General features: G+C 47.0%; 1 protein-coding gene across 1 annotated transcript; it reads left to right on the forward strand.

Moving 5' to 3' along the window:
- Window positions 1-169,223: 169,223 nt before the first annotated feature.
- LOC119970709 (proteolipid protein DM beta) lies at window positions 169,224-437,413 on the forward strand. Its single transcript, XM_038805768.1, has 7 exons — window positions 169,224-169,705; window positions 365,477-365,669; window positions 373,762-373,918; window positions 393,762-393,915; window positions 395,035-395,111; window positions 401,423-401,488; window positions 436,620-437,413. The coding sequence occupies exons 1-7, from the start codon at window positions 169,669-169,671 to the stop codon at window positions 436,770-436,772; spliced, it is 837 nt and encodes a 278-aa protein (XP_038661696.1). The 5' UTR covers window positions 169,224-169,668; the 3' UTR covers window positions 436,773-437,413.
- Window positions 437,414-576,716: the final 139,303 nt, after the last annotated feature.

The raw sequence follows: 576,716 nt of genomic DNA on the forward strand, positions 1-576,716 counted from the left end.
TGGAGAACGGGTAGAGCAGTGGAGTTGAGGCCAGGGTGGGATCAGCCATGAGCACATTGATGGTGTTTTAGTCTCGGGAGGCTAACTTGCCTATTCCTGCTCCTAGATCATTTGTTCTAAGGAGGAGATGCTCTGGCTGATTTTGTAATCCAGCTCTTGGCCTGTAACAGTGTAGGTAGCAGATGAGGAACACCATATCAGCCATGATCGAACGGCGGAGCAGATTTAATGGGCCAAATGGCTGAATTCTGGTCCTATTTCTTATGAACATATTTGTTTTCTCTCTCGATGTTCGCCCCATGCCTGTTAGTTTCGTTGGGCTTCTGTGGTGCTTATGGGCCATTTTGTTCTGCAATTATTGCCGCTGCAGGAAATGTTTGAAACAAGTGGTTTGGGCCCTGAATGAAATTTTAAATCTGAGAAAGGTTTCTGAAAAATGACTTTTTAAACTCTGCCTGCAGCTTTAGAAATCTTTTTTTCCCCTTTCAGCCCAGCTTGGTCATCACGTGTTATGGTGGTGGGTGCAGACCCCTTGCAGCTGTGGTCTGGTCCTGCTGACCCTAATGGCTGTCTATTTTAAATGGTAAGTTCAGCTTTTTTGTTGTGTTTTGCCCACCCTTCTTGCGATTTGGCCAGGTCTCTTGACGGTGTTCTCTTAGTTCCTTGTTCTTTTTCTGCAATTTTACCTATTTTTTAAAAAGTTCGCTCAGCCTTTTGGCAATCTGACTAATTTCCTTGCCTCTGCTTTCCATCAGGTCTGGCAATGGACCTACATGTGCCCTGGCGTAGTCTTCCAGGCTCCAAGTTTATCATGGCGCATTTTCTTTCGATAATCTCCAACTCTGCCTTCGATTTATGTGCACTTCCCTTTAAAGGGCAGCACGGTAGCATTGTGGATAGCATAATTGCTTCACAGCTCCAGGGTCCCAGGTTCGATTCCGGCTTGGGTCACTGTGCGGAGTCTGCACATCCTCCCCGTGTGTGCATGGGTTTCCTCCGGGTGCTCCGGTTTCCTCCCACAGTCCAAAGATGTGCAGGTTAGGTGGATTGGCCATGATAAATTGCCCTTAGTGTCCAAAATTGCCCTTAGTGTTGGGTGGGGTTACTGGGTTATGGGGATAGGGTGGAGGAGTTGACCTTGGGTAGGGTGCTCTTTCCAAGAGCCGGTGCAGACTCAATGGGCCGAATGGCCTCCTTCTGCACTGTATATTCTATGATCTATGAGGTCAGGCTTCAGATTCTTCAGTTCCTCATGCTTTGAGATCCAATGTTCCTTCTCCAGCTCTTCTGGGATTTCGGGCTCCATCCTCCACAGCTACCATGTTGTAAGGTTATTTGGTGTTCCACGGAGAGGTCTGGAGGCTTGTATGGTTGAACATAAACCATTTATTGTTAACTTATAACTATGTACATATCCAAGATACTGGGTGCTGTCTCCATGCTGGCTCCTTTGAGAATCGACTGGACAGTCTATTCTCATGTACTCGATAGTGGGGGCTGCTTTAGCTCTGTTGGATGGACAGTTGGTTCATGATGCAGAGGAAGCCGACAGGTCAATTTCCAAACCAGCTGAGGTTATTCATGGAGACCCCACCTTCTCAACCTTGCCCCTCATCTCAGGTGTGGTGATCCTCAGGTAAAATCTCCAGCAGTCAGCTCTCCCCCCTCAAAGGGGAAAGCAGCCTATGGTCATCTGGGGTTATGGCGACTTTCCTTTGTTATTCCCCACATCATAATAATAATAATCTTTATTGTCACAAGTCGGCTTACATTAACACTGCTATGTAGTTGCTGCGAAAAGTCCCCAGTCACCACATTACGGCGCCTGTTTGGGTGCACGGAGGGAGAATTCAGAATGTCCAAATTACCTAACAGCACATCTTTCGGGACTTGTGGGAGGAAATCAGAGCACCCGGAGGAAACCAACGCAAACTCGAGGAGAGCGTGCAGACTCCGCACATACAGTGACCCAAGCCAGGAATCGAACCTGGGACCCTGGCGCTGTGAAGCCATAGTGCTAACCACTATGCAGCCGAGTAAACTGTGGGCAGGACTGGTTTCATTCTCCATTAGCCCTTGCTCTGTTGAACACCTTTTTACTGCAATGGCAAGCTACTATTCCGTAACGGCACGTTACACTAATCCCCCACTGTAATCAATATCGTAAACAGCTCTATCCCCTCAGGTTATTGCTTAAACTCAGCAGTATTGACAAGCTCAATTTTCTAATAGCTTCATTTCAATGTGAGAGTTGTGTTATTCCCATTGTACAGGTTATCTTGACATGAGCTTTTGAACTGTCCTGCAGATCGATCTCTGATGAAAGCTCCATGCTGACCATAGGGATACTGCTGGACAGATTCTGCTCTTTCTCTCCAGATGAAGGAGCAAATAATTATCAGCTCACCTTTTCTTGATTTTGGCATATAGCATTGAGACTGAAGCATATGACTCGGCAGCGGATGGAGGCAGCGTCATGTAAAGACAACAGTCTGGGAGCATTGACAACGGCACCTCTGCCGTTCTCGCCGGTCAATTACTCCACAAATCCGGTGGTAGTGGCGGCTCTGAGGATCTGGGGGCAATGGCGGAGATATAAGAGAGTGGAAGGAACATTGATTTGGGCCCCGATTTATAATAACCACAGGTTTGTACCGGGTAGGCTAGATGGTGGGTTCCGGAGTTGGCAGAGGGCAGGAATTGGAAGGATGGGGGATCTATTTGTAGATGGGAGTTTCCCAGCTTGAAAGCTTTGGAGGATAATTTTGAATTGCCAGCAGGGAATGGTTTTAGGTATTTGCAGGTGCGAGACTTCCTGAGAAAACAGGTGCCGGCCTTTCCACTGCTGCCGCCACGGGGGATACAGGATAGAGTAGTTTCCAGTACCTGGGTGGGAGAGGGGAAGGTATCGGATATTTACCAGGAACTTTCGGAGGTGGAGGAAACTCCAGTGGAGGAGTTTAAGGGCAAGTGGGAGAACGAGGTAGAAGAGAGATAGAGGCGGGGCTACGGGCGGATGCCCTAAGCAGGGTTAATACCTCCTCATCATGTGTCAGGCTTAGCCTGATACAATTTAAGGTAGTGCACTGGGCATACATGACAGTGGCTAGGATGAGTAAGTTCTTCGGGGTTGAGGATAGGTGTACGAGGTGCGCGGGAAGCCCAGCAAATCATGTCCACATGTTTTGGGCATGCCCGAAGTTTAGAGGGTTTTGGCAGGATTTTGCTCAGGCAATGTCCATGGTACAAGAAACACAGGTGGTGCCGAGTCCGGAGGTAGCAATCTTTGGAGTGTCGGAAGATCCGGGAGTTCAGGGGGCGAAAGAGGCCGACGTCTTGGCCTTTGCCTCCCTGATAGCCCGGAGACGGATCTTGTTAATGTGGAAGGGCTCGAAGCCCCCCGAGTGCAGAGACCTGGGTTAGTGACATGGCTGGGTTTCTCAGTCTCGAGAATATAAATTTTGCCTTAAGAGGATCAATGTTCGGGTTCTCCCGGATGTGCCAGCTGTTTGTCGACTTTCTCGGGTAAAATTAAAATGCCAGCAGATGCAGTATTCCAAAGTGGAGGGGGGGGGGGGGTTGTTGTTGTATGGTTGAGGTGTGTGAAGATTGGGCTGGCGGAGGGGGGAATGTTTATTTTACCGTGTTGATGTCATTGTTTATGTTACTGTTATAAAAATTTTCAAATACCTTAATAAAATATTATTTTTAAAGAAAGGATATGACTCGGCCAGTATTGTTCGCTATTTGAGGCCAACATGACGAATATTAAATGTCACAGAAGGTGCAGCCATAACATCAAGGAGTGTACAATAAAAGGGTCAGGAGGAGATTCCAAACCGACTCCTCAATGGTTCCTTTGAAGTTTGTTAACAAGAAGTCTACGAGCCCCTGCAGCTCTCTTCACATCAAAAGCAAACAAAGATATTCAGCGAAATTCCCCATTAGAGAGACCAAGTGGTGACGCCGGGACTGAATCGCGAGTGTTCTAACATGACAAAAACAATACTGGTCACGGAGTGATTCAGGATCTGTTAATAGATAAACATCGGCGTCACATGGAACTAGTGCAATTCCAATGCATGACGGCGCCTGATTCGCCAGGGTCGGGTCGGGCACTTGAGAGATTGACAAGCTGCAGCTGCAGATAAGCACTCCACTCCCCACACTCACTCATTCCAGCCAACAAGGCGGCACCTTGAAGAGTGGTGCCCTGATTCACTGATGCAAAGCTTGAGAGCCTGCGGGATGCTGAGGAGGATAGGAGGGGCACCTTGTTTCCCAGGTGGGAAGGCGGCTGCCACTGGTAGACGTCAACATGGCCTGGGTGCAGGTGGCAGAGGCTGTGAGCGCTGTGGGCTCCACCTCCAGAACCGGCTAGCAGTGTCGCAAGAAGCTGCACGACCTCCTCAGGGCGGCCATGGTGAGTAACCAGCCCTGTGTCCCCGACACCAACCCCTGTCCCACATGTGTATACCTCCCCTGCAGCCCCACCCAGAGGATGACCGAACCCACCCCCACCAAGCGGATAGTCCGCTCGCACCCCGCCCTGCACCACAAGCCGACATCCATACCGCTACCATGGCTAGGTTCCCTGCACATGCAGGCCATTTTCTGCCCACCACCTGTGTCCGACTGCCTTTTACTGTGAGAAGGCAGCGCACAACTGAAGAGGGAGCAGCCTGGAGGGGGCCCGTCGGACCTGCGGCCCCTCACCGCCGCGGCACAGCGGGCATTGGACCTGGTTTGTGGGCCCAGAGAGAGAGTAGTCACCGAGGACACAGTGGGAAAATCAGGTTGGTAGTGGATCCCAAGAAAAGGAACTTGTGGAATGTCTATGAGATTGCTTTTTGGAGCAGCTTGTGACTGAGCCAACTAGGGAATAGGCAATTCTGGTTTTTGTGATGTGTAATGAGGCAGACTTGATTGGGGAACTTAAGGTGAAGGAACCCTTAGGGAGCAGTGACCACAATATGATATAATTTACCCTGCAGTTTGAGAGGGAGAAGCTGCAATCAGAAAAGGAGCCTAGCAGGGAAGACAGTGGAACATCAATGGCAGGAGTTTTTGGGGGATGTTAGGGAGGCAAAACAGAAATTCATCCCAAGGAGGAGGAAACATGCTAAGGAAAGGACAAGGCATCCATTGCTGACGAAGGAAGTCAAGGGTAGCAGAGAAGCGAAAGAAAAAGCATACAAAGTGACGAGGATTAATGGGAAGCCAGAGGATTGGGAAGCCTTTAAAAGCGAGCAGAGGACAACTAAAAAAGCAATAAGAGGGGAGAAGATGAAGTATGAGTGCAAGCTAACGAGTAATATAAAGGAAAATAGGTAGAGTTTTTTTCAATATATAAAAGGTAAGACAGAGGCAAAAATAGACATTGGACCACTGGAAAATATGGCTGGAGAAGTAATGATAGGAAAAAGGAAATGGCAGATGAACTGAATAGTTACTTTGCATCAGCCTTCATGGTGGAAGACACCAGTGGTCTGCCAGAGCACCAGGAGAACCAGGGGGCAGAGGTGAGTGCAGTGACCATTACTAAGGAGAAGGTTCTGAGGAAACTGAAAGGTCTGAAGGTGGATAAATGACCTGGACCAGATGGACTAGAGCCCAGGATTTTAAAAGTGATAGCTCAGGAGATTGTGGAGGCATTGGTGGTGGTCTTTCAGGAATCACTGGAGGCAGGAAGGGGTCAGAGGACTGTAAAGTGGCTAATGTAACACCACTGTTTAAGAAGGGAGGGAGACAGAAGACGGGAAATTATAGACCGGTAAGTCTGACTTCGGTCATTCGTAAGATTTTAGAGTCCATTATTAAAGATGATATCGCGGAGTACTTGGAAGTGCATGATAAAATAGGACTGAGTCAGCACGGCTTCATCAAGGGGAGGTCCTGTCTGACAAATCTGTTCGAGTTCTTTGAGGAACATAGAACATACAGTACAGGAGGCCATTCGGCCCATCGAGTCTGCACCGACCCACATAAGCCCTCAGGTTCACCCTATCCCTGTAACCCAATAACCCCTCCTAACCTTTTGGTCACTAAGGGCAATTTATCATGGCCAATCCACCTAACCTGTACGTCTTTGGACTGTGGGAGGAAACCGGAGCACCCGGAGGAAACCCACGCAGACACGGGGAGAACTTACAGACTCCGCACAGACAGTGACCCAGCGGGGAATCGAACCTGGGACCCTGGCACTATGAAGCCACAGTGCTATCTACTTGTGCTACTGTGCTGCCCCAGGAAGTAACAAGGAAGTTAGACAAAGGAGAACCACTGGACGTGATTTATTTAGATTTCCAGGAGGCCATTGACAAGATCCCACATTGGAGACTGTTAAATAAGTTAAGAGTCCATGGTGTTGAGCGTAAAGTCCTGGCATGGATAGAGGAATGGCTGACTGACAGTAGGCAGAGAGTGGGGATAAAGGGGTCTTTTTCAGGATGGCAGCCGGTGACGAGTGGTGTACCTCAGGGGTTGATGCTGGGACCACAACTTTTCACAATATCCATTAATGATCTGGAAGAAGGTACTGAAGGCACTGTTGCTAAGTTTGCAGATGATACAAAGATCTGTAGCGGGGCAGGTAGTATTGAGGAAGCAAGGGGGCTGCAGAAGGACTTGGACAGGCTAGGAGAGTGGGGAAAGAAGTGGCAGACGGAATACAATGTGGAAAAGTGTGAGGTTATGCACTTTGGAAGGAGAAATGGAGGCAGAGACTATTTTGTAAATGGGAAGGTGCTGAGGAAATCAGAAGCACAAAGGGACTTGGGAGTCCTTGGTCATGATTCTCTTAAAGTTAACGTGCAGGTTCAGTTGGCAGTTAGGAAGGCAAATGCAATGTTAGCATTCATGTCGAGAGGGCTGGAATACAAGAGCAGGGATCTACTTATGAGGCTGTATAAGGCTCTGGTCAGACCTCATTTGGAGAATTGCGAGCAGTTTTGGGCCCCATATCAAAGGAAGGATGTGCTGGCCTTGGAAAGGTTCACAAGAATGATCCCTGGAATGAAGACCTTGTCGTATGAGGAACAGTTGAGGACTCTGGGTCTGTACTCGTTGGTGTTTAGAAGGATGATGGGGGATCTTATTGAAACTTACAGGATAATGCATGGCCTGGATAGAGTGGATGTGGAGAGGATGTTTCCACTTGTCGGAAAAACTGGAAGCAGAGGACTCAATCTCAGACTAAAGGGACGATCCTTTAAAACAGAGATGAGGAGGAATTTCTTCAGCCAGATGGTGGTGAATCTATGGAACACTTTGCCGCAGAAGACTGTGGATGTCAAATCACTGACTGTCTTTAAAACAGAGATAGATAGATTTTTGATCAATAAAGGGATCAGGGGTTATGGGGAGAAGGCAGGAGAAGGGGATTCGAAAAATATCAGCCATGATTGAATGGCGGAGCAGACTTGATGGGCCGAGTGGCCTAATTCTGCTCCCATGTCTTGTGGTCTTTTGGTCTTATCAGGAAACCCGCTGAGTTGTGCTGACCTTATAGCACACATAGAACCATTCCCACACACCCCCCCACCCCAGCACCCGACCACCTCTACAGCTTCCCGCAACCCCCACCCCAGCACCCGACCACCTCCACACTGCCCCTCCAACCGCCCCCTCCAGCACCCCCACCCCAGCCCCCGACCACCTCCACAGCTCCCCGCCCTCCCCACTCCAGCACCCGACCACCTCCACACCGTCCCTCCAGCACTCCACCACCTCCACACCGTCCCTCCAACCTCCCCCTCCAACCCCCCCCCCCCCCCCCAGCACCCGACCACCTCCACAGCTCCCCGGCCCCCGACCACCTCCACACCGTCCCTCCAACCCCACCACCCCAGCACCCGACCATGTCCACAGCTTCCCGCACCCCCCCACCCCAGCACCCGACCACCTCCACACTGCCCTCCAACCGCCCCCTCCAGCACCCCCACCCCAGCACCCGACCACCTCCACAGCTCCCCACCCTCCCCACCCCAGCACCCGACCACCTCCACACCGTCCCTCCAACACCCCCACCCCAGCACCCGACCACCTCCACAGCTTCCCGCACCCCCCCACCCCAGCACCCGACCACCTCCACACTGCCCTCCAACCGCCCCCTCCAGCACCCCCACCCCAGCACCCGACCACCTCCACAGCTCCCCACCCTCCCCACCCCAGCACCCGACCACCTCCACACCGTCCCTCCAGCACTCCACCACCTCCACACCGTCCCTCCAACCTCCCCCTCCAACCCCCCCCACCCCAGCACCCGACCACCTCCACAGCTCCCCGGCCCCCCCCCACCCCAGCACCCGACCACCTCCACACCGTCCCTCCAACCCTCCCCCAGTCCAGCACCTGACCACCTCCACAGCTCCCCTCCAACCCCCCTCCCGCCGGCACTCCACCACCTCCACACCACCCCTCCAACCCCCCCCCCCCCCCACCCCAGCACCCGACCACCTCCACACCGTCCCTCCAACCCCCCCCAGTCCAGCACCTGACCACCTCCACAGCTCCCCTCCAACCCCCCTCCCGCCGGCACTCCACCACCTCCACACCGCCCCTCCCAACCCCCCCCCCCCACCACCACCTCCAGCACTCCACCACCTCCACTCCGCCCCTCCAACACCCCCCCCCCCCCGCCCTCTCCCCCCCCCCGGCTGCACTACACCACCTCTACACTACCCCTCCAAATCCCCCCCCCCTGCCGGCACTACACCACCTCCACACAGGAGGAGGCCAGTCGGCTCTCTGAGCCTGCTCCGCCATTCATTATGCTCATGGCTGATCATCCAACTCAAAAGCCTAATCTGACTTCCTCCACCCCTCTATATCCTTTGATCCCGCTTCGCCCTCAGTGCTATAGCAACTGCTTCTTAAAAACATACAATGGTTTGGCCTCAACTACTAACAAATTCCACTCTCTGGGTGAAGAAATTTATTCACATCTCTATCCTAAATGGTCTGCCCTGTATCCTCAGACTGTGCACCACTCTCAGGGCAAACAAGCTTTTCTTAAATTCTTTATTGGATTTATCAATGACTTATCTTATATTTAAAGCCCCCTCATTTTGGAAAACCCTGCCCATGTAGAGAAACATCACCTTCTCTACACCTACCCTCTCAAACAATTCATAATTTTGGAAATGAAATGAAATGAAAATCGCTTATTGTCACGAGTAGGCTTCAATGAAGTTACTGTGAAAAGCCCCTAGTCGCCACATTCCGGCGCCTGTCCGGGGAGGCTGGTACGGGAATTTTAAAGACCTCCAGGCCACCCCAAGCCTTTCCTTTTCAAATCTCAGCTTGCGTCGCCCTTCCTGATGGTTGGAATCTCTCAGTTCTGCTCTCATTCTTGTGAAAATAAATTGAACTGGCTTTAACAGCGAATGAACTTCCAAAGCGCAGCCACTGTTTTAATGTCAAAAACGTGACAGCTAATGTGCACAAAATTCCACGAACAGCAATGTGATAATGAGAAACCAGTTTGGTTTTTGCAATGCTGATCGAGGGATATGCATTGGCCAGGGCATATGGGCTATCTCCCATGCTCCTCTTGGAAATAGCTCTATGGGATCTTTAACGTTCACCCCAGCAGGTAGTTAAGAGTCTCACTTTAACATTTCATCCGAAAGACAGAGCATCTCTTACTGATTTGCATTCCAGTGGAGCGTCGGTCATGATTATTATGCTAAAGCACTGGAGTGGGATTTAAACCCAAAACCTTGCAATTCAGAGTCAGTTCAACAATAGTTGACACACAACACGAGCGACTCCAGTGAAAGCGCAAAGCTCTTCAATTCAGCCACATTTTCTGGCTGCTTTCAGTTAACAGTGTGGGGTAAACTCATTTCATTCTCAAGAAAGACAGAAAATTGTGAGCATTTTCTCAGATTCATTGACAGTGGAAGGAATGGTTCTTCTGAAGGACATATGAGATGCCCTCAATTACAACTCGAGAGAGATGATTGGTAATTCAAAGGCTTTAATTAACAGAGAACCAGACAGCTACCGAGAAGTGTGCTCACTGCACACTGCCCACTGAACATTACCTTATACATGGCTCCCTGGGGGGGTGGAGCCGGAGGCGGAGTCCCCCAGGGTTCCAAACCCGGTCTTAAAGGGATCATTACCTTAAAGGTGCAGTAATCATTCATCACAACATACATGAGTATCTCAGCTTACCCCAAACAAAAAAAAATTACTGGAATAGCAACATTTTCCATCACAGGAATTTGATGCCGCTGCAGGCAAATAATTGTCTTATTCAATGTCCATCACCAAGAGTGGCTCGGTAGCATGGCCACTGACTGAGATTGCCAAGTCTTAAAGGACAAAGCTGCGAGACTAGGTCTGCGACAGGGGGTGAGGGAACAAACAAGAGGGAAAAACATACTGGACCTCGTCCCCACCAACCTGTCTGTCCCAGATGCATCTGTTCATGATCAGGTATTTAGGAGTAACCACCGCACAGTGCTTGTAGAGAAAAAAATCCCATTTTCACATTGAGGCTACCCTTCATCGTGTTGTGTGACACGATTACTGTGCTAAATGGGATCGACTTGGAACAAATCTGGCAACTCAAGACTGAATATCCAGGAGGCACTGTGGGCCATCAGCAGCAGCAGAATTATTCTCAACCATAATATGTGAGATAATAGCTCAGCACAACCCCAATCTATCATTGCCAACAACCTTGGTTCAATGAAGAGTGAAGGAACGCTTGGCGGGAGCAACACCCGGCATCCCTAAAAGTGAGGTGTCAACCAGGTGAAGTTACAACACAGGACTATTTTCATGCCAAACAACATAAACAGCAAATGATAGACAGAGCTAAGCGACCCCACAACCAACAAAACAGATTGAAGCTCTGCAGCTCTGCCACATCCAGTTGTGAAGTTGATGGGCAATTAACCAATTCACTGGAAGATGAGGCGCCATAAACATTGCCATCCACAATGATGGAGGAGTCCAACACATCAGTGAAAAAGACAAGGGACGGGATGTGGAAAATTGCCCAGGTTTGTCCTGCACATACAAAGTAGAACATATCTAACTGGGCCAATTAGCGCCCTATCAGTCTACTCTCAATTATCAGAAAAGCAGCGGAAGGGGTCATCAACAGTGCTATCAAGTGGCACTTGCAATAATAATTCATTGATCCACAATTTGGATTCCGCAAGGGTCATTCAACTCCTGACCTTATTACAGCCTTGGCTCAAACATGGACAAAAGATCTGAATACCACAGGTGAGGTGAGAGTGACTGCCCTTGACATCAAGGTAGCATTAGGCCATGTAAGGCACAAAGGAGCCCTAGTTAAACTGGAGGCAATGGGAATCAAGGAGAAAACTCTCCGCTGGTTGGAGTCATACCTGGGACAAAGGAAGATGGTTGTGGCATGTGGAAGTCAATCATCTCAGCTCCAGGACAGCACTACAGGAGTTCCTCAGGGTAGTGTCCTAGGCTCAACCATCTTTAGCTGTTTCATCAATGACTTTCCTGCCAACATAAAAGTCAGAAGTGGGGATGTTCGCTGATGATTACACAATGTTCAGTAACATTCGCAACTCCTCAGATCGTAAAGCAGTCTATGTCCAAATGCAGCAAAATATTCCATTCTTGAGCTGACAAGTGGCAATTAACTTTCATGCCACACAAGTGCCAGGCAACGACCATCTCAAATAAGACAGAATCTAACCATTGCCCTTGACATTCAATTGCATTACCATCGCTGAATCCCCCATTATCAACATCCTGGGGGTTACCATTGATCAGAAATAGGATTAGACAAGCCATATTAATACTATGACTACCAGAACAGGTCAAAGATTCAGAATCCTGCAAAGGGAACTGGAAGGGCTCAAAAAGGCAGCTCACCACCAACTTCTCAGGGGCAATTAGAGATGGGCAATAAATGCTGGCCTCGCCAGTGAAACCCACATCTGGTAAATTAATTTTAAAAAACTGAATTAGGGCACGTCACCATCTTAAAGTTTCACCCTCTTGGTTGAACCGACAGTCTGAAGCAATCGTAATGCTTGAGCACGAATGTCTCAAATCCATAGGGCTGATCAATGGATATTTGACTAATAGCCTTCTTCCATTTCAATTTGAAATATAGCGCCCAAAACTCAAAGTGAGACAGTTGCGCGTTTAAACTTTTACAAGGGTGGCCCAGTAGTTAGTTAGCACTGCGCCGGGGACCCGGGTTCGATTCCAGCCATAGTTGACTGTCTGTGTGGAGTTTTCACATTCTCCCCGTGCCGGCGTGGGTTTCTTCCTGGTGCTCTGATTTCCTCCCACAGTACAAAGATCTGCATGTTAACTGGATTGGCCATGCTAAATTGTCCCTCAGTGGCCCAAGCTGTGCAGGTTAGGTGGGGGTCAAGGCCTCGGTAAGATGATCTTCCAGAGGGTTGGTGCAGACGCGATTGGCCGAATGGTCTCCTTCTGCACGGTAGCGATTCTATGGTTCTATGTCGTGACCATTTTTTCTGCTGACACTTCAGAGCAGGACAGAGAGAATAGTAAATTATAGATTTTGCCTGAAGTGGTGGAAACATTATTAATTCAAAGGGCAGAATAACTGATCCTTTGTTTCAGTTAGCACTCACTAACAGTTAGCTCACTGTGTGCTATTTGATTGCCATATTTGCTCATGCACCAGCAGTGACTTCACTTCAGAAATAACATAATGAGGAGAAGCACTTTGGAATCTAAAGATATTATAAAAATGCAAGTTTGTCTCAAACTTTTTCCTCCCACCTCTTCGAGAAAGAAAAACAATAAAAACAATTTCCAACTTATATCCTACTTCCTGTCCCCAAATACTTACTTTCATATCTTTTCTCAAAGGATCACATCAGTGATCTAATAAGCCAAGTTATCCTAAACCAAATATCCACTGTTCTGGTTTTGTGATGTCTGGTTGTAATCAAATTATAAATTTTGCTGCAATGGGCATCAGAAACAAGAGATAAAATAAGGGACCCAAAGGACAGAGTTATGGTGGTCACATGAGAATACATTGTGCACAAAGAGCACACAATCTCTTTCCACCTCCACTGCTCATAACCTTTCACCATTTAAGACAATATTCCAATCTATCGGTTTTAGTCCAAAACTGATAACATCAAACATCACACTTTCCTGAGCTGAAATCCATCTTTTATTGTTTTCTCCATTCACTTCATCAATCTCTATCAATCAGTCAATGGATTCATCCAGATTCGAAATCTAAGCTCCGTTCTCTCTCCACAGATGCTGCCAGACCTGCTGTGATTGTCCAGCATTTTGGATGTGCAAATATGTTGGGTTCCTGAAACGGTGACAACACGGACTTATAACGGACGGTAATTTATTCACTAGCTGAGCAGCTATATTATGCTACTCTGCTGGCACTCCCGGGGAGAACTCCCGCATTCCCGACACTTGACTCTTTTTGTAGCCGTGTCATTACGTCGTCAAGTGACCACTCAGATTACATATTCCCCATTTATTCGGTATAACTGGTGGCATTAACAGTGCATTAACAGTGTATGCAATCAAAAACTGTGTAACATCCAGATCAAACAGGCTAACAATGCACAACTATTTACATATATCGCGAGGCATGGATTAAGCTGTTGCAGCTGGTAGCTCATCGAGCTGTTCATTGACTTCAGGAAGCAAAGTACTGTACACACCACTGTCAGCATCAACGGGTGGAGGTGGAGATAGTTTGCAGCTTCAAATTCCTAGGGGTAAAGATCTCCAAAACTCTGTCCTGGTCCACCCACGTCGATGCTACCACCGAGAAAGCACAACAGCGCCTATACTTCCTCAGGAAACTGAGGAAATTCGGCATTTCCACACTGACTCTTACCAACATTTACCGATGCACCATACAAAGCATCCTATCTGGCTGCATCACAGCCTGGTATGCAACTGCTCGGCCCAAGACCACAAGAAACTTCAGAGAGTGGTGAACACAACCCAGACCATCACACAAGCCTGCCTCCCATCGATTGATTCCATTTGCACCTCCTGCTGCTTGGGGAAAGCGGGCAGCATAATTAAAAACCCTTCCCACCCGGCTTACTCACTCTTCCAACTTCTTCCACCTGGCAGGAGATAGGAAAGTCTGAGAACACGCACAAACAGACTCAAAAACAGCTTCTTCCCCACTGTTATCAGACTCCTAAACGACCCTCTTATGGACTGAGCTGATTAACACTACACCCCTGTGTGCTTCACCCGATGCCAGTGTTTATGTAGTTACATTGTGTACCTTGTGTACCTTGTACTAAGACTTAGAACAGTACAGCACAGAACAGGCCCTTCGGCCCTCGATGTTGTGCCGAGCAATGATCACCCTACTCAAGTCAACGTATCCACCCTATACCAGTAACCCAACAACCCCCCCCATTAACCTTATTTTTTTTAGGACACTAAGGGCAATTTAGCATAGCCAATCCACCTAACCCGCACATCTTTGGACTGTGGGAGGAAACCGGAGCACCCGGAGGAAACCCACGCACACACGGGGAGGACGTGCAGACTCCGCACAGACAGTGACCCAGCCGGGAATCGAACCTGGGACCCTGGAGCTGTGAAGCATTTATGCTAACCACCATGCTACTGTGCTGCCCTTGTCTTACCTTATTATGTATTTTCTTTGTGTTGAGTGGCTCTCCAAAAAATGCTTTTCACTGTACCTTGGTACACGTGACAACAAACAAAATCGAATCCAATCCCGCCCGCAATATGCAGGATGACCAAATATGTAGTCATGAAATTTCTGACAGGCGAAGGCTTTCCAATTTGTGCATAACAAGTCTCAATGACAATGAGGGCACTTGAAGCAAAGGCTATTGGTCTACCATTTTGGATGCAGATTTCACCAGGTGCATGCTGGGAGGTGTCTGCTTAGATAAGTACGAGTGCTCGAACATCAAAGTATTTTTGCACCATAGGGGCTGTGAGTGCCTGTTTGAATCTGTTGAAGACTGCTGTGTGGTGCTCTTGCCAGAACCATTTAACAGTCTGGTGGAGAAGTTGACAAAGAGGAACAAAGACCTCACTGTAACACGGTACGAACTTAGAAAGATAATTTGCCATACCAAGAGCAGGTTGCAGAGCATTGTAAGGGTCCTTCCTGTTTATCACCTTATTTTGCCTTTTGCTTATTTCCCCGTTACATTTTTGATGCATGGATGAGAAATGGACTTGTGACTTTAAAGTAAGCAGCCTGTGACGAGCCCTTTAATTCAAACAGAAGAATCCAGAAGGCTTTGCTGATTTAAACTGGTGATTGTGGACTGGCTGGTATTAGTGAGGACTCGGTTTGATTGACTGGCTGGTGACCAATTCATTGACCCAAAAGACTGTGCTCTGCCCGGTTGATTAGATCTGATCCCACTGATATATTTTTCAGAGCTCCAGGGATAGTGTTTTGTTTCAGTATTGACTCTGGAAGACCAGTGAAGAGATACAACTAACTCCTCTCCAAACAGATCCAGCTAATTCACCCCAGAAGGCTACCATGAGGGCTGACTCTCTCTCCAACAAGTCTTGATGCAGTTCTCTTGAGACTGCAGAGGCCTGAATTCAAACTTTGAGCTGAAAGCATGGTTTGATGTAAAATAAAACGTCTCTCCAGAAAGATAGTGGTCTGAGTGCAAACCTTGAGTTAAAGGCACAGTTTGATGACAATTAAGGTGTCTCTCCAGAAAGCCTGCTGCCTATGAGTGCTGCATTTTCTAAACTGCAGAGATCCTGAATGAATGAGTCTACAGAGAAGACCATTACCAACTGTAAACCAGAGACTTTTATCAGCAAGCGTGCTGCAAATAAATTGCTAAAAATCAACCATCTGAATCAAAGACTTACATCCTTATTTTTTACCCTTTTCCACCTTTATGTGTTTGTCTGTCTTGTGTGCCTGCACAGTGTAATGATATATAACAGGGCAGCAGGGTAGCATGGTGGTTAGCATAAATGCTTCACAGCTCCAGGGTCCCAGGTTCGATTCCCGGCTGGGTCACTGTCTGTGCGGAGTCTGCACGTCCTCCCCCTGTGTGCGTGGGTTTCCTCCGGGTGCTCCGGTTTCCTCCCACAGTCCAAAGATGTGCGGGTTAGGTGGATTGGCCATGATAAATTGCCCGTAGTGTCCTAATAAAAGTAAGGTTAAGGGGGGGGTTGTTGGGTTACGGGTATAGGGCGGATACGTGGGTTTGAGTAGGGTGATCATGGCTCGGCACAACATTGGGGGCCGAAGGGCCTGTTCTGTGCTGTACTGTTCTATGCTCTTCTATCTATGCTCTAATAACATACAGTGCAGAAGGAGGCCATTTGGCCCATCAAGTCTGCACCGACCCACTTAAGCCCTCACTTCCACCCTATCCCCATAACCCCTCCTAATGTTTCTGGTCACTAAGGGCAATTTTTCATGGCCAATCCACCTAACCTGCATGTCATAGACAATAGCCATAGCTATTAGTACCCTGTTTCCCTGGGTTTCTGTGGCTAATCACTCCACAGTATAAATATTTCCCACTGTCTTTGTCTTCTAGCTTTGACAAAGGGTAATTTAGACTTGAAACGTTAGCTCTTTTCCCTCCCTACAGATGCTGTCAGACCTGCTGAGATTTTCCAGCATTTTCTGTTTGGTAATAAATTTATAGTTTTGTTCATTAACAAAGCTTTGTGTTCTTTATTCAACACTGCATATCCAAGCCACCCAGGTAAAGCAAAACAGAGAACACAACAGGGAGAGGGTGGGAGAGCTGTAATGGGTAGTAGGTATTAGCATGTCGTTAACCAGTTGTAACGATATGAAACTTGAAACGACCTTGTGTGCAGTGGCCACACTATGCACCATAAACCATGATATCTGCCTGGGTGCTGGGGTCTGTTAACTTGTGAGAATTCCAGCACACAATCAGGTTAATTTTAGTCTAACTCACCTATTCAGGAAACTGATGGGTTCACATTGGATGTCCCATTTAACTTTCCACTGACATCAGCAGCAGTTCATCCAATGCTGCTTTAGCATATCTGTTAGAAGCACTGCCATTTGCCACAATGACTTCTGCAGCAGGATCTTCTCCCACTATACCTCTTTTCCATTTCTAGATGTAAGTGAAATGAGGCTGTTTGAGGGCTCACATGCCTCGTTTCATTGATTAGTTCCAGTACCATCATTTAATCCCCACTTAAATCAGTTGTTAAGGCCTGGCAGATGACAAGGGTCAGGCTGTCTAGATCCCAAAGGGAAACTTGAAACTGCTGTCAGAAAAGTTCTGCAATTTGTGTATTATGAGGAGATTTCCTGAAGTCAAGATAAGTACTCTCAGGTCAATTGTGACGATTTTATATTAAAGATAAACATTCATTAAAACAAAGAAGAAATAGCACTTAAAACATACAAACACTTTTACACAGATAACAGTACTTGCAAAACATCTTCCAAAATATTTTGGCTAAAATAATCTCAGAGCTGAAACCCTTTTGATGGCAACAATACTTATATGCTTGCTAATGTATAAAATTCCAATAGCTTTACCATACAATGTCCTGTTGCTCTAGGGTGTTCTCGGAGGGTGACAGAAAATTGGTATTCACAGGTCTGGTTTCATCCACACTCTGTCTTGTTTGGGATCTCACCAGCCACCACATCAACATAGTCTTCAATGTTTCCTTACATCTGTTTTATCCCTTTGATTTACCCTCTATTATATTCTGCAATCCTTTAGAAGTTCCTTGTCTCAGAATTGTTCAACCTCCTTTTTGTTACTTTATAGCCACTGTAGTTTAAAAGTAACTTGCACAATTTTGCCTCATCTACTTACAATCGTCCTCTTTTGTTCCCTTGTGAAACACAACGGTCAACTGCAAATCACTTGTTTTCTTTGCCATAGTTACATTTCTATTCCAGCTCTCCTGGCTCTCTCTTCACCACCATATCACCACCACCATTGTGGGCAGCACGGTAGCATAGTGGTTAGCACAGTTGCTTCACAGCTCCAGGGTCTCCCGTTCGATTCCCAGCTTGGATCACTGTCCGTGTGGAGTCTGCACGTTCTCCCCGTGTATGCGTGTATTTCCTCCGGGTGCTCCGGTTTCCTCCCACAGTCCAAAGATGTGCAGGTTAGGTGGACTGGCCATGCTAAATTGCCCTTAGTGTCCAAAAAGGTTAATTGGGGTTACTGGGTTGAGGAGATGTGGTGGCGTAGGTATATGCTTGAGTGGGGTGCTCTGTCCAAGGGCAGGTGCAGACTCGATGGGCCGAATGGCCTCCTTCTGCTCTGTAAATTCTATATCAAACCACTCGCCTTCATACTCTTTATTGATGTTTGACCTTTGCAGCCTATCTATCTCTGATTCAATTGGACCAGCGATACCCTCACAGGCTTGTTTCCAAGTATATGACAATATGACCAAGACATATTTTTTCAAAGGTTCTGATGTGCTCTGCGACAAGGCTTGTTTCTACGATCTGCCTTCAAGAAGTGGGAGCCATACCTTCAGCATCAGAAAAGAAAATGCGTATGAACGATACTAAACCATCAGCATATTTTCTCCCACATGCTACAACCCTTCAAAAGGTATAGAATAACCTTCAATGCCCTTCACTGGGAATCACTGACCATTATGTATTTTACTTTATATTTTGTGCATTCATTTTGATGAAGAAGATCATCAGGCAATGCGTGTAATGGGAGATCGATCTAATACCAGCAGTGTTTTGTCCCTGCAAAGATTGCAAGTTTCCTCTCGACACTGCTGTAAGGCGGGTTTTAAGCAGTGCCAGCAAGCTTTAACCATCATAGGCCTTCCAATCCTGGACACCACAAGAAAGAATGTGAAGGCTTTGGAGAAGGCAGGGGCAAGATTTACAAACGGGGCCTTTGAGGATGTAATATTAAGCTTCTGCACTAAATGAATAATGAATATAGATCTCCCTCAGTCAGTTACCTGCATTCCGTTGCTAGGAGAGTAATTCTTCAAAGTCATAACAGCTTGAATTGGTAGATTAGAAGTTAGGAAGAGATGTCAGCATCAAGGTTTGAAGATTAAAATCAAAAGAAAAAAAATCATTATTACTGAAATAAAGGATGTGGCTTGGGGAGACATAGCTGAACACTTCATTGTTAAAGTCCTTCCTTTTGATTTCCCTTTGTTCCCATTAAAAAAAAGTTTTAAAATTATTTTATGACCCCCTCTGGGCTAGTGTGCAGTCAATTCCAACCCATGTGACCCAGAGTCACAACAGAAGTGAAATTTAAAATGATTTTAAAATACCTTGGCTGAACCCAATAAACTGCAGGCTCCAGGTATGTAAATTTAACACAACTAACATTTTATTGTTTAACAGTAATATAATTGTACTGACAATATTGTAACTGATGCCCCTATCCAAATCTCCCCAGTCTGTAAAACACACATACACACACAAAACATGGAAGGAAAGGGCGACTGAGAGGGAAGAAAATAATGATGAAAATTAAAAGGATAAAGGATCTCTAATGCACTCGGATGCCTTCCAGTTAAATATGGCGATGGGGCAGCACGGTGGCGCAGTGGCTTAGCCCTGCTGCCTCACGGCGCTGAGGTCCCAGGTTCTATCCCGGCTCTGGGTCACTGTCTGTGTGTAGTTTGCACATTCTCCCCGTGTTTGCGTGGGTTTCGCCCCCACAGCCCACAGATGTACAGGCTAGGTGGATTGGCCACACTAAATTGCCCCTTAAATTGGAAAAAATTAATTGGGTACTCTAAATTTAAAAAACATTTTTAAAAAATATGGCGATGGGGCATGGACAGATATCTGCTCTCTCTCTCAAGACCATGAGTGCTGTATTTCTGAAACCAAGAGAAACCACGTTCAGATAAGGACTACTGAGTCCTGCGGTCCAAATTATTAGGGTCTAGGTGAAACTGAGTGGGATAAATACAAGCCCTGAGCGGTAGCATAATTGGAACAAACCTGAGAAGAAATGTTCCCAAGATAAAAATACAAGTCCTGTGTGGTAATTATTTTCTGTATTTGGTTCAGCGTTGAAACCTATGGGATGTTGTTTTGGGAAGGTGTATTCTCAGAGTTTAGGAAAGTAGATAGATTAGATTGGGGTGGGGTTTATTTCAAGCATACTGTCTGGATAACCATTGTAAATATTGTTCTTTATTGTTGCCTTTCTTGTTGTGCTTTAAAGTTTAATAAATATTTTGTTATTTGAATATTCACAAGACCGACTCATTTCCTCCCTGGGTTTCATTTCTTTACTCACACTTTTTCCAAATTGTAAAAATGAACTAGTAAGAACCAGGGTTCCAAGTTTCTCTTCTGGGATTTGGGATTTGACCAGGAGCAGGATTCATAACTGCTGTCTGTTTCTCAGGGCAAACAGCTAATTCTGCTGAGGTGAGGAAATTCTCGTCAGAAGCATATTAATACCAACTGCTGCAGGTAACATTCCTTATTCAATGCTGCAAGTACAAAAGAGAATAACTGCAACCAGCAAACTCCAGAAGGATAATTTTATTGCAATCCCCGATTGCTATTAATCAATGATGTGATGTTCACTAGTGAGAGGTCCACCTTCAATAAAGTAGCTATGCGCTATTGTCGATAGACATGGCAGTGTAGTGGTAGTGTCTGGTTTAGCTCATTGGGCTAGACAGCTGGTTTGTAATGCAGAACAAGGCCAGTAGCGTGGGTTCAATCCCCGTATTGGCCTCCCCGAACAAGCGCCGGAATGTGGGGACTGGGGGCTTTTCAAAGTAACTTCATACTTGTGACAATAAAAGGATTATTATCATTAGCGTCACAGGGAACATGGGTTCAAATCCCACTATGGCAGCTGGTGGAATTAAAGAATTCAAATAATAAAATCCAGATTTTAAAGCATGTTGCAGTACTGATGACTTGTCATAAAAAGCAATCTACTCCACTAATGGCTTTTAGTGAAGGAAATCTTCAGGCATTACCTAGCCTGGCCCACGTGTAACTCGAGATCTGCAGTGAAGTGGTTGACTCTTAAATCTCTCTTCAATGGCCTAGCAAACCTTGAAATCAAGGACAGTGCGGGATGAGCAACAAATGATGGCCTTGCCCATGATGCCCATGAAATAATATTTTTTTAAACAGGAAATATTCACCGAGATTTGTCTTTTTATGACTCCAGGCTCCACCAGCTGACACATGAGACTGACTCAGAGCATAGAACATAGAACAGGCCCTTCGGCCCTCGATGTTGTGCCGAGCCATGATCACCCTACTCAAACCCACGTATCCACCCTATACCCGTAACCCAACAACCCCCCCCTCCCCCCTTAACCTTACTTTTTTTAGGACACTACGGGCAATTTAGCATGGCCAATCCACCTAACCCGCACATCTTTGGACTGTGGGAGGAAACCGGAGCACCCGGAGGAAACCCACACACACACGGGGAGGACGTGCAGACTCCGCACAGACAGTGACCCAAGCCGGGAATCGAACCTGGGACCCTGGAGCTGTGAAGCATTTATGCTAACCACCATGCTACCGTGCTGCCCCTAAAACTCCCCATTATTCCTCTTACTCAACAAAATCTTGCCTTTATAAAAATGCTTCTAGTATAAAACGATGTTGGGGAAAACAGTTTGAGGGAAGAGTCAGGTTAGGTGATCAAAGCATGGGTAAAGAGGTATGTTTTAAGGATAGCTGTGAAACTGAGCGCATGACAGAGGGGTTGAGGGGAGGTTTTCAGAGTGTGTGCAGCCAAGATTGCTGTACATTCTATAATCAAAGCCAGAGTAGCCTTCTCCGCAGGTTGAACCTCACCACCCTGTCCGACATCCTCCCCCATGTCTCCCTCACCCAGCTGCTTGCCCCACTGCAGTGCCAGATTGTGCAGCAGACCTCTATGATGTGGGTCACCCTCTGGGGGCTGTTTTGGAGATCTCCCCCTGATTAGTCTGGGCGCTTTGAAGCTGGAGGGAATGGGTTGTCTGGAAGTGCAAGGCCATTGGTTATGGCGTCCAGGCTGTCAGGGTTTAGTGTATGGGTTCCTGGCTGTTCAAGTTAGAAGGCATGTTTAATTCACACCCCATGAGAACTGGGGGTATGAGCGTGCCATCTGACAATGAAGTTGATATGCTAATTGCATTCTTCACATGCATCAGGTGTGCCTCGTCTGCCTCAAGGGGGAGCCGGTTGCCTAATTAGTTCCCTGGCCCTTCTTTGCTGAGTCAATTGTGCCAATTTAGTCAGCATTGCAATGCATGAGTGTTCCATTGATGGCACCTTCTAGTTCACATTTTAAAACTTAGCCCCCAAGCATTGATCTCAAGGCTAATTCTCACATCTTGTGACCAGAGAGGTGACATAGATATTTCCCGCAATGCAAGGCGTTATTGTGAATGTGCTCATCAGTCACCCCATTCAGGACATGACAGGTGGTGGCATCTCGGTCCACCATGAATCAAAATGCAGATCTATTAAATGCTCTCGAAGTGCTTCATTCAGGTGGAGGTTAGAGTGGCAGAAGAGGCTATTATGTGGGGGAGAGGCTATTGTGTGACAGGGGAGAGACTGAGGCTCATTAAAAGGCGCTCACATAGGGGGAGGCGAATGGTGGATGTCCCAGATCCTGAGAGGGCTGTGGGTCAGGGCATCGTCAGGACCCGACATCGCTCATTTTGATGTTCTCTCCCCTTTCACTTATTGATTCGAGAGAATCATGGAGCCAGTCAAGCTGGCAGTTCTTCTGATTGCAATCGAGAAGCAGCAGTGGCATCAATGTGTCGCTGCACGTGTCCAGCGCCATCCCCCTGTAGTGGAGGGAGAAGCAGGGCCCTTTGCTCTTCTGGGAGCCACAGATGGCAGAGCCTCAGAGGAAATACCAGTGTCCACATGGCTACCTCTGTAGAACCTCCTCCCTCCAAATGTTCGGGATCTAGTGCCAATGTAGACCACATCTGTTCTGAGGGATTGTGAACTAACAGTGCCAGGTGATGCAAGAGTTGGTTCTACATGGACTGGGAGGTCACCTATTCCCTGTGACCCTGAAACTCACTGCCACGCTGGACTTTTATGCCAGTGTCTTGGTTCAGGGCTGCACAGGACACAGTCAGCCGCACACAAGTACATACTGGAGCTCACAGATCCGTCCACATGTACGTCAACTTTGACCGGGCCCAGACAAGCCAGGATTACAGGTCCACGAGCTTCACCCACATAGCAGGCATGCCCTGGTGGAGGGTGTCACCGATCGTACCCACATGGCTCTGCATTCCCCAAAGCAGCATGGGGCACCGTTGATGGACCACAAAGAATACCGTCTCTTGACGTCCAGCTTGTCTGCAATCACGTGATGCACATTATGCAGGTGTATGCCCGTTTCCCGGGGACCATGCATGACAGTTAAATTTTGAGGTGCTCGCAGATCACAAGACATTTTTGAGGGGGAGCGGCAGCTGGAGGGATTCCTCCTTGGGGACAAAAGGTACCACTCAGGGGATGGCTGATTTGACCAATGTGAAGCCCACACACCTGCTGAGACTCGTTACAACAAGGCTCATGTGTAAACAGGTGCACTGGTAGTGCAGGCAACTGGACCGCTGCTCTACCGTTCCCATACCTGGACTGGTCGGAAGGAGCCTTCAACAGGCACAGGGGGTATCCCCCATCACCGTGGTCTGCTTCGCTCTGCACAACCTGGCACTGCGGTGGCGAGAGAAGCTGGATAAGGAAGACAAAGAGGATGGTGTCGAGGAGGGTAGCGAAGCCAAACCCACGGAGAAGGCGGAGGAAGGATAAGGGCCAGGCCCTGTATTTGGCACAGGGCTAGGGATGCCCTCATAGTTTTTCAGTTTGCAGATGAGCAGGACTAGCGAATGAAGGCCTTTCCCACCATGGGGTCTGACATCCTCTTACTACAATGGTACATCCGGGAGGTCATCGTGATAGTGGCAACATTCATGGACATGGCACTGAGGTGATTGGCCGGAGGCTGTAAGAGAATGATGATGACCTACAGCGAGGACAGAGCAATGATCCTCTGCGAAATGTCTGACTCCTGTCTGACAGAGAGCTGAACGCAACTTGGTGCTGATTGGGGCAACGTAGGGGTCCAGAGAGGCTGAATGAGCTCAGCTGCTTCCGCCCTGTCTGAGGTCAGTGTGGTGAATGTGATTCACACCAGATTATAATCTGTATATACATGTGTCTGTATTGTAAGTGCAGTTGCACTACCTGTCCTCCAGGAGGAGTAGCTCTGGGAATGCTCGAGTTGTACGGGGCTTCTCCCTTGGCTCTGCCCAGGACTTCTCCCCCAGAAGCTGCTGTATAAAGCTCAGTGCCACATGGTCAGCCAGCCAGTTCACCGAAAGTTCAATGGCTAATAGGCTGGCTCTGTTGTGAGTATATTAAAACCGCTATTCTAATCCTACAAGCACGTGTCCGTAGAATTGTTGGTTCCAACAATTTAATATACTCAGGAAACAGTCGAAGAAATCATGGAAGCAGCCCTCAAGCCCGGACGCCTAGAACTCGACCCAGAGGATGCAGAGGCTAAGGAAATTTTTTCCCACTGGCTAAGATGTTTTAAAGCCAACCTGGCAGAAGCCAGAACCGCCGGAATAACGGAGGAACAAAAACTCAGCCTACTGCACGCGAGGGTAAGCCACAGAATCTCCACACAGCTAAATCCGGCCGGTTCTTACACCGCAGCGCTGGCAATATTGGACAGAATGTACGTTAGGCCCATTAACGAGGTTTATGCACGCCACGTGTTTACGACTCGCCGTCAGCGGCCTACAGAAACGCTAACCGAGTTTGTAAGGGAATTGAACAATCTTTCCAATGGCTGTAATTATCAAGCCGTTACCGCGGCTGATCATAGGGAGCTTGCTGTGCGGGACGTTTTCGTGGCGGGCCTTAGGTCTAACTATGTGCGCCAAAGACTGCTAGAAAAGGGGGCCCAGGACTTAGACACTACTGTGGAGGCTGCTACCACTATGGAAGTTTCCTTCCGCAGCCTCAACTCGTTTCCCGCGGACCCCGCGACCTCATCGTGGACCCCCGACCAACAGTCCCCTCAAGCCTGTGGCGCAGGGCCCCCCAGCTACCGCGCTGCCAAAGCCAGTTAGTTTGCTGCCCCAGCCAATTACTCTGCTGCCCCAGCCAGCTACTCGGCTGCTCCATCCTGCCATTTCTGTGGCCAAAGCCAGCACCCGCGGCAGCACTGCCCGACCTGCAGCAGCTGCGGGCGAAAAGGACACTATGCCAGAGTGTGTCTGGCGAAGAAAGCCCCAGCCTCTAACCCTCCCACGGCTCAAAGCACTCGTTCCCTGAATTCACAGGCCTGCAGGCCCCGAAATGCTGCAGCCTGTATGCCAACTCCGCCCCCATCCGACATGTGCGACTCATGGGGGCAGCCATCTTGGGATCCATCCCCTTCAAACTCTGAAACTCACCTCGACGACTACGAACTCAGAGGGCAGTCATCACGGGGCTACTCCAGCACAGCTGATCGAGCCGCCGACTACCCGCAACTCAGCGCAGTCACCCTGGATCAATCCCGCCCCAAGCACCTACGAAGTTCGATGGCGGAGGTCCAGATCAACGGGTACAGCACGCCATGCCTCTTTGACTCCGGGAGCACCAAGAGCTTCATACATCCAGAGCTGGTAAGACACTGTTCGCTTTCTATTTTTCCGGTGAGCCAAACTATCGCCCTCGCTTCGGGCTCCCACTCAGTCCAAATCCAAGGACGCACCGTTGCTACGCTCACAATTCGAGGCGCTAGTTATTCTAAATTTAAACTTTATGTCCTGCCCGACCTCTGCGTGCCACTCTTATTAGGCCTGGAATTCCAGTGCAACCTCAAGAGCCTCACCCCCAGCTTCGGCGGGCCCCTGCCCCCACTCACTATCTGCAGCCTAACCACGCTGCGCATCTCTCCCCCCTCTGCTCTTTGCCAATCTCACTCCAGATTGCAAGCCAGTAGCTACTCGCAGCAGGCGATACAGCCTACAGGATAGGGTTTTTATCCGATCGGAGGTCCGACGGCTGCTCAGTGAGGGGATCATAGAGGCGGTGCTATGTCTTTTCGTCCGACGTCATTTCGTCCACGTCTTTTGGTCCAACGTCTTTTTGTCCGCACGTCCTTTGGTCCAACGTCATTTTGTCCGATGATTTTTTTCGTCAAAGACTTTTTGTGACTTGTTACGTTTTTTTGTCGGATGATTTTTTTTGTCAAAGACTTTTTGTAACTTGACTTATATTGCCAGAGTTGATCTCTGTGTGGAATATTGAAATAGGGATTATATAAACAGAACATTTACTCAGTCTAAATTTGATCCGGCTCTGTAAATTCCTTGTGATACACCTTTCCTATGTGTTTTCTAAAAATTGATTTCTACGGATTGATTCAGATTTTGCCGTGTTAGTGATATACGGGAACCAAGTTCCTTCCGACAATGAGTTTAATATCTGCGAAACGCAAAGCTGTCATTTCACATTTTGCAAAGGGCTTTGCATTAAAATATGCCAGGCGCCAGTGCCCCAAATGATGGATATATTTTAAATCAAGTCAATCACCGGAAAATCAAGTACACCCTGCATATGCCTCCATTAATGAACTATCAAACGTTCATTTAACAGAAGTTCACAGGCATGAGGTGACAACGCTCTGCATGTCCCTCGCAGATTTTTAAAAATAAATTAAATCGGCTACATTTTATCAGATGCGACCTTATGATAGTGTGGCAGAGGAATGACACCTGAATATGCTGGAACACTGCGATTCGCTGCCTACCAAAATGCCATTTAAGACTTATTAAATGAAGTGATTCCTCAAGTATTATCAAGTTAGACTTGGATAGTCCATATTTCGCGCGAGAATGTTACCGTTCTTTCCTTTCTGAGGTATATTACACATTTAAAGTAAAACAGCCAGGATGATAATTGGACAAAAAGACGTTGGACCAAAAGACGTGGACGAAGTGACGTCGGACGAAAAGACGCGACACGCATAGAGGCCAGTAATAGTCCCTGGAGAGCTCAGGTGGTGGTCGTCAAGACTGGGGAAAAATTTTGCATGGTCGTCGACTATAGCCAGACCATAAATCGCTTTACGCTCCTAGACGCGTATCCCCTCCCCAGAATTGCAGACATGGTTAATCAGATCGCCCAATATCGGCTATTTTCCACGGTGGATCTGAAGTCTGCATACCACCAGCTCCCAATCCGCCCGGAGGACCGCCACTACACGGCATTCGAGGCCGATGGCCGCCTCTTCCATTTCCTCCGGGTCCCTTTCGGCGTCACTAACGAGGTTTCGGTGTTCCAACGAGCAATGGACCGAATGGTAGACCAGTACGGGCTGCAGGCCACGTTTCCGTATCTGGACAATGTTACCATCTGCGGCTATGACCAGCAGGACCACGACGCTAACCTCCACCGTTTTCTCCAAATGGCACAGAAATTAAATCTCACTTATAACAAGGAGAAATGCGTTTTCCACACAAACAGACTGGCCATCCTCGGCTACGTCATGGAGAACGGAGTCCTGGGCCCAGACCCGGACCGCATGCTCTTAGAACTCCCCCTCCCTCATTGCCCCAAGGCCCTCAAACGGTGCTTGGGGTTCTTCTCATACTACGCCCAGTGGGTCCCTCAATATGCGGACAAAGCCCGCCCACTCTTTAAGGCCACACGATTTCCCCTGTCAACTGAGGTGCGCCAGGCCTTCAGCTGCATCAAGGAGGACATCGCCAAAGCAGCCATGCTGGCGGTGGATTAATCCACTCCCTTTCAGGTTGAGAGCGACGCCTCAGAGGTAGCTCTAGCAGCCACTTTAAATCAGGCAGGGAGGCCCGTTGCATTTTTCTCCCGTACCCTATCCGCTTCAGAACTCCGACACTCCTCAGTCGAGAAGGAAGCACAAGCCATCGTGGAGGCTGTTCGTCACTGGAGGCACTACCTCGCAGGTAGGAGGTTCACCCTCATCACCGACCAACAATCGGTTTCCTTTATGTTTGACAACTCGCAAAGGGGCAAAATAAAAAAATGATAAAATCCTTCGGTGGAGGATCGAACTCTCCACCTGTAGTTACGATATTAAATATCGACCGTGGAAGCTCAACGAGCCCTCGGATGCCCTATCCCGCGGGACATGCGCCAGCGCGCAGATCAGCCGTCTGAAAGCCATCCACGTTGACCTTTGCCATCCAGGGGTCACCTGGCTCGCCCACTACATCAGAGCCCGATACCTGCCTTTCTCCAACGAGGAGGTAAAAGCGGTCACCAGGGACTGCCCGATCTGTGCAGAGTGCAAACCGCACTTCTATAGACCAGACAGGGCTCACCTGGTCAAGGCTTCTAGGCCCTTTGAACGCCTTGCGATCGATTTCAAAGGGCCACTCCCCTCTACTAACAAGAACATTTATTTCCTCAACATCATCGACGAGTTCTCCCGATTCCCTTTTGCCATTCCATGCCCTGATATGACCTCCCACACAGTCATGAGGGCTCTGCACAGTGTCTTCACCCTGTTCGGTTTCCCCAGCTACGTGCACAGCGACCGGGGTTCGTCCTTTATGAGCGACGAGCTGCGTCAGTACCTGCTCAACAAGGGCATTGCCTCGAGCAGGGCTACCAGCTACAACCCCAGGGGGAACGGGCAGGTGGAGAGGGAGAACGCGACGGTCAGGAAGACCATCCTACTGACCCTCCGGTCTAGAAAACTCCAAGTCTCCCAATGGCAAGAAGTCCTCCCAGACGCGCTCCACGCAATCAGATCCCTGCTCTATATAGCTACAAATCAAACCCCTCATGGGCGACTCTTCATTTTTTCTAGGGGCACTACCACGGGAGTCTCACCAGGCCCGGTCCTCCTGAGGAAGCACGTCTGGGGGCACAAAACCGACCCCCTTGTTGAAAAGGTACGCCTCCTCCATTCCAACCCCCAGTACGCATTTGTAGAGTTCCCGGACGGTCGCCAGGACACAGTATCCCTTCAGGACCTGGCACCCGCTGGATCCAGCCCCCCCCCCAGCCCCGCTGAGGAACCCCTTACCCCGTTCCCTATGCTGCCGCCCCCTCACGCCCCCGATTCCGCAAGCTCACCCCACCGGTTCCACGTGCCAGAACCAGCCTGCCCCCAGCGCCCCCAGTCTCCGGTCGAGCCAGAGGTGTATAATGTTCGGACGGGTCCCGCCCCGGAGTCTGCCATCGTACCCCAGCTCTCAACACCCACACAGCCACCGCAAGAGGCTGCAACCCCGGTGCTCCGAAAAGAACAATTCATCCACCGGACAGACTAACTCTGTGAGCCACCACCCCGCTGGACTCGATTTTTTTCACAGGGGGTGAATGTGGTGAATGTGATTCACACTGTATTATAATCTGTATATACATGTGCCTGTATTGTAAGTGCAGTTGCACTACCTGTCCTCCAGGGGGAGTAGCTCTGGGAATGCTCGAGTAGTACGGGGCTTCTCCCTTGGCTCTGCCCAGGACTCCTCCCCCGGAAGCTGCTGTATAAAGATCAGTGCCACATGGTCAGCCGGCCAGTTCACCGAAAGTTCAATGGCTAATAGGCTGGCTCTGTTGTGAGTATATTAAAACCGCTATTCTAATCCTACAAGCACGTGTCCATAGAATTGTTGGTTCCAACAGTCAGGGGTCCCAGTCTGTTTCTCCACCAAGTGATGAGGTGGACAGATTCACGTTTGTTCAGCCGATGGCATCCTCACTACTAGAGAAGCTGCCTTCTGGGGCAACTGGACCTGGATGGGTCCATCCACTGCTCGGGTGTCCCGGGTGGTGTCACCCGGTTCTGCCCGCTGCCCACCAGAGGCAAGAGGTGGGGCGGGGGGATGAAATTGGCACCTCCACTGTGGGGGTCATCAATATGAACCCCATCACCTCCTCCTCCCTCGGGGTGCCCGATGGCCCCGGGCTACTCCATGAGATGGGGGTGAGAGCGGAGCTATCCCCTGAGGTTCCCTCACCACCTGCCGCTCCCAGTCTCGACCAGGGTCTGCATGCTCATGGCCATGGAGCACAGTAGACCATCTGCATCCGGGACTGTGCCATGTCACGTTGGGACTGTGCTACCACCTTCTGGTCTGTGCCACATCAGCAACTGGAGAGAGGGATAATCACAGATTATCCCTCTCTCCAGTTGCTCTGTCTGGACCTGTAAATACTTAATTACCTGAAAAGAATCGCATTCAAAGTATCATCTTGCATCATTGAATTTGTGTATATAGATGTTTCTGGAACCCACCTCTTCATTCACATGAGGAAGGAGCTGTGATCTGATAGCTAGTGTTTGAAACAAACATGTTGGACTTTAACCTGATGTTGTAAGACTTCTTACTGTGCCCACCCCAGTAATTGTTCTTCCACTTATTGGGTGGTTTCTTGGAGACTTTAATAAGTGATTGCTTTGAGACCCCACACTATCTTTACATCTTTCTTTCATGCTCTTTTAAACAAAACCTTAACTCAGTAAAAAGGTTAACAGGCCCTGTTGGGGCACTGTAACAGAACTAAAACTTAACAAGGAAACTTATCCGATTTAATTAAAATGGTGCTCCGGGACTGACGTTGCACTCCAGCCTTTCACATGGTGCCCAGGAGTCATGGAAGCCATCACTTTTATCAGTGGATACCACGTGCTTCCTCTCCAGGGACTCCTGGCAGCAACATAGCCACGGGAGATGGGCAGACACACAGGCTGGGCAACCCTCTCAACAGCCGTTTCCTGGACCTGTTAATGGCCGCCTTGACCAGAAGTCTAATTTTTTGCACTACTTGTGGTGTGACCAAATAAACAAAGTCAACAAATTAAAAGGTAAGTCTTTCTTTTATGTGTGAACAAGCTACTCAATCAATCAATACCTTTCGACTGTGTATCATTAACCTTGATAGTGCAATAAACATAGACATTAATAAGACTGTCAATATAGCAATAGCCAATTCAACCATAATTTAGTGGTAGCTGCATCACCTCCAGGTTAGGATGTTGCGAGTTTATTTCTGACAAAGGTCACCGATTGGAAATGTTAACTCGGCGTTAACAGTGGATGCTGTATTTCCAGCGATTTGGAAGGAGGAATGAGCAGAGACAATAGGCGCGGTCTAACGGGAGAAGCACTGAGTGCGGTCGCGAGTGCGACTTGCTGAGTGCTTCCCGACGGCCGACGCGACGAGACAGCGACCATATCTAACATCAATTAGGGTCGGAAATGATCACCCTCGGGCTTCACGGCAGTAATGACTGTTCTGCCAGCTGAGCTGATTCGCCTGGACCATGCCCAGCAGCTCCCCTCTAACAAGGGGAAGCAGCACATAAACTGCTCCCTCTGAACACATTCCAGACAGGACACAGCCTTGGCACCACAGAGAACTGTTCAGACATGCTGATCTGGTCAGCCTGCAGGACGCCATGGAGTCAAATCGGGGATACTCTGTTCCCCCTGAGGGTGTCAGAGGGTCAGCCACAGCACCACCAGTGCCGCCTGGGAGGCAGTGACAGCGGCTGTCAGTTCTGACAGCGTCACAACAAGGTCCGCAGTCCAGTGCAGGAAGAAGCTGAACGACCTCCATCGGACTGCACGGGTAAGTTGACATTGGTCCTCTGGCATCGGTCCCACCTGCCGACCCCTGACCCTCAACTCCCCGCAGCATAATTACCCGCCTGCGCTCTGGCCCATGCTGGTACCCACCAGCACAACCCACCCAAACCCAGTAACGGTACCCACGCCTGTCACCTGCCATAGACCCCCCTCGTCCCCATGATGCATCACGTGTGTGGCACACAATGCCCTCTCATTGTCACCGCAGGAGAAGTTGGCACCAGACAGGCGGCGGGGTGCTGGCAACAGTCCTCACCGCCGATAAGGAACGGACCCTGGAGATTGTGGGGATAACTGAGGATAGACTGGTGACCGACAGCGAGTTTGACCTGTGCCGCAGACGTGTACACCCTCCACCCAAACGACCTGTCTTAAGTGAGTTGTGCATGCCAGACGAAATTATTCATCCCTTTCATCGACCACATGTCAATTCTCTTGCAGGCTCTCCATTGGATGGTGCCGGCCCATCCGGGGTGGCCCCACCCCCCCACCTTCCAAGAGAATGTCTCGGAGGAGAGCTCCGAGGATGCCACCATTGATGCATCACAGCTGTCATCCCCGCCATCCACCGGCGCAGAGACACACACCTCGGTGGGCGGCATTAGTGGACAGGCTTCAGGGGCACAGTCTGGTGAGCACTGAACAGTTACTGATGCTCATCAGGTGGAAGCAGGAACATCCAAGAGAGACAGCAGTCGGAGGTCTGCTGCATCCCAGGACCGAACTGGGTTCCGGTCTTGCCATGTTTATTCCGGGGTTGATGCAGAAGCTAGGGTGCGGCTGTGAGATTAGGAGGGGATATCAGCGACACTCCAGCAAATGTATAGCCAATTGGAGGAGTCCCAAAGGCTATGGGTGCAGGAAATGGCACCGGCAATGTGTGGCACCTAGGCCAACATTGCTAGGGTGGTGACCGCAGTGGAAAGCCTGGAACATATTGCCTGCACCATGAGTGGTAGTGTCTAAGGCGTGGCTCAGTCATTGATGGCCATGGCTGAGGGCCTTGACAGCATGTCACAGGTGCCCGGGAATGTGTCTCAGACAGAGGTGGACATCACCGAGGAACTGCAGAGCATGTCCCACTCGGGACGTCCCCAGATGGAGAGGGAAATTGCCGAGGCTCTTAAGAGCGTGAGCCAGTCACAAAGGAACGTTATTGAGGCGTCAAAACCATGGTGTTGAAAATGGGGAGGGGCCAGGCCTGGCAGGGTCAAATGGCACAGGGGCCTCTGGAGCTCACTCCAGCTGCTCCTCCCACCCATTGGGACTCTCAGGGCCCCACGGGCACCGTCCGGGATGAGGGAGTGCCCGAGGCCAAACCGGAGCCTTCCAACAGGAAGATGACGACAGTCTCCAGCTCTTCCCCGAGTCTTCCGTCGTGACTGATGTGTTATCTGTGTTGGTCTGACATCGACTGCAACTGGATGCAGTAAAACGAAAAACAGGCTTCCAACACAGGAGATGGTCCAACACTGTTTTATTGAACCTGCTGTTGCTGTACATAATCTGCTGTGGGTTGACACTCTATTAACCTAACTGATAACCTCCTACTGGCTTGACCAGACTAGCTCTCTATCACATGGTGATGATGTTCATTGTCCTGTGCACTGCGACTATCACCCCAGCAGTGTCCTATGAGAGAGGGAGAGCCATAATGCCCTGTGGGCTTTATCGTGGTGGTGTCCTATCTGGTGATTGGTTGTTCTGTGTCATGTGTGTTCATTAGTTATCCTGTGTGTCAATCACTGCCTGTCTGCATCTCATCATATACATTAGTGGATATTATGCCATCTACCCCTTTTAAAATAAATTTTGTAACGTGGCTGTATATACACATGCATGACTACATACAAGTGGGGAATGAATGAACATATGTACATGGGAAGGTGTCTCTCATGCAGATACAGAGCAAACTGAACAAAATTTACAAGATTTAAGTCTATAGATTCAGTCTTTGTGGTGGGCGACGAATTCTCGTCAATTGCCGCAGAGGTGGAGGGGGGGACGCCGGCACCTGGACAGGCGGGATGGCTGCCATCTCGGTGGCCTTCTGGACAGGTGGGATCGCTGCCAGTTTGGTGGCCTCGTGGTGCAAGACGTCCGGAGGAGACATGATGACATGCGGAGAAATGCGGTCGGCTGATGGGCAGGGAACTTTACGCAGCGTCCTCCTGTTGCGCCATAAAATGGAGCCATCAGCCATTTGGACAACGAAAGACCTGGGAGCAGCCTGTCTGATGACAACAGCTGGGGCTGACCAACTTCCCTCAGGCAGCTGAATGCAAACAACATCGTCTGGAGCCAGCGCAGGCAGATCCGTGGCATGAGCATCATACGTGATCTTTTGCTGGTCCCTGGATTGCTGCACCTTCTGCAGCACCATGAGGTGGTCAAGGTCTGGAATATGGATGGCTAGAACAATCGTCCTCAGGTTGCGGTTCATGAGCAACTGCGCCGGAGACAAACCAGTCGACAGAGGGGTTGCCCTGTATGCCAATAGCGCCAGGTTGAAATCCGAGGCTGAGTCTGCAGCCTTGTACAGCAACCGCTTGACAATATGGAACCCTTTCTCGGCCTTCCCGTTTGATTGCGGCTAATGGGGACTGGATGTGATGTGACTAAAGTGGTAGGATCGTGCAAAGTCAGACCACTCTTGGCTGTAGAAACATGGACTGTTGTCACTCATTACCGTGAGTGGTATCCCTTTCCTGGCAAAGTCTCTTTGCATGCTTTGATGGCGGACTTGGACGTGAGGTCCGACAGTTTCACCACTTCCGGGTTGCTGGAGAAGTAGTTGACCAGGAGCACGTAATCATGCCCACTGGCGCGAAAGAGGTCTATCCCCACCCTGGAACACGGAGAGGTCACGATCTCGTGCTGTTTCAGCGTTTTCTTGGGCTGAGCTGGTTGAAACTTCTGGCATGTTGTACAGTTGAGCAGGGTCGGCCCAAGGTACCGGCAACTCGGGCAGTCGCCCGGGGCGCCAAGTGCTAGGGGGCGCCAGAGACTCGGGTCCCGCGCATGCGCAGTTGGGCCGGTGCCAACCAGCGCATGCGCGGTGGCCGCCCTCCGCCAGGGCGGCCCCCACCGTCCCCCCCTCCATCCTCCGTCCCCCCTCCATCCTCCGTCCCCCCTCCATCCTCCGTCCCCCCTCCATCCTCCGTTGGGTCAAAGAATGCCAGTACTGGGGCTGTGGTGAGCTTCGCTTCAGCTCAAGCCACTCCGCTTGATGTGCGGGAAGCCACTGGAACACTGTCGACTTTTTTACGAGATGCCGGAGGGCTGTGGTGTGGGATGCTAAGTTGGGAATTAATTTCCTGAGAAAATTCACCATCCCGAGGAAACGGAGGACAGCCTTTTTGGCCTCTGGGGTCTTCATGGCATTGATTGCCAGCAGCTTGTCAGCGTCAGGTTGCACACCCAGCTGTGAAATGTGGTCACCCAGAAACCTGATAGAGGACCTACCAAATGAGCATTTGGCCCTGTTGAGCTGGAGGCCGTTTTCATGTATCCTCTGGAAAACTTGTTTGAGGCGAGCGATGTGATCCTCGGGCGTCGTGGACCAGATGATCACGTCATCCACATAGACTTGCACCCCCTTGATGCCCTCCATCATTTGCACCATTATGAGATGAAATACTTCAGAAGCTGATATGATACCAAAAGGCATGCGGTTGTAGCAATACCTGCTGAACGGAGTGTTAAATGTGCACAGCTTCCGACTGGACTCGTCCAGCTGTATCTGCCAGAACCCACGGGAGGCATCCAGCTTGGTAAAGAATTTGGTATGAACCATCTCACAGGTTAACTCTTCACGCTTTGGGATCGGGTAGTGCTCGCGCATGATGTTGCGATTCAGGTCTTTGGGATCAATGCAAATGCGGAGTTCACCAGAGGGCTTCTTGACGCAGACCATGGAGCTGACCCAGTCTGTTGGTTCCGTGACCTTTGAGATGATACGCTTGTCTTGGAGCTCTCGTAGCTGCGATTTCAGACGATCCTTGAGAGGAGCCGGCACCCGGCTTGGTGCATGGATGACTGGGATGGCATTCGGTTTGAGAAATATCTTGTAACGATATGGGAGCGTGCCCATTCCATTAAAACACGTTGTGGTATTGCGTGAGAATGTTGTCTATCTCAGCCTGGAGATTTACATTGGGCGAGGCAGTCGCCAGTGTCGAGGACATGGCATGGACGTGCTGGACCAGATTTAGGAGTTTGCACGCGTGAGCACCGAGCAAGGATGCCTTGTCAGGCCGGACGATCTCGAATCAAAGCGTCACTTTGATTGCCTTGTGAGATACACCTAGCTGACACGATCCACTGGCAGCTATGGCATTGCCATTGTAGTCAAGGAGTGGTAGGCTGGTGGAAGAATACTCGGTTGGTGTCGGATGCAGTCGAGGTCTAACTGTGATATGAGGTTTGCAGATGCACCAGTGTCCAATTTAAATCGGATGCGAGACTGCTTAACCGTAACGACAGCCCACCACTAATCGTCAGGATCCACAGTGAGGATTGAAAGGCGTGGTGGAGGCCAGCTCGCGCGTGGTGATTATGCCCACCCGGTATGGAGACTCGAGGCAGTCAGCATCGGGGTCTGTTGGGCTGTCGGGATCCGAATCCTGCATGCCTTGTTGTACGCAGTGGACACGTCTGCGCTGCAGCTGGGATCGCTGGCTGTTGGTCGGTGAGGCGGACCTGGATAAAGCCGCGTAATGCCCAGGCTTTCCACACTGTAGACATCGCCTTCCTTTGGCTGGACATTGCCGCTTTAAATGGGTGGAGCCACAATTTGAACACGTCATGACGCTGACGTCAGCGCATTCTGTGCGCCATCGTGCATGCGTAGTGAGGTTGGCCGACGTTCGCACATGCGCATTGGGGACTCCGGCCTTGTCGTCCACCCGGTCGTGGCACGCATGGGAAAAGCGCGCAAAACGGCCACTCTCCTCGATGCTCAGGCGTTGCATTTTTGCTATGGCCTACACCTTTTCTGCCTCGTGGGACACTTTTTGCATTTTCTGCTGCCCTAATGCGGGAGTAATGATTCCTGGCATGTTCATGGACAACGCACTTTTTGATGGCGACGGAGAGGGTCAACTGTTTGATTTTGAGGAGCTGGACTGGATTGAGTCGGACTGGGTCTGTACTCGTTGGAATTTAGAAGGATGCGGGGGGGGTGGGGGGGTGGGGAGAGAGATGGGGATCTTACAGAAACATAAAACGATGAAGGAAATAGATAGGGTAGATGCGGGCAGGTTGTTTCCACTGGCGGGTGGAAGCAGAACTCAGGGGCATAGCCTCAAAATAAGGGGAAGTAGATTTAGGACTGAGATAAGCAGGAACTTCTTCACCCAAAGGGTTGTGAATCTATGGAATTCCCTGCCCAGTGACGCAGTTGAGGCTCCTTCATTAAATGTTTTCAAGGTAAAGATAGATAGTTTTTTGAAGAATAAAGGAATAAAGGATTGTGGTGTTCGGGCGGGAAAGTGGAGCTGAGTCCACAAAAGATCATCATGATCTCAATGAATGGTAGAGCAGGCTCGAGGGGCCAGATGGCCTACTCCTGCTCCTAGTTCTTATATTATGATAGGGACTCATGGCAATGACACTCACCTGCGACATGGCATGGATACCCACGAGATTCCACTCAAGAATGTTTTTTAAACGGTCAACAATACCTTCATACAAAAAGATAAAAACAAACTCATTAACAGCCCATCTACCACAATAACCATTAGAAAACAAGGAAAGGCACAGTGCTATATACACAGGCAACTTTCACCACAGAATATCGTTACAAACACAACAGTGTATTTATACAAAGGAAAACAAATCCATGTTAAATATGAAATGGTCAACAGGACAATGAAGTCAGCAGCATCCTAATCAACTCGCCGCTCACTCTCCCTCCCACGGCTCCAACAGTAGACTCGCATCGGCAGAATGTCGTTTGAGGACAGCCTAACAAAACACCGGAAAGTCATACTGCAGGGCAGGAGAGTGAAAGAGCACCTCTTCCCCAGCACTGGCAGTAGGTCATCTTAGTGCCACCCTTCCCCTTGTCTCAAGCCACAGAAGCAATAAAGTCAGCTTCAGATAAGCACAAGGTGTCCAGATGTTAAACAATCAGCAGTACAATAGCAAACACATGGCTCCTGGACATCAAACATTGAACAGCCAGCCATACAATAAAGTCATCAGCAATCTCCACGGCTTTCAGACATAAAACAGTCAACAGTCAAAAATGCAATAAAGTCGCCAGCAGTCTGCAAAAGGATTCCTTCAAGACCATCAGCAAGTTGCTTCGTCGAATCGCACTGCCACTCCTTCTCCAGAACTGGAAGTGGATCATCTTACTTCCTCCCTTTCCATACGCTCCAGGCCTCTGAAGCAAAAAGGCAGCAGGCGACACAGCTTCCAGATATCAAACATTAAACACGCAACAGTACAATAAAGTCATCAGCAACCTCCAATACCTTCAGCAGGTTGCTCAGCAGAATCGGGCTGCCACCTTTCCCCTCATTCAGAACCGGCAGCAGGTCACCTGACTTCTTCCCTTTCCCTTGTTCCAGTCCACAGAAGTAAAAAAGATGGCAGCAAGCAAAGGCGCAGCACCCAGACAGGACAGTCAACATTACAATAAAGTCACCACCAATCTGCAACAGCAGTTCTTCAATACCTTCAGCAGGATGCTCAGCTGAATCAGGCCATTCCCGCTCCTCTAACACCTGTAGCATATCATCTGACTCCCTCCCTTTCCATGCTCCAGGCCACAGAAGCAAAAGAGGCGGTAGTGAGCAAACACACAGCTTCAAGACATTAAATATTGAACAGTCAACAGTACAATAAAGGCTGCAAAACAGTTAATCAATACCTGCAGCACGTTACTCATTCAAATAGGGGCTGGTTTAGCTCACTGGACTAAATCACTGGCTTTTAAAGCAGACCACGCAGGCCAGCAGCACGGTTCAATTCCCGTACCAGCCTCCCCGGACAGGCGCCGAAATGTGGTGACTAGGGGCTTTTCACAGTAACTTAATTGAAGCCTACTCGTGACAATAAGCGATTTTCATTTTCATTTCAAATAGGTCCCCTACGCCTTCTCCTTCTACAGCACCGGCAGTAGGACATCTTACTGCCTCCCTTTCCTTGCTGCAGGCCACAGGAGCAAAAGAGGCAACAGCAAACAGACAAAAAAACTCCAGGCAGCTGCAGTAACATACGGGTCACTCTGCATCTCTCTCCCCTCTCCTGCAGCACCCAGCAGCAGACTCTCAAAGGCAGGAATAATCATACCACAAAGTCACACTGACACATTTTAAGTGAAAGAGTACCCCTTCCCCTTGTTCAGACTGGCAGTAGGCGAGTCACAGCAGAAGAGTGAAAGAGCACCCGTTCCCCTTGTTCAGACTGGCAGTAGGCCAGCTTACATCCTCCTTTTGCCTTATTCCTGGCCACAGAAGCAGAAGAGGCAGCATCAAACAAATACTAATCCTTCGGGCACTGCAACCACAAGCAGGAGCTATCGGAATACACAATCTGGCATCGCTCCAGAGCTGTGAAGTGCTCATTTAACTAACAATGCCAATACCCTATTAGCAATAGCCTTCAGCTGTGCAGGTAGAGGCTGTTCACAGTTAGAGGGAGTTAAAGTGACCTGCACCATCATATTACCACGGACAAGGTTCTTTCCTGAATGTTCAATGGGACAGACAGGCAGTAGCTGAAGTTGCCCCTTTTATGGGCATACTCAATTTGGTGGCCTGTAGGACGCATAGGCATTGAACCCCTCACCCCCTGCCCCGCAGTCCAGGGGCAACCCCCCACTGATGACACCCAGGCCCGTCCCTCTCTGGGAGCTCCCCCACGACCTCCCCCATGCGAGCCCTGGGGCAGCAGCTGCAGCGCCCCTGGGCTGCACACCAGATTTTGAAGGTGGCTACTTACCTCCTCCGGTCCTCTCAGTAGCCATTGCACTAGTCTCCCATATTTAAATAGGTGTGCTAAAGGGCGCCCACGTGACCTCCTGTTGGGGAGCCGGTTAGATCTCAGGCGGTCGTTAGATTGTGGGCGAGATTCTCCGGACTCACGACGGGTCAGAGAATAGCGGGCGTCGGAAATTTTTACGGCGACGCTGTTCCGACGCCCTCCCGCTATTCTCCGAACCCCGCAAATTGTCGGAGTCGCGTTTCCCGACAAACGCCTCCTTCCCGCCCCTGACACGACCAGAATCGCCACTGAGAGCCCCCCCGCTATTCACCGGCCCGGATGGGCCGAAGTCCCGACGTCATGGCGCCCTGTTTGGACGTCGTGAAACACACCTGCTTTTTAAATTCGTCAACCAGTCGGCCTGGCTGACGACTGCTTGGAGGAGGTCAGGGCACCACTCTGCGCACCGCTCAGCGCACCGCTCAGCGCACCGCTTGAGTCTGGCCACAACGGGGAAGGCATCCCTGGGAACGGGAGGGGGTCCAGAACGGGGGCGGTGGGGGGGACGGAGGGGGCAGTGGGGGAGACGGAGGGGGCAGTGGGGGAGACGGAGGGGGCAGTGGGGGAGACGGAGGGGGCAGTGGGGGAGACGGAGGGGGCAGTGGGGGAGACGGAGGGGGCAGTGGGGGAGACGGAGGGAGCAGTGGGGGGCGACGGAGGGGGGGGGTTAGGTAGAGAGTGAGCCGTCCAACCCCGTAACAAAATGTCTGCCACCATGCCATGGTGTGCAGGTGACGAGGACACGGCCGCTGGTTCCCCTGTGGCTTCCGGCCACAGGCCACTGACGCACCCGTGAGGAGGACATAGTTTACTGGCCGTTGGATGCAGGAAGTGACCAGGGGTTAGGCTGACCGCGTGTCAGCAGCGCGACCAGGGCACCGGGACACACTGGTATCCCATGGCTGGCGGCTGCCGAGGTGTCGACTAACGTCCGTCTAACATGTCCCGTTTCTCTGCCCCCCACCACCCTTCTGTAGGTTAGCACGATGCATGGGAACAGAACGGCTATGTTCTGCGCAGTGGTTGGGGCAGCTCTACTGGATTTGGAGATGCAGCAGCATCCACACCCACAACCCGCAGTGGCTGCAGGGCCAGCTGCAGCAGCAGAGGGAAGGGCCGAGGAGTTGCCAGTCGTCGAGCAGCATGGGGGGGGGAGGAGGAGGAGGAGGAGGAAGAGGAAGAGGAGAGAGTGAGGGTGCAGCCACGGCGTCAGAGGCGACGACCAAAGCCGAGGGTGTACCGTGTCCGGGTCTCTTTCCTAACAATGCCGGACATCACCTGCAGGAGAAGACTCCGGCTGAGTAGGCAGACGGTGATACATATCTGCGAACTCCTGTCGCACCTCGCCCCACGTGGAACGGGGGGAGGACACGCGATCCCGGTAGCCATCAAGGTGACGGTCGCTCTGAACTTCTATGCTACCGGCTCCTTCCAGTCTCCGAGCGGGGACGTCTCTGGGATCTCCCAGTCATCGGTGCACAGGTGCATCCGGGATGTGACCGACGCCCTCTATGCCATCGCCGATCGCTACATCACCTTTCCCGAGGACCGAGCAAGTCAAGACTCACGAGCCCGTGGATTTGCCAGTGTGGCCGGGATACCGAGGGTTCAGGGGTCAATCGACTGTGTTCACGTCCCCATGCGCCCGCCTGCTGTGGACAGGGACGTGTTCACAAACAGGAGGGGGACATACTCCATTAATGTCCAGGTGGTATGCGACCCCCACATGAGGTTCATGAACGTCTGTGCAAGGTTCCCAGGGAGTGTGCATGACTCCTACATACTAGCGCAGTCGTTCATCCCTGCGATGTTTGAGGGACGTCCCCCCCGGCTGAGGGGCTGGTTGCTAGGTGACAGGGGTTATCCGCTGAGGTCTTGGCTGATGACGCCGATACGGAGGCCTCAGACCAATGCGGAAACACGATACAACGAGGCCCATGCAGCAACCAGGGGTATGGTGGAGCGCTGCCTTGGCCTCCTGAAGATGAGATTCAGGTGCCTGGACCGCTCCGGAGGGGCCCTGCAGTACCAGGCCGACAGGGTCGCTCGCATTGTAGTGGTCTGCTGTGCGCTGCAGAACATCGCGATGCAGAGGGGAGATGACCTGTTGCAGGAGGCGGAGGGAGAAGCTAGTGGCAGTGGTGCCAGCACAGAGGAGGAGGAGGAGGAGGAGGAGGAGGAGGAGGACGCTGGCGGAGTGGCGGGCGCAGCACGCAGACACGACCCAGGTGCTGGTGATGTCCAGGAGGCGGCACGACGGACCCGGCAAGGACGGCGGGCACGCGACGCCATGGTGGCAGCACGGTTCACGCATCGCATGTGACGTCCCCGATGAACACCAAACCACCACCTGCATCGCTAGTCATGCAGAGGGTCACCACACAACTGCCACCACCAAACCCCCCCCCCCCCCCCCCCTCAGTGTACACTGCTCCACTTCGACATGACGCTTATCACTGGGTCCAGACGGAATGGCACAACATTGATGGCTGTGTCAGCGGGTGTGATCAGTGCCATGTGGAATGATGACAGCCCGCTCTGCGAAGAGCTGTGAGCTCAGAATCGTTAGAGAGAGTCTGACCCATGGCAATAGCTGAACCATCCACCTTGGTGGCCGCTGAGTTCGTCACTGACACTCCATCACGTGCCCGCGTGGGCTAGCTGTGGGAGGGGGGTAGGGGCAGGGACTGCACACCCGGCACCGAGTTTTCACCACCCGTCACCCCCAGCGACACTCGGTCACCATCACGATTCCTGTGGCTGTGGAACAGTCACACGGTATTACAAGTAAGGTGGAACAGTGTGTTTAATATTAACAATTATTTACAGGTGCCCTAGCCCCTACAACTAAACTGTGCCCTTCACCCGTGCCAACTTACTCAGTGTCTATCTTAGTTGCCTTACGGGCCCTACCACTACGTCTAAGTGAATCCCCAGATGATACAGCAGGAGTGGAGGAGGATTGCTGCGAATCGCCCCCCTCGACTCGTTTCTCCTTGGCCAAGCGTTTCCTGGGGCGACCCGGCCTTGATGGGCCAGGCTGCTCTGCGGGCGTCTCGGGTGACATTGTGCCACCCTGCTCTGCCTGCTGCCCACCCGATGCACCAGGGATGGGACGGGGGGAGGCCGAGAATTCCGGGACGTCCCGTGATGGAGTTAATGGGACGGGCCCCGAAACCTCCTCCTCCCTCGGGGAGCCCGGTGGCCCCCGGGCCTCACTTTGGGACAGAGGTGCGAGCGGGGAGGTTCCCCGTCGCACCACCGACACCTGGCGCTGCCAGTCCTGGAGGCCTGCAACGTTATCCACCAGGATCCGAAGGTTTGCAGAGACGGAGTCCAGGGAGTTAGACATTCCCGCCAGGGACTGTGCGATCTCAACCTGATTGTGCACGACGCCATCCAGCACATGTGTCAGGCGGTTGATGCTCTCGGCGACTGACTGCTGCGACTGGCCAATGACCTGCTGAGACTCGGCCATGGCCCGCAGGGCGCCGGCAATGTCGGTTTGGCTCTGGCACATTGCTGCCTGTGAGAGGGCAACCCTGTCCAGGGCCGAGGATGACGCGTGCACATTAATCCCAACGTCTTGCATAACCTGACCCATTGCCTCCACCGCGGATGCCACCCGTGCGGTGTCGGACTGGGTCTCTGCCATGAGCGGCACCACTCCCTGCTCTTGGACGCGGATCGACTCCTCTAACAGCGTCTGCAGAGTCTGGAAGGAAGCCCTCATCCCGTCATTGTTTCCCTGGGTTTCCTGAGGCATCGGCTGTGCGGGTGGGTTGAGAAACTCCAGGAACTCCGAAAACGTCTGGGAGCCAGCTGCATCCTGGGCCTGGTCTGGCCTCCGCGAGTCCGGGCCCTCTGTTGCTCCGACCTCCACCTGCTGTACCTGCTCATCTGTGATGTGCCAACCAGACTGTGCCCCAGGAGACTCATCACTAAATAGGCCCGCCGGGGTGTGTATCTCTGGGATGATGGAAGTGGTGGGAGAAAGCAGTGCCGCAAGCCCGACGCTCTCAATGGTTAGGTCCTCGTCCAGGGTGTGGGGCCGCTCAGCGACAGGAGGGTTGTCCCTGGCCATTTCTGGTGGTGGTGGTGGACCTCGAACCCTCTGTGCGTCCTGGTCCGCAGATTGGGTTGGGGCAGATAGGGCTGCCCGCTGATCGGGCACCCTCTGTTGTGAGGCCCCGGGTGAGGTGGCGGCAGATTCCTGTCTCCGTCTGCAGCCAGACGGCCCTGGTCGTTCGGCATCACGTCCTAGGGAAGAGAATGAGACGGGTTATTTCGATTTGCTCGGCAGGCCGCTGGACGGTCCCAGTGGGCAGGGTGTGTGAAGGGACAGAGGATGGGGAGGTGTCCCAGTGGGCAGGGTGTGTGAAGGGACAGAGGATGGGGGGGGGGAGGGTGTTTGTCAGGGAGGGTTGTCTCACTTGCTGCAGTTCCGCCAACCTCGCATTGCGCGATATCGCGGGTGGCAGACCCCCCAACAAGGTCCAGTGCCCTCTGTTCAAAGGTGCTGAGGGGGTGCATGTTGGGCGAACCCCCTCCAGTCTTGTGCCGCTCACAGTGGTTATGACCGGCCTTGGCCTGTTGGGGGAGGAAACATAGGTAGATCATTACAAAACGGTAGGTATCAGAAGTCCGTTCTGATACTGGCACAGTTTGGGGGGGGGGGCAAGTTGTCATCAGATGATTGCATCTCTCCTCGGGGCCAGAGCGCTGGGTCTGTGACAACTTTGTGAACCACCCTCAAATAACTCTGCCCCAATCCCTCTCCCCCCCCCCCCCCCCCGGGCAGTAAAGGGGGAGGGATGGTTGTGACTAGGGGGCACCCTCATGGCACTTACCCTGGCAGACCTGGTGAGGTCATGTAGCTTCTTTCGGCACTGCTCTGCTGAGCGAGGGGTCTGCCCCACAGCACTGACGGCAGCAGCCACGTCACGCCAGGCCTGGCGTACCGTGCTGGCAGGTTGGCGATGCCCTCTCCGCGGGCGGATGATGCCCCTCCTCTGCTCCACGGCATCGAGCAGCGCCTCGACGTCTGCATCAATAAAGCGAGGTGCAGCTCGCCTAGGCTCCGACATCCTGCCCGACAGATTCTGTGGTCGCCCGCGCCTTTTTACGGCGTCGGGCGGCGTCACATGGGCGGGTTCGTGTCGTCGTCGCGTTCCGTCGTCATCACGCACGTAATTGACGCGGCCGCGCTGCTAGCCCATTTCCAGGAAGTGAATCGGTCGGGAAATGAAGCCTTCGCGACCGTCGTAAAACGGTCCCGATTTTTACGACCGTTTGCCGACTTTCCGCGGGTGCGGAGAATTTCGCCCAGGGAGTCCCTGCCATTAATGAGATGGACATTGCCTAAATTGGTGTTAATTGGAGCCTAGCCTTGTCTAGGTGGGAATCAGAACCCGCCAACAGGAGTGTGCTGGTTAGATCAGAAACCGCTCAGCTCCCAGTACGGACCCGATCTTTGCCTCTCCCGCGATCTAACTGGCTCTCACGGATTTGAGTCGGGCACAACATGGCCATTTGATTGTGCCCAACATAAAATTTGGGGTACAATTCTGAGTGGGGGGCAGGATCTGGGGGCATATGTACACAAATTGAAGGTGGCAGGACAGAGTTGAGAGCATGTTTAATGAGGCATATGAAATCCATTATAAATAAAAGGTGTAGAGTACTCCAAGGGCTGAAGTACAAATTCCAGCCTGCACTCCGTTGCAATCGCTTGGTTGAAAATCAAAAACCTTACACCGAATTTTTTCCGTAAAGTTAATACTCAGAATCCACTCTGACACATCCCGTAACTTCCTGCTCATGGAAGCGAGCCGACTTTAAAAGTGAAATCTGCACCACTTACCTGCGCTCCGATGTTGCGAGGAACCTCCCTGTCCCTTGGGCAGCCTGAGGCCTCCTGATCTGCGCAGGCTCCAACGTGGCCCAGGAGGAGTGCAGACCAGCTTGGGAATGCCCATCGAGGGCAGGCGTTTAAACAATAGATTTAGACAGAAAACATAGGTTACTTTTGAAACAAATATTTTAAAGGTATGCAGATATTTTTAAAAAAGTTTTTTTGCTCTTTTAAACATGCATTCCTGTAGTTGATTCATTTCAAGTAATTTTTTATTTTATTTTTTTATGATTAAAGGTGATTTTTTATAAGTGAACACAGTTTGGTTATTTGTTTTAAATCTTTGAAACTATTTAAATCTGTTCAATATGATTATATAATTTTGTGGAGCATGCTTAAAAGTGTTTTAATTTTGATTATGGTCAGAGGATTTTACAAGTGCCTCAGGGCTTTTTGCTGTTACTATCCTTGTAATGTTTTATTTTTTTTTAATAATGTTTATAGAATCGTTGCCGTGCAGAAGAAATCCATTCAGCCCATCAAGTCTGCACTGACACTCCGAAAAAGCACCCTGCCCAGGCCCATGCCGCCGCCCTATCCCCATAACCCCACCTAACCTTTGGACGTAAAGGACAATTTAGCAAGGCTAATCCACCTAATCTGCACATCTCTGAACTGTGGGAGGAAACCAAAGCACTCGGACGAAATGGCAGTCACGCTGTGGCACAGAACCTCACAGAGCCACTATGACACATTAATACCCAGGGCACACTCTGATATTTTAACACCCAGGGTCCACTGTAGCACATTAGAACCAGGATCCATTCTGCCATATTAATATCTAGGATCCATTAAAAAAAAATTAATTTACGGGATGTGGGCGTTGCTGGTTGGGCCAGCATTTATTGCCTATGCCTAGTTGACCTTCAGATGGTAGTGTTGAGTTGCGTTCTTGAACCGCTGCATGCCTTGAGGTGTAGGTACATTCACTTTGCTGTGAGGGCAGTAGTGCCAGGATTTTCCCCAGCGACAGTGAAGGAACGGCGATATATTTCCATGTCATGCTGCTGAGTGACTTGGAGGGGAACCACCAGGCGATGGGATTCCCAAGTATTTGCTGCTCTTGTCCTTCTAGATGGTAGTGGTTGTAGGTTTGGAAAGTGCTTTCTAAGGGCAGCAACATTGCATAATGCTTAGCACAGTTGCTTCACAGCTCCAGGGTCCCAGGTTCGATTCCCGGCCTGGGTCATTGTCTGTGGGGAGTCTGCACCTTCTCCCCGTGTGTGTGTGGGTTTCTTCCGGGTGCTCCGGTTTCCTCCCACAGTCCAAAGATGTGCAGGTGAGGTGGATTGGACTTGCTAAATTATCCTCAGTGTCCAAAAAGGTTGGGTGGGGTTATTGGGTAAAGGGGATCGGGTGGATATGTCGGCTTGTGTAGGGTGCCCTTTCCAAGGGCTGGTGCAGACTTGATGGGCCAAACGGCCTCCTTCTGCATTGTAAATTCTATGATTCTATGAATCTTGATGAGTTACTGCTGCGCATCTTGTAGATGGTGGACGGTTTGAATGTTTATGGAAGGTGGAGCAATCAAGCGGGCTGATTTGTGTTGAGTTTCTTGACTGTTGGAGCTGCACTCATCCAGGCAAGAGGAGGGTATTCCATCACCACTCCTGACATGTGCCTTGTAGATGGTGGACAGACTTTGGGGAGTCAGGAGGTGAGTTACTCACCACAGGATTCCTAGCCTTTGCTTCTGACACATTAGCAGCCAAGATCCACTTGGACACAGTAACTAAAGCCTTGTTTTGACTTATTTGGCAGGGTGATTCCCAACGGCCGCATCGGCCCATATTCAATGGCACGAAGTACCAAAAATGAGCCCCCACGAGATTCTCAACATTACTGGTTCCCTCGCTGTCTGATTCATCCAACTCATGCCTCAGCAGTTATCCACTAACAAGGGGGAGCTGCATTTAAACGCTCCCTCACCACTTACTCCAAGTCAATACATTAGCGTTACCATCAGCCATAACATCAGCGGTTATTCCTTGTCCCCCAAGAGCCAACCCATCATCCTGGGGTGGTCCTCAAAAACATCGGGGATTTAAAGAAAAATTTGTTCATGGGATTTGGGCGTCGCTGGCTGGACCAGCATTTATTGTCCATCCCTGAAAGCATTTAAGAGATAACCACATTTGCTGTGGATCTGGAGTCACACGTCGAACAGAGCAGGCAAGGATAGCAGATTTATTTTCCTAAAGAACAACCAGATGGGTTTTTATGGTAATCGTCAATGGTTTCATGGTCACTTTTTTTTGACTTTCAATTCCAGATTTTTATTGAATTCAAATTTTGTCATCTGCCATGACAGGATTTGAACCAAGGTCCCCAGAACATGACTCTGGGTCTCTGGATTATTAATCCAGTGACAATACCACAACACCACTGCCTCCCCGCTCGGAGTGCCCCAAGATGTAACTGCCGTGCATGCTCCCCGGATAGCGGGCTTACACGTGGATGATACAGAGGCGGTGGTCGCACAGGATCTGAACATTCAGGGAGTGGAACCCCTACCTGTTAATGTAAGGCACTCCCTGATGCCCTGGTGCTCTCAGGGCAACTTGCATGTCTTCAACGGCCCCCCGTAGCTGCGGTATCCCTGCCATAGCGGCAAATCCTGTAGCCCGGGCATCTTGGTGGACCTGGCCCTGGGCGCAGGTGACATAGTCTGATGCCTGGGCATAAGAGCATTCATCACCTCACAGATGCACCTGTGGATGGAAGATTAGGATATGCCACACAGATTCCCCCTCGAACCATGGAATGGTCCAGTAGCGTACAAGGTAAGAACTGGGGTGACCTTCACGGCCACTGGGAGCAGGTGTCCTTTTCCTTAATGGGATGCCACGTCTGCGAGGATGCGGCACAGGTGCCGTACTGTCTCCTTGCTGGATGCAGTCTTTTGCTACACATGACGCCTATCGACTTATTGAATAACCAACGACACCTGTACACCTTGGGACATCACTGGCCTCCCCTTCTAGTTCCCCCCTCAGCCTGATGGGTGTCTGGGCCTTCAGGGTGCACGGCAGCCCTCTAAATATGAGGTGCCATCCCCGGCCTGAATTGTCGCTGCTGCCTTCTACAGCACATGCCCGCCTTGGCTGGCACAAGCAATATGAGGGCAGCCTCCACGGGTTCGACAACAGCAAACATAGTTATATCTGGAAGGAATTGGAGATGGAGAGAGAGATTGACAATCAATTAGGGTTTCCATCCCAGGACACTCAATACCACAAGCCTCCCCCACCCTTACCATAATTATCCCGTCTTCTCTGAGAGTGAGCCAAGTGTGCTGACCACATCAAGAGTCAGACCACGAGCCACAGCCGGCCACACCAGGAGTCCCTAGACCCCGGACCTCTGCCGGGAACATTAGGGAGGACGTAGTCAACTGTCTTCCACTCATCCACAAGCTTACCCTTTTAGTTGTGGGAGGTTCCTCAGTGGTGAAGCCATGCTATTTAGTGTCTGATTGTTGACAGCTGCCTCTATAGGGTTGACACTCCTAAAGTACAGGCACACTGTTCAGGCACCAAGGTTTGCTGGACATGCAGTTCGCTCATCATCCTCTGAGGCATAGCATGTGTGCACTCGAGAAGACACTTGAAAGTAGAGGAGCATGAAGTGCTCTCACAACTAACAAAGCAAATTCCTCATTTGAAATAACCATCAGCTGTGATGCTGGAGGCTACTCACAGTCAAAGTGAGTGAAATTGTATTTCAGGATAGAAACCGCGGCAGGGAACTTTCCTGGAAGACTTTGGTAGGACAGACAGGCAGATGGGCGGCACGGTTGCACATTGGTTAGCACTGTTGCTTTACAGCGCCAGTGTCCTGCTGTGTTATGTAATTTGGAACAACACAAGCTTCATGGAGTCAATCATATCACCGAAGTTGCAGGATTGCGCTATCAGTCTAAGGTTAGTTAAATATGAGCTTGAATATGTAGCGCTCAAAGATTTCGTTGGTGTCCACCTCAGTGGCTGTCAAACTTGTCCAGGATGGTCTGAAACTTTGTCTTGTCCTGGTGTTCGGCGAAGTGAAAGGAGTTGAATATTTCCAAGGCGTGATCACCCGCTGTGATGAGGAAAAAAGCTATCTTCCATGCATCAGACGCATTGAGGTCTGATGCATCGACATAAAGCTGAAATTTCTGCTTGAATGTCTGCCAGTTGGCACTGAGATTACCGGAGGTCCTGAGCTGGTGAGGAGCCGGAATCTTTTCCATTGTGCCAGTATACATTTGCTGGTCGTCATGGATCTTGCTGATTTGAACTAACTAGATTGAACAGGCTCCTGGTATCAATTTGGAATAACACAAGCTGCTACTTGATGCAGTTTTGAGTAAAAGATGCTCCAGACTTTGAAGTGAGTTTTATTGATAATAAAACAATGTGTTTTATTGAACTATTAGCACAGTTCTCAAGAGTTTTACTCTCTGTTAATCTAAATGTAGTAACTCAGTCTAACTGAACCAGCCTTGCTCTAAGCCACGTGCTGGGGTATGATGCTGAGGATACACCCTGTCTCACTCTGTAGATGTTGGTCTGTGGAAAGAGGCGGGGTGCGAGTGCCTCATCCCTTTTATAGTGAGATACCACCCCTGAGTGTCCTGACTGCTCATTGGTCGTGTCCTATTCTATGTGTTCATTAGCTGCATGTTTGCATCTCATGACAGGTCCCAGATTTGATTCCTGCTTGGATCACAATCTGCGCGGAGTCTCCCCGTGTCTGTGTGGTTTTCCTCCGGGTGCTCCAGTTTCCTCCCACAAGTCTCGAAAGATGGGCTTGTTAGGTGAATTGGACATTCTGAATTCTCCCTCAGTGTACCCGAACAGGCGCTGGAATGTGGCGACAAGGGGATTTTCACAGTAACTTCATTGCAGTGTTAATGTAAGCCTACTTATGACAATAATAAAGATTATAATAAAGGTTATTATGCTGTCGTTGCCCCTGTTATGGGTCTCCACAATATTTAAAGATGGTTTGAAGGACTCACAAACGCAAAGCCCCTCACCCCCCCCCCCCCCCTCAATCTCCCCAGACCAGGGGTGATCCCTGACCTGGAACATTTCGCCCCATGACCAAGCACAGTCCCCTGAAGGGTTCCCCACCCCTCCCCGAGCAGTGGAGCAGCAGCTTCAGTGCCCTCGAGCTGGGAAATGGAATTGGCTCCTCACCTCCTCGCTTCCCCTCAGAAGCCATTGCGCCAAGTTCCCCTTTTGGCAAAGGAGAAGTAAACGATGCCCGCATGATTTCCCGCTGGGGAGTCAGATCATTTCCGACGCTCCGCTAGATTCAACTTCAATCTCGTTAATGATATTCTCACCGTTTTGGGTGTGATCTGGAACTCGCCAACCGGAACTGGTCAGGAACTGGTTCACACCCGGCAGGTCTCGATTTTGTGCTCTCCCGCTATTCACCCGGGTGCCCTGATCCGTGGTCAGGCGCAACGCTGTTGCTGAATCGCGCCCATTATTTTCTGGATGATAAATTAAAATAACCTTCACCCCTGATCCTCAATCAATTTTTTTTGTTCATTTTCTTTCAAAACCATCATATTTTACAGGACAGCGAGAGGTCATGCACCTGTATTGGCTTTTTTTGACAAAGCTGTCCAATGTACATCTTATTCTGCATCACCCTGGAAATTAGCCCGTTTTAAAACTATGCTCAATCGGTCTTTTGCGAGCTCAGATGGAATATGCTCTCACTACTCATTTAGACACTGTATTAAACATCATAACTTAATTTGAAGCACAATTTATAGATCAAACACTCTAAGCTCCTGCTGAGCTGAACTCCTACTCCTACTCCCACTCCTGCAACATGGGAAATGCTCCATTTGCCTTGATCTCCTATTATTTTAACAATGAGGTACCGTCATTATCCCGCTGCAGCAGCAATCAACGGTAATGATTTGGAAGTGAAACAGGAGGGTGAAATAGCTTGAGAGCAAAGTCTGGATTGCTGTGCATCTACGTTACCTGAAGTGCGTAGGTTGATATCTGGAAATGGCACCAGAATAGGGTCTTGAATAGCTTGCTTAGTGGAACAGCAGAAGTATGGGGCAGTCGATGAAGACCACATAGGACTAAGTAGTGGAATCAGCTGATTATCTATTGCCTGCAGCCTCTTATACTTTTTTGTATGTCAATAAATTGGCACGGGGGGGGGGGGGGGGGGGGGGGGGGGGGATGCAGTGGGAGTTATAAGAAATTATGCACCTCGGAATTTTCTCAAAAGGGTCTAAATAGATCCTGAAACTCTTCACAATGCATTACTCATCCTGCTCTTGTTTCCTATGTTTCTATTCACTGGAACATTACATTGCTGCGTCACACTTAAATGCAAGTCTTTATTCTATCCCAGTTCATATCTTATTTATTTAATGGTGGCACAGTGGTTAGCATTGTTGGCTCACAGCGCCAGGACCCTGCTAAGTTGCTACGACTCTTCGGGGGGGGGGGGTTAAACTAATTTGTCAGGGGGCTGGGAAAACGAGCTGTAATCCAGAAGCCAGTGTTGAGAGTAGTGAGGTACTGAGGAGGGTATCAAGATTTCAGGAGTGTACCGGCAGACAGAAAGGTGGGTTGAAGTGTGTCTACTTCAATGGAAGGAGCATCCGGAATAAGGCAGGTGAACTTGGAGCATGGATTGGTACTTGGGACTACGATGTTGTGGCCATTAAGGAGACATTGTTAGAACAGGGACAGGAATGGTTGTTGGAAGTTTCGGGGTATAGATGTTTCAGTCAGAGTAGGGAAGGTGGTAAAAGAGGTGGAGGAGTAGCATTGTTAATCAAGGATACTTTAACGGCAGCAGAAAGGCAGTTCGAAGGGGATCTGCCTACTTAGGTAATATGGGCTGAACAGTTCGGATGGGGCAGTTTTTGTACAGTGTGTGCAGGAGGGTTTTCTGACACAATATGTGGATAGGCCAACAAGAGAGGGGGGGGGGGGTCACATTGGATTTGGTACTGGGTAATGAACCGGGCCAAGTGTTAGATTTATTTGTGGGAGAGCACTTTGGAGATAGTGACCACAATTCGGTGTCTTTCACTATTGCAATGGAGAGGGATAGAGCCATACAGCAGGGCAACATTTATAATTGGGGGAGGGGTAGTTATGATGCGATTAGGCAAGAATTAGGGAGCATAAGGTGGGAACAGAAACTGTCAGGGAAAGGCACAAATGAAAAGTGGAGCTTGTTCAAGGAACAAATACTGCGTGTCCTTGATAGGTATGTCCCTGTCAGGCAGGGAGGAAATGGCCGTGTGAGGGAACCATGGCTCACAAAAGAGGTTGAATATCTTGTCAAGAGGAAAAAGGAAGAGTATGTAAGTATGAGAAAACAGGGTTTAGTTGGGTCACTTGAGGGTTACAAGGTAGCAAGGATTGAGCTAATAAAAAGGGCTTAGGAGAGCTAGGAGGGGGCATGAGAAGTCCTTGGCGGGTCCGATCAAGGAAAACCCCAAGGCTTTTTACTCTTATGTGAGAAATAAAAGAATGACCAGGGTGAGGGTAGGGCCGGTCAAGGACAGTGGTGGGAAATTGTGCATGGACTCAGAAGAAATAGGAGAGGCGTTGAATGAATACTTTTCTTCAGTGTTCACCAAGGAGAGGGGCCATGTTTTTGAGGATGAGATTGTGATACAGGCGGGTAGGCTGGAGGAGGTAGATGTTCTGAGGAAGGATGTATTAGCAATTTTGAAAAACCTGAGGGTCGACAAGTCCCCTGGGCCAGATGGGATACATCCAAGGATTCTTTGGGAGGCAAGGGATGAGATTGCAGAGCCTTTGGCTTTGATCTTTGGGTCCTCACTGTCCACGGGGATAGTGCCAGAGGACTGGAGAGTGGCGAATGTTGTTCCTCTGTTCAAGAAAGGGAATAGGAATGACCCTGGTAATTATAGGCCAGTTAGTCTTACTTCGGTGGTCGGTAAGTTAATGGAAAAGGTCCTGAAGGATAGGATTTATGACCATTTGGAAAGATGCAGCTTAATCCGGGATAATCAACACGAATTTGTGAAGGGTAAGTCTTGCCTTACAAATTTGATTGAATTCTTTGAAGAGGTAACTAAGTGTGGAGATGACGGTAGAGCAGTTGATGTCGTATACATGGATTTTAGTAAGGCATTTGATAAGGTTCCCCATGGTCGGCTCGTGAAGAAAGTAAGGAGGTGTGGGATAGAGGGAAATTTGGCCAATTGGATAAGTAACTGACTATCACATAGAAGACAGAGGGTGGTGGTGGATGGAAAATTGTCAGACTGGAGACCACAGTGATCAGTGCTGGGTTCTCTTCTATTTGTGATCTTTATCAATGACTTGAAGGAGGGGGCTGAAGGGTGGGTCAGTAAATTTGGAAGTAGTGGTGGAGTAATTTGGTGGAATACTGGATGCGGTGGAGGGCTGTTGTAGGCTGCAAAGAGACATTGATAGGATGCAGAGCTGGGCCGAAAAATGGCAGATGGAGTTTAACCCTGATAAGTGCGAGGTGATTCATTTTGGTAGAAAAAATTTGAATGCGGATTACAGGGTCAACGGCAGGGTTCTGAGGAATGTGGAGGAATAGGGGATCTTGGGGTTCATGTCCACAGATCTCTGAAGGTTGCCATTCAAGTGGATAGAGGCGTGAAGAAGGCTTATCGTGTGTTAGCGTTTATTAACAGGGGGCTTGAGTTTAAGGGGTTATGCTGCAACTATACATGACCCTGGTGAGACCACTTTTGGAGTATAGTGTGCAGTTCTGGTCACCTCATTATAGGAAGGATTGGAAAGGGTGCAAAGGAGATTTACCAGGATGCTGCCTGGTTTGCAGGATAGGTCTTATGAGGAACGGTTGAGGGAGCTAGGGCTTTTCTCTTTGGAGTGGAGGAGGATGAGAGGCGACTTAATAGAGATTTATAAGATGATGAGAGGGATAGATAGACTGGATGTTCAGAGACTATTTCCTCGGGTGGATGTAGCTGTTACAAGGGGGCATAGCTATACGATTCAGGGTGGGAGATATAGGAGGGATATCTGAGGTAGGTTCGTTACTCAGAGAGTGGTTAGTGTGTGGAATGGACTGCCTGCTGTGATAGTGGAGTCGGACACTTTAGGAACTTTGAAGCGGTTATTGGATAGGCACATGGAGCACACCAGAATGACAGGGAGTGGGATAGCTTGATCTTGGTTTCAGACAATGCTCGGCACAACATCGAGGGCGAAGGGCCTATTCTGTGCTGTACTGTTCTATGTTCTATGAGAGTCAGAGCTTACAATTAAGCAATGTTTTCTCTGGGGCTCAGGTGTTTCAACAGACTGATGGATATTTATGATCTCAGCCAAGCCTCATAATATGTTCTTGGCTGACAATCCAGAGAGCCATTAGGCTGGTGAAACACCGGATCCCGAGGAGAAACATTGTTTGATTGACAGCTATGGTTCTCTGATCTCTGCTGTCAATTCTGAAATTTTAATTCACACTGATATGAGAGATTGTTGGGGCGGGATTTACTGAGCACCCCGCCGCGTGTTTTTTGGTGGCGGAGGCAGCCGGCCTGTGGGATCTACCGGTCAGACCCTTGTTATTGGGAATTCTCATTGACAGCACATGAAATGAAAAGCGCTTATTGTCACCAGTAGGCTTCAATGAAGTTACTGTGAAAAGCCCCTAGTCGCCACATTCCGGCGCCTGTCCAGGGAGGCTGGTACGGGAATCGAACCGTGCTGCTGGCCTGCATGGTCTGCTTTAAAAGCCAGCGATTTAGCCTGGTGAGCTAAACCAGCCCCTCGTCCCTGGCAAACCTGTCCGCCTGCATGGGACTGGAATTTCCCACCGGCGTAAGCAGCCGGTAAATCCCACCCCTGAAGTCTCAGCTATTGAAACTTTCATGAGTCTGGATGATTGTCCAGCAGTGGAAGTTCTAAATTAATTACTGTTTTTTAAAAAAATTAATTCTATTCTCAGTATAGGGTCCCTTGGTTTTATATGGATGTTGCAATACCACCACATGGCATAGTGGAAAATGGTGGGATTATGGAGGATCATAGCTTGGTATGGGTGCTGAGTAACTTTGGGGAGGGGGCAAAATGAGGTGGAATGGATGGTGCATGCGGTGTGTGTGGAGGGTGAGAGGATCTTTTTAAAAATAAATTTAGAGTGCCCAACTAATTTTTCTTTCTAATTAAGGGGCAATTTAGCATGGCCAATCCGCCTACCCTCCACATTTTTGGGTTGTGGGAGCGAAACCCACGGAAACATGGGGAGAATGTGCAAACTCCACACGGACAATGACCCAGAGCCGGGATCGAACCTGGGACCTCGGCGCCGTGAGGCAGCAACGCTAACCAGTGCGCCACCGTGCTGCCTCGGGTGAGAGGATTTGAGAGGTGAGGGCTGGAGGCCTTTCTGCTTTCATATTAACTGGAGTGCTGGCCCACAGCACTTAGGTGGTCCTTTGAAACAGCGCGCCTCACCTCCTGACAGCACTCATTGCTGACCCCATACCTGTTCATGTGTTGGTTGGCCCAACTGCAGCTTGCATCCCCACCGTCCCCAGAATGAAATCACATCCTTCTGGGCACTTTCTCCCAAGATGGGCGGGCCCAACTACCTGCCTTGAGGTAAAAATCCAGGCCTCTTGTGTCTCCATGAGGAGTTTTTCAATCTGATTGATTGAAGAGACAATGGGTCTTGCCCAGCCACAGATTCCTTGTAAGAGGAATGATCTCGGGTGATCGTTCTGTAATTGCCATCTTGAAGCTCGTAGAAACTCTGAGGAATTTCTGACCAACAGCGAGAACCATTTCTTTGCTGTGAGGCACAGAATCTGGTCCCATGCATAAACCTTCACAGCACCTTGCAAGCCGCTTCATTGCGTTTATTTATTTGGGCTTTATAAATCTCTTCCTACAAGATGACTATCGATTAACCAGTGCCCTTCTAATTAATCATTGAGGTATAAAGGCCACCACATCAATAATCGGAAGCTTCCAATGCTGCTCCTTGAGGCTGAAAGCTGGGAGAAAAGATTGCTAAACATGACTTTAGAATGGTGTCAATTCGTCTGGCAAACTGAAGTCGACCGGCTTTTTGTGAAGCACATTTATAGCGTTGAAGAATCAACACACTTCACCTGTGTTGGCACTCATGATTTAATTAGTTTTGTTTTTAAAAGTGTAGCATAATTTTGAGTGGCTCTGGAGCAGGTCTTCGACCTTCAATGCTCAGTCCTTGCCTGAATCGATAATTGCAGAGAATTTTTTTTCTGACCTTTTATAAAAATTCCCTGGGGTTAACACCTGCAAAGAGCTTCCAATCTGCAGAAAAAAAAATGTTGCAAAGAATTTGATGACTAAAGGTCACCGTTGTCTTGTGCTTTGTGGAGTTAGGGTCGCTCTAGTGCTGGAGAACTCATTTTGGATTATTTTCCCGATATCTTGGAACCATTCACTATTGTCCATCGGCTAAAGCCAGAATCGGGAAACGCAATTGGGCGGAGAATCAATTCTGATGCCAAATCGTAATTCTCCGTTGCCTCGACAACGCACATACAGTAAACACCATAGGCATATCATTAGCGGGCCCAACCCGGAATTCTCTGGGGCCTCCGTGATGCTCCGACCCCACTAGGGCGCATTCCTGATGGCGAGGTTCACTTGTGCTTTGAAACATTATGTAACTGGTGCCGTGGCTGATGAGGGAAAGGAAAGTGTCCAACATCGCCATAGTTTGCTGACCGTCGTCCGGCTGGCACAGAGGTTTCTACCAGGGCTGGGGGGAGTTGTGGGGGGTGGCCAGGAGTTGGGTTGTGGGGTCGGGGTGGATGGGCATGAAACACGGTTGCCGCAGGCTGCAAGGCAGCAATGCAGCTGTGCATGCCGCTGACTGCCCACTGTGAACCTAGGGCCACAGCTCATATGGGTTTCTACCCAGGGCACCCCCTTAGGTGCCCGCTGGCCCCACCCGACCCATAGAGCGGGATGAACCATCTTGGTGGCTGGGATGAACGTCTGTGGGGATTGTAATGTGTATATGCAGCTGCAGTTTGTCGGCCTCCAGAGTGTCAATCATGGACCCGGCAAATCATACACCATTTTTCATTGGAATCAATTGTGTTCCATGTGGCACTGGTGCTAGCCCCTCCATAGTGACTGAATCAGTCCTGGCGTGGCGCCAGTTTGGCTGTCGTGAAAGTCCACAAATCCTGCCCCGGCGTCAACGCTTAGTCTCAGGAATGGAGAATCCAGCTCCTTGTCTCCTTTTGGATGCACGCTTACTCCAGATTTTGGACAACATAGGCCTGACTTTCAATAAGTTTGCATAGAAATATCCAGGAAAATGTTGGCAAGGCCAGTTAGACTAGCTCAAAAGATTGACGAACGTCACCCGCAAATTACATCCCGTGCAATTTAAGTCTCTGTGATCATTTACACTGGTTGAAAGATCACACATTGGAAGCCAGCCCCGCCCACAAAGCTGGCCACACCCCAAAATCAAATTAATATGATCATATGAATTAGGAGTCCCTCGAACCTGCTCCGCCATTCAATTAGGCCCTGGCTGATCTCATTGTAACCTCAACTCCACATTGTTGCCCATCCCCGATTACCATTCAACCCTTTGTCAATCAAGAATCTGTGGAGCTCTGCCTTAAAAATATTCAAAGACTTTCCTTCCACTGCGTTTGGAAGAAAATTCCAAAGACTCACAACCTTCTGGGAGAAAGAAAATCTCCTCATCCCAGTCCTATCATTTTTAAACTGTGATCCCTGACACCAGATTCTCCCACAAGGGGACTCTACATTGACCCTGTCAAAACCTCTCTGGGCTTTACATATCTCAATTAAGTCACCTCTTATTTCCCTGAACTGCAGCAGATACAAGACGATAGCCTGTCCAACCTACTTGTAACCCCTACCAGGATTACACGATCGATCTCTCCATGTGGATAGTGGAATGTGAGCTCACTCGTTGGGCGGAGACCCAAAAGCGGGGCTCTTTAATCCCCCGTGATAAAAGCCAGCCCAAGAGGGGTCTGGCATCTCAGGATGGTCCCGGCCGAGACTCGGTGTGCTCTTCACTACTGTGCGTCCTTACAGTGAGTAAAAAATAAACTGCGTGAATTTATCTTTCCGGGACTCCTCATTGAGTCCACAATTGCCGCGGAGTGCAGTGGAGGCCGGGACGCTAAATGGCTTCAAGGCAGAGATAGATAAATTCTTGATGTCGCGAGGAATTAAGGGCCACGGGGAGAATGCTGGTAGGTGGAGTTGAAATGCCCATCAGCCATGATTGAATGGCGGAGTGGACTCGATGGGCCGAATGGCCTTACTTCCACTCCTATGTCTTATGGTCTTATGGTCTTATGACCATACTATTGTTAATCACTGTGGCAGGTTTCCACAATTTAGGCCCATTTAGAGGCTCGAAAAGTTAATCTTTTTTTGAACTGGAATAGCACTAATGAGAGCCTTTTCAAAGCAAATTCATATCAAAAATTATTTAATTGGGCTTTACAACTGGAGGCTTTGAGCACAGATGTTAAGATGAACATTTATAAAACTCTGGTTCAGCCTCAACTGGCATAATAAGTCCAATTCTGGACATCACACTATAAGGAGGATGTGAAGGTAGTGGGTAGATTGGAGAAGCAAGGATTGTTCTCCTTAGTGAAGGATTGTCCTTCTTGAGCAGAGAGGAAATATAATGAATGCGTTCAAATTCACAAGAGGACTGGCCACGAGGATTGAGAGAAGCTGCTCCCTATGGTGGAAGAGGTCCCACATTTCAGATGATGAGCAAAGGAACCAGAGGAGACATCAGGGAAATGTTTTTTTTACACAGCTACAATCTGGAATGCATTACCCGTGAGTGCGATGGAGGTAGACTCACTTGTGGCTTTCAAAGGGGAGTTGGATAAAAACCTGAAGGTAAAACAATGTGCAGGAACTATAGGGAAAGGGTAGGGAATTAGAACATGCTGAGTTCCTCTTGTAGGGAAGAGATATGGCCATGACAGGGTGAATGGCCTGCTTCAGTGCTGCAATAAATAAATAATTTTTATTGTCACAAGTAGGCTGACATTAACACTACAATGAAGTTACTGTGAAAAGCCCTTAGTCGCCACATTCTGGCTCCTGTTTGGGTACACAGAGGGAGAATTCAGAATTCTTAGCTGGTACGGGAATTGAACCCGCACTGCTGGCCTTGTTCTACATCATAAACCAGCTGTCTCGCCCACTGAGCTAAACCAGCCCTCATGGGAATCATGAATCCCATGATTCAATGATTTGCTGAGAAACAGACTAGTTTACATGAATGAAACTAGTAAATAGTTCTGTAGAGTCTCTTCAAAGCCTTTTCAGTTACTTTAAAATCAGATTACTCACAGATGGTGGACTAGACACTGATTAAACATGCTTATATATTTTGATAATCTCAATTTTAGTTGTATTAATTAAACTGCACCGGGTTCCCAGCCAAGTATATCAATTAATGCAAAAATATTTTGTTTGAATATAGTGCCACTGGTTCATGGCCATGATCTGCTCAGCAATTAAGTCATTGAACAGCGGAGAAGGCTGGAGGGGCCAAATGACCTACTCCTGCTCTTATTTCTTACGATGTCATGTCGCACTTTAAGCAAGTTACAACATAAAAACGGTAAAACTCCATTTTACCAAAATCCTGAAAAATCCAATCCGCTCTTCTTGTCAACTAGGAATCCATCGGCAGTTTCCAGGTGAAAATTATATAATGCAAAAGCTGGGACAAGGTAAAATCTGCAGCCAGAAATCACCTCGAGTCCTTCTTTTTTGCTACATTACACCCACCAGCCGTCACTATGCTGAAAGGGAAAATGAATACTCATCGTCATGCAACGCGTGCCTTTCACTGATAATACTAAAATCAGGAGACTCTGAATGGGCGTTTGATAATTTAAATTATGCTTGATGTCTGTCCAGGATTCTCTTTAAAAAAATGTTGCTGCAACAATATACTGATCTCTTTTAAAGTTGTTAGTTAATAAACTGAAATTGCCAAAATGTGATAAAGCAATATAACAGAAGGTTCAATAAAATGTGTTATGGAGGGTTGAGCAGAAATGAATAATTCATTACATAATAAAACCAAGATGAGGAGTAGTATAACTGGAGCATCATTTACTCAATACAAAGGGCAATTATAAGCCAGCCTGCCCTATGGCCTAATAAAAAAAATACATATTTGAATAGGCGACTAATCTAATAGGGTCAACTACATGCCATCAGTATTATATCAATAACAAGTAATGTTGATTGAGACACTCAAAGGGATTAGCTTAAAGAGACATTAATAGCAATAGCTGAAGAGGAAATATTGGAAGTGAAATGCTGTCATGTGAAAGCTCCTTCACTTAGTTGCAGGTAGTGATATGAGATAGTATTGACGTATTTATGCTGATTCTCTGGGGTTTCGAATGGATATATGCTGTAGTCAGGAGAACCCTCACTGAGCTCTTTTGAACGGTCAGAAATTATTTGTCAGAGATGGCTGATGAGGGAATTCTAATAAAAAATCACCAGAATCTGGGGCGGAATTCTCCGACCCCCCGCAGGGTCGGGGAATCGCCTGGGGCCGGCGTAAATCCCGCCCCCACCGTGGCCGGAGTTCTCCACCACCCGGGAATCGGCAGGGGCGGGAATTGCGCCCCGCCGATCGGCGTGCCCCCCGTGGCGATTCTCCGGCCCGCGATGGGCCGAAGTCCCGCTGCTGTCAGGCCTCTCACACCGACGTGGTTTGAACCACCTCTGTGCAGGCGGGAGCAGGCGGCACGAGCGGGCCCCAGGGTCTTGGGGGGGCGCGGGACGATCGGACCCCACGGGGTGCCCCCACAGTGGCCTGGCCTGCGATCGAGGCCCACCGATCGGCGGGCGGGCCTGTGACGTGTGGGCACTCTTTTTCTTCCGCCGCCGCCACGGCTCCACAATGGCGGAGGCAGAAGAGACCCCCTCCACCGCACATGCGCCGGTGGTGACGTCAGCAGCCGCTGACGTTCCGGCGCATGCGCGGACTGACGCCGACCAGCGAAGGCCTTTCGGCCAGTCCCGACTCCGATTGGCGTGGCGCCAAAGGCCGTTCACGCCGGCCGGCTGAGCGGGAGCCACTCCGGCACGGGCCTAGCCCCTAAAGGTGCGGAGAATTCCGGGACCCCTCGCCCCTCTGGGTAGTGGGGAATTTCACCCCTAGTGTGGAAAATGGCAATGCAGAAGTGGGTGACCAAAATATGAAAGTCAAGTCTGTTTTTGAGATGCATGCATCAAATTGTGGAGCGCCATGGAATGTAGGCCAATGCTTGGTTCCTTGTTGATTTTAACGAACAAATCACTTTGTAAAAGAAATCACACGTATAAACTGCAAATTGTGTTGGAAAAATTAAGGTACTAGAAGAGTCAATACCTTGGGGTTCCAGACATTTCATACATGTTTACAGGAAAAAAGAAATTAAGCAGGTTTAGCTCAGTGGGCTAGACTGCTGGTTTGTGATGCAGAACAAGGCTAGCAACGCGGGTTCAATTCCCGTACCAGCTGAGAATTCTGAATTCTCTCTCTGTGTACCCGAACAGGGCTGGAGTGTGGCGACTAGGAACTCCGAAACAGCACTCCACCTGGGACCACTCCCCCCCCCCCACCTTATTCCTGTAACCCCACCTAGCCTTTTGTACACAATCGGAAAATTTAGCATGGCCCATCCGCCTAACCTGCACACCTTTGCACTGTGTGAGGAAGCCGGCGCACCGGGAGGAAACCCGTGGACGCGGGGAGAATGTGCAAACACCGCACAGACATTCACCCACGCTTGGATTTGAACCAGGGTCCCTGGTACTGTGAGGCAGCTCTGCTAACCACTGTGCCGCCCCAATGGTCGATCGGATGTTGCACCAACCTTATGACTCTTAATTGGAAACACTGGGAAATATTACAGGTGAGTCACTATTCTCCCCTCAGGGTGGGCTTCCCACCCCCTTTTGCGCCTGAAGACTGTCCTGAAGCCAGCAGGAGAAATCCTGTCATTTTCTTTTCAACGGATTCATTTGGGTAAAGATAAATTGGATGAAAAAAAAATAGAGTCAAAACAGAACGATGCAGGGCAGCAGGGTGGCACAGGGGATTAGCCCTGTTGCCTCACGGCGCCTAGGTCCCAGGTTCGATCCTGGCTCTGGGTCACTGTTCGTGTGGAGTTTGCACATTCTCCCTGTGTTTGCGTGGGTTTCGCCTCCACAACCCAAAAGATGTGCAGAGTAGGTGAATTGGCCACGCTAAAATTGCCCCTCAATTGAAAAAAGAAAATGAATTGGGTACTCTAAATTTAAAAAAAAACCAGAACGATGCTGCCGGACTAATTCTTTTGACTGCAGAAGTATGAATGAATTAACAGTGAAGCACAGTGAGTGATAGAGATAGTGAAAGGCATGAAACCTATCCATGATGTTCCTTTGTCTGCTACTTTAAAGTTGGCATCGCTCCCTTTTTCTTGACAACTTTGGCACTCCTGTTAAGTGACTGTCAGAGGAATGTGTGATGTTTCGGGTCAGTTTCTAGATTACGTTGGAGTAGCTTTTATTGAATTTTTGGCTACAGTGCTATGGTAATTATGGTGCTGGACTAGCAGCCCGGAGATCAAGAGTTCAAATCAACCGGCGGGAGTCATGAAAACAAACTCCTAAAATTCTGGCCATTTTCAGCTCGCCCCTGTTGTGTTTGATCCTTTGTTCTTCACGAAGGAACTTACCAAACACTTTGACTTGTCCAAGCCAGAATCTTTTATTGAGTCTCGTGTGGTAAGATAGCAATCTGATATAGAGCACTTTATCATGGAGTCTGCTAACTACGCTTCTTAAACCTGCACTTCACACTGACCATTCACATGTTAGTATTATTACCCTCTCAATCATCTCCTGAAGATGGCCGGCTGTGTCTCCCTTTATACCCGAGTCACAGATCACATGACTTTGGTCTGGAGACCACATGATGTGTATGTACCGCCACCTGCTGGTTGGAGGTTGCACAATATCCAACTACAATACAGCCCTTTGGCACATCACCACAACCCCAAAAATACAAACAACGATCATAAAGGTTGGTCAGTTGTCAAATCCACCTGGTTCATGAATATTCTTGTGATTTTGGTGCTGCTTTCTGAAATACATGAGGAATGACTGAATTGGGCAAATACTTCAAGGCAATCAAGGACGTGCAGCTTCACCAATTTTGTCCACGTGATGAGATCCAAGTGATTACTTCCGGCACCCCAGTTTTGTGTGACATTAATTTTGAGGACTCGAGGGCAGAACTTACCAGGACCAATAAAAAGTTTCTGTCCTATTGTTTTGATGAACGATGTTCATTTCTTGAATTGAACAACTTGTTTCCTGGCTGAAGAATTTTCTGAGCAGATTGTTTCTGTATTGATGGTCCCCGAACAGATCTGAGATTCAGTGCAGTGTGAACTGTGCACTACTGGTGTCAGAAGCATTGTGGGAAGGCCTGAGAATAGTCTTCTCTCTTCCACTCCCATACCCCCATCTCCCTTTTGACAGATGGAATGGGGACAGGTTGACCATTAAATACTTCAGCCTCTGCTCCTCCCACTATACCTTCAAGGTCAATACCTTCATTTTGGGGGATTAGGCTATTGAGTTCGATGATCAGCCATGATCGTAATGAAAGAAGGGACAGGCTCAAAGGGCGGAATGGCCTCCTCCTGCTCCTATTTTTCTAAGTTTCAATGTTTCTATTAGTATCATGGCCGGAATTCTCCAGCTGTCCACTGGCGGTGTGATTCGCTGGTCCCACTAGCAACGTGTCCCCGCCAGAGAATCCCGCCACTAGCGAAAGGCGCGTAGCCTCCTACTGCCGAGAAACACGCGACTGAGAGACCAGAGAATCCCACCCGATATGTTTAGATGCACAGGGGGTAGGTGGAGACTTGTGTCGGACACATTTCCTGGTACTCGGCTATTGTTAAAATGGAATCTTCTTCACTGGCTTGTCTGTTTGCTTTTCAATAGAACATTATATTCCAAAGCCATATAAATGGTGCTTGTTGAAACTGCCACATGCACAGTGCTCTGACATGTTGTGAACTATTTTTATGCATGACAAGATTCCTCTAAAATAAAGAAATGAGACCACAACACTACATTTTGTTGTGTGTTATACTGATATAAGCACCAATTGTTCTGAAAGGATTGTGTAAACTTGTTGTGGGTTCATGTATTTAGAATAGACACATGTGAACACTTTTCCATAGGTAGAGAGTGTGTGTTTGTGTATGTGCTTGTTTGTGTTCTGCTCAAAACCCAAGTGAAACTAACACTGGAGTACATGAAACACTTTCCTTCTAATGGGGCTTTTCACTGTAACTTCATTGCAGTGTTAATATAAGCTTGCTTGGACAGGGTTTGTTTATTGTCACGTGTACTGAAGTACAGTGAAAAGTATTTTTCTGCGAGCAGCTCAACAGTACTAAGTACATGGGAAGGAAAGGGAATAAAAGAAAATACATAATGGGGCAACACAAAGTATACAATGTAACTACATAAGCACCGGCATCTGATGAAGCATACAGGGGTGTATTGTTAATCAGGTCAGTCCATAAGAGGGTGATTTAGGAGTCTGGTAACAGCGGGGAAGAAGCTGTTTTTGAGTCAGTTCGTGTGTGTTCTGAGACTTCTGTATCTCCTGCCTGATGGAAGAAGTTGGAAGAGTGAGTAAGCCAGGTGGGAGGGGTCTTTGATTATACTGCCCGCTTTCCCCAGGCAGCGGGAGGTGTAGATGGAGTCAATGGATGGGAGGCAGGTTTGTGTGATGGACTGGTCTGTGTTCACGGCTCTCTGAAGTTTCTTGTGGTCCTGGGCCGAGCAGTTGCCATACCAGGCTGTGATGCAGCCAGATAGGATGCTTTCTATGGTGCATCTGTAAAAGTTATGAAGAGTTAATGTGGACATGCCGAATTTCTTTAGTTTCCAGAGGAAGTATAGGCGCTGTTGTGCTTTCTTGGTGGTAGCGTCGACGTGGGTGGACCAGGACAGATTTTTGGAGATGTGCACCCCTTGGAATTTGAAACTGCGAACCATCTCCACCTCGCCCCGTTGATGCTGACAGGGGTGTGTTCACTACTTTGCTTCCTGAAGTCTTTAGTTTTGCTAGCATTGAGCGAGAGATTGTTGTCACTGCCCAACTCCACTAGGTTCTCTGTCTCCCTCCTGTATTCTGACTCGTTGTTATTCGAGATCCGGCCCACTATGGTTGTATCGTCGGCAAACATGTAGATGGAGTTGGAATCAAGTTTTGCCACGCAGTCGTGTGTGTACAGGGAGTAGAGTAGGGGGCTAAGTACGCAGTCTTGTGGGGCACCGGTATTGAGGACTATTGTGGAGGAGCAGTTGTTGTTCATTCTTACTGATTGTGGTCTGTTGGTCAGAAAATCGAGGATCCAGTTGCAGAGTGGAGAGCCAAGTCCTAGGTTTTGGAGCTTTGATGTGAGCTTGGCTGGGATTATGGTGTTGAAGGTTGTAGTCAATAAATAGGAGTCTGATGTAGGAGTCCTTGTTGTCGAGATGCTCTTGGGATGAGTGCAGGGCCAGGGAAATGGCGTCTGCTGTGGAACGGATGCGATGGAATGCGAATTGCAGTGGATCAAGGCGTTTTGGGAGTATGGAGGTGATGCGCTTCATGGACAACCTCTCGAAGCACTTCATTACTGCTGAAGTCAGGGCCACCGGACGGTAGTCATTGAGGCACGTTGCCTGGTTCTTTGGCACCGGTATGCTGGTGGTTTTCTTGAAGCAGGTGGGGAACTTGGAGTGGAGTAGGGAAAGTTAAAGATGTCCGCGAATACCTCTGCCAGCTGGTCCGCGCAGGCTCTGAGTGCACGACGAGGGATCCCGTCCGGGCTCGTCGCCTTCCGAGGGTTCACTTTCAGGAAGGCCGATCTGACTTTTGAAGCTGTGATGGTGGGTATGGGTGAGTTATGAGCTGCTGGGCACTCGACAGTGGATTGTTGGTTACCTGCTTGAACCGAGCATAGAATGCATTGAGTTCATCGGGGAGGGGTGGGCTGCTGCCGCAGATACAGCTCGGCTTCGCTTTATAGCCCATTATCTTGCTTAGTCCTTGCCACAACCGCCAAGAGTCTGTCTGTGACTCTAGCTTGGTCTGAAATTCTCTCTTGGCATCTCGGATGGCTTTGCGGAGGTCGTATCTAGATTTCTTGTATAGGTCAGGGTCGTCTAACTTGAACGCCTCAGACCTGTCCTTCAGTAGGGAGTCAATCTCGCGGTTGAGCCATGGTTTCCGGTTGGGGAACGTACGTACTGCTTTCTTTGGCACGCAGTCGTCCACACATTTGCTGATGAAGTCTGTACGGTGGCGGCATACTCATTTTAGTTGGACGCGGAGTTCTCAAATATGGACCAGTCCACAGTCTCTAAGCAGTCGCGTAAGAGCTCTTTTGTCTCTTCGGACCAGCACTACACAACCTTTTTAACTGGACTCTCCCGCTTGAGTTTCTGCTTGTAAGCTGGGAGGAGCACCGTCTTATGGTCTGATTTCCCAAAGTGCGGCCAGGGGATGGAACGGTAGGCGTTCTTGATTTTTGAGCAGCAGTGGTCAAGAGTGTTGTTGCCCCCGGTGGGACAGGACATGTGCTGGTGGAATTTTGGCAGTTCACTCTTGTGGTTGGCCTCCGGTCTCCGGCCACAATGAACAGGGCCTCCGGGTGTTCTGTTTCATAGTTGTTTATAACTCTGTACAGTTCGCCCAGCGCCTTCCTCACTTCTGCCTGGGGTGGGATGTAGACCGCTGTGATAATGGCTGAAGTGAACTCACGTGAAAGATAGTATGGGCGGCACTTCACAGTCAGGTCTTCCAGGTCCGGGCAGCAGTAGGTCGCCAGGGTCGCCACATCCAAGCATCAGGAGGAGTTGATGAGGAGGCAAACCCCTCCACCCTTTGCTTTGCCAGATGACGCGGTGCTGTCCGCCCGGTGAATTGAGAAGTTATCAGGTTGTATGGCACAGTCCGGTAAGGCGGGGGTGAGCCATATCTCTGTGAAACAGAGCACACAGTAAACTTGTGACACTAAATATTATTATTTACTAATATAGATTATTATTTAATGATGTTTTGCTGCTATTTATTGCAACACATTTGAACAAAATAAAAGTAGACCAAAAATGTGCAGCCGGATTTTCCATTCCTGAGACTAAGGGCGGGATTCTCCAATTGCCGATGGCAAAATCGCATTCGGTGATTGGGCGGAGGATCCCTTTTGACGCCAATAGCGGGGATGGAGCCTGTTTTTGGATGATAAGCTCCCTCCAAAATGGTGACTGCGCCGCACACCATTGGGTCGGCCTCAGGACGTCACCTGAAGGCCCTCCCCCAATGCTCCGCCCCCACTGGGCCGACTTCCCGACGGCATGGATCACTTGTGCTCTGAGGTTCTGTCAACCTCGCGTGGCGGAGGCTGCGGACTGTGTCCTGCGCCGCCACAGTCGGGGAGTGGGGGGAGGGGGGTTTCATTGCACTGGCCGGGGGGCTGATGGGGGTGGTGGTGAGGGGGTCTATACAGGAGGGGCACTATCTGGCAGGCCAGGTCCGCGCGCGGCAGGCACCATGTTGTATGGCGCAACCTCTGCAGGTCGACGGTGTGCGTGGCCACGGACACGGCAATTCTCCGGCTGTTTCTGTCGGGAATGGCCGGGGTTTCACGTGCCGGGCGGAGCATCGGCGCGGGGGCGCCGGCAGCTTTTTCAGCGTAAGACTTGACACATGCTCCAGACATAGCCTCAAAATCAGAGAATCAGGCCCGAAGTGTTGACGCTAGGACAGGATTCGTGAAGATCTATGACAGCAAACCTGGAGCTGCAGCTTCGCCGATTCAAACACCGCTAAGGGCTAACACCGGCGCCATGTGGAACACAATTGGTGCCGGATTTGCCGGATCCAGGATTGGCACTCAGAAGGGTGACAAGCTGCAGCTGCATATCCACACTTCACTCCGCACACATACCATCACTGCCAACAAGATAGCAGCAAGACGGGCAGCACCGAGATTCACCAACATGGAACTGGAGACCCTGCTGGACAACATGGAGGAGAAGAAGGCAACCCTGTACCCCGGGGGCGAAGGAGGCTGCCAGCCAATCCTTGGCATAGGTGGCAGAGGTGGTCAGCGCCGTGGGCTACACCAGCTGGACAGGCCTGCAGTACAGGAAAAAAACTGACGTAATCAGGGCAGCCAGGGTGAGTCAGCAGCACTGTGCCCCGGCAATAACCCCCGTCCCTCACATCTGTAACCCTACACCTCCTCCCACCCAGAGGGTGGCCCAGCCCTCACGCTGCACCACATGCCAATACTGGCCGCCATCTGGGAATCCACCTAGACATAGTGTTAGGGCCCGTAGGCAAGAAAACTGGACACCAGTTAAGTTGTCACAGGTGCAGGACACAGTTTAGCGTTAGGGACTATAGTAGTTCACATTAAACACCTGTGCACAAGGTCACAAGCCTTGGTGCTCTATCAGAAAAGTGTGATGGGTGGGCTGGATGCAGAGAGGGCCTGAGGGGAGGAATGGATGGACGTTGAGGGTGGGCTTGGCTCAGGGAACGCAGTTCAGCCGTGCTCACCGCTCCGGTGTCCCACCCCCACCGTCCCGAACTCCACCCCAGGCTCCCATGCACATTGGCCCTGGCGAACACGTTGTTCGACCTCCCGTGCCTGCCCTGTCCCATATCCTGCCCATCCGCGTCCTCCCCCGGAGACAAGGACTGACATTAATCCTCTTCCTCCAGCACGTCGCCCCTCTGCTGCGGAATCTTGTGGAGGACACAGCAGGCCACCACGATGGGGGCGACCCTCCCAGCGCGATACAGATGGGCCCCTCCAGAGTGGTCCAGGCACCACAACTGCATCTCCAGAATGCCGAAGCACCGCTCAATCACACCCCTGGTCACTGCATGGGCGTCTTTGTAGTGGGTCTCAGTATCGGCCTGTGGCCCCCAACCCCCCCCCCCCCAACCCCGTCCCCTAGCAGGGCCGCCCCACCCCAGCCTGCCCGGCCAGTGTCAGGACCGGCAGCCCACGGTTGCGCCTCTGCGTGTCCTACTTCCTCTCTCTCCCCCTCATCTGCCATGGTGGCTGTTTCCTGATTTTTAAAAGCACAAGTGAACGTCACCGTTGGGAATTCCCCCGGTGGAGTCGGAGAATCGCGGAGACCCCGGAGAATACCAAGTTGGGCCTGCTGATGACATGAAAACGGCATTTACTGTACATGCGTTGTGGAATGCATTGACGCCGCTGTCGAGGCTCTGGAGCGTTTTGGCATAAACCCAAAGCTTGCCACAATTTTGGCATCAAAACTGATTCACTGTTCAATCGCCTTTCCTGATTTTGGCGTCGGGCGATGGAGAATCCCGCTCGTGATCTCTTTCCTCCTCCAGTTTCCCAGTTAACAAACTTGATGTCCTCACAGGTTCTGTACTCAGGTGCCTGATCAGAATCAATAAATTCGGTCATCTAACAATGCTCTGTCTGTGGTCTAAAGCTCCACAAATTGATGTTGCCGTTTCAGATTTGTAAATTTGACATGTAATTCAGTATTGTTATAACAGAAACCTCTCCTTGTCTTTTGTACATGACATGTTGCTGGTAGCTGTGGTGCACTGGAGTTCAATTAGCATCAATATATGTGCCATCTTATATGCTCCATTAACTGAACACTATGTGCAATCAACAATTTTCACCTCTACATAAGGAGCTAACCCACATTCAATATAAATGGGAAAGCACTGCTCATATCAGTAATGGATTCTAGCTGAAGAATATGACGCGCTCTCTCTTTGTAAGTGTCTGTGTTAGAATAGCTAGGGAATAATTGGCAGATAGTAAGAAGTTTTACAACACCAGGTTAAAGTCCAACAGGTTTGTTTTGAATCACTAGCTTTCGGAGCACTGCTGTGCCTTATTGTGCTGACATTAACTGTACCATAAGCACAGCTGATATAGAAAGTCCCATGCTTTGATTTATCAAGCCTAATTCTTTCAACACAGCAGGAAACATTTGGAAAGGTTACAGTGCCAGTATAGGACATTACTTAATCGAAACAAGTATTGCAGAACTAGTTTTAAGACCCTGGGATAGGATGCAACAGTGGACACAAATTGAGCCCAAAATTGTTCTCGTTTTGGGAAGATTTCCTTTCTCTCAAGTTTTCACTCAGACTTGTTTGCATGTCACCGAATGCACTCAGCCGTGAGTAAACAGAAGGTACTTTTAAAAAAAATGTTGCTGTTAAAAGTATACCTTGATATATTCAAGAGTTTTTCTGATAAAAGACACATGCTGTTGAAGCTTTTCGTCTTAAACTCATCATGACAATTCACAAGAATACCAAATTGTAAAGGAGACAACAATTTGTTCTACATCAGGAGAGAGTGCTGATGCGTTGGAAAGTGGACTCTGCATCGTGGAGGCATTTCCATGGAGAATGAACCAGTTAACTGATAACCGACAGTTAACTGTCAAACTTTGTATGAACTCTGTTCTCATGCAGTAGAAATTATAGTTCTGTACCTCTCTCCTCAAGCTCTGTACAACTGTTTGAATATTTAAGAGTAGTGAGTTACTGCAGGTTGATTAGTACAGCAGAAAATTAGTTTATCACAAAAAAATAAGCATGTTTGGTCACCACCTTTAATAAGAACATGAGAACTTGGAGCAGGAGTCGACCATTCGGCCCCTCGAGCCTGCTTTGCCATTCAATAAGATCATGGCAGATCTTTGTGGACTCATCTCCACTTATCTGCCCCTTTCTATAATCTTTAATTCTTTTACTTATCAAACTTAATTTCAAATAACTGAACATATCTGTTAAATATATAGAGGATAGCAACCCAATGTTTTCTAAATTACAAAAAATTGTTCAAACCTTTTAAAACCAGGTCCCTTAGTGCCCTTGTGCCCAAAAGAACCAATTTTAATTTTTACAACCCCTGTATAACTGAGAAACAAATGCCGTTATAGATTAATGATTTCAATCTAACACAAAAGATGGTGGGCTCGCGATCTGTGCTGGACACAATTCTTTTATATCATCTGCACAAATATAACCATGGGGTAATTCGTATTCAGGCTGTGGTAGTCTTGGGTCCTGTATTCTCACCCTGCCCATGAGAATGGAAGGCAATGAAAGTCGCTTATTGTCACGAGTAGGCTTCAATGAAGTTACTGTGAAAAGCCCCTAGTCGCCACATTCCGGCGCCTGTCCGGGGAAGCTGGTACGGGAATTGAACCGTGCTGCTGGCCTGCTTGGTCTGCTTTAAAAGCCAACGATTTAGCCCAGTGAGCTAAACCAGCCCCTGTGTCAATGGTAAACTACCGTTGACAAAAACGAAACAAAACAAAGCTGCTCAGGAGGAAGGATCAACAAACAAGGAGGCAAGGGAAGAGCATGAATGAACTGTACGCAACCCACTGGTACTCATGATTTTCAGTTCTCAATTGTCTGCATATCAGATATAAGTATATGCACTCGGGCTCACAGTGTATCAGGATGTATCAAGACCTCTGCACTGACCCTCTCAGAGGTTGTACAGTTAAGAGGAAATAGCCCTTATTTATCTGTGAATAGTCAGAGCCCACGTCATTGATGTTTGTCTCCTGAACCTCGCTGATGAAAGACATGGTGCACTGTCCCAACACGAAGCCCCGAAGCTCTGTGCTGGGTTGGAGTTTGATAAATCCTGGTTTGCTGCTCTTGCACTGAACTACTGAGAAGAAACTTCGAACTGTTCCCAGTGTCCGCTTTTTAAGGATCCCATCTATAAATATGTTTTTCAAGGGTTTAGGCATGTTCCTGCTATTGGCCTGGGATTATAAGAGCTGTTGGCTTCGGCAACCTCTGCACCCACCAAGCCCTGTTCTCCCCTATTCCACTGGAATTGTAAAGCAGAGGAGAGGGTTGACACTAAAGCTGAGCGCTGACGCATGTCCAAGCCTGGGATCTGGGGTGGCATTTTCCTGTAAAATGGCAAATTGTCAGCTTCAGTTAGAAAACAGCATGTTTCTCTCAGAGAAACAGGCAGATTTCCAGATGAGACCTTCCCACATTTTGCTAGTTTTTGAATGGAGGTGTTTGCTTTGCAGGGTCATTGTGATGGGCAGAGCCTAACTACACTGACAAGCCAAGCTCAAAGTGAAATTAAAGAACCCTCCTCACCCCATGGGCATCCCGACGGCGCCCTCATCGATGGCATGTGCCCCTCCCCCCACCCTGAACATAGACCTCTGGCATCGGGACCCTCCTGATTGGTCACGCTGTATGTGCTCCTTCTTCAGGCCCAGCCTTCTTCAGACCCTGACCTCTAGAAGTGTCAACCTTCCACTTACCTGGCATGTCTCTGACCACCCAGAGGCTCCAATGGCCTCCCAAGTCTCCCCGACGTGGTCAGCACATCTGGTCTCATTTGTGGAGACCATTCGTGATTACTGCCGGTGCCACATTACGCTGGAGGGTGGGAACATTCCCGGATAATTCAGCGTTAAACCGATTTTGAATATTAGATCATAAGACCATAAAACATTGGTCGCAATCCAATGGCCACGCCTGAAAAGCAGCTTGTCACAACACAACGAGGCCGTCAAAAGCCAGGAGACCCCACTCCCAAGATCTACCCGCCTCGCAATGCCTCACGAGATCCAACGTGATCTCGCAAGGGGAATCCTACCCATTGTGGGCGGGCTCACGTTTTGGCAAATCTGCATATTAGGGTGAGACAGTTAGTCTCACTTTAATGCGCAGATTCCCGAGGTACATAAAGCTTTGTGAGTGCTGAACGGCACTTGTGGGGGTCTCCCAGGGGATCAGAGGCCCACAGTTGCATGCCCTTTGGGCAGGGAGATGCCCTGGCACTGATGATGTTACCTGGGCACCCTGGCAGTGCCACCTGAGTGCCAGCCTGGCACTGCCAAAGTGCCCAGGTGGTACTGGCAGCTGTCAGGGGCACTGCCAGGGTGCTAGGTTGGCACTGCCAAGGTGCCAAGCTGGTATTTTCTGCACACAGGTGAGCGGGCAATGTATCCATTGTTCCCGGGGATCGCTTCATTAATATGCAAACTGCTGATTTCGGTGCTGTCTGCTTTCTTTGCAGCCAGAATACACATGAACTTCTGCAAACTGCTTGTCTCTTTATAATTGTCCAGTTTTCCCTGCAACCTTTGCGTTCTTCCATTTTGTGTGGGGAAGTGGCCAACCCAGGTGGCTACACTGGCAGCCGCTGAGGATGGAGGGCTTGCTTCCCAACATGGAAAGGAGGAGGAGGTGCAAAAGCCGCACCGCATGAGGCCTTGTGTGTACTGGCACCGACTGTCATTCGAGGACCAGCCAGACTGGGCATGCCATCGAAGACTCCAGCTGAGCAGGGGGACAGAGCGACATATCTGCCAGATCATCGCACACCCGGCATCGTGGGGTAATGGGGGAGAACACCCGCTCCCGGTGGTCATCAAGATGACGGTTGCCCTATATTTTTACCCCATGGGCTCCTTCCACGAGCCAAGTGGCACCCTGTCCGGGATCTCAAAAAGCTCGGTGCGCAGGTGTTACCGCACCATCACCGAGGCTGTATAGGCCCATTCGGCACAATACATCTATTTCAATATAGACCGAGCCAACCAGGATGCCAAGACAGCGGGATTTTCTGCCATCACGATGTCCCGGGTCCAGGGGGTGATAGACAGAATGTATGTCACCCTTTGAGCACCTACAGATGACAGGCCGCTCTACAAATACCGATAGGGGTTCCAATTCATGAACATGAAGCTGGTGTGTAACCATCAGATGCACATCATGCATGTCTGTGCCCGATACCCGGGCAGTGTTAACCACTGTTCCACCATCCCGCTGCCATCAAGAGAGGTTTTACTGTTTGATTTGTATCTTACCGGCTGACCAGGGATTGGATTAACATTGCCATGTCAATAATTTCATTTAATCACCTTTATTCAAAATGCGGGGTTGAAGCCACAATGAGATCAGTCAGGGTATAACCAGATGGCAGGGCAAGCTCGAGGGGTCAAAGTTTCCCATCCTGCTCCTGAAGAAGAAGAAGAAGATCGCTTATTTTGCGAGTAGGCTTCAATGAAGTTACTGTGAAAAGCCCCTAGTCGCCACATTCCGCCACCTGTTCGGGAAGGCTGGTACGGGAATTGAACCGTGCTGCTGGCCTGCCTTGGTCTGCTTGAAAAGCCAGCAATTTAGCCCAGTGTGCTAAACCAGCCCCACTGTTAGCTCCACTATAATCCATAATCAGCCCCACTATAATCCATAAATTCATATTTCCTTTTGATAATCTCATTGAATATCAAGGTGTACTTTCAGAATGCTTCAGGCATTCCATGCACAGGCAACTTGACAGTTTGGATATCACAGTAAAACTCTGGTACAAAGCATCATCAGAATTATAATTCACTGGCATTCAACTATGACTTTCTTATCCTATTAATCTAATATCTTTCCCGCTTGTCAGGTCTCACTTCTGTTTCTCAGAAGTATATGTGAGCGATGCAGCAATGACACGTAGAAGATGTCACTGCAAATCCTATTGAGATCAAACAGCCATTTGATTCTCTGTTTACAAATGTGAATTGCAAAAATCTGTCCTGTTGTCTTGACACCAATTAATTAAGTTGCTACATTGAACATTTCTTCCAGATAAGCTAGCTGCAATGATACCCAAATGCTCTTGACCATATTGTCAGACTCTCAGTGCAGTAAAATTATGTTGAGCAATGATCTTTTTCTCAATTCCGATCCCTACCGCATCTACAATTCTTCAACTGTTGCAGACGAATCCTTGTTTTTAAAAAAAAATTAGTCTGCTTTTCGCCTTCATTTTTCAGTCAACCCTGCCCCACATATTCATTAACCTTCTCCCGCAAGACAATGAAGCACATTGGCGTTCCTGGAATTGTCTGCAGGCAGACTTTGCCAGCTGAATTAAATTGTACCATTGTTCCATTCAGCTGTAGCTGTTGCAATTTTACAGCCAATTGTTCCTCGGAATTTGATTTTTCCAGTAGGTTGAACTTTGGAACAAATTCAGGTCGGAGATTAGAAATGACCTATGATCGAGCCCTTCAATATTTCTCATCGGAATTTGAAAACCAGTCAATGTGCCCGCTTGATTGACCAGTCAATATGCCCGCCTTCCACCTTGGATAGTCATGCCATGCCATGGGCGGCATGGTAGCACAGTTGTTGCTTCACAGCTCTAGGGCCCCAGGTTCGATTCCTGGCTTGGGTCACTGCCTGTGCGGAGTCAGCACGTTCTCCCCGTGTCTGAGTGGGTTTCCTCCTGGTGTTACGATTTCCTCTCACAGTCCAAAGATGTGCAGGTTAGGTGGATTGGCCATGCTAAGTTGACCTGAGTGTCCAAAAAAAGTTAGGTGAGGTTACTGGGTTACGGGGATAAGGTGCGGGTGTGGGCTTAAGTAGGTTGCTCTTTCCAAGGGCCGGTGCAAACTCGATGGGGTAAATGGCCTCCTTCTGCACTGTAAATTCTATGATTCTATGATTCATCCACGAGTAACGTACTGCAGCAACTCACCAAGGCTCCTTCGACAGGAGCTTCCAAACCTGTGACCTCCAGAATATCGAAGGTCGAGGGCAGCGAGGGCCTTAATTTATTTTTTTAAAATTTCGAGTACCCAATTCATTTTTACCAATTAAGGGGCACTTTAGTGTGGCCAATCCACCTACCTTCCACATCTTTTGGGTTGTGGGGGCGAAACCCACGCAAACACGGGGAGAATGTGCAAACTCCACACGAACAGTGACCCAGAGCCGGGATCGAACCTGGGACCTCGGTGCCGTGAGGCTTCAGGGCTAACCCACTGTGCCACTGTGCTGCCCAGCGAGGGCCTTTATCCAGAAAACTGTTGTACCATTCGTCTTGAGGCCCACTGTTGCTTCCCAGTAAAAACTGAGAGAAAATCCAATTCTTATATCATTTCTGAGTGAGTTTATTCGGCTCATCCATTAATAGCCTTATACCTATCTTAAGCATATTACTACCCATGGATTTATTGAATAATTTACTGTTTCTTCCATAATTGATATTTTCATTTCAGATTTTTTCTCTACCCTACTAATTGCCTTTTACCCTGCTTCCTAAGCTCATCGTATTCCCCTGCGTCAACTTCTCCTTTATTGTTCATGTACTTTGAAAATGTATTTTTCTTCAGATTTACTTTTATCCTCAGCCTTTTAGTAATTTGTGACATTTTGCCGAGATTTCATTTTTTTTGTTTCAGCGGAATATATTTCTCCTGAACATGACTAATATCTCATGTTGTTCTGACACAAATGGTAGGATTTTCAGGCCTTGCTGGGGACGGGGATGAAGCCATCATCGGCTTGTTTCCCGACCCCATTCCCAAAAGATTGCCAGCGTCCCGCTGGGGGCGGGTTCATAACCTGGAAACGGTCCCAGCTCCTGTTTACGTCTTCAAAGCAAAGGTTCAGTCCTTTGCCTGTCACCATACTTGTCTCCAGGTTATGTTCTTTATCTTCCATCTCATTCTCTCATGCTTGTCTTTTTAGGTGCTGTTTAGCACACTGGGCTAAATCGCTGGCTTTGAAAGCAGGCCAGCAGCACGGTTCAATTCCCGTAACAGCCTCCCCGAGCGACTAGGGGCTTTTCACAGTAACTTGATGTGAAGCCTACGCGTGACAATAAGTGATTTTCATTTTCATTTTACCCTTTTGATCTTTGCACGGGCTCTCTATCTCTCTCTCCCCATTATTGCATTCCGATCAATACTCCCTAGATTTGTCTCCCGTGGTTACTTTCCAAACCTTCTCTAATTCATTTACTCTTGAGGTCAAGCAGTGCTTCCTCCCGTGTTGGATCTCATCACGGTGGGCGGAATTTTCAATTTTCTGTTTGTCAGTGTTGTCTCAGGCGTGAAAAAGCCTATCAGCTGCATTGCTGGGGTTTCCCGTCATATTTTCAAGCACTTTGAGAAAATAAATGCTGGAGGCGGGAAATGGAGGAGCAAATATGTGAACAATTTGCGGGGCAGTGTGAAAATAATAACAATGGAGTAATTATATTCGGTGATTTCAACTTTCCCAACATTAATTGGGACAGTCATAGTGTTAAGAGCTTAGATGGAGTGGATTTCTCAAAACGTTTACAAGAGAACAGTGTAACTCAATATGTGGAGGGTCCAACAAGGGGCGGTGCAGTGCTGGACCTAATTATGGGGAATAAAGACGGACGGGTGGTTAATGTGTTGGTGGGGGAACATTTTAGTGATAGCGACCACAGCATTTTACAGTTTAATGTTATGGACAAAGAAATAGACAAGTTGCAGAAAAAAGGTTTTGGATTGGAGAGAGCAGATTTTAGTAAAATAAGGCAGTATCTGGCCAAGGTAGACTGAGACGAGCTACCTGGGGGAAATCTACAGAAGAGAAGTGGAGGGGTGCGGGGTTGTTTATAAAGGAAATGGGGAGGGTGTAGGCCCAACATGTTCCCTTCGGGGTGATAGGGAGGTGTAATAAGCCCAGAGAACCATGGAATACCAGAGATATTCAGGATACGATGAAAAGGAAAAGCGATACAAGGGGAGCAAATCAGCGGAGGTATTAATGGAGGACAGAAAGTGCAGGATGGAGCTTAAGAAAGCAATTAGGAGAGCAAAGAGTGAATGTGAGAAAGCTCTGGCTGGTAAAAATAGGGAAAATCCCAACAGGGACAGAAGCAAAAGGAAGTAACTTCACCCAAAGGGTTGTGAATCTATGGAATTCCTTGCCCAGTGAAGCAGTTGAGGCTCCTTCATTAAATGTTTTTGAGGTACAGATAGATAGTTTTTTGAAGAATAAAGGGATTAAGGATTATGGTGATCGGGCCGGAAAGTGGAGCTGAGTCCACAAAAGATCAGCCATAATCTCATTGAATGGTGGAGCAGGCTCGAGAGGCCAGATGGCCTACTCCTGCTCCTAGTTCTTATGTTCTTATATTCTCTATCAATGGGAAGAGGATAAACAGAGAAAGAGTAGGACCCTTTTGGGACCAATGAAGCAATCTGTGCATGAAGCTAGAGGACACTGGTCGGGTGTTGAACGAATACTTCACAGCTTCCTTCACCCAACAAAAACAGGTGGTAGGTATGGAGCTCAGGTTGAGAGATGACGTGGTTTTTGAGAAAATTGACATAGGGAGTGACAAAGTATTGGAGGTGTGGCAGTCTTGAAAGCATACTAATCTCCAGGTCCAGATGAATCATGTCGTAGGCTGCTGTGGGAGGCGAGGGAGGAGATTGTAGGGGCTCTGACAACATTTTTAATTCCTCTCTGGCCACGGGGGAGGTGCCAGAGAACTAGACAACAGCTAATGTAGTTCTACTATTTAAGAAGGGTTGAAGAGATAAACCAGGGAACTACTGACCAATTAGTCTCACGTCAGTGGTAGGGAAACTTTTGGAGAAAACTATGAAGGAAAGAATCCATCTCCACTTGGAGAGACAAGCTTTGATCAGGGATAGTCAGCATTGCTTTGTCAGGGGGAGGTCATGCCAAACAAATTAGTTTGAATATTTTTAGAAGGTGACTAGATGTGTAGATGAGGGTAATTCATGAAGGCCCCACCTTCTCAACCTTGCCTCTTGCCTGAGGTGTGGTGATCCTCAGGTTAAATCAACATCAGCCAGCTCTTCCCCCTCAAAGGGGAAAGCAGCCTATGGTCATCTGGAACTATGGTGACTTTACCTTACCTTTAGATGAGGGTAGTGCAGTTGATGTAGCTTATATGGATTTCAGCAAAGCCTTTGACAAGGTCCCACATGGACTTGCAAAGAAGGCACATGAGATACAGGGTAATTTGATAAGCTAGATTCAAAATTGGCACCATTGCAGGAGGAAGAGGGTGATGACAGAAGGTGACTTTAGTGACAGGAAGGTATTGTCCAGTGGTGTACCACAGGAATCTGTGCTGTGTCCCCTATTATTCGTAATTTATATAAACAACATAGATGACTATGCAGGAGGTAGGGTCAGTAAGTTTGCGGATAACAAAGATTGGCCGGTTGGTTCACAGTGAGGTTGAGAATCCTGGGTTACCGGAAGATTTAGATGGGATGGTCAAATGGGCAGATAAGTGACAGAGGGACTTTAACCCCGAAAAGTGTGTGAGGAGTAATTAAAGGAGTAATTTGACAAGATAATTTTCAACGAACTGCATGACACGAGGAAGTTCCGAGGACTAAAGGCATCTTGATGTGTTTGTCCATAGAAGTCTGAAGGAGGAGGGCAGGTTAATAGAGTGGTGAAAAAGGCAAATGGGACACTTGTCTTTATCAATTGAGGCATAGATTACAGAAGCAGGGAGGTCACAGCTGGAGCACTGTGTGTAGTTCTGGTGGCCACTGTATAGGAAGAATATGATTGCACTGGAGGTGATTCACCAGAATGTTGCCCGGAATGGAACATTTAAGTTATGAAGAGAGGTTCGATAGGCCTGGGATGGAACAGAGAAGACTGAGTGGCAACCTGATCGAGATGGTCAAGATTATGGTGGGGGGGGGGGCGGGGGGGGGGGGGGGGGGTGGTATGGGCAGGGTGGATAGGGAGCAGCTATTCCCCTTAGTTGAAAGGTCAGTCACAAGGGAACACAAGTTCAAGGTGAGGGGTAGCAGGTTTCGGGGTGAGGAAAACCTATTTACCCAGAGGGTGGTGACGGTCTGGAACGCACTACCTGGGAGGGTGGTAGGGGCGGGTTGCCTCATATCCTTTAAAAAGTACCTGGATGAGCATTTGGCACGTCATAACATTCAAGGCTAGGGATCTAGTGCTGGCAAATTGGATTCGGTATGTAGGACAGGTGTATTTTCACATATCGGTGCAGATTTGATGGGCGTAAGGGCCTCTCCTGCACTGTGAGATTCACTGATTCTGTGAGGCGGGACCCATGCTGTCAACATTGTCCTTCCAGAGATTGGGTGGTCTTTTTAAAGAAACAGAGATCTCCCTGTGGACTTGGAGGATCCCCACCATGCAAATGGGGAACTCTCCCTCCCATGCACATGGACAACCTTCCCTCCCATGGACGTCCCCCATGGAAGCTCCCCCTTGGCATTACCTCTTGGCAAAGCCCCATGGCAAAGCCCCAGTGAGAGGGTGCATTTCTGGGGCAATATCATGTGGCAGTTCCAAAGGGCAGGGTTAAGGAACAGTTCCTGGAATGTGTCGCTCACCTGCCGCCAATGGCCATAGCTTGAGGGGCGCTACTCCACATCGTGTGGCCAACTGTGAGGCAGTCCTGCTCTTACTACCTGCCGTAGTCCTATGGAGTGATTTATATGCTGATAATCAACCTGTTTGGCCACATTATGAGAATACATTCTATAGAACTTCTACAGTGCAGAAAGAGGCCATTCAGCCATCGGAACTGTAGTGACCCTCTGAAAAAACATCCCACCGAGGCCCACTCCCCATCACCATAACCCCACCCAATCTGCACGTCTTATGACACTAAGGTTGCAATTTAGCATGGGCAATTCATCCAACGTGCACTTCTTTGATCTGAGGGAGGAAACCAGAGCACCCAGAGGAAAGCCATGCAAACACGGCGAGAATATGCAAACTCCACACCGACAGTCACCCAAGGCCGGAATTTCACCCAAGTCCCTGATGCTGCAAGGCAGCAATGCTACCTCCTGTGCCAACGTGCGCCCTTGCCGCTATTCCTTGGCCACCAAGTCCTGGAATGGGTCCTGCACCCGGAGCTTCTGTCTCAAAGACAAAGATGTTACCCACTGCGTGGAATCCATAATAAACTTTCTCTTAGTGAAGGACATGTGTCTGCAGAGATAGAATGATGGATGCAGCCGAAACAAAAATGTGCTTTCTGTAAACTGCAGTAACCACCAAAGGGCAGGTGGGGAGATAAGGTATGAAAAAGCAGGACTGAAAATATTAGTTTTCTATCGTTCTACTTTCCTAGTTTTCTATTGGCTATAAATGCTGTCCTTAAATTGGTTTAAAATGAAAGTTTAATCGTGATATTATTGGTGTGTTGACATGCAAACAAAGGATTAGACTGCCTCTGTAAACCTATTGGTTGAAAATGTTGTAAGTATCATTGTTTCGTTGGATTCAGACAGAATATTGCAGTGGATCCCACTGTGTTGTTCTCCTGGTCCACAAGCCCCAAATATTTGATCAAAGAATACTCACCATACCTACTTGTTAATTTCAAATCCGGGTCTCGAACCCGGAGCTTTTGTCTCAAAGACTGAGATGTTACATTCTGCATCGCAAAACATGCTCAAAATAGTTTGTAGCTTGCAATATTTAATGCAAATCCTATCTCCTGGACACCTACACCTTACTTTGATGTGAGGGCGGCACTGTCGCACAGTGGTTAACACTGTGGCTTCACAGCGCCAGGGTCCCAGGTTCAATTCCCAGCTGGGTCACTGTCTGTGCAGAGTCTGCACATTCTCCACGTGTGTGCGTCAGTTTCCTCCGTGTGCTCCGGTTTCCTCCCACTAGTCCCAAAAGACGTGCTGTTAGGTAATTTGGACATTCTGAATTCTCCCTCAGTGTACCCGAACAGGCGCCGGAATGTGGCGACGAGGGGCTTTTCACAGTAACTTCATTGCAGTGTAAGCCTACTTGTGAGAATAAAGATTATTAAAAATATTAAAGAATTATTACCTCTGGTTCTCTCAGTTTGGTGCTGATGCTCTGTACATTATTATACAGAATATGTAAGGTGCTCTTCTGTTACATTTCTCTGATTAACAAGTATTTTATTATCACTTCCTTATAACCTTTACTGTTCATTGAGTATATATGGTATTTGAAATGAAATGAAAATTGCTTATTGTCACAAGTAGGCTTCAATGAAGTTACTGTGAAAAGCCCCTAGTCGCCACATTCCGGCGCCTGTTCGGGGAGGCTGTTACAGGAATCTTATTGTCAGGTTGCTATTATGTCCAAGCAAAATACTCCATCCCACACACTTTAGCAGTAAAAAGACCTTTCTGCTGCCATACTTTATGGTGGGACATTGACCGCAACCTGGTGTAGGTGTGGCCCATTCTGGGTTGTTTATCCCACTATAGTCCTGGTACCAGTGTCCCGTCTAGGATTAGCATTGGTTGAGGCAGTTAGTATTTTATTTACAAAAAGGTAAGACATTATTTGGCACTTCTCATGCCCACCGGATGTCTCAAAGGTCTTTGCAGTCAATTAAGTTTTTAGGTATAGTCACTGCTGTAACATAAGAAACACGTCAACTAATTTACTCTCAGCAAACTCCGACAAGCAGCCATGTGGCAGGGGTCGTATAATATGTTTTTTTTTGTGATGTTGATTGAGGAATAAATATTGGGGTGACCCCTCCTCTTCTGTAAAATAGTGTCATGGGATCTCTTCAATAACATCCACTTGAGCAGGCAAATGGGGCCTCAGTTTAGCTTTACACCCAAACCTCACAGTGTACTGTGTTCCCTCAGTACTGCACTGGAGTATCAACCTTTATTTCTGTGCATAAGCCGTTTCAAAGACCAGTGTTCTAGCAATTGAGCCACAACTGACATCTTTGTAAAATCGGTTGTGGTGTGTCAGAACATTGAACAGACATGGAATATCCTTCACAGAGAGGCCTACTTCCTTGGTTTGTTTGCTGATGACCTAAAATGTACAGTTTGTCTTTTATAATGTGGTTAAGTTTCCATTTAAGTAAAACTGAGCCATTACCAACAGAGAGAGAAAGAGAGAGAGAGAACAAGACAGCGGCATATAGGCTGCAATCCGCCGGAGCCGCAATCCCGAGACGGAATCCTCAATGTCCCTTTGAATCGGGCGTGAGGGCCAAAGAAGGATTCTCTCCCGGCCTACTGCGCCTGCTCCGATCAGGCTCTCAACCAGAGTGGAAGAGAACCGGATTATAATTGATCAACATGAATTAAAAGATTACTGGGTTTGAGGTCAGATGCTCCTGCTTCCCGGTATGCGGTAGCACAGTGGGTAGCACTGTTGCTTCACAGCTCCAGGGTCCCAGGTTCGATTCCCGGCTTCAGTCACTGCCTGTGCCTGTGCTGAGTCTGCATGTTCTCCCCGTGTCTGCGTTGGTTTCCTCCGGGTTCTCCAGTTTCCTCCCGCGAGTCCTGAAAGACGTGCTGTTAGGTAATTTGGACATTCTGAATTCGCACTTTATGCACCGGTGTCAGAATGTGGTGACTAGGGGCTTTCACAGTAATTTCATTGCAGTATTAAGGTAAGCCTCCTTGTGACAATCAAAGATTATTATTATATGCAACAACCCCCCCCCCCCCCCCCCCCCCCATCCCTTCCCAGCTGGAAGTCCCATGTACGCAAATCTCTTCTGATCGTGACAAGCAGGGACCAGGAGGCACGGAATCAGTGGGGAGGGGGGGAAGTAGGGGGCAAGGTGGAGAGTACCCTTTTTACACATACCGCCAGGGTGCCGAGGGCGGTCCATCAGGGGAGGCAAGACACCAAGGGCTTGGGCCAGACTGCAGGGGCTCAGGTCAGGGGTATTTCCTGGAATGGGGGGGTCATGTAGCAGGTCTTACATCTGTAACTTTGAAAATCATGAAACTGCCTTTCAGCATGTCAAGTTGTAGTTAGAAGACTCCCCCTTGATGTGTTGGAGCTCTGATGGCCCCCCAGCGTTTCAAGTTCAAAGATCTGTCAGATGAATGTGAAAGTCTTCCATTTGATTGGGGGGAGTGTGGAGAGGCTGAAGGGGGTACTGTAGGGGGAACCGAATGGTTGGACATTTGGCGAGCCCATAACAGGGTGTTACTCACTCGGGAGAGGAAGACCTTGCCTGTGATGGCAGGAGCTCTTGCCAGCAATTGTAGCGGAAGTGGGGGGGGGGGGGGGGGGGGGGGGGGGGGGGGCGCCTTGTCAGCGATTGATGAGGGAGCTTGCAAATGATTCTGGGGGGTGGGGGGGGAGGGGCTTGCCAGTAATTCAGGGCGACTGCAGTCTTATTCTGAGATTGGGATGCCCTTTAAAAAGGAACAGTGAGGAGCGGGACCTGTCAGTGAGCTTAGGCCCCGCCCCTCTCAAAGCCAGGGTTAAACCCGACCCTCTCCAAAAAAGTGCCATTGAATCCCACCTCAGCAGCACTGTTAGCGCCTGGGGGAAAACATCGATTTTCCCACAGGTGGCAGCGTTTAGACTTGTTTCGGGAGATTCGCGGCCATTGTGTTGCCTTTCAGGCCTGAGAAGATATAGCCTGAAATTAATTTTAAAAGACTTGAAATGTTACACTGCCCCAACCGTCTGTGTGCTGTAATAGCTCGTAACATATGTTCAGTTTTAAGTGTCGTGTTCTTGACATATCAAGAACAACTAAACAAACACGAGGAGTGAGGGAGCCCTGAGCAAAGTGCAGGTGACAATATAAGAATCCCAGAGAGTTTCTGGCAGATCAGCCATGATTCATCAAATGGTGGAGCAGGCTTGATGGGCCGAATGGTCTACTCCTTGTCCGTCTGTTTGTAAGTGTACATTTCCCACCGCATTCCCTCACTGATGGAATATTGCAACACGAATATTGTAATTAAAAAGGACAAGATTATTCCAAGAAAAAAATGGAGGGTTGAAACAATTTGATAGGATTGGGTAAATATGGGGAAGAGTTGTGGGGTGTATACTATGCGACGTTAAATTGCAACAAATAAAGAAATCTCACGATACTAGGTTAAATTAAATTTAAATTGATGGAATTATACTGCACAAAAGGAGGCCATTCAGTCCATCATGCCAGCGTTGGCTCTTTGGCAGGAAATTAAATGAAATGGAAGTCATCATGATCCCAGAGGACCATAGACTGCTCTTCCCTTTGAGAGATAGCTGACTGGTGGTGATTTAACCTGAGGGCCACCACACTTCCAGGAGGACCATCCAATTAGTCCCATTTCCCTGCTCCGTCCTGGTACCTCTGCAAATCTTTCCCCTTCAAGTATTTATCCAATTGTGTAAGTTATTACTGAATCTGCTTCCACCATCAGGCAGTGCATTCCGGACAGTAAAAATGAAACCTTCTCTTCAACTCGCCTCTGGTTCTTTTGCAATTATCCTGAAGCGGTGTGCTCTCATTTCTGCGAGCGGAGCCAATCTCTCCTTAATTACTCTATTAAATCCTTCTTGACTGCGAACACCTTTATTAAAAGTCTCCCAAACCTCCTCTGCTCAAATATACGCTTCAGAAAATAATCTTGGTTAGACTCTGTATTATTGAACCACACATGCTCGCAAGAAATTCAACATGTGGGGGCCTTGTACATACAGTTTACACAGTGCAGTCCTGGTCTCTCATCACCTCCGGTTTGGAGGAGTTGATTTCCACTATGGTTATTTATATGCCCAGAGGATGGAGAACGATAGCGATTACACAGCTGAAAAAACCAGCTCCAGATGCTGTCAATGATGTTCTAATTATTAATCAGCCACTAAATTGGTTACTTAATTTACCGTTTAGGTGGCTCAGAATGAATATTCATGGGCAATGAAAAGACACAGCCCATGTGAGTGTTGAGTGGCAGGAATCCCTGACAGTTTTATGTTCTGAGGGCAGCACGGTAGCACAAGTGACTAGCACCGTGGCTTCACAGCGCCAGGATCCCAGGTTCGATTCCCCACTGAGCCACTGTCTGTGCGGAGTCTGCACTTTCTCCCCGTGTCTGCGTGGGTTTCCTCCGGGTGCTCTGGTTTCCTCCCACAGTCCAAAGACGTGCAGGTAAGGTGGATTGGCCATGCTAAACTGCCCTTAGTGTCCAAAAAGGGTAGGAGGGGGGTCTTGGATTACGGGGTAGGGTGGAAGTGAGGGCTTAAGTCGGTCGGTGCAGACTCGATGGGCCAAATGGCCTCCTTCTGCACTGTATGTTTTATCTATCTATAACCCGGTCTATTATTTGTTCTTAGGACATGGCCTGTGCTGGTAATGTTGCATTTATTGATGGGTCTGGTTGTTCTTAGGACATTGAGACATACATGCTATGGGAATGGAGTTGCAGAAATAAAAAGACTGTAACCCAAAATTTGTCACAAGCATCGGCCCCCCCCCCCCACCCCCCCCCCCCCCCCCCCACCCCCCCACCATGCCCCCCCAATACCCCCATACTTCAGAGCACCCCCCCAACAAGCATTGGGGCACACACAATCCATCACAGATAAGGGGACCCTCCAATGGGGCTCACCAGAGGGCCTTCACCTGGCAGTACCAGGCAGCTGGAGGAAGTGTGAGGGCACTGCCCAAGCATGTCTCTCACTGCCCAGAGGCTATACCTACCTCTGCGCCCTGGCGTGGTCATCATAACTGGCTTTGAAAACGAGCAGTGATTCGTGCCAACATGACGTCAGGCCAGCTGGGTGGGAAATTGCATTGAGGCTGGATGTAGCAGCATCAAGCCCGCTAATTAGACTATAATGCATGCAAATATACGCTAATCAGGCTAACTCCCTTCCTGGGCATGAACCGGATCACATCATTGGAGGGTGGCAGGGAAGATCCCAAACTGCAATCTCGCAGGTGCAAATCCAGGTTTCGGCCTCTCATAAGATTTTGCAGTGATTATGGGATTTGCGCCCATGGCTTGTGCTACATCGCGGCAATACTTAATTCACTGTGCAGTGAAATCGAAGGAGGGACAGTGGGCGGGTCTCTCCGTTGCCCGCGCCTATATCATAATTGGCGATGGGGCGGAGAATCCCTGTTTACGACCGAATCGGGGACGTCGCCTATTTTTGGATGCTCCGCCCCTCCAAAACGGCGTCATCGAGGAGTGCGCCACGCACCATTGGGGCGGCCTCAGGGCATTACCTGAAGGCCCTCCCCTCATGCTCCGTCCCTGATGGGCCGAGTTCCCGACGGCACGGGACACGTATGCTCTCAGTTTTCGTGAACCCAGCGTGGCGGCTGCGGATTGTGTCCATTCGTGGGGGGGGGGGCAGCAATTCTGCCGGGAAGGGGGGTAGGGGTCTGGGGGGACTGGTGGGGGGGTGGAACAAAAGACAAAATGCTGGAAAATCTCAGCAGGTCTGGCAGCATCTGTAGGGAGGGAAAAGAGCTAACGTTTCAGTTTCTGTCGTGTTACTCTGGGGTAACACGGACTGCAACACGATGCAGTTAAATGATAAAGCATACACCAAACGTAGGCATTAGTTCAATAAGATTTATTGAACATCAGTAATGGAGCACTGAGCTGCCTGTGGGTTGACTCTCTACTACTCTAAGTAAACGATCACTAACTATCCAGACCAGGCTAGCTCTGATCCACGTGTACAAGGTGTTGTATGATTTGTACACCCTGACTGTCACTACAGTTGTCACCAGTGGAAAGAGGCAGAGTGCTGATGCCTCGTGTATTTTATACTTGGAAGCCCCCCTCTGATGTTTTGTCTGGTGATTGGTCGTGTTCTGTTCTGTATATTGATAGACTCAGCTGGGTGTCTGTCACTGCATGTTTTTACCTCATGATGAGCATGGGTGCATATTATGACATCCCCCTTTTTAAAAAAAAATTGTCGGCTGCTTAGAGCATATACAACATATTTACAAAAGCAACTATTTACAGCAATTGATGCGCGAGCGGATATGTATATGTAAGGTGTCTAGCGTGCAGAAACATATGTTGCTCATTATACTCTCCTTAATTTGCTCTGTTTTAATTACGTTTGCTCAAGAGTTGCCAGGTATCTTTTCGATACCGCCACAAGGTTCAAAACCGAATACTGATCAAAGACTCGATACACCAGTTAGTAAGTTTGAAATCAATGCACATTTATTTACACACACAGTCAATTATACTCATGCACAAACTCTACTCACTAAACTACAGCTACTACTAAAAGCCTATACTTAGCTTCGGGTGCCCACTCAGTCAGAGGAACAATGGCCGTTGTCCGGGTCAGAGGCTGCTGGCATTGAACTGGTATAGAATAGTAGCTAGGAGCGCCTATCTCGTGCGTTGACCTTAGACTTACTTGGCTGGTGCTTGGTGGGTCTCTCGTCGCTGAGAGCCAAGGCCAAGATGAAGGTGAAGAAGAAGAGAGCGATCTGTCTTGGGGGCTCCTTTTTATCCCCCAAAGGGACTTCGCGCACTTTTGGGTGGTCCTTGAACTTGGCCCCAATTAATTGGACCATGTCCTAATCATTTGTATTGATTTCTCCAATAAAGGGGTCGTTGCTTGATCACTGGGCGGGTCCTAGGTGACCGTTGGCCTGCCTTTGTTTTAGTCTCCACTGGAGCCGGGGAGTCTGCTCTGGTACCGATTGCTTAAATGTTTCTCTTTTGTCCCCGGAGATAGCTCATTACTATGCTAATGGCTTGTAGTGTTGGTTTTATCTGGGAGCTGCAAACTCCAATCCACAGGCAAACCTTGCACCTGCTTGTTTTCTTAGCATTGTCCAATTTTCCCTTTACTCTTTGCAAGTGTCCATTTTGAAATCAGGACGTGGCCACCCCAGGTGGCTACACATAACAGTATATATACAAAGAAACTATTAAAAAGTCCAGTCGTTGGGGCTGTCGTTGTATTCTTGTGGACCGCCTGAGAGGTGGAGGTGTGAATGATAGTGTCTTGACAGGTTGGCATGCAGCCAGATCGGTGGCCTCGTGGAGCGAGGTGTCCGAATAAGGCAGAACGACATCTGGGAACGTGAGATCTGGTGGTGGACAGGCGAGTTTGTGTAGTGCCCTTCTGTTGCGCCTGACAATGGATCCATCAGCCATGCGAACCTCAAACGACCTGGGAGTAGCCTGTCAAACAACAACAGCTGGAGCTGACCAGCCTCCACCATCAACTTGATGCGAACAGCGTCCTTCGAAGAGAGCACGGGCAGATCCGCAGCATGAGCATCATATGTTATCTTCTGCCGGATTCTGATCTGCTGCATCTTCTGCAGCACTGGAAGGTGATGCAGGTCAGGTACATGAATGGCCGGAACGGTCGTCTGCAGGTTACAATTCATTAGGAGCTGTGCCTGAGACAGACCATTGGACAGAGGGGTTGCCCTGTACGCCAAAAGAGCAAGGTTAAAGCCCGAAGCTGAGTCCGCAGCCTTACAGAGCAATTGCTTCTCGATATGAACCCCTTTTTCGACCTTCCCATTAGATTGTGGGTAATGTGGGCTCGAGGTGATGTGCTGGAAGTGGTATTGCTTTGTGAAGTTGGACCATTCTTGACTATAGAAACAAGGACCATTGTCGCTCATAACAGCAGGGTAGCATGGTGGTTAGCATAAATGCTTCACAGCTCCAGGGTCTCAGGTTCGATTCCCGGCTGGGTCACTGTCTGTGTGGAGTCTGCACGTCCTCCCCCTGTGTGCGTGGGTTTCCTCTGGGTGCTCCGGTTTCCTCCCACAGTCCAAAGATGTGCGGGTTAGGTGGATTGGCCATGCTAAATTGCCCGTAGTGTCCTAATAAAAGTAAGGTTAAGGGGGGGGTTGTTGGGTTACGGGTATAGGGTGGATACGTGGGTTTGAGTAGGGTGATCATGGCTCGGCACAACATTGAGGGCCGAAGGGCCTGTTCTGTGCTGTACTGTTCTATGTTCTATAACCGTGAGCGGGATTCCATGCCTGGCAAATGCCTCCTTGCAGGCCTTTATGACAGTCCTGGATGTTAGGTCGGACAGTTTCACTACCTCGGGATAACTGGAGAAGTAATCAATTATCAGAATGTAGTCACGCCCGTTGGCGTGAAAAAGGTCCACTCCAACCTTAGACCACGGAGAGGTCACGATCTTGTGCTGCTGGTGCGTTTCTTTGCGCTGAGCAGGCTGGAAGCGCTGGCAGGTCGCGCAATTGAGGACCATGTTTGATATGTCTTCATTAATGCTGGGCCAATAGACAGCTTGCAGGGACCTGCACCTATACTTCTCAATACCGAGGTGTCCCTTGTGTATCTGCGTGAGCACCAAGCTCTGGAAGCTGCGCAGAATGACGATGCGATCCAATTTCAGGACGATCCCCTCGACAACAGTGAGGTCATCCTTTACATTATAGTTTTGGGGTCATTGCCCTTTCTGCCAGCCATTCGTGAGGTGATGTATGACCTGCTGCAGAAGAGGGTCCTTGACGGTCTCTTCTCGAATGATGACAAGTCGTTCGTCGGATGTCGGGAGGGTGCTGGCACACAGTTTCGCCTACGCCTCCATGTCGTGTATAAAGTCTACCTGCTCACATAGTGAGGTGATGGCACGCTACAGGGCATCCGCAATGATTAGCTCCTTTCAAGGTGTGTAAACCAGTTCAAAATCATACCTGTGGAGTTGAAGGAGAATGCGCTGGAGCCTGGGTGTCATGTCATTTAAGTCCTTGTGTATAATGTGCACTAGGGGTCTGTGGTCCGTCTCTACTGTAAAGGTCGGGAGATCATAGTCATAATTGTGGAAATTCACGATGCCAGTAAGAAGGCCCAGGCATTCTTTCTCTATTTGAGCATATCATTGCTCAGTGGGGGTCATGGTCCTTGACACGTAGGCCACTGGAGCCCAGGACGAGGTGTTTTCCTTTTGGACGAGCGCCGCCCCAATGCCGTCCTGGCTGCTGTCTGTGGAGATTTTAGTCTCCCTCGCTGGGTCAAAAAAAGTTCCGTAGGAAGTCTTACAACACCAGGTTAAAGTCCAACAGGTTTGTTTCAAACACGAGCTTTCAGAGCACTGCTCCTTCCTCAGGTGATTCACCTGAGGAAGGAGCAGTGCTCCGAAAGCTCGTGTTTGAAACAAACCTGTTGGACTTTAACCTGGTGTTGTAAGACTTCTTACTGTGCTCACCCCAGTCTAATGCCGGCATCTCCACATCAAAAAAAACTGGAACAGGAGCGGTGGTTAGCTTTGCTTTCAACTCAAGCCACTCGACTTGATGTTCGGGTAGCCACTGGAAAGTGGTGGATTTATTTACGAGATGCCTGAGGGCCGTGATGTGTGACACGATGTTGGGAACTTCGCCAAAAAATTTACCATCCCCAGGAAGCGGAGGACCACCTTCTTGTCCTCTGGGGTCTTCATCGTGTTGATGGCCTTGACTTTGTCCGAGTCTGGTTGCACGCCCTGCTGGGAGATCTGATCACCCAGAAACTTAATCGACGACATGCCAAAGGAGCATTTAGTTTTATTTAATTTAAGGCCGTTGGCATGTATGCGTCTGAAGACTTGTTGCAGACGAGAAATATGTTCCTCCGGGGTCGTGGACCAGATGATGACGTCGGCAACACAAACCCGCACACTGTCAATGCCCTTGAGCATTTGAACCATTATTCGATGAAAGATTTTGGAGGCCGAAGCACTACCAAACGCATGCGGTTGTAGCAATATCTTCCGAAGGGAGTATTAAAGGTGCAGAGCTTCCTGCTGGACTTGTCCAGTTGTACCTGCCAGAAGCCATGCGATTCCCCCAGCTTTGCAAAGAATTTGGAATGTGCCATCTCACTCGTCAGCTCCTCCCGCTTTGGGATCGGGTAATGTTCCCTCATAATGTTACGGTTCAGATCCTTGGGATCGATACAAATGCGCAGTTCTCCAGAGGGCTTCTTCACACAGACCATCGAGCTGACCCAGTCAGTTGGTTCCGTCACCTTGGATATAATTCCTTGATCTTGGAGCTCCCGCAGCTGCGCCTTTAGACGGTCCTTTAGGGGCGCCGGCACCCTGCGTGGCGCATGGATGACAGGCATGGCATCAGCCCTGAGCAGAATTTTATAGCGGTCGGGCAGCGTATCCATCCCACTGAACACATCCGGGTATTGCAATAGTAGCTCCTTGATGTCGACCTGAAGAGTACTGTTGGCAGAGGACATAGCATATACACGCTGGACGAGATGGAGTAGCTTGCATGCATGGGCACCAGCAGAGAAGCTTTGCCGGGCTTGATGATCTCAAACCGCAACGTGGGCTTGATGGCCTTGTTGGATACATGTAGGTGGCAGGACCCTAATGCAGTGATGGCATTTCCATTGTAGTCAAGCAACTGGCAGGCCGGCGGAAAAATAGTTGGCTGCCTCTGGATACAAACAAGATCAGCTTGGGATATTAGATTGGCCGAAGCACCGGTGTCCAGCTTGAACCGGACGTTACAATCGTTGACTTTTATTGTGGCATGCTACTCATCCGCAAAATCCACATTGAGGATGGGTGTGTGTGTTGTCGAATGCGAGGCGGCCTTCTCATGCATGGTGGTGATGCCCACCCGATATGGGGGATGCCGAGCAGTCATCCTCTGGATCCGAGACGGGATCAGGTTCCAAATCCAGCAGCCCTTGCTGCACACTTCGAACGCGTCTGCGTTGGAACTGGGATCACTGGCCCCCTGTCGGAGGTGCAGACCTGCATAAAGCCGCATAATGGCCAAGCTTCTTGCACTTGAGACATCGCCTGCCTCTTACAGGGCATTGGCGCTTTAAATGGGCGGTGCCACAGTTGGGGCACATCATCATGTCGACGTCGTGCCACTCGGTGCATCGTCGCTCATGCGCAGTGCGGTCAGCCGCCGCTCGCACTTGCGCAGTGTAGTCTTCGGCCGCTTTGTTCTGCCGACCGTGGTGCGCATGCGTGGAACCCTTGGAAAAGTGCGCAAAATGGCTGCCTTCATCGATGCTCAGGCGCCGCATTCGGGAAATGGCCTGCACAATCTCAGCCTCGTGAGAGGCAAATTGGTCCTGCTCTGCTGACTTAAGGGGGAATAGTGACTTTTCGCCTGTTCGTGGACCTTGTATGTCTCGATGGCTACTGGCAGGGTCATATTTTTTATTTTTAGGAGCTGCTCCCGCAGGGCGTCGGAGTGGACGCCAAACACGATCTGATCCCTGATGAGGGAGTCAGCAGTGTCACCGTATTTTCAGGATTGCGCAGAAGGCGAAGATGAGTGAGAAAAGACTGGAAAGGCTCATCCTTACCCTGAAGGCGCTGCTGGAAGACATAGCGCTCGAAGCTCTCGTTCGTTTCAACCTCACAGCAACTGTCGAATTTGGCTAAGACGGTCTCGAACTTGGATTTGTCCTCACCGTCGGCAAAAGTGAGCAAATTGAAGATTTGGATGGCCTGGTCCCCCGCAGTCGACAGCAGCAGCGCAATTTTTCGGGCATCGGACGCACTTTCGAGGTACTTTTTTGCACGGGAGATTGACCGCATACTGTTGAGGGCCCTGTCCACAACTGTAGGTGGGAAATCATGGTCGAGGAAGAAGGAACACATTTCGGAACAAATGCGACGGAGGCAAAGGAGCTGAGAGAAAGGGATTGAGTCCTTACAGGGTGTAGGTTGCGAAGAGCTGTAGTCCAGATAGCTGTGGAAGTCAGTGGGCTTGTAGTGGATATTAGTGGATAGTCCATTGCCGGAAATTGAGACAGAACGATCAAGGAAGGGAAGGGAAGTGTTTGAGATGGACGAGGTGAAAGTGATGGAGGGGTGGAAACTGGAAGCAAAGTTGATGAATTTTTCCAGGTCCGGGCGAGAACATGATGCGGCACCAAAGTAGTCATCAATGTATTGGTAAAGGAGGGGGGTGGTGGCCCAGGAGTGGTAAGGGGATGTCCAGGGGGGTACTATCTGGCAGGTCGGTTCCGCGTGTGACCAGCGTCATGTGGTACAGCGCGACCGCTGCAGATCGACGCCATGCGCATTCACGGCCAGGGACCCGGCAATTGTCCAGGCATTTATATCAGGAAGGCCGTGCGGTTTACGTGGCGCGGCTGCTAGACGCTCACTGATCGGAGCATCAGTGCGGGGGCGTCACCAATGTTTTAGTTGTAAAACCAGACACTTCTTCTGGACATCGCCTCAAAATTAGAGAATCCAGCCCAGTATTTTTCCATTCATGGTCCTTTATGAGTCTGGCATGTATTTTTGAAGGGGAGACCATTCATGTTAATTCAAATTGTATTTTAATCTTCCCTTTTGCACAGAACTCATTTGATTTGATTCTGGGTTTAAAAAGAGACAGAGTGAAAGGACGAACTTGCATTTAAACATTTGCCTTGCACTTCCTCTTTGAAAGATTCCAAACACTTCACACACAAGTAATTCGTTACAGTCACTTATTACAATCCCAACCAGACCTTAACCAGTGGCTAGGACACTGAACCTTAACCCCAATGTTTTGTTTTCCAAGACCGTGTGGAAAGAATGATTTGCTCCGGGATTGATCGCATGAAGAAATAGGGGGCGGGATTCTCCGTTACCCGACGGTGAAATCGGGAACAGTGAGTGGGCAGAGAATGGCAGAGAATGGCTCCCGATGTCAAAATCGCGACGGGCGCCGGATTGACACCAGGTCCAAATCGGCATCATTGTGACGCGCGCCACTTGCAACAGCGTTCGCATCTCATTATCGGGCCCACCCCCAATGCGCCACCTCCGATGGGCCAAGTTCCCGACGCCGCGGTCCTCGTGTGGGCTCAACTGTCCTGAGCCTGACATGGCGGCTGCGGAGAGAGAGAAGGCGTGCGGACAGTATCCAGCACCTTCATACTTCGGCCACAGTCGTGACGCTGGCCGGGGGGGCTCCTGCCATGGCTCGGGTGAATGGTGGTGGGTGGCCAGGAGGTGGGTTGTGGTGTCGGGCGAGAGGGTATGCGCTCCAGCACAACTGGCGCTAATTCTTCAGGAACGATAGGTGTGTGTGTGGGGGGTGTAAGCGTATGTATGGCTGAAACTTGTCAGCCCTGCGCATGTCCGGCACAGACCCGGCCATTCTCCCACCGTTTTCCAAGTGTTCTGCGGGTATTTCACATGGCGCCGTGGTAGCCCCTGTAGCCACCTAAGATGGACACTGGGCTACAAAATGGAGAACTGTTAAGGCTGCAGGGAGAAAACAGTCTTAGCAAGGACAAGCAGTTTGCAGAAGGCTAATTAGCATTCTGCACGTACAGAAACCAGTTTATGGCCAGGTGCAGAATCTCAGCTAAAGGTGTAAATGGCAACAACGATTTACATAGTAATGAGGTGATCTAGATCCAGGCCCACACAATAGAAACATTTAGGTTTGAATGGATACTTTGAGTAGACGCCTAGACGAAACGGCACCATAAGTATCCATCACAAAGCACCATAGAAACCGCCCCACCCATCGAGAAGCGACCCTCAGATTGGGGGGTTTGGAAAATATCGATTGGGAGAAGACCCAATCGATATACAGCAGGTAGAGACCGCCCCGAAGAGGCACGGACTTTGGGGGGACCTATAAAAGTAGACCCCGCACATGGTCCGGTCTGTTGTCTTGGCTCCGGCTCTCTGCTGTCTTCATCGCTTTGCTGATACATCGCATCCTGACTCCAGTTCCATCACCAGCCGTTGAGCCACCAGCCATCGAACTGTAAGTTTCACCACAACGATCGCTACGTGAGCCAGACTTGCTAGACCCTGACGACCTTTAACACTCTGAGAGTTGCAGACCAAGAACGGGACGAAGGCCTCGCTCCCTGATCTTGCCTGTTCCTGTTTAGATAAGTATTTTAGTCGTTTAGTTTAGAAGTAACTTAGTCTCTTTAGCGTATGCATGTGTATTTATTATATTTGTTATAATAAATATCAATCGTTTGAACTTACTAATCGGTGTACAGATTTATTACTTTGAACCTGACCTTGATATACTTGTGAGGTGTCTAAATACGGCACCTGGCGACTCCGAGCATAATTACATACACAGAGCTGTAGTAGTGTTAAGCACACAGCCTTTAAACGGAGGCGTGTTAATACACTCCAATAAAACGCGTAATACACTCAAGTAAAACGTGCAACACCCCTCACCAGTAGCGGAATCGTTGCGGGTGTGGTGCCAATTTTTCCATCATGGTACTCCATGGATCATCCGTTGGCATCAGTACTTAGACGTGGGAACAGGGAATCCAGCTCCAGGGTTCGGTTATTTCAAAACTAAACTTTATCATGAGGCACAACATAAACTGATTTTAACTTCAAGCCCAAAACAAACAATTACAATTACACCTTAGCTCCACTTCCCATTAAACAACAAGAAAAAAAATACGTATAGCTCTCAATCCAGATTAAACAAGCAAGGCCTATGGTGATACTTGCATTCCAAAACAGTTTTTGGCTCTTGAGAGAACACTTTCAGATCCTATCTGAATATCTTCAAATGCTTGCTTTAGTTGGGTTGTGTCAGCCTTCTCCTTGTCTTCAGGCAAGGCTGCTCTGTTCTAATTATTATCACATTTTTAGCTATCTCACCGTGAAAGAAAACTGCCTCTCTTCTGATTCCACAAGTGTTGCCAGATCAGAGATTACTTCCTTTCAATTAATAATCTATATTATTGTTACAAGTAGGCTTACATTATCACTGAAATGAAGTTACTGTGAAAAGCCCCTAGTCACCACACTCCGGCGTCTGTCCGGGAACACAGAGGGAGAATTCAGAATGTCCAATCCACCCAACAAGCACGTCTTTCAGGACTTGTGGGAGGAAACTGGAGCACCCGGAGGAAACCCATGCAGACACAGGGAAATTGTGCAAACTCCGCACACAGTTACCCAAGGCGGGAATCGAACCCAGGTCCCCGGCGTGTGAAGCAACAGTGCTAATCACTGTGCTACAGTGACGCCAATTTTATCCCATCACACTACCCTTCTAATATTTTCACAATGTCTCTCTGAGCTCTACCCAGTACTGACATCATCTCCTCAGGATGATAGAAACAGTGGCAGCATTCTCCGATTGCCGACATCGAAATTGTGTTCGGCGATCGGCCGGAGAATCCGTTTTTCCGCCAGAATCGGGGATGGCGCCGTTTTTCGGATTCTCCGCCCCCTCAAAAACGGCATACTCGAGGAGTACACCGCACGCTGAGGTCCTCCCCTGATGCTCCGCCCCCAATGGCCTGACTTCCCGGCACCGTGGGACACGTGTCCTCTCACCTTTCATGAACCTGGCGTGGCGGCTGCGGACTGTGTCCAGCGCTGCCACAGTGGGAGTGGGGGGGGGGGGGGGGGGGGGGAGCCATTCCACTGGGAGGGGGGGCTATGGCGGGGGCTGGGGGGCCTGGTGGGGGAGTGGTCCGGAGGAGCTGAGGGAGGTTACAGGGGGGCACTATCTGGTAGGCCGGGTCCGCATGCGGCTGTCGCCATGTTGTACAGCGCGGCCGCCGCAGGTCGCCGCCGTGCACGTGCCCAGCCACGGACCGGCAATTCTCCATCCGTAACTGCAGATAAAGCCGGGTGCTTTACATGGTGCGGCTGCTAGCCCCCCCCCCCCCACCGGGTGGAGCTACGGTGCAGGGGCGGAGCTGACATTTTGGTCGTAAGACCAGATGTTTCCTGCAGTCATAGCCGCAAAATCGGAGAATCCAGCCTAGCATCTCTGCAGGCTGCAAATCCTGAACCACCGGTAAACTCCAGTCCAAAGCTGTACACAATACTCTAGGTGGAGTCTCTATATAATTGCAGTAGGACATCATTACTCGTGTACTCAAATCCTTTTGCAATAAAAGCCAACATAGCATTTCCCTTCCTAATTCCTTGTTGCACCTGCATGTTAACTTTCAGTGACTTATGCCTATCACCAAAAAAAACAATGGGTTGGTCATTATCACATATGGGAGTGCAGTGTGTGCGAAGTGGCTGCTCTATTCCCTTCTGTACACTTCAAAAAATTGCTTCATTGCCTGTAAAGCCCTTTGGGATGTCTCGAGGTCGTGAATGGTGAAACAGAAATCCAAGTTTTTCCTTTCTATGAAGCAACATGTTTGCACAGAAGCAATAAAAGAAAACGGCAGGGTGACTGATTGTGGTTCAGTCAGAGCACTAAACTAACAAACTCACTGGAAAATAAGCTGAGCTGATTTACCAATCTAATTTAACCCTTACAAAACTGTTAATACACTTAACATGGCAGATGGATTATCCAGGACATGTTGAGTTCTGGAATGCAAACAGAATATCAATAATGCTGCGGGGAATGCAGAAAACCATTGTCAGTTCCAAGGTTTAATGTAGAAAAATGGTGTAAGCATCTAGGTTTTCATTAATAGCCCAAAAGCCAGACGTCTTATCTGTATGAAGTGCAGTACTACTTAAATCATCTCCTGAAATATAGCGATTGGGAAAATATCACTGTGATTATAAACTAATCATTGGCCGTCTGGCGAGTGGGAAGGTTTATATCTGGATTAATTAATGACTCATTTTGAATCATAGAATTTGCAGTGCAGAAGGAGGCCATTCGGCCCATCGGCCCTTGGAAAGAGCACCCTACTTAAGGCCACACATCCACCCTATCCCCGTAACCCAGTAACTCCACCTAACCATTTTTGGACACGAAGGCTGATGCACGATCAATTGTACAAAGACTAAGGTTGGATACAACTGTGGCTTTATTGCAGTTAGATGTGTGGTCTCCCACAGCGGCTGGCGAAATGACTGCTGAATAGAGGACACGCTCCTCCTACTGGGCGGAGCCAGCATACAGGGGCTATCGGCGAACCTGTAGGTTCATTTTGGTCCTACCTTACATTACCTAATACAGGTGTAACAGTGGTTTACCACATTTACCCCTTGTTCAAAATGAGTCTGGCGGGGGTGGTGGAGAACTATATACAGTACTGAATTTATGTACAGTGTTTTATCAGGGAAAAGAAAAAAAAATGTCCTTTGAAAGTGCGGTGTCCGCATAGTTTGGGACCCACTGGGCGTAGTAGGAGAAGAACCCCAGACAGCGTCTGAGGGCCTTGGGCAGTGGGGGAGGGGAAGTTTCATCAGGGGTGCATGCGGTCAGGTTCGGGCCTCAGAACTCCGCTCTGGACCACATAGCCAAGGATGGCTAAGCGGGTTGTGCTGAACACGCACTTCTCCGTGTTGTAGGTGAGGTTGAGGAGAGTGGCGGTGCGGCAAGAATTAGACAAGGTTGACGTTGTAGTCCTGCTGATTGTGGCCACAGATGGTGACATTGTCTAGGTACGGGAAGGTGGCCCGCAAACCCTACCGGTCAACCATTTGGTCCATCTCCCTTTGGAAGACCGAGACCTCGTTAGTGACGCCAAAGGGAACCCTGAGGAAGTGATAGAGACGACTGTCCACCTCGAAAGCAGTGTATGGACGGTCCAATTTACGAATGGGGAGCTGGTGGTAGGCGGATTTGAGGTCTATCATTGAGAAGACCCGGTACTGCACAATCTGATTGACCATATCAGATATGCATGGGAGGGGGTACGCGTCGAGCTGCGTGTACCGATTGATGGTCTGGCTGTAGTCCACAACCATTCTGTGTTTCTCCCCAGTTTTAACGACTACCACTTGGGCTCTCCAGGGGCTGGTGCTGGCCTCGATGATGCCTTCCCGAAGCAACCGCTGGACCTCGGACCTGATGAAGGTCTTGTCCTGGGTGCTGTACCATCTGCTCCTGGTGGCAACGGGTTTGCAATCCGGAGTTAGATTGGCAAAGAGGGAGGGTGGGTCGACCTTTAGGGTTGCGAGGCCGCACACAGTGAGGGGTGGTAGCGGCCCGCCGAATTTCAGGGTAAGGCTCTGGAGATTGCACTGGAAGTCCAGGCCTAGTAGTAGTGCAGCACAGAGATTGGAAAGGACGTAGAGGCGGAAGCCGTTGAATTCTACACCCTGGACCGTGAGAGTGACCGTGCAGAACCCCCGGATCGTGACGGAATGGGATCCGGAGGCCAGGGAGATTCTTTGATTGGCGGGGTGGACCGCGAGGGAGCAGCGCCTTACCGTATCCGGGTGGATGAAACTTTCGGTGCTCCCGGAGTCCAGCAGGCAAGAGGTCACGTGACTGTTGATTCTCACACTGGTCGAAGCGGTGGGCAGGTTGTGCGGACTAGACTGGTCGATCGTCACTGAGGCGAGCTGCGGTCGGTCGTCACTGGTGTCAGAAGATGGAGAGCGTGGGGGCCCAGGTCGTGGAATGCTATCGGCGTCCATGCCCCATGGGGAAGACAGGATGGCGGTGCCTGAAGATCCTGCGGGGGACAATATGGCAGTGCCCATGGGCCACACGTTGCGGGAGCTGGACAAGATGGCGGCACCCATGGGCCGCACGTGGACTGAGGGGGAGAAGATGGCGGCACTCACTGGCCACTCACGACCCCGGGAGGTGAAGATGGCGGTGCCCACTGGCCGCGCGTAGCCCCGGGAAGTGAAGATGGCGGCACCCACTGGCAACGCGTGGTCCGGGATGAAGATGGCGGCGCCCATTGTCTATAGGTCAGGGGGAGGGGGCGATAGCGGCAACTGCGCAGGCCTGGCACACCGCGACGATGTGCCCCTTTTTGCCACAAGCCTTGCAAATGGCATGCAGGCTGGACAGCTTCGGCGGGGGTGCTTCTGTTGGCCGCAGAAGTAACATCGGGGACCCCCAGGGTGCGCGGGTTGGCGTGTGGTGCAGGCGTACTTTCTGGGTGAAGCCACGGCTGGGGTGACTGTCTGTCGGGTCCACAAGGGATAGGAGGGGTGGGCCTCACGGCCGGAGGCGTAGGCCTGAACATTACTTGAGGCGACCGTCATAGAGAGTGCTAGCTTTTTAGTCTCAGCTAGGTTGAGCGTGGCCCCTTCTAACAGTCTTTGGCGTGTGAGGTCCGACCCAATCCCCGTTACAAACGCATCGCGCGTAAGAAGGTTGGAATGTTCGGTGGCCGTAACGGCCTGACAGGCACAGTCCCGGACGAGTGGGATTAGGGCCCGCCAGAAGACTTCTATGGACTGTTTTAGCACAGGGCTAAATCGCTGGCTTTGAAAGCAGACCAAGGCAGGCCAGCAGCACGGTTCAATTCCCGTACCAGCCTCCCCGAACAGGCACTGGAATGTGGCGACTAGGGGCTTTTCACAGTAACGTCATTGAAGCCTACTCGTGACAATAAGCGATTTTCATTTCATTTCTGCAGGACCAGTAAGCCCCGGCCTAATTTACTGCCCATTGGGCTGTTAGCTGGCTCAGGTCGAGCCTGATCAGATTGCCAGCAGCTCTCCAGTCCCACACTGGTAAAATTCCAGGGTCAGTAGGTGGACGATGGGTGTGGCACCCCCTCAACATGCCATCGAATTGTAACACCCCCTTGTTGCCAGGCTGCTACTGGGGATTGGTGGCAGTGGTGAAACATTCTGACAATAGTTTCAGGCCTCATTTGGCAAGGCAGCACTTCCCTTAGCGCTATAGTTACAGCAAGTGTCACCACTGCTGCAATGCAGAAAACGTGGCAGCCAAAGTGCGAGGAGCAAATTCCCCAACCAGCAATGTAATAATAGTCGGAAAAGCTCATTTTTTTTCTGTGCTGTTGTTTGAGGGATAAATATTGGATAGACCACTGAGGATGACTCCCTTGCTCTCCTTTGAAGTAGTGTCACGGGATGATTTGCATCCACCCAAGCGTGCAGAATGGGCCTCTCAGCTAAAAGACAGCACCTCCAACAGTGCAGCACTCCCCCAGTCCTGCACTGGAGTGTCAGCCCTTGAGTGGGACGTGAACCCGAAACCTTTGGACTCAAAGGCGAGACTGCTACCAAGTGAACCACGGCTGACATGCAAATGATTGGGCGGCATGGTAGCATAGTGGTTAGCATTGTTGCTTCACAGCTCCAGGGTCCCGGGTTCGATTCCCGGCTCGGGTCACTGTCTGTGCGGAGACTGAAAATGAAAAATGAAAATCGCTTATTGTCACGAGTAGGCTTCAATGAAGTTACTGTGAAAAGCCCCTAGTCGCCACATTCCGGCGCCTATCCGGGGAGGCTGGTACGGGACTGCACGATCTCCCCGTGTCTGCGTGGGATTCCTCCGGGTGCTCCGGTTGCCTCTCACAGTCCAAAGAGGTGCAGGTTAGGTGGATTGGCCATGCTAAATTGCCCTTTGTGGTAAACCACTGTTACACCTGTATTAGGTGATGTAAGGTAGGACCTGTACTACAGGTTCACCGGAAGCCCCTGCCTGCTGGCTCCGCCCAGTAGGAGGAGCGTGCCCTCTATTCAGCAGCCATTTCGCCAGCTGCTGTGGGAGGCCACACATCTAACTGCAATAAAGCCACAGTTGTATCTAACCTTAGTCTTTGTACAATTGATCGTGCATCAATTTATTGCAGTAAGATTTTCTACAAGATGGAGCTCCGAATCAAACCACATCGCTGGATTTTTAACAGGGGGTGAATGTGGTAAGGAAGGTAAAAGGCAGGAGGCTGGCCAGGATGCTTTGGAAAAATCCAGATTTAACAAAGGCATGGATGCGGGCTTCTGAACCGGATGAGTAGGCGGAGGGGCAGAGTCGGAGGAAACCGGTGGTGTTAGTGATGATGCAGATATGTAATGGGAAACATCTCTTGGTGTCAATTATGACGCCATGTCTGTGAATAGTCCGGCTCACCTCAGGCATTTGCCAGGGAGAAGGTTGGAGTCGGTAACTAGGGAGTGGAGTTTGTTGTAGGGCGCATTGACAATAGATTCAACAATTTATGGAAACAAAGAAAATAGGAGCAGGAGGTGGCCTTTCGGCCTTCCAGCCTGTTCTGCCATTCATTATGACTAGGACTCAGTAAACTGTACCCACTTTACCCCCATATTCTTTGATCCATTCACCCCAAGAGCTATATCTATTAGGTCGGGGCTTCCTGGCCCTGCAGAGCTGGCTTCGCCCTCATGGACTCCACCTCTATGAAATATTTTTGAAAACTTTTTTGAAAATATTCAAAGTTCTGGCCTCAGCTGCTTTTTGTGATAACGAATTCCACAGGTTCACCATTCTCTAGTTGAAGCAATTCCTCCTCATCTCTGTTCTAAATAGTTCACCCCCGTATCTTTAGATTGTGGCCCCTGATTTCCCTTCCCCCCTCCATCATTAACATCTTTCCTGCATCTTCCCTGTCTCGTCCTGTTAGAATTATATAGGTTTCTGTGCTATTCCCCCCTCATTCTTCTGAACTCCAGCAAAAACAAACCTGACCAACTCATTCTCTCCTCAAACGTCAGTCCTTCCATCCCAGGAATCTGTCTGGTAAACCTCTACTGCACTCACTCGAGTGAAAGAACATCCTTCCTCAGATAAGGAGACCGAAACTGCACGCCATATTCCAGGTGCGGCCTCACCAAGGCCCTGTATAATTGCAGCAGGTCATCCCTGTTCCTGCCTTCGCTATGAAGGCCAACACACCATTTGCCTTCTTTACTGCCTGCCGTGTGTGCATGCTTACTTTCAGAGACTGGTATTCGAAGAAACCCAGTACTATGATTGAGGCCATAGGTGGTCAGCGCAAAGTTTAAGGAAGACAAGCAAATTCTAGGCACTGAAAATGCTCGTCCCTGCAGTTCTCAGTTATGGATCCACTTCAGCTGCCTGTGGAGACAGAACAAAAAAGTAATATCAATAGGATCAGGATGATATTGTGCTTCCAACACCTCCCCCCTCCCTGTCCAAATCCTGCTGCAATCAAATGACAGACGCAGTACAGACTTTCAAAGCAGCTCGCAAATTCAATTAAAATACAGTGCAAATGAAAGCAGTTGTCACAGCAGCACTGATTTCTGATGGATAAGGTCTTCTGTGTTGCCATGGCAGCAGTTTAAAGGGTTCAGAAAGACTTGTCGCTTTAAAGTCAACACATTTTTTTTTTCATGGCAGTTCCAGTCACAAACCCTAATGAACAGTCAGAGAAATAAAATGGCACTTGATCACATTTAGTCCTTCCCGTCGTCTGTGTACTTTAATCCTCCGGCGTCGATTTTGATTTGATAAGGCATTTTATTTCCCCTTGGCGGACATTTTGTTTGAATGTAGAGTGGAAGTTCCAAAATAGCCATATAATGAACATTCTCCGAGCAGGAAGTCACAGTTTTCATTCGGGCCAATGAGTTCATGGGATTATTGCAATAAAGGGCTGGTTCCCTTTTTAATTTGCGTCTCAGGCAGGTTTTGCTCGAGCTGACCCCCTGTGGGGCTGACAGTTTGCTTGGGAGAATCCTGCTGTGGCAGCTTGAGATGCCTGCTTGACAGTGGAAGTGTCACAGGCAGCCTATTATGGAGAAAAAAAAGCCTCAGCACCTCGAGCCACTTGGACTTGAAGCCACTTGTGTGATTTCAGTGCCTCAGAAGCGATTTGGCTTTCAACACAAATTCCGACTACACACGCCAAAAAAAAAAGAAGTGTTTCTGCTGAAACGTTTCATTCGTATTCCAGGCATGCCCGGTTCGTACTCTTTTCAAAGGTGCACCTGTACGTGCTGCACCTCAATCAGAAACACGTCTCTCACTGCAACCCTGGCAAAGAGGAATATTGCCGGAGACGCGAGGGGAGACAGAAAGCTTTCACAACTCTCCGTGGCCTTTGTGGAAGGAAATCATTGTTGGTTCAAGTGCTCTTGCTAAATCTACTGATGCATCACGACAGGGATATCATTGTAATGAGACGAATGAGTAAATGAAGGTCCTGATAAAAACAGAACACAGGGGAAGGATGTAAAACGCACAGCATTAGGTTCAGAGGATATTTTAAAAATGTTTTTATTGGTTTTGCAATTATTTGCATTGACATTCGTTATGGATAACACACAACAATAGAAACAAAGGAGAAAGAAAAACGGACTCTACAAAATGGGTATACAAATAGAAATAATGAGGACCAGACAAACCTTTGTACAATCGTAAATTCACCGATGTACAGGAATAGGGGTGGGGGTGCTTTTGAGCCCCCGGGAATTGGGGCTACCTTCATTATTTACGCCCCTGCTGCCCCTTGGTTGCTGTGCCCCCTCCCCCGCTCCCCAATCTGTGCCTTTGCCCACTGTCCCATCTGGTTGCCCTGTCCTGCTTGCCCTGTGTTCGCCTTGGCATCTTCTTCCATCACCCCCCCCCCCCCCCCCCCCCCCCCCCCCCCCCCCCCCCCCCCAGCCCCCACCTCTCTTTCCTCCCCCCTCCGTTTTGAGGTACGGTAATTTAAGTGAAAGCAATATTGTCATGTTCTGGAGTAATCAAACATTTTGCTCTGTAATAATATGGGGGCGGGGGTGGTTGGGTGGGGTGGGGGGGTGGGGTGGATGATATTCTATCTACTGGCAAATTGAGTGCAGTATTGCTGCTCTGCACAAGAGGCAATTCAACCTCGACATCATATTTAGAGGATATTTGACCATTTTGTGAGACATTCTTCCAAATGCTTTTCTTTAAACCATCCACATCTATTCTGTGAGACCATTGTACATTTTTGATTGCTTCCTGCTGGCGGGAGAAACACATATTGCTGCATGAAAATGGTTGTGGTTACGCTGGGTGAAATGAGAATTTAACTACTTTCTGCGAGGAGCTGGCTGTGACTGGCTCAATTTACTTCACTGCCCTAACTGCTGCCCCGCGGGGCTGCGAGATCGGGAGAAAGGGGTTGATTGCACTGAGTCAGCATCCCAGAAAACATCCAAGGCTATTTTGTGTTTCAATGCATTTTAGTTGCGGTAGGTATTTCATGAAGGAGAAATGAATAATAGTTTATGCTGTTATGGTTAAATAAAGCAGTGGAGGTGGAAGGAGTATCTTGTGAAGCATAAACACTGCTATGGAGCAGTTGGGCTGAATGGCCTGTTTCTCTGCTGTAGATTGTGCGCAATTCTATAATAACGTGTTTCGCCAGCTCAGCTGGCAGTCGACCACTCCACAGTCAGACATCCACATCCCCTGAGAGAATACGGAAGGAAAAAAAACAGGAATTGAGCCTGTCACTCCTGGAATGACTTCAGGGGCAGCCACAAAGGCTCACATTGGTGCTCTGGGAATTCATTTTGGTTATAATAAAAATAAACAATGAAGCAAATAGCCTTCACGCCATCACCCCTCACGCACCCTCTCACTCCCCCATGCACTCCTCATGCCTCCTTACCCACTCCCCATGGCATTTCATACCCTCCCTGCCAACCTATCTGCCTCTCCATCTACCCTATGGCCCTTTATAATCCCCATGCCAACTTATTGGCAACACAAGCCAATCCATGACCCCTCCACCCACCATCCTTTACTCTCGCACCCTCCATGTGTACTCAAGGGTATTCACCACGGATAGATCTCATAAGCTATGTTTTTTAAAACATGTGTTTTTAAAAAAATATTCCTTCATTCAAAAAAAACCACTTTGGATATACTTAAGTATCTTCAAGTACTTGCTGCCTCTTTAAAAAATAAACATTTCCATCAAGTACTAAATCCCTTATGCAAACAAGCATTTATATTCATAACCCCACAGCAAAGATTTTATAACCGCTTGGCATTGTCAATAAAACTGTGAACTCACAGATCCCTCATTGTGATAATGATAGTGTGTGGAATCAGTCATGGAGCACTAATCCTCTACTGGGAACCCTCAGGCCTCTGTCAACAGAGTTAGTGAAATTGCAAAAGAGTCACAGCAGGCTGTTGTTTAATATAAAGGACTTGCGGGGTGGCGGGGGGGGGGGGTGGCGGGTATAAATGGCTTGACAGTTTGACAGTTCCACTGAACGTGTCCACTTTTAATGCACTTTCATGTTTACTTTTTACAATCCGAAAGAGCCTTACCTCTCTCAAATATGTAGCTGGGACACTTCAAAAGGATACTGTACCTCCCTAAATATCTTTTGCAGCTTTAGACCTTTTCCTCAAAGATATCATGTCCATGAGATGCGTTACGGACATCCCAGTTGCGAGAATTACAACTGTTTGAAGACAGTTCCACCTTGACATGTGAATTTATCTCCATGAAACCGCAGATGTGCAAACTGCAACATGTTTTCATTACACTCCCCCCCTTCCCATCTCCTTCCCCCTCCCCAAGCAAAAGTCCAAAATCACAGTTCGAGGAATTCACAGGACACACACTGTATATATTCCCTCCTTAAATATGAAAATTAAAATTTCAAGTGGACTACCATATGTCACATTAGGACAACATGCTTACAAACATGAAACCATGGACATTTTTCAATTTTTAATTTAACCCATACTGACGCCACGAAAACGCTCAAAGAAATGTGAAGTCTCAGTAAGAAATAATAAAAAAACATTTCAAAATTGCAAGAAGTCTTCAGACTTTTCTTTCTACTAAAGATCAACTCCAAACTTAACTGTACACAAAGGAATTGCAGGAGAATTGTGTGTACAGCTAATCAATCAAACGATGATTGGGTCAATGGCCCACATCTTCCAGTTGACAGCAATGACGGGCACATTTCCATTGCCTGTGAAATGTACCGTGCCCTGACTGTATTGTGCATTTCCAACTAGGACCTCTGGTCGCAAACTGTAGCAGAACTGGGTGAGGACAACCTCACTGGGGCAGGACCAGTGTGTGCATGAGAGGATGGACGAAGGGAGGACATGCTCCCTATTTCCGACAGTATCTGTCATATTCAGTTATGTTTTTAATGTCTGTCAATAAGTAGATAGCTGAGTGAATGGTGAAATGAGTGGGTATCTGAGGAGATGGGTTTGTGGGTGAGTAACTGAGTGGGTAGGCGATTGGCCGAGTAGTTGGGCTGCGTCAGGTGGGATAGTCAGGTTGCGAGGGTCAGGGAAGCAGTCAGGTCACATGGGTAGATGGGTCAGGAGGATGGTCGGTTTGTCAGATTGGGGAGGTGATTGTACTGAAGGCTCCGGTTGTGCTGTTCAGCTCACTTATGTTGGTTCATCTCTGAGTTACGCCTGAGATTAAACAATGTAAAGTTAACCGGGTGTTGTGACCACAGCCGATGTTATTTGCTGAGCAAGCAGTGTAGCTATGTAAAAAGGCCACCTGCAAAGGACCGTGGGAATTCTGGTCAATTTGGGACACAGACAGGTACACAGCCTCTGTGTATTGTGCAAAGAAACCAGACTTGGCTGAAACTTGCACCCATTGCGAATCAACTACCATTTTCCCTAAGGCAAAGCATTTGCATTAAGGACCATTAATGACAGCAGACTAACCGGCGCCACCCCACCCTTATTTGGAAAGGCTACGTGCCTGGGACAATGATAGCTAGGACCCACCCAGTCATCAAGGTAGCCGCCCCCTAATTGGCTGAGATCGATGAGGGTGATCGAAAAACCTATCGATCCATTGGACCTGCAGTAAGGACTGCCCAAAAGGGCGCGAAAGTGATGAAGGATAAAAAGCCATGCGCACTAGAGATCGCCTCTTTTGAGACCGGCCTGTGAGCGACCAACTGTAGCAGAACAACCAAGTTCAAGGACCCGCGACCATTTCCTGAAGGACGAGCCCAGCTGAGACGAACCCAACAACTTCCAACCGACCACGTGTACCCGGATAAAGATCTTATCGCGCACAGTGCCAGTCACTCGGAGTTAAGTAAAGGTCATCTTAGTTGTTAGGTGTAGTTTAGTACAGAGCCGTGTGTATTATTGCATAGAGATACAAGTCTTATGTTATTAATAAACTGTGTTTTTGAGCTAACATAATGGTTGTGTGCTCATTTGGTCAATGTAAGAATCAGCTTGTGGTTCACATAACGGGTGAAAAGGCAACATTTATTGGCGACTCTGGTGGGGCCTCGATTAGAAGTGACTTTGTTACTTCGAGGGATCCCACAACTTTGAATGAAATTGGAAAAAGAGAATGAACCACAAGATTAAGATTCATATCAACCAAATGGTTTAGCTCACTGGGCTAAATTGCTGGCTTTTAAAGCAGACCAAGCAGGCCAGGAGCACGGATTGATTCCCGTACCAGCCTCCCCGGACAGGCGCTGGAATGTGGCGACTAGGGGCTTTTCACAGAAACTTCATTGAAGCCTACTCGTGACAATAAGCGATTTTCATTTCATTTCATTTTCATAACTGAATTTCGGAAGTGTGCACTAACCGCATGCGTAACTAACAGGGAAGGGTAAGGTAAACTCGTCAGACTTGAATGCAAATCTAGAGGGATTGTGAACCGGAATATAGCCATAAGCCATACCCGTTGTTCGATCAACTCCTTATTCCCCCCCGTTCCAAATTTTAAGTAGAGAAAAGATGGCAACGCAGATGATAGACAGAATGGTGAATCCACAGTAGCAACCCGAGGTCGCAGTAGTCGACACATCAGAGCAATGCCCCGTATGGGAGGATGTGTTGAGAAAGTATTTAAAGGGGACAGGATGGCCCCTTTGGTCGAAATTTTGTGGAAACACCGATACAGGTCCAGGAAAGATAGGACAGACTTGGTGGGAGAATCTTTGTGAGATATATAAGAAGAACGCAGCAAAGTTTAGAAATCCAATGGCAATGGTGTGCTGTTTGGCACAGTTGCGAGGCACCGAGGTGGTCGTCGAGACGCTCTGCAGACAGTTCGTAGAGAAGGAGGAAGAGAATGAGGGAAACAGTAAAGAAAGTGAGAACATTATTGAGGAACTCCGGGAGAGGTTAGCCGCCAAAGACAGGGAAATCGCTAATGTTAAACGTGCCCACCTGTCTTGCATAGTACACCTTAGCAGCTTCCAAACCCAGTACGACAAGGCCTATCTAGATACACAGCGCGCAGTCTTGATCAGAGAGGAGACTGAACACCAGGTCACCCAATTAACAAAGAAATGCGCCGATTTACAGGCAGCTTTAAGAGGGTTCCATCAGTCCACATAGAGATACAAGTCTTGATATTATTAATAAACTGTGTTTTTGAGCTAACATACTGGTTGTGTGGTCATTTGGTCAATATACGAAACAGCTTGTGGTTCACATAAGGGGTAAAAAGGCAACAGCAGATCCCAGAGAAACCTGTCTTACTGTCAGAACCTGTGCTTTAAATTTTGAAAATGAGGAGGAAAAGTTACTAATCCCAGAAGCATAGAATTCCAGGAAGGATATTAAAATGTAAAATATTTATGAACAAGAAAAGAAACCGAAAGGCATAAGGTCAAAGTAACACAGTTAGAGCAGTCTTACAAAACATTTCCCACAACATCCCCTTTGCTCAGAACATGCAAGGAAACTCCCTCCTTAGCAGCAACTCCCTTATAGTTTTTTAACTATAAAAATTCAATGACATTGACCAAGGCAAAAACTGCTGTAGCTTTAGTAAAGGTATACCACACAACTTCTGAAATGTTTCCTCTCTGCTGTGGAAACCCAGGAAGGTTCCGAAACAAATTGCGATCTGAATGCAAAGACATTTCTGGCTTGAAAACTGAATGGCTGCTTCAAATTTCATGTTTTTTTCCAGAAGAGAGCTGGTCTCATAACGTTTCCCCCACACAGCCACGACAATCATCTCAATATCTTTCCTTAAATATTGTTTTCACCCTTTATCTCATATTCCATTGTCCTCAATCACTTCTTTGAACTCAACTTCTCCAAAATATAAATCTCTTTCATTTTTGCTGTTGCCTCTCCTTTTGGGGCAATAATCATTAAAACTTCCACTGTTTGCTTATTAAACTTTTGAAAGTTGCAAAAGTCTCTTGTCACAACTTTCAGCGTCCTTCCTGTTTCTTCCCTTATTTCCCCTTTCTTTTATTTTGCTGTTATTAATTTTGATCCATGGATGATTAATGGAAATGTATCTTTAAGGAAAGGAGCAGGCAGGGTGACAGAGTGGTTAGCATTGCTGCCTCACGGTGCCGAGGACCCTATTCAGAAAATAATATACCATGTTGCACATGCATGAACCATGGAAATGTATACAAGTGTTCTGTAAAAGCAAAGTTCATTCCAGTCCATTCTCAAATTTTGGACATCCACCTTCTTTTGAATTTAAGCTCTTGACGATGCACCCACAATTAAACTTTCTCATCCAGCTAAATGTATAATTATTTAATTGAACGGTTAGAATAACAACTCTGCTGGAACAGTCTGGTGTTTTAATCCTGAAAGGATTTTGGTCTGTATATATAACTGTTTCTGAAGGGTTGTTTCCAAAAAACAGTTGAAAATGCTGCAAAGCTAAATTCAAGCAGTGTCTCGTTTTCTCCAGTTGCACATTTCTTCTGATGTATCTTCAACTTCTGTGACAAATGTCCTGTTTGGCTCTCAAATCGCCGTTCATTTTCCTGTGGCAACATAGCGTCAACTACCATGTAAAACTGTTTTGCAAATTCAGATGCAGCTAGAAGAGACACAGTAGTTAGCACAGCTTTTAAGCTGACACTCCTGCGTCCATTGGGACCTTCTATTCATTTTTAACAATCCAGTCAGTGGAGCAAGTATACTGCTGAAATTTGGCACAGATTTCCGATAAAATTCACTCATGTCCATAAATCTCAAAACTTCCCATTTTGTTGTAGGTACTGGGGACTCTCTAAGAGTTCTCTTGGGGTCAGTTGACCATGTTCAACAGTATAGTCATAAATATGGTTTGTTATTTTGCAAATTTCCTTTTCAGCCATGTTTACAACCAATTTGGCTTCCTGAAGTAGACATTTCGCCCTGACTTGACTGAATACGACTACGTCATCAATATAACCAGCACAATAGATCAGTCCGATAGTCACTTTGTATGCTAATCTCTGAAATATTGCTGCCATTTTTCTTCACACCAAAGCACTTTACTTTTAATTGAGATAGACCACCCAGAGTCACAAACGTTGATATCTCTTTTGATCTTTCTGTCGGTCGGTTAATTATTATGATAAATGCTGACTATCCAACTCATTCGATACAATGCTCCAATCATGGAATTGGATATAAATCCAACTTTGTTCCTGTGTTTACTTTGTGCAAATCAATACATAGTTTTTGTGATCCATCCGGTTTTGGCACCAACACAGTGGGCGCACTCCAATAATTGTTACTTGCTTCAATGATATAATTTTGAAGCATAAATTCAGTTTCTTTCTCCACTTGGACCAATTCTACTGGGATTAATCTATATGGCTGTTACCTATTGAAACTGAATTCCCCCACATCAATATCATGCCAAGCCAAATTTTGTTTTCCTGGCCTTTATCCACAAATAGTTGTGTGTGATTGCAATAGCTCTTGTAAATCACTTTGGTAGTTTTCTGCAAAGTAACTTAGTATCACATTTAGATTCTTAAGTACTTCCTCATTGTCCAATTTAATCATTATTATAGCAGGGTGTATGTATTTATGTATGGAGCGATCCGCCAAGACTGTAAGTAGAACAATAATTTTCACTGTACCTCGGTATACGTGACAATAATTGAATCAAATCAATTTTAGAAACTTCAATTTTTGTCTCTGCCTCGTTGCATAAAACCAGCAGTATCTCCTTCTGTTTATTCTCTTTGTCAAAGTACTTTTTTTGCATGTTTACAAGGCACATTTGCTAACTGTCTTCTATTTGGGGTATTTAATGCATAGTTTAAATTTTCATTCTGGTAAGACCCACTAAACCTCCTTTTAATGGCCTGACATTAACAACAATACTGACATATATGCCCCGTCACAAAACCTTACAGTTTTATCCTCATTTGCCTCCAATACTTGTTGAGAAATCCTTAAATGTTCCTTACCTAGCACACATGTCATACTTAATCTTTCCCTGAATTTTGTCACATAATCCAGGCGAGTAGTTTCAGAACTTAGACTCACTAATTTCTCCTGAATCAATCCTTTACTTCATGACCAGACATGAACTGGAAAGGATTGAATCCTGCTGGCTCATTGGGGGAGCACTAATGGAAAAGAGTTGAATCCCTTGATGTTAGTCACGTGGGTAGTCTTGACTATTTGCTCCATTCAAAGAACAAAGAACATTATAGCACAGGAACAGGCTAATCATAGGCTTTCAAGTTTGATATCACTTTTCAAAGGTGATATGTTGATTACCTAAATTACTTTATCCCTCGGTTGCTCATTACTTCTTTAAACATCTATGGTCTGAGCTTTGACCCTGATCTGACTGGATGTCTTTTCGTAATTAGTATCTCCTAAGAATTTGGTCAATCCCTCTATAATCACCTCTGCTGTGATTTTCCTTAAATATATTGGCCAGAATTCTTCAGCCATTCGCTGGTGGCAGGGTTCTCTGTTCCCGCCCACTGTCTCTAATTATCTGCTCCCCAAAAATCATGACAAAAACTCCATCAGACTTGCCCTTTAAGTTATAAAAATGGCTTGAAATAAGGATGATCTCATTTTTACAATGCTTTAATTACCCCTTCTGTGGCCACGTCTTCTGCTTGTCTTTTAAACCAGGATTTTTAAAACAATTATTGCAGGAGATATATGCACACACTAACCCAGGTTTTTAACCATTACTGTACCAGATACATATATACAAAATATATATATGAAATTCATACATTCATCACATCAAGGCCAAGCACATAGCATTTACTGTTGCCATTTTTACAAACTCATAGCCTGCAGATTACTCCTCTGATAAGCTATCATACACATTTGTTAGAAATAGATATAATTTTAAGTAATTTGTATTTATGTGTGCGAGAAATAAAGTATAGCTTGAAATTTCAGTTTCATTTTTAAAAGTTGCCTGCAAGTCTGGTGGTGATATCTTATGCTGGGCCTGTGAAGCAATAGTGTGCTGTTGGCATGGCTGGAAAGAAAGTTTGAATGCATGTAGTAATCCAGGGCAGAGGAATACCAGAAAGAGAGGATCCTTAGTGATGACATCTGGGAGAAAATGTCATTTGGGAAAAGGTGTGTTCTTTAAGAGTGTAGATTGAAAACCCTTATGTGCAAGACTGACGTCCAGCGAGATCAGTTGGCTCAGAGTGGGACAAGAACCTGGAGTGGATGCGGGCAAGTGTGGCAGGGTTGTGGGACAGTGCTGATTGATTGGAAATCTGTGACTGGAGAGGATGCGGGCAGGTGTGGCTGCACGGTAGCATTGTGGATAGCACAATTGCTTCACAGCTCTAGAGTCCCAGGTTCGATTCCGGCTTGGGTCACTGTCTGTGTGGAGTCTGCACATCCTCCCTGTGTGTGCGTGGGTTTCCTCCGGGTGCTCCGGTTTCCTCCCACAGTCCAAAGATGTGCAGGTTAGGTGGATTGGCCATGCTAAATTGCCCTTAGTGTCCAAAATTGCCCTTAGTGTTGGGTGGGGTACTGGGTTATGGGGATAGAGTGGAAGTGTTCACCTTGGGTGGGGTGCTCTTTCCAAGAGCCGGTGCAGACTCGATGGGCCGAATGGCCTCCTTCTGCACTGTAAATTCTATAATTCTATGGTTGTGGAGCAGTACTGATTGATTGGAAATCTGTGAAAGCTGTTTTGGGTGGCATCTGTCACTTGATTTCAGAATGCGGTCTGCCTGACCAGTTTGCCTATTGATTTACAAGGACTGGGTATTTACTAAGAACATTAAAGTGTAAGACAGATTTTGTACCTTATGCTCTCCTTCGAATTCTGTACATTTCTGCAGAGGTACAGTCAGGATGAAGTAGTGTTCAGATTTTCTTGTTTAATAAATGTCTTATTCATTTGTTAAAAGGTCACCAGCAGACTCCTGTGACTCTGTTCAGTAGCAACCTTGCATGTACCCAAACAAAGAATAAACTGAGAATCTATCAAGTCAAGTTCCACTCTGGGATCTGACTTGTCCAGCAGTAATACCAGCTGAGATTGTAACAGATTCATGGCCGTACCAGACAAAACAGTCTGTAACAGTATAGTCCATGGGCTGGATTCTCCATTGACGGGATCCTCTGCTTCACTCGCAGCGCACTCACGTCTACAGATTTCCCAACAGCATGGGGATGCACACAATTGGAAGCCCCATTGGCTGGCAGCCGGAGTGGAGGTTCCCGCTGCTGGCGGGAACGCGCCACAACAGAAAACCAGTACGGTGGGATAGAGAATCCCATCCCATGTATATCTTGGCCAATTCAATTTCACAGCTAACTTTTCAAATGAGGAGAAACATCTTTCAACTTCCACCTTCGCAAAATAAGGCAATAACCAAAGATTCTTAGTTGAATCAAATTCCTCCAAATTCCACCTTCTGAGTCATTAGTTCTCTGTCCTTCCTTTATGCTAAGTTCTACTTTCGACAATTTATACTGCCTTGCTTCTTTCTCTCTCTGAAATTCTCAATCTATTTCCCTAGTCCTTTCCACACTTCCTAACATTTCTCTCTGATGTTCAAATTGAAGCTTTTGCATTTCTATCACTTCCAATATTTTCTTTTATTTTTCTTACTCCTCCTTTCCCAATGCAAACCTCTTTAGTTCTAATTATTTTGAACTATGTTTCTTTCACGTTCTCCTCTGTTTTGAAGCAGGTCTCAGGCCATCTCTCCCATACCATTAACACACTCAGCTCAAAAGCTTTTCTTAAATATCTTTTCCCTTCCAATCTTAGATTTAATTGTCCTCAAGTCCCTCTTTGAACTCAACTTTTCCAAGATATATAAATATTTCAGTTTTCCTTTTGCTCCCTCTCAGGTCAACAACATCTAATAACCATTCCCTATTTATTATAAAACCTTTGTAAGTTGTAAAAGTGTATGGTCACTTATAAACTCCCCTTTGAAGTTTAACAGCTAAAAAGTCAAGTTCCTACCAATCTCCTAATGTAAATTTTAAACCTGACCTATTTACTTGTAAGACCAACCTCACCATAGCCCCTCTTTAAAAATGCATAAACATAGCCAGTTACCCTTTCATCTCTCAGCTCTCACAGACAAACTGTCTCTGTTAAACTGACCCGGGTTGGGCAGCACGGTGGCGCAGTGGTAGCACTGCAGTCTCACAGCGCCGAGGTCCCAGGTTCGATCCCAGCTCTGGGTCACTGTCTGTGTGGAGTTTGCACATTCTCCCCGTGTTTGCATGGGTTTTACCCCCACAACCCAAAGATGTGCAGGGTAGGTGGATTGAACACGCTAAATTGCCCCTTAATTGGAAAAAATGAATTGGGTACTCTAGATTTATTTTTAAAAAACTGACCCGGGTTTAATTATCCATGGACAAACACACATAGACACACACACAAACCTGCTTTACAGAATACCACCATATTCCCCCAAATCATAGAAAAAACACATCCAGGTAAGTACAATGTATCTGGCTGCAGTCTCTGATCTTAGTATCAAAGTCCAGTATCGGAGACATTTGCTGGGGGTCCCTGGCAGTGCAAATAAGCCCTTCAGAAGTTTAAACTTCCTGGGCAATTGTGTGTGTGCCAGTATTTCTTCAGGGTCCAATACATAAAACAGATTAGCTCCAGGTTTCGCTGCTCTGGACATGACAAGATTTAGACCATTATGCGGAAATAGGATACTTTTGGATGCAGAAATCAATAGACAGACATTTTTATAAAATTAATTTGTGGAATGTGGGCATTGCTGGCTGGGCCATAATTTATTGCCCATTTGTAGGTACTGCTGGTGGTGAGCTGCCTCCTTGAACCACTGCAGTCCATGATGCATGGGCACGCCCACAGTGCTGTTAAGGAGGAAGTTGCATGATTTGGGCCAGCAGCAATGAAGGAACAGCAATACATTTCCAAGTCAGGGTAGCGAGTGAGGAGGTTTGGGTGTAATGTTGTGGGTTTCTGCCTATTTATGCTAATTTGCTCCACCGAGCTTCTTGGACCTGCCATGCTGGTGCATCAGCGTTATGCCTCAATTCTACATGTCTTGGAGCGCAAATACAAGAGGAACTCTGCAATCTTCCAAACATAAACCTCAGTGCTCACTTAAGTTATCAATATCTTTATAAACAGAGGAATTGATGGCCAGTTGAGCACATGGAGATGTTCTCCCACATTCTCGGCATTTTAGTTCCTCCAAAGAATGTCGTGGGGAATGACTTAATGCAGCGTTAGAGAATCAGTATTAACATCATTTACTTATACCTCATAACAGCATTTCCACAACCCAAGCGGGATTAATAATTGAGTGTAGAGTGAACCACAATAATATGAAACAGCAGACAGACGTGAATAACCATTACAATAGGAACTGCTTCACTATGGGCTTGAATGCTTTTCGCAGTATTTACCATGACAGTTGTAATGTTGCAGTCTGGATAAGGGGGATAAACAATATTAAGTTGCCTCAGCCAAAGCTTTCATCCATCGCAAATCTAATAGGAACAATCCTTTCATAACTGGGCCATTTTATGTAAAGCCTAAATTGCAATGCATGAAGACGTATAATTCCTACATCAGAATATGCAGATTCAAAAATGATTTCCTGCAGTGCATCAGTGACTATCCTCTCAAAGAAAGGTATTTAATTGGTTGCAAAGTGCTTTGGGATGACCCCCGGTCATAGAAGGTGCTTTATCACTGCACATTCTTTCTTTAATCTTTTCACAAGCCTGTGCCAGCATCATTATTTTCAAACCAGTGATAATGAAGGCCTGAAGAAAATTGTCAAGATTGTTATGTAAATTAAGCGTTTGGAATCTCTGCAGACATGCGATTAAATCAGGTTGGTTTGAACCGACACTGGAAGACCATCACAGATAACAGACTGGCAAGTGACACCACCTGGTTTGTTTTCCATTTGTAAGCTGTCAGTCTGCTATTCTTTGAGGGACACAAGTTAGAATTTTAGAATGATACAGAACAGAAGGGAGCTATTTACTTCAATTTATCGCTGCCAGCTCTTCGAAAAACCTATCCAATTAATTCCACTCTCTTGCCCTTTTCTCATAACACTGAAAAATCTTCCACTTCATAATAATCTTCATTAGTGTCACAAGTAGGCTTACATTAACACTGCAATGAAGTTACTGTGACAATCCTCTCGTCGCCACACTCTGGCGCTTGTTCGGGTGCACTGAAGGAGAATTCAGACTGCCGAATTCACCTAACAAGCACGTCTTTAGGGACTTCTTAACCCCTTACCAGTTTTCTTTGGGCAGTGAGTTCCAGATCATCATAATTCGCTGTGCTAAAGAAAAACTGTTTTTTGTTCTTTTAACGAATTTGCTTAAATCTGTCTCCTTTCGGAACAGATTCTCCTCATTTACTGTGTCAGAAGGTTTCGTGGTATTGAACAACTGGTCGGGGATGGAATCCCCAGCCCCCCCCCCCCCCCCCCCCCCCCCAGCCGTGTATTTCTTGTCTGCGTGCCGTTCGTTGCTGGTGGGATTCCCTCTTCCCGCTGCTTGTCAATGCAATTTCCCATTGAAGCCACCCCACACCACTGGGAGACCCGCAGGCGGGATGCGCTGCCAGCGGGAAAGGAGAATCCCAGCGCCGGAGAATTCCACCTCATGGGCGAAATTCTCTGACCCCCAGCAGGTTCGGAGAATCGCCTGGGGCCACCGAAAATTCGGCCCCCGCCATGGCAGAGATTCTCCGCCACCCGGGAAGTGGCGGTGGCGGGAATCTCGCCACTCCAATCGGCGAGGCCCCTGCGGTGATTCTCCGGCCCGGATGGGCCGAAGTCCCGCCGCTGGGAGGCCTCTCCCGCCGCCGAGGTTTGAACCACCTCTGTAACGGCGGGATCAGCGGCGCGAGCGGGCCCCCGGGGTCCTGGGGGGGGGGGCGGGGTGCGATCGAACCTGGGGGGTGCCCCCACGGTGGCCTGGCCCGTGATCGGGGCCCCCCGCTCAGACTCCGGGTCAGTGCCCTGGGTGCACTATTTCTCTTCCGCGGCCGCCACTGCCTCCGCCATGGCGGAAGCGGAAAAGAAACCCACATCGCGCATGCGCCTGTGGTGACGTCAGCGGCAGCTGGCCGTTGATGTCACTGCCAGTGCATGCGCCGACCAGCGAAAGCCTTTCGCCCAGCCCCACTGCCGGGGTCTTTTGCGCCAGTCTTCTGGTGCCAACCGCTCCGGCGCGGGGCTGGCCCCCAAAGGTGGGGAGAATTCCCCACGTTTGGGGAAGCCCGACCCCTGAGTGGTTGGCGCCACTCCCCTATGCCGGGACCCTCCGTCACGCCGGGTAGGGGAGAATCCAGCCCCATATCTCCCCTGAAATTCTTCTGCCATAAGGAGTACAATCCCAGATTCTCTGATTTGCCTCAGATTTATTTTATCCCTATTCCTGTAAATCCCTGCGGCACCTCATGTAAGGCCTTGATATCCTTCCTGAAGTGTGGTGGCCAGAATTTCTCACAATGCTGCAGCTGTACCAGAGTTTTGTGAGGGTTTATCACAACTCGTTTATGCGGTGCTGTTTATGCAGGTGATCAAATTAAGTGGAGCCTTGCGATTGACCTTATATCTGTTGCAATATGCCTTTAAGGGATTGCAGCATGACATTACAAGGAGGGAAGTGTGTCAGATGACCCAGTTTTAGTTTCACTTTTGGTTTTAGGCAGAGCACACAGTTCACAAACCTGCTGCTGGTGACTTCAAGCTCTACCCCACTTTATGCATGTTTCCATGTGTCTAATTTCATTAAACATTGATGTGTTGGGTATGCCCGGGAAAAGCGCGTGAAATGGCTGCCCTCATCCAGACTCAGGCCCTGGAGCTGTTTTACGGCCTGCACCCACTCCGCATCATGGGGGCCTTGCCGCGCCGTCTCTGCCGCCTTAATATGGGAGTACTGGTTAGTAGCGTGCTCATGTAGGACGCTGGTCTCGATGGCTATGGCAAGGGTGAGCTGCTTAACTTTAAGGAGTTACTGGCGAAGGGGGTCGGAATGGACCCCAAAAACGATCTGTTCGCGGATCATGGAGTCGGAGGTGGAGCCGTAGTTACAGGATTGCGCGAGGATACGGAGATTGGTGAAGAAGGATTGAAAAGGTTCATCCTTACCCTGAAGCCTCTGTTGGAACACATAGCGTTCAAAGCTCTCGTTGACTTCAATGTTACAGTGGCTGTCAAACTTGAGCAGGACTGTTTTGAACTTGGGCTTGTCCTCACCTTCAGCAAATGTGAGGGAGTTAAAAATGTGGATAGCGTGGTCCCCGGCCGTAGAGAGGAAGAGAGCAATCTTTCTGCCATCTGAGGTGGCTTCAAGGTCGGTGGCTTTGAGATACAGCTGAAACTTCTGCTTTAAAATCTTCCAGTTGGCACCGAGGTTGCCGGCAACGCGGAGCAGCGGGGGAGGGCGAACGCCGTCCATATTACCGGATGGCTGATCGCTGGTCAAAGGCAGACTATCTCAAGGTAGGTCCGTCAAACTCCAACATGACTCACTGGTACCATGATGTGTTGGGCATGCTGGGTCTGCGAGGACAGCATTTACCATAGCAGTGAGAGAGACAGGCTTCCAACACTTGGAGAAATGCAACTCTATTTTATTGAACTACCAACTGTTAAACATACTTGAACTGTGGGTTGACACTATGCTGAGTTGACTGGAGACCTGAGGCTAACCTGACCAGACTATCGTACTACCACACGGTGGATGTTCGTGTTGTTGCTATACAGGCTTGGCTGTCTCAGAGGTTGCATCCCAAGAGAGAGGGAAAACTAGTGCCCTCTGGCTTTATAGTGGCCGTGTCCTGTCTGGTGATTGGCTGCTGTGTTCTGTGTGTTAATTGGTCATCCTGTGTGTCAATCAATGTCTGTCTGTGCACCATCATATACTTGTGTGTATATTATGACAAACATGTTTAGATCATCCATTACTTGTGCCCTTGTATCATTGCAACCCACACCACAGCATCATGAAAAGTATCGGATAGTCGTTGCATGAAGGAGGCAGCTATATACAAATTGAAAAGCTGCAAACAATAAGGGTAGCAACAATCACCCAACAGCGAGTGTGCCATTTCTGAATAATGCCATATTTGATGTAATGCAGCCCATGACTGTAAAGACTTGCACCTGCGATAGACCAGTGCCAGGAGCTGTGCCAATTCTCCAATTGCCTCAATAGAGAGAGGATGTTGAAAATGTCAGTAGTGGCTGAGTAGGTCGCACTTTCACTTTTTGAGCCTGAAGGATGGGGGTGTGCGTCCCACTTGAACATGAATGTTTTTGCCAGCGGGACTTCAGCCCATCGCGTGCCGGAGACTTCAGGCAGCCCTGGGGCCCATTGAGTCGCGCCGGTCCCCGCCATTCTCCGGGGCGGGCGGCGCGATTCAGGCCTCGCCGACTTTTGGAGGGCCGGAGAATTCAGCGGGCGGCGGGGGCGGGATTCATGCAGGGGGTCGGAGAATCCCGGCCTCTATGTTTGGAACCTGCTGTGTACACTTTGGCAACTGCGCTTCCACTATAATAATGGTGACAGCATTACAAAACTAGGTAATTGGCTGTAAAACCCTTTGGGTGTTGTAAAAGGTGCCTTATGAGAGCAGGTTTCTCTCTCTCTCTCTCTTATAATACAACATCAGTTTATTGATTTGTCTGTTTTAATCTCCACATTTAGCTGGTCATAAATCAAAACAAAAACAACAAAGGCTGGAAATACTCAGTCGGTCAGGCAGCATCATGTTAAAGTTACAGATTGATGATCTTTTCGCCAGATGTGCAATTTGTTTGGGTATAATGCTGCAGACAATCACGATGGTAGACGAGGTGTTGTAAGGTTGTTTATTGTCTCATGAGGAGATCTAGAGGCTTGTATGGTTGAACAATAACTGTTTATTAATAACACTTAATCAATGCATATGCAGGATATAGGTCTATTTAGGTGCTATCTTCATGTCGACTTCTACCAGACTCAGTACTCCCATGTGACTCTCTACATCATGAAGCAGGTGGTCCCACATTCACCCTTACAGTCCAGAATACTCTATTACTACACCTCCCCCAAGTCTTTACCCAAGTGTATTTACAATAATATTTACAGGCCACCCTTTCTCCCCACAAGTCTCTGACTTCACAGATTCAGACTGCTTGAAGGCTTTGCGACTCTTCCTGATCTCGGGCGAGATTCTCCACCCTCCCAGCATCGTGTTTCTCGGCAGCGGGAGGCAGCGCGCCGTTTGCTGGTGGCGGGATTCTCCGTTCCCGCTGCTGTCAATAAGAATTTCCATTGAAGCCACCCAGACCGCCGGGAAACCCGTGGGAGGGGATGCATTGTTGGCGGGATCATCGGAATGAACAGCCGGAGAATCCTGGCCCTTGTTTTCAAGTGCGGAGGAGCAGTAGCCTGAACTGATTTGGGTTTTCTTTGTTGGTCTGAAGTTGACGTTGCGGGACTTGATGTTTCAAATACTTGGCTGTCAACATCCGCTTGCGCCCCTTAGTGTCGGATTTGACTTTGTCAACAATCTGTCCACCTTGGTGGGGTAACATGGGCTTATCACTCTCTTTCTGGAGGGAATGTTCACTTTGTTCATTCAACCCACACATTGGTGCCCTTGTATCATCACAGCCCACAGCACAGCATCATGAAAAGTATCGGCCAGTCGTTGCATGAAGGAGGCAGCTATATACAGATTGAAAAGCTGCAAACAATAAGGGTAACAACAATCACCCAACAGCGAGTGTGCCATTTCTGAATAATACCACATTTGATGTAATGCAGCCCATGACTGTAAAGACTTGCACCTGCGATAGACCAGTGTGAGGGGCTGTGCCAATTCTCCAATTGCCTCAATAGACCACACCACTGTGGTGTGGGTTGTAATTATACAAGATGCACCAATCACTCAGTAAGGGATGATCTAAACACGTTTAATGAAATTAGACACATGGGAACATGCATAAGGTGGGGTAGAGCTTGAAGTCGCCAGCAGCAGATTTGTGCACTGTGTGCTCTGCCTAAAAGCAAAAGTGAAACTAAAACTGGGCAGCACGGTAGCACAGTGGTTAGCACTGTGGCTTCACAGGGTCCCAGGTTCGATTCCCTGCTGGGTCACTGTCTGTGCGGAGTCTGCACGTTCTCCCCGTGTCTGCGTGGGTTTCCTATGGATGCTCCGCTTTCCTCCCACAGTCCAAAGACGTGCAGGTGGATCGGCCGTGCTAAATTGACCTTAGTGTCCAAAAAGGTTAAGAGGGGTTATTGGGTGAAAGGGGAAAGGGTTGAAATGAGGGCTTAAGTGGGTCGGTGCAGACTGGATTGGCCGAATGGCCTCCTTCTGCACTGTATGTTCTGTGTTCTATGTTCTATTCGTAGAGTGGATTTGAGTTTTTCTTTTTCATTGGGATCTGCTAGGTTCTTCCTGGAAGTTGAAGGTTTGCCATCTTTAAATTTGGCATGTCCCTCATGCTCAACCTCCAGTTTGGCTTCTAATGCTGTGCGCTGTTTCTTCATGTGTACCTGTGCGTCCCTGAGTTTTGTTTTACTAATTTGGCGGTCACTTCACTGCTGCTCCAGATTCGATTTTGTGCTGTGCATGCGAGCTTGAAGCTCCGTCTGAAATTTTTTCCTGCTTCGGTAACAGCAACTGTTTGACCCTGAAATTCAGGCTCAGCCTTCCGCTGATGTCTGTATCTTCCGCCTCAAGTTTGCCGGTGTCCATCTGGAAATTTGACTGGTCAGACCGAAGGACATTGGGCGCGATTCTCCGCTGCCCACAACGGGTCGGAGAATAGCGGGAGGGCCTTCCCGACCTCCCGCTATTCTCCCACCCCACGGCCGCCCCACGACACGAATCGCTGCTCGCCGTTTTTTACGGCGAACAGCGATTCTCCCCAGGCCGATGGGCCGAGTTCCCAGGCCTTTACGGCCGTTTTCACGAACGCAAACACACCTGCTCTCACCGTTCGTGAAAACGGCCGCAAAGTGCCGTCCCGGACAACCATGGAACCGATTGGCATGGCCGCACCACGGCCGTGCCAAGGGTGGCATGGGCCCGCGATCGGTGGGCACCGATCGCGGGCAGCGGGTCCGATACCCGCGCACTCTTTGTTCCTCCGCCGCCCCGCAGGATCAGTCCGCGGGGCGGCTGAGGGGCATGACGGCCCGCGCATGCGCGGGTTTGACGCATATGCGTGATGACATCATCCGCGCATGCGCGGTTGGAGCTGTCCAACCCGCGCATGCGCGGCTGACGTCATCGTGCACGTCAGCCGCCGTGACGCTTGGTGCGCGGGCTTAGCGACGGTCGCTAAGCCCGCAATGCCGTTCTTCACGGGGCCGCGCTGCTAGCCCCGACCGGGGGGGGGAATCGGGTCCCGGGAGGGGGCGCGGAGGCTGCAGTGAAACACGGCCAGTTTCACGGCAGCCTTTACGACTCTCCGCATTTACGGAGAATCGCGCCCATTATTTTCCATTAACTGCAAAGGAATTAGAATAACTGCTCCTGAAAAAGTCAGGATAATGTTAAGAAGGATGAGGGCAACACCGACTCTCTGTTCTGGAGAGGGTTGGTTGAAGAGAACATAGAGAATTTTGATTGTCTGCTTGTTTTCAGCACAGTGCAATAGAAATGCAATTTTTTTTAAACGGCACCGCAATAATTGTTTTTCCTTTCTTTTTGCACTTGTCAGGATTTGATGGATGCCAGCCACAATTACAGACCCATTTTAAACTTCAGCAATTTCGCAGACGATCCTTTGAACCAATTGTTTTGGTCAGCTTTCCTGAACTCAGAGAATTGAATTGAAGCCAATCTTTTTCTCTAACCTCTGTTAATATTTCTTTTTCATTCACACACAGGGGGCGGAATTCTCTGATCCTGAGGCTAAGTGTTGACACCGCCGTAAACGCCGTTGCTTTTCTCGACGGCGACAACATGGCCTTAGCAGCAGCGATTCTGATCCCTACAGGGGGCCAGCACAGTACTGAGGCGACCCACGCCGCTCCAGCTGCCGATCCCGGCGTCAGATGGGCACCGCGGATCTGCGCATGAGCAGAGGTGCCGCCGCAATTACCGTGCCCCCCCACCCCGGGGTCGGACGCCTTACCCCCCCATCAGGCAGCCCCTGGATCCATTAACGCTGAGGCCCCGCTGGGGAAGACCAGGTTAGAACGGAGCCGGAGGGACCCGGGACTTTTTGTACGGCTGCTCGGCCCATCCCGGACAGAGAATCGCTGGGGGGGGCCCTGTAGAGCAGCCCCTGACCGGTGCGCGCCGGCGCCAGTGGCAGCGATTCTCCGCTCTCCAGAGAATCGGCGGACCGGTGTTGGGGCGGCGTCGCGCGATTCGTGCCCGGCCCAGCGATTGTCCGGTCAGCCTGGGCTGAGAGAATCGCGACCAGCATTTTCCAGTGTTATGGCCCCAACTTTGGATCCAGGTTGCAGCATCCATCAAGCTGCATTTGCTAAAACAATCAGTCATCCACTGCTGACTGATTATTGTACCAAGTTTAAAAGTTTATTTCAGCCTAATTTTGGAGTTTGCAATCTGGATCGGTCCTTTGACTACTTCTGACCAGGTCTCGGAATGGACCTCAACGTGGTCTGGTAGAGTATTTTTACACTGCACAGTGGATCTTTCCTTTGTCCTTCCACCGATGATGGAGCTTCTTATGTGATCTCCAGCTTTACATTCAAGCTCTTCTAGTTTAACACACTTCTTTCAAATAAGACTGCAATTTGATTACTTTGTCATTCTTAGCGATTCAGGGTCCTTCACCTCTTGCCACCATGTTGAGGTATAAAGGCTTGCATACAGTCCTGACTAGGTGCTGTTATACTGCTGAATTTGATCCGAATCACTCCCTCACTCTATCACTTTCATATGACTCTCTATATCATAATGTGGATGGTACTCTTTCCCCAGTCCTCCATTAACTTTTGCAATCCCGAACACCCTAATAATACAGGAGACACTTCAGGATGCTTTTGAAAGCAAACAGGTGTGGCACGGTGGCACAGTGGTTAGCACTGTTGCCTCACAGCTCCAGGGTCCTGGGTTCAATTCCGGCCTCAGGTGACTGTCTGTGTAGTTTGCACTTTCTTCACTTTCCGCGTGGGTCTCCTCCCAGATGTGCAGGTTAGATGGATTGGCCACACTAAATTGCCCCTTAGTGTTCAAAAGGTTAGGTCGGGTTACTGGGTTATGGGGCTAGGGTGGAGGCGTGGGCTTGGGTATGGTGCTCTTTCTAAAGGCCGATGGGCCAAATGGCCTCCTTCTGCACTGTAAATTCTATGGTTCTATGGTTTTCTACCTTAATCTGGTGCAAGACAATCCACAGGAATATAATGCCCATCCCGTCAAACTTCAGGCCGGCTATCATGTGTCAGAATCTATTCTGTCCTTAGCTTGTCTTGCAGTCAGTGGAGGTCAGCGCACTGTCAGTGTTCGTAATTAGCTGATGGTCGGCTATTGTAACAAGCTTGAAGTTGATTCGTCACACAACAGCCGTGAAAAATTTAAAAATGGAAAACTGGGAAAGAGGTGAAAGTAAAGCAGAAATGGCTGTGTGCAATGTTTGGTTTGGAAAGGTTGCAATTAGAAGATAGGCACAGTTAAATAAACCATGCATTTGCCCTCCCAAGTCTGGTTGATTTTGGGAAGGAAGATATTTATCATAGAATTTGCAGTGCAGAAGGAGGCCATTCGGTCCATCGAGTCTGCACCGGCCCTTGAAAAGAGCATCCCACCCAAGCCCACACCAGCCCATCCCCACAACCCAGTAACCCCATCCAACCAACACTAAGGGCACTTTTGGACTCTAAGGGCAATTTATCATGGCTAATCCACCTAACCACCACATCTTTGGACTGTGGGAGGAAACCGGAGCACCCGGAGGAAACCCACGCGTACACAGGGAGAACGTGCAGACCCCACACAGACAGTGACCCAGCCGTGTTAAACCTGGGACCCTGGAGCTCTGAAGCAATTGTGCTAACCAATATGCTACCGTGCTGCCCGGTTATTCTAAGCATCCCTTTGCACTTAAGTCTTGAATTACACAGTTTTGTCCTTTAATGTGAAGATTTATGATATGACATACTTTCTACACAAATTTCTTAAGAAAGGTGCCCTTAAAATCAGAGATTGTTCTGCTGAAACATGAGAATGATGAGCTGAATCATCAGCAGGCTGGTCTTTTTAGTACTTGCTTTACCGCACTTACAAATGCCTTCAGGAAAATTTTGCTTTTCCTGTTATGTTAATGGGACATTAATCCATATTTAGTTTTGGAAAACAACCTGCATTTATGCAGCATCTTTAATGTTGTAAAGGTCCAAAGGTGCTCCACATGAGCTCTACTGAACACAATCTCGTAACGTCCTGTTATGTATCAGGGAATACATAATAATAATCTTTATTATTGTCACAAGTAGGCTTACATTAACACTGCAATGAAGTTACTGTGAAAAGCCCCGAGGTGCCACATTCCGGCGCCTGTTTGAGAATTCAGAATGTCCAATTCACCGAACAAGCACATCTTTTGGGACTTGTGGGAGGAAACCGGAGCACCCGGAGGAAACCCACGTAGATACAGGGAGAACGTGCAGACTCCGCGCAGACAGTGACCCAAGCCGGAATTGAACCTGGGACCCTGGCGCTGTGAAGCAACAGTGCTAATCACTATGCTATCATGCCTGCTGGTTACGTGTCACGTAATGTGTTATGACATAGGCGGCGTGTTTGCACGGGCTGTGAGCAGATCACCATCTATGATTATATGAGAAACACCTCTTTTTATACCTCTCATCGTGTCTTACAAGAATCCACAGTGTGGGCACCTCCACACCTTTCCTCTTTGTGAAAAACAAAGAATTGTAACATTTCCAATCACCCCAGCATCAGATTCGAGGGGTGTCCCGAAGATGCGTTGGAGAATCCCTTCGGAGGTACCCAGGGTGTCAAATTCTTCCCGGGAATTGTCCTGTACTGGAAACCATCCGAAAATGTGATTTTAATCGTGCACTTCCGCTTGTCCTGGCTGTGTATTATGAATAATACCCAGAAAAAGTTAAAAGAATTAAAATCTCTTCTAACAGCTGAACAATTATTGTTCAAATCCAGGCTGACCACCCTCATGTGACTCTCCCCCATATCCACAACTCCCAAGGGACAAAGCCCACCGCTTGACTACTCCCCCTCATGGGACAACCCCCTCCAAACCCCTCACAGTATTCCCTACCCTCACTGACTCCTTATGGGTTTCCCCTCATCTAACTGGACTCCTCCCTCCAGCAGGCACAACCACTCCTCGCAACCCTACCAGACCATCCAGTAATCCCGACCCAGCCCTCTCCCGGCACATGACCTGATGCTTCCCACACAAACCCCACCAACAGCCAACTGTCGACCTCCATTTCCATATCCCCTGGTTTCTGAACCCCCTAACCCCTAAAGTCCCGACCTGTTCCCACACCCCACCGAGGTCCCACCACACCACTTGGCCCCCTGAGGTCTGACCACCCCACACCCTTCCACACTCCCCCGATGTCCAACACCCCTCCCCACCCTACACCACCCTGTAGGTCTGACCCCCCCACCCCCCACCACCCACATCACTGACCATGAAGACCAGCCACCCCCATCCCCCCCACCTTCCCGAGGATATGGCCCCCTGATCCATGCCCTGATCCACGCAGTCCCACCCCACAAACTCCCCCCCCCCCCCAAGATCCTACACACCACCACCCAACGTCCCATTCCACAGAGGTCCAACCCTGCCAGCAATTTCCCCAAGACCCGACCCCCCATTCCCTGATATCCAACATCCCCAACCTCCCTACCACCACTCCTGAGGTCCCATCCGTCCCATGTAGTTAATTGCTACTTGCCCCTCTGAGGAAGATACTGGCAATAGATTGGAATAAGTAGATATTTGGAATGGGACCAAAAGTTTAGTTAATGCAATAGTTTTCCAGGAACATTTTAAGTAATCAGAGAGAGATCAAGATTCAGATAGGTTTAGAAGAGGACTTCCAGAGCTTAGGGTCCAGGCAGTGAGACGTATACTGGGCAATGTTGGCTTCAGTACTGGAGGAGATTACAGACCATCCCAAATGGACCTATATTATAGTTGCTTCACATTTGCTGGATCCAGGAACACCTCAGGTCACAACACGATGGAAGCATCTTCTTCACATGGGCTCCAGCACTTGAAGAAGAAGCCCACAACCACCTTCTTAAAGGCAAGCAGAGATGGACAATATATACTGGCCTTGCCAGCCACACCCACCTCCAAATGTTGAGTACTGAAATAAATGTTTTATACTTTCCTCCAATTATTTTCTCAAACAAAACGTTGCTTAACGTTTCCAATACCAACTAACAGAGTAAGGAATTTCAGATGAACACATTTGTCAGTGAATTAAAACCAGCACCAAAAACACCCCCTCATTGTTCAGATCATTATTCACACATACTCATGGCTGGCCTCAGAAGCAAAATTACAGAATTTTACACAGATCTTTTCAAATATTTTGTGAAGAAAATTATGTCACATACGCTGATGACACCCAGCTAACACTCAACACCATTTCCCTCAACCTCTGCACCTACATAGTCTGGCAACACCCCAATTTTAAAATTCACATCCTTATCTTCAAATGCTTCCATGGGTTTGCCCACCACACATCACTTCTGTCATCTCCTCTGGCCCTACAATCCTTTCTCTGTGATCATCTAATTCTACCTCTTGTACATATCTGATATTGTTTGCTCCACCATTGCTTCCATTTTCCTCGGAGTGGCAAGGAGCAATTAACTATGTGGGATGGTAGCACTTCGGCTAGCACTGTTTAGTCTCATGGGGTCCAGGGTGTACTAGCTAGATGGATAAAAACTGGCTGGGCAACAGGAGGCAGAAAGTAGTAGTGGAAGGGAGTTTCTCAAAATGGAGAACTGTGACCAGTGGTGTTCCACGGGATCCATGCTGGGACCACTGTTGTTTGTGATATACATAAATGATCTGGAGGAAGGTATAGGTGGTCTGATTAGCAAGTTTGCAGATGACACTAAGATTGGTGGAGTAGCAGATAGTGAAGGGGACTGTCAGAGAATACAGCAGAATATAGATAGATGGAGAGTTGGGTGGAGAAATGGCAGATGGAGTTCAATCTGGGCAAATGCGAGGTGATGCATTTTGGAAGATCCAATTCAAGAGCGAACTATACTGTAAATGAAAAAGCCCTGGGGAAAATTGATGTACAGAGAGATCTGGGTGTTCAGGTCCATTGTACCCTGAAGGTGGTTGCACAGGTCGATAGAGTGGTCAAGAAGGCATATGGCATGCTTTCCTTCATCGGAAGGGGTATTGAGTACAAGAGTTGGCAGGTCATGTTAGAGTTATATAAGACTTTGGTTCGGCCACATTTGGAATGCTGCGTACAGTTCTGGCCGCCACATTACCAGAAGGATGTGGATGCTTTGGCGAAGGTGCAGAGGAGGTTCACCAGGATGTTGCCTGGTATGGAGGGCGCTAGCTATGAAGAGAGGTTGAGTATATTAGGATTATTTTCATTAGAAAGACGTAGGTTGAGGGGGAGGGAACTCATTGAGGTCTATAAAATCATGAGAGGTATAGACAGGGTGAATAGCAAAAAGCTTTTTCCCAGAGTGGGGGACTCAGTTACTAGGGGCCACGAGTTCAAGGTGAGAGGGGAAACGATTCATGGAGATATACGTGGAAAGTTCTTTACGCAAAGGGTGGTGGGTGCCTGGAACGCATTGCCGGCGGAGGTGGTAGAGGTGGGCACGATAGCGTCATTTAAGACGTATCTAGACAGATACATGAATGCGCAGGGAGCAGAGGGATACAGATCCTTAGAAAATAGGCGACAGTTTTCGATAGAGGATCTGGATCGGCGCAGGCTTGGAGGGTCGAAGGGCCTGTTCCTATGCTGTAATTTTTCTTTGTTCTTCTTTGTACTTTGTTGTTTCACAGCTCCAAGATCCCAGGTTCGATTCCTGGCTTGGGCCACTGTCTGTGTGGAGTCTGCATGTTCTACATGTGTCTGCTTGGGTTTCCTCCGAGTGCTCCCATTTCCTCCCACAAGTTCCTGAAAGACGTGCTGTTAGGTGAATTGGACATTTGAATTCTCCCTCTTTGTACCCAAACAGGTGCCAGAATGTGGCGACTAGGGGCTTTTCACAGTAACTTCATTGCAGTATTAATGTAAGCCTACTTGTGACAATAAAGATTATTATTATTATGTGGGGGAATGGGACCTTAGGAGGCTGGGTGGGGTGGTGGTAGAGGGGGGAGCTTTCGAATGGTTATGTCCCCTAGTGCCTGTTGTCCTTCACCATCACAGGATGTAGCTTTGGGAGCTGCATTTGAAGAACCTTTAGTGCGTTGATAAGATGCACACTCCTGAATGCCAGTATCCCATGAGTCAATGCAATGAACTGTCATGAGCATCACTTTACTGCAGAGGTTCTCGAGCTTCTTTTTCCTTGGTGGATTGTATCAGGGAGATGTTGGTATAGTGGGAATGTCACTGGACTAATAATACAGAGGAGCAGTTTGGGAACAATTGGATCCAAGTCCCAATTTGGCAGCTTGGAGTTTCATTCCAAGGAATAAATTCTGGTACATATTTTTACTCTTTCATGGGATGTGGACATCGCTGACTGGGCCAGCATTTATTTCCCATCTGTTATGGGAGCGGCGTGTTCAGAACCCCAAAATGTATCATGGAGTTCAACCAACCTCTCCCTTTAATGTATTGTTGCTTTTGAAGCACATGGCTTGGTCTCCAGGTGTGGTATTACAATTATGGACATGTAGGTTTTTAAACACAAAACAATGTTTATTCCATGAATTCAACTTAACCTTTTTAAATAAACATTGAATCCCTTAACACCCCTTACTTCAAAGATAACCCCGAAAATAATACAACATTAAATAATCCCTCAAAATGTTCCTTCAAACCTCCAAAAGACTTAACACCTTTAAACAGAAACACATCAGGTTAAAGACATTACTATTATGAGTTTAAATCACCCAAATTATTCAGAGAAAGCCTTTCCTGGCAGAGATCACAGCAGATCCCGCTCATTGCAAACACAGACACACCCAAGCTCTTTTTCTTCATGCAGCTCACAGCAAACCAGCCAGGCACTTTTCAGCTGCTCTCTCAAACTGAAACTAAAAGCAGACGTGACCACAACTAGCTACCCCCACCCTCTGACATCACTTCAGTAATATGAGCTGCTTCATTTCTTAAAGGTACATTGCTTAAACATCCATTTCTTAAAGGTAGTCTCACATGACACCCCCCCCCAAGAAAAATAAATAAATCATCAACTTCAAGATGGTTTCATTTTTCACTTTTGTACCATCCACTAAGAAATGTACACAGTAAATATACTTTATCGTATCACAAAAAAACAACACATGGAAACAGACATGATAATATAGTCCATTTTTCTCGTTCTTCTTCCTCCAACCAAAATCCTTCCATTCATCACATTCCTTACAAAGCATCGGCTATCACATTTTCCCGTCCTGCCACATTTACTATTTTTAAATGGCTGTAACAATAAACTCCAGTGAAACAGGATTGCATTGTTATCCCAGAATCGCTCCAAAAACGTCAAAAGATTATGATCAGTGCATATAATGGTGTCAGATGGATTGCTGGTCACATAAATATGAAAATGTTGCAAAGCGAACACCAAACTCAAAGTCTGCTTCTCAATCGTCGAATACTTTTTCTGGTGAGAATTCAATTTCTTTGAAAAATAACCAAAAGGCCGCTGTAGCCCTTCATCGTCGTCTTGTCGAAGCACTGCACCTACGCCCACATCACTCGCATCAATAGCCACTTTGAATGGTTTGGTATAATTTGGGATGACTAATACAGGAGCAGTGGTTAACACAGCCTTCAGGCTGTCAAATGCCTGTTGACACTCTGCTGTCCACTGGAATTTGTTACGCTTCTTGAGCAAGTCCGTCAGTGGAGCGACCACACTGCTAAAATTTGGTACAAATTTCCAGTAAAATCCACTTATACCAAGAAACCACATTATTTCCCGTTGTGTCGAGCGTATCGGAAACTCCCCAATAAATTTCGTTTTCACATCCCATGTGACCATTCGACCCTGTCCGATTTTATGGCCAAGGAAAGTGACTTGGGCTTTTTCAAATTCACTTTTGGCTAGGTTTATCACCAAACCAACCTCCTGAAGTCGATCAAATAACTCCCTCAGATGTTTTAAATGTTCTTTCCATGTCTGGCTGAATACTACCAGATTGTTGATGTATACGGCACAATTGGGAAATCCTGAAACAACTGTATTAGTTAACCGTTGAAATGTTGCTGGGGCGTTTTTCATGCCAAATGGCATAACTTTGAACTGGTATAGAACATAGAACATAGAACAGTACAGCACAGAACAGGCCCTTCGGCCCTCGATGTTGTGCCGAGCAATGATCACCCTACTCAAACCCACGTATCCACCCTATACCCGTAACCCAACAACCTCCCCACCCCCCTTAACCTTACTTTTTAGGACACTACGGGAAATTTAGCATGGCCAATCCACCTAACCCGCACATCTTTGGACTATATGTCATCTGGAGTCACAAAAGCTGAAATCTCCTTCGCCCTTTCAGATAAAGGTACTTGCCAGTAACCTTACAGTAAATCCAATTTGGAAATAAAAGCGGATTGCCCCACTTTCTCAATGCAATCCTCCAAACGTGGGATAGGCTAAGAGTCCGTTCTTGTAACTGCATTCACCTTTCGATAGTCCACACACAACCGTTGGGTACCGTCTGGTTTAGGTAATATCACTATGGGTGAGCTCCATTGGCTGAAACCCACTTCAATTATGCCATTTTTCAGCATGCTCTCAATCTGTCTGTTAACCTGTGCCAATTTTAAAGGAGTAAGTCTATATGGATGTTGTTTGATAGGAACAGCATTTCCCTCATCTACATCATGTATAGCCATTTTAGTACTTCCCAATTTATCTCTACAAACTTGCCCATGTGATAGCAATAACTCTTTCAGGTCAGTTTGTTTTTCCTCTGGAGGTAAGTTAACAATTCATCCCAATTTTTAAGAACATCCTCATTTTCCAATTTAATTTGAGGTATGTCAAATTCACAGTCATCTGGATTTGGTTCGTCACTTTGAGTTAGAATCATTAAAACTTCCTTTTTCTCTCCTTCCCTTTCAAAGTACCTTTTAAGCGTATTCACATGACACACTCGGTGAGCCTTTCTTCTATCTGGTGTTTTTACCACATAATTCACCTCACTTAATTTCCTTTCAATCTGATACGGTCCACAAAACCTAGCTTTTCAAGGCTCACCTACCACTGGTAACAACACTAAAACTTTATCCCCACTGACAAAACTACGAACTTTGGATTTCTTGTCCGCTACCCGTTTCATCACATTTTGTACAACTTTAAAATGTTGTCTCGCCAATTCGCCTGCTCTATTTAATCGTTCCCTAAACTTTGACACGTAATGCAATAGTGTAATTTCCGATTTCTCACCCACCAATTTTTCCTTAATCAATTTAAGTGGTCCTCTTACCTCATGACCAAAAATTAGTTCAAATTTTGTTTAAATTTGCTAGACTCATTAGGTGCATCCCTAATTGCAAACAATACTAATGGAATTCCTTTATCCCAATCCTCTGGAAACAGCAGGGACGCCGGCAACCATTTTCAATTCCTCTCTCTAACCACAGCAGAGGTGCTGGAAGACTGGAGGATAGCCAATGTGGTACCATTTTTCAAGAAGGAAGGAAGGGATAATTCAGGAAACTGCAGGTCAGTCAGTCTACAGTTGTGAGGAAACTATGGGAAGAAATTCTGAGAGAGAGAATTAATCTGCATTTGTAGAGTAAGAAATCTTACAACACCAGGTTAGAGTCCAACAGGCTTGTTTCAAATCACTAGCTTTCGGAGCACTGCTCCTTCCTCAGGTGAATGAAGAGGTATGTTCCAGAAACATATATAGATAAAGTCAGAGATGCCAGACAATGCTTTGAATGCGAGCATTTGCAGGTAATTAAGTCTTTACAGACCAGAGCTAGGGGTAACCCCAGGTTGAAGAGGTGTGAATTGTCTCAAGCCAGGACAGTTGGTAGGATTTCGCAAGCCCAGGCCAGATGGTGCGGGGATGAATGTAATGCGACATGAATCCACGGTTCCGGTTGAGGCCGTACTCATGTGTGCAAAGGCATTTGTAGAGGCAAGGATTAATCGAGAAGTCAGCTTGGCTTTTTAAGGGGAGGTCATGTCTGACCAACTTGATTGAAATTTTTGAAGAGATAACCAGGTGTGTTGATGTTGGCCATGCATTTGTCATAGTTTAGTTGGACTTCAGCAAGGTTGTTGATAAGGTCAGGGGAGACTGATAACGAAGAAACAACCCCATAGGATCCAAGGAAATTTGGCAAATTGGATCCTCTCTGAAAAGTAAATATGACAGAGTATTTGAGGGAGGCTCGTCAGTACTCTGTATCAGATGCGACCTTTGAGCTATTCTGTGCAATATTAGCTGCTTCGGTTTGCATGCAAAGTGTTGCATGAAATTATCGAATTTAGCCTTAAAAATATTCACTGACCTTGCCTCCATCAGTAACCTCTTAACACCTCGATCAGTAACCTCTCCTAAGTTATATTTCCTCTTAACGTTTCTCCTAATTTTCCTTGTCGTTGAACCCATATCTTCATGTAACAACCTGCCACATCGCTTACCATTTGTGTTTTTACTTCCCGTTTTATTCCTTTTAGTATTACTGGGCCTATTCACTGAGCTTCCCTCAGTCACTGTACCTTGTACTGTCGCCCTTTTTGATTTTTGACTATAGTTCCTCTGCCTTACACTTTCCCCCCTTACTTCCTTTTGTTTCTGTCCCTGTTTTACTACTTTCTGACTTCCTGCATTGGTTCCCATCCCCCTGCCACATTAATAAATAAAATAATAAATAAAAACATCCTCTCTGCATCCACCCTGTCAATTCCTCTCATGATCTTATATATTTCAATAATATCACCTCTTATTTCTCTGAACTCCAATGGATACAGGCCGAACCTCTCCAGCTTTTCCTCACACGTTAAACACAATGAAGAATCAATGGTTAACTTCTCTTCCTTTCCCCATCCACCAGAGTGACTAAGATAGATAAGCACAGGTCATTAAAATGTATAATTGATATTGTAATGCTTCCTGCACCCGATTTTAATGCAAATGATTAACTTGTACGATTACGTTAAATGAGCTGTAGATCTGCAAACAATTGTGACTGCCGGTGTAATCATGGCCATTTCACCTACTTGACATCAATATGGTATAAGATCTATGATTGATTTGCCACTAAATTGTAACAGTGGGAATGAAAAGCAGTATTTAAGCCAAGTGCAAAGTGCAGCAACGCTGGTAAAAGTAGGGAAAAGTAGAGAGAGTCGGAAAATCCCAAGATATTCTATAAGTATATCAATGGGAAGAGGATAACTAGGGAAAAAGTAGGGCCCATTCGGGACCAAGGAGGATTCTGTGGGTGGAGCCAGAGGACATTGGTAGGGTGTTAAATAAATATTGCACATCTGTCTTCACCCAAGAGAATGAGGAGGCTGATATGGAACTCGCAGAGAGTGACTGTGAGGTTATTGAGCAAATTGTCCGAGGTAGGGACCGGGTTTTGCAGGTTTAAAAGTGGAGAAATCTCCTGGTCCGGGTGAATTGTGTCCCAGTTTGCTGTGGGAGGCGAGGGAAAAGAGTGCAGGAGCCCTGATTCAAATGTTTAATTCTTCTCTGGCCACAGGAGAGATGCCAGAAGACTGCAGACCTGCAAATGGGGTCCCACTATTTAAGAAAGGCTGTAGGGATAAACCAGGGAACTACAGGCCAATGAGTCTCATATCAGTTGTGGGGAAACTATTGTAGAAAATTCTGAAGGAGAGAATCTATCTCTACTTGGAGAGGCAAGGTTTGATCTTGATCAGGCATAGTCAGGAATAGTCAGCATGGATTTGTCAGAGGGAGGTCATACCTAAGAAATTTGAATGAATTTTTTGAGCACATAACTAAATGTGAAATGAGGGTAGTGTAGTTGATGTAGTTTATATGGATTTCAGCAAAGCATTTGACAAGGTTCCAGATATGAGACTTATAAAGAAGACAAATTCACATGGGATACAGGGGCACTTGATAAGGTGGATTCAAAGCTGGCTGAGTGTAGGAGACAGAGGATGATGACAGATGGTTTCTTTAGTGACTGGAAGTCACAGTGTTCAATGGTGTACCACAGGGATCTGTGCTGGGACCCCTATTATTCATCATTTATATAAATGACTTAGATGAGTATATGGGGGTAGGATCAGTAAGTTTGCGGATGACATAAAGATCAGCCGGGTGGTTAACAGTGAAGCTGAGAGTCTTGGGTTACAGGAAGATATAGACGGGGAGGTAAAATGAGCAGAAAAGTGGCAGATGGAATTTGATCCTGAAAAGTGTGAGGAAGGAGCAAATTGAGAAAGAAATATTCAATGAATGGCACCACACTGTGGAACAAACAGACCTTGGCGTGTTTGTAAAGAGATCTCTGAAGGCAGAAGGGCAGTTTAATAGGTTGTTGAAAAAGGCATGCGGTACACTTGCCTTTATCAATCGTGACATAGATTATAAAAGCAAGCAAGTCATGTTGGAGTTATATAGAACATTGGTGAGGCCACAGCTGGAGTTCTGTGTGCAGTTCTGGTCGCCACATTATAAGAAGGATGTGATTGCACTGGAGGAGGTGCAGAGGCATTTCACCAGGATGTTGCCTGGGATGGAACATTTTGGCTATGAAGAGAAGTTGGATAGGCTTGGGTTGTTTTTGCTGGGGCAGAGAAGACTGGGAGGGGGGGGGGGCAACCTGATCGAGGTGTCCAAGATTATGAGGGGCATAACAGGATGGACAGGGAACAGCGTTCCATTTAGTTGAAGGGTCGGTTACGAGGGGACACAAATTCAAGATGAGGGGAGTAAGGTTCAGGGGGGGTTTGAGAAAAACCTTTTTTACCCAGAGGGTGGTGACGGTCTGGAACACACTGCCTGGGAGGGTGGTCGAGGCGGGCTGCCTCGCATCGTTTTAAAAAATACCTGGATGAGCACTTGGCACGTCATAACATTTGAGGCTATGGGCCAAGTGCTGGCAAATGGGATTAGGATTGGCAGATCAGGTGCCTTTCATGCGGCGGTGCAGACCCGATGGGCCGAAGGGCCTTTCCTGCACTGTATTTTTCTGTCATTCTGTGATTATGTGAACATGTGAGGTGAATTAAGTTACTGAAGAAATATATTTATTTTCTCGGTAGCACAGTTTTCAGGTTTTGTACCTGTTTGGAGATTTAGACCATAAGATATAGGAACATAAGTAGACCATTTGGCCCATCGAGTCTGCTCTGCCATTCAATGAGTTCATGAGTGGTCTGATTTGATAATCCTCAACTCCACTTTCCTGTTTTATCCCCCTAACTGTTGACTCCCTTTCTGATTAGAAATCCATCTACTTCAGCCTTGAACATACTTAATGATCCAGCCTCTCCAATCCTATGAGTTACGAATTCCACAGATTCACTGTTCTGTGAGAAAATAAATTCTCCTTCATCTTTGTCTTAAATGGGCAACTCGTTACTCTGTCAGTCTGCCTCCTGGTCCTATACAGTCCCACAACGGGAAACATCCTCTAAGCATCTACCCTGTCAAGCCCCCTAAGAATTATATATGTCTCAATAAGATCGCCTCTCATTCTTCTAAACTCCAATGAGCACAGGCCCAACCTATTCAACCTCTCCTCATAAGAAAATTCCTCCATGTTCGAGATCCTTCTCTGGACTGCCTCCAATGCCAATATATCTTTCCTCAGATAAGGGGACAAAAACTGTTCCCAGCATTCCAGGTGTGGTCTAACTAGTACCTTGTATAGATTTAGGAAGACTTCCCTATTTTTACACATCATTTGAAATAAACAACAACATTCCATTTGCCTTCCTTATTACCCGCTGAACTTGCATGCCAGATTTTTGTGATTTATGCATGAGGACACCCCCCCTCCAAACGCCCCACCCCCAACACAAATCCCTCTGTGCTGCAGCGTTCTGAGGTCTTTCTCCATTTAAATAATATTCAGTTCCTTCATTCTTTCTGCCAAAGTACGTAGCTTGAAATTTTCCTACATTATATTCCATCAATCAGGTTTTTGCCCACCCACGTAGCCTGTCTATATCCCTCTGCAGACTCTTTGTGTGATCCTCACCACTTGCCTTCCCACCTTTTTTTGTGTCATCCGCAAACCTGGCAACAATATATTCATTTTCTCATTCAAGTCATTAAACATTTTGGCTGACAAATATGAACAATGCACCAGTTCTGAAGATAAGCCATTGATCTGAAATATTTCTTTCTCGCTCCACAGGTACTGCCTAATCTGCTGAGCATTTCCAACATTTTTTTTCAATTTCACATTTCCAACTTCCACCTTTCATATATCATTTAGCCCTTCGAGCCACGAGGACAACTTGCATTAATATGGCACCTTTCATGTGGATTGGCCATCTTCAACCTTGAAATTCTGCCCACTCATTAACTGGTTTCCTCCATTGTCAAAGGTAGGCAAAGCCTATTACCTGTCAGAATTTTAGATGTGAGAAGGAAGTTGATAGTTGTATTGTCAGTAACATTGATGCAGCAGAAGTTGGTAAAATAGTGTTGGTTCATGGAATCAGTTGCTTTTTACTGCAGGTTTCCATGATCCCTTTGCAACCATCAAATGGAATATCAGTCTTGAGAGGCACTAATGTCTTGAGTTGGCGTTCCTGAAAGCGCTCCAATGCATAGTACCAGCTCAATTGGAATCATGATTCATGGACTAGTTGAGATTGTCCATGGAAGCAATCACAATTGTAATTTGCAAAGCCACAACTATTTAAGTTCTAATGCTATCATAGTTCTGCTTGGATTGTCCCATGTTCCAGGTTGATCTGATGGTCTCGCAAACTTCCCCCACAGTTTTGCAGAAGTGGATAGTGGACTTTTCTAACTTATCCACCATCTCCAGCAGATGCATGTTCATTGCTGTTTGCACATGAGATCGACGCCCCTGTATTATTTTCTCTTTATATAATCAGCCCTTGGCACCAGGGCGTCCTGGCTGCACAACAGAAGGAGGTTATTTCTCCAGCTTCAAAGAAGCTGCAACTGGCTCCTCCTGTCCCAATCGGAGGTTCTGTACGACACATTCTTTTTAAATATTTGTTAACAGAGATGTGGACATTTCTAGCAAGGCCAACATTTATTGCCTCACCCTAAATGCTCTTAAGGAGGTGGAGGTCAGTTGTCATCTTGCACTGTTGCAGTTTGTGGGCTGCAGTTACACCCTCAGTGCTGTTAGAGAGTGAGTTCCAGGTTTTGATCCAGTGACATTGAAGAAACACCAATATATTTCCAAGTCAGGCAATTTACAGGTGATGTGCCCTTGCTCTTCAGATGATAGATGTCATGGATTTAGAAGGAACTGGATGAATACTGAGTTGCGGCAGTGCATTGTTTCAATGGTGCACACTGCTGCCACTGTGTACCAGTGATGGAGGGAGAAGATGTTTAGGTGGTGAATGGAATGCCGATCAAGAGGATTTCTTTATCCAGGCAAGTGAAAAGTATTGCATCAACCCTCTGACTTGTCTCCTTTAGACGGGGAACAGCCTTTGGGGAGTCAGGAGGTGATCTACTTACAGAGATACACAGAAGATAGGAGCAGGAGGAGGCCTTTTGGCCCTTCGAGCCTGCTCCACCATTTATCACGATCATGGCTGATCATCCAACTCAATAGCCTAATCCTGATTTCTCCCCATAGCCTTTGATTCCATTCATCCCAAGTGCTATATCTAGCTGCCTCCTGAATATATTCAATGTTTTAGCATCAACTACTTCCTGTGGTATTGAATTCCAGGGGCTCACTATTCTTAGGGTGAAGAAATGTCGCCTCATCTCTGTCCGAAATAGTTTACCCTGAATCCTCAGACTGTGACCCTGGTTCTGGGCACATCCACCATCGAGTACATCTTCCCTGCATCAAAACTGTCTAGTCCTGTTAGAATTTTATAAGTCTGTATGGGATCCCATCATTCTTCTGAACTCCAGCGAGAACAATCCAAACCTAGTCAATCTCTCTTCATATGATATCCCACCATCCCTGGAATCAGTCTGGTAAACCTTCGCTGTACTCCCTCAAGAGCAAGAACATCCTTCCTCAGAAAAGGAGATGAAACTACACACAATATTCTAGGTGTGGCCTCACCAAGGCCCAGTATAATTGCAACAACACATCCCTGCTCCTGTACTCAAAACCTCTTGCAATGAAGGCTAACATCCCATTAGCCATCTTTACCACCTGCTGCACCTGCATGCTTACCTTCAATGACTGGTGCACAAGGACACCCAGGACCCACTGCACACACCCCTCTCCCAATTTACAACCGTTCAGGTAGTAATCTGCCTTCCTGTTTTTGCTTCCAAAGTGAATGACCTCACACTTGTCCAAATTATACTGCATCTGCCATTGGTTTGCCCACTCGCCCAACCTGTCCAGATCTTGCTGTAGGATCCCTGCATCCTCGTCACAATTCACTCTACCACCCAACTTGGTATCATCTACAAACTTTTTGATGTTATATTTTGTTCCCTCATCCAAACCTACTCTTACAGCCACAGTATTTATATGACTGGTCTCGTTAAGTTTCTGGTTAATGGTGACTCCCAAGATGTTGAGATTGGGTAATTAGTGATGGTAATCCAATTGATTACCAAGAAGAGATGTTTAGATACTTTCTTGTTGGAACTGGTCATAACCTAACACTTGTTTGGTACCAATTTTACCTGCCATTTATCATCCTAAGCCTGAATGTTATAAAGTTATGCTCCATACATGCAAGGGCTCATCAGTGTTTCATAAGTTGTGAATTGAATCAACACTACAATCATCTGTAAATATCCCTACTTCAGGCCTTATGATGGAGGGAAAGTAATTGATGAAGCAGTTAAAAATCGTTGAGTTTAGGAAACTGTCCTGAAGAACTCCTGCAGCAAGATATAGGGGCTTAGATGATTACATTCTGTTATATATGTTGGTTATTGTAGTTGTGTGCAAGGTCTCATTAAGAATGGACTAATATGACATGCGTGACATACATACATAGAAACACAGGTAGAAAATAAAAGTAGGACGAGGCCATTGAGCCCTTCAAGCATGCTCCGCCATTCAATATGATCATGATTGATCATCAAGTTCAATATCCTAATCCCGCCTTCCCCCCATATCCTTTGATCCCTTAAGCCACAAGAGCTATATCTAACTCCTTCTTGAAACTACACAACGTTTTGGCCTCAACTCTATTCTGAGGTAGTGAATTCCAGATATTCCCCACTCTCTGGGTGAAGAAGTTTCTCCTCACCTCAGTCCTAAAAGGTTTATCCCTTATCCTCAAACTATGATCCCTAGTTCTGGCCTCCCTCATCATCGGGAACATTCTTTCTGATTCGACCCTGCCTAATCCTGTTAGAATTTTGAAAGTTTCCGTGCGATCCCCTCTCACTCTTCTAAACTCCAATGAATATAATCCTAACCGAGTAAGTCTTTCCTCTTATGACAGTGCCGTCATCCCAGGAATCAGCTTGACAGACCTTCACTGCACTCCCCCCATAGCAAGAACATCCTTCTCAGAAAAGGACACAAAAACTGCACACAATATTCTAGGTGTGGCCTCACCAATGCCCTGTACAATTGCAGTAGAACATTCCGATTCTTATGCTCAAATCCTTTCACTATGAAAGCCAGCATACCATTTGCCTTCCTTACTGCCTGCTGTACCTGTGTGCTTACTTTCAGCAACTGATGCACGGGGACACCAAGGTCCCGCTGAATACCCACCTCTCTCAATTTACACCCATTCAATTAATAATCTGCCTTCTGATTTTTGCTCCCGAAGCGGATAACCTCACATTTATCCACATTATACTGCATCTGCCATACTTATGCCCACTCACTCACCCTGTCCAAATCACGCTGAAGTACCTCTGCATCCTACTCACAGCTCACCCTCCCACCCAACTTTTTATCATCTGCAGATTTTGAGATAATGCATTTAGTTCCCTTATCCAAATCACGGCATGGAACGGTAGCATAGTGGTTAGCAGGGCTGCATCACAGCGGAAGAGCCCCAGGTTCAATTCCCGGCTTGGGTCACTATCCATGCGGAGTCTGCATGTTCTCCCTGTGTCTGTGTTGGGTTTCCTCCGGATGTTCCAGTTTCTTCCTACAAGTCCCAAAAGACATGCTGATAGGTGAGTTGGACATTCTGAATTCTCCTTCAGTATACCTGAACAGGCGCTGGAGCGTGGCGACTGGGAGATTTTTACAGTGTTAATGTAAGCCTACGTGTTGCAAAAATTAAGATTATTATTATAAGGTGAAGAGTTGGGGTCCTAGCGCAGATCCCTATGGTACCCCACTGGTCACTGTCTGCCAATCGGAGAAGTAAATCATTAGCTACCTCACAGGCCCTACGTCTAGTACCAACCTTTGTACAGTGAAGATCCTTCCCACAAACCCCTGTTGATTGAAACATTCAACCCTCATGCAGCTGTAATCTTATTCTTTTCCAACGAAAACAGAAAATACTGGACAACCTCAACAGGTCTGACAGCATCTGTGGAGAGAGAAGGGAGCGAACGTTTCGAGTCTGTGTGATTCTTTGTCAGAGCTTTGGTAATTTGAGAATTGGATTTGTACTAAATTTAGTGCACAGGGCATACATACCCGTGCAACCTTCTATCTTGTCGGGTAAATGCCAGCGTTTTAGCTGTATTTGGGCAGCTTGGCGAGGAGTGTAGCTAGTTCAGGATCTCAAGTTGTCAGGAGTACAGCTGTAATGACTATATCCCTTGTCCTCTTCATGCACAGAATCTATTGATCTCAATTTTGAATATACTCAATGAATGAGCATCCCAGAGACCTCTGGGGCAGAAAATTCTAAAGATAATAATAATAATAATCGTTTATTGTCCCAAGTAGGCTTCAATGAAGTTACTGTGAAAAGCACCTTGTCGCCACATTCCGGCGCCTGTTCGGGGAGGCCGGTATGGGAATTGAACCCGTGCTGCTGGCCTTGTTCTGCATTACAAGCCAGCTGGTTAGCCCACTGTGCTAAACCCTTTGATTTACAACCCTTTGAGTGAAGAAATCTGTCCTCATCTCAGCTCTCTCTGTGTAAACCCAGTCTCTACTCTTAAAACGGTGCACCTTTCATTGAGATCACCTCTCATTCTTCCATAATCAAGGGAATATAGGTTCATACTCCTCAATGTCTCCTCGTAAAATAACCTTCTCATTTTGGGAATCAATCTGAATGACGTTTTAAGGTAGATTTATACTTCCTTAGGTAAGGAGACCAAAACTGCACACAGTACTCAATGTGTGGTCTGAACAAATCCCTGTAATTGCTGCAGAACTGTATTCCTCTTGTCCTCCAGCCCCCTCACAATAAAGGCTAACAAACCATTTGCCTTACTAATTCCTTGCACCCGCATGTTAGCTTTCTATAGTTTCTGTCTAATGTCATGGGCCAGGGTTTAGAAAACTCCAAAGTATATCATGGAGTTCACCTGACCTACACCTGTTTATTAATTTTGGTTATGAGGAGCACAAGGGCCTACCTTTCAGGTGTTATTCAACAGAGGCCTCAAGAACTTTTAATCAAAAACAAAGTTTATTCTACGAATTTAGTTAACATTTTTTTAAACACACATAGTAGGCATTTTTATCAACTACAAACATAAATACCCCACACAGCTACAGTACTCTATATATAACCCTTAATATATTTCCCCCTTAAACTGTTCCAATTTAATAACAAGATCCGATAAGCCAGAAAACCCTTTTTAGAGGTGTGGCCCAGCACACAGCACTCAAGACCTGGTTTAGATGCTCTTCTGTCCTTTCGAAAACAGCCGGTTTGAATTTCTTCCAGAAAACAATTATTCATTTTCAAGTTATCAAGTAATCCAGAAACAGCTTTTAAAATGCAGAGAGAGAGAGAGACAGGACAAGACTTCTCTGTTTGAATCCAGCAGTCAAATATGAAAACGAAAACAAAAAGCTCAGAGCCACAAAACAGCCCCAAACCAAAGCGAAAGTAAAACTCAGGGTCACAGTCCAGCTCCACCCACACAATGACATCAGTGAAGCCATGTGATAAGACACAACATTTCTTAAAGGGACACTCCCATGATACTAAGACCTCTCAAAGCTTGCTCAAAACATCTCACCAGTGTTTTTTGATTGCTTTTGTTACCTTGTTGCAGCTTTTGGTGATTTGTGCATATGGACATCAACATCTCTCTGGTCCTCCCGAAGTCCTGTTCTCACTGTTAAGAGAATATTTGTTTTTTCTCAGGACCAAAGTGGATGACCTCAGACTGAACTCTTCCCTTTGGCCACTCAGTTAGTCTGTGTCCATCGTAAATTCCTTTCCCCATTCACACAATCGGCAATGCCTCCTAACTGAGAGCCATTTGGAAACTGGGATATGAATCTCTATTCCTTCATCTGCATTATGAGTAAACATGGGTGAAAAGTATATCTCCCCAGGCTGGATTGAGCAGGTGGTCCCCACCCTCTTGACTAAAAAACTCAGGGGAGCACATCCCCGCTCTGTACAACTGGCCCGTGGTCATTTGATGCTGAAAGAAACGTTAACTGACCTGACATGGAACTTTTTACACCATCTGATGTAACAGAATCAATGCATTTGATGGGTAACGAGATTTTAATTTGAATTGATAGGCAAACAATAAATCAATACAGCTTAACAAACAAAAGTCAAAAACATGGCTGCAGAATTTGAATCGCTTGCCAAAAATCGAAGTGTAGAAACTCATGACAAGTCCTTCAGCCTTAAGATTTAATTATGAAATGAAATTAAAATGAAAATCGCTTATTGTCACAAGTAGGTTTCAAATGGAGTTACTGTGAAAAGCCCCTAGTCGCCACATTCCGGCGCCTGTTCGGGGAGGATGGTACGGGGGCGGGGGGGGGGGGGGTGAAGATAGTAGGAACAATCTCTGTTACTAGCAGTGCCACCTGCAACAATGGCCACTGCTGGAACTGCATTCTGTCCTGGACATTGAGAGCTCAGGAGCCAGATGCAAAATATATACTGAGTTGGGGGGGGGGGGGGGGCTGGTTGGTGGAAGGAGGGGGGTTGTGGGGGGTGGCATCACCAGGGTAAGGCTGATAGGCCCCAGTGATGTCGGGTTAGGGGTTGGGCTCCTAAATTGACAGGCCACAGGCAATTCTTGGGAAAGGGGGTGAGGTGAGGTATCATGAATGGTGGGGCCTCTTATAGGCCTGGGCAGGGGATTGGGGGGTTGGGGGGGGGGGGGGGGCTGCTGCATAAAGGAGGTTCTTTCCCATCTCTTTCTCGCCACCAGCCCACGTGGTTATAGCTGTCGGACATCATGCTGAACTTTCACCCACTATGGCAATGATGCCCGTGGTTACTCGGGGGTGGGAGTGGGGGGGGGGGGGGGGGGGGGGGGGGGGGAGGCTCAAGTGACCATTGATTAGTCACTTAAGGGGCTCAATTGACCCAAGGGTGGACAGACCATCCAACAGCTTCCCCACTCGACATGTAGGGGGCTAGATTCTCCGTTATGAGTCCCGTACCAGCCTCCCCGGACAGGCGCCGGAATGTGACTTCATTGAAGCCTACTCGTGACAATAAGCGATTTTCATTTCATTTCATTTTCATTTTCAATTTTCATTTCATTTCATGAGTCCGCCCTGCTACCGCTGCTAGCGAGGTCGAGCGTGGAGATTACGGAGCATGGTTCGTTAGTGCCGGGATTGACGACTCCCACCATTTGTCTATGGAATTTACCATGAAGCCACCCCATGCCATCGGGAAACCGTGGGCGGGGGTGCACTGCCAGTGGGACCAGGGAACCCCGGCTGTAGCAGGCGGCTGGAGAATTCTGGCCATAATTGCAGAGGGGTCAGGTGCGGATGTGTCGGCATCAGCTGGTTTTACATGACCCCCCCCGTCTGAAACCCACTGCAGGGGAGCATAAAATCCGTGAAAATTCTCCAAGAACTCAGTTATTTTGTCTTTGACTCAGAATTCCAATTTTTTTCAATCCAAATGCACAATTCCTGAATCTAAAGAGCTTTAGAAAAGTATGACTAAAGCATGTGTAACTTTCTCTCTTATTTTAATTCCATGGAGTGTCATGCTAGCACAGTGGTTAGCACTGTTGCTTCACAGCTTCAGGGTTCTAGCTTCAATTTGCGACTTGGGTCACTCTCTGTGCGGGGTCTGCACATACTCCCCGTGTCTGCATGGGTTTCCTCCGGGTGCTCCGGTTTCCTCCCACAGTGAAAGATGTGCAGCTTAGGTGGATTGGCCATACTAAATTGCCCTTAGTGTCCAAAGAGGTTAGGTGTGGTTACGGGGATAGGGTGGAGGTGTAGGCTTAAGTAGGGTGCTCTTTCCAAGGGCCGGTGCATGATCGATGGGCTGAATGGCTTCCTGCCCTGTAAATTCTATGATCCTATGAAGTTCCTCCCATTTAGTATTGTTTTTCCATCTTGTCTTCTTTCGCCACTATAAAAGGGATACTAAGTCCTTATTTAAAGTCTGCATTTTCTTCTTAATCTGTCGATGGATGCTTACTTGCACCTGCCTCAATAGGACCAGATTTTGCTCTACCAATCTCTTTTATGAAGACCCATAATAGGAGCAGAATTAAACCATTAGGCCCCTCAAGCCTGCTCCGCCAGGCAAAAAAACCATGGCCGATCTGTTTTTGTTTCAGGTTCTAAACATTCCCATTTACCCCTTATGACCTCTGATTGGCTTGCCTCACAAGAATCTATCTGCCTCCACCTTAAAAATATTCAATGACCCCTCCGCCACTGCCTTCTGAGGCAGAGAGCTCCAAAGTCATTCAAACATCTGAGAGAAAATAAACATTTATGCATGCTCTCTGTTTTCTGGCAGCCAGTCAATCTGCTATGTGGGCTAATGTGTTGCCACCTAAAGTATGAGTTTTTATTTTCCACTGTAATCTTTGATGGGTCGCCTTATCAAATTCCTTCTGCAGGCTCCTAGTTATCCAGAGCACATGTTACTCCTTCAAAGAATTCCAATAAATTGGTTAAACAAGATTTCCCTTTCACAAAACCATACCGACTCGTCCCGATTACCTTGATTTTCTCTAAGTTCCCAGCTGATCGATTTAACACCTTCCCCATGACAGACGTCAAGCTAACTGGCCGATAGTTTGTTGTTTTCTCCCTCCCTCCTTATCGAATAGAGGGGTTATATTTGCTACTTTCAAGCCTGATGGAACATTTCCAGATCCCAGTGAATTTTGGAAAATTAACATCAATGCGTCTACTAACTCATAAATCCCCTCTTTAAAACTTAGGTTTCGTTAATATATTTATGAAGAAATGCTTTTAATTTGATATCCATTGTAATTTTTTCATATCCACTTTTTCCATCTCATTACTTCCTTTGTACCCTTGTGTTCTCTTTACGCTCTCCCCTTCTGCTGAGCTTGCACCTTTTCGTGTCTTGTGCAAATGTTTTTATCTTGGTACAACAATGTTAATTACATAGATAATAGAAATCCATATGTTTAAGTTTGCTGATGATTGTGTATTTCATATCTCAGAGCTATGCAGAGATGACACCAGTTTCTATGTGTGTTTAATTCATAGTGCTCTAAAATGCTAACCCTGCTTCTAGCTCTAGCCTCCAGCCCTTCTGAGAGCTTTCTTTCCTGAGTTCACACCCAGGCTTAACCAATCAAGCACAGTGAACATCAATAGTAAACAGACTTATACTATCAAACACAGAACAATTGAACAACACACTGAGCACACAAGGATCGATAGCATAGTAAGTGGTGTCGGCAAGAGACAAAGAGACCGTGATATATTGAATGGGCAAACACTCTGGCAGATGGGTTTCAATGCAAGTATGCATGAAGTCATCAAGTGGATCAAAAAGGGTAGATCAAATATCAAATTATTTATTTATCAATTTAACATGAATTTTTTAAATGGTGAAAATCGAGGAATAGGTGATGTTCAAAGAGATTTAGGAGTCCGTGTTCACAAATCACTGAAATGCAGTGAATAGTTACAGAAAAAAAAATCAAAAAAAGACTAATGAATGACAGATTTTATAACAGGGGGCATAGAACATAAAGGGAAATGCTTCCACCAAAACTATAAGAAGCTCAGGTTGTATAACATCAGGAGCACCATGCACAGTTCTGTGCAGTGGACCTCAGAAAAGAGATCCTAGCCTTGAAATAAGAGCTGAATATTAGACCAGAACATTGCCAAGGCTTCAAGGGTGAACTCATGAATTGAATTCGCTGGAACGTGGAATGTGAAAGGGTTATTTGATTGACCTTTCAGGATTTTCAATGAATAGAGTAGGTACAGAGAAACCTTCCAGGAGTTTGGATGTGAGGAGGTAATGTGAAAATCAGAGCCTGGTCTTCGGGGAGGCAAGTTAGGAAACATTTCTTCACAGGAAAGACGATAGAAGGTTGAACATTCTTGCACAAGCAAGTCAATAGGTGGTTGTTCAATTTATAACTTGTTATCTGAGGTCAATAGATATTTGCTAGCTGAGGGTTTTAAGGATGATGGAACTGCGCTTTGAGATGGAGTTAGAGTACAGATCGTCCACAATCTCACTGAATGGTGGAACGGGTTTGAGGGGCCGAATGGCCTACTCTGTTTTTATGCTCCTGTATCCACTGTTCTGAACAACAGCTTACATTGGATCTTTAAAACAATGTTTCAAGGCACTTTATAGAAGTGTTATCAATCAAAATTTAATACTGAATCACATAAGGAGATACTTGGGCAGGGGGTAAAAATCCTGGTCAAAGAGAACCAGGAGGTTTTTAAGGAATGCCTTAATGGAGGACCAGGACAGGCTTTGGAGTGTTTTTCTCTTTACAGAAGAGTATTATTAGTTACCTGATAGAGGTCATTAAACTCCTGGACTGGCTGGGAATAAAGTGATTGTTTCCACTTGTGGAAGAAGTAGATAGATAGATAGATAGATAGATAGATATATAGATAGATAGATAGATAGATAGATAGATAGATAGATAGATAGATAGATAGATAGGTAGATAGATAGATAGGTAGATAGATGGATGGATGACAGTTAGCTATGAATCCAGTAGATTCCAAGAGGATAGATTGCTTTTCTCAGTCAGTGATTAGATTGTGAAACCCGTAACCACAGGAAATGGTTGAGGCAAATAGCGTAAGATGGTTCTGTGAGGAAACTGGATGAGTACATGAGAGAAACTGGAGCAGAAAGGCTGAGATGCGGTCAATGGACTAGGAGGAGGGACTTCCGGTGGCGGCGATGTTTGAGTGAGCCGCACATTCGGCGGGCTCTCACTCCGGCGGGGCTTTAGGGCTGATTCCCCGCGATAGCGGGAGCACGGAGCGGCAAAAAGGCGGCCGCGAAAGTGCTGGAGAGCGGGCTGCAATCGATGGAACCGTGGGAGTCCAGGAAGCAGAGGAAGAGAGAGAGAAAGGGACAGAGGCAAGGAGCAGATGAAGCTGACCTGGAACTTAAGATGGCGGACACACGGACCTTTCATGCTCCAGGAGATGAAAAACAGTTTTGAGTTGCTGAAGCGGGACAACTTGGACCCACTTCAGAAGGCAGTGGATCAGCTGAATCAGAGGCTGGATGCTCAAGAGGTAAAAGTTAAGGAGCTGGGAGAAGGAAGGCGGCAGCGAAAGTGCTGAGGAGTGGGCTGCGGCACATGGAACAGCGGGAGTCCAGAAGGCAGAAGAAAAAGGGACAGAGGCAAGGACCTGAAGAAACTTACCTGGGACCTAAGATGGCGGACACACGGATCCTGGACTCAGCAATCCAGCAGGCGCTGGATAACATGCTCCAGGTAATGAAGTCCAGTTTTGAAGCGCTGAAGCGGGACAGCTTGGACCCAATACAGAAAGCGGTGGATCAGCTGAACCAGAGGCTGGATGCGCAAGATGTTAAAGTTAAGGAGCTGGGAGAGGCGGTGGAGGAGCAGGCGGATGCGCAGACGGTTGCGGCGCTAGAAGTTGACGGGCTGAAAGAGCGGCAGAGAAGACTGCTGGACAGAGTGGAGGAGCTGGACAATAGAGTCCGCAGGAACAACCTGAGGATGGTCGGCCTCCCGGAGGGGGCTGAGGGAGCTGATGCCGCAGCGTTTGTAGCAGACCTATTGATGCAGCTGATGGGGGCCGAAGCCTTTCCGCGACCGCCGGAGCTGGAGGGGGCACACAGAGTGCAGGCAAGGCAGGGGCGGCCGGGTGGACCCCCCCCCCCCCCCCCCCCCCCCCCGCCCGATGGTGATTAGGTTCCACAGGTTCGTAGACAAGGAGCAGGTGCTGCGGTGAGCAAAGAGCGCCAGGAGCAGCACGTGGAACAACAGTGTTCTCCGCATTTACCAGGACCTAAGCCAAGAGGTGGCTCGGCGGCGAGCAGCCTTTAAGAATGTCAAGGAGGAGCTGTTCAAGAAGCACGTGAAGTTTGGTCTGCTGTTCCCGGCTCGCCTCTGGGTCACGCACCAGGGTCAACACCACTTCTTCTCCGAGCCTGAAGAAGCGATGGATTTTGCAAGGGATCAGGGGCTGGTCCCGAAAAGAGGCCCCACGGACGCGAATTAGGGCCCGAGGATTACCGTGGGAAGGTACGCTGAATGGGCCTGGACTGCTGTTCAATGGTTTGCTGGGTCAAAGGTGCCAAGCGGAACATTTGGGACTCTTTCCTTTGTTCATGGACATTGGTTTGGGGTTTTTTTCTCCTCATGTTTTTGTTTTTTCCTCTTTTTTCTGTTTTTTCCTTTTGGGGCGGATTTGTACTTTTTGTGCAGCTCGCGGAGGACACTGGAGCCGGCTTGCTCCAGTGGGTTGGAGAGGGGGATGGGGCGCTGGGGAGTGGGGAGGAGGACGGGGAAACAATGGGAATGATACAGGAAGGCGCCGGAGTGTTGAGTCACCGGGCTAGCAGATTGGCTAGTCAAGAGAGTCAGGTGGGGGGGGGGAGATCACAGCCAGTGGATGGCAGGGGTGGGGGTATCGGGGGATGTGGTTAGTGGGTGCGGGGGGTTGTTCTGCTGATGTGGGAGGGACTTGAAATAGGCACTGGAAAGGAGGTCGAGGGTGGAGGCAGCCAACAGGCGGGCCAGGAATGGCGCGACGCACGGGCCGGGGGCCGGCCCGAGAAAGACTATGGCTGACCGGCGTGGTGGGGGGGGGGGGGGGGGGGGTGGGTTGTGCCCCCCGACCAGGCTAATCACCTGGAACGTCAAGGGACTGAATGGGCCGGTTAAGAGGGCGCGGGTGTTCGCGCACTTGCGGGCTCTGAGGGCGGACGTAATTATGTTGCAGGAGACACATCTGAAAGTGTCTGACCAGACCAGGCTAAGGAAGGGCTGGATTAGCCAGGTCTTCCACTCGGACTTGGATTCTAAGTCCAGGGGGGTGGCAATCATGATCAACAAGCGGGTGCAATTTGAGGCGGAGGGTATAGCTGCAGACAGGGGGGGAAGATACCTGATGGTAAGGGGCAGACTGGAGGGGAGAAGAGTGGTGCTGGTGAATATATATGCCCCGAACTGGGATGACGTGGACTTTATTAAAAGAGTGCTGGGGAAGATCCCGGACCTGGACTCTCGCAGGCTAATAATGGGGGGAGACTTTAACATAGTCCTTGACCAGGCTTTGGATCGGTCGTGTCCCAGAACGGGTAGACTCCCAGCAATGGCAAGAGGGCTGAAAGGGTTTATGGAGCAAATGGGGGCAGTGGACCCCTGGAGAGATAGACAGCGACAGGAAGGAGCTACTCGTTTTACTCGCACGTCCATAAAGTATATTCTAGGATAGATTTCTTCGTACTAAGCAGGGATTGTATAGGGGAGGTAAAGAACACGGAATATTCGGCAATTACTATCTCAGACCATGCCCCGCACTGGGTAGACCTGCAGATCGGGGGGGAGCGAGCTACCAACGCCCGCAATGGAGGCTAGACGTGGGACTGCTGTCGGAGGACAGGATCTGTGAGAGGCTTCGGAGGTGTATGCAAAATTACCTGCAGGTGAATGACACGGGGGAGGTCTCAGCGGCGACCCTGTGGGAGGCGCTAAAGGCAGTAGTGCGGGGGGAGCTGATTTCAATTGGGGCCCACAGAGCCAAGGCAGACAGGGCAGAGATGGATAGATTGGTCAGGGAAATGGGTCGGATAGATGAAGAGCACGCGGAGTCCCCGGGGGAGGTTTTACTCAGGGAGAGGCAGAGACTACAGGCGGAACTGGGGGCACTATCCACGAGTAGAGCCATGGAACAGCTTAGGAAGGCGAGGGGAGTGGTGTACGAGCATGGGGAAAAGGCTAGCAGACTGTTAGCGCAGCAACTCAGGAGGAGGGAGGCGGCTAGGGAAATAGGTAGAGTGAGGGATGGGGAGGGGCGCAAAGTGGAGGACCCGGCAGGATTGAATAAGGTATTCGGGTCTTCTATCGCAAGCTGTATACTTCGGAGCCGCCGGAAGAACCGGAGGAGATGAAAAGGTTTCTGGACGGGTTAACCTTCCCAACAGTAGGTGGGGGGCGAGTGGATGAGCTGGGGGCCCCGATTAGAGTGGAGGAGGTATTGGGGGGCCTAAAGGCCATGCAGTCGGGGAAAGCCCCAGGGCCGGATGGATACCCAGTAGAGTTCTATAGGAAGTTTTCTGAGCTGGTGGGCCCGGTCTTGGCGAGGGTTTTCAATGAGGCAAGGGACAGAGGGACCCAGCCGCCGACAATGTCGCAAGCCACTATATCACTGATATTGAAGCGGGGTAAAGACCCGGAGGCATGCGGGTCCTACAGACCAATCTCCCTGATTAATGTTGACGCCAAGCTCCTGGCAAAGGTACTGGCGGTTAGAATGGAGGACTGCGTACCGGAGGTGATTGGGGAGGACCAAACTGGGTTTGTGAAAGGTAGACAGCTGGCGGCCAACCTGAGAAGATTACTTAATGTGATAATGATGCCCCCGGCGGGCAGGGAAGTGGAGGTAGTGGTGGCGATGGATGCCGAGAAGGCCTTTGACCGGGTGGAGTGGGACTATCTATGGGAGGTGCTTAGACGGTTTGGGTTCGGGGAGGGATTGGTGGATTGGATCAAATTATTATATCAGGCCCCGAGGGCCAGCGTCAGGACTAACAGAGAAGTGTCGGAGTACTTTGGGTTGTACCGAGGGACCAGACAGGGATGCCCGCTCTCCCCGCTGCTGTTTGCGCTGGCCATAGAGCCGCTGGCGATTGCCCTGAGAGCCGCAGAGGGATGGAAGGGGATGGTGAGGGGCGGGGTAGAACATAGGGTCTCTCTTTACGCAGATGACCTGCTCCTGTACGTGTCGGACCCAGTGGCCGGGATGGGAAGTATACTGGGAATGTTGAGGAAGTTCGGCCAATTTTCAGGATACAAATTAAATATGGCCAAGAGTGAAATGTTTGTGGTACAGGCAAGGGGCCAGGAGAACAGATTGAGAGGGCTACCGTTTAGGCTGGTTGAGGAAAATTTCCGGTATTTGGGAATCCAGGTGGCACGAGACTGGGGCAGGCTGCACAAGTTAAATTTGGCCAGGATGGTGGAGCAAATGAAGGGAGAGTTTCGGAGATCGGATGCACTCCCGCTGTCGCTTGCAGGGAGGGTGCAGACTGTAAAGATGACAATCCTCCCTAGATTTCTGTTTGTTTTTCAGTGCATCCCGATCTTTGTTCCACAGTCCTTCTTCAAAAGAGTTAACAGGATGATCATGAGGTTTGCCTGGGCGGGAAAATCCCCGCGGATGAAGAAGGCGATGTTGGACAGGAACCGCAGCGAGGGAGGGCTGGCTTTGCCGAGTCTGATTAATTATTACTGGGCGGCCAACATCGCTATGATAAGGAAGTGGATGGTGGGTACGGGGTCTATCTGGGAGCGGGTGGAGGCGGCTTCATGCAGGGGCTCCAGCTTGGCAGCCCTGGTCACGGCTCCTCTACCGCTGCCGCCGGCCAAGTACTCCACCAGCCCGGTAGTGGTGGCGACCCTGCGGATATGGGGCCAGCGGAAGAGGCATGTAGGGGAGACGGGAGCGTCGGTTTGGGCGCCAATCTGCAACAACCATTGGTTTGCCCCTGGGAGTATGGATGGGGGGTTTCGAGTATGGCGGGGGTGGGAAGGGTGGGCGATATGTTCCTGGAAGGGACCTTTGCGAGTTTGAGGAGCTTGGAGGAGAAATCTGGGCTGGTAAGGGGAAATGATTTTAGGTACCTACAGTTGCGGGACTTTGTTCGTAGACAGGTTGCTGAAAACTTTAACATTTCTAATTGTTGGGTATGCATTGCAACCCCTACTAACTCAGGGGAGGGTATTCCCTTTCTAACTATTCTCTTTAATGCTTCAGAAACAGCAGAATGGTACATCTATCAAAGTGTCCCTCGCTCTGTGGTGACCCGTTCTGGAGCATATACATGTGAAAATGGGAGGTACCAGGTTGACATCCAAAAATCTATTAACTTATGGAAATCTGCAGGCTATCCACTAAACACCTTTTCAGGATGGCACCAACTTCAATTTAACCCTGACAACAAACCTCAACATCTTAACCTCCCAACTAATATTAAACAAAAAGGATCAATTTGCCTCATCAGTAAGGACCCTAAAGGGATACCAATGGGTAATAGCAATTGTACTAACTATGTAGATGTTAACACAGCTTTTAAATGTACTAACAACCGCTTAGAAAGAGTTATGCGGTCCTCAAGGATAACAGGCATACCTAACCTCAGAAATAATAAAACATTCGAAGACCAATGGCTCTTAGAATATATTTACTCATATTCTGCTTATAATGGAACTTATTTTATTTGTGATGATAAAGCATATCCCTGGCTCCCAAGATCCTGGTCAGGATCTTGCTATTTAGGATACATGGTACCTGCCATTCGTCATGTGACTAATCTCCTGCATATTTCAGAAATGACTGTTCAAAGAAAAAAACGTTCTATCACCTTTAGAGATGCAATTTTTGCTAGATTCATTCCTTTCTATTGGGAAATAAGGATGGCGAATGAGTTAAATAAAATAACAACCATCATACAAGATGTGGCAGAATACACTGCCACTGCCCTAGACAAAATCTCTGACGAAATGCGAACAATTCGAACCGTGGTATTGCAAAATCGAATGGCACTTGACTATGTGCTAGCCGAAAACGGTGGCACGTGCGCCCTGATTGGTGCAGAATGTTGCACTTTCATTCCTGATAACTCTGAAGAAGTTAAAGATTTGGTATTACATATCCAAAAAGAAATCAAAAAACTTGATCCATCCCAAGTTCTCTCTCTCTGGGATAGAATTTGCGGGTGGTTTGGACACACAGGAATGTCCATAATGAGAATAATCCTATTCTCCTGTGCAGCTGGATTCATCATTTATATGACATACCAATGTGCTACGTGCATCAAAGAACTATTCGCTAAACGCAGGGGGCCAACTGTCAGAATGATTCACACTAACCCTACTGCACCCCCAATTGATGAATTTGAGGTGAAATACTTTTGTTAAAATGTTAACCGTAATATCAATCAATTATTTGTATAATCTATTAATACTGAATCTGTAGCATCAAATTTGACTAATTCATTAATTGTTATTTTGTAATAATGATTCTTTAAGAATTTTAATGATTATTGTTGAAATACTTGTTGCAATACTAAGTTTCCATTCTATTGTTTAAATCTGCAATGACAATATGAATGAATTATTCTTTGCGCTTTTACCTATCCTATCGCTTTAATTATATCTTTTATCTTATTCTGATATATCTCACTTGATCTTTCGATTTGTCAAAGGGGCGACTGTAGAAGTCAGGTATTTTAAATACACTTAATATAGGTAAGAAGACTGTTTAAGACAGAAATATTAAATCCCAGTTTTAAAATGAAAGAAATATACAACTTCCAAACTCAGACATGTGTTTGGGAAAAACAGAACCACTGATAAAAACATCACATTCTTTCAAGGGCAGCAGCAAAATCCCATGGGTTTTAAGGTGGTATAATCAAAGGTTCCATTGTTCTGAATTCTGGCCACTTGTGATAACAGCCTGAACCACATTCCATAACGTATGCAAGCTGAAACATTTTAGACTGTGTCAAAATACAGTTTCATTTATATTTTCGAAATAATAGTATGATGAGATGACTAACGTCTCAATTGTTGCAGATAAGCAACAATTGGAAGTGGCGTTGCATTGGGAGGATGGATGGCTTTTTATCAAATCAAATGTGTTTTGAATATAGCTTAAACCAATTAGGATTATATTGGGGTGTGATCGGATCGCTTAAGACAGATATCAAAGAGTATATCCATGGATGATTTGGCCACCATTTTAGACAAGAAAAGAAGACAAGAGAGACAAGACAAGAGACTAGAAGACAAGTCAGAAAGACAAGAAAATAAGACAAGAGAGACAAGACAAGAGACTAGAAGACAAGTCAGAAAGACAAGAGAAAAGACAAGAAGACAGAAAGTCAGAAAGACACAGAGAGAAAGAGACAGGAAAGAGACAAAGAGAACAAGACAGAAAGAGAGAGAGAGAGAGAGATTAAAGGAAGAGAATTAGAAAAGAGTTCTGTATTCCTATTTCATTTTCATACTTTGACTTCAGCCTTTGACTTTTAAAGTTGTGTTCAGGCTATTGTCTCAGAAGATAATTCCTGTGATTCTTTGAAGAAAATCAAATTATCTACAAACTACATTTTAAATCATTTTCAAGTTGTAACCAATGAACTTCAATAAAACAATTCTTATTTGCACCTGACAAGTTTTTAACTTGAATTTCTACTGAGTTTCAGCAATGTCTCAACAACAACCAGCAACCGTAAATTAAATAAAACTGGATTCAAATCATAAGATACTACACAGGTCCCATCTTTACCACGCCTCCCGCCAATGGGGATCCTAGACAGAATAGTCTCTAGGGGGGAAGAAGGGGAGGGTAGAGTCTCGGGTATTTATAAGGTGCTCATGAGGGAGGAAGGGTCCCAGACGGAGGAACTGAAACTTAAATGGGAGGAGGAGCTAGGCGGGGAAATGGAGGACGGGCTGTGGGCAGAGGCCCTGAGTAGGGTAAATTCGACCGTGACATGTGCCAGGCTCGGGCTGATTCAATTTAAGGTCGTTCACCGGACCCATATGACGGTAGCTCGGATGAGCAAATTCTTTGGGATAGAGGACAAATGCGCTAGGTGCGCGGGAGGACCAGCGAACCACGTTCACATGTTTTGGGCATGCCCTAAGCTGAGGGGGTACTGGGAGGGATTTGCGGAAGTCATGTCCCGGGTGCTAAAAACAAGGGTGGCGATGGGTCCCGGCGTGGCATTTTTGGGGTTTCGGAAGACCCGGGAGCCCAGGGGGAGAAAGAGGCCGATGTTTTGGCCTTTGCTTCCCTGATAGCCCGGCGACGAATACTATTGGCGTGGAGGGACTCAAAGCCCCCGGAGACTGAGTTGTGGCTTGCGGACATGTCGAGTTTCCTGGGTATGGAAAAAATTAAATTTGCCTTGAGGGGATCTGTACAGGGGTTCGCCCGGAGGTGGAAACCATTTATTGACTTCTTTGCGGGAGAGTGAGCGTCAGCAGGGGGTGGGGGGGGAGTGGGGGGGGGGGGGGGGGTAGAGTAGAGTAGAGTAGGAGGGATAAAATGGCGGGTAGTACCGGTGGGAGAGGAGCGGGCTTGTGCAGTATGTTACGATTGAAGTATTGAAAGTACATGGATGTTTGCACATTTCTGCCTTTTTTTGCTTTCTTTCTGTTGATGTCTGTAACTGTTTACAAAGCCAAAAACTACCTCAATAAAATTGTTTATCAAAAAAAAAATGGACTAGGAGGAGATTCATGTCGTGTATAAACACCGCACAGAGCAGTTAGACCAAATGGCCTGTTGCTGTGCTGCATATTCTATGTAATTCTACATAATTGAAGGTCATAAATGCAACATATTCACCAAAAACTACTCTTTTTTTGCACCGGTATTGTAGACCTTAAAAAGCTCTATTAGAAACAGTTGAGGAAGCACATCCTTGATACCTAACCCACAAAAGGCAGAGGAGGTGGGGTGTGGTTTGGTGGTCAGTTAAATGTTTCAGAAAGAATATTTTGAAAGGATAGGGGATGAGGCCAGGGGCAGGAATCTGATTGATTGCTCTTTCACAGAGCCAAGACGGACATGAGAAGGTGAATGGATTTCTGTGTTGTATGATTCTACATTCAGTGCTGATTCCTCCTTTAAAAATGCCCCTCTTCTTTAACCTTAGCTTGATATAATGGATCCCAAACACATTGCCTGAACACTTCAATACCTTCCATAATAAAACCAGCAGGGCTGGTTCAGCTCAGTGGGCTAGACAGCTGGTTTGTGATGCAGGCCAAGGCCAGCAGCACGGGTTCGATTCCCGTACCAGCTGAGAATTCTGAATTCTCCCTCTGTGTACCCGAACAGGCTCCGGAATGTGGCGACTAAGGGCTTTTCACAGTAACTTCATTGCAGTGTTAATGTAAGCCTACTTGTGACAATAAAGGTTATTTATTTATTTTAATAACTGATCCTATTTTTATAGCTCAAACACTGAGGGTCTCCCAAAACCTTTTGTCCTACCTTAAAGATTGCCTCCTCAGTGAATTTAACGGGAAGAGCTATACACACCGAGACTGAGGAATGAACCCATTATGGTGATTATGAATTTAGTTATGTTGTAAGACAGTAATTGCTTCATCTGATATGACTGGTTTTGTACTGGGGAGATAGAGGTTCACCTGCCATGGGAGGCAACATTTATGCATTATCTTCAGAGTATGAACTGTGATGTCTGGTCTTAACAATCAAGGTACGTGAATGCCAGTGAAGCCAGCAATTGAAATATCAATATATGTGTCACACCTCAACCGTCTGCGATGTCTGTACAACTCCAGTTCTGCACATCTGCAGTTTGAATCACTCCACCATTGGCCTTTAGTTGTTGAGGCCCAAAGCTCTGGAATTTCCCTTCCTAAACCGCTTCATCTCTTCCCTCTCTTTCCTCTTTCATTTATTCTTTGAACGCCACCTCTATGACCAAGCTGTAGGTCACCTGACACATCACCTTATGCAGTTGGGTGTCAAATTACATTTGCTAATCCTTCTGTGAAGCATTTTGGAACATTCCACAATATTTAAGTTACCAACACAAGTTGTTGTTTTGATGGACATGGATAAGGAGAGTCTTGCTCTTGACGAGAGCAGGCATGAAGAGTGGCCTGACTGGCGTCTTTCCGAGCTGTAACCATTCTATGATTCTGTCATTCTGTTGTAGACCCTTGGGCAGACTTGCAACTAACTATTACTACCATGTAGGGGGTGTAAAGAAGACCTGGAGGCTGTAACGACAACTATAACAATGAGAGAGGAGCAGCAGGGACATTAACAGTGAGAGAGGAGCAGCAGAGCCTTTCACAATGAGCGAGGAGCAGCGGGGTAATTTACAATGAGGGAGCAAATGTCCATTCTCAGTGAGGGGCTAGTGCTACCCCCATGAGCTCATGACGTCGCCACTGCACTTTTTGAAACTCAAGGAGAGATGTCCTGTGGGAAGGAGAACGGAGGATAATGGGACTATATGTGCTTGTACGTCCTAGGCCCATATACCAGAGCCTGGTCCCCAGTCGCCTTGGATCCCCTTGACATTGGACCAAGGCCTAGCTCCAACAGGCCTGTGTCACAGCTGGTGTTCAAATGCCAAACCACATTGAAAGAACTCATGCACAGGCATCTTCCACCTCTCAAAATGAAGTTTGGGACCTGGTACGTCACGCCCCTCATGGAAAACCACCATAGTGACAGACCGGAGGCGTACTGCTATAATTAATCGGATGCTGAGGCATTCCAACATTGACATTGTCACCCTAAAGGAGACCAAGTGGGCAGGGAAAGGCCTCTTCAAGGAACAATGTGGTGATTGCAGCTTCTTCTGGAAAGCATAACGATTCTCATATTTAAACCCTGTTTGTTTCCTCTTTTCCCCTTGAATTTATTTTTTACTATTACAATTTTTATCCATGGGCGATTAATGGGCCTGTACTTTAATGCATGTTTTGCCTCTAATTCAAGATGGAGAGATCTGTGATGACTCAGTTTGATCAACTTGGCTGGCAGCCAATGAACTGCCTCGAAATGTTGGCCTTTACCGATAACCAGTGGGGATTGGTTCTGAATTCTCTGGAATACTTCTTAGTGTGATAAGCCTGGGTTGTTTCAGTTTTGTTCTCGGTTCAGAAGCTGGAAGATATATCTCTGATTTTTTCTCTCTGATATGATAAAATCTCTAATAAATCTAGTGTCGCGAACTCTTCTCTTTCTCCAGTAAGAGTGTCCAAGTTTGCAGACAACGCTAAGCTGAGTGATAAAGCAAAAAGTGCAGAGCATACCGGAAGTCTGCAGAGGGATTTGGATAGGTTAAGTGAATGGGCTGGGGTCTGGCAGATGGAATACAATGTTGACAAATGTGAGGTATCCATTTTGGTAGGAATAACAGCAAAAGGGATTATTATTTAAATGATAAAATATTAAAACATGCCGCTGTGCAGAGAGACCTGGGTGTGCTAGTGCATGAGTCACAGAAAGTTGGTTTACAGGTGCAACAGGTGATTAAGAAGGCAAATGGAGTTTTGTCTTTCATTGCCATAGGGATGGAGTTTAAGACGAGGTTATGCTGCAATTGTATAAGGTGTTAGTGAGGCAACACCTGGAGTATTGTGTTCAGTTTTGGTCTCCTTACTTGAGAAAGGACGTACTGGCGCTGGAGGGTGTGCAGAGGAGATTCACTAGGTTAATCCCAGAGCTGAAGGGGTTGGATTACCAGGTGAGGTTGAGTAGACTGGGACTGTACTCATTGGAATTTAGAAGGATGCAGGAGGATCTTATAGAAACATATAAAATTATGAAGGGAATAGATAGGATAGATGCGGGCAGGTTGTTTCCACTGGCGGGTGAAAGCAGAACCAGAGGGCATAGCCTCAAAATAAGGGGAAGTAGATTTAGGACTGAGTTTAGGAGGAAAGTCTTCACCCAAAGGGTTGTGAATCTATGGAATTCCTTGCCCAGTGAAGCAGTTAAGGCTCCTTCATTAAATGTTTTTAGGATAAAGATAGATAGTTTTTTGCAGAATAAAGGGATTAAGGGTTATGGTGTTCGGGCCGGAAAGTGGAGCTGAGTCCACAAAAGATCAGCCATGGTCTCATTGAATGGCGGAGCAGGCTCGAGGGGCCAGATGGCCTACTCCTGCTCCTAGTTCTTATGTTCTTATGTAAGGCTGGAAGTCATTTTACTGAAACTGCAAAAGATTGAACTTAAAACTTAGGCTGGAAGCTGGTTATGATGCGAGGCAAAGAGTCTGAAGAGTGAAGTAGACTCATAGGTAGAACTTTGAGATGAAGGCCCAGTTTAATAAAGGCTCAAGTGTCTCTCCAACTGAAATCCGACTGAGTACTGAATGAATGTTGCTGCCACAAGACTATCACTGACTGTACACAGTGTATTGGGAGAAAAACTACCTTCAAATAATTTAACATCAAAAGCAAGGACTCTTATCTTTTGCCCTTATCCCTTACTATTTTACAGCTTTTAATCTGCCTTGTGTGTGGGTAGAGGGTGGGACAGTAAAAGGGGGGGGGGGGGGTGACAGTTGGGTAGCTTACCATTCATCCTCCATATTTCATCTTTATTTCTATTCCCGAACGACGTGCTTGTTAGGTGAATTGGACATTCTGAATTCTCCCTCAGTGTACCCGAACCGGCGCCGGAGTGTGGCGACGAGGGGCTTTTCACAGTAACTTCATTGCAGTGTTAATGTAAGCCTACTTGTGACAATAATAAAGTTTATTATTACAAATAAACAGTAATTGTGTTTCAATTTACACATCTGGTGACTGTAATTATTGGGTAGCCAAGGGCCAAAGACTTTGAGAATTTTTATATGAATTATTGATGAATTTTTTTGTGTTGGGACTCTGGGGCCTCTGGGACTGGAATTGACCACACATTAGCCCAGGGTGCCGTAACAAAAGGCAAACCAGATGATCACCGCATCTGCGAGGTTGGCTTTACCATTAAAAACAAACTAATTGGCCACCTCATAGACTCCTGTTGCAGGATAAGTGAATGCCTCATGGCCCTTTGGCTAAACCTAATTCTGAACCAGTGCGCTACAGCCATTAGTATGTGTCCCTTGGCACTGGAAGCTACAGATAAGTCCAAAGAGGAACTTTACTCCAGCCTTGAACAATCCTTGCCCAGAGTCCCAATGGGTAAGAAGCTGATCCTCCTGTCTTCAATGCCAGAGTTGGAAAGGACACCGTCCTCTCGGAAGGTGGAATAGGCATGGTGGCCGGGGGGGGGGGGGGGGGGGGGTGTCCTGACATAATGCCTAGAACACGGCCTTGTCATAACCAACAACTTGTTCTATCAGGACTCAACTGATCAATGAGATGCACTCCGAAAGCTACTGATTTCAAACAAACCTGTTGGTCTTTAACCTGGTGTTGTAAGACATCTTACTTGTTCTATCAGAGGGACAAGTACAAGGACGCATGGCAACACCCTTGCTCCAACAAGCACTGGCAACTGCTCAGTCAGATGAGGGACCACAAGGATGTGACTATCCCTCGGGCCATGACAGGAGTCAATGACTGCTAGATGGACCACTGTAGCGCCAAAGCAGCGACAACAGAAATAATGCTGCAGGAAAATGGAGGCACTCAAAGAAATTGATAAGTGAGCCATATTCAGCCTGTGCCCCACTGCCAACCTGATGATTCCCAGTGATGCAGAGACATTGGGTGGCATTTAAGTAAATGGGAACAAGTTCCCACAGGGAGACTATATAGCCGTGTGTTTTCCAGTGCTGAGAAACACAATGCTATAAAACGGCACCCAGGTTCGATAGGGGGCCTCAGTGGGGAATGCATGGGCAAGGCCGCACATAGCTCTGTTCCGCTTGCCGGAACTCATCAGCATAGCGGGGGAACAAGACGCTATTTTAAATGGGGCCCCAATCTTTGGAGCCTCCGAAGTGACCCCAATCCCTTCAAGCCCCAGTGCACTATGGGAGGGGCTCCAGGCACCCCCTGCACCCCTCAACACCCACGCAGGACATCCCGACCCGATCGCCACCTTGCAAAAAATGCCAGCTTAGCACCTTGGCAGTACCAACCTGACACAATGGCAGTGCCCCTGCTATCCCATCTGTACGCATTTGTGCAGACCAATACTGAACGGCGCTTGCCCAAGGGCTCTGAGGCGAAGGTGATAGCTCTCAATGCCTGAGGTGCCTCAAGAAATTGCACATTAAAGTGACGTTTGCTGTTTCGCTTTGATATGCAGACTTGCCAAAGAGATCTTCGGAGCAGGGTCTCCCGGCTTCTATTGACCATGTTGCGTCGCAGCAGTTAGCACAGTGGCCAGCTCAGTTGCTTCACTGCAGCAGGGACCCAGGTTCAATTCCTGGCTGGGTCACTGTCTATGCGGAGTCTGCATGGTCTCCCCGTGTCTGTGTGGGTATCCTTCGGGTGCTCCAGTTTCCTCCCACTAGTCCCGAAAGATGTGCATGTTAGGTAATTTGGACATTCTGAATTCTCCTTCTGTGTACCCGAAAAGGCGCCGGAATGTGGCGACTAGGGGCTTTTCACAGTAGCTAACAGTGTTAATGTTAGCCTACTTGTGACAATAAAGATTATTATTATTATATTATTGTGTGGTGGAGCAGGCCCAAAGGGTCCGATATTCCTGCTCTTATTTCTTGTCCAAGTTCATTAATGTAATGGTCACTGTATGACCCGTTCAGAAAGTGAAACCCTTTGCAGTGCTGGCAAATAGCCTTGGTGGATGTCACAGCCGCAGATCTATGTGCGTGCAGTCAATGGCTGCCTGTACCACTGGAAATCCTGCTACCCGAGCAATGCCAAGTGGCAACTCACCCTGTTTCTATCTATTTCAAGGTAAGGTTTTGAAGTAGCTTTTCCTTGTGTCCAGGGCCTCCGTGACCTTCCTGATTCAATGATATATGAAGAACTGAGAACTGTTGGCAATGTTGCAAGCTCCAGCCTGGCAGGATCCACTGACATAGACACTGACAACCCTTGGGCATTTCTCTTCCCCCTGCTTTGTGGCTGCATGAACTGTTCAAAGAAGTGGCACAGCTTAGTGACCATCTCCTTGGTGAACTTTAGCCATCTCCAACATTGTTCCTGGATGAGGTGGGCACAGGGGGGGGTTGCTGACTAAAAATCCGAGGTGGCTAGGGCTTTCTGTCGAGAAGCCTTCTCTTCCTCTACCTGTGAACAGTTTGTCCTCTCTATCATCTCCATTCCATCTCCCTGTCACGCTGCAGCCTCAGCAAAAAGTGAAGTCGCCATAGTCCCAGGTGACCATAGGCTGCTTTCATCTTTGAGGGGGGAGAGCTGACTGGTGGTGATTTAACCTGAGGGTCACCACACCTCAGGCAAGGGGCAAGGTTGAGAAGGCAGCGTCTTCAGGAATAACCTCAGTTAGAACATAGAACATTACATAGAACATTACAGCGCAGTACGGGCCCTTCGGCCCTCGATGTTGCGCCGTCCTGTGAAACCAACTGAAGCCTATCGACCTACACTATTCCATTTTCATCCATATGTCTATCCAGTGACCACTTAAATGCCCTTAAAGTTGGCGAGTCTACTACTGTTGCAGGCAGGGCGTTCCACACCCCTACTACTCTCTGAGTAAAGAAATTGTCCTATATCTACCACCCCTCAATTTAAAGCTATGTCCCCTCGTGTTGGTCATCACCGTGTTGGTCCGGGTATTGAACCCGCTCTGTTGGCGTCGCTCTACATTTAGAACCAGCCGTCCAGCCAACTGACTAAATGGGCTCCTGCAACTATAGATGTTATGACTGTCAGAGCCTTTTCTTCTAAAGATCCATCTTCATTCCCTTCTGATTGGGAGGGAAAACTTGGGTCAACACCACCAACAACACACTACACAAAATGTCTACCAATGCTGCAGCAACAAAAGAAAGTCCATTTCAATTCTGGCCATGGGTGACTGTCTGTGTGGAGTTTCCTTCGGGTGCTCCGCTTCCCACCCACAGTCCCATGATGTGTAGGTTAGGTGGATTGGCCATGCTAAATTGCCCCTCAGTGTTGAAAATGGTTCGGTGGGCTTACTGGGTTCCGGTGGTAGGTGAGGGCTTTCCCCTAGGTCCGGTGCTCTTTCAGAGGATCAGTGAGGACTCAATGAGCTAACTGGCCTGCTGCTGCACTGTAGAGATTCTATGATTGTATGAACAGTTGTAAAGATGCACTTTCACAGTGAGCACAAAAGGTATTTATTAATAAGAATTATACAGCAGCCGCAAGGCTGTAGCTATCTCCAAATATGTCTCTCCCTCGGAGCCTTTCCCATCATGGGGTGATTCCACACCCAGAGTCCTGATTGGTCACTGAGGCCATGTGACTCTTACTCTGCTGTGTTGCCCTTAAAGGGACAATCACCACAACAGTTGAGGTCTAAAATGGCAGACTGGGTGCCAAATAAATGTTAGACGCTAACTGACATCACAATCTGCCCGCTGTACTTACAGCTCATGCATGTGGCACAGGTCACACAATTGCCTGTCCAAACAAACTACGCACAATGCTGGAAGTAATTGGGAGCATTCCCCCTCAACACCTTCTCATCTGTCATCTTTCATAATACTGAAGCCAGCAGCACCATAGAGCCTAATTTAGCTGTTGGGTGTCCCTGATGGAGTGTACAGTGCAGAAACAATGCAGTGAAAATCTTTGAGAATACTAACCTTTTATTGTCATAAGTGTGGAGTCACTGTGAAAAGACCCTAGTTGCCACATTCCGGTGCCTGGTCGGGTAAGCTGGTACGGGAATTGAACCAGCGCTTCTGGTCTTGTTCTGCATTACAAACGAGCTGTCTAGCCTACTGAGCTAAACCAGCATGATAGGGTGCATGACACAGAGAGAAGCACATTGGAAGTACCCGGTGGAGTGCACAGTGTGTTGGAATTCTATAATTTTATTTTCACAATGTAATAATACAATTTATATCATTTATTTGTAAATATATTTATATTTCAGATTCCAAAATTTATCCAATTTCTCAGTTTTTCAAGCGCCGAGGAGGATTTTTAAAAATGGGTTTATGGGATGTGGGCGTCGCTAGTTAGGCCAGTATTTATTGCCCATCCCTAGTTGCCCTTCAGAAGGTGGTGGTGGTGAGTTGCCTTCCTGCACCTCTGTCGTCCCTGAGGTGTAGGTACACCCACAGTGCTCTTAGGGAGGGGGTCCCAGGATTATTCCCCAGTGACAATGAAGGGACAGCGATATATTTCCAGGTCAGGATGGTGAGTGACTTGGAGGGGTCCCTTTCCAATGCAGCGGTATACGGAAAAATATCAGGGAATGGCACTAAGCCATAACCCTCTGGAGAGCCGGTACCGGCATGATGGGCCAAATGGCCTCCTTCTGCGCCATAACAATTCTGCGATTCCATTAATGGGACTTCCCGTTGAACGATTTGCTGTTGCCTTTAATGTGGACAAGCCACTATTTGTTGATTTGGATATCTTATCGAGGCGGATGGAAATGGGTTGGACTGTGCAGAACTGCAAAAAAATACTGATCAGAATAGTTTATCCAAACTGATCTGTTTGACCTCTCGTCACTCTCGCACTATTGGTTCTAAGCTTGCACTCATTCAACCTTCGGCTTTCAAACTGAACTGCCCAATGCCAATGGGCAAGAGGGGGGGGGGGGGGGGGGGGGGGGGGGGGGGGTGGTTCTGCCAGTGGGTGCAACCTGGAATGCAAAGCCAGAGCTATCAATCCTTCTGTTATCAGATTCCTGTGTCATCCTGAAGCTGTTTGACGGGTTACAATTCTGATTTTGGTGCTGGAAACAATTGGAAGCGAGTGTCCTGCACTGATAGCAACGTTTTACTTTGCACGTTGCCGACGTTGGAATTTTTTTTGGGGGGGGTGGTGGGGATGCAGGGGATGTCAATCTTTCCAAAGGGTTGCTTGCTTGGAAACACTTGAAACGGTTAATTGCAGCTATCCTTACCCCTTAATAATCAACACTTTTCCAAGTGCCCACATGCTTTGCACATCATATTTTTTTAACCCTGTATTACGACTTATCTAAAGAATGTTCAAAACACACACCCTCTGCAGTGCTGACTTGATTATCGGAAAAAAACAGAAACGACCGCTGTTTCGACTCAAAGTGCTGATCCCATTTACCACCTATCGCCTCCCTCCATAGGCGAGAGGGTAAAATTGTTAATCTATTTCCAGATTGTACCATATCATTTGCATTCGAAAGCAGACGGCAGAATGATCCCCGAATGATTAGGCACCCCACGGTGAAATTTGCATAATATGCTTTCGAAACAGCCCGCAGAAATCTGGCAGAATTTGTTTGGTATTGTGGGGAAAATTCAACCCGTGTGCAAGTGGGTATTCAGTGGAAGTGTAATCTTAACCTCGTCTCCATTTTATGGTGTTAAAATGCGCTGTTGTAATACCCTAATCAGTGGGGATGTGCCGGTTCTGTTCATTTAACAAACACTGCATACAAATGGGGTTACCCCCTGACCTGACTGGCAATAGGCAATAGTTATTTAAATCCAGTGATGGTGTTGACAGACTGATGATGTTCAATTTAGAGAGGTTCATAAGCTTGTCAATGGAGATCCGGATTACTTGACACTTGCAGCGGATATCAAATTGCAAACAGATCAAGTTAATAGCTTATTTTTTTAAATTCAAGTTTTGTCTTCATTTTTAGAAAAATGGTCATACAGGCACGCACACACACGCACACACACACTGTGTTTCTCATGTTGAGAATGAACAGCACAAAAGCCCACAGGCAACTGGGCTTTCCCACTACAGAAGGAGGGGGAGATGGGTTGGTGGTCTTTTCTCATGTTAATGGCACACCCCTTCCAGAAATGTTCTGTGCTGAAAAGCCTCCCCATCATCTAAGTCACCAAAATCCTGCACAAAACACAATTTGCTGAAATCAATTTTTTCCGCAGGAGCAAATCAATCTGAAGAGGAAAGCACAATTAATTCAAAGTTGTGCCTGAATTCAGCGAGCTCAGTCAGCACAATACATGCTTACAGTGCTACACAATGGGTAGTATTCAAGAGAAAAATTGATAATCTTCACGGAAGAGTAATTTGAATGAAATTACACTTGACAAGCAATCTCAAGGCAAAGAGGGGAGCGAGAGAGTAGGAGACAAACCTCTGAGGACTTCCCCAAGTCGCAGCTAGAAGGAAGAACCAGAGGAAATTTATTTTCTCTCTCTTCCTCAGCTCCTAATTGAAGCTTTTGTTTAATTGTGTGCAGTATCTCGGACTGACAGCAGACAGCAATGGAAGAGAATATGGAAGAAGGACAAACACAGAAAGGTAGTGGTTAAAGCAAATATATTAAAAAGCATGATTATTTTTTCCTGTTGATCTTATTTGGCTCTGATGCATGGCAAATGTAGAAGTTAATATGTGTTATTAGTTGGATCCTGTGATTTTGTCTGTTCTGTGTTTCTTTCAAAAGCTGCTTTATATCTGTGAAACTGTTATGTTTATCTATCTATCTATCTATTTATCTATCTATCTATCTATCTATTTATCTATTTATCTATCTATCTATTTATCTATCTATATCTATCTATCTATCTGTGTCGATACATATGTGGGCGAGTGTATATGTGTGTGTTTATGCATGTATGTGGCGACATATGTGTGCGTATGTGTGTGTGTATGTTTGCATCTCTTTATGCAGATTTATGACTGCAAGGATTCTGATTTAAACATGATACAGAGTTGTTTGAAATATTTATGCTGGGTGGATCTTATTTAGACTGTCCACGAGAATTGCCTTTGTTAGCTTGAATCTACTTCATGCTCCCTTATGCCTGTCTGAGCACATCATGAGTGTCTAAATTCAAATGAAAATAAGTTCTTATTATCTTATTAGTTTGACGTGACAGAGTGAACCTACAAAGTGAGACACTATAGATATATATATGTACAATACTTATGATTTATTTATATATGTGTGATATTTTAATTTATCTCTTGAAAAAGTTTTCTCTAAATCTCAATGTCACCTTATCTATATTTTATATATTCCCCCAGTGATTATGTACAGATCTCTGTGTCACCAGTTTGAAGGTCTGATTTGTTTAGAATAAGAAAGCATGTTGTGAAAATGCTGGGGCTCTTGAAAGGAGACAAAAGCATTTGGCAAAGGAATGCTTGTTGTTTAATGAACATACTGCACAAGAGCTTTATTCTGGGCACCGTCACCAGTCTCTTTATACTGTTGAATGCTGGCCGTCAATTAGTGGCCTGGCTGCTTTTTTTCTCCTCCTCTGTGCGCTGGATCTTCAAGTCTGTACTCTAAATTTGGCATCCAACTTCTGTCTTCCTAATTGCTCATTTGCCTTGGGGTGAAGGACTGGCTGTACTCTGTCCTGTGTTCAGTGTAAGGCCTTGTTTAATGCGTAAGTTGAGAGGAATTGCAATAGGGACCAGAATGATAGTAACAAATGCTTCTAACCTCAACATAGCTGCCATTTTGAGTCATTATACCTAATAATGTGGGATACTATAACTGTTACAGTCGCTTTATTTAAAACATATATGTGTTTTACTTCACGTGATGCTGATTTTCATGATGCAATTGGATCTTCTGATCAATCGTTTATCCTGATACTGCCAACAATTGCCATGCTCACTCATTAGAAGTGACCCATGAAAAAAAATTGCCTCGATGGAAACGCATTTATTATCTTGACCTATGTTACTGTTCTGTATCACCAGTAAATTTAAGAAGCACAGCTGCCACCTCAACATATGTGCTTCGAATGACTTCATCTGGCACATTCTGAGATCTAACGGGGAGAAGTGTTTACACTCTACTGGTCACAGTGATTTACATTCGATTTTTTTTTTTAATTAGTGGGAAAATGAAACAATATTATAAGAACTGAGGTTAACGGCTAATGGAATTTGGAGGGGTCGCGGGAAAAAAGCTGGAAATCTCAAACTTGAGATTTATCAGCCAGTAGGGCCATAAAAGAGGATTTAATCTGTTGTCTGTAGGTAGCGTCCTAAGGTGAAAAGGGTCTAAAGCTTTCAACAAATAGCCATTTTAAATTTTCTTTCAATCAATAAGCAATAAGGTGTCTCACAATTCATTTCTGTAATCAGTTAACCTGAGTGACTGAATCGTATACGTATATAAACAGAACAACCTTTCACATCATTGGGCTATTCCCAGAATGTTAATGCTTCAATTAGATCTCTCTGAGATTACAACAGCTGGTCAAATGTTTGGTGGACCTAGAGTGATATTTTAGTCTCATCTCCGGCAATCCCAGAAACTGATTTGAATGTTCCGCAAACCTTATGGTGTTACTGAATATTTTTGTCTAAAATAGCAATTAATTTTCATCGTATCTCAAGGTGAAAATTAAGTTTTCCTCTGAGATGGCACAGCAGTGGTGGACACAGGTTTGATCTCCACATCTCCCCTCCGTCTTAAGTTCTTGATCATAGCTGTGCAGCATTGGGAAAGGCGTTGAACAGAGGTAAGACATCTCAATGCTCGGGGAGGGGAGGTGAGGGAAGGAGAGAAGCAGAGGGAGCGTCACTATTGCTGGGTCACGGCCATGTGCCTCCTCGCAACCAGGTGAAGAGTGCTATTGATGAATGCTTGAGTGGACGTTCAACTCTGAACCACATGGCCTAGTGAAGTAAATGAGGAGGTCACTTCGCTCAGTTAGCTGTGTGGCCAGTGTTTCGTGAAGAATGGCATGGTTGAATATGGTAGTACATGGAGGCCTGCTTTCTCACTTGAAGAGTGGTTCCCCCCAAGCTTATATCTAACCAACCGTCTCTCTTTCATGGAGAGAGGGAGATGGCTATGGTCCTTTGTGGGTGGTGACCGATTTCCAGTGAGGTACGTCTAATGGGACTAAAAGGCCAATTTCATGCAGTTGAGGATCAACTCATTTTGGAACAATCATTTGAGGAAATAAATATTTGAAAACAAACATTCTGTTATGAAGTAGAATGCGCCAGCTGAAATGATGGTGGAATCAGGTGAAATAGTAAACTTTCAAAAACAAAATGGATAGATATGTGGCGGAGAAAAAGAATGGCAGGGTTAATGAAGAAAGAGCAAGGAGGCAGGGATTGATTAAATAGCTCTTTGAAAGAGCCAGCATGATGGGCTGAATGGTCTTCTTGGGTCCTGTATGATAGACAGTATGGTAGGGACAGACAGCATGATTTTGTACAAGGGAGGTCACGTCTCACTAATTTAATTGAGTTTTTTGAGGAGGTGACAAAAATGATTGACGAGGGAAGGGCTGTGGATGTTGTCAACATGGACTTTAGTAAAGCATTTGACAAGGTCCCTCATGGCAAAAGATTAAATCACACGGGTTCAGGGGTGAACTAGTTAGATGGATTCATCCATCATGTAACTTGGCCATAGAAGACAGAGGGTAGCAGTGGAAGGGTGTTTTTCCGAATGGAGGTGTGGTGATATTCCATTGGGATTGGTACTGGGACCTCTGCTGTTTGTATTATATATAAATGACTTGGAAGAAAACGTAGATGGTCTGATTAGCAAGGTTGCAGATGAAACTAAGATTGCTGGAGTTACGGATAGTGATGAATATTGTCAGAGAATACAACAGTATATTGATAGGCTGCAAAATTGGGCGGAGAAATGTCAGATGGAATTTAACCCGGACAAATGTGAGGTGATGCATTTTGTTAGATCCAATTCAGGTGGGAACTATAAAATAAATGTCAGAACCAGCAGGAGCATAGACAGACAGAGAGATCTGGGCGTGCAGGTCCACGGAATGGTGGTAAAGAAAGCATAGGCATGCTTGCCTTCATCAGACAGGGCCATTGAGTGTAAAAGTTCACAAATAATGCTACAGTTATATAAAATGTTGGTTTGGCCACATTTGGAATACTGTGTCCAAATCTAGTCACCACATTACCTGAAGGACGTGGAGGCTTTCGAGAGAGTACAGAAAAGGTTTACCAGGATGTTGCCTGATTTGGAGGGTATTAGCTATGAGCAGGGATTGAATAAAAGGGTGCAGAGGAGATTTGCCAGGATGCTGCCTGGACTGCAGGGCATGTTTTATGAAGAAAGGTTGACGGAGCTCTGGTTTTTCTCACTGGAGCGAAGAAGGAAGAGAGGGGACTTAATAGAGGTGCACAAGGTGATGAGAGGCATGGATAGAGTGGCTAGCCAGAGACTTTTCGCCAGGGTAGAAATGGCTGTCAGGAGGGGACATAATTTTAAGGTGATTATAGGAAGGTATAGGGGAGATGTCAGAGGTAGATTCTTTACACAGAGAGTGGAGGGTGCGTGAAATGCGCTGCCAGCGGAGATGGTGGAGTCAGAGTCATTAGGGACATTTCAGTGACTCTTGGACAGGCACACGGACAGCAGTAAATAGAAGGGGTGTAGGTTAGGTTGATCTTAGATTAGGATAAATGGTCAGCACAACATCATGGGGCAAAGGGCCTGTACTGTTCTATGTTCTATGTTCTAAAGTGGGATTGTTCTCCTGGAAAAACAGGCGACCTGATAGAAGTTTATAAAATTATAAGGGGTATAGATAGAGTGAACAGTTGGAGACTTTTTCCCTGGGCAGAAATCACAATTACAAGGGGGCACAAGTTCAAGGTGAGGAGGGAAATTTTCAGTGGAGATGTGCGAGGAAAGTTTATTTCACAGAGCGTGGTGGTAGCCTGGAATGCACCGCCAAGTGAGGTGGTTGAGGCAGATACGTTAGTGATCTTTAAGACTTATCTAGGTAGACATGTGGACAGAAAGCGTATAGAAGGATACAGGCGGTTGGTCTAGATAGGACATGTGATTGGCACAGGCTTAAGGGCCAAAGGCCCTGGTCCTGTGTTGTATTGTTCTTTGTTCTTTGTTCCATGATTGAATGAGCCAGGGTAAATAGACAATTTTGAAAGATAAAAGGGGCTTTAACCAGGCAAGTGGAATCGAAATAAATAAATAACTTTCCTTTTTATAGTGCCTTTCATGGCCTCACAGCTCGGCCAATTCCTCCCTTAAGTGAATTTAAAAATATTGGGTCGTGAATAATTTGTGGCTGTTGACTCAACTGGAATTTTCTGGGTTAACAGCAGGGCACCTCATTTTGGGAAATGCGTATTCAGCACTCATGATGCCCAAATGTTTTGGAAATTCTAGTGCTGGACCATCCGTGGGTGAAGGAGGTAAGGTTGCCCACACCTTCCTCCATATCTCCACTCAACCCTGGCCATTGTCTCCTTGGATCGCTACTTAAAGGGGCAGATCCTTACCTTTGTTTCTTCTGCTGGAACCCACTTTCATCCTCTCAGAGGTCAGCGTGCCTCAACCCACTACCAGCATTAACTCCTATGCCATTTTCCGACTGAAACAGAGGAACAGAAAGGCATGGGTAAGGAGCCCCTGCCTTTTAGTTCGGCCCCTTGGTATCTTCCTCCAAGAGGAGAAGGGGGTTCCACCTCTTACAAAGCAAACTCCTGAAAATGGCTGAATCCAATAAAACCATGGTTATCATAGAATTTCATAGAATTTACAGTGCAGAAGGAGGCCATTCGGCCCATCGAGTCTGCACCGGCTCTTGGAAAGAGCACCCTACCCAAGGTCCATACCCCCACCCCATCCCTATAACCCAGTAACCCCACCCAACACTAAGGGCAATTTTGGACACTAAAGGCAATTTATCATGGCCAATCCACCTAAAGAAGATGGTAGAAGCCTTGTGGGATTTCACCACTTTGGGATTGCGATTCCAGTGATTCTTTTCTTGAGTCATAGAATACAGAAGAGGCCCTTCAGTCCATCGAGTCTGCACTGTCAAACTACACTAAACCTGCACTAATCTCACTTTTCAGCACTTGATCCATAGCCTTAAATGCTATGACATTTCAAGGGCTCATCCACGTACTTTTAAAGGTTGTAAAGCTTCCAACCTCTACCACCCTCCCAGGCAGTGCATTGCAGACTCCCATCACTTTCTCGGTGAAAATTCCTTTCCTCAAATCTCTGCTAAACCTCCTGCCTCCTTACCTTAAAATTAGGCCCCTTCGTTACTGACCCTTCAACTAAGGTGACCAGCTATGTCTTATCCACTCTGTCCTACTCCTCATAATCTTATACACGTCAATCAGGTCCTCCCTCAGTCTTCTCTGCTCTAAAGAAAATAACCCGAGCCTATCCAGCCTCTTTGAATAGCTCAAATGCTCCATTCCAAGTAACATCCTGGTAGATCTCCATGCACTCTCTCCAGTGCAATTACCTCCTTCCGATAGTGAGGCGGCCAGAATTGCGCACAGTCGTGTGACTGAAGCCAGGAATCGAACCTGGGACCCTGGAGCTATGAAGCAATTGTGCTAACCACTATGCTACCGTGCTGCCCTGAGAGTACAAGAGTAATAACCTGCTCCATATTACCCTTAAGTTAAAGAAACATTTTTGCAACATTATAAAATTTCATGTCCCTCAGCAGTAAGATAAACGAGAACTGATCAGGATTCTGTGTCTGTGCTCGAAGCCACTGTGCTATGATATGGTAAAGCAGGAGTTCACACCAAGAGTTCCTGAAATAAGAAGTGTCTTCACAGACCTCTATGTCAAGAGGAGAAGGTGTCAAGCATGGGGAAATGCAGTTGCCAACAGGGAGGAAGTGAAAGTCAGATGCTTTGCCAAATGCCAGTTGTACATATCTATCAGGGATCTGGGCATGGATAACCTGCTCTTCCTCGTAACTGAGAATTAAACTGCACTGAGCCTCGAAAGCCGAGAGAGAGAAAACAATCGATTGAATTTTGGATAATAAATGAGAAGGAAAATCTCCATGAAGAACAACAACTTGCAATTATATAATACCTTCATTATAGCAAAACTGTCCAGGGCATTTCAAAGGAGCATTACCAAATACATTTTGATACTGATACGTGAGGAGACATTAGGACAGGTGACCAAACCTTGGAGAAGGAGGTAGGTTTTACGTAAAGTCTTAAAGAAGGAGAGAGATGTAGTAGTTGGGCGGTTCAGGCAGAAAATTCTGGAGCTTAGCGCTTTGGCTGCTGAAAGAGATGGAACAATGAAAATTATGGTTGCTCAGGAGGCTAGAACTGGAGGGTTTGCAGATACGGAGGAGGTTGCAAAGGTAGGAAGGAGGAAAGAAAAATAAGAGCCTAAAAGTCCAGGAGCTGGTAGATCAGAAGCCAATGCACACAGAAAGCAATACAGCTCTTCTTTCAGATTCAATTCATTTCCTTTTATTGCCTCAATATGAAAGTGTCCGAAGAATTTATGAGATGATGCCAGATGATTGTGGGCAACTCCTGTGGAAATGTATGGACACATACCAAAAGAAAATGCAAACAGCTAGAACGGAAATATGCAAAAGGTCAATTGGAACATTTAAAGGATGTGGCAACATTCCGGATGAGCATGGAATTCTTTGGATGGAATTTTAAAATTGTGAGAAATGGAAGAGTTCCTCAATTGATTCTCGTGGAATGCGTCAAGGAGATGGCATAGCAGAATTACAATATCACAAAATTACAGAATTGTTGCGGCACCGAAGGAGGCCATTTGGCCCGTGGTGTCTGAACCAGCTCTCCAAATGAACAACTTGCCTCATTCAATTTTCCTGCCTTTCTCCCATAATCCTGCATGAGGGGGACGGTTTAGCTCAGTTGGCTGGGCAGCTGGTTTGTGAAGCAGAGCAAGGCCAGCAGCGCTGGTTCAATTCCGATAGTGGCTGAGGTTATTCATGAAAGCCCAACTTTCTTGATGTTGCCTCTTGCTTGAGGTGTGGTGAACTTCAGGCTAAATGACCATCAGTCAGTTTTTCCCCTCAAAGGGAAAAACAGCCTATGGTCATCGAGGACATGGCGACACTACTTAAATCCAGCACACCTTTCCTTTTCAAATAACAGGCTAATTCCCTTTTGAATTCTTCAAGTGTACCAGCCTCCACCACACTCTCAAGCCGAGCATTCCAAACCCGAACCGCTTACTGCATAAAAATGTTTCTCCTCGTATCACTTTTGCTTCTTTTACTAATTAGTTTTAAAATGTGCTATTTCATTCTCATTCTTTTTGTGAGTGGAAGCAGATTCTCCCTATCTACGCTATCCAGACCCTTCATGACTTGTTATACCTCTATCTCTAAGGGAGATCAAATTGAGATATACAAGATGCTGAAAGGTATGGATAAAGTAGACGTGGAGCAGATGCTTCCTCTTGTGGGGCATTCTAAAACGAGAGGTCATAACCTAAGAATAAGAGGTAGCAAATTCAAACAGATTTGAGAAATAGCTACTTCTCCCAAAGGATTGTGAATCTGTGGAATTCGCTACCCCAGAGTGCGGTGGATGCAGGGACAGTGAGTAAATTTAAGAAGGAGTTAGACAGATTTGAGGCCATGATGGGATCAGCCATGATCACATTGAAGCTATTTAGGCTCGGGAGGCGATATTGCCTACTCCTGCTCCTAGTTCATTTATTCTAGCGAGGAGATGCTTTGACTGATTTTGCAATCTAGCTCTTGGTCTGTAACATTGTAGGTAACAGATGAGGAACATCTCAACCATGATCAAATGGTGGAGCAGACTCGATGGCCGAATGGCCTAATTCTGCTCCTATGTCTTATGAACTTACGAACTAGCTCATCAAATCTCCTCTCAATCTCTTTGCTCAATGGAAAACAGTCCTAACTTCTCCAATCTATCTTCATATCTGAAGTTCCTCATCCCTGAGTTGACTGGTTTGTTCAACAAGATCAGTGAACTTTTCTTTATTCATTTTTTGGGCACAGGTGAATTCACCTGAGGAAGAAGCAGTGCTCCAAAAGCTAGTGTTTGAAACAAACCTGTTGGACTTTAACCTGGTGTTGTAAGACTTCTTACTGTGCTCACCCCAATCCAACACCGGCATCTCCACATCATTTTTTTGGGATGTGGGCTTCGCTGGCTAGGCGAGCATTTGTTGCCCATTCCTAACTGCCCCTGAGGAGGCGGTGACGATCTGTCTTCTTGAACTGCTACCGCCCAGGTGGTGTAGGTACACCCACTCTGCTGTTAGGGAGGGAAATCCAGGATTTTGACCCAAAGGCAGTGAAGGAATGGCGATATATTTCCAAGTCAGGATGGTGAGTGACTTGGAGGGGAACTTCCAGATGATGGTGTTCCCAGGTATATGCTGCTCTTATCCTTCTAGATGGTAGTGGTCGTGTGCTTGGAAGGTGCTGCCTAAGGAGCCTTGGTGAGTTCCTGCAATGCATCTTGTAGATAGTACACATGGCTGCCACTGGTCGTCGGTGGTGGAGGGTTTGGATGTTTGTGGAAGGATGAGCAATCAAACGGTCTGCTTTGCCCTGGATGGTGTCGAGCTTCTTGAGTGTTATTGGAGCTGCACACATTCAGGCACGTGGAGAATGTTCCATCACACTCCTGACTTGAACATTGCAGGTGGTGGACAGGCTTTAGGGAGTCAGGAGGTGAGTTAATTGCCTCAGGATTCCTAGCCTCTGACCTGCTCTTGCAGCCACAGTATTTATATGGCTAGTACAGTTCAGATTCTGGTCAATGGCAACCCGCAGGATTTTGATAGTGGGGATTCAGTGATGGTAATGGCATTGAATATCAAGGGACGACGGTTTGGTTCTCTATTATTGGAGATGGTAATCGCCTGGCACTTGTGCGGTGCTAATATAACTTGCCACTTGTGAGCCCAAGCCTGGATGTTGTCGTGGACTTCATCAGTGTCTGAGGAGTCGCAAATGGCGCTGAACATTGTGCAGTCATCCGCATACATCCCATATCTGACCTTATTTGGGAAGAAAGGCCATTGATGAAGCAGCTGAAGGTGGTTGGACCTAGGACACTACACTGAGGAACTCCTGCAGTGATCTTCCAGGACCGAGATGACTGACCTCCAGCCAACACAACCATCTCCCCTTGTGCTAGCAATGACTCCAACCAGCGGAGAGTTTTTCCCCTGATTCCCATTGACTCCAGTATAGATAGTGCTCCTTGATGCCATATTCGATAAAATTCTGCCTTAATGTCAAGGACAGTCACTCTTACCTCACCTCTGGTGTCCAGCTTTTTTGTCCATGTTTGACCAAGGCTGTAATTTAAAAAAAAAAAAATTTAGGTTACCCAATTCATTTTTTCCAATTAAGGGGCAATTTAGCATGGTCAATCCACCTAGCCTGCACACCTTTGGGTTGTGGGGGCGAAACCCACACAAACACGGGGAGAATGTGCAAACTCCACATGGACAGTAACCCAGAGCCGGGATCGAACCTGGGACCTCGGCGGCGTGAGGCAGCAGTGCTACTCACTGTGCCACCGTGCTGCCAACCAAGTCTGTACACAACAAGGCCAGGAGCTGAGTGACCCTGGTGGAACCCAAACTGAGCGTCAGTGAGCAGGTTATTGCAAAATAAGTGCCGCTAGATAGCACTGTTGATGACCCTTCCATCACTTTTCTGATGATCGAGGGTGGACTGATGGGGCGGTAATTGGCCGGGTTGGATTTGCTCTGCTTTTTCTGTACAGGACATACCTGGGCAATTTTCCACATTTCTCAGCTAAGGGCATGGCAAGTTATGTTGCACAAGTCTTCAGTACTATAGCCGGAATATTGTCAGGGCCCATAGCCTTTGCAGTATCCAGTGCCTTTAACACTTCTTGATAGCACATGCGGTGAAACCATTTCTTGATAGCATGTGGGGTGAATCAAATTGGCTGAAGACTGAGATCTGTGATGCTGGGTCCTCTGGAGGAGATCGAGATGGGTCATCCACTCGGCACCTCTGGCTGAAGGTTATTGCGAATGCTTCAGTCTTGTCTTTTGCATGGATGTACTGGGCTCCTCCATCATTGAGGCTGGAGATATTTGTAGAGCCTCCTCCTCCAATGAGTTGCTTAATTGTCCACCAGCATTTAGGACTGGATGTGGCAGGACTGCAGAGCTTAGATCTGATCTCTTGGTTATGGGATCACTTACCTTTGCCTAACACTTGCTGCTTATGCTGTTTGGCATGTAAGAAGTCCTGTGTTGTAGCTTCACCAGAATGACACATCATTTATCGGTATGCCTGGGGCCTCTCCTGGCATGCCTCCTGCACTCTTCATTGAACCAGGGTCGGTCCCTTGGATTGGTGCCAATGGTAAAGTAGGGGATATGCCGGGTCATGAGGTTACAGATTGAGGCTGAATAAATTAATAATCTTTATCAGTGTCACAAGTAGGCTTACATTAACACTGCAATGAAGTTACTGTAAAAATCCCCTTGTCACCACATTCCGGCACCTGTTTGGGTACATAGAGGGAGAATTCAGAATATCCAAGGGCACGATTCTCCGCCCACCCACGCCGGGTGGGAGAATAGCGGGAGGGCCTCCCGACATTTTTAATGCCCTCCCGCTATCCACCCCCCCCCCCACGCCCGACCCACGCCACGAATCGCTGCTCGCTGTTTTTTACGGCGAGCGGCGATTCTCCGAGGCTGATGGGCCGAGCGGCCAGGCCGAGCGCCTGTTTCAACACGGCAGCAAACACACCTGCTTGCTGCCGTCGTGAAACGGGTGCCAGATGCCCGTTTGGGGCATCTGGGGGCCCGATTGGCACGGCAGTACGACGGCCGTGCCAAGGGGGGCATAGGCCCGCAATCGGTGCCCACCGATCGCGGGATCTTTTCCCTCCGCCGCCCCGCAAGATCAAGCCGCCACGTCTTGCGGGGAAGCTGAGGGAAAAGACGCCAACTGCGCATGCGCGGGTTGGCGTTGTCCAACCTGCGCATGCGTGGCTGACGTCATCGGCCGCGTCAGCTGGTGTGCGCTTGGCATGCGGCCTTGACGACCGTCGTCAAGGCCACGCCGCCGTGACGCACGGGCCGCGCTCCTAGCCCCGCCCGGGGGGGGGGGGGAGAATCGGCCCCGGAAGTGGACGTGAAGGCTGCAGTGGATCACGGCCTGTCCCACGGCAGCCTTTACGATTCTCCGCATTTGTGGAGAATCTCGCCCCAAGTCTTTCGGGACTTGTGGGAGGAAACTGGAGCACCTGGAGGAAACCCATCCAGACACGGGGAGAACAGGCAGACTCCACACACACACAGTGCCCCAAATAGGAATGGAACCTGGGACCCTGGCACTGCGAAGCAACAGTGCTGACCATTGTGTTACCGTGCCACCCTGTAATACAATTCTGCTGCTGCTGATGGCCCACAGCGCATCATGAATTCCCAGTTGTGAGTTGCTAGATTTGTTCTGAACCTATCCAATTTAGCACGACGGTAGGGCAATACAACATGATGGACAGTGTCCTCAATGTGGAGTTGAGACTTCGTCTCCTCAAGGGCTGTGGCGGCACTGTGGGGCACATAAAATAGGGCAGGTGCCTACCCCATCACCTTCCCACTCATCCCTGAGCTCATCCCAATAATATCTGGACAACTAAATAGGTAGTTCGCCCACCATATTTTATGACATAATCAAGGTAAATTAAGCTTACCAAGCCAATTGACTCTCATGATACACTGCCCACAACATCGCGTGGTTGCTGTGGGCGGGAGTGGGAAGCCCGATTTTAAAATAATCTTCAAAGGGCGGCCCTGAAGATTGATAGAAGCCCACCTCCCCTTTATTCCTATCTGCCTGTTGTCTTAAACCCACCACTCCCACTCCCTGTCCCCCTCCCTAAATGCCCAAACTATTTCTGTCCAAGGCTCCAGGTTTACCTATTTCCAGGGATCCATTTGGCCTTCTTCTGTTTCCTCGTTGCAGTCGCAGCAACACCCACTGATGTGCACTTTGATCTGCCAGGACCAATGAAGCTGCCGGTCAGTCGGATTGGGGTGGGACTTCCTACCCAGCTTTTGGTCTCATGTGGCTTGTTATCAAGTTGTGTCTGATAATCTCTCCTGGGAAGTTTACTTTTGGGATGTTTACCACATTAAATACACTGTACAAACGCGTCGCACAGTATCTACATCATTGAACTCTTGCTCTTTTTGACAGTGACTCACAGGTCATTTTAACTAATGCTTTGCTCTGATTTGTGCTCCTGTAAAGTTGAAAAATTCCACAGTGGGAGGTTAAAATTCAACTTTGTCTGAAGGTGTAAAATGGGAACAACAACAATAACTTATATTTATGGTACAGTGGCACATATGTTTGCACTGCTGCCTCACAGCACCAAGGACCCGTGTTCAATTCCAGCCTTGGGCTGTTGGAGTTTGCACTTTCTCCCCTGTGTCTGTGTGGGTTTCCTCCGGGTGCTCCGGTTTCCTCCCACAGTCCAAAAATCTGCAGATTAGGTGGATTGGCCATGCTAAATTACCCCTTAGTGTGCAAATATGTGCAGGTTAAGTTGGGTAATGGGGATAGAACAGAGGAGTGAGCCTAGACCCCACGCAACCCGGACATACTCTCTTCCACCTTCTTCCTTCAGGAAAAAGATACCAAAGTTTGAGGTCACGTACCAACTGACTCAAGAACAGCTTCTTCCCTACTGCCATCAGACTTTTGAATGGACCTATCTCGTATTAAGTTGATCTTTTCTGTAGACCTTGCTATAACTATAATATTATATTCTGCAGTCTCGCCTTCCTTCCCTATGTACGGTATGCATTGTTTGTACAGCATGCAAGAAACAACACTTTTCACTGTATGCTAATACATGTGACAGTAATAAATCAACCAAATAAAAAATCAAATCAAAATAGATAGGGTGCTTTTTTGGAGAGTCGATAGGCCGAATGGCCTCCTTCTGTACTGTGGGGATTCTTTGGATAGCACTTCGATGTAATGAGGCATCCCAAGATGCATCACAAGAGCATTTTACAGAGTCACATGAGGTGATATTAGATCAGTCAACCACATACTGGGTCAAAGACTTATGCCTTAGGAGGTGTTTAAAAAGAGGAACATAAGTTGGAGAGGCGGAGGGTTGCAGGTAGGACATTTCCGAGCTTGGGGCCCCTACAACTGGAATCACAAGAGGTGAAAAAATTAAAATTGGGAATGCACACGAGGCCCGAATTAATGGAGCACAGGTCTCTTGGAGGGTTGTGGGGCTGGATGAGATGACAGAGGTAGGGAGAGGCAAGATATTGGAGAGATTTGAAAGGAGGATGAGAATTGCAAATTCGAGGCACTGCTTGAGTGGAACCAAAAACAAGAGAACAGACACAGTGGTGATAGGGGAATGGGTATCGGTGAGAGGTAAAGGGGCAGCAGAGTTTTGGATGACCAGGAGGGTAGATTGCGAGGGACCAATCAGGAGAACATTGGAATAGGTGAATCGAGAGATGCCAACTGCACGGATGAGGGTTTCAGCAACCGATGAGCTGAGACAGGGAAGGAATAGATTGATCACTGATCATATGCCCGGCTCATTGTTCCTTTCCATTTTACTCAGCAGGGAGGGAAAGTGGGCAGGGTATGTGGTCGATGATCTTTTAAGTGTTTTCTCAGGAACTATTCATTGCCTCCAAGCTGAATGTTACCTCCAAGTGGATAGCACAGTGGCTTCACAGCGCCAGGGTCCCAGGTTCGATTCCCCACTGGGTCACTGTCTGTGTGGAGTCTGCACGTTCTCCCCGTGTCTGCGTGGGTTTCCTCCGGGTGCTCCGATTTCCTCCCACAGTCCATAGACGTGAATGTTAGGTGGATTGGCCAAGATAAATTGCCCTTAGTGACCAGGAGGTAAGGAGGGGTTATTGGGTTACGGGTATAGGGTGGAAGTGAGGGCTTGAGTGAGCCGAATGGCCTCCTTCTGCGTTCTGTGTTCCATTTCTTTTGTCTCAAACCATCCACTTACCATTCATATCATTCATAATTGCAATAGCATTACATTGCGCCAGAGCCTGTAACGTCTTCAGCAATATTATATTTTACATTCCTGAAGCAGTCTCGTCGCTGTTTGTGTAAACCAGTTAAAACGTTTGGAATTAAGACTCCACTGTAAGGTAACAATCCCGGTTTTTTTGCTGACAATTCAAATTGGCGATCTGTGAAATCTGCCGTAGATATGGAGGAGTTCTATTCAAACTGAATAATTATTGAGTGGATCGATCGAAAATGTTCTGCGGGTAAGTGCTGCATTGTTGAAGATAAAAGGGATTGCATTGAAACCATAGCATTTTGATTTGTTCGGCAGTCTAAACTAGCGAGTGTTGGCAAGCTTTGTTTCAAAGAGTGTGTTCCAGTGAATGCATTAAAAAAAACCCCAGCAGAATGAGGCTTCACAACACTTGATGTGCACTGTTGCCATGGCGACAACCTGAACTTGTTTCATAATGAAAGCTCTTCTCCACCATGACAGTTGCCTATGGGCCAAGATTAAGATTTGCTGGCGTACTAAAGAAAACATTTTGATGCATGAGGTCCATTATGTCCCAACCTTAATTTTAAAATCCCTTTGCACTTTTATTAATATAAATGTTCCTTGAATTTAGTTACACCAATTATTAAGATAATGCATTTTCTGACATGAGATTCAAGCACAGGAACTGCATAAAGGATATAAAACAAGGTTCCTTTATTTCATTGCCATCAAATACTTATAAATGTTAAAGGGAAAGCTTAACACAGCAAAAACAGGTATTTACAATGGGTATCCACTGCCGATACTCCAGATCCGCCAGGATATCAGAAAGAGATTAACTTCTTGTCTCTAATCAGCTAGGTAGCAGAGTTCCGTTGGTGGACCTTCTATTGCTAATTTTCCGTGACAACAGGCTATTATATCTCCCAGACTCAAAGGGAATCTTTCTCTCCTCAAAACACTGGGGGGGGGGGGGGGATTCTCCAGTTCCCCAGCCACATGTTTCTTGGCCGCGCGCCGTTCGCTGGTGACGGGATTCTATTTTCCCACCGGTTGTCAATGGGAAATCCCATTATAACCACCCCTCGCCGTCGGGAAACCTGCAGACGGGAAAAGTGAATTGCAATGAACGGAGAATTCCGGCCATTATATCAATACAAGTTGCTGTAGGTGTCTTTTAGATAATTGCCCATTTACTGAACCTTCATGTTTTGTTCACTATTTTTAGAGGTAACTCAGCTTCTATCCTCACAGAAGCTGCCTGACGTGTTTTTCATTTGAAGGTAAATTGGCTTTATGCCTGCATTAATAACATTGGCAGAGGAAGAGGCCTCAATCTCATTAGGCGTTCATTAAGAACAGAAGAGGCTGAAAAGACAGTCGAATAAGAAGCATCTTTGGAGGAACAGAAGTCACCTGTCAGCCAACAGTTCAGGTCTGAGACCTTTGCCTTTAATAGGACAAGAGATAAGCGCTTGAGGGAGAAAGGAGCAGAAGGATATGCTGAGAAGATTAAATGAAGAAAGGTGTGAGGAAACATGGGTGCAGCAAAAAGACCAGCATAGATAAACTGGATTGAATGGCCTGTCCCAGGGCTGTACATTCTATTTAATCCTAGAGAGACTTGTTTCATTAATTGCTCATCCACTAATGTTACTAACAATAATTTTCAGATTTTAATAAATGTTGAAGGAATTTGTATTTTTCAAGCTTTAACGCTCATGGTTAATTTTTAATTTCTCCACAAAAGGAGCAATGTGGCATTACTGATCATTTGCTAATTATAGAACCTGCTCACTCTTCACTCTACCGCCATTGGGTTAACACCCAAGTGATGATGTTGAAAATCATCCGCATTATTACTGCATGCTTATTTGTCTCTGTTGAATAAAGGGTGATTTATACAAGGATGCCTGGTAACATCAATATGTTTTATGCCCTGTGCTTTTTGGAAAAATAATTTACCACACATGCTATGTTATTGAATGGTTAGGAGGAGATTTGCCAGAATGGTATCAGAATTGTGGGTCTTGAGTTCATAGAATTTACAGTGCAGAAGGAGGCCATTCGGCCCATCGAGTCTGCACGGCCCTTACAAGCTGGAGAAACACAAGAACCGTGGGATTGTGTGCCTTAGGATTCAAGGGAGACATCATTTAAAAAAATTAGTTTGCGGCATGTGGTTAGGGTTAGGCCAGCATTTATTGCCCCTCCCGAGTTGCCCTTCAGAAGATGGTGGTGAGTCTGAGGTTAAAGGGTTTTGATCGAGTACATAAGGTGGTTTAGATATAAAGGGAATTTGATACAAGGAACAGGCAGCAAAAAGTCAGATGATGAGCTTTAATCCACACCAAACAAAGACAGAATCCATCAACCTTTCACAAGTGTGGAATGCAGCCAGCGATGCTGAACAATCTTAATGAATTCTATGGGTATTCATCTTACCGAAACCAATTCATATTTCGATAAAACTATCCACTTTTAATGAATAGGGATGGACACCATTTGCAACTCCAACGGAGGAAATGGTTGATGGATGTCTCAGATTGACAGATATGGAATCTCCTGGGCTTACACTTTTACTTCTGAACATAACGTATTGCCTACATTCCCTGAGGGATTGTCCATAAAAGTTTCTGTTGGACTTTCTAAATATATAGATCAATACCCTTGGCATTCAAGCTATCCGTTTTTACCACAACCTGTTTACCCGTTATTTTTCACCTGCGTTATTTTCTTTTTCTTTATCTCCTTGCCTTTGGTTCCCGTGAAGTCGAGGAATAAATATCTGATGAGGGGCAGAGATAAATGATTTGGATTCTACTAATCCCAGTGCAGGACCACGTCAGATCTGCTTTTCACACCTCCAGAGAAAGCTTGGGATGTCCTCCTTGTAACATGTGCATCACGGTTCGCTTCCAGCTAAGTGCCAGAATGGCCTTTCAGTCCTTAGTGACCATGTTATAACGTTGCCACTGTGGTTCCATTCATCAGAGTGTGCGTCTGGCTGTGCTTCATTATTTGTTGATATCATGAGTTTAAAATAAAAGCCAAGGGGGATACAGATCTGATTTTTACACAAAATTGTGAGTGCTTGTAGGAAGAATCCATTGACAATATTGCTACATATAGTGACTTCTGAGACCTTTCCTCTTGTATAGAACATAGAAGATACAGTGCAGAAGGAGGCCATTCGGCCCATCGAGTCTGCACCGATCCACTTAAGCCCTCACTTCCACCCTATCCCCGGAACCCAATAACCTCTCCTAACCTTTTTGGTCACTAAGGGCAATTTATCATGGCCAATCCACCTAACCTGCACATCTTTGGATTTTGGGAGGAAACCGGAGCACCCGGAGAAAACCCATGCGGACACGGGGAGAACGTGCAGACTCCGCACAGACAGTGACACAGCGGGGAATCGAACCTGGGACCCTGGCGCTGTGAAGCCTCAGTGCTATCCACTTGTGCTACCGTGCTGACCAGTTCCTGCACATCATTGAACATTATAGTCTGTTACCCCAGACAGACGGCGAACTCCTGCAAATAAGCTTGAACAGTGGAAGCGTCAAGTTTGACATGAAAGAATCAGATTTACAGATGCTGACATGGGCGGGTGTGTTTTGCAAGGGAGGGATATATTGAGTTTCAGAAGATGTTACAGATATGGCAGGAATGGCAACTAGACCCCAGACTAAGTGTTACATCCTTAAAGTATGACCCGGTGTTATACTGTCAGAGTTGGAAGGCTATTATTTTAAGGTTTTGGTAAGCATTTCCTTGCTAACAGTGGGTGACACGCAAGCTGTTATCATTAAAATATGTGACTAAGTCAGACTTCGCAGTGTGATTGGAACTGTCCTTAAAATGGCGATTATGCCATTGCCTTTTAATGAAGACACACTCCAGAGGTTGAATTTTGTCAAGGCTGTAGGGTGGGCAAAGAGCTGGTGGGGGCGGGGGTGGGGAGTGGAGGGCGGGGAAGGTGCAAAATAGCAGGGGAAGGCAAGGAGTGGAGGGCTCATCACCTTCCTGCCCACAGTGGCAATCTGCCCGTAGCTGGGAAGGTGGAGGAAAGCCCGGAGCTTTACAAAGAGCAGAAAGTGCGTCTGGGGTCCCTCAAACAGCCGAGGGAGGATTGTCCTCGGCTTTCTGACCCTGATCAGTCTCCCACTGTTCTACCAAAGTTCAATCCTAGATATTACACAGGGATAACTAAACCAAAGCTTATTTTCACCGTGAATTTGAGTTGCTCATCACTTGCACTGAAATTGGAAACTGCTTTGTGAAATATTTGCTGTTTGGGCAGAGAGAAGAACCACATTAGCAAGTCAATGGACATTCATGACAATGAAGCAGTCTGATGAAAATAAAATGATTGCCAATTATCTTTTACAATGTTCCTGGAAACTGAAATCTCACTGACAAGTGTACATTTTTTTTAAGGCTGCTGCTTGCCTGTCAAGGTGAATTAAGTAATTCCTTCAAGTGTGGAACTGAATTGTGTATAATCTGAATCTATTCTGCTCATGCAGTAGGATCATAACCCATGTATTACATCTGGAAGCCCTTTAGCAGGAACCTCCATGTCAACTATTAAAAAAGATTATATATAAATTTTATTATTTCCTGGGTGAATTCAATCTCTGGCCTTCCTGATCACAACCCATGTGAGATATACTCTTGCATTGTGCGGTATCATTGGAGAAATGAGATGTGAATTACTGTTTATGATTCATTGCCAGTTTCAATTAGTCTCTGTCTCCATTGAGCGGTTACCTAGAACTATCAAGATTTATGCAGCAGAATTCCGAACAAGTAAATGTGACCTTGTCGAAGTGCAACAGTTAAACATCTTTATAAACCTCGGTGATGAAAACATGACACAAAAGGACAATCTCGGAATGAAACTATTCGATCAATTTGGACACAAATCTAAATGATATTTTTTCTTTGTCCCTGTAAAATCTTTTGTCAGGTAACCCAAAGTTTGCATGACCAGGAATGACTGTCAGAGGACAATTCTGCCCATCGTGTTGTGTATGCACATGTGAATTAGGAGCAGGAGGCCATTCAGCCACTCTGCTCTGCTGTTCAATAAGATGTTGTTGATCTGACTGTAGCCTTAATGTCACTATTCTGCCTTCCCTCGATCCTCTTAGATTCTCTTGTTCGGCACGAATCCATCTCTCTCTGCCTTCAAAATAATCAATGATCCTGCCTCTGCCATTCTCCGAGGAAAAGAGTCCCACTAACTCCCGACCCTCTGAGAGGACAGATTTCTTTTCAAAACCAAACATCCTCTTTCGGAGAGAACAAAGCCAAATTTGTGTGCACTATCATGTGGAACTGAGTTATCCAAGTTATCCACCATACAACAACTGAACTCACGTGTTAACGATCGTTCTAGTCAGTTGCCAGAAATGCATTTTATACATAGTTGTTAAATTGTGCGTTTCTCTTAATAGTACGTGCGCGTGTTGTCATTGGCTGTTCTGCTGGATGGTGATCCTTCCCCAGGAGGTGTTGTTCACGTGACACTTATTAATGCCACGGAGTGGGCAGCACGGTGGCCTAGTGGTTAGCACAACCGCCTCACGGCGCTGAGGTCCCAGGTTCGATCCCGGCTCTGGGTCACTGTCCGTGTGGAGTTTGCACATTCTCCCCGTGTCTGCGTGGGTTTCGCCCCCACAACCCAAAAATGTGCAGAGTAGGTGGATTGGCCACGCTAAATTGCCCCTTAATTGGAAAATATAATTGGCTAATCTAAATTTATAAAAAAAAAAAGGAAAAAAAAAATTAATGCCACGGTAATGAATGCTGTTGTTCCACTGCCATTGTTGGGAACTGGTGGACCCCTGGGACTGATTATTGTGCAGCTATGAGATACCGTCTTCCTAATTGGTCACCTGTAATGAAGGACTAAGTGTTCATACATGCATGCGGTGGGAAAATGGGAACTTGTCCATATTTGGTTATTCACATCCATCACGTCCGATAGTGATGGCAACTGCGATACACGTCGCATTTTGCCACATGGTCAAATGTCATGCATCGGCAATGGCTCTCAAACCTGTTTAGTTTAGCATTCATGACAAGCATCACACTGCCCAATGTGGACTTTATTGTTGAGAGCATTGAAGAGGCTAAATTCTTTACTTGCGAACTGAGGGCCATTGTCACTCATCGTAAAGTCTGGCTGAAGTGTTATCAAGCATTTTACTATCTCTGCTGTCAGCATTGAAGTCAGCTGTTCTACCTTCCAGTAGTCCGAATAGTAGCCTAAAGTAACAAACTAATCAGTTCCTGCTATAGCGCAAAGGTCCACCACCAACCTAATCCAATGGTCTGTCTGGGATGTCATGCATTGGCAATGGCTCTCAAGCTTTTTTAGTTCAGCATTCATTACAAGCATCACATTGCTCAATGTGGACTTTAATTTCATTCCTCACGTTTGGCCAGTCGAGCACTTTTCTTGCCTTCCTTAGGTTCAAATCAATTCTTTGATGTCTTGTACGGTTACATATCAGCATTGCTCCTCTCATCGTGTGAAGGATGATGATTTTATTTTGCACAAGATACAATCTTGGGGCTGCCAATTCATCTCAATATGCACAATATGCTCTTGCAACTGCAGGTGTGTCCTTAGTGCTCTCAGGCTATCCTTTCATTATTACTTCTTGCAGCACTTGGATAGTTGCACTTTGTTGGGTGGTTTGCTCAATTTGAGCATGGTGCTTGTCTGTCAGATTCAGTGTATCTGCCGGGTTAATGGCTTCCAGAGCATGTTGAGCTGCTTCATGTTGAATCTGGAAGGCTTAACATTCTGGGCCAGGGCTTAGAAACTCCAAAGTGTATCATGAAGCTCACCTGACCTATGACTTTGTATTTCGCTGGGAAAAGACATAGAACATAGAACAGTGTTGTGCCGGCCATTATTCCTCATGTAAGATCAACCTAACCTACACCCCTTCAATTTACTGCTGTTCATGTGCCTGTACAAGAGTCACTTCATTGTCCCTAATTACTCTGACTCCACCACCTCTGCTGGCAGTGCATTCCACGCACTCACCACTCTCTGTGTAAAGAACCTACTCCTGACATCTCCCCTATACCTTCCTCCAATTACCTTAAAATGATGTCCCCTCGTGCCACCCATTTCCACCCTGGGGAACTGTCTCTGGCTATCCACCCTATCCATGCCTCTCATCACCTTGTACACCTCTATCCAAGTCACCTCTCTTCCTTCTTCGCTCCACTGAGAAAAGCCCTAGCTCCCTCAACCTTTCTTCATAAGATATGCCCTCCAGTCCAGGCAGCATCCTGGTAAATCTCCTCTGTACCCTCTCCAAAGCATCCACATCCTTCCTATAATGAGGCGACCAGAACTGGACACAACATTCTAACTGTGGTCTAACCAGCGTTTTATAAAGCTGCAGCAAAACCTCGCAGCTCTTAAACTCAATCCCCCTGTTAATGAAAGCCAACACACCATACGCCTTCTTAACACCCACCACTTCTGTGTAAAGAACCTATCTCTGACATCTCCCCTATACCTGAAAATTATGTCCCCTTGTGACAGCCATTTCCACCCTGGGGAAAAGTCTCTGGCTATCCACTCTATCCATGCCTCTCATCACCTTGTACACCTCTATCAAGTCACCTCTCTGCCTTCTTCGTTCTGGTGAGAAAAGCTCTAGCGCCCTCAACCTTTCTTCATAAGACATGCCCTCCAGCCCAGGCAGCATCCTAGTAAATCTCCTCTGTACCCTCTCCAAAGCATCCACATCCTTCCTATAATGAGGCGACCAGAACTGGACACAACATTCTAACTGTGGTCTAACTAGGGTTTTATAAAGCTGCAGCAAAACCTCGTGGCTCTTAAACTCAATCCCCCTGTTCATGAAAGCCAACACACCGTACGCCTTCTTAACAACCCTATCAACCTGAGTGGCAACTTTGAGGGATCTATGTATGTGGACCCCAAGATCCCTCTGTTCCTCCACACTTCCAAGAATCTTGCCTTTAACCCTGTATTCAGCATTCAAATTCAACCTTCCAAAATGAGTCACTTCACATTTATCAAGGTTGAACTCTATCTGCGACTTCTCAGCCCAGCTCTGCGTCCTGTCAATATCCTGTTGTAACCTGCAACAGCCCTCGACACTATCTACAACACCACCAACCTTCGTCATCGGCAAACTTACTAACCCACCCTTCCACTTCCTCATCCAAGTCATTTATGAAAACCACGAAGAGCAGAGATCCTAGAACAGATCCCTGCGGGATACTACTGGTCACCAACCTCCAGACGGAATACTTTCCATCCACTACCACTCACTGTCTTCTTTAGGCCAGCCAATTGTGTCCAGACAACCAAATTTCCCTGTATCCCATGCCCCCTAATGTTCGGAATGAGCCTACCATGGGGAACCTTATCAAATGCCTTACTGAAATCCATATACACCACATCCACTGCCCGACCTTCATCAATGTGTCTCGTCACATCCTCAAAGAATTCAATGAAGCCTGTGAGGCATGACCTGCCCCTCACAAAGCCATGCTGACTATCTTTAATCAAACAATGTTTTTCTAAATAATCATAAATTCTATCTCTCAGAATACTTTCCAATATTTTGCTCACCACAGACGTAAGACACAGACTGGTCTGTAACTCCCAGGGATTTCCCTATTCCCTTTCTTGAACAGGGGAACAACATTCGCCTCCCTCTAATCATCCGGTACTACTCCAGTGGAGAGTGAGGACGCAAAGATCATTGCCAACGGCGCAGCAATCTCCTCCCTCGCTTCCCGTAGTAACCTTCACATCAGGTGTGATTCATCAGACTTCCTAGGCATTTTTAGAATGTAAGAATGTAGTTAAAACACAGCAACAATTTGTTATCAATTACAAGTATAAAGAAAACACAACAGCCAAAGTAATCTATGTATATAACCCTTAAATAAGCCCCCTTAGCTGTTCCAATTCAATAACAAAATCCAATAAACCAAAACCCATTTCAAAGGTGTGGTCCAGCACTCTGTAATCTCACTTGAATGGGACTGAATCTTTCCCTGAGATTCTCACCCAGTTCTAACCAGCAGATTCAAACCTCCTTCCAGAAAGCAACTCTATCTTTAAAGTTACCAAGGCAGTTTGCCACACCCAGTGTGCTTTCAGTTCCCTGGAACAGCTTTAAAATGAAACACTGCTTCTCTTCTGCAGTCCAAAGCAACAAACTGAAAAGGAAACTCAAACACCTTGGCACTCTCTCACCTGACAGCCACAATCCAACTCCACCCACAAATGACATCACTCAAGTCATGCTACAGGTCATGTGGTAAGACCAAACCATTCATAAAGGGACAATCATAAGACATATGTCATGTCCAGATGGTATCCCTGTAAACAAATTAATATACTTTACAGATGTTTTGGAGCACATATTGGTGGTTTGCAAAAAGGGCTTTGAATTGGCCTGTGGTCAGACTTGCTCACAAGCAGGCATTCTTTCTTTATTTGAGCATAGCATAGTTCAGCTGTGTTAAAGCCCTGGATGCAGATGCGACTGGTTGTCCTTGAGGCATTAGGGCTGCATTAAGACCTGTCTCGCTGGTGTCACACCGAAAGGTGACTACATCATTGACGTCATAGTACTTCAGCACTGGTATTATTGTCACTAGAATAGAACATAGAACATAGAACAGTACAGCACAGAACAGGCCCTTCGGCCCTCGATGTTGTGCCGAGCAATGATCACCCTACTTAAACCCACGTAACCCGTATACCCGTAACCCAACAATCCCCCCATTAACCTTACACTATGGGCAATTTAGCATGGCCAATCCACCTAACCCGCACATCTTTGGACTGTGGGAGGAAACCGGAGCACCCGGAGGAAACCCACGCACACACGGGGAGGACGTGCAGACTCCACACAGACAGTGACCCAGCCGGGAATCGAACCTGGGACCCTGGAGCTGTGAAGCATTGATGCTAACCACCATGCTACCGTGAGGCCCTAATCAGACTAGTTGTCTGATTTTAGTAAATGCTGCTTTTCATCTGTGCCCCATTGCCACGGCACAACCCGGCAGTGAGCTGGAGTAATGGTTCACATTCCAACGACAAACTGGGCAAAACACTTTGCTAAATAGTTCACAAATCCAACAATTCATTGCATTGCTTTCACATCTGTTTGTTGCCGCATCGCTGCTACAATTCGTATCTTATCAGGTTCCAGGCTTAGACATTTAGCTGTCAGCGCATGACTTATGTACTTGACTTCAGGCATCTTCAATGGCAATTTCTTTTTTTGTTCAGCTTCAGGTTCATCTTTCGAGCTCTCTTTAGCAATCGTATTAAATTATGATCATGGTCAGCTAAAGCTTCTTCCATTGTGTCTCCACATCCGTAGACTATAGATCATCCACTATGGCTTTCACATCAGGAAGAGCCATGGAAATGTCAACTGGCATGCGCAACATTCTGTATATCCCAAACAACATCCAGATTATAGTTCTTACACTTCCATCCAGCATCATCAAGGTAGTAAAGAACTTTGCCTCGGCATGTTGTGGCAAAATTATTTTGATGGCTGTTTTGAGCAGCTTTTTTCTATTCATTCACGGGATGTGGGCCTCGCTGCCCATCCCAAATTGTCCTCCAATTGAGTGGCTCATTTCTAATAATAGTAATGATAAGAAGACTAAGAATAATCTTTATTATTGTCACGAGGAGGCTTACATTAACACTGTAATGAAGTTACTGTGAAAAGCCCCTCGTCGCCACATTTCAGCGCCTGCTCCGCACAGACAGTGATCCAAGCCGGGCATCGAACCAGGGACCCTGGCACTATGACGCCACTATAACCACGAAGCTACCGTGCTGCCCTTTCAGAAGACAAGTTAAGAGTCAACCACATTGCTGTGGGTCTGGAGTCACATGTAGGCCTGACCAGGTAAGGACGGCAGATTTCCTTCCCTGAAACGACATTAGTGAAACAGATGGGCCTTTATGACAATTGGCAGTGGTTCCATGATCAGAATTAGACTTTTAATTCCAGACATAAAAATAAAAAACTATATATATGCTTGTACAATTTCAGCACCAAGGACGTTTTAACGATTATCAGCAGGATTCTCCACCAGCGGGATTCTCTGTTTCGCCGGCAGCGCACCCACTCCTGTGGGTTTCCCGGCAATGTGGGGGTGGCCACAATGGGAAATGTCATTGGTAGGTGGCAGGAACGGAGAATGCCACTGCCGGCGAGGGTGCACCACCCAGGAAAACGTGGCTTGCGGACTGGAGAATCCCGCTCCATAAATATGTTCCCACTGTTTTGCGGTTGTCCTGATTATTTTGCGTCTCAGTTTTACTACTTCTCCAGTTTTAACTAGGATCTCAATCTTTGGTGAGCTTTGTGAAATGCTGTGTTAGGGCTGTAATATCAGAATGTCTAAAGAGGTCTCTCTCCCACTTCAGCCAGGGTACAATTTAGGCTGTCAGTGTGCATATTGAGCAGCTTCCGCAGGGTTCATTGATAAGGCAATGAGGTGCAGGCAAGTGACAAACGGAGGGAGAAGTAAGGCCAAGTAAGTGGACAGATGTGCAGGAAGCTAACTGTTTTATGAAGAAGCTGCATTTGTTTTCCAGAGATGGTTCAGAATAGGCGGGCAGTTCCCATTTAAATGCTCTGAAGCTTTTTTCTCACCTAAGATTTGCTCAATACTTTTTTAGTTGGATCTTTTCTGCATCCTGACCATAGGAGTGGAGATGGAGAAAGAACCTCCAATCCAGAGGAATCTTGATATTATTGACCGCACCCAATTTCCTTGGCAGGCCATTTAGCAGCAAGGTAAATAGTAAGGTGGAACATCTGAGGTCAGGGAAATTCGGATATATCGGGAGAGTGGGGGGGGGGGGGGGGGGGGGGGGGGGATGCACCTGTCCACAGTGGGGGAACAAACAGTGCCTTTTCAATTGTGTTCTTTTTGTACCGCAGTCAGTTACTCTTATCTTATCTTCTGACAATTCGAACAGACTTGATGTGTCCAGAGTAGGCTGCAAAGGTAAAAATGGCATTCCTATGATGAGTAAGTCACCTCCTGGCCCCCCCAAAGTCTGTCCATCTACAAGGCACAAGTCAGGAGTGTAATGTAATACTCTCCACTTGCCTGGATGAGTGCAGCTCCAACAACACTCAAGAAGCTCAACATCATCCAGGACAAAGTAGCCCACTTGATTGCTACCCCTTCCGTAAACATTCAAACCCTCCACCTTTGAGCAGTGGCAGTATTGCAATAGCTCGCCAAGGTTCCTCAGGCAGCACCTTCCAAACCCACGACCACTACCATCGAGAAGGTCAAGAGCCACGGGAACCCCACCACCTGGAGGTTCCCCTCCAAGTCACTCACCATCTTGACTTGGAAATGTATCGCTGTTCCTTCACTGTCCTGGAATCCTGAAACTCCCTCCCTAACAGCACTGTGGGTGTACCTACACCACATCAGCTGCAGAAGTTCAAGAAGGCAGCTCACCACCACCTTCAGCAGGGCAACTAGGGATGGGCAATAATTGTTGGCCTAACCAACGAGGCACACATCCCGAAAAATAATTTATAAAAGACTGTACTTGGATTTAAATACTTCCAATTGATCCAGCATTTCGAATGGCTAATAATGGGATGGGGTTGGGCACAGTGAGCGGGGTGGGGGATGGTCAGTTCTGCATAATTTGGTCACAAGAAGTATCCCTTTCTGAAAAGGCTCATGATTCCTGTCATAGACATGGACACAGATTATGGTTACAAAGAGAGTGATTCTACCACCAGAATTACCATCATGCATCCACTACTTAGAATGAGCAGGTTCAGATTTGCAATATGTGACCGTCCTATCTGCGGATAATCCCGCTGAAGATCTATCAACGCCACAATACTGGAACACTCCAAGGAGCTTGCATTAGCTGGTGTGGGACACCTGTCCTTCTCTCGGGCAAGGGCTGGGGAGCTTGGAGTATGACCTCAGAGAACCATTTGTGAATCTGATTGCCTGATAGTTCTCTCGCCCCTGCAGCGTCAAAAACTGTTGTGGACAGGACTGGTACTGCATGAAGTCCCCAGAGTCGTCCAGGGAATCCAGGACCAGAATTAATGTGGAGGTCTCAGAGTGGGGAAGAAGGGTGAGGCCTGAGTGGGTGTGAAAAGGAGGTTGGTGTAGTTGCAGAGAGGCCAGGATGTAGAATACACATACAGGGGTCAGACCTAGTGGGGCAGGGGGGGTCTGAATTTGAAAGAAGGCTGTTGATGTAGGCTCCCCTTTCCCACTTCCCACCCTAGGCCTGAGCAAGGTAACTATCCTAGCTTCCCCTCTGCCCCCGAACTCCGCCTGCAGGCCTGAGAATTGATGCTGGGTCGGAAACGGCTCACAACTGGTCATTAATTGTCCACTTAAGGGATTTTAACTGGGAAAAGGTGGGAGCTGGGCCAGCCGAGGCTACAGCCATCCTATTGTAAAATTGCAGAGTGGTTGGGATGAGCGGGAGCCCAGTGGGGAGGCCATTGGAGGGAATTTACAGGCTCCACTCCCAGCCTGCAGACCCACCAGTGGGGGAGAGTAAATTTCTGCCGAGGTGAATACATCTGGTAGGTGAATGCCTGCTGAACTTCCACTGTGGAAACTTCAGGTGGTCACAGTAGACAGCAACAAATAGCTCTGGGCCCTTGACCCTTGACAACATGATTGTAGGCAGCAGTATCTAAGCTGCGCTTCTGCTACTCCAACAAGAGCACTGGCAGATAGTGAGGGGGAGCAATGCTGCCTTCTTAATAGAGGATAACAAATGCTTCTCTAATAATGACCACAATGCTTTGGGAGGGCACATTGACGCACCCACAGCTTTGTGCAAGAAGAAGGCTAAGTCAGGTGACACTTTGGAAACCACAGTCAATGCTGGCCTCCAAAATAGTAGTTACCTGACCTTCAATGACCGTGTACGGATTTTATTGATGTCGGGAGACATCAATGTGATTTTTTTGTATGATGGCAGACAAAGACTGTATGAAGGATGGGCACAATACAAAGCACATTGCAATGCAAAATAAATTTAATCGATCAGCTGCCTACAGGAGTTGGTTATAAAATATTTAAAGGTGCTTTAAATGTGTCATCTCTAAGTTGCCACTGTGCAATGATCGATGGTGTCGTCCCTAGAGCTTATTGCAGACAATTCCTGTCACGATCAACCAGAATAACAAACGAGCAATTCTCCACTATATATAATGGTTAATTTGGTAAATCTATTGTATTCTTCCGATCTCCTCGGATGGAAACAACCAATGCTGCATGTTTCTCTGTCACACTCTGCGTATTAATGATGTTGCACTGCATTAGAAATCCAAGTTGACCAGATGATGCAACCCATTCTCATTTTGCTGAGCCAATCAATGGAGTAGGGCTGTCAATTTTATTTTGTCAAGTCAAGATTTGATGAAACCTGAAATGGGGTTGGCCAGCGAGTGTGTTTCAGTTCGGAGCTCTGCCTTGTTACTGATGAATATCACTGAAACATCCACCTTTGCCGGGGAACCCAGGGTGGGAGGTTGCTGTCAGCAACCAGGAATGGCTAGAAAATCTGGCCCCCATGTTTGAAGCGTTGCACAGGGCAATTGAAAAGAATGCAATGCAGTTTAGCAGAAGGCTTTGCTCCTTATTTGCCTGTTTTCTTCTTCTTCTTTCAGCTTCTCCCATTTATTTGGGATTGCCTCAATGCTTGTCAGACACTCTTCTCCATCTTCTCCTGTCAGTGACTTATTCCTCTTTCAGTCCCACTGCATTTAAAGCTCTCGCTAATGTATCTGTCCCTCTTATCTTTGGCCTCCCTCTTTTTCCTCGTGGCATTCCCAGCTCCATCACTCACCTCATCACATTTCCTCTCTTTCCACAACTGGGGACCAGTCCCCCAGTGCCCAATGGGATTTCCCATTGAAGTCACCCCAACGCCGTCCGGAAACCCGCAGGTGGGGGTGCACAGATGGCGGAAAAAGCGATACCAGCGGCTGGAAAATTCCATCTCTATATTTTTCAATCTCCTCCCAGCTACTTTCTTTGGTGCTTCCACAACCTGATGTGTTGGGTCGCATTATGGTCCTGTCTCGTCACTTCACACATCCACTTCCGCATCCGTATACCATTCGTATCCAATTGTTATTCCTCTCTTCTACGTTACCTAACAAGGCTGGTCTCACAATTGTCTTGTAGGTTCATCTTTTTGGTTTTATTCTTGAGAGGTTTAATTAAAGAGGTGTTGGATTTGAGTGCACGCCCTGATTTTCACAGGTTTTACCTAATTTTCACAATCCCTTCCCACCTGTGATCAAGTAGATCCTGTCACCTGCTGAATTATGCATTTATTTCACCTGATGAAAACATAAAAACATAAGAACATAAGTACTAGGAGCAGGAGTAGGCCATCTGGCCTGTCGAGCCTACTCCACCATTCAATGAGATCATGGCTGATCTTTTGTGGACTCAGCTTCGCTTTCCGGCCCGAACACCATAACCCTTAATCCCTTTATTCTTCAAAAATCTATCTTTACCTTGAAATCATTTAATGAAGGAGCCTCAACTGCTTCACTGGGCAGGAAATTCCATATATTCACAACCCTTTGGGTGAAGATGTTCCTCTTAAACTCAGTCCTAAATCTACTTCCCCTTATTTTGAGGCTATGCCCCCTAATTCTGCTTTCACCCGCCAATGGAAACAACCTGCCTGCACCTATACCATCTATTCCCTTCAGAATTTTATATGTTTCTACAAGATCCCTCCGCATCCTTCTAAATTCCAACGAGTACAGTCCCAGTCTACTCAACCACTCCTCATTATCCAACCCCTCAGCTCTGGGATTAACCTAGTGAATCTCCTCTTCACACCCTCCAGTGTCAGTACGTCCTTTCTCAAGTAAGGAGACCAAAACTGAACACAATACTCCAGGTGTGGCCTCACTAACACCTTATACAATTGCAACATAACCTCCCTAGTCTTAAACTCCATCCCTCTGGCAATGAAGGACAAAACTCCATTTGCCTTCTTAATCATCTGTGGTTTTATCTCGGAATCTGATCATCCCTCCTACACACAGACACCATTAAAACAGGACAGAGCCTTAGACTCTTGATTCTTAGAGCAATTATGTGTAGATGGTGGTTCATTGAGGCCCTGCCTTCTCACCATTCCCCGATGCTTGTCGAGTGGTGTCCCACAAGCAATATAACCAATTATTTCTCTAAAGAAAAGAGATGCCTATCACCCATTGTGGAATATGGCTAATAGGGTTGTGGGAGCAGAGTGGTATTGTCACTGGATGAGTAATCCAGAAGGTCTGGGGACGTGGGTTCAAATCCCACCACGACAACTGCTGGAATTTAAATTCAATTAATAAAATTCCATTAGGCCATGGTAACCTTGGGTGGGTATTCTCCCCGAACTGGCGGGGCGGGCCACTTTGGCACCGAGGAGTGGCATGAACTATTCCGGCGTTGGGCCACCCCGAAGGTGCGGAATCCTCCACACCTTCAGGAGCTAGGCCAGCGCCGGAGTTCTTGGTGCCATGCCAAACGGCGCCGAAGGGCCTCCGCTGGGTGGCATGAGTTGGCGCATGCGCGGGAGCACCAGCGTGTGCTGGCGTCATCGCAGCGCACGCGCGGGTTGTTCTTCTCCCCACTGGCCATGGCGGAGGTTGACAGCGGCCGTTGCAGATGGAAAGAGTGCCCCCACGGCACAGGCCAGCCCGCGGATCGGTGGGCCCCATCGTGGGCCAGGCCACCGTGGGGGCACCCCCAGGGCCAGGTCCCCCCGCACGCCCCCCGCCCACCCGAGGACTCTGCAGGCCGACCGTGGAGCCAGGTTCTGCCTGTAAGGACCTGTTGTGATTTACGCCGGTGGGACCCGCCGAAAACGGGCGGCCACTCGGCCCATCATGGGCTGGTGAATCGCCGGGGGGGAGGGCCGCTGCCAGCGGCCGCCGACCGGCGTGGCGCGATTCCCGCCCCCGCCAAAACCCCGGCTCCGGAGAATACGGCAGCCGGCGGGGGCGGGATTCACGCCGCCCCGCCCTAGAGATTCCCCCAGTGGGGGATCGGAGAATCCTGCCCCATGAAACCATTGTCAACTGTTGCAAAATCTTATCTCATTCACGAATGCCCTTTAAGGATGGAAACGTGCTTCCCTTACCGGGCCTAGACCGCCCGCCTAGGCACCAGAGGTGACACCAGCGTACCTAGCCATTCAATCCTGCAAAGTCCCCCTGGCTAACATCTGGATGTTGTGCCAAAATTGGGAGAGACGTCCCACAGATGAGTCATAAGGCAGCCTGATGTAGTCATGCTCTGGGAATCATACCTCACTGCTGGAATTCTATGTCCGTTCACGTCTGCGGCATTCTCTGGCCCCATTGCGGTGAATCTAGTTTTGGCGCAGCACCAAATTCTCCGATCTCACTGGCAGCGGTGGCGGCACGAACCCGGATTGGAGAATCACGGTTAATATCTCAAACACCATAATCTCCATTCCCGGACATGCACACTGTCAAAGCAGAGCTGCCAGAGGTGGCAGCACAGTGTGCACAGTCAGTAGACGTTGCCCTGGGATTCCTCAGCCTTGTCTCCAGACTCCATGAATCCCCAGAACATTAGGTCGAACACGAGCAAGGAGATTTCCTGATCTTTACAGCCTACCACTCCCTGCCCCTGCTCGCTCTCAGCTAAGGCATCATTGATCCTCCATGTTGAGCACCACTTGGAGGAAGTACTTAGGGTGGCAAGGTACTGTGGGCAGGGGGATGTTCAATGTCCATCACCAAGCGGGGCTCGGTGGCACCGCTACGGATCCCAGTTGGGAGAGTCCAACTGCTCGGCTGGGTCTGTGGCATCTAGGGAGGGCACCATGTAATGGGAAAAACCTACTAGAACTTGTCCTCACAAACCCACCCATGCAGATGCATCTGTTCCTAACAATATTGGTAGGGGTGACCACCACACAGCCCTTGTGGAAATGAAGTCCCATCCTCACACTGAAGATCCCCTCTGTCATGTGTGGCACTGCCACCATGGTAACTGGGATAGCTGAGCTCAAGAGTGACTGCCCATGACATCAAGGCTGCTTGTGACCACATGTCATAGAATTTAAAGTTCAGAAGGAGGCCATTTGGCCCATTGAGTCTGCACCGACCCTTGGAAAGAGCACTCCACTTAAGCCCACATCTCCACCGTATCCCCATAATCCAGTAACCCCACCCAACTTTTTTGGACTGAGCTCAATTTATCATGGCCAATCCACCTAACCTGCACATCTTTGGACTGTGGGAGGAAACCGGAGCACCCGGAGGAAACCCACGCAGATATAGGGAGAATGTGCAGACTCAGCACAGACAGGGACCCAAGCCGGGAATCGCGCCTTGGACCCTGGAGCTGTGAAGCAACTGTGCTAACCACTGCGCTACCCTGCTGCCCACATGTGGCATCAGGCAGCCCGAGCAAAACTGGAGTCAATGAGCATTAGCTTGACACCTTCCATGACTAAGCAGCTCGCTTGACTGGCACCCCATCCATCAGCAGGAACATGCACTCCTTCCACCATGATACTCATTGGCAACAGTGTGTATCGTCAAGAAGATACATTGGGGCAAGTGTGTTTTTAAAATGTTTTTCTGTCAAAGTGGATAATTCCACATTGTATCCACAAAGTTAAGGGCATTGCCTACTGAGCTACCATTCGATTTGTGGGTTGTTTTACACCCAGATGCCCTTCCTGCTGCCAATCTTCCCCATTTATCCAGGATGGGCACCAGAGTCCATGTCAACTGGTTTGCCTTCACCAGTGGGTAACTGCAAATCTAACAAGACCCTGAACTGGGATTTGAACCTGCGGCCATCTGGCTCACAGGCAAGAGAGTTATGCACTGAATCACTGCAGCTCCTTTTCCCTCATAATTACTGATGTTAAAGTGCATTTTCTGCCTCTGTGCCTATACTACCATCTCCTTACCCCCTTGCAACTTCCTCTGTTCCTCAGGATGACCTTCCATGTTTATCTAGGTTTGTTACCAATGTCTTGAGATTTATATCCAAATCCAGTTCACATTGACACTCAAATTGATCAATGCTGTAATTCAGAATGGTGAAAGAGGGAAAGTTTAGCTACGATACACATTGGTGACCTACACCAGTGGATATTGAGGAAAATGTTTTCTGTAACTGTACAGTACAGCTCAATTCTGCACGGGGAGTTTTCAGGTTGGTATCGTTCTGCCATCAGACTGCCTGCAACGCTATTTTGATTTGAATAGTCCAGCTTTACCTCCATATGAGCGGTTTATATGCCTTATGTGATGTTGTAACCTGCCCGGAATCGATTAGCTGGGGACAATTGGTTACCCCATGTTTTATTTTAGGGCCCAATCAGCTAAATAGAAGAACAAAAATTAACTGAGGGATACATTAGAAGAGGCCGCTCCTAAAAGACAAACGGAGCACAGCCCAAAAAGAACACAGAGGAACCGAAACTTAAAAACGTAAATCAAAATGTGAAAACTGGGGTCAATGAAACAGTCCAACCCCCGCGGTGCCCACCGAGCATGGAAGGCCTCGAGTGTACGCATGGACACTGCATGCTCCCTCTCCAGGGACATCCGGCCGCGAATAAAGCTGCGGGAGAGGGGCATCCTGCCGGATGACACCCTCGGTCGCCAGCCGCCTGGGCCTGTTTATGGCAACCTTTGCCAGGCCCAGGACCAGGTTCATGAGGAGGTCCTCCGCCTCCCCCTCTGCACCAGATGCCCATAGATCAGGAGCGTGGGGCTGAAATGCAAACAGAACTTTAACAACAACGTTAAGAAACTGAAAAGGGGGTGCAGCCTAGAACATTCAACATATGCGTGGCTCATGGGCTCCAAAAGGCCGCAAAAAAGGCAAGGCTTGGTTACCCCTTATCCCTGGAGGAATATGAGCTTCCCCCAATGAGGGTGGGGAAGGGGCAAACATTAATAGTGCATCTGTGTAAATAGAACTGGCCAGTGTGGTGCCGGCTAGAGAGGGAACCAGTCGTGAACTACTGGCCCTGTGTAAAGCCGTACCGAACTCCTCAAAAGACAAACACGGGACACAACCGACAGTGTACCCTTCATCGTCCAGTACTTCCCTGGAGTGGAGACTATGATATCTTCTTCGCAGCCTTCAACACATCATCGATGAAGACAAACATCTTGCCAAGGTCATCCCCACACCCCCACTACTTGCCTTCAAACAACTGCGCAACCTCAAACAAACCATTGTTTGCAGCAAACTACCCAGCCTTCAGAACAAAGACCACGACACCACACAACCCTGCCATGATAATCTCTGCAAGACGTGCCAGATCATCGACATGGGTACCACCATTATATGTGAGAACACCACCCACCAGGTACGCGGTACATACTCGTGCGACTTGGCCAACGTTGTCTGCCTCATACGTTGCAGGAAAGGATGTCCTGAAAAGGCTCTGGGGACATGGGTTCAAATCCCATGACAGAAGCTGGTGGAATTTAAACTCAATTAATAAAATCTGGAATTAAAAGCTATCTTCAGTAATGGAGACCATTGTCAATTGTTGTAAAAACCCATCTTGTTCATTAATGTCCTTTAGGGAAGGCTGGCCTTACCCGGGTCTGGCTCACATGTAACACCTGTTCAACAGCGATGTGGTTGACTCTAATAACAACACTCTGATATGGCCTAGCAAGCCAGTCAATTCAAGGGAAATTAGGGATGGACATCAAAGGCTGACCTTTCCAGCGATGCCCACACCCCACAAAAGAATACAAAAATACCAGAGGAATTTTGAGGAATTGAGGAAGGTAATCCAAAGTTATTCTGTGAGCATATTGTCAGTGGAAGGGTCGACAGAAGAGTAGTGGGGCTAATAGGTGATGAATATATAAATTTATTCGTGGAGGCAGAAAGTATGTCTGACAAACTACTTTGTTAAGGTCCTTTTTTTTCCCTAACACCAATGAAAAGCTATGGTAAAAATGAGAAGGCTGGGATATGGGATGAGATGAAATAAATAAATAAAGATGATGTACAAGCAAGGTTCCCAGTGCTGAAAGTGAACACATTGGAGATCGCTGAGGGAAGTAAGTAACCTCAGGTTAATCTTAGATACAAGGGTGGTGTTAGCTGATTGTAAGATTGTCAATGTTAGACTCTTGTTCAAAAAAGTGGAGAAGGTTAACCGGACAGATACAGGAAGTCAGTTTAATGTTGGCAATGGGGTATCTTTGAGCAAACAATTATCTGGGAGAAACTGAATTTTCAGGTGGAGAAGCGTGGACTGGTAAAGGAGAATCAGAATGGATTTGTTAAGCGCAGGTCGTGTTTGAGTTATTTAATTGAGTTTTTTTGATGAAGTACAGATGAGGGCAGTGTCGCTGATGTTGCACACAGAAGGCAGGATTCTCGGGTCGTGTTGGTGGAGGGACCCATTGCGAGCGAGAATGGAAAATTCGGCGTTCCAGCCATTCACTTTCAGCAGCACCAGAAAATCCCAGTCGCCTTTGAGGATGGAAGATTTCTTTGCTGAAGCTTTTCATTTTGCACTCATCGGGGCAAATAAAAGAATGCCAAATTTCAAATTATTACTTGAAATGAAAAAATGAAAAGCGCTTATTGTCACAAGTAGGCTTCAAATGAAGTTACTGTGAAAAGACCCTAGTCGCCACATTCCGGCGCCTGTTCGGGGAGGCTGGTACGGGAATCGAACCGTGCTGCTGGCCTGCCTGGCTCTGCTTTCAAAGCCAGCGATTTAGCCCTGTGCTAAACAGCCCCTTAACTCCACATCAAATTATTATAGCTGTTCATATCACTGTTTGGTCAGTAAGTCGACTCTGATTGGTTGAGGTGTTGCCATGCAGAAAGCAATGGGTAGCTATGGGCTCCAACATCCTTCCCGGTAATTAAAAAACAGTCCAAGGCTTCAACATATTTATTTATTTATTTGCAGAGAACTGGCCCCTGTGTATGAAAGTAGATCTCTTATTGCAAACACAAATGAGCCACGTTATGAGCTCAATCATCCTGAGTGTGCTGATAGCTACACTAACAACTAATTTAAGATAAGCAGACTTGGGCCCACCACACAATTTCAAAATGAGTAAATACCGTAGGGATGGGCAATAAATATGGGCCAAGCCAGCGACACCCAACTCACATGAATGAAAAGTAGCGAGGAAGATAATAATTGACTTAAAGAAGTCACACAACACCAGGTTAAAGTCCAACAGGTTTGTTTCAAACACGAGCTTTCGGAGCGCAGCTCCTTCCTCAGGTGAGGAAGGAGCTGCGCTCCGAAAGCTCGTGTTTGAAACAAACCTGTTGGACTTTAACCTGGTGTTGTAAGACTTCTTACTGTGCTCACCCCAGTCCAACGCCGGCATCTCCACAACATAAAGAAGTCACGGACAGGCTGGTGGAATGGGCAGACACGTGGCAGATTCAACGCAGACAAATGTGAGATGACACGTTATGGTGGGAAGAATGAGCAGAGACATTGTGTGCGAATGAATGGTATAATTTCAAAGGGAACATGAGAAAGAGGAGATGTGCAGCTGTTTGTGCACTAATTTTTGGTGGTGGTAAGACAGGTCGACATAGCAGTTAGTGAAGCATAGAGAGCCCGATGTTTTATAAATAGAGGCTTAAATTATAAAAGGCCAAGAAATTATGAGAAATGCATTAAAAATACTAATATAATCCCATGTGCAGTATTGTGCCCAAATCTGGGCACCACATCTTAGAAAGGATATGAAGGCTCTGGAGCGGATGAAGAAAAGATTTCTTGGAATGGTTCCAAAAGGAAATGATTGCGTAGTGAGTTACATAGATTGAGGTTGCCATGAAGCAGAGAAAGCTAAGAGAGAATTTTACAGAGATATTTAAAGTTGTGAAGGACCTTTAAATAAACTGTTTTGAATGGACGAAGGGTGCACAATGAAAGAGCACGGAGGTAAGATGATTGATAAAGTAACCAGAGATGTAAAGGCTAGGCGGATTGGCCATGCTAAATTGCCCCTTAGTTTCCAAAGATTTTCAGGTTAAGCGGGGTCATGGGTTTACGGGGATAGGGAGGGTGCTCTTTCAGAGGGTCGTTGCAGATTCGATAGGCTGAATGGCCTCTTTCTGCACTGTAGGAATTCTATGGTTCTATGAAATGAAGAAAAGTATTTTTTACACAGCAGGACGTTAGAATTTGGAATGCATTGCCCGATACAGGATTGGATACAAATTCGGATATATATTTGAAGGAGAAAAACATTACATATATATGAGAAAGTGTGGGAACATTGGACATGCATTGCTCTTTTAAAGAGCTGCACAGACTTAATGGGTCAAATGGTCTCCCGTGTTGCACTCTTCCATAATTCTATGATTCGATGGATCTTTCCCTCCATTTGTGTGAAAATATTATGGGATATTTTGGAATTGTATTTGGTGTTAAGTTGTTTTTACGGTTGACACAGAGGGACACTTCACCTCGCCCTTCAACTCATTTTGGCAGCAGCCCTCAATCTATGGATCATATCAGTACTGTCTGCCTTTTCCCATAGTCAGCGCCGGCCCTAGGGTTGCTGGCGCCCCGGGCAAGCTGAACTTCGGCGCCCTTGGGGGGGGGGGGGCCGAGAGGGGGGGCGGGGCCGAGAGGGGTGGGCGGGGCCGAGAGGGGGCGCGGGGCCGAGAGGGGGGGGCGAACGGGGGGGGGGGGGGCGAGAGGGGGGGGGGGGGCCGAGGGGGTGCGGACCCGGGGGGCGGACCCGGGGGGGGGGGGGGCGGGGGGGAGCGGACCCGGGGGGGGGGGGGGAGCGGACCCGAGGGGGGGGCGGACCCGAGGGGGGGGGCGGACCCGAGGGGGGGCGGACCCGAGGGGGGAGGCGGACCCGAGGGCGGACCCGAGGGGGGGCGGGGTGGGGGGGGCGGACCGAGCGGGGGGGTGGACCGAGGGGGCGGACGGGGGGGGGGGGCGGACAGATGGGGGCCCTGGGGGAGTGCGGCCACCGCGCATGCGCTGGTTGGCACCGGCCCAACTGCGCATGCGCGGGACCCGAGTCTCTGGTGCCCCCTAGCACATGGCGCCCCGGGCGACTGCCCGAGTTGCCGGTGCCTTGAGCCGGACCTGCCCATAATGCATGTTGATATAACTTTCACTCTTCTTTAAATAATATGGAGTCCCTTTCTTCCTCCCTCACTTAATTAAAACGGATACATTTCTCTCCCCCTTGTGCGTCCGAGTTCCTTATCTCAAGAGAGAGTCCGAAACGCTCGGGCAGAAGTGCAATCTGGCCAGGGTTGAAAGCAGAACTGAACGATGGGTCGAGGAGAGGCATTGCTCTTCAGGCACAAAATTATCTCAGTGGCATAGTGGCATAGTCACTGGACTAGTAATTGGAGACTTGGCGCAAGCAAGATCTGGGGACGTGGGTTCAAATCTCGCCAGATGATAAAGTTTGGGGCAGCACGGTAGCATTGTGGATAGCACAATCGCTTCACAGCTCCAGGGTCCCAGGTTTGATTCCGGCTTGGGTCACTGTCTGTGCGGAGTCTGCACATCCTCCCCGTGTGTGCGTGGGTTTCCTCCGGGTACTCCGGTTTCCTCCCACAGTCCAAAGATGTGCAGGTTAGGTGGATTGGCCATGCTAGAAATTGCCCTTAGTGTCCAAAATTGCCTTTAGTGTTGGGTGGGGTTATTGGGTTGTGGGGATAGGGTGGAGGTGTTGACCTTGGGTGGGATGCTCTTTCCAGGAGCCGGTGCAGACTCGATGGGCTGAATGGCCTCCTTCTGCACTGTAAATGCTATGTAAAAAAAACCACAGATAATTAGATTCCGTAGAATCTCTACAGTGCAGAAGGAGGCCATTGGGCAGATAGAATCTGCACTGACCCTCCAAAATAGCACCCTACACAGGCCCACTCCCCACCTATCCCCGTAACCCCACCTAATCTGCACATTTTTGGACACTAAGGGGCAATTTCGCATGGCCAATCCACCTGACCTATGCATCTTTGGATTGTTCAGATCCATTTGAAGTCCCATGACTAGTTCCTGATGTTCTTTTCATGTTGCTACTCAAATACATCACAGCACGCTCTTCCTCTTATCGATAAAGAATTCAAAGCCATTGAAACACATGTCAACATGGCTCAGTTTAACCAATTTTCTTTAATTAGACAGGTTCTGTCTTCATGCCTCACTCCAGGGAAGTATTGAGGATATTTTGTTAAAGATACTGGTCCAGAATCTCCGATTCTGAGGCTAAGTAAAAATGAAAATCGCTTATTGGCACGAGTAGGCTTCAATGAAGGTACTATGAAAGGCCCCTAGTCGCCACATTCCGGCGCCTGTTCGGGGAGGCTGGTACGGGAATTGAACTGTGCTGCTGACCTGCCATGGTCTGCTTTTTTAAAAAGCCAGCGATTTAGCCCAGTGTGCTAAACCAGTGTGCTAAACCATAAGTGCGGAGGATCCGTGGTGTTTTAGATGGAAAAATCGGCGGTGCCCCATCACCGATGCTGCGACTGGTGAGGCGATATCAGCCACCCCACGTAAAAAAAAAACGGCCTCCATAAAAATAAATGGCTGGAGAATTGCCGGGTCGTGGGCGCGCATGCGTATGGTGACGAACTGCAGCGGTCCCGCTGTACAACATGACACCGGTCATGAGTGGACCCAACCAGCCAGATAGTGTCCCCCTGGACACCCCCTCACCACCCCCTGGCTATCCCCCACCAGTCCCCCTGGGACCCCTTGCGGAAGCCCCGGCCCGCGGCAGGGCTCCCAGCCGACTGTGGCCGCGCAGGATACAGTCCGCAGCCACCACACCCGGGTTCCCACACGGCTGGGGCAACACGTTTCCCGCGCCATCGTGAACTTGGCCAATCGGGGGCGGAGCATCGGGGAGGGCCTTCAGGTGACATCATGAGGCCGTCTCAACGGGGTGCCATGCGATGCCGACGTTTTGGAGGGGTGCAAACCTGCATAAAACAGGCGCCACCCCTGATTCCATCATTAAAAGAGATTCTCTGCCCGATCGCCGATTACGTAATCAGCGGCGGGAATCGGAGAATCCCGCCTAGTGTTTTTTCAGATGAGACATTCTAGATCTGGTATATCAATCAAAAACAAATTGTCTTAAAACCTGGGTGGGGCGGTGGTGCATCCTTCTGATCTTGTTCCGCAGATAGAATGAGAAGTGAATGGGAACTCAAGAGCAATGGTGCAAATGAACTGATGAAGAGAGTATGCATTTTATTTCCAGCCTATTAACTGGTCATTCAGCTTCTTTGCTATTTTATGGGGCCAGGCTGTAAGAAAATTAACTGCTGTGCCTGTCCACACAATAACAGGGCATGTGCTTCACAGGTAATTAATTGGTTGTTAAGTGCTTCAAGGCTTGATAAGCTGTTGTATAAATGCAAGTTTATTCCTTTGTAGCAACATGATCATGTTTATTCCTAAGAAATTGTCACCACGACCCTGACCAGTTAATGCCACCAACCCACTCCCAGAATCCATTCACTTCACTGGGAGTTGGGGTTGGAATTCCATCTTAAAAAGTTTTATTGGATTGTGAAAATAAAATTCTTGAAAAATATTAGAAAGAGTGTGCATTGAGAATATTTTCTGTCACCTTGCTCTGGTGCACTCCCTAATAACTTGCTGTGGAGAAGCCGGCGTTGGACTGTGGTGGGTACATTGAGAACTCTGACAACACCAGGTTAAAGTCCAACAGGTTTGTTTGGAGTCACGGGCTTTCGGAGGGCAGCTCCTTCATCAGGTGAGTCGAGTAAGCATATCTTTAAGGTTCTGTCCAAAACCTGCATCGCTTATAAAAAAAACCAAGGGAAAACCCTTTCTAGGAACTACACAGCACAGCCAGGAATGATTCACTGGAGAGAGTCTGAAATAATTATGACCCAGAATGTCTGAAGGCAAATTCAGCATCTTAACTTTACACATCTCTGACTTGGAGAGCCTGACTGAACGAGGAGCTTAAAGTTTGCATACTGACAACTTAAACAGGCATGAGGCAGGCCATGGGGAATTCAAGAAAAACTTCTTTATCCAAAGAAAGGTTAAAGTGTGGAACTCGTTACCACATGCGGTTGAGGCTAATAGCATAAATGCTTTTAGGAAATTGATAAGCTCGCTAAGTTGATGACCGAAAAGGAATTGATGAAGTTAGGTGAAGAGGGTACGGAAGGAAGTTCAGGAGGAGGATAAACAATTGGTGGGGCAAGTGGCTGGTTTCTGAGCTTTTAATATTTTGTGATTAGCCCAAATCCTCGTAATCTTGGCATAATGGTGGCACGGTAGCACAGTGGTTAGCACTGTTGCTTCACAGCACCAGGCTCCCAGGTTCAATTCCCGGCTTGAATCACTGTCTGTGTGGAGTCTGCACGTTTTCCCCGTGACTGCGTGGGTTTCCTCCGGGGGCGCCCGGTTTTCTACCACAAGTCCTGAAAGACGTGCTGGTTAGGTGAATTGGACATTCTGAATTCTCCCTCTGTGTACCTGAACAGACGCCGGAGTGTGGCGGCTAGGGGATTTCCACAGTAACTTCATCGTAGTGTTTTTTTAAAGTTAGAGTACCCAATTAATTTTTTCCAATTAAGAGGCAATTTAGTGTGACCAATCCACCTAACCTGTACATCTTTGGATTGTGTGGGTGAAACTCACGCAAACATGGGGAGAATGTGCAAACTCCAGACGGACAGTAACCCAGAACCGGGATCGAACCTGGGACCTTGGCGCCGTGAGGCAGCAATGCTAACCACTGCGTCACCGTGCTGCCCTATTGCAGTGTTAATGCAAGCCTACTTGTGACACTAATAAAGATTATTAGATTATTATTAGGTATTACAGAAAGCAAGTGACAATGCAAGCTGTCCTATTATGTAGGGACAACCTTCACTCAAAGGATTATCTTTCTGTCGGACTGATGGTAAGGTCTCTTAACCTCACAGCACTGTCTCAATTCCCTGGCCCATGACACAATTCAAGGATAGAGGCCGCATCCCAATCGGAGTCATGGGCACACTGGCACGGCCTCCGATACTTCCATGTCAAAAATGAACTGTTTGCACATGTGGCAGGGTTGAGCATATCCCAGACGGAGCTCGACAAGGGGTTTACTAACCCCAGCCGGGTTTAAAGAAAGAGAATCAGTGAAGTGTGATGGCTGCTGGATGTGTGTGTGTGTGATTACTGGGAGGCAACATGATCAAACTTGCTGCCGATGGTCCCTTGTGAGTGAGCAAATTACCATCTTCCTGATGTCTGTGCTGACAAGTGAAGCTCAGCCACCAAGATAAGGCACCTGATGCCAAATGCCACCTGTGACCATGCCCAGCAGGAAAAGGGAAGGTAGAAAAAGAGGAAGAGAAATAAAAACAATGTGTGCCAGCTGGATTTGTATTTTTAAGGTGGGTGCCTGTACCGTTTATATATGTATATAAAGAGCTTAGCACCTTCATTAGTAAATCGTTGGAGAACATGGCATTGGGTTATTTGGAGCCTCTTTTTCATCCATCACAAATAATGTGCTCACTTATCAGTCTCACATTGGCTAAAATGAAAACATCTGGCTTGAGAATTCTCAGCCCTTACAGCGAGTGTATGCTCCTTTTTTCACCATGCATTACAGTCTGGTTTTCCACAGACATTAACAGTTAGCAGAGACTGTCTGCTGCCATTGCTGGTTGACAGGCTCCAACTCACAAGTCACTCAAATCACTTTGAACAGAGTGCTGGAATCCACAGGAAGGAGTCAAACCAATCCATTCAATGCACTGAGTGTATCCAAGGGAAATGCTGATTGTAACTTCTTTGGTGTTGGGATATGTTCAAAAGGATATGGAGCAATATCTCAGCACAAAGAGTCTGAAGATGCCAGAAATGATGGGTCGAGGTGTTGTGATGCGGAGGATGGTTGTTGTGAGCGGTGGTGTGGGCAAGGGGGGCTGGGGTGCTAGTGCTGGTGTCCAATTGCCTAAGAAGTTAAAAAGCAGTGAGCTTCAAGCTAAGGGATTGTACAAGTGGGGCATCCTTTTTTGTCATTTTGATACTTTGAGGAGATTAGTAATGTTTGCATTTACGATATATGTTGGGCGCGATCAAGCAGCCACACCGCTCCCAACTCGGGATGCGACACAGCCCACAGCCCAGCCACCCATGGGCGTCCAATCCCCTGGGAGACTCCCCACCAAGTGCCATTCCACCTGGCACATGCCTGGGGTCTCTGAGGCAAAGGGATTAGATCCCAACACCTTGGTTATATCTGGAAAGTTCATATTAAGGTGAGACTAGTTGCGTACTTTCCAAGTATGGATCCCGTCCATTGTGGGCAGGATCCGGCGTGCGACATGTCAAGAGATCCCGTTAGATTTTGTAAGGCATGGCGAGCCGGGTAAAGTGCTTTGGGATATTTGATAATTGTGAAAGGAACAATAATAATTCTAATCTCGTGGACCAATCACTTGGAGAATACTGACATGATATTGACAAATTTCCTAGAATTTACATATAATACATCCTGCCAGAAGTTTTTAAACTTATGAAAAGTTGTTCCTGGAGATCCATCTTCCATCTTATTTCTTCAGGCGACCCATCTTGAAATGAAAAATGAAATGAAAATCGCTTATTGTCACGAGTAGGCTTCAATGAAGTTACTGTGAAAAGCTCCTAGTCGCCACATTCCGGCGCCTGTTCAGGGAGGCTTGTACGGGAAATGAACCGTGCTGCTGGCCTGCTTTCGTCTGCTTTCAAAGCCAGTGATTTAGCTCTGTGCTAAACTGTGATAGCACGATTCTTTCTTCAATGGTGATGCTGGCACCTTTTAACCATGGCACCTTGACAAAGAGAAGATGTTTCCATTCGTGTGACAGTCTAAAGCTAGGGCCCATAAATAAAAAGTAGAAACTTATAAAACGAGTAAGGAATTCAGGCAAAACCTCTCAAGTCAGGAAGTGATTGGTACATGGAACTTGCTATTGCCTGCATTGGTTGAGGTGAATAACATAGAGGCACTTAAGGGGAAGTTAGATATTCACATGAGGGGTACATGGATGGAAGGCTATTTCAATGGGATTAGATAAAGAAGGATGGGGAGAGGCTAGAATGCAGCATAAGCGCCATCATGGAATATAGAAACAGGCTTAGATCATTTATGTCCTTGAGAGTGTTCCATTATTTAATAAGATCATCCCTTGATATATTTGACTGATAACAATCTAGCAATCTCTATTTGAAAATTAACTATTGATCGAGCATCAATTGTCATTTGTCAAAGTGCGGTCCAAAAGTCTGCCATCATTTTTGCAAAGAAATGATTTCTGATTTCATTCCTGCAAGGGCTATTTCTATTTTTTTTGTCTGTGCCCCCTGTGTTTCTATTGGCCAGAATGGCCTGTTTCTGTGCTTTAAGTACTTTGTCATACCAAGGATGCACGTAAGAAGAAGAAAGATATGAACATGAGAAAAAGAAGTGCTGGAAATACATGCCGATAGAGTGAAGTGAATTAAAGTGGGAGGAGACTCAAGTGGAACCTGGACATCAGCATAGATATTTTGGGCCTAACGATCTATTCCTGCGCTGTAAATTCAAGGTAATTATATACATTCATTAACCTCTCTACATTCATCGAGTAATTATTTCATCAAAGAACTCAAATACATTTGTCAAGCATGATCTCCTTCCCACATGCCATATTGACTCTCTCTTACTCGCCACCTCTCTAAATGCTTCATTATTCTTTCCTCCTGTAGAAGCCCAAAAGTTTTGCCCGGCACCAAAGTCTCACTTGCTACCTTTGATTCCACGGTTATATTTCTGCTTCTTAAAACTAGCATAATATAACTGCCTTCCTTCTGCACTCCTCAGGCACTCTTTCCTGATTCCAATGATTCCCGGAAGATACCTGCCAAGATATGAACAAATTCATTAGCCATTTTTCTTTTCAAACACCTTGGTGTTTAACCCATCTGTTCACCTTCCCCATGATATCTGGTTAATCCTTTATTTCTGGTGTAGCAATCTATATCCTTGCAAATTCACCCCTTTATATGTGCCAGGTTTCCATGGTGTCTGTGACATCGTAGGTTCCAATTTCATTTTGAGGAAGGCAAGCATTTATGCCGAGAATTTTAAAGCTTCTGTTACTTCCAATTCCTTAGCCTTAGCTTTTGCTTCAGTTAGTCGCTGCATCAATTTATGCACTTGTATTATCTTTCCCCGTCTCCCTTGCTCTATAACTGTTGTGTTTTCTTTCCTTTATTCTACTCTGTTTGTCTATCAGTGAAGTCTGCTCTCAAACACAGAGGGTGTTGCAGTTATGTATCTGGAAGGGTGGAGGGGGTCGGGGTTGCAAAAAGGAACATGCGGTACCCTCCAGCTGCAACATGGGGGGTGCAAAATGTCAGGTGAAGGAGTTTGTCATCTGCTTCTTGCGAGAGGCCTGAGGTTTTGTCAGCGATTGTGCTGAGAAGCCTAGAAAGACTGTGGTACGGATCAACATGTGGGGAGGCGGCAGACAGCAATGGCATTCTCGTATCATTCAGAATTCTGACATTGAAGTCATCTTACCAGAAAAAGAGGAAGGAAGGACCTGATATATTTACATCCCCAAATTCTTGTGGAATGGAGACAATATTAAACCTCCATAAGCAGTGACAATATTTCCCTATTATTTGGTTAAGGAAGCAGTGGAACACCTTCTAACCTAGTGAAGCTGTTAGACCACTTTGTTAGGTTTCCTACGTCAACAATGGCTACCCTTGTTAAAGTACGTCATTGGATGTAAATCACTTTGGGAATCCTTGAGGTGGTAAAAGCCACTGTAGGAATGGAAATATTTCTTTCTGTTCTATGGGAAGGGAGAAATTTACTCTTAATTGTACCCAGTTGAATGCCATTCCTAAGTAAATTTAGGTTCGTAATCAAATTGCGGCATATGCGACAAGAGGGGAATATGAGGTTAGTTCACAGATTATCCATCATCTATTTGAATGGCAAAGTAAGCGCAAGAGGCTAGGTGGCCTAGTCCTTTCCTCATGTTCCTAAGACCTAGGGCATAATTATTAGTATGTGCCAGATGTCATTTTGAGACAGCAAGCAGATAGTGATTCAGAGCAACAGAAGAAATTAGGGCTATTAATTAATCTTGGCCAGGGTGGCACAGTGGCATAGGGATTAGCACTGCTGCCTCATGGCACTGAGATCGAGTTCGTTCCCAGCTCCGGGCCTCACCCCCACAATACAAAGATGTGCAGAGTAGGTGGATTGGCCACGCTATATTGCCCCTTAATTGGAAAAAAAATAATTGGGTACTCTAAATTTATTTTAAAAAATTAATCTTAGCCAATAGTAACCCATTTTTATACTTTTTCCGCATATCTGTTCCACTGACTTCAACACTAAAGACAATCAAACAGCGTGCAAAATGGGTCACCAATTCAATATAACCCCTTCATCATATACCACCCAAAGTGAATTTGCCTGTTGAGATCTTGCTGATAAGTGAGTTGCTACAGTGGCACAGCAGAATGCAAAAGCACCTGTTGTTCCATGCCTAGGATTTCCTGTGCCGTGGTCTTGGAAGTGCCATTGTAGAGAGACTCTGCAGTTGACCCTGAGCAAGGATGGAAGAGACATATTCAAGGCAAGGCCACCCCGAGGCTCTTCCATGTATTTAGAGCAGGTTACATGCAGAATTAACAATTATCTGGTAGCTGATGGCCCCTTTTCTTTCCTAACGGTAGCAAATGAAGAACATAGAACATAGACATAGAACATAGAACATACAGTGCGGCAGGAGGCCATTTGGCCCATCGAGTCTGCACCAACACACTTAAGCCCTCACTTCCACCCTAGCCCGGTAACCCAATAACCCCTCCTAACCTTTTTGGTCACTAAGGGCAATTTATCATGACCAATCCACCTAACCTGCACGTCTTTAGACTGTGGGAGGAAACCGGAGCACCCGGAGGAAACCCACGCAGACACGGGGAGAACGTGCAGACTCCGCACAGACAGTGACCCAGCGGGGAATCGTACCTGGGACCCTAGGGCTGTGAAGCCATGGCGCTATCCACTTGTGCTACCGTGCTGCCCGAGCTGCTAAATAAAACTATTCCGTAGTACAGGAATACAAAACATCACCTGAAAACCACTTGGATAAAAAATTAGAAGAAGAACTGTGCTGTATTTATCAATCCTCGTAGTTTTCGTACAGGTTTGTTATTTTTTTAATAACTGTTCAGATCTAGCCTGTGTTTAAAAATGTATAAGTGATTGACACATTTATAAACACTAATGTTCTATATTCCAAGACATGCAAAGCATGACAAGTTATGCTGTACAGATTAATTAGGTCATGTGTGTAATCGGTCAGAAAAGATTATTTCCATCTGCTTCTCCTCATTAAATATTGAAAATCCAGATTCAGGGATGGGAACTGATGGAAGTGTGAGTGCTTATTTTGTTTTTGAAGTGCTGTGAACCGGGTCTGTACCATCTGTGCTTTCTACGCGCCCAGCATACAACCTACTGATACTGCCATCTTCCTTCGTTGCTACAGAAGCACACTCGCTTTACAAAACCTAAAACCTTGAGCTAGCTTCTGCATAACGTGGGCAGACTTGGAAAACTGAAAGTTGCTGCTTAAGTGACATTTTTAATTCCCAACACTTTGAAGGCGTTTGGTTCAGAGCAGATTATCAGAATAGTACAAGGGATGGGATGATTTAGTTACCTGAAGAGACTTGAGAAGCATGGCTTGTATCTATTAGATCAGAAAAGTTCAGCAGAACATTTAATGGGAGTGTTGAAAATGATGAGGGGTTTTGATCAAATAGATAAGGAGAAACTGTTTCCTTGGTGGAATGGATAGATGGGGGGAAAGTACTTCCAATGGCAAGAGGGCTAGTAACCAAAGGCCGCAGATGTAAAATGATCGGCAAATTGACTCGAGTGGGGATGAGATGAAAATAATTTTTGGACTCCGAGGGGTGTTATGTCCTGCAATGCAATGGCAACCTGCAAGGATGGTGTTATGATGGTGATTCCGTGATAACTCTCAAACAAATCCTTCTAAAGATATATACATTTTCTGGACAATGCAAAGAGCAGGGTAGAGGAACTAATTTCATCATCGAATGAACAAACCAGTACAGGCAAAATTGGACGCTTGCATTGTTTCAGTGTATAATTCTTGAATATAGTGCACATTGGCTCTGACCCAAATTTTTAATTCACCTCTGGCCTTAGGGGAGGTACCAGAGGACTGGAGAACAGCTGATGTGGTACCACTAATTAAGAAAGGTTGCAGAGATAAGCTAGTGAGTCTAATGTCACTGATAGGGAATCTATTGGCGAAAATTCTGAAGCAGAAAATCTATCTCCACTTGGATAGATCAAGGATACTCAGCATGGCTTTGTCAGAGGGAGGTCATGCCTAACAAATTTGGTTGATTCTTTTGAGCATGTGACCAGGTGTGTAGATGAGGGCAGTGCAGTTGATGTAGTTTACATGGATTTCATCAAAGCCTTTGGCAAGGTCCCACATGAGAGACTTATAAAGAAGGCAAATGCACATGGGATACAGGGCAACTTGATGAGGTGGATTCAAAATTGGCTTTGTTGTAGGAGACAGAGGGTGATGACAGGAGGGGGCTTTAGTTACCGGAAGCCAGTGTTCAGTTGCGTTTCACAGGGATCTGTGCTGGGCCCCCTATTGTTTGTCATTTATATAAAAAACATAGATGACTATGCGGGAGGTTGGATCAGTAAGTTTTTGGATCACACAAAGATTGGCTGGGTGGTAAAAGTGAGGTTGAGTGTCTTGGGTTACAGGAAGATACAGACGGGATGGTCAAATGGGCAGAAAGGTGTCAGATGAAATTTAACTGTGAAAAATGTGAGGTGATACACTTTGGAAGGAGTAATTTGACAAGGAAGTATTCAATGAATGGCATGACACTGGGAAGTTCCGAGGAACAAAGGGACCTTGGTGAGTTTGTCCATAGATCTATGAAGACGGGAGGGCAGGTTAATAGGGTGGTGAAAAAGGCAAATGCGGCACTTGCCTTTATCAGCCGAGGCATAGATTACAAAAGCAGAAAGGTCATGTTGGAGTTGTATAGAACGTTGGTGAGGCCACAGCTGGAGTACTGTGTGCAGTTCTGGTCGCCACATTATAGGAAGGATGTGATTGCACTGGAGGGGGTGCAGAGGAGATTCACCAGGATATTGCCTGGGATGGAACATTTAAGCTATGAAGAGAGGTCGTTTCGGCTCGGGTTGTTTTTACTGGAGCAGAGAAGACTGAGGGGTGACCTGATCGAGGTGTACAAGATTATGAGGGGCATAGACAGGGTGGATAGGGAGCTGCTGTTCCCCTCAGTTGAAGGGTCAGTTACGAGAGGACACAAGTTCAAGGTAAGGGGCAGGAGGTTTAGGGGGGATTTGAGGAAAAACCTTTTTACTCGGAGGGTGGTGACGGTCTGGAATGCACTGCCTGGGAGGGTAACAGAGGCGGGGTGCCTCACATCCTTTAAAAAGTACCTGGATGAGCACTTGGCACTTCATAGCATTTAAGGCTTTGGGCCAAGTGCTGGCAAATGGGATTAGGTAGGCACGTCAGATGTCTTTAATACTTTGGTGTAGACTCGACGGGCTGAAGGGCCTCTTCTGCACTATTTATTCAGTGACGATGTCCCTCCATAGTTATGGTACATTGAAACTGCTGCAAGCGATAATTATTTTGCGATAAACTACACTTTATATGTTAAAGTGCACATGTGTCGAGGAATAGAGTAGCTTAGTACTTGAACAGTAAACAGAGAAATATAGAAAATAGGAGCAGGAGTAGGCCATTCAGCCCATTGAACTTGCTCCACAATTCCATGTGGTCATGGATGATACTCTATCTCAATGCCAAACCTCTGCCCTCTCCCCTCTCCCTATATCTTTTGACTCCTTTAATATCCATTTCTTTCTTAAATATATTCAGTGATTTGGCCTCCACGGCCTTTTGTCATCAAAAATTCCATTGGTTCACCACACACTTGAGTGAAGAAGTTTCACTCCATCTTAGTAATTTGAGTGTTTGTGTTCTCTCTAGTCATCGTCAGTTCCAGTGGATATAAATCATTGACAGAGCACTTTTAGCTGAAGGTATCCAAATTAAAAGGGAGAGAGTGACCACATTTTGTATTGGATGACCACAGTTACATTAAAGATCGTCATAAAGTGGTGCATGTAGCTGGCTTAAACACATCCCATTCACCAGTAATAATAGCTAAATATTAAAAATGCCCTTTTAAAACGTTGCCACGGTTATTGAATAATGGAAAACGTTCCACTTACTTCAAGAAGAAATCAAAGCAGACGTAGACCTTTGTTTTTACATATTCATTTCCGGGATGTGGGCGTTACTGGTTAGGCCAGCATGTTTTGCACATCCCTAGTTGCCCTTCAGCAGGTGGTAGTGAGTTGCCTTCTTGAACCGCTGCAGATCCTGAGGTGTAAGTACACCCACTGTGCTGTTAGGGAGAGAGTTACAGGACTTTACCCCATATATTTCCAAGTCAGAGCGGTGAGTGTCTTGGAGGGGGACCTCCATATCGGCCCATGGGCCTGTTCCACCATCCAGTACGATTGCGGCAAATCTTCTGTCTGAACATTATTTTCCCAACTGGTCCCCATATCTCTTGATTCCCTGAGTGACTAAAAATCTGTGTATCTGAGCCTTAAATGTGAAATGAAAATGAAATTGCTTATTGTCACAAGTAGGCTTCAAATGAAGTTACCGGGAAAAGCCCCGAGTCGCCACATTCCGGCGCATGCTCGGGGAGGCTGGTACGGGAATTGAACCGTGCTGCTGGCCTGCCTGGGTCTGCTTTAAAAGTCAGTGATTTAGCCCAGTGTGCTAAACCAGCCCCTGTATTCACTGATGCAGCATTCACATTCCTCTGGGCTAGAAAAAATCCAAAAATTTACAGTCCTTGAGTGAAGAAATGTCTCCTCATCTCATGATCAGGCCCGTAACGTTCTAGATTCCCCAAGCAGGGGAAACAACCTTTCAGTGTCTATCATATCGAACCACTTCAGCATCTTCTATCTTTCAATGAGATTACCTAGAATTCTTCTCAACTCCAGAGAATATAGGCCCAATTTACTCAGCCTCTCATCATAGGTCAATCGTCTCATCCCAAGAATCAATCTTGTGAACCTTTGCAGTACCACTTCCAGGGCGAGCATATCTTCCTTCAATTGGAAGGCCAAAGCTGTGCAGAGTACCCCAGCTGTGGACTCCAGGTGTGATCTCACTAAAATCAATTGCAGCAAGACTTCCTTATTCCTTTAATAAAGGCCTACATGCCTTCCTAATTGCCTGCTGCACCTGCATAATAATTATAATTTCCTATCTTTTTTTTGTACGGGTACAGCCAGGTCCTCTAAATGTCAACATTTACAAGTATCGCAATTTAAAACAATAATCTGCTTTTCTCTTCTTGCAACCAACGTGAATAACCTTGCACTTCTCTACATTTACTCCAGCTGCCAACAGGCTGCCCACTCATTTAACCTGTCTCTAACCTTGCAGCCTCTTTGTCTCCACCTTATAGCTTACATTCCCACCTACTTTTGTGTCATTAGCAAACTGAGATGCATTAAACTCGGCCACTTCCTTTAAGTCACAAATTTAATTGTGCAGTAGAATTTTACTTTATTGCTGCTTAAAAATAAATGATGAGGCTTCTATTTTTCATCGACTACTTTTGAAGCTTTCGCTTTAGTGTTGTTGAGGTAACCATTCATCTTGGGCCTGGTGACAAAGGTGACTTTTTATAGGCCCCACTTTATACTCCGTTCCAGTCAAACCAGGACATAGTGGGTGGTCCAAATGATACTCTCCACTCTACTGCATCGTATCTGGACCTTTTCAGCATTAAAAACAAATAATATTACAGTCAGAGCATAAAAAGAAATTCCAAGAAACTCTGAAATAAATACATCAGTAGCTGGAGATGGATGGCAGGCCAGTCAGTATCTGGGAAGAGAAAAGAGTTAGTGATATTTTGATTCAGGTGGGCCATAGCATTAGAACTTGTTATCTGTGGATGTGGGATATGGTTACCAGTGTGTCCCTGTGGTGATTTTAAGGAGCCCCACATATCAGGGGCTGGTTTAGCAGAAGGCTAAAGAGCTGGCTTTTAAAGCAGGCCAGCAGCACGGTTCAATTCCTGTATCAGCCTCCCCGAACAGGTGTTGGAATGTGGTGACTAGGGGCTTTTCACAGTAACTTCATTTGAAGCCTACTTGTGACAATCAGCTATTTTCATTTCCTGTCAATATCTTTCTGCCTGGAATGTTTCATATTCGGAACACTTGAGTTCAAGTTGCAGTGTTGTACAATTATCTTTACATCAAAAGTGCTTTCCAAAATGATACTGAAATTGTGGTCCAGTTTAATTTCTTTGCAGCTTTCTGGTAATGTGATGTTTGCTGCTTCTGTTTCAGTTTAAAAGTCAATCAGTGTTGAAAGGTAACTAACATCATCCACTTTGATGTTTGCTTGCCACATCCGCAGCAGGTAACGGTTCTGCAGGTAACCAGGTCGACACATTTGAATTTAATATACACAGCAGTATTAAAAGGGAATCATGTTTGGGTGTGTGGAGCAAGAATCATGTAGATGCACTCACAGATGTTTGCACTTTGTTGTTAATTGAAGAATGAACACTGTCCCTCAGCCATTTGTTTATCCATTGTGATATCCAGGAAGGATTGGAACATTAAGGAAAATGATTTGCAAGGCTGAAGTTGGAGAACTCCATTGGTACTTGTTTGAGGAGCGTCTTCTGGTCATGGAATGCTTGGAAACCAGGAGAACCTTTTCTGCTCTCACTGTCTTGGAGGCACCCAGTACACAGGGCCACATGAAGAGGTTTTGAGACCTTCTCAGAGAGCTGTTCTTGGTGATCTGGTATTCCATAATTCTCTCTGAAACTTGCTTATTATTGATGTTATTTCTCTTAAATTTCCGACATTACAATATGCACTGCAGTAAAGTACGTTAAACAGAGGGGAATTGTGAAATGAAACACATGAAATACAAATTCTTCCTCCCTCCCTTCCTTCCTCCCTTCCTCCCTTTTTCCCTCTCTCGCTCCTTGTCTTCCACTCTTCTCCATTCCTCAGACCATAAGATATAGGGACAAAATTAGGCTATTCGGCTCACCGAGTATGCTCTGCCATTCAATCATGGTTGATATGTTTCTCACCCCCATTCTCCTGCCTTCTCTCCATATCCCCTGATCCCCCTATTAATCAAGAACCTATCTATCTCTGTCTTAAACATATTCAGTGATTTGGCCTCCACAGCCTTCCCCGGCAATGAGTTCCACAGATTCACCACCCTCTGGCAGAAGAAATTCCTCCTCATCTCTGTTTTAAAGGATCGCTCCATCCGTCTGAGACTGTGCCCTCGGGTTCCAGTTTCTCCCACTAGTGGAAACATCCTCTCCACGTTCACTCAATCTAGGCCTCTCAGTATTCAGTAAGGTTGAATGAGATGCCCCCTCATCTTTCTAATCTCCATCCTTCCCCCATTCCTTCCTCCCGCCCTTCCTCCCATCCTTCCTCCCTTCCCTCCTTCCGTCCCTTCCTCCCAATCGACATGTATTTCTCCTCTAAAAATTGTTCTGATCATTTGAAACGTGGCATTGTTGCTTTTTGTCTCAGCGAGTGTCAGACAAAAAGCTTTGCCAACATTTCTCTTTTCAGTAATAATCAATAAATTAACAGGTAGATAAGGGGACACATGAATAGAGAGGTGATAGATAAACAGGCATCTGTGTAGATAAATAATTATAAATCGATAAAGAGAATGGGCAAGAGCTCATTTGAGGTGACAAGAACTCTCATGTAGAAAAAACATCCAAAACATTTCACCGAGGAAAATACAAGAGATTTAACTATAAGTAGGAAAATCTTGAACTTAAAGTGCTGCTAACAGGGAGCCTATGTCAATCAGCAAGGGGCAGGAGTGATGGATAATAAACTTTGTGTGAGTTGGGGCATTATAGAGAGAATTTGAAGGAGCTGAATTTAATGGAAGATGGGAGGCTACCCGGGAGAGCACTTGGACAATTGAGTCCATGGTGATAAAGACAGGCATGAATGTTTCAGCAGCAGACAGACAGACTGAGACAGATATGGTCTGTGAAAGGGTGGGGCACAGGGCAGGGGGTGGCTTTCAGTGGCACAGATATTCCGGGTTCCCCACTGCCTCCAGGAGCTCAGAAGTAAATATGCCAGGGTTTGCTTTTACTCCTTGCATGGTGACCCTACCCCCTACCCCTGCTTGCTGCTGAGTTAACACCAGCAGTGGCAGGATGAGGGCCTCATAGTGGCATTGACTGGGCACTTAAGGGCCTCAATTGACAGTGAGGCAGGGAGGTCATCCACAGGCCTTTTCATTGCACACTTAGAGAGCAAACCTTTCAGGACCAAACTGGAACAGGACCCAGTGATTCTTCAGACAGACCTGGCTCCTCCCATTAACTACATCATCTGTACTCAAAGGATAAGGCATTCTTTTGCCTCTTCTTACAAGATGTCCCTTGACTTGTTCAGCCAGGACCAAACACAATGGGAGGGATTCTCCGACCCCCTGCCATGTTGGAGAATCGCCGGAGGGTGGTGTGAATCCCGCCCCACCGCTCCGACGCCGGCTACTGAATTCTCCGGTGCCGGTTTTCGGGCGGGGATCACGCTGCGCCGGTCGGGGGCCCCCCCCACCGGCAATTCTCTGGGCCCTGATGGGCCGAGCGACCACCGGTTTTCGGCCAATCCTGCCGCATGAAATGGACATGGCCACACAGAGTGGGACCTGGCTGGGAGGCCATCTAGTGGAGTTATCGGGGGGGGGGGCGCTGGGGGATCCGGTGCCGGGAGGGCCCCCACGGTGGCCTGCCCGCGATTGGGGCCCACCAATCTGTGGGCGGGCCTGTGCTGTGGGGGCACTCATTCCTTCCGTGCCAGCCGCTGTAGAGCTCCGCCATGGCCAGCACCGGCGTCCCCCTCGGAAGTGCGGAGTATTCCGCAACTTCTGGGTGGCCCAACCCTGGAGTGGTTCACGCCATTCTTGCCGCCGACATTGGGCCATCGCGCCAAGTGCAGGAGAATCCCGCCCAATACTCCTCATAAATCATCTACACCCCAGGGGTCCTTCAAACCTGAACAATATTCTATTAGCTAGCTACCTGTAAACAAATGAGTAGTTCTCAAGATCTATTAGCAGAACTCTCCACCTGGAAATCAATGATCATGGCACTTTTACAGCACTTAAATCATCGCTCCAGCAGCCATACTATGTCATGTGAGAGTGCCTTTAAGAATTGTATGTTTAAGCAATGTACCTTTAAGAAATGAAGCTGATCATATTACTGAAGTGATGTCACAGGAGGGAGCTGAGCTCACTTCTGCTTTTGGGCGTTTTAGTTGAAAATGAAATTTTGAAAATTGCTTATTGTCACGAGTAGGCTTCAATGAAGTTACTGTGAAAAGCCCCTAGTCGCCACATTCTGGCGCCTGTTCGGGGAGGCTGGTACGGGAATTGAACTGTGCCTCTAGCCTGCCCAGTTTCAGTTTGAAGAAAGCTTGGGTGTGGCTATGAGCTGCATTGCTGGTGATCTCTGCCATGGTATATCTACCATGGTCTATTTGTTAAGTCTGTTAAATGTGTAAAGGAGCAGTTTGCAGGATTGGGTAGTGTTGTATTATTTTACGGGTTATCTTTGAAGTAAGGGGTGTTAAGATATCAAATGTTTATTTAAAAGGTTAATTTGAGTTCATGGAATAAACATTGTTTTGTTTTAAAAACCACGTGTCCATAATTGTAATACTATTGGGGAACAAGCCGTGTGCTTCAAAAGCAACAATCCATTAAAGGTGGGGGTTGGTTGAACTCCATGATACATTTTGGGGTTCTGAAAATACCTCTCCCATAACAACTATGTATGCATCTTAACCCAGGCTTTTAATAACATTCTGCAAATAAATATATAAAATATGACAAGTTCTTTGCTCCCTGGTAAATGTTAATATGTTTGCTTTAATAAAGTAGGTATGGTGGCATAATGCACCCTACCATGTTTAATTTGCTGCATTTTATTAAAGACCTGTTTGTAGATGGTTCACTCCAGAGACATTAGCACATGATTAAGGCTGCTGCCCTCAGTGCGACACTATCAGAAGTGTCGAGTTTCAGATGTAAATATTTAACTGAAGCTCTCTGAGGAGAAAGGAAAGAGTGCATCTCGCAACCAACATCACGAATATTCAGATTTGCATATAAATATCGCACTACTGTTTTTGGATCTTCGCTGTGTGCCACGCCAGGAGAAGCTTCTTTTCCTAGACACCTAGAGAGTGGTTAGTGTCGATTGTAGAATTACTACAGTGCCGAAGGAGGCCATTTGGCCCATCCCGTCTGCACCAATCCTCTGAAAAGAGCACCCTAGCTAGGCCCATGTGTTGCCAAATGGCAGCAGAGTCGCCAATAATGTTGCCAAATTAATAAGTAGATATGGCAATTATTAATGGTAATATTGCTTTTCAGAGTCGCCAGGTATTACAAGGTTTTACCGGATATCAATCAAAGGACCACACAACCAGTTAGGCAGTTCAAGTTCAAAGATAGTTTATTTACACACAAGGATAACTTTGATATGCAACATAAAACACTACAAGTTAAACTATACCTAACAACTACAATAACCTATACTTAAATTCAGGGCAACCAGCTCTTTGCAGATGAACAAGGCCTTTGTTCGGATCTTGAGTGGCTGGGTCTGGAGAAGTGACTTAGTTTCTGTTGGGCTCATCCGTCTGGTAGCGATCGTTGGTCTTGAACTTGTCTTCTGGTCTTAATGCTACACTTGGTTTTTGGTGTAGGCCGGGCTAAGAGAGACCGAACACATGGCTGTGTCTCTTTTTATCCCTCTGGGATTTTGCGCTCTTTGGGGTGGTCCTTAGCTTTGGACCCAATAATTCGATAGGCTTCGATCACTGCCAAAAAAGGGGCGAGTTCCTTGATGGCTGGGTGTGTCTTGAGCGGTCATTGACCTTGGCTGTTTGGGCTTTCTTAGAAAAGGGAGTGGCGCCGGTTAGTCTGCATCTGTATTGATTACCTGAGTACAGTCCTTTTGTTCTGGGGAAATGGGCCATTAGAATGCAAACGAGCAGGGGTTTCAATCGTGTCTTGCTATCTGGGTTGCAAATACACCCACAAGCTCTGAGTGTATCTGAGTCCTGGGATGGCCATAATTCCCATGGTCCTTTGCAGGTGGCTACCTGAGATGGCTACACATGTCCCTACCCCATCCTTGCAATCCAATAACCCCTCCTAATCTTTTGGACACTATGAGGCAATTTAGCATGGTCAATCAACCTAATCTGCACATCCTTGGACGTATTGCATACGGAATGGTTGAAGCTAATAGTCTAGTTGCATTTACCGTGCCACTTGTGCACAGTAGCACAAGTAGCTAGCACTGTGGCGTCACAGCGCCAGGGTCCCAGGTTCGATTCCCCGCTGGGTTACTGTCTGTGAGGAGTCTGCACTTTATCCCTGTGTCTGCGTGGGTTTCCTCCGGGTGCTCCGGCTTCCTCCCAAAAAAGAAGTGCAGGTTAGGTGGATTGGCCATGCAAAATTGCCCTTAGTGTCCAAAACGGTTAGGAAGAGTTATTGGGTTATGGGGAGAGAGTGGAAATGAGGGCTTAAGTGGGTTGGTGCAGACTCGATGGGCCAAATGGGCTCCTTCTGCACTGTATGTTCTATGTTCATTGTTCTAAATGGTTGTTGAATATTTTGTTTTATTATTCAATCATGGGATGTGGAGAGGTCCTGTGACTCAGTGGGTAGGGTCTTTGTCTCTGACCCAGAGGCTCTATGTTGATAATCTTTATTATTCTCACAAGTAGGCTTATGTTAACACTATAATGAAGTTACTGTGAAAATCCCCTAGTTGCCACACTGCAACGCCTGTTTGGGTACACTGAGGGAGAATTCAGAATGTCCAATTCACTTAACGAGCACGTCTTTCGAGTCTTCGAGAAAATCGGAGCACACAGAGGAAACCCAAGCAGACACGGGGAGAACGTGCAGACTCTGCATAGACAGTGCCCCAAGCCAGGAATCGAACCAGAGACCCTGGCGCTGTGAAGTAACAGTTCTAATCACTGTGCTACCGTGCCGCCCACCGGCTGTCCTGCCGTGCCGCCCACGAGGCCCACCCCAGGAATTGATGGTTAAGGAAGATGCATTCATTGGGCAGCACGGTGGAGCAGTGGTTAGCACAGCTGCCTCACGGTGCTGAGGTCCCAGGTTCGATCCCGGCTCTGGGTCACTGTCCGTGTGGAGTTTGCACATTCTACCCGGGCTTGCGTGGGTGCCGCCCCCACAACCAAAAAAGATGCGCAGGGTAGGTGGATTGGCCATGCTAAATTGCCCCTTAATTGGAAAAAAGGAATTGGCTACTCTAAATCTATTTTTAAAAAAGGAAGGTGCATTCATAATGCGACCAACAGGTTTAGTATCAACCTGCAAAATCCTTCCGACATGCCAATGGTGAGAGTGGGAGAGACTCCTGGTCAGCCATGCTTGACGTGGAGTGGCGATCTCGGAGACATACGAACAAACTGTTCCAGGAATAACCTCTACAGGGAACCAATGAAAGTCTGCCTGGTGCACCACTAAGTGTGGGAAGATAAACAACAACAATGGAATGTGGGCTTCGCTGGCTCGGCCAGCATTTGCTGCCGACTCCTGATTGTCATTGAGAAGGTGTTGGTGAAGCTGTCTTCCTGAATTTCTGTAGTCCTTGCGGTTTAGGTACACTCACAATGCTGTTAGGGAGGGAGTTCTAGAAGATTTTGACCCGGTGATAGTGAAAGAACAGAGATATGTTTCCAAGTCAGGACGGTGAGGGGAATGTTCAGGTGGTGGTATTCCCATATGTTTGCTTCCCATGTCCTTCTCGAAGGTAGGGACCGTGGGTTTAGAAGGTGCTGCCTTAGGAGAGAGAAAGGAATAGAAGGTTATACTGACTGGGTGAGAGGAGACTTGGGCGGGGCATACACATCAGAATAGTTGGGTTGAATGGCCTGTTTCCATGCTGTATGTTATGTGTAATTCTACGTAAAACCTGACTGCCGGTCTCCTCGCAGCACACTTCAAAATGTATGTAATGCCCCGTAAAATCCTCGGATCATTCTCGGGTCACGGAAGCTGCAAAGGAGAAATTAGTCTTTTTCCAGTACTCCAGCAGGCTGAGTAATTGCAAAACAGCCATTACAATATTTCTTGTCAATTGCCTTTACCGCAAGTCGCTCGAATGAGCCTGTTCCAGCATCACGGATACATAGCGCTTTCTTCGAGGACAAAAACAAGCAGCGGTGGAGGGCTGACGTCAGGCCGGGCCTACACATCGTTCATTGTACTTAGCCCGACACCAAATCTCCCCGGTTCGGGAGCAGTATTGTCCTGACATATTTTTCACTTCCAGTTGAGTCATTGCTGATGTAAACAAGCTGCCCACAAAGCACTATTCATTCTGGTGACTACTCGTTTCCAGTGAATAAGCAATGTTGTTTCATCAGAGCGTTCAGGGGATGTTCATTTTTTCGATAGGAATTCTCAGCATAGTCACATTCGAAGCCTGCCCATCCAATTATCCTGCTGCTCTCCGCTCCCCTCCGACTCACTCCATCCCGCCACACCCCTCCCCCCGAGATATTTCTAAATCATTTATGCAGTGTAAAACTGAATGTCTGACTTGCTACCACTAGAATAGCTGAATTAGCTTAGGCGCCTTTGAGGGGAAGCTAGATAAATACAAGAGGGTAAAGGGAATGGATGGATTAGGGTTGGATGACGTACAGTGAGAGGGAGCTCGCGTGGAGCATAAACCCTTGCATAGTCCACCTGTGTTGTAAATTCTGTGAAATTCTGTATCATAGCAATCCTGTCAGAGCATAATATATTAACCACAAAAGGAATGAATGCCCCTCAGCATGTGTATTGCAATCAATTATAACAAAATTATTGGGATATACATCCTCCCCACCATTTTGTGTTGGAGCTCAATAATACCCGCGGCTGCTTTATTTTTGGTTCAATACCTTTATGTTGTTGACTACGTTTTTACTCTGTCGGCACTGTACAGACCAATCCCAGTCAGACACTGGAATTGTGGGGAAAGTGAGATGTTGGGGACGGGGGTGGTTGGGTGGGTGGGGGGGCCACGGTTGTGGTAGTGGGGCAGGGGAGTGGAGTCTGTGTTGTGGGATGTACAGCACTGGGGTTTGTCCCTAAAAAGATTGAATTGAAAAGCAGAGAAGTTAAGTTAAATGTGTGTCGTACTTGGTTTGACCAGACCTGGAGTGCTGTGTGCAGTGCGGATCTCCACATTGTAAATAGGGTCACAGAGGCAGCGCAGAAAGTAAAATAAGGATATACGGGGCGGAATTCTCCTGCCTCCCATTCTCCGCTTCCTCTGTTCTCATTGGATACAAGTGGCTTCCCATTGATGCCACCCCATGCCGCCAGGAAACCCACGGGCAGGGGTGTGCTGCCGGCGGGGCGAGAGAATCCCGCCGCTGTCCGGAAATCCGCCAGAGAATTCCAGCCACAAAGATGATACCACAATTGAGAAGTTGCAACTACCAGGAATGATTTAACTGGCTGGAGCCTTTTTCATTGGGAAAGAGATGGTTGGGGAGATGAGTTGATGGATTTTAATAGAGTAGAGTAGGGAGAAGATGTTTCACAGAATGCGTAGAATCTCTGCAGTGCAGAAGGAGGCCCTTCAACCCATCGAGTCTGTACTGATCCTCTGGAAGAGCACTCCCACCCACGCCCAGTCCCCAACCCTATCCCAATAACCCCTTAACCTAACCTACAAATCTTTCGACATTAAGGGGCACTTTTAGCACAGCCAATCCACCTGACCTGCACATCTTTGGACTGTGGGAGGCAACCAGAGCACCCGGAGGAAACCCAGGCAGACACTGGGAGAACGTGCAAACTCCACCCAGAGCCCAGAATCGAACCTGGGTCCCTGGCGTTGTGAGGCAGCAGTGCTAACCACTGTGCTGCCCCTCCATGGGAGAAAGCCAGAATTTGGAGCAAGAACTACAAGAAAGACACTAATAAATCTGAGAGGGAATTTTTTTACCCAGAGCGTGGCTAGAATGTGGAATTCACTACAAGTAGTTGAGGTGAATAGCATTGGGAAGAGCTAGATAGACGGGTGAGAAGAATAGTGGGTTATGACGATAGAGTTAGATGCAAGCAAATGGGAGGAGGCTCATTTAAAATAAACAATGGACTATTTTCATTGACTGGCCTGCTTTTGGCGCTCTAATTCTGTGTAATGTATGCACATTTTCTGCGATGTTACAGCCACAAAACCCAGCTGCCTTTCACGTCCCGTGCAATCTCAGGCTCAGTCGACAGCAGCATTGACAGCAGCCCAGGGAGATGCCACCTGTTCTCATGGAGCTGCCACCCCTTTGCCAGATCCAAAGGGTACTGTGGCATCCATGGTACAGAGTCCCTCATTTCATGGCATATGTTTCAGCGAGAGGCTGCTGGGGAAGTACAGAATGTGACAAAGCCTGTCACAGACTGCACCACCACAGGGTGTCAGGAAATCAAGAGGGCCGACACGATCCCTCGGGCGATAACGTGCAATCAGGACAGTGCCAGACCCTCAGTCACTCAAACCAGAGAGAAAACGAGCTGCCGCCTTTAAAAAGAAAACCATCCCGTCAGCTCGTTCGAGAGACAGCAGCTGACAGGTGATCATCCGCTCACACTAAACTCTTCAGGAAATAAAAAGGAGGGTTTGCTCCCACAAAACGAATTGTGACGTTTTTCATATTCCGCTTCTTAACGTGCTCGGCAGGGCACCAGCCCCTCTGCCGTTTGGTGCTCCCCTGCCCATTGTCTGGTTTGCCGCGTCTAGATTCCCTTTAGTTCTGTTAACCTCGAGTGGGCCATCTGTATTTAAAGCGGCAAGAGGCTTTTTCAGGAGCCTTCAGCTTCTCCATGACATTGGATACCCCTCCTGCGAAATTCAGAGTGATTTGATGTAGGCGCTGCCAGTTTGTTCTGCACAGGCCAAGTTATTACCCTCCCGTTAGCATGCCTCAGCTGAAGTTGTGTTCAGCTACATGGGAGGCTCCCCACCCAACTCAATGTTAGCCTGTCTGAATGGCCTGCCACCCAACCTTCAGGTGGGCTGGTGCAGAGTGGGTGGAAATGCTGTGTTTATTGTCACTGGAGAGCTTTTAGAATTTTGACATAAAGGTCAAAGGTTTTGGTAGGCCTGCCAGGTGAGAGCCTACTTTGGCAATGGAGGCGACCATTACAGTTCCCCTCAGGATGCAGGATGGTTTGGAAAGAGAGCATCGGCAGCAGAGAGGGGAAGTAGTGCAGAGAGGGAAGAGGGCAGAGTGGAGGGGAGTGCTTTCAATAGGAGGACCCAGCCACCAAGGGTCAACAAAGGTGACTTTTCTGCCCTGCACCTCAGGAGCAGTGTGTGAATTGCCTGCCTTGCACCAATGATGTGGCCAATGAACTGTGCCTCCTCCTCCAACTCAACCTGCAGCCACCCAGCAGGGCCATAAAGGTACTGCCAGTGCTGACAAGGCCTCTGCCACTCCCAATTTCTACACAGGGGAAGGTGACATAATCAACATATTTTTGTTCACAATCCATCACTACATCAGGGAGGTGATTGCATCAGGTGATTGCATCAGTGAGGAAGAAGCAACAGACCTCAACAACAAACATTGTAATTCTGGGAATATATGGAGGTAAGGAACTAAAATAATTAAGTCAGATTTCCAAAAGTGAGGGGTTTTCAAAACAGTTTTTTAAGTCTTAAATTGTATTTCTGCTAAGTTGCCTTAATAATCCAATAAATAAGGCAGTGCACCTCATTCCTGTGGAATGTACATCCTGCTCCACGTGGGAACACCAAGATACCTGTGTTTTGGACAACCAGGAAATGTCAGCAGCTGAAGGAGTTTGAGCTGCAGCAGGCATTACTGGGCTACATCAAGAAGCCTGAGTTTTGTGGATAGCATCTCTATAGATGTGGTCAGCCTGCAGTTTAGGATTAGGCAGGTAGAGAGGGAAAGTCAAACAGAACCAAATAGGGATCGCAGGAGACCGCAGAGTGCATGGTATTTTCCACTCAGTATTCAGTTCTCAATGCTAGTGATAGTGATGGTTCTTCAGGGGTGTGCAGTCAGAGCCAAGTCCACAGCTGGCTCAGTTGTACAGGGGACAGAAGGAATATTGGGATATCGATGTTGATATAGGGCTTCTATAGCAACAGAACTGTTGAGCCTTTCTAATGCTGCAGATTTGATTCTGGGAAGGTATCTTGTCTTTCTGGTGCCAGGGTCAAGGATGTGATGTGCACTCAGAGTGGAGGATGGAGAACAGCCAGAAGTTGTGGTCCATATCAGTACCAACATCATGGCTGGACATTTTAGAGACCTAGGAATGTGATTATCAAATTCGATTCCTCTCAGTGCCACGTGTTCTGAGTATGGGATTTGGAGGATAAAACAGATGAATGTGTGTTTAGAGAGAGGAAGTGTAGAATGGAATAATTTAGATTCCTGGGTAAGTGTAAGTGCTTTTGGGGAAGTGGGACTTACACAGATCAGATGGATTTTACCCCCACAGCACAGCGACCAATGTCCACGCGAGGCAACCTTCAGGAGCTGTTAGAAACATCAAAAATAGGAGCAGGAGGAGGCCATTCGGCACTTCAAGCCTGCTCTACCATTCATTATGATCATGGCTCATGAAGTGAAGTGAAGTGAAAATCGGTTATTGTCACAAGTAGGCTTCAAATGAAGTTACTGTGAAAAGCCCCTAGTCGCCACATTCCGGCGCCTATTCGGGGAGGCTGGTACGGGTATTGAACCATGCTGCTGCCTGCCTTGGTCTGCTTTAAAAGCCAGCTATGTAGCCCTGTGCTAAACCAGCCCCTGGTTCATCATCCAACTCAGTAGCCTAATCATGGTTTCCCCCCATATCCTTGGACCCACTTTACTCAGATCCTCTTTACTTCATGTGCTATAGCTAACTGCTTCTTGAAAACGTACAATGATTTGGCCTCAACTACTTCCTGTGGTAACAAATTCCACAGGCTCAACACTCTCTTTCTCCTCATCTCTGTCCTCAATGGTCTACTTCGTATCCTCAGTCTGTGACCCCTGGCTCTGGACACCCTCACCATCGGGAACATCCTTCCTGCATCTTCCCTATTTAACCCTGTTAGAACTTTATAGGTTTCTACAAGAAACCTCATTCTTCTGAATTCCAGTGAATAGAATCCTAACCAACTCAATCTCTCCTCATCCGTTAGTTCCACTCGCTCTCTTTTCCTTCAGGAAACTTCGTAAAACTCTATCACTTTGATTGGGCCTTGAGTTACAGAGATGTCTCCGTGTCAATTTGATTCTCCTGCCTCGAGATGCTTTTCTCGATCCAGGGTGCTTTTGAAATGTAAGTTGTTGCTGAAAGTGGGGATGAAAGTCGAAATGCATGAGGGAATTACGCTATTTAGAATCCACCCAACGCCTGAGCAATAGACGGATGCACATCTGCAATGATAGAGTAGGATTGTTCAAAAAACTGTACAGCTATACTGACTCTGCACAACATCGGTGATGGTCATGGATAGTTTTTTTAAACATCAGTCGGTAAGGCATATTTTGATGAAATGGAGCAGATTGCTGGAGAAACAATAACAGTGGTTAAAGAAAACAAACATCTGTTATTTGAGTTCCCCGTTCCAGAATAATAAAGCATGGGAGTGATTTATTTCTCGTGAGCTTCTTAAATTAACTCAGTTGAAACATATAGCCTGGATAAATTATGAACAGTGGTTTATGAGTCAATAACTCGCAGCATTGAGATGATGAATGCAGTTGTCCCCTGAGAATATTAGTTATGTACTCCATGGATATCGTATTACAGTTTATTTTTTTCAAAGATTAAAGGAACTATGATCTGTATTCAGTACACGTTTGGTAGCTTTTCTCAATAGCTTAGTTGAGGGACATTATATATATATATTATCTTGCCTTGCTCTATAATTGTATAAGGTGCAGACCACTAGGTTTCAAAATAGGTTTCACTAGGTTCTCCCATCAGGTCAGTAATGAAAATTCTATATATGGAATATATATTTTTCAGATAACTTCCTAATGTTAGTGTCTTGTTTTATTCATGATTATTAGAAGCTTAAATTGACTTGAATGTGTGATAAACTCACCCCAATCTCTAATGATCGTGAATGTTCAGTATCAGCCTGAATCATGTTTGATACTTAATTTGGCTGCATCAACCCTGAGGGACTCGAGATTGAAATAATAATAATCGCTATTGTCACAAGTAAGCTTCACCTGGTTCACCGAATGCTGTTGTTATCAGAAGTGTTGGTGCTTGTTCCCGATTTGTCATTAACTGAATGGATTGTCTGAAAGGATGGAGCAGTGGATTTAATAACTTTTGAAAGGGTCCTGGACATATATTTTAAAAGAAAAAAAATTTCAGGGGGTTCAAGCACCTGTGTGAAATTAATGTGACAGCCCCTTCAGCTAGCACAATGGGCTGAATTGCTTTCGACAACAGAATTCTGCAATTAATTACTGGCTAATTTACGTTAAATTATCTATTGGTAGTTAGCATAATTTGTTGGGTTAAATTATTCATATCTTTCCTGGGTTCCTGCTGTTTATCAGGGAGAGGGTATCGGGTGGATAGGGGGGAATGGAAACTACAGACACTGAGAGTTCCTATTTCCCTATCCCAGCTGAGATATGGATGCCTGGATGAGTAGAAGGTAGACACTGAAGGCTGGTGATTTTGGGGCCTCACGGTAGCATGGTGGTTAGCATCAATGCTTCACAGCTCCAGGGTCCCAGGTTCGATTCCCGGCTGGGTCACTGTCTGTGTGGAGTCTGCATGTCCTCCCTGTGTGTGCGTGGGTTTCCTCCGGGTGCTCCGGTTTCCTCCCACAGTCCAAAGATGTGCGGGTTAGGTGGATTGGCCATGCTAAATTGCCCGTAGTGTAAGGTTAATGGGGGGATTGCTAAATTGCCCGTAGTGTCCTAAAAAGTAAGGTTAAGGGGGAGTTGTTGGGTTACGAGTATAGGGTGGATACGTGAGTTTGAGTGGGGTGATCATTGCTCGGCACAACATTGAGGGCCGAAGGGCCTGTTCTGTGCTGTACTGTTCTAAATCTAAATCTAAAATTAACTGGGCCTGTCCAGTTAATATGGTCACATATTGAGGGCAATCTTCCTCATCGGGTTTACGTGTGATAATTTCCGACTTGGCTTTTTATTTATTTATGGGTTGTTGGCACCACTGGTAAGACTAGCTTTTGTTGCCCATCCTTAATTGTCATTGAATGAAGGACCATTACTGTGAACCTGAAATCACATGTAGGCCAGACCAGGTAGGGTCTGGTTAAAGTGGCAGATTTCTTTCCCGAAAGGACATTCATGAACGTGATGGGCTTTTACAATACAGGTGATGGCTCATAGCCACCATAACTGAGATTAGCTTTCTATTCCAGATTTTTTCAAAAAAATTAATTGAATTAAAACTCCGTCAGCTGCCATGGTGTGATTTAAGCCTGTGTCCCCTGAGCAATCACATAGAACATACATAGAACATAGAACAACATAGAACATAGAACAGTACAGCACAGAACAGGCCCTTTGGCCCTCGATGTTGTGCCGAGCATTGTCCAAAACCAGGATCAAGCTATCCCACTCCATGTCATTCTGGTGTGCGCCATGTGCCTATCCAATAACCGCTTGAAAGTTCCTAAAATGTCCGACTCCACTATCACAGGCAGTCCATTCCACACCCTAACCACTCTCTGAGTAACGAACCTACCTCGGATATCCCTCCTATATCTCCCACCCTGAATCTTATAGTTATGCTCCCTTGTAACAGCTACATCCACCCGAGGAAATAGTCTCTGAACGTCCACTCTATCTATCCCCCTCATCATCGTATAAATCTCTATTAAGTCGCCTCTCATCCTCCTCCGCTCCAAAGAGAAAAGCCCTAGCTCCCTCAACCTTTCCTCATAAGACCTATCCTGCAAACCAGGCAGCATCCTGGTAAATCTCCTTTGCACCCTTTCCAATGCTTCCACATCCTTCCGATAGTGAGGTGGCCAGAACTGCACACAATACTCCAAATGTGGTCTCACCAGGGTCATGTATAGTTGCAGCATAACCCCGCGGTTCTTAAACTCAAGCCCCCTGTTAATAAACGATAACACGCTATAAGCCTTCTTCATGGCTCCATCCACTTGATTGGCAACCTTCAGAGATCTGTGGACATGAACCCCAAGATCTCTCTATTCCTCCACATTCCTCAGAACCCTGCCGTTGACCCTGTAATCCACATTCAAATGTTTTCTACCAAAATGAATCATCTCGCACTTATCAGGGTTAAACTCCATCTGCCAGTTTTCGGCCCAGCTCTGCATCCTATTGATGTCTCTTTGCAGCCTACAACAGCCCTCCACCTCATCCACTACTCCATCAATCTTGGTGTCATCAGCAAATTTACTGATCCACCCTTCAGCCCCCTCCTCCAAGTCATTGAAGAAAATCACAAATAGCAGAGGACCCAGCACTGATCCCGGTGGTACACCGCTGGTAACTGGTCTCCAGTCTGAAAATTTTCCATCCACCACCACCCTCTGTCTTCTATGTGATAGCCAGTTACTTATCCAATTGGCCAAATTTCCCTCTGTCCCACACCTCCTTACTTTCTTCATGAGCCGACCATGGGGAACCTTATCAAACTCCTTACTAAAATCCATGTATACAACATCAACTGCTCTACCTTTATCTACACACTTAGTTACCTCCTCAAAGAATTCAATCAAATTTGTGAGGCAAGACTTACCCTTCACGAATCCGTGTTGACTATCCCGGATTAAGCTGCATCTTTCCAAATGGTCATAAATCCTGGGGGCGATTCTCCGCACTCACGACGGTGCGGAGAATAGCGGGGGTCGTAAATTTTTACGGCCACGCTGGTCTGACGCCCTCCCGCTATTCTCCCCCCCCCCCACGCCCGCCTCCCAATACGAATCGCTGCCCACCGTTTTTTTACGGCGAGCAGCGATTCTCAGCTGGCCGATGGGCCGAAGTCCAAGCCCTTTACGACCGTTTTTAGGAACGTCAAACACACCTGGTCTGACCGTTCGTAAAAACGGCCGTAAAGTTGCGATCTTGGGAACCATGGCACCGATTGGCACGGCAGTACCACGGCCGTGCCAAGGGTGCCATGGGCCCGCGATCGGTGCAGCGGGTACTTACCCCGCGCACTCTTTGTCCTTCCGCCGCCCCGCTGTATCCATTCGCGGGGCGGCTGAGGGGCATCCCGGCCCGCGCATGCGCGGGTTTCGCGCAAATGCGCGATGACGTCATCCGCGCATGCGTGGGTTGGAGTCTTCCAATCCGCGCATGCGCGGCTGACGTCATGTGATGCGTCAGCCGTCGCAAACTCTGGCAAGCGGGCTTAACGAAATTCGTTAAGCCCGCGATGCCGGAGTTCACGGCCGCGGCATGCTAGCCCCGACCGGGGACCAGAATCGGTTCCCGGTCGGGGGGGGGGGGGGGCGGAGGCTGGCGTCAAACCCACCCGTTTTTGACGTCAGCCTCGCGATTTCTCCCGGTTTCGGAGAATCACGCCCCCTATCCTTCAGGACCTTTTCCATTAACTTACCGACCACCAAAGTAAGACTAACTGGCCTATAATTACCAGGGTCATTCCTATTCCCTTTCTTGAACAGAGGAACAACATTCGCCACTCTCCAGTCCTCTGGCACTATCCCCGTGGACTGTGAGGATACAAAGATCAAAGCCAAATGCTCTGCAATCTCATCCCTTGCCTCCCAAATAATCCTTGGATATATCCCATCTGGCCCATGGGACTTATTGACCCTCAGGTTTTTCAAAATTGCTAATACATCCTTCCTCAGAACATCTACCTCCTCCAACCTAACTGCCTGTATCATACTCTCATCTTCAAAAACATGGCCCCTCTCCTTGGTGAACACCGAAGAAAAGTATTCATTCAACACCTCTTTTATTTCTTCTGACTCCATGCACAAGTTCCCTCTATTATCCTTGATCGGCCCTACCCTCACCCTGGTCATTCTTTTATTACTCACAAGAGTAAAAAGCCTTGGGGTTTTCCTTGATCCGACCCACCAAGGACTTCTCATGCCCCCTCCTAGCTCTCCTAAGCCCTTTTTTTTAGTTCATTCCTTGCGACCTTGTAACCCTCAAGCGACCCAACTGAACCCTGTTTTCTGATACTTACATACTCTTCCTTTTTCCTCTTGACAAGACATTCAACCTCTTTTTTGAACCATGGTTCCCTCACACGGCCATTTCCTCCCTGCCTGACAGGGACATACCTATCAAGGACACGCAGTATTTGTTCCTTGAACAAGCTCCACTTTTCATTTGTGCCTTTCCCTGACAGTTTCTGTTCCCATCTTATGCTCCCTAATTCTTGTCTAATCGCATCATAATTACCCCTCCCAAATTATAAACCTTGCCCTGCCGTATGGCCCTATCCCTCTCCATTGCTATAGTGAAAGATACCGAATTGTGGTCACTATCTCCAAAGTGCTCTCCCACAAACAAATCTAACACTTGGCCCGGTTCATTACCTAGTACCAAATCCAATGTGACCCCACCTCTTGTCGGCCTATCCACATATTGTGTCAGGAAACCCTCCTGCACACACTGCACAAAAACTGCCCTATCCAAACTGTTCGACCTATAGAGGTTCCAATCAATATTTGGAAAGTTAAAGTCACCCATGACAACTACCCTGAGACCTCTACACCTATCCATAATCTGTTTTGCAATTTCTTCCTCCACATCTCTATTACTATTTGGAGGCCTATAGAAAACTCCTAACAATGTGACTGCTCCTTTCCTGTGTCTAACTTCGGCCCATATTACCTGAGTAGGCAGATCCCCTTCGAACTGCCTTTCTGCAGCTGTTAAACTATCCTTAATTAACAATGCAACTCCTCCACCTCTTTTACCGCCTTCCCTACTCTTACTGAAACATCTATACCCTGGTACTTCCAGCAACCATTCCTGTCCCTGTTCTAACCATGTCTCCGTAATGGCCACAACGTCACAGTCCCAAGTACCAATCCACGCTCCAAGTTCACCTACCTTATTCCGGATGCTCCTTGCATTGAAGTAGACACACTTCAACCCACCTGTCTGCCGGTCCATTCCTGTGACCTTGATACCCTCCTCAGTACCTCACTATTCTCAACACTGGCTTTTGGACTACAGCTCGTTTTCCCAGCCCCCTGGCAAATTAGTTTAAACCCCTCCGAAGAGCCGTAGCAAATTTCCCTCACAGGATATTAGTTCCCCTCTCGTTCAGGTGCAAACCATCCTGTCTGTACTGGTCCCACCTTCCCCAGAATGTCCTCCAATTATCCAGGTAACTGAAACCCTCCCTCCTACACCATCCCTGCTGCCACGTGTTTATCTGCACTCTCTCCCTGTTCCTCACCTCACCAGCACGTGGCACCGGCAACAAACCAGAGATGACAACATGGGTTGTCCTGGCTCTCAGCTTCCACCCTAGCTCCCTAAATTCCTGTTTTAAATCCCCATCCCTTCTCTTACCTGTGTCGTTGGTACCGATGTGTACCATGACTTGTGACTATTCCCCCTCTCCCTTAAGGATTCTGAAAACACGGTCTGAGACGTCACGGACCCTGGCACCCGGGAGGCAACATACCACCTGTGAGTCTCTTTCGCTGCCCAGAACCATCTATCTGTCCCACTAACTATCGAGTCCCCAATAACTATTGCTCTCCTGCCCTCCCTCCTTCCCTTCTGAGCCACAGGGACGGACTCAGTGCTGGAGATCCGTTCACCGTGGCTTACCCCTGATAGGTCGTCCCCCTCAACAGTATCCAAAACAGTATACTTGTTACTGAGGGGAACGACCACAGAGGATCCCTGCATTGACTACTTCCTCCCAGCCCCTCTCACTGTCACCCATCTATCTTGAATCTTCGGAGTAACTACATCCCTGAAGCTACTATCTATGACGACCTCTGCCTTCCGAATGATCCAAAGTTCATCCAGCTCCAGCTCCAGTTCCCTAACACAGTTTCTGAGGAGCTGGAGATGGGTGCACTTCCCACAGGTGAAATCAGCCGGGACGCTGACGGCATCCCTCACCTCAAACATTCTGCAGGAGGAACATTGTACTGCCTTCCCTGCCATCCCCTCTAGATAAAAAAAAAAGAAAAAGAAAGAAAGAGCTTACCTGTTATTCACTCTACCCCTTCGGTTAAAGGAGGTGGAAGGGTGGGGGACACTACAAGTGTTGTGTCTAGGGTTTAGGAACTGCCCAAATTAGTTGAATTAAAACTCCATCAGCTGCCATGATGTGATTTAAACCTATGTCCCCTGAGCAATCACCTGGGCCTCTGACTTGCTGGCCTCGTGGTATCATCACTGCACCACCCAAGATTCACGAGTAGCACTGACCTGATATAAAATTAAGCACCCTTCCATTGACTGTGTTAACTCTGGCAAGGTTTTGGCATAACCACAGAGATTTCAGCCCATGGGCTTGCTGGGTCAATGCCACAACAATTAACCTGCAATTGATCTAACTTCATCCTTCCTGGACTTCAACATATATATCCAACAGTAAACACACAATACCATTCATTTTATCACAGATTAATCTGAGCATTTAATTTCCACTGAGGTTGTTAACATGTCCGTCAATCAAACAAAGCACCTTCCTCCCCGCTCTCTTGTGTTTTAGTGGGCATCCATCAGCCATTCTCAGCGCTTGAGCCTTGAGTTGTCTGATAGGTTGTCTATCATTGAAAATTGCCCAATTCTTCTTAATTGCTTCTCTAATCAATCATTTCCAATGGGGATTTCAACTTTCTCTGAATATGTTGGCTTTCGAATCTTCCCAACTTGGGAATTGCCGAAAAAGAGACATGTCGAAGTCTTGCACTTTTCAGGACACTTCACAAGGATAGCAGTGCAAGGGGAAAATAACAATTTATGTTGTATGAGAAGAGAATGCCGATTAGTTGGCAAGTTGACTCTGATTGGCAATGGCACTGTCATGGAGAATGCACCAGTTGATGGTGACTGATAGATAACTGCCAAGTATTGTTCTACCCAGCCTCTTAAGGTGATGGTGGCATAGTGGTAACATCATTGGCCGAGCAGTCGAGATACTCAAGACATGGGTTGAAATCCAATCACAGCAGCTGGTGGAATTTAAATTAAATGAATAAAAGCCTGGACTGGAAAACAAGCCTGAGTAACGATGACCCATGGAACTATCGTCCATTGCTGTAAAATCCCAACTGGTTCACCTATGCACCTTTTAGCAAAGGGAATCTGCCATCCTTACCTGATCTAACATGTGACTCCAGACCCACAGCAATGTATCGGTCTTTTAACTTCCCTCTGAAATGGCCAAGCAAGCCACTCAATTCGAAGGCAATTAGCAACGGGCTACAAATGCTGCGACCTATAAAAGAATTGAAAATAAAACCTACTTCAGAACTCTCTCGGCTGGAGGGGTACACCCGATGGAATTCTACAGAAGACTCCAACCTTTGATGTAGCATGGAATGCCAGAGGACGAGAATAAATATAACATTCAGAAGTACACAGTGCTCGGAAAAAGGAAGTTATGTATGTCAGAGACTCCTGGGAGGAAGAACAACTTGTTCTGAGGAAAGACAGAAAAATACAAATAATTCCTATCTTAAACATGAATAAATTCAAGACAACACTTGAGAATCATAAATATCAAAGACCCAAAGTTAGGTACAGAAGTTCAAAGGGCCAATTTTAAAAAAAAATTTCAATACCCAATTCTTTTTTTTCCAATTAAGGAGGAATTTAACGTGGCCAATCCACCCTAACCCGCCCATCTTTGGGTTGTGGGGGTGAAACCCACGCAGACATGGGGAGAATGTGCAAACTCCACATGGTCAGTGACCCAGGCTGGGATTGAACCCGGGTCATCAGCGCCGGAGGGCAGCACGGTAGCACAGTAGTTAGCCCTGATGCTTCACAGCGCCAGGGTCCCAGGTTTGATTCACAGAGCCAGGGTCCTGGGTTCGAATCCCAGCTTGGGTCACTGTCTGTGCGGAGTCTGCGTGAGTTTCCTCCCACAGGTCCTGAAAGACGTGTGAATTGGACATTCTGAATTCTCCCTCCGTGTACCTGAACAGGCACCGGAATGTGGCGACGAGGGGACTTTCACAGTAACTTCATTGCACTGTTAATGTAAGCCTACTTGTGACATTAATAAAGATTATTATTAGGGCTAACCACTGCGCCACCATGCCTCGCACCAAAGTGCCAATTTCAAAGAAATAATAGATCTAATTATTTATTTTTTTGCGGGGTGGGTTTGGAGGTTATTCGAAAACATTTCAATAGATGATGAGTTGTAATTTTTTTAATCATGTTGTAATATTGAACAGGTCATTATGATGTATAACAGCAACGAAGAAACCTTAAAGTACTCAGCCTTATTAAGCCTTGTAGCTAACTAGACACAAATGGACTTAGACTGGTTTTCCATTGCAAAACTGAGTTATTTCTGAGGATTCAGTCTTGAGGCAATTGCACTACTAAATAAGCTGCATGATACTAGTGTACTCAGGTCCGTGGGATGTGTCATAATATCCACTCATGTATATCATGAGATGCAGACAGGCAGTGATTGACACACAGGATAACCAATGAACACACACGACACAGAACAACCAATCACCAGAAAGGACACCACCATTATAAATCCTACAGGGCATTAAGACTCTCCCTCACTCAGGACACAGCTACGGAGATAGTCGCAGTGCACAGGCCAATGAACAGCATCACCATGTGATAGAGAGCTAGTCTGGTCAAGCCAGTAGGAGGTTATCAGTTAGGTTAATAGAGTGTCAACCCACAGCAGATTATATACAGCAATCAACAGGTTCAATAAAACAGTGTTGGACCATCTCCTGTGTCGGAAGCCTGTTTCTCGTTTTACTGCATCCAGTTGCAGTCGATGTTAGACCAACACAGATAACACAGGATGGATGAAGCTCCAATCGGCAACTGATTTGCATCACCCCTTTCCTTACAAGACTCTGAATTGCTATGAAATAAAATCACTTTTGGAGGTTGAATAGAGTAACGACACTACTCCCAGAGATAATTGAATAATTTCCCCAACAATCACAGCATGCGATTGTGCAGCTGTAAGTGACAGAGATTGAATTTACATGCACAGGTAGTGAGTGACTATCCTCCATTGACTGCAATTTTCTGGAGAAATAATTAATTTGCAATGTTGAAATTATCCTCCACCCTGTGAAATTTGGTCGAGAAATTATTTTTCTTTTATCATGAGGTGTTGCCATAGTCCCCATCTTGGGTTCCATTTGCCATAGTTCAAATAGACTCTTTTTAAGTAGACTCTATGGGCTGATTGCTGTAATGCACTGCTTAAATTGACTCTGTTGAGTAAATAGACTTTTACTGTAACATGGACTGCCTGCTGTCAGTCCTGCCAGGTGATCGTCCTGGCTTCTAACTCAGTGTTTGACACAGTGATGTGAATAATTTGGCTACTCTTGGGCCTAAGGGACTCCAAATTTAGAAGCACGTTCAATGTTTTGTTTTGTAGCCATTTGTGCTACAAAGAAAGCATCACTCAATCTATCCTGTTGCCACGACTTGAAATTGGGACTGTTTGGTGCAGCACTGGAGGTTACATGTGATATGTAGCACAGGAACAGGCCATTTGGGTTAAACAGTCTATGCTTGTATCTATGATCCACTCAGTTTCCTCCCATCCTTTCTCAGCTAATTTATAATCGTAACCATCTATTGCCTTCTGCCTGATATGCTTGACCACCGATGCACAGCAGCAACCATGTGTACCATCTACAAGATGCACTGCAGTAACTCACCATGGTTCCTTAGGCAGCACCTTCCAAACCCACGACCACTACCATCTCGAAGGACAAGAGCAGCAGATACCTGGGAACTCCACCACCTGGTAATTCCTCTCCATGTCACTCACGCCCTGACTTGGAAATATATCGCCGCTCCTTCACTGTCGCTGGGTCGAAATCCTGGAACACCCTCTCTAACAGCACAGTGGGTGTACCTACACCTCAAAGACTGCAGCGCTTCAAGAAGACACCACCACCTTCTGATGGGTGACTAAGGAATTTTCTGATGACAGATGGTTTAATAAGTCCCCAACAGGAACAGGCACAGTGGTTAGCACTGCTGCCTCACGTGCCAGGGGCCTGGGTTCTATTCTGGCCTTGGGTGACTGTGTGGAGGTTGAACGTTCTCCCCGTGCCTGCATGGGTTTCCTCCAGGTGATCCGGTTTCCTCCCACAGTCCAAAGATGTGCAGGTTAGGGGGATTGGCCATGATCAATGCAGGCTTACAGGAATAGGACGGGGGAGTGGGCCCAGGTCGAGTGTTCTTCTCAAGGGTTCATAGAACATAGAACAGTACAACACAGAACAGGCCCTTCGGTCCTCGATGTTGTGCCGAGCAATGATCACCCTACTCAAGCCCACGTATCCACCCTATACCCGTAACCCAACCTTACTTTTTTAGGACACTACGGGCAATTTAGCATGGCCAATCCACCTAACCCGCACATCTTTGGACTGTGGGAGGAAACCGGAGCACCCGGAGGAAACCCACGCACACACGGGGAGGACGTGCAGACTCCGCACAGACAGTGACCCAGCCAGGAATCGAACCTGGGATCCTGGAGCTGTGAAGCATTTATGCTAACCACCATGCTACCGAGCTGACTCAATGGGCCAAATGGCCGAATCCTGTCGAGATTCTATGGAACATTGCTTATCAAATGCATTTCATGTTTTCTTACTCCAAACAGAATGCATTTATGAGTTGATCTTTCTTTTGTCTATTCTTCTGCACATTTCGGGATAACATCAACCATCCTTTGGTACATTGTCCACATCAGGATTTTATATTTGGAAATCTGGACCATTTCAGTAGATTGTCCAGTCATATTCTCATTCCAAATCCAAACACAGTTCCTGCAGGATTCTTTCGAAAAGATGAATTAGGAGCAGAAGTTTGCCATTCGACCCCTTGAGTCTGCTCCGCCACTTAATAATATCGTGGCTGATTTGTTTGTGTTTCAACTTCCACATTCTTGATAACCTGTGATTCCATTGTCTAACAAGAATCTATCTATCTCCATCTTAAAAATATTCCCGCCTCCACCGCCTTCTGAGGCTGAGTTCCAAAGGTGCACAATCAACAATTTCTCCTCATCCCTGATAGTGACCAGAATTGGGAAACCTACTGATGTGTTGGGTATGCTGGGTCTGTGATGACTGCGCTTACCAGAGCAGTAGAAGAGACAGGCTCCCAACACTTGTAGAAGTACAACTCTATTTTATTTAACTATGAGCTGTTAAACATACTTACACTGTGGGTCGACACTATGTTAGATTGACTGAAGACCTATGGCTAACCTGACCAGACTATACTGCTAGCACATGGCAGATGTTCGTGCTACTGACTATGGGCTCTGTCTGGCTCAGGGGCTGCATCCCGAATGAGCGGGAAAACTAATGCCCTCTGGCTTTATAGTGACCGTGCCCTGTCTGGTGATTGGCTGCTGTGTTGTGTGTGTTGATTGGTCTTTCAGTGTGTCAGTCAGTGTGTCTATGCACCATCATATACTGATGTGTATATTATGACACCTACCACTATTATTTCCTCATGAACTACAGAACACTGGGGGCAACTGAGATGTACAAACCTGGCAGAGAACAGGGAATGAATCTGATCTGTATGATAGAGCCACGCAGTGCCACAGAACAGCTTGCCCAGAATGAGCAAATAATTGGCAAATTAAGTGCAACATGGATAAATGTGAGGTAGCACATTTTGATAGGAAGAATAGGGATGTCACTTATTACTTGGAAAGTGCAAGTCTAGGTGAGGGAGTGGAACAAAGTGATCTTGGAGTATATTATTTATCATCAGGTGTGGGCTCGGTGGGCCGGGTGGCCTACTTCTGCACTGTAAATTCTATGATAATCTATGATTAATTTAGGACAAAGGTTCGGCACAACATCGTGGGCCGAAGGGCCTGTTCTGTGCTGTATTTTTCTATGTCCTATCAGGGTGGAACGATGGCACAGTGGTTAGCGCTGCTGCCTCATAGTGTCAGGGATCTGGGTTCAATTCCGCCCTTTGATGACTGTCTATGTGGAGTTTGCACATTGCATGGGTTTCCTCCGGGTGCTCCGGTTTCCTCCCACAGTTCAAAGATATGCAGGTTACGTGGATTGGTACACCCACTGTGCTGTTAGGGAGGGAGTTCCTGAATGTTGCCCCAGCAACAGTGAAGGAGCGGCCATATACTTCCAAGTCAGAGTAACTTAGAGGGGAACCTCCAGGTGGTGGGGTTCCCATGTATCTGCTGCTCTTTACAATTACATCTCCATTTTGTGTGGTTAATTTTGATAAATGCAATCCCACACTTCATTGCTGACTCCCCGATTGCACGATCATTGACATATTTTCCCAATTTTCTGCAGAAACTCACATTGATGATCTTATTCCTCTGATGCCATCCTGCCCTTTTACTGTTGGATTGGATTTTGTTTATTGTCATGTATACCGAGGTACAGTGAAAAGTATTTTTCTGCGAGCAGCTCAACAGATCATTAAGTACATGAAAAGAAAAGGAAATAACGGAAAATACATAATAGGGCAACACAAGGTGTCATGAGCAAGCTGAAGCTTTTGGCTTTGCAAAGCCCTTTGTCTAAATGTCATTGAAGGTATTCTGAGTGTTGCAGTACTTTTCTATTCTGCACTCTGTGTTGCCTGGACCAAATATTCCGAGTTACTTCAAAGCAAGCACAGGTACAATAACACATTGAGCAGAACTGCACTGGGGCATTCAAAATACATGAGCCCTCCCCTGAAATGAAGAATGGTTCAGGAACAATTATACTTAAAGTTCAGGCTCTTGGATCATTGTAGCTGCTGGCAGGCATGACTCACGAGTGGTTTTGCCTTTATTATCGGCCTTAACGTGGCACATAGAGCATAGAACAGTACAGCACAGAACAGGCCCTTCGGCCCTCGATGTTGTGCCGAGCAATGATCACCCCACTTAAACCCACGTAACCCGTATACCCGTAACCCAACAATCCCCCCATTAACCTTACACTACGGGCAATTTAGCATGGCCAATCCACCTAACCCGCACATCTTTGGACTGTGGGAGGAAACCGGAGCACCCGGAGGAAACCCACGCACACACGGGGAGGACGTGCAGACTCCACACAGACAGTGACCCAGCCGGGAATCGAACCTGGGACCCTGGAGCTGTGAAGCATTGATGCTAACCACCATGCTACCGTGAGGCCCCATAACAGGACTCTGTAGCAAACATTTATTCAGAAGCATCCAGAGGCCAGTCAGTGTCTTCACCTACACGGAAGCACAGACTGTATGGAGCTCTAGGGCGGGATTCTCCGATCCCCCGCCGGGTCGGAGAATCGCCGGACCCGGCCTGAATCCCGCCCCTGCCGGCTGGCGAATTCTCCGGCGCCTGGGATTTGGCGGGGGCAGGAATTGAGCCGCGCCGGTCGGCGCCACTGGCAGTGGCCACCCCGGCAATTCTCCGGCCCGCGATGGGCCGAGTGGCCGCCCATTTCCGGCCAGTCCCGCCTGTGTAAATTACAACAGGTCCTTACCGGCGGGACCTGGCTGCATGGGCGGTCTCTGGGGTCCTCGGGGGGGCGGGGGGGGGGGATCTGTCCCCGGGAGGTACCCTCACGGTGGCCTGGCCCGCGATCAGGGCCCACCGATCTGCGGACGGGCCTGTGCTGTGGGGGTACTCTATTCTTCCGCGTCGGCCGCTGTAACAGTCTGTGATGGCCGACGCGGAGATGAACCCATCCTGCGCATACGCTGGGATGAAGCCAGCACACGCTGGCGCTCCCGCGCATGCGGCAACCTACGCCGGTTGGTGGAGGCCCTTCGGCGCCGGTTGGCGTGGCACCAAGCCCCTCCTGCGTCGGCCGGCGCGGCGCAGCGTAAACCACTCCGGCGCCGGCCTAGCCCCTGAAGGTGCGGAGGGTCCGCACCTTCAGGGCGGCCCGACGCTGGAGTGGTTCACGTCCCTCCTTCGCACCGGAGTTGCCTGCCCCGCCGAATCCCGCCCCTGGTGTCATTGGAAGAGACCTGTGTGCAGACGAGGGTGACCAGTGTACATAGCCTTGTGGTGCTTTGGGTCTGATAGCTGCCATTAGAACTGTCATTCCACTGGTTTGTGGAAGCACAAATGCCAGGGTTGTGACTACAGTTGTCTACCGGATACATACTGCTGTCCCCAGGGCAGCAGCACATATAAGATCTGTGACCCTCCCTCATAGAATCATAGTCTTTCCAGTGCAGAAGGAGGCCATTTGACCCTTGGAAAGACCACCACCCCTCCACCCTATCCCTATCCACCCTACCCTCGTAACCAAGTAACCCCACCTAACCTTTTTGACACTAAGGGGCAATGTAGCATGGCCAATCCACCTAACCTGCACATCTTTGGGCCGTGGGAGGAAACCGGAGCACCCGGAGGAAACCCACGCAGACACAGGGAGAACGTGTAGACTCCTCACAGGCAGTGACCCAAGCTGGGAATCAAACCTTGGACACTGGACCTGTGAAGCAATTGTGCTAGACACTGTGCTACCGTGCTGTACCACGGAAAGGAGGAAGTGCCATGGGGCAATGGTAGCGAAATGGTCATGCTATTGGATGAATAATCCAGAGTGATGCCCCAATGATCCAGTCACACAAGTTCAAGCCCCAATGGAAAAGGTTGGAATTTAACAAATAAATTTAAAAGAAAAAAGCTTGTTTCACAAATGCTGAACTTGCAGCTCCTATGAGAGTTTTCAAAACCCAACAAGTTCATTAGTGTCCCTTAGGGGTGCAATTATCCTGACATGGTCTCTCCTACATATGACCCCAGGCCCACAGAAATGTGGTTAACTCTTAACTTGCTTCTGAGATGACCAGCATGCCATTCAGATGAGAATAATAAGAGATAAGCAATAAATGCCACCTTTGCCCATAATGTCCATTGACACCCTGTGAACGGAGGCAAAGAAAACCTGGGACCCAGGAACAATCTCCACAGGTGCAACCAGCAGTCGCTCCTTGCCAGGATCAGGCTGCCTTAATAGAACAGCCACCTCAGTCTAATGAGCTTTTTGTCGAACAAGCTAACGACCTCTCACAACTATGTTCTATGTAACTACTGTTCTCTGGGCTGTACCAGGAGAGGTGAGAGAAGGGCAAATGTAGTCACCTTGTCTTCGGTGTTTACTAGCAGATGTGCCTCAGTTGGTAGCACTATCACCTCAGTGTCACAAAGTTCTGGCTCAGTGCAGTACTGAGGAGATGCTGCATTGTTGGAAGTGCTGCCTTTTGGGTGAGATGTTAATCTAAGGCCACATCTACCTGGACAGGTTAACGGAACATCTAGATATAATCATCTAGATAGGAATAATATGATTAGGGATAGTCAGCATGGTTTTGTGAAGGGTAGGTCATGCCTCACAAACCTTATCGAGTTCTTTGAGAAGGTGACTGAACAGGTAGACGAGGGTAGAGCAGTTGATGTGGTGTATATGGATTTCAGTAAAGCGTTTGATAAGGTTCCCCACGGTCGGCTATTGCAGAAAATACGGAGGCTGGGGATTGAGGGTGATTTAGAGATGTGGATCAGAAATTGGCTAGTTGAAAGAAGACAGAGAGTGGTAGTTGATGGGAAACGTTCAGAATGGAGTTCAGTTACGAGTGGCGTACCACAAGGATCTGTTCTGGGGCCGTTGCTGTTTGTCATTTTTATAAATGACCTAGAGGAGGACGCAGAAGGATGGGTGAGTAAATTTGCAGACGACACTAAAGTTGGTGGAGTTGTAGACAGTGCGGAAGGATGTTGCAGGTTACAGAGGGACATAGATAAGCTGCAGAGCTGGGCTGAGAGGTGGCAAATGGAGTTTAATGTGGAGAAGTGTGAGGTGATTCACTTTGGAAAGAATAACAGGAATGCGGAATATTTGGCTAATGGTAAAATTCTTGGTAGTGTGGATGAGCAGAGGGATCTCGGTGTCCATGTACATAGATCCCTGAAAGTTGCCACCCAGGTTGATAGGGTTGTGAAGAAGGCCTATGGTGTGTTGGCCTTTATTGGTAGAGGGATTGAGTTCCGGAGCCATGAGGTCATGTTGCAGTTGTACAAAACTCTAGTACGGCCGCATTTGGAGTATTGCGTACAGTTCTGGTCGCCTCATTATAGGAAGGATGTGGAAGCTTTGGAACGGGTGCAGAGGAGATTTACCAGGATGTTGCCTGGTATGGAGGGAAGATCTTATGAGGGAAGGCTGAGGGACTTGAGGCTGTTTTCGTTAGAGAGAAGAAGGTTAAGAGGTGACTTAATAGAGGCATACAAAATGATCAATGGGTTAGATAGGGTGGACAGCGAGAGCCTTCTCCCACGGATGGAGGTGGCTAGCACGAGGGGACATAGCCTTAAATTGAGGGGTAATAGATATAGGACAGAGGTCAGAGGTGGGTTTTTTACGCAAAGAGTGGTGAGGCCGTGGAATGCCCTACCTGCAACAGTAGTGAACTCGCCAACATTGAGGGCATTTAAAAGTTTATTGGATAAGCATATGGATGATAAGGGCATAGTGTAGGTTAGATGGCCTTTAGTTTTTTTTCCATGTCGGTGCAACATCGAGGGCCGAAGGGCCTGTACTGTGCTGTATCGTTCTATGTTCTATGTTCTAGGTCCTGTGGCACTATTTTGAAGATCAAGGGAGTTATCCCGGGTTTCCCTCAAATAACATAACAAAAAACCGGATTGTCTGGTCATTATCGCATTGTTGTTTGTGGGAGAAAAATGGTGGGCCTGTTTCCTACCTCACAACAGTGACGACATTTCAAAACCAATTAATTGACTCTAAAAGTGCTTTGAGACGTCTGGTGGTTGGTATGAATGCAAGTCTTTTGTTTTAGTAGATGGATTGATGTTTACCTTGCAGCTTATTGTGGTAAATTAGAATCCACATTGACGTTTGTGATTTGTTATTCAGGGTGGCTGGATTCATAGAGGAAAGAGACCACTTATTTTGCTGCTGATCAGGTCATGATTGGTATATTCATGGAAGAACAAAAAGAAGCTACTGTGCTGTTGAGTGGTTGGTGAACTTAGAGAATGTAGCTTTGTGAGGAAATGGGGCGAAGGAGGTAAAGAGGTGGAACAAAAGGTTGACTGTGTTGCACAGAAGAGAAGACTTCAGTGACGAGATGTTCTTTGATTCTGCTTCAAGCAGTCACTGAAGAGTATGGCAGACTCTGTCACGTGCTATGGTTTCACCAGAGCCAGGACCTCCAGGTCAAAGTCTGATTGGGCCACACTTAGTGGACTCATAATCAGGAGTCTGGAGTAGGTTGTGGTACCCGGCAGAAAAAATAACCCCCTTATTCTAAATTCTTCCATAAGAGGAAACATTTTCACATCTTCCCTGTCAAGACCCCTCAGGATCTTATATGTTTCAAACAAATCCTCTCTTACTCTTCTAAATTCCAGTGGATACAAGCCTAACCTTTTCAACCTTTCCTGATAAGACAATCCACCCATTCCAGATCTTAGTCTGACAAACCTCTGAACTGCTTCCAAAGCATTTACATCCTTCCATGAATAAGGCGCATAATACTGTACACAGTACTCACAATGTGGTCTCACTGGTGCCCAGTACAACTGAAGCATAACCTCCCTGTTTTTATATTCAATTCCCCTCACAATAAACAATAACATTCTATTATATTTCCTAATTACTTGCTGTACCTGTTTGCCTTTTGTGAATCATGCACGAGGATACCCAGATTCCTCTGCACCTCAGAGCTCTACAATATCTCACTATTTAGATAATATGTTTTCTCTAAATTCTTCCATCCAAAATGGACAATTTCACATTTACCCACATTATACTCCATTTGCAAGATCTTCACCTATCTGTATCTTTTGTAGACTCCATGGGCTGGATTCTCCACCGGAGGGGTGCTCCATTTTGCCGGCAGCCCGGGAGTTTCCCAACGGCGTGGGGCTGCCCCACAACGGGAAACCCCATTGACTAGCTGGCGTAATGGAGCATCCCGCCGGCGGGGTGAAACAGAAATGTGGTGCGGCAGGGCGGAGAATCCAGCCCCTTATGTCCTCTTCACAACTTACTTTCCTACCTACGATGATTATCCAGATCTTTAGAGCAAGATTAACACAGAGGACTATGGTTGCCAATCCCCTTTTAAGGCAAGATGGCTGAAGAGGGAGAAAGTTTAAGACTGCTCCATGAGGCGACGATAATTAGGACTTGGAGATATCACAGGAAGGGCCACAAAAAGGGAATGGAATTTAGTGATGGGGAGCAATTTTAGGAGGAAAACCTGGAAGAACAGTCCCCATCCTGTTTTCCTGCCACACAATGTGACTTGCTTTGATTATGTGCCAGCAAAATGCTGAGTAAGTCCCCACAATCATGGCCAACCAGGATGTTTCTTGCCCTTTGTAACATTGTAATACAAGGAAAATGAAGGAAGAAGAGAATGTGAAGAGTTTTGAGATAAAGATGAGAACATTTGAGGAATGGCAAACCTCTGCAATTGTTCACTGTTTCCAGCTGAAGGCAGCCTGTGTTTTCAGACAGATTTTTAATTAGTAATGGGTTGAAAGGTTATGGAGAAAGGGTAGGAAGGCCACTTCCTCCCTGAGACCTAGTCCTAGTCCTACTCCTAGTTCTTATGTTCTTTGTACCATTCATTGTCCTTATCCTAACAGCTTCCAAAGCCATTATAATCCACGGAAGAATCCAATATTGTTGATTTGAGAAACAGTGGACCCAGAGATCATCTTGGAAGTGAACCTGTATGTGGGGGCCAGAATTCTCTGGCAGATGTAAGTCAGCTTTCCCGTTGGCAGCCCACCCCAGCCTCCGGGTTTCCCGGCGACGTGGGGTGGTTACAATGGAAAATCCCAGTGACCAGCGACAGAAAGACAGAATCCTGCCGCCAGCGAACGCTGTGCTGGCGAGAAACACGCGACTGGGGAACCGCAGAATCCCGTCCCAATAGTATTTCACTGTTCCTGATCTCGGCTGTTGTCAAAGCCATTTAAATCAGCAAAATAATCCAGCTTTGTTGATCTTTAGACGCATGAGGTGCATAGGACTTATATATATTTTTTAAAATAGGCCTCACGGGGAATTGTTGAATATGGGTCCAGTTCCTCTTTATTTAATGTACATGTGGGTCCTTTTGGTTTGTGTATTAATAGGTATCAATATCTGCTCTGATGCGTTTGCTTTACTCATTGCCGAGGATCCAATTCTCTTCTTAAACTGTTTCAGGCCATTTCTTAGTCCCAGAAGAAGCACAACATCTCCTGCCCTATTATAGCTCTGTCTGCAGTAATACAATTAGATCATGCTGGCTCAACAGATGGGCAACATCTTCCTGCCATCAGTGTAATAACCAGAGACCTCTCCTGCTGCTGATGATTAGTTTACCTTTTTATTGTTAATCAGTTCTAAGCACTGCTTGCTGAAGTCTAGGTCTGAGGCGTTCGAGTCAGGCGACCCTGACCTATACAAGAAAGCCAGATATGATCTAAAGAAATCCATCAAAGATGCCAAAGACAGTACCGGACCAAACTCAAGTCCCAAGCTAGCCACCCCCACCGTCTATGGCAAGGTCTGCAAGACATAACGGGCTACCAGATGAAGGCATATAAAATCGTCGGCTCCAACGCACCCCTCCCTGATAGGCTCAATGTATTCTATGCGCTTTGAGCAAGAGGTCAGCGAGAGCGAGCCCTCCACCCGAGAAGCCTTGGATGAACTTGTATCTGAGATCACCATTGCAGACATCAGAGCAGCCTTCTCGAAGGTCACCCACAGAAAGCCACCAGACGAGCACTCAGGTCTTGCGCAGATCAGCTGGTGGGGGGTATTCGCAGACATCTTCAACCTCTCCTTACAACAATCTGAGGTCCCTATCTTCTTCAAGAAGATGACCATCATCCCTGTACCAAAAAAAAAGCCAAGCAGCGTGCCTTAATGACTATCATCCAGTGGCTCTGACATCCATCATTATGAAGTGCTTTGAAAGGTTAGTCATGGCACGATTCAACTCCAGCCTCCCGGATTGCCTTGATCCACTACAGTTAGCCTACTGCTGGGACAGGTCCACAGCAGATGCCATCTCCATGGCCCTGCACTCTATCCTGGAACACCTAGATAACAAAGACACCTATGTCAGACTCCTATTTATCGACTACAGCTCAGCCTTCAACACCATCATTCCTACGAAACTCATCTCCAAACTCCGTAGCCTTGGCCTCGGCTCCTCCCTCTGCGACTGGATCCTGAACTTTCTAACCCAAAAGCCACAATCAGTAAGGATAGGCAACAACACCTCCTCCGCGATCATCCTCAACACTGGTGCCCCACAAGGCTGTATCCTCGGCCCCCTACTATACTCCTTATACACCTATGACTGTGTGGCCAAATTCCCCTCCAACTTGATTTTCAAATTTGCTGATGACACCACCGTACTGGGTCAGATTTCAAACAATGACGAGACAGAGTACAGGAATGAGATAGAGAATCTGGTGAACTGGTGCGACGACAATAATCTCTCCCTCAATGTCAACAAAACGAAGGAGATTGTCATCGACCAGGAAGCGTAGTGGAGAACATGCCCCTGTCTACATCAATGGGAACGAAGTAGAAAGGGTCGAGAGCTTCAGGTTTTTAGGTGTCCAGATTACCAACAACCTGTCCTGGCACCGATGCCGACACTACAGTTAAGAAAGCCCACCAACGACTCTACTTTCTCAGAAGACTAAGGAAATTTGGCATGTCAGCTATGACTCTCACAACTTCTACAGATGCACCATAGAAAGCATTCATTCTGGTATGGTTCAATGTACAGCTTGGTATGGATCCTGCTCTGCCCAAGACCGCAGGAAACTACAAAATGTAGCCCAGTCCATCGCGCAAACCAGCCTCCCATCCATTGACTCTGTCTACAATTCCCGCTGCCTCGGAAAGGCAGCCAGCATAATTAAGGACCCTGCGCACCCCGGACATATTCTTTTCCACCTTCTTCCATCAGGAAAACGACACCAAAGTTTGAGGTCACGTACCAACAGACTCAAGAAAAGCTTCTTCCCTACTGCCATCAGACGTTTGAATGGACCTACCTCGTATTAAGTTGATCTTTTCTCTACACCTTGCTATAACTGTAACATTATATTCTGCAGTCTCTCCTTCCTTCCCTATGTACGGTATGCATTGTTTGTACAGCATGCAAGAAACAATACTTTCACTATGTACTAATACATGTGTGATGCACAATCAATGGACACGAAACGTAGGTGAAGTCCGAAATGAAAGGCTTTAATTAGCAAGAAGTGAGCCCGGCAGCAGACGTACAGGAAATGGCCTGGCTGCAGGGGAACACGGGTTCTTATACCCCGCCTCATAGGCGGAGCTACCTTCCTCTTAGCCAATAGGGATAAGAGGCACAAGATACCTGGGCCAATGGGCAGCGAGCCCTCTGCACCAATGGCAGCTCACACTCCCAGGTACCGTAATACCCCTAGTCTTACTACCACAATGTGATAATAATAAATCAAATCAAAAATCAAATCAAATCACAGTGGTTCGCACTGGCATCAAGGCACCCACCTAATTGGGATTTGTCATGAAAATAAGTGTGTTTTCTTTGGATGTGAGGTAAGGACTAAAAGGTCATGTAGCCAGCCCTCAGCCAGCCCTCCCCATTCCCACCTGAAGCATTTTTACTTTGCTGGTTAATTTGGTTTGGCTTTAAATGTTTCAGAACAATGTAGATGATAATCATCAAACACTTGCGTTTATATTGTGCCTTTAACATGGTGAAATACCCCAAAGCCATTTACTGGAGTATTCCAGAACAGAACAAAACCGAACAGTGCACAAAGATATTAGGACAGGTGGGCAAAAGCTTGGTCAAAAGGTAGGTTTTGAGAAGCAGTGCGCACCATCTACACGATGCGCTGCAAGAATCCACGAATACTCCTCAGAATGCATTTTCCCAACCCATGACCACTAACATCTGGAAGGGCAAGAGCAGGAGATGCATGGGTGAACCAGCACCTGGAAGTTCCTCTCCAAGCCACACACCATCCTGACTTGGAAACATATCACCATTCCATCACGATTGCTCGATCAAAATCCTGGAAATCCCTCCCTAACTGCACCTGGAGTGTACCTACACCAGAAGGACTGCAGTGGTTAAGAAAGCAGCTCACCACCACCTAGTCAAGGGCAATTACGATCGGCCATAAATGTTGGCTGAGCTGCAGCGATGCTCACATCCCATGAATGAATTTTTAAAATGAGTTGGCATTGAGCTCATGGCTCAGTAGCACAGTCTGTGTGTCACAACAAGAGGTATCAATCTCTCTTGCATGCTTAAATTATTATAGAGACTTGAATAGAAATTTGAAAAGGATTATATTGTATCCGGTTCTGGGCATCACTCTATTTTTTTTTTTACATAGAATTTACAGTGCAGAAGGAGGCCATTCGGCCCATCGAGCCTGCACCAGCTCTTGGAAAGAGCACCCTACCCCCTACCCAAGGTCAACACCTCCACCCTATCCCCATAACCCAGTAACCCCACCCAACACTAAGGTCAATTTTGGACACTAAGGGCAATTTATTATGGCCAATCCACCTAACCTGCACACCTTTGGACTGTGGGAGGAAACCGGAGCACCCGGAGGAAACCCACGCACACACGGGGAGGATGTGCAGACTCCGCACAGACTGTGACCCAAGCCGGAATCAAACCTGGGACCCTGGAGCTGTGAAGCGATTGTGCTATCCACAATGCTACCGTGCTGCCCGTAAATTGTCATCGACTGTCCCTCGATTTGAGGATGACATCAACTCGGGTGATGAGTTTCTGCCATAGGTCGTCATGTGACTGAACAGGTTGAGATTTAGCCCACAGAAGTTTGGGAACATGGGGAAAGATGTCCCTCAAGGTAAGGGGATCTGGAGAGAGCAGGATTTGCTTTCTCTCCTACGCTGCCACTGCTCTGCCTCCTCATGAAGATATTTGGACTCAGAATGTCATGTAGCTTGATGGACACGCTGTTGTCATTTGGATTGGTAGAAATTCCTCCCACTCATTAATATTAATGCTGCCATCCTTTGGCTTCAGCATATTTTTGAACCATTTCCTTTGTCCTCCCCTGGGACATTGGCCATTTCAGAGTTAAGAAAGCAAGATCTGGTGGGGAGATGGTGGTCAGCTGTCCAGACACATTGTCCAGTCCATCGTAGTTGGATTTGCAGAAGATATTCCTGAATGCTTGTGGAGCTGGTTTCAAGGGGAACACTCACATTCAAGGAGAACACTAACATGGGCAGCATGGTGAAACAGTGCTTAGCACTCCTTTCTCACAGCATCAGGGTTCAATTCCGGCCTTGTGTCATTGTCTGGGTGGAGTTTGTATGTTTTCCCAGTGTCTATGTGGGTTTCCACCTGGTTTCCTCCCACAGTCCAAAGATGTGCGGGTTAGGTGGATTGGCCATGGTAAATTGCCTCTTAGTATCCAGGGGCAGGTTAGGTTATGGGGCTACCGTGATAGGGTGGGGTGGTCGGGTGAGTGGACATGGGTGCAGTGCTCTTCTAAAGGGTCAGTGCAGACTCGACGGGCTGAATGGCCTTCTTCTGCACTGTAGGGATTCTATTTTTATATTTTATGATTTGATTGCTTGTCCTCCCATGTGCTGATGGAATTTTCATTGTGCACTTATGTGTCACTGATGCACAATCCAGATTTCACTGAAGTACAGGTATCTAGTGATGATTACTGTTCTGTTCATTGGGACGTTGGTTGAATTGAGGAGGTCATTGTTGTCAAATGCTTACTGCCGTGTTTGTCAAAGGCTGAACTAGCACAGCTGATCTCGGGTTGGGTCTCCTCATCGACGTCAGCCTTTTGAGAGAAGTGGCTGCCTAGGTATGGGAATTGCTGAATATTTTCCAGAGTTCCTTTTTTTACACAAAAATGGAAGCTGGAATATTTGGCTGACCTGGTGTGTGTTTATATGATATTTGTTTCAGCAACATTCAAGGGCATCATGCAGAATTTTACGCAGGATCGAGAGTAGCTTTCAGGTCTGGTGCAGAATGGCCAATAATAGTGCAATTATCCACAAACTGCAGATCCTGCGTGTCTGCAATGGTCAGTTTAGATTGGCATGGAGACAACTGAGGTTAAAGGGTTCTATATCTAGGCAGTAAGTAATACTGATATCAAAGAGCTGTTGATCGTCCCAAAACATTTTAGGAAGGACGTGAAGAAAATAAAGAAGGTGCAGAAAAGATTTTCACAAATGCTTTCAGCGATGAGGAACTTCAATTAAGTAAATAGATTCAAGAAGGTGGGACAAATTTCTTTCGAGAAGATAAGGTTGAGAGATGCGATAGAGGTAGGCAAAATCATGAGAGGATTGAGCAGAGTAGAAACTGTTCCCATTGGTGGGTGGACCCAATAATGAGAGGATACCGATTTAAGGTGATTGGCAACACAAACAATGGTGGCATGGTAGCATTGTGGATAGCACAATCGCTTCACAGCTCCAGGGTCCCAGGTTCGATTCCGGTTTGGGTCACTGTCTGTGCGGAGTCTGCACATCCTCCCCGTGTGTGCGTGGGTTTCCTTCGGGTGCTCCGGTTTCCTCCCACAGTCCAAAGATGTGCGGGTTAGGTTGATTGGCCATGCTAAATTTCCCTTAGTGTCCAAAATTGACCTTAGTGTTGGGTGGGGTTACTGAGTTAGGGGGATAGGGTGGAGGTGTTGACCTTGGGTAGGGGGTAGGGTGCTCTTTCCAAGAGCCGGTGCATACTTGATGGGCCGAATGGCCTCCTTCTGTACTATAAATTCTATATCTATAAATTCTATATCTATGCCATGAGCATTTAGGATCTGTAATACAATGCCTGGGAATGTTTCTTGGACCAATGCATTGTGGAACCGAGTAGCGATAAAGCTATCGCAGATCTAGTATTGCTTAATGAAGCAGGGTTAATTAGTAATGTCACAGTAAAACATCCACCAGGAAATAGTGATCATAATACCATTGAATTCCAGGTTAAGTTTGAAAGTGACATATCCTAATCACAAACAATATCTTGAACTCAAACAAAGGTTCAGTTGCATAATCATGTTGGGAGAACTAGCTAAGGTTAATTGTGTAAATTGACTAAAAGATATGGAGGTAAATGAACAGTGGGAAACATTGAAAGAAACAATTCAAAATGTTCAACAAAGATGCATTCCATGGAAAAACAAAAATTCAGCAAGAAGGCTCCATTCGTGGCTCACCCAAGAAGTTAAGGGCAGCATTCGATTAAAAGAAGAGGTTTGCAATATTGCAAATGTAGCAACAGCAAGCCTGAGGACTAGGAGTGTTTTAGAAACCAGCAAAAGGCAATGAAAAAGTTGATAACCAGGGATGAACAGAATATGAGAATAAATCAGCAAACAATATAACTACGGAGTGTAAAATCCATGCTGCTTTTCAAGGTGGAAGGCAGAGGATACAAGGAATTATAGGCCAGTTAATCCAACATCGGTTGTTGGAAAAATGCTGGAATCTGTAATCAAGGAACTTTCAACTTAGAACATATACCATGATTAGAATAAGTTAAAGGGAAACCCTGTTTGAAATGAAATGAAAAATGAAAGTCGCTTATTGTCACGAGTAGGCTTCAATGAAGTTACTGTGAAAAGCCCCTAGTCGCCACATTCCGGCACCTGTTCGGGGAGGCTGGTACGGGAATTGAACCGTGCTGCTTACCTGCCCTGGTCTGCTTTAAAAGCCAGCGATTTAGCCCAGTGTGCTAAACCAGCCCCTGGTTCCCTGAACTGGAATTTTTTTAGTATGCAATTAGTAGGTAGATAAATGAGAACCGGTAGGTATAGTGTTCCTGGATATCCAAAAGGCATTCGATAAGGTGCCACACAAAAGATTAATTGGCAAGGGGCAGGAATCTCTATTTGTTCTCCTGCCAGAGCTGAATTGCATCTGATTTGTGCTCCTGCTGATAACGTTCAAATTTCCGCATGGGAAAAATCGCGAGGATTTTGGAATCGCTTAAGAGTACTGGATGTTCTACAATTGAATACATTTCAAGCTGAGGTAGACAGATATTTGTGCCGGGATTCTCCGACTCTGAGCCGGGTTGGAGAATCCCCGGGGCGGCGGGGGGGTGGCGCCGATTTGCGGGGGCGCAAATCCCGCCACCCGCTGCGCCGGTTGGGGGCCATTGACAGTGACCCCCCCCACCGATTCACTGAGTGGCCAACGGGTTTGACCCAGGCCCGCCGGAGTGGATTACTCACCTCACACATGGCGGGATCTGGAAGGTAAGTGTGCAGGGGCCGTCCTGGCTGGGCCCCTACGGTGGTCTGGCCCGTGATTGGGGCCTACCGATCGGCTGTTTCTGTGGCGGGGGGGGGCTACTTTACTTGCGCCGGGCCCCTGAAGGGCTCCGCAATATTGCCCAGGGGCCGGCGCGGAGAAGGGAACCCCCGCGCATGTGTGAAGGAGGGGGAGCAGTTGCCCTGCTTGCAGAAGCAGATGCCTTGGCTGGAGAGGAGAAAGCAGAAAACAGAAAGTAGGTCAGTGGTAGAGTACTGAAGAGTGTGCACAAAGCTCATAAGGTGATGTGAGCGCAGACGCAAAGGGAGATGAGGGGCTGGGGAAGGTTTAAAATTGATTCTCAGTGTAACGGGAAGCCAGGGACTTGTTGAGACAAGGGATTGCGGAGCTGTGAGCCCCAGAACAGTGAAAACAAAGAGGCTGAAGCATTCTGCATCAGTTGCAGTTATGATTGGAATGGGGGGGCCGATTATGTAGGCAACAGTGAATTCCAGTCCTGAGAGCGAAAAATTTGAATTGGGCTATTGTGAAGTTTTGCCTATTTGCAATCATTGCCCTGAACTTGAACTGAATCGCTCCTCCTCAGATCTAAAATCCTATCAAACAGAACAGGGACATAAAGAAAATCATACCCTTTATAGCACTTTATAGGATGGAAATAATGCTAAAACAAGAATGATTCAACTGTATCTGTGAGTAGGGTATTTGCAGTACATATTCATGAAGGTATCATATGAAATAGCAGAAATAACTTGTTTGGATAACTCAGTTTTAGAGTTGAAGAGCAAATCTAAGGTGGACTTCAGGAAGCATTTTGTTACTCAGTGGGTGATCGACAGTGAGAATATGTTGGGCCAAGGCATTGGACTCATTTAAGAAGCAGCTGCACATTGTAATAGGAAGACAGCTGGGTTGGTGTTCTGGAAGGATGAGGTCAAATAGCTGAGTGTTTCGCATCGTAGCTTGAATGAGCGAAATGTGGTTTTCATGCAAATATCCACCCAGGAATAAGGTGATTCCACTAACACAGGCACAATGAATGTCTCGACCATGTTGCATCAACAATTATGTCACCGTACTTACTCAATCTCCAAGTCTGACTTAACGGCGCACAAATTCTTTGATCAGGATGTCGTGTCCTTTTAAGGGTTGGGGAGTGCAGGCATGTCAATTAGCTTTTGAAGAGAGTGCAGTTTGCTGATTGTTACATGTGCCTTCACTGTGGGTGGTGAGGAGAAGGCCAACATTGATTTCCCCATGAGAAGATGCCAGTTGCCATTTCCCATGAGCCATTGCAGTCCCTGCAATGATGGTGCCATCTTGATAGTGTCAGGTAGGGATTCCAGCTAACTCAGTGACAATGAAGGAGCATGTGATACATATCCAGGTGAGGGTAGTGCGTGATTTGGAGGGCAATTTGGAGGTGATGATATTCCTGAATTGAGCCTTGCAGATGCTTGAGATCTTGGGGGTCATGATGTTATCTGATATATCCAAATCATTCCATTCATGTTTTCTGGTTTGTGAGATACTTGAATCAAACCAAATCCCTTATAGCAGAATTTATGACCATTACTTGTTTTTTTACATGACTAAGAGTAGAAATTCTGGTGAACAAATCAGTATGAATGTTCACCACACTCACACTTGGTCCTAATGTTCTTTTTTTTTACATAACCATCAGTCTGTTTCCTTTAGAAAATTTGAACCAATTTATTTTGAAAAGCATGCTTGCGAGATATTTTTTGAAGTCATGAAGCAAAAGGCTGACTGTCCAGGATCATTAATTAACTGTGTGTATTTGAACGAAACACTGTGAGGCTAGTGATGTAAGTAAATTACAAATATTTATTCTACTTTTTAATTTGTTTTTGCTGGAAAACACCAAACCCTTCCAACCTCCACCAGCAGACGATGGTGCCTTGGGTGTTTGGAACTCTGTATCCCAGAGGGCTGTGGCGGCTCAGTCTTGAGTATGTTTAAGGCAGAGATCAATGGATTTATAGGTATAGTCATCTTTGTCTACAGGAATAGCGCCAGAAGACTGGAGGATAGCAAATGTTGTCCCCTTGTTCAAGAAGGGGAATTGAGACAACCCCGGTAACTATAGACCAGTGAGCCTTACTTCTGTTGTGGGCAAAGTCTGGGAAAGGTTTATAAGAGATAGGATGTATAATCATCTGGAAAGGAATAATTTGATTAGAGATAGTAAACACAGTTTTGTGAAGGGTAGATCGTGCCGCACAAACCTTATTGACTTCTTTGAGAAGGTGACCAAACAGGTGGATGAGGGTAAAGCAGTTGATGTGGTGTATATGGATTTCAGTAAAGCGTTTGATAAGGTTCCCCATGGTAGGCTATTGCAGGAAATACAGAGGCATGGGATTCAGGGTGATTTAGCAGTTTGGATCAGAAATTGGCTAGCTGGAAGAAGACAAAGGGTAGTGGTTGATGGGAAATGTTCAGACTGGAGTCCAGTTACGAGTGGTATACCACAAGGATCTGTTTTGGGGCCACTGCTGTTTGTCATTTTTATAAATGACCTGGAGGAGGGCGTAGAAGGATGGGTGAGTAAATTTGCAGATGACACTAAAGTCGGTGGAGTTGTGGACAGTGCGGAAGGATGTTACAAGTTACAGAGGGACATAGATGAGCTGTAGAGCTGGGCTGAGAGGTGGCAAATGGAGTTTAATGCAGAAAAGTGTGAGGCGATTCATTTTGGAAGGAATAACAGGAAGACAGAGTACTGGGCTAATGGTAGGATTCTTGGTAGTGTGGATGAGCAGAGAGATCTCGGTGTCCATGTACATAGATCCCTGAAAGTTGCCACCCAGGTTGAGAGGGTTGTTAAGAAGGCGTACGGTGTGTTAGTTTTTATTGGTAGAGGGATTGAGTTTCGGAGCCATGAGTTCACGTTGCAGCTGTACAAAACTCTGGTGCGGCCGCATTTGGAGTATTGCGTGCAATTTTGGTCGCCGCATTATAGGAAGGATGTGGAAGCATTGGAAAGGGCGCAGAGGAAATTTACCAGAATGTTGCCTGGTATGGAGGGAAGATCTTATGAGGGAAGGCTGAGGGACTTCGTTAGAGAGAAGAAGGTTAAGAGGTGACTTAATTGAGGCATACAAGATGATCAGAGGATTAGATAGGGTGGACAGTGAGAGCCTTTTTCCTCTGATGGGGATGGCTAGCACGAGGGGACATAGCTTTAAATTGAGGGGAGATAGATATAGGACAGATGTCAGAGGTAGGTTCTTTACTCAGAGAGTAGTAAGCGCGTGGAATGCCATGCCTGCAGCAGTAGTGGACTCGCCAACACTAAGGGCATTCTAATGGCCATTGGATAGACATATGGATGATAATGGAATAGTGTAGATGGGCTTTAGAGTGGCTTGACAGGTCGGCGCAACATCGAGGGCCGAAGGGCCTGTATTGCGCTGTAATGTGCTATGTTTTATGTTCTAAAGATACCAAGGGATCTGGAGATGGTGCATAAAAATGGTGTTGATAGAGAAGATCAGCCATGGTCTAGTTGAATGGCATAGCAGGCTCGAAAGGCCGAATGGCCTATTGGTGCTCCTATGTTTGCATGTGGCACATTTGAACCCAGAAAGCAGTAATTAGTGTGTTTTTTTTATTCACCACTGAAACAATACCTCTTGTAAGGAAAGACCTGTTCTCCTTACCTGGTCTGGGCTATAAATCACTCTAACTCTCAATAGTTGACTCCTCATTGTCAAATAAAATGATCCAGTGGCACAATGATGTGACTTGTGCAAGAGTGATATTAATATTTAATTTAATCAGCTGATGAACAGTATATTGAACTGTTTTTTGAAAATATTTATAAAAACATGCAAAGACACCGACATAAGATGGCTGCCACAAGGGGAGATTTTCCAGTCCCCCACTCCCCCCACACACCACCCTATGCTGCATCTTTCTCGGTGACAGGAGTGTGGACAGGATCTTCAGATTCCACTGCTGTCAATAAAATTTCCCATTGAATCCACCCTTCCTACCGAGAAACCCGTGGCGGGGGTTCGCCGTCAGTGTGACCGGCAGATCCCGCTAGCTGAAAGGCCGGAACCCCACCCCACCCCCGCACTGTCTCTCGAAACTGCAATTTACATAGTCTTAAACTCCACTAAATATTCACGACCACCGTAAAAAAATTCTGCTTCGGCCACGGATGCGAGTAAAAGGCTCTAAAACAGTGAATTCTCTCATTTTAACTTTTCGCATTACATTTTGATTCAGCCTGAAGTAACTTCTTACTGTGTAACTAGTAAATATGTACATGTGTGTGCGGATTGCAAAGGTCGGGACATGGGTTTAGTTTTTAAAATGTCTATGCATCTTTACTTCTGTGGGTTTTCAGCTCAATAAAATCCTGTTCCTCTGGTTTAAACTCTAGAAAGCCTGTTCGATTAGCTTCTTCGCAATCAACACGTAGGTGGTTAAGCACCGACATTGCGTATACTTTTACTGCACTTCCCTCAGTGGGATTTTCCCATCTAGCCGAGGTCAATAGAATTTTGAATGACTTGCCACATTTTCTGGCCCTGCCGTCACGGGATGACGCCGTAAAATTCCCTTCATCCTTTTAAATTCACTAAAAATTCTGTTAGTCAGACTTGGGGTGGTCGGATAGGGGAGTCATATCCTCACGAGGTTGTAAGACGAGCAAGCCGGCACACCGTGTCAGGTTAATCAGGGGGATGAGCAATAAATGTTGGCGTTAGTGCCCACGTCAGGCAAATAAAACTTTTTTTTTCAAATATTTATGGGGGATCCGAGAGGAGAAAGGAAGATAAATCTATCCACTCGGAAAGTTGTCGGGAATACGGAATGCCCCGCCTGAAAAAAAGCCGATTCCATCAATAATTTTTTACGCTGGCTTTTGTCAGGCATCTGAAGGTAAGGAACTGGCGGAGAGCTGGTCCAAAAGCAAGGCTGTAGAACTGAGCACAAACGCTCTCTTAAAAGGGGCTGCAGAATTGTGAGGGGCCAAAAGGCCTCACTCTGCGTGCTCTGAATTTCAATGATTCAATGAAATGTTGACTTTTGAGAGAATGGCTTCTTTGAAATCCTCAGCGAACTGTTCCATAATGCAGCTTTTTTTCCTCTCTCTTATTTGGTGTTCTTTTTGCCTCGAGAAGACGTAATTGCCGCCTTCAGTTGTGGTACCCGGGGCTCAATCTTGGTAATACGTCAAGTTTGCCATTGTCCCGGCAAATCTGTTGACAGATAGTAATTGGGTCACCGCAGAAAGCCCACGGTCTACGATCAGATCGAGCAGCAATGGTTGGCATGGCAACCGCACTGGTCAATTAAAAATGCATGAGGAGGACTTGTGAGCCTGTGGTTTTTTAGACACTAGAGCGGGCATGAAGCCAAGTGAAAAGACTATACCAAAATCTGTGGAGGATTATTTAATTATTTACAGTTTCCACCTCTTATTTATTTACTTCTCTCTCATCACCAATTCAGTTTTTAACTCAAATTGTTTACTGCACTGACCAATATACATAATCCCAACCAAGACCATCAATTTACTGATGGGGATAATTAGAATCTATGGTGTGGTTGTTTGGAAATATATATTCTTTGAGATCGCGGTCTACACTGAACATCATAATACCACCATATGCTGTCTCAAAGGGAGAATAAAATGAATCATGAAATACTCTGTTGCTGAAGTGAGAAAATCCTTCTCTCTTATGAGTTTTTGCAGTGTAAATTGACACCATTTATATGAGAAACTATTGAAGTAGTTGCTGCAGTGCCATCACTCCTACACTCTACCACTGCAAGTCCCATACACAATTAGGCTGAGATTGTTTAAGGGGTAAATGAATTAAGGTTGCACCACGCAAGTCCATAGCAATTGGAGCTAATGTGCCACAGAACAGATAGGCTGATAGGATGAGATGAAGTAAATTGGGATGAGGCTCATGTGGAGGACAGACACTGCCACAGGTCAGTTTGGTCGAATGGCCAGTTTCAGTCCTGTAAAACACGGCACAATTCTATTTACCTTACAACAAGGCCCTTCCACCACTCTCCAAGCTTCTGAACCTAACTATGTTTCCTCACACGAGGTACTGAGAGGAGGTGGGGTGATTTGTAATGCAAACAGAAGCATAGAATACGTACAGTGCAGAAGGAGGCCATTCAGCCCATCTGGTTTGTGCTGACTCTCTAAAAGAGCGCCCTATCAGGCGCATCCCCCCAAACCCACCCACCCTATCCCTGTAACCCCATCAAACCTACACACCTTTGGACAATAAGGGGCAATTTATCATGGCCAATCCACCTAAACTGCATATCTTTGGATTGTGGGAGGAAATCGGAGCTCTCGGAGGAAACCCTCGCAGATATGGGGAGAACGTGCAAGTTGCACACAGACAGACAACCAAGGCCAGAATTGATCCCGTGTCCCTGGGGCTGTGAGGCAGCAGGGCTAACCACTGTGCCACGATGCCATCCCTCGGATGGAGGAAGAGCCACAAGGCCGAGACACCAGCCTGAGATTTGCCCCCCTCCCAGTTTAACACTGTGCACCATTGGTTGAGGGAAACCTGAATAAATGGGTTAAGGGCAGCACGGTGGCCTAGTGGTTAGCACAGCTGCCTCACGGCGCTGAGGTCCTAGGTTCGAATCCCAGCTTTGGGTCACTGTCCGTGTGGAGTTTGCACATTCTCCCCGTGTTTGCGTGGGTTTCGCCCCCACAACCCAAAAAAATGTGCAGAGTAGGTGGATTGGCTACGCTAAATTGCCCCTTAATTGGAAAAAATAATTGGGTAATCTAAATTTAAAAATAAAAAATAAAAAAATAAATGGGTTAAGAAAATAGAGGCCTGTGTACTCGATGATTGTCAGATGTGGCGACCCATCCCAGGTGAGGTCCCCAAAGTTGTTGATCCAGGCAAGATCCTTTCATTTGTCATTATCAGGCTGGGGTGCCCCAAAATTGTTACAATCCTGGATGAGGAGGGATGAGCTGACTCTCTGTTTTTATTCAATCCCCATGTTGGTAACAAGATTTAATATAAAAAGTATCCTTTTCATTGGATTTCCTTTCTCCAGACCCAATAGTTATGTTTTCATCTTGCCAAATTAACCAGGCTTTACTGAGTTAACAATAGAGTGAGTCTATTAATTATTCTAAAGACACAAAAATGGTAAAATACATGCATATGCATATAGATTCATACAGATGTAGAAGGGAGAATTGACTTCAAAGTAAGTAAATATAAAAAGTATATGGGACAACCCTTGACGTTTGAAGCGTTGCAGACGTTGCAATTTGTGATTCTAGTAGAGTTGATTTCAGCAAGTGAATGGTCAATTTTGCAATTCTATAGTTCGGCAGAGAAGCCACCAGTTCTCTTTTCAGCTGTGGTTCTTGCTGACGTGATTTTGTATTAAACAAAGCTAAAGATTTATTTACAGTACTTCATTGAATTCAACCTCTTACTTCGATATAATCAACAATTGACAATAAATGAACAATCTACACTCATCTACCACTATTCTCTGCACTAATACAATAACTATGATCTGCTCTCACTCACACTAGCTTTCCGACTTCTAGCCTTCTCCTCAACACTCTCCAAGAAGGCTTAGCACTGATGCTTTATATAGTTCTGCAACCAGCTCCTCCAAGTGATTGATTCGGACAGAACATTAACCTTTACAGCTCTGTACATTTCTCATAACATCACAGTAATATCACTGGACAAGTAATTGGTTAATAATCTGAAGTTCAGATCCCACCATGGTAGCTGGATTTAAAATCTGGAATATAAAGCTAGCCTCAGTAATGATGACCATGAAACTACCATCAACTGTTGTGAAAACCCATCTAGTTCATTGATGCCCCTTAGGGAAGACAATCTGCTGGTCTGGCCTACATCTCACCCCAGATCTACAGAAATATGGTTGACCTTTTAAAATTCTGTCATGGCGTGGAGACATCACTGGCAAGGTCAGTATTTGTTGCCCATCTTTAATTGCCGGCGAACTGGCTGGCAGTTCAGAGTCAACCACAGTACTTTGGGTCTGGAATCCCACGCAGGCCAATGCCAGTTAAGGATGGCAGATTTCCTTCTCTGAAGGTCATTAGCAAATCAGCTGGGTTTTTACAACAATTGACAGATGGTTTTACGGTTATCAGTGGATTTATAATCCTAGATTTTTATTGAATTCAAAATTCATCATCTGCCATGGTGGGATTTGAAGCCCAGTCCCCAGAGCATTACCCTGGGTCTCTTCATTACAATACCACTCTGTGATTGGCTCCCCTCCTCTTAAATGTCCTCTGCAGTGATGGGGGAAGCCATTCACTGCAAGGGGTAATTAGATCTGGGCAACAAATGTTGACCTTTCCAGTGATGGTGAGTGTCAGAAAGGAAACAAAAAAAAAATCCGTGTTTAGATCCTCTTATGTTGGTACATATTTGATGGGCCAAATGGCCTCATTCCGCACTGTAGGCATTCTATGATTCTATCTCGGGTTGAAAATGGGGTCAGATTTGGAGACATGTTGAACTAAACATTTGTCACTTCTCTTCAGCAGGAAAAATATTTGTGTGGTCTTGTGTCTATTGTATCGTGTATCTGGGCGGCAAGTTGGCAAAGTGGTTCGCACTGCTGCCTCACAGCACCAGGAACCCGGGTTCAATTCCAGCTTAGGTCACTGTCTGTGCGGAGTCTGCACCTTCTCCCCTTGTATGTGTGGGTTTCCTCCGGGTGCTTCTGTTTCCTCCCATAGTCCAAAGATGTGCAGGTTAGCTGGATTGGCCATGACAATGTGTCCCTTATTGTCCAGGGATGTGCAGGTTAGTTTATGGGGTTACGGGAATAAGGGAGGAATGGGTATGGATAGAGAGCTCATTTGAAGGTCGGTGCACTCGATGGGCCAAATGGCCTCCTTCTGCACTGTAGGGATTCTATGTGGAAAAATCTTTAATTGACCAAGTAATTCTCCTCACCATAGTTCATGACTTCCAATTTCTACTTATTCCCAGAGCTGTCTGAAAGGTACTCAGCCGGGTGGACCATTTGGATGAGTTGGGATATTCCTCCAGCCAGTTGCATGTGTCTTGGCACAATGGCAAGCCCGGATACTGATCCGGAGATGTCTGAACCAGAATAATAGTGACAGTTGTGTTAGGTGAAATGGGAAAGATCATTGGGCTGAGGGACTTCAATGTCCATGATGAAGAATGGCCCAGTGAGGCATTTACTGACAGAACTGACCAGGTTCTGAATTTGGTGGCAGACAGAGTGGTCTTGACATGAGCAAGGAAATAAATTACTTGCCCTTGTCCTCAACAACCTGCAAATTGCAGAAAATAGTGGGCGGGATTCTCCATCCGTTCACACCAGTGGAAATCTCCGGTCACGCTGTAGTGAATAGGAGATTTGGCCGAGCGTCAAATTCTCCATCCTCGCTAGAAGCGGTAGTGGGGCCGACTCGCAATGGAGAATCCCGGCCAGTATCTCAAGCAATAATAGCATAGGACCAGCACCTAGGCCCATTGAAAATAAAGGCTTGGATTGTTATCTGCCATATCACCCTACAACAGATAGCGGCACTAAACAAAGGGATGGTAGATTGAGAAACGCACTTGACGCATGAAACTGCTTGGCATCAGGCTAATGGGATGCAGACAAAGGCCCGACTGGAATCTTCCACCCACGCCCAAGTTTCCACAAGAGCAGAGAGAAAGAATATCGGTCCAGAACACATCTGGAACAATGTGGCGTGCAGAAGTCGGGACTCATCGGAACCATGCCTGGGGCTTCTTCCGGAGTTCAAGACGGAGGCTGCCCGCAACCCTGGAACCCAGAACACCACAGCAGAGGGTTGAGGGAGCATCTACAGGTGGACCTTCCAGATTCAGTATCATCGAGGAGGTCCATCTTCCAGCCTCAGAACATTCCTGGCGATCCCTATTTTTTCTTCAACAGTGCATCAGTGATGTTAGGTGCTATTTCAACTTGGAGCCCATATATGATGGCGGGACTCGGGTCATCATGCCCGCCCCGCCACAGAATACGGCGCTAAACCTTCGGGTGCACAATTAATGAGGTCAGGGCAAGAAGGTATGGCATGGCTTCCCAGCAGCCTCTGCAGCAGGAAACACTCTTCATTCCCGCCTCCGCCATGGTACTTAGTCCCAGATAGGAGAACTTCACCGCTTGTCTCTGCCAATAAGAATGCCCTCCCACAGTGCTGTAGTGTGTTGTTACAAAGAAAGAGACAGAGCACTTCGTATTGGGAAATGCCAAACTCCTTTGGTGTGGATTTCCTTGTGCTATTGTCCAAAGCTCTTAAGCAATGATAATAAGTTGCCACAGCATTGGACAGTTGCTGCAATGTAAACCAATGTTTCAGAGTGAAAATTGATCGTCACTAAACAGGCTTGTGTTTCGTGTGAAGACAGTTTCAGTGTTTTAACGTCAGAATATTTTTGAATTGTAATCAATTGTTTGGAATATTTCTGTATTCTTTCCCCTCTGTGTTTTCAGTTCTGGCAAAGGGCCGTGTAAATGGGTTTGGTCGTGCTCAGCGATGCCGGCAATAAAATCTGAAAAAATCTTAAATTGTGCCAAGTAAGGATAGTCAGAAGTGACAGCTGAATAAATGAACTATATGCTATCATTTTTCAGGCTTAAAAATTGCATTCAAATAATTCAACGCTTGCGATCTATGCTGTGTGAGAATAGAAGCACCAAACTCCGTCTCTAACTAAAATATTATTGTTTCAGAAAAACAATGGGGCATTTAGCCATTGTGTTTCGGATATTCATTCAGATATACAATAGCATGTTCTGGCCTGGTTTGTGCTTCCGTCTATCAAACCAATTCCCATAACCCACCAGCTAAAGGTCATGGCCTTTTTCCTTCTCGAAGAGGTCACCAGTACATGGCCATGACCCCTGACCCCCCCCCTTAAATAAATGGAGAAGTGAACCACGTCGGTGTCTGCCGTAAGTAAAGCTTGACAGATGGGCTGGGAGTTGTGCAAGCAGCTGGGGAGGTGTTGGTCATGGGGGAGTGCCAGAGGAAGGGATAAGTATGCCACACTGAGTGCTTGCAGTAAATGGAACTGATTCTCAAAAGGTTCCTCTAGCCAATATCTGCATTTTCTTTTTGTCCATTACAGTAATTTTTAATACAAGAGATTCAGACGCTCCCAATTACATGGATTTGACGAATAAGATAATAATTTGTTGATGGTGAATAAGGGGGGAGGTTCACTTGTGTGTACTGCTGATCTCAACAATGATTCTGTAAAATGATTCCCTCTCTCATTTGGAGTTACCACAGTTTGGAGCGATTTTGTTATCAGTGAGGTTCTGGGGCGGGCGGTGTTGGTGGTGGTTGGCTGGTGGGGGGGGGGGGTACGTTAGGCAAATTTCACCATGTCAGACGACGATGATGAGAATATTTCTTATGAGCGGGCGGTCCTCAGTGGCTTATGTCCCATGTGAGCATTGAAGAGTTCACTGTCACTTGTCAGAGTCAACTGCAACGAAGTGGAAACCAGCAAGGAGTCACTCTCACATACCTCTGAAAAGTAGGGAACACCAGAGTTGCCTTATTTGACATTTTTTATAATTAAAACTATATTTCCCTCAACATGTGGTGAAAACCGCTGAATGTATCATCTGCTAATTGACTGACCATTGGGTGTCAGGATATTGACCAAAGGTTTTTCAGCCGTTCCTACTGATAGGATCTTCAGCTCCCGCCTATGACAGCCTCCTCTCCCCTCCCCTTGGTTGGGGAGAGTGTGAACAATGGGAAAACGCATTGGTAGCGGTGGGACTGGAAGAGGAAGATCCTGCCACTGGCCAAAGACAGGTCGTCTATGCAAAACATGCTGCAGGTGGGGGGGGGGGGGGTTTAGTTAAAATAGTGGCTCTTTGTTGACTGAGTTGTTGCATGTCTCCCCAAAACAATTCTTTCTTACAGTTAACCCAGATGACATGTCACATGTTGAAGCTACCTGTAGCATTGTGTCCATTCTGGTTGAGCGGGGATTAGACAGAGATGGTCAAAATCGCGAGGGATCTGGACAGAGTATAGATAACGAGAAACTGTTCTTATTAGTGGAAGGGTTGTGATCTAGAAGACACAAACTTCAAGTGATTGGCAAAGAACGAAAGATGACATGTGGTGAAAAAAAACATTGCGCAGTGAGTGGTTAGGATCTCGAATGCACTGACGAAGCGTGTGGTGGAGGCACTTTCAATCGTGGCTTTCAAAAGGCAATTGGATAAATTCTTGAAGGAAAAGTAAATGTAAGGTCCACATGGAAAAATCGGAGTAGGGGGACTCGCTAAATAGCTCTTGCAGAGCGCCAGCAGGGCTAGATGGGCTGAATGGCCGCCTTCTGTGCTGTAGCCATACCATGATTCTATGGTATGCAAATAAATAACTGACTAATCAATAACTTTGCTAACTCCAGGGAGGGACTAAAGTAAAGACAAAAACAAAAAAGCTGGCTAAAGTGAGAAAATATATTCAAATTGTGGGTGGGTGAGGGGAATCAAGACAAAAGGAATAATTGACACAAGTCACCATTGTTTCAGGACTATCACTAATCAATTTGCCTTCCACTCTATGATGCTTGATTTGATGTTTGGTGTGAAGTGTAGATAAAGACAAAGCAATGTTCTGCAGTGCCTAGAGGTGTTTCCAGAAATAAAGGACGGGATTCTCTAGTCCCTCAGCCATATGTTTCTTGGTGACGCACCTTCACTGGCGGTGGGATTCTCTCTTCCTGCAACTTGCCATTGGGATTGAAGCCACTCCACATAGCCGGGAAACCAGCGGTGAAGAGAATCCCAATGGCCGGAGAATTCTGACCATATTATGCCAGCAGATCTTCCATAGTGACGCCCACAGTCACTCTGAAGTCTGGAGGGCCTTCATTGCTTCATTGGCCTGTCTCTTTAAGGCCGCCGCTGAGGCACGTGCTCCCTGTGGAAAAGTGATCTATGTGCACGCATCCTTGGGTCAATTGATAGCTAATTACCGTTGCTGCCGGGACATTCATTGGGTTGGCAGCTGCTTGGCGCATCTCCTTCGGGAGCCTGCCGACTCTAAATCTGCCACTGGCATCTTGGAACAGTTCATTTGGATCACACCCCCTTTTAAGCAAAGTTCTTAGCTGACCCCTGCTTGACCCGCTCGCTGCTCTGACAGGGTCAGGGCAGAGGTCAGCGTTACCTCAGGGTTCCTGCTCCATGCTTAAGGCAGCGGAGTGGGATTGAGGGCTTTCCTACAAACAGATAGCACTGTGCCTATTCCTCGTTTGGCAGACACACATTCGCAAAGGGGGACGTACTTTCCCACTTCTGCAGCAATGATTAATAAGTGACAAATTATCAAAGCAGCATAGTTCCCAATAAGACTTGAACCGACCAGGGGAACTGGAGTGCATCATCATCGCTCAGCAGTGCCACCTCAGAAATGGATCAAATCTGATCTGTAGGTGGGCATTTTTACAATTGGGGTTTGACAGCAACCCACTTCAGATGTCAAGAAAACGAAGCAGCTTCTTGCATAGATCTGTCCCTCGCTGGTTGTCTGAGACTCAGGCAGAGCACTTTCCTTTGTGCTCAATCAGTGTAATTGAGTTGAAGCTGCTGTTTCACATTTTCTGTGGTGGCCGTGACACTGATCACTGGCAATTGTCAGGCAGTCACAGTTAAATGAAATCCTGCTTGCTTCTCGATGACCTATTATTGTCACTGTCACTGTAAGCTCCAGTCACTCGCAGACCCCGACGTGTATTGTGTGTCAGTAATTAGTGACACCTACTCTCAGCGCTTAGTTTATCCTGGCTTGTTTTGCTCGGTATCATTGCCAGCCTCCTCCTTGCTAATTTGGTGTCCGTCTTCGAAGCCTTTGTAAAGCCGTTCTATTGCCAGTTCTTGGCATGCGAGGGGGTAACATGATGAAAAATTTCTGGTGGCCATGCATTGTTCTCATGCAGTCATTTGATTTCTCCCCATCTCATAACAACCATCACTCAACAACAACTTGCATTTAGATGGCACCTTTAGTGTTGTAAAACATCCCAAGGTGTTTTGTTTTGTTTTTATTCACGGGATGTGAGCATCACTGGCAGGCCCAGAATTTATTGCCCATCAACTGGGTGACTTGCTGGGTCACTTCAGAGGGCATTTAAGAGTAAACCATATTGCTGTGGATCTGGAGTCACACGTAGGCCACACCAGGTAAGGACGGCAGATTTCCTTCCCTAAAGGACAATAGTGAACCAGATTGTTTGCAACAATCAACAATGTTTTAATGAGGGCAGCACTGTGGCACAGTGGTTAGCATTGCTGCCTACGGCGCTGAGGACCCGGGTTCGAATCCCGACCCTGGGTCACTGTCCGTGTGGATTTTGCACATTCTCCCCGTGTCTGCGTGGGTTTCACCCCCACAACCCAAAAGATGTGCAGGGTAGGTGGATTGGCCATGCTAAATTGCCCCTTAATTGGAAAACATGAATTGGGTGCACTAAATTTATAAAAAAAACAATGTTTTAATGGCCATCGTTATACTTTTAATTCCAATTTTAAAAAGTTTTTTCAAATATCATCACCAGCTATGGGGGGTGATGTACCATCAATTGAACGCGAGACGAGTTGCTGTACAAAAGTATGGCTTTAATCAGTTAGATGTTAGCCCTGCAGTCGATTACAGTAAATGGACGACCGCCAGGAGTACTGGGTATTTATACCCTTCCCTGGAGGCGGGGTTAACTCAGCCTCTCGACCAATCGGGGAGCCGTCACATGACTGGTCTCAACCAACCGGTCGAGAGGCACATGACCGACCAGGGCCAATGGTAAGCCGGTGTTCTGCAACAATGGCAGGTAGCTATGCTAATCATACCACCACAGGGGGATTCAAACCATGTCCCCAGAGTATCACCCTGGGCCTTTGGATTACTAATTCGTGTCGATGCCAGTATACCACTGCTTCCCCTTCAGGGCAGTGGAATCAGACAAAGCACAGTTGTGCAAATTGCATTCAAACTCATGGCCTTTGCTTCACTCACCACCTTGTTATCTCTTCGTTAAGATGTTAAACTGAGGCCCTCTTGGGTGGCAGTGAAAAGTCCCATTGCACGACTCAAAGAAAGGCAGGGCTCCCCACCATTATTTACCCTTGAATCATCAACACTGAAATAAACTGACTGGTTGTTTATTTTGTTACTGTTTTTGGGGAACTTGATGTCCACAAATAGACCCCTCTGCTTCTCTACATTCCAATGATAACTTATATTTCTTTATACAGTGACTTTAATGTAACAAAACTTCCCAAAGTGATTCACAGGAGCATCGCAGCACAAAGAATGACACTGCGTTATGTCTTAGCAAGTGTCTGAAAGAAAGAGAGCAAGGTAGAAAGGCAGAGAGGTGGAGTGAGTATATTCCAGAGCTTGTGGCCGTGGCAGCTTAAAGTCACCAATGGTGGGGCAATTATGATTGGGAAGGCAAAGAGACCAGAGTTAGAGAAGCACAGATTAGCTCAGAGGGTTGTGGGGTTGGAGAAAGTTACAGAGATCAGGTGGGGAGAGGCCAGGGAGGGATAAGAATACCAGGATGAGAATTTTAAAATCAAGACATCAACAGAGACTGCATTTCAAAAGCACCGGCTGTGACGCCTGACCTTGAGATGGCCAAAGAAGGGCAGCACGGTGGCGCAGTGGATTAGCACTGCGGCCTCACGGCGCCGAGGTCCCAAGTTCGATCCAGGCTCTGGGACACTGTCCATGTGGAGTTTGCACATTCCCCCCTCCCCCCCCCCCCCCCCCCCCCCGCCCCTGTGTCTGCGTGGATTTCGCCCTCACAACCTAAAAATGTGTAAGCTAGGTGGGTTGGCCACATTAAATTGCCCCTTAATTGAAAAAAAATGAATTGGGTACTCTAAATTTAAAAATATATATATAAAAAAGAGATGGCCAAAGATCAGGGAAAATGCTGGGCTGGATTCCCCGATTCCCTAGCCGGGTATTTCCCGGCCGCACGCTGTTCACTGGATGCGGGATTTTGTCTTCCCTTGATCGTCAATGGGATTTCCCATTGTAACCACTCAATGGTGGTGCACTGCCTGTGAGAAAATTGACTTGCAACGACTGGTATGAAAATGCAAGTTTGGAATATAAGAAATAATAAGAGCACGAGTAGATCATACAGCCCCTCCAGCCCGCTCCGCCATTCAGTATGATCATTGATGATCTTCCACATCAAATCAAGTTTCCCACCCACTTCGCCTAGGCATCGATTCCCTGAGACCAAAAGTCTGTGTAACTCAGCCTTAAATAAAATCAGCATTCACAACCCTCTGGAATAGACAATTCCAAAGATTCACACTTCAACCCCCAATGAATTTCTTTATTGTTAGAAAAGGCTAATAATGATTTTGTCCTTTCACAATTGGAAACTTAAAGATGGCCCTGTACTAGTTGCAGACATTCTACAGTCAATGCGAGGACAAAACAGAGAAAGTTGTCCCCATGGTGGGAAACGTTAACTGAAGCTGGTTTGGGCTGTAGCTGCACCACTGCGAACTCCAAACAGCGGTACTTTATCATCAGGAGCCTTTATTTGAAAGCACCCCTGCGGTAACGAGAGCTATGTTAATAATGTTGAAGTTGGCTGTTTAATATGGAGCTTAGCTATGGAATGTTTTCTTGAGGTAATGTGGGAGAGTTCCTGAATTACAATTGCTGCGAGTTTGCCAGTATCTTTTGGATGTAAAAATGCTCTGCAGGCACCGACTGTCGTGCTCTCAGTGTTTTGAAAACGCCTCGCTGCATATTTTTTTCCAGCAGCTGAAAGCTTCATCTGCTTCACTGTGACAAATACTTCCCTTCGGACTTTGTGTTGAGCAAGCCAGAGCATTGTAAATGTCTGACCTGACCAGGTACGATTAGATAGACCATAAGACCTAAGACATAGCTTGACAGTTCCTCATTTAAAACCATATATTCACAAATTTTCCTCATAATTGTTTATGTACATCACAAACAAGAGAGGCCCAAGCACCAATCCCTGTGGAACACCACTGGTCACAACCTTCCATTCAGAAAAACACCCTTCTACTGCTACCCTTTGCCTTCTGTGACCGAGCCAATTCGGTATCCATCTTATCACCTCACCTCTGATCCCATGTGACTTCACCTTTTGTACCAGTCTGTCTATTGCTTATGAGTCCATTTGTTTCCAAATGGGTATAAATGTGTTGGCAATCCTTCAAGTCAATATGTTGCCATATACAGGAGATATGTAGGCATTAACCCCTCATCTTTTAGACTTGGATTTGATCTAACCAATTCATGAGAATCTGGAATGCACTGTCTGGGAAAGTAGTGGAGGCAGAAAACCTCATAACCTTTAAAATGCAATTGGATGAGCACTTGAAACAGCATCACATTCAAGGATATAGGATAAGTGTTGTTGACTCTTAACTGCTCCTTCAAGGGCAATTCAGGATGGGCAATAAATACTGGCACAGCCTGCGACACCCACGACCCATGAACGAATAAAAAAAAAGTGCTGGTAAATGGGATTAGAATGAGATTAGGGGTGGTTATCGTCAGTGTAGACTCGATGGGCCGAAGGGTGTTTTCTGCACTGCATGGCTCTCGATTGAGCAACTGAATATGCCCTTGTTCAGCCAGCTTGGTACGAATGCAAGACCTTACAAGACGGCTTTGTTTTATAATGTCTCTTCTGAATTTAAAGTTAGATCAAATGTACTGAATGGGCGAGGGCAGGGCGTGGGGTCAGGGACATGGAACATCAAAGTGGGATGAGGCTGGTACCCTGAGTGTGGTGGGGAAGGGGTCATGGAGCAGTAATTCAAGGTAACAAAAAAGGAGTCAAAGGGCAGCATCAGTACTGTCCACATGTGGAGCCTTCTCACGGTCTTGGCTGGCAGAATCCTTTGCGTTCCCCTGCATCATTTCACTTTTCCGCACTGAGGTTACTGACTAGCCTGTAGTCTCCTGGTTTATCCCTTCCACCCTTCTTGAATATCGGTACCATATTGCCTATCCTCCAGTCCTCCAACACCTCTCCTTTGGCCAGAGAGGAATTGCCAGCACCCCTGCTATTTCCTCCGTTGCCTCACTCAACAGCTTGGGATACATTCCATCTGCCTCTGGATATTTGTCTACTTCTAAACCCCCCCCCCCAATCCACTCAGAACCTCCTCTCTTTCTGTGTTAATCTCTTTAATTTTATCACAGTCCTTCTCCTTGATTTCTATCCCCATACTGTCCCTCTCATGAGTGAACAGCGACATAAAGTATTCATTCAGAACCGTACCTACATCCCACGGCTCCACACACAAATTAACACTGTGGTCCTTAATGGGCCCTACTCTTTCCCTAGTTATCCTTTTACCCTTAATGCACTTACAAAACAACTGAGGATTTTCCTTTATTTAACCTGCCAGTATTCTTTCCCTTTTTGCTCTCCTAATTTCCATTTTAAGTTCTCCCTGCACATTCTATACTCCTCTCGGGTTTCTGCTGTTTTGAGCCCTCAATATCTGCCATCAACCTCCCTTTTTCCCTTTATCCAATTCTGTATATCCGTCAATATCCAGGGTTCACTGGATTTGTTGGTACACTATCTGATAGATTCCTACCGGGCTCCTGCTAAGTTAGTGCCATTCTGGTCGACCTTATATACATGGGTTAATTGAGGTTCCTTCCCCTAGTGGAGGAGCCTGTACCTCAGCAAGAAGCATGGGGAAGACGAGCATTCACATCTGTAGGATTCATGTGGGATATTACAGTTATGTACCTGCTAAAATTGTGATGCAATGGGCCATAAATTATTTTGATTGTATTAATTAGTTAATGAGAGTTAGTTAGTTTCGAAACTTTGATGTATCAGTTGCCGATTTAAACATTTTTAAATCAATGTTGATTTTATTTTAAAAATGAAAACCACAATGCTGGAAAATAATAATAATGATAATAATAATCTTTACTGTCACAAGTAGGCTTTCATTAACACTGCAGTGGAGTTACTGTGAAAATTCCCTCGTCGCCACATTCTGGCACCTGTTCGGGTGCACAGAGGGAGAATTCAGAATGTCCAATTCACCTAACAAGCACGTCTTTGGACTTGTGGGAGGAAACCAGAGCACCCGGAGGAAACCCACGCAGACACAGGGAGAACGTGTAGACTCCGCACAGATAGTGACCCAAGCCGGGAATCGAACCCGGGTCCCTGGAGCTGTGAAGCAACAGTGCTAACCACTGTGCTCGGTCTGGCAGCATTGGAGGAGAGAGAAACAGATAACGCTTCAAGTCTGATTTGTTCTTCTGTGGAGCTGAAGATAGGCAGAAATGTGATGGGTTTAGATGCTGCTGTGAAGGGGATGGGGGGTGGGTCAGGTGGAACAAAAGGGAGAATCAGGGAAGGAGACATTCAATACCAAAGATGTCACAGGACAAATGGCAAAGGGAGTGTTAATGGTAGTAATAAAGGAAGAAAGCATTGGTCCAGAGTAGGCGTTAACAGCAGAATAAAGGCCAGTTCTGAAAGCAAAAACATGGAAACAGAAACGGGTATTTGAAGAAAAAAATGAATCAAAATGGAGGATTCATGGCCGGAAGTTGCTCAATATTGAGTCGAGCAGACTATAAAGTGGCGAATTGGAAGATGAGGTACATGATCCACAGCTTGTGTTGGTTTCAGTGGGAAATTGTGACAGGTGGAGGAGTGAATTGTGAGCACGAGAGCAAGATGGTCAATGGCAAGCGATGGGTAGGTTGGGGTCACGCTTGCGAACTGAGTGAAGGTGTTCCACAAAGTAATCACCCAATCTGCATTTGATCTCCCCAATGCAAAGGAGGCCGCATCGTGAGCTGCAAATACCGTCTGTTAAATTGAAAAGTGCAGGTAAATCACCTGAAAGGAGTATTTAGGGCTTTGGACAGTGAGAAGAGAGAAGGTAAAAGGGCAGGTGTTACACCTCCTGCAATGGGAAAGTGTTGAGGTGCGGGGCTAACAGAAAAGTGGGCCAAGGTGTCACAGAGGAAACACGCCTTTCAGAATGCTGAAGAGGGGGGGCGGTGGGAGGCCCCTTTAGTTTCTGGGAGGTGTTGATTGAGGGAGGAATGTTGGTCAGGACACTTTGGTGATTTCTCTAAACGTTTTCCAAACAGTGCCAAGCGATCTTTAACATCCCATTGAAACACTGAAACAGATGGCCAAGGGTTTGACCTAACATCACATTTGGAGGGTGGCACCATTGAAAGTGTAGCATTGTCTTCATATTGCAGCCCAATATCCACCTCAACCACATGAATGTTTTGCCTTCAGAATGAACAGGAGCAGCATAGGCCAGGCCTTTGAGCCTGGCTGTCACACACCAGGTAGCAAGACATAAAAACAGAGGGCTGACTTCCATAAACAGTTTTAAGCTTCGAATGAACTTTTTATTCTCAGTTAAATTAGCCCAGTTGCCCTATACTTGCAGGAACCAATCCATTTATATACAGTTCCTCATGCAGAATGTCACAGAGGATTTAAATCAGTTTAATTCAGTGGAGATAGCTAACTGCCTTTGTGGCAGATATTCTGTGTCAGCAGCACTTCCCAAAATTAGAATTGGTAACTAAGATCCTTTTATACTATGCCTTCTCTCTCAAACAAAACTGAAAATATACATTTTAATTTGATTTAATTTTTAATTGATGATGGAACCGGTTCTAAAAGTTGCTGAGGTCTATGTTTTATTTAATTTTAATCTGACCATCAGGTACGCATAGAATCTAAAGCAACACCCAGCTCAAAACTGGAAGGGATGGTTGCTGTGTCAAAACTGAAAGTCTTCAGGTGAGATGTTATACTGAGGTTCTGTTCAATTAAGAAGACATTAAAAGATCCCTTTTTCACAAGAACCAGGAAGCAGATAATGCCCTCTTCATGGATAGGGTTAAGGGTCAGATGCCAGCCATTTAGAACTCAGATGAGGAGAAATTTCTTTACTCAGGGTGATGGGAATCTGTGGAACTCTCTACTCGAGAGGCCTGCGGATATTCCCTTTTTAAACATACTCAAGGGTGAGGTCCCTACCCCAGAGTTTGGGGTCAAAACGGCGTATGTTTTCAAGAAAGTGTTCATAGAATAGAATCATAGAATTACTACAGTGCAGAAGGAGGCGATTCAGCCCACCGGGTTTACACCGACTCCCTGAACATGGCCCACTCCCCCATCCTATCCCTGTAACCCCACCTAACATTTTGGACACTACGGGCAACTCAGCATGACCAATCCACCTATCCTGCACATCTTTGGACTGTGGGAGGAAACCCACGCAGACACGGTGAAAACGTTCAAACTCACAGCGCCAGGGACACGGGTTCAATTCTATTCTCGTGTGACTGGCTGTGTGGAGTTCGCACGTTCTCACCGTGTCTGCTTGGATTTCCTTTGGATGCTCCGGTTTCCTCCCATAGTCCAAAAATGAGTAGGTTAGGTGAAAAATGAGAATGAAAAATGAAATGGTGGATTGGCCATGCTAAAATTGCCCCTTAGCCTCCAGTGATGTGCAGGTTAGGTGGGGTTATGGGGATAGGGCAGGGGAATGGGCAAGGTCAGGAGGCTCTTTCGGAGGGTTGGTGCTGACTCGATGGGCTGAATGGCCTCCTTCTGCACTAATGAAGTTATATAAAGATGGTGACGGAGTATTTTCCTTGTTGCACATTGCCCCTATAAAGATGATGGCTGTGCACTCACCTTGCTACACGCTGCCCCTATGAAGATAACAACTGTTAAACTGGGCATTCCCCATGAGAAACCCCACGGCTGCTACCCAACTGTGCAAACACAGGGCGGGTAGCTACTCACTCGGAGTTTACAGCCTACACTCAATGTTTATGAAGCCTTACCGCCCTCCTGCGAGCATTCATCGTTCCCATGCACCTGACCTGGGAGAGAGACCTTGAGGCAAACAAGGCAAAGCAGTGCTGGATGCCCTGATGCACATTGGGGCCCGTGTGGAGAGGGTACTCGTGACCCCATTTTTTGTTTCTGCGACCCCAACGTGGCCTGATGCATAGTGAGAGGTGCCGACATTTGAATGAGACAAGGAACCTAGCTCCATCTCTCCTCAGTGGATGGAAAACAGTCCATGGCACGATTATGAAGAAAGTCAAGAAAGTTATCCCCGGTGTCCTGACCAATAGTCATCCCTCAGTCAGCATCACAAAAAGGAACAGACAATGTAGCCATTATCACATTGCTCTTTGTGGGTGTTTTCTGTGTGAAAAGTAGTTGCCGCACATCCCACATGACAACAGTAACCACGCAATAAAAGTACTTCACTGGCTGTAAAGCACTTTGACACTTTGAGGTTGTGAAAAGCACTTTCTAAATGAAAGCCTTTCTTTCTTTATGGGATCCATATTAGGCAAGACAATTGGGCAAACCAATTCTACGTATTGGATAACTCAGTACCAGCTTAAAGATGCTTAAACATGGCACATTTATCAACCAGCTGACCAATAAAAATCTTCACAGCCTGCTGGTGTAAGTTCATAAAATATAGGAGTAGAATTAGGTCATTTGGCCCATCGAGTATGCTCCGCCATTCTATCATGGTTGATATGTTCCTCATCTGCTATCTATAATGTTACAGACCAAGAGATGGATTGCGATTTCAGCCAGAGCATCTCCTCCCGAGAACATATGACCTCAGTGCGGGAGTACGCAATTTAACTTCCCGAGCCTCAACACCTTCAATGTGATCATGGCTGATCCCATCCTTGCCTCAACTCCACTGTCCTGCCTGGACTCCATAACCCTTCAACCCCATTACCAATTAAAAATCTGCCTAACTCCTCCTTAAATTTACTCACTGTCCCTGCATCCACCGCACTCTGGGGTAGCGAATCTACAGATTCACAAACCTTTGGAAGAAGTAGTTTTTTCCTCAAATCTGTTTTAAATTTGCTACCTCCTATTCCAAGATGATGACCTCTCATTTTAGAATGCCCCACAAGAGGAAGTATCAGCTCCACGTCCACGATATCCATACCATTTAGTGTCTTGTATACCTCCCCTCATTCTTCTAAACTCGAGAGAGTATAGGACTAAACTGTTCAATCTCCGGCAAGTAAGTATCCTTCTATTCCACTCCAGGTCTTCTCCCATTATTCTGCTGCAATATAGAATTAAACCATTCACCTCACGCCAACTCGCCCCACTGGGTGCATGCGTGGCCATCTTTATATGTGGGAAAGCCTCTTCAAAACTCCTTGACCTGAGCCCCTCTCAGTGGTTGGGTGGTGTGCGACCATTTGGGATCTTATACAATGATTAAGATCTCCATATAAATGTAAATTATTGCTATTGCCATGGGATCCTTTAACTGCACCATTGTGTTAGATAATAAATTGCCTGGTGAGATTCTCCTCGCTGAGTAAGAGGGCTCCTTTTTTATTTGTGTTCTGAAGCAATGAGTTCTTCAGTGGTTCTGACAGATCTTTAGTGGCTTTGGAGCTCATTATTTTAATAAGTTCTTGAGACATAAAAAAGTGCCAAATGCGTTGGAATGCAGTTTTGGGTGGGAATGACCGGCTTTTTGACCTGCAAGCTCTATCTACCTTTAAGAAAGGCATGGGCTGGATTCTCTGCAGTCCCCATGCCGAAATCGCGTTCGGCTTGGGGGTGGAGAATCCACTTGCACGCCAAAATTGGGGCCGGCGCTGGTCCGGCGATTCTCCGGAACACGGAAATCGACGTGATTGCGCAGTATGCCGTGCGGCTGGGGGCCCATTTGCAGAGGCCAGGCCAGCCCAGCGATCCTCTGCTCATCACCGGCCGCGTTCCCAACGCGTACAACTAACCTGCTATTGCCAGTCGGATGCTGGCGTGGCGGCTGCGGACTCGGGGCTGGATTCTCCGTAGCCCTTCGTAACGCGGGTTGCCTGCGAAAAAAATCGGTGTTAATCACTCCGGCATCGGGGCCTTCTTTAAGGCCGCTATTCTCCGTTCCCGGAGGGGCCAGCAGCTGACTGACGCTATACGCGTCAGTTTCTCCAGCTGCGGAAGTGGTGAGACCCGGCGTATTTTGGAGGAGGAGGAGGAGAGAGACAGACCCGGCATTTGGGGGGGGGTGTGTTCCGGCATTTGGGGGGGGGTGGTGTGTTCCGGCATTTTGGGGGTGGGGGGGGTGTGTGTTCCGGCATTTGGGGGGGGGGGAGGGTTGGTGGTGTGTTCCGGCATTTTGGGGGGGGGGGGTGTTCCGGCATTGGGGGGGGGGGGGATGTGTTCGGCATTGGGGGGGGGGTGTGTTACGGCATTGGGGGGGGGGGGTGTTCCGGCATTGGGGGGGGGTGTGTTCCGGCATTGGGGGGGGGGTGTGTTCCGGCATTGGGGGGGGGGGGGGTTCCGGCATTGGGGGGGGTGTGTGTTCCGGCATTGGGGGGGTGGGGGTGTTCCGGCATTGGGGGGGGGTGTGTTCCGGCATTGGGGGGGGGGGTGTTCCGGCATTGGGGGGGGGTGTGGTTCCGGCATTGGGGGGAGGGGGGTGTGTTCCGGCATTGGGGGGGGGGGTGTTCCGGCATTGGGGGGGGGTGTGTTCCGGCATTGGGGGGGGGGGGTGTGTTCCGGCATTGGGGGGGGTGTTCCGGCATTGGGGGGGGGGGGGGTGTGTTCCGGCATTGGGGGGGTGTGGGTTGTTCCGGCATTGGGGGGGGGTGTGTTCCGGCATTGGGGGGGGGGGGGGGTGTGTTCCGGCATTGGGGGGGGGGGGTGTTCCGGCATTGGGGGGGGGGGGGGTGGTGGTGTGTTCCGGCATTTTGGGGGGGGTGGGGGGGGGGGTGGTGGTGTGTTCCGGCATTGGGGGGGGGGTGTGTTCCGGCATTGGGGGGGGGGGGTGTGTTCCGGAATTGGGGGGGGGGGGGTGGTGTGTTCCGGCATTTTGGGGGGGGGGGGGGGGGGGGTTGGTGGTGTGTTCCGGCATTGGGGGGGTGTGTTCCGGCATTGGGGGGGGGGGGGGTGTTCCGGCATTGGGGGGGGTGTGTTCCGGCATTGGGGGGGGGGGGCGGGGTGTTCCGGCATTGGGAGGGGGGGGGTGTTCCGGCATTGGGGGGGGGTGTGTTCCGGCATTGGGGGGGGGGGGGGTTTGGGGGCAGCGGCGGGCAGAGAGGGGGGGCGACGGATGCCCGGGGCCAACGCAACGTCGCCCCCCCCTCTGTACACCGCTGCCCCTACCCCAACCCCCTCCCCTCACCACCCCTACCCCCTTCACCCCCCTACCCCCCTCCAACGCCGCACCCCCACACCCCCACCCCCACCCCCCACTAACGCCGCACCCCCCCCCCCCCACTAACGGAGGAAGGAAGGGGGGGAAGGAAGGGGGGGGAACGGAGGAAGGAAGGGGGGGGACGGAGGAAGGAGGGGGGGGGAGGAGGAAGGAGGGGGGGAGGAGGAGAGAGGGGGGGGTGTGGGTACCGGCCTTCAGAGGGAGGGGGACGGGGTGTGGGTACCGGCGTTGAGGGGGGGGGACCCGGCGTTGAGGGGGGGGAACCCGGCGTTGAGGGGGGGGTGGACCGGCGTTGAGGGGGGGGGACCCGACGTTCGGGGGGGGACCCGGCGTTGAGGGGGGGGGACCCGGCGTTGAGGGGGGGGGACACGGCGTTGAGGGGGGGGGAACCCGCCGTTGAGGGGGGGGGACCCGGCGTTAAGGGGGGGGGGTTGCGGCATTGCGAGAGATGGGGCGGCGTTGGAGGGGGGTAGGGGTGGTGGGGAGGGGGGTAGGGGTGGTGGGGAGGGGGGTAGGGGCGTTGGAGGGAGGTAGGGGTGGTGAGGGGGGCGTGGTTGGGGTAGGGGCAGCGGCGTACAGAGGGGGGGGCGACGGTGCGTTGGCCCCGGGCATCCGTCGCCCCCCCCTCTCTGCACGCTGCTGCCCCCAAACCCCCCCAATGCCGCAACCCACCCCCCCCGATGCCCCCCCGATGCCGCAACCCACCCCCCCATGCCGCAACCCACCCCCCCCGATGCCGCAACCCACCCCCCCGAGGCCGCAACCCACCCCCCCCGATGCCCCCCCCGATGCCGCAACCCACCCCCCCGATGCCGCAACCCACTCCCCCGATGCCGCAACCCACTCCCCCCGATGCCGCAACCCACTCCCCCCGATGCCGGAACCCACCCCCCCCCCCCCCCGATGCCGGAACCCACCCCCCCCCGACGCCGGAACCCACCCCCCCCCCCCATGCCGCAACCCACCCCCGACACTGAACGGCGTCAACCATCATCAATGGTTGACGCCGTTTTAAATCAACTGTGATTTTCGCCGACGTGACCCGTGGCCACGTCGGCGGGACTTCGGCCCATCCGGGCCGGAGATTTAAGGTCAGTGCAAAAAAAATGAAATCCCGCCGGCGCCAGCTGTTTTCACAGGCTGCCGGTGGGATTTGCACAACGCCGGTTTTTTACCGGCGGGAGAATTGAAAAACCTGCGGGAGCGGAAATAACGCCGCTTCCCGCCTATTCTCCGACCCTGCGTGGGGTCGGAGAATTTCGCCCCCGGTCCGTGGCCACCCTGGAGGGTGGGGGGAGGATCGGGCACCAGGGGGGAGCCTTATAGGCGGCTGGGGATAAGGTCCGCACGGTTAGATGATCGAGCGCGTGGCCGATCGGTGGGAGTGAAGCATGAAACTCGGCGCGGCAGCTGGAGGCCGCCGCCGTGCGCATGCGCGGACTCCAAACCGGAAGTGTGGGTCCCATATCCGCAACTAAAGCTACGACAATCATTCCGGGTTCCTGCTAGGCCCCTGCAGAGCATTGAATTAGTTCATCTTTTTTACAGGAATCTCTGGAGTAAAACCCCAGAGTTTTTACCCCGGCGTGGGGACATAGTCCCATTTTGGAGGAATCCAGCCCATGGATTTTCACTTTGTTTTCTTCCAGCTGCATAATTTTTTGACACTCCAAAGGCAATAGTGGTTGCTAAGGGAACGCAGTTGCATTGCTTTATATCAGCCCTCAAGCTGCGTGGATAATGTTGAAATGCTGATGGGAACTCATGGCACAAAGCTTTATATATCATGAAATAAAGGGCAGTAGGGTTGGCACTTGCAACACCGAGAATTACGAGGATATTTCCGGCATTGAGAGGATTCAGCCATTTTCAGTGATTGAATAGGACGGGGTTCTTTCCCTGGAACTGAGAAGACGAAGGCGAGAGGGGAAATACTTCTTTGTTCAATTATTACGAGGAGCAACAGGATGGATGTGGCAATGCAGTCTCACTTGTGGCTGAGCCCAGAAACAATGGGATATAAATGTGAGACTGTAACAAAGCGATCAAGTAAAGAATGCAGGAGGATTGCTGAAAAGAGACATTGGCTGATATTTTACCGCCGTTCCCACCCACGGAATCTCCCAGTCCCGCCAACGGCAAAACACCACCTCGGATTCTTCGACTGCGGATTGGCATTGCCAAGGTGTGGGCACTGCCCTACCATGTCCCCGACCACCCAGGGGTCTACAATGGGTTCCCCCCTCCCCTACCGCCGGGAATGGTCATCGTGTCTGGTCTCCATTTGTGGAGACCACTGATAAATTGCGCCATCACTGCGCCACGCCGGCAGGTAGGAACATACCCCGCACCCAGAAGATTCGGTGTCAGCTGACTTTGCGTATCAAAAACAATTTAACTGCATGGTAATCAGGCTCACGCCCTTGCTAGGTGTGGACCTGTTTGGAAGGCCTGGGAACATCTCAAACTGTTTGGCACCTGTCTTGTTATGCTCTAGGCATAGCATAAGCAGCTTCCTTGTGGTGCACTTGACAAAGGAAGGTTCAGACGTGGAGATAACTTCAACACGTTTATTAAACTATTTACACTTCTCCTACTCGGGTTCGCCTCTACCGTTAATCCTTCTATAGCTACTCAGGCTGACGAACCAGTCTGCTACAATCCACGTGGTGGGTGTGATATTGAATCAACCCTGTGTCTCTACTCTCTGACTGTCTCCACTGGAAAGAGGAAGATCATGTGTGTTGTGTCCTTTATATATGGGTTGGTGTAATGCCCTCCTGTGGTCGTGTCACCTCTGTGTGTATCGTGAATGCCCATTGGTCGTGTCCTATCTAACTGTTCTATTGGTTGAGTGTCTGTGTGTCATGTCTCTAGTGCTCCCTCTAGTGTCTAGCTAGTCTACATGTATTTACATTAACCACTTGTGTATTTACAATGTTGCATATCACCACAGCGCCCGGTGAAAATACTGAATAGTTGTTCGGACACTGGCCTTTTGTGCAAATGCCTGCTCCTGATGTCATTTTGGCAGCCATGTATTTAGACATTGCGATTCTATACTTAGAATTTCCACCATAAACATCTCTCCTTCTCCACATCCCTCTCTACCTAAAGACTCTGAGTGAAACAATCTCTGACCAAATCATTTGTCAGACCTCACAACAAAACAGACAAATATTATTTGCCAACCATTGTAGGTCATATAAAATATTCAGTTCCACTGAGGTCTATGGGACTGAACATGGGGCAAGAGATATCATAGGTAATTCATGAAATCATCAAATTTACAGCGCAGAAGGAGGCCTATCGTGTCTGCATCTGCCCTTGGAAAGAACACTCTGCCCAAGCACACACCCTATCCCTGTAACCCCACCCAACCTTCTTGGACACTAATCCACCTAACCCGCACACCTTTGGACTGTGGGAGGAAACCGGAGCACCCGGAGGAAACCCATGCAGACACGGGGAGAACATGCAGACTCTACACACACAGTGACCCATGCCGGGAATTGAAAATGGGACCCTGGAGCTGTGAAGCAACAGTGCTAACCACTGAGCTACCATGCTGCCCACGTTGATGCAATACCAGTTACTTTACACCACAGCGCATGTTCAATTTCAACTACATCTTTGCTAAAACTTATATTTGTTTTTGTATTGCCCTGCAGAAGCTGGTAGTGTCAGTTCTACCATATTGAAACAAATGGAATTATATATCCCAGCGTTAATTATCAGTTTGTTTTCTTGCCAACATACTGTACAGGAACAGATGCACTTGAGACAATTGTGCTTGAGTTTGCTGAAAAATTGCACCATTGCAATGGTATGTCTGTGGCACACACTATTCTGAAAATTGCTGAAAACAGACTCATGGGGCGGGATTCTCTCAGTGTGGGGCCGGGCTGGAAAATCGGCGTGACCAGCGCGAATCGCGTCCTGACGCCGGGATGCGATTCGCCGTTCTGCGGAGAATCGGTGCCATTGGCGCCTGCATGGTTGGCGCGGCACAGGTCGGGGCCGCTCTACGGGGCTCCCTCGACGATTCTCGGCCCGGGATGGGCTGAGTGGCCGGAACAGGAAACCCGAGTCCTGCGAACGCCGCTCTAATCTGCTCTCAGCCGGCGGGATCTCAGCGTGAAAGGGTTCGGGGGCGGCCAATGGGGGCTGGAGGCAGGGATCGACCCCGCGGGGGGCCTCCATTGTGGCCTGGCCCGCAATCGGGGCCAACAATCGGCGGGCCGGCCTCTCAAGCTGGGAGCCTCCCTTCTTCCACGTCGGCCCCTTTAGCCCAATGCCATGTTGCGTTGGGGCTGGCACGGAGAAGAGAGCCACTGCGCATGTGCGCGTTGGTGCTGGTGACACTGCGCATGCGCGCATTGGCGCCAGTGCTGTGCTGGCTCCCTGTAGGGACCAGAATTGCTGATCCTGAGGCCGTATTGACGCAATGACATTTCTGACGGCGTCAACACTTAGCCTCAGGATCATAGAATCCTGCCCATGTTGTCGAAGCTTTTCATCTTGCACTCATCAGCATAATTTTCAAGAATGCCAAATGTAAAGAGAACCACAATTTACATTTCATGAGAAGACAGCGCTCTCTGATTGGCAAATGGACTTTTACTGGGAGAGACTTTGCCATGAAGGATGCACCAGCTAACTGATGATTGACAGTTAACTGACAAGTTTTATTTAGCATGGCAGGATGTTGCCTGTTTTGTTTTGTTGAAACAGGCATAATATGTATGCATGTTGTTTCTATCTCATAAAGAACAAGACCCTTCCTGTTTATAAATATATGTAGCTTCTAACACACAAAGTGTGCCACACTGCAAGCCCGATTCTCCGTTTGGTGTTTTCCCACCAGAGCTGAATCGCACCTGATTTGCACTTACGCTGGGAGTGCAAATCTGGAAGCGAGTCGCAATCGTTAGCCAAGCGAATGTATGTATGCAAGGCAAAGATCACAAGAGATTCCCTATTCATCTCACTTCAAAGTTCAGTGGCTTTGAAGTACCCAGACTAACCTCAATGTTTATAAAAGTCTGGCTATGATTGACAGCTCCTGGACCACATCAAAGACAATGAAGTGCTTTCTGCAGGGCAAAGAGTAAGTGAGAGCACTTAAAGCAGTTAAGTGGTCATAATAGGGGAGGCAGTGGCATAGCGATACTGTCACTGGACTAGTAAACCAGAAACTCAGGGTAATGCTCTGGGTCCAGGGTTCGAATCCCGCTACTGCAGATGGTGAAATTTGAATTCAATAAAAAAAATGGAGCTATTGCCGATTGTCGTAAAACCCCAACTGGTTCACTAATGTTCTTTATGGAAGGAAATCTGCTGTCCTTACCTAGACTGGCCTACATGTGATTCTAGACCCACAGCAATGTGGTTGACTCTTAACTGCCCCCTCAAGGGGGCTAATGGCTAAATAGGAGGCACATGGCTAAATCGCTGGCTTTTAAAGCAGACCAAGGCAGGCCAGCAGCACGGTTCAATTCCCGTACCAGCCTCCCCGAACAAGCGACTAGGGCTTTTCACAGTAACTTCATTTGAAGCCTACTTGTGACAATAAGCGATTTTCATTTCATTTCAAGAGCAATCGGGGATGGGCAATAATGCTGGCAAAGCCTGCGACACCCACATCCCATGAACGAATAAAACCTAAATAAATAATAATCATTATTAGTGTCACAAGTAGGCTTACATTAACACTGCAATGAAGTTACTGTTACTGTGAGCACAGATCAGGTACAATTCAATTCTGGTGGGAGAACATGGGGCTGGATTCTACGTTTCTGAGGCTAAGTGCGGCGTGAATGGAGAATCCGCGGGAGGTTCACGACTGGAAAATCGGCACGAATCCCTCACCGATTCCGGTACCGGTCAGGGGCTAGCACCGGTGCCGTGTGAAACTCTCGCAGATCGTGGCGAAAACGGCTGGAGAAAGGTCGGTTCCTGGGCCACACATGCGTAGGGCTGACGAACTCCACCAATTGCGCCATAAAACATGCCACCGGCCATGCGCAAACCCTAACCTGCCACTTGCGACCCCATAGCCCACCCCCCATCAGTCCCCCCCAGCCCCAGCAGAAGACCCCCCCCCGGCTAGCGGCACGGATCCCGGCCGAGTAAGGCAGCACTGGACACTGTCCGCAGCTGGCATGCTGGGTTCCCGGCCGCTAGGGCCACACGTGGCCTGTGCCATCGGTAACTTGACCCATCGGGGGTCAAGCATAGCGGGTCGGCCGGCTGTTGACCCGCCAATGCCATTGAAACGGCGCGTGGCGCATGTCACGATGACGCCAGTTTGGAGGGGGAAGAGCATGATGGACCGTCGTCAAACCGCCGCCGGCCCCGATTCCGCCATCGGAATTCCTTCTCCGCCCGATCGCCGATCCCAATTTTGGCATCGGGCTACGGAGAATCCAGCACATAGTCTCCCAAACAGAGAATTTCATCCAATATTTAAGAGTGAATCCGCTCTTCATAAATTAGCCTTGTGCTTGTTTCTGCCCATAGGTTAAAACTTCAAACATCTACTTTAAACAGTTCTGGGCCTGAGTAGCATCAGTTCGCAACAGGTTTCTATTTTGGCCAATTGGTCCCACTGATCCTGATTTCCTTATTTCCACTGCAACACATTCCAATTAAATTTGTGTTGTAAGCTCAGCACTCGGGAATCGGGTAGCCCTACATCTAATTTATGATGCTCATCACCAAAAACGGCATTGCAGTGAATTCCAAGTATATATGCCTTCAAACTCTGGACAATGCGTAGGTTGGTGACAGCCACCATTTTAGGAGCTACACAACGCAGAGACAGACCATTTGGTTCAATTATTCTGCACTGGTTTTATAATCCCCACGTCTCCTCCTATTACATCAGCCTTTCAGCATATCTTTCTACCCCTTTATCTCTCATGTACTCATCTAGTTCATTTTTGCATCTAAGCTGTTCACCTAAACTACATCCTCTGGCTTCAAGTTCCACATTCCCATGGAGTGAAGGGAATTCTCCCTATTTCCCTACTGGATTTATTAATAACTAGCCTGCGTGTTGTTGCACGGCTTAAAATGCTAATTTTAAATTAAAAGTGCAAGTCTGTAAATGAAGGTCAACTTTCTTCATAATAAGAATTATTTTGCTGATAAAAGGCCAAAATTATCTTGGCTCCTGCAAAGCATTGATAGTCCTCTGGTTTATGAAATAATGAATGTGAATTACATTTAAATAAAAACCATGGAAGAGCTTTTAGAATATTGAATAAAATCAGATTTAATATGGGTTTCGCTGTGGATGATTGTTATTCAGCTCATGCAGTCACTGGCTGCAGCAATAGAGCCCGTCAACTCCTCTGAAGGTGTATGTTATGAGGCATCTTTGTGTCTCTCTCTGCAATTAATTAGCAAAAAAAAATGACAGTGGTTTCTGGTCATTCTTCTATTGGGCACAGTATTTTATTTAAATAGGGATGGTCAGGAACAGATTAATGAAAAGCGAGTGAACTGCAATTTCTATTTTTAGCACAGCAATATCCTCCAGTAGCTTACAATATATTTTTGCCTGAGTAATTCGGTTTTCCAAACTCTTCTTATTTGAGGAACAGAAATTATTGTCTCCAAATTAGGAATTTGCAGCATATCTTGTTTGATCATTTTGAACGGTGAGTAGATCAAGATTTCAGATATCTGTGGCTTACAGGTCCAAAGTAGGAATATAGGGCAGGAATTCTCCCCAACCCCCCCCCATGAACCGTTTCGGGACAGCAGAGGTGGCCCACCATTGGCTGGTGGCCGGGTTTTTCCAGTTCCTCCGCTGTCAACGGGTTTTCCCATCGTTCACACCATCTGCCGCTGGAAATCCGCAGGGAGGGGACAGGGGGGTGGAAGGTCACTATCCTTAGGACTGGCGGATCCCGCTGGTGGGAACGATGGGAGAATTTCCACCATCGGATCAGTTTTAGTGCAATGTGGGGGTGCAGTAACAAATCGTTTACATGACTAATACGCCGAAAGTCCAGATTAACGATCCACGCATTTGAATTCAGAAAATTTAAACTCAGTTAGTTAATTAAATGAATCTGGAATAAAAGTCTAATAATCAGTAATGTGAGCATGAAACTATTGGGTTGTTGTGAAATATCCTTCCTTAGATATGGGGCCCAAGACTGCTCACAATACTCCAAATGGGATCTGACCAGAGCCTTACACAGCTTCAGAAGTACATCCCTGGTCTTGTATTCTAGCCCTCTCAACATGGATGCTAACATTGCATTTGCCTTCCTAACTGCCGACTGAACCTGCACGTTAACTTTAAGAGAATCGTGAACACGGATTCTCAAGTCCTTTTGTGCTTCTGATTTCCAAAGCATCTCCCCATTTCGAAAATAGTCCATTTTTGCTTCCAAAGTGAATAACCTCTCATTTTTCCATATTGTATTCCATTTGCCACTTCATTGCCCACTGCCCTCACCTGTCCAAATCCTTCTGCAACACGCCTGCTTCCTCAATACTATCTGTCCCTCGACAGGTCCTTGTATCAGCTGAAAACTTAGCAACAGTGCCTTCAGTTCCGTCTTCCAGGTCATTAATGTATATTGTGAAATGTTGTGGTCCCAGCACAGACCCCTGAGGCACACCACTAGTCACAGGCTACCATCCTGAAAAAGACCCCTTTATCCCCACTCTCTGCCTTCTGCCAGCCAGCCAATCCTCTATCCATGCGAGGATCTTACCCTGAACACCATGGGCTCTTAACTTATTTAACAGTCTCCTATGTGGTACCTTGTCAAAGGCCTTCTGGAAATCTAAATAAATCACATCTACTGGTTCTCCTTTGTCCAACTTCTCTGTTACATCATCAAAGAACTCTAACAGATTTGTCAGACATGGCCTCCCCTTGACGAAGCCGTGCTGACTCAGTCCTATTTTATCAAGCATTAAAGAGGAATGATCAGATATTCAACCAGGAAAGCGGGCCGATACAGCATTAGTATTTTTGAAACGGCACCAGATTATTCAGTGATTTTTATGAATACTTTGGGGTTTTGAAGTTGATAGAAATATAAATCAGGAGAGAATTAAAACAAGCTGCTGGCTTGGCATCACCTATTTTACACGACGCACATAATCATGATTTACCCCACTGACTTACATGGGGAATAAATGGCTTTTAGAACCTTAATTCTTTGAAGCATTAATAATGACAATTTGCCTTCGTATGGCATCTTTTAATGGAACAAAATGTACAAAGGCAATTTCAAACAAAATTTGACAGTGGACCCCCGAAAGAGATATTGGGGTAGGTGACGAAAAGCTTGCTCAAAGTAGGTTTCAAGAAACATTTTGGGCGCGATTCTCCCAAAACGGGAGAAATCGTAAAGCTGGCGTAAAACCCAGAATCGGTCCCCGGTCGGGGCTAGCAGCCCGACGCCGTAGGCTCCGGCAAGACGGGCTTAACGAAAATCGTTAAGCCCGCTTGCCGGAGTTAGCGCCGGCTGACGCGTCATATGACGTCAGCCGCGCATGCGCAGTTTGGAAGACTCCAACCCGCGCATGCGCGGGTGACGTCATCGCGTTTTTGCGCGAAACCCGCGCATGCGCGGGCCGGGTTGCCCCTCAGCCGCCCCGCGAATGGATACTGCGGGGCGGCGGAAGGACAAGTAGTGCGCGGGCATCGGGCCCGCTGCCCGCGATCGGTGCCCACCGATCGCGGGCCCATGGCACCCTTGGCACGGCCGTGGTACGGCCGTGCCAATCGGTGCCATGGTTATTAATAGCGAGTTAGTCACGCCGTTTTTACGAACGGCAAGACCAGGTGTGTTTGCCGTTCGTAAAAACGGCGTAAAGGGCTGGGACTTCGGCCCATCTAACAGCTGAGAATCGCTGCCGGCCTTAAAAAAACGGCGGCAGCGATTCTGGTCGGGACTTCGGCGGGGGGGGGGGGGGGGGGGGGGGGGGGAGAATAGCGGGAGGGCGGCAAAAATGTCGGGAAGGCCCTCCCGCTATTCTCCCACCCGTCGTGGGGGGCGGAGAATTTCGCCCCATATTTTTGTAAATACTCAGGTCCCTCGATGGTGCTTCACTCTGTGATATCCTGAAATGAAACATGTTCAGCTGCATCTGGTGGAGAAATTCTGTGCTCTGTGTCTGTTGCTTGAGTTTGAAGAACTATCAAGTATTTGAATTTTTCAGCAAACCTCTTCCTGTTGAGCCAGGACGGACAGGATTGTTCTCACCGACTCCATGGGCATCACCCTTGCCCACCTGCCCTCCCTGCACCCCAATCCAAAACCTCTTTCTCTGGCTGAGGTAAGCATGCAGGTATAGCAGGCGGTAAAGAAGGCTAATGGTATGTTAGCCTTCATTGCGAGAGGTTTCGAGTACAGGAGCAGGGATGATTTGTTGCAATTATACAGGGCCTTGGTGATTCCACACCTGGAGTATTGTGTGCAGTTTTGGTCTCCTTTGAGGAAGGATGTTTTTGCTCTCGAGGGAGTGCAGCGATGGTTAACCAGACTGATTCCAGAGATGGCGGGACTGTCATATGAGGAGAAATTGACTAGGTTTGGATTGTTCTCGCTGGAGTTCAGAAGAATGAGGGGCTTCTCATAGAAACTTATCAAATTCTAACCGGACTAGATAGAGTAGATACAGGGAGGATGTTCCCGATGGTGGGTGTGTCCAGAACCAGAGGTCAAAGTCTGGGGATTCATTATAAACCATTTTGGACAGTTATGAGGAGACATTTCTTCTCCCAAAGAGTGATGAGACTGGGGAAGTCATTGCCACAGGACATAGTTGATGCTAAAACTTTGAATATATTCAGGAGGCAGCACCTGGTGTGAATTTGATCAAAGGTTATGGGGAGAAAGCAGGATTAGGCTATTTAGTTGGATGATCAGCCATGATTGTGATAAATGGTGGAGCAGGCTTGAAGGGCCAAAAGGCCTTCTTTTGCTCCTATCTTCATTGTACATATCTATGCATCTTAGCTGAGAGCTACTGATGTTGAACAAGGTGACTCAACATTGCAAGGTGCCCATTGAATGAACTGACTGCAGAGGCCTGGACAATACATAGGAGCTCACCCTCAGTACTGAGCTGTGGCTCGGGATGAATTTCTGTCAATTCTCAGCCCTCTTGCTGCAAGCTGGCTCCCCAATGCCAAGACTGAGCCCAGTAGATGTCCCACAATCCTTCATGATCTAGATCCTAGATGCTGGCAATTAATTACTGCTAACTGCTTTCTATTGATTTGTCGTACAGCTATGGCTTAATAATATTACTTACATTTATATTATGCTCCATACTTTGAAAGGGCCCAATGCGCTTTACGCAATCAATATTCTCCGAAATGGAATGACTATTGTTATCTCATTATTATGAAATGGAAAATAATTTCACCTACCAAATTGAATTAACTCCAAATGTACTGACTCACTGACCACATTTAAGTGCCTGCATATAGGTACTTGACAGAATGATGATGAAAATTTAGAAATGACACCTTAGAGTGCTTTCAGTGTACTGGCTTTGAACCAGAGGAATGTGGGAATGGCAGGAATTAACTTCTGTCCAAGTGGAACATTCTGGCTGAGCTCCTGATTCAAGTCGTGCCAAGGAATGGCCTTGAGGGAGGCACAAAGCTAATGCAGGAATTAAATGACTTGCTTCAACTTAAAGGGAAACTCTACTCTTCGTGGAATAATGAAGGAATGGAACTTGAAATTCAGTGACTAGCTTTGGTCTCTGGGATGTCAATCCTTAACAATAGGGAAAATGGAGGATTTCTGTAAGATAAATGGCCTCAAAAGCTATTGAAAATGAAACAAAAATCACTTTTTGTCACAAGTAGGCTTCAAATGAAGTTACTGTGAAAACCCCTAGTTGCCACATTTCGGTAGGCTGGGACAGGAATTGAACCCATGCTGCTGGCTTTGTTCTGCTTTACAAGCCAGCTGTTTAGCCCACTGTGGTAAACAAGCCCCTGTAATGGAAATGTGAATAATAACCTGTATGATCCTGTACAGAGACACATGAGCTCTGCATTAACTGAGTGGAATTCTTTGCGATTTACAAAGGGTAGTATTGTGATCAGGAAATTCAGGAGAATGCAGGGCATCTTGGATGCAATTTGGCTTCGAGTCCTGGATTCTGGGGATGCCTGCATTCTGAGTAAAATCCAGCATCATATTGTTGTTTATTGAATGTTAAAGAAAGCTATTTGCTTCGGCACATGCTGAACACATACATGGACAGTGGACCGGCTGAGATTATCATTGCTTTCTGTGTCAGCCGAAAAGGAGTTGGCAACAAGTAAAGTTGAAGACTCTCGTAATCTTTGCTGCAGTTTATAGCATTGAGCTTGCTCTGGGGACGAACTCTTGGCCATGTTGCAGCAAGCAATGCAAATCAGTTCACTGCCTTCCTGGTGAACTGAGCCTCCTCATGCATTGTCATTCACTGAAGGGTAGAAACATTTGCCGTGGTTCTTCCAATTCTGACTGTCTGCACATCCCCGTCACCCCCACATTGAAATAAAGTTCAGACATCCCCTCCCTTAAACTCCTTCATCACCACTCTGCTCTTTCCTCCTTGAAGATGAAACACTCTTGTGCATCACTTTATCAGGCTTTACTACATTAAAGGTAAAGACTCGGTGGGCCGAATGGCCGAATTCTGCTCCAATGTCTTATGGTCTGTGGTGGTATGATTAGCATAGCTGCCTGCCATTGGTGCAGAACACCGGCTTACCATTGGCCCTGGTCGGTCATGTGCCTCTCGACCAGTTGGTTGAGACCAGTCATGTGACGGCTCCCCGATTGGTCGAGAGGCTGAGTTAACCCCACCTCCAGGGCGGGGTATAAATACCCAGTACTCCCGGCGGTCATCCTTATACTGTAATCGACCGCAGGGCTAACATCTAGCTGATTAAAGCCATACTTTTGTCCAGCAACTCGTCTCGCGTTCAATTGATGGTACATCATGGTCTAAACGTAAGTTGTTGTACATTCTTTTGCCCAGATAAAGGTAGGCCAGGACCATCTTCCTCTGACCCTACAGTGATCCTGCCTGTACAACAGCCCTGCTTTCTTGATCCTCATCCACAACTTGCAAAGCCCCACTGAGCAAAGGACTTGAATGCATGCAACAATTGGGACCAGAGAAATCTCTCCTGCCAAACTCCAACAATGTGCTGACGAGGATCAATCTTGAATTTGACAATCGTGAGTCAACAGCCCATTTCACATCCATCCTCACTATTATTACCGCTTGGCTTCCTTTGGAAATTTAAATTGGGAGTGATGTAAAACGATTCGCTATAACCTACTTTTCCCAATTATTATTTTTTTTCCAATTAAGGGGCAATCTAGCATGGCTAATCCACCTAACCTGCACATCTTTGGGTTGTGTGGGTGAAACCCACGCCGACATGCAAACTCCACACAGACAGTGACCCAGGGCCGGGATACGAACCCGGGTCCTCAGCGCTGCAGTCCCAGTGCTATCCACTGTGCCACATTCCGCCCCCTCTATAATCTACTTTGCACTGTTGCTCCAAGTCCAGATCTATGCCTCTGATTATCAAATCACTTGCTGCAGATAAACTACATTTTTGTCATATGAAGTAATTAACCAATTTAACCTAATACCCAAGCTATGAAAAGAACCTAGAGTCACAAGAAAAATGACACAAAATGGCATCAACAACTAAAATGTCGGCCACTTTGACCTCTTTTAAGCAAACTCACAAAAGTTCTACTTAGTTTAAAATAGAGCCACCACAGACTCCCACCTGAATAAAAAACATAACATCCAGAAAACTGTGCTCCCTTTCACTCGATGCTCAGATTGAAGGTGTAATAAAGACAGCATTGGACTTATGAATTCAGTGGTGTATCTTGAGAACTGTATTTTCAGATTACATGACATTATTATTTAAAGGTAACTGTGGTGTGAGCAGGTTGTGGTGCATTGGGTGGTCTCCATGTCTCTGAGTCAGAAGCTGTGGGTTCGAGTCCCACCACAGGTCTTGATGGTCAAGTATGGGGTGATTATGATGCAGCCAACAGGATGTATAAGAGCGGTGGAAATTCCTGAAGGCAAGCGATGGGGAGACATTTTGGAGTCCTCTACCTTCACTATCCAAACTACAACAATCAAATTTGGCAGCATTCTCTTGCTCTGGTTGTAGCCTTCTGTTGGTATTGGTGTTAGGAGTTGATTTTACCGATTAATGACATACATGAGCAAATTAGTTGTGTTTGATACAAGCTCTACCTTGTTTGCCAGTGGGAAAACACTATCACAGTGGAAACATTCTTTGGACAAGTCATAACACCTCCTTGTGACTGACAACTGCTGTGGCTTTGCATGTGGTTTCCTGGCAAGTGAGTGGCGATAAGTGTTCAGAGGCGTTGGATTTGGAGTGTGGTTCATAAGATACAGGAGCAGAATTCGGCCATTTGGCCCATTCAGTCTACTCCACCATTCAATCGTGGCTGATCTCATCCTTAACTCCACCGTCTACTTCAAGGTGAGAGGGGAAACGTTTAAGGGAGATATGCGTGGAAGGTTCTTTACGCAGAGGGTGGTGGGTGCCTGGAACACATTGCCGGCGGAAGTGGTAGAGGTGGGCATGATTGAGTCATTTAAGATGTATCCAGACAGATACATGAATGGGCAGCGAGCAGAGAGATACAGATCCTTAGAAGATAAGCGACAGTTTTAGATAGAAGATCTGGGTCGGCGCAGGTTTGGAGGGCCGAAGGGCCTGTTCCTGTGCTGTAAGCTTTCTTTGTTCTTTGTCCTTCCCATTCTCCATAACCCTTCAACCCACTACCAATTGAAAATCTGTCTAACTCCTTCTTAAATTTACTCACTGTCCCTGCATCCACCGCACTCTGCGGTACCAAATTCCTCAGATTCACAACCCTTTGGGAGAAGTAGTTCCGCCTCAACACCATTTAAAATTTGCGCCTACTATCCTAAAAATCTCTTGTTCAGGATGGCACGTGACACAGTGGTTAGCACTGCAGCCTACAGTGCTGAGGACCCAGGTTCGAATCCTGGGTAACTGTCCCTGTGGAGTTTGCACATTCTCCCTGTGCCTGCATAGGTTTCACCCCCACAACCCAAAGATGTGAAGGGTAGGTGGGTTGGCCACGCTAAATTGCCCCTTAATTGGAAAAAAAAATAATTGGGTACTCTAAATTAAAAAAAAACTCTTGTTCTAGAATTCCCGACAAGAGAAAGCATCCGCTCCATGTCTACATTACACATAGCTTTTATCATCTTGTGTGTCTCAATTTGATCTCCCCTTATTCTTCTAAACTGTAGAGAGTACAGGTGTAAACTGTTCAATCTCTCTTCATATGATAAACCCCTCATCTCTGGAATGAACCCAGTTAACTTCCTCTGAACTGCCTCCAATGCCACTACATCTTTCCTCAAATAAGGGGACCAAAACTGTGCACAATACACCAGGTGCAGGCTCACCAATGCTTTGTACAGTTGCAACAACACTTCTTTACCTTTATATTCTATTCCTTTAGCTATTGTCATGTCAGAGTACCTTTAAGAAATAGATGTTTAAGCAATGTACCTTTAAGAAATTGAAGCGGAACATATTACTGAAGTGATGTCACAGGGTGGGGGGAGCTGAGCTCACTTCTGCTTTCAGTTTCAATTTGAGAGAGCAGCTGAAAAGTGCCTGGCTGGTTTGCTGTGAGCTGTTGAAAGGGGAAAGCCAGTTTTTGAAGAAAAATAGCTTGGGTGTGTCTGTGTTTGCAGTGAGCTGGATCTGCTATGCTCTCTGCCATGAAAGACTATCTCTGAATCATTTGGGTGATTTAAACTCATAATAATAATGTATTTAACCTGATGTATTTCTGTTGTTAAAGGTGTGGAGTCTTTTGGAGGTTTGAAGGAACATTTTGAGGGATTATTTAGTGTTGTATTATTTTCGGGGTTATCTTTGAAGTAAGGGGTGTTAAGAGATCCAATGTTTATTTTAAAAGGTTAAGTTGAATTCGTGGAATAAACATTGTTTTGTTTTAAAAAACCACATGTCCATAATTGTAATACCACACCTGGGGAACAAGCCGTGTGCTTCAAAAACAACAATACATTAAGGGGAGAGGTTGGTTGAACTCCATGATACATTTTGAGGTTCTGCAAACGCCGCTCCCATAACAATATAAATGCCAACATTCCATTTGCTTTCTTTATTGCCTGCTGTACCTGCATGCTCATTTTCTGGTAATTAGTGTTTGCAGCCTCCACGCCGGTAGCTCTGGACTGCTGAGCATGATTGTGATCTGGCCAATTCTAACAGCTCTAGCTTTCTGTCTTCCTTGTGTTATTTTCAGGGAATTTGACTCGAGAGACAACCTTTGATGATTTGTGATTTAATTTCCCATTCGACGTAACCAAAGTCACATTGCCTCAGTCAGGTGCTAGCATTGGTCACTTCTCTCATTTGCTTCTTGCAAAGTGCATTGGAAGATAATTGTTTTCGATGTTGTATTTACCTTGGGCAAGAAATAGATTGTTGTTGAATTTTTTGATCAATGTTAGCCATTTTGCTCAGGCTTAAGTCTCTCAAAAGTATCTTCCAATTCTTCACCTCTTGAGTGGAGAACTGAGACCGTTTTCCTTTTGCCATCTGCGATTGCGTGTCTTCCAAATTTTGCATCCACCTTTGCCAAAGTAAGAATACAGATGATGGCTCCAGACGCACATTAATAGGGGCTAGATTGGCCTGGCCAATACCATCCTGATCAGCAGCACAGTGAGAGCGCGTGATCGAGGACCCGGGATCACATTCCTTTCAAAGAAACACTTCCTTTTAATGATCCGAGATTTTCATTTTTTCTTTGGATGGTTATTGACTGGCGAGATGAATAAACTCCAAGCCACCAATTCCCCATCCATTTATCCATTTCCTTCGCCTCCTTCTCAGTTATGCCTCGTTCTCCATCTCAAACAGCTCAAACAGTTCGATGTTTGTGGCCTCTGGGGCAAACCTTTAATATTCTCTGTGTGAAAACTTAGCTCTGGATTTGCTTTTAGCTCTCATTATAGTTTGAATGTGAATATTGGTACTCATGTTCCCAGGATAGGAGTCAAACTGGTTCATGACTACATGTCAGACCAAATAGAATCCTGCCCGTCATTTGCCTTTACTCCCTTGTTGTCTTTCTGTTCACTGTTGCTGTTGCGATGGGGGCAAAGATTACAAATGAGCACTTGCAGAAAGTGGAGAATGTTGGGTATGAGGCAATAAAAATTACAGGTGCAGGGTAGCCTGCACTCAGTTTTCAATGAAGCCTGCTGCCACACACAGCCTTGTGCTGCTCGTTATAAACTGCTAACTATTTACTATTACTCAGGCCCAGTGAGGCTGTTCAGACGTTTTAATGAACTTCGTGCACAGGGCATCATGGTAGCATAGTGGTTAGCACTACCGCTTCACAGCTCCAGGGTCCCAGGTTCGATTCCTGGCTTGGGTGACTGTGCGGAGTCTGCACGTTCTCCCCGTGTCTGCGTGGGTTTCCTCCGGGTGCTCCGGTTTCCTCCCACAGTTCAAAGATGTGCAGCTTAGGTGGATTGGCCATGATAAATTGCCCGTAGTGTCCAAAACGGTTAGGTGGGGTTACTGGGTTACGGGGATCGGGTGGGGATGTGGGCTTCGTGCTCTTTCCGAGGGCCGGTGCAGTCTATCTACATGGGCCGAATGGCCTCCTTCTGCACTGTAAATTCTATGATTCTATAATTAAAAACATTGTAACATTCGATCCAATAAGACGTAACTATCCCAAGGGTTTCTACAGTGAGACCAATCGCATAAAAGGACGAATTCTTCAGTGATTTCTGGCTAATTACAGTCGGGGTCAGGTTGGGAGGTGGGGGAGGATGGCAACAGAGCAGCCATGGGGAAGTGTAGAATCACCTGACAGAAACTTATGAATTTCCATGTTTAACTGCGCCTGTGCAGACTCCAAAAGCTACTGTCAGTTTCAGAAGGGCAATGACAGTGAACCCTGCCTGTTTCACTGTCATTCCTACCACAAAATACGCCCAAGGCATTGTGAGGGACGCCTGATAGTTAAAATAATAAAATGAAAACTAAATTCTTTCTCCACCTTTCCCTTTGTTTTAGTTTCAAGTCCCTTCCCTCAGGGAGTTTATGATGTGCATTGCAGTATTAATAAATGCTTTCATTTATTTGTTGTAGAGGAGCGCAGAAGTTGGTGACAGTGGGTGCAGTTATATAATGTGCAAGGTGCTGTTTATTCGCCATTGTGCAGGAGGAAACAATGCTATTGGGACAAAATAAAATAAAAAACAGTAATCTCTTTGTTTATGTGCTCTTATAATTCCTTCAGAAAGTCACACTTCAAAGCTACAAATAGGGGTCATACAGTGAGGCAGATTGTCCCAGTCAGAAACATTGGCCCACTAGATCATTCCCTGTTCCTGACCCTGTTCAATACCGGAATTGCTGGGAGTTTTTGTCTCAGGCTTGGAGATCATATAGTTAGGACATCCCAAATCAATCGAAGAAGTGGGGCAGGGGGAGGGACTGGTTCAGGGCATGCGCAGGAGAGTGGGTGGGATTAGCTGAGGCCTATTTGCAATTTTTGCACTAGCTGCACACAACCCACAGCTTGTTTGGATCATCCGGGAACATTTGACATCCTCGTTGAATCTGTAATATTAGATTGTTCGGGATCAATGTCAGGGTTGTCAGGGTCAATGTGGGATGAGAGAAAGTGTAAAGCCTACATAATTATGTAGGGAGTCACATAAGAGTGTAGTAGTGAGTCAGCGCTGTATCCTACATATATGTCTATAGTTATGTGTTATGGTAAAACAGCTAGTGTTCAATAATGCAAGCCTCCAGACCTCTGCATGAGGCAACATGCAATCTCACAACATGGTGGCTGCAGGTGGAGTGCCACAAAATCCCTAAAAACTAATAAGTAAAGAAATGACAGTCTGACCTAAGATAAGTGCATCTCACTTGAAGACCTCAAACACAGTGAGATTGTCTTCAGAATGTCCATTACAAATGTGGAGGCTGAAGGCGGAAGGAAGATCCATTGTGCAGCATAAAAGGACTCCTGCAGAGCATGTGGAGGTCCGTTGGGAGATTTGACCGAAAGCAGAGTCAAAGGACCTAGCCAGATTGCACATGGGTGACCAAACCCGAAAAACAGGTCTGCAATAAGCTTTTAAATTTGGTGCAAATCAGGCAGCATTGGCAGACATTTAAACAAGCTCGGCTTGAAGAACGCTGCAGCCCGAATACAGAATCAGTGACTGCACGCGAATGAGAAAAAAAAAACATTTTTAAAAGAAATATCAGAGCAAAACAATCGGTTTCGATTTGATTTTCCAAGCCCAGGAAAGCAACTGGCTGGCCATAGTAATTTGTTCAAAGGATTTTCTGTCGAATCACTGAAGATTAAAACGGTCCCATAACCATGACAGGAGCCCACCAAATCCCAACATGCAAGGGAAGAGCAAAAATTCACACAGACTGCAACGCCATTCAAAAAAATAAAGCTGTACTCCCCTGTGCTAAAAATAGTTGCGGATGGTAAATCAACACTACCAGGTCAATTAGGACAGCTGGAAGGGTCAGGCCAGGCGCAAAATTGGGAATTATTTAATAGATTTTACGGTGTTGAAGGAGGCAATTCAGCCCATCAAGTCTGTACTGGCCCTTGGAAAGAGCACCCTACCAATACCCACAGCTCCACCCTCTCACCATAACCCAGCAACCCCACTTAACCTTTTTGGACACTAAGGGCAATTTAGCATGCCCAATCCACCTAACCTGCACATCGTTGGACTGTGGGAGGAAACTGGAGCACCCGGAGGAAACCCACGCAGACACGGGGAGAATGTGCAGACTCCTCACAAACGGTGACCCAAGCCGGGAACCGAACTTGGGACCCTAGAGCTGTGAAGCAATTATGCTAACCACTATGCTACTGTGCTGCCCTGTTATGGTAACAAAGGTTTTTTAAATATATGATGGTATCAGTCTTGAATAGGAATACTAGGTGCCACCTGGGCGTCACTAAATGCAGAGCACGAGCCCAGTTTGCAGTGTTGTGACTGGGACTATCAAGAGCAAATAAAAGATAAAGATAATTTACTGAGCAACTCACCGTGTGTTTTTCGGCAGTGGAAGCGGCCCGCCAGCGGGATTTACCGACACTGCCGTTGTCAATGGGATTTCTCGGTGACTGCACCCCTCGTTGCCAGGAAACCCATGCGCCAGCGTGGAATCGGAATATCACACCAGTGTGAACACCCGGTAGGTCGCGTCCGATAAGAAATTTTAAATTATGGGTGCTGCACAAACCAGTCCCGACCAGCCACACACATTTCCCTCCCAGACCTTGGCACGTTTTGAAATATACAACAATAATTCTTTCCTTACCTTTGTTACTGATGTACCATCAATTCGACTCAAGACACAATTAGGATCCGAACTGTGGTTTTAATCAGCTAGTTGTTAGCCCGGTAGTCGACTACAGAGTAAGGCCGACCGCCGGGAACTCTGGGTACTTATACCCCGCCTCGGAAGCGGGGTCTACTTGCCTCTCGACCAATTGGTGAGCAGTCACATGACTAGTCCCAGCCAATCGGATGAGAGGCACATGACCAGCCAGAGCCAATGGCTCTGCACCAATGGCAGTGCTCACATTCATACCACCACAGTTACCATTATTTCTCTTGGTCAATTGAAGTGAAGTATTCGCACACAATGATCACAGAGTCAGTCATTAGTTTGTTGAAGGAAATCTTCGCAATCCATGGCCAGGTGGTGTTCCACAATGGGCTACAATTTGCTCATGAATACATCACTGTTTTTGCCAGGAATTGAAGATTTTAGCACCTCTCCTACTCCCCAAGGTACATATGATCTAACAGTGAGGTGACAATGTGCACTGCACTGTTAAAAGCTTCTTGAAGCAAAATGATGGCTTTCCAATGACAATTTTGACCTCTAGACCCACGTCACTACAATGTGAGTTGGCCGCATCAGAGCTGCCGATGGCACAGGAAACTTTGTTCTTAACCTCTCATGCTGCCGAAGAAATTAATCCCAGCGTCGGGAGTCAGGGACTATTCAAAGATTCCAGATCAAGAACAGTTCTATCGACATTGACAAACTTTCATTTACAATAGGAGATAATGGAAGACTCACAAAACCTACAGAGCATCTGAATCTGTAAAATCAGAGGGTGGGGGTTAGGGGGGGGGGGGGTTGAAGGAGTGGCTTCACCTTATTCTTTGAAATTGTGTGGTGGGATCCTTGCTGTCGCCTGTGTGGGCAAGTGGGATTTGGTTTAATGCCTCATCTGAAAGACGGTGCTTCTAAAATTGGCGTACTCCATCAGCACTGTAGTGAGATGTCAGCCTAGATTAAGTCTCTCGTGTGGGACTTGAACCTGTTACCTTTTGACTCTGAGGTGATTGTGTGGTTCACTGACCTTCTGTGAAGACTGATGTGTTGTCAATATAAAGAGTTTAAATAATCTCCTTTGACTTGAAATCAAATACCCAATACTTGATTAACTGCATTGACAACAGTTTCATTTGGTTTGGATTATCAAAACTAAAATCTTTATCTCCTGTTGTAAACGGAAACTTGACCAAGATCTTTTTTTACAGTTTATGCAATAAAAGCAAAGCTTAGCGGAAAACCACTGTTTAAAACATGTCAAGTGTACTTGGACAGAGAGATAAAATGTTATTACTGTCATGCGCTGCTCTTCGTTACCTTGTTTACCTCACCAAACCTGCCCCCGAGTGTTTTAAAATCGAGTTCAGTTTGCTGTTTTTGCATACAAATGAGCAGATTTTCCTCTTCAGTGTTTGGGCGTAAACCATCAGGGGGCGGAAAGAGCAAAACTCAGGCGGGGAGGATCATTTGGCATAACATAACCCACTTGATGCTCCATTGTGGGGAGGCGGTGGCATACTACTATTGTCACTGGACCAGTAATCCAAAGATCCAGGATAATCCTCTGGGAGCCTGGCTCCAAATCCCACCACGGCAGATGGATGATGGAATTTATACTCAATAAAAATGTGGATTTGTTGTAAAAACCCATCAGGTTCACAAATGCTCCTTTAGGAGAGGAAGTCTTCCATCCTCACCTGACTCCACACCACATCAATGTGTCGAAATAGCCCAGTAAGGGCAATTAGGAATGGGCAATAAATGCTGTCGTAGCTAGGGGCATTCACATCCTGATTAGCTGGTTCTTTCTTCCCTCAGAGTCAATAAGAATAAGAATAATCGCTTATTGGCTGCTGCTGCTGCTGGCCTTTTTCCCTACCGTTCTGCCAGGAAATCTAGGAAAGGCTGCCACCGCCTGAAAAACCCCTGTACTGATCCCCTCAGGGCAAATTTCACCCTCTCCAATTTGATAAACCCCGCCATATCATTGATCCAGGCCTCCACGCTTGGGGGCCTCGCATCCTTCCACTGAAGAAGAATCCTCCGCCGGGCTACTAGGGATGCAAAGGCCAGAACACCAGCCTCTTTCGCCTCCTGCACTCCCGGCTCCACTGCAACCCCAAATATTGCGAGTCCCCAGCCTGGATCGACCCTGGATCCTACCACCCTCGACACCGTGCTTGCTACCCCCTTCCAAAATTCCCCCAGCGCTGGGCATGCCCAGAACATATGGGCATGGTTCGCTGGGCTCCCCGAGCACCTAGTACACCTGTCCTCGCCCCCAAAGAACCTACTCATCCTTGTCCCGGTCATATGAGCCCTATGCAGCACCTTGAACTGTATGAGGCTAAGTCTCGCACAAGAAGAGGAGGAGTTTACTCTTTCCAGAGCATCCGCCCACGTCCCCTCCTCAATCTCCTCACCCAGCTCCTCTTCCCATTTACCCTTCAGCTCCTCCACCGAGGCCTTGTCTACCTCCTGCATCACTTGGTACTCTTGGTACGAAAGAGCACCCTGTCCTGGACCCCACGCGGGGGCAACAGAGGGAGCCCCGCCACCTGCCGCCTGGCAAACGCCCTTACCTGCATGTACCTAAAAATGTTCACCGGGGGGAGCCCGAACTTCCCCTCTAACTCACCCAAGCTCGCAAACTTCCCGTCTACAAACAGGTCCCTCAACCTCCTAACACCTGCCCTGTGCCAACTCAGGAACCCGCCATCGATTCTCCCTGGAACAAACCGGTGGTTCCCCCGTATCAGGGACCCCATCGAGACTCCCACCTCCCCCCTATGCTGCCTCCATTGCCCCCAAATTCTGAGGGTAGCCGCCACCACCGGGCTCGTAGTGTACCTCATTGGAGGGAGCGGCAACAGCGCCGTTACCAGCGCCTCCAGGCTCGTGCCAACACAGGACGCCATCTCCATCCTCTTCCATGCTGCCCCTTCCCCATCCATCACCCACTTACGCACCATCGCTGCGTTGGCAGCCCAATAGTACCCACAGAGGTTGGGCAGCGCCAGCTCCCCCCCCCCCCACCCCCCCCCCCCCCCCCCCCCCCCCCCCCCATCCCTGCCCCGCTCCAAAAACACCCTTCTCACCCTCGGGGTCCCATGCACCCATACAAACCCCGTAATGCTCCTGTTGACCCTCCTAAAAAAGGCCTTTGGGATAAGGATGGGGAGGCACTGGAACAGGAACAAAAACCTCGGGAGCACCGTCATCTGACTGACTGCACCCTGCCCGCCAGCGACAGTGGCAACATATCCCATCTTTTAAACTCCTCCTCCATTTGCTCCACCAGCCTTGTAAGGTTAAGTTTGTGTAGGGCCCCCCAGCTCCTGGCCACCTGGACTCCAAGGTACCTAAAGCTCCTCTCCACCCTTTTTAGTGGGAGCCTACCAATCCCCTCCTCCTGATCCCCCGGGTTCACAACGAACAGCTTGCTCTTCCCCAGGTTGAGCTTGTACCCTGAGAAGTCCCCAAATTCCCTGAGAATCTTCATCACCTCTGGCATTCCCCCCACTGGGTCCGCCACATATAGTAATAAGTCATCTGCATAAAGCGACACTCGGTGCTCCTCCCACCCCGCACCGGTCCCCTCCAGTTCCTCGACTCCCTCAACGTAATGGCCAGGGGTTCGATTGCCAACGCAAAGAGCAAGGGGGACAAGGGACACCCCTGTCTCGTCCCTCGGTATAACCGGAAGTACTCCGATCTCCTATTCTTGGCCACACTCGCCATCGGGGCCTCATATAACAACCTCACCCATCTGATAAACCCCTCCCCAAACCCAAACCTTTCCAGCACCTCCCATCAAGTATCCCCACTCAACCCTATCAAAGGCCTTCTCCGCGTCTAGCGCCACCACTATCTCCGCTTCCCCCGCTACCGCCGGCATCATTATAATATTCAAGAGCTTCCGTATGTTGGTGTTCAGCTGCCTTCCCTTCACGAACCCCGTCTGATCCTCGTGGATGACCCACGGCACACAGTCCTCTATCCTTGTGGCCAAGATCTTCGCCAACAGCTTGGTGTCTACATTTAACAGCGAGATCGGCCTGTATGATCCACACTGCAGGGGGTCCTTGTCCCGCTTAAGGATCAAGGAAATCAGCGCCTGGGACATAGACGGGGGCAACCCCCCCCCCCCCCCCCCCCCCCCCCCCCCCCCCCGCCTCGTTGAAGATCCTAACCAACAGGGGACCCAGCAGGTCTGCATACATTTTATAGAACTCGACCAGAAACCCATCCGGCCCCGGCGCCTTCCCCGACTGCATGCTCCCTATCCCTTTGACCAGCTCCGCCAGCTTAATCGGCGCCCCCAGTCCCTCCACCTGACCCTCCTTCACCCTCGGGAATCTCAGCCGGTCCAAGAAGCGCCCCATCACCCCCCCCCCCTCCGCTGGGGGTTCAGACCGATACAATTCTCCGTAAAAGTCCCTGAAGACCCCACTGATGCCTATCCCACTTCGCACCACGTTCCCTCCCCTATCCTTAACTCCACCAATCTCCCTGGCCGCATCTCGCTTACGGAGCTGATGCGCCAGTATCCTACTCGCCTTCTCCCCATATTCATACACTGTTCCCTGTGCCTTCCTCCACTGAGCTTCCGCCTTTCTGGTGGTCAGTAGGTCGAACTTGGCCTGAAGACTACGCCGCTCCCCCAGCAATCCCTCCTCTGGAGCCTCCGCGTATCTCCTATCCACCCTCACCAACTCCCCCACCAGCCTCTCCCTCTCTCTCTGCTCTCTCCTCTCCCTATGGGCTCGGATGGAGATCAACTCCCCTCTAATCACCGCCTTCAATGCCTCCCAGACCGAACCCACTCGGACCTCCCCATTATCATTGGCCTCCGGGTACCTCTTGATACATCCTCAAACCCGCCCGCCCACCTCCTCATCTGCCAGCAGCCCCACCTCCAAGCGCCAGAGCGGGCGCTGGTCTCTCTCCTCCCCGAGCTCAAGGTCCACCCAGTGCGGGGCATGACCTGAAATGGCTATCGCCGAATATTCAGCATCCTCCACCCTCGAAATCAGCCCCCTTCTCATAATAAAAAAATTGATCCGGGAATAGGCCTTATGCACATGGGAGAAGAATGAAAACTCCCTGGCCGACGCCTCGCAAACCTCCAAGGATCCACCCCTCCCATGTGGTCCATGAACCCCCTCAACACCTTAGCCGCCGCTGACCTCCTACCCGTCTTGGACCTGGATTGATCCAATGGCGGATCCAGCACTGTATTGAAGTACCCCCTCATTATCAGGCACCCCGTCTCCAGATCTGGAATGCAGCCCAACATGCGCCGCATAAAACCCGCATCGTCCCAGTTCGGGGCGTATACGTTAACCAGCACCACCCGCTCCTACCTGCAGCTTGCCGCTCACCATCACATACCTCCCGCCGCTGTCCGCCACCACATTCAACGCCTCAAATGACACCCTCTTTCCCACCAGAATCGCCACCCCCCCCGATATTCTGCATCCAGCCCTGAGTGAAACACTTGGCTTACCCATCCCTTCCTCAGTCTAGCCTGGTCCACCACCTTCAGGTGCGTCTCCTGAAGCATGGCCACGTCCGCCCTCAGCCCCTTCAGGTGTGTAAACACACGGGCCCGTTTGACCGGCCCATTCAGTCCCCTCACATTCCAGGTTATCAGCCGGATCAGGGGACTCCCTGCCCCTCTCCCCCGCCGACTAGCCATAACTCTTCCTTTGCCTGCCACTTGCCCGCGCCCCCCGCTCGGCCCGTTCCCCACAGCAGCAAACCCCCAACTCGACCCCACTGCATACCCCAGCTCCTTCCTGGCCATTCCAGCAGCACCCGGTAACCCCCCCCCCCCCCCCCCCCACTCCCCCCCCGCCCCACCAGCTAGGACCCCCCCCCCTAGCCGCGTTACTCCCTCCATAGTACTCCCGTAAGCCAGCTGACTCCTGCTGACCCCGGCAACGTCCGCCACTCCTCCGACCCCTCCCAGCGTGGGCTACCCCTCCTCCCCAGTGCCCACCAGCAGGCTCTCCTCCTCCCACTCCCGCTCTCACCCGGGAAAAAAGCCCGCGCTTCTCAGCTCCGACCCCGCCCACATCAACCCTCAGTGCGGGAAAAAGCCCGTGCTTTCCACCTGCCCGACCCCGCCTCCTCTAAAGCAGCTCCCATTGTCGGCCTAATCCCCTCGCGGGGCCCCAGCCCCCCTTCCCACCATCAGCTCCCCACACTGCAAGTCTACCCCCCACCTCGAGCCCATCCACCGAACCCACGCAAAAAAACAGTGCCCCACCCGCCCTGAAAACGACACAGAACCAGCATTAAACAGAAAACCCCCCCTCAGAAAATAACACAGTTACATACAGACCCCCGCACCCAACCCTCAGTTTGAGTCCAACTTCTCGGCCTGCACAAAGGCCCACGCATCCTCTGGGGACTCGAAGTAAAAGTGTCGGTCCTTGTAGGTGACCCACAAATGCGCCGGCTGCAACATGCCGAACTTCCCTCCTTTTCTGTGTAGCACCGCCTTCGTCTGGTTGTACCTGGCCCTCCGCTTAGCCACCTCCGCACTCCAGTCCTGGTAGATCTGTACCACCGTGTTCTCCCACCTGCTACTCCGCTCCTTCTTGGCCCACCTGAGCACACACTCCCGGTCAGCGAACCGGTGGAACCGCACCAGCACATCCCGTGGCGGCTCATTCGGCTTGGGCCTCCTTGCCAGTATTCTGTGGGCCCCCTCCAGCTCCAGGGGCCCCTGGAAGGACCCAGCTCCCATCAGCGAATTCAGCAGGACGACCACGTACGCCCCCATGTCTGACCCCTCCAGCCCCTCCGGAAGGCCCAGGATCCGTAAATATTTCCGCCTCGATAGGTTCTCCATCTCCTCGAACCACTCCTGCCACTTTTTATGGAGCGCCTCATGCATCTCCACCTTTACCGCGAGGGCTGAGGCCACATCCTCTCTTTCAGAGACCTGCTGTCGGATCTCCCGGATTGCCACCCCCTGGGTTGTCTGAGTCTCCAGCAGCTTGTCGATGGAAGCCTTCAACGGCTCTAGCAGCTCCTCTTTGAGCTCCCGAAAGCAGCGCTGGGGAGTCTCCTGCTGCTCCTGCGCCCACTGCCTCCATGCCTCTAGGCCTCCGTCGGCCGCCATCTTGTGCTTCTTCCCTTTTGCTTTGGCGCTGCCACCGCTATCTTGCTCGCCCCACTCCTGGTCCAGGCCATATACCATTGGGGAAATGCTGCTGACTCCTTCCCACGTCGGGAACCGTCGAACAAGTACCGCTGGGGGCCTTAAAAAGAGCCCAAAGGTCCGTTCCTGGCGGGAGCTGCCGAACGTGCGGCTTTGCTCCGCATAGCCTCAACCGGAAGTGACAAGCCAGCTTTTTAGCCCACTGTGCTAAACCAGTCCCTAGAACATCATTTAGGCACCCTGGAATGATTAAGGAAATGGCTGGAGGGGGATTCAGCTCATCATGTTGGGAGGGAAATGTCAAACTTGTCTTTCCATCCACAATCAGAGGCGGCTGGGACAATTGAGGAGGTTGAGCCTGTACCCATTGGAATTTAGAGAACTGAATGGTGATCATATTGAAATGTGTAAAACGCTTACAGGACTTGACAGGGTGAATGCTGAACGGATGTTTCTTCTTGTGGGGGATGCTAGAACTAAGAGACAGAGTTTGAAACTTTGATTTTTGACTGACAGGTCAAGGGTCATGGGGATGGTGGGGGGTGGGGTTCGGGGTGGGGGGGTTAGCATTCAGCAAAGTGGAGGCAAGAGCATGATCTGACCAGCCAACATCTTGTTGAATGGCAAAGCAAGCTTGAAGGGCCGAATGGCCTACTCCTGATCCTTGTGTTCTTGTGTGAGACTTCCCTGAAGATCGATTGGGGAATATTGAACTAAGAATTCTCTGAGGATCCTGGGGATGCTGCGGCTGAGGAGATCCAAGGATATCGTGGAATTGGGGTGGAGAAGGGGAGATGGTGCGATGGAAGAAACAATTCTGCTCCTCCTGGTCCACCAGGAGTTCCACGATGGGAAATGTTTCAACGGTTGCCTTGGTCTCTTCTGACCAATGAGCTTCTGCTGCCGTGTTTCTGTTGCTGAGGAACAGACAGTACCTGTGACCCTAATGTGCGGATATTAAAGTTACGTTGTAACATATTTAACATCATTGAGTCATAGCTTTTGAGCCTTAAATGGAGCTCTGACAATAATGCTTTTAGCAGGAGGCTAGTACAGGGCCTTACTCGTTCCTATTGATATGCAAGCAACCGGGAACACAGCAGCTTTTATTCCCAGGTTTTAACCCTACCTCCCCTTTGAGAAGATGTTCAGGCCACACTTTCATTAGGGATGTCTAAATATTCTGAATCATTCTTGTTTTGGAGCCGTTCGTTCAGTCAGTCAATTATTGTGTGTTCCCGCCTCCGTGTAACTCGCTTATTAATTAATAAATTTTCTCTCTTTTGAGGAAGATTGGAGAATGTGATGGGCAACTGATGTAATTTTCAGTGCAACATCGCGTCGTGGTGGGGTAATTGTTAGTCCTGTGGCACAATAACCATTTTAGATTATCCATCAGGCTGCAATTTACAGCTCAGAGAAGGCACAAGTCTGCTTCTGGCAACTTTCCCTGTCTCTGTGTATGTAAGGAGCGTTGGAAGAAAGTAACAGGGCCAATTAGTTTTCCCTGCCTCTGACTTCCTGACGTCATTCAGTTATTTATTCACAGGATGCGGTTTTCAACCCCAAAGCCAGCATTTATTGCCCATCCCTAATTGCCTTGAAAAAGTAGTGGCGAGCTCCAGGTACGGTGCATGGTGCTGCCGCAGTGCTGTTAGATCGAGTTCCAGGATTTTGATCCAGTGACGATGGAGCGTCAGCAACACATTTCCAAGTCAATATGGTGTGTGACTTGGAGGGGAACTTGTCGAAGGTGGCGTTCCCAAGCACCTGCTGCTCTTATCCTTCCAGGTGGCAGAGGTCACGAGTTTTGGTAGTGCGGTCGACGAAGCCTGGGCAAGTTGCTGCCGTCCATTTTATGTATAAATATTCTATGGATTTGAAAGACAAGCTAACATTTTACATTAATCCATTGGTTGGAACTCTCAGGGCGGGATTCTCTCAGTCCGGGGCCGGGCCGGAGAATCGCCGCGACTGGCACGAATCGCGACATATCGCCCTGATGCTAGGATGCCATTGGCGCTGGCGTGGTCGGCGCGGCGCTGGTCGGGGGCCGCTCTACGGGCCCACCCCCGCCGATTCTCGGCCCGGGCTGGGCCAAGCGGCCATAGCAAAGAACCCCGAGTCCTGCCAGCGCCGTTCTAACCTGCTGTCAGCTGGGGGGATCTCGGCGTGGAAGGCTCCGGGGTGGCCTGTGGTAAGGGAAGGGGGTCTGACCCCATGGGGGGGGCCTCCGCTGTGGCCTGGCCCACGATTGGGGCCCACTGATCGGTCTTTTTGGACCAGCTGCTCGTGCTGGGGGCCTCCCTTCTTCCCCGCCGGCCCCTGTAGCCCTACGCCATGTTACATAGGGGCTGGCATGGAGAAGTAAGCCACTGTGTATACGCGCATTGACATCGGTGCCACTGTGCATGCGCAGACCCTGCGGCACCCAGTTGACGCCGGGATTAACAGCTGGAGCGGCGAGGGTCGCTTCAGTGTCATTGCTGATCCTGAGGCCATGTTGGCGCCGTCGAGAAACGCGACGGTGTTTCCGATGACATCAACACTTAGCCTCAGGATCACAGAATCCCGCCCTCAGTATTTTAAAAGTGGGCCAGAACTGAGTGACCTAGGCCGGGATTTTCCGGTCCCGTCATGGCGGGAGATTCGGCAGCCCAGCCAAAGGGCCGATGGCATTTGGCGAGATCGGACAATCCACGCGGTGGGCTTGGCAGGAAATCACATTCACAAACTGTCGAAGAACAAATGAACGGCGTTGTTACAAATGCGTATGGGATCATTGGTTTTGTAAAAAGGTTGGAAAGTGCAAATGCAAGGAAGCCACGGTAAACAAAATCACTGGTTGGGCCTCAACTGCAGCTGTGTGTCCAAATCCGGCCACCGTACTTTAGGATGGATTTCAAATTCAAAGAGGGTGCAAGTGACACGAAGTTGAATGGTGCCAGAAATGCAGAATGTCTTTTAGCCTGCGTTTCTCGTCATGGTGCAAAGAAGGTGAAGAGAGATTTGAGCGAGGTGTTCAAACACTGTGAATGGTTTTGACAGAGGAAGTAGGGGGAATACTGTTTCCGGTAGCCGGAGGGTCTGTAACAAGAGGACAGCGATTTAAGTTAATACGAACAAAAATTCATGGAGAGATGAAGATAATTTTGTTTTCTCTCAGACAGCCTGAGGAATGATGGTGGAAGCAGATTAAAATCACAGCTGCCAAAGGGGAATTTGATAAATACTTGAAAAGAGAAATGTGCAGGGCTCTGGGGAAGTTGGACCAGTTGGACAATGCTTTGAAAGGGCCAGCATGGGTACACTGGGACAAATGGCCTCATTTTGTGTTGTGTTGTTTTGTGTTGAGTTTCCATGATTCTGCGGAAAAGGTCTGACTAATGCTTTGGGTGCTTTGATGAGCCCAGTGCCTGTCTCCAGAATTCACTGTGTCTCCTTCTTAATGTTTCGCAACTTGATAATAAGGGAATTATTGAACAGCACAGTCGAGTGCATCATTCAGATGTATAGTACAAAAGCATTAACTACAACAGCAAGAACATTTGTAGCCTCCAGGCAGTGGGTTTACAAGGCTCCTAATTGAGAGCATTTTACAGGCAATCTGACTTGACACACTACCATTTGGTACATCGATAAGTGGCTCGAAGATGATTTTGTTTTTTGGCATCAGAGCAAAACTGAAAGTCGATTTGAGTTTGACGTTCTCAGTCAAATGTATCAGGCAGCAGGGTTTCATTTTCAAATATCCTTCCCTTGTCATGAATTGGCTATCCAAATTGCTGCAATAACCTGGAAGCATGAAGAATCCCATGGTTAAATGTTTTGGCAATGAGATTTAATTCACTCAAGTGGGTCATTCACCTTAAGCTCTTCAGTTAAATGGGTTCTGTTAGGTATCTCAGAAAACAATACGGTCCCCAACAAAAAGACTTAAGTGAGCACATAATTTTTTACTGTTATGTCGTTAGTTTGCCCAGCGAATTGGATAGTTGCGATTCATCGCCAAGTGTCTTCTATCAAATAGGAATTGAGGAGTACTAAGCATATTGGTAAAGAGCTGAATGTCAAGTAGTTCATAGTTGGGGCTGGTTTAGCACAGTGGGCTAAACAGCTGGCTTGTAATGCAGAACAAGGCAGCAGCGTGGGTTCAATTCCCGAACAGGCGCCGGAATGTGGCGACTCGTGGCTTTTCACAGTAACTTCATTGAAGCCTACTTGTGATTGTTATTATTATTAAACTAACCGGATCCTTGTTCCTTTTAAGCAGCGATGAAATGCATGCCTGACCCATCGTCTTGGCAATGCCCCCTGACCATCAGATCCTCAAACATTTCCACCAACAGCAGTGCCAAATTATCCTTAAACGTGTTATAAAATTCCACCGGAAAACCATCTGGCCCCAACTCTTTGTGTGTCTGCATCCTCCCTATTGGCACCTGCACTTCCTCAACCCCCACTGGCTCCTCCAACCCTGCCCTCTCCTCCTTTCCTACTTTGGGACACTCCAATCGCCCCAAAAACTCCTCATATCCGATGCATCCTTCGGTGGCTCTGATCAATATTGTAGGACTCCCCGAATACCTCCCTGGGGCAAACAGGAGCGAGGCCAATGCCAGCGCCCATAACCCCAACCCCCTACAAGAACCTACTTCCAGCCTCACCCACAAAGCCTCAGTCTCCCTCCGTATTCAAAACCTTTGTTTATCTGCTCCAGCGCCACCAATAGCTCACCCGTCCCGCCCCTGACCCGAACAATCTCTTGTCAGCGGAGCTGGCCTGCGAACAAGCGGCTGGCCTTCTCCCCATACACACACACAACCCCTCTCACCCACCTCAGCTGCTGAACCACCTTTCCCGTGGAATGTGGATGCCAAGATATTGGCGAATGTGCTAGCGCTTGGGTTGGAGGTGTGCCTTCTGAAGTTGATTGGGGAGGATCTGACAAGGCTTGTAAGGGGCAGGCAGTTGTCGTCAAACATGCGCCGTCTGTTGCATGTAGCGCTTTCTCCTTGAATGTAGCGCTTTCTCCGGCAGAAGGAAAGGAGTTGAAGGTGGTGGTGGCGCTGGATGTATATTTCGACCTGAGCTGTTCTGTGGGGAATATAATGGGACTGGTTAGATTTGGAGTTTTTTTGGGCTACAAGCTGAATTTGGATAAAAGTGAGTGTTTTGTGGTATCTTCTCCAGGAGCGAGTTTTGCTGTTTCGAGTGGCACCAACCCATTTGGGAATGCAGATAGCCCTGGATTGGGCGGGGCTTCGTAAGTTGAACTTTACAAGTCTGGTAGGTAGGTTTAAGGCGGATCTACTGAGGTGTAATAGTCTTCCCCTGTCGTTGGCAGGCTGGGTGCAAGTGATGAGGATGAATATTTTGCCGTGATTTTTATTTTTATTTCCGTTTCTGCCGGTCGTTTTGCCCAAATAATTTTTTAAAGGGTGGGGTTAGGGTTGGTTTAATCGTTTGGGCAGGTAAGGGGGCTAGGATTAGGATGACGGTACTTCAGAGGAGGCGCCAGTCCGGGGGGGGGGTTTGGGTCTTCTGAACTTGTTATACTATTACTCGGCGGCGAATGCAGAGAAGGTGCAGGTTTGGAGTAGGGAGAATGAGGCTTTGTGCGTGAGGCTGGAAGTAGGTTCTTGTAGGGGGTTGGGGTTGCGGGTGCTGGTAATGGTAATGGCTCCTGTTTGCCCCAGGGAGGTATTCAGGGAGTCCTGTGGTGGTTACCACGCTGAAAATATGGAGTCAATTTCGGCAGCACTTTAGGTTGGGGGCGGAGTCGAGGTTGATGCTGATCCCAGGGAATCATGGGTTTGAGCGAGGAAGGATGGATGCGAGGTTTCGGGGATTGGAGGAAAGAGGGGTTAAGGAGATGAGAGACTTGTTTTTGGAGGGGCAGTTCGCGAGTTTGGAGGTGTTTGGGCGAAGTTTGAGTCCCCGTAATTGTCTTTGGTACATGGTCTTTGTTCGGCACAACATCGTGGGCCGAAGGGCCTGTTCTGTATTTTTCTATGTTTTCTAACCTCAGAACCAATGATCTTTGCAAATTACTTGTCACAAGGAGAGATAGTGACATCCTGGTAATTGAAAGACCCAGGCTAATGCGGCACGGTGGCATAGTGGTTAGCACTGCTGCCTCACAGCTCCAGAGACCCAAGTTCAAATCCGGCCTGGGGTGACTGTCTTTGTGGAGTTTGCGCTTTCTCCTCATGTCTGCGTGGGCTTCCTCTGGCTACTCTGGTTTCCTCCTGCAGTCGAAAGATGTGCAGGCTGGGTGGATTGGCCATGCTAAATTGCCCCTCAGTGTCCAAACGGTTGGGTGGGCTTGCTGGATTACGGGGATAGGGTGGAGGCGTGGGCTGAAGTATGGTGGTCTTTCCAAGAGCCGGTGCAGAATCGATGGGCTGAATGGCCTCCTTCTGCACTGTAAATTCGATGATTTAGAATGTTCTGGTGGCCTGGATTTAAATCCCACCATGGCAGCTGGTTAATTTTTTAAAAAGCCGTTGATAAAAATAAATTCTGGAATATAAAGCTAGTCTCCGTAATGGTGACCATGAAACTATCATCGATTGTCGTAAAAAGCCATCTGGTTCACTAATGCCGTGGAAGGAAAGAAATTTGCCGTCTTTACCTATGGTTTGGCCTACTTGTAACTCCAGATCCACAGCCAGTGCGGTTGATTCTTAACTTCCCTCTGAAATGGCCTCGCCAACCACGCAGTTCAAGGGCAATTGGGTGTGGGCAAAAAATACTGGCCTTGCTGGCGAAGCCCACATCCCATTAAAGAAAAAATAAATGAGGAATAAAAAAAGTCCTCATGAATAATTACTCATTTGGGTAACTGGTGAAATAGGAAAGTGCCAAGACAGCTGTCTTCCGAATAGGATTTTCAGCTAAACATGGAAAAGTTCCAGTTGGAACTTTCCCAGCTCATTAGCTGAATGGAAATTAGGGTCTGGACAATTCCAGGGCAGATGTCGATCCAAAGGCAGCTTTCAGAGCAGTGGGTCCCCTTTGTAATCAGTACCTTGTCTGAGGTTTAAGGCAGTGACCATCCAGATGGTTCTTTATACCTGAAGTGATCACGTTAGATTCTGTACGAACAGATATCCCCGTGCTGGTGTGGACAGTTGAGGCGAATATCTCCACTGCTCCTTAACGCAGCAGGTTTCCCCACACAAGAGATGCTGAAATCTGTGAAATTCCTCCTTAAATTGATGCGTTTTCTGAATCATAATTGGAGTTGAGCCCCAATTATTGTGATTATTCAGTGAATGAGTGGGCGTTGGAGACCAAGGGTCATAATTAATCATCAATTTAGTGATCTGTTGAGTCCCTGTCATGATGACAATAACTGTGGTTCCACTATACATGGAATGCATATTCAATAATTACATAAAGCTGGAATTTAGGATTTTTTTCGGAGATCAGTTATATGTTAGGAGCAGTGTTTAATGGGGCTGTTAGTGCTTATGCCTAGGATTCAACCAGGACTGTGGCTGAGTTCAGTCTAATGAACAGGTACAGTCTTAATGGAGGCCATGCACTGATCGTCATACTAATAATAATAAGCTTTTATTGCCACAAGTATGAAGTTACTGTGAAAAGTCCCTCGTCACCATATTCCGGCGCCTGTTCGGGTAAGCTGGGTTGGGAATTGAACCCCCGCTGCTGGCTTTGTTCTGTATCACAAACCAGCTGTCTTGCCACTGAGCTAAACCAGCCCTTTTATTGGCATGTCAGGGCCAGTGTTATCTTATTTTACTCACCAGAAGCAAGGTAATAATGGCTCGATTATATCTGTGCTGCACTTAGCTGGCCCATCCCTTCTTAAATTTGGTCCGCTGCCATTTTTCCGTGGATTTCTTTGCGGAGGAGTCCAGGTGCCAGCCTGAATCAGGTAGAAGCCTCATTATTGCTTGCAGGTCAGGATCTGATGACTTACACAAATCAAGCATGGTGGGAGAACTGAGCAGAGTGTGTTCCATGGACCATTCATCCTGCGGCGAAACAGAACACCTCCCCCTCAAAGTAAGAACATAATTATCTTCGTTGGACCTGGCGGCACAAACATGCCACCATGGACTACAGAAGAGCTGTGATCTGCAGTTGACATTCGCCACTCTGCACCAACCCAACTTCCACAATTCATTCCCTTCACTAGATCTATCTACCTGCCTGTGCTGGATGTTCAACTGGACCATAATAATGAGTCACCCCATCAAAAGTGATCATTCTCTATCCTAATCAGGTGCTGTGTTCTTTGGTTGTGCTATACCTGTCCAATTACCTGACTCAGTTCCCCGAGAAGGTCGGTCTCTACAACAACACTCCAGGTTGGCACCTTTTCAGACAAAGCAGTTTGCTTGATTGGCACCCCATCCACCATCTTAAACATGCACTCCCTCCACCACTGACATACAGTGATGTGTGCTATCTGAACAGTACACCGCAGCAACTCGACAAGGTTATTTCCGTAGGAACTTCCAAACCCACAGCCTCTATCACCTAGAAGGACAAAGGCAGCAGACACATGGGAACTCCAGCATCTGCATGTTGTCCCTCCAAGCCGCTCACCATCCTGACCTGGAACCACCACCATCCCTCCACTGTCGCTGTGTCAACAACCTGGAACTCCCTTCTGAACAGCACTGTGTGACTACCCACGTCACACGGGCTGCATTTGTTCAAGATGATTGCCTGCCATCATCATCACAAGAGTATTTAGGGATGGGCAATAAATGCTGGCCTTGCCAACGACACTCACATCCCAAGAACAAATAAAAAAGATGTGTGAAACGAGCACTCCCAGCACTCTGGAAAACAAACATTCTGAGAGAATAAAATTTAAAAAACAGAAATTGCTGGAAAAATTCAGCAGGTCTAGCAGCGTCCATTAATATTTTGAGTCCAACATAACTCTTCTTCCTGACTTTGCTTTTATTCTGCGAGAAAGTTCTGTTGAAAAAAAAATCAAGAAACTGAAAACAAAGAATGATAACGACTTTTTGTACTCGGATCTCTGTTTTCTTTAAGATTATTGAGTAACTGTATTAATAGACCATGAGGCAGGATTTAGTTCATCGCTTTCCCTCATGGATGGTCACCAGGTTTGTGAAAGAAATGTCTTCCTGTTAACAAGTAGCAAAATTTGATGTCTTGTTACTTTGAGTGGTCTGAAGAACGTCACTTTAGTCAACTCGGGAATTTCTGGCTCAAAGCCAAAGCCATTGAACTTTATCCCTTGATTGGTCATCTAACTTTTCCTGGTTGGACTCCCCAAGATGCCATCTGATGGTAGGTTGAAGGATATGGTGAGTGAACAGAAGATTAGACCAGGGTGGCTAATGTGGAGAAAATCTCCATGTAAGCTCTAAAATACTCTTCGAACCGTTCCATTCCTGTGCCATGGTAGTTGCTCAAAACTATTTCATTAACATCAGCAATTTGCACCTCATAAATATTTCCCACTTGCTCCATATTCTTCCCTTGTTATTGTTATATAGAACTAAGCCTGAAGCGCTCCATGCAAGTCGCCACTGCAGTCAGCAATTTCCAGCAGCATCACCTGTCTCCAGTAAATCCCATTCCGAGTGGAACTGAAATTCTCATGCAAGCCTTGGCTACCTATCATCCAAACCTTGCCTTTTCCGTTCACCAATTCCATCCTGTAAATAGTGGAATAATACCAAAAATTTCCCCCATCTGTATCCAATAGTGCACAAAGTTCCAATCATCTCTCATTGACTTCATCAACAGGCAGTGTTGAATCTACCCAGTGATGATCACAAGGAAGTGTTATGATCAGGTCCAGATGTAAGGAAAGTCAGCTGCACCATTCGTTTCTGTTGAGAGAATCCTGGTTTACCGTGCAGCAGGCTGACATGGCCATTGACAGTGCCAGCCTTCATACAGAAATTGGTTTTCAATTGCTAAATGTATTGAATTCAAAGGGTTGGATTCTTCCGCGCAGCCCACGACAAGAACACCACGGGCGTGATGCCGACAATGACAAATCCATTCCCCTCGGGCGGAATTCTCCGGTCACCAGGCAAATCCTGCCGGAGAATCCCGCCCGCAATCTCTGTTCCTCATGTATAGGTCCCTCCAGGCCATCACTGTTCACTTTCTTTTGTAACCTTCTCCAGCACTATGTACCAGCTCTATGTGTTCTCTGATCTTCCAACTTTTTAATAAAATAAACCTTGCATTTGCGCAGCGCCACTCACAACCATCAGATGTTCCCAAACCGTTTTACAGCCAATTGAATGCTTTGGTGCAATATAAAAAAAAACAACAGCAAATTAGTGCACAGCAACCTCCTACAAACAGCACTGTGATCACAACCAAGTCATTTGCTTGTGGGATGCTTTTGCAGGGATAGGTGCTGGCCACAACACTAGAGATAACCTCCCTGTTCATCCTTAAAATAATGCCATGGGATCTTATACATCCACCTGAGAGGGTAGACAGGGCCTCATTTTAATGTCTCCTCAAAAGTCAGCACTTCCTGGAGTAAAACCCTCCCTGTGTACCTCATTGGAGTGTCAGGCTCGTTGTTTGTGCTGAAGTCCCCAGGGTGGTCTTGAAGTCACAACCTTCCGGCTCAATGGTGAGAGCGTTACAAACTCAGCGACAGCGAAAAAATGGCGTCCCTCCCTCCATTTCTAATCTGATAGTTTTGAACTTGATGGAACCATCAATTCAGTGAACACGTGTAGTTGGATCTGAACAGAGGCTTTAATACACTTACAACAGAGCCAGCCTATTCGTCATTGAACTTCAGATGAACTGGCAGGCTGGCTCTAAGGCACTGATCTTTATACATCGGTCCCAGGGGGAGGAGTCCTGGGCAGAGCCAAGAGAGGAGCCCAGTACAAACTCTCGCGTACTCCCAGAGCGACTCCCCCTGATGGTCGGATAGTGCAACTGCACTTACAATGGTGGATAGTGAACATATATACACGGAGTTATATTGGCAGCTATATACAGCATTGATCTTACAACGGGTAGATAACGACCATATATACATGGAGTGATATTGGCAACTATATATAGTGTGAATCACATTCACCACAGAACTGTCATGGCCCCACATTCTACAGTGCTCCCTCTGTCTTACTATCTCCCTCTGCATTTCTGAAAGGCTGCTGTTAGGACCACACACTTGGCTATCGCCTCAAACTCTTCTTTCATTATCTGTGAAGTGCCTAGCGGCATTTTAGGACATTAAAGGAGTTATTTAAATATCATTTATGGTGTAATATCTTGGCTTTCCACATCGAACCAAGGATACTCAACAGTCTAGGGAATTGTTTAATTTGTTGACAAGCAATTAGCAAACCCATTGCCAAGCAGTATATTGCTAAATGAATAGTAATTTTTGTCCCTATGAGAATTTCAGCTAATCAGGAAACATCTATCAAAATAAAATCTCATTTAACTCAAATGTGAGCACGTGTACAAAGGTTTTGGCTTAACTCCTGTTGGCAATAGTGGCATGTTTTCATTGTCTGAATGTAAAGATTCAAATTGGTGAGCATATTCCCAGCCAGCCTTTAAATTGGTTTTACTCTTCCCGTGAATCTGATTCAAGCACCATGTTAAAAGCTGCTTTCACCCAACCTCTGAATATTGACTCCCTCTGACCATGTGTTTGTTGCTTTGCATGGGCTGCCACATTCTCAGCTGCAATCTCAGTATAAGATTCTCCATACAAAAATGTTGGCACAGCAAGTAATTATTGTACTCAGTTTGTTTACACTGGTACATAGGTTTTCAAGGAAGAATCTAACACTACAAGCTTTCATATCAGTCTCCACTTCAAATGCCAACTCCCTCCATGCTTTTTACCGATATTGAAATAGGTAAGTGTGGTCACAATCCCAGAGGTTGCTCTCCCTTCTGAGAGCTGACTGGTGGTGAATTAACCTGAGGGTTACCACACCTCAGGCGAGGAGCAAGGTTGAGCAGCTCAAAAAACCTCAGCTGGTATGAGAATTGAACCCACGCTTATGGAATCGCTCTGCATCATGAACCAGCCATCCAGCCAACTGGGCTAACCGACCCTGAGCCTGAAATGTGTACAACTCTTGTCAAGGTGAGCAGCTTACGTTGGACACTGAACTCCTCTCAAGCAACTTGATTTGCCTCAGAATCTCTCCCTCGCTTCCTAGTTCTTCAAAATACTTCATTTAGAGGGCTTGTCATTGGGAAACTCATTCCGTGGGCCAAAGGGAATCGGATGATTGGCACTCAGGCCAATCAAATTTCAACGGAGCAAAACAACAATGAAAGTGAAAGATTAGTCACAAAATGACATCAAAACTGCAGGATTAAGATATGTACATGTCCTATAAATTAAGTGTTGATCACAGTTAGCAATCTGAGCTACAAATTTGAAATGATCTTATTTGGAACTGTAATAATAATCTTCATTGTCATTACATTAACATTGCAATGAAGTTACTGTGAAATTTCCCTAGTCGCCACATTCCGGCACCTGTTCAGGTACATGGAGAGAGAATTCAGAATTTCAAAATTACCTAACAGCTCGTCTTTCAGGACATGTGGGAGGAAACCGAGCACCTGGAGGAAACCCACGCAGACAGGGGGAGAACGTGCAGACTCCACACAGTGACCAAAGCCAGGAATCGAACCTGGGACCCTGGCGCTGTGAAGCAACAGTGCTAACCACTGGGTCCCCCGAGGCACCTGACCACAAGGCAGAGGTACATTTGGGATCCTGGGTGTACATCCACACAATAATTAGTTCCTAACTCGTGATGAGTAACATAGCAATATGAGAACTGAGCATCAGCTGCTGAGTGGCTACCCACCATGGCACATTTAACCCAACAAAAATACAGCTAAAAACAGGGACAACTCATTGAGTACATAAAACAACCAGAACTGAAGAGTAGTGCAGACAGAGTGCAGAGGAGAGAGGGTGCAGAGGAGAGAATGCAGAGGAGGGTTACAAGAATTTTGCCATGGCTATAAATCTGTGACTACGAGAAGAGATTGGATAGGCTGGAGTTATTTTCCTTGGAACAAAGAAGGCTGAGGGGTGATTTAATTAAGGTGTACAAACTTATGAGGGGAAGAGATAGGGTGGACAGGTTTCCCTTGGTGGAGAATTCTAGAACCAGGGAACATAGATTCAAGATAAGTGGTAGAAGGTGTTGAGGGAATATGAGGAAGAACGTTTTTATTTTCCGCAAAGTGCAATGGGAGTCTGGAATTCGCTGTAGTGGAGGCAGAGACCCTACACTACAGGGCTATGGACCGGGTGCAGGAAGGTGGGATTAGAAAGGGGACCTGGGTGTCCTCGGCCTGGCATCGACAAGAGGGGCCGAATGACCTCCTTCTGTGCTGTAACTTCTCGATGGTTCCAACTTGCCAACTTACAAGGATCTCCAGAACTTTCTGGATGGGGTAGCTAAAACCATACAAGCCCTCATCGAGAAAGGGACAATCCATAGAATGTCTACAGTGCAGAAAGAGGTCATTTGTCCCATTGGGGCTGCACCAGCCCTCTGAAAGAGCACTCGACCTAATCCCACTTCACCATCTTCTCCCCGTAACCTCTTCACACCTGCACATGTTTGGACGCTAAGGGGCAATTTAGCATGGCCAATCCACCTAACCTGCATACCTTTGGACTGTGGGAGGAAACTGGAGCATCTGGAGGAAACCCACGCAGAAACAGGGAGAACGTGCAGACTCCACCCAAACAGTTATCCAAGGCCGGAATTGAACCCAGGTCCCTCGTTCTGTGAGGCAGCAGTGCTAACCGCTGTGCCGGTGTGCCATGCATACTTATTCAATCCTAAACTACAATGGAATGAGGGCCCGAGGAAGATACTAATGTTCCAAATAGACACCTGATTGTCAACACCTTTCTCCAAGCTTGCGGTTAACCTGGCCAATTTAGTGAACCATTTCAGAGGATGGCAGATATAGAAGATTTAAAAAGAGCCACGAGGTAACTACAGTCACCAGTCGAAAACTACAGGCACGGACCAGATTGTGAATCATTGTCCATTTCTCTATCAATTGATAGCATCTCAGATTTTCACTGTTTCTTTCCCGAAGGTAACCACATGCTTACCAATTTGAACATTGTTAATCACCTCCCTTGGTATCCCGAAGCAGAAAAAGTATCAGGCTCCAAAGAGTGTGGGGGTAACTGACAACTTCGGAGAGGATAGAAAACTTGTGATAGTGAATCCACTGCCTGTAATCCCCCTTCAATGGAATGGAAAATTGGGCAGTTATACAAAGGGCAACCCATCCAATATTCTCAATATCCCACCCCCACTGAAGTGCAAAATATATGTTCGAGCTGTACAGAGCTCTGGTTCAATGCCAGAAGGTACGTTGTCCAGTTACATTGCAGGGAGAATACATTGGTCTTGGCAGGAGTGAAGCTCAGATTCACCAGAATGGGCTAAAAGGGGTGAAATTATGAGACTAAGCGGCACAGATTAGGATTCTTTGAATCTGGAAGGTCAAAAGATGATTTAGTTCAGATGTTCATGTGATCGAAGCATTTGAAAGAGTAGAGAGAAAATATTCTCTCCAGCAAAGTAGCCTGGAATAAGGAAGTATAACTCTGATATTAGAAGTCAGTGGTGAATTGATATCTTCACACAACAGGAAATCTGGAACTCACTCCCTCAAAATGTTACTGAGGCTCAAGTGAAAATTTCAGGACTAAGATTGACATATTTTTGTTATGCAACAGTTTTAAGGGGTATATTGTACACTGTTCATTGTGGTCATCAAGAGTGACGGCACTTTTGCACCACTGAACTGCCAAATTGAGGACACGAGGTGAGAATGTTTCTTTCTTTCTGCTGCCTCGATCTTGCTGACCTGGAGCAGGATTTTCCTCCTGAGTAGCTTACTTGATTGAAGCTTTTGTGACCTATGCATATCAAAGCATTAGGAGATCAGATAATTCATATGGCAACAGTGAAGATTAGTTGTTTTAACAAATTATATCCTTTGGTCTTCCCAAATCATTTGTGGGAAGTTGGGAATCAAAGAATCCCTCCCAGTGCAGAAGAGGGCCTTTCGGCCCATCAAGTCAGAACTGACCCTCCGAAAGGGCACCCCAACCCCCCCCCCCATCTACCTGACCCCACTTAAACTTTGGCCACTTATGGGCAATTTATCATGGCCAATCCACCTAACCTGCACATCTTTGGACTGTGGGAGGAAACCGGAGCACCCGGAGGAAACCCATTCAGACACAGGGAAAATATGCAGACTTCACACAGACAGTGACCCGAGGTCGGAATTGAACCTGGGTCCCTGACGCTGCAAGGCAGCAGTGCTAACCACTGTGCCACCGTACTGCCCGCAAAGTAGTGGTCTATCTGATTGTAGGGTAGAGGTTCCCAGCAGCCGTTTCCCAGGGGCTCTTCGTGGAACCCTCGGGCACCATGGCCAAGATTAAGCAGATGAGAAGTGATTGTAGGTGTGGTCTGTCACCACCCAACCCAACCATGCCAATAATTCCTCCACAACACCCCAACTAACCCCCCCCCCCCCCCCCCTCCCACCTTGCCACATGGCCTCCTGCTCTTTCCCTGACCCTCCAGTGCTTTTTCCACACTCCTGCTCGCTCTTGTCTCTGGACAGGAATGGATAGGCTCTGTAGTGAACAGCAGTGAGAAGTAGACACACCACATGTCTCATTGATATTTGGCAATAAATACCCAGCTTCTTTGCATTATTAAAACAATCTTTTATATTATGAGCATCATTATAGTATAATTCAGATGGGGGGGAATTCATGATTCCAGATCCATTTGTAAACAGTTCTTTAATGAAAAATATTTCAGAATCACTTCTGTGGGGCATGTCGCACTGTGATTCTATTATTGGCCTGGTAATCCAGAGTACTTTCTTGTACACCGCAACATAGCAGTTTCGGGAATTAAATTCAGTTCATTAAATCATTCTGGAATAAACAAAACAGCATCAGCAATAATGATTATGAAATTCTTGGACGGTTGTAAAGCCCAGCTGGTCTGAGGATTTTACAAGATCTGCAGATTTTATGGTTGGGGGGAAGGCAGGAAAGTAGAGTTTTAAATTTATTTTATTTTTTTCCAATTAAGGGTGAATTTTGCGTGATCAATCCACCTACGCTGCACAATCTTTCGGGTTGTGGGGGTGAGGCCCACGCAGGCAGGGGGTGAATGTGCAAACTCCACATGGACAGTGACCCGGGGCCGGGAGCGAGTCCGGGTCCTCGGTGCTGTGAGGCAGCAGTGCTAGCCACTGCGCGCCCATGCCGCCTGGCAGGAAAGTGGAGCTCAGGCGACATTTAGATCGCCCGTGATCTCACTGAATGTCAGAGCAGGAGTGAGGGGCTGAACATCCTACTCCTGCGTCATAGGTTCGTGTGTCCACTAATGTTCTTTGGGGACATTGTCCCAACCTAATCGGCCTATATGTGATTCCAACTATCAGCAATGTGGTTGGTTTTCAACCACCCATTGAAATGGCCGAGAATCAGCTGCTCGTCACCACTTTCTCAAGGGAAAAGCAAGGCTGGGCAATAACTGCTGTCCCTTTCAGCGACACCCTAATACCCTGAATGAAATAAAAAAGCCTTTTTAAGGAGCTCATCGGGAAATGTTACTTTCCTTAGAATTAGTTTCCAGCCCAGATTTCCCAGTCAAAATTCATGCCATAAATTTCCTGTGTGGATAAAGTAATGAAGCCAGATTTCCAGCCTTGGGTGGGATTTACCGTCTCTTCACGGCGGCGGGAAATTCCGGTGCCACACCGGAGCCCGGGTTTCCTGGCGATAAGGAGTCCTGTCCCGTTGACAATGGCAGGACCGGTAGATCCTGCTGGCGGACAACCTCGCAACCAAAAACATCTGCCGGTTTGGTCAGTCTCTCCCACTCTTTATGTCAATAATTTTTTACTCCTTGTGTGAGGGAGAAGTGGGGGTGAAGAGTTAAGTTGTTGCCTCAAAAAAAATGTAATCAATAATGTGCTGGTGGGAGTATTAAGATCAGCATTTTTCCCAAATGTTTTGCCATGTAGGATGCTAGTGGCCGAAAGACGTGCTGTTAGGTGGTTTGGAGATTCTGAATTCTCCCTCGGTGCACCCAAACAGGCTCTGCAATGTAGCGACTAGAGGATTTTCACAGTAACTTCATTGCAGTGTTAATGTAAACCTACTTGTGACAATAAAGATTATTATTATATTATAGCAACAATGCATCAGTTAACCAAGCACATGGTGAGCTGTAAGAAGTGAACTCAATGAAGCTCCAGCATTTTGAGTCTAACATAGAGTCGATACCGTTCAGAAGGAGGCCATTTGGCCCATTAAGTCTGCACCGACCCTCTGATGGAGCACCATAACTAGGCCCACACTCTCACCCCATCGTCGTAACCCCACATAATTTGCACATTACTGGACGCTAAGGGACAATTTAGCATGGGCATTCCAGCAAAGCTGCTCATCTTTCAACATTGGGAGAAAACAGGAGCTCCCGGAGGAAACCCACGCAGACATGGGGAGAACGTGCAAACTCCATACAGACAGTCACCCAAGGCTGGTATTGAACCCGGGTCACTAGCGCTGTGAGGCAGCTGTGCTAACCACTGTACCACCGTTCCGCCCACAGTGTGATAATTTTGAACTTCCGGGAACAAGGGGAAATAGCACTAAGTATTTTTTCTCTAGCGAGAACTTGTCCTGCATATATTGGATGGAATTCTCTGCCCCCCCCCCCCCCCCCCCCCCCCCCCACGCCGGGTAGGAGAGTCGGTGGCGGGCCACGCAAATCGCGCCACGCCGCCCCGATGCCGGGACGTGATTCTCCGCCGATTCTCCGGCTCGGATGGGTCGAGCGGCCGTCAACAAAAAGCCGAGTCCCGCCGGTGCCGTTCTAACATCCTCTGAGCCGGCGGGACCTCGCCGTTGAATGGTCCGGGGGCGGCCTGTGGGGGAGGAGCGGTGTCCGACCCCGGGCGGGGCCTCCATAGTGACCTGGCCCGCGTATCAGGGCCCACCGATCGGCGGGCCGGACTCCATGTTGGGGGGCCTCCTTTTCTCCGCGTTGGCTCCTGTAGCTCTGCGCCATTTGGCGTCGAGGCCGGCGCGGAGAAGAAGGCCACTGCGCATCCGCTAGTTGGCGCCGGGCCAACGGCGTGGGCCGCTCCAGTGCCGTGCTACCCCACTGTGGCCCGGAGAATCGGGTCTCGGAAACGGTGCTGACGCCGGAGTAAAACACTCCCGTTTTTACACCGGCATCGGCACTTAGCCGCCAGATGGGAGAATCCCACCCATTGTTTCTGACATGTGAGTGCTTGATGCCTGATATAGGTGTAGTAAATGAAAATAACATTTTGTTTTTCAACAATAACATCCTTAACCTGAGCACAAGATTCAATCAAAATAAAAGCACATTACTCAGTTTGTTGAACTTTATTGGCAATTCAATATTTTGCAGTCACATAAATTGTTATTGGATATGCTATGTCCTGTTATTTACGTCTCTGCACAAACTCAAATATACCTTTGTTGATAAGACCCATTACAGACGGTTATCAATCAGTCTGTAGTTGCTGAATCCATCAGAGCTGTACTTAGTATCTAATCAATTGCATTGTGTTGGTTCAATAAATCAAATATTTAGAAGCCAACAAAATGGATTTGGTTCATATACTTTGCATTGATAGTGGTGTTTAACCATTTTGGTAATTCCATAAAACTACTCGCTGTGAATGAGCCATTATATTTGTCATTTCATAATCTGAAAAGCTTACAGTTTTCTGAATTTCTGAATGCATGGTCAAAGCATCTTTAGCTGCTTCATCATTGATCGTTGCTCTGTCATAAGACCAATTATGGCAGAATTCATACAAATAATGACGGACAGGAAATTATCCTTTGATCCATTCACTCCCCCCCCCCCCGCCCCCATTGCAGTTTGTAACACAATTTGTGCATCATCATAATGTCTACACTTCTCCACCCCACTCAAAACCACATCATCTCCTTAGAGAGGTGAAGAGAAATTAAGTAAAAATGCGCCTATATGGTGAAAATTAAATCCAGAAAATTCTCTCCTTTCTCTCTGAGGTCATCAAAACCAATCCAGAGTGATTGACCAATGGTCCCATTCTGTTCAGTCTCGTTCACAACTCCTGACATTTTATTTTTCCTCAAGGCCTTCCTGAGATGCTACATGAAAATGAAAATTGCTTATTGTCACGAGTAGGCTTCAAATGAAGTTACTGTGAAAAGCCCCTAGTCGCCACATTCCGGCGCCTGTTCAGGGAGGCTGTTACGGGAATCAAACCGTGCTGCTGGGTCTGCTTTCAAAGCCAGCAATTTAGCGCTGTGCTAAACATGGCGAATTCAGGTAAAGGTGACACTGGGCCAAAGAGGGAAAGATTAGGAGGGATGCTTTCCCCCCCCCCCCCCCCTCCCCCCCCCCCCCTCCCAGTGCTTCCTCCAAGTAGTGTTCAATATGGAGAAGTACTGATTCATCATCTGGTGGTGGTCGGTACGTGGTAATCAGCAGGAGGGTTCCTTGCCCATGTTTAACCTGAAGTCATGAGACTTCATGGGGTCTTGAGTTGATGTCGAGGACTCCCAGGGCAATTCCATCCTGACTGTATACCACTGTGCTGCCACCTTTGCTGGGTCTGTCTTGCCAGTGAGACAGGACATACCCAAGAACGGTGATAGTGGTGACTGGGACATTGCATGCAAGGTATGATTTTGTGAGTATGGTTGTCAGGCTGTTGCTTGGCTAGTCTGTGCGACAGCTCTCCCAGGTTTGGCACAAGCCCCCAGATGTTAGTCAGGAGGACGTTACATGGTCGACAGGGTTGGGTGTGCCATTGTAGTTTCCAGTGCCTGGGTTGGTGCCGGGTGCTCCATTTGGTTTCTTTTTTGTGTTTTTGTAGGAGTTGAATACAATTGAGTGGCTTGCTAGGCCACTTCAGAGGGCACTTAAGAGTCAACCACATTGCTGGAACTGGAGTCATATGTAGGCCAGAACAGGTCAGCATGGCAGATTTCCTTCCCTAAAAGACATTCGTGAATAGATGGGTTTTTAACGACAATTGACAATCGTTTCATGGACGTCATTAGACTTTCCAGATGTTTTATTGCGTTTAACTTGCATTTAAACTCATTTGAACATTTTGTGATTCATGTACGAGGGCACCCTCAATATCTCAGAGTTCTACAAAGTCTGCATTTAAATATCACGCTGCGTTTCCATTCTTCCTGTTAAAGTGGAGAACTTTACATTTTCTCACATTGCACTCCATCTGCCAAATCTTTGCCCACTCATTTAACCTATCAATATCCCTTTACAGGCTCCTCAGTGTCCTGTACAAGTAAATCTGATCTCGTCATTCTATTCCAGAGGAGCATGCTCACTGACCAAACTGAAAGTTATTTCTGATTTTGTAGCTCTGCCAGTTTAAATTCAGCCGGATAATGTGAGTGGAGTTGTTCGTAGAAAATGTGATTAATGAGAATCCACTGCTTCTAGGTAGAAAGTAAAAATAATTCATTTTCCTCCTTTCTTGTCACATTTCCCTTCCTTTGCTGTTGCAGTGGATTTTTTGCGGTGGTGTAGCTTGGCTATTTGCCAGCAGTCGCCTTTTTCCTCATTCAAACAGACTCTCTGGTTAAGGATGGACCTATGGTTGGGTTGATATCCTTTGCACCCATGTGAACTTTTCGATTATGGAGGAGGTCTCTGCGTGACAATGAGAAATTGGCTAATTTGTTTGATTTTTCAATTGCCCAACCTCCCATAAGAACAAAGAACAAAGAAAAGTACAGCACAGGAACAGGCCCTTCGGCCCTCCAAGCCTGTGCCGATCATGCTGCCCCTCTGAACTAAAATCTTCTACACTTCCGCGGTCCGTATCCCTCTATTCCCATCCTATTCATGTATTTGTCTAGATGCCCCTTAAATGTCACTATCGTCCCTGCTTCCACCACCTCCTCCGGCAGTGAGTTCCAGGCACCCACTACCCTCTGTGTAAAAAACTTACCTCATACATCTCCTCTAACCCTTACCCCTCGCACCTTAAACCTACGCCCCCTAGTAATTGACCCCTCTCCCCTGGGAAAAAGCCTCTGACTATCCAATATTCCCATACTCATCTTTCCTCAGCCGTGGAACAAGGAGGCCAATTATAACACCCTGTTACATCCCTGATATGATTAAGCATACCCACAACACAAGGACTATATCTAGAGCCTATCTAGACTGTATGGAGTCAGACCTGCTGCATGGGTACAGGAGTAGACAGATCACTTCCTCAAGCCTGTTCCACCATGCATTAGGTCATGATGTATCATACGAACATACAAATTAGGAGCAGGCTACTCAGCCCCACAAGCCTCCTCTGCCATTCAATAAGATCATGGCTGATATGATTGTAATTTCAACCCCGCATTCCTGTCTACCCCCGATAACCCTTTGTTAATCAAGAATCTGCCTCAAAAATATTCAAAGACTTCCAATGCCTTTTGGGTAAGAGTGTTCCAGAGCAGCAAGACCCTCTGGGAGAAAAAATATGCCCCTCATCTCTGTCTTAAATAACCAACCCCTCATTTTTAAACAGTGACCCTTAGTTCTAGATTCTCCAACAAGAGGAAAAATCCTCTCCGCATCCTCCCTGCCAATGCCCTTCAACATCTAAAAGGTTTAGATCAAGTCTTACTCTGACCTCATCACGCTTTCCATGTAGACAACTCACCCGTTCCTGGTATTAGTCAAGTAAACCTTCACTGAACTGCTTCTAGTGCAATTCCATCTTTCCTTCAATACGGAGACCAGTACTGCACACAATACTCAAGATCAAATCTCACCAATGCCTTGTACAACTTAGCTTTACTAATTACTTTCTGTACATGCATACTAGCCTTTTGTGATTCATACACGAGGACACCCAGATTCCTCTGCACTTTAGAGCTCTGCAATATCTTAGCATTTCACACATGCTGTCACTGAACTCCAGTGAATTGGGGGTGGGGGGGGGGGAGGGTGAATATTCCAATTACCCTGTGCGTGAATAAGATTTTACTCCAAAGTGTAGCTTGTATTTTAAGTTTGTGCTCTCTTGTTATGGTTTCTCCATCAGAGAAAATAGTTTATCTATGTCTATCCAGTGTTGTGCTTACCTGAGGAACCATCATGGAATATCTATTTTTTTCCCCTTAAGGTTAAAGAGCTTCGAGAGTGATGTTTGTGTTCTGTACTGTGTGTATTTATCTTGGCATCAAATGTTGACCCAGCTAACGATGTTCACATCCCCTGAACAAATAATAATAAAATGATATTTCAGAATTTCAAAAATTCATTCTCAGGATCTGGGCATCTAAATGTGATATTTATTGCCCACCCTTATTTGCTCCTGTGTAGGTGGTGTGTTGGCGTGCTTCCTCGATTGCTGTAGTTTGAGTGGTATAGATACACCCACAGTGTTGAGAGGCAGGAAATTCCAGAATTGTGGCCCAGATGACGAGGGAATGGGAATATATAGATAAGATGGTGTGGCACTTGATTGGGACCTAAAAGTGATAGTGTTCCCATGCATGTGTGCCCTGTCCTTCCAGCTGGTGGAGATTGTGGGGTTGGGAGTTGTTCTCTGTGAGGGATGAATTTCACCATGAAGTTGGGGTTGCGCTAGCCTTTTGCTGCACCCAAGTAGCTTCAGGCTGCTTTCGGACATGCTGGGATTGTTCTCTAAAGGTTATGGGGAGATTTAATAATGGTGCTCAAAATAATGACGGTCTTTGATGGAGTAAATAAGGAGAAGCTGTTTCCATTGGCAAGAGGATTGGTAACCAGGGGTCCTGGATTTCTGATATCAGACAGAAGACCCAGAAAGGAGAATTTGTTTGTTTGACGAGTTGTTATGATCTGAATGCATTTTTTGATATGATGATGGAAGCAGATTCAACGGTAACTTTGCAAAAGGAACTGGGAATATACTTGATAAGAAAATTAAAATTGCAGAGCAAGGAGGGAAGTGCCGGGGAATGGAGCGAATCAGATGGCTCATTGAAGGAGTCTGTGCAGGCACTGTGAACCCAGTGGCCACCTTCTGTGCTGTAAGATTATTAGGCAAGCTTCCTAAGGCAATTGCAGCTGTCTCAATGTTATTCTCTTTGCATTGAGAGATAAAACTGTGGCCCAGGTTTGATACAATTCAATTCAGAGAAGAGTTCCTGCCTCTCATAGGCCTCCCTTGTGGTTTCCGACCATAAGTTCACAGTCTATGATAAGACAAGACCCGGGCATTCTCAATACTGTTTTGACATTCCAGGTATGAGCATCATGGAAGATGATGCACTTTGGAGAAGAATTAACAGCAGATATGCAAAGTGTCATAATATCCACTCATGTAAATCATGAGATGCAGACAGGCAGTGATTGACACACAGGATAACCAATTAACACACACGACACAGAACAACCAATCACCAGACAGGACACCACCATTATAAAGCCCACAGGGCATTAAAGCTCTCTCTCTCTCACAGGACACGGCCAGGGAGATAGTCACAGTGGACAGGCCAATGAACATCATCACCATGTGATAGAAAGCTAGTCTGGTTAAGCCAGTAGGAGGTTATCAGTTAATTTAATAGAGTGTCAACCCACAACAGATTATGTAAAGCAATCAACAGGTTCAATAAAACAGTGTTGGACCATCATGGTACCAGAGAACTATTAACACGAACAAACCTACCTCGAATGAATCTGCAACGGCCAGCACGCAGTCATCCAGCGGCATGGAAAAGATCCAGCCTCCTCCGCAACTCCGGATCTCCGGCAACCTCGGCGCCAACTGGAAAGTCTTCAAACAGAAGTTCCTCCTGTATATCGAGGCCTCCGACCTCGAGGCAGCATCGGATGCCCGAAAGATTGAAATGAAATAAAAATGTCTTATTGTCACAAGTAGGCTTCAAATTAAGTTACTGTGAAAAGCCCTGAGCCGCCACATTCCGGCGCCTGTCCGGGGAGGCTGGTACGGGAATTGAACCGTGCTGCTGGCCTGCTTTGATCTGCTTTCAAAGCCAGTGATTTAGCCGTGTGCTAAACCAGCCCCTGTGCTAAACCAGCCCCTGTCAACCCGCTTTCCTGTCAACTGCGGGGGACCACGCCATCCACATCTATAACTTCGCCGATGGCGAAGACAAGACGAAGTTCAAGACAGTTCTGCTGAAATTCGACAACCACTGCGACATTGAGGTGAATGAGAGCTTTGAACGGTACATCTTCCAACAGAGGTTTCAGGGTGAGGATGAACCTTTTCAGTCCTTCTTGACCCATCTCCGCATCCTAGCTCAGTCGAGACAGCTGATTCCATGATCCGGGATCAGATTGTTTTCGGGGTCCAGTCCGACTCCCTGCGGGAGCTGCTCCTCAAAATCAAACAGTTGACCCTCTCCGTCGCCATCGAAACGTGCGTTGTCCATGAGCATGCCAGGAATCATTACTCCTGCATCAGTGCGGCAGAAAGGGTGCAGGCCATAGCACAAATGCAAGGCCTGAGCATCGGGAGAGTGGCCGTTTCGCGCTCTGTTCCCGGGTCCCTACTCATGCGCGCCACGACCGGGTGGACGACGATGCCGAAGACCCCGATGCACATGTGCGAAAGTCGGCCGACCGCACTGCGCATGCGTGATAGAGCACGGAACGCGCTGACATCAGCGTCATGACGTGTCCAAATTGTGGCTCCGCCCATTTAAAACGCCAATGTCCAGTCAAAGGAAGGCGCTATCTACAGTGTGGAAAGCCTGGGCATTACGCGGCCTTATGCAGGTCCACTCCACCGACCAACAGCCAGCGATCCCAGCTGCAGTGCAGACGTGTCCGCTGGGTACAGAAGGCATGCAGGATTCGGATCCCGACAGCCCAACGGACCCCGATGCTGATTGCCTCGAGTCTCTATACCGGGTGGGCATAATCACCACGCGCGAGCTGGCCTCCACTGTGTGCCTGCAAACCGCCTTTCAATCCTCACTGTGGATCCTGACGACGAGTGGTGTGCTGTCGTTACTGTTAACCAGTCTCGAATCCGATTTAAATTGGACACTGGCGCATCTTCAAACCTCATATCACATTCAGACCTCGACAGCATCCGAGACCAACCTCGCATTCTTCCACCAGCCTGCCAGCTCCTAGACTACAATGGCAATGCCATAGCTGCCAGTGGATTGTGTCAGCTAGGTGTATCTCACAAGACAATCAAAGTGACATTACGATTCGAAATCGTCTGGCCTGACAAGACATCCCTGCTCGGTGCTCGTGCATGCAAACTCCTAAGTCTGGTCCAGCACGTCCATGCCATGTCCTCGACACCGGCGACTGCCTGACCCAATGTAAATCTCCAGGCTGAGATAGACGACATTCTCATGCAATACCACAACGTGTTTGATGGAATGGGCACGCTCCCATATTGTTACAAGATATTGCTCAAACCGAATGCCATCCCAGTCATCCATGCACCAAGCCCGGTGCCGGCTCCTCTCAAGGATCGTCTGAAATCGCAGCCACGAGAGCTCCAAGAAAAGGGTCACGGAACCAACAGACTGGGTCAGCTCCATGGTCTGCGTCAAGAAGCCCTCTGGTGAACTCTGCATTTGCATTGATCCCAAAGACCTGAATCGCAGCATCATGCGCGAGCACTACCCGATCCCAAAGCGTGAAGAGTTAACCTGTGAGATGGTTCATGCCAAATTCTTTACCAAGCTGGATGCCTCCCGTGGGTTCTGGCAGATACAACTGGACAAGTCCAGTCGGAAGCTGTGCACGTTTAACACTCCGTTCGGCAGGTATTGCTACAACCACATGCCTTTTGGTATCATATCAGCTTCCAAAGTATTTCATCGCATAATGGAGCAAATGATGGAGGGCATCGAGGGGGTGCGAGTCTATGTGGGCGACGTGATCATCTGGTCCATGACACACGAGAATCACATCGCTCACCTCAAACAAGTTTTCCAGAGGATTCATGAAAACGGCCTCCAGCTCAACAGGGCCAAATGCTCATTTTGGTAGGTCCGCTATCAAGTTTCTGGGTGACCACATTTCACAGCAGGGTGTGCAACCTGACGCTGACAAGGTGCTGGCAATCAATGCCATGATGACCCCCAGAGGATAAAAAGACGGTCCTCCGATTCCTCGGGATGGTGAATTTTCTCGGGAGATTCATTCCCAACATGGCATCCCACACCACACCCCTCCGGCATCTCGTAAAAAAGTCGACAGTGTTCCAGTGGCTTCCCGCACATCAAGCGGAGTGGCTTGAGCTGAAGGCGAAGCTCACCACAGCCCCAGTACTGGCATTCATTGACCCAACCAGGGATACCAAGATACCCACAGACGCAAGCCAGGACGGCATTGGGGCGGTTCTCCTCCAGCGAGACGACTCCTCGTCCTGGGCTCCAGTGGCATCCGCCTCCAGGGCCATGAGTCCGACCGAACAACGGTATGCCCAGATCAAAAAGGAGTGCTTGGGTCTCCTGACAGGAATAGTCAAGTTTCATGACAACGTATACGGCCTGCCAAAGTTCACGGTGGAAGCAGACCACTCACCTATCGTCCACATAATCCAAAAGGATTTAAATGACATGACACCTTGGCTGCAGCGAATTCTTCTTCATCTCCGCCGATATGACTTCAAACTCCTCTACACACCGGGTAAGGAGCTGATCGTCGTGGATGCCCTATCCCAATCCATCACCACGCCGTGTTAGCAGGGTGACTTCATTCGCTACATTGAAACACAGGTGCGGCTGTGTGCCAGCAACCTCCCAGCCACTGATGAACGAGTTACACAAATACGCGAAGAAACTGCCAAAGATCCCCCACTGCAGCGCGTGATGAAGCACCTCGCCCATGGCTGGCAAAAGGGGCAGTGCCCCAGTTCTTCAACGTTAAGGATGAGCTGACGGTTGTTGAGAGGATCCTTCTTAAACTAGATAGATTCGTCATTCCCCAAAGCATGCAAAACATGGTGCTCAGACAGCTCCTTGAGGGTCGCCTGGGGGTCGTGAAATGTCGACGCAGAGCTCGGCAGGCAGTTTACTGGCCTGGCTTCAGCCAGGACATTGCCAACACAGTCCTCAACTGCACAACATGCCAGAAGTTTCAACCAGCTCAGTCCAAGGAAGCGCTGCAACAGCACGAGACTGTGACCTCTGCGTGGTCCAAGGTGGGGATAGACATCTTTCTCGCCAGTGGGCGTGATTATGTTCTCCTGATCGACTACTTCTCCAGCTATCTGGAAGTGTGGAAACTGTTGGACCTCACGTCCAAGTCCGTCATCAAAGTTTGCAAAGAGACGTTTGCCAGGCGTGGGATACCACTCACGGTAATGAGTGACAACGGTCCATGTTTCTACAGCCAAGACTGGTCCGACTTTGCACGATCCTACCACTTTAGTCACACCACATCCAGTCCCCATTAGCCGCAATCAAACAGGAAGGCCGAGAAAGGGGTCCATATTGTCAAGCGGTTGCTGTGCAAGGCTGCAGACTCAGCCTCGGATTTCAACCTGGCGCTATTGGCATCCAGGGCGATCCCTCTGTCGACTGGTTTGTCTCCGGCGCAGTTGCTCATGAACCGCAACCTGAGGACGATTGTTCTAGCCATCCATGTACCAGACCTTGACCACCTCACGGTGCTGCAGAAGGTGCAGCGATCGAGGGACCAGCAAAAGATCACGTATGATGCTCATGCCGCGCATCTGCCTGCGCTGGCTCCAGACGATGTTGTTCGCATTCAGCTGCCTGACGGAGGTTGGTCAGCCCCAGCTGTTGTCGTCAGACAGGCTGCTCCCAGGTCTTTCGTTATCCAAATGGCTGATGGCTCCATTTTACTGCGCAACAGGAGGGCGCTGCGTAAAGTTCCCTGCCCATCGCCCGACCGCACTTCTCCGCATGTCATCATAACTCCTCCGGACGTCTTGCACCACGAGGCCACCGAACTGGCAGCGATCCCACCTGTCCACAAGGCCACCGAGATGGCAGCCATCCTCCCTGTCCAGGTGCCGGCGTCCCCCCCTCCACCTCTGCGCCGATCGACGAGAATTCGTCGCCCACCACAAAGACTGAATCTATAGACTTAAATCTTGTAAATTTTGTTCAGTCTGCTCTCTATCTGCAATGTAGACACCTTCCCATGTACATATGTTCATTAATTCCCCACTTGGACTTAGCTATGCATGCATATACAGCCACGTTCCAAAATTTATTTTAAAAGGGGGAGATGTCATAATATCCACTCATGTATATCATGAGATGCAGACAGGCAGTGATTGACACACAGGATAACCAATGAACACACACGACACAGAGCAACCAATCACCAGACAGGACACCGCAACTATAAAGCCAACAGGGCATTATGGCTCTCCCTCTCTCATAGGACTCGCCCAGGAAGATAGTCGCAATGCACAGGCCAATGAACATCATCACCATGTGATAGAGAGCTAGTCTGGTCAAGTCAGTAGGAGGTTATCAGTTAGGTTAATAGAGTGTCAACCCACAGCCAATTATGTAAAGCAATCAACAGGTTCAATAAAACAGTGTTGGACCGTCTCCTGTGTCGGAAGCCTGTTTCTCGTTTTACTGCATCCAGTTGCAGTCGATGTTAGACCAACACAGATAATAGATCACGAAGCTGTGCTTCTTTTACTTTGCCTGCTCTGTGGTAGTGATTTACTATCAGCCATTTTGTCCTTGGCACACAAGTGTAATCCCACCATGTCAAAACAAAAGTGAGAAGAAAATAGATATGAAGAGCCTCATTGAGCTTTATTCAGAAGCACACAATGGCACATTGTGCCACTGGTGTTGGAGGAGGGGGGGGGGGGGGCGCAGGGGTTGCGGATAGAAGGGATAAGAGTCTCTTGCAGAGATACTTGAAGCACTGTTAAAATTCAGCTGTGACTGTAGCTCTTACTGCCAAGATGACCTGTGATTTGATCACAATAAATTTGTGTTGTGTATACCAAGGCCACACTGAGCGACATAGAGCCAGGACCCTGTTCTTTGCTTCTGTGTTGCGAAAAATATTGCGGAACAGTGGCCTTAGGCCCATTCATGAGTTGGGTCCCAGTTTAGTATCCTAAGATAAAATGGCTTCAACTAATGCATCTTATGACAGAGAATCTTCCTGTAGGCAGGGTACTGTCCAATGGATTCATGTCAAACACTGAGCCAAACTGTAGCAGAGCTCGGCACCAATTCTGACTTGATTCACGGCTGAGCGCGTATATTTTCATGAAAAGCGTTTTCAGAACCTGAGTTTTGGGCACTTAAAGGTTAGACATTCTCAGTAAATTGACAACCCCAAATTACCGTGTCTGTGTACCACCAGGCTGCCTAGCCAAATGATTTGATTAATTGTAGATAAATGCTTTGAGAGAGGACTTAGCAAATCAATTCCGCCCAACAATTAGTCGACCCCACATATTTCTGTACAGACGCTAATGACAGGTCCCATCACTAACCCTCGTCATCTAACTCAATAAAACAAAGCATAGCTCAGATATGTCGAGAGCTGATTTTCTTGCTTAGTCTAATCACAGTTTTAATTCCCCTCTACCCAGCAGGATCCACAAGGAGGGGAAAGGACACAAAATGAATCACTGGATCTGTTTTAATCAAATCCTATATATTGGTGAAAACCGTGTAAACCAATTTGCTCTTGGAGCCTGACCCTGAAGTGTTAACCAATGCCAATACTTCAAAATGTATTTCAGCATTAGAACTATTGATTGAAGCAGAAGAAATAAAAATGATAAATCATTTAATCTCTCACTGTATTCAATTCTACATCCATCTTCTAGTGACATTGTAAAATGAATTATAGTATATATTGAAACCCTATTAAATTGGAAATGGTCTTGGGAAAGGGGAATGGAAATCTCATTCTTTCCATTACAAATAGTTGTTGGACTAAAGAGTTGTTTCTTCCAAAAGCACACTAACTACAAAATCGCTCAATAAGATGTACATTACGTACAAATGCGAGTGTTCAAAAATACAATCAAAATTTGTTAGTTTGGTGTAAGTATGTTATATAATTGATGTAAGTGTGTTATATAATGACGCTTTGTTCTCGTCTGACTTTTAAGTCAGTATTTACTCGTTCGTTTTCCAGGCATTTATCTTTATCGGCTTTTCAACTTTTGTCAATGCGTTCTGACAGTCCCCAAATATGGTCACTCTGCAGGCAAAATGTCCGCCATCAGCATTGGGAATCAGTGGGCCAGATGTAACACCTGCGTGGAACTTAGAAAATATGTTGCTATGCCAAAAGGGAAGAGCACAGACTCTTGAATTTATTCAACGACAGTCGCAATGCTTTTAATTGGTGGCCAACAAAGTTTATTTCACACCGAACGAGGCCTAACTTATACAATGTATTCCCAAAATGGCTGCTTGTCAAAAGAATGAGCAATATTGCTTGAGAATATCATTGTGTTTTCCTTTATTTTATTTGCAGTGAATGATTTATACATTTCATGAAAAAAACACAAGAAACCTCATTGCTTTTTGTGGGACTTTGCTGTGTTCCAATTGGCTGATATGTTTCAAGTTGGACGACAGTGATTACACAGTGACATTTTGATCTGGCACTTCATTCAGATTAAGTTGTTTAAAAAAAGTAGTTTTTAAGTGTTTCTCTCTAGTGAGGCAAGACTGCATTTTACAGCTATCAGTAAAATTGGATTTTCTCATATGCTCAGGGCAAATATCATAACATTTAGCTCAGATCAGAAAGGCCTTGCAACTGCTTTCCCTTGGTTTTTTTTTCCAGAGGTTTTAATGAGATTCTAATGAAAACCTCATTTTTGTATTAAAAAGATGCGTCTCCTTGTTCCTGAAGCCCTCACTAGATGAAATATGTTCTCATTATCACACCCCCTCAATCATTTTTAAACCTCAATCAGACCATCCCTAAACCTGCAAAATCTGCTTTTAAAGCAGATCAAGCAGGCCAGCAGCACGGTTCGATTCCCGTACCAGCCTCCCCGGACAGGCACCGGAATGTGGCGACTAGGGGCTTTTCACAGTAACTTCGTTGAAGTCTACTCGTGACAATAAGCGATTTTCATTTTCATTTTTCATTTAGTTCTCTCATCCAAATCATTAATATATGATGTGAACAGTTGGTGCCCTGGCACACGTACCCCACTATTCACTGCCTGTCAATCGAAAAAATACTCATTTATTCCAATCTTTTTGCTTCCTGTCTGCTAACCAGCTTTCTGTCCATCTCAAGACGTTACCCACAATCTCTTGCGTTTTAACTTTACAAAGTAATCTGCTGTGTGAGACCTTGTCGAAAGCGAAGTGATATCCTCCAATAAAAATGAAAATTGCTCAGCAGGTTAGGCAGAACAGGTTCTGATGAAAGGTCATCAACATGGACCACTAACTCTGGTTCCCTCTTCACAGACATTGCCTGACCTGCTCAATATTTCCAGCATTTTATATTTTTATTTCCGATTTCCAGCATACGCAATATTTTGTGTCGAGAAGAGCCTTCTTCTTTTTTTCTTGGCACATTAGTTATTGCGCTATTTATAAATAACCAATATTTCTCAGCAATTACAGCTCTGTTTTTCCTTCAGAAATGAGGATAGTTCGTCCTTACACTTGTTCCTTTATTTGTGGTGTTGAAAACTTTGAAAGTCACTCGGATCGACCTTTATTTTGCAGCAATAATGAATATAAATCCTGGATATTAGTGTTATTTGAATTAATTAATTGTTTAATTCTTCATCTTTAAAAGCTCTTGCCATCTACCCATTTAACAAAAGTTCCAAATCCGTACGTTAGCAAATTAGGTTTTTAATTTTAGTGAGATGTCACATCATAAAAAACCATTATATAATTGCTTGATTGGACAGAACTTGAATATTATGAAAAATAAGAGACCCGCTGTCGAATCTTTTTATCTTGCACTCAATGGGGCAGATTTGCAAGAATAAGAGCCGGGATACTCTGAGCCTTCGCATCGATATCGCAATCGGCGCGTGGGCGGAGAATGGGGTCTCAGACTCGCGATGCTGGGACGTGATTCTCCGCGGACCGGAGAATCGCTGCCCCATATTGGCAGCAGCAGCTGCAGGGAGCACGCCGGTGCCCCGCTATCCCCCTGAACTCTGGAAAATCACTCCGGACTTTTCAAAAAAAGTCTGGAGTAATTTGCGCCCGTTTTCCGGCGGGTGTGAGGACACAGACCGACCAATGAGTCTCAGAGGAACACCGATTTATATTGAATTATGCAGGGCAGCACGGTAGCATTGTGGATAGCACAATCGCTTCACAGCTCCAGGGTCCCAGGTTCGATTCTGGCTTGGGTCACTGTCTGTGCGGAGTCTGCACATCTCCCCGTGTGTGCGTGGGTTTCCTCCGGGTACTCCGGTTTCCTACCACAGTCCAAAGATGTGCAGGTTAGGTGGATTGGCCATGCTAAATTGCCCTTAGTGTCCAAAATTTCCCTTAGTGTTGGGTAAGGTTACTGGGTTGTGGGGATAGGGTGGAGGTGTTGACCTTGGGTAGGGTGCTCTTTCCAAGAGCTGGTGCAGACCCGATGTGCCAAATGGCCTCCTTCTGCACTGTAAATTCTATGTAAATTCTATGCTGATTGTTTGCCAAGTGAACTCTGATTTGTAGAGGAGTTGCCATGGAGAATATACAAGGGAACAGTTAACTGCTACGTTTTTGTTTAAATTCAAGCCAAGCGGGTTGACTCTGATTTGCCAAGGATTGTTATGGGGAATGAACCAGGGAATGGCTGTCTCCCAAGCATTTGTTTAGTTGGAAAAGGGTGAAATGAATGGACATGTTCTTTCTATTTGTAAAGGATAGCACCCTGTGTGTGAATATATATAGCTACTGGAGTGTGTAAGTGAATCATACTGTGAACCCAAGTGCCAGTCTTTAATTGGCTGTTCACGTAATTCTTAGCGCAATCAGGATTGTTTAGTAGGTGTTGTCCAATCAGGAATCACATCTAATGTTCGACAGAATGTTTTGAACTTTGTAACCACAGGCTGGTTGATTACATTCAGCACATTACCAGTTAAAAACAGCTGAAGGGATGTTTGGTATCCATCAGTTGTCGGGATGTATAGTCCACATACCTGCCATTATATTGGCACTGAAATACATATACCACATTACTCATTTGTGTGAGGGGCAGTATGTCATTTTGGCTTAATGGCAGCACCCTGCTAGTGGAGAATACCAGCCATGTTGCTGGTGCACAGTAACAGAGTGAAACCTTCACTGGTTGCTCAAATTTATGAGACACTTCTGAAAGAGAATGGGAACTTTTCAAGACTGAAAACAGTGGCCTTAGGCCCATTCATGAGTTGGTATACAGTTAGCAATGAACTGACTGGAGAAGCTATTATCCCACAGAATTACTTTGATGTGCTGTAGTTCAGCATCAGATTTGAATTGTGAGAAAACGGCTTGGGTCCTATTTATGAAGTTGCTGATATGGCCAATCTCGTAATGCATAGAATTGTAGGTATCCCAATGTTTCTAATTATAATGATAAAGGTAGGCTTGTTGTAAACTATAGTAGAGAACACATTGGTAGTTATGTGAATGAGCATGTTGAGGAAAGGAAGCTTGTTCGACTGCTTCATTTCAAAAGTCAAGGTGAGTGCACAATGGAGGCCATTCAGACGTATAAGGAAGTTCCTATATGCAGCTGTAGATTAACGTACTGGAAATGTATCATCTGCATAGTGGCACGGTAGCGCAGTGGTTAACACTGTTGCTTCACAGCGCCAGGGTCCCGGGTTCAATTCCCGCTTGGATCTCTGGCTGTGCGGAGTGTGCACGTTCTCCCCGTGTCTGCAGGTGTTTCCTCCGGGTGCTCCGGTTTCCTCCCACAAGTCCCGAAAGACTTGTTAAGTGAATTGGACATTCTGAATTCTCCCTCTGTGTACACGAACAGGTGCCGGAGTGGGGCGACTCAGGAATTTTCACAGTAACTTCATTGCAGTATTAATGTAAGCCTACTTGTGACAACAATAAAGATTATTATTATATATTACACATCAGAAATTTACAAGGAGGAGATGTCATTCCATCGAAGATGCATTACTTGTGAAAACCAATGAACATAAAACTGGGTTTAGCGGGATCCCATGGCAGCACCATCCATATCGGCATATGAGGTGTCATTAAAACTGAACTCGTCTGCATGAGTTGCTGAGTTAGCAAGTTCAGTTAATAACGATACAGACAATGACAGCATGTGTCGATGGCCAGATGTACTAACATGGTGTAAATGTCAGTGGCTTCTTTGAACATTAGTGAGCATCAGCATCAGTGAATAAACTGCGAACATTGAATGAGCACATGGAAATAGCATTGCTATCAATATGCAAGTGCTGCATGGTCTTCACATAGGTGAAGGAACTCTTCACTGTACATATGGAAAACCCGCTGTGGAACTGGTTGTAGCAACTCACTCAACCATTTGGAAATTCAAATTGAGCAGAACTGAGCATAGACAAGATAAAGTGTAAAGGGACATCACTTTTGTGTGTCCTGGGCAACACACATACGAGCATGCAGTGGACCGTGAGGTCTTCTCAACCACCTGGCAGCTTGTTACTCTTACATGAGTCCAACAGGCAGTTTTGTAATTTGTGTTCAAGCAGGGCTGTACGGTCATAATGAGTGCTGGGGCAAAGGATACAAATTTGGACTCGTCATTAAGAATGGTGTGCAATATAGGCATGCTTGTTAAGGATGTCTATTCCAGTCCCCTCATTGGGTTTACAGATAAATATGTCCGGGATGGCTTTGAGGCTACATGATGTGACAATCGCCGCATATGAAAAGTGGCCAAATCAACTTGATCAGCTCGCCATGCTTTCAAGGACTTATATCGTTTTGATTAGTTCAAATTCAGGAAGTACTTCTTCATGTTTGATGTGTGGCTGGAGGCACACCAAAATTGAAACCATGCGTGGGAACAAGCTCCTCGCTTTCAGAGAGTACATGGCCAGAGAGATTTACTGCCCGTTTGGCAGTGTGACTAACCACACTGCCAAATCACTGCGGCTCAAGCGAATTTATAGTTGGGGCGTGTTTGGTATTGTTTATGGTGTGCTGATCTATTTTCATTAGAAAGACGGAGATTGAGGGGTGACCTGATAAAGGTCAACAAGATTATGAGGGACATGGATAGAGTGGATGGGCAGGCACTCTTTTCCAGGGTAGAGGGGTCAGTCACCAGGGGGCATAGGTTTAAGGTCCGTGGGGCAAAGTTTAGAGGAGATGTGCGAAGCACATTTTTACGGAGAGAGTGGTGAGTGCCTGGAACACGTTGCCAGGGGAGATTATGGAAGCAGATACATGAACAGCGTTCAAAAGGCACCTTGACAAACACATGGATAAGATGGGTATAGAGGGATATGGCACAAGGAAGCGCTGAGTGTTTTGGCAAATGTTGGTATCATGACCGGTACAAGCTTGGAGGGCCGAAGGGCCTGTTCCTGTGCTGTATGATCCTCTGTTCTTTGTTCTATTGAGGCACTATAGTAGCACAAATGGATCAAATTGAGACATGAAAGAAATTTGTGTACCCCAGGAGGTCAAGCGCAGTGTAGAGCACGGTGTAAATTAGTAACCTCCTACCAATCTTTTCAATCTCATCCTGCGTAAACATTCACTTGATTGTGGGACATTATCAATATGCTTAGAAATGAATACTGATGCAACCTTGCATTTAATACACCCATTTGAGTGATTGCTTGCCTGTGTACTTACCAACCAATCAGCACCCTCTTTTCATGCAATATAAATTGCTGTTCCCTTTGAAATTTGGCACTGTTGTGAATCTGTCCTGATGAGTACACAACAAAAAGCTTCAACAGCATGTCTCCTTTTTCAGCAATACTCAAATTCAATTCAATTTAACTGAGTGAGTTGCAGGATTGTGAGCTCGTTTATCCGCCCACCTGTGAGACAAAGTCTTATACACTCATGTCTCTGATTGCTTTCTCATGGTGTGCAGAGATTATTAATTGTCCCTCTTATGTAACATCATGAATAAAATTTTATTTTGATGCCGATAGTTTGAAACAGTATTTAAAGTTGTCAACATGCAGGATTTGAGGGTGCAATAGTAATAATGGCTGATGAAGCCCCTCTGTAATTAGACAATGCGTTAATTTGGCTCCTTTCTTTTATCTATGCACTGGATGTGGGTGTTGCTGGCTAGGCCAGCAGGTATCATCCACCCTTCACTTACCCTTGAGAAGGAGGTGGTGAGCTGCCTTCTTCAATACAATTGAGTGGCCTGCTATGTAATTTCAGAGGGCAGTAAAGAATCAATCACATTTCTGGGGGTCTGAAGCCACATACAGGACAGAGTAGGTACTGTCACCAGGTTTCCTTCTCTGAAAGGCATGGGGGATATTTTCTGGCAATCCAGTCGCCCCATCGTCACCATTACTGAGGCTATCACCTTACCTAGATTCATTTAATAAAGTAACTAAATTCACATTCCTCCATGAGTGTGCTGGGTTGTTGACTTATGTCACTGGAGCATGAATCTAGACTTCTGGGTTACTATGCTAGGAACATAATGATTGCTGATATATTGATAAGATTCTTGCTTCTGCGTCAAAAGCCTATGGGTTCACGTCCTGCACCAGCATTTATACAGGGCTTTTAAGATGGTAAAATATTTCAATGCACTTCACAAGAACATTAGCAAGAAGGGTTAGGCACTGAGCCATAAAGTGACAGTAGGACAGGTGAGAACAAACCTGGGGACAGCAAGGGACAATTTCAAAGTTTGTGGATGACACAAAATTTGGAAGGACTGTGAGCTGTGGAGAGGACAGTGTAGAACTCCAAAGGACATAGAAGTTGGCGGAGTGGGCAGACAAGTGGCAGATGGTGTTCAATGTGGAGAAGTGTGAATGAGGCGATACATTTTGGCCGGAAGAACATGGAGAGACAAATAAAATAAGGGGTAAAATTCTTAAAGGGGTGCAGGAGCAGAAGGACCTGGGTGTATATGTTCAGAGATCATGGATGGTGGCATAGAACATAGAACATTACAGCGCAGTACAGGCCCTTCGGCCCTCGCTGTTGCGCCGACCTATGAAACCACTCTAAAGCCCATCTACACTATTCACTTATCATCCATATGTTTATCTAATGACCATTTGAATGCCCTTAGTGTTGGCGAGTCCACTACTGTTGCAGGCAGGGCATTCCACGCCCTTACTACTCTCTGAGTAAAGAACCTACCTCTGACATCTGTCATATATCTATCTCCCCTCAATTTAAAGCTATGTCCCCTCCTGCTGGACATCACCATCCAAGGAAAAAGGCTCTCACTGTCCACCCTATCTAATCCTCTGATCATCTTGTATGCCTCAATTAAGTCACCTCTTAACCTTCTCTTTAACAAAAACAGCCTCAAGTCCCTCAGCCTTCCCTCATAAGATCTTCCCTCCATACCAGGCAACATCCTGGTAAATCTCCTCTGCACCCTTTCCAATGCTTCCACATCATTCCTATAATGCGGCGACCAGAACTGCACACAATACTCCAAATGTGGCAGCACCAGAGTTTTGTACAGCTGCAACATGACCTCATGGCTCCGAAACTCAATCCCTCTACCAATAAAAGCTAACACACCGTACGCCTTCTTAACAACCCTCTCAACCTGGGTGGCAACTTTCAGGGATCTATGGACATTGTCACCGAGATCTCTCTGCTCATCCAACTACCAAGAATCTTACCATTAGCCCAGTACTCTGTCTTTCTGTTATTCCTTCCAAAATGAATCACCTCACACTTTTCTGCATTGAACTCCATTTGCCACCTCTCAGCCCAGCTCTCCAGTTTATCTATGTCCCTCTGTAACTTGCAGGTGGCAGGACAGGTGGAGAGAGCAGTTAATAAAGCACATTGCATTTTGGGCTTTATTAATAGGGACAGAGAGGACAAGAGCAAGGAGGTTACACTGAACTTATACAAGACACTAGTTAGACCTCAGCTGGAAAAGTAGTAATCTTTATTATTGTCACAAGTAGGCTTACTGCAATGAAGTTACTGTGAAAATCCCCTAGTCACCACATTCCGGTGCCTGTTCTTGTACACAGAGGGAGAATTCAGAATGACTAATTCACTTAACAATTACGTCCTTTGGGAATTGTGAGAGGAAATCGGAGCACCTGGAGGAAACCCATGCAGACACGGGGAGAACTTGCAGACTCCGCACAGACAGTGACCGTATTGTGTGCAGTTCTGGGCACCGCACTATAGGAAGGATGTGAATGTGTCAGAGAGAGTACAGAAATGGTTTACAAGAATGGTTCCATCGATGAGAAACTTCAGTTATGAGGGTAGATTGGAGAGTTTGGGACTGTTGTCCTTGGAGAGAAGAAGGCTAAGAGAAGCTTTGATAGAGATGTTCAAAATCATGAGGGGGCTGGACAGAGTAGATAGGGAAAACCGACTTCTGCTTGTAAAAGGATCAAGAACAGGGGGGCACAGGTTGGAAGTGATTTGTGAAAGAAGAAAATGTGATGTAAGAAAATATCCAAATGGATTGGATCTGAACTGCACTGTCTGGAAGTGTGGTGGAGGCAGGTTCAATCGAGGCATTAGATGATTATTTGAATAGAAACAATGTGCAGGGGAAAAGGTTGGGGAATGGCACTCAGCCATCATGTTCTCTTGGAGAGCCCGTGCAGACACAATGGCCTCCTTCTGCACCATAGCAATTCTGTCATTCATTGAGGTAAGTTTTTTTTAAACTTTAAGGAGGAGAGAGAGCTGGAGTGGCAAATAGATTTAGCAAGGTAATTCCAGAGCTTGGACCTGGGCGGTTGAGGGCTCAGCTGCAATGAATGGGCAAAGAACATGGGGAATGTGCAAGGTGCCATATTTGGAATTTTCAGGGGTTGCAGGGCTGGAGGGGATTGTCCAGGAATACAGGGATGTGGCTAAGGAGGGATTTAAACACAATGATAACATATTTGAAAATGGAATCGTTGCTGGACCAAGTCAACAACTGGGAAAGTGTTCCTTTAGCTGGCCAAAGATAGTGGTCCTCGTGGAGCAATTGCTGGAATACACAGCTTCAACAGACAAAAGGAGACATAGGGCGAGGTCTACTGGCCTCTCTGCGGTCTGCTTCTCGGCAACAGGAGGTTGCCCGCCGTTTCCCGGCAGCAGGATCTTCTGGTCTCTCCGCTGTCAATGGGATCCCCATTGACCGGTATGAAACCTTTTTTAAAATAAATTTAGAGTACCCAATTATTTTTTTTTCAATTAAGGGGCAATTTACGTGGCCAATCCACCTAACCTGCACATCTTTGGGTTGTGGGGGTGAAACCCACGCAGACACGGGGAGAATGTGCAAACTCCACACGGACAGTGACCCAGGATCGGGATTCGAACCCGGGTCCTCAGCGCCGCAGTTCTAGTGCTGACGACTGCACCATATGTCGCCCTAACCATTGCGAAACCTGATCATAGACTGCGTGTGGAGAGTCTGAGAGATATCACCCTGAAGGAAACACCGAGAAGGGTTGGGCGAGATTCTGTGTACCAGACCAGCGGGCTTAACGAAAATCGTTAAGCCCGCTTGCCGGAGTTAGCGCCGGCTGACACGTCATATGACGTCAGCCGCGCATGCGCAGTTTGGAAGACTCCAACCCGCGCATGCGCGGGTGACGTCATCGCGTTTTTGCGCGAAACCCGCGCATGCGCGGGCCGGGTTGCCCCTCAGCCGCCCCGCGAATGGATACTGCGGGGCGGCGGAAGGACAAGTAGTGCGCGGGCATCGGGCCCGCTGCCCGCGATCGGTGCCCACCGATCGCAGGCCCATGGCACCCTTGGCACGGCCGTGGTACTGCCGTGCCAATCGGTGCCATGGTTATAAAAAGCGAGTTTGTGACGCCGTGTTTACGAACGGCAAGACCAGGTGTGTTTGCCGTTCGTAAAAACGGCGGAAAGGGCTGGGACTTCGGCCCATCTAACAGCTGAGAATCGCTGCCGGCCGTAAAAAAACGGCGGCAGCGATTCGGGTCGGGACTTCGGCGGGGGGGGGGGGGGGGGGGGGGGGAGAATAGCGGGAGGGCGGCAAAAATGTCGGGAAGGCCCTCCCGCTATTCTCCCACCCGTCGTGGGGGTCGGAGAATTTCGCCCGTTATACTTTGGTAATATGCAAATAGTTGTGTGTTGGCAATATAGAGTTTATATTAAAGCACACAAGCCTCCAGTTAGCTTAGTGATGCACAAAACAACCTTAGAACAATTAAACATAGTAAATGTAATTGGGATAGAAAATACTTATTATTGAACACGGTACATATTGTATATTAAGGTATGTGGGTTATATCATCAATACATGCATTGCAACAGTGCAGGGATAGGAAATGCAGTTGAGGTATTACTAAACACAACCATTAAGCAATGGGAAGATCTCCCAAAAATGAATTAAATAAGAGGCCTCCCTTTAACAGGCAAAATTCTGATGGGTTTAGTGGCTAATCACTGTCTGGTACACAGAGAACTAAAGTACCAATCAAAAGGATTTACTGCCACTTTGTTCTTTAACAAAGGATATTACTGTGGTAAATCGCGACACAATGATTTTGTTTCCCCACTGCTTAAGCATTCTCAACTTAGAATTAAAGGACTCCCCCCCCCACGCCCTGTTTAGTTTTACGATGCCTTCCAAAATCAATCCTGCCATAACAATTTAATGTTATCTTTCGGCTGCACACGGGTACCCCTCCCATGACCTCAGTAACTTGGACCACCTACTTAGTGATCAGTCAGTTTGGAAATCTTATTCTGCTGAGTTTCTGAAGTGTGGAGTAAAGGCCTGTGGAATACAGAAATGCTGGATGTGGAATTCAAAGAAAAAGAAAAGGCTGCAGCATATCAAAGAGTCCAGCTCGAAGGTTACTCTCATACAGGCTTTTTAAAGGCAGCCATTGAATCACACCCACCCTACAATAGCTGTTAGTTCTCATGATCTTACCGATTTTTAATGTGGTAATACTTCTCGACTTGCAAATAACTGTATTGGCGTCAGGTACATTGAATTAACTTGAGAATCACAGTGAATCTGAACGCCATGACGATGGTCGTTCACTAAAAACAAAACAATTTGATTGAATCCAAAGTGTTCATTTGCCTCATTATCCTTTTGCTCTTCGCATTCAAAACAACAACATAATGTTTTTGTTCTTTATAAAGGACACTTGTCAGAGGGAAAGAGTGGGGGAGGGGGGGGGACTAACTTGGCAGATGCAGGTACTGACCTTGAAGGTGATGTTGTTTACATGGCACCATCAGGTAGCAACAGCTTTGTCAACAGTTATTTGGGTCACTCCTCATTTTTGAGTGAAAGAAAGGTGGTGAGTGATTGAATCATTATTTAAGCTTCAAGGGTGAGCGATTCAGTTTACAATGTTGGACATTAATTAACTGGCAAAAGAACAGTTCCCTTATTTACATGCAGTCAATAAATTATGGAGCCCAGTCTTTGGATTTTGGTCTTTGGCAGAAATTACTCGACTAAAATAAGTCAAAGTCATATTTTGTGAATGAGCTACTTTGAGATTTGTTAACCAAAGAAAGGTAACTTAAGCAAATTGACAAATTTTCAGCTGCATGTAACTGCTTGGAACAATCTTTCCAATTTTCGTAAGATTCGGAGTAGATTTGCTTCACGACTTTCCAGGGCCGGGATTCTCCCCTACCCGGCGGGGCAGGGGGTCTCGGCGTAGCGGAGTGGCGCCAACCACTCCGGCGTCGGGCCTCCCCAAAGGTGCGGAATTCTCAGCACCTTTAGGGGCTAGGCCCGCGCCGGAGTGGTTTCTGCTATGCCAATGGCGCCAAAACCGGCGGCAACGGCCTTTGGCGCTACGACGCCCGGCATCGGGTCTGGCCGAAAGGCCTTCGCCGGTCCGCGCATGTGCCGCTGCGTCAGCGGCCGCTGACATCACCACCGGCGCTTGCGCGGTGGGGGGAACTCTTCCGCCTCCACCATGATGGAAGCCATGGCGGCGGCGGAAGAAAAAGAGTGCCCCCACGGCACTGGCCCGCCCACCGATCGGAGGGCCCCGATCGCGGGCCAGGCCACCGTGGGGGCACCCCCCGGGGTCCGATCGTCCCGCGCCCCCCCCAGGACCCAGGGGGCCCGCTCGTGTCGCCAATCCCGCCAGCACCAGAGGTGGTTTAAACCATGTCGACGGGATTGGCCTGTCAGCGGCGGGACTTCGGCCCATCGCGGGCCGGAGAATCGCCGTGGGGGGCACGCCAATCGGCGGGTCGTGATTCCCGCTCCCGCCGATTCCCGGGTGGCGGAGAATTCCGGCCACAGCGGGGGCGGGATTTACGCCGGCCACGGGCGATTCTCCGACCCTGCGGGGGGTCAGAGAATTCCGCCATGTGTATCTTTCATTGTGTGATTGTAGTTCATTTGACCACTGTTGTCAGGGCATCAACCTTCATGTTGATTCTAAAGTTTCTAAAGCCTAAACCACAAAACAATCTATTATTTCTGATTATTTTGGATGGGTATTAAAATTTGATAGTTTCTTGTAGCGCTGTTTAGAGGGAGCACAGCACAGTCAAGGATGCTGCCTTCTTATAATCTATAATGTTTATTATTGCCACAAGTAGGCTTCCATTAACACTGCAAAGATGTTAATGTGAAAAGTCCCTAGTCGCCACATCATGGCACCTGTTCGGGTACACAGAGGGAGAAATCAGAATGTCCAATTCACCTGACAAGCACGTCTTTCGGGACTTGTGGGAGGTAACCGGAGCACCCGGACTGGCACGTGGAGAAAACCCAGACACGGGGAGAACGCACAGGCAGTGACCCAAGCCGGGAATCGAACCTGGGACCCTGGAGCTGTGAAGCAACAGTGCTAACCACTGTGCTACCGTGCTGCCCATCTTGAAGAGATGCTAAACTGTGGCCTCTGCCATCTCATGGAGATCAGAGGTTCCATGTTTTGAAGAAGGACAGTGATTTCTCCTCGATGTCCTGGCCAATGTTTACCCTTGAATCAACATGACGAAAATAGTTTATGACTTCATTGTTGTTTGTGGGATCTTGCCTGGGAGGCAATATCAGCGGCTGTCAGCGCGGGCAGCGTGACCAGGAGAATCTCCGTACAATGTTAGAAGAAGACCAACAACCTCCACTGAGCTGCAAGGGTACATAACCACATCTCTCCTGGCATCAGTTCTGCCTGCCACCCCTTAAATTCACAAATCACTGATCTTCGCGCTTGCACCTTAGAACCCACTGGCATCCACCAACAAGGAGGCACAATCTGTAGCCAGGGGATTGGAAGTGCAGTGCAAGGGAGTATTGGTGGGGTGTGGGGGGGGGCGGCGAAGGGATTGTTTTGGGGGGGGGAATAAGCTGTGAAGCAACAGTGCTAACCACTGTGCTACCGTGCATTGTATGTGAATCAGGGAGAATGAGGGCCACACTGCCGCCTGTCTTCTATCCTCCGACTCCTCCTGCGGGTTCTCTCTGGGTTCGTCCTCCATCCTTTCCTGGTCAACTTCCTCCTCCTTGCCAGGCAAGGCTGCATGTCCCTCCTCCTGCAGTACACCACTAGAGCAGTCCAGACATCAGAACCACATTTTCAGCAGTCCGATGCACCATTCAAAGACAGCACGGGTAGCAGCATGGGCCTCGTTATATTAGGTCTCCGCTTTGGCCTCTGGCCTCCACACTGGCGTTGTCAGCAGCCAGGACCTTAGTGGTTACATCTTTCCTTCAAGAGCCAACCCAATCTTACGAGGTGGGCCTCGAAGATGCTGGGATCTCTGAGTGTCTCAGGATGTAGCTGTCATGCACGCTCACTGGGAAGCATGCACACACACACATGATCCGGAGGCGATGGTCACAAGTGAGTCACAAGTGAGTTGAACATTCAGGGAGTAGAACCCTTACCTGTCAATGAAGGGTTCTCCTTGATGCCCCAGTGCATGACATGCATGCCATCTATTGCCCCTGGAACTTGGGCAACATGCCGATGGCGGAAAATCTTACTGCCCGGGCATCTTGGTGGGCCCAATCCAGCTCAAAGTTAATAAAGTCTGCTGCCTGGCCATAAAGGGTTTCCATGACCTCAAGGATGCACTTGTGGGCTGTAGCTTGTGAAGTGCCGCACAAGTCCTTGCTCGAGCCCTGGAATGAACTGGTTGCGTAGAGGTTCAGGGCAGCGGTGAAGTGACTCTGAAAAGCCCCGAGTCGCCACGTTCCAGTGCCTGTTCGGGTACAGTGGATGGAAACTGGAGCACCCGGGGGAAACCCACGCAGACATGGGGAGAACGTGCAGACTCCGCACAGTGACCCAAGCCGTGAATCGAAGCTGGGACTCTGGCACTGTCCTGATCCTCACACTCACCCATTGGCCACAAGGATATCCCCGTGCTGAAGTCGCTGCCTCTATGGTGCTGACGGTTTCAGAGTTCAGACAAACTGTGCAGGCTCCAAAGCTTAATTGAAATGCGATGCAATAATCATAATCAGAGACATGGCATGTGTACCTGGAGAATCCACTTGAGAATATTTTGTTTATTAAACAGTAAACAGTAACAAAGGTTTGAAAATCAACTACGTAACATTCCACATATCACACTAACCATTAAACAACAAGGAAATATCACCGTTCCATATTGGTACCAATACAAAGCTCATTTTCACAAAAAAACCAAACACACAGCATCACCCCTCATAGGTTCCTCAGCAAAAACGGAGAATAAGCCTGAGAATGCGTTATCATGTCCAGAACTTTGTTGTAGAAATGATCTGTCCATCAAAGTGTGAGTTGTTCCATGTATCAGTGCCATTCGCTGTCCAGGAGCCGTAGCTGTGCAGGCCCCTCCCACACGGCCCAATCGCACCGGAACCAAACCCTGGCATCCACCTATTCCACTGGCGCTCAAGGTGCAGTTGAACATCCTTGACTCCCAGCGTGTTTAACCCGCAGTGTCATGCCAGTTGCATGCCAGTTACATGTAGCACTCACCACACCAACAACAAAAGCATCAGCAATCTGCAAAGTCATTTCTTCCATGGCGTTAGTAGGTCGCCCATTTGGAACAATGTCGCGACCAGGTCCCCCAGCGTCTTCTTGCTTCAAACTGGATTGCCTCCTGGGCTCATACACCTCTCCTGAGCCCGGTGTACCAGGACCCAGGTATCGTAGAAAAAATTGTCCTTCTTTCCACTTCAGAAAAGGAAGGAAAGAGCAACAGCAGCCTCCAGGCATTTGCAGCCACCAGCAAGAGCAAGCAGCAAATGCAACCTGCAGCTGTGAAGTGTTCTCACAACAAACAATGCCAATTCTTTATTTGCAATAATTTCAGCTGTGAAGCTAGAGGCTGCTCACAATCAAAGAGAGTCAACGTGACCTTCAGCAGGCAACCAAGAACAGGGTTCTGTCCTGGAAGTGTTTGATTGGTCAGACAGGTAGGAGCCGTAATTACCCCTGTTATGGGTCTCCACAATATTTAAAGGTGGCTTGAAGGCCTCACAGACGATAAGCCCATCACTACACGCCCCCCCCCCCCCCCCCCCCCCCCCCCGACCTGGAACGCTCCAACCCCTCAACCAAGCCTGACCCCCTGAGTGGTCCCCCACACCCTGAGTGCTGGGGTAGCAGCTCAGTGCCCTTGAGCTGCATGCTGGAAAATGATCTGCTGCTGTTGATGTTTCTTTCTGCCTGCTGTATGCAGACAATAGTTAGAGCCGGAGGCTTTTGCCCATAATCTTACTGACACTCCTGTACGGTACTGAGGAAATGGTGCACAATAATCGGCACCGTCTTTTAGATTATCTGTTAAACTAACACCCCGTCTGCCCTCTGATAGAATCACTACAGTGCAGAAGGAGGCCATTCGGCCCATTGAGTCTGCACTGAACCTCTGAAACCTAGGCTCACTCCCCCAATATATCCGTGTAACCTTGGACACTCAGGGATAATTTATCATGGCCAATCCATCTAACCTGTACATCTTGGACTACGGAAGGAAACCGGAGCACACAGAGGAAACCCACGCAGACACGGGGAGAAAGTGCAAACTCCACACAGGCAGTGACCGAAGACCTTTCAGGCAGCGCATTCCAGATCATAACTCACTGAGTAATGAAACAATTCTCCTCACCTCCCCCACTGGACAATGGTTTCACATGGTTGCTGACTCTGCTGCACGAGGAAGCACTTTCTCCTAGCAGCTCTGCAATGCAGGATATTTGCTCTATTTGTTTCTCAGCCCAGTTTTGTGGAATAAAACATCATTCCATGCAGAGTCCATCATCTCTGAAGTTCTTTCTCAGAGGCGATGGAAGAAATAAAGGCTCTCTTTGTTCGGAATCCAAAACCGAGCCACGATCGCTTGTCAAGATGCTATTGTCTGGCAAGTGAAATCTTATGCTCTTCCTTTCAGGGTGTGAACTGGTAATTTAAATATAAACATTCTCAGCGTCCCTGGAATTGCTTTTGTGGTTGTGTGAAAGACAGTGCTCCTTGTTATGGACCCTGTTCTGTGCAGCAAACGTTTTACAGTTTACAAATGCAATGGCAACAGTCGGGCCAGACATTCCCAGCACATAGCGGACCCGTTCTTCCCATTCATTTCTTGGGTGCATCTGTAAATTGGAATCTGAAAATTCAAATTAGAACCATAGAATTTCTACAGTGCAGAAGGAGGCCATTTGGCCCATCCTGTCTGCACTGACCCTCTGAAAGAGCGCCCTACCTAGGCCCACTCCCTTGCCCTATCCCTACAACCCCATATTTCCACCTAGTCTGTTCATTTTAGGAATGTGGAAGGAAACCGGAGCACCTGGAGCAAACCCACAAAGAAACGGGGAGAAGGTGCAAACTACACACAGTCACCCAAGGCCGGAATCAAACCCAAATCCCTCATGCTGTGAGGCAGCAGAACGAACCACTGCACCACTGTGCCACCCCACCAAAATACGAAATTGAAAGCAACTGTGTGCATAAAACATTATTATGATTATTTATAAACCTGGCATCCCATTAGAAATTAGTTGTTTTGATTTGCTTTCTGTCTTTTCTTAATTGTGCAACAGGTGTGGTTTCCAGTGGCAAGGCCAGCATTCATTACCCATCCCTGATTGCTCTTGAGGTGGAGGTGAGCCGCCTATTTGAAGGCAACTGAGTGATTTGCTCGGTCATTTCAGGGGCAGTTAAGAGTCAACCACATTGCTGTGGGTTTGGAATCACACACAGGCACACAACAGGTAAAGACAGCCGCTGTCCTTCCCTCAGCGACATTAGTAAACTGGAGAGGTTTTGATCGTGATCCAGCCGTTGCCATTGTATAAGAACAGAAAATGTCGGAAGTACTCGGGATGTTAGGCAGCGTCAGTGGAGGGAGAAACAGCGTTAACATCCTTGGGGGTGGGGGGGAGGAGGGGGGGAGTCGCCTTAGGCAGGACAAACAATCCATCGGTGGAAAGGACTATAAAATCCCACCTAACATTCCAGGTCACTTTCATCAGAACTGAGGAAAGTGAGCATGTCCTGCATTTATGCCAGATTACCAGAATCCACAGGGTTTTGTGTTGCTTTTTGTGTTGCTGTTACTGAGACCGTTTTTTTAATTCCAGATTTATTTAATCCAGATTTAAATTACTTAGCGGCAGTCAATGGATCTGAACTCATGAACTCCGACAACCTTGGTATGCACTTTGCATTATTAGCCCAGTAACATAACCAGCAGGTGTGAGGAGGTTACCCTGGTCACGGGTCAGGTTGAAGGTTGAATATGAGCACTCTGTTAATAGTCGCAGTCTGTTATCGTGTACCGCATAATTGTCAGTAAGATTGCCTTTTAGAGATCTTGTCTTTTTTGTTTCATTAGTCCATAAAAGAAACTCCTTCGCATGATAGTTGAATTTACTGTGGAGACCATCGTACTGTAGTCCTACGTAAGACAGCATTTTAGGTGAACCAAAATCATCAGCTGAACCGGTAATGGTTTTGATGGTGTTTTACTGAGCCAGACCCTTGTTAATTCTTACAGCCACCAGAAAAGCTTTCAATGGGGGGCACAAATTGGTGAAACAACAGTTCAAAGTTTAAAGGTGGCAAAATAGCCGCACAAGGAGAGGTTGGCCCCGTTGGAGGCCATTCTGTCCCTCGTGCCCCTTCTGGCTCTTTGAGTTTAAGATGAAGTGGAATATTTCCCAATAAAGATATTGCGTGCTTCATGGATTGGCCGCTTCAGGATTTGGAAAAAGAGCAAATTAAACCAACCCCCTGCTGGGATGGGTGATGGGGGCAGAGAAACAACAGAAAGTTGAAGTGGGGAGCCCACTATCGACCCTATTTAAGCTATGCCAGAAATCCCAGACCAGGGTGAAGCCCACATCATCCAGTCATCACCCTATGTCCATGGAGGCAGTTTGAGGAAATGTCTGAGGATATTTGTAGGCTATCTACACACAACAATGAGGCTTACGCCACACTTTCCATGATATTATGGAGGCAGAACAACAGGAGCTTCAAGGAAATCCCTGGCCCTGGTCTTGGAAGGAGATTCAACACAAAAGTTTGCCCGTTGTGCTGTTAAATGTAAATTGTGTTCTCCACGATAAGCAGTAATGAAGAAAGAATGAGCAATTATAAAGCATTTTCAAAGCATCACTTACCTTTTGAAAGGTATTCGCTGTTGTTAACTGGTAAAATGAGGAATCCAATCCATACGCAGAAATTGTAAATTATTATTGTGCATTATACAATCTTAAGTGAGGTGGGAAGGCAGACACACAGCTCTACGGTTTGGGCTAGTAGTGAAATTTGGACTTCCCACCAGTGAAGGTAAAGTAATGTGAATAACATGGGAAGTAAGCAGGACATCCTTCTAACTAGGATTGGGCAAGCAGGAAGTTTAATGCCGTGATGCTTGAGAGAGGATAGTTGTCCAGGCCCAACTTGTCAAATGCATAATGGAAGCTTTATTACCTCTGGTCTTAAAACACGTCTCTCTGAAGATAGAGCTGTTTAAATATATTCTTACTGGAAGACGTTGTAAATCATGACTAGTTCTGTCTAGTCGTTGCAGCTGGGAGATTCTGCCTTGAAGAGAAACTCTGATGGCACCATTAATAGGATCAAATAGTATAAGTGTAATGAACTCCAATTGGCTTTATTGGTTGGCCAATTGGAGTATGAGCTCCCTCAATGATAGCTCATTGAGGGGGCATATATAATCACCTGTGTAGGCTTTGTGAGCTGTCTTAAGTTGACTGGATTGCTAGCAGCACTGTTTGTAGATGCTCCTGTAATATCGTTATTGTAAATAAATATTGGTGTGGTGACGGAACTCCTGCCTCCTGTGGATTACTACAATAAGATTGAACAAAACTTTTATTTATTCATTGGATTTGGGAGTTGCTGGCTGGGACAGCATTTCTTACCATCCCAATTTGCCTTTAAATTTAGTGACCTGCAAGGTCATTTTGGAATCAACCAAATTGATGTGGGCCTGTGACACATAGGCCATACCAGGTAAGGATAGCATATTTCCTTTCTTAAAGGATATTAGGGAACCAGATAAGCTTTTACAAACAATCGTTTCATGGTCATCATTGAACATACAGTGCAGAAGGAGGCCATTCGCCCCATCGAGTCTGCACCAACCCACTTAAGCCCTCACTTCCACCCTATCCCCGTAACCCAATAACCCCTCCTAACCTTTTTTTGGTCACTAAGGGCAATTTATCATGGACAATCCACCTAACCTGCACATCTTTGGACTGTGGGAGGAAACTGGAGCACCCAGAGGAAACCCATACAGACACGGGGAGAATGTGCAGACTCCGCACAGACAGTGACCCAGTGGGGAATCGAACCTGGGACTCTGAAGCCACAGTGCTATCCACTTGTGCTACTGTGCTGCCCTAGATCATTAGACTGTTAATTCCACATCTTTATTGAGTTCAAATTTCATCTGCTGTGGTGGGATTCAAAGTCCAGTGCTTGGGCTCCCCAGAGCATTGCCCTGGATTACTCGGCCAGTAAAAATATAACTGCGCCACCACAACCCCACTGGCAGGAGTGAGATTGTGAGATTTGTTTCCGGAAATTATTTATTTGGGGATTGAAGCACTTATCACTAATGCACTAACACCACCTTAAAAACAGAACAAAAACTGGTGCATAACGGTAACATATGATAACTTGGCTTGCCAATAACATTTTTATTGATATAGGCTACAAAAGAATTGTTAGACAATGCAATGATAATCTTGAAAGTCAAATTCTTTTGATTTTGTTTTACAGGGTGCTTTGAATGTTGCATCAAGTGTCTGGGAGGTATTCCCTATGCATCGCTGATTGCCACCATCCTGCTGTATGCTGGTGTGGCACTGTTCTGTGGCTGTGGGCATGAAGCTCTCTCTGGGACAGTCACCATCCTGCAGAATAACTTTGAGGTGGTAAGAGGTGCTGGAGACACCATAGATGTTTTCACTATGTAAGTATTTCGACAGATCACCCATTCTAGTTCACGGGCCTTGGTGTGGGCTAGAATCTCAGAAGTATCTGCGGTGCCCCAATTGGTGCCTCTTCGTCACAAGGGATGTGGGTTCAAATTAATTTCCAGAGACATGAGCACATTTTTCTCGCTGACTCTACATTGCAGAACAGCAAGAGTGCTGCACTGTTGGATATGTCAAAAAAGGCTCTGTCTGCCCTTCAAGTGGACACAAATGATCCAGTGGCATTATTTCAAAGAAGAGCAAGATGTTCTACCTATGTTCCTGGTAGCTATTGCTCAACAAACATCACAAGGGCAAATGATCTGGTCATTCCAACAGTGCAAGTGCATAATTTATTGTAAAAAGCTTTGGGATGAAAGTAGCCAAGAAAGGAGCTATTAAAATGCACATCTCTATATTTCTCTTCTGCTGAAAAAATACACTTGTTTGTCCGAGCTTTCCATCTTCCATTCATCAGGACAACTTGCAAGAATATCAACTGTAGTGGGAAGAGCAATTTATATGTATGAGAAGACAGTGCTTATTAGTTGGCAAGTGGACTCTGGTTGGTACAGGTGTTGCCATGGAGAAAGCCACAGTTGATGGTGACTGACAGTTAACTTCCAAGCATTGTTGGAAAAATTAATGCAGGCAGCTTGACTCTGAACGGTCAAAGCTTTACTCTTGCATGTCTTGATGGGCTCCACCTTGTGCTCAAATTCACCTTTGAAATGGAGAAGTCAAATGAAATCCCTTTCCCTGACATAGTAGTTGAGAAATCTGTTGAGGGTTCTCTACCATAGTCCAATGCAGGCCTATGTTCAGTGGTCAGTGCACACTGTAGGATTGACCATATCAGCAACCTTGTAAGGAGGGTCAGAGGCATTTGCTCATCATGCCAGCTTGATGCTGAAGTTGGGCAAATCAAAGACGTCCTGTAGGATATTGGCTTCCCTGATCAGATCATTTACGCTGTATATCACACAAACTAATGAACAGGCTTGAAGTGGTCACCTTTGGCCCTGAAACGTGTCCTGCCTACCTCAGATTACGTGGAAGGCATCTTCAAGGTCTGAGTAACAGCTAGCTATTTCATGCTGCTATTATGCAACAGCATCACAAGTGGTATTCTCCACTAACAATATTCTGCCTTCAAGCCAAGAAGATGTTCTGCCCATCACACAGATGAGTAATGCAGTTTATGAGTTTCAGTGCCAGTATGGTGCTAGGTACGTAGGTCATATGTCCCAAAGACTGGCGGATTGTATCAAACAGCATGTCCCTTCCAGTGTCTGCATTGAGCAAGGTACAGATTGTAACCAACAGCCCATGCTTGCAAAGCTCAAACACAGTGTCCAAAGTTAGATTTAATTAAATGACTGGTCAACATTTGCTAAATAATCCTCAGCGTGCTACAAATTACGCTATCAACGAATTTAAGATTGCCAGTTGGTCCCGTGCTGTGGTGCATTTGCGTGTACTGGAAGCAATAAATATTAATACACAGAGTCCTGTATTTTGTGGACAGAAAGAATATGTACACACATTGCTCTTGTTTCAGCTAAACAGAATAAGTGACAGCCATCTGCTGGCTCTATCCATCAGGACAATGCATTGACCAATGATAGCCAAGCTGCCTGGTTTAAATTTCAAGCAATGCTTGGCAGTTAAATGTTAGTCATCACCAACTGGTGCATTCTCCATGGCGATACTTCTGCTAATCCGATCTAAGTTTCCAAGCAATCAGCACTCTCTGCTCATAGAGTTTACATTGCTTTTTCCTTTACATTCATCATTCTTGCAAATCGCCCTTACAAATTGACCACCACAGATGTGATGGGCCGAAGGGCCTTTTCTGTGCTGTAGACCTCTCCAACTCCTGATGAATGCAAGATGAATAGCTTCAACAAAATAAGTCTCTTTTTCAGTAATACCCAAGTTCTGTATAACCGAACAAGCATTTCTCATCTGTTAACATTTTGATCCCAAACAGTTTCTCGAAACATTGACTCAATCTTCCAAGCAGCAGCAATTACAGTCAGATTTCTGCAGGGTTCATGAATTCACACCGCTGCATATATTTCTACCAGGGTCTCCCGGAGGCTCGAAATGTCGGAGCTGAGTAGAGTTGAGGGAAGACAGAACTTGTCACGTTTTTATGGCATTGGCTGCTGTGGGAAATTTAAATGTCCAGACTTTGAATATTAGTGAATGGATGCGTGAAGGGTTGAGTGGATGAATGGGTTGGTCCCGGAGGTGAGTAAAAGGATAAGTAGGTTGTGGTGATATGCATCACTGTAAATACACAAGGGGTTAATGTAGATACACCACAACTAAATAAACACTAGAGGGAGCACCAGAAACATCATGACATGCAGACATACAGCTAATGAACACATAGAATAAGACATGGCCAATGGGTAATCAAGAACCCAGAGGTGACACTATCATGAGGGGGAAACCCAAATAAAAGGACAGGGCACAAACGCTCTTTCTCTTTCCACAGGCGACACACAGAGAGAAGGACAGGGGTAGATCAGAAGCATCACACCCACCGCATGGCTTAGAGCAGACTGGTTAGTTAGACTGAGTTACTATAGCAAGATTATCAAGAGAGTCTAACTCAAGTAGGAGAATTGTTAACTGTTCAATAAATGTGTTAAACCTATCTCCAAGTCTGATCCTTCCTTTCTCGGAGCATATATCAAGGAAGCAGCTTATGCTACATGAAGAAGCATAACACAACATGGGTAAGGGATAGATGTATGAGATGTGTAAGAGTTAGGTGGGTGATGTGGGTAAGTGGTTCGGGGTAGGTGGGTGAGTTAGTAGAGTTTAGGTGGGCGAGGTGTGTAAGTGGGTAGGGGATAGGTGGGTGAGGAACATAGATAGGTAGTATGTCAGTGGATGAGGTGGATAAGAGGGTAGGTGGGCACGTGATCAGGGGTTGAGAGGACAGGGGAGTAAGTGGGTTAAGTGGGTAGGGGGTATGTGGGTAGTCAGTTCAAGGGTGGTAATTGTGCATAAAAACAGAAGATGCTGGCTAAATTCAGCAGGTCTGGCAGCATCTGTGGAGAGAGAAACAGAGTTAACGTTGTGAGTCCATATCACTCTTCAAGTAGGGTAGACTTGTGGATTGAATAGCTGGAGAGGGGTGGAGATGTTGGAGAAGAATAAAAGATCAGAGACAGGTGGGAGGGAAGGAGAGATTTGGCAAGATTTCCATGGACAGAAGACAAAGAAAGTGTTAATGGTGGTGTAAAAGACTAAAGGAGATGCTGATAGTGGCATGAAGGTAAGATGGCAGATTGCATCAATAGCAGAACAAAGGTCAGTGGTCGGATGACCTTTTTTCTTGCTTGTCTCTACGGAATATCCCCCCTCCCCCAATGGTCTGTTTGTGACTTGTCCTTTCATTTTCCTTTCACTGAGCATTGAACTTTGTTCTCCTATTAGCCCATCATATTTTGGAGTTTAGATGGTGGTCAGGTGGGTTGGGAGGGGTCGAATGGTCGAGTCAGGAGAAGTAGTCAGGTGGAGAGGGGTGGTCAGGTCGGTAGGTGGGGGTAGTCAGATCGGGTGGTAGGTGAATGGTCAGGGACCGTGAGGTCGGGGGGGATTTTTTCAGATTGGTGGGATGGTCGGGCAGTGAGACGTATATTCAGGTTGCATTGGGGGGTGGTTGGGCCTAATTGGGGAATAGTTGGGTTGGGGGGTAGTCAGAGCAGGGAGGGTAATTGGGAGAATGGGTGGTTGGGTGGTCAGAGAGGGTATTTGCGTTGGGAGGGTAGTAGGATTTTCGAAGGGCAGCTAATAGCTGGATTGCATCGGTGGTATTTAGCTAGTCAGTAAGGTAGTCAGGTGGTTGGGAGTAGTCGGATGATTGGAGAGTAGTCGGGTGGTGAGGCGAAGTCAGACAGCTTGGGAGGGGAGATAATTGGGTTGCTAAGAAGTGACTAGGGGGTTAATTATGTATTTACCAGGTGTTAGAAGTTTTACTCTGTCTAGCATTTCCTGGTTAACTGTTCAGATATGTACTGCAAATTTGTCTGAAGTCACTGACTTTAACTCAGAGTCAAAGACATTTGTACAGGATCCAGTGAGCAGAAGAATTGCCCATCAGAAGTTGAAACGACCCAAGCAGTACCCATGTAGCATCAGGACTTCCACAGGGTGATGAGCCGGAGGACGGAGGTTTTAGCCCATGGTCTTAAGAGTAGGACTTAGTTAGCAGAGGACTCAGAATTAGGGACAATAGGTCCCAGGCTTGATTTACAGATTCAGGTGATTGCTGTTGTAGAGCAGTTTGATCATACTGAATGCGCACAGCCCTTGAGATGGCAAATCAGTCAAAGTCTGCTTTGTATTAATGGTATCTGCAGAGCTTCTGGCTGAAGAATCATCAAGGCATGAAAGCTTCACATGCATGACTGTATCGTACACATAAAAACCCCATGAATGCACCTTCAATCTGCTGCAATCTAAGGAATGCATGCCAAGGGTGGGATTTTTCAGCACGCCTGCCACTGGGAACGTCCGGTCCTGCCCCAAGTCTTTTGGCTGAGTCGCTGAATCTCCCGCGGTGGGTCCGATAATGACGGGGCTGGAAACTCCCAGCCCTAGTGTATGCAACTTGTCCTCTTAACTAAATACTTTTGACACAGGCATCATTCTAGTGGGCCTGTGTTACATCCTCTCCCAGGCCAATATAGTCTACCTGAGATGCGTTGCCCAGAACTGAACACTGTGTTCCAGTTGGGGCTAAACCAGAGCTTAATGTAACTGAAACGTTAATCTTATCTGTGTACATCAGGGGCGGGATTCTCCGACCCCCCGATGGGTTGGAGAATCGCCGGGAGGCGGCGTCAATCCTGCCCCCGCCATATCCCGAATTCCCCGCCACCCGAGATTCGGCGGGGGCGGGAATCGCGTCGCTCCGGTGGCGCCCCCCCCCCCCCCCCCCCCCCGGCGATTCTCTGGCCCGCGGTGGGCCGAAGTCCCGCCGCTGTCAAGCCTCTCCCACTGGCGGGAATCAAAACACCTACCTGACCGGCGGGATTGGCGGCGCAGGCAGGCGCCAGGGTCCTGGGGGGGGGGGGGGGGGGGGCGCGGGGCGATCTGACCCCGGGGGGTGCCCCCACGGTGGCCTGGCCCACGATCGGGGCCCACCGATCGGTGGGCGGGCCTGTGCCGTGGGGGCACTCTGTTTCTTCCGCCTTTGCCATGGTCTTCACCCCTTCTCCTGCGCATGCGCTGGGATGACGTCAGCAGCCGCTGACGCTCTGGCGCATGCGCGGACTTCCGCCGGCCGGCGAAGTCCTTTCGGCCCCAGCTGGCGTGGCGCCAAAGGCCGTTCACACCAGCCGGCGGAACGCCAACCACTCCGGCGCAGGCCTAGCCCCTCAATGTGAGGGCTTGGCCCCTAAAGGTGCGGAGACTTCCGCATCTTTGGGGCGGCCCGACGCCAGTGGTTGACGCCACTCCATCACGCTGGGACCCTCCGCCCCGCCGGGTAGTGGAGAATCCCGGCCCATGTGTAGCATAATTGAAAACTCTATCTTTTATGTATCACCGCCTACTTTGTGAATGTTCTTGTCTTCACACAGTTAAATTGATTCAATGAGATAGCTCCTGGATGCTCTCTCCCCATCCATGGGAATTCAAGCTATCAATTGCCACCTATAAAATGAGTTGGCCAAAGCTGTATCAAAGCACTGGAGGAACACTATCGTCTGGACCATGACATTTTATGCTCACTGATTGTACATTCTAATGACTTGAACTTGCAATTCTCTGTCATGGTCTGTAGCTTTTTGAGTACACTTTGAACCAACTTAACGAAGGAGGTGACTGGGTTCCCAGTTACATTGATCGAAGTGCACTCTGTACCACTAGTTAAAGTCATTCCTTAAAATTGGGTTCAGCAGAAGATTAAGGGTTCAGAGCTCTATGCTGGAGCTCAAGCCTATCATTCAGGTTGGTACTCCAGTGCACGACTGAAGGAACCCAGCGGCACCAGAGGTGTTGTTCTCCAGGATGTAAACCAAGGCCCCTTTCTGCTGGTTCAAGTCATTTAAGGCATCATTTGAAGAAGAACCAATTGAAAATTTCAAAAAAGGAGTAATAGATTTCTGTTGAGCAAGAGTCTTGAGGGTCAATGGAGTCAAGTGACATATTAGCCATGGTAGATCTGGCTGGAGGGACTGAATTGACTCCTCCTGTTCTCTGTTGAAAGGTGCTAAAGTGAAAGGTGGTGTCATTCTAAGGCATTAAATATCATTTTGTTACATGGATACTTTAGCTTGAATTAAGCTAAGGTCAATTCTATTATTAAGCTCTTTTTTTTGAGGTTAAACAAATAGCAGTGATAGGTGCAACATGGGCGACACGGTAGCACAATGGTTAGCACTGTTGCTTCACAGCACCGGGGTCCCAGGTTTTATTCGCACTTGGGTCACTGTCTGTGTGGAGTCTATACGTTCTTCTGTGTCTGTGTGGGTTTCCTCCAGTTTCCTCCCACAAGTCCTGAAAGACATGCTGTTAGCTGAATTGGACATTCTGAATTCTCCCTCAGTGTACCTGAACAGGCATGGGAGTGTGGCGACCACAGGAGTTTCACAGTAACTTCATTGCAGTGTTAATGTAAGCCTACTTGTGACAACAATAAAATAAAAGATTAATAACCTCCTCTGTTCGACGGTTGTTTCTCCTCAGTTCCTTTCGGTGACATAGTTAGATGAGATGGTATTTCATTTTTTTTGGATGACTGAGATCACTTTGATGTGTTTCTTGAAAGGAACCAGTGTCTTCAATGGTTGTGGGCTTGAATGAGCTGGCTTATCAATGAGCTAAAAGCCACTCTGCAGTATATAGTCATTCATGATATGCACTCCTGGCATGGCCAGCATTTATTGCCCATCCCTTGTTACCCTTGAGAAGGCGACACCTTCGTAGACCACTACAGTCCATGTGGTAAATGTACACCCACAGAGATGCCGGAATTTTATGCTTTAGTGCTTCCCGTGATGGGAATCCATAGCAGAAAACTGTAGCTCACATGACTTTCCACTCATTATATGTGATGTAGCAATTGTTCTGCATGTGTGAGGGAAAGAGATCCAGAGAGGGTTGAGTGAGTCTTAAAGCTCAATTTAATTATTCATCGGTCTCCGGTGCTGATAATGCACTGTAATAGGGTAGTAGCGAGCCTTTCTAGCTCAGGTAATGTATTAGATGGATCTGAAGAAATATTCTGACAAGCATTGGTTTATGCCAATTAGATTCGGATAGAAAATGAAGACCGTGTGCACCCAATGAACGAACTTCCACAAATCTGTTTAAAACAAAAGATCCCAATTTGGTCTCGAGAAATAATGGGAAGTGATTCCCAATTGCATTTCAATTCCAATTCCCTGCCCACACCTAGTGCTACAATTCTGTCTGTTGACATAGGTAGTAATTCCCAGAACAGGTCGCTAGTTATAGCTTGAGGGGTGCCACTCCACATCAAGCATGGTTGACTGGGAGTCTCTGCCGCTCTTAACGCTACCCGCTGGTGTTTCGGAAGGATTTACAGCTCTACCTGTTTGGCCGGGTTATCAATGCACCTTCCTTGTCTGTCAACTCCTGGGGTGGGGCTTGAATCCAAAGATTCTGGCTCAGAGGCAGGGACATCTTCCACTGCACCATAAGACTTCCACCTCCACCCAATTGCACACAGCTTTAAACCCAGTTTTGCTTCTATCCCCCTGTAGAAATGTGAACTGTGAGATGTACAGAGTAACACTTCATTCTAAATTGAAGTAAATGTACCTTGGACTTCAACATTAGCTTCCTATCTTCTGTACTAATTAAAAAGAAATTCTGGCCTGGGTACAAATACTTCCAAAGGCTGAGAGATAAAGTAGGACCACACTTTTTGGATATTTTCACAATGTGTTCCTTTATTCTTTTTTTAAGGTAAAACAATTAAAGCAAGTATGAAAACAGCAGATGATAGAACATGTCACTGATGCAGGTGCACATGGGCATGTACTGCTCACCCAAGGCGATACTTGTGAATTAATGTTTCTAAATTTGACTCTGCAGGATTGATATCTTCAAGTATGTAATCTATGGTGTGGCCGCTGCCTTCTTTGTCTATGGCATTCTGCTGATGGTAGAAGGGTTTTTCACAACTGGTGCCATTAAGGATCTTTATGGAGACTTCAAGATCACCACCTGCGGCCGATGCGTTAGTGGCTGGGTATGTACTATCATTTTATTCCTTCTGCTTCAGTGTAGCTCTGAGTCGTGATCTATGTTGAACATGACTGAATGCTGGTAGAGTATAAATCACATTTTTTAATGATTCTTTCATGGGCTACCCCTGACAAGAGCAGCATTTGTTTCCTATTCCATAATTACCCTGGAACTGAGGCTTGCTCAACCACCTCAAGGGGCAGTTAAGAGTCAACCACATTGCTGTGGGTCTGGATTCACATGTTGGCCAGATCAGGTAAGGATGGAAAATTTCCTTCCCTAAAGGACATTAATAAACCAGATGTGTTTCTGGCAATTGATGATAGTTGTGTTGGTAAACATTGCTGCGATTAGCTTTCAGTTTCAGATATTATTAATTGAATTAAAATTCCACCAGTTGCCGTGGGGGGAATCAGGACCCATGTCCCCAGAACAATAGCCTGGGCCTTTGGAATATTAGTCCAGTGACACCATCACGATACCACAATCTGCCCTCTATTCATTTAAGAGTTTCAGTTAAGAATGATCAGAGTGGATGAATTGAATTTTACATCTGCCATCAGTATTAGTATGGGCATTGCTGGGAAGGTCAGTGTTTGTTGCCCATCCCTAATTGCCTTTGGGAAGGTGCTGGTGTGAACTGAACCACTTGAACCGCAAAGGTCTTTGTGATGAACCTCTTACAGGCCTGTCAAATAGCGAGTTCCAAAATTCTGACCCAGTGATCTGAATGAATGTTGATATACATCCTAGTCCAGTTCTACAGGACCACCTAGCTCCAGACCTCATCACAGCCTTTGCCCGAAGACTTAACTTCATACGATCAAGTGATTTCAAAGCAGCATTTGAGTGTAGCCCCAAGGAGCCCAGCAAAATTGAAGCCAATGAGAAGAAGGAGGAAAACTTTCCACTGGTTGGAGTCATACTTGGCACAAAGGAAGATGGTTGTGGTTGTTGGAGACCATTCATCTCAGCCCCAGGACATCTCTGTAGGAATTCCTCAGGATAGTGCCCTAGATGCAACCATTTTTAACTATCAACAATGATGTCTCCTCCATCATAAGGTCGGAAGTAGGGATGTTCGCAGTGCTCAGGTCAATTCCTAAGGTAATGAAGAAAGACCTAGACAATAGAATGGCTATTTAGCTGAACAAGCCATATATATATATCCATGGCTACATGAATAGGTTGAGGTTGGGAATTTTGAGATTAACTCACATGTCCCCAGAGCCTGTTCACCACCTACAAAACACAAGTCAGGAGGGTGAAGGAATACTCTCCGCTTATCTGCACAACATTCCAACAACAATCAAGAAGCTGAAAGTCATCCAGAATAAAGCAGCCCACTTGACTGGCATCCCATCTGTAGTGATCTGCATATCTGTATATACACAAGGGGTTAATGTAAATACTCTACAACTAAGTAATCACTAGAGGGCAGCACTAGAGATGTATAAATAGACAGACTGAAACCAGGATCAGTCTCTTCACAGGGACAGTAGCTAGTGACCACAAGCATACAAGAACAGCTCAGCACAGGTGAAGATAATCATAAGTATTTCTGAATCAATCATGTTCATGTAACATCTAGTTTAAGCATTGGAGAGAGAACAAACTCACAGTTAATTAGTCAACGTTATTCAATAAAGTACTTGTTCTAATTGGACGACTACGAGTGTTAATCAACATTGAGTTAAAGATCAACTTGGAAGAAGCAAGTGAGTAACATATGCTGCACAAAGCAATACAACATTACTATCGGAAATAGTAATATAATACCATCCACCATCTTAAATATTCACTGCCTGCTCCACAATGGCAGAAATCTGTACTGCAGCAACTTGCAAGTCTTCTTCAACAGAACTTCCAAACCCATGGGGTGGGATTCTCCAGCCCCGCGCCGGGTCGGAGAATCGCTGGGGGTGGCGCGATTCACGCGGCACCGCCCCATCATCGGTCCACTAATTCTCCAGTGACTGGAAAATCGGCGCCATTGGCGCAGGTCGCTCGACGCGGCTCCCCCCCGCCAATTCTTCGCACGCGATGGGCCGAGTGCCCACTGAGATAGGTTGAGTCCCGCTGGCGCCGTGATCGGGGCCTCCCGATCGGCGGGCGGGTCTATCCTGGTGGAGGCCTATGCTCCTCCGCGCCGGGCCCCTGTAGCTCTCCGCCATGTTGCGTCGGGGCCGGCATATAGAAGGCAACTTCGCATGCGCGAACTCGCGCCGGCAGTAGCGCGCATGTGCGGTCCCGCGGCGCCCATTCTAACGCCAGTATCAGCAGCTGGAGCAGCGTGAGGCTCTCCAGTGCCATGCTGGCCCCCTCTGTGGCGCAGGATCCCTGCTCCTCGGGGCCTGTTGATGCCGGCGTAAAACGCTCCGGCATTTACAACAACGTCAACACTGAGCCCCAGGATCAGAGAATCCCACCCATGAGATTTACTAACTAGAACCATTAAATCAAATAATTGTTACAGCACAGAAGGAGGCAATTGGCCCATCAGAGCTTGTAGCTGGATATAGATAGGCTGAATGAGTGGGCAAAAATCTGGGAGATGGAGTGTAACTTGGGGAAATATGAAATTGTTCACATTGGCTGAAAAATACAAATGCAGAGCATTACTTCAATGAAGAAAGACTGCAGAATTCCGAGGTGCAGATGAATTTAAGTGTTCTCATTCATGATACACAAAAGTTTAACATACTGGTACAGAAGGTCACCAAGAAGGATAATGGAATGCTATCCTTTATTACAAAACAGAAATGAACATAGAGTAAGGATGTTCTGTTTCACGTGTAGAGGGCATTGGTGAGACTGTATCTGAAATATTTGTGTGCAGTTTTGCTCTCCCTATTTAAGGGAGGATGTGAATGCATTGGAGACAGTTCAGTGGAGGTTGTTATCTGGAAGAGCGGGTTGTCTTCTTAGGAAAGATTGGACATATTGAGCTAGTTTGCACTGGAGTTTGAAGTGCACCTGGGCAGGCTGGCAGTATCACACTGGCACACCAGGATGCCTGGGTGGCATTGCCAAGATGCCCAGGTGCCAGCTTTCCCCTGCCGGGGTTGGGGGGTGGGGGTGAGGAGGAGCTGAGGCATGGTGGTGGCGCAGAAGGGGGGGGGGTGGGTTGAAAGATCGGGGCTGCCTTTAACAATGCCGCTCCAATCTGCAAGTAGAAATGACTTAAAGGGTGGCCTTGACAGCGAGTTCCTCGCCAAGGGCAAAACGAAATGGCCAAGTGTTGTTGAATAGCGGGGTCTTTTGAAACAGCTTGCTAAACGTGCCATTCAGCAGACTTTAACTTGATTCCGCTGAATGGTGGCCAATATTTCCTCTTGTGGGTGAGTCCAGGACTGTGCTATTTAAAGATTAGGGATCACCCTTTTAGGATAGAGATTTTTTTTTTAAATTTAGAGCACCCAATTATTCTTTTCCCAATTAAGGGGCAATTTAGCGTGGCCAATCCACCTGACCTGCGCATCTTTGGGTTGTGGGGTGAAACCCACGCAGACACGGGGAGAATGTGCAAACTCCACATGACAATGACCCAGGACCCAAACCTGGGTCCTCAGCGCCATAGGCAGCAATGCTAACCACTGTGACACCTGCCACCCGCTTTTGGGACAGAGATGAGGAGAATTATTTTTCTCTCAGAGGGTTGTGCAACCTCAGAACTCTCTGCCTCACCGGAGGAGGCAAAGTCACTGGATATTTTTAAGGGGGGGGGGGTAAATAGGTTTGCGCTTGGCAAGGGAATCAAAGGCTATCAGGGGTAGATGAGAGTGTGGAACTGGGAATACAAGGAGATCAGCCATAGTCTTATCGAATGTTGGAGCAGGTCCAAGGGGCCTAGTGGCCTACTCCTCCTCCTATTTCATATGTTTATGTCCGTTCTGGCCCTCTGCGAGTAGAACTCAGCTAGTTCCACTTCCCTGCCTTCTTCCCCATAACCCTGCAAATGTTTTCCTTTCAGGTGTTGATCCAATATTCTTTTGAAAGCCACAACTGAATTTGCCTCCAGCGCACTTTCAGGCAATGCATTCCACATCCTCACTATCCTTTGTGTTGTCCTGGGGTTTGAGGGCAGCACGGTAGCATTGTGGATAGCACAATCGCTTTACAGCTCCAGGGTCCCAGGTTCGATTCCGGCTTGGGTCACTGTCTGTGCGGAGTCTGCACATCCTCCCCGTGTGTGCGTGGGTTTCCTCCGGGTGCTCCGGTTTCCTCCCACAGTCCAAAGATGTGCAGGTTAGGTGGATTGGCCATGATAAATTGCCCTTAGTGTCCAAAATTGCCCTTAGTGTTGGATGGGGTGACTGGGTTACGGGGATAGGGTGGAGGTGTTAACCTTGGGTAGGGTGCTCTTTCCAAGAGCTGGTGCAGACTCGATGGGCCGAATGGCCTCCTTCTGCATTGTAAATTCTATGAATCTATGAATAGCCTTCATGTCATCTCTGACCTTTATATCAATCATCTTAAATCAGCATCCTCTAGTTCTCAATCCTTCTACCAATGGAAGTTTCTACCCATCTACTCTGCCTAGACCCCAAATGATTTGAACACCTACATACAAACATACGAATTAGGAGCAGGAGTAGGCCACTCGGCCTATCGAGCCCACTCCGCCAGTCAATAAGATCATGGTTGTTTTGATTGTAATATCAACTCCACAGTCTCGCCTCCCCTGATAACCTTTCACAATCCCCCTCCCTCCGCTTATCAAAAACCTACACAGCTCTTAAAAATATTCAAAGATCCTGCTTGCCCCGCCTTTTGAGGAAGAAAGTTCCAAAGACTCCCTAAGAGAAAAGAAAATTCTCCTCATCCCTGTCTGAAATGGGCGGCCCCTTACTTTAAAACATGATCCATAGCTCTAAATTTTCTCACATGGGCAAATATCCTGTTCACGTCCACCCTGGTCTTCAGGATCTTAAGTTACAATCAAGTCGCCTCTTACCCTTCTCAACTCCAGCAGATACAAGCCTAGCTTGTCCATCCTTTCCTCACAAGAAAACCTGTCCATTCCAGGTATTAGTCCAGGAAACCTGCTCTGATCCTCCTCTGATACATTGCATCTTTCCTTAAATAAGGAGGCCAATATTGTACACCACACTCCAGCTGTGGTCTCACCAGTTCCCTGTATGACAGAAGCATGGCCTTCCTACTGTAGAATTCAATTCCCCTTGAATAAACAATAGCATTTTATTAGATTTCCTAATTATTGCTGTAACTGCAAACCCACCTTTTCCTTGCTTCCTGTCCTTCCTAAATGCCATGTACCCTTCAATATGGGCAGCACGGTAGAATTGTGGATAGCACAATTGCTTCACAGCTCCAGGGTCCCAGGTTCGATTCCGGCTTGGGTCACTGTCTGTGCGGAGTCTGCACATCCTCCCCGTGTGCGCGTGGGTTTCCTCCGGGTACTCCGGTTTCCTCCCACAGTCCAAAGATGTGCAGGTTAGGTGGATTGGCCATGATAAATTGCCCTTAGTGTCCAAAATTGCCCTTAGTGTTGAGTGGGGTTACTGGGTTATGGGGATAGGGTGGAGGTGTGGGCTTGGGTAGGGTGCTCTTTCCAGGAGCCGGTGCAGACTCGATGGGTCGAATGTAAATTCTATGATCTATAATATTCAGGACCCAATCTATGTCATCCTGTTGCCATGTCTCTGTAATGGCTATTATTTATTTCTATAATAATTGTAAAGCAAATTACTGCAGGTGCTGGAATCGGACACAAAAAGAGAAAAGACTGAACAATCGCAGCAAGTCTGACAGCATCTGTGGAGAGAGATGGGAGCGAACATTTCAAGTGTGGATGACTCTTCGTCAAAGCTGGAGAGATCTGAAATATTATTTATTTCTACTTGCGCTATAAGTTCATCTATTTTGCTTTCAATGCTAAGTGCATTCAGATAACGAGCCTGTCGTTTTGTTAATTTATTCTTTTTGTAATATTTCGCCTAATCTGCTGATTTAATCTCTGTCCCTTTGTGTCATGGTCTGTTTGTCCTTTCCCATATTAATAATAATCTATTTTATTGTCACAAGTATGAAGTTACTGTGAAAAGCCCCTAGTCGCCACATTCCGGCGCCTGTTTGGGGAAGCTGGTACGGGAATTGAACCCCCGCTGCTGGCCTTGTTCTGGAATTATACTTAGAAATCTTTTCTGGATCTCCTCCATACTTTCCTATCCTTCCTAACATGCAGTGTTCAGAGTTGAACACAATCCGTCAGGTGAGGCAGGACCAGCGTTTCATACATGCTCATCATAATCTCCTTACCTAAGGACACTTTCCCCCTATTTATAAAAGCCCAGGTTGCTGAAAGCTTTATAAATTGCTTTCTCAATCTGCCCTGGCACCTTCACACCCCAGATCCCTTGCACCACATTTAGAATTGTCTCCTTTATTTTATGCGCGGTCGTTCCCCCTTCTTGTCTCACTTCACACTCAGCTTTAAATTTCATCTGCCATGTGCCCAGTCACTCCACCAGCCTGCTTATGTCCTCTGGCAGTCTATCACTATCCTCCCCACAATTCACAATACTGCAAAGGACAGCAGAAACTGGAGCACCACCTCCTGCCATGGGGGAAGGGGTGAACTCTGCAATGTTTCTGACTGAATGAACTAAAATAGGCAGGATCTCTTCTGCATCCCAGGCACATTCAATGATAAAGGGCTCGGATAAGTAATGGGGAGTCAGCAATGTGAACATCATATTTCCTCTATCCTTAGTCTGTGCTCCCATTAGTATAGTCTGACAGGAAGCTACCATTAAAATGTTGTTTGCGCAAAAACCTTGCCATGTCAATCCTCATACAGTTTGTGTCAGCCCAGCCCTGTCTTCTGTGAACAGAGACTGGAGCTGCTGTCCTGCCTCATAACAAATTAAACAAAGCAAACAAAAAAAACCCACAATCTCAGGAGACCACTAGCCGCAGTCTGGCAGCCTCTAAAGATTTTTGCCCCAAGGCATCGAAAGTAGACGAGCCTTGTTCACAATGTTGTAAGGATACGTGAAAGTCCAAAACAACAACTAATTGGTGACAGATTGTCCACTGGCAAAGGGAAAATTGTTGCCATGCTTCAGCGCTGGCGCCAGCGTATGGGGTTCAGGGGCGTCCTCCTGCGTTCTATCATTATATTATTCACACATCCATTCACTTTAAACACCACATTATTCCACTCCCACTTTGAAACAGATGCAGAATCGATCAGCTATTCTGGAGGCCCTGCAGCAGTTATTTTAAATCACTGGTTAATCAATACCTGCTTTAGATTGTGGTTAATGACATGAAACTGTGCAAGGACTCCTTCAACAAAAGCACCTTGCTGCTCATAAATGGTCACCAATAAGACAATGAAAGCCATAAATGTCGCAGAGGGTGTAACAATGCAAACCGATATTGGTGATATTTCAGTGCGGATGCTTGGTATTATACAGCAGTGTTTTGCTGGTTTGATACTTGATGTATCATGAATTCCTGCCCTTGGCACTGTATGGTCTGAAAACTAAAATCAAAATGTTCCTGTGTTACCATGAGGAGGGATTAAATGGCCCCTGCTTTTCCCTCTCCTCATGTGACTGCAATAGGTTTTTTGAGAGGGATTTGATTTGTAGCTGTACAGAGGAGGGATCTGATTGCGTGGAGCGCGTCTGGGAGGACTTCTTGCCATTGGGAGACTTGGAGTTTTCTAGACCGAAGGGTCAGCAGGACGGTCTTCCAGACCGTCGCGTTCTCCCTCTCCACCTGCCCGTTCCCCCTGGGGTTGTAGCTGGTAATCCTGCTCGAGGCAATGCCCTTGTCGAGCAGGTACTGACGCAGCTCGTCGCTCATAATGGACGAACCCCGGTCGCTGTGCACGTAGCTGGGGAAACCGAACAGGGTGAAGACACTATGCAGGGCCCTAATGACTGTGTGGGAGATCATATCAGGGCATGGAATGGCAAAAGGGAATCGGGAGAACTCGTTGATGATGTTGAGGAAATAAATGTTCTTGTTAGTGGAGGGGAGTGGCCCTTTGAAATCGATCGCAAGGCATTCAAAGGGCCTAGAAGCCTTGACCAGGTGGGCCCTGTCTGGTCTGTAGAAGTGCGGTTTGCATTCTGCACAGATCGGGCAGTCCCTGGTGACCGCTTTTACCTCCTCGTTGGAGAAAGGCAGGTTTCGGGCTCTGGTGTAGTGGGCGAGCCGGGTGACCCCTGGATGGCAGAGGTCAACGTGGATGGCTTTCTGACGGCTGATCTGCGCGCTGGCGCATGTCCCGCGGGACAGGGCATCCTAGGGCTCATTTAGCTTCCCCGGTCGATATTTAATATCATAACTATAGGTGGAGAGTTCGATCCTCCACCGAAGGATTTTATCATTTTTTATTTTGCCCCTTTGCGAGTTGTCAAACATAAAGGCAACCGATCGTTGGTCGGTGATGAGGGTGAACCTCCTACCTGCGAGGTAGTGCCTCCAGTGATGAACAGCCTCCACGATGGTTTGTGCTTCCTTCTCGACTGAGGAGTGTCGGAGTTCTGAAGCGGATAGGGTACAGGAGAAAAATGCAACAGGCCTCCCTGCCTGATTAAAAGTGGCTGCTAGAGCTACCTCTGAGGCATCGCTCTCAACCTGAAAGGGAGTGGATTCATCCACCGCCCGCATGGCTGCTTTGGCGATGTCCTCCTTGATGCAGCTAAAGGCCTGGCGTGCCTCAGCAGACAAGGGAAATTGTGTGGCCTTAAAGAGTGGGCGGGCTTTGTCCGCATATTGAGGGACTCACTGGGCGTAGTATGAAAAGAACCCCAAGCACCGTTTGAGGGCCTTGGGGCAATGAGGGAGGGGGAGTTCTAAGAGGGGGCACATGCGGTCCGGGTCTGGGCCCAGGACTCCGTTCTCCACGCCGTAGCCGAGGATGGCCAGTCTGTTTGTGCGGAAAACGCATTTCTCCTTGTTATAAATGAGATTTAATTTCTGTGCCGTTTGGAGAAAACGGTGGAGGTTGGCGTCGTGGTCCTGCTGGTCATAGCCGCAGATGGTAACATTGTTCAGATACGGAAACGTGGCCCGCAGCCTGTACTGGTCTACCATTCGGTCCATTGCTCGTTGGAACACCGAAACCCCGTTAGTGACGGCGAAAGGAATCCGGAGGAAATGGAAGAGGCGGCCAACGGCCTCGAATGCCGTGTAGTGGCGGTCCTCCGGGCGGATTGGGAGCTGGTGGTATGCAGACTTCAGATCCACCGTGGAAAATATCCGTTATTGGGCGATCTGATTAACCATGTCTGCAATTCTGGGGAGGGGATACGCGTCTAGGAGCGTAAAGCGATTTATGGTCTGGCTATAGTCGACGACCATGCAAAATCTTTCCCCGGTCTTGACGACCACCACCTGAGCTCTCCAGGGACTATTACTGGCCTCTATGATCCCCTCACTGAGCAGCCGTCGGACCTCGGATCGGATAAAGACCCTATCCTGTACGCTGTATCGCCTGCTGCGAGTAGCTACTGTCTTGCAATCTGGAGTGAGATTGGCGAAGAGAGGAGGGAGGGAGATGCGCAGCGTAGCTAGGCTGCAGATAGTGAGTGGGGGCAGGGGCCCGCCGAAGCTGAGGGTGAGGCTTTTGAGATTGCACTGGAAATCCAGGCCTTATAAGAGTGGCGCGCAGAGGTGGGGCAGGGCATAAAGTTTAAATTTAGAATAATTAGCGCCTCGAATTGTGAGCGTAGCGACGGTGCGTCCTTGGATTTGGACTGAAGTGAGGGCGATAGTTTGGCTCACCGGAAAAATAGAAAGCGAACAGCATCTTACCAGCTCTGGATGTATAAAGCTCTCGGCGCTCCCGGAGTCAAAGAGGCATGGCGTGCTATACACGTTGATCTGGACCTCCGCCATCGAACCTCGTAGGTGCTTGGGGCGGGATTGATCCAGGGTGACCGCGTTGAGTTGCGGGCCGCGTGGTGAGTGCCCGGGGAAGTCGTATTCTTCAGATGAGCTTTCTGAGCATGCCGATGCAGATGGGGCCCGTGGATCGCACGTGGTGAGCGGCGAGGAAGGTGGCGGCTCCCATGAGTCGCACGTGGCCAGCCGCATGGTGGGGGTTTCCCAAGATGGCGGCCCCCATGGATCGCACGTGGCGAGAGGGGGTGGAGTCGGGGCGTAGGCCGCAGCGTTTCGGGCCCCGCGGGCCCGCTGGTGTTGGGAGCGATTTGTTCTCTCTGCTGGGGAGTTAAAAACTGGGGCACTTTTCGCGAGGCACACTCTGGCATAGTGGCCTTTCTTCCCGCAGCTGCTGCAGGTCCCGGATCAGGCTGGGCAGTGCTGCCGCGGGTGTTGGCTTTGGCCACAGAAATGGCAGGCTGGGGCAGCTGAGTAGCTGGCTGGAGCAGCAGAGTAACTGGCTTTGGCAGCGCGGTAGCTGGGGGGCCGTGCGGCACAGGCTTGGGGGGGTTGTTGGTCGGGGGTCCACGATGAGGTCGCGGGGTCCGTGGGAAATGAGGTGAGGCTGCGGAAGGAGACTTCCATTGTGGTAGCAGCCTCCACAGTAGTGTCTAAGTCCTGGGCCCCCTTTTCTAGCAGTCTTTGGCGCACATAGTTAGATCTAAGGCCCGCTACGAAAACGTCCCACACAGCAAGCTCCCTATGTTCAGCCGCGGTAACGGCTTGATAATTACAGTCATTGGAAAGATTGTTCAGTTCCCGTACAAACTCAGCAAGCATTTCTGTAGGCCGCTGACGGCGAGGCGTAAACACTCGTTAGTGCAGAAACCTCGTTAATGGGCCTAACGTACATTTTGTCCAATATTGCCAGCGCTGCGGTGTAAGAACCGGCCGGATGTAGCTGTGTGGAGATTCTGTGGCTTACCCTCGCGTGCAGTAGGCTGAGTTTTTGTTCCTCCGTTGTTCCGGCGGTGCTGGCTTCTGCCAGGTAGGCTTTAAAACATCTCAGCCAGTGGGAAAAAATTTCCTTAGCCTCTGCATCCTGTGGGTCGAGTTCTAGGCGTCCGGGCTTGAGGGCTGATTCCATGATTTTCTTCGACTGTTTCCTAAGTATATTAAATTGTTGGAACCAACAATTCTACGGAGACGTGCTTGTAGGATTTGAATAGCGGTTTTAATATACTTACAACAGAGCCAGCCTGGTAACCGTTGAACTTTCGGTGAACTGGCCGGCTGACCCTGTGGCACTGATCTTTATACAGCAGCTCCCGGGGGAGGAGTCCTGGGCGGAGCCAAGGGAGAAGCCCAGTACAACTCTCGAGTATTCCCAGAGCTACTCCCCCTGGTGGTCAGGTAGTGCAACTGCATTTACAATATAGACACATATGTATACAGATTATAATCCCGTGTGAATCGCATTCACCACACACACGCACACATATGTACCCACACGAGCATGCACATATGTACATGCACACATACAAACACAAAATGCACACATGCAGAGTCCGATGCTTTTTCCCTGGGTGACAAAAATCAATTACGAGGGGACATGGGGTTAAGGTCAAGGGGCAGAGTTTAGAGGAGATGTGCGAGGCATGTTTTTTTACACAGAGGCTAGTGAGTGCCTGGAACGTGTTTCTAGGGGAGGTGGTGGAAGAAGGTACGATAGAGGCATCTTGACGAATACATGAATAGGATGGGAGTAGAGCCATACGGACCTCGGAAATGTAGAAGTAGAAGGTTTTAGTTTAGACAGGCATCATGATTGGTGCAGGCTTGAAGAGTCGAAGGGCCTGTTCCTGTGATGTACTGTTCTTTGTTCTTTGCACACACATTTAAAAAAAAAAGATGACTTCCCCTTTCCGTGATACCATTCACAGGATTCTAAGATGGACTGTGACCTGCTCTCAATTCATTGCCCAAAGTCACCATATGCAGCTTACCATTAGGAAAGTAGCCTGAGCAGCCCCTTGATAATATTTCAGTTATCTGTTCCTCCCTCAGCCACCTATCCAATGGCATGGTCAATATTAGGAGCTTGTCACGTAGGAATGAGAGCAGCAACTCAGGGCCATTCCAGCATTAGACTACAATTTGGCTCTTCCTGTCTTGTTCCATCTGATCCACCCGTCATAAGCAGTGTACAATCCATCACATGTCTTCCTCTCTTTAACTCTGAAGAAGAGTCACTCAGACTCGAAACACGAACCCTGCTTCTCCCTCCACAGATGCTGCCAGACCTGCCGAACCTTTCCAGCATTTTCAGATTTTATTTCAGATTGCCAACATCTGCAGTACTTTTGCTTTTATCTTCCTGTTTAAGGCCTGTTCCATCTGCAAGGGGATGCACTCAAATTGTTTCATCATAAACTCTCAGAAAGGCAATTTTTAAAAATGATCTCCCGGGATGTGGGTATCGCTGGCCATGCTGGCAATTTTGTTGTCCTTGAGGTGGAGGTGAGCCACCGTCTTGAACCACAGCAGTGCCGGTGGTGTTTGTGCACCCAGTGTGGTGTTCGGGAGGAGGTTCAAGGATTTTGATCCAGAGACGGTGAAGGAACAACGACATATTTCTGAGTCAGGTTGGTGTGTGGCTTGGAGGGGATCTTGCAGGTAGTGGTGTTCCAATGCAGTCCTTGTCCTTCTAAATGGAAGAGGTCGCTTGTTTGGAAGGTGCTTTCAAAGGAGTCTTTGTAAGTTGCTGCCATGCGCCTCGCAGATTGCACACACTGCTGCCACTGTGCGCAGTGGGGGAGACAGTCATGTTGGATGGGATACCAATCAAGCCAACTGCTTTATCCTGGATGATGCTTAAGTGTTGTTTGAGCTGCACTCATCCGGGCATATGGAGAATATTCCATCGCACTCCTGACTTGTGCTTTGTAGATGGCGGGCAGGCTTCGGGGAGTCAGAAGGTAAGTTACTTAACGCATTCCCAGCCTCTAACCTGCTGATGACAGTAGCCCAGGAAATAGGGTAGAGAATGTTGGATAGACTGCAACTGCACAAAATTGTGACAGATGGAGTTCAATATGAGGAAGTGCGAGCTGCTTTGAATCAAAGAAAGATAGATCAGGGTATTTTCTAAATTGTGAGAAGTTGGAATCAATAGAAGAATAAAGAGAATGGGACCGTGGGACGGTGGTGAATACGGAAACCACTAAGAGTTCATGGTCAGTTACAAAAAAATAAATTAAAATGCCCACATTCCATATGTTGGCCGTTATCTCAATGGAGCTGGAATACTAAGGGATGGAAAATACATTACAATTCTGTATATCTCTGAATAGTCCCCATTTCAAATACTGAGATTAGTTCTGGGCATTGCACCCAAGTCTTAATATCATAGAATTTACAATGCAGAAGGAGGCCATTCAGCCCATCGAGTCTGCACCGGCTCTTGGAAAGAGCACCCCACCCAAGGTCAACACCTCCACCCTATCCCCATAACCCAGTAACCCCACCCAACACCAAGGGCAATTTTGGACACTATGGGAAATTTATCATGACCAATCCACCTAACCTGCACATCTTTGGACTGTGGGAGGAAACCGGAGCACCCGGAGGAAACCCACGCACACACGGGGAGGATGTGCAGACTCCGCACAGACAGTGATCCAAGCCGGAATCGAAGCTAGGAGCTGTGAAGCAATTGTGCTATCCACAATGCTACCGTGCTGCCACTGTCTTGGGCTACTGTCTTGGAAGGGGGTGAAACACAGTTTTGCCAAGAACAATACCAGGATTAATACTGGATTAAGTTATGAGATAAAACCAAAATACAGCAGATGCTGCAAATGTGAAATAAAAATAGAAAATGCGAGGGACAGGTCAGGCCCATCTATCGAGAGAGGAATTCAGGTAGATGACCTTTAATAAGAAATGGAAAATGTTAGAAATAGGCTGTAGGCGAGTACAAGGGGCAGGGAAAGGGAGGGGGATGGATAAAATAAAAAAAGTAAATTCTACGATTTGGTGGAATGTGGGAGAGATTAATCAACAAAAAGAAAAATGGTGCAAAGCAAAATGGGATGCATAATGCATGGGACAGGCTCAAGGTGCCTAAAGGCCTACTCCTGGTTCCATGTTCCAACTGGACTAATTTTCCATTGAGTTAAGGGATGAGTAATTGTCATTCTGGCAGTCTGGCATCTTTGAATTTGTCAATATATATGTTTCTGGAACATATCTCTTCATTCACCTGAGGAAGGAGCAGTGCTCCGAAAGCTCGTGTTTGAAACAAACCTGTTGGACTTTAACCTGGTGTTGTAAGACTTCTTACTGTGCCCTTACTTTTAAACAGTGACCTCTAGTTCTAGATCAATTATCTACATCAATTATGAGCTCCGATCCTGCGGGCAAGTTCTGAGGCCGGCATTAAAACCGACGCAAGCGACTCCAGCGTCAACGGGCCACTAGGCCCGGGTAAGCACCCCTCCCTTGGGGGCTAGTACGGCGCTGCAGTGGTGCCCCCCCCGGAGTAGGATCCCCCTCCTCCCCCACCAGGACGGGCTCCGCTTCCAGAACTCCGAGGTCCCGCCGGGTGGGACCATATGTAACCCACGCCGGCGGGACTCGGCCAATCCCGACGGGCACTCGGCCTGTCGAGGTGCGGAGATTCGCCGTGGGGGGGGGGCACGCTTTCAACGGTGATCCTGCGGGAGCCCGTGATTCGGCGGCGGAGAATCGTTGGACCGGCGTCGGAGCTTCGTGGCGCGATTCCCCCCCCCCCCCCCCCCCCCCGCCAGGCGCGGGGTCGGAGAATTTCGGCCATGATCTAATTGAATGAATGGTGGCAAAGATATGAGAGGTAAATGTCTTACACCTGGTCATATGCTGATAAACAGGTCTCCACGCCCCCTTCTATTTAACCACTTCATAATTTTAAAGAGCTTCTACACTTGATCCCATGCCCCTTAATGTCATTGCCTGCCTGAAAAAAAATCTATCAGTCTCAGATTTTACATTTTCAATTAACCTAAGTTCTAATGCTCTCTGTGGGAGACATTTCCAGATTCCCCCTACTGTTGGTGTGAGGTCCCCGTATGTCTCCTAAATGGCCTGTCTCTAATTTTAAGGTTTTGACCCTTGTTCCGAATTCTACCCCTCCATCCCCCTGGAGAAAAGTTCTCTTCATCTACCCTTGAATACCATTTGAAAAACTTAAAAACCCCGGTTAGCTCATCCCTTAATCTTCTATTTCTGCAAGGGAAATGGGCCCCAAATCACCTCAATCTTTCTGGTGGTTACGTCTTCTCAATTCTGGTCACATCCCTATAAGTCTTTTCCTTACTTTCGCCAGCGCTTCAGTGTCCACTTCGAAAACCAGAGAGACCAAGGCTGCAGTAGGTTTGATTCATTTAGGTAAACTTTTATGGATGGTAATCGGGTGATGCGCATCGTGTCAGATTTTCAGTGCCTTCAGTGGGATGGAAATAGGCAGCAGGTTTCATAATGGTTGGGCAATTTGCTCTGCCAGATTACCCTCCCATGCTGTGATGAAAAAATATATTGTGTCATACTTGCGCTAAAAGCAAAAGATAAAAGAGTCTGGTGGAAAGGTCACACTTGGAGTATAGTGTTCATTTCTGGTCGCCACACTACCAGAAGGATGTGGAGGCTTTAGACAGGGTGGAGAAGAGATTTACCAGGATGTTGCCTGGTATGGAGGGCATTAGCTATGAGGAACGGTTGAATAAACTCGGTTTGTTCTCACTGGAACGACTGGCGCCCGGCCCGATTTCGGTGTGAAATTGGATTCTCCACCCCCTCCCCCGCGCCAAAATCACATTCGGCGCAGGGCTGCGGGGAATGCAGCCCACTGTCTTTTGAGAGTTCCAGAGACTCACAACCATCTGAAAGAAAAAAAATCTCCTCATCTCTGTCTCAAATGAGTGACCCCTTATTTTTAAACAGCGACCTCTAGTTCCCGTACCAGCCTCCCCGAACAGGCGCCGGAATGTGGCGACTAGGGGCTTTTCTTCATTTAACTTCATTGAAGCCTACTCGTGACAATAAGCGATTTTAATTTTCTAGATGAATGATCTACATCAATTATGAGCATGTGTGAGCTGGATTTGCACAGCAGAGTCTTTGCCATGATTCTGTACCCGTGATTTTTGGAACTAATGCTCTCAATAAACCTCTTGGCAGAAGATTTATGTGCTGTCTATAACTTGCAAAGCCAGAGAGTTGAGAATGTAATTATTAGGAAAGACTAGGCTGGAGCTCCTTTTTCTAAAAAAAGAGAAGTTAATGGGTATGCTAATAGACATTCAAAATTATGCAGGGCCTTGACAACGTAGACTTGGTGAAATTGCTTCCACTTACTGGGTATCAAAAATTAGGGGTCATTAATATAAAATAGTCACAAATAAATCCAATAAGGGCGGAATTTGAACAATAGTTATATTCTGAAGAGTTATGTGTCAAAATGATTTAAAGCAATGTGCGAATTCACTGGAAATCATAATATCCACCTGAATATTCCTTCCATGGATTAGGAGCTGCATTGGATAAACATTATGGATTAGGGAAGCATAATTCAACTGGAATTCAGGGGAAATGCTTTTAACCAGAAAGTGATTGGAATCTGAAACATGCTGCCACATAAGAGTTTCAATTCCAATTCTCTTCCCACACCTATTGACACACCAAGGCAGGCTTTTGTCTGTTTCCTCAGCAAGTTGTTCCTTGAACAGGCCGCTAGTCTGTCGCCAGGGGCTTAAATCTTGAAGAGCACCACTCCACATCAAGCGGGGCTGACCAGGAGTCTCTCTGCCAACCTGTTTGGCCGCGTCATGAACACACCTTCCTTGGCCATCAAGTCCTGAGGTGGGACTCGAACCTGCAGTTCATGGCTCAGGGGCAGAGAAGATACCTTTGCGTCACAAGACCTCCTGCCACATCGGCTAGTTGAATAAAGAATCAGAGGTGTCCGTAAGGAAAAGCTGGATGAGTAAATGAGGGAAAAGATTAATATATTGAGAGGCTGAGATGAAAAGGAGAATTGTGTGGAACAGAAGCACTGGTAGGAACCAGGCGGGCCAAGGGGCAAATTTCCGCGCTTTAACATTCCAAGACGCTTGAATAAAAATATTTTTATGATGTGACAGAAATAATGTGAAGGTAATAATATAAATTTTATTGGTTAAAATTGGGAAGTTATCTAATTTAAGGGAAAAGAGATATGCTGGAAAAAATGAAGTTTTGTACAACTCAACTTCAAATATAGATATATTTATATATTATATTTATATATATTTATCTACATGCATGTTACATGTATTTATGAAATCAAACAATTTTTTATTTTTTTTATTTTATCCATATTTTTTAAATTTAGAGTACCCCATTATTTTTTTCCAATTAAGGGGCAATTTAGCATGGCCAATTAACCTACCCTGCACATCTTTGGGTTGTGGAGGTGAGCCCCACGCAGACACGGGGAGAATGTGAAAACTCTACACCGACCCATGGCTGGCATCGAACCCGGGTCCTCGACGCCATGAGGCAGCGGTGCTAACCACTGCACCACCGTGCTGCCCCGAAATCAAATAATTTATATTTTAAAAAATCTGTATTTATGCAATATATATATATATTTGTTTGTACCCAATTCATTTTTTTTTTTAATTAAGGGGCAATTTAGCATGGCCAATCCACCTAGCCTGTACATTTTTGGGTTGTAGGGGCAAGACCCAGGCAAACACAGGGAGAATGTGCAAACTCCACATGGACAGTGACCCAGAGCCGGGATCGAACCTGCGACCTCGGTGGCGTGAGGCACCAGGGCTAATCCACTGCGCCACCGTGCTGCCCCTATATATTTTTTAATCTGAGTCTTGCTTCACAATTTGAGCAATTTTGATGAGGTAAATGGAGGAGATGGTAACTGGAGACCACACAAAGTTAAATTTGCTTAATTTCTTCAGAAGAATTTGTATTCCACAGAAAGTAATGGATTCATTGAATACCAGAAACTGGGGTGATAATAGAATTTAAAACAACTTTTAAAAAGAAAAGTGATCAATATGCAAAAATAGAAATGAAAATTTTGTGGGAAAAGGCCAGGGGAATGAGACAAAGGGGGACAGATTTTTCTGTAAATTTCCAAGCTCCTGACAATCTTCTTGCGTTACATACATTATTTACCTCAAAGTCAAATGTCTGACTGGTTCAATTGCCACAGCTACCTGATGGGTGAATTGAAATTCCATTCTTTGAAAAGGTGCTGGACAAGTGCCAGGGAAAGAAGGATGTTACAGAATGGTGGGAAAGGAGGCAAAAGATGGCTGGGCCTAGTTGGAGGATAGTGCTTTGAGATGGGTCTTTCTACCTAATCTTGGCATGAGACTTGGCTAACTAAACAGATCGCAGACATTCTCTGGTCTCTGCTTCACACTTGTTTATTATTACTACTTACAAACAGGTTGCAGAGTAGGCATTATGCTCCTGGGCATGATGCCAACCTCTCTCTCTCTGAGAATCTAACTCGCGACTGACTGCTGTCAGTAGTATAACATAATCTATGCCATGTATTAGCATATCCCATCTGTTCAACTTTTATACTGGGGAGGTGGTGGCACGGTGATATTGTCACTGCAATTAAAGTCCAATGATGACTATGAAACCATTGTCGGTTGTTGTTAAAAAAAAACCCCACCTGATTCACTAATGTCCTACAGGGAAAGAAATCTGCCAACCTTATCTGGTCTGGTCTCCATGAGATTAAATGCCCTCTGAAATGGTCCAGCAAGCCTCTCATTTCAAGGACAATTTAGAATGGGCAATAAATGCTGGCCTTGCAAATGACATTAACATCCCATGAAAGAATAAAACTAAAGCTACAGATAGTGGAGACACGATGTTTCCCTCAAGATGGCTTCAGTGTTATGGTCTCACTAACATTTGACAGGAGCACACATGCGCTGCCCTTGAGGCACGAGGCCCTTATATCATGCAGTGTGTTGGTAATTTTACTGCCTGCGCCATGCATTGGAGGCAGTTCAGAGGAGGTTCACCAGATTGATACCTGGAATGAGCATGTATTATGAGTGTCTTATGAGGCAAGGGTGAACAGGCTGGGCTTGTTTCCACTGGAATTCAAAAGTGAGGGGTGACGTGATTGAATTATGTAACATCCTGAACTGTCTTGACACGGTGGACGTGGAAAAGTTGTTTTCTCTTCAGGGTGAGTACAGAACTAGGGGGCACTTTATTAAAATTAAGGGTCACACATTTAGGACAGAGATGAGAATTATTTGTCCCTCAGAGGCTTGTGTAACTTTGGAGCTCTCTGCCTCAGAAGGTGGTGGAGGTGGGGGTCATTGAATATTGTTAAGGTAGAGGTTCTTATTGGACAAGGGAATCAAAGGTTATGGGGGGGTTAGATGGGAATGTGGAACTGGAAACACCATCAGATCAGCTGTAATCTTATTGAATATGGAGCAGGCTCGAGGGGCTGAATGGCCTACTTCTGCTCATACTTGGTATGCAATAAAGAAAGGAAAGAAAGCCTGCTGCATGTTGCTGATTCCTTTTGTTTGCAAATGAAAGGATCATTAAGGAAAATTTCAATAAGGGAAGGCATTAAAAACATTCTGTGCTCATTTTTAATTTAGAAGATTGATGTTGAAAATGTTCGTGCTGTGCACTTATTCAAATAGGTGTGTCATACATCAAACTGAGGAAAGCAAGCTAACGGCAACAGAGTAGTTAACTTCTGCACAACAGACGGCAGCTTTGGTCTTCGGCCACCTTGTAAGGTCTCGATAGATGTTTGGAAGACAGGAATTGCTAGCGGATGAAAAGCAAAGTCTGCATTCGACTGTTGGCGATTTGCAATGTTAACCATATACATTTGTAAATATGACAAAATGTCTCAGTATTGTAAGCACACCTATTTTCTATTTCAGTTCATCATGCTGACCTATATCTTCATGTTGGCATGGTTGGGAGTGACAGCCTTTACCTCGCTACCTGTCTTCATGTACTTCAATATCTGGACGCTCTGCCAGAACGTCACCATCATGGAGTCCACTGATCTCTGCTTTGATCTCCGCCAGTTTGGTAAGTAACAGCTCGAACTGAGCGGCAAGATAATCATATGTAGGAGCATTTACACTTTGACGTGAATAATCATCATCTCCTCCCCACAATCCCCACACGGCACCCTGAGGCCCAGTTGATAGCATTCCTGTATCCGGGAAAGAGGTTTGTGGATTCAAGTTGCCCTGCAGTGAACACAAAATTCAGGCTGAGGTAAACCCCAATGTAGTACTAAGGGAGAGCTGCATGTCAACAGCGTCCTCTTTCAGATGACTCATTAAACCATCGTTCTGCTTCCCTCTCAGGTCCGTTCAACGAAAGAAAACCCACAGTATGAGATCAAAGAATAGCAAAGGAATCCTCTCCCGTGTCCTGGTTAATATTTATTCATCAGACACCATTATTAAAACAGATCATCGGGTCATTATTGAATTGTATTTTTGGGATCTTGCTGTGCAGAAATTGTTTGCGACGTTTTCTACATCACAACAGCAGTGACTTTGGGATGTCTGCAGATTAGGAAAGGTTACAGCTTGCTATAGCTGCCAACATGTCTTCCTTTGGTCAACTGTGGCACAATTGGTAGCTATTGTCTCTGAGTCAGAAGGCTGTGTACTTGTCACATTTACTCCAGTGCAGTACCGAGAGAGTGCTGCACTATCGGAGGTGCTATCTGTATGTTGAGACGTTAAGCCGAGTCTGCCCTATCAGCTTGCATGTAAAAAGTCCAACCACCACTATTTCAAAAAAGAGCAGAGGAGGTATTCCTGGTGTCCAGGTCAACATTTGTCCCTCAACACACATCATATACAGAGATTATTATCACTTTACTGTTTGTGGAAGCTTACTGTGCAGAGGTCGGCTGACCTCTTTCCTACATTATAACAGTGACCACACTTGGAAAGTACTAGATTGGCTGTAAAGTCGTGTGAGGCATCCGATGGTTATGAAGTCTTTATTTCTTTATTGCTTTCTCTCTTTCCTAATGTGTTACTGCAATCAGGTTTCTGTTGATGGTCACAGCGAGATGTACCAGGGCAGTCTGAATTAGGGGCACTGACGCTGAATTATATCCTTTTGGAGTAGCGTTAAAAGTGCGGATTCATCATGATGAATGTTTAACAGAGGTTTCTGTTTTAGGTATTGTGTCAATTCATGAGCAGAAGACCGTCTGCACCTTGAATGAGAACTTCAGCAAGCTGTGCCAATCCACTGACGTAAGTTCATCCCAGAGTTTATACCTAGAGTAATGGACACTGAGTGGATAAGCGCCTTGGAATGCTTAATTACGCTCAAGACACGATGGCTGAAATTGTCCGCCTCGTGCCGCCAGTAGCAGAGTAACCCGTTGAGTAAAAAATCCAGCGTCAGGGAGAAAGCGGGATTGACGCCGGGCGCCAATCCGGGTATAATGCTCCAGCCCTCCCACTGGTGTCGGGATCGAGGTTGGAACCCCACATCAGCAGGAGGATGCAAATGAGTTGTGGGCCAGGTACCATATTCTCTCGGCCCACGTGGTCCTCTGGGGTGGGAATCACAGTGGCGAGAATTACGACAGGTCTTGACAAGCGTGGCTCTAACGTGGTGGCCCTCGTGGTGGACCAAGGGGGTAACTCTTTAAGGGTGTTGCCCCAAAGTCCATCGGAGGACAACCCTGCACCCCACAGTACAAGAGCTGTCTGACCCACCCCCACCAGACCTCCCCCCGCCATACCCCTGCCAGGGGTCCCCTAAATAAAGAGACCCCCCCATAGACTCCCTAAATAAAGAAACCTCCGCTGGGAGTGCATTCCATGTACCCACCACTCTCTGTGTAAAGAACCTACCTCTGACATCACCCCTATACCTTCCTCCAATCCCCTCTTGACAGCCATTTCCACCCTGGGGAAAATCTCTGGCTATCCACTCCATCCATGCCTCTCATCACCTTGTACACCTCTATCAAGTCACCTCTCTTCCTTCTTCGCTCCAGTGAGAAAAGCCCTAGCTCCCTCAATCTTTCTTCATAAGACATGCCCTCCATTCCACGCAGCATCCTAGTAAATATCCTCTGTAACCTCTCCAAAGCATCCACATCCTTCCAATAATAGGGGCTGGTTTAGCTCACAAGGCTAAATCGCTGGCTTATAAAGCAGACCAAGCAGGCCTATGGCCCCCGACCAGTGCGGCACGATCCCCACCCCCGCCAAAAAAACAGCGCCGGAGAATTCGGTCGCCGGCATCGGAGCGGCGGGGTGCGAATCAAGCGCCCCCCCCTCCCCCGGCAATTCTCCAACCCCCCGCCGGGTCGGAGAATCCCGCCCAATATTCCAAGTGTGGTCCAACCAGCGTTCTATAAAGCTGTGTGCCTGCTAGCTCCCCACCAGGCGGAGGATCGGTGGCCGTTTTGTGCCGATTTTGTGGTCGTAAAATGCCACCGTTCCCACACCGGCTTCAGCACTTAGTCTCAGACTGGGAGAATCCAGACCATAGTCTCCCAAATGAAAATGAAATGGAAAATCGCTTATTGTCACAAGTAGGCTTCAATGAAGTTACTGTGAAAAGCCCCTAGTCGTCACATTCCGGCGCCTGTCCGGGGAGGCTGGTACGGGAATTGAACGCGTGCTGCTGGCCTGCCTTGGTCTGCTTTCAAAGCTAGCGATTTAGCCCAGTGAGCTAAACCAGCCCCTGGCAGTTAAACCAGCCCCTGCCTGGTTTGTTGTAGTTGATGTAGAGTCTCAGATCTTTCGATCCCACAGTATATGGCTATATATGCAATTAAAAATCCTTTGTGGGACATAAATATTCTGTCCACAAACCTTGTTTGCTGTGATTATTGATTATGCTTTTATGTTTCCTATTCAATTTTGCCGTGTTAATTATATGCTGCCCTCGCCACCAAAGTGGCACTTTCTAGTGAGTCTACCTTCCAACTATGTCAGTGGGATAGAGACAATGGAATTTTAACCCCACATAATTGTTTAAATGCCAGGGAGAGATATTTAAAATGCCCTGGATCACTTATTTGTCCAGGTCATGCTACTTCCGATTTTAACAGATGCTTCTGGAGTGAACTAGGGTCCCAGTTCACATATTCTAATTTGGTGGCCATTATGTGATTGGGGGCGATTGCAATTTTAACATTGGCCATGCTGAAGTCTGGTACAAAGAGGATCAGGGTATTGACAAGGTCATCCATGCAGGTTATCATACTTTCTTTTGTGAATGGCTCCACAAGGCAATTTTAGGCTCTCCAATTTCCTACCATGCTATCGTCCCAGAGCCTGGCTTATTTTCCCGAAGCCAGCCGTTAGTCATTCTTCATTCAGTTCCCACCCACCCTTGGCGGCAGCAAGTTCATGGTATCCAGTATGGTCACAAACTGCATTGGGAAAGCAGTGCTGTGACTGCAATTACATCCACCATCTGACATGGGACATTGAGGATACAAAAATGTAGATTTGGGAAACCGCTCCCCCTGGAAGACCCATCTTCTTTAAATGAGCCCCCCCCCCAACCCACACCCCCTATGTTTTTGTTCCCGGGAAGAGGGGGTAGGATGGAGTCAGACCCGCCGCCTTGAGAAACAGTTCAGAAGGAACCACAGAGGCGGCTGAGTAAGGCCCAACCCAGCTCTATGGGATTTCTGGTCAGTTGTACACAAGGCTATTGGCTCTCTAGCCGATCCCCCCACCCATCCTCCTGGCTCCTTCATGCCTGCATGTCCCATTCCCCCTCATAACCCACATGCCTCCTTTCTAGCCCTCTTCGATGCCCCCTCATATTTCCCATGCCCCCTCCTTGTCCCACCATGTATCCTCCATGGTCACTGACCCAATACGGTCAGGGCAGATTTGAAACGGCGATGAAGAAAGTAAACTTCTACCAATCTAATAGAGCTATTACTCAAATACATTTCACATTGAAAAGAACCCTCAGTCATAAAATCCATTCAAAAAATGTTTAAATCCTTGCAGATGATCAATCTGTTGCTTTAAAGAAAGAAACAATTCTTATTTTACTTGCCACATCAAAGGCAGTTCTTTAAAATCTATTCGTTTTTAGTCACCTGTCTTAATGGTTCCTTCTGTGTCTTGGTGCCACTTTTAGCTTGATGGTGTCCATGAGAAGCACCCTGTGATATTTTACTGCATTTGTAGCATTGTCAAAATTAATTATATATCTTGCATTAGGAAAAAGAGACTATTTAGGAGCAAAGTGCCCCCCCCCCCCCTTGAAAACTGATATCGTCAATGGAAGTAAAGAAATAGCAAACACGTTGCATCAGTATTTACTGTAGAGGACATTGCTGGCCATTGCAAGGAAACAAATATTGATGTAGGGATGGGGACTTACTAAATTTAAAGTAAGCGAAATAACATTCATGAACAAAGTAATTCTCAGTAAATAGGTGAGAACATTGAATATGTCCAAACGATCATCTTCCAAAGCTTGCTGGATTTGGGGGCATTGTACATGGGGGCATTGTACATTTTGGTTGTACAATTGAGCATGTCACTCCACTGTTTAAGAAAGGCAAGAGAGGGAAACTGGCATGTTATCAGGAAATTACTGGAGTCTAATATGAGGGACAGAGTGACTGAACACCTTGAAAAGGTTCCACTGATCTCAGAGAGACAACACGGATTTGTCCAGGGTCGGCCGTACCTGACGAACCTGATTGAATTTTTTGAAGAGATGAAGCGAGTGGTGTGGGGGGAAATCTCTGTGGATGTTATTTATCTTGGCTTCCAGACATCATTTGATAAAGTCCTTCTTAAGAGACCATGAACTGAAGTTGAAGTGAAGGCCAATTATTGACCTAAGTGGTGATTTGATCAAAATTTTCAAGACATGACTGTGAAGTGCTGCCCATACTGCCTTCCACGGGAGTTCACTTCGGCCATCATCACAGCAGTCTACATCCAACCCCAGGCGGATGTGAAGAAGGCGTTGAATGAATTGTACACTGCTATAAACAACCTTGAAATGGAATACCCGGAGGCCTTGTTCATTCTGGCCGGGACTTCAACCAGGCCGACCTTAAGAGTGTACTGCCAAAATTCCACCAGCACATTCCCTGTCCAACCAGGGGCCCTAACATCCTTAACCACTGCTACACAAATATCAAGGGTGTCAACCGCTCTATCCCCTGACCATATTTCCTGCTCCCAGTATACAAGCAGAAACCGAAGTGGAAGGATCCGGTTAAGAAGATCGTGCAATGCTGGTCCGAGGCAACAGAAGAGCTCCTACGCGACTGCTTGGAGTCAGTGGACTGGTCCATATTCAAGAACTCAGCGGCCAATTTAGCCGAGTATGCCACTACTGTCTCAGACTTCATCAATAAGTGTGTCAAGGACTATGTGCCAAAGAAGGTAGTAGAACATACAGTGCAGAAGGAGGCCATTTGGCCCATTGCGTCTGCACCGACCAGTGCATTCCCTCACTGGAAACCATGGTTTAACTGGGAGATCCACTCACTACTGAGGTCCAGGTCTGAGGCATTCAAGACGGTTGACCCTGATCTATACAAGAAATCTAGCTACGACCTCTACAAACAATCAGGGACACCAAGGGACAATACCAGACTAAGATAGAGTCCCAAACTAACGAAACTATAGTCAGTTGTGGCAAGTCTGAAACAATATAACAGGCTACAGAGTAAAACCAAGTAGAATCTCTAGCAACAAAGCACCCCTCTCAGATGAACTCAATGCATTCCATAGTCATTTTAAACAGGAAGCCAATGAACCTATCTCAACAACAGTCTCGGACGCATCCATAGCTACTGTCACAGCCTCAGAAGTTAGATCGGCCTCCTCGAAAGTGAACTCACGGAAAGCAACAGGTCCTGACGGAGTCCCTTGTTGTCCAGTCAGATCCTGCAAGGACCAACTGGTGGGTGTGTTCACAGACATCTTTAATCTCTCCCTACTCAATTCTGAGGTTCCCACCTGCTTCAGGAAGACCACCATCCTACCAGTGTCAAAGAAGAGCCAGGCAACATGCCTCAATTACTACCGATCAGTGACCCTGGGATCTGTTATTTTGAAGTGCTTCGCGAGGTTAGTTATGAGACACATCAACTCTTAAACCTTCTAGATTGACTTGATCCACTGCAATTCACCGCCCGCCACAACTGGTCCACAGCAGATGCTATCTCCCCGGCCCTACATTCATCCCTAGAGCATCTCAACAACAGGGATACCTAAATCAGACGCCTGTTCATTGACTACAGCTTCACCTTCAATACCATAATCCCCGCCAAGCTCATATCCAAACTCCAAAACCTAGGACTTGGCTCCTCCCTCTGCAACTGAATTCTCAACTTCCTGTTACACAGACCGCAATCAGTAAGGATAAACAACAACCCCTCATCCACGTTAGTCCTCAATACCGGGGGCCCGCAAGGCTACCTACTTAGCACCCTACCATACTCCCTAAACACACATGATTGCGTGGCAAAATTCAGCTCCAAATCCATCTACAAGTTTGCTGATGACACGACTGTAGTGTGTTAGATCATAAACAACGACGAGTTAGAGTACAGGAGGGAGATAGAGAACCTCGTGGAGTGGTATAATGACAACAGTCTCTCCCTCAAAGTCAGCAAAACTAAAGAGCTGGTCATCGACTACAGGAAGGAAAGTATCGTTCACGCCCCTGTCTGTATCAATGGTGCCGAAGCGGAGATGGTTGATAGCTTCAAATTCCTAGATGCATACATCACAAACAATCTGCTCTGGTTCACCCATGTCGATGTTACGACCAAAAAAAGCAACAACTTTATATTAATCTGGATTCTTCAAAGTAATAAAACTTTCCCAGGCACTTCACAGAAGGATCATAAAACAAAGTGTAACACCGAGCCACTAAGGAGATGTTGGGTCAGGTGACCAAAGAGGTAGTTTTTAAGGAATATCTTAAAGAGGCAGCGAGGTATAAGGAAGCAGCTCCAGAGCAGCTGAAGGCACAGTCATAGTGGTGGATTGATTAAAATCAGGGAGCAGCGCAGATATATTGGAGGGGTTGTGGGGCTGGAGGAGGTTACAGAGATGGTTGGACTGCAGCAGGAGGATTGGTAAGATGAACCACCAGCAGGCACATTGGGTGATAAGAGAGAAGAACTGGGCAAATGTGCTGCTCCTCTTCCGGCAGCGCCCAGAGCCTCGACGAGCCTGTCGGAGAATGCCGCAAGAGGCACAGAGGGGAGATGTGGAAGGTTATTTAAAAGGGAGTCAAACCTGGAAGAGTAGCAAGAGGGCAGAATGGCCAACACTATATCAAATATGTTTTGAATGATGAAAAATTAGAATGTGGATTGGTATATTTGTGTTGAAATTCTACAAGTGATTCGGATAAGTGTGTTTGTATAACGCGCTCCCTGTTAAGTTACTTCTTTAATGAAGCAAATCAGCCGACTTGTTTGATGAGCAGCGTGTGGTGCAGAGCTGAGTTTCAACCCCGCTGTGTTTTCCCACAATGTTTGATTCCCTAATGATCTACAGTGTGGACCTCACTTGACATTTATTTTTTTTTCTCCTAGCTGAACATGACGTTCCATTTGTTCATTGTGGCGCTCGCTGGAGCAGGAGCGGCAGTCATTGCTATGGTGAGTACAAAATGGAGTACCCTGTCACCCTTCAGGAGAGGCCAGACCTGCACCTTGATGGGCACGATGATGAAGTTGGTTCACCCCTTTAGTGCCATGTTATCCCATGAAAATGTACACAGGTTCAACAGCCAACAAAGTCAAATCAATGGGAAATTTCCAAATAACTGGATCTATTTTCTAATGGAGACTGATTATAAATTTCCAGTCACTGGGATTTACGACTGCAGTGAAAATTATGGGTTCTCCTATGGCATGGGATGGTGTTGCTAAAGCAACAGAAACCTATTGACTTCAACCATGTGAAGATTGATTCTCTGTCAGAGAAGTCAATCTCGGCAGCAGCAGTTGGAGTTTCAATCAATCAGTGCTTTGATAGCAGCATGGCTCAAAGCCAGAGTACCATCCATGCTGTAATTACATTTTATCTGAGCACAGCTAAGAGTTAAAGGAAAACATTTCTGGGGAGAATTGCATTGCTTTGCTTCAGAGATCTGCAGGCCTGGAGTTTTCTTTGCGCTCCTGCCCTGATACACATGGAACCTGAGTGAGAACTAATTACGTGGCTTGAAAGAGGACTTAAGTCTCAATGTGCCCAAGTCTCCGTCTACCAAACCAGCCCCCGCCATCCCCCCAACACTCAAATATGAGCGCCCTCCAACCATGTTTGTTTGGGAAGGCCTCTGAACTTTACAAACATCAGGCGCAGCAAGGAATAACCGACAGGATTTTCCCGGTGCTGCAAGGTGAGAAAAATTTGAAGAGCGGCCAAAAGTCAACTGAAATTCTCCAAATTTTCCCGACCCACCCATGACGATTCCGCGCCACGGGTGGCACTGGAAAATCCCGGCTAAATTTTTTCTTGCCTTTTAATTGCGACTTTTGAGCATTTTTAAAGGTGCATTTACCTCAGCAAAGCTTGCTGTATATTTTCTATTCCTTTGAACGCAGTATTATGGCATAAGTATGAGTTATATGTAAAATTGCATGAATGATGACGATGGGTGCAGTTTCAGGTGAATATTCCGGGTGCGTGCGCTCCAGGACTTTGTATTGTATGCATCAGTGTGAAGTGGCAATTATCCCCCTGAGCACGGCTGATCAGATAGCGCACCTGTCATCATAGCTCCCACCCGCCCCTCCACCCCACCTACCCCCTTCACCGTAGTATCATGAGTATATCATCCTGGCTTATCTTATGAACAGAGCATATAAAAGAACGTATGTCAGGAACAGTGGTTTATAGTGAAATAAAGTAGTCCCACAAGCTAAACGGAAATGAGTTACTGAAGCTGCAAAATCACTCATGATTTTTCATTTCCGAGTTCTCTCTGCCTGTGGATAAAACAGGCAGAAGCCCTCGGCAGGCCAGGCTGCACCCATGGACACAGTAACACAAGGGGGAATAATCTCCTCAAGTCATTGAGCTTTAGCTGCCTGTGCAGCACGTTGGAGTCTGAACACGGAACTTGATTTCAAAATTGAAGTGTCGGTGTGGTGGGAGGCTCGCAAATCAAGCACCAAAAGACCACTTCAAGGAGCGTGCATTGGTTTGCGAAAAACAAATTGTGCAGTGCAAACAAATGTTGGAGGATATTTTAAAAAGAAACGTCTACGATCCCACTTATTTTAAATTAAAAAAAAAACGATTGAATGTTTCAGCAGAGCTTAATCGCGCCAAATTTCCATTGTTTTAACAGTTTCCAATCCCTAAAGAGCACGGAAGGAAATTTCAACCCACTGCCCATCTCCTCAAGGCCCAAGAATGTCTGAGGGAAATTTCCCTCATAATCTTACAAATATGCATTGTATGCAGCTGTCATTTTATGCGCTCTCCCTGTGATGTATTCTTTTTTGGAACACCTTGATCTTAAAAGCAAACAGAGGCAGCATCAGGTCCACATGCCTTTCTCATGATACGGGTGAGCTGCAGCAGGATTGGAGGTCTGATAACGTGGTACTCTTGTTTAAAAAGGGAGTGACGGACAGACTTAATAATTACAGGCCAGTCAGTCTAAACCCAGCAGCGGGCAACATTATTGGAATCAATGCAGAAAGACAGGATGAACTGTCACTTAGTCCGCATGGATTTGCTATGGGGAGGTCGTGCCTGATGAACGTGATTGAGGTTTTTGAGGAAGTAACAAGGAGGATTGATGAGGGTGGTGCAGTTGACGTGTTCCACATGGAGTTTAGCAAGGCTTTTGACAAGATTGCTCATGGCAGAGTGGTTAAAAATATAAAAGCCCTTGGAATCCAGGGAGATGAAGCAAGCTGGATACAAAAGTGGGTCCATGATAAGAAACAAAGGATAATTATTGATGGGTATTTTTGTGAGGTATTTCCAATGGGATTCCTGAGGGCTCGGCACTAAGTCCCTTGCTTTCTGGTGGCAGATGTTACTGATCTGGGCATAAATATCGAATCATCAAGATGTTTGCAGATGCCTCAAAAATTTGGTGTGAGGCTGGTAGGGAGGAGGATGGCTGTAGACCGCAGGAAGGTACCAATGGATTAGTCAGGTGGCCAGCAAAATGGGGCAGTACGGTGGCACAGTGGTTAGCACTGTTACATCACAGCACCAGGGTCCCAGGTTTTATTCTTACCTCGGGTGACTGTCTGTACGGAGTTTGCACGTTATCCCCACGTCTGCGTAGGTTTCCTCCCGGGTGCTCCGGTTTCCTCTCACAGATCAAAGATGTGCAGATTAGATGAATGAACCATGCTGAATTGCCCAAAAACATTAGGCGGGGTTACGGGGCTAGGAGTGGGAGGGGGGGGGGGGGTTGGGCCTAGGTAGGGTGCTCTATCTGAGCAGAGCAAGGGCTGGTACAGACCCGATGGGCCGAATGGCCTCCTTTTGCTCTGTAGGGATTCTATGATTCTATGAAATGGAATTCACCCCAGAGAAGCACGCGGTGATGTACTTGAGGAGGTCAAACAAAACAAAGGATTACACAATTAATGGGAGGCTACTAAGACAAGTAGAGGGAGCGAGGGATCTTGGCGTGAATATCCACAGATCCCTGAAGGGATCATGACAGGTTGATAAGGTGGTTCAGAAGGTATGTGGAATCTTTTCATTTATTAGCCAAGCATAGAACTATATAAAGCATTAGTTAGGCCACAACTTGGGCATTGTATACAGTTCTGGTCACCTCATTACAGGGAAGATGGCACTGCAATAGAGAGGGTACTGAGGAGATTTGCAAGGATGTAGCCAGGATTGGAAACTTGCGGCTATGAGGAAAAACTGGACAGGCTGGGACTCTTCTCTTCAGAATGGAGGATTCTGAGAGGAGATTTGATTCAGACGTACAAAATTGTGAGTGGCTTGGATATAATGGATGGGAAGGGTCTATTTGCCTCAGCAGAGAATTCAGTGACTCGGGAGCATAGATTTAAAGTGATTGATATAAGAATTAGAGGGGAGGTGAGGGAAAGGTTTTTCACCCAGACGGTGGCGGAGTCTCAAACTAGCTGCCTGAAAAGAGTCAGGAAACCTCATCTCATTTAAAGATCTGCCTGGATTTTCACCCGATGTGCCGTAACCTACAGAGCTAGGGAACAAAGCCGGAATGTGAGGTTAGGTTGAGTGGCTTGTTTTCTTGGCCAACGCAGACACGATGGGACGAGCGCCGCTGGGTATGCCGTAAACCTTCTACGATGCTGTGAAGCTTCATGCCAGGACCGCCGCATCTCTTGAAGTCGTCGAACGTGAATCAAAAACGGTTTCAGGGGTAACCCTGTTGTCACTCCCGGGAGGGTAAGATCTGTTATCTGCAGTCATTGTCATAGAGTTTGTGTAACGCTGCAGCTGGCCTACACAAGGGGCAGAGATCAGTGCTGTTTACTGGGCTACTAATCCATCAAATGTGAGGTTTAATCCCACCATGAATGTTTGAGAAATCCAACTTTTTTAAAAATCTGGAAATAAGTTAAAATGCTGCCATCTGTAACAGTGACCATGGAGCTGGGTATGTTCTATAGTGTAGAGGGACTTTAGAGGGGTTTCACAGGACGGCGCAACATCGTGGGCTGAAGGGCCTGTACTGCGCTGTTATGTTCTATGTTCTATGATTGTTGGAAAAACTTAAATGGTTCAGCAATTTACTTGGAGAAATAAACTTGTCGTCCTTGCCTGCTCTGGCCTTCATTTGACTTTCATTCTATATCAAGGTGATTGACTCTAAGCTGACCTCTGAAGTGGCGGCACAGTGGCACAGTGGGCAGCACTGCTGCCTCACAGCGTCAGGGACCTGTGTTCGATTCCGTCCTTGGGTGACTGAGTGGAGTTTACATGCTTCGGTTTCCTCCCACAGTCCAAAGGTTAGGTGGAGTGGCCATGCTAAATTTCCCCTCATAGAACATACAGTGCAGAAGGAGGCCATTCGGCCCATCGAGTCGTAAACGACCCACTTAAGCCCTCACTTCCATCCTATCCCCGTCACCCAATAACCCCTCCTAACCTTTTTGGTCACTCAGGGCAATTTATCATTGCCAATCCACTTAACTCTTGGACTGTGGGAGGAAACCGGTGCACTCGGAGGAAACCCACACAACGGGGAGAACATGCAGACTCCGCACAGACAGTGACCCAGCGGGGAATTGAACCTGGGACCCTGACGTTGTGAAGCCACAGTGCTATCCACTTGTGCTACCGTGCTGCTCAATGTCCAAAGACGTGCAGGTTAGGCGAGGTTACGGGGATAGGGTAGGGAAGTGGGGCTAGGTAGGGTGCTCTTTCCGAGGGTCGGTGCAGACTCAATGGGCTGAATGGAATTCTATGGATTCCACTGTCCCAAAAGCCTCTACGCTGTACAAAGCCACTTAGCAAGAGGCAATAGATTCTGGCCTTTCCAATGTCGCCCACATGCTGAGAATTAATATTTTTTTAAAAAGCTGTGTAAATAAAGCTTGGACAAAAATGTTTAAATATCCTGACAATAATGTCACGGCTTTGTCGGGGGCGCAGTGTAGGTTTAATGTTTGAAAGAGCTGGCACAGACACGATGAAGTCGAAGACTAACTGCTGTGCGGCTTGATTCGACGATTCCACGATGATAGAATCAAGTGGTGCAAGAATTGCTAATTTGAATAAATTTGAATGCAGGCAAAAGTAATAATTACATAGCGCAAGCAGGAGTCTCTGTGACACTCGCCCCTGTCAGTGGCAGCACAATTGTGTTGCATCCTTACATTTTGAACCGTAGTTGAATGGTGCATGCTTATTTTTTTAATACCTTCAATCGCATACTGCTGTGAGTTTTCTGGCTGCGAAGATTTGTGGGTTATAGTCAATGAAGCTTGCGCATGGCTGGAGTTATTTTTCACGAAATCTATCCATAAAGTAGCCTTGTCTGTCGCCAGCTGCTCACTGCCCAGATAGATGGCACTTTCACAACAAGGTTAGATGGTGTATCTTATTTCATACTGTGCGCGCAGGCTGTCACTGACCCTGATCCCAATTGCCGCAGCGCTTGTTTGGCTTCAGCTGGCATGCACTTGGCATTTTGGGATTCAAGCTTGTATTCTCAGGTTGGTAAGATTTTGGTTCCCTTGCCCTGCACCACCATTCACTTAATGGCTGAGATTGAGAAGCTGTATCAAGGAGAAATATCCTTGCTGTCAAGAAAGTATAGTCATGTTCACAAAACATCCAATGAGACAGACACAAAATATTGGATGTATCACAATTATCACTTGTGTTGTGTGTTAGGAGGGATGACAGCAGACAGTTATACACAATTCTAGATATTACTCTGGCCATTTTTGTGTCTGCCCAATATTCCTCTCCCTACCTTTCTGGTAGAGGCATTTAGTCACTAATTATAACATTTTCATTACAATAGCAGCCGCAGGAATATGATAAACATTAGAAGATAGGACGAGGAGTAGGTCATTCAGCCCATCGAGACTGCTCCGCCATCCAAGCAGATCACGGATAACCATCTATCTCCATGTCAATTCTCTCCACTATCCCCATGTCCCTTGATGTCATTTGCTTCCAGAAACTTATCAGAGAATTATAGAAGCCCTACTGTGCAGAAGCAGGCCGTTTGGCCCATTGGGCCTGAACTGACCCATCGAATGAGCACTCCACCCATGTCCACTCCCCTGTCCACCCCGCCCTATCCCCGTAACCACATAACTTAACCTGCATACCCTGCACACTAAGGCGCAATTTATCATGGCCAATCCACCTAACCCGCACTTCTTTGGACTGTGGGAGGAAACCGGAGCTCCCGGACGAAACTCACGCCGACACGGGGAAAACGTGCAAACTCCACACAGACAGTGACCCAAGGCCAGAATTGAACCCGGGTCCCTGGTGCTGTGAGGCAGCAGTGCTAATCACTATATCACCGTGTCGTCCCATCGATATCTGTCTTGAACATGCTCAATGATTGAGCATCCACAATCCTCTGCGGTGGAGGATTTCACAGATTCACCATCCTCTGAGTGAAGAAATTGCTCCTCATCTCAGTCCTAAATGGCCTGTCCCTGATACTGAGGCTGTGACCCCTGGTTCTAGAGAAAAAGATACATCCATTGATCGCTCCAAACATAATTTCCAGACTCTGAAATTCAGATCCATGTCTAGCTTTACGACTTTCCTTCATATTGTTTTGAAATGTTTCCAATTAAGGGGCAACTTAACGTGGCCAGTCCACCTACCCTGCACACCTTGTGGGGAGTGGGACCCACACAGTCGCGGGTAGAATGTGCAAACTCCACATGGACAGTGACCCGGGGCAGGGATCAAACCTGGGTCCCCGGCGCCATGCTAACCACTGCGCCACTGTACCACTCTTACTTCATATTTATATGTATTTTCAACCTGTGTCACATTATGGTCTGCAATAATCACCATGATTGAGAGGGTGCAGTTGATTCACCAGAATTATGCCGAGGATGAGGGACTTTAGTTATATGGTGAAACTGGTAAAGACAAATTGTTTCTCTTCAAGTGGAGGAGGTTAAGTGTAGATTTAATTGAGGTGCTACAAATTATGGAAGGCATCGGTGTATGTCTGGAGGTCTGCATTTTGTCCCTGTATTTGAGAAGGAGCCATGATTGCATTGGGGACGATTGCATGACTGGAGGGTTTAATCTTATGAGGAGAGGTTGGACAGATTGGGCCTGTTTCTCTTGCAGTTAGGAGGTGCTTGTATTGGTGAGTCGGGGTTCCTGGGAGGACTTGGCAGGGCAGTGGCTTGGGGAGATCTTTCTCCCTTTGGTAGGGAGCCGGGTGGTTGGAGCTGAAGGTCACAGTTTGAGGATGAGGGCTCTCCCATTTGGAATGGGAATAGGAGGATTTTTTTTCTCTCTCAGAGGGTTGTGAGTCTATGGGACTCTCTTCCTCAGAGGGTAGTGAAAAATTCCACTAAATTAGTTAGGCACGACCTGCCCTTTATGAACCCATGCTGCATCTGCTCAATGGGACAATTTCCGTCCAGATGCCTCGCTATTCCTTCCTTGATGATAGATTCCAGCATCTTCCCTACTACCGAAGTTAAGCTAACTGGCCTATAATTACCCACTTTCTGCCTACCCCCTTTTTTAAACAGTGGTGTCACGTTTGCTCATTTCCAATCCGTCGGGACCACCCCAGGGTCTAGTGAATTTTGGTAAATTATCACGAGTGCATTGGCAATTTCCCCAGCCATCTCTTTTAGTACTCTGGGATGCATTCCATCAGGGCCAGGGGAGAATGTGCAAACTCCACACGGACAATGACCCAGGGGCGGGATTCGAACCCGGGTCCTCAGCGCCGCAGTTCCAGTGCTAACCACTGCGCCACATGCCGCCCTGTGGAATACACTAATAAAATTCCAAAAATATTAAATAATCAAGGGGCAGAATGAGGGGAGGAAATGAATACGATAATTCACGAGGGAAAAGGTACTAGGGAAACAAATGGGGCTATAGGCTGCTAAGTCCCCTGGACCTGATGGGTTGAATCCCAGGATATTTAAGGAAGTAGCTACAGAGATAGTGGATACACTGGTAGTAATCTTCCAAGAATCCTTAAATTCTGGGAAAATCCCAGAGGATTGGAAAATTGACAATGTAACACCTTTATTCAACAAAGAAGGGAGACAAAAAACAAGTAACAATAGGTCAGTTCGCTTAACTTCTGACATTGGAATTGCACTAGTTCCACGTGGCACCATTGCTAGCCCACTAACGGATCCTGAATCACTCCGGGACTGGCAGTGCTTTCGTCAATGTCGAACACTCGCGATTCAGTCCTAGCGTCAGCACTTAGTCCCCCAAAAGGAGGATCCTGCCCAATGAGTTTTCAGCCTCCGCCACCTGGTCAGACAGTAGGTTCCAGTCTACTCAACCCAGCACCGGCCCTAGGGTTGCTGGCGCCCCGGGCAAGCTGAACTTCGGCGCCCTTGGGGGGGGGCGGGGCCGAGGGGGGGGGTGAGGGGGGGCGGGGCTGAGCCGGGGGGCAGGGCCAAGGGGGGGGGCGATGGGGGGTGGGGGGCGGGGCCGAGGGCGGGGCGGGGGGGGGGCGGACCCGAGGGGGGTGGGTGGGGGGAGCGGACCGAGCGGGGGGGCGGACCGAGGGGGAGGGCGGCCACCGCGCATGCGCTGGTTGGCACCGGCCCAACTGCGCATGCGCGGGATCCGAGTCTCTGGCGACTGCCCGAGTTGCCGGTGCCTTGAGCCGGCCCTGACTCAACCTCTCCTCGTAATCCACGGGGTAAAAAATATTCTCCGCTAATTCTTCATGCCAATTACTTTAAATCCACCTCTCTTTTGTCACTGACTTCCCTGCTGGGGGCAATGGCTCCTTCTATCCATTTAGCCCCTCACAATTTTACAGTTATCCTTTAACTCTCTCCCCAGACTACTATGATCCAAAAGAAACTAGCCCAGCCCAGCCAACCTTTCTTCATTGGTAACATTCTCTTTTCTTGGCAACATTATCTCCTTTGCACCCTTTAGGCATGTTCAAACCCTTCCCGTAATGTGGTGACCAGAACTGAATGCAGTGCCCTCGCTGTGACCTAACGTTTTACCAAGTTCGCTTTACAAAGTTCCAGCATAATTTCCCTGCTGTCATTTGTTTTTTCTGCTCATTCTTGGGATGTCAGCTTCACTGGATAGGCCGGCATTTATTTCCCGTCCGACCTTCCTGGTTTGCTGGGCCATTTCAGAGAGCACTTAAGAGTCACAGGTAAGGATGGCAGTTTTCCTTCCCTAAAGGACATCAGTGAACCAATTGCTTTTTTACAACAATCATGGAACACTTACAGTGCAGAAGGAGGCCATTCAGCCCCATCGGGTGTGACCGACCCTCTGAAGGACCACCTCACCCAGGCCCACTCCCCTGCCTTATCCCTGTAACTCCACCCAACCTTTGGACACTAAGGGGCAATTTAGCATGTCCAATCCACCTAACCTGCACATCTTTGGACTGTGGGAGGAAACGGGAGCACCCGGAGGAAACCTACGCAGGGGAGAAAGTGCAAACTCCGCACAGACAAGCACCTGAGGTGAGAATCAAACCCGTGCCCCTGGCGCTGTGAGGCAGCAGTGCTGATCACCGTGCCACCATCGGCAGTGGTTTCATAGTCATCATTGGACTTTTGATTCGAGATTTTTATTAAAGTTTAATTTCACCATCTACTGTGGTGGGATTTGAACCCGGGTCCCCAGAGCTTTAATCTGGGCCTCTGGATGACTAGTCCAGTGACAATACTCTTACGCCATCTTCGGCCTTGGCTCATCAAGGAAGACACCCTGTATGCTTCTTTAACCACCTTAACATCTGGGACACATAAAGGAAACATTCCATGTGGCTCACGTAGATATAAGCCAGGACTGTCACTTTACTAAAGGCTAAGAGAAGAATTTATTGGTGCTGTTGAATATCCAAATCCATATTAGACAACGGGTTCTGCAAACAGTGCTTTTGGCCCTTTGCCTCCAAATGTCTGAATAAAAACTGTTTCTTATCTGACCTTGTTATCCATCTGCTCGCACAGAAAAAAGCCGGTGTTCTGGCACTGAAACACAAATCTGCTGTAACAAAGGTTATCGACCTGCGCAACCTTGTAAACAGGCAATCTCTCTAAATACTAAATACACCAGATTAAAAGCATCTTAGTTTCAATACAGCTTCCCAGCTGAAATAAAAAAACACCCACACTACGTGTAACTAAAGGGCAAGGGCCAGGTTCATGAATATGCCCGCAGTCAGGCTCCTGTGAATGCTTCGTTGAGCTTCGCTCCTGCTTAAAGCCGTAGGTCTCCTTAATCTGCTTTGAGCTTTAGTGAGCTGCAGAATGGCCAAAGGTACCAGGCTGAAAATGTCTTGCTAGACTGTAAACTGTGCAGGGAGAGAGAGATAACGGGGCGGAATTCTCCGCTCCCGGGAAAAATCGGGAGGGCCGTCGTGAACTCGGCTGAGTTTCACGACGGCCTCGGAGGCCGCTCCTCGCCCCCTATTCTCCCCTCCCGGCAGGGCTAGGAGCGGCGCTCCGTAAAACCCGGCCGTGGGGGCGTCGCGCCGAGAATGACGCGGCCGGCGCACCTAATGATATCAGCCGCGCATGCGCAGCTTGGCCGGCTCCAACCCGCGCATGCACGGCTGACGTCATGACTCTGATGGCACGAACCCGCGCATGCGCGGTGGCCGTCTTTCCCCTCAGCCTCCCCGCAAGACGTGACGGCTTGATCTTGCTGGGCGGTGGAGGGGAAAGCCGGCCCGACGATCGGTGGGCACCGATCGCAGGCCTGTCTCCTCCCGAGCACAATCGTGGTGCTCTTTCCTTTCTAGGCCACCTACAAGCCCCAAACGGGCTTCTCACTCCCGTTTCACGCCGGCAGCGACCAGGTGTGTTTGCCGCCGTCGTGAAACGGCTGCAAACGACAGGCCGCTCGGCCCATCCTGGTCGGAGAATCGCCGTTCGCCGTAAAAAACGCGAGCGGTGATTCTTCCGAGCCGGGGGGCGGGGGGGGCGGGGGGGGGGGGGGGGGGGGGGGGGGGGGGTCGGGGATCGAGGGGAGCGTGAATTTTGTCGGGGGGCCCTCCCACGATTCTCCCACGCCGTGTGGGGAGCGGAGAATCGCGCCCAGGGTGTGCATCAAGAAATGTTTAAAATAATTTCACAGGATATGGGCGTAACTGGCTTGGCCAGCATTTGTTGCCCATCCCTATTAGGCCTTGAGAAGGTGGTGGTGAATCACAATCTTGAATTAATGTCATACATATGATGTAAGTACACCCACGTGGCTCGATCTACCGGCCGCATTGCAAATCTTCCTAGATCTACCGAGATCTAACGCAATCTTGCAAGACGTCGTGATCTGAATGCGGGATCGCAATTTTGCAAATCTGCATATTAGAGTGAGACAGCTAGCCTCAGTCTGATATGTTCTCCCATGATCTACCGAGGCGTGGGATCCAACCCACTCACCTCGGATATCTCAGCCGACCAGATGGAACGGGACTAGTGCGGGTCTCCCAGAGGATTGGAGGTTCTCATAGGCTTTCTCTCTGGGCAGGGTGGTACCTTGGCACTCCTAGTGCCAACCTGGATTCCTGAAAGTGCCATTTGTGTGCTGGTTTGGCACTTTCCAGGTGGCATTGTCATCTGATGAGGCACTGCCAGGGTACCAGGCTGGTAGTGCCACGCTGGCATTTTCCCATGCAGGGGTTTGGGCCCAGGGGTGCCCTGTATAAGTGCGATGGGGTGCAGGGGGGCTTATAGGTAAGTTGGAACTTTGAGGATGTTCGGGGGTCAGGTTGAGGGTTCAAGAGATTGGGCCGCCAGTTTAAAATGTGGCCCAATCTTCTCCTGCAATGAGGAGTTCTGGCGAGTGGAGCTCCTCAGTGCAGGAAATGGGACTACGTGTGGCGTCATTGCGGAGCTCCCCGCTGAGGCCCCGAATATAACCTGAGCCCCAGTAGATAGCACGGTGTTTCTCGGCAGTGCGAGCACTGGAAACACTCAGCTAAATGCGTTTGTTAGGGGACCCTATTCCCATTCAGTTAGATCACACCCACACTGTTGTTAGGGAGGGAGTTCCAGCATTTTGGCCCAGCGACAGTGAGGGAATGGTAATATAGTTCAAAGTCAGGATGGTGTGCGGTTTGGAAGGAAATTTGCAGGAGATGGTGTTCCTTTGTGTCCGCTAACAAGCAGCCATCCAACAAGAACATTACATGGTACCAAGTATTGATGGTATTAAACACTGATAAAAAAAACTATCACATCATCGAATGGGAAAATTAAAACCCGATAACCAGTGTATCTAGACTTTCAAAAGGCTTTCGACAAGATCCCACACAAGAGATTAGTGAGCAAAATTAAAGCTCATGGTATTGGGGTACTGTATTGACGTGGATAGAGAACTGGTTGGCAGACAGGAGCCAGAGATTGGGAATAAATGGGTCCTTTTCAGAGTGGCAGGCAGTGACCAGTGGGGTACCTCAATGTTCAGTGCTGGGACCCAGCTGTTCACAATCTCCAGTAATGGCTGAACAAAACATGTAATATCTTCAAATTTTCAGACAACACTAAGTTGGGTGGCAGTGTGTGCTGTGAAGAGGATGTAATCTAATGCAATATAATGTGGGTAAATGTGAGGTTATCCACTTTGGTGGCAAAAACAAGAAGGCAGATTATTACCTGAATGGTGGCAGTTTAGGAAAAGGGGAAGTGCAACGAGACCTGGGTGTCTTGATAATAATAATAATCACTTATTGTCACAAGTAGGCTTCAATGAAGTTACTGTGAAAAGCCCGTAGTCACCACATTCCGGCACCTGTTCGGGGTATGGGAATTGAACCTGCGCTGCTGCCTTGCTCTGAATTACAAGCCAGCTGTTTATCCCAGTGTGCTAAACCAGCCCCTCTGTGCTAAACCAGCCCCTCAGTCGCTGGAACAGTTGCTGAAGGTTGGCATGCAAGTACAGCAGGTGGTGAGGAAAGCTAATGGGGGGGTTTAAACTAATTCAGCAGGGGCATGGGAACCTGGATTGTAGTTCTGGGGTACGGGAGATTGAGAGTAGAGAAGTCAGGAGCACAGATTTGACTTCGCAGGAGGGCGCCAGTGTTCAGGTCGGTGGTTTGAAGTGTGTCTATTTCAATGCCAGGAGTATACAAAATAAGGTAGGGGAACTGGCAGCATGGGTTGGTACCTGGGACTTCAATGTTGTGGCCATTTCAGAGACATGGATAGAGCAGGGACAGGAATGGTTGTTGCAGGTTCCGGGGTTTAGGTGTTTTAGTAGGGTAAGAGAAGGGGGCAAAAGAGGGGGAGGTGTGGCGCTGCTAGTCAAGGACAGTATTACGGTGGCAGAAAGGATGCAAGATGGGGACTCTTCTTCCGAGGTAGTATGGGAAAGGAGACGCCACACTGCTGGGAGTTTTCTATAGGCCACCTAATAGTTCTAGAGATGTAGAGGAAAGGATGGCGAAGATGATTCTGGAAAAGAGCGAACGTAACAGGGTAGTTGTTATGGGAGACTTTAACTTTCCTAATATTGACTGGAAAAGATATAGTTCAAGTACATTGAATGGGTCGTTCTTTGTACAATGTGTGCAGGAGGGTTTTCTGACACAATATGTTGACAGGCCAACAAGAGGTGAGGCCACTTTGGATTTGGTTTTGGGTAATGAACCAGGCCAGGTGTTGGATCTGGAGGTAGGTGAACACTTTGGAGACAGTGACCACAATTCGGTGACCTTTACATTAGTGATGGAAAGGGATAAGTATACCCCGCAGGGCAAGAGTTATAGCTGGGGGAAGGGCAATTATGATGCCATTAGACATGACTTAGGATGTGTAGGTTGGAGAAGTAGGCTGCAAGGGTTGGGCACACTGGATATGTGGAGCTTGTTCAAGGAACAGCTATTGCATGTTCTTGATCAGTACATACCAGTCAGGCAGGGAGGAAAGGGTAGAGCGAGGGAACCGTGGTTTACCAAAGAAGTGGAATCTCTTGTTAAGAGGAAAAAGGAGGCCTATGTGAAGATGAGACGTGAAGTTTCAGTTGGGGCGCTTGATAGTTACAGGGAAGCGAGGAAGGATCTAAAGAGAGAGCTAAGACGAGCAAGGAGGGGACATGAGAAGTCTTTGGCAGGTAGGATCAAGGAAAACCCAAAAGCTTTCTATAGGTATGTCAGGAATAAAAGAATGACTAGGGTAAGAGTAGGACCAGTCAAGGACAGTGGTGGGAAGTTGTGTGTGGAGGCTGAGGAGATAAGCGAGATACTAAATGAATACTTTTCGTCAGTATTCACTCAGGAAAAAGATAATGGGCGGGATTCTCCGACCCCATGCAGGGTCGGAGAATTGGCGGGAAGCGGCGTGATTTCCGCTCCCGCAGGTCTCCTAATTCTCCCGCCGGTAAAAAATCGGCGTTGTGCAAATCCCGCCGGCAGCCTGTGAAAACAGCTGGCGCCGGCGGGATTTCATTTTTTAAAAACTCACCTTTAAATCTCCGGCCCGGATGGGCCGAAGTCCCGCCGCTGGGAGGCCTTCTCCCGCCGCCGAGGTGTACACCACCTCAGAAACGGCGGACTCAGCGGCGCGAGCGGGCCCCCGGGGTCCTGGGGGGGGCGGGGGGCGATCGGACCCGGGGGGGTGCCCCCACGGAGGCCTGGCCCGCGATCGGGGCCCCCCGCTCACTCCGCGGGGCAGTGCCGTGGGGGCACTCTTTCTCCTTCCGCGCCGCCACGGCCTCCGCCATGGCGGACGCGGAGGAGAACCCCGCATCGCGCATGCGCCGGCAGTGAGGTCAGCGGCCAGCTGCCGCTGACGTCACTGCCGGCGCATGCGCCGACCGCCGAAAGCCTTTCGGCCAGCCCCGCTTCTGACTGCGCCGGGTGTTTGCGCCAGTCTACCGGTGCAAACTGCTCCGGCGCGGGGCTGGCCCCCAAAGGTGGGGAGAATTCCCCACCTTTGGAGGAGGCGCGACCCCTGAGTGGTTGGCGCCACTCCCCTACGCCGGCACCCTCCGTCACGCCGGGTAGGGGAGAATCCCGCCCACGATTGTGGAGGAGAATGCTGAGACCCAGGCTATTAGAATAGATGGCATTGAGGTGCGTAGGGAAGAAGTGTTGGCAATTCTGGACAAGGTGAAAATAGATAAGTCCCTGGGGCCTGATGGGATTTATCCTAGGATTCTCTGGGAAGCTAGGGAAGAGATTGCTGAGCCTTTGGCTTTGATTTATAGGTCATCATTGGCTACAGGAATAGTGCCAGAGGACTGGAGGATAGCAAATGTGGTCCCTTTGTTCAAGAAGGGAAGTAGAGATAACCCCGGTAACTATAGGCCGGTGAGCCTAACGTCTGTGGTGGGTAAAGTCTTGGAGAGGATTATAAAAGATACGATTTATAATCATCTAGATAGGAATAATATGATTAGGGATAGTCAGCATGGTTTTGTGAAGGGTAGGTCATGCCTCACAAACCTTATCGAGTTCTTTGAGAAAGTGACTGAACAGGTGGACGAGGGTAGAGCAGTTGATGTGGTGTATATGGATTTCAGTAAAGCGTTTGATAAGGTTCCCCACGGTCGGCTATTGCAGAAAATACGGAGGCTGGGGATTGAGGGTGATTTAGAGATGTGGATCAGAAATTGGCTAGTTGAAAGAAGACAGAGTGGTGGTTGATGGAAAATGTTCAGAATGGAGTTCAGTTACGAGTGGCGTACCACAAGGATCTGTTCTGGGGCCGTTGCTGTTTGTCATTTTTATAAATGACCTAGAGGAGGGCGCAGAAGGATGGGTGAGTAAATTTGCAGACGACACTAAAGTCGGTGGAGTTGTAGACAGTGCGGAAGGATGTTGCAGGTTACAGAGGGACATAGATAAGATGCAGAGCTGGGCTGAGAGGTGGCAAATGGAGTTTAATGTGGAGAAGTGTGAGGTGATTCACTTTGGAAAGAATAACAGAAATGCGGAATATTTGGCTAATGGTAAAATTCTTGGTAGTGTGGATGAGCAGAGGGATCTCGGTGTCCATGTACATAGATCCCTGAAAGTTGCCACCCAGGTTGATAGGGTTGTGAAGAAGGCCTATGGTGTGATGGCCTTTATTGGTAGAGGGATTGAGTTCCGGAGCCATGAGGTCATTTTGCAGTTGTACAAAACTCTAGTACGGCCGCATTTGGAGTATTGCGTACAGTTCTGGTCGCCTCATTATAGGAAGGACGTGGAAGCTTTGGAACGGGTGCAGAGGAGATTTACCAGGATGTTGCCTGGTATGGAGGGAAAATCTTATGAGGAAAGGCTGATGGACTTGAGGTTGTTTTCGTTAGAGAGAAGAAGGTTAAGAGGTGACCTAATAGTGGCATACAAAATGATCAGAGGGTTAGATAGGGTGGACAGTGAGAGCCTTCTCCCACGGATGGGGGTGGCTAGCATGAGGGGACATAGCCTTAAATTGAGGGGTAATAGATATAGGACAGAGGTCAGAGGTAGGTTTTTTACGCAAAGAGTGGTGAGGCCGTGGAATGCCCTACCTGCAACAGTAGTGAACTCGCCAACATTGAGGGCATTTAAAAGTTTATTGGATAAGCATATGGATGATAAGGGCATAGTGTAGGTTAGATGGCCTTTAGTTTTTTTCCATGTCGGTGCAACATCGAGGGCCGAAGGGTCTGTACTGCGCTGTATCGTTCTATGTTCTATGTTCTAATGGCATGCTGGCCCTCAAAACGAGAGAATTTGGGTCTAGGAGCAGGGATATCTTGCTGCAGTTACACTTGGGCCTTGGTGAGGTCACACCTTGAGTATTGTGTGCAGTTTTGGTCTCCTAGTTTGAGTAAGGACATTTTTGCTATTGAGGGTGTCCAGCGAAGGCTCACCAGACTAATTCCCGGGATGGCAGGACTGACACATGAAGAAAGACTGGATCGACTGGGCTTGTACTCACTGGGGTTTGGAAGATTGAGAGGGGATCTCACAGAAACATATAAAATCCTGATTGGACTAGGCAGGCTAGATGCGGGAAGAATGTTCCTGATGTTGGGGTCATCCAGAACTAGGGGTCACAGCCGAAGAATAAGGGGTCAGCCATTCAGGACTGAGATGAAGAAGAACTTCTCTCAGAGAGTTGTGAAATTGTGGAATTCTCAACAACAGAAAGCTGTTGGGGCCAGTTCGTTGTTTATATTCAAGAGAGAGCTGGACATGGCCCTTGCAGCTAAAGGGATCAAAGAGTATGGAGAGAAAGAACGAGTGGGATATTGAATTTGCATGATCAGCCATGATCATATTGAATGGTGGTGCAGACTTGTAGGGCCGAATGGCCTACTTCTGCATCTATTTTCTATTTTCTGTGTTTGTATGTTTGTAAACAGTCCCAACCTCTCCAATCAATATTCTCAACTGAAATTCCTTATCCCTGGAACCATTCTCGTGGATTTTAACTGCACTCTCTCTAATGACTTCACATTTTTCCGAAAGTGCGGCGCCCAGAATTAGACGCAATGCTCCAGCTGAGGCCAAACTCACGTCTTATGCAAGTTCAACATAACCATCCTGCTCTTGTACCTTACGCTCCCTTTAATAAATCCTAGGATACTGTACTCTTTGCTAACTCTGCTCTCAACCTGCCCTGTCACTTATCCACATACACACTCAGGTCCCTTTGCTCCTGTATCCACTTCAGAGCAGTAGCCTTTTAAATTGGTGTTTACCAACCACAACCATCTTCCTTTGTTCTAGATATACCTCCACCAGTAGAGATTTCCCCCTGATTCCATTGACTTTAGTTTTGCTCAATCTCCAGTTTTGCCACACTCGGCAAAAACCTGCCTTGATGTGACTGGCACTCACTTTCGCCTCACCTCTTCATTACAGCTCTTTGGCCCATGTTTTGGACCAAGGTTGTAACGAGACACCAAGAGCTGAGTGACTCTGGCAGGGGTGGGAGCCTAACTATCAGAGTGTTGCTTGAAGTTGCAGGGTAGGCGGGGGGGGGGGGGATTCGGAAGTCATGGAAGTCAGGGTCATGGGATGGACAAATTGGGAGACCGGAAGTCTGGAAAAAAGAGAGGAGCAAAAGGTAACAAGGCAGCGACGAGATGCCCCATGGCATGGATAGGGCGGACCAAAGAATCCGATGGTGGGTTAGAGCACCAGGAAGCGAAAGACGAGCAGGTGAACGCAGGGGCTGTGGAGAAATTAGGTGAACTGCTTAGGCAGCAGCCCAGAGCTTAAGGAGATACAGGAAGATGTAACGTCTGGGAGACAAGGCAATCAGCTTCCTTGCGGTCACAGGAAATCAGTAAAGGAGCTCTGCCAATGGGACTCTGCTGCCAGGCTGATTAAAGGTCACGAGTTAACCTGCTGACATTATCCTGATAGATCTGGAACATCAGCCGTGAATGTCCAATGTAAATACTTAATTCCTCCAGATTCAGCTTTTCCATTAATGTTTGTACAGATTTGATGCCAGTGGAATTAAAGATTTCTATTTTATAACTTCTAAATCCTACTGAAGGTGGAGCAGGCTCGAGGGGGTCAAAGGGCCTACTTTATTCCTATTTCATATGGTCTTTTAGTCTAGTTATATCGTTACTGATTCTTTACTTCCTGGATATTCCCAATATTTCTCTCTGCCTGTTTATATCTTTGCTGGCCAATTTGTGTCATGTTGCAAACACTCAGATCCATTTAAATTTATGGGCAAAACCATTGTTTCATAAACTTCTACTTTCATTTTAATCAAAATATGTTAGGGGCGCGGCGCTGAAGACCCGGGTTCGAATCCCGGCCCTGGGTCACTGTCCGTGTGGAGTTTGCCCATTCTCACCATGCCTGCGTGGGTTTCACCCCCACAACCCAAAGATGTGCAGGTTAGGTGCTTGGCCACGTTAAATTACCCCTTAATTGGATAAAAAATAATTGGGTACTCTAAATTTAAAAAAAAGAATGTTAGGGGCGGCACGGTAGCACAGTGGCTAGCACAGTGCCGGGGACTCAGGATCAATTCCAACCTTGGGTCACTGTCTGTGTGGAGTTCGCCCGTTCTCCCCGTGTCTGCGTGGGTTTCCTCCGGGTGCTCCGGTTTCCTCCCACAGTCAAAAGCTGTGCGGGTTAGGTGGATTGGCCATGCTAAATTGTCCCTTAGTGTCCAAAGGTTAGGTGGGGTTATGGTACAGGGCCGCAGAGTGGGCCCTGTTGGATGCACATTTGGAGGATCGGTGCAGACTCGATGGGCCGAACAGACCCCTTCTGCACTGTCGGGATTCCATGATCTTTAACCTTCAATATCCTGCTTTAGCTTCTAAAATGCAGCAGAGGGTATTATCAATGGTAAAAGAAATGTGGTCAAGTTCCAAGTCACCAGATTAGTTTCGCAGCTTAGCTTTCGGGAGCCAACAGATCTGAAAACATGTCCAAAATTATTCACATACAACTGCCCAACTCAGGAAGGGCCAGTGGACAATTGCACCACCCAGTGGTAGCATCCATTAATGAAGCTGCATCAGTGAAAACCTAACTTGAATTCCACACCAAAGCAGAAAGCATCCGTCTGTCGTGTGTGTTAATAATTACTTATTGCCACAAGTAGGCTTCAATGAAGTTACTGTAAAAAGCCCCTAGTCACCACATTCCACCACCTGTTCGGGGAGGCCGGTGCGGGAATTGAACCCGTGCTGCTGCCATTGTTCTGCATTACAAGCCAGCTGTTTAGCCCACTGTGCTAATCCAGCCCCTTTGTGCGTGTGTGTGTGAATGTGTGAGTAAATGCTTCATATTTTAAGTTATGTCTCTTATTTCGTCCTGCATCACATAAAGGATGCCTTTAACCTTTTATTTCAACAACAGATTCTGCGGAGACCCTTGGAACCTCCTCTTTCATTGTCCTCCATGTTTTCCTTCCGTGATCACTCTTGCTGTCAGCCAATAGAGGAAGTTAGGGTCACAACAGCCCCCCCGGAATGCCACCCTGGGCAATGGCATTGACCAGGCATGTCCCTCCTCCATGCCTTCCCTCCCGCTGTGGTAGCTATACTACCTTTGTGTCTCCAGCGGCTTCCCCTTGAACGCTTCCTGTTTTTCAATAGCTCTTGTCAGCCTCGTCGACATTACAGAATTTCTCACCTGAGGGGGAGCGTATAACGGGGAAGACTTTTAAATGTATTTAAATGAGGTTCCCGCCATTACCGGTGAGGTTGGAAAAAAAAATCAGAAAATGCGATCTCGCTGGCGAGAATCCCATTTTCTGATTCTCGTGATATTTTGCTCTGACGTTGTCATCTGAGCTCTCGGCGGCTGCCCCCAATGAGTGAACCGGTACCAGGGAGGTTGCTGTGCCATTGTATCTAAATGCAGATGATGCAGAAGACGGCACTGTTGCTTCACAGCACCAGGGTCCCAGGTTTGATTCCCGGCTTGGGTCACTGTCTGCGCGGAGCCTGCACGTTCTCCCCGTGTCTGCGTGGGTTTCCTCCGGGCACTCCGGTTTCCTCCCACAAGTCCCGAAAAACGTGCTTGTTAGGTGAATTGGACATTCTGAATTCCCCCTCTGTGTACCTGAACAAGTGCCGGAATGTGGCGACGAGGGGATTTTCACAGTAACTTAATTTCAGTGTTCATGTAAGCCTACTTGTGTCAATAATAATGGAGATTAAGATAGATCTTGTTTTGGGGATTTTAATAAGGACACGGCGAGTCCACATTGAGTAAAAACAAGAACAAAGTTTTATTTACAAACAATATATATACACACTACCCGCTAGACCCCTACCGGGTTCCTTCTGGTTGGTGCTTCACTGGTGACAGCAAGCCCACCTTGGCAGAGCCTCTGCAACCAACAGAGTGAATCCCAGTCCCTGAACCACTATCTGTGGCAGGCGAACTGATTGCTACCCAGAGGCAATCAGGATTGTGGTTGCAATGATGGACAACGGCTCTCTGGTATATTTCGTCAATCGTGCCCTCGTGTCCCTTACGTCCAGGCGTTGGATCCCTGTACTGACTTTCCAGTACATTTGTTGTTCAATGCTTGAGACAGCAGCCTCCGTTTCTATTTCCATCTCTAGTGGGTGACCATTTGCCTGGATGGTGATCTTGATGGGGACTACACCTGGTACCATACGGAACCATTTGGTAGCATGAGGAAGTCAAACGCCATCCAGAATCGCATTCCTCGGCGCCAATATAATATCTTCAGGAGTCCAAAGAAGGTTAAACAATGAAGTTTTATTTAAGCAAACAAAGTAAAGGCTACAAAACAGCACATGGGTCCCAGGCAGGACTACCGATTATGCCGGTCCCAATCCTGGTGGGCTTTTAAGTACCTGGTTCACAAGCCCCGGCTGCTCGGCCTCTGTCCCTCGGCCGGGGAGCTCTTATTCCACGAGCCCCACAAGGAGATCAATTGTGTCATCCCCGTGGGTTTTGTGAGGGCGATTACATTTACTGTCCTAAAATGTTGTCAATGACATCGAAGGAACAGGTGACTGCACGTGATCCAGAATCAGCACTACAGGCAGACCTAAACATTCAATTAAAAAAACGAGAATAATTTCCTTTTGCAGCGGTGATGTATCAACATTGAGGAAGGCTATGATTTTTAATTTCAATTCCTATCTCTTTGGCCAACTTTTCTTTCTCTGTCATCCATCTTGTCTGCGACATTCCCACTGAAACAGCCAAAGACTGTCACTCCTCAGTAGAAGCAGAATAACTATGAAGGCCATCACATTCCCTCGTCCGCCATTTGTTGCAGGTTGCGTGGGCCTGCTCAAAATGAAATTCCGGACAACTGGTGTTTCCGGAACCCGGGTCAGAATGCCCCATTTGGGAGACAAATTGTTGCCGGCAGGACTGAATTGTGTGGGATTTAGTTCCCCCTGGCGGTGCTTTTCGGTAAGCGAGTCAGGACATGCAAATGAACCAGCACCGTCCCGGCAGGAATTGAGAGCAATTCCCACCCAGCGGGCATTCTAACTGCTGGAGCCGGAGTAAGCGCTAAAGCGGCCGGCAGCTGGAGCTGTTTTTCAGACCTACACTTATCACACACTCACTGCAGCTAAGAAGATAACTCACAGAAGACCACCCCCCCCCGCCAAGGCTGGGAGTCCCTGTTAGACCCACAGCTCCATGCCAGTGAGGAGAGGGGGAAAGCCCTCTTCCCCAGGGGGGGCCGCAAACTCAAGCCTGTCCTCCTAAACAATGCCTGGAAGGTGATGGCAGAGGCAGTCAGTGCTGCCAGCCTCACCAGGAGGAGACAGCTGGTGATCTGTAGGGGAGGTTCACTGATGAAGCCTCTGCCCTGAGAGGGGCAGAGAACCAGGGAGGTTTCCAAAGGTCAGGGTGCCGGTGTTTTCTGGTTGGGGGTGAGGTCTGCTGAACCTCTGCTTCCTCTGCCATGGGGCAGCCCTTCTGACGAGTTCCAATACCTGGTGGGCCCCTATTGAGCTTGGCCACGTCCTCGGGGGCAGCCTGGGTGGGCACCCAGATGACCAGAGGCTCCCTGAGCATTCAAAGGACACAGGCAGCACTTTCCACACCAGAGTCAACAGCCCGGGGCCTGTAATGAACAGCGATGGTGGTCTGAGCCAGGCCACCCCGATCCTGAGGTGGACACCCCAAGTCCATGGACCTGGCACCAGGTCATTCCCTGCTACTGCCCATTACCCCCCGCCCACACACCCCCCACCCAAGCCTGACAATTTTTGAGGGTTTTCACAGTTTTGTTAGCCTCCCACTCCTACTCAACCGTGGCTTGTCAATACTTGCACTAATTCACACCCGCGATGCTTCTGGCTGAGAGGGGTGGAGCACGCAGAAGTGTGGAGCATACTGTGTCTAAGCTGCTAATGATATTTAAATCTAAGCAAATGATTGCTTTACATGGATCCACCGACAAGGCCCCAAACATTGAAATCGCTGCCAGCGAGGGACCGGATCATGGTGTCGGAATCGACGCTGGGCATGAACCTCGATTTTTCAATTTTGCGCGATTCACCGCCAGATCGCGATTTAATTTTCCGATGTCGCGAAACAGAGAATTCAGCCCCTGATTCCCCAACAGGAGAGGTTAAAGTGTATCCTTTTTATACTGTGGTGACCCCGAACTGTACGCTGAATTCCAAGGACATCAATGATCCCTAAGGTGCAGAAATATTTCACTATTTTAGCAGATGTTAGCTTTTTCATACAAACACTTCACTTGCCCCAACTGAGCATTGTTACCTCAATTTATTGTGAATCAGGAATCCCCTCCAATTGCCCATCAATATTATTAGATTTGATGCTGGCCAATGATGAGAGCCTGAATGGCCTCAAAGTTGAGGAGTTACTCATCTACCCTCATCACTACCGTCTGTCAAAGATGGCTGCTGTCCAGTATGGCTCTGGAGAAGCTGGTTTCAGAGGTCGAGTCCAGTATCAAGCTTGGATAGGAACTGAAATATGCAAATAGAGTCTGTGATGTTTAACGATTAGAATCATCGACGATCCACTTCCACTTACACAGACAACCCACTTCTCGGAGAAAACATTTGCTGTTAATTGTTGTTTCTTATTTCTTGCAATGGAGCTGATTGCAGTATGTCAGTTGCTATGGTGACAGCTGCAGACACACAGACTGCTAAATATTGAATCTCCTTCCAAATGAAGCAAAATGCTCACTGAATGCAAAGAATGAAAAATTTAGTGTGTACAAGGGGGAGATGTTGAAGGCCTAAAGCAAAAAGTGAGATGCCAGGGCTGAATTTGACAAGGGGAAGCAAATCGACCGACTTTACAATAAAATGGCTGCCTCGCAGCAATACTATGCTCGGGTGCGAACTTAACAAAGTCAGACTAGGGTTTCCACCTCTCAGGAAAAGGAAGTCCCATCCTCGAAGGCTGCCAGCCAATCTGAATAGGTTCTTGAGGCCAGGTGGGCACAAAGGGTGGGTATCTTCTTGGAGCTGGGGTGGAGGGCCACGGTAGGCACAGAGCACCCTTCACGGTACATCCCTTTCATTCGCATCTTTTCACCTAAAATGGTGATGTACAGAGCTGGCCATTTTCCTTCCATCTTTCCCCACTACATTATGGCAGCAGATGTGGAAAGAGACCATTAATTGGTCACTTAAGGGCCGCAATGAGTTGAAGGGCAAGTGAGCTGACTGATAACTCACCTCACCATAATATTAGTAGGGATGGGGAATAAATGATCCTAGCTAGTGACACCCATACCCCATGAAAGAATTTAAATAAATTATGCAGGCAGCTCGGGAGGTAGATGGAAGGATGGTGGGCCAGCAACCCACCGATTTTACCCAACTGTCTGCAATACAATAGGCTTGGGTGCTGTAAAATTCACCTCTCACTCTCCTCCTCGCTGACCAACACCCACACCGCCAAAGTTTTCCGTGGCTATTCTTACAATCGTCCACCACAAGTGGGAGATTGGTGGAAACTCCAGAGGAAGTGCACCAACAATCATTTACGCAGTTCATTGCTCGAGATGCATCTGAGGTTAGAACAAGGAAACACTGAATCATCCCTTCAGACTGCTGAATGCATAGGAGTATCAAACTCATGGGTAGATCATCCAAGAAAAAGCGAGGAGCATTTTCTTTTTGGGTTTTCTCACTTCGTAAATGACATAATTCCTTGCCTCCAGATCTTCCGAAATGAAATTTCAGCCAATTCCACAGCAAATGTCAGTGGTGGAAATTTGCAGGACCTTTGGTCAAGGCAACATCACTTGAAATCTTCAAGACTTATTTTTAGATTATTTCCATTTATCCTCATTTTTATTCTCAGGACTACCATTTCAGTCAGGTCATTGGATAAAAGCAAATTACTGTGGATGCTGGAATCTGAAACGAAAAGGTAAATGCTGGAAAATCTCAGCAAGTCTGGCAGCATCTGTAGGGAGGGAAAAGAGCTAACGTTTCGAGTCCGATGACTCTATGTCAAAGCTTTGACAAAGGGTTATCGCACTCAAAACGTTAACTCTTTTCTCTCCCTACAGATGCTGCCAGACCTGCTGAGATTCTCCAGCATTTTCCCTTTCGTTTCAGTCAGGTCATTGTCTGGTTTAGCAAACAACGCCCATGAAAATGAAATGAAATGAAAATCGCTTATTGTCACGAGTAGGCTTCAATGAAGTTACTGTGAAAAGCCCCTAGTCGCCACATTCCGGCGCCTGTCCGGGGAGGCTGGTACGGGAATCGAACCGTGCTGCTGGTCTGCTTGGTCTGCTTTAAAAGCCGGCGATTTAGCCCAGTGAGCTAAACCAGCCCATGTAAATATTGGTGGAATACGGATATGAGCCTGGATATATAGATACATAGAACATACAGTGCAGAAGGAGGCCAATCGACCCATCGAGTTTGCACAGACCCACTTAAGCCCTCACTTCCTCCCTATCCCCATAACCCCATAACTCCTCCTAAACGTTTTGGTCACTAAGGGCAATTTATCATGGCCAATCCACCTAACCTGCACGTCGTTGGACTGTGGGAGGAAACCGGAGCACCCGGAGGAAACCTACGTAGACACGGTGAGTACGTGCTAACTCCGTACAGACAGTGACCCAGCAGGGAATCGAACCTGGGACCCTGGCGCTGTGATGCCACAGTGCTATCCACGTGTGCTACTGTGCTGCCCATTGCTGACACAACTGAAACAGACACAGGAGCAGAATGGCAGCTGCCAATGTGAAACCTGAGGGGGATCGTTCTTGCTCCTCGCCACCTAATAAAATGCAAGACTAAATCGGGGTGGGGGGTGGGTGATGAGGGTGAGCAGTGGTGGCAGGGATGGAGACAGTTAGGATACCAAATATGCCATTGGACCCTGATCAGCGTTGTAAATAGGCATACCAGCTGACTCAGTGGGATATGGTGTCATCCACCGCCACGCCAATGGTTGTAAGTCATTGCCCACGATGCTACAGCCTACCAGAAAACACAACCCAATAGTTCCTCATAGCCTTCGGCACCTAATTCATATATATGGCAGCTTGATTCCAAACTGATGCTTGTTATTGGGACCACTATTATTGAGTAGGCCTCAAATAGTCCCATCAACTGTCGCTCTTCAGATTCCAAGCAATTGGCAAGGCCTGACCTACAACTGAGAGCAGATCTGTTTTTTTTAAAAGCAAAGCAATTGGTTGCAATTGATGATCTCGTTCATGTAATCCTGCGCTGAAATCATTCACAACCTGCCTGACTGGTGCTTCAGTTTCACAGGCATCGCTCCTGGCAACCCAAAGTCAAGGTTTGGTGATCATTTTAAGTAAATGGCCATGTGCAGAACTTGAGCTAGAATCAGGGGTGGGATCATTTAGGAATGGATGCACGTTCAATTAAAAAGAGAGGTTGGAATTCATCTCTGTTGTTCCTGAAGAGCACTCGGAATGAAGAGATTGGAGAGAATAATTGGAATGTTAAATTTGCGTGGCAAATCGTGCAATTACCCATTATATAAAATGGAAGATTAGCATCATCAGAGATCCTTGTTTCTATTCAATGAGCCTACTCATATTTCTGAGTGATTTTTGACCCTTCTTGCCTATTGATACATGTCTACTCTGTGAACCTTTTTTTTTTCTTTACTATGTGTTTAAAGTCTTTTATTATTCCTTTTTTTTTCCTGGTTCTGCTGTACCATTGACTCGGTGAGCATGTCCCCCAAAACCCCCCAAGCAACTAACCCCCCCCCACCCCCCATTCCCCACACCCACATGCCACCACACCTACTCTCCCCTGCCCGCAATACCCCACTTATCTCTGGTGGTGCAGACTCCGGGTGAGCTGCCTGTTTGAGGCCAGTTCACTATCTCCAGGTCATGGCTCTGACATCGGGAGGTTACTGTGAAGGGGAGCGCTAGCTTGAACCAGTTTTCCTATTATTCTGCAGGAGTGCCAAGATTGAATGCTTTCATTTCAAAAGGTCATCACGAGAGTAGGGTGCACGGCCTAGAAACAGCCCATTCACTCCAACAAGGCCATGCCAGTGTGCATGCTCCATTTGTGTCTCCTCTCTTCTTTTCTCATCTAACACGACCATTGTAAATCTCTATTCCCTTTTCCCCCATCTGCTTAAATAGAAACAAAATATTGCAGAACAAAAAAAACCCAGAAAATGCTGGAAAAATGCGGCAGGCTCTGGGCGGTCTCTGTGGAGAGAGAAATAGAGTTAACATTTTGAGTATGTATAATCGGCACGGTGGCACAGTAGTTAGCATTGCTGCCTCACAGCGCCAGAGACCCGGGTTCGATTCCGACCCCGGGTGACCGTCTGTGTGGAGTTTTTGCATATTCTCCCTCTGTCTGCGTGGGTTTCCTCCGGGTGCTCCGGTTTCCTCCCTCAGTCCAAAGATGTGCATGTTAGGTGGATTGGTCATGCTAGGTTGTCGCTTAGTGTCCAAAGGTTGCCTAAATTGCCCAAAGGTTAGGTGAGATCATGGGGTTACAGGTGTAGGGCGGGGGAGTGGACCTAGGTGGGGTGCTCTTTCAGATGGTCGGTACAGACTTGATGGGCCACATGGCCTCCTTCTGCACTGTAGGGAATCTTTGATTCTAAGACTCATCTTCAAAACTGAAAGCAGATAGAAATGACACTCTATCTCCTTCCAATTCTAAAAGTTGACTCTGTTTCTCTCCCCACAGTTGTTGCCAGGCGTTTTCTTTTCAGAACTTTCAGTTTTTATTCCCTCAGATGCTTGTGGGAAACCCCCTTAAAAGTATCAATAGTATTTGCTTCTACCATTCCCTGTGGTAGAGGGTACCACATTCTCACCGTTCTTTGAGTAAAGAAGCTTCTTTTGAATTCCCTGTTGAGTTTCTGGGTGCCAATATTATACTGATGGCCTCCGGTGATGGTCTTCCCCACAAGAGGAGGCTTCGGCCTGAGTGTTTGCTTGTTTTCTCTTATGCCAGGAGTGCAGAGTCAGGAAAATTCCCATCTTAGCAAACCCGACACGAAAAAAGCTGTGCCAGAACTTCAGGATTCCTGACATGCGACGGTAGGATGAATTCAAAGGTTGTCGGATGCTGAAGCAGGTTGGGCAAAAGTTATGCCCTCCCCATGCCCCATGCATGCCAACCTATACCACCTCATGCCACCTACCTGCCCCGCCCATGGACCTTCATGCCTGTTTATGCCAAACCCATGCCTCCCACAAACCACTCTTTGCCCTTACACATGTCAACTCACTCCGTATCCACCATGTGAAGACCTCAGGATCTATGCTGAGAATTGTAAAACATTCTAAGTGTCTGTTGATGAATGCCCTATTTCAAAAGAAAACACTCATTTCGAATAAATGATTCACTACATTTAACTTATTTTACTCCCTTAGAAAAACAAACCGTTTTATTCATAGTCCCTCTTCAAAGTGTTTGTAACCACCAGGAGCTATCAATCAAACTGTGAACCGACATGCACCCCACTGTGACAATGAGAGTTTATTAAGTCTTTCATGCAGCACTAATCCTACGCTGATGGCTTATGTCAGCTGATTGAGTGAAATAGCAAGCACTTTTTAATTCCGTAGATAGCTTTTAATAATATTTTTTTCTTTTAAATTTAGAGTACCCAATTTTTTTTTCCCAATTCAGGGGCAATTTAGCATGTCCAATCCATCTAACCTGCACATCTTTGGGTTGTGGGGGTGAAACCCATGCCGGCACGGGAGAATGTGCAATCTCCACACGGACAGTGACCCAGGGCCGGGATTCGAACCTGGGTCCTCAACGTTGAAGTCCCAGTGTTATCCACTGTGCCACATGCTACTCCTGGTTTTAATAATATTTAAAGGGTACAGCATTTAAATGCCTTGACATCTTGCTACTTCTCTGAACAGTTATCTTGACAGTTCTCGACATTTGGATTTTCCAGAAGACATTTGATAAGGTGCCACATCAAAGGTTATTGCGGAAAGTAAAAGCTTATGGTGTAGGGTGGTACCATATTCATATGGATAGGAGATTGGCTGGCTGGCAGAAAATAAATAGTATGCATAAACGGGTCATTTTTGATTGGCAAGATGTGATGAATAGAGGCCAGCAGGGGTCTGTGCCGGGGTCTCACCTTTTTACAATTTTTATCAATTACTTAGATGAGGGGCGCAAAGGTATGGCAGGAAATTATGTTGTGAAGTGGACATAAGGAGGTTGCAGGCAGAGTGGGAAAAGAAGTGGAAATGGAATATAACATTGGAAAATGTGAGGTTCTTCCCTTTGGCAGGAAGAATAATAACTAGTTGCTAAAAGGTTACCAGGGCAGCCAGGTGTGTGTTATTCAAAACACAAAAAGATCAGCCGTGATCTTATTGAATGGATAAGCAGGTTCTGGAGGCCAAATAGCCTACTTCTGCTCCTACCTCATGTGTTCATATGTACATTTGGCAGATCTTCTGGTAGCTTTCTTTAGAGTTATTTTAATAGTTCCAATCAACTTGGAAGTTCTAATTTGTTTATGCAATTTTTGCACACGTTCATGTCTACTTTCAACAATCCCAATGGGCACCTGACCCCTCCCAAATTTCTTGAGATGGTTTCCAAAAGGATACTTTAATTCCACAAAAGGACACCCTACCCCTCCAACTAACCCTGGCAGCTTTAGATCTTCACCTGCTGAAACTGGTCTCTCACAGGGAATTGTGGGACTCTCGAACTCTCTGCCTCAGAAGGGGGTGGGGGTGAAGCTCATTGAATATTTTTAAGGCAGAGGCAAAGGATAACCTTTGATTCCCTTGCCGAACACAAATCTATCTGCCTCCATTAAAAATATCCAATGACCCCACCTTCACCGCCTCCTGCAGCAGAGAGTTCCGAAGTCACCCAACCCTGTGGGAGAAAAAGGGCGGGATTTAGCGATGTTCACGACGGCGGGAAATTCCAGTCCCATGCTGGCGCATAGATTTCCCAGCGATGAGGGGAGCTGCCACCTGGAAATACCATTGACAACGGCGGGTCGGTAGATCCACTAGCGGGCCATCCACGACGCCGAAAAACACGTGATGGGTTGGTCGGTAAATCCTGCCCAAAAAGGTCTCTTCATCTCTCTCCTAAAATGGTGTCCTCTAATTTTAAAATAGTTCTGGACTTATGATTTGGAAATCCCAACAGCCAAAATCAGATCTGACTGAAGCAGCTACCTGTGCAGTTGCCTCCATGAACCATAGGTGTGTACATCAGAATCTGCCCCCATTCCCCCCTTTAACCCCCACACACAAAACATCCCCAGCAAAAATGGCAGAGGCCGGGTTTGGAGGCAGAACTTCCAGATCCGGGCCTCTGGCACCATTGCCGTTAAGTCAGAGAGCATTTCCTTCTCTGTGAAACCTTTGGCTATTATGTTTCTATCACTCCATCGAGGCACCCAGCCTGTTAACCCTTTCCTTGAATCCCTATAATTCCCCGAACCTGTTTTTCTGTGCAGGTTATTGATGCACGATCAATTGCACAAAAATTTGAGTTGGATACAACTGAGGCTTTATTGCTCTAAGATGTGTGGCATCCCACAGTAGCTGGCGAAATGGCTGCAGCATGGAGGACACACATATTTATACTCTGCCTACTGGGCGGAGCCAGCAGGCAGGGACTACCAACGTACCTGGAGTACAGGTCCTACCATACATCGTCTAATAGAGGTGCAACAGTGGTTTACCACATTTACTGCATTCTTGGGGGCTGGGAACCAGAACAGCGGGCCAGTAAGTGTGGAGACTGGGGGAAAAAAGTGAGACTGAGATAAACATAACGCAAAGTAAGAGCAGACAGAGGGAAGCCACAGGGCTCAGTGAGACTGTAGGTCTGGAGTGGGTTTGTCTCAATGCAAGATGTATAACAGGTAAGACAGATGAACTGAGAGCCTGGGTTACTGCATGGAACTATGATGTAATTGCAATTATGGAGAGATGGTTAAAGAAGGGTCAGGACTGCAGTTTAACATTCCGGGATATTGTTGTTTTAGTCGGGACAGAAGGGTAAACAAAAGAGGTGGGGGACTTGCATTGCCGATTAGGGAGCACACCACAGCTGTGTTGAGGGAGGACACATTGGAGTGATCTTGTAGTGAGGCATTATGGGTGGAGCTCAGGAAGAAGAAGGGTGAAATCACAATGTTGGGAGTGTACTATAGATCTCCCTACAGCCCACAGGAGACAGAGGAGCAGCTAGTAGTCAGATACTGAAAAGGTTTGAAAAAAGCAGGGTAGTTGTGATGGGCGATTATATTGACTGGGAATCCCTTACTGCCAGGGGCTCGGATGGAGAAAATTTGTTAGATGTGTCCAGGAAGGCTTCTTTATAAAGTATGTTGACAAGCCAACCAGAGAAGGGGCCATACTAGACTTGGTGTTGGGGAATAAGCCAAGTGATTGATGTTTCAGTGGGGGAGCATTTTGGGTTTAGCGACCATAATTCCGTAACATTTCGAGTAGTCATGGATAAGGACAAGAGTGGTGAGGGTGTGAATTGCGCTTTCACGTATCTGATCGTCAGTCCAGAAGTAAAACACTCGAACACGTCAGTAACGAATATTCGTTTATTTACGGCCGGGACAAATCTCTAAGCAGTCGGGTAACCACCTTCGAGAAGTGCCAAAGTCCAAAATATGGACGGTCTCTTTATACAATCTCAGCTTAGAGGTGGTCCCCTTAAATTCCTAGATACACCAATGATTTGGCAAGGATCCAGAACATGTACATATCTGGAATTATTCTTCGAGGTCGGGAGGTTATTTTTGACATAATCATTAGCACAAGTCACTATTAATGCTGTTCACAAAGGTCTTTCTTATCCCATGGCCATATGGCTTATCTCATTCCAAGGCCCTTCCTTTTACATTTCAATGTTTATTTGTTCCAACTGGTCAAACGAGCTTAATTACGTTATCTCTGCAATAAAGTAACGGTTCCCATTCATTCCATTCTTTGACTTTTTGACCTCTCTGCTTTCACAGATGCGGTCAGAACATTAATTAGTACCAAAGTCACACTCCCTATATTCCATCCCATAACCTTCTGACATCTTTGCTTTCACAGATGCCGGTCAGACACACTCCCTTTATTTCATCCCTTGACCTGTTGACATCTCTTTCACAGAGCTTTTCAGAACTGTTATATTAACCCTATCAGCGAAGTTCCAAATGAAATCCACTTCTACAAGGGTGCTTCATTGGGCGAGGGCAAATTACATCCAAATTAGGCAGGAATTGTCGAAGTGGATTACGAGCGGCTATTTGAGGGCAAAACCACTTCTGACATGTGGGAGGCTTTTAAAAGCCAGTTGATTGAAGGGCAGGACAGGCATGTCCCTGCAAAAATTAAGGATAGGAATGGCAGGATTTGGGAACCATGAATAACAAGGGAAGCTTAGTCAAAAGGAAAAAGGAAGCATAAGATAGGCCTAGGCATCTAAAAACTGACAAAGCCCTTGAGGAGTACAGTGAAATTAGGGAGGAACTTAAACATGGAATTAGGAGGGCTAAAAGGGGCCATGAAATGTCTTTGGCAAACATGGTCAAGGAGAATACCAGGCTTTTGATGCATATATTAGAAGCAAGAGGGTAGCAAGAGAAAGAGTAGGCCCACTTAAGGACAATGCATGGACCCACAGGAAGTGGATGAAATCCTTAATGTGTACTTTGTATCAGTATTCACTAGGGAGAAGGACAGATATTGAGATCAGAGATAGGTGTGTGAACTATCTTGAGAACGTCACTGTATCAAAGGAGGAAGTGTTGAGCATCCTAAATTGAATTAAGATAGACAAGTCCTCGAGGGCGACTGGGATCTATCCCAGGTTACAGCGGGCGGCAAGGGGAGAAATAGCTGGGACCTTAACAGATATTGTCACATCCTCTTTGACCTGGGTGAGATTCCAGAGGACTGGAAAATAGCCAATTTTATTCCCTTGTTTAAGAAAGGAAGCAGGGACAATCCAGCAAATTATAGGCTGGTGAGCCTGACACCAGTTGTGGGGAAGCTTTTGTTCAAGATAATGAGGGACAGAATATATGCGCATTTGGAGGAAAATGGATTAGTTTGTGATGGGCAGCATGGTTTTGTGAGGGGAAGGTCATGTCTCACCAACTTGATTGAGTTTTTTGAAGAAGTGACAAAGAAATTGTTGAGGGAAGGCTTGTGGATGTAGTTTATATGGACTTTAGTAAGGCGTTTTTACAAGGTCCCACTTGGAAGTTTGGTACAAAAATTAAACTCACATGGGATTCGGGGTGGGCTGGCTACATGGAAACAGAACTAGCTCGGTTATAGAAGACAGAGAGTATCGGTGGTTGGAAGGGTGTTTTTCTGAATGGAGATCTAGCAAGTGGTGTTCCGCAGGGATCAATGCTGGGACCTCTGTTGTTTGTAGTATATATAAATGACCTGGAGGAAAATGTGGGTGGTCTGATCAATAAGTTTGCGGATGACACAAAGATTGGCGGGAGTTGCTGGACAGTACCAAGGATTTTTAAAGGTACAACAGGGTATAAATAGATTGGAGACTTGGGCACAGAAATGGCAGATGGAGTTCAGGAGGTATCAATTATACTGTAAATGGCAGAACCCTTTGGAACATTAACATGCAGAGGGATCTGGGCGTGCAAGTGCAACGGGCAGGTGGAGAGGGAGAACGCGATGGTCATGAAGGCCGTCCTCCTGGCCCTATGATCTAGGAATCTCCCAGACCGCCTGTTTGTTTTCCCCAGGAAATCCACCTCCGGGGCCTCGCTTCCGTCCTGGCTGATGACACCGGGGCCCGTCCTACTCCACAAACACATCAGGAGCCATAAGTCTGACTCCCTGGTCGAAAGGGTCCAGCTCATACACACCAACCCCCAGAACGTAAACATAGAACACCCCGACGGCCGACAGGATACGGTTTCCCTCCGGGACCTGGCACCCGCGTTTCCACTACCACTGCCACCCCAACTTACCCCGCCAAACCTACGCTGACCAGCGCCCCGCCCCTACATGGCACCCGCATCCCCTCCCGCCCCCCATTCCCCTTCACCGACCCACAGGAATGAAGCTCCAGAAGACACGCTCCCGGTGTCCGCGTCTGTACCGGCACTGGCAACTTCACTACCCATGCCCACACGGATAAATTCAACACCCAGGCCAGCTGAGATACCAGAGCTTCGGCAATCACAGCGCACGATCCGGGCGCCGGTCAGGCGGAACTTGTGAACCCTACACCCCCGCCGGACTTCATTTTTTTAACAGGGGGTGAATGTGGTGAAGGTATTGCAGTAACCATTCATCATATATGTAACTGTACCATGCTGTTGCCCAGGAGGTCTCCACCTATGGACCATTGTAAGGTATTACCTGTGATGTATCATGTTGGTGCCTTTGTGGGCTCCGCCCCTGGCTCCACCACCTGAGGGGAGGTATAAAGAGCAGTATCCCTGTAGGTAGCTCTCAGTAGCATAGCAGTCGCAGGCAGGCATTGTTCTCGTCGATTAAAGCCACAGTTTACATCTACACTCTGTTTTGCGTGAATTGATGGTTGCATCACCAGGATGTTGCCTGCTCTCTAGGGTGTTGGAGAGGTTGAATAAATTGAATATACTAGGATTGTTTTCACTGGAAAGACGGCCGCTGAGGGAAGACTTGATGAGGTCTACAAAATTATGAGAGGTATGTACAGGGTGTATAGTCAGAGGCTTTTTCCAAGGCTGGGAGTATCAATTACAAGGGGGCACAAGTTCAAGGTGAGAGGGGGAAAGTTCAAAGGAGATGTGCGGGGTACGTTTTTCACGCAGAGAGCGGTGAGAGCCTGGAACGTGCTAACAGAGGATGTGGTGGAAGCAGGCACATTAGCAACATTTAAGAGGCATCTGTATGGATACATGAATAGGGAGGAAATAGAGGGATATGGACCGAGTAAGGGCAGAAGATTTTTTTTGTTAGTTAGAGCATCATGATCGGCACAGGCTTGGAGGGCCGAAGGGCCTGTTCCTGTGCTGTACTTTTCTTTGTTCTTTGTTCCTTATGAATGGATATATATGTGCGCATGCATGCATTTACATGTGTGCATGTACACGCATGTATAAATCTGCATGTGTGTCTATGTATGTGTGAATATGTGTCCAATAAACAATTAACCACCTTTCCCTGTCACTGATCCTGCTGATTACTCAAGTCGCCCCATTTTGTGTTTTGTCTTTTGTAGGTTCATTACCTAATGGTGCTCTCGGCCAACTGGGCCTACGTGAAAGATGCCTGTCGGATGCAGAAATACGAGGACATCAAGTCAAAGGAGGAACAAGAGCTGCATGACATCCATTCCACCCGTTCGAAAGAGCGGTTAAATGCTTATACATAAAAGGTCCCGTCCCCTCACTTGCACCAGTCACTGCTTTGTGTCTGACTAAAGCTTAACAATTGACTCACGACCCTGGTTACTGGTTCAGTAAGTTCCTATGCGACTTGACCACACGTTTTCTTTTTAAAGTGGTTTAAAATCCGCAAGCCTTGTCATTTAGTTAAGGGGTTAGGCCTCGCTTCACTCATAATTCCATCGGGCTTTTGAAATGTTTCTTCCACTGATCATTTTATTTTTTGAGATTTTTGGTATTTGTAACTTTTATTTTTTAAAACGGTCCTTCTCTTATTTTTAAAGAAAGGACATTTTTAATGGGACCATGTATCAAGGGAAAGGGGGGGGAATGAAACTTAATTTGGGATATCACTGTGGCTGACTTTATTATTCAAATGCCAAATGCATTCATATCAAATTCCACTATCTGCCATTTTAATGGAGTTTGTGAATGGATTATCACTTTGTTTAAATGAGAGGTATTTGATAACTAGCATGATAATCATTTATGTGGGGTGGCACGGCGGCATAGTGGTTAGCACTGCTGCCTCACAGCACCTGGGACCCGGTTTCAATTCCGGCCTTGAGTGACTGTCCGTGTGGATTTTGCATGTTCTCCCCGTGTCTGCGTGGGATCACCCTGGGTTCTCCCGCAGTCCAAAAATGTGCAGGTTAGGTGGATTGGCCATGCTAAAATGCTCAGTGTCCAAAAGGTTGGGTGGGGATAGGGCGGGGATTGGGCCTAGGTAGGGTGCTCTTTCAGACGGTCAGTACAGACTCGATGGGCCGAATGGCCTCCTTTTGCACTGCAGGTATTCTGTAATTCTACATTATACATCATCTGCCGTCATTTTCAGGTTTGCTACCTTTTTCATTATTTAAGATTTCCTAACGTGAAATATTACTTTGAAACCCTTGTGACCTGATGAATTCCTGGATCTAATAATCGTGCTCATTTTTTTTAACATTACACTCTGAATTTTTATAATTATAGGCAAGGCGCTGGCTTATATTGGTTGAACATTTAATATTAATTTTTAATACGTGGAATTGAAGAATTTTTGCCTCGATTTTCGCCTTCGATTACGAAATTCATTGCTGATTAGGGCCTTTGGTGCATGGTGGCCAAAATGTGTCAAATTCAATTAAATGGATGTTACTGCAGGAACCTGTAGGCATCTTCACCACACCTGCTCTTTCGTGGGATAGGTGGAATGCTTCCAGTACATTGATGACTGCACCGGTGCCACTTCCGAACTGGGAAATTTCGCCATCCGGAAATTCCTTGGAATCTGGGCGATAAAGAAAGAAAAGGGTCCATACCTGAACCTTCAACCTGCCTTTTCTCTTTTTGAATGTTAACAGATCAATTGTGTATTCCCAATCAGGTCATGTTAATAAAATGGGATCATGGGTGGTTTGCTATAATTTTGGAGATCCTCTCACTTCATTTATTTGCAGTTAAAGCCCTTTATTCATGATGACTGAGCATGCCCACATCTGTTTTCCTTCCTTATGATTGTGGTGATGTTTTTAAGTCAGCACGATTGGATTTTGCCTGTTCTTTTAAAATTCTTCCACGGGATGTGGCATCGCTGGCTCGGCCGGCATTTGTTGACATGCCCCTAATTGCCCCTGAGAAGGTGGTGCTGCCGGTGAGCCGCTGCCTCCTGTCCTCCTCCCGAGAGCTGCTCGCCAGTGGCCTTGAGCTTGCAGGGAGAGTAGACGTTTCAACGAAACACGAAGGCACCAACAAGGCCCGACGAGTGGCTGACTGAATAATGAATGTTCTCCTCATAGCTTCACAGTAGGTGACGCAAATATTAACCCGTTTCATAGGAGCTTACTGCTACAGGACACACACTCGCACATTCCATTTCATCCGGGCCTTTTACTTAACTGTCACCATTTGCCAGGACTTTAGTACTTCATAACCAAGGTGGGGGTGCGGGGTGGGTGATAACGCTTTGGGGCTTTTGGTTCCCAATTCAACTCCGACAACAATAAATCCGCTTCAGATTAAATGGCCAATCGTTGACAGTTTAATCAAGCGTTCTTTGTTGAGTGAAAGTAGTCTCACGTGTAAAAATATGTAGTGTCTGACATGACTGGGGACAACAAGGGAAAACATTTTTTTTCATTGTGAACGTGATTTGGCTGCTATTGGCAAAAGTTGATGTTATATATTTAGACAGGGGGTTAAAAAAAAATCAAAAAAGCTGCCAGTGAAATCTGTAAAGTAAAAAAAGTCATTGAGAGTGTTCCATGGATTCTGGACCAAAATGGGTGTGTTGAATTTTATTCTGTATTGCCTATTGATACTGCTCTTTGTACGCAGTACGGTGTCTCCCTAAAACATGTAGCCTGAACAAAATCTCCATCGGTGTTTTTGGAAGTGAAATCCTAGTTCGTTTTTCTTTTGGCCCACCTCGTGGGCCCAGTGTGGGCTATGGTGAGCTGTTTCCTGATGTAAGTGCATTTTTAATGACGTTAAAGGGGTTGAGATCTGCTTTATACTGTAACTGTCATGCAACATTTGGTAATTTCTAAGCGTTTTCTGTATTAGATAAGAACTTCGACGTAGGTGTTATTCGTGGCATGGTTATACACTAGATATGGGGATAGTTTCTTGAGAGTTGACAGCAAGTTTTCTTTTAACACTAGGCTCCTTACTGTATCAGTACTGTGTGCAGTATATGGTTCCTATGTTGCCAGTATTATGCTGCAACTCTCCTTATGATATTTTAATGTAGTGTTTGATTCCTTTTGTGCGATATCTATAGGTTGTGTCAGTTTAATCCATGTCCCCTGGTTCATATATGATGTCTTGTATTCAGTAATAACTTAACGCTATTGGCTTTCTGGTACTAGTCTTTGTATTTTCACAAAGAATGCTTCGTAGCAGGCTGTATAATTACTCTGTTTTTTTTTGTAAATGAATGTGCCAACAGCTTGACAGTGGCTTTCATTTGACTGTAGGAAGAAAGTGCTTGCAATTTAATTAATAAAAATAAATTTGTGTACTTGTTCCTTTGTGGAGATTTTGCAAGTTTCTTGATCATTTCGATGGTGAGGTTTGTTGCCCCCAAATCAGTGCAGCTAAAATGGCTCTGTGTTCATGTGTGTTTGCACAAGCGTGCACATGTGTTTATGTGTGTGAGTGCGTGTAAGAGAGCGAGAGAGACTTTTTGTTGTAAAGATGAGGGAGGAGAGTGTTGGGAAATGAAATGTGTTCCACCTTTGACCTATTCAATGTTAACATTAAGAATTTCCCAGCCAAGTATGACACATCTATGTAGACCACCTGATAGGGATTGATTGACATGGTTGGTCAGCAACTCCATTACTGAGATGTGAGATGGACCTTGCACCCCCCTCCACGTGGCACTCGGAGTGTTTGTTGAAAATGCTGGACGGACAATTCAGTTGATTTTAATATTTCTGCAGGGCACTGCTCTTCCAATCAAAGCCTGTCTCTCTCCCATATTTGCTGCCAATAGGTTCAATAATGAGTCCATCAGACGCAAACACGGAAGAGAAACAAGCTGTGATTGAAGAAACAGTGACGACCGGCATCTGCCACTCTCCACACTTTTCCCCATGGGTTTCAGCTCCGGGCACATTCTCAGTTCTCCAGGTTCAGCCTGCATTTCACTGCTTCCTTCCATGTTGAGCCAGCTTTGAGCAAGTTGTATTTCTCAGCAAGTTCTTTCTTATTATAAGTCAGCTTTTAAAAAAATAATTTTTACTGTTGTGGCCAAACCTTGGGCGTGATTCTCCGCTCCCCACGCCATGTGGGAGAATCGCGGGAGGGCCGGGCGTTTTTCATGGCGACCGGCGATTCTCCGACACGGATGGGCCAAGCGGCCTGTTCACGACGGCGGCAACCACACCTGGTCACTGCCGTCATGGACACGGCGGCAAAAGCTGGTTTGAAGCTTGTGGGGGACGGAGAGGGGAGTGAGTACCACGGCCGTGCTCGAGAGGGGACTGGCCCGCGATCAGTGCCCACCGATCATCGGGCCGGCGTCTCAAAGGGACGCACTCTTTCCCCTTCGCCGCCCCGCAAGATCAAGCCGCCACGTCTTGCGGGGCAGCGGAGGGGAAGACGGCAACCGCGCATGCGCGGGTTTGAGCCATCAGCTGTCGTGACATCAGCCGCGCATGCGCGGGTTGGAGCCGGCCAACCTGCGCGTGCGCGGCTGACGTCACACAGGCGCCGCCATCGCATCATTCTCGGCGGCTGAGAGTTACGGAGCGCCGCTCCTAGTCCCCCGGGTGGGGGTGAATAAGGTGAGAGGAGCGACCTCCGAGGCCGTCGTGAAACTCGGCCGAGTTCATGACGGCCTTCCTGATTTTTCGCGGGAGCGGAGAATTCTGCCCCTTATCTTTCTGAAATTTTCCATTTGCAACTCCCGCCACCCACCCCACCAGGTGTTAGGGTTGGGTAAGCATGCTATGGAGAGTCTGCCAGTCCAATATTCATCCTGGGAAACTAAGATCCATGCCAAGCTTGATTTATTTAATCATGGTCAGAAAATTGTGCGCCACGCTCTTTGAACTCCTCATATTGCCTTCCAATGGGTGAGGTTTTCCACATGAGGTACAAATTAAGTGTTAAATTCCATCTAGTCTGTCTCAACAATGGGGCCCAGTCGTAACATTAGAAATACATCTTATTACTTGACCGGCCTGATGTTCTTTCATTCCTCAGAACAGCCCATGCTGTATTTTTGTTCAAGGTTACCTTGGTTCCAAATTAGGGGAACCTTTTAATGTGGGATCACACCCACTAAAACTTGCATCATATCTTCAGGCCAAACACATTCCATCGAGAACCCTTGCAACCAATGGGGAGAAAAAAATCTTCGGACTCGCTGGATATGAAGCTATGTTCTGGTGATCAGGAGATATCCTTGTAACGACATACTCTAGGTGAGTATGGGGTTAATCCCTGCCCCACTTGACCCAGAATCAGAACACAAGTGAACGAACCAACAATTCTCAGAAAAATATCCAAAGTCTTTGGCTCTTGGCTGCCCAATAATTATGGTCACCAGGTTGGCAAATGTAAACACAATTACTGTTCATTTATAACAAGGGCTGTAATGAAATATACAGCAAATACAACTTATTAACTATTATCTAATTCCGCACTTTAACTTGCCCCATACCCTCTACACACACACACAAGACAGACAGATACAGAGAGGAAGAAAAGGGTAATAAAATCATAAGTTAAAGGGAAAAAGACTATTTGTTTCAGATAGTGGAATTTACTCCACTTCAAACTTTGTTTTCACTTTGTTGTTTTTATGATAGATTCATTCCAGTCTCTGGAGTTTCAGAAATACAGCACTCACAGACTTCCTGGAGAGAGAGAGAGAGAGAGGAGGTTCTTGTCTTGGTCTGCAGCCTGTAATGGTTGCCCTGTAGATTTATTCATGCAGGCTCTATTTCTGGAGGGAACACACGAGAGAGAGAGAGAGAGAGGGGCCTACTTCCTGTGCTTTCAGGAGACAAACTGAAACTCTTTGGGACTCTGAAAATCATTCCAATGGGATAGGAGCCAATCACCACCCATTACTGTGCCTCCTTTTGGGCCAACCAAACCAAGTTCCACCCATCTCTTTCTCTCTGGTGCCAGCAGGCCTGAAGCTCCTGTTCAAACCAGCAGAGGCTAGCAGAGTGTTCTCTCCTGCACCTTCTGAATTTTGTTACTTGACTTAAAGACTCATGTCCATTAATCATCCATGGATCAAAAATGATAATGGCAAAACAAAAAAAAAGGATAAAAATAAGGAAATAAACAGGAAGGAACCTTACATCCTACTAATTCAAAGCAACACCCAGGGTGAGACGAGGGAGGCAGGGGGTGTCTAATGGGCTAGTATTCCAGAAACCAAGGCTAATTGGCGGGGGGGGGGCATGGTTTCAAATCCTACTGCGGCAGCGAGTGGAATCTAAATTCAATGAATAAAAAATCTGGAATTGTCAGCTAGTCCGTGAAACTACCATCTTGTCCATTGATGTCCTTTAATGAAGGAAATATATTGTCTCTACCTGGAGTGGCCTACATGTGACTCCAGCTCCACATTAATATGGTTGCCTTTTAACTTCCCTCTGAAATAGGTTAGCAAGTCACTTAATTCAAGGGCAATTAGGGTTGGACAACAAATATTGGCCTTGCCAGCGATGCCCAAGTCCGATGTAAAAACACACACATAGAATATTTAATACAAAATGAGGTGGAAACAGTAAATTGAACATACGAACTAGAAGCAGGAGTATGCAATTCGGCCCCTCAAGCCCATTCTGCCATTCCATACGATCATGGCTGATCTCCTCTCGGCTTCAACTCCACTTTCCTGACCGTTCTCCATAACCCTTCATCCCACTACTAATTAAAAATCTGTCTAACTCCTCCTCAAATTTTATTTAATTTCCAGCCATCCACTGCACTCTGGGGGTGGAATTCTCCGACCCCACAGGGCGGGCTCTTGGGGGGGGCGATCTGACCCCGGGGGATGCCCCCACGGTGGCCTGGCCCGCGATCGGGGCCCACCGATCGGCGGGCGGGCCTGTGCCATGGGGGCACTCTTTTTCTCGCACCCCGCCATGGCCTTCACCATGGCGGGGGCGGAAGAGACCTCCTCCCCTGCACATGCGCCGGTATGACATCAGCAGCCGCTGACGCACCGGCGCATGCGCGGACTTCTGCCGGCCGGCGAATAAGGCCTTTCGGCCCCGGCTGGCGGGGCGCCAAAGGCTGTTCGCGCCGGCCGGCGGAGTGGGAGCCACTCCGGCGCGGGCCTAGCCCCTCAATGTGAGGGCTTAGCCCCTAAAGGTGCGGAGAATTCCTCCCGACGCCGGAGTGGTTCACGCCACTCTGTCCCGCCGGGTAGGGGAGAATCCCGGCCTGGGTGGTAAATTCCACAGATTCAGCAAAGTAAAATAACCAGGAAAATAAGCAAGTTCCTGCGGATGCTGGAATCTGGAAAAAGAACAGAGGACACTGGGAAAACTCAGCAGCTCTGGCAGCATCTAGCATCAGAGAAACAGAGCGAATGTTTTGAGTCCGTTGACTCTTCATCAGAACTGAAGGGAGTGAGAAAGTGTTAAAGCTGTCGAAACTGCGACAAAATGTAGTAACTTTATGAACAGAAAACAGATGGCTTGGTGTGAAAGGGGGAGGGGAGGGAAGAGAGGGTGGTTTTCATTGAGGCAATATATCTATGGGTCTCCTTTACATTGGGGCGTCCAGAAGCAGACTGAATGACCGCTTTGAGGAACACCTTTGCTGGGTCCAAAAGTGTGACCACTACCCTTCTGTCGTTTGCCATTTGACTCAGCACCTCTCTCTCATGCCACATGTCCGTCCTTGGCCTGCTGCAATGCTCCAGTGAAACCCGGCACAGGAACAGCACCTCATCTTCCGGTAGGGGGCGTTGCAGCCCTCGGAGACTCAACGTTGTGTTTGGCAACTTTAGACTTTGACCTTTCTCCTCCACGTAAAACAGGAAGACAGGATCGGCTGACTAACACACCTTCTACCATTGTGTTTCAACAATAATGGGAGTTGTTGACTAATTCTGACAACCAATCTATATCAATGAATCTATGATAGACGCAGACATGACACGAGGAAACCCCGAGTGCTGGAGAACCCTGAGGACCATAATCCAAGGTGCCATTTTCCTCCCAAGAATTGTATAATTACCAAATGTCATATTCTGATTTTCTCCCACATTGTATATTGTTCTGAGCTGACAGTGATGCATGACAACGATCCACAAATGTGAAGCACTGTTAACTGGTCAATTATATTATGGGGGTGCAAGCTTCGAGACACAGCACCGCAACTTCTTGGAATCCCCTTGGAATCGATACTGTGTTCAACGCTTTTAGTTCATAACCTCGTGCATTTTGCTGTTCCATTTTTTTCTCTTGTTTCTTTCTCAGTCCCTTTACTTCACATTTGGTATCCTGCCTTTCACACCTCACCTAGACACATCTTTTCCTTCTTCACTCTGCCCATTGCCACTCCCTTTGACTTTTGGCCAGGAGACATTTTATCATGTAATCCGTCCTGCCCTCGTCCTAATGCCAGAGATCCAATTTTGATGTTCTTCCCACTCTTTCCACCTCCCCCCCCCCCTTCAACATTCCCCCTGCCCCCGCCCTTCACTTGTGCGCGACAAATTGCATTTCTCATTTTTCTCAGTGCTGATGAAAGGTCATGCACCAAAATGTTAATTCTGTTTCTCTCTCAACAGATGGTGCCAGACAGGCTGATTGTTTCCGGAATGTTCTGTTTTTATATGAATAATCGAGAGAACTGGGCTAATGAAGCAGAGCCATGCTTTCAAAGAGCACAGTGGCAGCTGGGGAATTTAAATTCAGTTTATTAAATTAATGTGGAATTAAAAAGCTAGCGTCAATAATGGGGCCCGATGAAAAACACATCTTTACAGAGAATTTACAGTACAGAAGGAGGCTATTCGGCCCCTCGAGTCTGCACCGGCTCTTGGAAAGAGCACCCTACCCAAGGTTAACACCTCCCCCTATCCCCGTAATACTAGGGTAATTTTGGACACTAAGGGCAATTTATCATGGCCAATCCACCTAACCTGCACATCTTTGGACTGTGGGAGGAAACCGGAGCACCCGGAGGAAACCCACGCACACACGGGGAGGATGTGCAGACTCCGCACAGACAGTGACCCAAGCCGGAATCGAACCTGGGACCCTGGAGCTGTGAAGCGATTGTGCTACCCACAATGCTACCGTGCTGCCCCATCTGGTTCCATAATCTTTTATAGTGAAGGAAATCTGCCCCCTTATCGAGTGTGGCCTATCTGTGACTCTGACACAAGAACCATGACAAACAGCAATAATGACTCAATGCCCTCAGAACTGGCCCAACAAGCTATCCAGTTGAATCAAGGGATGAGCAATGAATTCTGGCCTAGCCAATGACCCCCACATCTCCATGAGTGACAAAACGTAATTCTGCAGCAAGGTAATGTTATGGGCCAGGGTTTAGAGAACCCCAAAGTGTATAATGGAGTTCACCTGACCCCAACTTTTATTAGATTGTGGTATGGGGAGCAGACGGCCCGCTCTACAGGTGTGGTACAGCAAAAATGGAAAAGTGTTTTTTAAAGCGAAACAATGTTTATTCTATGAACTCAAGTTAACCTTTTTAAAACATACAGTGAACATCTCAGCAACCATCAATTCAAATACGATCCCCAAAGAATACAACACTAAATAATCCTTTACACTTTCCTTTTAACATCCATATGGCTTAAAACACCTTTTAAGAAGTACATCAGGTTAAAGTCACTACTGTTATTAGTTTTAAATCACCAGGATCGATCTACAGTCTTTATATTACAGAGAGAGATTCATACACTTTCTGGTTGTGACTGCAGCTATCCAGTTCTGAAAACTAAACTAAAACACACCCTGCAGCCTGCTCAGAAACTAAAGTAAAAAGCTGACAGGCAGCCCAGCTCCACTCACTCTCATCACTGCAGTAATAAACACCCACTTCTTAAAGGTACTCTCACTAGAGATATTTATATACAGACCCATTTATAAACACCCATTTCTTAAAGGTACTCCCACATGACACCTCCCCCCAAGAAAAAAAAATAAACCATCAACTTTCAGATGATTTTATTTTTCATCTTTTCACTATCCTTTAAGAAATATGCACAGTAAATCTATTTTTTTGTTTAAAAAATAACAACACACACCAACAGGTACAATAATATAGTCCATTTTTGTTCTTCTTCCTCCAACTGAAATCCTTCACAATTGACAGTCTCTTTGAACAAGAAGGTCTCTGCACGATCCGTCCATTTCTCTACGCCGCGGCATTTCTCTTTAAAGTCATATACTTCAGTTCAATCTAATCACAGAGACCCTTGTAATTCTCCAACACAGGAGCATTGGGTATCACAGCTTTCAGGCAGTCAAATGCCTGATGAAAGTCCGCTGTCCATTGAAATTTTCGACGTTTCTTCAGCAAGTCCATCATTAGACAATCACACTACAAACCTTTTGCACAAATGTTCGATCAAATCCACTGACGCCAAGAAATCGCATTATTTCCCTTTGTCTTGAGGGTATCGGAAACTCCTCAAAGAAAGTGACTTGAGCTTTTCCAAATTCACTTTTGGCTAGGTTTATCACCAAACCTATCTCCTGAAGTCGATCGAATAACTCCATCAGATGTTTCAAATGTTCTCTCCATGTCTGGCTGAAAATTACCATATCGTCGATGTATACCACACAATTGTGTAATCCTGAAACAACTTTGTTAGTTAACCATTGAAATGTGGCTGGGGCCTTTTTCATGCCAAATGGCATAACTTTGAATTGGTATACCATCTAGAGTCACAAAAGCTGAAATCTCCTTTGCCCTTTTGGATAAAAGTACCTGCCAGCAACCTTTAATTAAATCCAGTTTGGAAATAAAAGCTGATTGTCGCACTTTCTCAAGCAATCCTCCAAATCTGAGATAGGATAAGAGTCCATTTTTATAACTGCATTAACCTTTCTATAGTCCACACACAACCGTTGGGTATTGTCTGGTTTTGGTACCATCACTGTGGGTGAGCTCCATTGGCTGCAACCCACTTCAATTATGCCATTTGTAAGCATACTCTTAATCTCTTTGTTAACTTCTGACAATTTTAAAGGGTTAAGTCTGTATGGATGTTGTTTTATTGGAACAGCATTTCTCACATCTACATACAGTATAGCCATTTTAGTACTTCCCAATTTATCACCACAAACCTGCCCATGTGATATCAATAACCCTTTCAGGTCAGTTTGTTTTACCTCTGGAAGGTAACTCAACAATTCATCCCAATTTTTAAGAACATCCTCATTTTCCAATTTAATTTGAGGTATGTCAAATTCACAGTCATCTGGATTTGGTTCGTCACTTTGAGTTAGAATCATTAAAACCTCCTTTTTCTCTCCTTTCCTTTCAAAGTACCTTTTAAGCATATTCACATGACACACTCGGTGAGCTTTCCTTCTATCTGGTGTTTTTACCACATAATTCACCTCACTTAATTTCCTTTCAATCTGATGAGGTCCACAAAACCTAGCTTTTAAAGGTTCACCTACCACTGGTAACAATACCAAACTGTATCTCCACTGGCAATACTTCGAACGCGATCCGTTTCATCACATTTTGTGCAACTTTTAAATGTTGTCTCGCCAATTCACCTGCTCTATTTAATCGTTCCCTAAAATTTGACACGTAATCCAATAATGTAATTTCCGATTTCTCACTCACCAATTTGTCCTTAATCAATTTAACTGGTCCTCTTACCTCATGACCAAAAATTAGTTCAAAAGGACAAAATTTGGTTGACTCATTAGGTGCATCTCTAATTGCAAACAGTACTATTGGAATACCTATATCCCAATCCTCTGGATAATCGTGACAATAAGCCCTTAACATTATCTTTAATGTCTGATGCCACCTTTCTAACGCTTTCTGCGATTCTGCATGGTATGCAGTTGATTTAAATTGTTTTATTCCTGAGCTATCCATAACTTCTTTGAATAACCTTGAGGTAAAATTTGATCCTTGATCCAATTGTATTTCTGTGAGTAGTTCATATCTAATAAAGAATTGAAGTAACTCCTCCAAAATCTTTTTAGCTGTAATGTTACGTACTGGAATGGCCTCTGGAAACCTAGTAGACACATCCATTATCGTCAAAAGATATTGATTCCCACTTTTCGTTTTTGGAAGCGGTCCTATGCAATCAAATAGGACCCTTGCAAAATGTTCTTCAAATGCTGGAACGGGTATTAAGGGTGCTGGTTTTAACACTGCTTAAGGTTTCTCTATCACTTGACATGTGTGACATGATTGACAAAATTTAACTACATCTTTATGTAGTCCAGGCCAATAAAAATGTTTTTGGATTTTAGCTTGAGTTTTCCTTATTCCCAAATGATCTCCCACTGGTACCTCATGTGCAACTCGCAACACCGCCTTTCTATACCCTATGGCAATACCACTTGATGAACTTCTGCCCACTTTTCACCCCCCTGCATATGTAAAGGTCTTCATTTTCTCATCAAGATATCACTTTTATGATAATAACACTCTGGTATACACAGATTCCTCTTCTGTATATGCTTTCTGATACATAAGTTTTATTTCTATATCTTTCTATTGTAACCCCGCCAATTTTCCAGAACTAAAAATATCCGCCTCATCCTCCACCTGTTCTTGTTCTTTTTCAACCATCTGATCAAATATTGTTTCTGATAATTGCACTTCAACTTCATCTTCACTCTTTGATTTCTCCTCTTGTCTTAACCTGTGAGTTTGGGAACTTGTTCACACTCGGGAAAAATCCCAGGATCAACACTTCAGTTGTCTGATTTTGCACTGGCTTATCAACCACAGTAGGCATCACTCCCACCTGCGATCCAGTTATATCATTGCCCAGATAAACTGTATTCCTGCACAAGATACTTTCTCTATTACTCCTACTACCAACTCACCACTCTTCACTGGACTTTCCAACCTTACCTTATATAATGGAACACTGCTCCTCTCACCCTGAATTCCACATATTACCACCTTTTCTGGCAACATTCTTCCCAAACTACATAACTTCTCATCTCTTACCATTAAAGATTGACTAGCTTCCGTATCTCTTAAAATTGTGACTTCTTTACCTGCTCCTCCTGATACATATGAGTAAACTTTACCCACACAAGTAAATTATTTAAAGAGATCTGGCACCTTCTTATCAATCATCTCTTGATCAGGCTGAACAATCTTTTGCACCTCCTTCACTTCACTTGGGCTTTCCTTTACCACTTTCACAAACCCCACTGTCTGATCCTGTTTTAGCACATCAGCATTCCCAATGCTTTTCTTCAATGACCAACACTGTGACTTTACATGGCCTAGTTTATTACAGTGAAAACATTTGAAACTGTTCATGTCTCTTCCACCCTCCTGGATTTCTTTCTTAATCTGAGGTACACCCTCCTTATTATCTCCCATCAGATCACCTTTACCTTTACCACTTGTGTATTTCTCATGTCCCCAATTTCTATCCCTCACAGGCTGAAACTGATGTTGGAAACAAAGCTTTGATTTATTAACTAATTCATAATCATCTGCCATTACTGCTGCTAATCTCACAGTTTTAACCCTCTGCTCTTCCACATGTGTTCTCACTATATCAGGAACTAATTTTTAAACTCCTCCAAAAGTATAATTTCTCTGAGAGCTTCATACGTTTGGTTTATTTTCAAAGCCTTATCCACCTAGCACAATAACTCTGTTTGAGCCTTTCAAACTCCATGTATGTTTGACCAAATTCTTTCCTTAAATTTCTAAACCTTTGTCTGTAGGCTCCAGGCACTAGTTCATATGCACCTAAGATGGATTTTTTCACCTCCTCATCCGTCTCAGATACCTCCTCCAGTAGTGATGCAAACACTTCACTTGCCCTACCTGCCAGCTTTGTTTGAATCAGTAATACCCACATGCCCTGTGGCCATTTCATTTGCCTAGCTACCTTCTCAAATGAAATGAAAAAGGCTTCTACCTCCTCGTCAAACCTTGGCAATGCTTGGACATATTTAAATAGATTCCCACCAAGCCTTCGACTTTGATGCTCTTTCTCACTATCCTCATTACTATCATCCAACTGTACGTTTCCTTTTACGTCTGCCAATTTTAACTAACTGCCATGTTTCATGGCCATTTTCTGAAGTCCAAACTCCCTCTCTTTCTGTATTTCCCTTTCTCTTTCTTTTTGTTCTGCTCAAGCTAGTCTTTCTTTTCTCCTTTCTTCTCTCTCTTTTTCTTTGTCCTCTCTCTCTCTTTCTCTTTCTACTCTATCTCTTTCTCTTTCTTTTTCCGCTCTCTCTCTCTCTCTTTCACTCTTTCATATTCAAGCTGCTTTAATTCTTCTCATGTTCCATTTGTTTAATTTGTAACTGCATTTTTGCCATTTCCAATGAGTCAAACTGTATCAGGCAACTTTAAATGCTTTGCCACCGCCATGATTACCTCATCTTTTCGCATTTTGTCAGGTAATGTTAACTGTATGTTTTTACAAATCTAACAGTCTGCTTTTAGTCTCTGTCCATAAGGTACTGCGTGTGACAGTCTCCACCCCCAAAAACTTCAGAGCCTCTGAAAGACCTATTGTCCACAATACACTCCCCACTTAAGCTAGAATACCACACCTGAAAAGCAACCACAATATGCTCACCCCTCACTGTCTTTAATTTCACTAAGCCAATACAATAGATAGACTTTTGTCCTGGACGAGCCCCCAATTTGTTATGGGCCAGGGTTTTGAGAACCCCAAAGTGTATCATGGAGTTCACCTGACCCACAACTTTTATTAGATTGTGGTATGGGGAGCACACGGCCCAATCTACAGGTGTGGCACAGCAGAAACGGAAAATTATTTTTTAAAGCGAAGCAATGTTCATTCTATGAACTCAAGTTAACCTTTTTAAAACATACAGTGAACATCTTAGCAACCATCAATTGAAATACAACCCCCAAAGAATACAACACTGAGTAATCTTTTAAGCTTTCCTTTTGACATCCATACGACTTAAAACACATTTTACCAGAAGCACATCAGGTTAAAGTCACTACTGTTATTAGTTTTAAATCACCAGGATCGATTTACAGTCTGTAGATTACAGAGAGAGATTCATACACCTTCAGGCTGTGACTGCAGCTATCCAGCTCTGAAAACAAAACTAAAACACACCCTGCAGCCTACTCAAAAACAAAAGTAAAAAGCTGACAGACAGCCCAGCTCCACCCCCTCTCTAACATCACTGCAGTAATAAACACCCATTTCTTAAAGGTACTCTCACTACAGATATTTATATACACACCCATTTATAAACACCTATTTATTAAAGGTACTCTCACATGACAGTAAACAGCTCCATTCACCCACCTGCCAGGCTGGACTGGGAAAGAATTGCAATTGGTACCTAATTAACCCTTCCACATCATTAACACACTCAGACTTGTCAATCTTGGGAATGCCGTGGACATTACAATCAGTAAGGGTCCCTCAAAGCTATAAACCTGTGGGGCAGCACGTTAACACAGTGGGTTAGCCCTGCTGCCTCACGGCACCGAGGTCCCGGGTTCGATCCCGGCTCTGGGTCACTGTCCGTGTGGAGTTTGCACATTCTCCCCGTGTTTGCGTGGGTTTCGCCTCCACAACCCCAAAAAATGTGCAGGCTAGGTGGATTGGCCACACTAAAGTGTCCCTTAATTGGAAAAAATGAAACTCTAAATTTTTTTTTTTTAAATGCTGCAAACCTATTTAAAGAGGCGGGGGTGTTTTCATTGCTGCGGGCTGACAAGCATCATTACAGCAAATGTTTTCAACTGACATGACTGCTTGTTTCACTTGCAATGAATAATGTCTGGAGGCATGTGGGCAATGTCTGGACAGAACAATAAATTACTAAATGATGCGGTACCCAAGTCAACGAAACTTGCCAATCTTGTGTAAATGGGAAGTTGGGCATCAGCCGCTGCCATTATATAAACCACCAGACTTTTATTGCCAAACGGCATGTCAGTTGAAAATCTACAATCCCCTTCCTCACCACCCTCCATCAAAGCTGCTGAGAAAAATAAATCTGAGATTCAAAGACATTGGAATGCAAAAGAACCATATACTGCCCTAAGGGTGTGTGTGTGTGGGGTGGGGGGGGGAGTTGAAAGTAACAGAAGATATTTCCATGCCTTCTCATGGCTCCCACTTCCATTCTTCAATTTGATCCCGAATGTTTGCCTTTTGTGTATGAGGTACGTTAGCACTTTTGCATTACTTCCTACGAAGTGTTAGGTTTCTCAGGCACATCGAAGTAAAGCCCCCTCTTTTCTGCTATGTTGTTCTCTGCCTTGCTCTATCTGGAAGGCTTCAATGTGTAGTGTTGATCAGAGAATGAGTCTTGTAAACCAGCAAAACTATTTTATTAAACATGACAAACTGGATTCGACACTTATCATGAAGAAACAAACAGTTGATTGATCACACATAAACTATACTCAAACTACTCATCTATATTAACTCACCAACAGATTAAACTACTCTCTTGCTCTGTCACTATCTTCAGTCCTCCTAGCGAGCTCCTGCTCCTATGACCTACTCCAACCTTCTGTCGCACAAGGCTCAACGTCATCCCTTATATCAGGGGTGGGCAAACTTTTCCGTGCAAGGGCCACATTCAGAAATTCACAATTTTAAAGGGCCGCATAGTATATTAAGTAAAATAATTACTTCACCCGGTTATGATTCTGGGCGCCTCATGTAGAACATAGAACATAGAACAGTATAGCACAGAACGGGCCCTTCGGCCCTCGATGTTGTGCCGAGCAATGATCACCCTACTCAAGTCAACGTATCCACCCTATACCAGAAAGTAACCCAACAGCCCCCCCCCCCCCCCCCGCCATTAACCTTAAAAAAAAAAAATTTTTTTAAACAAATTTTTAAAAAAATGTTTTTTTTTATCACTTGGTGGGCTGCATAAAAACCTTTGTCGGGCCGCATGTGGCCCGCGGGCCGTAGTTTGCCCACCCCTGCCTTATATACTTCTAGGATTAGCTCCCTCTAACAGCTGTCTGTATACATTACCTTCATGAATGATAATACCACATCTGCTGCATTAATGTACCCCAGTTTCAGACACACATCCACGAACGCAGCAGCACAGTCCACGCAAACTATTTTTGTGCTTACACCAGCGTGGCAAGTTTCATTGATTTGGGCATCGCAACATTCAGTCACTAACCATACTGTCTGGTCAATGCTCTTTGGTAACATTGCCAATTTTGTGGTAATTAAGGGTAGTTTTATGCTTGTGTTGCATCGCTCAAACGCATTTCACAAAGGACCCTGACGGGAGACGCGGAGAGGAAACATTTGCCCAGTATTCTGGTAGTGAAATGACTGACCCACTCTTCATAATGGCCAAGGAGAAGCTGAGGGTGTGCTGCGTGCTGGAGAACATGTTAAATGATGGACTAAATATGAAATTCGTGACAGTACTGGGATCAGATCCGAAGAAATTGGTGTTCTTTAGAATTGCTTTCAGCTTTACAATATTGTTAAACTATTCCATTAATGAGCAGGGACTGGCTGTCAATTGTTGTCGGCCACAAATTAGCACTAAATGGGGAGTAATATACAAAATAAGATAAGGAAATGCTCTATGTATTGATGCTGATCTTCATTTCTATTCATCCACGTCCTTCCACTAGTTGAGGATGTCACAAAGTAGTTCAGAACCAAAATAATTACTTGGAATACTGAACTTAGAAACATAGAAAATAGGTGGAGGCCATTCTGCTCTTCGAGCCTGCTCCGCCATTCATTATGACCATGGCTGATCATCCAACAGAATAGCCTAATTCCACTTTCTCCCCCATATCATTTGATCCCCCTCACCTAGAGTGCTATATCCAACTGGTCTAACGTCCCTGCATTACTGTAATGTATGTGACATTCTCATTTATATTTTCCACTGGACTCATTTAGGTTAGTACTGCACAAGTTATTAAACATGCATCCTTTATTACTTACTCTTCCCAGTAGACCCCCTCTTCTGGTACATATGTGTATGGTAGCCTCATGGGGACAAAAATCACAATGTAATTTTCAATACATTACAATGTTGAAAATGCAGCAGCCAATTTCCACAGTGAGGTCCCAAAAGCCAGGTGATAATTAGCAAATAATACAATTTGGTGATGTTGGCTGAGCGATAAATACTGGCCATTCTCCCTGTTTTGTATCCAATTGAATAGGTAGATAGAGCTTTCCTTTTACATCTCATTCAGAATATAGCATGTCCAATGCGCCCGTAGTGATAGCCTAGATTTTAGGCTGAATTCACTGGAGTAGAACTCGGGACCACCCTATTCACAAGTGAAAATGTAATCATTGAACCACAGTTAATGCATTCAATGGTGTGGGAATATTGTTTTGAAAAATCAGGCCAGTTCCAGCCAGCAGAACTGGATAAATAGTCAATTTAAGTTCACATTAAATAGAATAGCTGATGGTTCAGGCAGTGAGGACCCAACAAAGGGAGACAAAGCTTCAATTTGGCAGACTCACTATGGAGAAGCAGAACAACAAGAACAAGAACTAAAATGTATATAGCGGCCTCAACAGAATGAAACTTCACGGGATCATTGTGAAACAAAATCTCCACAGAAGGAGGTGCTAGGTGAGGTGGGCAAAGAGCTGATCAAAGAGGTGGACTTTAAGGAGCATCCCAGAGTGGGAAAGAGGAGCAGAAAGAAAGCTCCGAAGATTAGACGCATTGTCTCGAAAGGTTAACTCTGCTGCTCTCTCCGTAGATGCTGCCAGACCTGCTGAGTTTCTCCAGTGTCTTCTGTTTTCATTTATGACAGAGAGAGGTTTATGGAGGGTTTTCCGGAGCTTTGGGCCTAGGCGACTGAAGGCACGTGATCCAACCAGTGATGGAGCCATTAAAATCAGGATGCTCATGATGCCAGAGCTCAGATATCTCGGAGGGTTGTAGTGCCAGAGGAGGAGATTGGAAGAGGCAAGATCATGCATGGAAGGATTTGAAAACAAGGATGGCGGCTTCAAAATTGAGGTGTTACTTAACTGGAAAAGCAATGTAGGTCAGTGGGTGATGAGTGAACGTGACTTAGCGTGAGTTAGGATACGGCAGGGTTTTCAATTATGTCAATTTTATGAGGGGTAGAATGTAGGGAAGTCAGTCAGGAGTGCATTGGAGTGGTCAAGTCCAGAAAGGTATGGATAATGTTGTGTTTGGTCCTTTGTACTTTATGAAGGAATCCACCAAATACTTTGACTTGTCCAAACCAGAATCTTTTATTGAGTCTTGTGTGAGAAGATAGCAATCTGATACAGAGTACGTTATCATGGAGTCTGCTATCTACTCCTCTTGAACTTGTACCTCGCACTGACCATTCACTTGTATGTCTTATTACCCTCTCATACTTCTTCACAAGATGGCCAAATGTGTCTCCTTTTGTATCAGAGTCACAGGTCACATGACCTTGTTCTAGAGACCCCATGGTGTGTCTGAACCGCCCACCACCTGTTGGTTGGAGGTCGCGCACCATCCAACTATGATATAGCCCCTAGGCATATCAGCACACATGAGCATTTCAGTAGCAGATGATTTGAGACAGGGATGAATAAGGTGATGTTACAGAGCTGGGGAGAGGCAGCCTCAAGCGGTGTTGCAGACACATAGTCGGAAGCTCCTCTCGGGGTCAAGTATGACACCAAAGTGGTGGAAAGTCTGGTTCAGCCTTTAAGTTACCGGGGAGAGGGCGGGAGTCAGGGAATGGGAAGCAGAGTTTGTGGTGGGAGGCGAAGACAATCTTCCAGATATTTAGTTGAAGGAAATTCCTGCTCGCCCAGTCCTGGATGTCAGAAAAGAAAATTAGGACAACGGGAAAAACAAGAGTGGGAAATATTTTGGAAAAGATCTGTCAGTGCACAGTGAACAAGAAGGCTGTAATTTAATTTCAAGGTTGAGATCACATCCATAAACCCTGCTTTATAACATCATCATTCACTCTGAACCATCCGTAACCTGGTTTGCCGTTATTGATTCACCAATTAGATGACTGATGAGAGAGCATAATGTAGAAATTAAACAACTCGATTATGCCAAGTAATCAATAGAAATAAATCTGACAGATCAATTTTGGTTCCTGGAGGGAAAAGTTAATCAGGAGACCCTCTGCACAGCAAGAACACCAAGAGCTAACTGATGCCTGATTGTGCCTTTAATTGAGCCTTCTCAGCATGTTGCCGCCTGTGCTCCCAACACAATTCGCAGCATTTTTCTCGGCCTTGTAATCATTCTACAAATTTCACCCTCCAGCTCGGTGAAGGAAATAGCTGGACTTAACAAGGCACACCTATTTACACCACAATGCATTTAAATAGTGTTTTTAACATTGCGAGGCACCTCACAAGAGGATTATCAAACAACATTGAACACCGAACAGCGTACTGGATGAGATATTAGGGTCAAAAGCTTGGTCACAGAGATACATTTTAAGGCGTATCTTAAAGACGAGGAGAGAATGAGAGAGAGAGAGAGAGAGAGGGGGAGGCGACAATTGGAAAGGCATATACGATTTTTGGGCGTTTTTCCGTCAGTGTTAGTCCTCTAGAGTCCTTCCTGGCCACTAATCAAGACTGGTGGAAGGCTGACTCTGTAGCCGAGGCAAGATTCTCTGGTCCACCAGCCACGTTTTCCTACGCGGTCCACCCCTACCGGCAGTGGGATTCCCCGTTCCCGCATCCTGCCAATGGTGTTTCCCATTTTGGCCACCCCACACCATCGGGAAACCCGCGGGCGTGGCTGCGCTTCTGCCGAAACGGAAGATCCCATCGATGGGAAATTCCGCCACTGGAGTCTCCTTTCGGGACACTAAGTGCTGCCGCCGGTGGAGAATTACAGTAACTGCGCGGTGCCGTGTGGAGATGCTGGTTTGACCCTCGGAGAGTGTAGCAGCAGTGGGAAGGAGTCGAAGGTGAGGGGGAAGGAAGGGCTGGAAGTACTAAGGGAGGGGGGAGGTGGATTTTGGGTGGCGGGGATGAGGGTGTTGAAGTGGGGAGCGGGGGGAAGAGGTGGGACAAGGTAATGGAGCAGCCCGTGGCCTGGGCTCTTATTTGGTAAATTGGTGGGGGGTTAAGTTCTGTGTGTGGTGGTCCTGGATCACATGTTGAGCGACTTGCTGCGCCACCTTCGGAGCCTCATTTGGATCCTCCTGACACCATCTTTGTCCTCCTTGTCAGATGGGGCCTGCCATTATTCCTCCTCCTCCAACATGCCTACCTTTTGCTGCCCGATGTTGTGGAGCAAACAGTAGGCCACCATGATGCTTGAGACCCTGTGAGGCTATGTTGGAGATCGCCACCAGAGCGGTCCAGGCAGCGGAAGCGCATCTTCAGAACGCTCAATGATGCTCCTGGTTGCTGAGTGAGCGTCATTGTCACAGCCCTCCTCCTCAGCCGGGGACCTCAGCACAGGTGCCATTAGCCATGACCTCAGCAGGCAAGCCTTTTCACCCACTAAACAATCCCTCACTCGAAGGAACTGATCAGTACGGCAGGACATAAGCATTGTGCACTCGCTTGGATATCAGACACAGTGGTGCATGATGTGCAGCTGAAGGTCACACACCAACTGCAGATGCATGGAGTGGAAGTTCTTCCTATTGATGAAGGACACTCCATGGCAGACCGGTGCTTGGAAGGCGACATGTGTGCCATCGATCACCCCTGGACCTGGGAATGCCAGCAATGGCAGAAAATCTAGCAGCCAGGGCATCTTGATGGCATACACATGGCCTGATGCAGTGCCTCCTTCGCACCTCCTCCTCGGCCTGCTGGATGACTGCCACTTGAGCCTCATCGGCTGCCCTCTGCTGTTCTGGGGCATGCTCCTCTCGTGCAGGGTCTTTGCTTGGCTGGCCCTGCAGCTCACGCTGCTGCATTTTCGCAATGGCAGCAGCAGCCAGTTAGATAGCGAGCATTGCTGCCTGTAGCCTGAAATCAATGTCCTGTGGGTGGAGGGGTAAGAGACTGAGAATGTCAGAAAGATGGGGATTCCCTTGACCATCCAAAGCCGGCAGGTTACATGGCCATCCTGAGTTGTACTGCCACTCTCAACATGTTCTCCCCCAACCCTGCTGGGCTCTGTGCCAGGGAGGGTTCCAGCGGCAATGGTGCATGTGTCCTCTGTTTGGGGTGAGATCGGCCAATCTCCTACTTCTTCTGCTGTGTAGCTGTGCTTCTGAGGAGTGCACTGAGGGCTGGCGAGTGAGCATGACCACGCACATCTCCTTGATGGTACTGCTGGGATATGAAGGTATTCAGGTGGGTACGCTGGATTGGTTGCCACATGAGCAGAAGCCCTCAGAGCATTTGCAGGATACTGTCAGAGGTCTCAATAACCAGGAGCCGGTACGTTGCAACAAGGAGGTGGGTTTAAATGAATTTATGAAGTAATGGAGGTCTCAGCCAGGGCACCCCGATCCCGAAGGGGACATCCCGAGTCCACACATTTACCATAAGTTGTTCCCCACACCATCTCCCAGCAAGCCCAAAAGCTTTCAAACGTTTGCTTGCCTCCATGCTTCCCCTTAACGGCCAAGGCGCCTGGGCCCCGTTTGTGTAATCATGCCTGCATCAGTCCCGCCAAATCGAGGTTTTGTATGTGTCGCCGGCGCGGCTTTGGGAGTTCGCTGCCACCGCCAACAGCGGATCAGAGCATGGTAATGGCTAATTCCATTATCGGGGGATGCTCCATTCACAACTTGATCAGGAGTTCCGATACTGGCATCGGGCAATGAAGAATCCACCCCAAAAGATGACGACGAGCAGGAAAGGACCAGCGGCTCCATCAAGTCTTCCCCCACTTCCAACATATCTGGAACCTGAGGCCTAGATGCTTCAAAACATCCCCACCCCGGCTCACGCAGGTTTATTATCTCCGGGAAGAGGCAAAACAATAGAAAAAAAAACAAGGCGGATAAGAGGAGGAGAAAAAAATCTAAAAGAAATCCTCTCAGGTGTCTGAGCAGTGACTGCAGACTTCATACAGTAGGTTCAGAAGACCTCCCACTGTCGTGCATCTCGGGGTGAAAATGTGATACATTTTTGAAAGCGAAATATTATCAACCAGACAAACAGCATCAAAGGAACTGTCTCCGATGTCAGAAGATTTTGTGTTGAGGGACAAGATTCGGGACAATATTTTGAAAATGTGACAGCAGCGACATCTGGTGTTGAAACCTAGAATGGATCTTTCCTCTCCCTTCAACAGATTCTGCAGTTACACAGGCAGCAATGAGGTTTTATTCCTCGCAAAGTTATCTTCATTGAATATTTGGTAAGAAAGCCCGCAGGCCCTCATTAATAAACTTGCAGAGTGGGAAAGCAAGTGGCAAATGAAGTTCAACACAGATAAATGTGAGGTAACGCACGTTGTTAGGAAGAATGAGGGAGGTCATCTATTACTTGGAAGGTGCTAGTCTAGGTGGGTAGAGGAGCAAGGGGATCTCAGAGTCACCGTAAACCGATCGCTAAAGGTTACGGCACATTAAAAAAAAGGCAAACTAATTAATAACTAGGTTTTATTTCCAGAGGGATAGAGTTGACAAATTGGGAAGTTATGCTAAATGTGCATCGGACCTTGGTCAGGCCACGCTTGGAGGGCTGTGTGCACTTTTGGTCACCATTTTATGAAAGGCACCGGACAGGGTGGATTTACAAATTACAAGGGTGATATCAAAAATGCGTGGGTGCACAAATCAGGGAAGGATTAGCAGACTTCTCTTCGGAGGGCTGAGGGGTGATTGAAAAGATGTCTTTGAAATTGTGAAAGGTTTCGATGGTTGGAGAAAAAGAGACCGTCCTCTCTTCTGGGGAAGACTATCGCCAGAGGCCATCAACATAAAATAGTCAATAGGGAATTCAGAAGAAACTTGTTGGGTCCGATTCAGCAGACAAATGTTCAAGTCCAATTTTGGGTACATTTGGCGGGATGTTTCTTGGTAGCTGCAGCGCAGAAAGTCATAGAACATAGAACATAGAACAGTACAGCACAGAACAGGCCCTTCGGCCCTCGATGTTGTGCCGAGCAATGATCACCCTACTTAAACCCACGTAACCCGTATACCCGTAACCCAACAATCCCCCCATTAACCTTACACTACGGGCAATTTAGCATGGCCAATCCACCTAACCCGCACATCTTTGGACTGTGGGAGGAAACCGGAGCACCCGGAGGAAACCCACGCACACACGGGGAGGACGTGCAGACTCCACACAGACAGTGACCCAGCCTGGAATCGAACCTGGGACCCTGGAGCTGTGAAGCATTGATGCTAACCACCATGCTACCGTGAGGCCCCTATTTTGCCGTTTTGTTGGCCTTGGGGTGTTTTTCTCTCTGAGCCCCCTCTGAGAGAGGTATCCTGCTGGTGAGCTGATCTTGCCAATAGGAATGGGTGCTCACTGATCATGGTGCTATTTTAAACGCAGTCCTGATCTCTCCCCCCCCCCCCCTTTCAGGTCCCCCTGCTTTATTGCCAGGGGCTGTTTATCAAGAAAAGCTCTGGCATTCTGTTCTGCATCCCTCGGAGATACAATTATAATTTACACTGGAGATGTGTTCCCATTGAGGGGCCATATTGATATAATGTTGCAATTAAATGGGCAGGTGGCAGATTTGCCCTTGTACATAATCAAAGGAAATTATCCAGCACTAATGGGAAGAGCTTGGCTGTGAAAGATCAAATTAAATTGGGTCGAGGTAAATCTCATGAAAGATTCTGAATCAGGTCTAGCAAAATCCTGAAGAAGCATGCCATTAGGTGCACAGGTCACTGAAAGGGGCAACACAGGTGGAAAAGATAGTCAAGAAGGCATACGGCATGCTTGCCTTCATTGGCCGGGGCATTGAGTATAAGAGTTGGCAAGTCATGTTGCAGCTGTATAGAACCTTAGTTAGGCCACACTTGGAGTATAGTGTTCAATTCTGGTCGCCACACTACCAGAAGGATGCGGAGGATTTAGAGAGGGTGCAGAAGAGATTTACCAGGATGTTGCCTAGTATGGAGGGCATTAGCTATGAGGAGCAGTTGAATAAACTCGGTTTGTTCTCACTGGAACGACGGAGGTTGAGGGGCAACCTGATAGAGGTCGAGAAAATTATGAGGGGCACAGACAAAGTGGATCGTCAGAGGCTTTTCCCCAGGGCAGAGGTGTCAATTACTCGGGGGCATAGGTTTAAGGTGCGAGGGGTAAGGTTTAGAGGAGATGTACGAGGCAGGTTTTTTACACAGAGGGTAGTGCGTGCCTGGAACTCGCTGCCGGAGGAGGTGGTGGAATCAGGGACGATAGTGACATTTAAGGGGCATCTTGATAAATACATGAATAGGATGGGAATAGAGGGATATGGACCCAGGAAGTGTCGAAGGTTGTAGTTTAGTCGGGCAGCATGGTCGGGACGGGCTTGGAGGGCCGAAGGGCCTGTTCCTGTGCTGTACTTTTCTTTGTTCTTTGTTCTTTGTATCTTCAACAATGAGCTGGAAACATGAATTTTGTCTCAGTAAAGCTGAAGATCAAGGAAGGAAGTCAGGTGAGATGTTTACAGGCTAGGCCAGTGCTGTGCACAATCAGACCCAAGATAGGGGTAGAATGAGAATGGCTGGTTAGAACGGGAGTCCTTGAATCCATTAACTTGACTGATTGGGCTATGTCCATTGCACCCATGAGTATCCGTGATAAAAAAAATATATGTACACATTTGTGGTAATTTTAAAGTCACTATTAATCCTGCACTGTGTGCAGAGCAGTACCCTCTACCTTTGACTGCTGACCTATTCTCTGGATTGGCTGGAGGCCAAAACGTCAGTAAAATCGACCTCAGTCAAGCATATCTTCAAATGAACATAAATCACGATTCACAACAGTTATTGATGATTGTGACAACACAAAGGGTTATTTTGATACAAAAGATTACCATTTGACATCACTTCAATACCAACGCTGTTCAAACGGGCCATGGACCAACTCGTAAATGGAGTAGACGGAGACCAGTGTTACCTGGATGACATCTTGCTTACTGGCAAGCACGAGGAAGAACATCTCCGCAATCTGAATTCCAGATAATCATCAATAATAATAATAATCTTTATCAGTGTCACAAGTAGGCTTGCATTAACACTGCAATGAAGTTACTGTGATAATCCCCTTGTCGCCACATCCTGGCGCCTGTTCGGGCACACAGTGGGAGAATTCAGAATGTCCAATTTATCTAACAGCACATCGATCAGGACTTGTAGGAGGAAATTGGAGCACCCGGAGGAAACCCACGCAGACTCAGGGAGAACATGCAGACTCCGCACAGAGAGTGACCCAAGCCGGGAATCGAACCCAGGCCTGACGCTGATGCTGTGAAGCAACAGTCTAACCACTGTGCAATTATGTCGCTAATCTGGTGACTATTCTAAAAAGTGGACATGGGGTGGACCAATGTGAGAGAGAATTCATGCAAGCCAAAGAGAAGAGGTGTTACTCAAGTCAGAAGTCCTGACAATTTTGATCCAAATTTAGGGCGGCACGGTGGCACAGTGGTTAGCACTGCTGCCTTACTCTGCCAGGGACTCGGGTTCAATTCCGGTCTTGGGTGATTTTCTGAATGGGTTTCCTCGAGGGTGCTCCAGTTTTATAGCACAGGCCAAAGATGTGCAGGTTAGGTGGATTGGCCATGATAAATTGCCCTTAGTGTCCAGGAATGTACAGGTTACCTTACGGGATTACAAGTATAGGATGGAGTGGATTTATAGGGATTCTATGGTTCTATGATTTACCCTTGCAACTGGCATGCGACGTGTCACCTTATAGGGTTGAGGCGGTGGCTTCCCACATAATGGCCACAGGTGAAGAGATGTCAATTGCCTTTGCATCCAGGAACTTGAATAAGTCCGTAAATAATTAAGCACAGATAAAGAAGCCCTAGGATTCATTTTTTGAATGAAACAGTTCTATTAATTCCTCTATGGGAGGAAATTCATTTTGTTGATGGACCATCGTCCACCAGCAACGATATCTGGACCTCATGACAGGATTCCATTACTGACAGAAATGTGAGCAGAATGCAAAGGTGGGCATCGCTCTTGTCAGCACACACAATCGCAATACACAATCACGTATCATTGTTATGTTTTTGGGGGTCTTGCTTTTGCTTCACAGGATACCCAGGTTGCCACACTGTAGGCGTTGGAGGGAATTAAGCTCAGAGTCTGTTTTCGACCGCGTGGACTTGTAAAAGTTGCGTTTATTCGGAATTGCTGTGTGCACACAGGAGAGGCAAGTTCTGCTACTAGCTTTAGCTCACAAAACCCAGCTCTGAACATAGTCAGAATTGCACGCATATATATTTAAGGTTCTTTCAGATTTACAATTAGGCATTTGGCATCATCAATTCGGTCGGAACAATACAAGGTGATCAGTATGCATATTTCATGGTTTCTTTAATGGGAAAACAATCAGCTAAGACAATGCTTCTATACAATCTCTTGGATTCTGTTCAACATATTTACCTTCTGGATGGGGTATGAATGTGTTTTCATCCCCTGCACTGGGCTGGACAATGAATCCCTTATAGACCGGCTGCAGCCATGACGTGGTTGCCCTTTCATATACTAATGCCCTGTGAGATGATTGAATTATCTCCAGTGTAGGTGACCTCTAAACATTTTAACCCCTTGCCTACTGTTTTTTTCCTTGACTTGTGCTGTTATAATACTTGAGACATCATCACATAATCATGTAATACACTCGAAGAGATGCCTTGGTTACAATACATAACAATCTTCAATCAAACCGCCAAGGGAATGCCGATAGACTCTCATGTGCACCCCCCCCCCCCCTGAATATTTTGTCAATAAGCAGTTGTGTGGAAACATTTTCTACTTTGAGCAAGTAGATAACATATGGACAATGTGCTTCGCGGCAAGACTTCAGGAGCAAACTCTGAGTTAAAGCCATATTCCACCTGAAGACTTAAGTTATCCAGGTTCGCCAACAACCACACAGAAAATGACGACCTCCGGAACCTCTGATTGTTGTTGCTTGATTGTTCATGTTGTAACAGTCCTTCCTATTTATTTCCTTTTTTCCATTTCTTTTATATTATTTTATTATTTTGGTCCATTGGCCTATAATTGGAATGTGTCTTTAAGCAGAAGACTCAAGGTTGATGCACCCTGCTTGTCAGGACACTGTGTTCCAAGGTTTTGTTGTTAGTCAGACTCTTTGACACTGATTGGGTCTTAGGAAATAGGGTTGGAGGGAGTCGGATCGATTGGTTAACTGACAAGTGGTGGGTTGGCCAAGACAGTGTCCCATCTGACATCAGTACTTCCCATGTACTGAATGATCTGTTGAGCTGCTCGCAGAAAAATACTTTTCACTGTACCTCGGTACACATGACAATAAACAAATCCAATCCAGTCAGTGATTGGGTCTTGCATGATGCTTTCTGAGAGGATTGGGCAGAAGCATTTAGGCCTTAGAAGTAAAAGGAATGCTCTCTCTCTCTCTCTCTCTCTCCCCCCCCGCCCTCTCTCACCCCCACCTACTTACTGAAGTGAAAGAACTGCCTGCCACATCCTTTGCTGTGAACTTGGAATGATGCTGAGACTGCAGAGAAGATAGAAACCCTGCCAGAGAAATCTATCAATGCATCAAAGATTTTTATGTATTTATTTTATTTATATTTTCTTTAACTTTCCACCATCTTTTCACCTCTGTGGTGTTTGTCTGTGTGTGTGTATGTGTGTGTAGAGCGTAAGGGTAGTTAGGAAGGCCAGGGGGAGGGGGGGGGGGGGTGGCGGTGCGGTTGGGAAAGGGTTATTAAATCGTTAGTTGCACTTTCGGTCTGTTTAATTGCAATGCTGTACATAATATAAAGTTACTTGTGTCAAAATTACAAACCTGATGACTGTGGTTTGTTGGGCTCAGCCAAGGGCCTCCCATATTTAGAGTAAAATGTATTTTTACCTGTATTGCAACTCTGGGTCAAGTAGGGCTGGAATTGACCGTGCACTCGCCCAGGGTATTGTGACAATGTTACCAAATGATTGTTAATGTTATATTCATTGCTGTATTACGATCCGGGACCAGACCCCAACATTTTCTAGAATGCCAGACGGAAACTCTAGTATTTCATTTAATTTGTAAGACGGTGAGGAAAAGATACTTCACTCTAGGAGTATCTCCACAACCAAATAAGGATATGATATATTAAAACAAACCTTTATACAAACAAAGGATTGAAATAACTTTAACATCATACAGGAAATAGCTCACAATTGCCAATTAAACAGTGCTTAACAATAAAAGGAAACACTGAAACTCCTAACTGCTGTCTTTTTATCTCCAATCAAATTAGACCCATCTCAGGTCAAAATTTACTTTTGAATAATAACAATCTTTATTATTGTCACAAGTAGGCTTACATTAACACTGCAATGAAGTTACTGTGAAAATCCCCTAGTCGCCACACTCCGGCGCCTGTTCGGGTACACATAGGGAGAATTCAAAATGTCCAATTCACCTAACAAGCATGTCTTTCAGGACTTGTGGGAGGAAACCAGAGCACCCGGAGGAAATACACACAGACACGGGGAGAACATGCAGACTCCGCACAGACAGTGACCCAAGCCGGGAATCGAACTTGGGTCCTTGGTGCTGTGAAGCAACAGTGCTACTGTACCACCGACCACTGTGCTATTGTGCCACCCACCCTGTGCTTTCATGCCACCCACCACTGTGCTATCATGCCACCCAAACTGTGCTACCGTGCCACCCAAACAGTAGGCTAACTGCTTTGAGAGAAAGAGATCCTTCAGGAAACAGTTTGCAGATTCGTAACTATGTCAAACTATTGTTTAACTTCCCAGCATTTGGCAAAAAAGGTCCTGTTCTGATCATAGCAAAATCTAAACTGAAACTCCAACAACTGACTGCTTCAGCCCCTGACTCCTCCTATTAACTACAGAATCTCTATCCCACTCACTGGGTTATGACCGTCTTACTGAGGCTAACCACAACCCTTCAATTATCCAAACACCATGGAAACTTCTTTTGATAAAAAAAAACATTTGTCCTATTTGTGTAAACACTATACGAATGAAATGAAATGAATGAATGAAAAATGAAATGAATGAAAATTGCTTATTGTCACGAGTAGGCTTCAATGAAGTTACTGTGAAAAGCTCCTAATCGCCACATTCCAGCGCCTGTCCGGGGAAGCTGGTACGGGAATCAAACCGTGCTGCTGGCCTGCTTGGTCTGCTTTAAAAGCCAGCGATTTAGCTCAGTGAGCTAAACCAGCCCCAACATGGTTGGAATGAATGATTATCCCATTTTTACAACACTTTATTTATCTCTTCCATGGCCATAGTATCTGCCTATCCTTTAAACCAGGATTTAAAAAAACTGAAGTTGATACATACTCCAACCAACCCAGCTTTAAATAATTACTGCACCAGATACATATAATACACTATATATCTAAAATTCCTACATTCATCACAATTGTGTCAGGGACCTTTGATTTAAATGGGGAGTACATGTTGGGCATTCATAGTATTTTCAGTGTTTCCTAACAAACAGCCTGGTAGCTGAAAAGGGGCACTTTAAGGGCAGCATTGTCGGCACAACATCATGGGCCGAAGGGCCTGCACTGTACTGTTCTATTTTCTATGGTAACATAGTGGTTAGCACTGTTGATTCACAGCGCCAGGGACCGGGGTTTGATCCCTGGCTTGGGTCACTGTCTGTGAGGAATTTTCACGTTCTCCCCGGGTTAGGTGGATTGGTCATGCTAATACCTGCCCCGTAGTGTCCAAAATGTAGGTGGGGTTGCTGGGTTATAGGGATAGAGTGGAGGTGTGAGCTTAGGTAGGGTACTTATTCAGGGGCCAGTGTAGACTTGATGGGCCAAAAGACCTCCTCTGCATGGTAAATTCTAATTCTCATTCTGAGACAATGGTTGTGCGACATCAACGCAGATGACATCATTAGCCTTTCTCATGGGCAAATGAGCAGCCTAACATCTCAGCCTGCAGTGTTAACATCTTCCAAATAAAGCTCTACATTTTGCTTGAACCTCCAAGGCCTGCAGACGCAATCTTGGACCCACCACATACACAGAACTCTAAGAGATACAGATAGTCATCGTTCAATATCCAGGATTCTATTTGACAGATTATTTTGGGTCTACCCTAAGGTTAACCATGGTTTGACTGTCTTATCTTGCATTTTATCAATGCCTTGCTGAGGTAACGTAGAGGTAATGTAGAGGCCAGTTCCTGTTTTCTTTTTTGAGAACTACCTTGTGTTAGAGAATATACCATATCCTATGCCACAGAATGTTGTTGTCCTTGAGCGCACAGTTATCCCGAGTCATGCCTAGAAACTTTTCAACCCTTTTTCCTTTGTCCAGCTGATGAATTCTGTTTTTAATTTTTAATCCCGACTTCATAGGAGAATCACTCCTTTAATCAGATAACTCCTTATTTACAGCTGAATTTTCTTATTTATTCACATTTATAGCTGCACTCCTTCTCAGATTGCAGGCCCCGTCTCAATGCCAGCAAGTGTGATCTCATGACTCCAATTCGGTTCTGATGTTGGAGCTCAAAATGCAGGGAAAAATCCAGCTCATGAGTTTAAATCCCAGTATGCCAGCCGGGGAATTAAAGTAAATTAAATTAATCTAGAATAAAAAGCAAGAATCACTAATTATGGTAATAAACTATTAATTTGTCCCAAATAGGCATCTGCTTCACTAATGATGTCCTTCAGGAAAGGAACTCTGCCATCTGTTCCGAGTCTGGCCTACATGTGACCCCAGACCCAGAGAAATGTGGTTGACTCTTAACTACCTCCATAATTGTCAAACTCTGACAAAGTCATACTCACATTATCTTACCTGTAGTAAATGTACCCGAATCCAACATTCTGAATATGTTCTGTCCTCCAGCAGGACAGGCTCAGGAGTGGCAGCACCACAGTGGTATACATTCAAGATGGAGTAGCCCTTGGAGCCCTCTACATTGACTCTGGACCCCAAGCAGTTTTATGCCATCAGGCTGATCATGGGCAGGAAAACCCCCGCTGATTGCCACCTACCATCCCTACTCAGCTGATGAAACAATAGTGTTACATGTTGAATACCACTTGTAAGAAGTTCTGAGGCCACAGAGTGTACTCTAGGTGGGGGACATCAATTTGCATCAGCTAGAGTGGCTTGTTATACCTCTGCTTACTCTCTGCTGAGTCCCAAAGGACAAATGTTCCCAACTGGGTCTACAACAGTGGGTGAGGGATAAACAAGAGGGAAATACCTACTTGACCTTGTCCTGACCAATATTGCCATCCCAGGTGTATTTACCCCCGAGGGCATCGAGAGGAACGAACACAGTACATTTTCTGTGGTGATGAAATTCCATCTTCACACCGAAGACATCCTGGAACATGTTGTGTGGCAGTGCCATCATGCTAAATATAATAGATTCTATAAGTTCTAGCAGCTCTAAACCGGGCATCCTCGAGGAGTTGTGGGCTGTTACGTAGTTTTATCTCAGGATTTGTTAGTTCCTTACTCGAGAAGTTATTGCACTTGTGATATTCATCCCTTTATGGGGCAATCAACCGAGAGGGTCACCTAACCCCATTTACCACTCAGGGACCAGGATGGGGAATCACCCTAGCAAGCATGGGGTTCTGTATCAGTTCGATCCTGGGCACTGACTTGTAGCCGCAAGTGCTGCTCGTTATGCTTTCCCTTAATTTGCTCTGTTTTAATAACCTTTGCTCTAGAGTCGCCAGGTATCTTTCTGATACCACCACGAGGTTCAAAGCCAAGTACTGATCAATAACTCAATACACCAGTTAGTAAGTTTGAAATCAATACACATTTATTATACACACAGTCAATCACTACTCATGCATAAACTCTACATACTAAACTATCGCTACTACTAAAGCCTATACTTAGCTTCGAATGGCCCACCAGGTCAGGGGAACAATGGCCTTTGTCCGGTCCTGATTCTGCTGCCTCGAACTGGTACAGTAGCTAGGAGCGTCTATCACGTAGCATGCGTTGACTTGAGACTTACTTGGTTGATGCAGCTGCTAGGCAGGTCTCTCCTCGCTGAGAGCCACGGTCAAGAGTTCTTTGAGAGCTGCCAAGAGAGCAAACTGAACTTGGGGACGCTATCTTATAGGTCCCAGGGGTTTTGCGCCCTTTTGCGCAGACCCCGGACTTGGTCACAATTAATTGGACCAGGTCTCAATCTTTCTCATCGATTTTCTCCAATACTGGAGTTGTTCCCTGATCGTTTGGTGGGCCCTAAGTGTTTGTTGGCCTGCCTTTGTCCTAGCTCCCACTGGCGCCGGGGAGTCTGTCTTGGTCCTGATTGTGTCAATGTTTCTGATTGTTTCTGGAGATCGCTCATTAGTATGTAAATGGCTATTGGTTTCGGTTCTGTCTGGGTTCTGCAAATCTTAATACACCGGAAACCTTGCACCTGCTTGTGTTCCCTGTAGTTGACCAATTTTCCCTACACTCTTTGTGGGCATCCATTTTGAAATCGGGACGTGGCCACCCCAGGTGGCTACACAAGCCTCTGCATTGAAGTTATACGTGAATAAACATTGCAGTTGTTATCTACCTAACTGGTGAATGGGAAATATTACATTGGCGACAAGGATAAAATTGATAAAAGTGGTCCCAAGGTTGTGAGTATTAAGTCACATTGAAGTTCAGTTCAAGTTGAGAAACAGAACAGTGTTTGCAGATATGCCCTATTCAGCTGGAGAGATCCTTTTGATACGTCTCTGGAGGATTGGACACAACACATTGAACATTTGGGTTATTTTTTCCAAGCCAACGAAAGAGCGAGAAGATTTAAAAGACTCAAGCAATTGCCTTGATGAAATGAAATGAAATGAAAAATGAAATGAAAATGAAATGAAGGGTCTCACTTATATGGAGACAAATCACTCCCCTGAAGCCTGCTGGTATAAAGAGGCTGAATGTTTTTCCTGCCACAGGAAAGGTATACTGAAGGCACCAATATAAAAGTAAGTCAAGTCTGCCCAGTGACAGGGTTTCTTCTGTATACCAAGTGGTATTCAACATGTAACAGGGAAATACGTTGCAAGTGCATGATATGGAAGAGTCCAGTACTATGGATTTAAATGTTCACTCATTGTTCAACATGTTAGTGGCAAAGTAGCCACATCACTATGATGCTTTTCGTAAATGGTATGTTCTTAAAGATGGAAGTTAACACCTCCGCTATGGTGATAGGAGAATGCAAATTTTGATATTTACCAGAATGGTCCAGTCATTGAGTTTGAGGGGCACCGTAGCAAAACTAATAACTTACACAGGAGAAGCCATCCAGATAAAGGGTATTACTACAGTATCTCTAAGCTATCAGCAGTCAAGTTCAAGTTAAACCAGGCAGCAAGGTAGCACAAGTGGATAGCACTGTGGCTTCACAGCGCCAGGGTCCCAAGTTCGATTCCCCGCTGGGTCACTGTCTGTGCGGAGTCTACACGTTCTCCCCTTGTCTGCGTGGGTTTCCTCCGGGTGCTCTGGTTTCCTCCCACAATCCAAAGATGTGCAGGGTAGGTGCATTGGCCATGATAAATTGCCCTTAGTGACCAAAAAGTTTAGGAGGGGTTATTGGGTTACGGGGATAGGGTGGAAGTGAGGGCTTAAGTGGGTTGGTGCTGACTCGATGGGCCGAATGACCTCCTTCTGCACTGTATGTTCTATATTCAATGGATGGCGATCATCCACCTTCTACATTATTCAAAAATGTGCTTCAATATTATTTGTTTTTATCATGAATTAAAGAAGGTAAATGCAGATGTCAATTGGAATATTCCCTTTTGATTAACAGACAGCTAGCATGTTTCTCTAAGGATCTCAGCTCTGCATGATATTTATCAATGTCTTGGACAAAGGATTAGAAAGTTGCATGTCCAAATGAGCTGATGACACCAAGTTAGGAGTTAAAGTGCATGACTGGAAGCAAGGAATGACAACTGGGCATTTGGAGATGAAGTGAGTGAACAAAACTATGGCAAATGGAGTTACATGTGGGGAAGTGTGAGACTATTGACTTTGGGTCCAAGGAAAGCAAGACATGTTGTCATGCTCAGTAAAGGGATACCATGGGCCGGATTCTCCGAGCCCCGCGCCAATCCGGAGAATCACCACAACCGCGCCACGCCGCCCTGACGCCGGCCCTCGATTCTCCAAGGAGAATCGGCGCCATTTGCGCCAGCGCGTTTGGCGCGGCGCTGGTCGTGGGCCGCTGTTCGCGGCTGGGCTGCCGATTCTCCGGCCTTGATGGGCCGAGCCACCGCGTGGAAACGGCAGACTTCAGCCGGCGCCGTCCACACCTGCGTTCAGCTGGCAGGAACTCTGTGCGCAGGGTCGGGGTGCGGCTGTGGGGGGGAGGGGAACAGGGCTCCTTCACCGGTGGGGGTGGGGGGCACTGATCGGGGCCCATTGATCGGCGGGCCGGCCTCTCCAGGCCTGGCCCTATATTGTTACGCAACTGGCCCCTGAACCCCCTCGCCATGTTGCGTCGGGGCCGACACATTGAGGAAGTCCCGCGACGCCACTGCGCATGCGTCGGTTGGCGCGGCGCCCAGTCGGCGCCGGGAAGGGAGGCTGGAGTGGCGTGAACTGCTCCAGCGCCGTGCTGCCCCCCTGTGGGGGCCAGGATTGGTAGTGCTGTTGCTCGTTCTGGGTGAGTGTGCTTAACACTCAATTTGGCTCTGTTTCGTTCGTTAGCTTTGGAGTCGCCAGGTATCGTTAAGATACGGCCACAAGTTTCAACGTCAAGTTCAAAGCAATAAAACCATACACCAATTAGTAAGTTCAAACAAGACACGTTTATTATATTACAGTAATCTACTAATCATGCATATAAACTATAAGACTAGACTAATCCTACCACTACTAGGCCAAATACTTATCTGGATAAGGGGACTGCCGGATCAGGGAACAATGGCTTCTAGCTTTGTCCAGGGTCCGCAGGCTCCCAGTGGTTATGGTCTAAAGGGGTCAGGAGTGTCTATTCCCGTAGCGTGCGTTGTGACTTACTTGCTGGCGGCTTCTGCTCAGACCTCTCCTGCACAAAGTTCTTCTGCTGCAACGGTGTTCTGCTGGGAGAGCTAGCTGGTCAAGGAGAGGCTGACAGAGAGAGCGAGCTGGGGTCAGGGTCTCTGCTTTATACTCCTCTCAGGGTCTTGTCCAACCTGGGCGGACCCTCTATACTCTTGTAATCGATTGGGTCTCTTCCCAATCGATTGATTCAAATTCCCCAATAGCGGGGCAGTTGCTCGATCACTGGGGCGGTTCTTGGGACTCATTGTTTTGGGCTTCTTTGGAACCGAAAAGTCCGGCCTTCCATTCAATGTATCGGTTAGTGTTAACTTGTGTCTTTTGTGCCTGGGGATCGCCCGGTATCGCCTCATTAATATGCTAACTGTTTCTTTTCATAGCGTTGTCTGGTTTCAGCAACAGCCAAACTGGTTTCTGTAGCAGTCCAAATATACAAGCGCTCTGCAAGCTGCTTGCTTTTTACAACCTGTCCAATTTTCCCTGCATTCCTTGCAATCTTCCATTTTGTGTTTGGGCAGTGGTCACCCCAGGTTGCTACAGTGCCCACGCCTGTTTCACGCCATCGTGAAACGCATCGGCGTTCACGATGGCGCAGACACTGCCTCCGTTTCGGAGGTTCCCGCCCCATATTATAAACTTTCAGTCAATATATTTTTTTAAATGGCCACAAGCAAACTGTTAAGATGGTTGTTGCAAATCTTGTGATTTTTGGACGACAATAAATAGATGGAGATAGATGAGAGTATCTCAAACACATTTGTGTAACTCACACAACTCATTGTTTAAGGATGGACCGGCACTTAAAGACTATGAGCTGGGATTCTCCGATCCCGTGGCCATGTTCTGGCACCGGCGTCAAAAGCGGCGTGAGTCACTCTGGCGTGAACGGGCCGCCAGGCCCGGGTATGCACACCTTCCTTGGGGGCTAATACGGCACCGGAGTGGTGTCCGCTGCTCCAGCGCTCGGAAGCCGGTGCGCCATGGCCGGCGTAGGTCCGGAGAATATGGCCGAACTCCGCGGGCACTCAGACTGTTGTGGCCCGGAGAATTGCCCGGGGGGGGCACTTTCAATGGCTCCCGAGCAGCGCGGTGTCGATTCCACGGGCGCCTGAGAATCGGCGGCGAAGAATCGGTGGGCCGGCGTCGGAGCGGCGTAACGCGATTCTCCCCCCCCCCCCCCCCCCCCGCCAACGATTCTCCAACCCAGCACGGGATAGGGGAATCCTGGCCATGGAGTTGAAAGAGGGCCCCCTGGCGATTCTCCGGGCCTCAACGGGCCGAGTGCCTGCTGTGTTCGGCCGAGTCCCACCGGAGTGGGCTGCGTATGGTCCCACCTGGTGAGACCTCGGAGTTCTGGCTGCAGGAGCTATCCTGGTGGGTGGGTGGGGAGATCCGACTCTGGGGGGGGGCCTCTATGGTGGCCTAGCCCGTGATCGGGGCCTACCGATCGGCGGGCGGGCTAGTTGCGTGGGTGGCCTATGTTCACTAACTTCATTGAAGCCTACTTGTGACAATAAGCTATTATTATTATTATCATTATTATGTTCCTCCGAGCCGGTCCTCTGTAGGGCTCAGCCATATTGCCTGGGGGCCGGTGCGGAGACGGGAACCCATGTGCATGTGCGGACTCACGCTGACCGTGGCGTGCATGTGCGGACTCGCGCTGGCCGTGGCGCTCTCGTGTGGACCCGCGCCCGCCGTGGCACGCCGGCTTCTGATCGCTGCTCCACTCTGGCGCTGTACTAGCCCTCTAGGAAGGGGTGCAGAGCCGGGCCCGGCAGAGTGGCTCACGCCACTTTTGATGCCGGCATCAGAACTTGGCTGTGGGATCGGAGAATCCCACCCTCTGTGTCTATGTTTTATGCTGTACAAAAGCAAAATGCAATGGTCACCATAAACTTCCCATTTTATCAAAATGGCATTCCTGATTCAAATTAGATTGGGTGAGCCTCAGAAGTGTTAACCCAGAGGTCATGTGACTAACACTGGTTTCAGACACTGCATCCTTATTATACCTAGGTTTAGAAGGTCAATTAGAACTATCAAACATCAGACCATCTGAGAACCAGACTCTGAAACAAGCTGCAAGTTTTCAAGCAGTCAAAGGATTTAATCAGTTTGATTTGCAAATTTCACCTGGGAACCAATTCCTAGATATCCGATACAAACCATGCAATCGGCTGTGAACCAATCACTTTGCAAGATCCTAACGTCAACTTTAAATCATTGAATCCATTCAACCATCTACAGGACTGACACTTGGGAGAGCAGAAATTGTAAATTAGAGACTGAATTAATGGTAATCTGTAAATGTGCGTTATCTTTATCCGTGCCTAACCTTTGGGTGTGTGTGCATGTGTGTGCATTCCTGAGACAGAATATGTGACCTTCCATTAATACAAGGTAAGTGTGTGAGAATAAATAACCTTGTTTATTTGAACTCTTTAAAGCTTGCTGTTAAATTATATATGTAGAATACACATTCGAGGGTAAAAAGGGACACTACCTTTTCCAGACAAAACATACTGGTTATGGGCATTAAGAAAGCAAATGCATTCTGTCCAGTTCAACAGTCAATGGAGAGAAGCGAGGCATTGCAAAGGATGTTGGAATCTTAAGAACCCTTGCAAAACAAAATCACCAGAAGTGAGTAGATGGATTCAAAAAACCTTCAAAATATTTGGATTTATCTAATTGGGGTTCAAACGCAAAGAGACAAAGATTTATGGAATCCTGGTCCACCCACCCTGCTCACTCAGGATGGATATATTGGCTTGGGAGGGGTAGGGACAGAGGTGTGCGGGGGGTGGGGGTGGGGGGGCTGGGGGGGGGGGGGGAGGGGGGGAGTTGGTCGGTGGGCAGAGATGGAGGTGATGGGAAAGTATGGTGTGGTTGATGCAGCACAGAGGCACTAAAACAATACTGTTCTAAATGGTTGATCTATGACAAAAAGTTGGATAAACTTGAATTGAATTTGCCTCAAGTACAGACAATTGTGGAGATTAAATTGAGAAAAGAGCTGTTTGAAATTATAAGAGAACTCGATGCTATCGGCCAAAATTTTCAAGCCCCTCACGCTGGCCGAATTTTCTCGTCCTGCCGACAGTGATTTCCCCCACCGCGCGTTCTCCAGCGGCCGCAGAATACGCGGTGGGGGAAATCACTGTCGGCAGAAGGTGCGTAAAACAGGGAGACCTGTTGACAACAACTGGACCAAAAGATCCGGTTACTGGCTAATGACGCCCCACGTGCACCACGTGCAAATCTCGTCGCAGGGAGCTGGTAAATCTCGCCCATAGAGTCCTGCTAATGGGAGGTCTCAACCATCCAACACTGAATAAGGCAGTGATTCTACTGAGGGAAGAGATGGAGAAGAAGCACCTTTGTTTGAAAGAGAAGCAAATAATAAACCCCGTATTTACAAGCTCAATGTCAGTGCTGGCGAATCTTTCAGAAAAAACGGGCAGAATTTTACTGGCCCAGGTCGATGGTTTTGCAAGAGGAAGGGGAAGGATAATTCTCCGGTGGCGGGAGGGCCTTTCTGCCACCTTCATGTACACTCCGACATGGCCTTTCCCCATTTGAGGTCATTAAGTGTGCAATTAACATTCAAAGGTTGCTACCCGCGTTGCCACAAGTCTAAGGCCATCGGAAGGACATCAAGGGCGGGAGGGAAGTCAAGCACTTTCTCTTGCTGGGGCGTGTCATAATATACATCCATGTATATGATAGAGTGCAGACAGGCAGTGATTGACACACAGGATGACCAGTGAGCACACAGAACACAGCAGCCAATCACCAGACAGGACACGACCACTATAAAGCCAGAGGGCACCCGTTCTCCCGCTCTCTTGGGATCCAGCCTCTGAGACAGTCAGAGCTCGTGAGCAGCAACTAGAACAAACACCATGTGGTAGTCAGTTAGTCTGGTCAGGTTAGCCTCAGGTCTGCAGTCAAGTCAGCATAGTGTCAACCCACAGTTAAGCATGTAATATAGTTATATGTTAAATAAAATTGTGTTGCATATCATCAAGTGTTGGAAGCCTGTCTCTCTCTACACTGCATCAAACACAGTCCACATAGACCCAGCTTGCCCAACACATCAGGGCCTTATGGGAAAGTGGCAGGGAGGGGCCCCTTGGATTGGCCCCTTTTCCTGATCATACGTCGCGATCCTGCAACTAATGGATGCCGCAGAGGTCAACCCTCTGAGCTTGTTGGAGGGAAGTAATGCTCAGAGTCTGTTCTCGACCGCGTGGAGTTGTAAAAGTTGCGTTTATTTCGGAATAGCTGTGTGCACACAGGAGAGGCAAGTTCTGTTGCTAGCTTTAGCTCACAAAAGTCAGCTCCGCCTGTCCTCAGAATTACATGCATATATATTTTAAGTTCTTCGGTGTCACAAGCAGGTATTGACGTCACTGAATCATTCGGAGCAATACAAAATGATCAGTATGCATATTTACTGGTCCCTGTACTGGGAAAATGATTAAAGAATACAATGTTTCCTTACAATCTCATGGGTTTGTGCTTAACATATTTAACTTCTGGAAGAGGTGCGAATGTGTTGGACAATGGATCCCTTGGACTTACTGGGGCCTCCTGTGTTTCTTTTTTCATATTCAAATGCTCTGTGAGATGATTAAATCATTTCCAATGTGGGTGACTTTAACCCCTTGCTTGCTTGTTTTCCCTTGATATATTTTTAACCCCTTGCCTGCTAGTTTCCCCTTGACCTGTGCTATTACAATACTTGGAGACATCTTTATTATACCAATCTTGACACACATAGCAATTTCTTCCGTGAACAGACCTCAACTGTTTACAATGTATAGAGATGATTTGCAAGCAGGGACAGAGTGTAACATAGCAAAATTTGCAGATGATACTAAAATAGATGGGAAAGCAGGCAGTGAAGAGGAGATAAAGATTTTACAGACAGATATAGATAGACAAAGGGGAACAAACCAAAATTTGGCAGATGGAGTTTAATGTGGTTAAGTGTGAGGTTATCCATTTTGGCCGAAAAAATAGAACGGCAAGTTGTCATCGAAATGGAAAGCAGATTAAAAATGCATCTGGGCAGAGGGCTCTGGTTGTCTATGTTCATGAATCGCAGAAAGGCGGTATGTAGGAAAGCATGTAATTAAAAAGGCAAATGGAATGTTGGCGTTTATTGCAAATGAACTGGAGTATAAAAGTAGAGAATTGTTGCAATTGTATAGGGTGTTAGTGAGACCACATCTACAGTATTGTGTCTAGTTTCGGTCTCCTTATTTGAGGAATGATGTGGTGACATTGGAGGCAATTCAGAGGAGGTTCATCAGATTGATTCCGGGGATGAAGGGGTTGATGTATGAGGAGAGATCAAATAGTTTGGGCTTATACTCAAAGGGGCTTAGAAGAATGAGAGGGGTTCTGATCGAGGTATATAAAATACTAAATGGGATTGATAAAATAAACTTAAATCAAATGCTCCCCTTTGTGGGGCAATCTAAAATATGAGGTCACAGATACAGGTTGAGAGGCGGTAGATTTAAAACTCAGATGAGGAGGAACTCCCTCTTTCAGAGGGTGGCATATTTGTGGAACTCTCTGTCCCATAGTGTGGTGGGGTCTGAGTCATTAAATGGTTTCAGGAAGGATGTAGATATATTTCTGATTTTAAAGCTGTGTTGAAGAGATATAGGGAACAGTTAGGGAGGTGAATTTGAGACTAGGAAGAGATCAGCCAGGATCTGATTGAATGGCGGAGCAGGCTCGAAGGGCTGAATTGCCTACTTCTGCTCCTAATTCCTATGTCCAACTCCCACAGGTCTGGGCCCACTTGATGCTCTCTACCCTACTGGCTTTTCCAACCGGACTGTGAAATGGCTGAGGGGCTTCTAACGTCGATGGGGCGTCCTGCTATCCAGAAACTTCTGCCCAACATATCAAGACACAATTTGCAGGCATATACACAAACATGAACAAATCAAGGAAGAGCCTGAATTGACTTGGTAAAGTTTGACAAACTTGATGAATGGTTTAGATGAGGGAACAAAATGTAATATCTCCAACTTTGCAAATATCACTGAAGGGGGTGTCCAGAGATTAGAGCTCTTAAAACTGAATAGCTAGGATAACACTAGAATAGTTCTACATAAGTCAGTTTATTAAGGATTGAGTTTAATCATAGAAAGTATACTCAGTATTCGTTATCAACCATTAAACCTGTATTTTTAGGACATTGCAGTAATAAGCATTTGAACTCTTGCTACAAGCAGTGGCCACAATGCATGATGGGATTTAAGCTAGCTAACTTGCCCATGTTTTTGAGACAAACAGGATTGTGTGGTCAGCAAATTACACAGTTAACTCAGTAAACAGTTTTGATCAGTGGCCCCAATGTCCTGTCTCAAATATTCCATCGAGTGAAAACGAAACCAGCTTTGGCATCCTGCCCCTGGATGAACAATGAAGTGGACAGGAACTGACTGTGATACATAGGATGGGGATGTCAGAAAAGCAACTTTAGAATGGACACAAGATCCTGGTAAACAACAGGTGACAGGATGGGGTTAAATCATGAGCTGATCACAAGTAATCATTTTTCTTAAAGTACATTTTACTGGATAGTATAGAAGTGACTGCTCCAAGGATTGGATCAAGTCCAACTGGGGTGGGCTATTGATCTTTGGAAAACGCTATAATTGGTGTGTTTTTATCAGTGTTAGCCAGATTGGTCTTGGCATTTATCCAGATTTCTCTCAGTGTACACAAAACCAAGCTTGGAATAATAAAGTTGTCTTAACCAGATTGATGTGTCTGTTGAGCTGTTTATTAAGCTAAGCCATAACTATAAGGGAGGAACCTCACGTAAAATCTGGCTCAACACTCAGGCCATGGAAACACCCCTACAGACACCAAGTTGTATGGGAGGGTGAGCTGTGAGGAGGATGCAGAGAACCTTCAGTGTGATTTGGACAAGTTGAGTAAGTGGGCAAATGAATGGCAGATGCAGTATAATGTGGATAAATATGAGGTTATCCACTTTAGTAGCAAAAACGAGAAGACAGACTATTATCTGAATGGCCATAAATTAGGAGAGGGAAATGTGCAGCCTGGGTGTCTTCGTACACCAGTCACTGAAGGTAAGCATGCAGGTGCAGCAGGCAGCAAAGAAGGCAAACGGCATGTTGGCCATCATCAACAGATGGACCCTTAAAGGGGACAAACACCACATCCCTTCTTCTCGAAGGTCTTTTATATGTCAACTATAATTAAGTTACTCCGTCCCCAACCCAACGTGCTGTTAGGTAATTTTGACAATCTGAATTCTCTCTCTGTGTACCCGAACAGGTGCTGGAATGTGGCGACTGGGGTTTTTTCACAGTGTTTTGTTAATTGCAGTGTTAATGTAAGCCTATTTGTGACAATAAAGATTATTATTATTATTGGATTATGTATTATACAGAGTTAATCTATCTGTCAAACTTGACAAAAATATGCTCGTCTCCAGGTAAGCAACTTACAGCTCCTCAACCTCACCTATAATACCTTAAAATAGGTGTCAGTTTAGTTATTCCGGTTTGCACAACCTACATACTTGACAAAGAGTCACCCAGACTCGAAACGTTCGCTCCGTTTTCTCTCCACAAATGCTGTCAGACCTGGTGAGATTGTCCAGTATTTTCTGTTTTTATTTCAGATTCCAGCATCGGCAGTCATTTGCTTTCACCTCCACATCCAGCATCGGCAGTCATTTGCTTTCACCTCCACATCTGTGGTAAATCTGTGATAAAACACGTAAATCGGAAATCTGCACGTTACTCCAAACCTTAATTATGTCCTGCTACTGTCTCCTAATAGTAGCACTGCATCGCTCAGACTTATTATGAATTATTGAGGTGTGTGCCCTATGCCTCTGACCACAATGTAGATAAGGTGCTGGTGTTCACTGAGCATGGGTCATTTCACATGCTGTGTGGCCCTCAGTCTAATTTCAATACCACTACAATATGAGTTGTTTTCTAGAGATGCTCTGTATAAGCCATTTTAAGCCTTTGCCTTTACCTTCAAAAACTTAATACTTTGCTCTTTGGTGTTTGGATTGGATTGTAATTGTTCGCCTTGCATAATGACTCATGCTGACTAACAGAATAGGCTGTTCTGTGGAGTTCAGGCGAGCCTGTTGCCTAGGCTGTTCAGATGGTTGCGACAAGGCAGCTACAGCAGCTGAAATGTTGGTGGCGCTATAGCCTTGTGATTAAACTGCTGTGTTTTATTTTGTGTGAAACCTTATTGGAAGTAACTAACTGAACGGCAGCTTTCTTGCGATTAAATGGCACTACAAGTTCAAACTAAATAATGAATCTTATTACAGCAATGTAGGTAGAAAGTGCTGAAAGCAATTGATTTTCTTTCTTCGACTTCAGGTCAGGTAACTGTACAAAATAAAAACTAAATTAGCATGTTATTACATTTCTGTTCATGTAAGGCTTTTGAACACGTCTGAATCTTTGAATTTTCCAACACGGCTGCAGGTTATTGGCCCTTCATATTCCTTCTGGCTCTCTGAAAGTTATGTCCATTTTACTCTCAGGCCATTAACCATTTTAACTTTATTTCTGTTTTGCGTATTTTCTCAACTTCTCTTTCATAGTGAAATCAATGAAAGAATACAGATTAGTTATAAACCCTCTTTATAGATGAGGGTGATGAAGACAACAAATGCTTTTATGCAGTGAATACTACATTACAGAATACATTGCCTGACTGGGCAGTGGAAGCAAATTTAATTGTAACTTTCAAAAGGTAAGTTGAATGTATCATTGAAAAGGGCAAGCATGGTAGCATTGTGGATAGCACAATCGCTTCACAGCTCCAGGGTTCCAGGTTCGATTCCGGCTTGGGTCACTGTCTGTGCGGAGTCGGCACATCCTCCCCGTGTGTGCGTGGGTTTCCTCCGGGTGCTCCAGTTTCCTCCCACAGTTCAAAGATGTGCAAGTTAGGTGGATTGGACATGATAAATTGCCCTTAGTGTCCAAAATTGCCCATAGTGTTGGGTGGGGTTACTGGGTTATGGGGATAGGGTGGAGGTGTTAACCTTGGGTAGGGTGTTCTTTCCGGGAGCCGGTGCAGACTCGATGGGCCGAATGGCCTCCTGCTGAACTGTAAATTCTATGAACAAAAGGAAAATTTGCAGGACTATGGGGCTAATTGGATAGCCCAAAACGCTGGTACAAGCACAATGAGCTGAATGAACCCTGGTTCAATGCAGCAGGGCATGCCAGAAACAGCACTAGGCCTAAAATTGAAGTGCCAAACCGCATAAGCAGCAAATAATAGGCAGATCTAAGTGTTATGGGCTAGGGTTTAAAAGCTCCAAAGTATATCATGGAGTTCACCTGACCTACAACTGTTTATTAATTTTGGTTACGATGAGCACAAGGGCCTACCTTTCAGGTGTTATTCAACAGAGGCCTTAAGCACTTTTAATCAAAAACATAGTTTATTCTACGAATTTAGTTAACATTTTTATAAACACACAGTAAGCATTTTAATCAACTACCAAAATAAATATCCACACAGCTACAGTGATCTATGTATAGCCCTTAATAAATTTCTCCCTTAACTGTTCCAATTTAATAACAAGATCCCATAAAAGAGGAAACCCTGTTCAAAGATGTGGCCCAGCACACAGCACTCAAGACCTGTTTCCTTTCTAAAACAGCAGGTTTGAATTTCTTCCAGAAAACAGCTGTTTCTTTTCAACTAATCAAGCCGTCCGGAAACAGCTTTTAAAATGCAGATAAAGAAAATACCTTCTTTCAACCTGTGCAGAACAAAACCAATTCAAACTCAAAGCGAAAGTAAAACCAACTCCCAGGGCCACAGCCCAGCTCCACCCACACAATGACACAACTGAAGCCATGCGATAAGACAAAAAGATTTCTTAAAGGGACACTCACATGACATAAGCGACTCCACAACCAATGGATCAGGTCTGAGGTCTAAGGTCTGCAGTCCTGCCACATCCAGCTGTGAATGCTGTGGACAATTAAACAACTGACCGGAGGAGGGGTGTGTAAAAATATCCCCAACTGCAAATAAGATAAGGGTGAAGTATGCACAACAATCCTCATCCAGAAGTGCCAAGGTGTCAGCTTTCAGCCAAAACGATTCACTCCACGTGATATTCAGAAATGGCTGAAGGCACTGGATACTGCAAAGGCTATGGGCCCTAACAATATTCAATATTCCGGCAAAAGTCCTTAAGACCTGTGCTCCATTGCTTTCCAGCCCCTAGTCAAGCTGTTCTGGTACAACTAAAAAAACTGGCATCTATCTGACAATGTGTAAAATTGCCCAGGTGTGTCCTGTACACAAGAAACAGGACAAATCCAACCCGGCCAATTACCGCCCTATCAGTCTATTCTCGATCATCAACAAATTGATGGAAGGCGTCATCAATAGTTCCATCAAGAAGCATTTACTCAGCAATAACCTGCTCATGGACGCTCAGTTTGAGTTCCGCCAGGATCACTCAGCCCCTATCTCAATATAGCCTTGATTCAAACGTGGACCAAAGAATTGAAAGCCAGAGGTGAAGTGAGAGTGACTGTCCTTGACATCAAGAATCATAGAATCCCTACAGTGCAGAAGGAAGATTTTCGAACCATCGAGTCTGCAACAATCCTTCAAAAGACAACTCTGCCTAGGCCAAATCCCCCACCCTATTCCAGAAACACCACTCTAAGAGGCAATTTAACATGGTCAATCCACCTAACCTGCACATCTTTAGCCTGTGGGAGAAAACCAGAGCACCTAGAGGAAACCCACACAGACACAGGGAGAAAGTACAAAATCCACACAAATAGTCACCCGAGGCTGGAATTGTAACCGGGTCCCTGGCGCAGTGAAGCAGCAGTGCTAGCCACTGTTCCAATCTGCTGCCTCAAGGCAACATTTGATTGAATGTGGGATCAAAGAGCCCTCGCCAAACTGGAGTCAATGGGAATTGGGGAAAACAGATGGAGTCATGCCTGGCTAAAAGGACGATGGTTGTGATGGTTGGAGGTCAATTATCTCAACTCCAGGTCATCACTGCAGGAGCTCTTCAGGGTAGTGTCCGAGGCTGAACCATCTTCGGCTGCTTCATCAAGCACCTTTGTTCCATCATAAGGTCAGAAGTGGGGATGTTTGCGGATGACTGCACAATATTCAGTACCATTCATGACTCCTTTTGTAATGAAGCAGTCCGTGTCTAAATGCAGCAAGACCTGGACAACATCCAGGTTTGGGCTGACAAGTGGCAAGTAGCATTCGCACCACACAAGTGCCAGGCAATGACCATATCCTGCAAGAGAGGCTCTTATTATTGCCCCTTGACATTCATTTCAGCATTATCATCGCTGAATCCCCCTCCGTCAACATCCTCGGGGTTACCATTGATCAGAAACTGAACTGGACTAGCCATATTCATAACGTGACTGTCAGAGCAGGTCAAAGGTTAGGAATCCTACAGCGCATAAGTCACCTCCAGACCCCCTAAAGCCTGTCCACCATCTACAAGGCACAAATCAGGAGTGTAATGGAATATTCTCCACTTGCCTGGATGAGTGCAGCTCCAACAACACTTCAGAAGCTTGACACGATCCAGGACAAAGAAGCCTGTTTGATTGTTACCCCTTCTATAAACATTCAATTCCTCCACCGCCGGCGAACAGCGGCAGCCAAGTGTACAATATATAAGATGAACTACAGGAACTCACCATGTTTCCGGAGACAGTGCCTTCCAAACCCATGAACACTACCATCTGGATAGACAAGAGCAGCAGATACCTGGGAACCCCACCACCTGGAGGTTACCCTCCAAGTCACCCACCATCCTGACTTGGAAATATATCGCCGTTCCTTCACTGTCGCTGGATTTCCCTCCCGAACGGCTCAGTGGGTGAACCTAAACCTCAGGGACTGCAGCGGTTCAAGAAGGCAACTCACCACCACCTTCTGAAGGGCACCTGGGGATGGGCAATAAATGCCGGCCTAACCAGCGACGCCCACATCCCGTAAAATACAATTTCAAAAATCACCTTCTTCTGTGCTGTGATTCTATGCTCCTATCTATGTCGTGGACAGACAGGATTGTCCTATATCTAACCAATAAATAGTTTTTTTAATATCCACAATGCAGTGTTAATAGCAGGTGTTGATAGCAATATCTAATACTTATTTAAATATGTACAAATGATTGAAGCTGCAGCCGTTTCACATCCACCGTAAACAATTTAAACATAAAACAAACGCTGCTGCATTATTTTTTATGGAGTGAAATTTTCTATTTGTCTGGGAGAAATGTTACTTGCTACTTTAATTAAGATTTTATTGGAATATGATAGCTGTTAATATCTGAAATGTTGATTACTCTCCACACTATTCCTGATTGCCACTGACCTACAAATTGTCACATTTAATTGTATGAATGGAATTCTCATGAAACCAATTAGTAAAAAATCTGTGGGAGAAATAAAGTTAAGACAGACCAATGTCTATCTAATAGACTAATTCTGGAGAGACATTTTAATTAAATAAATGTGTGGTAATTGAAGACAAAGGGGGGGCTTAATATTTTAACTGATCTAAAAACTAGGCTCCTTTATGACATTCTTTGCATTTAAATTGACCATAAGACCATATGATGGAGGAGCAGAAGTAGGCCACTCGGCCCATCGGGTGTACTCCTCCATTCAATGATCTGATATGATGATCCTCAACTTCACTTTCCTGCCTTGTCCCCAGAACCTTTGATCCCCTTACTGTCTCTGTCAGTCTTCAACATACTTAACAACCCAGCCTCTACAGCCATGTGCGCTGAAGAACTCCACAGATCCACTACCCTCTGAGAGAAGAAATTCCTCCTCATCTCTGTCTTAAATGGGTGACCCCTTACTCTGAGATTATGCCCTCTGATCCTAGACTCTCCCAAAAGGGGAAACAACCTCTCAGCATCTATCCTGCCAAGCCCCCTGAGAATCCTATGTTTCTCAAGCAGGTTGCCTCTTCTTCTTCTAAACTCCAACGACCTACTCAACCTCTCCTCATAAGAAAATCCCTCCACACCTGGGATCAATCTGGTGGTCTTGTTAATGAGCATCAGAAAATCAACTTAGATTAAGAGTCAATGTAAACTCCAACAGTATCTTGCACTGCTATCACTGGCTTATTATTGGAATTAAATCAACCAGCTGAATCAAATGGTGAAAGTGTAGCAGTACTGGTAGATAACGTTGTAAAGGAGGCATATGGAATGTTCTCCTTCATTGACAGAGGTATAGAATACAAAAGTAGGGATATAATGACCTGAATTATACAGGTCACTGGTTAGACCACAACTGGAGTATTGTGTGCAGTTCTGGTCAGCACATTATGGGAAGGATGTATTTGCTGTGGAGAGAGTGCAGAGAAGATTTACTAAAACATTGCCAGGGCTGGGGAATTGTAGCTATGAGGAGAGATTGGAAAGTTGGGGGTTGTTTTCCTTAGAACAGAAAAGGCTGAGGGGTGACATGATTGAGGGATAAAATTTGTGAGGGGTTGTGATAGAGTAGACAGGAGGAATCTGTTTCCCTTGGCAGAGAGTTCAAAAACCAGGGGTCATAGATTCAAGCTAAGTGGCAGAAGGGTCAGAGGGGACGTGAGGAAAAGCCTTTTTATGCAGAGGTTGACGGGTGTCTGGAATTCGCTGCCTGAGTTGATGATGGAGGCAGAGACCCTAAACTCTTAAAAAAAATATTTGGATCAACACCTTAAGTGTTGTAAACTGCAGGGCTATGGATCGTGTACAGGAAGAAGGGATTGGAAAGGGCACCTGGGTGTCTTTGGGTTGGCATGGACAGGACGGGCTGAATGGCCCCCTTCTGTGCTTAATCATTTCTATGGTCTTATGGTTCTAAATATAAATGTTAATTATTGATCTCTTGTGGAACAGAAAAACTTTGTGTATATGGTTTACATAATAGTGATAAATTGCATCAAATTCTGTTTAGTTGTTGCTTATTCAAGTCTTTTACCAGGGCTAAAAATTGGAGGCAAAAATATAATAAACGCTGATGACACAGCACTCTATCAAAGTCAAAAGAGACCTGACAAATTACCATAAATCAAGTAAAATCTAAAAGATTAAAACGGATTGATTATGATAAGAAAAAAGACTAAACTAATGATGCACTTTCAGAAACTTCATTAATGAGCAAGAAGGGATTCATTCAGTGATTTTCGAGAAGAGCAGCATTTTTGCAGCTAATACCTCTGCCCAGGGGAACTCCTCTCTCTGGGGTGATTCCCACTCTGAGTCCTGATTGGTCACCCAGGCCTGGTGACCCTAACGCTACTGTGTTGCCCCTGATGGGACAATCGGCACAGATGGCAGGCAGACAGAGCACGTTAGAATAAATTAAACTGGAGTGAAGTTTGAAACATAGAACAGTACAGCACAGAACAGGCCCTTCGGCCCTCGATGTTGTGCCGAGCAATGATCACCCCACTTAAACCCACGTAACCCGTATCCCAACAATCCCCCCATTAACCTTACACTACGGGCAATTTAGCATGGCCAATCCACCTAACCCGCACATCTTTGGACTGTGGGAGGAAACCGGAGCACCCGGAGGAAACCCACGCACACACGGGGAGGATGTGCAGACTCCACACAGACAGTGACCCAGCCGGGAATCGAACCTGGGACCCTGGAGCTGTGAAGCATTGATGCTAACCACCATGCTACCGTGAGGCCGGTATTGAAACGGATGGTATTGCACTGGAACGAGCAGCCAATTTACAACAAATGGCAACAGAAAGCGGCAGATGTGATGGCAAAGTGAGAAGAAGGATGGAGGTGGCCAGAAGCAATTTTGTGCAGATGGAAGATGTGGGGCGGGATTCTCCCCTACCCGGCGTGACGGGGGGGTCCCGGCGTAGGGGAGTGGCCCCAACCACTCCTGGGTCGGGCCTCCCCAAAGGTGGGGAGTTCTCCGCACCTTTGGGGGCTAGCCCTGCGCCAGAGCAGTTGGCACCAGAAGACTGGCGCAAAAAACCGGTGCCCCCGGCAGCGGGGCTGGCCGAAAGGCTTCTGCCGGTCGCCGTATTCGCCGGCGGTGACGTCAGCGGCCAGCTGCCGCTGATGTCGCCACCGACGCATGCGCGATGTGGATTTCTCTTCTGCTTCCGCCATGGCGGAGGCCGTGGCGGCCGCGGAAGAGAAATAGTGCACCCAGGGCACTGGCCCGGAGTCTGAGCGGGGGGCCCCGATCGCGGGCCTGGCCACCGTGGGGGCACCCCCCCGGGGTCTGATCGCCTCCCGCCCCCCCCAGGACCCTGGGGGCCCGCTCGCGCCGCTGATCCTGCCGTTACCAGAGGTGGTTCAAACCTCGGCGGCGGGAGAGGCCTCCCAGCAGCGGGACTTCGGCCCATCACGGGCCGGAGAATCACCGCAGGGGCCTCTCCGATCGGAGTGGCGAGATTCCCGCCACCGCCACTTCCCGGGTGGTGGAGAATCGCTGCCACGGCGGGGGACGGAATTTTAGCGGCCCCAGGCGATTCTCCGACCCTGCTGGGGGTCAGAGAATTTCGCCCGTGATAACAACAAGAAAACTCAAGCTTGTAACAGGGAAAAATTTTGTAAGCTGTTACATTCAACCCACTCTGATGCATGCCTCCGAAACGTGAACAATAAATAAACACCTGTGGAAGAAAATGGAGGCCTTTGAAATGTGGGTGCTAAGGCGTGTGCCTAAAATTCCATAAGACAAATGAAGAGATGCTTAGAATTGAAAGAGCAAAAAGGACTATTTAAAAAGTGACATCCAGAAGAGAAAATGTCAGTATTGTGGCTCTTTAATCAGAGCTGAAAAACTACAGAGATCTCCTCCCGAGGGCATCGAGGAGCGCAGTAGAAAAGGGATAGGCAGCAGAAAGCAAAGAGGCCTTGGAGTGCTTGGATGATAGACAACACAGAGTAGTTGAAGGCAAGCTGCAGTGGATGTGTGAGGATTTTGTTGTGTTGTGCTTCTTCATGTAGCATAAGCTGCTTCCTTGATATATGCTCTGACAAAGGAAGATTCAGACTTAGATAGGTTTAGCACATTTATTGAACAGTTAACAATTCTCCTACTTGAGTTCGACTCTCCCGCTGATCTTACTATAGTAACTCAATCTAACTAACCAGTCTGCTCTAATCCATGCGGTGGGTGTGATGCTTCCTGATCTTCCCCTGTCTCTCTGAGTGGCTGTGCTTAAGGAACCAAGAAGTGGTCAAATCACTTTGTTGTCTGATTTGGACTCTTTTTTTTTTCTTCTATGCTTGTGGTAGCGATGCAGTATGTAATCTGTGTTGTCTGACCTGAACTGGTGTCTCTGTTTGCGGTGTTGAGGCCGTATGTCAGCTGCCTTGAAAGCTGGTTCACTGGTTTGCAGTGGAGCAAACTTGGATCGCTAGGATTTGCTGCCATGCCGTGGTATGGCTGTACTCTTGCCAGTTAGGAGCTGAGCTGTTACATTGTCCTGCAGTTGCAGAGTTGTACCATGTCGTACCAGTCGCTGTTCAAGTGTTGTTGGTTTTGTCGTGCTTGTGGTTGACGTTGGTGCCTTTGGCACGCTACTTGTTGTTGTCTTTGTTGTTGATTTTGTAGGTTTTGTTGTGTTTGTTGTGCTCAATGACCACACCGAGTGGAGAATTCGAGCCCATCACAAAGTTACTTATTAGAATTAGAATTAGAATTAGAACAGTACAGCACAGAACAGGCCCTTCGGCACTCGATGTTGTGCCGAGCAATGATCACCCTACTCAAGCCCACGTATCCACCCTATACCAGTAACCCAACAACCCCCATTAACCTTATTTTTGAGAACACTAAGGGCAATTTAGCCTGGCCAATCCACCTAACCCGCACATCTTTGGACTGTGGGAGGAAACCGGAGCACCCGGAGGAAACCCACGCACACACGGGGAGGATGTGCAGAATCCGCACAGACAGTGACCCAGCCTGGAATTGAACCTGGGACCCTGGAGCTGTGAAGCATTGATGCTAACCACCATGCTACCGTGCTGCCCCCAAATGTCAGTGTCCTTTGTGGCATCTGGGCCTGGATTCTCCCCTGCCCGGCAGGGCGGGGGGTCCCGGCGTATCGGAGTGTCATGAACCACTCCAGTGTCAGGCCAAGCCCTCACATTGAGGGGCTAGGCCCGCGCCGGAGTGGTTCCCACTCCGCCGGCTGGCGTGAACGGCCTTTGGCGCCATGCCAGCTGGGGCCGAAATGACTTCGCCGGCCGGAGTAAGTCCGCGCATGCGTCGGAGTGTCAGCAGTTGCTGATGTCATATCGGCGCATGCGCAGGGGAGGGGGTCTCTTCCGCCGCTGCCATGGTGAAGGCCATGGCAGAGGCGGAAGAAAAAGAGTGCCCCCATGGCACAGGCCAGCCCGCCGATTGGTGGGCCCCGATCACGGGCCAGGCCACCGTAGGGAAACCCCCTGGGGTCAGATCGCACCGTGCCCCCCTCAGGAGCCTGCCCGTGCCGCCAATCCCGCCGGTCAGGTAGGTGGTTTAAACCACACCGGCGGGAGAGGCCTGTCAGCGGCGGGACTTCGGCCCATTGCGGGCCGGAGAATCGCCGTGGGGGGGCCCGCCGACCGGCACGGCGCGATTCCCGCCCCCTGCCAAATCCCGGGGGGGCGGAGAATTCGGGACACGGTGGGGGCGGGATTGATGCCGGCCCCGGTCGGAGAATTCCGCCCCTGCTGTTTCATTGAGCGTGCCGTCTCTGATTCCTCGGCGCTCCCCATCAGGAGTCATGACCGGTTCACTGGAATCATCTTTGGCTTGTCGATGCTCCCCGTCTGGAGTCCTTTCTGGTTCACCTGAATTAGCTTTAGTTTCTTGACACTCCCTGTCCGGAGTCATTTCAGGTTCACTTGAGTCATCTGAGGTGTGTGAATGTCTGTGTGTCATGATGTCTCTGATGCGCCTTCTAGTGTTTATTTAGTCTTAGTGTATTTGCATTAACCCCTTGTGTATTTACAGTGATGCATATCACCACAGATTTTACAAGACAGAAGGAACAACATACCATGACAACAGGTCTTGCGGTAGGAGTAACTAGAAACAGCGACAGCGGTGATCAAGTCTGCCTTAAAGCTTGTTCCTGACAGGCACTTTTCCCACCCTCTACAGTAAAGACCCGTGATCAACGGAATGGGATGTCCCTCAAAGCACCCGCTGCTGACACTGATCATTCCAAACCATGTACAGATAAAAGAGAGACCATTTTAGGGCTATCCCATTATAAGAATTAACAGTGCTGACCTTCGAACATTAAATCCTAATCCCACTTCAGGTTAACCTGCTGAGCATCTAAATTGGGCTCCAAATTCCACCTTGGAGTGTGCATGTATCTGCCATTTATACAAGCGTGCTGGGTACTTGTCACGAGACCAATCCCACTGGCACGACAGCTGCTATCTGCTGCTGCAGATATAACATAAAAGGCAGGTAAGAAAAAGCATGTCCAATGTCATTAACACGTTGCGAAATAGGGAGGGATCCATTACAGTATGATGTCCATGTGTTAGTCTATGATATTTTTCAATATTTTACACTTCAATGGTGGCCATGTATGCAGAACCCAGTGGGGTAGGGAAATAACTATCTTCAAAATCTCAGGAAGCATGCATCCTCGAATAGAAGTGAAAGTGAGGTTTGTTGTAAAATGAGAATCTAATTCATTCTCACATGACTTGCAAAAGCATCAAAGACCATTCCCATAAACGTACCTCAGGTGTTTTTGTGGAATTCACCCATCATTGGTTGGGTGGTGGGTGGGCACGGGTATTTGGTGTAAAATTACGTTGCAATTCTCAAAATGGCGTGCTAATGGTGACTCGGTCACCCTTCTGGCTGGTGGTGTGAATGCCATTTACGTACATTCGCATCTCATGAATGCTCATTAAAATAGCTGCCCACTGGTGTCCCATCATGCTTTTCAATCTTGTGTCACACCAGCAGGAAATCACATCAGCGTCAAACCCAATGGCTAAACAGTGCCATTCATTCTATTCGAGCATGCATCCTCGAATAGAAGTGAAACTGAGGTTTGTTGTTAAATGAGAATCTAATTCATTCTCACATGACTTGCAAAAGCATCAAAGACCATTCCCATAAACGTACCTCAGATGGTCCTCAGTTGGCAAGAGACTTTGCGGTGAATGCAATAAAGCTTTCATGCTATAGTGCAGTGCTGCTCCTGGTGTGCTGGGGCAGACTGATTCATGCCCTCCAGCTCCATGCCGAACTGGTCTTCATGTACAGCACCATGCTGCTGGATCCATGGACCTCCTGTTACACTGACTCGGATCAGCACAGGGTCTCCTCCCCCCCCCCCCACCGGTGCCACATACCACTGTATATCTGAACAGCGCTGTGCTGTGGGACACATGCAGCCATCGCAACAAAGGTCCAAAGTGCGACCAGGGATGGAGTGCGGGGTGAGGCGGGGGTGAGGTCGTGACCTGACGAAGACAACGGGGACAATGTGGAAGGAGGTCTTAGCAAGGAGGGGGTGGGGGAAGGGCGAGGAATCACAATGCCAGGCAGAGGGGCAAGTGGGTGGATGAGAAGGCAGAAAATAGAAGTCAGAGAGAAGACTATGGGGCGGGAAGCTGTACACTAACAAGCTTACATGAAAATCTCACAAGGATGAAAGTGATACCACGTTATTTACTGGTAGTGATGGATGAAGACCCCAGAAGTGGCGGGTAGAGGTCATGTGGGCATAGACTGGACTTGAGGGTAAGGAGGATAAATTGAGGAATAGACCTCTTCTTGAGGCTTCTACCCTTTGCCCGGAGGGTTGCTGACATTCTGTACGGTCTGGTTAATGGAGGTCACCTGGAGAGAGTGATATGAGTGTGCTGGACTGGAGTTTCAATATAGTTCCAGGACCTTTGAACACATCGGCTGAGCGCGAGCGGACAAGCCACATGCCAGGAGAGTCAGAGGGGAACCTGTGAAAGATTAATGAGGTTGCAAGTGCAGAATCTGGCACGGCATCCCGACATTTCTGGTTGGCGAAGCAGGCATCGCTCAAGCCGCCCACCACCGCACTGAGTTTAAAAATGGGACAATTCCACCCGTTGCAAATGGGAAAATTTTACCCGTTGCATTACAAGATCCATGGGTTGAGGGAGTTCTGGTGCAAACCGTTGTCCAATTTACATTGCAGTGAGGCTGTCTTTGAGCAATGTTAAAGGAGATTTTCCAATACATGGTCATAAACTCTGCCCATAATGTGGAGGCACTTTTCTTGAGGATGCGAGGATACTGCCCCCATCTCTGTGATAGACGCTATTGAAGGAGTTCATAACTCTATCCATATGTGAGTGAATTTAATAGACTTGAGAATTGTTAAACAGGGTTTCCAGCTGTAACACTGTTTACACAGTGCTTAATATTATTATAGGGTTAGGTAAGAATATTACAGCTTCTTCCATATAGAATCAGGTACTTGTCTGTAAAGTTCCAGGTGAGCGACTGTAAGGAAGCGATGACTGTAAGAAAAATCAATATCTATTTTGCGTACTATAATACAGCTCCCACACCCCGCGCGTGGTCCACACTTGGGCTGGGGTATTTATGTTGCATAGTGCATGGCTTAAGAATGTGTCTCCGCTGCCTCATCTAGGGAGATCATATTCAGGTGAGGCCACAGGGACTCTGATCATAGAATCTCTACGGTGCAGAAGGAGGCCATTCGGCCCATCAAGTCTGCGCCAACCCTTGGAAAGATTACCCCACCGAGGCCTACGACCCGACCCTATCCCCCATAACCTTACCTAACCTTTTGGATGCTAAGGGGGCAATTTAGCACGTCCAATCCACCTAACCCGCACAGATATGGACTGTGAGAGGAAGCCAGGGCACCCGGAGGAAGGCCTCGCAAACATGCGGAGAAAGTGCAAACTCCACACAGTAACCCAAGGCTGGAATTGAATCCGGGTCCCTGGTGCTGTGATACCGCAGTGGTAACCACTGTGCCACCCCCAATGATGCTGGAGACCTTGTGGCCTCCGGTCGAGTTGTAACACCAGCCCATATTGGTTTGCAATCTCATTTTGCCTGGACCTTTAAATGTTTACCATTGTGTTCATGGTCTCTCTCTCCCCTCCCTATCTCTGTAATGTCCCCCAGCCCGACACACACTCCAAGAACTCTGCTTTCCTTCAATTCTAAAGTTTAAAACATCCTTACTTTTTATCCTACCACAATATCCTTCAGCCTTAATCTCCTACTTCGTCATTAAATCTCACCACCTTCCTAACTTTCGCTTTTCTTTTGCCATTTCTTAAAATCCACCAGTTCTAAGGTCTTTTCGTTAAGTTTGTTGTCAAATTTTGTCTGATAACATTCCTGTGAAAGACTTTGGAACATTTAATTACGTTACAGGTTCTACATAAATGCAAATGAGAAGAATCACAGTTGGAATGACAGCACCTAAGATATTCAGGACGGACAAATCATCTGATGTAAATTAAAAACAAATTTTCGGTATTGAATTTATGCACAGTATTTGCCAGAAAACTATACAACAGAATTATTGTTCAGTAACGTGTTTAGCAAACTGCTATGGGCTTCATGGATACGAAAACCACAATCAGTTGGAAAAAACTGTCATCTCAACTTCATTAATATCTTACAGATCTCCTTCTGTTTGGAAAAAATCCATCATTAGTATGTTTCCAAGCATGAACATTTATTTTTTGAGGTAGCATTTAACAATTGAGCGACCTCTCTCAAGACTTGTTCGTGGTAAGTAGGCCACAAAACGGGCCTGGGCCCTGAATTTTCCATGCACTCCATGAAAATGATTGGGCCCAAACAGGCGGGATTCTCCGACCCCCCCGCCGGGCCGGAGAATCGGCGGGGAGGGGGCGTGAATCCCGCCACGCTGCCCCGACGCCAGCTGCCGGATTCTCTGGTGCCGGTTTTTCGATGGGGGCGGGAATCGCACCGTGCCAGTCAGGGGCCGTTGGCAGTGGCCCCGCTGGCGATTCTCCGCCCCACCGGCACGCGATGGGCCGAGTGGCCGCCCGTTTTCGGCGGGTCCCGCCGGCGTAAAATACACCAGGTCTGTACCGGCGGGACCAGGCTCTGTGAGCGACCTGCGGACTGATGTGGACTGTGCTACACCGGACATTAAACTTTAAGGTCAATACTAAAGGAACATCAGCATTCAGGCAACCACACTTGAACCCGAACGTTTAAACAACAATAGCAATTTGTATTCATGTATCACCTTTTAGATAGTAAACTGTCCCAAGGCATTTGGGGGAAGAATGCAATCAAACACAATTTGACAGAGAGCTACGTCGGGAGATAATACAGATATTTGAAAAAGCTTTATTTATTCTTTCACAGGGGATGGACGTCATTGACAAATCCAACATTTGTTGCCCATCCCTAGCTGCCCTTGAACTGAGACAGTAGCTGAGAGTCAACCTCCCTCCCCCCACTCCCCCATAGCCCCCCTTTCACTTCGGGAGATCTCATTGCACAGTTGCTGGCATCTTGATTCTGAGCTGGAAGCTCCGGTTCGAGTTCAACCCCGGGGCTTGAGAGGCAATGAAGATGCAATTTGTGTGTCACCCTGCAAGCCCTTCCACCATATGACAAAGGCAGCCAGTAGAGGAGATGGTGGCATAGTGGTATTATCATTGGCTTAGTAAACCAGAGACCCACAGTAATGCTTTGGGGACCTGGGTTCGAATCCCGCTCACTGCAAATGGTGAAATTTGAATTCAATAAAAATCTGGAATTTAAAGTATTTTGATGACCATGAAACCATCGTTGATTCTCATAAAAACCCACCTGGTTCACGAATGTCCTTTAGGGATGGAAATCTGTCACCCTTACCTGGTCTGGCCTACATGTGGCTCCAGACCCACAGCAATGCGTTTGATTCTTAACTGCCCTCTCAAGGGTACTTAGGGATGGGCAATAAATGCTGGCAAAGCCTGCGATCCTATGACGAATAACAAAAAGGAGGTTCCTGGTCAGTGCTGTAATGAAAACAAAGTTGGAGCTTCGACCATCACGGTCGCAAAGCTCTGGCCTGCAGCATGCACAGTAAAAGTGCCTGTTGCCAGAGCAAGGTGGACTGCCTGAGCGATGAGTAACACAACCACCACCACTCCTTTCACTTGCTTAATAGCTATTACATTTCTCATTTTTCCCAGTCACCGACCTGAAAAGCAAACACGGTCTCTCTCTTGATCCACTGATGCTGCCGGACCTGTGTAGTGCTTCCAGCGTTTTCTATTTTCATTTCTGATTTCTGGAATCTGTAGTTTGCTTTTCTGCTCGGGACAATGCTGTCCGCTTGTCCTCCCGAGTGGTGGATGTAAGATGGGGGGGGGGGGGGACGCACTAACACTTGTTATTTGCAACGCTTTGGAAGTTGAGGTTAGCAGAGGTCATTGAATCCTTCCCTGAGTGCAGATAGGTAATTACACAAACACGCACAAACTTATGATTTTGTCACCATTAAATTCAATTATCCTGTCTTTGTGACATCGCCCTGTGGGAAATGATGGAAAGGTTATTTTGTTTTTCAAACTCTGCCAAACATCTTTTCCTTGGAAAGAAGCAATGCAACTTAAGATTTTGATCCCCATACTTGTAATTTACAATGCGTGCTTGACAAGCTGTCATTGCTTTATCTGGCTTTCGCAACCATGTCAAGTGCTGGCAGATGAATCAGTGGACGCTGTCTACAACAGTCATTGTATTGTGGACCCTTGCTTGTCAGGACACACTCGGTTGCTTCTATTTCTTGCTTCCTGCAGCAGAGGCAGCAGGGGTGTAGCAATTACACATTGTTTGCCACGAGAAGCAATTTTAAGAATTACATAGAAATTGCAACATGGAAGCAGGTCATTGGCCTGATTGTTCGAATCTGGTTTATGCTTCTCCGGGTGCCTTCTGTAATGATCCTTGCCTGAGCGTGTACAGAAGGGGCTGATGGGAAATGGAAGTACCACCAGGGGGCAGCACTGGGACATATAAGAGTGACGCCGAAGGCCCGCCCTCGCTCACTTTGGCCGGAGAGACAGGGGAGCAGGACAGGACGGAAGTTGAGCTCAGGGCTGCAAGTGGTTAGGCCTAGTTGCAGAGCATAGAAAAGCAGTATCTTTACAAGTGCCATTCTGTAAGTAAAAGCTAACGAAGTAATTTATTGTGGAGCACAATAAACCATCCTTCAACTGCTGAACGACTTCTAGCATTCTTTTAAGAAACATAACACCTTCTCCCACTTTACTTCATCCAACCCTATCAGCATGTCCTTCTATTACTTGCGACCTTGTGTAGTGATCCAGCCTTCCCTTCTCGGCCAGTGATCTCAAAAGCGCCAAGTTATACAGAGTTCCATATTCTTACCAGCTTTTAGGTGAAGACGTTTCGCCTCAATGCCTTACTAGATTTTTGCTGATGATCTTCTGTTCATAGCTCCTGGTTTCAATCTCCAGTGAATGGCCTGTTTTGGTGCTATTGACTCAAAGGGTTAATTTTAATGTGCAGATGTGCTGGAAGCAGGGATAATAGGTGAAGTGGAGGATGATAGCCTGTGGAAGACCTGGAAATATAAAGCCTATCCATCAGTGGCGTGTTAATGCAACCATTTTATTATCATTTGATTTCAGATTATTCTGTCCAATTAGCATCAATGGACATAATGATAACCCACATGACACAATCTCAACTTATTTGTTTAAAGGCACATGCCAAACACACAGTACAGAGAGAGGAAAAAGAATCTTCCGCAATGGAAACTAGGACAGCCAAAGGCTTCACAGGGTCTTCCCTGGGTATAAGGACCAGCGGGAAGAGTTTGTTACCTCGCAACAGGAGGTAGGAGCCTGTTGGGGAAAGCAAGAAAATGTGGTTGATGGTGGCAAAGGTGGTGGCGGCACGGTAGCACAGTGGTTAGCTGTGTTGCTTCACAAAGCCAGGGACCCAGTTTCAATTCCTGGCCTGGGTCACTATCTGTGCGGAGTCTGCACGTTCTCCCTGCATCTGCGTGGGTTTCCTCCTGGTGCTCCGGTTTCCTCCCACAGATCCTGAAAGACGTGCTGTTAGGTGAATTGGACATTCTGAATTCACCCTCAGTGTACCCGAATGTGGTAAACCACTGTTACACCTGTATTAAGTGATGTAAGGTAGGACCTGTACTACAGGTTCGCTGGTAGCCCCTGCCTGCTGGCTCCGCCCAGTAGGAGGAGCGTGTCCTCTATTCAGCAGCCATTTCGCCAGCTGTTGTGGGAGGCCACACATCTTACTGCAATAAAGCCACAGTTGTATCCAACCTTAGTCTTTGTACAATTGATCGTGCATCACCGAACAGGCGCCGGAGTGTGGCAACTAGGGGATTTTCATAGTAACTTAATTGCAGTGTTAATGTAAGCCTACCTGTGAAACTCGATTATTAGCAAGAGAATAGTGGCATACTCTGGGATCCATTATAGGAAGTGGGTTAGTGATCTAAACAGGACAGGAAAAATCAATGTATTTGCACAATCACCTACATTTTATCACCCTCAACATCCTCACTTTGTCCTCTAAAGATTACTGCAACATAACCAACTTTACTTGCAGGTGTAGATGTCCATATCTATCTGTACGCAGTTCCTCCCATCCAATCCTTCCATGCACCATTGACACTCATCTTCATGCAGTGCCATGCCCCCCTCTCAAAGTTACCCATAACAGAGGCTCTCTGTCCATCACTTCAACACATCCCTTAATCTCGCTCATATATCTCTTATCCCCTCCTTGCAGGAGAAGTAAGCACAGAACCCCAAAAAGAGGCACAGAACCAGAGGTCTCCCTCCAGCCATCACTCATCCAAGAACTGCAGAGGAGCAGGCACTGAAAATCAGGAATGCCTTCCTATTTTGGATGGGCGGTGGGGAGATCCAGTTACCTGGTGGCAGAATTAATGATAAGACAAGCCACATGCCATAAAACACTCAGTCATATTGACTTCACAGAATCACAGAACTGTTACAGCACAGAAGGGGGCCATTCAACCCATTGTGTTGGTACTAGATCTCCATGGAAGCAATTTACCTAGCGTCACCTACCCCCACGGCCAACCTCCCCACGCCTATCCTATCCTTGTAGCTCTGCATATTCTGTTGTCAACAAGTGAAGTATGAGCATGTTCAAAATGGGCAGTTCAAACATTCTTGCACTGCCAATTGTTGTACATGTCCAGAAGAGTTTGATGAGGTCTCCACTGCTGACTCCACAGTGGAGCTCCAACACAATGAGGATGTGCTGTCATAGGCTGTATGCAGTTCATGTGTCACCTCAGATATTCTGGAGGGACTGGTTAGAGAGATGGTTGTCCTTTTACTTCATGACTTTAAAATCACAAACGGGCAGGTGTAGCTAATGTCCAGGTTTCAAAGACCTCAGGCTCAAAGCTCTGCTGGATTGGAAGAAGATGTTTTGTCGCGGGAGGGGGGTGAAGGGCGTCAATAATGGGGGTAATCATTGAGCAGCAGCAGAGATTGTGTGATGTACTGATAGGCTTTCCATGCCCAGTGTAAACAATTGCAGAGAGTTTGGTGAGGTCAACAGGATTGTTGTGTCAAACCAATTTGTTGGATTTGATGATGCCAGCTGATTCCATGAGACTGAGATGTGTAACTGAACATGTGCAGGAAGTGCTCCCCTGGTGTTGTGGTACAAATAAACACAAGCATGGCAGGAGAGAATGCTTGCAACATTTGAATCAGGAGTTAAACATTCACAGGCCAGGCTGAAGAGTATTTAAAAATCACCAGACTCAACTGAGAGAACCTATTCTTCCTCAGGTGCAAGCAGTACTGAATTAAAATGGAGCTGGAGCTTCTTCTCCCAGAAACCTCTGGGGCACTCCATTAATCACAACTGAAAATAGAGTATGTCTCGGAATCCCAGAAGAGTTATTGGGTACTTGCCAAGTCCATCAAAATGACATCATGGGGATTATACCACCCAGCACACCACGGAGGGGAATCACCTTGGTTGGGCCAGTCCAACTAGCAGCTTGCAGTGGGGGCTTTCAAAAGTCTGGAGTTTAACAGCAGCCAGCGAAGACAAAAACAGCCAGCAAAAAGCAGCCAACAAGACAGGGATTAAAAAGGACACAATAATCTGCAAGGATTTAAAAGAGATTCCTGACAAATTCAAATCCCTTGGTGTTTGTGCTCAATCCCTGGAGTAGGACTTGAGCTCAGTACCCCTATGGCGAAGAGTGCTAATAGTCAAGCTACAGCTGGAACACTTTCAAAATTGTAGTGGGGGTAGGTGGCTCGAGATATTATAGGACCTCTGTCCACATTGAGGATCCTGTCCATTTATGTCAGGAACCCAGGCAAACTATTTCAAGGCTGCACAAATGACAAAGGTCTGTACTTTTGAAGAAAGGTGGTAGTAACTACTGCCCTGCCTCTTAAATTCCCTGTTCCTGCTGAGTGAAAGGAATGAAAATCGGCCCCATCATATTCTACAGCAGCAAGGTAAGTGGGATCAACATCTTGTGAATTAAATTGTCAGGAAAATATTTTTAATCCCAGTGAATACTGGACACCTTGCAAGGGTGGACCCAAATTTAATTGACAGAATTACAAATTAGAAATTGAATACCAGAATAGATTTCATGCTTCCTCATTGCATTAAGTCAATGTTAATGTGGATTTCACAGCTAGCCACTTGAGTATAATTGAAGTGCAAACCCCACATGCAATTTAAACAGACTAAGGAAATATCATCCCACAAATTTAAAGAAGCCAAATGAAGGTTACTTAACAAACTTGACATGGTTGGATACTACAGGGAGATTAGGTAAGAGTGGAGGGGCCAGTATGTTCCCTGCTGATTTCAGATGATGCAGGGAAATCCAGCAATAGATATTCAGTAAATGTTTTCCTGTGTCTCTTGTGCAACCGAGGCAGCTTTGGTGACATTTGTTCTTGGGAGGAGATGTTTCAAAGCAGAGAAGGTGCAATAGTTAGCAGTCATGGGGAATGTGGACACACATATGTATCCCAGCTTATTCTCCCCCTGTGGTAGAGGTATTTAGACTACCTGGCTGGTGCCAAACGAGTATAATCTTAACATTAGAAAGAGGCCATTCCCATTGCACAAGGAACAGTGGAAATCTAGAAATCCCGTCCCCCAAAAAGCTGTTGACACAGGAGTTCAAGGTTTACCAGTGTCATGAGAATGTTGCTTTAAGAAATGTTTGGCTGCTCATGTTACTGCAGTGATGTCAGAGTGTGGGTGGAGCTGAGCTCTGGCTCTGCTTTTTAGCTTCACTTTGAGAAAAGCTTGGGCCTGTCTGTGTCTTTTTGGCTTTGTTTTGGGTATTGGAGCTGGATAGCTGCAGTCACAGCTAGAAGGTGTATCAGAGTCTCTCTCTGTAATTTAAAGAATGTAAAATGATCCTTTGGTGATTTAAAACTAATAGCTGCTCTTAGCAGTGACTTTAACCTGATGTGCTTCTACTGAAAGGTTTTTTTTAAGCCTTCTGGATGTCAAAAGGGCAGCTTAAGAATTACTTAGTGTTGTATTCTTTGGGGGTTGTATTTGAATTAATGGTTGCTAAGATGTTCACTGTATTTTTTAAAAAGGTTAACTTGAGTTCATGGAATAAACATTGTTTGGCTTTAAAAAACACTTTTACATTTCTGCTGTACCACACCTGTAGAATGGACCGTGTGCGCCCCATACCACAATCTATTAAAAGTTGTGGGTCAGGCGAACTCCATGACACACTTTGAGGTTCTCTAAACCCTGGCCCATAACAAATTGGGGGCTTGTGGGGGTAAAAGTCTATCTATTGGATTGGCTTAGTGAACTTGAAGACAGTGAGAGGTGAGCATATTGTGGTTGTTTTTCAAGTGTGGTATAATAGTTTAAGTAGGGAGTGTGTTGTGGACAATGGCTCTTTCAGAGGCTCAGAGGTTTTTGGGGTGAAGACGGTCACATGCAGTACCTTACGCACAGAGACTAAAAGCAGACTGTTAGCTTTGGCAAAAACATTGCAGTTAACATTACCTGACAAAAATGAGAAAAGATGAGGTAATTATGACGGTGGTAATTATGACATTTAAAGTTGCCTGAGATACAGTTTGACTCATCGGAAATGGCAAAAATTCAGTTACAAATTAAATGAAATGAAATTAAAATTGCTTATTGTCATGAGTATGCTTCAATGAAGTTACTGTGAAAAGCTCCTAGTTGCCACATTCCGGCCCCTCCGGGGAGGCTGGTAAGGGAATTGAACCGTGCTGCTGGCCTGCTTGGTCTGCTTTAAAAGTCAGCGATTTAGCCGAGTGAGCTAAACAAATGGAACATGAGAAAGAATTGAAGAAGCTTGAATACGAAAGAGAGAGAGAGGAAAAAGAGAGAGAAGAAAGGAAAACAATGAATAGCCCTAGCACAACAAAAAGAAAGAGAAAGGGAGATATAGATCAGGGAAAAGATAAAGAGAAGAGTTTGAACTTCAGAAAATGGCCATGAAACATGACAGTCAGTTAAAATTGGCAGGTGTAAAGGGAAATGTACAGTTGGATGATAGTGATGAGGATAGTTAGAAAGAGCGTCAAAGTCGAAGGCTTGGTGGCAATCTATTTAAATATGTCCAATCATTGCCAAGGTTTGACGAGGAGGAGGTATTACTGATTTAAACAAAGCTAGTAGGTAGGGCTAGTGAAGTGTTTGCATCACTACCGGAGGAGGTATATGGGTTGTATGAGGAGGTGAAAAATCCATCTTTGGTGCATATGAACTAGTGCCTGAAGCCTACAGACAAAGGTTTAGAAATTTAAGGAAAGAATTTGGTCAAACATACATGGAGTTTGAAAGGATCAAACAGAGTAATTTTGATAGGTGGATAAGGGCTTTGAAAATAGACCAAACGTATGAAGCTCTTAGGGAAATTATACTTTTGGAGGAGTTTAAAAATTCAATTCTTGATGTAGTGAGAACTCATGTGGAAGAGCAGAAGGTTAAAACTGGGAGATTAGCAGCAGAAATGGCAGATGATTATAAATTAGTTCATAAATCAAAGCTTGGTTTCCAACATCAGTTTCAGCCTGTGAGGGATAGAAACTGGTGACATGAGAAAGGGGACATGAGAAATACACAAGTGGTTAAGGTGATCTGATGGGAGATAATAAGGAGAGTGTACCTCAGATTAAAAAATAAATCCAGGAGGGTGGAAAAGAAATGAAAAATTTCAAATGTTTTCACTGTAATAAACGAGGCCATGTAAAGTCACAGTGTTGGTCGTTGAAGGAAAGCACTGGGAAGGCTGATGTGGTAAAACAGGATCAGACAGTGGGGTTTGTGAAAGTGATAAAGGAAAGCCCAAGTGAAGCAAAGGAGCTACCAAAGATTGTACAGCCTTATCAAGAGGTGATTGATAATAAGGTGCCAGATCTCTTTAAAGACTTTACTTGTGTGGGTAAAGTTTACTCATGTGTATCAGGAGGAGCAGGTAAAGAAGTCACAATTTTAAGAGATACGGAAGCTAGTCAATCTTTAATGGTAAGAGATGAGGAGTTATGTAGTCTGGGAAGAATATTGCCAGAAAAGGTGGTAACATGTGGAATTCAGGGTGAGAGGAGTAGTGTTCCATTATATAAGGAAAGGTTGGAAAGTCCAGTGAAGAGTGGTGAAATGGTAGGAGGTGTAAAAGAGAAACTATCTTGTCCAGGAATAGTTTATCTTGGGTAATGATATAGCTGGATCACAGGTGGGAGTGATGCCTACTGTTGTTGATAAGCCAGTGGAAAATCAGGCAACTGAAGTGTTGAAGGACGAAGATCCTGCGACTAATTCCAGTAATGGGGGATCTGTCTATTGAGGAAAGGTTGGAGAGATTAGGTTTGTATCTGCTGAAGTTTAGAAGAGAGAACAGTAAGAGGTGATTTGATTGAAACCTTTAAGATCCTGGGGGGGCATTGATAAAACGCGGAGCGGATGTTTCCTCTTATCAGAGAAACTGGAACTAGGGGGTCACTGTTTAAAAATGACCCACTTAAGACACGGTAGCATTGTGGATAGCACAACCGCTTCACAGCTCCAGGGTCCCAGGTTCGATTCCGGTTTGGGTCACTGTCTGTGCAGAGTCTGCACGTTCTCCCCGTGTGTGCGTGGGTTTCCTCCGGGTGCTCCGGTTTCCTCCCACAGTCCAAAGATGTGCAGGTTAGGTGGATTGGCCCAGGATAAATTGCCCTTAGTGTCCAAAATTGCCCTTAATGTTGGGTGGGGTTACTGGGTTATGGGGATAGGGTGGCGGTGTTGACTTTGGGTAGGGTGCTCTTTCCAAGAGCCGGTGCAGACTCGATGGGCCGAATGGCCTCCTTCTGCACTGTAAATTCTATAAGACAGGGACGAGAAGTATTTTTGTCTCTCTGAGGGTCATGAGTCTCTGGAACTCTCGTCCTCAAAAGGCAGTGGATGCAGAAATAGAAATGATAGATTTTTGTTTGACAATGATATATCGAGGGTTATGAAACAAAGACAGGAAGCAGGATTCTCCCTTCTAGGGACTAAGTCCCCACACCGGCGGGAAATCTGGTGTCAATCACTCCGGCGCCAACAACCCCGAAAGTGATGAATTCTCCAAATTTGCGGGGGCTAGTTTGATGCAGGAGTGGGTGGCGCTTCTCCAGCCGGCGCGAGTTATGGCATGTGCGGAACGGCTGGCATATTTCCGTGCATGTGCAGACTGGCCAGCGTATGTCCACGCATGCGCAGGGGTTCTCTGCGCCGACCCCCGCAATATGGCGAAGCCTACAGGGACGAGACGGGAATCCCGCTGGTCCCCGAAAAATGGCGGCGGAGAATACGGCTGCCAACGTCGGGGCAGTGGAGTGGGATTCGCAGCTCCCCCTGTGGATTCTCCGACCCGGTGGGGGGGTCGGAGAATCACAGACAGGGAGGGTGGGAGTAACATGCAGATCGGCCATGACCTAATTAAATAATGGAACAGGTCTGAAGGCCTGAAGGGTTGACTCTTGTTCCTGTGATGTGGTGAATGTAGAAATTGATACATATTATATTTCATATTTGTGGCAGTAATGCTACTAAAATGCTGGTTTAAAATACATACAGATGGTGTGTTTACTAAGGCTCGGGGCAGATTAGCTCAGTTGACTGGACAGCTGATTTGTGATACAGAGCGAGGCTAGCAGTGCGGATTCAATTCCCATCCTGGCTGAGGCTATTCATGAAGGCCCCGTATTCTCAACATTGCCCCTCACCTGAGGTGTGGTGATCCTCTGTTTAAACCACCACCAGTCGCCTCAAAGCCTACGGACACATGGAAGCTAAAAATAAAACTAAAGCTGTAATTAAGAAGTCATAAAAGGTGAGACAATCATTCATTCCAATCACTTAGTTGGTTACAGACAAAGGGCTAACGGAACATTGTTTATATTTTGGATGGTTCCCTGGGTGCAGATAGTTTTACAGACAAAGGGCTAACGGAACACTGTTTATATTTTGGAGGTTCTCTGGGTGCTGATATTTTATGAGAGATTGTTTTTAGTCCTGGCTAAGCACGTCATGGAACTTAGTAGGTTACAGATGATGCGATTAATGGCAGGAGCCAGGCCTGTCTGGAATTTTGCAGTCTGCGATAGCATTTTAAGTTGAACATCAGTTTAACCAAATGCTGTTAGGTTGAGCAGAAGTGTACTGGATCTGCACTTGAAAGGAACTCTCTCCACAGATCAACACAGCTAAGGAAGTAAACCTGTTTTGCTCACTTTATTTAGAAGTACCTTTTGAACTGTATTTGGTTGCTTAATTGGAAACAGTGGGCGGTTTAGATAGTGCGTTCAAGGTTTTCCCTTTACGTAAGAACTGTTTAACTGCTAATTGTAAAGCTGTTTCTTTGGCATTAATTTTGTTTTTAAATTAAAGTTTGTTTTTACATAAAAGATACATATTGGTCAGAGTCATCACTCCTGGGGTGAAGTATCCTTTCGTCACAGTTTTACAAATAGAAAAATTGTTTAGCGTTCTCATCCGATATCCTAACAAATGCTGGGGCCTGGTTTGGCATGCTAACAATAATGCTGCATTCAGAAATAATTGTTCCTTTACACACAAATGCAAGTTCCTTCTCAAAGGGGTAAATTCTAAATGTTTTATTGTCTGTGACTTAACTTTGCTCACATTCTCGCTTGTTGAGATTAGAAAGGGAATGCAGTTTTAATAGGTTTCCGCTGACAGAAAGTCACTTACAAAGGGAGATTTGTGTCAGCTCTCCTCTGGCACTCTGCATCTGCACATCTTCATGGATCATTTTGGCCAGCAGAATTCTAAGATCTCTGCTTTAATTCAATCAAAAAGGGATAAAGACAAGGTAGGCAATAGCAGTTTTCTAAGTCGCATGTCTGCGAATCAATCTCATTGTTAGGTCAAATTTTTTCAACTTGCATTACATGGTACAAAGAGAGGGATCAGTCAGAGCCAACTAGAATTAATTTGCAACAGAGAAACAGGCCAATTGGCCCAAGCAATCTACTTTGGCATTTATGTTCCAGGCAAGCCTATAATTTATCCCTGATATTTGCAAAAAAGCCCTTTCCTTCATTCATTCTTGTCTGCCTGCAGGCATTGTTTGTTGATTCTTCATACTAAACCATTTTCTTGCATTTGTTTGTCAATGGTGGCTTGCCATTGCAATCAGAGAATCATAGAGGACTACAGCACAGAAAATGCCCCATCACCTCTGTGCCGGTCAGAATTGCCCACCTTACTATTCTAATCCCATTTTCTAGCACTTGGCGCATTGCCTTGTATGTAATGGCATTGCAGGTACACAATTCAACACTTCTTAAATGTTATGAGGGTCTCTGTCTCCGCCACTCTTTCAGGCAGTGAGAACCACCATTAAGGTTTTCCCTCATATCCCCTTGAAACCTCCTTCCCCTCACCTTAAATCTATGCCCCCTTGCCATTGACCCCTCCACCAACGGGAAATGTTTCTTCCTGTCCATTCATTCCTATTCCACTCATAAGTTTATACATCTCAATCATGTCCCCCTTCAGTCTCCTCTGCTCCAAGGAAAACAACCCCTGTCTATCCAATCTCTCCCCAGTCCATTCCCAGGAGGCAGCTAGGTTTGAAGTCTCCCTCAGCCAGAACAGAAATTGATTGCACGCTGTGGCATTATTCTGAACCACACACACAAGGCATTTAGTTAACTGAGCTAAACTGATTTGGAGAAATAATACTTCAGTATTAACTAATGAAATACATGCCATATGTTTGTGCATGCTTCAATTATGTTTAGTGAGTAGCGATTTATTTGGATTCTCATCTATGCAAGACATAGCATCCAATCGATAGCGCTGGCTGCAGGAGAATGCCTGAAGAAGCTGGTAAATAAGCACACATGCTGTGTGGCAATTCAAATGTTTTCTGAAATCATTTGTGCGTTTCAGCATCTGACGGGTGAAAGGTTCCGAGTAAGACATGTAAGCGAGCACCCGCAGAGCAGTCCACCTCAGAGTTCATCAAAGCCTGAAAGCTACATGAGCAGAGACAGATTGCTACAGAAAAACTGACGGAAATATCGGGTCACACCTAAAGCACCATTGTCACCCTTTGGTGCTCCAGACTCAGAACAGCAGCGCGGAGGTAACAGAACCCATTTGGTCAAAATTTGACAACTGCGAGGCGAACTGCGCTCCCACCATTGTTGCGGAATACACCAGAGAGCAACATCTGGCATTTGCACTTGCAGAGTTAAAGATGGAAATCCAAAGGTGCTGTCTGGTTGGCTCTGCTCCTTCACAAGATTTGTTGTTCTGGCACCTCTCCAATCTTTTACGAGTTAAGCACATGAAAATGATGGTGCACGCCCACTACTTACCCAGTAAACATGCATTCAGATGTAAGTGAATCTTTTATGACATGATATTGTGGTATTATCATACATGAAGGCAATGCAAGGGTTAATGAAATGTATACAGACTGCCACTAGAGGGAGCCAGTACCATAAGCATGTAAGGGACAGAAGAAGAAGATAAAGAAAGACAGATGAAGGTTAGAGAAGATGGTGAGGCATGAGAGAGAGAGAGCAGTTGTGTACATGAGAGTTCTGCAGTTAGAGATAGCATATTTTAATCCAGTAACCTTCTGCTTTAGGAATGTGAACGAATCATAGTAAGTAGTGTAAATACATTTATAGTTTTCTTTGTTAACAAAGCGTGTTGTTCTTTGTTCAACACGACTCATCCAAGCCTTCCAAGTAAAGCAAAACAGAGAACAACACAGATATGTCTTCATGATGGCCAAACAACCTCCTTGGGCCTGAAACTTATTTTTTCACATGTGGTATCACATCCCTTCAAAAATGAATCAATCCCATTCACCCATCCCCCCTAACGTACGTTGGCTCCCATTCCAGTGGGGCCTCAATGTTAATGTTTGTGTTCAAATCCCACCCATTGTTCTGTAACAAACGCTACTCCTGCAACACTCCCAAAGCTCTACATTCAACCAATCCAGAGCTCTTTTGCCTCCCTGATTTTAATTATTCCACCATTGGTGAACATGCCTTCAGCCGCCTGGGCCCTAAGCTCTAGAATTCCCCTCCTGAACCTACCAGGCTTCCTACCTTTAAGAAGCTACTTAAAAATCATTTGCCTGATCAAGCTTTTGGTCACATGTCCTAATGCTTCCTCCTGTAGGATGGTGCCAACTTTTCTTTGACGATGCTTCTGTGAAGTGCCATGGGGTGTTCTTTGCACATTCTTGGTGTTATATCAATGCAAGTTGTCTCTACTGTTGTTCGCTACATAAAAATGATGGCTGCATTCTTTATTAAATTGCCGGCAGGTGGTTGGGTACTTGTATTCTCACGGGACTAGTAATCGAGAGACCCAAGAAAATGCTCTGGGGACCTGCACTAAACTCCCAGGGGGTAAAATTCGAATTAAAAATAATCTGGTTCCAAAGGGTCATTCAATACTATGAAGCCATTATCGATTGTTGTAGAAACCCACCTCGTTTACTCTAGGGAAGGAAATCTGTCATCATTACCATGTGATTCCAGATTCATGGACAGGATTTTCCCGTGGCGCTTTTGCGGAGGCGGTTCACCATTGGCCGCTGGCAGGATTTTCCGGCCCCGCCGAGGGCCACGCCATTTTGAATAGCTTGCACCCGCTGCGGGGGACCGCTGTCGACGGGACCGTAAAAACCCCATCGGTGGGAAGAGCCGATAAAAATCAACTGCCCTCCGAAATGGCCTAGCCACTCACCTCAAGGGCAATTAGGGATGGGCAATAATTGCTGGCCCAGCCAGCGGTTTCCTCATCCCATAAAATTAATTGTTTAAAAGTTCAATCAGCATGAAACGTCACGACTGTGTGATCTGATGTTGTCATGGGCTGTCATGAGAACCTGCAACCTGAAGGTTGCAAAAGCCAAACAAATGATGTCCCCTGAAGCCAGCAGGTAGTGAGAACACTGGCATGCTCCAAAGTTCTCATTTGCCATGATTTCTGTAAGCTTTAAAATGACTGACAGTAAGGGGTACGAGCTTGAATTAATCAGAGATTGACTTTGACCCCTTATTTGGATGGATGTATTTTACTGGAGTCTTTTTAAGAGTGTTACTACAGCTGACACTGGCATTTTCTCCTGAGGGCTGCAACGCTATGGCCATGCATAGGATTTATAAATATGCACAAACATTGTCTCAATGTTAATGTTCAGGACAAATTCCGCAATGCTGTTCTGATGTGGTACCTTGCCTGTCCTGGGTGCTGACTCAATGAAGGGAAAACATTTGCGCAATTAGTTGTATTGCGTTATTAAAAGGTCTAAAAGTCAGAAGTGTTCAGTCACAGTTGTCCTGACCGAGCCTTTTCGATTGGATTTAACCCCCATGTAGAAAAAATCCTTTTTATGAGATTAATGCATGATGGGTGAATCAAACTGGTGGGTATGTGGGCAAAGATCAACGAAACAGCTGAAATCAAAACAGTAATTAGTCACAACTTCTGGAGCACCGCAGGCATGCTTAAACAATTTCGAGAGATATTTTGTTACTGGCACCTGAGATGGCAGAGCTTCAAGACCTCTGCTTCCTGGACAACCAAATTTCCAGTAATGTTATCGGCACTATAGACGACCTGGCATGTTGATGGAAGAGACTTTGTGCGCGCGAGGAATTAACTTGGAGGGCGACACCAAAGGAGATGAATGTAAAAATGAAAAAAGAGACACATTTTAAAAACAAAATAGATTTCCAAACAGCACAGAGCAGGATCGAGTTTAGTTTTTCCTTCCACGAATACTTATTTTCTTTTCCCTGTGTTATGGATCTTTTTGAATGTCAGACAGTATCTTCATTATGTGCATAATGGTTTTAAAGGGATGATAAAATGTCACTGATATTTTGAAGCAAATAGCAGCAGACAGCATTTCGAAAACTATAAGGAAAGCAGTGGAAATGGACATATGACAAGAGACACTATTCTCTCTTTCTGTTACAAGAAGGACAATACCTCCAGCCATATTTTCACACTTGGCGAAACACAGACTGGCGTGAGTTGAACCACTCTGATTTAACAATATAGGAACCTAAACTGCAAATGGTGATGTATATTTTGAAGTGGGTGTTGTGATTGGTAATACATGTGTAAATCAATGCTCTTTCGTTTGGAGTTGCTACGTTCGACCCTCCGAAGGAGGACCCTACCTAGGGCCTTGCTCCCACCCTATCCCCGTAACCCCACCTGACCTGAATATCTTTGACACTAAGGGATAGTTTCTAGGCCAATTCACCTAACCTGCACATCTTTGGACTGTGGGAGGAAACCGGAGCACCCAGAGGAAATCCATACAGACACAGAGAATGTGCAACTCCACACAGTCACCCAAGATCAGAACTGAGCCTGGGTCCCTGGCACTGTGAGGTAGCAGTGCTAACCTCTGTGCCAACATGATGCCCCAGTATCTCAACATTAGTGTAGTTCCGGCGGTAGGTTTCTGTGATGGTGCCCGAAACCATCGGCAGGCCGCTAAAACCATTGGACTCTGCAGGAGAATGATGATCACTCATGCTAACTATGTGCCTCCAGTTTCCTACTCTTCCACAGCTTCCCACTATGTCAAGTGTCAGTTCAGGTTCCATGGTTGAGATTGAGGCGGTTTGCTACCTTTCACAGCCTGAGGTAACTTCTGTGGGTGTCCCCTGGGGGCCTGGACCTTGAGGGTCCGGGTGTACTCTCGAGGAGACCGGGTGTCGAAGTGCTGCCCTCCTCGGTGTGCGGGACTGGAGGTGTCTCGCTCAAAGGAAGGAGGGTATCAGATGGGCTGGAGGGCCCTGGGGTGTGCTCCTGCTGATCCTCTTCCCTTTGGGTCCCTAGAGGCCCCTCAGCTCCTCCATGGGATAGGAGGGCAGCTGGAGTGAGATCCAGAAGCCCCATTATCCTCTAATGCTGACACTCGTCAATTCCCACCAGTGCGCGGACCATGTAGGTGAAGCCCTCAGCTATGGAGGGCATGAGCTGAGCCATGGAGTGCACATCCTGCACCAAGGTCTCCACTGTGGATGACGCCTTCACAGTGTTGGCCTTAATGCGTAGGAGTGACGGCACCACCTCCTCAAACTGAAGACGATTGGACTCTTCCAGTCAGCCGTGCAGTCCCAGGAGGGATGCTGTCATCCCTTCCTGAAGCCCATGACTCTGCAATTCCTCGGCAACGACGGGACCCAGGGGCATGCCATCGGCCAGTAGCTCAGCAATGTCCAGGGCCACAGCATCCCTCCGAGTGCTGGATCCCAGGGATGTCCCTGCTGTGGATCAACTGTGAGGTGCTCACCAGTGAATGAAGCAGAAGCCAGCCTACTGGATAATCCCACTGAGGTGTGAGTGTCTACACTGGCGGAGGGTGCAGGTGACAGCCCTGACGCCTCAATGGTTATTTCCGAGAAGTCTCCCTCTGAGCTCCTCGTGTCTGATGATTCCAGGGGGCACGAGGATCGTCCAGGCTGCTCATTTGATTTCCCTGCAAGGGAAGGGAGATGACATTAGTACTTCACGGGGGGGTTAATGATGTGACCTGTTTGCTCGTTTGAGGAATGATTGTTTGCCTTTCGGCTTCTCACTTTTGCTCGCTGCCCCCACATCACCATCAGCACAGGCACGGTCCTGCTCCTCCCCGGCCAGCTTAAGGGCTCTTTCCTCATGCCGACTCACGTTCCGGAGTTCCCGTATGACAGTAGGTGTCTGTGCCCTCTCACGCAGGTTGTTCTTGAGCTTGTGCTGCGGAGACACAGATGGGTAAAGTGCAGCTGAGAGTCCTGCCACTTCAGAGGATTGAAGGAGTGGAATGCATGTGACTGGAATAGGAGCAGGTATGTGAGGAGCAGAATTGAGACCAGGGTGCAGCATGGAGGGGGGGATGACGACGACGGAGAATGGGCATGATCACCTGTGAGCAACCCGTGAAGTGGCTGGCTGAGAGATCAACTTGCAAGTTCAAGGGGTGGGTGAGGAAGTGCAGTGAGAGACTGGAGGTGGCAGATCTACCCTGGCCACCTGAAGAAGGTCATTCATCTTCTTCCTGCACTGCTCCTCCTGTCCCTTCTGGTGAGAACAGGCACTCACCAAGGCAGATGTTGCACCCCCTGCTAGTGGGCCACCTCATGGATTGCAGGTACAGGACTTCCCGATTCTGCTGAACAAACCTCGGAGTCAAGTCAGGGTTCCCTCCGAGAAATCCGGTGCTGCCTTTCATGCTGCCATTCACTCAAATGGCTCTGAAACAAGTGTTGGACAGTGATGGGGAAATGTTTATATGGAGCTCCCCAGTGATTGCAGTGAATAGGTTTCCCCGGGGAGAGCGAATCAGCGGGAGGGCGACAAGGGCGTGTCTCTCGTGGGGAGAAATATTTTTCTTTGAGAGGCGTAAGATTCTTGCCGGGACTGACACTTTGCTACGTTTTAGTAAGATTCCAATGGATGAATGAACGTCTACTTTGGTGGGAGTGGAGGGAGGGGGATCAATCCCTGCCTAATAGTCACAGAAATCTCTGGGAAACAGCATCAAGGCGCTTTGTTTCTGATCTCGGCTCCCACGGAAGCTATGAGATTTGAGCGAGAGAATCCCTGTGAATCTCCATCTATTCTGAAAAAAAATCTCCTCCCTTGTAATATAAGTACAAGTTGCTGTGAGGCAGTTAGTGAATATCACTAAACTTGTCCAGATGCACAGTATTTCTGACGAGTTACGTTCTGGCAATTAAGCATTGACCTCTAAAGCCCATTCCACCAAACGCTAACATTTTCTAATCAACTGTGCCGAATGCTTTGAATTCTATTTTGAGTCAGCCTTGGGGAGATTTCCTCTGAGTGTTCTTTCTGACTGAATCATGAATGTGTATATGGAGAATGAACTTACCGTTTCACTATTCTTTGTTTTGTAGACATGATGAAACGGAAACACTGTCCTGCTGAAATGCACTTTACGTTTATGAGTTTCAAATACATTGCGCCCATATGGGCAGCACGGTAGCACAAGTGGCTACCACTGTGACTTCACAGCGCCAGGGTCCCAGGTTCGATTCCCTGCTGGGTCACTGTTGGAGTCTGCACGTTCGTGTCTGAGTGGGTTTCCTCCAGGTGTTCCAGTTTCCTCCCACAGTCCAAAGACGTGCATGTTAGGTGGATTGGCCGTGCTAAATTGCCCTTAGTATCCAAAAAGGTTAGGAGGGGTTATTGGATTACGGAGATAGGTTGGAAGTGAGGGCTTAAGTGGGTCGGTGCAGACTTGATGGGCCGAATGGGCTCCTTCTGCACTGTATGTTCTATGTATCTATATATATCCTCCCTCAAAATGGTTACTTCCAGGCACCCTGTAAATGTTGTCCTGTTGTGAATGCTGCAGAATTCATCTGAAGACGTGAATGAAAAGCGCACCTTCCAATTTTTTCCTTCTCCTTCCAAGGACCTGAAGCTGCTTTGTACCTGCAATGGAAATGGCGACAGCATTCGCTGGTACTCTGCCATTCCATTCTGTTATCTCATCTCAGAGCCCTGCTGTGCCACAAGTTTGATGGCAAGGATTACTTTGCAATCCGATTTTCTTCCCTTTGGTGTTTGATAAATGGACACACAGAAAGTAATAAACGTAATATTCTGCATGGCAGAAACAAACTAAACTGGGGTCTCATGAATAAAATATACATCGTCATGCATGCAACTATTTGGAATTTGTGCTGCGTATTTAGTAAGGTGCCTTGAAAATGGTTTTAGTTTCACAATTTATTATTAAAACAAGTCAATAAATTTCACAACATATTGCACAAGTGGCACGGTTGCACAGTGGTTAGCACTGTTGCTTCCCAGCTCCAGGGTCCCAGGTTCGATTTCCGGCTTGGGTCACTGCCTGTGCAGAGTCTTCACGTTCTCCCCGGGTCTGCGTGTGTTTCCTCCGGGTGCCCCGATTTCCTCCCACAAGTCTCGAAAGACGAGATTGTTGGGTGATTTGGACATTCTGAATTCTCCCTCTGTGTATCTGAACAGGCACCGGAGTGTGGCGACGAGGGGCTTTTCGCATTAACGTCATTGCAGTGTTAATGTCAGCCTACTTGTGACACTAATAAAGATTATTATTATTCCAGGTGCTATAGGGGTATTTTTAATCTAACTCACTGGGTGGGAAATAGAAGAGGTTGGTTGGGATGATGGATTTACATTCTGCATGATATCACTTTCCATTGATTCCCGACACATAGATATCTTTGGTTAAATTTTCCCTTTTTTAAAACAAATATACAAACCTTTCAAAGCATTTGATACGGTGCATCTTTTTCAATATTAATCCCTGAAACAATGCCGAGGCAAATTTAAGTTAACTAAAATGGAGCTGATTTTTAGTTTGCCACCACATTGCTCTGTGCATTTGTTTTATTTTATTATTCCGACATGGGCTGTCAGATGCTGCTGACTAGGCTGGTATTTATTGCCCATCCGTAATTGCTCTTGGAAGGTTAGTGGTGAACTGTCTTCATGAATCGCTGCAGTCCATGTGGTGTAGATACCCTCACGGTGCTGTTAGGGAGAGAGCGTTATGATTTTCGCCCAGCTACGGTGAAAGAACAGCGATATAGTTGTGAGTCAGGATGGCGAGTGACTTGGAGAACTCGCAGAGGGTGTTGTTCCCATGCATCTGCTGCCCCTGTAGCAGCCAGCACGAGTTTGGAAGGTGCTGCCGAAGAACCCCAGGCAAGTTCATTCCATGCATCTTGTAGATAATACACACTGTCACTTTTTGTACATCACAGCAATAAAAACATTTTTTAATATATTGGCATCAGCATAATAAAAAATCCCCAAGGTACTTCAAAAGAGCATTATAAAATGAGGTATGACACAGAGCCACAGAGGAGATCTTAGGTCAGAAACCAAAACCCTGATCAAAGTGGTAGGTTTTAAGATGGTTTTAAAGGAAGAGAGTAACAATGAGAGAGTAGGGAGGCAATTCAAACAATGGACAAAGAACAGTACAGCACAGGAACAGGCCCTTCGGCCCTCCAAGCCTGTACCGGTTATGATACCAACCTTTGCCAGAAACCTCAGCACTTCCTTGTGCCGTATCCCTCTATACCCATCCTATCCATGCAATTGCCAAGATGCCTTTTGAATGCCGTTAATGTATTTGCTTCCACAACCTCCCCTGGCAACGTGTTCCAGGCACTCAAACCCTATGCATAAAACAACTGCCTCGCACATCTCCTCTGAACTTTGCACATCCTGTCCAATGAAGGAAAGCATTCCATATGCTTCCTTGACTACCGTGTCCACTTGTGTTGCCACCTTCAAAGATCTGTGGGCCTGCATGCCCAGACCTCTCTGACTTTCTATGTTCCTAAGTGTTTTACTATTTATGGTATATTTCCCCTCTATGTTAGACCTACCAAAATGCATTACCTTGGATTGAAATGGACATTCAATGCCATCGAATGCTGTAATTGAAATGTCATAACCAATTCACCAGCAACGTCAACGGAAGGCAATAGCAGAGGTGTGAGCAGTTGGTAATGCAAGATGAGAAATTGACTGACAATATTGTACTTAAAGCAAGACCTGACAAAACTCCTTGTTTAGTAATGCAGACAGGTTTTGCCAGGGGAATATAAACAGCACAATTAGCCAGTCAGGAACCTTGGCCTCATTCAGGCTTCAGGTAAACCATTGTAAATAGTAATGGTTGTAGGCAGAGGGAACCTCATTACCGCAGAAAGGGGAGAAGACGTCTTTAACATTGGAGCAGTGCAGTCATTTTTTTATATGAAACACATAATGAGTTTTAGTAAACGAATTTCATAGCCATTTTCTTCTTGCCATATCTCTCATGCAGTAATAGAAATCCACTGAAGCAGCACTGAGGCCGGGAAACAATTGGTGCACTTCGAATGCTAGATTCAGAAAACACAGGGATGAATTTTCAGAGGGCAAGAGAGGGTACTCTCGAAGCACCGTAAAAACGAGGCAGGCAAGCCTGAATGTTGGCATCTCACCCAACATCAAATAAAGGGGCAACTCGGGTATTTAAATACTGTGGGAGGAAACTGGAGCACCTGAGGAAACCCATGCAGACACGGGGAGAACATGCAAACTCCACTCAGTCTGTGCATTTTCATGGTTGGCCCACGGGCTGGATGGGCAGGCCGGGAACACACAATGAGCACTTCCTCAATCCAGGGCGGGATATCAGGCTGAGCGCGGAGCATGAGTGTGCAGGTACAAGTTAATATCTGTTGCTGGAGTTCCGACTTTCTGGATTGTTTTCTGAACCATTTGTTCAAAATTAATGCTGAAGACCAGTGTTCGAATCCAGCCATGACAGATGATGAAAATGAAATTCAAGGAAAATCTGAAATTGGAAGTCAAACATTGACCAATTGCCCATTGTCATAAAGACCATCTGGATTGCCTGGTCTGGTCTACATGTGACTCCAGATCAAAAGTCATGTGGTTGGCTCTTAATAAAATGCTCTCTGAAATTCGCTCAGCTCGAGGGCAGGTAGTTCAAACACCACAGACAGTGACCCCAGACCGGAATCAAACCCGGGTCCTCGACCCTGTGAGGCAGCAGTGCTAACTAATGCCGCATCGTGCCTCCCTAGTGTGAGGTATCCTGGGAGTTGCTGTGATACTTATATTATCCAGCACTCCCAGGTTCCAAGACCCCTCCAGCCCACCTCCCCACCTCTCTCGACATGATTGGATGCTCATTGATGCTCAATTACTTTCTGAGATTGAGATACAGGCCTCCAATCGTAATGCCACACTGAGGACCAGAAGAACGTGTAATATTTCATATCGATTTGATAAGGGAATGTGGAATGAAAAAACACAAGTCACACAACTAAATATATTACTCGTGATTGCCCTCTGTGTTTAGTGTGATTTCTTAAACCATTTATGAGTGCTTCGACTCGGTACACCCCGGTTGTTGGGAGCCGCATTGGAGGCATGCTGCTGACTCGGATGCCTTGTTGGCCTGGACGACATTGGTGGTCGTCCTCTGTCTGCTTAAGGTTGTAAGGGTCTCGACTCGTCGGGAGATTCCTGCACAGAGTGGCAGGACACTCCCCAGTTATTGTGATATCTTCAAACAATACTATCATTATCACTAGGGGCTGGTTTAGCTCACTCGGCTAAATCGCTGGCTATTAAAGCAGGCCAGCAGCACGGTTCGATTCCCGTACCAGCCTCCCCGGACAGGCGCCGGAATGTGGCGACTAGGGGCTTTTCACAGTAACTTCGTTGAAGTCTACTCGTGACAATAAGCGATTTTCATTTAATTTAATTTCAAAGGAGCTGATGTCACCATCAGGAGCTCACTGATGCAGAGAGCTGCTGTTCATCTGCCAACAAGACACTTGCTTGGATCTCCCTGCTCAAGATAGATGGACGAGAAGCTAGCAGAGACACCAGATGCCTCTTCCATCTCTCACACAGGTAATGCCCTGCCAGTGTATGGGCCTTCAGATCCGATTGATACCCCAGAAACCCTTGATTGAGCTGCAGGAGCTGTCTCTCCATTAGAATCGCCAATCTCTCGATAGAGAATGCCCAGCGTTCAGAGGAGAGGGTGATCGAAGATCTGATCTCAGGAGGAGCTAAATTGATTCGGATTATATTCATTGGAGTTTAGAAGAGTGAGAAGGAATCTCATAGAAACTTATAAAATTCTAACATGATTAGACAGTGTAGATTCAGAAAGAATGTTCCCGATGGTAGGGGTGTCTAGAACTAGAGGTCATTGTTTGAGGATAATGGTTATTGTTTTAGGACTGAGGTGAGAAGAAATGTCTTCACCCAGAGAGTGGTGAATGTGTGGAATTCACCACCACAGAAAGTGGTTGAGGCCAAAACATGATGTAATTTCAAGAAGGAATTAGATACAGCTTATGGGGCTAAAGGGATCAAGGAATATGAGAGAAAGGTGGGATCAAGTTATTGAACTTGGGCTGCATGGTTGCAAAGTGGGTAGCACTGTTGCTTCACAGCTCCAGGGTTCCAGGTTCAATTCCCGACTTGGGTTCTCCCTGTATCTGTGTGCGTTTCCTCTGGGTGCTCTGGTTTCCTCCTGAATGACGGGCTTGTAGTCATCTGTATATCTGTATATACACAAGGGGTTAATGTATAGTCATAACAGCTAAGTGATCAGAAAATGGCAGCACTAACAATGGGCATAAAAGACAAACTCGATCCGACTTCCCACCTTTTCGTGTGTACAGTGACTAGTGACCAGAGGTATAGAGAGTTAGCTCAGGGTGCAAGTGTAGTTAACCACAGTTTATTCTTCTTGTTTATTTAATATCTCATAAAAGTATTGGAGAGAGAATGAACTCACACTTTATTTGTTTAAGTTACTCAATAAATTATTTGCTACCATTAGACGACTACGAATGTTAATCATTATTGAGTGTAAGAGCATCTTAGTATAAAGCAAATGAGTAATGTATATTACGGTAAGTAATATAACAGTGCAGTTAGGTGAATTGGACTTTCTGAATTCTCCCTCTGTGTACCCAAACTGGGGCTGGAATGTGGCGACAAAGGGCTTTTGACAGTAACTTCATTGCAATGTTAATGGCAGCCTCCTTGTGACAATGAAGATTATTATTATTATTTCTGTGCCCCTGGTGTGATCATCATGACAGCTTCTCTTGAAAAGGTGGGAGGATAAAGCGTGAACGGGCGTCACAGCATCAAGCCCGGCAAATATATATATTAATATAGTATAATCTGTGGGCATGACCCCGATCACGTCAATGGTGGGGGGTTGGGGGGGCAGTGGGGGAAGATCTCAAACTGAGATCTCGCCGGACTAAATCCCGTTATGGCCCTCGCGCAAGAATTGGAGGACATAACGAAATTTGCGCCTGCAGCAAACAGGCCTACTAAATCAGGCCCCGTGCCATGTCTTTCGAAAATCTTTAGTTCTTCTGCTATTGATCCTGATATGTTCAATCACTCGGCAATTGCTAGGTAATTCCCAAGAATGAGGCAAGTTTTCACAGCTTTCCTGTCAGGTTCAGACACACCTCAATCAACTTTGAATTCAGTTATCAGGTCAGATGCATCCCAGTTCAAGGAGAGGAATTTTGTGGACACTTTGACAATTTCCCTTTGACCTCCAATCTCCCAAGGATTCTTGTTGCTAAAGCTGCTTTCATGCGCATTTCTGAAGCTCCTGCCATTATAAATATTACTTTCCATGGCCCTTTGTTTTGGGGGTTTCTTTTTGGTATGACTCTCCCTCGCTCACAATCGATTGGCCTCAAACCCTGGTCACTCGCTTTTTTGATTGAACTAACGTGGTGCTGTTGTTTCGATGCACTGACCCACTCACTGAACTGACAGTCCATGTGGTGTAATCTCACCGTGAAGGATCTGTCTGCTTACCAGCTCTTTATCTGAGCACTGTGCATCTTCAAATAATTGCTGCACAGTAACCAGCCTGCATTTTCAGCACTCTCTGACCCTGCAGCTTCGTTGTGGTCTGACTGAAACGTGAAAGGTCATCTTATTCCAATATATAACGATCTAAGGCCGTTCGCCCTGTTATACCCATACTGCATCTTGCTGCCTGGCTGAGCACAATGTCGGAAGTGTGGTGAACACCACTAGTGGTATATTATATGTATTATGTCACTGCCCGTATATTAGAGGTACGATGGTAAATCCCTGCCTGCTGGCTCCGCCCAGCAGGCAGCGTATAAAAGTGTGAGCTCTCCTGCGCTGCAGCCATTCTGGTTCCAGCTACAGGAGGCACAACACCTTGTTCAATAAAGCCTCGATTGTTCCACCATTCTCGTCTCGTGGTAATTGACAGTACATCAGGAAGCAATCATTGTTGCACACCATGTTATGTTTTTATCATGATATAAAGGCACCAGGGCAGCACGGTGGCCTAGTGGTTAGCACAACCGCCTCACGGCGCTGAGGTCCCAGGTTCGATCCCGGCTCTGGGTCACTGTCTGTGTGGAGTTTGCATATTCTCCCCGTGTCTGCGTGGGTTTCGCCCCCACAACCCAAAAATGTGCAGAGTAGGTGGATTGGCCACGCTAAATTGCCCCTTAATTAGAAAAAATAATTGGCTAATCTAAATTTATAAAAAAAAAAATAAAAAAAAAATGATATAAAGGCACCAATTGCTCAGGAAGGTTCACTTATTGACACATAAAGGAACATTTATACAGTGGAATAAAGCTTGAAGACGTGTCAGCAGCAGAGCTGTGTGTGTGTGTATGTGTGTGTGCTTTGTTTAAAAGCAAAATTGAAATGAAAACTAGATCACATGACACATTTCCTTTCTGGTGGTGTCATATTGCAAACCCTTGAAAGCGTATTACAACATGCGCTAGCCTTCCCAGTGTGCAACATTCCTTGCAACATTCCTCCTGGACACCTATTAATTGGCCATCCAGCAGGTGATCGCTATTGGCTGGAGAGTTGGGTGTGAGTATGCATTACATCCGCTTCTGGCCCGCCAATACGACACTCACACCAAGTGCAATATTCAGGACACGGATTCGAACATTGTCAGGACCCCTAAAGCCTGCAGAGGTTAAAAGACAGGGATGCGCCTGATGCTAAGCTGCATTGTACTGGCATCGAGTGGCTCAAATCTCAAATCTCCTATCAAAAGCAATTTTCTGGACTCAGAGTGGGTTGAGCCGAATGAGATATTAGAAATGAAGTGTGTTCACTCAGCCTTGTGCCAAACATCGCAGGAAGCTCGATTCTCTCTTTACAAAGGAAAACTTGCGCAGATATGGGGAAAGCAATTAAAAGAGGAATGTATGAAACCAACTCTCGATATATAAGCATGTGAACGATTGGGTAATCCTGACCTGTGAGATTGAAGGTGTAAGAATAGAAAGTCTAGGAACAAAATACCCATGCTTTAATACAACTCAGGCTTTCAAAGCACATCCATGTTCATCCACTGTGTGGGAAGCACAACTAAGGGCAAAATCTACTTTTAGTTGCCGGTTATATAGGAAAAACATTTATTTAAAAAAAAGAAAATAGACCGTTTAACATTTTCTTGAACACGTGTTTAGAATTCACCAGCAGAGTCAATTATTTAAGTAAGAATATGCGCCCAAGACACAGAAAAGAATGGATCTGCTTTGATGGGGAGATAAACAATAAGGAGGCCTGTTAGTTCTGTCTGAGACACAACTGGAGGCCAGCTCCATTGCGGCTTTTGTTTTTTTTTGAAAAAAAGAATTACAATTCATCTCGTCAACAGTTCCATTTCACAATATTAACTTCTAATGGAAACAGGACGGTGCAATCCACGGGGTGCTCGGTCAGGCAGACAATGTAGCTTCAATTCATCTTTTGCGTCAGGCATCATTTATTATTCATAATAGTTAGGTTTATCTCATGCATTATCCGGCCTCAAGGAGTTTCACACAATGAACCACCTTTAGGAACCACCTTTGAGTTTTAGCAACTCTTGTTATTCAGTCAAATGAAGGGATGATGCTCATAAAAGGTAGATTTTCCATCTTCCTAATACAGAAATATGTCTGAGTGGAGAGACCACTCATTCAAGAACCCTTCTGATTCTTGTTCCTTTTGATGTCCACTCTGGCTCATTGGTAGCACTCCCAAATCCGAGTGGGCAGGCTATGGGTTCAAGGAGCACTTCAAAGGCCCCAGTGCAAAATCCACATGGAAAAGTGGGACTGTTGGAAGTGCTGCCATTCAGATGTTTAACCAAGATTCTGTCTACAATCTGTCTAGATGTAGCACTTGGGGAGAATGGGATCAAAGGCTATGGGGGAGAAATCAGGATTAGTCTATTGAGTTGGATGATCAGCCATGATTTTGATGAATGGCGGAGCAGACTCGAAGAGCCAAAGAGCCTCCTCCTATCTTCTATGTATCTATGTAATCCCAGGAGAATATAAAATTTGAAGAAACTAAGCAGATGAAATTGTGTTGTTATCTAACAGTGTCAATCGAAATCCAATGCATTAGAACATTTGTTTCCATTGTTTCTGAGCATCTGTTAGAACGTCCTTTACATTCTTAAACCGCTCATTCCTCAGCACTGGAAGATTGTGCAGACACAATGGGCCAACTTGTCTTCTGCACCGCAACAATTCTGTGATTCTGAGTCATTCATTGAGATATTGAATGCAGCGAAGCTTCTGCTGGAGTGGGGAAAGATATGTTTTCCTGTGCACGTAGGGTTGCTGGACACTTCTGTCAGATTTACATTTTTATACCATTAAGCTCTGATCGGTGCTCTGTAGAATCCAGGTCAAGGGTATTTTATCACTTCAATAGTTCTTAGGTTTTAGTTGCTGAGGTAATTTCTAGGTAATTTTGTATTTTATTACCTTGTCATCTGTTGGAAATGAACATTGCTTTCACTTTTGAAGTACCTTACTTTAAATGATACTGAACACGCTGTAGACGAATATTCCTATTGCTTCTAATCACGCATCGATCATTAGTGAGGAGGCATTGCTATAGCTAGACGGTCAAAAGGCTCTTGGGGTGGTCGACCCTTAGCATGATAAAGCTTTCAGAAATGCGCAGTTCCTTTGTAGATAAATTTCAAACTATTTTCCTTTTATTATCAGTGCAGCAGGTGACAGTGTGAAGGACTTAATGCCACTGACAATCCAATTGAAATTTGTTCGCAGTCCAAGGTCATACTCTGATAGCTGCTTCTAGCCTCCTGTTCCACATCTGAAAATAGTCACCATCAATTTACAAACTAGACTGATAATCTCCGTCTGAACTGCAATATGAAAGATTTCTTTGTTTCCATAACAATGCTTTTGCACTCAATGTGGGATCATGTGATTGTCTTTTTCATATCTGTCGTACAAATCTAACATACACGTGTCCTAAAATGATTGCAGGCTGTGTTTGTAGCATGTCTTATATTATTTTCTCCAAACTATAATGTATTAAAATCTTTGTGTAAGTAACATTGTCCATTGAGATCGATGGGCAATGCCACACCAATGAAGCATATTATTCATAATCTTTCCAGAGCTAATGGACGAGATTCTCCGGTCCCCCAGCCACGTGTTTTTTGGCCGCGCGATCTTCCCGCCAATTTTCAATGGGATTTTCCATTGTAACCCCGCCCCATGCCGCCACGAAACCTGCGGACAGGGATATATGCTGCCGGCGGGAAAATTGCATCACAACGACCGGAAAGTTCTGGCTACTGTCTCCAACCTTTGAAAAGCAACGTTCAAGGGGCTTTTTCTTCTTGCCAGTCCAGAGGTGGTGCTGTGCCTCATCTGGGCTTGTGACAACACATTCAGAGAAGCACCATAGCCATTTTGACTGAGTAACCCTGATTGCCAATTAGTGATTGTGAAGAGTTTGTGAACTCTCTTTTTAACCTTCAATAAAGCTGTTATATCCAAAATACATCTGGTAACGGACCTTCTCTGTGATTTTATTCAATTCACTATGGCTCATTAAATTCAATTGGGGTAACTTAGATGGAAATAATGGTGGGACTGGAGCAGCTACCTTCCATCCTTGATTGAAGTGAGTGAAAATGAACATCAGGCAGAATGTAAAACAGGCAGCCAATACACTTCTGAAAGTTTCCTGCTGCCAACAAGTGTGAAAATTACCTTCGATTTTGTGATTGCCTGTGGTGATAATCAGATTGAAAGGTCCATAAGGGATGAAAGCAAGCGTACAGCAGTGATTTCAGCCACATTTTTCCCTCAGTGAACAATCAGTCAACAGCTTAATTATGCAAACTTCGTCCCTTCTTGATCAATATTGTAAATGGAGGCAAAAAGTACATTGGTCCCAAGGTGTAACGATGAAGGAAGGTCTTCAGGTTTATTTTTCCAGAATGGGCCGGCATTTATTGCCCATCCCTAATTGCTCGTGGGAAGGTAGTGATTTTTAAAAATTTTTTAATTTTATTTTTATTATTTTTAAAATAAATTTAGAGTACTCAATTTAGCATGGCCGATCCACCTACCCTGCACATCTTTTGGGTTGTGGGGGCGAAACCCACGCAAACACGGGGAGAATGTGAAAACTCCACACGGACAGTGACCCAGAGTCGGGATCGAACCTGGGACCTCGGCGCTGTGAGGCAGCAGGGCTAACCCACTGCGCCACCGTGCTGCCCGTGGGAAGGTAGTGATGAGCGATCTTCCTGAGCTGCCGTGGCCCAGGTGGTGAAGTTTTTTTAAAATAAATTTAGAGTGCCCAATATTTTCTTTTCCAATTAAGGGGCAATTTAGCATGGCCAATCCACCTAACCTGCACATCTTTGGGTTGTGGGGGTGAACCCACGCAGGCACGGGGAGAATGTGAAAACTGCACACGGACAGTGACCCAGGGCTGGGATTTGAACCCGGGTCCTCAGCATCGTAGTCCCAGTGCTAATCACTGCGCCACCGTACTGCCCCAGGTGGTGAAGTTAAATCCACAGTGCTCTTCGGAAAGGAGTTCCAGAACTTTGACCCAGTGACAGTGAAGGAACAACAACACAGTTCCAATTCAGAACATTGTGTGGCTTGGAGGGCAACTTGCAGGTGGCGGTGTTCTCATGCATCTACTGCTGTTGCCCTTCTCGAGGAGGTGGCAAGTTTGGAAGGTGCTGTCGAAGATTCCTTGGTAAACGTCTGTCGTGCATCCTGTAGGTGGTGCATCTGTGAAAACTTGGGGCTTTTTAATGCTGAGGAAACAGACTCAATACTTAGGTCTGTCAACTCAACTCGGTTGCTGCGTCATGACCCTTCTGCTGAAAAGGCCTTCAGAATTGGATCAGAGGGACTGATATCATTCACTGCTGAAAAGAGCAAGTCCAGATGGCTGTGTTGTCTCCCAGGTGCTAGGCTTTGCGACGTCTGCTCGGGGGTTTTTTTTGGAGAGGAGCAGACAGCGGGAAGAGGAGGTTCCAGTTGTCATGTTCCAAGTAGGTACCAACTGACATAAGCAGAGCAAAAAAGAAGGTTCTACTTCGTGGGTGAGAGAAAGCTAACCAGAAATATAAAAAAAGATAGTAAGCGTCTCTATTAAAATTTAAAAAAAGAAATGTGTTAACAAAGTGAGCTATTGATCTATAGAAAGTGCGTCTGGAGAATTGATCATGAGAAAAAAGGAGATGGCAGGAAATTTGAACAGGTGTTTTTCATCAGTCTTCACTACAAATGACATCCCAGAAGCAATTATAAATCAGGAAATGGAAAGGAAGGAGGAAGTCAGGAAAATTACAATCACAAGAGAAGTGGTATTGAGTAAATTGTTGGAGCAGTAGGCCAACATGTTCTTGAGTCCTGATGGACTTCATCCTAGGATCTTAAAAGAAGTGGTTAACGAGATAGTTGATGCGCTGGTTTTAATTTTCTGAATTTGGAAAATTTGACTTCATTATGCAAACAAGGAGGGAGAACATAGCTCCAGGATAACACTGCAGGAGTTCCTCAGGGTAGTGTCCTAGGCCCAACCATCTTCAGCTGCTTCAGCTAACGACCTTCCTTCCAGCATCAGTTCAGAAGTGGAGAGGTCCACAGAATCCCTGCAGTGCAGATGGAGACTATTGGGCTCAACAAGTCTGCACCAATTCTTCGTAAGAGCACTCTGTTGTGTTCTTTGTGTTGCTTATTTCAGAATGGTTGGCATAGTGTTCACAAAGACAGCAAAATAGCTTGAACTTAAACAAAGCTAGAAATGTATTCACACTACTAACTTGGATTCGAGATGCTCTTTGAAAATGTTAGAAACTGTTATTAAAGAAGCTACAGCAGGGCACATTGATAAATTGGAGATAACCATGGGTTTTTGATAGAGAAATCATGTTTAACCGACTTACTGGAGTTCTTTGAGGAAGTAACGTGTGCTGTAGATAAAGGGGAACCAGTGGATGAACTGTTAATTAGATTTCCAGAAGGACAGGTTATTGTAGAAAATAAAACCTCAGGGTATTGGGGTAACACATTGGCATGGATAGGAGACAAGCTGGTGAACAGGAAGTAGTGCACAGGTGCAAATGGGTCTTTTTCAAGTTGGCAAGATTCAACGAGTGGTGTGCCACAGAGATCAGAGCTGGGACCTCAATTGTTTACAATTGGCGGAGGCAGTGGTATTGTTGTTGGACTAATAATCCAGAGACACAGGTTAATGCTCTGGGGAAACGGGTTCAAATCCTGCCCTGGCAGTTGGTGAAATTTGAATTTGATAAAAATAGAATCTGAAATTAAAAGTCTTATGATGGCCATTAAACCATTGTCGATAGTTGTAAAAACACATCTGGTTCACTAATGTCCTTTCGGAAAGGAAATCTATCATCCTTACCTGGTCTAGTTTTAATAATGGGAGATGAGGAAATGGCTGAGGAACTGAACAGATTTTTTGGGTCGGTCTTCACAGTGGAAGACACAAATAACATGCCAGTGACTGATAGAAATGAGGTTATGACAGGTGATGACCTTGAGAGGATTGTTATCACTAAGGAGGTAGTGATGGGCAAGCTAATGGGGCTAAAGGTAGACAAGTCTCCTGGCCCTGATGGAATGCATCCCAGGGTGCTAAAAGAGATGGCTAGGGAAATTGCAGATGCACTAGTGATGATTTTCCAAAATTCACTAGACTCTGGGGTGGTCCTGGTGGATTGGAAATTAGCAAACGTGACACCACTGTTTACAAAAGGAGGTAGGCAGAGAGCAGGAAATTATAGGCCAGTGAGCTTAACGTCGGTAGTAGGGAAGATGCTGGAATCTGTCATCAAGGAAGAAATAGCGAGGCATCTGGATAGAAATTGTCCCATTGGGCAGACGCAGCATGGGTTCATAAAGGGCAGGTCGTGCCTAACTAATTCAGTGGAATTTTTTGAGGACATTACCAATGCAATAGATAATGGGGAGCCAATGGATGTGGTATCTGGATTTCCAGAAATCTTTTGACAAGGTGCCACACAAAAGGCTGCTGCATAAGATGAAGATGCATGGCATTAAGGGTAAAGTAGTAGCGTGGATAGAGGATTGGTTAATTAATAGAAAGCAAAGAGTGGGGATTAATGGGTGCTTCTCTGGTTGGCGATCAGTGGCTAGTGGTGTCCCTCAGGGATCCGTGTTGGGCCCACAATTGTTCACAATCTACATAGATGATTTAGAGTTGGGGACCAAGGGCAATGTGTCCAAGTTTGCAGATGACACTAAGATGAGTGGTAAAGCGAAAAGTGCAGAGGATACTGGAAGTCTGCAGAGGGATTTGGATAGGTTAAGTGAATGGGCTAGGGTCTGGAAAATGGAATACAATGGGCGGGATTCTCCGACCCCACGCAGGGTCGGAGAATTGGCGGGAAGCGGCGTGATTTCCGCTCCCACAGGTCTCCTAATTCTCCCGCCGGTAAAAAACCGGCGTTGTGCAAATCCCGCCGGCAGCCTGTGAAAACAGCTGGCGCCGGCGGGATTTCTTTTTTTAACAACTAACCTTAAATCTCCGGCCCGGATGGGCCGAAGTCCCGCCGCTGGGAGGCCTTCTCCCGCCGCCGAGGTGTACACCACCTCGGAAACGGCGGACTCAGCGGCGCGAGCGGGCCCCCGGGGTCCTGGGGGGGGGCGGGGGGCGATCGGACCCGGGGGGGTGCCCCCACGGAGGCCTGGCCCGCGATCGGGGCCCCCCGCTCACTCCGCGGGGCAGTGCCGTGGGGGCACTCTTTCTCCTTCCGCGCCGCCACGGCCTCCGCCATGGCGGACGCGGAGGAGAACCCCGCATCGCGCATGCGCCGGCAGTGAGGTCAGCGGCCAGCTGCCGCTGACGTCACTGCCGGCGCATGCGCCGACCGCCGAAAGCCTTTCGGCCAGCCCCGCTTCCGACTGCGCCGGGTGTTTGCGCCAGTCTACCGGTGCAAACTGCTCCGGCGCGGGGCTGGCCCCCAAAGGTGGGGAGAATTCCCCACCTTTGGAGGAGGCGCGACCCCTGAGTGGTTGGCGCCACTCCCCTACGCCGGCACCCTCCGTCACGCCGGGTAGGGGAGAATCCCGCCCAATGTTGACAAATGTGAGGTTATCCATTTTGGTAGGAATAACAGCAAACGGGATTATTATTTAAACAATAAAATATTAAAGCATGCTGCTGTGCAGCGAGACCTGGGTGTGCTAGTGCATGAGTCACAGAAAGTTGGTTTACAGGTGCAACAGGTGATTAAGAAGGCAAATGGAATTTTGTCCTTCATTGCTAGAGGGATGGAGTTTAAGACTAGGGAGGTTATGCTGCAATTGTATAAGGTGTTAGTGAGGCCACACCTGGAGTATTGTGTTCAGTTTTGGTCTCCTTACTTGAGAAAGGACGTACTGGCCTGGAGGGTGTGCAGAGGAGATTCACGAGGTTAATCCCAGAGCTGGAGGGGTTGGATTACGAGGAGAGGTTGAGTAGACTGGGACTGTACTGGTTGGAATTTAGAAGGATGAGGGGGGATCTTATAGAAACATTTAAAATTATGAAGGGAATAGATAGGATAGATGCGGGCAGGTTGTTTCCACTGGCGGGTGAAAGCAGAACTAGGGGGCATAGCCTCAAAATAAGGGGAAGTAGATTTAGGACTGAGTTTAGGAGGAACTTCTTCACCCAAAGAGTTGTGAATCTATGGAATTCCTTGGTCAGTGAAGCAGTTGAGGCTCCTTCATTAAATGTTTTTAAGGTAAAGATAGATAGTTTTTTGAAGAAAAAAGGGATTAAGGGTTATGGTGTTCGGGCCGGAAAGTGGAGCTGAGTCCACAAAAGATCAGCCATGATCTCATTGAATGGCGGAGCAGGCTCGCGGGGCCAGATGGCCTACTCCTGCTCCTAGTTCTTATGTTCTTATGTTCTATGTGACTCCAGATCCACAGCAATGTGGTTGACTCTTAAATACCCTCAGTGATGGGCAATAAATGCTGGCCCAGCTAGCAATGCACATATTCCACCAATAAATATTTTTATGGATGAGGAGATGGTTGCCAAATTTGCTGATGACATAAAGATAGATGGGAAAGTTCAGTTGTGAAGAGGACATAAGGAAGTGACAAAAATAACCACAATATACAAATAGGTTAAGTGAGTGGGCAACAGTCTGTCAAATGGAGTATAATGTGGGAAAATGTGAAATTGTAGATTTTGGAAGAAGAATAAAAGACAAAGCATATTATCTAAATAGTGAGAGATTGTAGAGTCTGAGATGCAGAGGGACCTGGGTGGCCTAGTGCATGAATCACAAAAGGATAGTGTGCAGGCACAGCTAATAGAATGTTCTTATTTACTACTGTGAGGAGAATTGCTTACAAAAATAAGGAGGTCATGCTTCAGTTGTAGAGAGCACTCGTGAGACCATATCTGGAGTACCGTATACAGTATTTTTCACCTTACTTAAGGAAGGCTATAAATGCGGTGGATGCAGTTTTGAGAATGTTTACCCAACTAATATCTAGAATGGATGGGTTGGCTTATGGGAGAAGGTTAGATAGGCTCAGCTTGTAACCAATGGTTTTTAGAAGAGTAAGAGGCACCTTCATTGAAACATCTAAGGTCCTGAGAGGTCTTAACAGGGTGGAGAGGATGATTCCTCTTGTGGGAGAATCTAGAACTGAGGGTCACTGTTTAAAAATAAAGAGTCGTTTATTTAAAATTGAGATGAGCGAAAACTTCTTTCTCTGTGGTTCATGAGCCTTTGGAACTCTCTTCCTGAAAAGGCAGTGGAAGCAGAGTCTTGGAATATTTTTAAGATGTGGAGATGCTGGTGTTGGACTGGGGTGGGCACAGTAAGAAGTATTAGGACATCAGGTTCAAGTCCAACAGGTTTATTTGGAATCATTAGATTTTGAAGCATCGCTCCTTCATCAGGTTAGTCAATCACCTGATGAAGGTGATTCCAAATAAACCTGTTGGACTTTAACCTGGTGTTGGAATATTTTTAAGACAGAGGTGAATAGATTCCTGGTAAGCAAGGAGGTCATAGGTTTTCAGGGGGTTGGAGAGATGCAGATTTGAAGTTACTAACAGATCAACCACAATCTTATTAAATGGCGGAGCAGACTGGAAAGGTCGAATGGCCTACTTCTGCTCCTTGTTCATGTGGTATCTCCTGCCTATTGAGGAATGGGAACGATTCAAAATATAACATTTGGAACAGTGGTTTGAGATGATTCATCCATGCACCACAGGGCTAAGATTCCACCATCTTGCAGCATAGTCTGCCACTTATAACACAGAACAACAAATAATAAAAGGAACAGGCCCTTCAGCCCTCCAAGCCTGTGCAGACCATGCTGCCCATCTAATCTAAAATCTTCTACACTTCTGGGGTCTGTATCCCTCTATTCCCATCCTATTCATTTAATGTCAAGATGCCCCTTAAATGTCACTATCGTCCCTGCTTCCATCACCTCCTCCGGCAGCGAGTTCCAGGCACCCACTACCCTCTGTGTAAAAAAACTTGCCTCGTACATCTCCTCTAAACCTTGCCCTTCGCACCTTAAACTTATGCCCCCTAGTAATTGACCCCTCTACCCTGGGAAAAAGTCTACACTCTGTCTATGCCCCTCATAATTTTGTAGACGTCTATCAGGTCGCCCCTCGACCTCCTTCGTTCGCTGCTTGGTATAATTGGAACAACGTACCTCTGTGTTGGATGGCTGTCTATATCTCATTGCTATTATAGCAACTGGAACTAACAAACGGCAGAGAGAGAGAGAAATGGATAGAATATTATGCAGAGATTTCTCCAGTGAGAACATTGCAAATATGGAAAGCACACCTGGGGGGGGGGGGGGCAATGAATCATTGGTAACCATTAACCAGTGACCCGTTTGATGCACCTGTGCTCTCTTTGGTTGTGTTCAGGTATTAAGCTACAATAAGCTTATATTTCATCCCGCAGCAGTCTACTTCAAGAATCAAATAACTAATTTTCGTTAATGTCATTTGAGAGGGCAGCAGCTGGAATATAGAGATGCTGCTTTTTGATTTTATTATTGTCAAGTGTATTAGTATGCAGTGAAAAAGTGTTGTTTCTTGCATGCTGTACAGACAATGCTTACCATACATAGGGAAGGAAGGAGAGACTGCAGAATATAATGTTAAAGTTATAGCAAGGTGCAGAGAAAAGATCAACGTAATACGAGGTAGGTCCATTCAAAAGTCTGATGGCAGCAGGGAAGAAGCTGATCTTGAGTCGGTTGGTACGTGACCTCAAACTTTGGTATCTTTTTCCCGACAGAAGAAGATGGACGAGGGTATGTCCGGGGTGCGTGGGGTCCTTAATTATGCTGGCTACCTTTCTGAGGCAGCGGGAATTGTAGACAGAGTCGATCGATGGGAGACTGGTTTGTGTAATGGATTGAGCTACATTCTCAACCTTTTGTAGTTTCCTGAAGTCTTGGGCAGAGCAGGCTCCATATCAAGCTGTGATACAACCAGAAAGAATGTTTTCTATGGTGCATGTGTAGAAGTTGGTGAGAGTCGTAGGTGACATGCCAAATTTCCTTAAGTCTTCTGAGAAAGTAGAGTCGTTGGTGGGCTTTCTTAACTATAGTGTCAGCATGGGGGGACCAGGACAGGTTGTTGGTGATCTGGACACCTGAGACCTTGAAGCTCTCGACCCTTTCTACTTTGTTCCCATTGATGTAGAAGCACAGGGCAGGTTGCCTCGAAAGTCCCATGACATTGTAGAGTCATAAAACGATACAGCACAATGGAGATCAATTACCTTCTGGCTCTGCCTGGGCTGGCTGTTTGGTGGAACTATCCCATTAGTAAAACCACTGCCACCACTCCCAGTCCTCCAAGTTTTATCTTTTCGAGGTCAAAGGTGGAGGGAGGGGGGATTGGCTGAAGCGGTGGGCAGAAGGGGAAGATGAAAGGAGTGACGAACAGGACAGAATAGAGTTTGTCTGCGAGGTCAGACTGGGGGGGCGGGGGGAGGAATTAAGAACAACGCAGCTTTCTAAACACTATTTAGAAAATGAACAGCTCTCTTTATGTGACGTCTCTGCACAGGGCATCGAGTGCTCTCGTTTATTTTGCTTTTTGCTGAATGCTCACTCGAGGCTGACACCCAGCAGGGTCCTGACAGAAGATCAGTTAAAAACAAAGAAATTACAGTAAAGGTGGCCAACTACTGAAATACAACATCGTGCACAAGGTGGTGGAAAACAATCTGTTTCTATCCATCCATCTCTTAATAATTTTAAACCTCTTATCAAATCAAACAGTAATTTCCCCCATTCAAATGAAAGCTTTTGTCAGATTTGTACTTCCTCACAGGAGGCGAAATGCTGGTGAATCTGTGCTGTACCCCCTCCATTAACTCATCACTTTATGTGCTTGTTACTTGAACACTCAGGACGAGTGTTCAAGTAACAAGCACAGAACATATGTCAGAACATAATGTAGATTCACTTCAGCTTTGAATCTTTTATAATGTATATTTAAAAGCAGAAAATGCTTGATTAACTCAGCAGGTCTGGCAACATCTGTGGAGAAACAAACAGCATTAACGTTTCGTGTCCATTGACCCTTCTCCAGAACTGGGAAATTTTGATAGTCCATATGCCACTTACCATTTACTCTTGTTACATTAGTTTCTTTCAGCATGTTAGGCACTGCTATTAATATCTTGCACACTGGTTATGCTGCAGTGACATTACGGAGGCAGCGCAACATTTGTTGCATATAGATTGTCTTCTCTGCACAGAGGGCGACATTTTTCTTCCACAGTCCTGCCCACACCGGCCATCTTTTTGGTGAGGGCATTAACAGGTGAACGTGAGGCAGAATGACTAAAATAAGCAACATATCCGTCAACCAGAGTTGAAGACTGATTTGGTAACGAGCACCGCCATTTCAGAGTTCAGCACTCCACCCCCTCTCTTAACGTCAAGCAGCTGAAAATACAATCAAGTGCAGCTGAGGACCAGAGTCATTTAAAAGGAAATAGACTCCATTCGTTGTCGATTGACTTCTCTGGGTTTTTTCTGAGAACGTAGCACCTTTTTTGGGCGTTTCCAGAGTTGTTTAAGACTTGTTCAAATTTGCAGTGAAATGGTTTCCATCCCTCTTGGCTTTCAGCATCACAAGGTGAATGAGTAGAGGTGACAAAGACAAGGAGAGGTTGCTGCAAGAGAATGAAAGCAGAGATGGCCTGTCAGCAGGAGAGATGAATCCGAAACTTACTTAGTAATAGGGCACAAAGTGTGGTGGTAGAAGGCTGTTTGAGTAACTGGATGCCGGTGACCAGCGGCTTGCCACAGTGAACAATGCTGAGTCCGTTATTGAGTTTTTTATATATATATATATATAAATGGATATATATATATATATAGGCAAGAACGTGGGGGAATGATTAATACGTTTGCAGATGACAGTAGGATGGTTAACAGTGAAGAAGATGGTTATCGGCTACAGTAAGATACAGAAGGGTTGGTCAGATTGGCAGAGGAGTGGCAGATGGTGTTTAACTCTGATAGGTGCGACGTGATGCACTTTGGAAGAAGAAACAGAACAAGGGAGTATGTAATAAATGGCAGGATACTAGGAAGCTCAGAACAGATGGATCTTGGGGTAATTGTTCACAGATCCCTGAAGGCGACGGAACAGGTGAATAGGTTAATTAAGAAGACATATGGAACACTTGCCTTTATTAGTCATGGCATAAAATATAAGAGCAAGTAGGTTATGTTAGAGCAGGACAGAATGTTGCTTGGGCCACAGCTGGAATACTCTGTGCAGTTCTACTCACCTCACTATTGGAAGGATTGTACTGGGGGGGGGATACAGCGGAGATTTGCTAGTATGTTGCCTGGGATGGAACATCTGAACAATAAGGAGAGATGATAATAATAATCGCTTATTGTCACAAGTAGGCTTTAATGAAGTTACTGTGAAAAGCCTCTAGTCGCCACATTCCGGCGCCCGTTCGGGGAGGCCAGTAGCGGAATTGAACCCGCGCTGCTGGCATTGTTCTGCATTACAAGCCAGCTGTTTAGCCCACTGTGCTGAACCGGACCCTGGAGACTGGATAGGCTTGGAATTGTTTACTTTGGAGCGTGAGGAGGGATACGATTGAGGTGTATAGGATTATGAGGGGTTTGGACAGGGTGAACAGGAAGCAGCTTGTACCTCTTGGCTGAGGGCTCAATCACAAAAAGGCATAGTTTTAGGGTCAGGGGAAGGAGATTGAGGGGATTTGAAAAAGATGTTTTTCACTCCAAAGGTGGTAAGTATCTGGAATGCACGGCCTGGGGAGGTAGTGGTGGCTGGAAACCTCCCAACCTTTAAAAAGCACTTGGATCAGCACTTGGACACCATCATGTTCAAGGATACGGTACAAGCACTGGGATTAGCGTGTGATCAGGCGTAGTTATTGTCGGTGCAGGCTCGATGGACCGAAGAGCCTCTACTGCGCAGTAAGACTCTATGACTCTTAAGAGACCATAGGCTGGATTCTCCGTTTCAGCAGCTAATTGTCTGCTGAAGTGGAGAATTCACGGGAGGTCAACATGCAAAACTGAGCACGAACCCCTCACTGATTCCGGTACTGGTGAGGGGCTAGCACCGGTGCCGGTCAAAACTCCCACCTCCCGCGCCAAAAACGGGCAGAGAATGGCCGGGACCTGGGCCACGCCTGTGCACGACTGACAACCTGCAGCGGTCGTGCCATGCAACATGGCTCTGGCTGTGCGCTGAGCTGACCTGCAAACAGGGTAAGGGCTACACTGCCTGTGATTGTGCAGGTGGCCATTGTAATGTTATGCTGTTTGATTAACATAAGTTGCTACTGACCACAGACGGCATTGAAAGACACTCCAGTCCTTGAAGTAAGTTGAAAGGATTTATTCAGCAACAACAACTAGATAAATTAGTTTGACACTCTGCTGATCTAACTCTAGTAACTCGATGATAATGACTAACTGTACAACTGGACTCTTGGCCACATGTGGTGACCCAGCCTGAAATCTAAACTATTCTGGTGCTAATCCTACAGTCGCTGCCAGGAGTGACAGGGAGGATCGAGTGTGTGTCTAGTTTTATAATGAGTTGTATAATGCCCTCTAGTGGTAATGCCACAGCTGGGTGTTCTGATTAACCCCTTAGTTTCATGTCAGTCTACATGTCATTACATCTCCCCTTTTTTTTTTTACATTACAGGTGTGGTACTAGGGAAATTGTGTGACAAAGCTAGATATAATGATATGATATGTACAATGTTTTATATACAATCAAACCGGGAAGAGAAAATGCTCACAGGTTCAGCTTTGAGGCTTCCGCCTCGTCCTTGATGACCTCCTGAGAGGTGGCGGTGGAGACGTCAATGGCTTGATCGTTGTGTGTGTCTCACGACCAGTGGAAACATCAGTCAGGATGTCTTGAGGGATTGTCTCAACTAACGGCAGTGAAGGGACAATCAGTGGCGGCCATATTTTCTGAAGTACCCTTCGATTTCTGCGGACGATGGTACCATCACCCGTTTGTATCACGTAGGATCTGGGTGCTGATGTGTTGGGTATGCTGGGTCTGTGAGGACTGCATTTACCAGAGCAGTGCGAGAGACAGGCTACCAACACTTGTATAAGTACAACTCTATTTTATTTAACTATGAGCTGTTAAACATACTTGCACTGTGGGTCGACATTATATTAGGTTAACTGAAGAACTATGGCTAACCTCACCAGACTATACTGCTAGCACATGGTAGATGTCTGTGCTACTGATTACAGGCTCTGGCTGTCTCAAAGGCTGCATCCCGAATGAGTGGGAAAACTAGTGTCCTCTGGCTTTATAGTAGCCGTGTCCTGTCTGGTGATTGGCTGCTGTGTTCTGTGTGTTGATTGGCCTTTCAGTGTGTCAGTCAGTGTCTGTCTATGCACCATCATATACTTTTGTGTATATTATGACAGGTGCAGCTTGTCGAATAACAACAGCTGGAGCAGACCAGCAATCATCAGGTATTTAGATTGTGACGGTGGCTGGTGGGGATAGCGTGACCAGATCAGTTGCATTTTTGTCATAGTGACGCTTCTGACCATCACAAAGCCATTGCACCTTGTGAATTACTGGTAGGAGATCTGGATTTGGCAGTTGTAGGGCCGGAAGCATTATTCGCAGGTCCCTGTTCGTCAGCGGTTGAACCGGTGACATGCCAGATGCTAAGGGAGCAGCACGATACAAGAGTAGTGCTAGATGAATGTCGGATGCAGAATCCAAGGCTTTGTTGAAGCGCTGTTTGACTATGTGCACCCCCTTTTCCACCTTGAGGTTGGACTGCGAGTAGTGCGGAATAGAGGTGACGTGCTTGAAATTGTAGCACTTTGCAAACACGGTCCATTCTCGACTGTGAAAGCATGGTCCATTGTCAGTCGTGTTTGGGATGCCGTGACGAGAGAAGGTCTCTGCATGCTTTGATCACGGTTTGTGAGGTGAGGCAGACAGCTTCAGTACTTCAGGGAAGTTCGAGTAGTAGTCTATGAGTAGTACGTAGTCACAACCATTGGAGTGGAAGAGATTGATGTCTACCTTGGACCGCGGAGAGGTTTCCACGTTGCGTGGTTGCAGAGTCTCCTTACCCTGCCCTGGTTGGAACTTCTGGCAATTCTCACAGCTCAAGACCATGTCCGTGATGTCCTGACTGATGCCAGGCCAGTAGACGGCCTGCCAAGCCCTTCATCTGAATGTTTCTATGCCCAGGTGACCCTCATGGATCTGATGAATTACTATGGGCCTGAGACGTAGAGGAATCACTATTTGGTCCATTCTCAGCAGTATACCGTCGATCATTGTCAGGTCGCCTTTGATGGTGTAGAATTTCGGGCATTGCCCTTTCGGCCACCCATGGTTTAGGTTGTGAATTACTCATTGCAGCAAGGGATCTGCAGCCGCCTCTGCTCTGATGAGACTTATCTTTTTGTCCGTTGCAGGAAGGTTGTTTGCGTAAATTTGTACCTGGGCTTTAATTTGTCAGATCATCACTAGTGGTTCATTTGATAAAGTGACTGAGCGAGACGATGCGTCGGCAATGATGAGATCCTTGCCAGGCATGTATATAAGATTGAAATCATACCTTCTAAGTTTAAGTAGAATTATCTGTAGCCGATGTGATGAATGTTATCAGTAGCTGCTGTAACGGTACCTTACCTTTAATGCATTGGCCCTTTAAGACCGGGCTTGGAACCCTGGGGGACTCCACCTCTGGCTCCGCCCCCAGGAAACGGTATACAAGATGAGGCTCACTCGGCAGCATGTGATGAGCACACTTCTCGGCTGCTGTTCAGTTCTCAGATGATTAAAGCCTTTGAATTACCTATCTTCTCTCCTGTGTCGTAATTGAGGGTATCTCAGCCGAGGAGTCATGTCATTGAGGTTCTTCTGAATGATGTGTACCAGAGGCCTGTGGTTTGTTTCAACGGTAAATGTTGGTCGGCCGTAGACGTAATCATGAAATTTCAAAATGCCTGTGAGAAGGCCTGGACACTCCTTTTCAATTTGAGCGTACCGAGTCTCTGTCGGTGTCATTTCCCGTGATGCATATGCTATTGGGACCCATGATGAGGTGTCACCTTTCTGCAGCAACAATGCTTCCTGAATGAGGGCAGCAGGCACCACAGTGCCGCTGCCACTCCCTCTGGACTGAGCCTCTGCAATTCATTCCAAGACATGAGTTTTTGAGATAAAATTACATGATAGGCTGAGCCTCTATCTGAGTACCCAAATGATGGATTGCTTCAGTCTGTGCTGCTATGGAAACTGATTGATCATCAGTCACTACATCATAGATGGGTCCACAAGTGTTCTCGGAGAACTGTCCATCACTTCCATGCTAGAAAGAGTGGCCATGCAAGGCCTTTGCCAAGTTGGTAAAATTACACCCCATAAAACTACCAGCAGGATTACTCCTGTCCTTTAATGAAGAAAATCTGCCATCTTGCCTGTTGGGGTCTCATGTGCCTCCACATCCACAAATATCTCCAGGGAGCCAGCCTACCTTTGTTCTTCAAAGAGCTGTGTCACAATTGATTGTCTTGGAAAGGAAAACATTGTGAGTAGGACCTGTGAACATCCATCGAGATGCATTACATTTTAATGCAGATCATGTTCCATTTGTATATTGGTAGGAGCAGTTCTTTCTATTCAGGTGTATCGTAGTATTGCTGGCAGGGAAAGAAAGAAGTGTCAACATGCATTAAAAGGATGTGTCTTGTAACATAAGGAAGCTCACAATCTGGTAAGATTGCAACTATTTTTACTTCTGATGCTAATCTGCAATGACATGTTTGTTGCTGGTTGCATATGGACTTCAATTGACCTTTTCATGGAGTAGTGTCCTGTAGATACCTGTCCCAACAAATGTGAGGCTGTGTTGCCCGTGCCGGGTCAATCAGAAACTCATCATCTCTTTTCCTTTTATCATTTGACTGAGTTTGATTTCATGTTTTCAGCCAGAAGAGCTATTGTAGCAGCACGGTAGCATTGTGGATAGCACAATCGCTTCACAGCTCCAGGGTCCCAGGTTCCATTCCGGCTTGGGTCACTGTCTGTGTGGAGTCTGCACATCCTCCCCGTGTATGCGTGGGTTTCCTCCGTGTGCTCCGGTTTCCTCCCACAGTCCAAAGATGTGCAGGTTAGGTGGATTGGCCAATGAAAATTGCCCTTAGTGTCCAAAATTGCCCTTAGTGTTGGGTGGGGTTACTGGGTTATGGGGATAGGGTGCTCTTTCCAAGAGCCGGTGCAGACTCGATGGGCTGAATGGCCTCCTTCTGCACTGTAAATTCTATGAATTTCTCATGGGTTTTACCTACTCCTAGTTCTTAGGTTGTAACAAGAGTACCTGGTCCGGGGGGTGGGGGGGGGGGGGGGGGGGGGGGGGGGGGGGGGGGGGGGGGTGTAAAGAGAAGAACTGGTGATTCTTTGCCTCTAAGCCTGAATCATCTGTATCTCCCCTGCTCTCCACCCCACTTCCCATTCACTTTGGCGAGGTGTGCACCTGGTGAGCAGACCGCCCAGGGGAGCTCAGGTGAGTGCAGCACTCAGAGGGGAGAGGGCCTTGCCCAAGCACTGCCAGTCACTGCCCCCGCATTGCGGCCTTGGTGCTGCCCCATGGAACTGCCTTGGCACTACCCTGGCACTATCCATGCACTGCCAGGGGTCAGTGCCAAGATAGTTCCAGGGGGTAGTGCCGGGTTGGGGGGGGTGCTTGGGCGGTTTCCAGGGTGAACTGCTTCGTGCTGGAGTGGACCTTGAAAAACGGCACCCGATCCTTGAGGGACAAAGCTGCTGGCGTGGAGGGTGAATCAGAGGCTGCCCCACCAGCAATATGCTGTGGGATTTGCCCCTCGCTTTTGTTTCTAAGTATGAGCTTATACGGCCATTTTCTGCCCACCATACCATGCAAGTTGCTGGAAAAAAACCCAGCTGCATAACTAATGAACCCAACAAAGCCCAATTTGGTGGGTTCATCTGTTTGACTCTGAAGCGAGAATCCTTCTGACTTCCTGCCTCGCAATGGGACCTGGGCTGGGAACAGAAAAACCCAACCTGTGAATAAAAGTTGCTACACATACAGGGTATAATTTCATTACTTCTGGGCAGGTGAGCACCCAATCCAGAAGCGTGTTAAAAAGCGTATGATTCAAGAACAGGATAAAAGGGAAATAGAGTAAATATTGGATGAGGAATTGGGAGCTTTAAGGAATGAGTTGAGGAGGTGTTCTGAGAGAGTGATTTCGGTGTTGGGCTCAGCACAGTGTGGAGCCCCCTGGACTTACTGTCCTCTGGCACCAGAAGTTTGGTTCCCTCTGCCACCTTTTGTGCACAGGTCAGCCCCATCTGCATACCTCAAAAGGGTATTATTTACCCGGCAGGGGGCATTTCCTCTGAGGCGGAGGAACAGGGAACAAAGAGGGAAGAGGCTGGGTGGTCGCATACATCCCCCTTGGACAGAGACGCAGGCACAGGGACATGAGGTGTAGCAGGGAGGGTAAGGAGCCACCCGCCCCACAAGATGCCACTTCCCAGCTGCCAGGGTGCACAGACGACATTGAAACTACTTGAACATGGCAGAGGCCCACAGCCTCAGAAGGCTCGAGCTTTCAAGGGAAGCCGTGACCAGATGATTGAGCACGGGTTAGTGTCCAATTGTGCAGCTGAACACCCTATGCCCATGGCTCTGAAGGTCACTGTGACACTAAACATTTATGCCTCTGGATCATTCCAGAATGTTGTGTGTGATCTATGTGGAGCCACGCAATCAGTTGCACACGCTGTGCTAAGCTTGTCACTCACCCTCTGTTCAGGCGGGTGAGAACTCTAATGAGGGGAAACATTTCTTCCTATCTACTCTATCCATGACCCTCATAATTGTGTACACCTCGATGAGGTCCCACCTCAGTCTGAGGAAAACAACCCCAGCCGGACCAGTCTCTCTTCATAGCTGAAACACTCCAGCCCAGGCAACATCCTCCGCACCCTTTCTGGTGCAATCACATCCTTCCTATAGTGTGGTGACCAGAACTGCACACAGTACTCTAGCTGTAACCTAACAAGTGTTTTGTGCATCTCCATCATAATCTCCCTGCTCTTATATTCTATGCCTCGGCTAATAAATGCAAGTATCCCATATGCCTTCTTAGCCACTTTATCTACCTCTCCTTCTGCATTCAGGGATCTATGGACATGCACCCCGAGGTCCCTCTTGCCCTCAGTCCTTCCTCGTACCATACTGTTCATTGTGTATTCCCTTGCCTTGTTAGTCCTCCTTAAATGCATCGCCTCACACTTTTCAGTGTTCAATTCCATTTGTCACTGTTCTGCCCTTGGCCAGCCCATCGATCTCATCCTGGAATCTACGGCATTCCTCCTCGTTATTTACCACACCACCAATTTATGTGTCATCTACGAATTTACTGATCATATCACTGACATTCACATCTGGATCATTAATGTGCAGATTTTGCAGGTCTGTGCAAGGTACCGTGGCAGCTCTCGTGATGCTTACATACTATGGTACTTCTAAGTGCCGAGACTCTTCACTGCTGCAGCTCAACCCGAAGGGTGCGGCTGATTGGTCTCCGCTGAAGTGGCGGCTGATGACGCATGTCAGGCACCCGAGAACAGAGGCAGAGGAGAGATACAACGGGATTCTCAAAATCGTCTGGCTCAACTTGGCTGGGAACTTGTTAGATTCCTCACAGAAATGGCACAAATCGCCATTTCAAGTGACAAATGTCGTTTCTATGGGAGTCCTGCCTATTTCCTTCACATGGAGGGTCCAGGCCACTGTGTGCCTCAGCCTGGCTCCAACTAAATGCAGCAGCATGCAAACCAAAGGGAGCTCCACGCTCAAAAGCACCGACCTGCTGCTTTCACACATGAAATAATCCGTTCTCACATGGAGTCATTCTCAATTTCAAACATGAAAGATAGGAGCAGGAGTAAGCCGTTCGGCTCCTCGAGCCTGCTCAGTTATTCGCTAAGATCGTGGTTGATCCAATTGTGGTCCTGAAATCCACATTTGTGCCTGTCCCCCACCACACTTCACTCTCTTATCGATCAATAATCAGTTCTAATTCAGCATTGATTAGGCTCAATAACACGCTCTCCACTTCTCCCTGTGGAAGGGAATTCCAAACACTAATGACCCTCTGAGTGAAGAAATTCCACTTGTCCCATTCTGAATTGGGAGACCCCTTATTTTGTAACCATGCCCCCGAGTTCTAGATTGTCGTTCAGAGTTTTTCTATTTTTGGTTTTGAGACAAATGTTTTGAAATTATTACGACAGCACGGGATGATATAGATTTTCCAATTGATGCAATAAAAGATATTGCCTGAACTTTCTATTTAATTGCTGCCTTATACTGATGTGGGGATGCTGGCGTTGGACTGGGGTGAGCACAGTAAGAAGTCTTACAACACCAGGTTAAAGTCCAATAGGTTTGTTTCTGTAGCGCTGACAATTATACTCAAAGCCGAGAGACTAGTACAATAGAGGCTTTATTGTTGTACGATGCTGTCCCTCCATCTGCAACTGTAGACTAAAGGTCTGAGTGACTCACATGCATATTTATACACAAGCTCCCTGTGGGCGGAGCTAGCCGGCAGGGGCTTACCGGAGGAACCTGTATTACAGGTACAAGCATACGTCCCCCTACTGCAAGTACGCATAACTACAGTGGTTATATCACCACAGTTTCAAACACTAGCTTTCGGAGCACTGCTCATTCACCTGAGGAAGGAGCAGTGCTCCGAAAGCTAGTGTTTGAAACAAACTTGTTGGACTTTAATCTGGTGTTGTAAGACTTCTTACTGTCATCATATAATGGTAGTGCAGCATCCATCGCTTGTTTCAGTTGGTTTTGAATAGCACACTTGGTAGCCTAATGAATTTCATTCTACTTTCTGTGGAATTATGTAACTAAATACGTACATAAGTTCTGTAACTCATTTGTAGAGTTTGCAAGATTTGAAGCCCAGGCAACAAAGTGAATTTAATACTTCACCACTGCTTGGGAATTTAAAATATACTAATTACTCGCAGCAAAAGAAATAAGTGAGAAATAACATTTGACTGCTTCAAGATGGCCTCATATCTCTGTATAAAGAGTAATGGTATAATTGTATACTGCTTAGCGACCTTAAAATCTGACTCTGTAGAGCCTGCCTTTTGACACTATTGACAAATCTTTGCCTCCGAAATGTCCTTCTGTGATACAAGAGCACAGTTCTGGTTCTAGCTATACCGCACTCCATTCTGGAGAGGGCATTACTGCAAGTCCAATCTGTCCTGCCTTCAAGGATCCTGTAGAAAGCCTTGGATTCAAGATATGTTGCAGTCGTTTGTGTCTCCCGTGACCAGGAGAATGAGCAGAGGTAACGCCGATCAGGGTAAGCTGCTGAAAGAGGGAGAGAAGCAGGTGGAGTGCCCATGCCACTTTGCAAGAATTGCAGGCTTCCCTCTTGTATAGGGTGCCATTGAATGCATTAACATCAATTTGCAGGCACCACGTTACAACTCTAAAATATACCGCAGCTGAAAGGGATTAGAACCATCGAACCATAGTCCAGAAGGAGGCAATTCGGCCCATTAACTCTGCACTATCCCTTTGAAAGAGTACCCTACCTAGACCACACAACTCCACCTAACCTGCACATCTTTGGACACTAAGGGGTCATTTAGCATGGCGAATCCACCTAACCTGCACATCCTTGGACTGTGGGAGGAAACCTGAGCAACCCACACAGACACAGGGAGAATATGCAAACTCCATACATACAGTCACCCGAGACAGCAATCGAACCCGGGTTCCTGCCACTGTGAGCCATTAGTGCTAGCCACCGTGCCACCCAATTCTATGGATTCCTCTCCTTTATATGCAGCTGGTGTCCAACCATGCGCCCTAGACTGCTCATTCAGTTCAATGCCTGGCATCCTGGCAGCAGTCATGATATATTCATTCCGTGGCAATTTACTGTCTGCATTTAAACCACCACAACAAACCTGGGGCTGGCTGTACAGTGACATGTGCTGTGTGCTGACTCTTGACTCTGGTGCACTGGCTACACACCATAAGACCATAAGAATTTCAGTATGCCTTTTTCCGTCAGCCTTGCTATTGAGGTCAGCATCTAGCCCCCGTGTCAGTTGGCAGCAGTATTACCCTTGTCTGTTTGCTCTTGCTGCTGCCCATTCATGCTCATAACTCTCTGGGATCGAGAATTCTAATGATTTTCAACTGTTTGAGTTAAAGATTTCTTGGCTTAGGCTTAAATGGCTGACTCTTTATTTTGAGACTGTCACCCCGAGTTCTAGATTGGCCAGTCAGGGAATTTTCTCAGCTTGCCAGACCCCCGAAGAATTTGTTTCAATTCGATCATCTCCTATTCGTCTGAACTCCCGGGGCAGAATTCTCCGTTTGTGAGGCGATTGTGTCCTCCCACCGGAGCTGAGTTGCACCATTTTTATGATACCCTTGGGTTTGTAAAGCAGGTTGAAATTCTGCATCCCAGAGAATTGCGTTATTCGTCTGCCATCTTGAGCAGCAGGCCCGACAGCCCAGTCCTGTGACTGGCCACTCTCTCCACCCCCCCCCCCCCACACACACACCGCACCGCTACTTGACCCTGAACTCCCACCCTCGGATTGCCTGGGTGCCCTGCCTACCCCCAAGTATGGGTTGACCCGCCCTGCTCCCCCCCCCCCCCCAAAAGGGTCCTCATAAAGGGGGACCCTCTAAGGGACTCGTGTAATGCAGAGACACCGATAATAGGGGGACCACCCCAGAAACGCCTGTAATAGGGAACCCACCCCACAGGGCTCACTGTAATAGGAGGACCCTCACAGGGACCCCTCTAATCGGGGAGCCAACCATTAGGTCCCCCTGCCTAAAGGAAATCCCTGCACAGACACCCGCCACACATTGACCCCCCCACACACACACCCCTCCCCAGAAAAGGGACCTTGTCTGGAAGCCAGAGAACAGTCCAGACAGGGGAAGTGGGAAGCATTACAGCTGTAGTACTGACCTTGCAGCTCCATGTGTCCATTCCTCAAAGGAGAGCAGCTGTGCCAGCGGTTTAGATCCCGCAGATCCATTAGTCCCAAATCATTCATAGCTTTTGAGTTGTGGTTTGTGATTAACAGCTTCTACTGACCATCTGCAGCGTTGATCCATTCAATTTCCCCTCACATTCAGTGGCCTAAGTGTACAAAACCCAATGTTTGTAAACATTGACCACGTCAAATAGAGCAAGGTGCAGCAAAATCACAAGCTTTAGTGATTGGAATGCTCTCAGTGCTTGGAATGCACCGACACATTGTTGCTGGGTCCCTGTTGGGGGAGAGTGTGGGGCGCGGTCTGGTAGAGGTGGCGTGGGCTTGCAGTGCATTTTTTTGGGAGGGTGGCCCTCTGATGGTCTCTGCCAGCATGGCCCAGGTGTGGTAGACCTCGCAATGGGTCAAGGGGGCAACCGTTGTCCCCTTGGCCCACCGCGAACTCTACTATATTAGGGCTATGCTGGAAAAAAACCACAACTGATCCATGCCCACGTGAGTCCCGGGCGCAGGAAGCAGAGAATTACGGGAGACCGGAGCGTAGGGCATCGGGCCCACTGCGTAGATTCAAATGGGTCATTTGCATTTATTTAGATCCCCCCCCTGTTGGCGCGCATCATGAAGCTTGTTCACACTATGGTGAATGTGTAACCACTATAAATTCACACTGTACATTACTGTGTCCCTGTGGGCTCCATCTGTGAGCCGTTGCGCGGCTCTGCCCACAGGGGGAAATGAGGAGCATGTACAGGGCTCCGCCCTTGGCTCCGCCCCCAGCAAGAAGTACAAGTGCTGCGGTCCTGCGAGTCCGCCCTCAGTTCAGCATAGCCGCAGGCAGGCTCAGTTATAAGCCGATTAAAGCCACAGTTTACTTCAACTCGTGTCTCTGAATGAATTAATTGTCGCATCACACACCATCAGTGGTGGGTGGTACATCACATTCGGATTGGTAGACGGCGCTAATCCCAATCGCAATTTCCCCCAAATCTTGATTCTTCGTCGCATTGGGGAACGCATTCTGGACGTCCTGAGACAAAGTATCTCACCCCAGGAAACATTAACAGAATGATGGAATCTCTTCAGTGCAAAAGGGGGCCGTTTGGCCCATCAAGTCCGCACCAACGTTACGAAAGAGCACCCCATCCCCACAACCCTATAATCTAACCTACATATCTGTTGGTCTGTTGGAGAAAACCGAATCACTTGGTCAAAATCCATACAGACAAGGGGAGAACGTATAAACTCCAGACAGTGAACTAAGACCGGAATTGAACCCGGGTCTCTGGCGCTGTGAGGCAGCAGTGCTAAACACTGTGCCACCGTGCCACCCCTGACCTCACCTATTCTATCTCTCCGCTTAGGCCAATCCCCACATCCCAGAAACCAGTTCAGTGAACATTCATTCTATTCTCTCTAGGGTAAGGAGGACAGGACCTCTGAGAAAGGGTTGCACCTCTACCTTTGGCCCTCTGAGACAGGCTGGCGCCTCACATTGGCTGGTACATCCACCTCAGTTATGCTGAAACGATGGTTGGGGTAATGACCTGTTGGGATTAGAGGACGATTGACACAATTCGATGTTGCAATCTCACAGACTCGGGGGTGCTGTCGCGGATTCCCTTGACTCCCCAGATTTGATTTGAAAGTTTTCGGGATGCTGGGTTCTGTACCCTGATTGATTTTGAATTAAGGACGGGATTCCGCCCCCCCCCCCCCCCCCCCCCCCCCCCCACCCTCGTGTTTGCCTTCAGTTTACAAGACAGAGAGGCACTGAGGGGCTGGTTTAGCTCACTCGGCTAAATCACTGTCTTTTAAAGGTGACCAAGCAGGCCAGCAGCACGGTTCAATTTCCGTACCAGCCTCCCCGAACAGGTGCCGGAATGTGGCGACTAGGGGCTTTTCACAGTAACTTCATTTGAAGCCTACTCGTGACAATAAGCGATTTTCATTTTTTCACTGGTTCAAGGCAGAACTTTCTGGTCTCAAATCTCCAAGTGATTTGCAAATGTTCCTGGGATTTTCACTTTTCCGTTGATCTTTATTAACTGTTTGCTATATAATCAGCTTCAAAAAGCTCCCTGGTGGCACCTCATGTGTGCCTTTTAGGTTGGACCGGAACAGCATGCTGCAACACTTTAACATCTGCACAAGATAGCTTGTAAGTGCAAGGCAGTCTGATGAAAGAGGTTACTGGAGAATCCCCTGCTGTGCATCACAGCTTTTGACAATGTTAATTGAAGTTGTTCATAGCTTCCCGATATTAAAGGGGAATTTACAACGCATGATATTAACACTGACACCTTTTGAGGTCTCTGAGGAGAGTGCACATCTTTTTGAAAATCTAAAACCAATACCTCTGCCTTTGAGTGACTCATTAGTGAAGCTCTGGAATAGTGTGAAATCCAGCAAATGTTTGGATTTGAGTGTTACTGTGGATTTTATCAAATGCATTTTGTAGGAAATATGAATACTAAATCCCACTTGGGGATGCCATTGAGTACTGTACAGGCATTTAAACAGCAGATTTAGATTCAACACAACAGGCAACATATCCTTAATAGTCCTCAATACCGATAGTCCTCAATAACGGGGCCCCTCAAGGCTGCATACTTAGCCCCCTACTAAACTCCCTAAACACACATGACTGTGCGGAAAAATATGGCTCCAACTCCATCTATAGGTTTGCTGATGACACGACCGTAGCGGGTTGGATCTTGGGCAACAATGAGTTTGAGTACAGGAGGGAGATAGAGAACCTAGTGGAGTGGTGTCGCGACAACAATGCCAGCAAAATTAAGGAGCTGGTCATTGACTTCAGGAAGCAAAGTATTGGACACACCCCTGTCTGCATCAATGGCGCCGAGGTTGAGATAGTTGACAGCTTCAAATTCCTAGGTGTGCACATCACTATCTGTCCAGGTCCACCCATATAACGAAGAAAGCACAACAGCTCCTTTACTTTCTCAGGAAACGATAGAAATTTGGCATGTCCACATTGACTCTTACCAATTTTTACAGATGCACCATAGAAAGCACCCTATCTGGCTGCATCACAGCCTGGCAATGGCTTGGCCCAAGACTATAAGAAACTACAGAGAGTCGTGAACACAGCCCCATACATCATGTAAAGCCACCTCCTTGACTCTGTCTACACCTCCCGCTGCCTGGGGAAAGCGGGCAGCATAATCAAAGACCCCTCCCACCCGGCTTACTCACTCTTCCAACTTCTTCCATCAGGCAGGAGATACTAAATTCTGAGAACACGCACTAACAGATTCAACTGATCAGCTGAACTGATCCCTTGACTCATCTTCTCTACTGAGTAGTACTACCCTCCTGTATGCTTCATCCGATGCCTGTGTCTATGTATTTACATTGTGTATTTATGTACGTCCTATGTTTTTTCATGGAGGGAATGATCTGTCTGGACTGTACGCAGGAAAATACTTTTCACTCAATACACGTGATAATAAAACAAATTCAATTCAATTCAACATGTGAAACAAATGTTTTAAGGTATGTTGAAGTTTTTAAACAAGTTTATTTTGCTCTTTCTTTTATACAAGCATTGCTGTTGTTAGTGGTTCTTTTGAAGTAATTTTAAACTTTTTTATGATTAAAGGTGATTATTTGTAAGTGAACATATGTTTGATTATTTATTTTCTAACTTTATGTGTAGCATACTTAAAAATGTTTGTATGTTTTAATTTAGATTATGGTTATAAGACTTTAAAAGTGCCCCAGGGTGTTTAGCTGTCTCTGTCCTTGTTAAATGTGATTTTTTTTTGATTTGTGTTTATAGAATCATAGAATCACTGCAGTGCAGAAGAAAGCCATTCAGCCCATCGAGACTGCACCAACACTCCGAAAGAGCACTCTACCCAGGCCCACGTCCCCGCCCTATCCTCGTAACTCCTCCTAATGTTTGGACACTAAGGGGCAATTTAGCATGATCAAACCACCTAACCTGCACATCTTTGGACCGTGAGAGTAAACCGAAGCACCAGGAGGAAATGGCAATGACATGGTGGCATTGGGGTTAGCACTGCTACCTCACAGAACCCGGAATCCGTGTTCAAATCTGACCTTGGGTGACTGTGTGGAGTTTTCACTTTCTCCTCATGTCTGCGTGGGCTTCCTCCGGGTGCTCCGGTTTCCTCCCACAATCCAAAGATGTGCAGGTTAAGTGGATTGGCCAAGCTAAATTGCCCCTTAGTGTCCAAAGATGCACCGGTTAGGTTCTGGAGATGGGGCAGGTGTGTGGGCTTCGGTAGGGTACTCTTTCAGAGGGTCAGTACAGACCCGATGGGCTGAATGGCTTCCTTCTGCACTGTAGGAATTCTATGATTCTATTCCATGATTCTAGGAAACCCATGCAGACACAAGGAGAAGATACAAACACCACACAGTCACCCAAGGTCTGAATTGACCTTGGGTTCCTGGTGTTTTGAGGCAGCAGTGCTAACCAGTGTTCCACCATGTTATTATGCTTCTGCCTTGTTTATGACAATTATTTTAATAATTTATAATTATCTCATAATTAAATGTTATGATTTGATGTTTCAGTGAGAAATTTGTGGAAATTTGTAAGGTTAATATAGAATATTTATTAAAACAATTTTTTATAAATATAAAACTTTGAAACCAGTTAACCTTTAATTTTATGAGCTGAACAATGACATAAACTGACCTCAACTTTTCCTAATTTCTTGCAATAAAATATATTTTCTCACTTAAAACAATGGTCAATAAATATATATTTTTCCCGATAAACATAACGGTTCTGTCTAGTTGTAAAGGGGAGGGAGGGAAGAGGGGAAGGAGCAAAGAAGAGGAGGGAGGGAAGAAGAGGAAGGGGGAAGAGGAGGAACGCAAGGGTTTTGTCATATCAATTTTTAAAAAAAAATGTTGAGTACCCAATTCATTTTTTTCCAATTAAGGGGCAATTTAGCGTGGCCAATTCACCTACCCTGCACACCTTTGGGTTGTGGGGATGAAACCCACGCAAACACGGGGAGAATGTGCAAACTCCACACGGACAGTGACCCAGAGCCGGGATCAAACCTGGGACCTTGCGCCATGAGGCAGCAGTGCTATCCACTGCACCACTGTGCTGCCCTTGACATAACAATTGTTAATGTTACAAGCACAAAGTCTGAAAGCAGCAGCTGCTGAAGCAGAGTGTCCTGGCACACATCTCCTCTGACATCATTTCAGGATGTCCTTTGGCAGTACAGTCTTAGGGGTGGGTAATTGGTTCTCTGCAATACCTGTCATACAGATAGTTCACATTAGCTGACAGGAGACTTGTATATATCAACTAGGGCATTAAACTTTGTTTAAGCATTTGAAGTAATCACTAAAGCTTGCCAGGATAAAGTTTAAATCAGGGAGACTCTGAAACAACACAGCTTAAAATACATTGCAAAATCCAAATTTAGCTCTGAATCAGTTGGGAGGACCGGGATAAAAATATTTGTGTCCTTGAAGGAGTCAACAGCACCAGTATCGAGGCCATGGTCATCCAAAGCCAACTCCCCTGGACCACCCATGTGCTTAGGATATCAGCGTTCTGACTCCAAAGCAAATCTTCTTCACACAGCTCAAGGAAGGATCCAGAACAAGCGGCAGACTAAGGATGCTCTTCAAAGACATCCTGAAGTCTTACTTCATGGAATGGAACATAGACGTCAATGCCTGGGAGACCTTTGCTCAGGAGAGACCTACTTTGAGGAACCTCCTGATTGAAAGGTCACAATTCTTGGAAAATGCTTTATGGCAAGAGGAGCCCAGAAAAGGACCTGAGAAAGGAATATCCACCACCAAGTGTCCAATGACTGATCCCACCTTTTGGAAACTTTTACCAAGTGAGTGATTGAAGATGCGGCACTAAGATTGGGCTCATCAGCACGCAAGGGCAATGGAACTGGTAGCCAGTAACATGGAGTATCTTAGGTGGACAATCATATTCATAGAATCATAGAATTTAGAGTGCAGAAGAAGGCCATTTGGCCTATCGAGTCTGCACCGGCCCTTGGAAAGAGCACCCTACCTGTCGTAATATCCACTCATGTATATAATGTTATGCAGACAGGCAGTGATTGTCACATAGGATGACCAGTAAGCATACAACACAGTACAGCCAATCAACGGACAGGACAATACCACTATAAAGCCAGAGGGCACTAGGTTTCCTGCTCTCTCGGGACCCAGCTACTGAGACAGAGTCCACGAGCTAGCAAGTGCAAACACCATGCGGTAGCTAGTAAGTCTGGTCCAGCTACTACAAGGTCACCAGTCAGATCAGTATAGTGTCGACCCACAGCTGAATATGTATAGCAATTCCATAGTTGAATAAAACAGTGTCGGATCTTCTCCAGTATTAGACGTCTGTTTCTAACTTCCCTGCATCGAGTGCAGTCCACATCGAACCAACCTGCAGAACACATCACTACCCAAGCCCACACCTCCACCCTGTCCCGTAACCCAGTAACCCCACCCAACCTTTTTTTAGGACACTAAGGGCAATTTATCATGGCCAATCCACCTAACCCGCACATCTTTGGACTGTGGAAGGAAACCGGGGAAATCCCACGCAGACTCTGGGAGAATGTGCAGACTCCGCACAGACAGTGACCCAAGCCGGGAATCGAACCTGGGACCCTGGAGCTGTGAAGCTATTCTTTAGCTATGTTCTTTATCGCGGGATCACTGTGTTCTATCCATTATAGTTTCTTTAATGGAATTAACATCCTCGTGACAAACCAGAGTTTAAAAAAAATAAAAATACACCTTCCTTTCACTTTATTGCATTTTCAACATATTTATAAATGCTAAACATTAATAATATAAAACATTAACCCACCAACAAAGTGTTTCCTGCTGTTTCCTGGCTCTGCTCAATTATGTTGGACCAAAAAATAAAAGTGCAAATAAAGAGGTGTGAAAACTTATCGAACATGGGGGCAAGTTGTCCAATTTAGCTTATGTCCCTGGATCTTTCATTCAGCAGCTCCAGCACAGCGCACGGCTTCAAGCAGGGGGAGACATTTGTACACCGCGCGCTTCCAGCGTGCATGATCCGACAGGAAGTTGCGGGCTTTTATATTTTTCTTACCAAAATGAATAACTTCACACTTATCCACATTGTATTTCGCAACGTTCTTGCACAATCACTTAACCTGTCCAAATCCTTTTGCCGTTTCTGAGCATCCTCCTCACAGATTATGTTTCTACCTAACTCTGTTCCATGAGTAACATTTACAATACATTCAGCCCCCTCATCCAGGTCTTTACTCCAGATTGTATATAGTTGAGGCCCGGGCACTGATCCTTGCAATGCCGTACCAGAAAGGACCTGTAAATCCGAAAAATATCACATTATTTCCAATTCAGTGTTTTTGCGCATTAACCAATCTGTGCAATCAACTTACTGTATCCTCTGTATCTTCTATAATAACCCTTAATAATAATAATACCTTCAACATTGTTATTGAATGGAATTGATTTGATCATGACTTCTCCTCTTCTGTCTTCCATCTCCAGATTTATAGAGAATAGATTTTGCTTTCTTAGCCATTATTTGTACATCATTGATTTTGCTTTGCTGTCATTTGCCCTATCGTATTGAATCTTTTCCAATACCTTCTTGCTATTTAATGTACAAATCGGTCTATAATCATTTTGGGTCCATGAAGTGAAATAAATTCATTATTCATTACCTGGCATTCTTATTGCAAAAATATTTCCTGTGCAGGCCAAAGTCTACACAGAAGTGTCCATTTTGCAAAGGCCATTTTGAGCTATAACCTTCAGGTTGACATTTCAGGACATTGGAAGTGTTGGAGAAAGTCCTTCACACTCGTTCTCAATCTTATCAGCTCTACCCAGCCAACTTCTTATTTTGTAATTATTATTACGACTAGGTGAGGGTCGGGGGGGGGGGGCTTCGGGGATGGGGGGGGTGGGAGGGAGCATGGGGGCGGGTGTCGTGGGGGTGTTGGGGGGAGCATCAGGGGGAGCGTCATGGGGGTAGGGTCGGGGGAGTGTCAGTGGGGGGGTCGGGGGGGAGTGTCGGGGGAGCACGGGGGGGTCGGGTGGAATGTCTGGGGGTGCCAGGGACAGTGCTGCGGGGGATGGGGGCGTCGGGGGGGATGTTGGGGGGGAATGTCAGGGAGGGGAATTTCAGGTGGGGCCGTGGGGGGGGGGGAAGTCAGGGGAGAGTGTCGTGGGGGGGGTCGGGAGGGTCGGGGGAGAGTGTCGGGGGGGGGGGAGTGTTGGGGGGGGGGTCGAGGGGAGCGTCAGGGAGAGTGTCGGGGGTAACCGTGGGGGGGCGGGTTGTTGGGGGGGGGAGGAGTGTAGTGGGGGAGTGTAGGGGAAGAGCGTCGGGGGAAGTGTCAGGGGGGAGTGTGAAGGGGGAGCATCGGGGGGTGTGTCAGGAGGGTGGGGGGTGTCACGAGCGGGGGGAGTATTGCGGGGAGTATCGGCGGCAAGGGGGGGTTATGCATGGCTAGGCGCCAGCTGGTAACAGTGGTGACCATTCAACCCATGAAGTCCATGGCACCTGGTTGTGAAGAGGGGTATGTGCAATGATGACATTTTGTCTACCCCCATTCCCTGCAGACCGTTATGTTTGGCCATCACCCAGCGATGTTGGCCGCCGTGGCGGGGCCGCTGCCCTGCATGTAGCCCTATGGGTGCTGGAGCAGGGGCATGCCAGGGAGGCGTCATTGGCTGCTGCAGAGGAGCGTGCCACAGAGGGGCAAGTGGCAGCTGCTCAGGCTGGAGGGCTGCCTGCCCGACAGGACGGGGAGGAAGAGGAGGAGGGGGTGTCACTGCGACGGAGTTTCCCAATGAGGCCTCGTGTGTACTGTCGCCGCATGTCCTTCCATGACCTCCCGGGCAGGTTGTATAGGACGAGACACCGGATGAGCCAGGAAACTGTTGCCCATATCTGATGGCACACTTGGCACTGCATTGGACTGGGGGTGGACATCCTCTCCCGGTGGCCGTCAAGGTAACAGTCGCCCTGAACTTTTATGCCACGGAGTTGTTCCAGTCGCTGAGTGGGGACATGTCTGGCATCTCACAGGCGTTGGTGCAAAGGTGCATCTGTGCAGTGACCGTTGCCCTGTACGACATCGCGGACTGGTACATTCAGCTCCCCATGGACTGCGCCCACCAGGATGCCCGGGCAGCGGGCCTTGCTATAATCATTAGGATTCCCATGGTCCAGGGGGCGATCGATGGGGTGCATGTTGCCAGGCAGCCACTATTGGATAACAGGGCCATGTTCATAAACAGGAAGGGGACCTACTCCATGAACGTGAAAGTGGTCTATAACCACCGGATGAGGATCCTACATGGCTGTACCCGGTACCCGGGCAATGTTAATGACGCTTTTATTCTGGCCCAATCGTTCATCCCCGGCATGTTCGAGGGACCCGCTGCGGGGCTGGTTGCTGGGCTACAGGGGTTACCCGTTGCGGGCATGGCTGATAATGCCTATATGGAGGTCACAGAATGATGTGGAGACCCGCTACAATGAGGCCCATGCAGCGACCAGGGGTGTGGTCGAGAGGTGCTTCGGGCTGATGAAGATGCGCTTCAGGTGCCTTGAACTGGTGGTGCCCTCCAGTACCTGTCAGAGAGGGTCCTCCAAAATATAGCCCAGCAGAGGGGCAATGTGCTGGAGGAGGGGGAGAAGGAGGAGGAGGAGGGGGAAGATCATGACAATGGGCACGCCTCTCCAGATGAGGAGGATGTGGAGGGGATGCGGCAATGTACAGGACATACGAGCTGGACCGGGACGGGAGGCTGCCCAACGATACCTGCTGGACCAGCGAGCACAGGACGATATGATAGTCGCACATTTCACAGACCAGTGGTGGGGGGCCGAATTTGTTGAGCATGGGCACGGACGGTACAGCCCCACCACCCTCACGTCGCCCACCACCAAGCACCCTCGCCCCCACCCACCACCGACCACCCGCATGCACACCACCCCTCCATTACACATCCACTTGCGGCACAAAGGGCTGGGCTCACACGGTCGCCAGTGGAAGCGGGTCTATTGCATGGCGTGGAGGATGATGACAGCCCACTCTGCGATGAGCTCAGAGCTCCACATCATTAGACAATGTCTGACTCCTGGCCACAGTAATGACTTCCCCCTGGGTGGCCCCTGCATGTGGGCTGGACACTGCATCGCATGGCCCTGCCGTCTGGCTGAGGGCGGGGTGGTGAGTGCGACCCGGTGGGGGGTGGGAACTCAACGTCTCATCGCCCCTCACCCACACTGGTGCTCAGGTCCCACCTCACCCCCATTGGACAGAGCACAGATGCAGCTTCAATATAAACATAGGTGTTTAATTACAAACGGTTTATACATGTTCCCTAGCCCCTACAACTAGTCTGTGCTCTGCACCTGTGCCAATTTACTACGCGTCTAACTTAATGGCCTTATGGCTCTATGACTAGGTCTAGGTGGTTCCCCCAGACGGTACAGCAGAACTGAAGGCGGACTGCTGTGACTCCTGACTGTGACTAGGGTCCCCTTTGGTGGTCATTTCCTGGGGCAGCCCGGCCTGGATGGGCCAGGCTGCGCCTCGGGTGAGCGGAATAGCGAACTGCCACCCTGTTCTGCCCATTGCCCACCAGATACACCTGGGACGGAAAGGGGGCGGGGGGGGGGGGGGGGGGGGAGTCTGAGGTGGCGCGGTGTTCCAGGAGCTCTCCGGAGTCTGCAGGTGCTGGAAACTGGCCATCATCCCCTTCACCCGTCCCTGACTCCCTGACTGCATCGGGTCTATGGGTGGGTATGGGAACTCCAGGAACTTGGGACCCATCTGGGCGGCAGCTGGTTCCCGGGGCTGGGCTGCCCTCCGACCGACGGGCCCCTCAGCTGCTCCTACCTCCACCTGCTGTACCGTGACGGCTGTGCGGTGCTCGCCAGTGAGTGTCCCAGAAGCCTCATCACTAAAGAGCCCAAGAAAGCTAACTGAGCCAGGATTCCTCATCTCAATGGCCCAGCTCCAACAGTTGAATATCTCAAATGATTGCCATGGATACCTTGCTAATTAGGAGATGTGAGTCATTCACAAATTCCCTTGAAGTCATTAAGCAGAAAACTATCTGGTCCCAGAGTCAACCGCCTTTTGAACTGCTCACTGCATTTTATGGGTCTTGCCCCAGCCACAATGGACCATAAAATACTGGAATATGGACTCGATTAGGAAACTAAAAACAGTGAATACGTCTGCTCAATATAATCACACTGCAGCATTGCAGTCACTGTGATTACCTGTTTAAAATATCACATGCACATTGATCACAAGAAGCACATGATAAGAATGCAGGGGCTGGTTTAGCTCACTCGGCTAAATCGCTGGCTTATAAAGCAGGCCAGCAGCACGGTTCGATTCCCGTACCAGCCTCCCCGGACAGGTGCTGGAATGTGGTGACTAGGGGCTTTTCACAGTAACTTCATTGAAGCCTACTCGTGACAATAAGCGATTTTCATTTTTTTTCATTTCATATACTCACCAGGGTTTGCAACCCACCAGGAGTGACCTGGGGTTTCCAGGATCAATCTCCAGGACACTGCTGCGTGCAATCCTGGAGAAACAAAATAATTGGATTAATGTGAAAATTTCTCTTTCCCTGATATAAAAATATTGGAAATTGGAAAATAAGGTTCTGCAGAACAGTCATATGGGTTCGAGACATTAATTCTGTTTCTCTCGCCACGTGAGCTGCCAGACCTGCTGAGTTTATCCAGCGGTTTTTGGCTGTACTTTTATTTAAATTAAAAAGGCTGTTTGGCGGATAGCCAAAGCATCATCCAATTAGGGCATGGGTCTTTTTGCTTTCCAGTTGGTGTCGGAAGGCAGTGTGTCACAAGGATGAATGGGTTGGCCGACTAATTGTTGGACCATGGGGCCAGACCATGTGATGAAGCCTCCACTTAATCACAGTTGACAACCCTAACTCTCCCTGCCACACATCAATGGAAATGTGATTGTAAAACTTAGCATTCAGTTCATCTCTACATCGGTGCTCCATATATCCAGTCCTTATCTGACACCATCTCACGCAGTTAATGCTGCCGGGCTGCCTGCATGGGCAAAGGACTAAAACACCATTAATTAGCCATTTGTGGGTCCTAATAGGCTCAAGCATTTTGAAGGTCAAGTGGATTTCCTGTGGATTTCAGCACCATATTTTCCCTGTTTTTAAATATTATACTGTAAACCTCAAGGTTAGATGGGTCCAAACTGTAGCTAGGAATTGGGTCGACACATTTTGCTATTATCAAACAATTGAAGGTAGAAAAGCCAAGGGCCCGAGCTGGGGAGAAATGTTTCTCTGGCAGGGGCTGTTACCGGAGGTGAGGGTAAGTCAGGCGGTTTCCCTTGAGTTGAGCATGAATCTGGAAGTGAGGACCCAAAGGGTGACACATTCCTCAGGCTGAGCCAGAGGGGAGACCAAGGCATGCGTTATTGAATCTGGGGTAAAAAGGGTAGTGTAGCGTATTTTCAAAATGGAAAGAGTTTGGTGCAGTAGATGTCCACAGGTACTTGGGATTTAAGGTTCATGGGTGCTTAAAACGCCAGAAACACGTACAGAAAATAATCAAATATGTGAATGGAATGCTAGCCTTTATATCTAGCGGATTAGGAAATAAAGAGCCAGCGGTTATACTGCAACTATATAAAACCCTGGTTGCACCTCACTTGGAGTTCTGGGCACTGCATCTTCGGAAGGATATTTTGGCCTTGGAGGGAGTGCAACATAGGTTTACAAAAATGATACCTGGGTTAAAGGGTTTGAGGAGTTACGAGGAGAGATTACTCAAATTAGACCTGTTTTCGTTAGAATTTAGAAGGTGATCTGATCGAAGGATTCAAGATATTAACAGAGAAAGACGTTGTATACAAAGATACATTCTTTCCATTGGTTGGAGATTCTAAAACTAGAGAGCATTGTCTAAAAAAGGAGAGATGTTAGGAAGAACGTCTTCACTCGAAGGGTGGCAGCGGTTTGGAGGTTCCGTGCATGTCCACCCCAACCCCACAGCCCACCTCCTGGCCACCTCCCCGCTGCTACCCCCGGCCCTGGCAGAAGTCCCTCCGGCCAGCAGCACAAATGTCAGCAAACTCTGGCGATGTTGGGCACTTTCTGTACCTCCTCTCTCTCCCTCAGCAGCCACAACACCGGTTTCACGATTTTTAAAAGCAGAAGTGAACTGCGCCATCGGGAACGTGGACCTCAGAAGTGGAGAATCACAGAGGCTTTGGAGAATACTGGATCAGGCCTTCTGATGATATGCAAATTATGTTTACTGTATGTATATTCCGGAACGCATTGGTGCCACTGTCAAGGTGGTGGGGAATTGCGATCAACTCAGCGCCCACCACAATTTTGGCATCGGAACCTATTCTCCAACCTGCCCAAGAGTGTTTGTTTCAAATGGTGGTTCTTGAATACACTTCCCTCACAGCACACTGGTTGGTCAAAGCCTCTAGTTTACAGCTAGTAATGGTCTTCTTTGCAGAATCATTCAGGGTCCCCCGCAGGCCACAAAAGTCAGTACTCGTACCTGGAGAGGCACTTTAGTTCTTATCAAACTGGATCTTCAGCATAGACACTTTATTTCACATCAAACCTTGATTTCAGCTCATGGATTGACTTCAGGCCTCAAGAGAATGACACCCAGACTGGCTGGAGAGTGATTAAGCCCAAAGAGTGGTCTTCTGAAGAGGATTAGTTTTATCTTTTTGGAGAGAGTTTATTAGACCTCTCCGTCCAGGCTGCAGAATCAAACATGAAACCGAATGACTCTTTGACTCTGTCGAAATTCCAGTGGGATGATATCCAATTTCCACCTGTTAGCGGGCGGAGCACAGCCTTTTGAGCCTATTCATTGGCCATCAGCCATATCTGCCAAACCGAGACATCAATGACACTGGCCAATTTGCAATCACCGGTCTAAAGCACCACAGACCTCCTGATTTCTTATGTTTGAAATAAAGTTACAGGCCACTTCTTCCTTCTATTTGAATTAAAGATATAGGCCTGGATTCACCGTTTCTGCGGCTAAGTGCTGATGCTGGCCTGGGAACTGTGATGTTTTATGACACCATAATTGGCGCCAAACCTTTACCGATTCTCGGACAGGTGAGCATTTAGCAGCCGCGCTGGTTAAAACTCCCGGCTCCCACACCAAAACCGGGCAGAGAATGGCCAGGTCCGTGGCCGCGTATGCGCATGGTGATGACCTGCAGCGGTCGCACCGTACAATGTGCACCGACTGAACCCCGACCTGACCTGCCAAATACGGCCCCACAAGGCAAACCCAGGCCACCCCCTTCCAGTCCCACCAGTCCTCCCATCCCTCGCAGATGAAATGAAAAATTAAATGAAAATCGCTTATTGTCACGAGTGGGCTTCAATGAAGTTACTGTGAAAAGCCCCTAGTCGCCACTTTCCAGCGCTTGTTCGGGGAGGCTGGTACGGGAATCGAACCGTGCTGCTGGCCTGCCTTGGTCTGCTTTAAAAGCCAGCGATTTAGCCCAGTGTGCTCCCCTGGCCAGCAGCGTGGCACCTGGCCAACTGTGGTGGCGCTGTACACAGTCTGCAGCCGCCAGGCAGGGTTACCGATTGCACAGACCACACGTCAACCGCACGGTCAGGAACTCGGCTCATCGGGGGCATAGCATCGGGGGAGGGCCTTCCAATGACGTGCCAATGGCATTCCAGCGGCATGCGGCGCGATGACGCCATTTCAGTAGGGGCGGTGTCGGGTAACATAATCCCACCTATAGGCTGTCTTAATGACACTTGTCCATAAATCATCCATGGATCAAAAATGTTGCAGCAAAAATAAAAGAAAGGGGAAACTGGGGAATCAACAGGGAATAAACAAGAACAAACAGAAAGATCCTTACACTATATGCAGAAGGCCGCAAGCCTTCAACTTTGTTCCTGGTATGTGAAAAAGGATTAGCATGGGTTTTTCTGTTTCTTAATGTGTAATGACTTAGACCAGGCCTTTGAGATTGGCCAATTGGAATACGAGTTCCCTGAGAAGTGGGCCAATCAGGGAACTTCTTTTCTGTATATAACAGGGAGTGTCAGATGCTCTGCATTCCCAGTGTAGACAGCAAGCTGAATGCACCTGGTTGTTTGGCTGTTGGTTTTGTTACTAAAAGGGATTCTGGTGAAGGGACTTATAGTGTAGACTCGTTATAGGCTTTGAGTTGTCACTTGGTTTTCCTGCTGGCAGCTGTGTATCTCACTGAAAGGAAACAAGTCGGAAGTGGCACAATAATGGGCTCCACAGATTGATGAAAATATAGAGCAGTCACCAAATCTTGCTCTTCATTAAGGGAACAACATCTCCTCGTCACATCTAAATGATAATATTTATTCTCCACTGCGGATTAAGATTCTGATTGGTTATGCGGCACTGAAGCTGGATGATCTATAATTTAAAGGTTGGATGGGACATTGGAGGTTGATTTATTTCGATATGTTTCACATTTTCTCGTCCTTGGGGCCAATTCTAACACATGTCATCTCTAAAAAAAAAAATAGCCTTTGCATTTCCAATGAGAGATCAGTCTCAATGGCTGAATCTGTTGAGTTTCTCCAGAGTTTCTCAGTGCATGCAATATACGCTCTCCCCTCAGTGGGTTTACATAGAACATAGAACATAGAACAGTACAGCACAGAACAGGCCCTTCGGCCCTCGATGTTGTGCCGAGCAATGATCACCCTACTCAAACCCACATATCCACCCTATACCCGTAACCCAACAACCCCCCCCCCCTTTAACCTTACTTTTAAGGACACTACGGGCAATTTAGCATGGCCAATCCACCTAACCCGCACATCTTTGGACTGTGGGAGGAAACCGGAGCACCCGGAGGAAACCCACGCAGACCCGGGGAGGACGTGCAGACTCCGCACAGACAGTGACCCAGCCGGGAACCGAACCTGGGACCCTGGAGCTGTGAAGCATTTATGCTAACCACCATGCTACCGTGCTGGTTTGAAGACGCTGAGGGTAGGGGGAAGGGGAGGGTGGGTCGCTGGGGGTTGAAGGGTAAAATCCAGCCAGTGGCCTTCCCGCTGCCTATTTGCCCACCGTCGACCAATGTGAAATCTTACAATGGGTGGAAGGAGGCACTAGGCAGTCTATCCTTGAGCCTATTGGGGCACTCCAGTGGCCAATTAATGGTGTTTTCCTGCTTTACCCATGCAGGCAACCTGGCAGCTTTAGCTGGATATGCTGGTGCTGGACATGGGATCGGGGGTGGAGAATCTCCTTTTTGGGCTTGCTGGGACCTCTGGAAGCACCCCTCCCAAAGACCACCCCCTCTCCCCGGCCCCCCCCCCCCACCCCCTTAGTTCTCCCGCAAAGGCCTCTTAAACACCGCCCCCCACCTCACTTGTCCCCACACCTTGCCCCTCACTGAGATCCTCTGTCTTATCTGAGTTCCTCGATGTGATGGGACTGCCACCGTGCTCTGTAAAATCCACCCCCAGACTTATTGAAATCCACTTCTCACAGCAATGTGGGCCTCACGGTAGCATGGTGGTTAGCATCAATGCTTCACAGCTCCAGGGTCCCAGGTTCGATTCCCAGCTGGGTCACTGTCTGTGTGGAGTCTGCACGTCCTCCCTGTGTGTGCGTGGGTTTCCTCCGGGTGCTCCGGTTTCCTCCCACAGTCCAAAGATGTGCGGGTTAGGTGGATTGGCCATGCTAAATTGCCCGTAGTGTAAGGTTAATGGGGGGATTGTTGGGATACGGGTTACGTGGGTTTGAGTAGGGTGATCATTGCTCGGCACAACATCGAGGGCCGAAGGGCCTGTTCTGTGCTGTACTGTTCTATGTAACTAGGGTAATATATAAAATAGATTTATATAAATATATAAATAAATCATGGATGCAGGAAAATTGAAATGAAGCCAGCTAGCATTCAGCAGCTTTGGCAGCATCTGTGGAGACAGAGGCAGAGTTAGCTGCCGTGCGAGTGTCCTGAATACCTGAGCAGGACTTACTTTACAAAAATTCCTGCAGGTTCCCTGCCTGACAATGAGCCGGACTGACAGCTTGACTGCCTTTCAGACGTGAACGCCTGCCACACAGGGCTCTAGATGAGGACTTAGGGAGCCGATAACGAGTGAGGAAGGGAGTGACTAGAGAAGTGGGTGTTTCAGAGCAGGTGGAGTATAGGTGCTGATCCAACCAAGAACAGATTGTGGGAAGTGAGGTTACAAGGTGGGAGGTGATGGGGCAAGTTTGTTGCGGGGGGTGGGGGGGGGAGGGGTTACAGCGCCAGGAGGGTGGAAGGCAGGACGCGAAAGACAACTGTCGCGTGGACGCAAGACGGAATTTGTTCTGCCGAGTTTGACGAGCATTTTCTGCTTTTATTTCAGATTTCCAGCCTACGCAGTATTTTGCTTTTATTATATTCATGGAATTTGTGCAGATGGAAGTTGAGATTTATGGAAGCAGGTGAATGTGATGGGCTGAGGGGAAGCTGTTCGTGAACTACAAGTAGTACCATGAAAACACTCCTTTCAACACCTGTTCAAGGGGTGTGAGCATCACTGGAAAGGCAGGGCATCCATTTCCCATCCCACATTGCCCTCGAGAAAACACTGGCGATTTGCCACTTCTCCATATATCTGGAAGTGAGTTCCCGGATTTTGACCCAGTGGCAGTGATGGAACGGTGATATATTATATTCCAGTGTTTTTATTTATTCTCTCATTGTGTGTGAGCATCAATGGCAAGGGCAGCATTTGTCCCAAATTGACCCTGAGATTGCGGTGGGCCACCCTCTTGAACCACTGCTGTCTGTTGGACTTTGAGACATCAGTTTAGTATAATTGAATGGCTTGCTAGTCCACTTCAGAGAGCAGTTAAACGCGAGCTGCATTACTCTGGGCCTGCAGTCACATGTTGGCCAGACCAGGTAAGAACGGCGTAGAACCATTTCATAATTCAAAGTCCTGCAGGAGACTATTGCTGACGGCTCTTGGTCATGGAATGTTTGACATAGGGAAAACTGGAAACATAAACGAGTTGGAAATAAGGTCACAATTTAAGCACCACCAAACTTCAATTGTTTGTGGGCATGATGAATATACGTCGGAGTTCTCCACCGTCCGCCCTGTCTTCGGGCGCACCCACGTCGGCAGCGGGATTCTCCGTTCCCGCAGCCAGCTATTGGGTTTCCCCATTGTGGGCCACCCCACACCATTGGGAAATGCACAGGCGTGGGTGCGCTCCCGGCAGGGTGCAGGATTCCTCGGACTGAGAATCCCGCAGATAGGTTCTATATGTGTTTTCACTTCTTTGGTAACTCCTTGTAACCTGAAGCTAACAACACTGCTGCTCCATCATATTATCACACAAAAGTTTAAATATCATGACATCCATGTACAAATTTATTTCAAAGATTTATAGCTACACAGGGACAAAGGAAACACAACAATTAATAAAAGGAAAACCATGGGCGAGATTCTCCGTCGGCTGATGCCGGAATCGGGAAACACGATTGGGCGGAGAATTGGTTTTGACGCCAAAATCGTGGCGGGTGCCAGTTTCACACAAATTGCAATTCTCCGTTGCCTCGACAGCGGTGTCAATGTGTTCTACCCCACACGTATGGTAAATGCCATTGGCATATCATTAGTGGGCCTGACCTGGTATTTTCCAAGGCCTCCGTGATTCTCCATCTTCACTGGGGTGAATTCCTGATGGCGAGGTTCAATTGTGCTTTTAAAAATCTTGAAAGGGAAAGAGAGGAGGTAGGACACGGAGTGGCACGACCATGGGCTGTCAGCACTGACACTGGCCATGCCAGCGGGGCATGGTGTGGGGGGGGGGGGGGAGGGGGATGTCCTGCCAGGGTCCGGGGGTCAGCGACGGGGCGTAGAAGGGCTGTGGGGCTGGGGTGATACCCCATGGGACGGGGGCAATGCAGAGTGGCACCAGCCATATGAATGCCCTCACACCACCACCCTTGCACCCCAGCCTCTGCCATGCCACCACCCCCACACAATCGGCTGGTGCCCACCGGCGGAGCATCAAATGGCCCACCCAAGGGCAACGTCCACAGATGGCCCTAAGGGGGGGTTGCTGAATGGGGGCTGAGAAGCATACCGCAAGGGCAGCACCAGTTAACGGTACCCCTGGCAGCAGGGATGGGTTCCAGGGCCAGAGGCACCCACAGTGCCCTGCATCGATGGGGCCCAGTGTGCAGAGTGGGGGGGGGGGGGGGGGGGGGGAAGGTGGACATGTGGGGGCAGAGTCTGCAGTGCCAACGGGGTTAAACATGTAGCCCGTTGGACTTGGTTGGGCACTGGGGTACGCACCAAGCTAACATGTCTGCCTTTCACCCCCTGCAGACAATGGATGCCGGAATTCAACCAGCAATGGTGGTCCCTGTGTCGTCGCAGCCCTGGGGATGCACTGAGGCTGTACGAGGTGGAGTTGGTTGAGGAGGAGGAAACTGCAGCAGCGGAGCCTGCCCCAAAGGTACAGGAGGCAGCTGCTGTGGATGGAGAGCCGACCGCCCAACGGGCTGAGAAGGAGGTGATGCAAAGGAGGAGCCGCATGAGGCCTTGTGTGTACCTGCAGCCCCTGTTATTCAAGGATCTGCCAGACCAGGCTTGCCATCATAGATGTCAGCTAAGCAGGGGGACAGTGCACAATATCTGCAAGACCATGGTGGACCTGACATCACATGGGAATGGGGGGAATACCTGCTCCCGGTGGCCATCAAGGTGAAGGTCGCCCTGAACCTTTACACCATGGGTGCCTTCCAGGTGCCAAGTGGGGACCTGTCAGAGATCCCACAGAGCTCAGGTGCATCTGCGCTGTCACGGAGGCACTATATGCCCAGTCGGCACAATACATTCATTTCAATGTGAACCAGGTGCCCCAGGATGCCCTGGCAGCGGGATTCACCACTATCGGGGGTCCAGGGGGTGATCATGGCGATGCATGTTGTCCAATGGGCGCCTGCAGATGACAGGCCGCTCTACACTAACCGAAAGGGGTCCACTCGATGAACACGCAGCTAGTGTGTGACCATTAGATACTCATCATGCACGTCTGCGTCCGACACTCGGGCTGTGTGCCTGACGCATTCATCCTGGTACACTCGATGATTCCCGGCCTCTTCGAGGCACACATCTATATAATGCCTTGGATTGGAAGCGTGATAAAACTAAATGTAAGAAAATATTGGGTCAGATGACCAAACACTTAGAACATAGAACATAGAACGATACAGCGCAGTACAGGCCCTTCGGCCCTCGATGTTGCACCGACATTGAAAAAATCTAAAGGCCATCTAACCTACACTATGCCCTTATCATCCATATGCTTATCCAATAAATTTTTAAATGCCCTCAATGTTGGCGTGTTCACTACTGTTGCAGGTAGGGCATTCCACGGCCTCACCACTCTTTGCGTAAAAAACCCACCTCTGACCTCTGTCCTATATCTATTACCCCTCAATTTAAGGCTATGTCCCCTCGTGCTAGCCACCTCCATCCGCGGGAGAAGGCTCTCGCTGTCCACCCTATCTAACCCTCTTATCATTTTGTATGCCTCTATTAAGTCACCTCTTAACCTTCTTCTCTCTAACGAAAACAACCTCAAGTCCATCAGCCTTTCCTCATAAGATTTTCCCTCCATACCAGGCAACATCCTGGTAAATCTCCTCTGCACCCGTTCCAAAGCTTCCACGTCCTTCCTATAATGAGGCGACCAGGACTGTACGCAATACTCCAAATGCGGCCGTACTAGAGTTTTGTACAACTGCAACATGACCTCATGGCTCCGGAACTCAATCCCTCTACCAATAAAGGCCAACACACCATAGGCCTTCTTCACAACCCTATCAACCTGGGTGGCAACTTTCAGGGATCTATGTACATGGACACCGAGATCCCTCTGCTCATCCACACTACCAAGAATTTTACCATTAGCCAAATATTCCACATTTCTGTTATTCTTTCCAAAGTGAATCACCTCACACTTCTCCACATTAAACTCCATTTGCCACCTCTCAGCCCAGCTCTGCAGCTTATCTATGTCCCTCTGTAACCTGCAACATCCTTCCGCACTGTCTACAACTCCACCGACTTTAGTGTCGTCTGCAAATTTACTCACCCATCCTTCTGCGCCCTCCTCTAGGTCATTTATAAAAATGACAAACAGCAACGGCCCCAGAACAGATCCTTGTGGTACGCCACTCGTAACTGAACTCCATTCTGAACATTTCCCATCAACTACCACTCTCTGTCTTCTTTCAACTAGCCAATTTCTGATCCACATCTCTAAATCACCCTCAATCCCCAGCCTCCGTATTTTCTGCAATAGCCGACCGTGGGGAACCTTATCAAACGCTTTACTGAAATCCATATACACCACATCAACTGCTCTACCCTCGTCTACCTGTTCAGTCACCTTCTCAAAGAACTCGATAAGGTTTGTGAGGCATGACCTACCCTTCACAAAACCATGCTGACTATCCCTAATCATATTATTCCTATCTAGATGATTATAAATCGTATCTTTTATAATCCTCTCCAAGACCTTACCCACCACAGACGTTAGGCTCACCGGCCTATAGTTACCGGGGTTATCTCTACTCCCCTTCTTGAACAAAGGGACCACATTTGCTATCCTCCAGTCCTCTGGCACTATTCCTGTAGCCAATGATGACCTAAAAATCAAAGCCAAAGGCTCAGCAATCTCTTCCCTGGCTTCCCAGAGAATCCTAGGATAAATCCCATCCGGCCCTGGTGACTTATCTATTTTGACCTTGTCCAGAATTGCCAACACTTCTTCCCTACGCACCTCAATGCCATCTATTCTAATAGCCTGGGTCTCAGCATTCTCCTCCACAATATTATCTTTTTCTTGAGTGAATACTGACGAAAAGTATTCATTTAGTATCTCGCTTATCTCCTCAGCCTCCACACACAACTTCCCACCACTGTCCTTGACTGGCCCTACTCTTACCCTAGTCATTCTTTTATTCCTGACATACCTATAGAAAGCTTTTGGGTTTTCCTTGATCCTACCTGCCAAAGACTTCTCATGTCCCCTCCTTGCTCGTCTCAGCTCTCTCTTTAGATCCTTCCTCGCTTCCTTGTAACTATCAAGCGCCCCAACTGAAACTTCATGCCTTCATGGCAAAGAATTATTTTTCAAGGAGCGCCTTCAAGGGGGTAGGCAAAGCAGGGAGGGGATGTAAGAGCTGAAGCCTGAGCAACTGAAGGCGCATTTAGGATTGAACGCACAAGAGGCAGAATTAGAGGAATGCCGGATTCACAGAGGCTGTGTGGAGATTACAGAGAAAGGGAGGGATGAGGCCAGTGGGGCATTTGAATGGCAACAGATGGATCCCAATTACTCTAGTTTCCAATAATAGTGAAAATGAACCTGAAAAGCTGGGGGCGGCCGGGGGGGGGGAGGTTCTGTACATGTTTCATGCATCCAGCCTCGAATTCTGACAAGAAACAATGGTGGTGAGAGTGAGAGTAAAGCAATTCATCACTCTGTTGCAGATTACTTTGAAGTGGTGAGGTTGAAGTTTAACATATTCCACCGCTCACGGTATGGTGAGATGATAAGATGTACTTAGTCCACTGACTTCATTCAGCTTTTTCTGTTCATTAATTTTCAATGTAGAGATTCTTGGCAATGAGGCAAAGCATCCATTTATTACATGTGACAGGAGTGTGATGCACTTTGGCCAGGAATAAAGGCTGTCAGTGCAGTGATGTTAAGAGGAATTGACTGGCATGTACAGCTCCATTAGAGATTTACATCCCTCTCGGCTGGGTTTACAACTCCTGAATAAATTAATTGCCGTCATGAATCCTCCTCCCGAAGAAGACACAGGGAACTTTTGGCATCAATCATCATCTCAAGGATCCTGCATGAAATGCCCACAGACCACTGAATGTGTTAAGCGACCATGAATGTCACTTGGTTACAAAATGTGGTACACAGAGGGTAAATTATTGACTGATATCTCCACTGTGAAGGCATGTGTCAGTTCAAATTAATTGTTGTTCATTTGGTAGTCTTCTGACTTGCATTTCTAATCACGAAAACATAGAATATCATTGAATTTGATTCAAATTGATTTTGACATCAAAATCCAGGTTCTAGAATAGCAATGTTCAAAGTCGGGAGGATTAATTCTTAACAATTCACATTGCAGTATTAAGTATAGATTGCCAGCTATAAAATATTAAATTGCAGCCTTTTTCATGAGGTAACACAAGTTCCAAAGTGCATTTGTATTCTTTAGAATCCAAAAGTCATGCTCCTGAAGGCTAGATCCCGACAATATGTCTAATTAGCTTGGGGCATATTAAAAGATCCCATGGCAATATTTTAAAGGAACACGGAGGATTCACAGAACCACAGAACATTTAAAGTGCAGAAGGTGGCCATTCGGCCCATCCTGTCTGCACTAGCTCTCTGAAAGAGAATTCTACTTAACCCAACTCCCTTACTTTATCCCCGCAACCTTGGATATTCAATTTCCTTTTGAATACCTCCACCACCTTCCAACCTCCATCACCTGCTTCCACCACCCTCTCAGGAAGTTTGTTCCAGACTCTACCACCCTCTGGATGAAATAATTTTTCCTCACATCACTTCTCCATTTATTTTGAATCTGTGTCCTCTATTTCTTGATGTTCACTTGAGTGGGGACAGCTTCTCACTATTTACCCTGTCTATACGCCTCAGGATCTTGAATACCTCTATCAAGTCTCTTGTCAACCTTTGTTTCTCCAAGGAAAGCAGTCCCAACCTCTCTAATCTATCCTCATAGCTACAGATGTTTATCCCTGGAATCATTTTCAGTACAATCTCCTTTGTACTGCCTCCAATGCCTGTCTTTTGTCAGGGGCAACAGAGTGCATACTGAATAGTTTGAATCAAAAACTAATTTTATTTAGTTAATCATCCCTATCCCATAAGACCCTTGCGTGATATGCCATCCCTCCACTGCAAAGTCCGAAGAATGCTCTGAAGACCGCGTCAGATCGTTTTGACATGAGGTTGGGTGTCGTGCACCCTAGGTGCTGGATCGGGCAGCGGTATCTCGAAGGTGAATGCCGCTTCCGACATGAAGGACGTCACGGCTGCAATTCCCGAGGCTGTGGATCCGAAGGTTCCTCATTGGAGACCTCTTGCATCTCTACTTCAGTCATTGTGGCGTCTTGACCCTCTCAGGTAGCAGATGTGGTTTCAGGAGAAGTTTTCTAGGGCGAGGAATTTTTCGAAGAAGTGGGCCGGGCAAGAAACTGGCCCCACCTGACGAAGGATAACACTGAAGATCCACTGGGTCCTGTCGGTGAAGTTACACCGAGTCTCCTGCTATAAAGTGTCTGAAGGTTACGTTGAGTGGGGCAAAGCCTGTGCAGTTCCTGGTTGTGGTGCACTTCCACACCTAAGCCTGGAAAAATCATACTAAGGCGGCTACAAAGTCCCTGGCCCATCACCAGTTCCGCGGGGGCTACCCCAGTCACTGCGTGTGGCATTGTCCTGTAGCAATGCAAGAAATGAACCAGCCCAGTGTTCTTCGATCCAAAAGGTTGTTTCTTGAGGCCCCTTTTAAACGTCTGCTCCACTCACTCTGCTACACCATTAGAGCTGGGTGATATTGGGTGGTACAAATCTGCTGCACCTAATCAAAAGCCAGGTGAACTCCTCACTTGTGAAAAGAGTGCCGTTATCAGTGACAAGTACTTCAGGAAGGCCATGCATGCAAAACGATAAACGCAACTTCTCAATAGTCTCTCGGGACGTGATTCCCACCATCTTGTGTACTTTGAGCCACTTCGAATGGGAGTCAATCAGCGATAGGAACATGGACCCCTGAAACAGTCCGGCAAAGTTGCATGTTCTCGTGCCCACGGCCGACCTGGCCATTCCCAACAATGAAGGGGAGCAGCCGATGGGGGCTTCTGATACTCTTGGCATACGGAGCATTGTTGGGCCATCTTCTTAACATCCATGTCAAGGTCCGGCCACCATACGTAAAAGTGGTAAAAGTCATATCAACATTCTTTCCAGCCGGGTATATGCTGATAAGAAGAGGCCTAATGGGATTTTGCTATGCTTTCCGGGAATTCCCTGGGGAGTTCAGAATTGGTGACAGTGGGCGGAATTCCCCCAAAAATGACTGAGTCTAATTTTGGTGGCAATCGCAGGTTGACTTCCGTCGGGTGTATGGGCATGATCCAGATCGCAATCTACCTACACTTTGTCACTTCTTTGGAGCTTGGAGAATTCTCACAGAAATATCCCACATTTCTCTGGCGTGGAGAACTAAAGACGTCGGCAAGAACGGCTCCTCAGATACCAGGGCACATTTAATTAAGGGTGCCCTGGTCTCAAAGTTAAGTTGAAGGTCCCCCACACGCTCACCCACCCACAGATATTGCGACCCCCACAGACATGGGCAACACCCTCAGCCCTGGAGGGGCAACCTCCCCCCCCCCCCCCCCCCCCATCACTAAATGTCTGCATCACCCTCCCACACCACCAGGATTGGTCATCATGTCTGGTTGTGTTTTTGGAAACCAGTTCTGATTTGTGCCAGCCTCATACTGCACTGGTGAGACTGGTGAATCCCAGGAGCTGGGAGTCTCCAGCCTTGAACGGGCTATGCATATTTAAATGAGTTTTAAGACTCATTTAAATATGAAGGTCTGCTTCACGCCTCAATGGGAATAGTGGGAAGTGCCTAAGGCGCAAGGTAGGGTTACAACTGTGCCCATTGCGTTTAAACCTGCGTAAGTTGGTGATGGGATTGGAGTGGGATGAAAATGATGTAATTAATGGGAGGACCAGGTCCATAGCAGGCAGTTGTAGCTAAGTTTCTGGAAGTTGCTAGTTAAACAGCAGCTTTTGCAGAAGGCTGTCAGATTCTACATTAATTTGACAGACAGGGATCTACAGACTGTTTACTGAAATTATCTCTCTGTCTCGTCAAGCAGTCTTTTAAAATAACTCTTTCCCTAGAGGCTGTTAAGTAATCCTGTCTTTGCTAACTTTATTTATAATTGTTTTTTTGGCCTGTGATAGGTTTTGCTTGATTGGAGATAGAAAAGGTGTCAGTTCGGGGTTAAAGTATTTCCTTTTATTATTAAGCACTGTTTGACTGGTAATTTTAAACTATATTTCTGTGATTTAATTCTGTCTTAATAATAAAGTTTGTTTTAACATACCCATTTAATATCCCTATTTGTGCCTGGAATCACTCCTGGAGTGAAGGATCCTTTCCTCACAGTTTTTAGAAATTAAAAGAAAGATTTTGGGGTTCTTGCCCAGAGTCATAGCTAAGGCTGGGACCTGGTCCAGCAATGTAATGAACATAGAACATGGAAAAATACAGCACAGAACAGGCCCTTCGGCCCACGATGTTGTGCCAAACTTTTGTACTAGATTAAGAACAAATCAATCTACACCCTGAAGTAGGACATTTTTTATTTTTTTAAAATAAATTTAGAGTACCCAATTATTTTTTCCAATTAAGGGGCAATTTAGCGTGGCCAATCCACCTACCCTGCACATCTTTTGGGTTGTGGGGGTGAAACCCACGCAGACACGGGGAGAACATGCAAACTCCACACGGACAGTGACCCAGGGCCGGGATTCGAACCTGGGTCCTCAGTGCCGTAGGCAGCAATGCTAACCACTGTGCCACCGTGCTGCCCCAGTAGGACATTTTTTTAAGGCTATATTGGATTCGTATTAATATTTACATCATCAAAGCATTCTTCATGTATTGGACTGATTGGCACCATTTATGATGTAAAGGGATTCGTTTGAATCCCATTTTTGCACAGCTGAGAAACCTTTTTCGAACGAAATGGAGAATCTATAATCTGCCTAGCAACAGCACGAAGCTGCATCTTAAAACGGCACCATGGCCAGAAGATCGGGATATCTGCGATTCAAGATCCTGACAGTGGAGCAAATACATATATATATTTTGATTAAAACTAAGACTTATAAAATGAAATGTTATAAAATGAAATGTTGTAAAACCAAAATGACCCAGGCAGGCAAAAGAAATCTAAGGATTAAATATATTGATTAGATTAGTTTTACACACAGACACAAATCCTATCAAACAGGAGGCTGACACAATAGATTCCCAGGTTAACCCAGGAACCACACTCAACACCTAATCAAGGTACAGCATAGAGATAATGGGACCCCATTGTAAGTCAAGGGAACACCTATTAAAACCAAGCAGATAATGAGACATTGACGTCAGAGTCAGGAAGCCCGGGAAATCATGTATCTGTACTATTTATCTGTACTATTCAAATGTAAAACGGCAAAAGCCCGCCAAAAACTTGCAAATGCTTGTACTCTACTTAAGGCCTGATGCAGAACAGTGCAGTGGACAACTGCAATTGTATATCCTTTAACTTAACAAAGCAACAATTACTAGCATTTATATATGGCGCTTAAAGCAGTATATCATCTTGGGCACTTCACAGTAATGCTATCAAGCAAGATTTGGTCCATATAAGGAAATATGAGGATAGCTGATTAAAATTTTGATCAGAGTAATAATGTAAAGATTGAAATAGAAAGAAACATTGAGGAGTTTAGGGAGAGGCTGGAGAGTTCAGGGCGCAGGCAGCTGAAAGCAAGGCTGGCAATGTTACTGTGAAGTAACCGATGATGCACAGCAACACAGAGAAACAGTTCTCAGAGGGTTATGGAACTGCATGACTCTAATGAGAGGGATAGGTGAGCCCCAGAAGGAATTTGTACAGTAGGTGGTTCTGTCACTAGACTATTAATTCAGAGGCCCAGGGTAATGCTCTGGGGACTTTGGTTAAATATAATAAAAATCTGCAATTAACCATGTACCCATCTGGTTCACTAAGAGTTAAGAGAATAGAGACCAAGTATTGTTCAGAAGAATTCAAGGAAAAGTAAACAAAGCGCTCTGAATTGAAGATACAATTGCAGAAACCAGATTTAACATGGGAAAACACACTTCAGATCTGAATCAAAAGTTTTATGCCATTTTAATAGAGTCTGGGAATCGATAGTTAAAGCAATAGTAAACAGTTTGGACAGCAGTCAAGACAAAGAAACCCCAAAATGGGGTGGTGTAAAACCTGGATGTTTTAATGAGTCATATTGCTTGTGACAAGGTGCCACACAAGAGATTGCTGCATAAGATAAAGATATATGGCATTAAGGGTAAAGTAGTTGCATAGATAGAGGATTGGTTAATTAATAGAAAGCAAAGAGTGGGGATTAATGGGTGTTTCTCTGGTTGGCAATCAGTAGCTAGTGGTTTCCCTCAGGGATCAGGGTTGGGCCCACAATTGTTCACAATTTACATAGATGATTTGGAGTTGGGGACCAAGTGCAATCTGTTCAAGTTTGCAGATGACACTAAGATGAGTGGTAAAGCAAAAAGTGCAGAGGATACTGGAAGTCTGCAGAGGGATTTGGATAGGTTAAGCGAATGGGCTAGGGTCTGGCAGATGGAATACAATGTTGACAAACGTGAGGTTATTCCACGGTAGTAATAACAGCAAAAGGGATTATTATTTAAATAATAAAATATTAAAACAATCCTCTATCCATGCTGCAGTGCAGAGGGACCTGGTGAATGAGTCACAAAAAGTTGGTTTACAGGTGCAACAGGTGATTAAGGCGGCAAATGGAGTTTTGTCCTTCATTGCTAGCGGGATGGTGTTTAAGACTCGGGAGGTTATGCTGCAACTGCAAAAGGTGTTAGTGAGACCACACCTGGAATATTGTGTTCAGTTTTGGTCTCCTTACCTGAGAAAGGATGTACTGGCACTGGATGGTGTGCAGAGGAGATTCACTAGGTGAATCCCGGAGTTGAGGGGGTTGGATTACGAGGAGAGGTTGAGTAGACTGAGACTGTACTTGTTGGAATTTAGAAGGATGAGGGGGAATCTTATAGAAACATATAAAATTATGAAAGGAATAGATAGGATAGGTGCGGGCAGGTTGTTTCCACTGGCGGCTGAAAGTAGAACTCGGGGGCATAGCCTCTAAATAAGGGGAAGTAGATTTAGGACTGAGTTTAGGAGGAACTTCTTCACCCAAAGAGTTGTGAATCTATGGAATTCCCTGCCTAGTGAAGCAGTTGAGGCTCCTTCATTAAATGTTTTCAAGATAAAGATAAATAGTTTTTTGAAGAATAAAGGAATAAAGGGTTATGGTGTTTGGGCGGGAAAGTGGAGCTGTCCACAAAAGGTCAATAATGATCTCATTGAATGGCGGAGCAGGCTCGAAGGGCCATATGGCCTACTCCTGCTCCAAGTTCTTATGTTTTATGTTCTTATCTGGTTTTCCAATGTAAACCCTTAATGGAAAGCATTATTATGAAAGAAGATTTGAAAGCGTGATTTTTGGGGGGAGTGGAGTTTTGACATTTAACTGGTGAGAACTGAGGAGAAATCTAGACATTCACTTGAGGTTCACAGTGGAGAATGGAGAGGGTGGCATAGTGATTAGCACTGCTGCATCATAGCGCCAGTGACCCGGGTTGAATTCCGGCCTTCGATGACTGTCTCTGTGGAGTTTGTACTTTCTCCACATGTCTGTGTGGGTTTCCTCCGTGTGCTCCAGTTTCCTACCACAGTCCAAAGGTGTGCATGTTAGGAGGATTGGCTATGCTAAATTGTCCCTTACTGTCCAAAGATATGCAGGTTCGGTAGGGTCATGGAGATGGGGTGGAGGAGTGAGCCGAGGAAGGGTGCTTTTTCTGAGGGTTAGTGCAGGCTCAATGGGCTGAATGGCCTCCTTCTGCACTGTAGGGATTCTTTGTCGATTTGACCACAGCCATCTGATGTGTTTAAAAGGACGTGTTACTGGTGCATCTGGTGCAAGTCTTAGAATCATAGAATCATAGAATTTACAGTGCAGAAGGAGGCCATTCGGCCCATCGAGTCTGCACCGCCCTTGGAAAGAGCACCCTACCCAACCGCACACCTCCACCCTATCCCCATAACCCAGTAACCCACCCAACACTAATGGCAATTTTGGACACTAAGGGCAATTTAGCATGACCAATCCACCTAACCTGCACATCTTTGGACTGTGGGAGGAAACCGGAGCACCCGGAGGAAACCCACGCACACACGGGGAGGACGTGCAGACTCTGCACAGACAGTGACCCAAGCTGGGAATCGAACCTGGGACCCTGGAGTTGTGAAGCAATTGTGCTAACCACGATGCTTCCAGTCTGCTCATCTCTCTCTCCCAATCCCCCCCACCCCAACACCACCACCACCACCGCGCCACCCACCCACCCCCAGCAGGAAATCACCTGGGTGCCAATCACTAAAGGTCATGGAAAGTTGGGACCAGATGCCCTGGACTCCAAGTGGAAGCAAGGAGATGAGTAACCCCCCCTCACTTACCTCCTGTGAGCACAAGTGAACAGCATTCCCTAGCCAGGTGCCATTGTGTGATCCTTCAAGGGAGCTATGGGTTGGGATGCTCAGGCTGGGTTGGAGGAGACCAAGTTGGGGATCTCTCCTGGGATGGGTTTCGATTTGGGTCTGTGAAGTCTTGAAGCTTTCTTTATTTCGTGTTTAACATGCCCTAACAGGGCAACTCACAGCTGCAACCTGTCTGTCCTAACATCACCTCACAGGATAGAGCTATTCTGCTGCTTGATTCTTGGAGAAGCATTTCACTCCCCACAAAGTTTCAATAGCCTCTGTGGTTTCACTGTTGGAGTATGCCTGCTTTTATCCCTTTGTACTTGCTTGTTTATATTCCATTTTAAACCCCATTGACTTTTACAAGTCTCTCGATTAACAGCTGAAGGTTATCGCAAAGAGATTGTTTGTTTTTATTGTTTCCTAAAGAGGAAGTGTTGCCTCCTTGTCCTCGTAATCCTGGAGGCTGACAGCACCTCATTGTCCCCAGCACCCAGTGTCACCTCAAATATCTGCTGCCGAGAATATATCATCGCCACAACAGCCATTGGTTCTGCCCCTTCTGCCCCATGCACCCTCATAGTCGCCCGTAGTTCCATTTGGCAGTTCCCTCCCTTCACATCAGCAGTAATGGTGCCTTCATGTGCTGCTGCACACAGACTCCCGTGGAAAGCTTAATGGCTCCTGCAAACACCAGTGCAGTCGGTGCTGTGAAGCTCTTGCCAACCCCTCATGATGCCTTGCCCGTGACCCTCAACCCTTGCCAATGTTGGATTTTCCCTCTGACCCTGTCTTTCTGCTGACAGTGCACTGACTCCCTGCGTGCGTGTAGGTCAGAGCACATTCCTTTGGACCAATGTTACAGGTTGGGGGTGAGGGTTAGTGATGGGAGCAAGGTTAGGTCCAGCAGTGATGAGGCTGTCATTCCAGGATGTCCGTCACTGTGTGTTTTATGGGGTCTCACTAGTGGCAAAGCTAGCGCGATTGGGCTGGACAGCTGGTTTGTGATGCAGAACAAGGCCAGCAGCGTGGGTTAAAATCCTGTACCAGCTGAGAATTCTGAATTCTCTGTGTACCAGAACAGGCGCCGGAATGTGGCGACTAGGGGCTTTTCACAGCAACTTCATTGCAGTGTTAATATAAGCCTACTTGTGACAATAAAGGTTATTATTATGTAGGAGGAGGATCAAAGTCAGGATGGAGAGATAGGCCCTTCCTGTTGGAAAGGTGTCAAAGACAGGCCCTTCAGCTTTCAGATGCAACATTTTTTGATGGTGACCATTTCAAGTGACAATTATCCAATCTCTAACTAAAGTGACTGACCTCACCCATGCCCACTATAACTTCTTCATCTTTCGTGACCTAGTGCTACGTCTAGGCATCTCTCCAGAATGGACATCAGAGGTTGAGTTGGCCTGCTTCCTTATGTGCCCTGTGATGTCCT

Source organism: Scyliorhinus canicula, chromosome 8, assembly GCF_902713615.1.
Source record: "Scyliorhinus canicula chromosome 8, sScyCan1.1, whole genome shotgun sequence".
Taxonomy (NCBI): Eukaryota; Metazoa; Chordata; class Chondrichthyes; order Carcharhiniformes; family Scyliorhinidae; genus Scyliorhinus; species Scyliorhinus canicula.

Excerpts from the sequence above, each read along its gene's own strand:
- LOC119970709 (XM_038805768.1), top strand. The coding sequence starts at position 169,669 with ATGGAAGAGAATATGGAAGAAGGACAAACACAGAAAG. Across the intron at positions 365,670-373,761 it reads ACCATAGATGTTTTCACTAT|GATTGATATCTTCAAGTATG; the intron begins GTAAGTATTTCG and ends TTGACTCTGCAG. Across the intron at positions 393,916-395,034 it reads CTTTGATCTCCGCCAGTTTG|GTATTGTGTCAATTCATGAG; the intron begins GTAAGTAACAGC and ends TTTCTGTTTTAG.